This window comes from Astyanax mexicanus, chromosome 1 (genome assembly GCF_023375975.1).
Source record: "Astyanax mexicanus isolate ESR-SI-001 chromosome 1, AstMex3_surface, whole genome shotgun sequence".
Classification (NCBI taxonomy): domain Eukaryota; kingdom Metazoa; phylum Chordata; class Actinopteri; order Characiformes; family Acestrorhamphidae; genus Astyanax; species Astyanax mexicanus.
In genome coordinates this window covers 9983794-10560509 of record NC_064408.1, presented here as the reverse complement: position 1 = coordinate 10560509, position 576716 = coordinate 9983794, and the positions used below count along the sequence as shown (strand labels likewise).

The window sequence follows — 576716 nt, the reverse complement described above, 5'->3', positions numbered from 1 at the left end:
ACTGATATGAGAAACTCGTGGTTATCTTCATTGAGCTACACATACAGAAGTAGTGTTTAACGTCTCTGCATGTAGAGAATTGTAATGTAGGAGGTTCCTAATGGTGTTCTGCCCATTATAACAATCCATGCCATGCAGCTTGAATATTCTCACACAGTTCCTTGACAGCACATCCAATATAGAGCTTAGATCAGGCCCAAAAAAATCCAGCCTGAGCCCAAACCAACCCACCCCATAAACTGTCAATATGAGTCTGACAAATACCCCACATTTTCTTAGAAAGTATTGTTAAAACCTTCGTTTTTAAATACTTTTTCAGGCTGTTTGAATTAACAAAATTGCAACACTGAAGAAGCATAGACCTAATATTTAAGAACAATGTTCTCCCAAATTCCAAATAAAAATATTGTCATTTAGAGCATTTATTTGTAGAAAATGAGAAATTAAATAACAAAAAGATGCAGAGCTTTCAGACCTCAAATAATGCAAAGAAAACAAGTTCATATTCATAAAGTTCATAATGGAGTTCTCCTCCACCAGTCTTACACTCTGCTTTTGGATAACTTTATGCCTTTACTCCTGGTGCAAAAATTCAAGCAGATCATCCATCTTCCTTTTGATTATATTCCAGAGGTTTTCAGTTTGGTAAAAATTAAAGAAACTCATCTCATCTATTTTTTATCCAGAGCTGTATTTTTAATGGATAAAAAAAATAAAATAATGTCTCATGTGTCATTAAGGGTGCTCCAGCTTTTGTACCAGACTGTATTTTAAAAGGATGTACTGTATGACATGACTGACGTCGGCTCTTCTCCACAGGACACAGGAGATTCTTCAGCTGTTAGTGTATCTGAACTAAGGAGCCTTAGTGACAGTGACCTGGCAGCAGAACTCACCAATGCCCTCCGGAGGTGAGAGAGCACACACACACACACACACACACACACACACAGCCATCCAATAAACTACACATTCTTAGTTCAGCACTTTTCGCTCACCTTGCTGAGTACTTACATAAATCTTCCCTCATAAACTATACGGAAATGACTTGCAGCCTTTTATCTTTCTCACACAGATCTTTAACCCTCTATGGCACAGAGCTGCCTTTAGGCAACAAACCACATTTTTGGTTATGTACTTATTTATTTATCTTTAATATAACGGTACATGGCATAACAATATTGTACTTCCAATACAATGAGGCGTTATACACAAGGGGATATGTTAATATTCTTACATTCTTGTTGCAATCTTACAAAGAGATTTTTTTTTAATGTGTTACCTTGTGCAGTTAGGGCACTTTTGTTAGATTAATCACGATGAAGCAGTGGTTCTTATCTCATCTCTGGTCCTGAAGATACCCTCCTCTCATTTTGCGTGTTTTGTGTGCTTCCCTGCTTTAAAACACCTACAATACAAATTATCAGCTTGTTATGAAAAGTGTTTCGTTAATATAGCAAATTACAATTGTGATTTTTCCCTTCTGAAAAATATCATTCATGCCATTGAGGGTTAATATTGTCTCAGGAATGCCTTTTTCGGTGTAAAAAAAACAACAAAAAAAAACAGATGGAATGAAGTCCTATAAATAAATCTATATGCAAAACTAAACACTATGATCGGGAGATCACTGGTTTGAATCCCAGTCATGCAGCTTGCCATCAGCTGCCAAAGCCCAGAGAGAGCACAGTCATCCTTGCTCTTTCTGGGTGGGTAGATGGTGCCCTTTCCCCTCATCACTCCTTCCTAGGGTGATGTTGATCAGCACAAGTTCTAGTCTTCATCCTTCTTGTGTTGTGACATCACCAGTGATGAGAGATATACAGCTGAGTAGCAGCTGAATGGGTGGGACAATCGCCCTAGCGAAAGATAAAAATTGCTAAAAAAAAAAAAAATTAATGAATAAATAAATAGATAAATAAAAATGCCCCCCCCCCACCACTTAAGCCTGCATCCACTGAATAATGAAGTAAGTGTGTGTGTGTGTGTGTGTGTACAGGGAGAAGAAGCTGAAGAGTCGAGTGCAGGAGTTGGTGGCGGCACTGGAGCGACTAACCAAGAGCAGTGAGGTCCGACACCAGCAGAGCGCAGAGTTCGTTAATGACCTCAAACGAGCCAACAGGTAACACACACACACCCCGCTGCTATTCACTACACTGAATATGTGTCCTAATGAACGCTACAATCAGCTACTTTGCTATGCTATCTGTGTTAACAACAGGTTAAGCATGTCTAGTGTAGAGAAGTATTGCTAGTAGAATAGGATAGGACTCTCCAGAGCAGATAAACATTGGTATTTATATCTTGTCTAATGCCAGGCATTGGCTAGAGGGTTATATAAACCCCATCCCTGAGCTGTGGAGCAGTGGAAGTATCATTTGATATCATTTGATACGGTGTAAAATGGACTTTTGCTGTAGTAAAACATGATAAAAAGTACTTACCTTTGATGAATAGCACACCTCCGTTCTCCCATAGTGTTACGAGGTCCAGAAATTTTAACAGCTTGTCCAAACACCCTTCAGACTGGGTGACACGGAGCATAATTTGCCCTGATAAATTGTTTTTTCCACTGTTATCCAGAGCCCTGACATTTTAAACAAGGCATTAATAACCTTAAGGACCTTATTAAAAAACACTTTTTGTTAAAATTTCTGGATCTCGAAACACTCTGGGAGCGGATGTGTTATTCATCGAAGGTAAGTACTTTTTATCATGTTTTACTACAGCAAAAGTCCATTTTACACCGGAGTTCTCCTTTAACAGCTGATGACGTATCAGGTGCTTGAAGAGTTTCCCAATTCTTATGGGGAGGATTTCACCCCTTCCCCTTGTAACCCTCTTTCTAGGGGAAGGGTTACACTCAAAAAGAAGGGGTCTAAATGGGCCTAAACCTCACCTGAAGTGACTGCTTGTCTTTTAAATTCCAACGTTAGGCTGCCCCCCAGTGGTGTGTTAGTGTAACCAGCAGTACGACCACATAAGCCACCCTTCAGCTGGATTTATGGATCCAATCAGACAGCGCAGCAGTGTACGCTTTATCTGCGTGTGTGTGCTGTCACCGTGTGTGTGTTTATAATGACGAGCAGCCCGTAGGGGGCACGTCTCTGTGGTTAGCGGACTGATGGGTGTGGGTGTGTGCTGTGTGATCAGATTGGCTGTGCTGTGATTAGTTAAGTGCTTGTCTGACTCAGACATTGAGCACTTTAAGGAATGGCCTCTCCTGATTTGATGGACCAGATCATCCATTACAGCAGCAGGAGCAAAGCTGAAGAGCAGAACCTACCAAGACAAAAGAGCCTCAAACACGGCTTTAATTTACTTTAGTTTATTTAAGACTTCTGTTTACTCATATGGGAGGAGTTGGAGTAAACAGGTCATCAGTGCATTGTTTATCTGAACTACCTCTAACCCTAAACATCTCTAAACAAGACTGAAGTGTGTAATAATCTTATAAAAGTAGTATAAAACACATATAATCACTGTGATTAGAGAGCCTAGGAACTGTGTGAGCTGTGTTGTGACTAAGGGATCAAGAAAAATGGGGTCTTTCCATACATACTTACTTATGATTTGTGTAGTTATGACACAAATTTACATAAAGAATCTGACAAAAGAATAAATTAGAAAGTCAGTTTTAACATTACCCTATTATAAACTTTTGGCAGTTAGGCTATGTTTATATTACCAGGCTGAAGTAACCCAAATCAATGTGGCTCAGATCTGATTTTTTCATGGCTGTGTGAATGTGCCAAATCAGATTTTTTCAAATCAGATTTAAGTCCTTTACATATGTGTTCCTAAATCGGATATGTATCCGATCCATGAACATGCGACATGAATCTGAACGGTCAAACAAATTGGAATTCATGCATTTTTTGCTTTTACATATGCGCTACCTTGTGCTATGCATGCTTCTCTCTTGTACTTCTCTCAAAAACAGCAAAAGCAAACTGCCTGGCCTTTTTTCTCCTCCTCGACTTGAACATGAACTTCAGACCAGCTGTTTACTCTCCACTCCAGCAAAAGATGCTCCACATATGAGCTGCTAACAAACTCATCCATTTACCTTTATAAAGCTAGAGAGTCGTCTCTCTAAAATGAGTTTTTTTGTTGTTGGTAATAAAGGTGATGTTTATACAGGTATCAATGTGGAGCATGTGAGGAGTTTCAGGGACAGATTCGTTCACATTACACACAGATACAGATCACTGGATGGATGGATAGCCAAACCGTCAAGATAGCCAAATAAAAAATCGCATTTGAGCAACGTGGCTTGTAATGTGAACGTAGCCTTCGTGTTCTTCTATAAGCATGTTTAACTGTCCAGTGATGTTGTGTTATAAAGGCCAGTCTAAAAGCTTTTCACCCTCACAGCACTGGAGTACTAGCTACTATATTGTGGTGAATGTGCATGAGGATTGAGTTCAGTTCAGTTCAGTTCAGTTCAGTTGAGGAGTCTGATGACCAGATGGAAAAAGCTATTTCACAGTCTGGCAGTCTTGGTACTGATGCTTTTTGTGTGTTTGTGTGTGTGTGTGTGTGTGTGTGTGTGTGTGTGTTAACAGTAACCTGGTAGCAGCATATGAAAAGGCTAAGAAGAAGCACCAGAATAAGCTGAAGAAGCTGGAGTCGCAGATGATGGCCATGGTGGAGAGACACGAGACGCAGGTGCGCATGCTCAAACAACGCATCGCCCTGCTGGAGGAGGAAACATCCCGACCACACACCAACGAGACCTCCCTCTGATACACACACACACACACACACACCAACGAGACCTCCCTCTGATACACACACACACACACACACCAACGAGACCTCCCTCTGATACACACACACACACACACACCAACGAGACCTCCCTCTGATACACACACACACACACACCAACGAGACCTCCCTCTGATACACACACACACACACACACACACACACACACACGAGACCTCCCTCTGATACACACACACACACACACACACACACACCAACAAGACCTCCCTCTGATACACACACACACACACACCAACGAGACCTCCCTCTGATACACACACACACACACACACACACCAACGAGACCTCCCTCTGATACACACACACACACACACACACACACACACCAACGAGACCTCCCTCTGATACACACACACACACACACACACACACACCAACGAGACCTCCCTCTGATACACACACACACACACACACACACACACCAACAAGACCTCCCTCTGATACACACACACACACACCAATGAGACCTCCCTCTGATACACACACACACACACACACACACACCAACGAGACCTCCCTCTGATACACACACACACACACACACACACACACACCAACGAGACCTTCCTCTGATACACACCCACACACACACCAACGAGACCTCCCTCTGATACACACACACACACACACACACACACACACACACGAGACCTCCCTCTGATACACACACACACACACACACACACACACCAACAAGACCTCCCTCTGATACACACACACACACACACCAACGAGACCTCCCTCTGATACACACACACACACACACACACACCAACGAGACCTCCCTCTGATACACACACACACACACACACACACACACACCAACGAGACCTCCCTCTGATACACACACACACACACACACACACACACCAACGAGACCTCCCTCTGATACACACACACACACACACACACACACACCAACAAGACCTCCCTCTGATACACACACACACACACACCAACGAGACCTCCCTCTGATACACACACACACACACACACACACACCAACGAGACCTCCCTCTGATACACACACACACACACACACACACCAACAAGACCTCCCTCTGATACACACACACACACACCAATGAGACCTCCCTCTGATACACACACACACACACACACACACACCAACGAGACCTCCCTCTGATACACACACACACACACACACACACACACACCAACGAGACCTTCCTCTGATACACACCCACACACACACCAACGAGACCTCCCTCTGATACACACCCACACACACCAATGAGACCTCCCTCTGATACACACACACACACACACACACACACCAACGAGACCTCCCTCTGATACACACACACACACACACACACACACACACACCAACGAGACCTTCCTCTGATACACACCCACACACACACCAACGAGACCTCCCTCTGATACACACCCACACACACACACCTACGAGACCTTTTTCTGACACACACACACACACACACACACACACTCAGTCTGTGCTCTGTCTGCAGGAGTGCTGTTTTCATAGGTCCTGCTGTCGTACTGAGTTGGACAAGCTTTACTCTATGATGAATTATGAAACAATGAATTAAACCCTGTAAAATAATTTACACTGCACACTTCTTATACGTTTTCTCGGTCACATGACCGACCGCGCTCAGTAGCTCCTCCATTTCCACTCGCTGTTGTGTTGTCTCCCACATGATAGAGTAGCTCACTGGCAGGTAGTGGTGTTATCCACTGCGCCACACCAACCTTTTTTATTTTAATATATGTGGGGTATCAAAATTAGCAAATGCACACGTACAGCTTGTCTAGTCCCTGTTGAAAGATGTTGCCAATAGAATAGGACTCTCTGGAGCAGATAATAAACATGAACTTATTGACATTATTCCTAATTCTAGTCTAGGCATAAGGTTAGAGTGGTATAATTGAGCTTTGGAGCAGTGAAACTCTAGAAACATTCAAGTGTTGTCTAGAATGATGGAGCTCCATCCTATAGTTTTGTGATGAGTTGGGGATCAATACTTATTAATACCCTTGATTTAGCACCAATTGATTTAGAATACTATATATCAATACTTTTGCCCATCAATTCAAATTAATAACAATCTAAAGCTTGTCCAACCCAGCAACAGTTACTATGCAAGGACGTATTTATGGGCGGAGCATGAACATGCAACTTACCCAATTGAAACATCTCCAGGAGGTTCTGTGACCACACCCTGTTCATCTTTACCTGGAGGAGCACTGCCACAATTTACTAACTACAGCCTTTTCAGAGGGAGCAAGTTTCTTCTACATATAATCTGCAACCGAACCAATGAGGAGCCTCAAAGAAGTCTTTATTATAACCCATTGGACCCACTGGAGTGTGGGTGTGGTCTCCCCTCTCAGAACTTGTCAGAACTTCCCTCATAAATCCAGTGAGACTGTTGAGTCCTTCAGGGCACATACTGAGACTGAGCCCCAGCTGAGTGCTGGAGACCCGCTTACCAGGAGCGTTCCTCCGCCCTGCTGTTACTGACGGGGGTCTGGAGACCTAAAGGAACCTGTGTGGTGTTATAGATTATAATACCCGACACTTTCTCCAGTATTTTAATGAACAAATAGTTTACTATCTAATTTTACAGTATTGGACTGCGATCAAACCCTCACACTTCCAATTTTATATAAAAACCCTTTGGAGGCAATGTTCAGGAACTTCATCCCACCAAACACCATGTCTTCATTATTATGGAAGCCCATTTCTGTCAGATAGAGGGAGAAAAGCTTCTCTCCTTTGTTTCTGGAAGCAGTATGTAAAAAATTTAGTATCTTAAAATATTGACTTACTCTGGACAGCTCTTGTTAAATTTGATATCAAAATAATTACTCAACATTTTGACTTTTGACTTTTTTCAGATTTTCCCAGAATAATGACATTATTTTTTTAAGATTTAAAATAAAGGACTTTAATAAGGATTGTCATCAATGAAACGTTTAATCAAAATAATGACACATCTTCTCAGTACTCCTGTTTAATGTCCTAAAATATTGATATATGTTGAGAAGTTTTTTGGATTACTTTTAAGATTAACATTTTTAAACTTTTTTTTTTTTATTTTTCTTGATTTTTAAAAATTGCTATATGCAGAAAATTTTGATTAAGACTTCTTTAATATTTTGACTGAAATAGTGACATTCATCAAAATTCTAATTTTCATTTTTGCTAAATGTAGTTGTTTGTATTCCAAAATATATATATATATTATTTTTTATTTAATTGATATTTTGATTCCAAAATAATGATGTACCGTATTTTTCGGACTATAAGGCGCACTTAAAAACTTTTAATTTTCACAAAAATTGACAGTGCGTCTTATAATACGGTGCGCCTTTTGTATGGATTTTACTCGTCAGGTTGTAAGGAGCAGTAAACACACACTCCGTGCAGCGTTATACAGAGTTTCAGTGCTATACAGAGTCCAGAGCCGTGCAGCTCCGAGGCTGAGCAGCAATAGCATTAGCTAGATGCTAACCGCTAAGCTAGCTAGCTTATTCACTGTTCAGAGATCAGTATTATCAAAATTTTACTCGTCAGGTTGTAAGGAGCAGTAAACACACACTCCGTGCAGCGTTATACAGAGTTTCAGTGCTATACAGAGTCCAGAGCCGCGCAGCTCCGAGGCTGGAGCAGCAAATAGCATTAGCTAGCTTATTCACTGTTCAGAGATCAGTATTATCTAAATTTTACCCGTCAGGTGTAAGGAGCAGTAAACACACACTCCGTGCAGAGCCGTGCCGCTCCGAGGCTGAAGCAGCAATAGCATTAGCTAGATGCTAACCGCTTAGCTAGCTAGCTTTTTCACTGTTCAGAGATCAGTATTTTCTAAATTTAGCACTTTTAATACTGCTGGAGCAGTATTATTAGAGTTAGATGCTAATCGCTAAGCGTTCACCGTTCAGAGGTGAGTTATCGGCCTGTAAGTCTGTGCTGCTTTGCCTGGCTAGCATTAGCTAGATGCTAAGCGCTAACTCTCTCAGAGGTGAGTTTTATCAGCCTGTAATCTGCTTGTTTACCGTGTTAAAAAAAGCTACGGGGGACGAATCGCTAGCTAATATCTCACTGTCTTACCAGAACACGCAGGATTACTCAGTGTAACGCTGTCGTTTAAGTTTGGGTTAACTTTACTAGTTTAGGTGACTAGCTAGCGTGCTAGCGGATAGCTATGCTAACGCTGGTGCAGCAAGCCTTAGTGGACATCTGGAAATCTAAGCTTACTGTAAATAAACTGAAGCACGTTACTCACCCAAATAAACAGTTTTCAGGAGAGGAATCTGTGTAGATTAATATCCAGCACTCGTTTGACTTTGAAAGAGCTAACGTTAGATTTGTATACTGAGACGCTCCACCGGCAAGCGACCACCCCCGGTGGGGGAAGGGAAACATGGCGCCACCCCTGTTCACTTTGATATAGGCACCCTTTCTAGTGTCACTTAACGCGCCTTATAATGCGATGCGCCCTATGTATGGAAAAATAGCAGAAAATAGGCGTTCTTTGATAGTGCGTCTTATAATACGGTGCGCCTTATAGTCCGAAAAATACGGTAATTTGTTAAAATTCAGACATACTAGCTTTGAAATTAGGACTTGATTGTGAAATAATAATGCATCTTAGTGCTACTGCTTAATATTTTGAAATAATGATTTATGTTTAGTTTTTATTTTTTCTGATTTTAAAAAGGGACATTTTCAGATTATTTGGATTGACATTTTATTATTTTGACCGAAAATATTGACATTTATCAAAATTCTGATCTATTCTCTAAAATGAATGACTGAATTTTATAGACCTTTGACTTATTATGAATATAAGTACTTCTTTTGACATGATTTGGACTTTTGATTTGGTTTGATATTTTTTATATTGATATATTTATAAGGTAATGACCTTTAAAAAGTCTAAAGTTTGGTATCTCAAAGTTTTACATTTCCTCAATGTTGAGTTGAGCACTGACGATGATATGATGATTAAAAAATAAGGCAATATTTTACAAAACCTAGATAATAGATCATACTGGTGCCAGAGACGATGAATGATAAAATGGGAGAAATGGGCTTCCATACATTATTCAACTGTTTTAAAATGTTCCTTTCAGGACACACTCACACACACACTCACACACATTCTGGTATTGAGGACATGGTGCAGACAGTAGCCATATAACTAATAATGTAACCGTTTTTATTTGTTTCTGATTTCCTCACGGTGATGCAGTCTGTAGTGTATACTCTCCTCACAAACGGAGAGCTATTTGTGTGCATGAACGAGTCAGAACCGGTTCTCACACACAAACACACACACACACACGTTCCTGTACTGTTATTATGGAAAATGCAGTGCTATACTGACGCAGCGTCATATGGGGCCAATTATACAGCCCTTCCTAATGAGTGTTTATAGAGGCATAGCCGAGGACAGAGCAGCTCAAACACAGCTGATTCTGATCATCTCTGTGGGGAAACTTTGATACCAATAATTAGCCAAAACATTCACTGACCAACCAACTTAGTTGTTAGTAGTTCTATAATGATTACAGACTGTAGTTCTGTAGTATCTGTTTCTCTGTAAACTTCATTATTATCCTCATTTTACCCTGTTTAATACTCAGAACCCCACAAGAGTGAAAACCACCACAGAACAGCTATTATTATTATTATTTGGTCGTGTGTTGTGATAGTACAGTGAGTGGATCAGATACAGCAGTGCTGCTGGAGTTTTTAAACTTCGTGTTTAATCACTCACTGTCATCTCTATTAGACAAGCCTGCTTGACATCCTGGCATGGTATCAGTTTACTGTCTCTTTAAAAACTGGCTGTTTTTCAGCTAAATGACACAAACTGTACAGGTCTAGGATAGTAACATTAGATTTGGTAACTTTAAAGCCTTAAGCCCCATCTGTGAAAAATATTTCACACTTCTGCTGATAGTGATAAAACACTTGCATCTGGACTGCAATTAAAAAACAGGAGGACCAGTGAGTTTTTAAGGCTTTCTCGGTCACGTGACATCATGTTCAGTAGCTCCTCCATTTCCACTCGCTGTTGTGGTTACGTGGATCTCCGTGGAAACGTGCGCCCAAAGTGTATTTAAGGTGTGTGGCAGTGGACAAATAGTTATTTTATTAAACGTGAGGTGACGAAACTCAGAGATGTGAGACCGGACGGGACTAAAATTACCGGAGAAGCACGGAGTTCAGCTAAAAACAGTAGATAATTCAGCCTGTAATTTTCTCAGAGGACGTCTGGAAAAAACACATACATGGTCGTTCCGGACAGGAATAAAATCCAAGAGGACCCCCAATTACCCTAGGACCCCAAATTACCCCAGGACCCCCTGAGAAACTAATCCTGTCCGGATAGGGCTTTGGCATGTGATTTGAGTAGCACTGCTGAGGTAAATCTATGATTAAAATAGCTCTACTGAGGTAGGCTTATGACTAAAATATTACTGCTGTAATACATTTTAGAATTGCAGTGCTAAGGTAAATGTATGATTAGTTCAGTATTTAATTGTGAAAAGTGGAAGTAACATAAATTTGTATCAGCAGTGACACAGAGGTGTTTAAAAAACTCCAGCAGCACTGCTGTATCTGATTTACTCGTACCAGCAGGACAACACACACACAAACACCTCATACACCACCACCATGCCAGTCAGTGCTAATCACTTCAGTGCTGAGAATAATAATAACCCACCACCCAAATATTAATAATAATAATAATAATAGCTGTTCTGTGGTGGTTTAAATAGCCGAATAAAGAAAGGAGAATAATAATAAAGTAAAATAAATAAACCGAGAAACAGATACCACAGAACTATAGTCTGTATTTATTATAGAACCTAAGAGATCAAATGAGCTTAAAAATGGATAATGATATAGAAACATAATGTTATGCTTGATCAGTATAACTAAATGAATGAAAAGCTTTAGCTGCAGGTATAATAATATACAGCGAGAAGGATCAGTCTCACTTTCTGTCCAGTAAAAAGCACATATTACTGCTGCATTCCTGAATCTTAGCTCTGCACCTGCTGAACAGTACATTTTGTTTGTTGCAGATACAGTACATATGCTCATTAGCATACGAATGAATGTAATTCATATTTAACCAAGCAATATATATGGAGTTAGTGTAGCTGAGTGTGCAGCTGTGTTAAGAGTGGTGGACGCTAGCAATAAATAGGAGTACTGCCCATACAGCTTGACATTTTTTATGATGCGCATCAAAATCAGGCACCAAGAAGTTCATTACTGGAATGAAATGCTAGTACGAGTGCATCACAAAAAAAATTATATTATTGAAACATTTCAGTAATTCATTTGAAATAGTTAAAACTGTAAAAAAAAAAAAATCTATTTTAAGTGTTTATTTCTTTTATTGTTGATGATTATGGTTTGCAGCCAATGAAAACCCAAAGATCAGTGTCTCAGAAAATTTGAATATTATATAAGACCACTTGGTATTCTTTGCAGTGTGGGCAGTGTGCCAAATCCTGCTGGAAAATGAAATCTGCATCTATATAAAAGTTGTCAGCAGAGGGAAGCATGAAGTGCTGTAAGATTTTGTGGGAAAACAAAACTGCACTGACTTTAGACTTGATAATAAAACACAGTGGATCAACACCAGCAGATGACATGTCTCTCCAAACCATCACTGATCATCAGTACATTTTAAATTTTATTTGTAAATCAAGGGAGCAGAGTCTGGAGGAAGAGTGGAGAGACACACAGTCCAAACTGCTTGAGGCCTAGTGTGAAGTTTCTACCAATCAGTGATGGTTTGGAGAGACATGTCATCTGCTGGTGTTGATCCACTGTGTTTAATTATCAAGTACAAAATCAGTGCAGTTTTGTTTTCTCAAAAAATCTTACAGCACTTCATACTTCACTGCTGACAACTTTTATAGAGATGTGGATTTCATTTTCCAGCAGGACTTGGCACACTGCCCACACTGTAGCCAAAAGTACCAATTGGTCTTATATAATAATCTAATTTTCAGGCACTTATTTTTGGGTTTTCACTGGCTGTAAGCAATAATCAACAACAATAAAAGAAATAAACGCTTAAAATAGATCACTCTGTGTGCATTAGATCTATATAATATGTTTCACATTTTGAACTGAATTACTGAAATAAAGTAACTTTTCAATGATATTCTAATTTTGAGATGCACTAGTATATTGTTTTTAATGATCCAGTTACTAGAAAGTATTGCTCCAAAAATGTGACCAATAGCGTATCTCCGGCACAAGATCAGCACTGTTCTGTGTTCTGATTGGTTGGTAGGTTGATTAATGCATTGTCTCCACACACAGTAATGCTCTTCATGCACACAAATCCCACAATACTCTGTAACACACAGACTCCTCCTCCTGCTGGACTGCAACAGCACTTTCTCCTCGCACCGCTGGACACATCACCACATTGCCTTCTGACAGACTGTCCTCCTTTCTTCTTCTTCTTCTGTTTAAAAAAACAAAAAGAAACAAACAAGAACCAGCTGGACCTCCTGAGTTCAGCAGACTGCTCCTGTGCTTCCACACCACCAACAGAACCCCCCCCCCCCCTTTTAAAGTTAAATATTCATTTTTAGGAATTAATTGATAAAAAGCTGGGATAGATAGAGTGGAGCCAAGTGTGAAAACAGCTCAAATCTTGATGTTGGCACATAAAAAAACATTGTATTTCCAAATTTTTGCCAACTTTACAAAAGGAAAGACCTTCTGAATTCAAGGATGTCAAATAAAGTCTATAGGCCTATCTGGACAGGATTCGTTTCTCAGGGGGACGTCTGTGGAAAATATTTCACACTTCTACTCAGAGATAAAACTCGTGCATCCAGACTGCAATTAAAAAAAGGACCAGTGAGTTTTTTTAGGCTGAACGAGTTCAGTAGCTCCTCCATTTCCACTCGCTGTTGTGTTTACGCGGATCTCCGTGGAAACGCGCGGCCAAAGTGTAATTACGGTGTTTGGCAGGGGACAAATGTTTATTTTATTAAACATGAGGAGATGAAACTCAGAGATGTGTGTCCGGACGGGACTAAAATTACTGGAGGATCACGGAGTTCAGAGAAAAACAGTAGATAATTCAGCCTGTAATTTTCTCAGAGGACGTCTGAGAAAAACACATACATGGTCGTTGCGGACAAAAATAAAATCACACAGGAGCCCCCCTAAAAGAGAAAATCACCCCAGAACCCCCTGAGAAACTAATCCAGTCCAGATAGGGCTTAAGAAATATTATTTTATTCCAAATCTAATTTTAGGGTGTTTCAATTGGTGTTTTCATTAAGAAATGATCATACAATATTAATTGTTTTTCAGATTAGAATGTGAAAAACAATGCAAAAAATGTACATACATGTTTTTACATGACAACAACATTTAATTGACGGAATCACAACCCCTTGTCAGGATTCTAGCTGTAATATTGGCTTAATCTTTGAGCTGGGGACTCTGGTAACAGTTCTAGAATGGGAACTGTCTAGAACCAAACGTGTGAATGAAGCACGTTTTGCAAATCCTGTCTAAAACAGTCTTAATTTCAGGGAGGAAGATGAGGGAGTGAATATATATATATATATACATATATATACACACACACATAGACAGGGGTTGGACAATGAAACTGAAACACCTGGTTTTAGACCACAATAATTTACAAACCCGACGGACGGTTCTGGTGGAAACAGGAGAGGTTGAGGTGCACATTGAATTCTTTCGTGATTTGATCAGCCGTGGTTTTATGTTTTTTGGATACAATCCGGGTTAGCCCCCAAACATCCCTTTCAGACAGCTTCCTCTTACAGCGTCCACAGTTAATCCTGTTGGATGCTGACGTTACCCTGGATACCGTGGCTCTTGATGCATCACAAAGACTTGCTGTCTTGGTCACAGATGCGCCAGCAAGACGTGCACCTACAATATGTTTCATTGTCCAACCCCTGTATATTTAACAGTATGGGGAGTTCTGTAGCCTATCAGTACTCAGTCCTCACAGGCTGCAGGTATGATGCAGTATATCTCAGTGTTTGGTTCTGTTGGAGAATGTTGGGTCAGCCTGGTTCTAAAGTTGCTCTCCTGGCTGTTCCTGTTGAGACGCCTCAAAGCGATGTCCACTGTTTCAGTTCTGAGTCTTATTTAGAGTACAGGCAAATCCACTGAGCACACAGTGCTGGGGGACGACAGACAGGCGGGTGGGTGGGTGTTTGGGTGTGGGTTTGGGAGCTGTACCTAATTTTGCACAGATCTGTTTTCTTTTTTATTATTATTAAATCTTTGCAATCATTTTTTTATTTTAATACAGAATGTATTTGTTTATATAATAAAGAAATAAAGCAATGTAAATGTAAATAGAGTGGAGTGAAATTGTTGTTGGAAAGTGTTTTATAGAGACTCTGAACAGCACATGGATGTTTAAAGGAGAACTCCGGTGTGAAATGGACTTGGGTTGTAGTGAAACATGGAAACATGGAAATGTTTTTGTCCCGTTACTGCTCCCGCAAAAAATAGCTTCTTTTAATCCCGCGTCCGCCCGCCACATACTTATAGGAATTAAATTTAATTACATTAAGTGCTTCAAATTTACTTATGTATTTATTAAAACAGCAATTCAGCGCTGAATAGTACTGTCACCACAGTCTAAACACATGCCGAATCATTGCGTGATTATAACACGTGGGACTACATGTTAATGTGGCTCCCGCCAATAACAATTCAGTTTTCTCCCGCGCCGCAAGATATTCTGACGGGTCCCGCGAGTCCTGTGGGACTCCTGCGGGAGTGCAGACCTCTACCAGTGTGCTGGAACAACCATCCCTGCTAAGCCTCATATATTCCTTCTAAAAAACCTTAACAACTTTTAATAATTTCTCACCTTTTTTATGGAGACATATAATGCACAACCCTCCACAACTTCTTGTGTGCTATTGTATTGTGCCACTTGGGTCTTGACAGCCCATTAAACATCACAGTAAATGGAAACCTGCATAAAACCACCCTGCCACCACCCCTCACCCGTCAACCCCCACCAGACTTTGTTTGAGGCAGGGATCTGTATTTAACTTGTCATTTAAGCTTGAAGTTGATAAAAAGCATTTAAACATGAATACATGATACTGAAGATACATACAGTGACCAAGTGTAAACAGGGTGTTACACTCTACCCGAACAGGATTATTTTCTCAGGGAGACATCTGTAAAAAAAAAAAAAAAAAAAAAAATGTTGTTTACACTTCTACTCAAATTATAAAACTCCTGCATCTGGACTGCAATTAAAAAACAGGAGGACCAGTAAGGTCTTTTTTTTTTTTTTTTACTTTCTCGGTCACATGACTTCGCGTTCAGTAGCTCCTCCATTTCCACTCGGTGTTGTGTTTACGTTAATCTCCGTGGAAACCTGCGCCTAAAGTCAGGGTTTATACAGTTTTTATCCAGTACATTTCCATGGGTTTTCTATGACTTCAAGGCACATGTTCATGACCATACAATTTTTAAAACACCAGTGCAGACATGATAAAACAAAAAAATCCAAAACTATAATCGAAATTACCAGTGGCACCTGCGACCCCCAGGAGGATGCGTACGAGCACACGCCTCCTCCGACACCTGTGAAGTCAGTCACCCCTTTTTTTCGAGCTGCTGCTGCTGATAAATCATTACCTGAGCAGCTAGTGCTTTAGACCACTGAATCACTCAGCCCCCCTACCTTCTGGATATTTTTTTTTTCCCAAAACTTTAACCAGGCCTAGAAATTGCTATTTTAAAAAATGTCATGACCATACAAACCCTGTAAAATGTAATTACGATGCGTGGCAGTGGACAAATAGATATTTTATTAAACGCAAGGTAGTGTGAATGTGAATCTGGACAGGACTAAAATTACCGGAGGACCAAAAAGTTGAGTGAAAAACAGTAGATAATTCAGCCTGTAATCTTCTCAGAGGAAAGCTGAGAAAAACACATACATGGTTGTTCTGGACGGGAATAAAATCACAGAGGACCCCCCCATAAAAGAGAAAGATACCTCAGGACCCCCTAAAAAACTAATCCCATCTTTAGCCCGGCTTTAGAATAAACCCTTCAGCTAAGTAAGGAAGACTTTGTGAGTACATGAAGTTCACACAGCAGAAGTTGCCCTTCCACCCTGATTTCAGACAGTCTTTCAGTCTTGCTCAAACCTTGTTTACAGCTTTCATCATCAGAGGAACAGCACAGCAGTGTCTCAACACTGACTTTACCAAGAAGGTAAAAGGGAGCAAATTTACTCAAGTAAACATTTCTAAAACACTGAGGAATAAAAACAGCAGCAGACTGGAGACAGTGTTGCCCCCCCATTCCCATTCAATTTATTAAGCAAGTATTACAATTCTTTATAATGTGGAAAATTGTGAGTTATTGCCAAGACTGAACAAAACGGACTGTGGGTATATACAGTGGGACGGGGTGAGACACGGAGGAGGAGGAGGAGGATGATGATGATGATGAAGATGGAACATCTCTGAAACCGTGTGAAAAAGCAGAAGGTTGAAAGTCGAAGGTTAATCGATATACCTGATGTTAAGCTACATTATCTGAAGACATGCCAAATCCTGCATGCCCTGAGAAAGAGTGAAGGCCTGTCTGCTTCCTACACACCTACACCTAAAGATGCATGCAACGAAAAGTCCTTATGAGAAACCTAGATCTTCACATGCTCGTATCTGATGCAAAAAGCTTCTGGAGCCGAAACCTGGAAATAGGAAATCAGAAATTTCTCTCGTCAAGAAGAGAGAGAGGGGAGAAAAAAACAAACAAAAAAAAAAACGAGAGGAAGTTAACAAGGCATCTGAATAAAAATAAGAAAATAAAACAATAAAACAATACTTAGATCTACAGAGAGAGCATTAAAAGACTGATGCTTGCTTTATCTTGATATATAATCTGTAATATCATAAAATGCATACATACATACACACACACTCACTCGAACACATTCACACACACGCACACACACACAGAAAATATCCAGATCTCTCTCTGTACTCACTGCTACAGATCGATACATATGATAGAGGGTGCTTTCATGGTGTTTTTCGCCTGTAAGAAGTTTAAAATAATAATATTAATAATAAAAAATAATAGAACAATAGAACATGTTGTAAAATCAGATCAAATCAGATCAATATGATGGGAACGCAAGTCTCATGGCACGTTCACGAACCTAAACGCCTACTAAACACTGCTGAACAAACCAGTGAAAGAGAGTGAAAACCTACACAACCTCCGCAGAAATGCCATTTGCTTCATATTAAAGTTAATACATTTTACATCTTATCGTTCACAGTGGTTTGAGAGGGTGTATCTGGGGAGCAAAATGATGATAAGTAAAAATAATAATAGTAAAAATAATAAAAATAACAATAATAATAATAATAATTATCGCACCATAACAAATAACACAAGTGTGGTGGAGTGCTTCCACAGATGCTAAAGATCTTCCCTGTATTAACTTGTGTGTGAAAAAGAGAGAGGGATGATGCTGCTGTTGCTGATGCTGCCGACAAAAATAAAGCGCGAGAAAAAAAAGGAAAAAGTGCTTCCTGAAGAATTCAAAAAGTTGCAAAAAGCAATTTTAGTCTCAAAATTGAAGAAAAACAAGAAAAAAAGGGTGAAAAAGTTCCCAAACCCGGTCCAGTTCATCTGGAGTCGCTGCTGCTGTTGTTCCTTGGTCACTGCGAAAAACCAGGAAGGGAACAAGACAAAAAAAAAAAAAAAAAACCTACAAGAGCGAAAAAACAAAACTAAAATAAAATAATAAAAATCGACAGTTCAGAGTGAGTTCACGCGACCGCGATGCCAGAGAGAAGCAACTGCCTCTCTGATGAAGCTGTGTGACGGATGAAAACCACATTATACAAGTCCCAAAAAACGGCCACTGGACTGTTAGAGCACCTCATTTCTTGGCCTGCTTGGTGACCATGTTTCGGGGCGGAGTCACTGGGCGGCTGGAGTTGGGCTTCTTCTTCTCTGCTGGTTTCAAAATCTGAAATAAAACAGAAAAATATAAAATTCCTTAAAAATAAAATTTTAAAACCTCAAAAAAGTGGACTTCATAAACACTTAAACTCTACACACTTACAAAAATATATATATTTAAGTGTAACATAATGTTAAATATTCTTCTATAACCCCTGTGCAACTTAACCTTCCTATATTGTTTATTTGTCAGGAACAGCAATGGTGTTCTGGGATTAATATGACCCGGTGCATAATTAATTTTCCAAAGAAATGTCTGAAACCCAAAAAAATCCTTAAACAGTGTAAATATTTTTTAACTAACTCCATTACTAATTATTCTATTAATATTTAACGCAATGGTGTTCCTCACCAGAATAATGTTCAAACTTTTTTAATGTTTGTTAATGTATTAATTTTGAAAGACCAACATATAAATCAATAGTTTTACATAACATTGAAACATAACATTGCATTTTTGTTTTAAGTTTTTGATTTAGCAGGGGGTGGTTGCAAATATGTGAAATGAACCATTTTCATATTATATGTTCATTACACTAATTAAAGCAAGCAGAAGACGTTTCACACTATAAAACAGGTCAAATTGACCCGGAACATGATAGGAGGGTTCAGGGTTTGTGCAGTTATTTGTAAATGTCCTTCTTAAAAAAAACGATCATTTTATGTTGTCCTAAAATAACTTGGTGAAAACTGGACTTTATACACAGTACCAGTCAAGTTTTGACACCTCTTCTCATTAAATGTGTTTTCTTTCTTTTTATGATTTTTTTTTTACATTGTAAATTTAATATTAAAGGCATTAAAGCTATACATGAACTATATACCTATACTAACAGAAAAAATTAATTATTTTATAAACAAATAGTGTTAAACCAGAATATGTTTTATACTCAGGTTTCATACACTTTTTACCCAATACATTTTCTATGATTTTTTCATGTCTTTTTCATGTCTTCAAGGCAAAAGTATTTGACCATTTGATTTTTAAAACATCAGTGCAGACATAACAATAAAACAAAAAATCAACTAAAAATATAATTAAAATTTACTAAAGTAGGCCTAAAATTCTGATCCAGATCCTGAGAGCTCCATTGTGTCGGGCTGAATTACTGAATTAACTCTTAAGATTTGTTCAGTAAATTTCCATTACTTTTCCAAAATGTTCTGGGTATTTTTATTTTTCCAAAACTTATCCAGGCCTGGAAATTGCTATATTCAAATCCATTCCTTTTCCAGGTTTTTCATGACCGTACAAACCCGGTATACTTATTTAAGGACCATTTAATTTGTTTATGTTTTATGTAATTAATATGTGTCCCTTAATTGTTTTAATTTCTTTAATAATAATCTACAATGTAAAAAATACATTAAATAAAGAAATAAAGAAAAACCACTGAATGAGAAGGTGTGTCCAAACTTTTGACCAGTACTGTATTTAAAAAAAAACATGCATTTACACAAGTGATCCAGAAGGGGGAGCAGCAAACAGAGTTTTGATTGCTTCTATAGCATCACTACACAGGAAGCTGACTGAAGTTCTCAGAGCATCCCTCCCCATTGATAAAACACAGTGGATCAACACCAGCAGATGACATGTCTCTCCAAACCATCACTGATTGGTGGAAACTTCACACTAGACCTCAATCAGCTTGGACTGTGTGTCTCTCCACTCTTCCTCCAGACTCTGCTCCCTTGATTTACAAATGAAATGAAATGTAAAATTTACTGATGATCAGTGATGGTTTGGAGAGACATGTCAAATGCTGGTGTTGGTCTAAGAGTAGGTCCCCACTGCGCCACACAATAGCTCTGAACATTTAAAGGGTAAGACCCCTAACAGCAACCTGTGATATCTGGCACCAGACAGAGAACTTACGAGTACGAGCGAAAGGAAAGGAAAAATACAGCAATTCTTAACTCTTCTAAAAACACGTATCTAGCGCTATATTGACTGTATGTTACACGAGGGATAGCTAAAGCTCCGCGAGTCTCCACCTTTCAAACTCACTGCCAGTATTCACTCTTGTTATATTCCTTCTTTGGTCACTGAGCTTTTTTGAGACATGCTGAGGCTTTTTAAGCTGTGTAGCAGCTGAGGTTTAACTGAACCAGCTCTTTTGCTGTGCTGCGCTCGCTGTACGTGCTGGCAACCTCGGGGGTGGAGTTAGTGTTGGGGAACGAGCAGCAGGAGGAGACAGAGTACAAAACTGACACAAACTCCGCGATGGAGTGAACACTTAAAATAGGAACGTACTGCTGAATCCCTGCTGACAAGAGCTGCCAGTGCTTTCACTCAACATGTTTCCTTAATATCTGATGATACATCCTGATCATTTTATCATTTACTATTAAAAAATAGTTACATATTGGTCCTTTAAATTAGATGTTTGAGGTTAAGATGTGATAAAAACTTTAAAATCTTCCCTGGTGGCTTTTATTTTCCAAAAAGATCTTTTATGTTCTTTTCTTGATAGTAAAATTGTCTTATACGGTTACAGTCAGGACAGTGGATGAGGATGTGTTTTATTGTAAGTGGGATGTTGCACAGTTGACAAGATGGTATTTCATCATGTGTTATAAAGTGTCTGTGTTGGTTTTGAGTGACCCATGAGGCATCTTGTGTAGATTGTCTGATCCAATCTTGAGTTGTGCTTGAAGATTGTCCGTCTTAACAATGGCTGAATTTCATGCAGTTTATTGTTAAGCTCTTGGTCCCACTTTTTTTGCCATTTGATTTGATGAAGGACTTTATGATGTAAAAAGTGTACAAAGGTGGGATTGAGAACTTGGTGATCTCTTTTGTTGATGCTTTCTTAGTGAGGTCATCTGCCATATAATTTCCTGTAAATCCACAGTGTCCTGGGATCCAGCAGAAAGCTATCTTGTATCTTTGCATGTATTTCAGAAATAATGGGAAGCACTTAAGTAGATAAACCAGCTGCCTGATGGTTTGGAGATGTTCTGTCCAAGCCATCTAGTGATCTCAATTTCCAGAAACACATCTACTGAGTGTTCACTGTGCACACTGTCTAATATGTAGAACCCAAGCCTTGTAAATGAAGATAATTCATGTTTTTTCCCCTTTCTGAGAAATACACTCAAAAGGGCCAAAATATTTACAAACACACACCTGAAATCACAGCCTCTATAGAACATAATCACCTGAAACATTACCCTAGTTATTACTGTAAAAAATGAAGCCCATTTCCAAGAATTCACTCTACCTGAAAAGAGCACATGAGTGTCTCGTCCACGCTCATCATGGCCCCCGCGTTGTCGAACTCCCCACAGTAATTCGGCGCAGAAAAAAGAGTCACCAGCTGCCTCTTGGCAAAGAACTCATAGCCGTCCTCCACCACCTGCAGAGAAAAACACAATATAGATGAGTCAATCCAACCAGGGAGGAGATCTGAACAACAGACTGACTTTTAATCATCATCATAATGTTTTTTGCTTAAGTCTGCAACTGTTACCTAAATAACTATGTATTTTTTATTTATTTATTTATTTGATATTGTGAACATCATGATCAGGCATTTATATCAGTGTTTATTTAAAGAGTCAAGTCACATGATTCAATTCTACTATCTTACCAATAAACTCAAAACACAACAATGTAAGCCTTCCATATTACTAAAATGCAAATATTTATAGACACACCCAGGCAGAATTCACTTAAAATGAATAACATTAATAGGAATTCTGTCCCCTACTACCATCAAAAATATTTAGTATTTCAGTAGAAATATAGATACTATTTTTTTTATTATTTAAAAAGCTTTTTACTCTTTAAGTAAAAGTGTAAAAGTACTGATTTCAAAACTACTTAAAATATAAAAGTTAAAGTAATGTAAAATGGGAAAATAATGCCATTAACAACAAACGTTTAGGCCAAGCCGCAGGGTCCTATAGTGCTCTACTTTTGACATTGTACATTTTACAATCAAATATTTAATATGATTTAACAGATCCAAATATGTCCTTTAAAGCTGAGACTGACATAATCCCAATCCGGACGGGATTAGTTTCTCAGTTGGACGTCTGTGAAAAATATTTCACACTTCTATTCAGTGATAAAACTCTTGTATCCAGACTGCAATTGAAAAAACAAAAACAGGAGGAGCAGTGAGTTTTTTGGCTTTTTCAATCACGTGACATCATGTTCAGTAGCTCCTCCATTTCCACTCGCTGTTGTATTTACGTGGATCTCGGTGGAAACGTGCGCCTAAAGGGTAATTACAATAAACAGCTATTTTATTAAACGTGAGGTAACATTAGGTGTGCGTCCGGACGAGACTAAAATTACCGGAAGATCACGGAGTTCAGCGAAAAACAGTAGATAATTCAGCCTGTAATTTTTTTCACAGGACGTCTGAGAAAAACACATATATGGTAGTCCTGGATGGAAATAAAATCACAGAGGACCCCCCCATAAAAAAGGAAACTACCCCAGGACCCCCTGAGAAACTAGTCCTGTCCAGATAGGGCTAAAAGAACATAGCACAAAGAAGTCCCATAACTAAAGATCCTGAACACATCTCTTCAAGGAGTTCCACTCTAGTGACAATTTCACTGCTCCACTATTCCCCAAATGTGTAGATGCAGCTTAAATCAGTTAAATAAATGCATTAGAAGGCGATGTATTGCCAATATAAGTTCACAACATTATTATTATGTCCATAGTGTGCAGAATTCCCAGGAACAGAAGGCCTGCTGAAAGATGTCAGTGAGCATCAGTGCCTGTAGATGATTCACTTACAGAGATTAGAACCTACGCAGGCAGATGGGAAAACCTGCAGTGACTGATGTGTAAAATGTAACAGCAAGTGAATGTTCTACTACATACTCGTAAAACCTGCACAAATGACTGTAAAAGCTTTGAGATTTATACAGTCCATCAACACTTAAGGGTTTTAAAAAAGTGGTAAAGACAAATGTACCTGTATATTGTGTTTAACAACCTAAGCAGCACATTATTTTATATTTCAAGAACTTTGAAAGGATCCTTAAGTGCAGTCGTAAAGACTATCAAAAACATAATGATGAAACTGGCCCTCATTAAGACCACCCCAAAAGAGAAAGAGCATAAGTTTCCTCTGTTGCATAGGATAAATTCTTCAGAGTTACCAGCCTCAGAAACGAAGTAAGAAACAAGTTAACAGCTCTTCAGATAAGAGCACCTTTTGGTTTGTTTAACACTTTTAAGCTACTATATGATTTCTTATGTGTTCCGTCATAGTCTGAATGACTTCACTACTCATTTACAATGTAGGAAACAAATACAAAAATAAAAAAAACATTAAATGAGAAGGTGTATAGAAACTTTGGACTCGTACTGTATGTGTATATACTGGTTATAAAGTCACAGGAAGAAAAAAAGAAAAGGCTGCTGAAAGCATGCAGTGTGCAGCAGTGCTATTGGATGGATGATGCACTGAGGTTATTATTTACAGCACCGACGCAGGCAGACGGGAAACACTCACTCTGTACTCTCAGTGACGGAACGTGTAAAACGAGGCAGCAGCTGAGTGTTCCTCTACACCCTTATAAAACTCTCTCATAAGAACGCTGTCAAAGCTAGGATCTGTGTGTTTTTATTGGCCCTGAGGCTCTGTCATGTTCCCACTACACTCGACACAGAGGTGAACTGGAGGTTTCTGATAAGCAGACACACTACTTCTCACTAATCACAGGCAGATTATATTCCAGACTCAGTGGACACCATAGAGGTCAACCCAGATCAGGCAGAGTCTCTGACTCAGGCCAGATTACTGCAGACCAGTGGTTAGGAGGGCAAAGCTGTAAAGGCTATTGGAGAAAAAACAAAACCAAGCCAATCCTGTTCTGAAACACAACTATCCTGTAACACTCATACTTAACTAATCAGTGTATTTAATCTAAGAGTAAATTTTTGATGCAGATGGTGCCACTGTGCATTATTAAGCCATTTAGCGCACTTTGCACAAGGACAGATTGTATGGGAGAGTAATGCAGAAGAAGCCTTTTCTAAAAACACACGCCACAAACAGAGTCACTTGAGGTATGCTAAAGCTAAAGCACATTTAGACAAGCCAGCTTCATGTTGGAATAAGGTGCTGTGGACTGATGAAGTTAAAATTTAGTTATTTGGAGGGCGGTTAAATTATGCATGGTGTAAAAAGAACACAGCATTCCAAGATAAACACTTTACTGCTCCCTACAGTAATATTTGGTGTTGGTTCCATCATGCTGTGGGGCTGTGTGATCAGTGCAGGTACTGGGAATCTTGTTAAAGTTGAGAGTCACATGAATTCCAGTCAATATCAGCTAATTCTTGAGAAGAATGTTTGAGAATCAATGAGAAAATTGCAGTTTAAAGCACTGGGGCTGAATACTTCAACAAGACAACGACCCTAAACACTAAACCCTGCTCACAATCTACTAAAGCATTCATGCAGAGGAACACAGAAGTACAACAGTCTGGAATGATCATCTCAGTCCCCAGACCTGAATATTATTGAAAATCTGTGGTGTGACTTAAAGCGGCTGTTCATGTTTAGAAACCATCAAACCTTTAGACTGAACTGGAGATTTTTTTGTAAAGAAGAATGGTCCAAAATACCTTAAATCAAAAGCCAGACTCTCATTGTAAGCTACAGGAAGCCTTTAGAGGCTGTTATTTCTGCAAAATGAGGTGCCCAAATGTATGCACCTGCCTCATTTTGCTTAGAAAATGAGAATTTCTGCATAGTTTCTGTAAATCCTATAAACTTCATTTCACTTCTCAAATATCACTGTGTTCGTCTGCTATATGATATGTTTAACTGAAATTGCGATCCCAACAAGCAATGATTTATAAAAGAAAATCCTAAAAATGATCAGGGTTCATCAAACTTTTTCATATCACTGTATATGCTAGATAAACACAATGACTGAGTATATAATTTGACACACTATACTTATATTGGCTTTGAACTCCAATGCATGGATTCCAAATGTGTTATACACAGATTCTGGTCCATGTGAATAAACTGTGGCCATAAAGGGATGCACATGGTCAACAACAACACTCAAACAGACTCCAAAGAGTTTCTAGAAAACCTTTTCCACACCATTTCACTACATTTACCAGTCTGGACTGTTGGTTGGCATAAGCCAGGTTGGGGCCATGGATTCAAGCTAATGGAACCACATTTTGACCCTACCATCTACGAGCCCTAAAAAAAAAGTCCCTGTACAGTCTCAGCTTTCTGTTCTTGGCTGACAGAAGGGGAACAACAATATGGTCTTCTAGAGCTATAAACCATGCATCTCAAGGTTGAACTTTTGGTAAGCAGAAAAAACATCTCAGAATGCTTTACAACTGTACACAGTGTATATATGAGCTACTGTAGTCTTTCTGTCAGCTTCAACCAGTATGATCATTTTCTTTTCACCTCTTTTTAACACAGTGTTTCTGGCTGCTAAACTATGGCTTGCTTTTCTTTATAACTCCAAGCAAACTTTAGAGTGAACCCTAAAAACACTTTTTTTGAGCAAACGATTTAAAAATACTCAATCCAGCCCTTCTGACACCAACAATCATGCAATGCTAATTTTCCCCCTTAATTCTGATGGTTAATGACCATTTCCTGAAGCTGCTAGCTATCACTTTTACCACATAATTAGCTGATTAACCTTCACTGCATAAAGGTGCAAGTTAATAGGCCTTCCAAATAAATTGCTTGGTGAAGGAAGTGAGCTTGAAACAGAGAATTGCCAAAATGTGCTGACTGTTGGTACTTCATTACAAACTACTGTCTTTTCTACACACTCATTCACATTCACATTTATCAGTTCTACCATCCACACACCAACTTCTCCACTCCCCCTGGCCTCTCCGTTCTCCACAATGTATAGAAATTAATTATTCACTAGCCAATTACAATGAAAAATGTGCAGTTGGTGAAGAACCCCTAGAGTCCACCAGTATTGATCTTTTTAAATAGGCTTGCCTGCTTCATAGGTGGCCAGTAGAAAAACACTGTCAAGGCAGAAGGAGAAAGATCCTCACCTGGTGGGCCCTACAGATGAGGTCCAGGTCGTGTTTGTGGAGGAACTTAGCCACCACCTCGGCCCCGAACGTGAAGGACACCCCCCGGTCATTCTCGCCCCAACCCAGCACGTCCTTATCCGGGTCCGACCACAACAGATCACACAGGAGACCCTGATCAGGCACATCTGTGGGCCTCATGATCCGCCGAATCTGCTCCATGGACTGCAAGTCTGGAGACAAGCCTAAAACACAGAGAGAGAAGATCAGAAGTAAAGTGAAGTAATGTATAATGTGCTATGTTCACAATCTTAAATGTTCTTTGGTTAATCAATCTGCAAGTACTATATTCATGGAGCCAATGCAAATTTGAATTACGTCAAATTCTTCAAATATGGCAAAAATGGAGAAAAAAGGTTTTGCATGAAAGCAATGAAGAAACTACAGCTCTGGAAAAAAATAAGAGACCACTTCAGTTTCTCTGATTTTGCTATTTATAGTTATATGTTTAAGCAAAATGAACATTTCTCCCAAATTACAAATAATAATATTGTCATTTACAGCATTTATTTGCAGAAAATGAGAAATGGCTGAAATAACAAAAAAGAGCTTTCAGACCTCAAATAATGCAAAGAAAACATGTTCGTATTCATAAAGTTTTAAGAGTTCAGAAATCAATATTTGGTGGAATAACCCTGTTTTTTATCACAGTTTTCATGCATCTAGGTATGTTCTCCTCCACCAGTCTTACACACTGCTTTTGAATAACTTCATGCCACTCCTGGTGCAGAAATTCAAGCAGTTCAGTTTGGTTTGATGGCTTGTGATCTTCAATCTTCCTCTGCATTATATTCCAGAGGTTTTCAATTTGGTGAAATCAAAGAAATTCATCAATTTTAACTTGTCTCTTATTTTTTTTCCAGAGCTTTATATATGTTAATTAATGTACTTATGCAAGCAGAAGAGAGTATATATATATATATATACACTCAAAATATAATTTACAATTTGTTTTACATCACTTAAAAGCTGGCATGCATACCAACGTGGCACATTTTTGACAGGATTAAAGTCCCTGGGAGACACTGGAAGTAATTACCTACCTAACTCCTCATTTAAAACTACTGTTTTGTCCTGAATAATACTTCAGAGATCTGTGCTTTATTGCTCTGTGCTGAAGTTAGTTGGAATTGTTTTTCATGCAGATCCTTTATTACTGGGTTCTCATTCCCTGTGTTACAGCCTCCTCCTGTGCAGTCAAGAGACCTCCCTCCCCACCGTGATGCTGCCAGGCAGCCACACCCACCTCCATGGCAGCAGAAGATTTTCTCGTCCACGATGGCGGCGATGGGCAGACAGTTGAAGCAGTCGGTGAACGTCTTCCACAGCTTGATGTTGTAGCGCCTTCGGCCTGGAAAGGAGGGAGCGAGACGCACGTCAGTTACGTAATAACTTCAACATCAAGGGGTTTGGTGTCTGGTTTTATTTGGATTGTGTGGGTAGGAGTGGTGCAGTGGGAGCTTTTCTCTACAGAGACAAGACTGCACTCTAAAAATACTTCACTCCCACATCACCCCGGTGCTAGTCCCCTCTCTCACTCTCTCTCTCACACACACAAATACACGCTGCAGACTGCAACAAAGCTCAATAATTCATCTCACACTGAGCAGACCATGACCAGCACTGAGCATATGTGGCCCTAATGATGCTACATCGCTCATGTGTAGGAGTCCACCTAGCATCTAGGATTAATACCATTCTTCATTTATACACTCACCCCTTGTTTTTAAGAGTCATTCTTCCTCTTAGAACTGAGTTACAAGAGGAAGGGGTTCAAATATTCTCCCAAAGAAATAGGACAACTCTTCAAGAAACACTGCTTCATTACTATAGGAGTAAGAACATATCGAAGTTGTACTGAATATTTTGACATTTTGTTCACATTATAGTATAGATTTTCAAAAACACAGTATTGATAAGGGCTGGGTGATGTAATGAATTTTTAAGAATTATCATTATATTTCATACAAGATATAAGATGAGAAAATATTTTTTTGTTTGTTTGTTGCTTTCCAGTGAGCTCAATCATTTTGCCTCTCTCTTTTCTCAGTTTCTAGATACTTATACATAGCCGACTAGTCTTACGTTCATCTGAATGTTAATAAAAGTGCCTGTATAACATCTTGAATGTGCAGCTTTGTCTCAGAAATGTCGTTTTGTTATCACTTTATGCGATGAAAAAATATTGATATATATATTGTCTCTCTCCTTTCAGATAAAACGGGCTTGACACCCATTCAGATAAGAATCTGCTTTGATCCATATCACCCAGCCCTACCACTGCTTGTTAATTCTTAGTTTAGATGTAAAGCTTGGTGTCAGAAGTGGTTCATTTAGTTTTGTGATTAAACCCTGCCAACTAGAAAGCAGTTTTTCACTGTCGTTTGATCCCACTGTTCTGATTTTATAAAAAGAAAACTCTCCTTTCCTTTCCTATCCTAGTGTGTTTTATACTACGACATTTTTGTCAAATTGTATTGAAACAATCCCAAAATATCGCCTTTTTTAAATTACTGCAGTGTACTGTATCACAATTAATTTAATCGACAACCCTGTATTAAGATTCCAAATTCTTGCATTTCCATATACAGCACATTCACTTTCAGGCTACTAGCGGTATTCTGACATGATGAAATATCTCCCCAAACCATCACTGATCATCAGTACATTTTGCATTTCTGGAGGAAGAGTGGAGAGACACACAGTCCAAACTGCTTGAGGTCTAGTGTGAAGTTTCCACCAATCAGTGATGGTTTGGAGAGCAGGTCATCTGCTGGTGTTGATCCACTGTGTTTTATCAAGTCTTACAGAAAAAATCTTACAGCACTTCATGCTTCCCTCTGCTGACAACTTTTATGGAGATGCAGATTTCATTTTCCAGCAGGACTTGGCACACTGTCCACACTACCAAAAGTACCAATTGGTCTTATATAAAATATTCTAATTTTCTGAGACACTGATTTTTGGGTTTTTATTGACTGTAAGCCATAATCATCAACAATAAAATAAATAAACGCTTAAAATAGATCATTCTGTGTGTAATACATCTATATAATATATAAGTTTTACGTTTTTAACTAAATTACTGAAATAAAGTAACTTTTCGATTATATTTAATTATTATTTTTTAGATGCACCTGTATATAAGAAAAAGTGTCCCTGTACTATTAAACTAAAACCTAGAAGTCGTGAAAACAATCTTGTAATAAGCACAGCAGAGTGGATTCAACTGACTAATATGAAAATGTGTGCCATTCAGTGGATTATATAAAATCGAGGGTGCCGCCACAGCCTGCCCTACTGTTCTGGGTCAGGATTAATGAGGATGGTATACTCTCAAACACAATCTGTCAACCATACAATGCGTAAAGTACAGAACACTGTCTGAACGTTCTATTTAAAATAATAATAATGCATCTGTGTTAGCCCCAAAGCTTAAAAAAATAATCACACAGAGGCTCGGACTGACTGGAAAAAGCTGCAAAATCACTCTATTGCTCTATTTCTGTCCCAAGCTGCAGCATAACACAAAACTAATGCATAATATATATACAGCAAAATCTGTAAAATTAGGGCTGGGCATTAATTCAATATCAATATATATCAACCATTTTAATAAAGGTGCTCTATAAATGATTTTTTTCAATATTTCTATATACATTATTTACAGCATCCATCACTACTGATGATATTCATTACAGGGTGCATTACATGAGTTCAAAAATATATTTATCAGAAGCTGTTAATCTCTGTTTTCCTGTGGCTTTTACACTGTTCACACTGATACTGGAATTACACTGCATTAACCAAAATGAAGAAATATACTGTAGTTAATATAAATTTTGGTCACATATAGTTTAAACACATTTAATTTATATAATGTTTACCACTATTACAAATGTTATATTAGCACATAATCTGATTAATTTACGTACTTTACTTCATGTTTCTTGTTTGAAACAATTTACAAAGAGAAACTGATTTACTGGCAAACCAATCTCCTCATTTTATTAATGACATTTATGGGTCAATAAGATAAAAAAAATGTATTTTTAGAACACTCTCAAATACTCTTGTAACACCATTAGAATGTCACAACTACAAATCATTTCTCACAGATAGATAGATTTGCTGTATTAATTGTAATTGTTTGTTTGCAGTTTACATGCACTAAATATACTACACCTTTGTTTTTGTGGTTAAATGACTTTATTTTTGCTATTTTGTAGCTCTTATTATTTTATAAAAAAAATTCTGGGTCTTCGTAAGTTACAGTTTATGAAACAGACAAATGTATACTAAATGCAATGTTAAAATGTATTTTGTTGCTGTACTGTTCTCTTGAAATGAATGCGAACAAATGTCAATGTTTTGTCATACTGCTATCCTATAAATGCCCTGAAATATTGTGATATTATTTTTACCCGTTATGGAAAACATATTGTGATAATATCGTATCCCAAAATGCCTTGTGATTTCCACCACTACTATACAGTAATAACATATTGGCCAATAATATGTCTATTGGGCAAGATCATTCACCTGGGGAAGGGCTACTGGTCTTCCAGCATTGCTTGGCTTCCAAAAGTGACAACAATCAAGTTTAATCATGACATTATAATGACATAATGGTGTTTTCTAGGGGTGTCACAATTTTGATATTTTATCGCAGCCCTTTCTCCAGAGAATGTGGACATTCTCATCTTCTTAAAGAAAAACTTGAAAATATAAAATAACAGTTGTTTTTGTCTAGCCTCAAATATGTTAATAGTTTTGGTACCTTAAGGAGCATCTTTCTCTCAGATAAAGTTAATAATATGTCTTTGATAAAGAAAATAACTTGTCATTCTCAGGGACCGAGTCTTATTTTTCATGTTTAACTGTTATAGTAGGATAGAGTTCAGTTTGTTAAGGCTCTAATTGTTCTATTATTTTGTACATGACTGTTCCTGTATTTTTTAATTATTTATTTTGTTATGTTGCACATTGCTGTTTTAATAGTGCACACTGCTGCTACCAAAAAAACCCACTAGATGGCATTACATATATATCTTAATGAAATTATTTAAATTTGACCATTAGTGCCTGTGGTGTATTACAGATCACTTGTATCACTTTGCATCACTTATATCAAGCCCACCTTTTGAAATGAGATATTGTAAATTTGATTAATCAAACCAATGACTGGCCATAGACTAATCTAAAACTGGCATAGGCCTCTCTTCTGTAAAAAAAAAAAAAAAAGAAAAGAGAAAATCGAGAATCGAATCGTGACCCTAAAATCAGAAATAAAATCGAATCGAGGATTTAGAGAATCGTGACACCCCTAGTATTTTCATAAAAAATTTCCCATCTACATCTTTCTCTACACCTTCCCTGTATTCCTGTAAATCAGCCTTTATTATGATGCCTCTGTGTTGAGAGGCCCACAGTACAGCACTGAGGGTGTGATTTCCAGCTAGTCAGCACTTTTAAAACCTGCCCCCTAAGAGCCTGTAAACTTGCCAAGTTTCTAAGAGAAACAGAACTCTCTCAAGGGAAGATAAATAAATCACAACACACAAGTTTATCCAGGCTTACACTGCCTTCTGTTATTAAATATAATCTGCTGCTTCTGAACAGACATCCTATTAAAATTGATGTTTTCCACATCATTATAAGCTGTGTACAGGAGACCTTACATCAAATAAGTAATTTAATAGTGAGAAACCTTCCTGTACTCTGCAGATTTACTGGGCATAAATGCAAATCTGATGGGGAAAACCTTTAAAAACACTTGAGAAACCTTGAGAAGATGGAAAACTATATTTATTATAGTGGTGAATAGGGTTGGATTATGTGTATTAGTATTTTAAAAAAAAATACAATATTATTGAAAAGTTTCAATAATTCAGTTCAAAATGTGAAACTCATATTATATAGGTCAATTATACAAAGAGTGATCTATTTTAAGTGTTTATTTATTTTACTGTTGATTATGTCTTTCAGCCAATGAAAACCCACAAATCAGCGTCTCAGAAAATTCGAATATTATATAAGACCAATTGGTACTTTTGGCAGTGTGGGCAGTGTCCTGCTGGAAAATGAAAACACTGCACTGACTTTGGATATAACACAGTGGACCAAGCAGCAGACACCAGCAGATGACATGTCTCTCCAAACCATCACTGATCATCACTAAATTTAACATTTTATTTGTAAATTAAGGGATCAGAGTCTTAAGGAAGAGTGGAGACACACAGTCCAAACTGCTTGAGGTCTAGTGTGAAGTTTCCACCAATCAGTGATGAAGGCTGAATTTTACTGTAGTGCTGACCAATGGCAACAAATGGTCAACCTCCAGAAGTGTTGTTTCTCCTAATACTTAAACTTTTAGCACTTTATACTCACACTCATCGTAGAATCCATAGATGCGGTTGATGGAGGCGCATTCATGGTTGCCCCTGAGAAGGAAGAAGTTCTCTGGATATTTGATCTTGTAGGCCAGAAGGAGGCAGATGGTCTCCAGAGACTGCTTTCCTCTGTCTACGTAGTCACCAAGGAACAGGTAGTTACTCTCTGGTGGGTAGCCCCCATACTCAAAGAGCCTCAGCAGATCATAGTACTGCCCGTGGATGTCCCCTGTAAGACAGAGAGCAACCATGATACTTCTTATACTGTTTGATGGGACCAGACTCTTCAGTTCAAGTTACAAGACATTTCTAAACACAGGGTCTAATGGTAATCTCCAGCCACTGCTCAGTATATGTAATAAAAAAATATTTGGCAACCAAAACCAAACCATATGTGAAAAAAACACACAATTTATGCCACAAAATCAGTGAAGGCATGCCCAAATTTAACGCCCCTCTCCCCACAGCACTGCTGTATACAATGCAGGGAGTGAGGAGGAGAGCCAACAGAGCAGACATACGGCAGGTTTAAGTTCATTTTTACGTTCTACTCACACAAACTAAATGAAATTAAGCCTTCAGCATATTTGTTTTATAAAGCTTTATTAGAGTAGCACTACTGATTATCATGCATTTCATTTTATCCATTCCTCTCTCTCTTTCTCTAAGTTAATAATTGCAATATTTTGTAATTTGCTGTTGTTTTTCCATTTTACTCAAATAAAAACACTCATAAAGTGAGGAACAGCAGCAGGAGCTCCTTAAATAAAGTGCTGTTCTCCTATAACAATGTTTTTCCAGGTAGGACAGAGTGAGGCAAGCATTTGACTCCACCGAGCTGAGCTACCATAATTTTAGTGTGTTAAATTGTTAGGCTTGCTCTACCAATAGGATTCTTCGGTGGTGCTTATCTATGCAGCGCTCCGTAGTACTTCTAGTGAAATGGCGGTATGTGAAAAATGCATACTGGAAGGAAAATTTAAACCAGTACACTGGATGAACTGATATACTACTCAGCACTACTGCTGAGGTAAATTAATGATTAGGATAGCACTGCTAAGGTTGTTTATTGTTCAATAAATATTTTTTTACACTATAGTTTTGCAATTGCTGTTTCTTTAAAGGACATGTAGACTTTTTAATGTATTCAATGGTGTAAAAAGCAGCAAAATAAACGAAAACAAGTTAAAAAAAAGAATTCATCCTTTCAGTGCAATGCTCCAAATATATATTCCTATTAGGCATGCATACTTCATCAATTCCTATAAAATATTAAATGTTTCCTGCAACCCCGGCAGATTTCTAATGGCCAAGTTAGCTGTTTATGCTACTCACCGCAGATCTTCAGAGGAGCCTCCAGCTCCAGCAGGATGGGCTGGCTGAGGAAGATCTCGCGAGACTTGAGACACAGGCCACGAATCTCGTTCTCCTGAAGCTGAACATTCTTACCAGGCTTTGACCCTCTCACTGCAGATAGAAACAGCCACACACACACACACACACACACACACAGAGACGCAATCAGTACAATCACATTTCCTAATAGAGTCAGAATCAGAGTAAGTAAAGTTCTAGTTCAGTTCAACTACAGTTACATAATTGCTATCGAGATAATGAATCTGTAATTGCATAAAAGCCTTGTGTAGAGATGATGCCGTTTCATCTACCCATCTGTTCTTTACAGCAGCTCTATCCACAGTGGGTCTGGACTACAGTGACTCATCAGACAAGAAAAACTGTGTGAGCTTCATAGTTTTTCTAATAAGCAGATGGTGTTTAATAGACACTAATCACAACCAAACATGGTTGTAAGCATATATTACAATAGCAGTTTTTTAATAAACAATGCATTAGCAGCATTGCATATGCATATGACTTTTAACTGCCTTATTATTTTAGAGTTTAGTGTTGTCGATATACAGTATGGGCCAAAAGTTTGGACACACCTTCTCATTCAATGCGTTTTCTTTATTTTCATGACTATTTACATTGTAGATTCTCACTGAAGGCATCAAAACTATGAATGAACCCAATCCAGATGTTTTGGGGTGAGCTGGACCACAGAGTGAAGGCAAAGGGGTCAACAAGTGCTAATAAACACCTCTGGGAACTCTGGGCAATGTTACGTCAGCTAATGTTACCATCCTGGCCCTGTACAGCTCCAAACTTCAAACAAACAATAATACCAAACTGATACAAAGCACAATAAGGCTACTAAATGCTTTATTTCACTTACAGCAGCACTAGGTAGGATTTTCTTGATTTTTGATCTTTTTAAATAAGTAAAATTACAGCTTGAACCTCAAGGTGTAATAGGAGGAATAGCGGTGCTCTCGTGTCTGTGCCTGAGCTCCTCTGAGCTCAAACCAGAATCTAAGTTATCCAAGGCGGATGCGACCAACGCTCGCGAGAACTGTGACCTGCTTTCCGACCTTTAGTTCTAACAATTCTACAAGGATTACTGGTTCATTCTTTACAAACTAACATACAGACACTCTGGCAGAACCTGGAAAGTGACTGAATATGTCTGTGAAAGCCAGAAAATGGGAAAGAGAAACTAATCCGCCTGAAACATTTATTACACTCTACAACTGTAGGGGGAGCCCGCGAGCACAAAATCTCAATCCTACCTAGTGGAGCTTAAAATTGACAGTCCACATGTTTTTGGTAAGCATATGTAATTTCACTGAGCAGCCTAAAAGTACTTTTAAAACTTGTATTGTGATTCACAGAGGACAAATCTAGTGGTTTTAATGAAAAAACTAAACATGCTCTAATTAAGCTTGTCAGCTCATTTCGATTCCAATTCTGCATTTATTTTGTGTAGCACAGTTTCAGCTTATTATGCTATCTCAAGCCAACAAACTAAATCACTAGGTGATGGTGAAGGTGATGGTGTCTTAAGCAGTACACTTTACTGCAAATAGTATTAACAATAGCATGAATACGTAATAATTGTTCAACTCAGTTTTAGCAAAAAGCACAATCATTAGTCATGTTTTATAGATATAGTGCAAAAAATACAAACAGAAACTAAAATACTGACAGGAACTATGGATGCACCAAAAACTAGGCAACCAAATTTAACTAAAAAGTAAAAGCATTTTCTGTGTTTAGCCGAATAAGTGAAAATATTAAATAATTCTTACTGATCAACTGCTTTTTTATGTAAGGTCATTTTGCTGAGTTCCTCTACCCCTGCTGAGCTTTCTTCAGTTCCAATTCTGCATTTCTTTTGTTTAAGAATGCATGAATGAACAGATGAAGACTGAATATACTGTTGTGGTATCTCCATGTTCGCAGTTGCTTTTGTATCAGCACCATTAGCAGCAGCACAATGGCTGCTCAGGTAACCAGCAAAGGCTGTTATAGCCAGAAAAATGGTCCCGGGACCAAGCAGACCACTCTGTTTTAAGAATGAATATATGCAGGAATATTCTGTCCTCTCCCCAATCTAACAGACTGCTTTAATTCATGCATAAAAATGAACTTAAACTAGCATTTATTGGCACTGTGTGGGCATAAAAAATAAAATAAAATACTGAAAGTTCACTGCAATGTTAAACAAGATGTCTATTTTGCCATTTTATCTGCAGCCTTTTTGCAGATTTTAATCAGTTGAGCCCAACTTTCCACTCATAAAAGCCCTCCTCTGTTCACTGTGCCTGTTTTTTTTCTTTCTCTTTACGCAGAAAGGAGAAAGTAGGTTAGGCTCTGAAAACGAAGGGGTTCTGACACCATCTCTTCCCTCCTCTCTGCATCTTCTTCTCTGCCCTCACTCCATTTCTCCCACTCCCCTAAAGCCCATCCTAGTAAGCATGACCCGAGTGCAGCTGTGTCCTAGTTGTGGAGCATCACAGTGTCCTACAGGATGCACGCTGTTCATATGAAGCGCAGGCTCCCTTCCAAAAGTACCGCATCATCCTGCGGTTCCTCCACCTCGCTCTCTGCGCTCGCATCGATTGCCTTTTCATTTCGCGTGGTCACAGGGGAGCAGTCAGAGGAATTGTGCGCACTGCTGCCCAGCACTTTCTATTTTTACTCTTCCGTCCTGGGCCACCAGTAAACACTGAGCAGAGGAACCGCTGGAGCTGTTCAGTGCTTTTGTTCTGATATTAACCAAAGACTTTATATAGGCAGTCCAGCACGTATGATATAATATATGATATAAGGCACAGAAGAGCAAATTCAACAAACTTTACTGATTTACTTTATTTCTGCTTCGTTTTAACAGGCAGAAAAGGTCGAAAAGCATGTTGTGTTGAATTTTTACTGTTGTGTGGTCGTCTCTAAAAAAGCAAAATGTGTCTTAAACAAACATAATAGCGTCAAATTAATGCTATCACAAAACAACAAGCAGTACACTTCCCTTCAAATTGTTTTACAATATCATGAGTACATAATCATTGTCCAACTCAATTTTAATAAAAAGCACAGATGGATTGCAAAAATTTTCTTGATTTTTGATTTTTTTAAATAAGTAAAATTACAGCTTGAAACTCAAGGTGTAATAGGAGGAAAAGCGGTGCTCTCGTGTCTGTGCCGGAGCTCCTCTGAGCTCAAACCAGACTCTGTTTAGTTATCCGTGGCGGACGCAACCAACGCTCGCGAGAACTGCGACCTGCTTTCCGACCTTTAGTTCTAACAGTTCTACAAGGATTACTGGTTCATTCTTTACAAACTAACATACAGACACTCTGGCAGAAGCTGGAAAGAGACCAAATATGTCTGTGAAAGCCAGAAAACGAGAAAGAGAAACTAATCCGCCTGAAACATTTATTACACTCTACAACTGTAGGGGGAGCCCACGAGCACAAAATCTCAATCCTACCTAGTGGAGCTTAGAATTGACAGTCCACAAGTTTTGGGTAAGAATATGTAATTTCACTGAGCATCCTAAAAGTACTTTTAAAACTTGTACTGTGATATACAGAGGACAAATCTAGTGGTTTTAGTAAAAACACTAATGTGCGACACTAATGTGTCAATTTTAAGAAAAAGCACAGATGGATTGCAAAAAAAAAAAAAATCGAACAGAAACTAAAATACTGACAGGAACTATGGATGCACCAAAAATTAGGCAACCAAATTCGATCCAGAATTTCATGATACTGATAATGCACTTCAAATATCTTCATATATCGAGAATTAAATTAAAATAAATGATACTGGACAGATATAATCTGTCTCTAATATATATATATATATATATAATATATCATGATATAGATTTATGCCATATTGTCCAGCCCTAGAATGAACATATTTAAAATCCCTGGTAAACATAATGCTCTTTATGGCATATCGATTGCCATAAAGACGACTTAACTAAAAGCACAAGGATTCACCCAGCGAAACTGGTCTTCCTCCAAACTGACCATTTTACCTTCGCTCAGCACTTCTGCTTTGACACAGACAAGTTACATCTGCTTTTAAATTCTCTACATTCAGCTCTGAGGGGTACCACTTCCTCCAGCTGTACTGTTCAGGTGTCCACAATTCAATCAGGTGGATCCGGCCATCAAGCAAATGATAATTCTCTTTATTCATGCAGATTTAGCCCCAGTATCGCGGCACAGATGAAAGAGAGGGATAAACGACGCATTTAAACTCAATGAGTTTCCCGTGGTCTGCTTATCTAATCACATTACAAGCAGGACCCAGTCTAACAAACAGCAAAATAAAGCCTTCAGGCTCCTGCTGTTACTGGTGAGGGGGGGGGGGGGGGGGGGGGGGGGGGGGCTACCGAACAACGATCCTGCTAATCCTACACAGAAGCACTGTGGGTGTGTGTGGGGAGGAAGCTCTGTTACGACACAAAATGTCATTATTTTGAGTAATTCTGTGATTCATCAGAGAATGCTTAATCAGAACGCACCAGACAAAGAAAGGTAACACGTAACAAAAGCAATAATGCATATTTGAGTAAGCACATCACGATAATTTAGTTCTCTTTTTTATTTTGTTAGCAAGAAAACAGCCAATATGTTACCTTCGTTTAAAGCAGAGACTTTATTTTATTTGTTTTATTTATTTAGAATGTTTTATCTTAATTACAGTACAATTCCAATATCTTAAAATTCTTAATAATTAAAAGTTTTTTTTTGTTTGTTTTTTTAAAGGGTGTTCTCGCATACTGCTCCTATCGTATAATTTTCTCATATCACCAACATTTTTGAAAATTGTGATCGGTAATAAAATATAAAAAAATATTAAAATATTGTCCCATATCACCCACCCCTAATTATCACATCAGGGTATTACTTTTTTGGCTGTTTTTATCAAAAGAAAAATTCACACTGTTCTCATTTACCATTATATATCTACTAGAGACAGATTATATCTGTCCAGTATCATTTATTTAACTTTAATTCTGGATATATGGAGATATTTGGAGTGCATTTTTAGTATCATGACATTCTGGATCATTGACTTCTGTTACAAATCCGATAAAATTCTTGTAATTCTTAATATATCAGTTAGGGGTGTACTATATCAAATTGTATGCAATGATGAAATGTAATTTTTTATTTGTTGCAGTAGTGTAGTAGTTCTTGAAATATTTTTTGTCATATCTACAGAAATATTGTTATCGCAACAATACCATAAAATATTGTGATATTATATTAGGGCCATATCACCCTCCCTACTTAAAATGTTATCAATATTAAAATGGTCCTAAAGCAACAAGAATAATATTGTTAATGGCAATTACTTCTGGCACAATATGTCATCCAATACATCAGCAATATTTCTGTCACAAAACATTATTTAATATATCATCCAACAAATATAATTATTGGAACAGGATTAACTGTAAGCAAGTTCTGATGGTAGAGATTTGACCATCAGGGGTCTGATGGTTCAGATGGTTTTAAATATCATGATTCAATGCAATGAAAGACTAACGGCCCCATCTAATCTCACCCATACTCAATCTTCATATTTACACCACAGTCTATGTACACTGTAACAAAACACAACAGCAAAGAGCTCAGTTTGGCTGACAAATCAAAATTAGAACAAACCATCTAATCTATGAATACACTGACTCATCTCAAAGTCATCAGATTCACTGTTCAGTCATCAAAAACAAAAGGTCAGCATCTGTTGTGGTGAGTTGTTTCCACACTGCAGGGAATGAAATCATCCTTTGGTATCTAGATCTGATGGGAGAACATAGGCCTGGTAGAGCTGTAGCAAACTATGAATGTTTGAGTATTTGTTCTTGTTTTTTCGTTATATAATTATTTAACAATCATAAAAAACAATGTGCTGATGAGAGTCACAAGAACATAGATTCTATATATAACAAAATATACATATACTTGTACAACAGCTCCACCAAAGACTCATTCTGGTAAAGCTTGCTAACTAAGGTTAGCCAGTTGGCATAACAACCTAACACACTGAAGAAAAGTTCCTCTCGTCCCCCAGATGAGCCCAGAATCGGTCCTGGGTACAGAATCATTTATTCAGCACAAATTATAAAATTCCATAAAACTTTGGATACAAGGTGCAAAAAAGCTTCAAGAGCAGAAACTATAGCCCTTTAAAATATAATAATACTGTAGCTTAAAGGATAATTTTAATGCACACTGATTGCATTTACTTGTTAACTGGAGAAAGAAGGGAATTGTGGCTGATTTTAATAGTGTAATGCCTCTAATGGCTTCAATAATAAGAGATATATCTCTTTGAATACTTAAACATTGAGTATTTTAGGTCCATTTATAGTGTTTTTGAAACTATTTAAAATATTTAATATATTTAACTATTTAATATATTTTGTAAAGGTTGTTGTTGTATCTCTTTTTTAAAAGTCTATTGTTTACATGTTTTAGCTGTTTTTCTGATAATGAAGTCAGATTTCTTCATATATTGTGTAATTTTGTTGGACAAAGTAAACCTAATATTAATCAAAGCCTTATTTTAAAGCCTTGGTGTTTTATATCATATGTATTCCTAACAGTACAGTAAGTCACTAACCTATATAAAAGCCCAGTCATGCAAAATAAATAAATAATAATAATAAAAACTGTGATATATATAGTGAAACCGTCATTTCGCCCAGCACTACCTGGTGGCACTGCACAGATGTGTATAGTGAACAGACTTGCCTATGAAGACAGTGCTTTAACAGAGCTGATTAGTTGAATTAGGGTGAGTTAGGAGCAGGAAACGCACTAAAAGTGCAGGACAAGGGAGGTGCCAGAACAAGGTTCATAAACACTGATTTAAGTCAAGTCAAATTTATCTGATATTAACCCCCAGTGAGCAAACAAAATTAGACAACAGCAAGAAAAACTATATTAAAGGTGGAGTATGAAAGGTTCACAAAAAAGTGACCCACCCTCCTCTGGTTGAAACCACTTAAAAATGACTAATATTTGAACTAATATCATCTAAAGTCCACTGTTATAGCCAGGCGTATTGATATAGGACCAAGCCCTGATGGGTTTAAGTAAGTTTAAAGGCTTGTTCGTAATTCTCGTACAGTATGTTCCACCCTGTCTTTCAGATACAAACAAACCCAGCAGCTTTTACAATTGCATCATCACATCGCACTTGGCTCAGCAACACTGTTCCCTTCAGAATGAGTTATACTGCATCCTATGGCCTCCAAAAACCTGCCAAACAAGCAGTGGGAGGTGAGTCAGGTACACATAAACACAGGCCCAGCTCATCTTCATGGGTCAGGTCACTGTCCACATGACCGCAGCTGATAACTGGAGGAGTGGGCACTGCAGGTAGATGAAATTTCATACACACCCATGACAAGCAATACAGTCTATAGTCCATCTTTGTGAACAAGGCCAAACACTTTGGGCAGGATTAGTAAAAAGAAGCCATGATGAGGCTCAGCATACCATAGTAAAGTATTTCTACATGTGACGTTAACAGCAGCCAATTAATTTGATTTGTTAAGTAGGTGATATGTCTTATCGTACGTAATGATATAGCCAACATTTTTTAATATTGTGACGGTATTATACCCTGACATATCGTGCCATAACACCCACCCCTAATTATCACATCAGGGTACTTTTTTCTGTTTTTAGTAAAAGAAAAATTCACACTGTGCTCATTTCCTATTTTATATCTATTAGAGACAGATTATATCTGTCCAGTATAATTTATTTTACTTTAATCCTGGACATATGGAGATATTTGGAGTGCATTATCAGTATCGTGACATTCTGGATCATTGACTTCTCTTGCAAATCTAAAACAATTCCTTTATTTTTTAATATCTCTTTTATGGGTGTGCCATATCATATATGCAATAATACAAATTTAAATTTCATTTTGTTGCAGTAGTGTACTCTTGAAATCACTTTTTTAATTCAGTGTTTTGTCATATCGCCAAGAGTATCGTTATCGCAAAAATAACATGAAATATTGTGATATTATTTTAGAGCCATTTCGCCCAGCCCTAATGTTAAGTCTAGATAGCGAGTGCCAAAATTTGCCAAAATCAGTCGTACCTATCAAAGCAGCGAGTTCTGTTGAGCAGCAGAGCTCTATCGTTTTGTTTGTGGACCAAACAAATGAGTCTGAAAGCAGCATCAGGAGAGAAAAGCTTACATGATGAGATACACTGTAACTGTGAAAATGCAAAAGCTAAAAAAAAAAATAAAATAAAAAAAAAGGTGACCTGAAAGAGGGGAGTTACATACGTTACATTGGTTACATTCCTCTTTGTCTAGTTTTTAAAGTAACAATCAGTACTAATGCGAACAAGCATGTGAAACAGCTGCAGCAGCACAATTTAAAAAAAACTGGTAAAAGAGTTGTCTGCACATTATAAACAAACTCTAGTGGATTTTATACAACTCTGTTAGCTTATTTAGTGAACCTTACTAAAGCTGAAGGATTACCTGTGTAGGAGAAAAAAAGGCAACTCGACCCTTTCCGTGGCAGCAGTCGACTGGTTGTATGCTGTTGTGTTCTATAACTGGCAGTAGGGCTGCTACGATTAGTCGATAAAATCGGCAATGTCGATTATTTAAATTTGTCGACTCCAAATTTCATTGTCGACTAATTATTAATTTGTAATAGTACCGTATTACACAAAAAGCTGGGGACAGAAGCGCAATGGCAGAGGGGTAAACAGCTTACTCACAGTTTATACTCAACTTAGTTTGTGTCTCCAAAAGTGCCCAAACACAACAGATTACATACTTAATCACTTAGCAATGTCAAAGTCCAAACTGTTCCAACTATAACTGACCACACCTGTTCCATGTTATTGTTGCCTTCAGGCCAAGGCAACCTGCACCCTGCGTATGCAACCCTGTATCGTATGCAATAATATCGCCAATGTTTTTGAATTTCGCTATAACCTGAAATATCAGCCACCCCTAATTATCACAAGGGTCCTACTTTTTGCTATTTTTCAGAAAGAGGAGTTCACAATGTTCTCATTTCCCATTATATAGCTACTAGAGACAGATTTCATCTGTTGTGGGCATGGTGTAAATGTTTGAGAACCACAGCAATAAGGCCAAATATTCAAATGTAATTCCCTTCAATCTGCAGATCAGACTAAGACGTCTTGCTACAGAGCCTCACATACTGAAACAACTAAAAGAAGACAAACGTGGGCTGCTCAGCACTGACGACCCAATTACTCTTTCTTAATTACAGTGAAGTCAGTCAAAGAAAACACCCACCTACGCCTGCTTTAACGCATGCTCAAACCAGGGGGACATCTGCACTGTGGGCTGGTGGAATCCAGCCATTGGAGATACACAGCACACGCACATTCACACACTGGGGTGTTTGTGTTGGCACAAAAAGTAGAAGAAAAAAAAAAAAGACCTGAGTTCCTTCTCTGCAGATGAAACAAATCAAACATTACTCTGCGCACTTTGATCATTTGTGTTACTCAATAGAGCTTTGTGTTACGCAACTCAGAGCCTGCATAATCAGCAATCATCTGCAGTTTATCTGTTTAACGTTTTTGTGACTTGCACATTCAGCTCATACAGTCAATGTTTATGGCCTCGACTGTAGCGTTTACTCATAGGCTTTGTTCAGATAAGCAAAACTTAGGGGAATTATATTGCAAAAGGTGATTTATGCTATTGATAAGATAACTGAACTGATTTATTAATAGTTGTGTACAATAACTAACAGCAATATAAACTAGCAATGTATTTTATTATTGCTCTTTTTTATACGTCACCAGTTTAACTATGCACTGGACACAATGTTTAATTATTAACACGTTACTACAACAAACATACACTGATCAGGGACTAGAGTCCCATTATCTACCATTCAGCCATAACATTAACATCACATACTTGTTTCTACACTCATTTTGAAGAACTCTAAAATTGTGGACTGACTACAGTTCATACATTCAAAAAAAAAAAAAAAAAAAAAAGTCAGGACCCCACCGGACCACCACAGAGCAGCTACTATTATTTGGGTAGTGGGTCATTTTCAGCACTGTGTTAGTGATTCTTATGATAGTATAAATGGATCAGACGCAGCAGTGCTGCTAGAGTTTTTAAACACCTTAATGTCACTGCTGGACTGAGAATAGTCCACAAATCCAAATAATAGCAGCTTTTTTGGAGTACATGGTGAATAAAGGCCAATAATATATGCAAAGAAACAGATACAGGACTACAGTCAGTAGTTATAGAACTACAAAGCACTCTTTTAAGATCATTGAAGCCGAGAAATTCATAGAAACAAGAAAGTTTTTTTTTGGTTGTTTGGTGTACAGGGTGTGAATATCCAGTAATTGAAATAATATAAATAAAGTCAGACTTTATAATTCATTAATATGCATTGAGCAATGTTTAAGTAGTGAATCTCCATAAACACAAGAATTAAGGTTAGTAAAGCATTGTGCTGTTCATGGAATAATCGCTCACCCTTATGTTGTTGAGTAACCTATGCATACTGTTAACTGAAATTCCAGGCATCCAGTGGCTTGTAAACTCCACTACCTAACGTTAGTAAATTATTTTAGTTCAATTGGTGACTGCTGCTCAGTAACAAAGAGATCAACAATGCATTTCGGCCAAAGGTAAGGTAAGACCTACTGTATGTGTTTCACTAGAAAATACCATTTTGGGAGATTGTAGAGACCTTAAAAAACTATGGAAAACTAGAGATGTACCAATATGGGATTTTCTGGGCTGATGCCGATATAACATGTATATATCTACCTATGTTGATGCCGATATACACATTTATACACAATTATAATAAAGACTAGACATCCCAGTACAACTTTATAACTTTATAACTAGATAGAAACTACGGGTGGGCGATATGGCTCTAAAATAATATCACCATATTTCAGGGTATTTTTGCGACAATGATATACTTTGCGATATAGGAAAACGAAAATAATTCATTAATTTCAGGAATATAGTATAATAGTATAACAGTATAATCATAATGTGGCAAAATAAATAATATAGCATAAAATAATATAATGCAGCAAATAATATTGCAGAATATTTAGTGCATGCATATCGTCACTGTCCAATGAAAAACACTAATCTCCAAAACAGAAAAAACCTAGTAAACGTTCAGAGGAAGTTAATGTAAATAGTGTTTATTTCAGGTAATTTTGAATAGTTTCTATTGGTCTATGCATTAAGGAACTTTGGCACAATGTAAGGGACAGTTTGTCTGTTCAAATTATACAGTAAACTAAAAATTAACAAAAATGGAGATTGTGTTTTTCATAGGACAGCGACGATATAAACTGCTAACTAAAACAATTGTACAATAAATACACTTAGAGCTTCACAGTAAATAATAGACTACTTTTAAGACAGAACAGCCCTATTATCACGATATGGATTTTTAATATCATGATATTTCTGTGTATACGATATAATATTGCCCACCACTAAAAGAAACAAAGAAAAATTAGCTTAAATTTAGTGCTGAGAGATTTTCACAATTCATTTGGTTAATTCAAATTACAGTCCACAGACTGTGAGAATCCATGATTAATTCTGGAAAATATAATAATAATTCCTTTAAAGTTTAGTGAGTTATTTCTCAATATTCAGTCACAGACACGCGTTCTGAAGTATAATCCAGTGTCTGTCAGTGTGAGTTTCTCCACGTTTTGAATCTTGATTCACTCAATGAGACGACTCAACCCAAAGCGTCTGAACACCAAACAGATATATATATTTATATTTATCGAAGATTATTAAAAAAAATCAATCAATTTGTTGGCCAGGTGTAGCCAGCACAGAATAAATGCTTTATATGCCAATGTCTCCTGAAAGAAAGCAACTATTGGCCAATACCAATATAATTCTGGTATCAACATGCATCCCTATTTAAAACAATTAAAAATTAAAAGTGCCTCAAACTTTTAATTCTGGTGGATCTCTAGCTGCAGATTCTCATCCTAGCCAAGTGGAAGCTTATGTACACAGTTGTCTGAAGTTTGACCAACTAAATCAACAAGTGGAATCAGGTGTGCTGCTGTCTGTTTACAGAGAAACCCTGCAGCCACACCAGCACTGTGCAGCTAATATTCAGCCAACACCCTCACTGAGACCAGTCACGGCAGTATATTAGCCACTGCCCAGTGTACAACTGTTCAGACTAATCTTTCCCGTCTCCACAAATGCAGGGCGGATATGTTCCTACAGCTGCACTGAGTCATCCTCCAGCCACGCTGCACAGTTCACATGTAGCACCATGCCCTGTCGGGGTGCCAGTCTAAAAGTCAGCTGTGACGTTGCCTTCTGGTATGCAGTTTCTTCTCTCTGGCGAGGACTCATTCAAGAGCCGGGTCACTATTTACAGAGTGTAGCTCAAAAACAACAAACACACTTATAGAGTCAGATACATCAAATATACATCAAATATTTTTATATTTATGCACCCTAACAGACGTTCATTTACTCCTATTTAAACTCAAGTTATAAATGAGTATTTGAGACCAGGATTAGGCCTGTCACGAAAAGAATTGTTTGTGGACGATATTTTTGTAATTTTAAGACTATTAAATGCCACTGACATAATGATAACAGAATAGCATAAACAAGTAATTATATACTTTTTATTTAAATAAGCATTTATTATAATTAGTTTGGGAATTATATACTTATTTCTTCACCTACTTTAGTCCACACTGTGTGTATGGAATCACAGTTATTAAAGCATGACTGACTATAATACTGTTCACTGTTATATTTGTGAACAAACATACAAATACATACAATAGACGATATCACGATTATCAAAAAGATAGGAGTGCATGTCGTCTCTGTAGGTTATAAATGAGTATATCAGCATCAGTCACATGTAATATCGAATATCAGCATCAGCCAAGAATTCCTACTGTAAAATTACTACTTTTTGTATTAAAGTTATTTGTATTTATTTCAGTATTAGTGTTTTAACTGAGCAAACAAACACTCATCTCCAAGATAAGAAGACATTTCTTTCTAAATCATCCCAGGTGCCTAAACTTTTGCACAGTATTATTATTAGTGTGAGGTGATGGAAGTGAGTATATTTACAGACTGAAATACAGATTACAGCCTAACCAAAGGAGTACCTGAAGTTAAGCAGCAGGAAAAGTGCTGACATTAATAACATCCTAACATCCGCACAGCATGTAATTTAAACAGTCAGTCCCTAGTCTACATTTTGGAGCAACTGTGATTTACTGAATAACTGTTGCTGATGCAGAGTGACTGCTTAGGTGCTGAAATAGAGAAACAGTCTTTGGTAAATGAACACAATTTTAAACTACAATATGACCACAAACATCTTGCCTACAAATTTACAAGAATTAGCTTCAATTTCCTTGTTACATTAAATCATGTTCATCCAGTTAATCCTTTTTTTAATCAACCATCATATTCTGAACAGCTTCACTAGTACACAAACAGTAGATAAGAAGGCAATGAAACTGAAACAAAACAACTGAAACTAACAGAAAAACAAACAAAACCTAATGGCTCAAACTAGAGCTGGGACATATTGATAATATGGTTTAATAAGAATATTGAGGATATCATAAGTGCTTAAAGAACACTGACCCAACTGTATAGTTAATTTCAGACAAAAACTCTAACTGTAACTGGATGATGTGCAGCAAAAGTTAAACTAATATCACTGTACTGTGCATGACACAGTATTAGACCAAAACACAATAAATACTATGTATTGTCCTTAAATATCATTATATAACATGCTTACCAGATAGTTGATAAACCAGAAGTTATGAATTTTTTGGTATCCGTTTCACAGAATTTGACGACCAATACCTACTAGCCTATTCTTAACTTTACCAGTAACTTTAATAAGTCAAATTGGGGGGCCATTTGGGGCCAAATTGGTGGTTTTCAGGAGTTAAGAGCACCTATGATTCAATAAAAATATAGATATGACAACACATATCAATAATGTAATGTACACCAAAACAATAAAATATATCACTAAATCAATATTTTGACCGACACCTATTGTGTGTTGGGTATCTATATATTGCCATATTGTGATTAAGGCTATACTCTCCATACATCAAAAATATATACACAAAGCAGATACTCAATTCTGTTTACAAGCTCACGTTCAATTTGTTTCAATTGCTGGGCTTCCTCACAGACAAGAAAGAAGACTAAGCTGCAATGAAAACAATGAGCGTGTGATAAGAATAAAGGCCAGGCTTGTATCTCAGAAAGTAGCTCTGAAATAGTCTGGTATGTACTTTCCAGAGAAGTAAATCTACTGAGAATGATTCCTTTAAGGTTGTTTACCACACTTTGTTGTGTCTAAACCTGTTAGACAACGATATAGAAACAGTTCAACAAAAAAAAAAACACTCAATTAAACACAAGCAAGGAGAAATCAAATTGCCATCAACATCTCTATGCAACTTCTTGCTAGCATGTAGCAAATGCCCTTCATTAAACAAAAATAAAATGTGCTGGTAACGTCAGCCTTTCTACAACTTTACAGGTTTTGGAACTGCTAGTCTAGTGCATTTAACCCATAAGAGTCTAGAAACATTTCTTTTTTCTTTTCTAATTTTTTCCCATTTTCTCCTAATTTAGCAAGGCCAATTGTCCCACCCATTGAGCTGCTTCTCAGCTGTTTATCCCCATTACTAGTGATGCCACAACACCAGGAGGGTGAAGACTAGCACAACAGTTCAAAAAGAGGTGGTGTCTAAATTTACATGCATCGAAAGATACATGTGAAGTCAGACTCCGCCTCTTTTTGAACTGCTGCTGATGCAGCATTGCCGAGTAGCATCACAGTGCGCTCGGAGGAAAGTGCAGCGACTTGGTTCTGATACATCAGCTCACAGACGCCTTGTGCTGATCAACATCACCCTAGGAGTGATGGTGAGAAAGAGTAATTTAAGAATATTTAGACATTGACAGGAATTGGAATATAAATGTTTAAATAAAGTCCACATTGTGGCATATTCATGTTAATGGGCTCTTTTGCAGTCAAAAAATTAAGCAGAATGACTGAGGTTGTCATTATATTGCACCATAAGTCAATAACATAATAATTGTGACGGGTCAAGAGGTACATACAATCTCAGTATCTTAATATTTCCTTTTACAAATCAGTAAACTGTTCTGTTCCTACTTTTATCTTTTGTAAACAACTACAGATAAACTTACAACATTAAAAGCAGAGATAACAGCACTAAAGACCTGTAGGTAAGGGTGCACATGTCATGTGTGCACAATAAATACTCAATAACAGATTGAAATGCAGCACATACGATAAAACACGATTTTAGAAGCATAACTCAACTTGGATTACAAAAATTTATAATAAAAAAAAAAAAAACTCAAGTAAACGGAGGCAATTAAAAGATATGCAAATGGCCATTCTGGGCCAGTGCTGATACTTGTCCAAATATCTGTAAAAAGCTAATAATGATGATAATAAACAAACATTCATTTATTTAAACTCAATTTAAAAAAAGCAAGTTCTTGTTTGCTATATATATATATATATATATATATGTATATATGTATATATATACATATATATATATATATATATATATATATATATATATATATGTATATATGTATATATATATACATATATATATATATACATATTTCTAAAAAAAAATATTAAATCTAAGATCTGACACAAACAAAACTCTCTTATTAAAAAACACTGACATGTGGTCAAGGCAGTGAGTGGCATGTCTTGGCACCCCCACAGCTAAATGCCCAAACACAGAGTATGGTACACCCCAGCCTTTTCACCTTTAATAGCCGTGAGAGCAGTTATATAAGAGAACAGCTTGCCAAAGGAACAGCCTGTATTAAAACCGGAGTAGCAGATAAGGTTTACTACTCCCTGACTGGCCTGGTTTCCATGAGGGTCATAATGTAGTCATAAAGGTGCAAACAGGTTTAGCGTCTTTGCTATCCTCTGCTTCAGACAGTCAAGACTGCATCGCGATCATTGAGTGGTTGCGATCACTCAATTAAATATCTAAATTAATCATCATTTAATTTGGGGTGGGCAGCACAGTTTGATGATTTGCTGCTCAAACAGACCTAGCAGAGATGAATTAGTTGTGCCTGAAAGGAAAAAGAACAAAACTATGCAGGAATCCCATCCTGCAGGACTGAAATTGCCACCCCCAGTCTAAGTGAATAAACAATGATTAGATGTCAACATGTCTTACAATAAAACAGACTTTCAACTGGCCAATTTATCTTAAAGTAAGTCTGGATGTTTGCAGTTTTTCAAATCATTACTTGGTGAATATTTTTCATTGTGATATAACGATTGTTCATGCTATACAAAACTCAACTGAGCCATTATAAATATTGTTATATCTTTATAAATATAACATTTATATTACATAAATAGTAAACAAAACTGTTCAGGCATCCTTATTATGATACAAAAAGTAAATTTTTACTATAATTTACCAACTAAACTATGAATTTTCTGAGTTTGTACACCGCTAGGAGACATCTGCCTGGTGCAAATACAGACTTAGTTTTTTGGTCAGATACCACTGATTTTTACCAAAATGGTTCCATTTAAACGATACTTTACAGAATGTCATTAACAGAGTAAATTTCTTAACGTTTTTTGGCTCTTGCTGAACAAACTACAATGCTTGGGTTCCAGTTGGGAACAAACTTTTCATGTTCCAAAACCTATTTTTTGTGCCAAACGGTTATTTTTTTTTGGCAAAGCCTAAAGTGCTTAAAAATCTCGGTTAAATGATATTTTACCCAATTTATCCCCATGCTAAAGACCAAGCAAAAAAACACAATATCTAATAAAATTAGTGATACAAAAAAAGTTTGGTATGTTATATATCATGAGATTTTCAGGCAAACAATATTTCCGTATTATATTGCATTATATTTGAGTGAAGCATTACAAAAATTCTGTTTAAGACTCAATGTAGAGGCTTATTGATCATAGGAAGCTTCAGTTCTTTGTTCAAAGGCCAGCTTGAACTCATTAAAGTCAGTGCTGAACTCTGTTGGCTCTGCTCCATCAGTTTGGTATATTGACTCAAATTCACATATTTGTAAAACGTTTAAAAGTAACAAGCCTTGTGGAAAAAACAAAGTAAAGACCACAAACCAGATACCGCTCTCGAGAGTCCATCTCTTAACCCAGCACATGAACTATCAAGACACACTGAGCTAACAAACACAACTAACCATACAAAAGAGCTTTTAAAATTAGTCTTATTTCAAAAAGTAAGAGTTCATTTAATCTTGAGAGAAACTGCAAGAACAAACAGTAGCCCTGCACAGTGATAAGTTACTAAATTTGCTTGAAAAAGTACATGTGGCATCCGGCCCCAGCCTTAATCAGTATAGTTGATTGATATGTATCAGTCCATCTCTAATAATAATTGTCACAAAGCTTCGCAAACCAGCCAGCTAATGAACTCAAACTTCTTATTACATCATCCTGAAGAGGCTTTGCTATGGACTGGCAATTCCTGACTGCTGTGGTCAGTCCCCTTGTAAATTTTCTTCCAGGAAACTGGAAGGTTCATCTTTCGTTTTTCTGAAACCAAAACCAGGAATAGTCCACCAGCTCTGCAGGACACACAGGAACCAAAAGTACAGCCGAAGCAGTGAATCTGCTGGAGCTGCTGGTCAGTCCTCAGCATCGCTAGCTCTGATGTGAGAGATGCTCCGAGCTTTTAAACAGGACAAATCTCATGTAGAAAAGTGGGTCGGCTACCCCCTGCAGTGCCACCCAAAAAGACAAGCATAAAGTATTCACTGAATAATTCTCCACTTCCATCAGCTTAACCTGAAAACAAAATAAACAATTCACTGATGCCCAGGCTGCTTTTTATGATTTTGTTCATTTATTAGCTGCTAAATAGAATAATTTTGTCAATTTATAGAATTTTTTTTCTGCAAAAAGCAAAATGTTATTTGACTTAAGTCAGCCTCAGTATTTTAGTACTTTTTTAGCATAAGTTTTAACAACAACTATATGTTATATGCAAACATTTAATTAGACAAACAGAGAATCATATTGGGTTACAAACACAGCCAAATTAATATATTCATCCTCCATTCAGCCTCCAACTGATATTTATTTTTAGTTAAGTATTTATATTATTTAACTGACCCAATATTTTTACTAATCACCTATTCTGTTTATAGCTATTTTATATGTAGGTTTTCTTTAACAAAAAATAAAAGTTCATTGGTCACATACATAGTACAAGTGTCAGTAAAGTGTTTTGCCAACTGTCAGATAATAGAACATAAGAAATAATACAATTATACAGTTTTAAATTGCAGTATATTCTGCAACTTGGTCTACAACACGACCTGCAAAAAATCCCACAAATAACAATATCTAGCCCAGTACTAACCCACAACCTAAAAACAAGCAAATCGCCTTGTGAATATAATAGCACCAAAAAAAAAAACGATATTACACATTTAATTTTTGTGATAATCATCTTTTGTGTTTATTTGTATATTTGTTCACGTATACAACAGTCAAGAGTTTTAGTATTTTAGTTATTATTAAATAAAATTGTGTTGTCTTTGAAAGTGTTTAAATGCTTTGTTATGCTATCCTATTCTTATTATGCCAGTGTTATGGCATTTAATGATCTTAAAATAGCAATAATATTGTTTATCGCAATAGTTTCTGGGTCGATACATCGTCTACAAAAAAAATGATCACAACAGGCTTATTTTACTCTGTTATTTTTGCTATTTTATATAAAAAAATACATATTTTCATTTTGTGCGTTTCCTCATATCTTGTTTTTAAAATAACAATAAATGGACATGATTAAACATTTGTGTTTATTTGTATGTTTGTTCACATACATAACAGTGAACAGTATTTTAGTATTATAATCATGATTAACTATTAGATTAACTATTAACTATTAGACTACTAAATTGTGTTGTCTTAAAGTGTTTAATTGCTTTGTTATGATGATGTCCTATTCGCATTATTTACGTGGCATTGACAATAAATGTAATCTATCGCAATAATTTCTGGGACAATTATGTCATCCTCAATTTGTTTTTATAATAACAGGCCTGTTCATTTGTTATATTTCCTATACAAAAAAAAACCCAGTTTATTCAGATTATTTTTTTTTATTACTGTTTTTTTTGAGCATTTCCTCATATTTAGTTTTTAAAATAATGTACTAATATTAATTAAACCACACTACTGATATTCTACTGTATAGTCATATTATTTTATATTTTTGCTTTTTTAAATAAATTGTTTAGTTACATTTAAATTTTAAAACACTTAAAACACTCAAATTAGCTGGTTAATATGATTTAAGTCAGTCATGTGTTTATTAAAATTGTATTGTCTTTGAAAGTGTTTAAATGCTTTGTTATCCTATTCTGTTCTTATTATTTAAGTAATTTAATGGTCTTAAAATGACAATAATATCGTTTATTGCAATACTTTCTGGAACAATATATCTTCCACAAAATAGACCTTACTCTGTTATTCTTGCTATTTTAAATAAAAAGTTTTTCTTGTATTACTACTGAATAGTCACTTATCTATATCAGCGAAAGAAATATCTTAAAATAGCAAATTCCAAATATTTCTAGTTCATAAATTGCATTACTATGTTACTTTATATTGTTGCTTTTATAAAATAAATTGCTTAGTTAGATTTTAACTGTAAACCCCGAAAAACCCTAAAACATTAAACACAAAAACTAGCTTGACAATATATAACGTTAACTGCATTCAGACAATAAAACTACGTCTATAGACATTTAGCTAGCCTACAATACGTCAATTTTCCTACGTTTCAAAGCTAAAAATTGCGTTAACAGGCAATAATTCTGTTTATTTCCTTATATCGTGTCTTTAAAATAATAGTAATCAAATTAGACACAACTAAAACTTATAAAAGGACTAATAAACACTGAATTAAGGGGTGAATTTTCATCGATATTTATTATTAACATGTTCCTGCTTGACAGCAAAAGCTAACAGTCAGCTAGGTTAACCACCAGCTAGCTAACCTAGCTTAGCTTAGACCCTGCTGGCTACAGACCCCCTACCCTTATTTAAGCTAGAATTTAACACACAAATAATCCTATTTAAAAATATATACAGTCTTGTGAGATATGTTCTAGCTTGTTGTTCAACATATTAAGCTTTTAAAACCTTTAAAATCTGAGTTTAGTTAGCCAGCTTACCTTCCAGAAGGCGCTGAATGATGCTGTCTATGTTGAGCTTGTCGATGTCGGCCATACCTCGCCAGCTAAACTACACAAATATACACCTTTCTTATAGTCCTATCTACCGTTCTACCACCTAATGTGCGGCTAAAGCCTCATTAAACCTGTTTTATATATTTTATAGGCTGAAATATACGCTAAATAACGTGTTTCAGGCTCATTTATCTCAGCTAGCTTAAGAAGTTCCTGAGCGGCTTCAGCCTCCGTGCGCTGCTGCGCCTGCGAGTCGACCGCCGGGCGGGGGCGGAGGAATACGTATGTCAGGCGCCGGCGTGGCGGAAGAATACACTGGTCAAGACAGAGGAGGCAGCAGTGTCTTTCGCAGTGCACTGTCCTGTATGTCAGCCTTACTACAGCACCGGATCTACACACAAAATAGTGCACAGTTTACAAATTATTAATGTATTAATATAACTTATATAATACAGTAGCTATACAGAACCAGTCAAAAAATTGGACACACCTTCTCATTAGGTGTTTTTCTGTATTTATTTCATTTATTTGCTACATTGTAAATTAATATTAAGACAATCAAATGACACTTTATGTGACCACTTCAGTTTTTGAATCAGTTTCTTTGATTTAGCTATTTATAGGTATACGTTTGAGTAAAATAAACACTGTTGTTTTATTTTATGAACTACGGACAACATTTCTCACAAGTCCCAAATAAAATAATACTGTCATTTAGAGCATTTATTTGCAGAAAATGAGAAATGGCTGAGACAAAAAAAAAAGATGCAGAGCTTTCAGACCTCAAATAAAGCAAATAAAACAAGTTCATATTTATAAAGTTCTAAGAGTTTCAGAATTCAATATTTGGTGGAATAACTCAGTTTTTTAATCACAGTTTTTATGCATCTCAGCATGTTCTCTTCCACCAGTCTTACACACTGCTTTTGGATAACTTTATGCCACTCCTGGTGTAAACATCCAGTGTCAGCAATTGATACACCTTAAGCTGGGGTTTAAGGGGTGTCCACAAATAGTGTCACCCAATCTTATCCTAATAAATACACACCTAAAATCATATTTTATTTACTTCATAGAGCTATAAAAATGTGTGTAAACAATTTAAATGTAGTCAGTTTAGTGAAACAGCATAGGTGAACTATATTTAAAGATTAAAGCTACAACTAAAACATCCGTCAGCTCTGTGGAGCAGTTTATTTAGTGTTTTGTTCTAGGCACACTGTGACCTTGCAGAGCATGTGCAGAGCATCCCATTCTGTTGCCAATGTTTTCCTCTTTCTGCGGGTACAAAACTGAACAAGCCTGTGTCAGCAGTGAGGGGGACACCTGAAAGTAGCTGAATATCATTACATGGAGTCTCTGAATAATGTCCTTAATCAGCATCAACACTGACGTATACAGGCACGGGCAGACAGACAGTCAAAAGAGTCAGTCAAAATCTAACTTTTGAAATTACAACTTTAGAAATGGTCAATGGATCTGTATGGATTCGTGTGAAGTGGGTCATGCAGCAGGACGATGACCCCAAATACATGATTGGATCTTTTAATGCTGTGTAATGCATTTACACTGTTCCACTGCGAGGTGAAGTTTATGCAAATGGATCTATCGAACACAATGGTTTTAAACGGTTTCAAATGCATGGAGGAAACGATAGAAATTGCGTTTTCGGGCTTTCCAGTCTTTTATGATCAATCCCTGCTGATTTACAGGGACTCTGATCAGGAAAATAATAGGAAATAGGAAATAAAGCTTGTATTAAACCATTAACCAACAATTATTAAATTGATTTAAATGTACAACCCACGAAATGTCATTGTAACGCCCACATGCAACCAGTTGGAGCGGGGCAGTGCATTTATATGCATTGACATGGCAGTACAGTGTAAATGCAGCTTAATAATTGGTTAAATTGGGAGAAATACAAAATGTTTTCCAATCCCCAAGCCTCAAGTCACACAAGTTACTGAAAGCAATGGTTCATATACTTTTTCAAACAAAGATATTTAATTTTCAACAATTTTATTTCATAAATAAATGTAAAAGCATTAATATTATTGCAGCATTTGTTTTATTTGGTTTACTTTACCTTCTTTTAGAAGGTTCTAATCACATTCATGCAGAAATGCAGATAACTGTAAAGGCTATCATGTAGACAAAAACAATAATAAAAGACATTTAATCTGTAGAGAGGAGACATAATAATAATATGTTTTTGTGCTGTTTTTCAGATGTAAAAGGGTCGGGCGGTTAACCAGCAATTAGCAGTTCAAAGTGATGTTTACTGCCTGTTCAAACATTGAAAGCACCCTGAATTCTTCACTCCAATGAGGAATGCAAGTTTTCCAATCACTTAAACTAGTTTTTCTCCATCTGGCTTGTCTGCTCCAGGCTCTGAACTTGTCCCTAAAACCTTCATTTCCTAGCATACACCCAACACTGGACTTCTCTCACACTACTGATCACGTGATGCTACAGTGTTCCTGCTCTCCAAGCTATTGATTGTTTTCACCTGCTCTTCCCTGTATATATACCCCTTAGTTTGGCTCGCTCTTTGCTGAGTATTTAGTAATCTATTTTTTCTAGCTCTCCTATGACACATCCCATGGCTTTTTCCTTTTTTTTTTTACCAACCTGTTTTATATTACCATTGCCCATTCTATTCATTACCTTGCTACCGACCTTATTTTTGTATATTTGACTCCCTTTTGCCTTCTTCTTTTTGTTTGCAGGATTTTTCATGGATGACCCTAGATTGCCTGATAATTTTCTCTGGTATGTTGTTTACATTCGTGCCATTCTGTTACTGACCCTGCCTGCCCCTCACTACTCTTGTAAGCCTATCCCCTTATCAAATAAACGTCTGTGAGTATCTGCAAGTGTCCGTGTTTATTAGAAAAGAACAGAAAACAAAACCAACTCAAAAGCAGAGGTTTAATTTCTGTGTTTATTTCTTTATAGCATTTGGATTTGAAAGATGATTAATAAAAACACGTTTTTACATTTACAATTTATTTACAATTCATGCTTTTGCTGAAGGCTGTATTTTTGAAGTCTAAGCTAACCTTTGATGGTTGAGTTGTTGAGTTGAGTTTGATTGAAATGTTGGCCATCCAATCAAAAACTGGGGAACCAAATCTTGACCAGTATAGTGTGTACTGCTGCATTTCAGTCATGCTGGTTGACCAGAATAGTGATGTTGGTCAAGCTGGTTGTGATGGTTGACCTGATGAGTCTTGCTGGTCATGCTGATCAGCTTGCTTGTTTATGCTTACTTTATGTAAATAAAGAGCAGAACTGGTCAGTAAGTTTATCCAGCTCGAGCCTATTTTTCAGTGGTTAACTCTAGTGAGAAGGATCTCAGGTGAGTTCCACACAGCTGCTTATGGGAAAATGAATAGATGTAGATCTTGTGCCACCTACTGGTTATACACTGCATTAGTTAAAACATTGTTTCAGATCCTGTGTCCATTGCAATGGACATCATTTATTTTTGTTTGATGTTTTGCTGCACATTACACTAATTGAGACCTGTTGTCCATCAGAACAGATCATGAACCAGTCAATAAGAAGTTTGCAAGCTAATGAAACAGTAGAATATTCCCGCCCACCACTAGGGTCTTTTTTCCTAATTTTATGTGATAGAACTTTTTATTACGTTTATTTCACTGTTTACAGGAGGTTATTATCAAAGTCATTATCATAAATAAAATAAAAATGTTAACAGGCAATCCAATACAATGGACGTTAAAATGAATTTAATGTTTTTGTTGTTTTGTTGTCTTTCTGTGCATACATTACAGACAGAAAACAGCATTCATATAATATTCTGTCACTGAAACATAATTCAGGTCTGAAGGTGTTGAAAGTGTTTTTTTTTATTATGTTTTTGCTAGTGGTTTTTCTTCAGTTATTGAAAGTATGATCTTAGTCTAGATATTTTTTAGTTACTTTTCTAGTCTCAGCTTTGTTTTATTCTTTGCTATTTTGCTTTATGGCATCTATTAAAACCTCCTTGCATTTACATCCTGCCTCCAAGTCTGAGATGTTACCATAAATAGGATTTAAACACCTAAAAATGGGTGGTGTGACACCAGAATTGCCCTGTACCCAGCTGAAAAATAAACAGCATGACCAGCTGAAGGTGGTTAAGCTGGTTAACCCCTTAACAGGCCAGCATTTTTGACAATTTTCTGCCTTATATTACATGCCTGAATCTGGAGGATTTCTGTTCAAGCATTAAATAAAAAGGTTTCATGTTTGATAAGACATTTTACTGTCCGTGATGGCTTTACAGGATACAAATAAGATGGTTTATTAATGAAAGTAGTGGTACAGGGGATAGTCAAAATGTTAAGGGACAACACCAGTATACAACAGCAACAGAGAGCAAACATACCATAAAAAAGATTCAGTTCTACATGAGGTCATACACGAGCAGAAGGTATCAAATGGTACGCAGAAGCCGAATTAAAAAAACAAAACAAAACAAAATTTTACACAAGAGGGTAACACAGGCAATGGGATAAACAAGTTGTATGTGTATGTGTTAAACTTACAATATTTAGTAGGGTGTGTGTATAGTGAAGATATATATATATGGGTGTACACAGGTGTAATCAATATTCCGGTGATTGACTTCCTGGTGGTGCCCGTACAGTGACGTGATTGTGAGAGGGAGTGACATCAGTGTGTTGTGCATTCTGGGGATAGTAGTCCAGAGACTAGGGATCGCAAGTAAATCTAAGTGTGGAAGGGACAGGAGCTCTTTCGGCGCCAGGCGTGACACTGAAAAAGCCCGCAAAGTTTTCAGAATGCAAATAACTTATTTTAAGGCAGAGAAAAAGGGTTTTGTAATACATGCACATGTAGCCTGTATACCAGCATAATCAAAATGGTCAAGCATGACCAAAATAAAATGCAACATACTGTAGATTCTTCTGGATGAGCAGCTTTTCAACCACCTTGGCCATCAAAGCCAGTTTATACCATCCAAAAACAGCTACCAGCAATAGAAACTGGGTATTAAGTTTTTTAAGACATTTAGATAAAAATACCAGAAAAGGAATGCAGGAATTATTGGTTATCTTCTATTCATTTTTTGATGCTAAACATCAGATGTCTTGCACGTGGAGCCAAATCAGAAGAACAGGTCTTCACGTTTCACTACTTTTGAGGAGTCTGTAGACGAAAACTTGCCTTTGATGATCCTATTAGTATTCCACTCTTACAGCAGCGCTCCAGCAGATGATCCAGTATCGCTCGTGAATGTCACTCTTCAAAGCTGCCCAGGAGTCTCTTACAATAGGACTTAACCTCAAGGTCCCCGGGCCTGATGGAGCGTCCACTCTGGAGTGTTAATGACAGCAGGATCAGTCTCAGACCGCTCGCTTTCCCGCTCTGGCGCTTTAACCAGTATAACATTACAGCAGACACGTCAGCATGCTCACAGAAATAACACAGCAGGGCTTTGTCTTTATCCTGCACACAGAAAAAACACAAGCCTATAAACACCTGTTAGTAGCATCACTCACTACAGCCAGAACACAACACAGAACACTCAGAACCAACCAGCGCTAAACACAAACGCACTCAGAACACACTGAGCAACAGTGCTGAAAGTGGATTATACTGTATCTGTGTAATTGCTCTAGAATGTAGTTAGTATTGTTGTTACAGGCTAACATGACATACTGGTTTTCCCCCAGTCAATTTGTTCAATAACTTTCACACCATCCTGGAATGTTATATGCTCAGTTTACACCATTCTAGAATGTTCTGTTCCAAATTTACACCTACAATTGTAATGTGAATAGATTGTTAGGTGGTTTCAGTACAGTCTTTGTGTGAGTTTGAGGAGTGGTGGGAGGTGGGAGGTGTTCAGTTATGTCCATGTGTTGAGGAGTCTGACTGTCTGGTGGAAGAAGCTGTTACAGAGTCTGGTAGTGGAGGTTCTGTGTGTTGATGAGTCTGACTGTCTGGTGGAAGAAGTTGTTACAGAGTCTGGTAGTGGAGGTTCTTTGTGTTGAGGAGTCTGACTGCCTGTTGGAAGAAGCTGTTACAGAGTCTGGTAGTGGAGGTTCTGTGTGTTTAGGAGTCTGACTGCTTGGTGGAAGAAGCTGTTGCAGTGTCTGGTAGTGGAGGTTCTGTGTGTGGAGAAGTCTGACTGCCTGGTGGATAAAGCTGTTGCAGAGTCTGGTAGTGGAGGCTTGGATGCTCTTGTATCTTCTGCCGGAAGGCATCAGAGCTAAAAATCCATGTGAGGAATGGGTCCACAATGCTGGTGGCTTTGTGGATGCAGCATGTCAGTAATGGAGGGGAGAGAGACTCTGATCTGAATCTTCTCGGCATCTCTTATGTTTTATCCACATTTAGAGATCCAGTTGCAGATGAAGGAGTTCAGGAGTTCATTTCTGATCAGATGCTAAGGGGTGATGGTGTTGAATGCTGAACTGAAGTCGATGAACAGCATTCCAATATAGCAGTCTGTTGATCGGTTTGGACAATACGCAAACTGCAGTGAGTGCAGTGAGGAGGGGAGCTGGTTTTTGATGTGCCTCATGACCAGCTTCTCAAAGCACTTCATAATGGTGGGAGTAAGTGCAATGGGATGATAGTCATTGAGGCAGGACACTGGTGACATCTTTGGCACAGGAACGATGGAGTGGTCTTGAAGCATGTTGACACAATAGCAGTGCTCAAAGAAATGTTAAAAATGTCTGTGAGAACACCTGCAAGCTATTCTGCACAACAGATCCAAATCTCAAGTTTACACTTAAAATTGTTCTAGAACATTCTGGATTGTTCTGTGCCCAGTTTACAGCATTCTATTATGTTCTGTTTCAAGTTTACACTTAAAATTGTTCTAGAACATTCAGACCATTCTGGTTTGTACTGTGCCTAGTGTACAGCATTCTAGAATGCTTTTTTTCCTAATTCACTATAGACAAGAATGTTGTTTCCCCATTCAAATAGTTAAAAATGTTTCTTCTGGAATCGTATATGTTGAATTCACAATGTTCAGTAATGTTGTGACCCTATTAAATAGTTCTATTACCAGGCTTGATTCCCAATTTCTCTATTCTAGAATCTATTATTAAATATTTAATATCAAATTGACACTATTCTAGAGTGTTGTATGTCCAATTTAAACCATTTTAAAATGCTGTGCCCATATACAGATAGTTCTAAAAGCAGAGTTTACTCTATGCAAGACTGCTCTAGAAAGTTTGCCCCAATTTCATTATTCTGTACCCTACTTAAATTGTTGTAACATTTTCACTTTTTTCTGGAATTTTCAGTGCCCAATTCACACTATTTAATAATGTTGTAACCCCATTACAATGTTACCGAATTACAGAATGTTTTATTCCCGATTCTCTATATTCTAAAATATTGCTGTCCCCTTTGTAAATTTATACCATTTTTAAATGTCATAGCCCAAAATAAACTAATTTAGAATGTTGTGAATATAGTTCCAGAATGTTTTGTATCTAATTCGCTGTTTTCCAGAGTAGTATACCCTATGTATAGTGAAATATTCCACAATTGTTCTACACAGCTGTCACGTCTTGGCCTCGTCTCGTGTCTCTGTGTGTCTTCCCCAAGTGACCTGTGCTCCCCTGTGTCTCCCGTCTTAGTACTTTTCCACCTGTGTCTCATTTGTAGCTCCGCCCCTTCCCCAGGTGTTTCTAATTATAGTGTGTTTCCTGTTTCTTTAAATAGCCCTCCTCTGCCACTTTGTCTCCCCATGGTCTTTGCACCTTCCACTGTTGTCTGTCTCTCCGCGTTTCTGTGTTGCTAAAGCCCTAGTTCCGTGTTTATTCCTTGTTTGTTTCCCTTGCCCTGCTTAGTTTAGTTTTACCTTGTCTAGTTTAGCTTCTTGTTTATTTCCTTGTTTATTTCTAGTCCTTCTCTTGTATATATTCCCTGTTTATTATTTTATTCTCTAGTTGGTTTAGTTTAGGTTCTCTGATTTGTTTTGGTTATTGGTTATTTGTGTATTTATCCCTGCCCTGTTTTGTTTTGTATTTATTAAGTCTCTCGCTTGCTTCTTTGTTTATTTACTCACGGTTTGTTTGTTAGTTATTATTTTATCGAGTTTAGTTCCTTGTTGTTATTCCCTGTTTGTTTATTCTTATTATCTCTTGTTTGTTTATGTTCTCTAGTCTCCCTCGTTTATTTTGGTTTATTATCCTTGTTACGTGTTTACTTGTTTCTTTGTTATTTATTTAATAAATTATTTATTTATTTCGCCCTACCTGCACTTGTGTCCGTCTCCTCGTCTACCTGCCTGGGTAATCCTGACAGAAAGACCGACCTTAACATGGACACAGCAGGTTCTGCCTGGACTGGCACCAGGATGGCGATTCGCCGTACTCCAGGCGGGATCCCGGCGCAGGAAAACTCGAGGCCTCATGGACGCCGCAGGCCTCGGGGTAAGCGTTCTAAGGGGTCCCGCCAGCCGGAAAAAGACCCCATTTTCGGGGAGGATTTTCTTGGGGGGGCGATATGGGTTGGCGCGGTGAGCCTCGGTCCTCACCCTGGACTACGCGGAGCCTACGAGGACCAGAGGTGGGTCAAGCGCGACCCATGGGACTTTCTCGGGTGCGCTCCCAACAGCTCCGAAGAAGAGGAGGAGCTCTACCCCGCACCGGCCCGTGTTCCGTTACCGTTTCCCCCTGGGGCGGTGCTCTACCCGGCTCTCGAGGCCGTCCTGACTCGCGTCCATCCGCCTTCCAAGGCGCGCTCCTCACCGGCGGTTCCAGTGCTAGCTTCCCCTGTGGCTAAGGTGTTAGCATCTCCGGCGCCTCTCAAGCTAGCTCCTCCCGCGGCCAAGACACTCTCCTCTTCAGCGGCTAAGCCGCGCTCCGTGAAACCCGCGGCCGAGACGGTGCACTCCGTGACTTCCGCGATGGCTGTGAAACCGCACCCCGTGTTCTCCGCGGTTGCTGCCAAACCGCGCTCCGTGATTTCCGCGGTAGCAGCCGAACCGCGCTACAGGACCTCCCACCCGGCGAGCCAGCCGCGACTAGAGACTCTCCCCGTGCTTGACTCTGCCGGAGAGAGTATTAATCCAGTCTGGGTTTTTGCGGCAACCGCAGCTTTGAGCCTCACAGCTGCAGCGCCAGCACCTCAGGCTGAGGAGCTGGCTTTCATGGCGGCTGCAGAGCTGGATTCCGCCGCTGCAATCCAGCCTCTCTCTGGGACTATCTCCGCGGCCGCTCAGCCGCGCTCTGGGACTCTCTCCACGCTGGACTTTATCGGCGGCCCCGCGCTTTCCGCGCTTGACTCTACCGGCGAGGCTGCAGATCCAGTCCGGCCTCCGTGTCTGCAGAAGCTGCTCAAGCCTCCGTGTCTGCAGAAGCTGCATAAGCCTCCGTATCTGCAGAAGCTGCTCAAGCCTCCGTGTCTGCAGAAGCTGCTCAAGCCTCCATGTCTGCAGAAGCTGCTCAAGCCTCCGTGTCTGCAGAAGCTGCTCAAGCCTCCGTGTCTGCAGAAGCTGCTCCAGCCTCCGTGTCTGCAGAAGCTGCTCCAGCCTCCGTGTCTGCTGAAGCTGCTCCAGCCTCCGTGTCTGCTGAAGCATTTCAAGCCTCCGTGTCTGCTCCAGCTGTTCAAGCCTCCGTGTCTGCTCCAGCTGTTCAAGCCTCTGTGTCTGCTCCAGCTGCTCCAGCCTCCGTGTCTGCTCCAGCTGCTCCAGCCTCCGTGTCTGCTGAAGCATTTCAAGCCTCCATGTCTGCTCCAGCTGTTCAAGCCTCCGTGTCTGCTCCAGCTGTTCAAGCCTCCGTGTCTGCTCCAGCTGTTCAAGCCTCCGTGTCTGCTCCAGCTGTTCAAGCCTCCGTGTCTGCTCCAGCTGTTCAAGCCTCCGTGTCAGCTCACGCTGCCAGAGTCGCCGCGCCGCCAGCACCAGCTCCCGCTGCCAGAGTCGCCACGCCGCCAGCACCAGCTCCCGCTGCCAGAGTCGCCGCGCCGCCAGCACCAGCTCCCGCTGCCCGAGTCGCCACCCCACCGGTTTCTGCTCCCAGGACAGTGTTTCGTCCCAGGTCCCATGTACCCAGGCAGGCACCGAGGCCCCCGGACTTTGTCCCCAGAACTGTGCCCAGGCTGGCTCCTCAGACTTTGCCTCAGACTTTGCCTCCGTCTTTTCCCCAGACTTTTGCCAGCCCTGGGCACCCACCTATGTTTTTGGTCCCTGTGTCTCTCCCCGTTTTGGTCCCTGTCTCTGTCTATGTCCCTGTACCCGTGTCTGTCTCTGTCTCTGTTCCCGTCCCAGTTACAGTGTTAGTTTCTGTCCCTGTTAATGTCCTCGTCCCTGTTCCCATGTCCAGTCCCGTCCAGTCTCCTGTCCCGTTTCATGTCCAGTCTCCTGTTCAGTCTCCGTCCACCGTCCAGTTCCCTGTCCCCTGCCTCTCCCCGCCGCCAGCCCCCGGGGTTCGTTTTTACGCGCCTCGGGAGCTGCGCGTTTAGGGGGAGGCTTCTGTCACGTCTTGGCCTCGTCTCGTGTCTCTGTGTGTCTTCCCCAAGTGACCTGTGCTCCCCTGTGTCTCCCGTCCAGTCTCCCATTCTTTGTTATTTATTTAATAAATTATTTATTTATTTCGCCCTACCTGCACTTGTGTCCGTCTCCTCGTCTACCTGCCTGGGTAATCCTGACAACAGCATTCTAAAATTATTTTATATTTTAATATTTGTAATCAGCATTTAGTTTTTCTATAAGTTTTTTTAAATTCTGTGCAGATGTTACACCATTGCATCATGCTGTGCCCCTATCCAAATGTTTCTACATTGTTCTGTTTTCTTTTTTTTCCAAATTTACACTATTTTAGGATGTTTTAAAGACTATTCAAATTCTTCTGCAAAGTACATATTATTCTGATATTTTCTGTGCCATTTCACACTTTTCAACAATGATATACTGTTATTAAAACTGTTCTATATTTCAAGTTCTGCAATTTACCCAATTCAAGATTGTTGTACCCCCATTATAACTGCTCTATATTTTTCCTAATTTAGTCTTTTCTAAAAGTTTTTGTAACCCATTATTTTTAATACAATTATTCCAGAACATTTAGAATATTTAAGAATATAATATGCCCGATTTACACTATTTTCAGAAATCTTGCCCTATCCAGATTGTTCTAGAATGTTTTGTCCTTAATCCCCACTATTCTACAATGTTCTAGTTCATCTCAAAAATTTGCATATCATTAAAAAGTTATTTTATTTCAGTAATTCAGTTTAAAATGTGAAACTCATATACTATATAGATGCATTACACACAGAATGATCTATTTTAATCATTTATTTATTTTATTGTTGATGTTGATGTTTCAGTTTCCAGCAGGACTTGGCACACTGCCCACACTGCCAAAAATACCAATTGATCTTATATAAAATTCGTATTTTCTGAGACACTGATTTTTGGGTTTTCACTGGCTGGAAGCCCTAATAATCAACAATGAAATAAATAAACACCTAAAATAGATAATTTTTATGTCTAATACATCTATATAATATATGAGTTTTACATTGTAAACTGAATTATTGAAATAAAGTAACTTTTCAATTATATTCTATTTTTTAAAATGCACTAGTAAATGCATGAAAACAAATCATAAAGACAAAGCCAAAAGTGCAAAAGCTGTTTATTGTACAAGCACAGATTCACTATTATACACAAAAAACAACACTTTAATTTGGGCGGAGTCACAGGTTTTTGTTTTGTTGTTTTGGACAAGCTGCAGAAGAACTTACAGCCATTATAACAATCAATAAGTGGGTATAAGGAGGCGGATGCAGTGGTCAGAGGCTGGACACAGTTGGACAGTAGCTTTACTCCTGGTCCTTCTCCTCTCCGTGGGTGATGATGTGGACCAGGTTCTTGTAGTCAAGGTTTCCTGACACATCTGGGGGGAAGGCGGTGAACATCTGCTCCATCTGTGGAGATTATGATTATTATTATTATAAGGATAATAAAGATAGAGGTTTACTACTTAAAAAAATACCAGTAGGTACACATAGCCATCACAGATTAGAGAAAAGATAGATTAACAAGCAACACTTGTAAATCAGATAGTAGACTGCCATAGGAAATGCAATATTGTTATCAACTACAGCAACCAGCTTTGTCTGGCAAGCAGTTCCTGTAATGTAATGGGCCACTTTACTGCCCTTCCCCTATAAGACTGGAGTTTAAATTGAAATATGTTGGATTACAATGACTTCTTTGCTGCTGTTGTCAACATTACAGATCCAGATCTAGTTATTTTTTACCCCAATTAGATCAAAGTATCCAAAATTCCGATGGCAAATTTTTTTGCCTCTTTGTGTTTGTATAAAAAATGCAGCCTCTGTTTAGATAAGTTGAGATAAAATATGATGTACTTCTGATAAATGCTTCTGATAAAATCACTTGTTTTTAGCAACAGCTAATGTGTGTTTAGTGGTACAAACTCTGAACTGTTATCCCACAGGTAAAACAGTGTGTTTTAGCAGTATTTTTAGATATTACCGTAAAATTAGAGGTTCCACTGTAAAAGAGTTTCACTACACTGCAAAAAACTAAATCTTAGCAAGTGAAATTTTTTAAATTTAAGGCAATAAATCTTGTTTTCTTCTCTGATAAGACTTTTTGTCTTACTAAGCATTGCGTGTAAGTGTTAGATTATTTTGCTTATTTTAGGGATAATTATCTTAATCATTCTTACTTAGAATTTGTACCTTATTTTAAGTAATTTGAACTCAAAATAAGCACAATCAAGCAGCAATGAATAATCAAGTTATTCTGATTCTTATGTCCAAAAACAGTGACTTTTGTGCTTGATTTAGGTGTTTCTTCACTCATTTTGGGACTTTGCCATTGCTTTTTGTAAGAAATCTTACTAAGAAAATGTTGCTTACCCCATTGGCAGATTTTTTTTGTTAATATACATATATTTGTATTAAGTTTTGCCAATGGATTTTTTTTGCAGTGTACAGACTATAAACTGTTTTGTTATATTCTGAAAATACTCCTCACTACTGTAAACTGGGAGCAATGCCTATTAATGATACCAAGACAGGGGGTCCTCTGCTAGAGCACAGCAGTAAAAAAGTGGTTTTGAACTGTTTCATCCATTAGAATATAGACTTATCCACTGCAGCAGTAATGCGTTACTCTAATCTGACTTTTTTTAGATTTAACTTTTTAGATTTAAATTACTTGTCCAAGTCACTGTGTGTTATTATTTTGTCATTTTCTTGAGTAAAAAGATACATAATTATTGTCGCTTTATTGCTGTAACTTTCAGTCGTTGCTGTCGGCTTCAACCATGCCAAAATAACAACAGGCTAGCAAGCTAACATGCTAACAGGCTAAAACTAGCACTCAGGCTGAACACACACAAACACAGCGAGCCCCCCCCTCTCTCTCCACCTCACACACACACACACAGCAAACCTCCCTTCTTCTGCTCCTCACACACACACACAGAGATGCTCTCCCCCAATCACACTCATCCTATACCCTAAACACCACAGTGCATTTTTAGCAGTCAGTAAACACAGAATATTGCTTCAGATTCGCTACAGTATTTTATCAAGGTTGGTTGTTCACTTTGCGCTGGAAACAAATTTCCACAACAACACAGCTTCAATTTTGAAGAAATGTTTGAAATGAGTCTCAGCAGCACACTTACACAACAAGTTCAAAAAGTGGAGTGAAGCTTCCAATAAAGTGTGTCTGGACTGTTGTCGGCAGCTGCTGAACGTAACTAATAAAGTAACTTGTAATCTAACTTACTTATTTTAAAATCAAGTATTCCACATAGTAACTAAGTTACTTTTTAAAGGGGTAATCAGTAATCAGATTACTTTTTTAAAGTAAATAGGCCACCACTGGAAATCAGTAACTGTTGGTTTATTAAATCTATCACCCCACTGACAGATGGTGGAACCAACTTTCCTTCAGCTGCCTTCTTTTTTATAGTCAATAGCAAGGTATATTTTTTACCTGATTTTAAGACAAGAATAAAAATGTTGGATTGCTGATTAAATCTTTTCCCAAATCGCCTTAGTTTATGGACATTTGCATTGGTGCATTGGTGGCTTGGTAGTTTCTCACCTCTTCTTTAGAGAATCTGTCAGCTTGTGTGGTCAGCATCTCTGTAACACTAGAAATAAAGAGAGAAAAGCAAACAGTGTATTTGTTAGGTGATTCACTAGAAAACAACCTGGAGGAGGCCAACTCAAGAAAACAGTGAGAGAACAACTCACTACTCTTTCCGCAGAACACCTTTACCCTCCGGGTCAAAGACTTTGAAGGCGTTGAGGATGGTCTCCTCTGGATCAGCGCCTGAAAATGATTAATCAACATATTTTATCTAACAGATTGCAAGTGCTTTCCTCATTTTGTATTTTACCTCAAATTGTACTTCATTGTTTAGAATTATACATTATACATACAGTTGCAAGAAAAAGTATGTGAACCCTTGGGGTTTATTTGGATTTCTGCATAAATTGGTCATCAAAAGTATACATAGACAAACACAGCCTGCTTAAACTAATACCACACACAAATTATGTTTGCATGGTTTTATTGAACAAGTTGAAAAAGTATGTGAACTCCTAGGCCAATGACTTTTCTAAGAGCTAATTGGAGGCAGGATGTGATGAGATTGGATGTGTTGGTTAAAGCTGCCCTGCCCTATAAAAAAACACACACCAGTTTTGAGTTCGCTGTTCTTAAGAAGCATTGCTTGATGTGAATCATGCCTCACACAAAAGAGCTCTCAGAAGATCTACAATCAAAAATTGTTGACTTGCATGAAGCTGGAAAGGGTTACAAAAGTATCTCTAAAAGCCTTGATGTTCATGTGTCCACGGTAAGACAGACGGTCTAAAAAATGGAGAAAGATCAACAGTGTTGCTACTCTCCCTAGGCGTGGTCGTCCTGTAAAGATGACTGCAAGAGCACAGCGCAGAATGATCAATGAGGTGAGGAAGAATCCTAGAGTGTCAGCTGAAGACTTACAGAAATCTCTCCCTTACTGTGAATGTTAACATGTTGAAGATCAGAACACATTTAATAACACATTTATGCAGAAATCCAAGTAATCCCAAAGGGTTCACATGTTTTTTCTTGCAACTGTATATCATTATGAGAATTTATTTTCTGTCTTCAAATTTCCCTGTAAGTGGCAATCATTGGGGTCCAAGCCTTTGGTTCAGTTGTTTTTTATTCTTAAGAATGCACCAAAACTTCATGTGCCATCTCTCCAATACTGACCCTTTAGCTTCTCTCCAAACATGGTGAGGAACACAGTGAAGTTGATGGGTCCGGAGGCTTCTTTCAGCATGTCATCAATCTCCTCCTGCTTTACATTGAGGCGTCCTGTTATTCCAAAAACAATAAGGAAAATTATAATTTTAATATCATAATCTTTAAAATCTCCCATAAACTACTTATTACCACGCACTCTGCAGCTTGATTTAGGGTGTATCAGTGTGTCTTTGTTATCGTAATCACAGGAAAAGGACAGCTTGCTTGGCTCGAAATGAGTAAAAGAAATGTAGTTATTCCCTTAATCAATCATGGGTGTTTTTTGAAGGTAACATAAAATAAACCAAAATAGCGTGTCACTTGCCATTCCCTTTAAGAGCCAGGCTTTAATATTGGCGGATTGCTATGTTAATGGCGCACCCACCTGGATGTTTTCAATGCTTTTCAGCAGAGGGAACCTGCTAGTTTGCATTAGCTAACACTAACAAAAGTAATATGACAATGACCTATATTTTGCGTTGATGTAGAATAATGTTATTATTATTCTATTGTATGCCCATTGGGGATTCATCTGTTGACAAGTCACTGCCAAGATAGCAATGAATGTCTCACTGTTGAGGTCTGTGTAGGTTATATTTAGTCAGTGGAGCATCTGTGTTTTCCGTTTCCAAGAAAGCAATACACCAGAAGTTTACCTGAACACACCTCACTTCCACCAGAGACCACCCTGCCCATCAGCTTAGATATATTCACAACTACCACTGCTATGTAGATGACGCTGGTCTTAAGGTGTAAAAATAGACTGTTGGTGTGGTGTAAGATAGCAATGAGCATTGAGACATGTCTTGCTTAGAATGAAAGATAGGGATAGATAGAATGTAAAATGCGTTTATATGTATATTAGCAGTGTCAATTAAAGCTGATATCCATAAGTTTAGGGATTTAGGGCCCTCTCTGGTGAGAATTGGTAATTGCACTGAGCATGAGGAAGAATCATTTTAAACTGGGTGGGTGTGATGCGGTCAGAGAGAAAGAGAGCTCAGTCAGAAACTTCACTTCAACTACACACTTTGTTTTCACTATGAGTGAATGAGCCACTGAGGTCTGAGTTTCCCCTTCTGAAGTCTCCATTGCTCCACCAGCCGCTCACGTTCAGTAAAACTGAACTGAATCCTCTTTTAGAGGCTGTACATGTGACGTAAGTACGTAAAGACGCGTGACGTGGCCAGAAGAAGAAGAACTCCCGCGATAAGACACCCGACACCCCAGTTTTTTAGAATTAATTTAGGCTTTTAGGCTTAGCAGGGATGGTCGTTCCAGAACACTGGTACCATTAAACACAACATTTTATCCCTTCTTTACTTAGAAATGCTTCTGCTTTCAGTTTAAAAACAAAATAACATGGACTGACACTTGTATGTTTGAGGGGACATGAAGCCAATGTGGGACGCTGGAATTAAGAATGCATGATAAATTATGATAAATTGGATAGAGGAAACTTTTATTTTTTTAACTATTGTAAACATCTCAGCTTGGTTGCATGGATTTCTGAATTGGAACTTAATTTGCTGAGTATAAAAATCGCAGGAAGTGTTTCGCATTGGCCAATTCTTACATAAATGGGGGGATGACCATTTAAATGGCCTGGGGGAAATACTGTATGTGTGATAGCCCTACTTATAACCCAACGGCCTGCATCACAGATTGATTACTGATTGCTTTCATAGGCTAAGACATTTATTTTCAGACTGATGATGAATTTTGCCTAAACCAACCTAGAGCTGCAAACGTGTCCCTCAGATCGTTCTTGTCAATGAAGCCGTCTCTGTTCTGGTCCATGATGGTGAACGCCTGCAACACAAAACAGGTCCAGACTCAGATCAGGCCACACAGAGGAGCTGCAGTTCAGAGGACATTTAGAGAAAAATCACGTTATTGTCCCGAACTCCTCGTTCTCTCTGATGTTTGGAGGATTGAGCCATGCTGTCGTTCCGTTCCCAGTGTTATCACTGCTGACAGGGTCTGGAGATTTATCAGGGTGTCACCATTCTCCACCCGGAGCAGGCCACAAACAGAGCATGCTCCACATACCACACACAGGCTAACACAGGCTAACACAGAGACACTGACAATGCAGCAGACAGAAATACGAGGCCGGGGATGGAGGGATGAAAGGGGAAAGGAGGTGTGAAAATCAGACCTCTTTGAATTCCTGGATCTGGGCCTGCTCAAACATGGAGAAGACGTTGGAGTTGGCTCCCTCTGCTGAACGCTTCTTCGCCTTTTTGGGTGCCTGCAAATGTGAATGTGAAGAGTGAACAGAAATGTATATAATATATACAGTATATTACTTTTTTTTCACAAGGGACATTAACACTATGATATAATGGCACACCAAAATATATATTTGTAGTATTATTACTGTTACAGCAAAGGTACTTTAAAATGTATCACAAAATATATCACATCTCAAAAAAATGAAATAATATTGAAAAAATACTTTATTACAGTAATTCAGTTCAAAATGTGAAATTCATATATTATATAGATGTATTAAACACAGATCTGATCTATTTTAAGTGTTTATTTCTTTTATTGTTGATGATTATGTCTTACAATCAATGAAAACCCCAAAAATCAGTGTCTCAGAAAAAATCTACATTATATAAGACCATTTGGTACTTTTGGCAGTGTGGGCAGTGTGCCAAGTCCTGCTGGAAAATGAAATCCACATCTCCATAAAATTACATTAGTTTTTGGCATTTGACATTATCAAAATCCATGTAACTACTTTTCTGTTGTTTTTGCCTTTTTTTTGTACATAATATGAATCTGTGTGTCAACATAAATGGACTGCTAATATGTTTATAGTTTCATATATAAAATACAAATAACAATCGTTGCTGTCACACAACAACTTGTACATTTAACATATTTAAAAAAGCAGCAAAGATTGAGGTTAATTTTGCATTTTGTCAGACAAACATCTTGTGTATTAATTTTTGCAGTTTTTACTTATTGACATGGTGCAAATTTTAAATATGGCAATTTCTTCATTATAATGTGGTAAGAAGTTATGATTAATGAGCCAATAAAATGTCTTAGTTTTAATGATTTGGAGTTAATGGATGTAAAAATATAATGAGGACTAGCCAAATCTAGCCAATATACCCAAGATACAGTACCAGTCAAAAATTGGGACACACCTCTTCTCATTCAATGTGTTGAATGAGTAAAGGAGTGACATAAAGTTATCCAAAAGCAGTGTGTAAGACTGGTGGAGGAGAACATGCCAAGATGCATGAAAACTTTAGTTAAAAACAGGGTTATTCCACCAAATATTGATTTCTGAACTCAACTTAAAACTTTATGAATATGAATTTGTTTTTTCTTTGCATTATTTAAGGGGTGAAAGCTTCTTTTTTTTGCTATGCCAGCCATTTCTCATTTTCTGCAAATAATTGCTCTAAATGGCAAAATTTTTAATTGGAATTTGGGAGAAATGTTTGAAATTTATAGAATAAAACAACAATGTTCATTTTACTCAAACATAAACCTATAAATAGCAAAATCAGAGAAACTGATTCAGAAACTGAAGTGATTTTTAAAGAGCTGTATACTCTTACTTTTACTATTCAGTGCACTATTCAGATTCAATGCATCCTTATTATTATCTTAACTGTTTTGCTATCTCTCAATTAGAATTATGATACAGTATTCTACTCTGTTTTATTTTTATTTTATCTACTACACAACCACAATCAAAACTTTTTTTTAACATACAACATAATATACAAATCCCAATATACATTTTTACATAAACATTAATATTATAATACTCATATTATAAGACAATTGGTTTTCTGTTCTTTTCTAAGCACAGGTAAATACATCACAATGACTGTTGTTCATGGAAATCAGCTGAATGCTACAAATCAAGAAAACTAACTTATTTCTTAGTTCATCAAAGCAGTGATGCTGGCGATGTAGAGATCTTCCATCAGTAGCATCATTCTCCTTCTGTCTCATTCCCATCCCTACACTGATGCCTATACTACATGCTATACTCAGCTACTACCAGAGCTCCATGCATCTCCACTCACCATGATTGTAGCTGGGCGGAGGCCGGTGGAACAATGAGGGATTCCCAAAAAGCAGCTGGACAATGGGGCGCGGACGGATGGCCTTATGTAGCCCCGCCATGTCCTCCTCTACTGGACGATATAAATAACCCATGCCCTCTTTAGGAAGTGACAGGTAAATGATGACCCCCGCGCTAAGGCCTCCTGTCTCCCCTCCTTTCGTAAAACCCCAGGCTCTTGGGTTTGGGACAACAGTGGTTTAGAATAACAGGAACCCAAGCTTCGGAGATTAATGGGAAGACCCTGGGGAGATTCGGGATTGTTGCCTTCATGTCTGGCCAGAGTCACCTGTCTGAGTCTGACAGTTTTATAAAGTCCAAACAGCCCCCATAGACCTCTTTAACATGAACGGCTGTGGCACGAAAGGACATTACATTTTAGACCTCGTTCAGGCCTGTTGGTGGCATGACCGAAGCGCGTTTTATATGATAAATTCTTCAGAACGCTGAGATTTTCCCACTCTCAAGCAGCTTAATTGATCTGTCTGCAGTCTGTGGACGAACTGAAGCTGCTAATCTGACACTTTTCATTAAAGCTCCAGGCCTGTCTGTTAGGGTAGTGTTTTTTTGGGGGAGACAAGCCAACAAAAACAGTTACTGTCCCCAAAAAACAGGGACATCTGATCACCTTAGCCTATGAGATTCTTTGAAAAGGTCCTAGGAAGGTTAGCCTGTAACGTTTAAAAAAATAATGTTCTAATGTGTTGAGTGGTCCAGCGGTCTAAAGCGCTGCCACTATGATTGAGAGATCGCTGGTTCGAATCCCGGTCATGCAGCTTGCCATCAGCTGCCAGAGCCCTGAGAAAGCACAATTGGCCTTGCTCTCTTTGGGTGGGTAGATGGCGCTCTTTCCCCTCATGACTCGTAGGTTGATGTCAATCAGCACAAGGCGTCTATCTGTGAGCTGATGTATCAGAACCGTGTCGCTGCGCTTTCCTCTGACTCGGCAATGCTGCATCAGCAGCAGTTTGAAAAGAGGTGGAGTCTGACTTCACATGTGTCGGAGGAGGCATGTGCTAGTCTTCACCCTCCTTGTGTTTTGGTGTCACTAGTGATGAGGGATATACAGCTGAGTAGCAGCTGAATATAGGTGGAACAATTGGCCAGATAAGTTGGGAGAAATGTAACATTGCCGAGTAGCAACACAGTGCAGCGACTCGGTTCTAATACTTTAGCTCACAGATGCCTTGTGCTGATCGGCATCATCCTTTGAAGTGATGAGGGGAAAGAGCGCTACCTACCCACCCAGAAAGATCTAGGCCAGTTGTGCTCTCTCAGGGCTCCGGTAGCTGATGGCAAGCTGCATGAACAGGATTCGAGAAGGTGTCATCCTTTAAAGACAAATTGAAAGATTGAACGTTCTAGGAATGTTAGATTTAACATTCACAACCAAAAATTGTTAGCTGGGACTGAGAGTCTGTTACGTAATTGTGTGCTGTTATAATAATATTAAGGATGGTCAATAAGGAGATGACAGAAGGCAAACGTTAACTGGGTTGTTCCATTTTCAGACTCAAATAGCTACTGATGCTTTGCATACCACGCAGTATCTGTGTGTGTGTGTGTTTGTGTGAGTGTGTGTGTGTGTGTGTGTGTGCAGCAAGCTAGAAATGCAAGACAATGGGGATCAAACCTACTATTAATACTCAGACAATTGTACCCATTGTTACACAGCAGATGGGACAGGGGTGTGTGAGTCCCAGCCAATGTCATATATGCCAAAACAATTCACTGAACCTAAGCTGTTGGGGCTATTCCAGATATCACTGCAGTGACTAAAATAAAATGTATTTAGAAGACTAACACTCACTTTAAATGGTCAATAAATAGAATTGGGAAAGCCGGAATTTGGCAAATAAAAAATAATTACAGTGTTTCTTATGTGTGCATGGACTTTTATTTGATTGCAGCCAGTATAACCCAATATATTTTATGTTTTTTTGCTCAAGGTATCATTTATATACATTTTTAATAAATGTACTGGATCTGGGATGGATACACTGTCATGGAAACACAGTCCACTTTGGTCAGAATCAGTATTTAGTAGATCATTTTAGAAGAAATTGATGCTATGAGCTCCAGACCAAAGACAACATGGACCATCCAGACTGTTCTCAGCAACAAGTCCAAGGCTACATTCACATTACCAGGCTGAAGTGACTCAAATCAGATTCTTTGCTCAATGTGGCACAGGTCTTTTTATCATGACCGTGTAAACATGCCAAATCAGATTTTTTCAAATCAAATTTGAGTCACTTTCATATGCATCTTTTTCATGCATCTTTATTTTTGCTTTTACGCATTAGCATTAGCACTTTGTGCTTCTCTCTCGTACCCACACGTTTCCTGGTGCAGCTGTGCAGCTATAGCTGTAAAAACAGCAAAAGCAAACCACCTGGCCACAACAAAACAGAACCATGTACCAAATACTGTAGCCCACAGAGACGGACCATAAAAAGGACAAAACTGGACAAAAGTGTGACAATATGCTGTCTTCACGATAACATGCCAGCAGTCCTGATTTATCCCCAACAGAGAATGTGTGGAGAATTGTGAAACAATGGGTGTTTATTAACAAATTAAATGAAGATGAGCAGATTACACACATCATGCTCTATTGTACATTCTGCGCAAGGCATGTCGCGATGCTAGTTGCTATCTTACACCCCCTCAACAGTCTATTTTCACTCCTTGCACCTGCACATTTAAAATAGCTTCAGAGTTTAGGAATAAATCTACACTGATGGGTGTGGTGGTCTGGAAGTGAGGTGTGTTCAGGTAAATTTCTCGCGTGTTTCTATATATTTTGGCGGTGGAAAACACAGGAGCTCCACTGGCCGATTAAAACCCTGACAACAGTCAATCATCAGCACTTGTACACCCCCGCTCGTTAAACCCGCACACACACTCTGCAGAGCACAAACCTGAATTTTACCTTGACAATAAACAGAATAAAGAATAAAATAACATTGTGTGTTCCCTTAAATAAGCTGCTGGTGTATCTTCACAGTGTGAACACACAGGTCAGTATCCTCTGCTGAGACACACAAAAGCACCGCACTGTTAAGATACGAACGCACCAAAGTCAGAGCTCACCTGAATCTTAAAGGGAATGAAAAGTGGCACGCTGATTGGTTTATTTCACATTACGCCCAAAATGATCCACACCCATGATTAATTAAGAGAATTAGTTCATGCCTTATGTGCGTTGCCCTAAATCCAGCTGTGTGCTACTACAGAATGCTAAAATAGTGCCCTATATATATTGTGTTGATCCTGTCGGCAATTAAATAAAAGTCAAAGCAAATGTAATGTAAAAACTTTATGTTCTTCACTATCTTATCATTTGCATCCCTCTCTAGGTCATCCCTGACTGTGGTTGCCATGGCAGCATGATTTTTTTCCTCTGCAGCCCAAAAATCTATAGAGCTAGCATGAGCACCCTGCTATCGATCCTTCCATTGCAATCAATGAGATCCATGCAATCAATACTCCAGCTCAGGTCAGAACAAACAGAAGAGAAGGGAGGCTATTCTGAAGTTTTCTGGTCTTACACATGTTCAGATATTTAAAGTGGCAGTCTGTAAGTTTTTGGTGAGAATATGTAATTGCACCAAGCATATTAAAGAATACTTTTTAAAATGTAAATTGTGGTGAAGTCCTCTTTCAGAGTGAATAAATCTTGTGAGGACTCTCTGTTTTAACTCCCCAGCTCTCTTCAGTTCTAATTCTGTGCTTCTTTGATGTAATGATGTGCGAATATGTAGATAAATGAGTTTGCTGTTCTGATATCTCAAAGTTCGCAGTAGCTCTTGTATCAGCACCATTAGCAGCAGCACGGTTGCTCTGATTACCCACAGCATTATTTGCTGAGAAAGTTATAATTTTTCCCTTATGAATATTGTAAATGTAAGGCCTTGATTGGGCAGATATGTCAGAGGTAAACTGCCAATAAACAGAGTCTCTGAATTCTCTAGTAGATTTAGTGCTGTAAAATTGTACAGTGTGTGTGTGTGTGTGTGTGAGAGAGAGAAAGCAAGAGGGAGATAGTAGGACAAAACTTTAAGGACGAGCCTAGAATACCTTTCTTGCCACCAAGAAAGAAAGAAAGTTATCAGTATTTCACATTCATTCACAATACTAACTACAGCTAAAATAGACCACAATGCCCATAATGCAATGCAACGTCTGCTTATGCTGCAAAGTATCCAAATTCCAAGTAGGAAATTTCAGCTGTAACACTGATTTCCTATTTTATGAATATGATGAATAGTTTAAAATGAATAGTTTATCTTGAGGGTCAGAAAGCACAATATTTGTCATTCCTGCAGCAATCATGAAGCCAGTAAAGAAAGGAGAGAAGGGAAAAGGAAGAAAAGAAAAAACAAGACAGCTGTTAGTGATCATATTTAATGGATAAATTAGGCCTAAGTGTCAAATGTTGTAACTTAGGAGCAGTTACGCTAGGTGTTGGGGGGGTGTGGCCTTTATACGGCCCTGCCTACCAGTATAGTGTATATTTTGCCTAGATCACCACCCAGATAGCAAAAGGACTTTGATTCCAGTGTTAATTTTGACAACAAATTTTGATTTAGTTTTATATATATGTTAAATATATATAGGCTACAATTCTGAAAAAAGAGACCATTTAAAAATGATCAAACCAACTGCTTGAATTTTTGCACCTGGAGTGCAGGCATAAAGTTATCCAAAAGCAGTGTGGAAGACTGGTGGAGGAGACCATGACAAGATGCATGGAAACTGTGATTAAAATCCAGGGTTATTCCACCAAATATTGATTTCTGAACTCTTAAAACTTTATGAATATCGTCGCTGTCCAATGAAAAACACTTATCTCCAAAACAGCGAACTTTACAGGAGAGAGAAAAAACTTCAAAACTTTTAATGGAAGTCAATGTAAAAAGAGTTTATTTCAGGTAATTTTGAGGTTTTTGTATTGGCCCGTTCATCAAGAAATTTTGGGACAGTGTAAGGCAGTTTGTCTGTTCAAACTAAAAATCGACAAAAAGGGAGATAAGTGTTTTTTCACATGACAGCGACGATATGAACTTGTTTTATTTGCATTATTTGAAAGTCTGAAAGCCCTGCATCTGTTTTTGTTATTTCAGCCGTTTCTCATTTTCTGCAAATAAATGCTCTAAATTACAACATTTTTATTAGGAATTTGGGGGAAATGTTGTCTGTAGTTCATTGAATGTATAGCATTTTTTTTTAACATTTACCTATAAATAATTTTCACATACACACTGTACATTGTACATACCTGCACATATAAAATGTTATAGAATATTAAACATTTTATTATTGTCTGGTGTTTAATAGTCTTATGGCATATAAGAAAAAGCTGTTTTTTATGTTTTTGGTGGTTATGCATCTGAAACCCGTCATCATTTAAAAAGTGATTTTTATACTTACTCAGGATATATTTGTCTGATATTAAAGTTTGTCTGTAAAAGTATGAGAGAAATACAATTATTCTGTGCATTATTCTGTGATGTTGTAGAAGTGCAAGTGCTGTGTGAAATGCTGGGCGTCTGGCTGGACTATTGATCAGCAGATCCATTCTGCTCTCCTGATTGATGTATTGATGAATTGACCGCAGGACATCTTTTGTTCTGGACAGGGTATTGATTGGTCTGATAGATTGCTAGTATTGATTGGTGGTATTGATTGAAGCTGTAAGCATTTCGTTCCCTCCCCCTCCTTCTCTCTCAGCCTCTGTTCGGCCACTCCCCACAGCCTGGCCCTGTGTGGAGCTTTGGCAACTGGAGCTTGTGACTGGTCTTCATTTGTAGAACTGGACTGATCAGGAGACAGGGCTGCTGCAGCCTCACTGCTGGGATACGGTAGGGCTTTTATATGGCAGTGGGCTGAAACTGGTATATCTTGCTTTTTAATTGACGCTTCTTTAGATCATTGTGTTTGATTGGTGTGAGATTTGCTTGTTTTAGAGCTTTTAGCTTTGGAACTGGGTCAACTTTTCATGCATCCTATTTTCAATAGGATGTTAGTAGCATGCTGGGTCTAGTTTCTGTAGTTGAGATGCTACTGGAGTCTTTTTATTTGTTTATTTTAATATTTCAATGATAATGCTTTAGATTTACAGTGTTTATCCAGTTTTTTACATCATTCAGTGGATAGAGTACACAACTCGAGAATTGGCATGAAATAGATTAATTGTGTTGTTTGTAAAAGTATGTAATAACTTGTCTAATGTCAGATGACAGTTGGACACATTGATGGATGTAGGCCTGCTGCTGCTGCTGTTCTTTATTATAGGGAAAATAATGCATTTTAAAGCAGCAGTCCCTAATATTTATCATTTAAATTGAAAACATTAATATTAAAGAATTGGGAAGCGACACAAAATTACTAATTAATGATATCAATATCCTGGTATATCTAATATAATCATGCAATGTCTAATTTATTTAATGGTCTGGTAGGTTTGTTGAATGTTATTAGTTTAAAATAACTTACTGTTCTTTGAAATCTTCTTATTATTTTTATTTTTATTATTCTATATCGTAGGACCTATACTGAACTATGTTGCTTGTGCTTTTTGAATCAATACATTTAACATTTTTTGTACAACAGAGATTTTTAGGCTTGGACATTTTCCCATTGGAATTCATTCAAAAGTGTCCGCAAACTTCCATAACTTTAAATGGCTCTACAGATCACTTTTTTTTTTAGCTATACCCCTGATAATCGGTATACTCTTTAAAATTGTTGCTTATTACAGTTTGACAGTACTTTATTAAAAAAGGAACAAAACAACATACTCAAATCTCCTCCACATGATCTGTGCAATTGCACATTTCCACCATAGGGGTCACTAAATCCCTAAATCTACAAAAACTACACACTGACGCTTTAACCTTTTCACACCCTGCATCCATTACAATGGACATCATGCTGTTTTGCATGCATGACAATGGATGTCACATGGTCCATCAGAATAGACATTAACAAGCCAATGAAAAGAGTAGCTTAGCCCCACCCACTGCACTGGAAATGAACAGCTGTAGTACAGAGTGTCAGTGTCTCATTTTGAACACTTTATTTTATTATGATTTATGATTTAATCAGCATTTGTATAAAGTAAAAAGGTCCATATCAGTTCCAAAATAACTTTGTTTAAACTCAGGTTTTCAATGCAATGGACATTAAAAATCGATACATTATATGAGATATATGAATTGATTATTAGATTTAATATTAGAATACTTCAGTGAGTCTTGTTTTTGCATTACAGGCAGACAAAACACATCAATCTTACCATCGCTTGATAATAATTTAGGTCTGAAAGGGTTAAGGAAGTCGCTGGTAGTTGGTACTGGTTCATACAGAGTGGCATACTGCTGTCAGTGCAAACAGATATATATATATATATATATATATATATATATAGATATTTAGTTACTTTATAACAACATAAAAAAGGTCATTAGCTCACATTACAGCATCTATGTCTCTTAGAAACAGTGAACATAAAAAATATCCATCCTTAAGAGGCGCTAAACCCTAAAAAAATATTTTTTCCATAAATGGCTGAAATGTGTTCCTTTAAAGTAATTAAATATACCAGTCCTGATTAATTTTTTTATAAATCTTTCCTAACCTTTAAAAAATCATTTTATTGCGGTTCAGCTGTGCTATAGGCGAGGATGATGTGTACTTTGGTATGCAGATATTCACAATATGCAAATCAGTCAAGCAATAATCCCGCCCCCCTGTTGAAGTCCAATATTCTGCATCTCTAAACCCATACATCACCCACTGCCCCTCCCGAACTACTCCTCCCTTTTTTTTTTTTAGCCTTTTTAAAATTGAGAGCTGAGTCAGCAAATCAGAGGGCTTAGTGCTGCTAGACAGTGGAGAGAGCTGGGACAGATGGAAGGACCTGAGGAAGGACATTAACCTTTCAGCCTCAGATGACCATTGACATTTGGCCTTTGACCTAGACAAAGATGAAGAAGAGGTCTGAGATGTGTTTGGGTGCGTTATATTATGTTAAATATTATTAGATTTAGTATTTATTGAGATTGAAGATTAAGGTTAATTAATTGCAGTTTTACTCATTTAAAATGACTTTGTAGGTTCTGGAGCTGCAGTATGATGATTTTAAATTTTAAACTTTACAGGCCATCATCTTTATATAGTAACCAGTTCCAAAGGTCTCATAGAGGAAGTCCAAAATTTAAAGTTCCCATCAACACATCAACATTTAAGCAATCTTTATGTCAAATTATTGAAGCAATATCTGGAGTCTCTCTCTCTCTCTCTCTCTCTCTCTCTCTCTCAGACCAAAAAGAAAGAAGCCAAGAAGATACCAAAAGACTGAAAAAAGACTTTCCTTTCCAAACACATCAAAATGGTAAGTTTCTATCATTATATAATGTCTCAGCTAACAGAGAGAAATATTTTAAGAATGTTTTGCAACGTTATGAAGGTGAGAATGTAACGTTAGAGAAATAATGTGAAAAGAAAAACACAAAAAAAAAATGAATAAAGAAAAATAATCACTTCCCTATGCTCTGACTCTGTTACCTGCAGACTCCTGCAGCAACAGGTGAGACCCCCAGAGATCCCCCTCAGTCACTTTTCTCCAATTTTTATGGACCTAGCCCCTTCTCCTTTTCATATAACATGACAATTTTAATTTTCCTAGTGACTAATATACATCAGATGAATTTCAGGTGAATATTTTTTTAAATACACAATTAATATCAGCCTCCCCTCAATGGAATAAACAGTGATTTCTCACCTACTACAGAATATTAACACTCCGACAGACAGGCAGATTGCCCTCATTACAGTCTCAGGTTCAGAATAGGGTTATAGTTGAGATTATAATAAGTTTTTCAGTGTTACAGTCAGGTGTTTAAATTAAGGTCAAGCTTAGCATTATAGAAAAGTGTGGAAAATAAAGTGTACATAAAAGCTTTCTGAGAACATCCAGAAAACCTGACAGATTGAACATTCTAAGAATTTTAACTGAAACATTCAGAAAACGTTCTTCTAAAAACCTGAGATTATTAGATGGGGCTTTCATTAGAAGACACACATCCTTCGAATCTATTTTATTGTATTTAACATTTGTTTTATTTATTTGATGCTCATATATGTTGGGTAACCTACACGATGGCTCATATTACGCATAGGCACACAGACTGGGAATTTAACCCCAGTTTCCCAACTAGGTATAGCTGTTATATGTTGTTATATATCAACCACACTATTCCAAATCTATAGCAAATCTATGTACTTATACAGTATACGTATAGGTTTATGTTCTAAAAACCCTAAACCACTTTTAAACCACAGCTCTGATCAGAGTGATGAATGTGTTTCAGAGTCTCTCTGATGTGGAGCTGGAGCAGATGATGGCTAAGAGAGATGGAGAGATCGTTCGGCTCAGAGAGGAAGTGCAGAGACTGCAGCTGACTCTACAGGAAGCCCAGCAGAGCACAGCCAGTCACATCTCACGCCTTCAGCAGCAGCTGGCCAATAAAATGGAGAATATAGAGGTATAAAAAGTTTGATATTGTTCTTCGACGTCTCCCGAAGAGTCTTCCAAAAGTATTGACATTCATGGAGGTAGTAGTGAACTATAGATACTAGGGTTTAAAATACTTCTGTAGATAGATAGATAGATAGATAGATAGATAGATAGATAGATAGATAGATAGATAGATAGATAGATAGATAGATAGATAGATAGATAGGAAAGTAGAGTTCTGGTAAACTACTTAAAGTATAAGAGATAAAAGTAACGTAAAATAGGGAAAAAAATGACATTAAGAACAAAAGCTTAGGCCAAACCACAGAGTCCTAAACTGTAACTGTAAGGTTAATTGTAAAGTTCAGAAAATTACTAACTACTTACTACTAATTACTCATTTTTACTGGTGTTCCTGGTAAACACATGGTACAACCTCAGGAATCCATCTGAAAACGCGCTGCCACTGTGAACGAGAGGTCGCCATTGCCATCAAGCTCCCGGCACTCAGAGGGAGCAAAATTGGCCCTGCTCCCTCCGGGTGGGTAGATGGCGCTTTCTCCTCACATCACTCCTAGGGTGATGTCTGCAGCACAGGGCGTCTGTGAGCTGATGTACCGGAGCCGAGCCGCTGTGCTTTCCTCCAAGTGCGCTGTGATGCTGCTCGGCAATGCTGCATCAGCAGCAGTTTGAAAAGAAGCGGTGGCTGATTTCACATGTATCAGAGGAAGCATGTGTTAGTCTTCACGCTTCTGGTGTATTGGAGCATTACTAGTGATAGGGGGAGTCCTAGTGTGTGGGTTGGGTAATTGGCTGTGCTAAATTGGGGAGAAAATGGGAAAAATTTGAAATAAAATTATAAAAAAATAAATAAATCCATCTGGCACCAACTATTAGGCCCAACTCCCATAATTCACATCACTTAGCCTTGACCACACTGGCCAGTGTTAAGCCTTTCTCACAAGGTAACACCTCACAACTTATATATATAGAGGTTTGAGCATTCCCAAGCCATTCACTGACTTAACACTTTATGATCAGTTTGAATAGTGATGTTCCATGACTTTTGGCATTCTGTTTTTGCTTTCCTTTTTAATGTTGTTGTGTCTGGAAAGGCTTGTTTATGGACTTGTTCATGGTTTTGTTGTCATGGTTTGTGTTTTAGAGACTCAAGGCCAAGTTACACTCCCAGCAGGACTACGAGAAGATCAAAGAAGAGCTCAGGTCTCGCTCTCTCGTCTCCCACTCGGCTGATTATTCCTCCACTCCTCTCTCTGCTTTCACTCACTCATATTTTTCATTTATTTTATTTCTTCTAGGGTCCTTAAAGAGAGGAGACAGGCTTCAGCAGCACACTTCCACCTTGTATCAGTAAGTAAACAGAGCTAGCTTCAGTACTGCTTTACTAGTGTCATTAAAAAAGTTACTTTATTACTATAATTCAGTTAAAAATGTGAAACTCGTGTACTATATATATGTATTAAACACAGAGTGATTTATTTTTTATTTTAAGTGTTTATTTCTTTTTATTGTTGATGATTATGGCTTACAGCCAATGAAAACCTAAAAATCAGTGTCTCAGAGTATCTTACCTTCAACAGGTCATGTGTCCTGATATGCGTGCCTTGCTAAAATAATGTCTTCACAGAATGACGAATAAAAAGGCAGAGGCATAACGCAGGTGCAGAATGCTATGGCATCTGTGGTGGTTGATATGGAGTTGCTAGCAGTGATGTCAGTATCGCGTTAATTAGTAACGCGTTACTCTAATCTGACCCTTTTTTTCAGTAAAGAGTAATCTAACGCGTTACTATTTCCAATCCAGTAATCAGATTAAAGTTACTTATTTAAGTCACTGTGCGTTACTCTCTCTCTCTCCACCTCATCTCCTCCACACACACACACCGCTCCCTTACCCATTCCCCCTCCGCTCTTCCCCAATCACACGCGTCTCGCTTTCTCCCCTGTCTCTCTCTCTCTCGCGCTCGGCGTGTCTTTAGTTTCCGCCCGTTTTCGTTTTTCGCCCGTCCTCGGGCTCCCTATCTCTTTATAAAGGCGTTTTTTTGCGGCCGCGTCCCAATTCACTAGCCAGGGCAGCGGTCTGCCACAAATTTGATTGGCAGAGGAGAGCGTTTGAAGATTTTACACCACACGTGATTGGAAGTTCACTGTGGCGCAGAGCGCACAATACCGTAAAAACAAAAAAAAGTTCCGGTGCTTTAAATGAACACTGTCAGAATTAAATCCTTCTCAGTAGATGGGTCCGGTATGGGTCCGTATTGGACAACGTCTGGGTCCGGACCCGGACCGCAGTCTGCAAATATGTGATCCCTGGTCTAGACCATATACACGGTTCTGTTCTATAAAACCACTCCTTGCTGCCCTGCTGAGAACAACAAGTTCAATGTTCAGTTTTACAGTGTTAAATATTTCAGGTCAAGAAAGACTTTCTTTATTTTATATATTTTTTTATAAAAACAAGTATTTATGTTTAGTAAAATCAAGAAAGACCATATTTTATTTTTTTTTTTTAAATATGTTAAGTTAATTATTTTATTTTTATTAAAAATATATATATATTTTTAGGAAATAGTTTAACTTAATAGAGATACATTGTTGCTGTTAAAAATGCATTTTCCAATAAAGGGAGTATTGGCAAAACTGGTTATAATGTTTATGTTAAGGCGGCGGGAGGTGGTGTCTGCAGCTGCTTAAAGTAACTAATAAAGTAATTGTAAAGTAACTTAGTTACTTTTAAAATCAAGTAATCCATAAAGTAACTAAGTTACTTTTTAAAGGAGTAATCAGTAATCGGATTACTTTTTCAAAGTAACTTTACCATCACTGGTTGCTAGGTGGTTGCTAAGGTGTTGCTATGGCGTCTGTGGTGGCTGCCATGGAGTTGCTAAGCAGTTGATAGGTGGTTGCTAAGGAGTTGCTAGGTGGTTGCTAAGGTATTGCTATGGCATCTGTGGTGGTTGCTAAGAAGTTGCTAGGTGGTTGCTAAGGTGTTGCTATGGCATCTGTGGTGGTTGCTATGGAGTTGCTAGGTGGTTGCTAAGGTGTTGCTATGGCGTCTGTGGTGGCTGCCATGGAGTTGCTAAGCGGTTGATAGGTGGTTGCTAAGGTATTGCTATGGCATCCGTGGTGGTTGCTTTGGAGTTGCTTGGTGGTTGCAAAGGTGTTGCTATGGTGTCCATTGTGGTTTTTATAATGTGCTAAGCAGTTGGTAGGTGGTTGCTAAGGTGTTGCTAGGTGGTTGCTAAAGCATTGCTATTGTATCCATGGTGGTTGCTATGGAGTTGCTGAGCAGTTGCTAGGTGGTTGCCAAGGAGTTGCTTGGTGGTTGCAGAGCCGCTGGTGTGTTACATGGAACTTTTAGTCCCCCATTCATTTCTGTGGGGAAAATTTGTACGTGGACAGATCTGGCCAGACACTGCCAGTCATGATCATTATCACCAACTGTATTTATAATAGGTAATGCCTTCTATGTAGCCTTATGCCTTCCAGAGGTACAGATGCATCTAAAAAAATGTTGATTATGGCTTACAAACAATGAAAACTCAAAAATCAGTGTTTTAAAACATTAGAATATTATATAAGACCAATTGGTACTTTTGGCTACAGTGTGGGAAGTGTGCCAAATCCTGCTGGAAAATGAAATCCACATCTCCATAAAAGTTGTCAGTAGCAGAGGGAAGCATGAAGTGCTGTAAGATTTAGTGGGAAAACAAAACTGCACTGACTTTAGACTTGATAATAAAACACAGTGGATCAACACCAGCAGATGACATGTCTCTCCAAACCATCTAATGTACACCAACTGTCCGTCTCTCTGTTTGTCCGTCTAATTTCTTGATTTATCTGTCAGGTGTCCTCGCCAGCTTCAGACAGAGCTGGATTGGAGATAGAAGGGGAAGAAGTTCCTGGATATAGCGCTGATCTCTGTATATCAGGTACAGTATATACCAAGGCATCATAAATGTTTAGGCAAGTCACAAAAATATAAATTACCCTTTCTTCGTTGACTCAGAGCTCATGGCATAATTTCTTTCAAAACATATATATTAAAACATTTAAATACTAATGTCTTCTGACCACAGTGTACAAACTCTAGAAAAAATACATAAGAGAGCACTTAAAAATAATGAGTCTCTTTTATTTTACCAAATTAAAAACCTCTGGAATATAATCAAGAGGAAGATGGATGATCACAAGCCATCAAACCAAACTGAACTGCTTGAATTTTTGCACAAGGAGCATAAAGTTATCCAAAAGCAGTGTGAAAGACTGGTGGAGGAGAACATGATGCCAAGATGCATGAAAACTGTGATTAAAAACCAGGGTTATTCCACCAAATATTCTAAACTCTTAAATCTTTATGAATATTAACTTGTTTTCTTTGCATTATTTGAGATCTGAAAGCTCTGCAATGTTGTCTGTAGTTTATAGAATAAAACAACAATGTTCATTTTACTCAAACATAAACCTATAAATTGCAAAATCAGAGAAACTGAATTTAGAAACTGAAGTGGTCTCTTATTTTTTTCCAGAGCTGTATGTTTTCATTGTGTAATGGTCCATCCAAGATGCCTCTGAGCCCAGAGACATGGTTAACATGAAGTTTATGTTCTTTGCAGTATAGTTTTAAGTGGCATTTGTGAATATAACATAGCATAAATCCTTTGGCAGCATCAACTTGAGTCGCTTCTGAGCGAGAAGAGATGTTTGAATGATGTTCTGCCGCTCGGGCACCTGGTTTTATACGTCAGACTTGGCCAGCCAGTCAGGACTGGCGTAATGTTAGAGTGCTTCTGAGGAATAAGCGAGGGGCGTATCCCATAGTGAGATACTGAATAAATGCTAGAAAGTGAACCTTAGTGTGGCAGCACTGTGGATTATTGAACATTAGGACGTCATGTATGTTTTATTTTGCAGGTGCAGAAATCAAGAGGGAGGTTGAGACGCCTCCAACATCTCACCCATCCACAGAGCTGGTGAGGGACCTGAGCAACCCTGTCCACACCAGCAGTGATCATTCTGAATCCAGCAGAAGATCCACACCATCACCCTGTCCAAACACTCCATCACCCCATGACCTTCTGCCATGTCTCTCCATTAAATCAGAAAACAGTAACACAGCTGAAGACTGTGCTTCCCCCAGGGCAGATTCCTGTTGGACCAGGGACATCAGCAACAACTGGTCCTCAGCTGGTAACGCTCTAGGAACTGGGATGTTCTTGGAAGGTGTGGAGAACCAGATCACCACTGCTGAAATCGCTCAGCAAGTGAAGGAACTGCTTCAGAAACACAAAATCGGCCAGCGTGTGTTCGGGCAGTTCGTTTTGGACAGGCTGCAAGGAAGCGTCAGTGAGATTCTGGCTCATCCCAAACCCTGGAGCAAACTGACCACCAGAGGCAAAGAACCTTTTCTGAGGATGATCCACTTCCTGTCAGATGAACAGAACGTTCTGGTACTACAGATCATTCAGGATCGACTGCGTGGTGAACAGGACTCATCCTTAAAAACCTTCGGTACTTTTCTATTATGTGGCTCTACATGTATCTTTATGTTCATGAAGCATTGGTTCAGTAATAATGAATTTTCTAATTGTTTGAGGCTAAATCTTCGGAAAAAAATCCATTCAAAATGAAGAAGAAGTGAGGTTTATCCAATTTATCCAATTTTCCAATTGTCTAGTGGTTTTATTTCAGTTTTATTTCAATATTAGAATTAAAAGAAATCAGATCTATATGTCAAATCTGATTCTATTTTTTGAAATTCTGTGTGCGAAAAGCAGAAATGAAGAACTATAAATTAGGACCAATATATTAAAAAACGCATGTCTTCTTCACTGTACTAAATGGAAAAAAATATTATGTTTCACACCCAACTGATTTTTTTTCTTCACCCTCAAACACTCAGAAAAATGTTAATGTTAATTCTTCAATAACTTGTATTTCAATCTTCTTCCAGGTAACTCTTCATCAGTGATTCATTCTTCAGACAAGCACTCTGATGATGCAATAAGGAACATTCTTGAAAATGCGAAGAAGGAGCAGCAATCACAGAGTGAAGGTCAGGAAATCCATATTTATATAGCAATAGTGATACATGCATGTTTATGCAAAAGAGGGCCTTAATTTTGGCTGGTTTAATGTTTTACTAAGTGAATGGCATGTTCAAGTTGATTGATTGACCAAGTCAGTCAGACAACATTCAACCCTAGTTTAAACATCTGATCAGATTGCCTGAGATGATCTTTGATGGTTGAAGTGGTTGAATAGCTGGTCATCAACCTAAACTAGGTGGTTAATTAGCTGTTGTCCAGCATTGTATATGTTACAGGGTTTGTACAATGAAACTGAAACAGCTGGTTTTAGACCACAATAATATATTGTGGTGACGGACAGTTCTGGTAAAAACAGGAGAGTTGAGGTGCACATTGAATTCTGCCGTGATTTGTTCAGCCGTGGTTTTATGTTTTTTGGAAACAATCCGGGTTAGCACCCGAACATCCCTTTCAAACAGCTTCCTCTTACAGCGTCCACAGTTAATCCTGTTGGATGTGGTTGGTCCTTTTTGGTGGCATCTCTGACATTACCCTGGACACCGTGGCTCTTGATACATCACAACGATTGCTGTCTTGGTCACAGATGCTCCAGCAAGACGTGCACCAACAATTTCTCCTCTTTTGAACTCTGGTATGTCGCCCATAATGTTGTGTGCATTGCAATACAGTATTTGAGCAAAACTGTGCTCTTACCCTGCTGATTGATCCTTCACACTCTGCTCTTACTGGTGCAATAATGTGCAATTAATGAAGATTGGCCACCAGGCTGCTCTAATTTAGCCATGAAACCTCACACACTAAAATGACGGGTGTTTCAGTTTCATTGTCCAACCCCTGTATAGGCTCAAGGAATGGTTGAGTGGATGTTCAGGTTGAGGTTGAATCTTAGTTTGATGTCTTTAACAGGTGACGAATCAAGGGTCCATCACAATCAGAGCAGACATGATGCCACTCATGAAGATCTTAGCATGGGCAGAGGTTCTGAGGACATGGTCAGAGGCATTCTGATGCAAGTGAGACGAGAGATTGAGGTGCAGAAGGATGCAGTGGACCAGCAGAGAAGACCAGCTGTAGATCCCTTGATGTCTTCTGATTTTCAGGTGAAGCAGGAGCAGTATGAAAAGAGCTCCCTATCTCAACAATCTCCAGTCTGTGAACTTCTCAGTCTGGCCTCTCCATCAGATTTTGTCCAGAACATCATCAGGAAGGTTAAGAGTGAAATTGGGGCTGAGGGTTTCTCTTCCTCTTGCACCAATCAGTCTACCTTCATCCCAGCATCTCCTATCCTTCATCGTCCTATTCTGGACACCAGTCACAAGCCATCTCCAGGTAGAGGTGGAGGAACTGGAGATGGAAATCTGGAAATCAGTGAAAGTCCAGAAATGGATCAAACAGGTCTTGATCAGTTGGTACATCTTGATCACACACCCTTGGAGAGCTACAAAGAGAACCTTCAACCTCCTCAAGCTCTAGATGGGCGACACTGTGTTAAAGATCTTTCTCAGCCTGATGCTGATCTCCATAATGGGCTGGACGCAAAGCAGCAGATGCTCCAGCGCCTTGAGCTGGACACTCTGAGTATCACCAGGAAGGTGAAGGAAGTCCTTGTAGAACACAACTTAGGTGAGTACTTTAGGATGGCACCTCTACAACAAGTCAGCTGATATATGTCTTCCCTTCTAGCTGTTCCAACATCAGCTGATCTGATCTGATAAATACAGGTGCATCTCAAAAAATTTGAATTTCATTGAAAATTTACTTTATTTCAGTAATTCAGTAACTCATATATTATATAGATCAGGGGTGTCCAAACTTTTTTTGTCGGGGGCCAGAAGGAGAAATATATTTGAAGTCACGGGCCACACCCCGTATTGAAACAAGCAATGAAATACACCACTTTAAATAATAGTTTTTCCTGATTATTTAATTTACACACCATTTTACTTGACTTACTATCTTTATCCTCTCCGCTTTTAGACTCTTTGGGCTGTTTCTGACACCTAGTGTTCAAAATTTGAATCTCACATTATAAAAACCTGCTTAACAGCGGGCCAACTTTCATTCTATTTAAAATACCTCGCGGGCCGCTCCAAAAAAGGAAGCGGGCCGCAAATGGCCGTAGTTTGGACACCCCTGATATAGATGTATTAAACACACAGTGATCTATTTTAAGCTTTTTTTTTTTTTTCATTTATTGTTGATGATTATGGATTACAGCCAATGAAAACCTTAAAATCAGTGTCTCAGAAAATTAGAATTTTATTTTAGAACAATTGGTACTTTTGTACGAAGCCAATAAGGTGACATCATGTAAAAAAAAAATATAATAAAGGCATGGGAACAAGATCCTAATGCGTGGTGTGGCCATGATTTATTAGGGCGTGGTAACAAGTTAATTAACTCATAGCCATTAAGATGTGGCCAAAAGGTCCTTTTGTTTTACAGCTGCAAAGCGAGCAGCTCTCAGGGGTTGTGTACAATATGACTGTCTAAAGAAGGTAAACGGATCTGCATACTGTCTGTGTCTGAGCCAATCAGGTTTTAGTATTAGAATTAAGTGTCTTTTACTTAGAATTACACCATGACTCACTGCAGAGACTCCAAAATATCACCATGATTCATTCAGAGATTAAATAAAAAGAAACCAGTTCACTCTTCATTTTTATTACTAAACATTACCTTTGGATTAAATGAGCTTTGATGTAATATTCAGTTTCTTCATGGGCATTCATTAACAGAAAAGCAAGCTTTATTATTGTCCAGGTAGATTTAATTAACTCATTCCCACGCTTTTTTTTTTTTTTTTACATAATGTCACTTTAGGAGCTCTGTACTTTTGGCAGTGTGGACAGTGTGCCAAGTCTTGCTGAAAAATGAAATCCACATCTCTATAAAAGTTTAAGTGCTGTAAGATTTTGTGGTAAAACAAAACTGCACTGACTTTAGACTTGATAATAAAACACAGTGGATCAACACCAGCAGATGACATGTCTCTCCAAACCATCACTGATTGTAGAAACTTCACACTAGACCTCGAGCAGTTTGGACTGTGTGTCTCTCCACTCTTCCTCCAGACTCTGCTCCCTTGATTTACAAATGAAATGTAAAATTTACTGATGATCAGTGATGGTTTGGAGAGTCATGTGTCATCTGCTGGTGTTGATCCACTGTGTTTTATTATCAAGTCTAAAGTCTGTGCAGTTTTCCCACAAAATCTTACAGCACTTCATGCTTCCCTCTGCTACTGACAACTTTTATGGAAGTGGAGATTTCATTTCACTTGGCACACTGCCCACACTGTAGCCAAAAGTACCAATTGATCTTATATAATATTCAAATTTTCTGAGACACTGATTTTTGGGTTTTTAATTGGCTGTAAGCCATAATCATCAACAATAAAATAAATAAACACTTATATCTGTTTCTGATTTGATTGAACAGGACAGCGTCTGCTTGGAGAGCAGGTTCTGGGTTTATCACAGGGTTCTGTGTCAGATCTTTTGGCTCGACCCAAACCGTGGAAGGACCTCAGCGTCAAGGGAAGGGAACCTTTCATCCGGATGTACCTCTGGCTCAAAGACCCTCAAAACATAGAAAGCCTGAAAACAATGAAGACTTTAGGTCAGCGAGGTGAGGCAAGCTGAACTCCATTACTGCATATCCTTATTTCTTTATTCATATATAAAATAAGTAATGAAAAAACAGAATGAAATGACCTTCGTTTATTACAGCACAAACAAAGCGTCCCTTCTCTCTCCTGAGCGCCTGGTCAGACAGTACTTCCCAAGAACCTCTGCTTGATGTAACTGCTCACCCTCCAGAGCAGTTCACCATGGCTAAGAGGCCTCGTGTGGTGCTCACGTCTCGAGAGAAGGAAGTTCTGAGCAAGGCCTTCCAGCTGGAGCCCTATCCCTCACACCACACCACCCAGAGACTGGCCCTACAGCTGGGCCTTCAACCCAGCACCGTCACCAACTGGTTTTACAACCACAGGTCAGTATCAGCACTCACTGGAAAATAGCATGCATTAATTGTATAATATGGTGCCTTTATGCTATTCAATTTAAAAGTAATTTACCATCTTGGATCAAGTCATATGCATTAATATTTAATATTAATATATATTTTTATGGGAGATTGAAAAAAGGAACATACTTGAAACCTCTTCTAGTTGGGTAATTAAAGTGACAACCCAAAATGTTCTGGTCAGAATAATTGTAATTGCGCCAAGCATGCTGAAGAGTACTTTTAAAACATGCATTGTGGTGCAGTCTTTTTTTAGAGTCTATGAATCTTCATGACTCTGATGCTCTCTCCTTCATCTCGTCAGCTTTTTTCAGTTTTAATTTGATGTTTTTTTGGTTTAACATTGGTTTAACAATGCATAATTGAGCAGATAAGGACTGAGTTTGCTGTTCTGATATCACTATGTTCGCAGTAGCTCTTGCATCAGCAACATTAGCAGCACCACGGTTGCTCAGGTTGTTATAGTCAGAAAAAAAACTCTGGGACCTAGCAGACTACTCTGTTTTTTAAAATAAATATATATATGGTGTGGCAGGAATGGTAGCAGAAGCACAGTAATGTAATTTATGTCATTATGATAGATAGCCTTCTCTCCAATCAGGAACACAGTTTCAGTTTAAAAGAAAAGATCTTAATGACTGCTGCTTTAACTATTAAATAATCCATACACAGCTAAAACCTACAGAAAAATGTTGTATAAAAAATAATACTTACTCAAATGGTAAAGCATAATAAACCATCTATTTTTCTACTTACAAACACAAATGTAGTGTGGATAGAAAGTGTACAATTAGAACAACATTATTCCTATTACTTTGATTATTTAATGATCTATGATTTAAATTATGTTCTTGTAACTGATGTGAAGGGGTGAGGCAAAGTGTCCCAATTAAATGCATATGCAAAATGTGTTTACACATTTTTATATGGTTTAGCCTTATCCAGATATAATCCTGATACTCAAGACTCATGAAGTGTAAATGAGGTTTAAATGATGCCATGACATTTTTTTATATGAATTGCAATGGGAAAAAAAAACAAAAAACATTGTTTTTTATTTAAATCAAAGTTATCTAAAGCACCCCACTACAAAATGAAAATCTGCATCTCCATAAAAGTTGTCAGCAGAGGGAAGCATGAAGTGCTGTAACAAAAATCAATGTCTCAGAAAATTTAAATATTATATAAGACCAATTGGTACTTTTAGCAGTGTGGACAGTGTGCCAAGTCCTGCTGGAAAATGAAATCTGCATCTCCATAAAAGTTGTCAGCTGAGGAAAGGATGAAGTGCTGTAAGATTTTGTGGGAAAACAAAACTTTAGACTTGATAATAGAACACAGTGGATCAACACCAGCAGATGACATGTCTCTCCAAACCATCACTGATTGGTGGAAACTTCACACTAGACCTCAAGCAGTTTGGACTGTGTGTCTCTCCACTCTTCCTCCAGACTCTGATCCCTCCCTTGATTTACAAATGAAATGTAAAATTTACTGATGATCAGTGATGGTTTGGAGCACTTCATGCTTCCCTCTGCTGACAATTTTTATGGAGATGCAGATTTCACAGGACTTGGCACACTGCCCACACTGCCAAAAGTACCAATTAGTTTTATATAATATTTTAATTTTCTGAGACACTGATTTTTGGGTTTTCATTAGTTGTAATTAATAATAGTCAACAATAAAATAAATAAACGCTTAAAATAAATCACTCTAAGCTTAATCACCATCTGGGAAGCTGCTCCATTTGGTCCTGGCTACTTTCAGTTCTATAATCAAGTATAACAACTGAAAGCGACTCTGCTCTTCTCTCTTTCTCTGATATCAGATCCAGATTGAGACGTACGATCCAAGATGAGAGATCAGCTCCTACTGAATATAGTAATTCATCGTTTTTGGACCCCCTGTTCTGGCCCTGCCATAATCCGAACAGTAACTCCTCCAGTACCACACCGCACACCAGCATGATGGACACAGGCCTGGTGACCATTAAATCAGAACCCAGTGATGCTGAAATATCCGAGGTGAGAGTGGAGGACACGGACCTGTACTGGGATACCAAGTACGTCTCCACTGGAGTCCAGTCCTGCAAGAACCTGAAACTGGAAGAAGAGCAAGACCAGAGAATCCAGTCGTCCCAGTCAGAGGATGGAATAGAGGATATGGTGAAGAAGGATCTGCACCTGACCCAAACGCTCATTAATGAGTCTCCATTCACCTAAAAACACCACACCTACCTGCAGAAAGAATTCAGCTACTTTTGGCAAGTTGCACTCGTTGACACAGATGTGCAAATGTCCTCATACAGACAAGTACTGCCAATAGAATAGCACTCCCTGGAGCTGATAATAAACATTAAACTGTGGGCACCATGCCTCGTGTGGGCTAAGTAGAGGGGTATGAAGCTCCCCAGCATTGAGCACTGAGCCGTGGAGCAGTGGAACTGTGGTATCTGGAATGATGCTCCATCCAGTACTGTTAGGATGAATTGGGGATGAGTTTGGGATGAGTTGGGAAGAGGATGAGTTGTGGATGAGGTGGGATGAGTTGGTAAATTGGGGAGGAGTTGTGGATGAGTTGCGGATGAGTTGGGGAGAGGATGAGTTTTGGATGAGGTGGGATGAGTTGGGGAGTTGGGGATGAGTTGTGGATGAGCTAGGGATGAGGTGGGATGAGTTAAGGAGTTGGAGATGAGTTGGGAAGTTAGGGATGAGATGGGGAGTTGGGTATGAATTGGAATATGTTGGAGATGTGTTGTGGATGAGTTAGGGAGTTAGAGATGAGGTGGGATGAGTTGGGATAAGTTGGGGATGAGGTGGGATGAGTTAGGGAGTTGGGAATGAGTTGTGAGTTGGTGAGTTAGGGATAAGGTGGGAAGTTGATGATCTAACATCCCAACTTCACAAACACTATAGCAATCTTGTAGAAAACCTTAAAAGTCAGGCTGTATGCAGTAATAAAAAAGATGGAGTTTTCTTAGGAAAATAACTGCTTTTTGATATCACATTTTAATTTAAGTACAAATAAAAATAAAAAAATCTTCCCCATTTGTCGGCTCTTTTTATTCTATAGTCATCTGTAGTTCTTTTTTAAACAACTTTAAGGAGGAACCCTTTGCACCAGAGTAAACTAATATTTTAATATAAGAAATGTAGAAAAAATCAGTTTTAGTTTTAAGTTGATAGTTTAATGTATTGTTCTACTTGTAGTCATATTTTAAGCACAAATCAGAACAGCAATATATCTAATTAAATGTGTTGAATGGTAAAAGTTTATCAGTTATGACTGGCACTGTGTAAAAACGAGTTGTGTGTTTTAATCAGATAAACACAATATTAAAGATATTTTACATTTATTTTGTTTCTTTTTGAAGCATCTTCGAAAACAAACTGTACATTGTACAAAAAACCAACATATTTAAAATAACAAAATTTAAAAAACAGAATATCAATAATGAAAGAAACTAAACCTGTAGAATAAAGATAATCAGTGTTTTTATATTGTCTGAATGTTGCGCTGATCTGCTGGTGTGGAGTTTGATAGAGTTTGATGAGTCTCTATTTGATGGACTTGCTGATGTTGGTGTAACCCGCTCCCACGCAGGTCATCAGGACCTTATCTCCTCCTTTCTGCTGGTCCTCGTCCGCTGTCTGCGTCTCGATCTTGAACATGATCTGGAAGAAGTCCCGGATGTGTCGGAGGAACTCGATCCTGCAGGACAGAAGCATGCACTGCAGTTTTATCCTCAAACAACCTCAAACAAACCAAAAACAAAAAAACACACGCTGCATGACATAGCTGGATGAAGGTAAATATCTACACAGCAGTGAGGTGAGGGCAGACAGGAGGTCAGAGGCAGAGCTTTGGTGGTGCCGCAGGTTCTGCATCAGGACTGACCGTGACCCGGGACAGTGTGTGTCTGCAGCACCTCGTACAAGGTCAGAGCAAGCGTGGTGACCAAGGCAAGAGCTTTAACTAGTGTGGTGAACTCTAACACACATAATTAAACTGGAAATTTAAACAAATACATTTTTTTAAACAGAAATTATTAATATAACCAAGTTTGGCCTAAACTTCCAGCCATGTCTATTTACAGAGGCATTTATTAGTGGTTTTATTTAGGGATGTAAACACAGAGTTCTTACAGTTGAGAGTTCAGAAGGTAGATTACTTTTTATTTATGACGCAATATGAGTTAAATCTCATAACTGACCCTCACTGTCTCACCACTGATCTTTCTTGATCATAAAATTTAACTTGATATGACAATTTCTTTAGGAACCCGTCTGATATTTAATTTAAAGCTAATATAGTTTGACTACTCTACTTTTAGTCATACCTTAGAAAACAATTTAGAACTTATGTACATCTATCAGCAAAATATAAGTGAAATATATCTGCCGTAATTCATCTTCAAAGGGCCTGGGGCCTCATGTACTAAAGGTGCGTACGCGCAAAACATTGCGTACGCCATATGTCACGCTCACGGTCAGATGTACTAAATTTGACTTGAACGTGAGAAAGTGCGTTTCCCCACGGCACTTTCGTTTCGGGCGTACACCTTTTTTTTGTGCGTATATATTGTGTTTTTTCATTGGCGACACTTAGAGGCGATGCATTGAAATTACAACTATTAAGATATCCTTTATTCACACATTGTAGTAAGCATTATTGGGTAAAAAAAAGTAAATTCATCAGACAATTTCATTGGCTTGCAGAAATAATCATTCAACGTGTTTCCACTTAGCCTAGATTATATAAACATGCATAAAAAGTTGCGCTGGAGTTGTTGGAGATGGCAGCGTTAGCATTATTGGAAAATATTGCTAATGGCCGAATTCATTGAGAGCTCATTTCCCGTGACCATTATGTTTTTTGGCCCATGATGATGACTGGCTTACAAACCTTTTTAGATTTCCAAGAGCATAAGAGGATAAGAAAACAAGCTGAGTGCGTGACAGGTGGCTTCTTGGTAAGCAATTCATTTAAAGCATTTAAATGAAATCATTTATTATCCATCTTAGAATAATACAATTAAAAACATGGGTAATTATACGCTACGTGTATATAATATTAATAATAATAATAATCATCATAATAATAATATTTATTATTATTATTATTATTATGATTATGATTATTATTATTATACTCTGTGTAATTGAAGGAGGAGACATGGCAGATGTGATGTTTTCGTGCATTTGCACTTGATTTCAAGTTGATTGCTACTCATCTACCACTCTCTTTATGCATCACTATCACTCTCTCCAATCACTCTCTCCAATCACTCTCTCCCAACCACTCTCTCCCAACCACTCTCTCCCAATCACTCTCTCCCAATCACTCTCTCCCAATCACTCTCTCCCAATCACTCTCTCCCAATCACTCTCTCCCAATCACTCTCTCCCAATCACTCTCACTCTCTCCCAATCACTCTCTCCCAACCACACTCTCCCAACCACACTCTCCCAACCACACTCTCCCAACCACACTCTCCCAACCACTCTCTCCCAACCACTCTCTCCCAATCACTCTCTCCCAATCACTCTCTCCCAATCACTCTCTCCCAATCACTCTCACTCTCTCCCAATCACTCTCTCCCAACCACTCTCTCCCAACCACTCTCTCCCAACCACTCTCTCCCAACCACTCTCTCCCAACCACTCTCTCCCAACCACTCTCTCCCAACCACTCTCTCCCAACCACTCTCTCCCAACCACTCTCACCCTATCACTCTCACCCTATCACTATTTCTCGATCACTATTTCTCGATCACTATTTCTCGATCACTATTTCTCGATCACTATTTCTAGATCACTATTTCTAGATCACTATTTCTAGATCACTATTTCTAGATCACTATTTCTCGATCATGAATAAATCAAAGAACATTGTTGTGAATAATTATTTTTATTATCTGATTATTTTTTATTATTTTTAGGGGTGTGCCGGTTCGGTTCACACTGTGGTTTGGACCTCATCGCTCTGTACGGATTTGGTACAATAGGGGAAAACTTGAGTAATCCATTCACCAGCCTCAGTCGAGTGTGACCGTGTTTTCCACACTACAGTGAGGTAACTGGATAAGCAGGATGTATGTGAAGCAGTGAAACACAGTCTGATTGGCTGAGGGGAGGAGCATTGTGTTGGCACCGCCAATGTTCAGTTATCATAGTACTGTACTTGATCAGGACACAGCACCGGTACCATGATAACTGAAAATGGACAGTTCACAGTCCGAGTCTGCTCTGAACTTCCACAAGGCCTTCTGGGGATTCAGATCACGAACACAGAAATGTGGAAATGGCAGCTTCTCAAAACAGTGATTAGTATCTCAGTAATGGGGTCTGGATTCAGAAGTCCAGGGCGAGAGGACCCTCTCTCCATCTCCAACAAAAGGACCTTGTGATGTGAGCTTAAGTTTTGTTAGTATCACAGGTTTATTTAGATTTTATGTGTGTTACATTAGATAATTAATCAAATTTTACTGGTTAAGAATTTAAGACTAAAATGAAATACAAATGTTTAATTATAGGGACAAAAACAGCACTCGGGATGTGCCATATTGTATCATATTCAATAATATCGCCAACATTTTTTAATATTGTGAACAATATTATACTCTAAAATATGGTGCCATATCACCTACCCCTAAACATATCAGGGTAGTACTTTTTTACTGGTTTTACAGGTGTGTAAAATGTTACAGGTGTGAAAGAGCACCAACTACAACAATTCATTTGATTAATCCCCACTGATGATGTTTACTGTAATGTTTAACTAATTTAAACAAATCGAATAATAATTTAAATAATAAGAATATTTTATAAAAAGAGAGACGCCTTTAAAACAAAAACAAATAGCACCCTTCTCACTGCTGACTGGAAGCATTTCAAAATGAGCAGTTTGTTTGCATAGGTCAGTGGGCAAGGGTCAGTGGGAAATGTGAGGTTTTATTCCAAGTAAGGTGATGTTTACACCACTGTTTCCTCTGATCAGCGACCTTTAGCACTCAGCAGCACAAAAATGGTGAAGGGAGGGGGGAGAGAGAGAGAGAGACCTACGTGTATGGAGGGAGAGGGAGAGAGAGAGAAAGAGAAAGACTTGCGTGTATGGAGAGAAAGCGAGTCAGAGAGAGAGAGTGTGAGCAAGCAAGAGAGCAAGCGAGAACTATAGCAAGAGAGAGAGACTTACGTGAATGGAGAGAGAGTGAGAAAGAGAGCCTGAGAGAGAAAGAGAGAGAGAGACTTACGTGAATAGAGAGAGAGAGAGTGAGCGAGCGAGCGAGCAAGAGAGCAAGCGAGCGAGCACCATAGCGAGAGAGAGAGACTTACGTGAATGGAGAGAGAGAGAGAGTGAGAGAGAGATAGAGACTTGCGTGAATAGAGAGAGAGACTTACGTTAAAGAGAGAGAGAGAGAGATAGATAGATAGAGACTTGCATGAATAGAGAGAGAGACTTACGTTAAAGGAGAGAGAGATAGAGAGATAGACTTTTGTGAATAGAGAGAGAGAGAGAGAGAGAGAGAGAGAGAGCAAGAGAGAAAGACTTACGTGTATGGAGAGAGAGGACCTAGGAGGGTTTTGGACACATCCTGTTGGCCTAGGGTCATGTACAGAAGAGCCAGGCTCTGATTGGTTGAATCCACACAGCCCCCCTGAAAGACAGAGAAACCGGTATAATTAAAAATATAGCTGGATAACAGGCCAATTCCAAAACCCCAAAACTGTTACATCACAGTCTTGACTTATTTTACAATGCCAATTCCAAAAAAAAGATGAGACTAGAGTATAAAAAGTAAATAAAGACAATGTAATTCTATTTAAATCTCACAGACGCATATTTTATTCACACTAAAACACATAGCAGATGTTAAAAGTGAGACATTTTACCATTTAACAAAAAACGATAACTAAGCCGCAGTTTAATCTGATATATTAGCCAGATAACATACTGCTATGAACAAACGCTGTCTCTGCTGCTCCATGCTGTTGACAGACTAAACGCAGTCTGTGCAGAATTCACTGCTCACATCTGCGCTGCACGTCTAATTGAAAAAGCAGCGGCAGCTTCCCATATGCTCTGTAACACAGAATCTTCTCACTATATTTACATTCTTGCTCCCACGCCCGACAGCTCTGACCAATCAGAGGAGATCGCGTGGTCACGTGGTTTATTGCTGCACATTTTGGTGCATTTAGATTCATTCCTGTGGGAAACCAAACCAAACAGAGGGGGAAACTCTCCAAATAAATGAACTCATCAACTGATCCGGACCATAGAAACCATAAAAACTACAGGTGTGAAAACGACCCTTTTATACTCAACAAATTAAGTTCTAAATCAGAAATCCTTACAACCAAGCTAAAATGTTTATAATAAAGAAAAAAAAAGTTTCCCCTATCTAAATGGTCAAGTATTCTTTATTCCAGCCCCTCATGTTGGCTTTATCTTCCCTCAAACATTCAAGTATATGTGCTAGTATTTATATTAAAAGCACTAATATAAATATAATTGCATTTTACATTTCTTACCTTCATTCTTCATTTATATATAGACTATAAAAACGTAAGAAGTCTTAAGAAGAAAAGTTAATCAAAGAATATTGTCATAATTAATCAGATAATTTTTTTAATCGATTAACACCAATAATATAAAAGGTAATGCTCTCATCCAGACAATGTTTCTTTCACAGAAAGACCAATTCACTTTCGTTAGCAGCAGAGCAGTGTAATTCACCAGTTTTAACCAGTTTGTAATGAATTAATTTACTGATGTAGACCAAAATACATATTTGACTGATATATTGATCCCCCACCATACGTGTCAAACACTTAACTTCCCTTATTTAAAAGTAGTTTGTGTTAAAACACTTCTGGTGAAATGAAGCTGTATATAGTTCACTAGATAATATCTACTGGGAGAAGAAGATAAGCTCTATGCAAAGACTAGACAGTGATTTATAGGTCATGTTTTCCTCTTCGACATCGTCCTAATAGGTGGAGGAATGCTGGAGGGCTTGGTAAGGGCATTTTCCCATTACTGTGTATATATACAGGGCCTTGTGTTAGGACACTGGGCTAGTCTGGGCTAAAACCTCTCACGTGGAGGTTTAGTGCTGCTGCAGGAACATCTGCTCAGCCTGCATATGATTCAATCACATAATCATATAACTGAGAACTGAGACCTCGTTGTTGATATAACCTGAATCCTGCTGAGAAATGGGCTGACTACACCAGGAGCGAAATTCAGGAAGATTACAAATAAGAAAATATACACAGAAATAAAACTGTTTATTAGAACTGTAATACATTTTCAATATTAAAATAATAAATAAAATTAGCTATTCTATATTCATTCTTACAATAGCAATGACATTTGGCTACTGATAAATAGGAGTGGGAGTCACAGGGAATCTCACAATATTCTCTACGATACTTTACTGAATCTGTGTTACTGAAGAGGAAAAAATACTTCTATATAATCAAATTATTGGTTTTATGGATTTATTGGTGTCCGTTTCACAGAATTTGACAACCAATATTCTTCACCACAGGTTTATTAACCCTATTCATTTGATTATGGCTTTGATAAGTGAAACTTTAGTAAGTCTAAAGGCCAATTCATACTTCTGCGTCGAACCTACAGCATAGCTTATGCGCATCTCTTAGCAAGTTAAACTACAGTATTCTTCAAACTATAATGCGCAATTTAAATCCTTTCATTTTTCCAAAAATCTTCAGTGTGCCTTACAATCTGGTGCACCTTATGTATGAATTCTACGAGTCAGATATTAAGGAGCAGTAAAGCCACTCCACTGAACTACAGCGTTATAGTTTAGTTCTTCAGATCGAGACTCAAGACTGGAGCAGTATTAGCATTAGCTGCTAACCGCGCTAAGAGCTATTTCTTTCAACGTTCAGAGGTGAGTATTCTAGGACTGTAGTTTGCTGCTAATTCTGCCCGGCAAGCACTGCTGGAGCAGCATTAGCATTACCCGCTAACCGCACTAAGCGCTAGTTAGCTCCTTTGTTGTTAAGAGGTGAGTATATCGAACTAAAGCCTTTCTGTTTAAAGGGTTAAAACAAGCTATGCATGCCTTACAATCCGGTGCCTCTTGTGTATGAAAATAAACCAGTAAATAGACATTTTCATTGATAGTGCACCTTATAACTCAGTGATTTTATAATCCAGTAAACTCTGAGCCTCGCGTTTCCACCCACATATTCCCACCTTCGCGGTTTAAACTGCAGAGCGCCGCAGAGCCGCTGATATGCGCACACAGAAGTATATGCGTGGGCTATGGCGTAGGTTAGATTCAGAAGAATAAATTGCCCTTGATTTGTGGGCAAGACTTAGGAGTTTAGAGCACCTGTTGTAATAAATATATAAATATTTGAGGCCACACATTGATACAATCAAAACGATACAATATATAGAAAAATATGTTTTCCCAACCTTAATTCTTTGTAGGATTCAAGTAATGAGTACATATCTCTGTTTTGACATAAAAGCTTAAAATAGTGTAAAAACCTGAAATAATTAAAGTGTAAAAATATACACTTTATCAATATATTAAAGCTAATGTAACTACTTAAACAACAACTGTGCACCTGTTTAATCCTGCCCAATAACTATTTGAAAAAGGCAATATATATACACAGCACCAATACATAGCCCATATACTGTATGGCATTCTCCAACTATATAACACATATCTGGAATATAAACATATACATTAAACATGTACATATACAGTAAAACAGTAAAAACCACTTTGACTTTGACTTTGAAATAAGGGTTCAGTAATTAACAGTTCTTACATGAGCAGAATATTTTAACTAATTTTAAATTGACACTACTGTAGTTAAAAAAAAATATATATGGTGAATTATTTTCAAATGTCTCAATTGATAATTATTATTAATTTCCATTTTAAAGCATTAAATAAAAAAAAACTAGTGTCAATTGAATTGTTGAGACATTACTTTGTTACTTACTGTTGTTGATATTGTAATTTTATGTATCTTTACAGTAAAACGTTACCAATTATAAACAATATGAACAAGTTTACTCTGTACCTGTAACAAAAACTGAATTGTAAAGCAAAATAAAATTAATTACTCCTCTCCGTAATGTCTGACTCAACTATGTGATAGTCAGTTCAATTAAAATTAAATAAATGTATCAGAAATTACCTCAAATCATATACACACACCATTACTGCTATCAGCGTTCGAGTTCTTATGGCTGCTGAAAACGAAAACTCCTGAACCTTCTGATCCTCAGAACTTCACTGAGCCGTCTCTGGCTCATCTTCAGCTATCAGTGTTCATCATCAGCGTTACTCATCACTAAAACTCTCCAGCTGTTACCAGATACAGCTTAATGCAAAGGAGGAAAAGTCCCAAATATTCTAAACCACAAGATTCCTCCTCCTCACACACACACACAGGTGATGAACATATTCAATATCCTTTCTTTTTCCAAACTGATCCTGACTTTTACTTCAAACCTCTTAAAGGGTCTGTATCAGGAAAAATATAATTTTGCCCTTTATTATAACAGGAGTTTGTTAAAGTAACGTAAACTGTGTTAGTTAGAAAATTCACACCATTCACACCTAAGTCCAATACTAATCTGCTTAAAAATGTCATTTTAATTTTAAAGAACACAGGAATGAAGAACAGAGGAAAAAAAGGAGGGGGAATAAAACTGGAAAAATAAATAAATAAATAAAGGAAAATAAAGACCACAGAATAAGAAAGATAAATAAACAATTAGACAAAAAATCTGAACAAAAAAGGGAGAGACTCAAAAGTCAAGAAAAATTTAACACAGTAAAACAAAGGGATGGAAAGAGAGAGGAGAAAGAAAGGAATACTATTACTAAAATACTATTAGAAAGAAGAGACAAAAAAGAGGGAACCAAAAGGAAAGAAAGAAGGTAAGTAAAGAAGGTAAGTAAAGAAAGAAAGAAAGAAAAAAAGAAAGAAAGACGAGTGGAGAACAAAGAGGAAGAAAAAAAAATATCGGTTAAAAGACATGGCAAAAATTAAAGAGAGAAAACAGGATAAAATGGGAAAGGAGCAGAAAGAAAAAGACAGTGAAAAAGAACAAAAAAAGAAGAGGAGAGGGAAAGATAAGCAGAGAGGCAGAAAAGAAGAAAAAATGAAATAAAGGAAAAAAGACCATAGAATGGTAAATGGCTTGACAAACTATCTGAAGAAAAAAAGGGAGAAATAAGCAGACAGACCAATCAAAGACAAGAGATATAAGACAGTAAAACAAAGAAATGGAGAAAGAGAAAGGAGATAGAAAGAAAAGAAAAATACTGTGTGAAAAAAGAAACAAAAAGGAAGGAACCAGAACTAAAGAAAGAAAGAAAGAAAGAAAGTGAGTGCAGCATAAAGAGGAAGAAAAAAGATATTGATTAAAATACAAGGCAAAAAGTAAAGAGAGAAGACAGGATAAAATGGGAAAGGAGCAGAAAGAAGACAATGAAAAATAATAAAAAAAGAAGGCGAGAGAAAAGGAAAAAACAGAAAAAGAAGAATGAATTCAAACAAAACCGAGGTAAAAAATTATAAACAGGAAAAAAAAGCAGAAAATCAATACAAGATCAATGTTTTCTGTTATCCTTCACAGGTCCAGGAGGCCTGGTGTTACAGTGTGGAGTGATATTTTGTACAAAGAGTCCATCGTTACGTTAATCAGGTCCTGCAACCAGTGGCTCTACCTTTTCTGAACTCTGCACATTTGAAGCACATCTCAAGATCTCGCCTTTGACGCAAATGTCGAATCAGCCAATCACGTGGCAGCAACTCAATGCATTTAGGCATGTAGACATGGTGGTCAAGACGATCTGCTGCAGTTCAAACCATCAGAGCATCAGAATGGAGAAGAAAGGTGATTTAAGTGATTTTAAACGTGGCATGGTTGGTTGTTGGTGCCAGACGGGCTGATCTGAGTATTTCAGAAACTGATACTGATCTACTGGGATTTTCACACAAAACCGTCTCTAGGGTTTTACAGAGAATGATCTGAAAAAGAGAATATATCCAGAAAGCTGCAGTTCAGTTCTGTGGACGCAAATGTCTTGTTGATGCCAGAGGTCAGAGGAAAATGGCCAGACTGGTTCCAGATGATAGAACGACAACAGTAACTCTATAAATAACCACTCGTTACAACCGAGGTCTGCAGAAGAAGAGCATCTCTGAACATCAGCACAACACGATGTCCAACCTCGAGGCGGATGATGAGCTACAGCAGCAGAAGACCAAGACCAAGACCACACCGGGTGCAGCTCCTGCAGCTAAGAACAGGAAACTGAGGCTACAGTTCACACAGAATCACCAAAACTGGACGATGAACTGATTATTTTTGCTGTGACATTGGTAGAATTGGATGGTAGGGTCAAAATTTGGCATCATCAACAACATGAATGCATGGCTCCATCCATAGACCTTCCACACTTTGGGTAATTTGAGTCATTCGTACCAATTGAGCATCGTGTCTCAAACACCACAGGCTACCTGAGTATTGTTACTGACCATGTCCTTCATCCCTTTATGACCACAGTGTACGTGTATCTTCTGATGCTACTTTCAGCAGGATAATGCTCCATGTCATAAAACAGAAGAGAATCTTCTCAGACTGGTTTCTTGAACACGACAATGAGAGAGATCACTGTACTGGAATGGCCTCCACAGTCACCAGATAGATCTCAATCCAATAGAGCAGCTTTGGGATGTGGTGGAACGTACGGGAGATTCACATCATGGATGTGCAGTCGACAAATCTGCAGCAACTGCGTGATGCTCTAATGTCAATATGGACCAGAATCTCTCGAGGAATGATTCCAGTACCATGTTAAGTAGTGCCATTGACGGATTAAGGCAGTTCTGAAGGCAAATGTGGGTCCAACCCGCTACTAGCAATAAACTGTACCTAATAAAGTGACTGGTGATTGTATATATATATTAGAGGTGTCACGATTCTCTAAATCCTCGATTCGATTTTATTTCCGATTTTAGGGTTACGATTCGATTTGATTCGAGATTTTCTTTTTTTTACAGCAGAGAGGCCTATGCCAGTTTTAGATTAGTCTATGGTCAGTCATTGGTTTGATTCATCAAATTTACAATATCTTATTTCAAAAAATGGGCTTGATATAAGTAATGCAAAGTGATACAAGTGATCTGTAATACACCACATTAGGCACTAATGGTCAAATTTAAATGATTTAATTAAAATATAAATGTAGTGCCATCTAGTGGCTTTTTTTGGTAGCAGCAGCGTGCACTATTAAAACAGCAATGTGCAACATAACAAAATTAATAATAAAAAAATACAGGAACAGTCATGTATGAAATAATAGAACAATTAGAGCCTTAACAAACTGAACTCTATCCTACTATCTATCCTATCTATCGTGACACCCCTAATATATATATATATAGAGCTTAATAAATAAAACCACGATTTATAGTATAGCAATATCAGTCTAAATTTATAACAACTCTGACCTCTGGCCTTCTTAAAACAAAATACACTGCCATGATCCTGTGACCACATCCACTGACGCCGCCCACCTCGTGCTCTCTGTCATACTCATCACTTGTTTGTGTATCGGTGACGCTCCAATTCAATTAGCCTGACCTCACACTGAGCCCCACTGTTCAGACTGCAGATCAGCACATCCCGTTAACAGGCCATGACACTGACTGAGACTGGATCAGAGAATACAGCATAAAACTGAATAAAACTACAGGATTTAACACCAAGAATATGCTAGCATGAAGAGAAACTTAACACATGAACCTGTGAGAGTGGAAAGGTAAACAGGAAGCTGATAAACTTATAAGAGTCGATCTACATACAGGCACAGGCAAACTCACACTAATACACACGTACTCACTCACACACAGTCCGAAGAACAGAGTTACTGAGCTGCCAAAACACCAGCCAACAAGTTAACAGAGCAAACACTATCCTGCGTCACTCAGAGAGACAGCAGAACATCTTTAAAAAACAGGGAAAAAAACAGTTCTTCAAATCACCTTTAGTTCACTTCTCCTTAAGAAAATAAATACACTAATGATGTTTGTAAGACAATATTATATGTACGCTCTGTTATTTTACACTGACAGAGCACAGAGTCGCTGTCGTTTCCAGTCTCTTCCACTGTGTTATAATATCACTGACAGTTGGCTGTGGAATATTTAGTAGTGAGGAAATTTCACGACTGAACTTGGTGTATGTGTGAGCTTATATTACAGTTTAGGCTGTGTACAGCTGGACCTGAAAATCTATGACCCTGGAGAGTTCAGCTCAGAAACACCTAAAACACCAAAACTCCCTGAAGGTGCTTTTTAATAGTCTGGATCAGGAGTGTTAGATCACCACGACCACGACTGGGCACCTCTGGGATGTGTTTGCCACAAAGCAGGACGAGTCAAAGTTGAGAAATGTCCAATAGGAATGCCTCTCAGATTTTCTCCTATTGGACAGACTTGACTTTGGGCTTACAGTAAATGGCTAATTTCAACATTTACTTTCTTCAGTTATTCAATGTATGAACAACTAACAGTGCTTTACTTTCCTGATCTGCTTTAAATTTACTTTTTTTACACATGAATCTAATGTAAAATTCTGTTGATCTACTTATCGAGTTGCAAGGCTTATATGCTTGTATATGCTTCTTTAAAAAAGTTCATTGTCTAATTGTCTGTAACTACCAAATATTTAAAGTCTTTACATATTATGTTTATATATTTTTTTATCTTGAAAAAGTGCACTTTTTTAAAATGTTGATTGTTCTAAGCAATACAAATCTTATATAACAAAAAAAAATCTAATCTTTCAAAATACATAATTTACAGCATCTGTCACTGGCTGACATTCATTACAGGGTGTAACACATTGAATTGACATTCATTTTTAATTCAGTTTGTTTCTCTGTTTTAATATCTAAATTATATCATATTGACTGAAATTAAGAAATACATTATATTAAATTGTGACCCGACCATCAACCCTACCATAAACCATTTCCAGCCACTCCTTATTTTTGTTAAAACAAACAAAAAAAATGAAAAACCCCATCTATAAATACAAACATTCAGAATTTTATCTATAAAGAGAAATCATGTAAAGCAGGACATTTCCTACATTAGCCATGAAATAAGTGCTGGTTTAATACCACATAAAGAACAGAGACTGATTTAAAAACTAGATATCAAACAAACAACACTAAACAAATACACTTAAAAAACACGTCCATTTATCAATTACATTATAAAGGAACAACAGAAAATAAACTTACATTACGGCTCTCAATCTATCCCATCTGCTTCCGTTACAGGCCGAGTGTGTGTCTGTGTCCAGAGGCTGTTTACTACACAGACTGACCACAGGGCACTGATTAACCACAGAGCAAACACACACGCACACACTCAGCCGCACACGCGCAGGGCTGGTGGTCCCGCAGCGTGTCCGAGAACGCACTGCTTCAAATATTAACTTTCAGCTAACAGTCACCCTGCCTCCCTGCTCAGCCAATCAGAGAGCTTGCCTCACTAACCCAACTCACATGAACTCAAGAATTAGAGAGAAAACAGCACAAAAAAAAAAATCAATCTGTTACAATACTTAATATGTCAAAATGTTTGTGGACACTCTTTCTACACAAATGCTTTTACCCACTTTAAAGGTCTCATTGTTTTAAAATTAATTTTAAAATGTCTAGTTGTGGTCTCTGAAATTAATGAATGCCATGTGAGCTGATTTTTGTAAAAAAAAAAAAAAAAAAAAAAGTGCTCAGGTGTTTCTGTTTAGCCCTGCTTTAGATCAGTGGATTAGAGGTCTCTAAAGAAAGACAGGTTTTGGCTCTTGCTCATGATTATTCATACATGCAAACATATCGTCTCTGATTGGCTAACAGCACTGTAGAAAAATGTTTTCAGAGATACAGCCTGAGTGCTAGGTAAAGTTAATCCTTAAACTTGACTTAACTTCAGACTCTCAGCGAGGCGAGTGGCCCCGTGGCTGAGAAATTTTATTTTATTTTATTAACGACGCTGCTCTCCCCCAATCAACCGAAGATCCGGTTTAAACCTACAGTTACTTACACATAACAGAATAACGTTAACCAGCTGCTGTAAACAGAAGCTGTTAGCTGCTCTTTAGTTATAGCTCCTTCTGCTGTAGCCTGGGTTTAGTTCTGCCTGTGGGAGGTCCTGAACCGAGGTGGGCGAGGCCATGAACTCATTGGTTGATGTAGACACCTAATATCACTCTAATCAATTCGTATTTATGAGGCTTTTCTTTTACTAGCTACTTCAGACAATGGAGACTGAAGAACAGTTTCACATGCAGCAACTCTATAGAGAGACCTATACTATTTCACACAGAACAAGGACAAAAGTAGATTTTAGCAGAAGGAGACCATTAATAAATAAACTAATAAAGTAGTGAAACATTAAAAAAAAGGTTTAAACATGTATTTTGTTTATGAAAATTTAAATGATCCTAATTGAACCATTATCTATTAGAGGTAAAAAACACCACTGCACTACATATTGATTGAATATTATCAATGAAGTTAGTTATGACCGCGCGTGCATGGACCCAGCGTTTGTTCATAGCTGTGGCTATTAGCGTTGTCTGGCTAATATATCAGATTAAACTGTGTTTTATCAGCAGGTTAGCTCAAATAAAAAGGGGATATTTAATAAATGGGTCGAATCGAGACTGGATCACGTTCCCACCACAATCGATCCACTCTAAAGTTCATCTACAAATGTATTTTAAACCCTAGTATCTACAGCATACTTCTACCTACAGAGTAATGAATCTCAATACTTTTTACACCTTTGATTAGTAATAGGAAAAAAAAAATCATAGGTGTAATCAAAAAGCTGTGTACAATCTCATATCACACAATCAGACCCAACAGTAAGGTGCAGTTCCTGACGTAACTGCAACTGATTATCTCCTCTAAACACCCAGCATCCTTCAAAACATGCTTCATCACATTAACCCGTCTCAGCAGACCAGCTCCCTGTGTTAATGTGCTGACACACACAGTCTCACTCAACACACACTGCTGTTCACACTCAGCCCCGCTGACTCCTTCACCACATTCCCCTGTAATAACGGCTGAGGGAGTGCTCTGTCTCGGCCCTCACGCACCGTCCATCCACTGAGCGAGGACAGGTTAACGGTGTCGAGGACAAGGGGCCAGAGTTGAGACTGAAGGCCTTCCAGACACTACAGCTGTTCAGACGCACTGAAAGCATCACTGTGCAGCGTTTAGCTTCAACAGGTCATGTGTCCTGATATGCTTGCCTTGCTAAATTAATGCCTTCACAGAATGGCGAATAAAAAGGCAGAGGCATAACGCAGCTGCAGAATGACTCAGGGTTTATAGAGTCTAAAGACGCCTGAGCTGGATTCTGCTTAAACAGGGTAAGTAGATAAAATAATACAATTAAAACCAAATTTTCCAAAATATTAGTAATGACCGCATCTGTCTGAAGCAAAAACGGCCATATCAACACAGTGCTATTTTAAACTGAAAAAGTGCATTTCCTGAAAGAAAACGCAGGATGGTTGCGCAGGTTAAATGGCTCCCACTGTTTTTGCTAAGGTGGTTGCTATGATACTGCTCAGCTGTTGGTTGCTAAGGAGTTGCTAGGTGGTTGCTAAGGTGTTGCTATGGTGTCTGTGGTGGTTTCTATGGAGTTGCTAAGCAGTTGCTAAGTGGTTGCTAAGGTGTTGCTAGGTGGTTGCTAAAGCATTGCTATGGTATCCATGGTGGTTGCTATAGAGTTGCTAAGCAGTTGCTTGGTGCTTGCTATGGAGTCTGTGGTGGTTGCTATGGTGTCTGTGGTGGTGGCTATGGAGTTGCTAAGTGGTTGCTAAAGTGTTGCTAGGTGGTTGCTAAAACGTTGCTATGGTATCCACGGTGGTTGCTATGGAGTTGCTAAGCAGTTGCTAGGTGGTTGCTAAAGCATTGCTATGGTATCCAGGGTGGTTGCTATAGAGTTGCTAAGCAGTTGCTTGGTGCTTGCTATGGTGTCTGTGGTGGTGGCTATGGAATTGCTAAGTGGTTGCTAAGGTGTTACTAGGTGGTTGCAAAAGCATTGCTATGGTATCCATGGTGGTTGCTATGGAGTTGCTAAGCAGTTGCTTGGTGCTTGCTATAAAGTCTGTGGTGGTTGCTATAATGTTGCTAAGCAGTTGCTAAGTGGTTGCAAAGGTGTTGCTTGGTGGTTGCAGAGCAGCTAATGTGTGACATGGAACTTTGGCACTCTCTTTCAGGGCTCCAGCAGCTGATGGTAAGCTGAAAGACCTTTAGAAGCATTTCTGACCAATAGGAAACAGAACTCACCCTGTAAATCTCCTCCAGCAGCAGCTTGGCACAGTTCTTGCCGAGCTCCTCAGGAAGCATCTGGTCTCCCCGGCCCTGAGGCGTGGAGGACAGTTCTGCACTGAGACACGTCCCATTCAGAGTCTCCGCCACCAGAACCAGACCAAAACCTGGAGACCTAATCGAACCAAAAGAGGAGGGAAAGCACTTACTTCTACTTAAGATCACATATTATAATTAATTACTGATAATTGATAATAGGCCTAAAATTAATTTGATTAAAAAAACAACTCTTTAAGCAATGTTAATACAGAATCTTAAATAATAAAATTAGTCTCAAATACACAGATTTATTGTGTACGGACAAATTACTTAACTAACTGTTCTGATGTATGTGTAAGTTTAAAATAGCTTCTCTGTCAATAAGTGAAAAACATTTGTAAAGCAAATTTTTCCATGACTTTTCCAAAACATTCTGGGTATTTATATTTTTCCAAATCGTATCCAGGCCTAGAAATTGGCCTGGCTTTTTTGTAATTCCAAGACTTTTCCAGGTTTTTCATGACCAAAGGAACCCTGTACTTAATTATTAATGATCTGAATAATAATCTGTTAAAACTCTGTTAAAAATCTGTTAAATTTTTTATCAATTTAATTAGACATTAATATTTAATATTCAGACTTTTTTAAATCCTTATAACTTCACTTCCATAAGAAAACCAAACATTTCTAAATTGATAGTTTTATAGTTTTTTTATAAATTAATATTTAATATTAATTAATAATAACTAATATTTATTTTAAACAAATAACACACATACTAATTGGTAGGAAATAAAACACTTAATAAATAGGTTTTATGCCCCAAAATAAGTTAATAAAAATAAAAAATCAGGCTCACTGATCCTTCAGAAAAACAAAGAATGCTGCCATCTATTGGCAACAGAGGAATAAAGAAAAAAAACACTTACTTTCCTGAACTGGCTCCTTTCATATGATCTGTGTAGATATAAATATCTGGAATTAATTTGTTTAAGATGCTTCTGGCTGAGTCCACTATTCTATTGGCCATCTGAGGAGACACACGCACAGAGTATCTGATACACAAAGTCAAGAAGTCCAATCACAGGCGACGAGTTCATGAACATCATGAGCTACTGATAACAAGTCCTGCTGGAAAACGAAATCCACATTGGACCAAAGCAACAGATGACATGTTTCTCCAAACCATCACTGATTGGTGGAAACTTCACACTAGACCTCCAGCAGTTTGGACTGTGTGTCTCTCCACTCTTCCTCCAGACTCTGGTCCCTTGATTTACTAATAAAATGTAAAATGTACTGATGATCAGTGATGGTTTAGAGACATGTGATGGTTTAGAGACATGTCATCTGCTGCTGTTGATCCACTGTGTTATATTAAGTCAGTGAAGTGCAGCACTTCATGCTTTCCTCTGCTGAAAACTTTTATGGAGATGCGGATTTCATTTTCCAGCAGGACTTGGCACACTGCCCACACTGCCAAAAGTACCAATCCGTCTTATATAACATTCTAATTTTCTGAGACAATGATTTATGTTTTTCATTGGCTATAAGCCATAATCATCAACAATAAAATAAATAAACGCTTAAAATAGAATACTCTGTGTGTAACACATCTATATAATATGTAAGTTTCATATTTTCAACTTACCATAATTACTGAAATAAAGTAACTTTTCAATGATACTGTATTTTTTAATATATACACTTATATAAAAAAATTGTATCTGTCCATTCAGCCTAAAATAACTATTCAAAAACAATATCCATAAGTCTACAGAAATAAGGATACGCTGTTCCTCTGATCCTCTTGATCTTTCCTGGGTCGGTTAACAGCACTGGTTTAAGTGTCCGTCGGACCGGACAGGAGAAGTGCACCTCTCCTCCTCCATGAGGGGCGATTCCTCTCTTTACCACCTGATCAAACAATAAAAAAAACACAGAGGTTTTAGAAAATTAAGACAACAAAGTAACAAATATGATTAAACTTCACATCATACAGAATTACATCAACTTTTCTTACATTAAAAACTGACAACAAGAAATCCTGAAATTATATATATACATATATACCATACCTTTATTTCCAAACCTTCCCCATCGATACCAAACTTCTTCATTAGAGGAATAGCAGTGGCTTTCAACAAATCCACCTACAGAACAGCAAACAGAAAGTTTGACAAGGGATAAATCCACCCAATAATAGTAATTATCCCTACCATAATACAAATATAAGTGCACATTTAAGAGCACTTATATCTTGATCGTTCGTTTTGTGCGATGTTTAAACCCCTACTTACTACACTATTAAGTAAATATAATATACAACATTAAAGCTTTGATTAGTATTGGGTTTACTTTACCACAAAATTACACAATATATAAAGAAATCAGACTTTATAAGCAAAAAAACAGCTAAAGTTTTCCAGTTAACAAATAAATTCAGTCTAGTATGCATTAAAATGATCCTTTAAGCTACAATATTACTATATTTAAAAAGGCTATAGTTACTGTTTTATTGAGTTTTATCACTTGTGCTGAAACTGGGCTCGTCTTGGGGAACAAAGGGAACTTTCTTTTAAGCTGATTATTTTTCTGAGTGAATAATTGCGAAAGCTTTGGTTGTTTGCTGTTGTTTTTCTATTTTACTGTGATAAAAACACTCATACAGTGAGGAACAGCAGCAGGAGCTCCTTAGATAAAGTGTTGTTCTCATACCAAATAATGTTTCTCCAGCCAAGAAACATTAGAAACAGTTTGACTCGACAGAGCTAAACATACTGCAGTAAGCTTTAAAGGCCTAACCTAACAAAATGTATCTGTGCAGGTCTTACTGAGGGGTCTGTTGGGTCGTTAGTGACTCCTTTCAGGACGGCTTTAAGGGAGTTCTTCATGAATGGAGCCAGCATGAGGAGACCCTCCAGATAGTAACCAATAGATCTCTGAAGGTTACACTCATGCTCTACAGAACCACCATACAGCAGACCAGGCTGGTAGAACAGGACCGTACCTGGAAGAAGCAAACAGGCACAGACTAACTCTCAAATCATGATAGACATACTAGAATCATGAGTATCTAGATCTGTATTAGTATTACTAATTTATTATTATTGAAACAACTTCATTAATTAAATAATCAAACTGATTTCATTAATATTGAGTGAATTGGACCCACCTGTTTGGTTTATTTCAATTCTGGTGCCATTGGTCACTTTGTCCAGCAGTCTGATAAAACTAGCTTCAAAATCTGCAGGAGAAACACATAAGGAAAACATAAGGAACTAGAAAGGGAAGGTTTGTGAACAAACTTTGAGTTGTCTTGGAAAAGTGTGATAATAATGTTTAAAAATTCCTAAGCTGTTTCTGTATGAAAACTGAGTGAGAAAGAGTGGTTGCTTTGCTTTTAACTTTTGGCTAAATGCTAAAGTCCAAAAAACTTTGGCTAAAGGCTAAAGCCCAAATTCTTCAGACTAAACGCTAAAGCCCAAAAACTTCAGGCTATAAACGCTAAAGCCCAAAAACTTCAGGCTATAAACGCTAAAGCCCAAAACCTTTGACTAAACGCTAAAGCCCAAAATCCTACATTTTTTGGCTAAAAGCTAAAGTCCAAAAACTTCTGTCTAAAAGCAAAAGTCCAAAAACGTCAGGCTACAAGCTAAAGTCCAAAAACTTTTGGATAATTGCTAAAGCCCAAAAACTTCTGTCTAAAAGCAAAAGTCCAAAACGTTCGGCTAAATGCTAAAGTCTAAAAACTTCTATCTAAAAGCTAAAACCCAAAAACTTATGCTAACCAATTCTGTACAACACTGGTGACTCTTGCTCTTCCTTTCTTGAGATGGTCCTAATGAGTGCCAGTTTCATCATAATGTTTTTGGTGGTCTTTGCGACAGCACTTTCAAAGTTCTTGATTTTTTTTTTCAGATTGACTAAACATTATTTCTTAAAGGATTTTTTTCTTTACTTAGTTGAGCAGTTCTGTCCAAAACTTTTGACTTGATTGGTACTGTATATCATAGTAAAGCTCTAATATCTCTATTAATAAGTTAAGAAACTTGAATAAAACTGATGAAATTTCACTAAAAGCACATCAGTCACATAATAAAACAGTAAGATCAGATAATCAGGTGGTGTAAGTGTAATAAGTGAGTATAATGACAGTAGCTGAGCTGCAGCTGATGGTGACGTTGAGGTGTTTACAGGTCTAAAGCTCATGCTGTAGAGGTGCTGCGCAGGTTGGTGTATAAAGCCCGCAGCTCGGTTCTGATCAGTGCTGGACTCACCCCGCAGGCCCGGCTCGTCCTCCCGGGACCGGATTTCGCGGATCTTCACCCGCTTGCCGCTCAGGGTGGAGAGGATCAGCCGCTGCCTGAAGAAATTACAGCCGTCGTAGCTGAGAGCCGCCATGCTGCTGCTGCTGAACCCACGTGTGTACAGAGCTGGAGAGCAGCGACCTGCTACGGGTCCGCGCAGAGGACAAACAGAACCGAGGGAAGCCTGGCGAAGTCCTTTGTGCGCTACATCACACCGAACAGAAGGGGGCGCCAAAAGAAAAAAAAATCCACAGCAGAATCTGTATCCATTAAAATTTAGTTTGTATCTCTGGTCAATACTTTAAATAATTTGAGAATTAATTAAGAATTAATATAAATTAAATTAAATTAAATAATGGCTTTGCAACATCCCTTACTTAATTTCTGAAGCACTTTGATTCTTTTTTATTATTATTATTATTATTATTATTATTATTATTATTATTATTATTATTATTATGTTATTTTTTCAATATAGATAATCCTTATATTAAAACATATTATTCTATTTTCATACTAACTATATGTTCTACCGAACAGCAGGAGGCGCCAAAAACACAGACAATTCTGAATTCACAAAAATTTAATTTATATTGTTGAGAAGATTCAGTTTATTCTGTTTTATCTCATTAATAATAATAATAATAATAATAATAATAATAATAATAATAATAATAATAATAATAATAATAATAATTATTATTATTATTATTATTAGTAGTATTATTATTATTATATGTTCTTTTTTTTCAATATAGATAATCCTTATATTATAACATATTATTCTATTATCATACTAACTATATGTTCCACCGAACAGCAGGGGGCGCCAAAAACACAGACAATTCTGAATTCACTAAAATTTAATTTATATTGTTGAGAAGATTCAGTTTATTCTGTTTTATCTCATTATTATTATTATTATTATTATTATTATTATTATTATTATTATTATATGTTCTTTTTTTTCCAATATAGATAATCCTTATATTATAACATATTATTCTATTATCATACTAACTATATGTTCTACCGAACAGCAGGGGGCGCCAAAAACACAGACAATTCTGAATTAACTAAAATTTAATTTATATTGTTGAGAAGATTCAGTTTATTCTGTTTTATCTCATTATTATTATTATTATTATTATTATTATTATTATTATTATTATTATTATTATTATTATTATTATTATTATTATATGTTCTTTTTTTTCAATATAGATAATCCTTATATTATAACATATTATTCTATTATCATACTAACTATATGTTCTACCGAACAGCAGGGGGCGCCAAAAACACAGACAATTCTGAATTCACTAAAATTTAATTTATATTGTTGAGAAGATTCAGTTTATTCTGTTTTATCTCATTTATTATTATTATTATTATTATTATTATTATTATTATTATTATTATTATTATTATTATTATGTCACCAGTGGGCCTATGCTATTGACTTTTTTAAATGTTTGTCTAATTAATCATAGACCTTTGTGCAGTGCAAATTGTTTTTATTATTTTTTTCTTTTCTTTTTTTTCTTTTATTATTATTATTGTTATTATTAGTGTATTCTTTTGTTAATATACATATAATTGCTATAATGCATATATTATGCCATATTATTCTATTTTCATGATGTAACACTTCTATAACTATATACATTTATATCGATATCAATTAAATCTAAAAATCTATAATTACTATATTATATAAGAGAATTTAAATAAGAAAATTTGTGAGAGCGAGTGTGATGTGTAATGGCTGGCTTTGTGCATTAGTTGTTTTCTGCTGGTGGATATAATGGAAAAGAGTGAAATGTGTTTTCTGTGTGGTTCTTCATGAACACACAAACCACTAAACAAATATTCATCAATCCATCCTTATTATCTCTACTCGACTCTAATGTACTTCCTAAAGAGCCCAGATCATACAAGCAGTAGTCATATTAAACGGATCATTTCTGACCACCTACACTACCTGTTGTTTTTAATTGATATATATATATATATATATATATATATATATATATTAGGGGTGTCACGATCTCGATATTTTATCGAAATCGAATCGAAATGAGGTCACGATCTCGAGTATCGAAGTCAAAAAGAGGATCGACGATCCCTCCCGCGCGCGCTACGCAAATGGCGCGGCACCAACACAGCGCATCCTATTCATTTAAATAGAGATAGCCACTGCATGAGCGCAGTCGGCGGGAGTGTGATCACTGTTTTTATCTGTCCAACGGGGGAGGGGGGGCGGGGGTTGGGCGCGCAGGTTTTGTATCTGTATCTAACGGAGGGGTGGGTGCGCGCAGGTGAGAGCGTGTGAACTCGCTGAAATGCGTGTGTCAGTGTGACTTGAGAACACTGACTATAGATCACAGTGAGGTGGATTAAAAATCTTAAACTTATAATTGACTACACCTGTTGCTTTCCATTGAATTAAAAAAACATCTTTCTCTCAGATAAAGTAAACACAAGCGTGTTTCTGACTAAAATAAAAGCTTTTCAGGAGAGATATAAGTTATGTGTAAATATTTATAAGACAATACCCACATCACTTATCTAACCAGCCTGTACTGATTTCTGCCCCCCAATAATGCTTTCAATAACCTCTTGTAACCCCTGGGAGCCAGGGGTTACACTCTAATAGCCTTTAATAGTCTTCAGTAGCCTTTAAAAGACTTACCTGGCGGCCGTGGTGTGTCCACTAAACTCCGTAGTTATAAACATCCTGAGGTTAGCAGCGCGCTAACTGACCTGTTTATAATGTAATCCGAGCAGTGACTCCGTGTCGGCTGTTCTAACCTGCTGCTGTTAGCTGCTTGGGCTGAAAGATGAACTGTAGTGAGCTGTATTATCCGGTTAGTGGGGTTAAAACCTTTATTTGTTTACAGAAACAGTAAAAACGGACTGGCTGAGCTCTGTAGCCCGTGGCTGGGCTGTACTGAAGTAGTGACTGAGTGAAGAGAGCGGGGCTTGTGCTGCTGCTGCTAGTGGTTGGATGAAGAACTGCAGCTTCATGTAATGAGCAGTTTCACCAGCCATCCACACACAGCTCTGATAAACTGCTTGTTTTAATAGTGCACACTGTTGCTACCAAAAAAAGTCACTAGATGGCATTACCATATATATCTTAATAAATAATAATAATAATATTTATAATATTTATAATAATAATAATAATAATAATAATAATAAATATATTATTTAAATTTTATGAGGCATAAAATAATAACAAGAAAAAAAAACAAGAAAATCGAGAATCGAATCGAATCGTGACCCTCAAATCGAAAATGAAATCGAATCGAGGATTTAGAGAATCGTGACACCCCTAATATATATATATATATATATATATATTGTATTTTAGTTTATTATTATTATTATTATTATTATTTTAATTGCCAGTTTTTTATTTTTAAATAAGATTTAGGATTATGAATGTATCTTAATTTTAGTGTAAGTTTATTGGTCTGTAAGTTAAATTATGTTCTAATTCCTTTTTTTATCTCCTATGTCTGGCATTTAGTATGACAGAGACCATATCAACTAATTTAGACTACAATTGTTTATTTATCTATTTATTTATTTATTACTGTTTTAGTAGTTTAGCTCTGTGCTCTTACACTACAGTTATAAGGAGTCTTTCAGCATAGGCAAGGCTTTTTTCAAGCAATCAAATTAAGCAGCAAATTAGAATAAAAATAATCTACACATCTTAAAGCCACAAGCAACAAAACTATTTTAACGAATAGAAAGAGATAGAAAAAAATAGAAAAAAAAAAGAAAAAAATAGAAAAATGCTAGGGTATAAATAATTGTATGAAATGTATGAAAATAAACAATTAAACAATTAAATGCAAACAATTAAATGCAGACAAATGTGGGATATGAGCACTTTAACAAACCATACAGATTCTAACTAAATATTCAATCAAGACAGAAATAGACCTTAAATCATTATAACAATTATATTTATATAATGAAAAGGCACGCCAGCAGTTCTGATGGTCTTCTGGTTAAAGCTAAGCTGAAAATTGTTTCAACAAAATCTGTCTGACCCAAAACAGGAACTGAAAGTTTGACTATTTTGTGGTATTTGCATGGTTACATTACTCTGTGTAACACACACACATAACTGACTTATTAACAAGCACAACTTTCATTACTGTTACTAAATATGTTGGACAAAAGTAATGGGACACCTGCTCAATTATTGTTTCTGCTAAAATAAAAAGTAAAAATAGGTAATCCTGGTTTTGTTGGGGTCTCTACTGTCTCTACTGTCTAGGAAAGGATTTCTAACTGATTCTGGATGATTGCTATGAGGATTTGGTTGCATTCAGTAAAAAGAGCATAAGTGATCCAGATGCTAGATGATCACCGACTGCCTTAATCATCCCAAACTTATCACGATAAGAATATTTTGTGGACGATATATTGTCCCAGAAATTATTGCGATACATGATATTTTTGTTGTTTAAAAACTATTAAATGCTACTGACATGATGATAACAGAAAAGCATAAAAAAGCAATTATACACTTTTTAAAGATTTATTATAATTAGTTTGGGAATTATATACTTATCTCTTCACCTACTTGAAGCATGACTGGCTAAAATACTGTACACTCTTATAAATGTGAACAAACATACAAATAAACACAATAGATGATATCACAACTATCAAAACGTTTTGAGGTCATGTTCATTTATTGTACAATAAATCGATATTGCAGTTATTGTGACAGGCCTACTTTTGTATTCTCACTTGGGTCTCGACTATAAAGAGTCCAAGCCCCCCCCAAAAAAATCATCCGTTTTCTGTAAATCAGCTGAAAGAGTTTGTTGTCAGGAATCATATGCTTCTTTGAGCCATTTGGATGCTCCTCACCCACTAGATCAAATTAAGAAATGGCGTTATCTAAAAATCAGAGTTCCCACTGATAAATAGTTTGTGGTGGCATTAATGTGCTTTTATCTTGTAAAGTAGTAGTAGTAGTAGTAGTAGTAGTAGTAGTAGTATTTCGAAAGTGGGCCTAAATTTAATCTATCATAAAGCTGTGTGCAGTGATTTACAATTTACAAGTTAAATTAAGCTGAATTGTTCTGTAAGTTGAATTATGTTCAAATAATATTTTTCTTCTTCTATGTCTATCTCTTATATCTGGCTTGATTTGTGGCTTTTCTTTTAACAATTTCTATTTGCACCTAATTATATACTTCTATAATAAAAATTATACAGTATTTTTCTTTTAAGACTTTTTTTGTCTTCCTCCTGTAAAGTTTTGGCGATACAAGAATTTAGCATGACAGAGACCATACTTTTTTGTTTTTGTTTTATTTATTTATTTATTTTCAGCAGTTTAGCTCCGCCCTCTTATACTGAAATCTGTTTCAGTACAGACTTAGGCTTTTTGCAGGAAGCACAATACAATCAAATTAGGCAGCAAAATAGAATAAAGACCACATAAGATAGAAACATGCTGAAGTATAAATAATGTGTAATTTATTGACAGATTAAATCACAAATAATTAAATGCAGACCAATGTAGGATATGAGCACTTTAACAAACTATACAGATTCTAACTAAATATTCAATCTGACCTGTCTCTATTCAATTAGGAAATGATGGATGCTCCCCACCCTCTAGATCAAATTAAAAAATGCCATTATCTAAAAATCTGAGTTTCCACTGATAAATACGAGTTTGTGGTGGCGTTCATGTGCTCATATCTCGTAAATACGATATTTCTGACACAAATTGAAGGCAGCATAACACTAACCTGTGGTAAACATAAACATGGGGTGTGGCCAGCAATAGCTTGCTTGCATAAAAGTGACAGAGCCCTTAAACGGCTCATTCTGAAAGGAACTAAAACTGGTAAGAATAGAGGTGGTGAGATACAGCTCTTTATGTGAGAGTGACTTTGTGTAAAGAACTTCATGAACGTGTTTTGTATAGCCTGTAGACTAAGGGTGTCCAAACTTTTCTTGTTGGGGGCCAGAAGGAGAAATGTATGTGCAGTCATGGGCCACAGACTCTGTAATAAAACAAATGATGAAATATACCACTTATAATAATACATTTTCTTGAGTACTATCATTTACACATCATATTATTTGAGTTACTATCTTGTGTAAACTAAGATCATTACTGAACTGAAAATAACATATATATGTCTATGCCAGGAGTAATGGCTGCGCTCGGAGCTAAAGCTAGCATTATGGGATGTAAACAGTGTTTTTAATAAGCTTCTTGTGCACTTTTTAAGTTATTAATGCCTTGTTTTAAATGTCAGAGCTTTCTGGATTCTAGCAAGGTGGTGTGGAGCTACTTTAAGCTGGATAATTGTTAGAAAAGTGATTTATCGGGGCATTTATGCCCCCTGTCACCCAGTCTGAAGGTAAAGTCTCAAAGGTAAGTACTTTTTATCATGTTTTACAAAACCAAATGTCCATTTTACACCGGAGTTCTCCTTTAATAGCGGGCCATCTTTCATTTTATTTTTAAATTACCTTGCGGGCCTACCCTGTTGTAGACCTATTCTAACTTGTTCCCTTTAATTCAAATAGGTGTCCACAAGCATTTTGACATTTTATGTATCAGCATTTCTAAATTTCACTCCTACACTGTATAAGTTCTGCTCACACTGGTGAACCGTAAGATCAGTCACAGTGACATGGCATGACTTGGCATGAGTTGGCATGCTGCACCCTCTAACCAGGCTTTACGGAGGAAGCTCTGTACATAAACAGTGAGGTCCATCCTCCTCATCTCCACTCATTTCCATTATCTCTCCATTCTCAGAGCGGCTTTATGAGCTATTTCATGAGCCGCAGCAGGAAACCATGGGTTTCCTTTCATTGAGGATTTTGCCATTAACTAAAGTGTCTCAGGAAAGGCCCAGGGGAAAGAGCTGTAATGACCATGCTCCCTCTGTAAAGACTGACATGTAAAAAAAACAGCTACTAGGAGCTCTATCCTACATCCTGTGCAAGCTGTGTCGTGATGCTCTTTGCTATCTTTCACTCCGTCCACGGTCTATTTTCACACCTTGTGCCTGCACTGTTAAAATAGCGTCAGAGTTTAGGAATAAATCTACACTGATGGGCGTGGTGGTCACTTTATGTGATTTTGATATTTATAGGTTTATGTTTGAGTAAAATGAACATTGTTGTTTTATTCTATAAATTACGAACAATATTTCTGCCAAATTCCAAACAAAAATATTGTCATTTAGAGCATTTATTTGCAGAAAATAAATGGCTGAAATACTGTAACAATAAAGATGCAAAGCTTTCAGACCTCAAATAATGCAAATAAAACACGTTCATATTCATAAAGTTTTAAGAGTTCAGAAATCAATATTTGGTGCAATAACCCGTTTTTTAATCACAGTTTTAATGCATCTTGGCATGTTCTCCTCCACCAGTCTTACACACTGCTTTTGGATAACTTTATGCCTTTACTCCTGGTGCAAAAATTTAAGCAGTTCAGATTGGTTTGATGCCTTGTAATAATCCATCTTCCTTTATATATATACAGGGGTTGGACAATGAAACTGAAACACTTGGTGAAACAGCTGTGGTTTTATGTTTTTTGGATACTATCTGGGTTAGCACCCGAACATCCCTTTCAGAAAGCTTCCTCTTACAGCATCCACAGTTAATCCTGTTGGATGTGGTTGGTCCTTCGTGGTGGTATCCTGGCATTACCCTGGATCCCGTGGCTCTTGATACATCACACAGACTTGCTGTCTTGGTCAAAGATGCGCCAGCAAGATGTGCACCAACAATCTGTCCTCTTTTGAACTCTGGTATGTTACCTGTAATGTTGTGTGCATTGCAATATTTTGAGCAGAACTGTGCTCTTACCCTGCTAATTGAACCTTCACACTCTGCTCTTACTGGTGCAATGTGCAGTTAATGAAGATTGGCCACCAGGCTGCTCCAATTTAGCCATAAAACCTCCCACACTAAAATGACAGGTGTTTCAGAACAGTGGTAGAACTGTGCAAAAGTACAATAATATACAATAAACCAAAAACATAATACACAGGCACAGAAATCATTGTTTAAAAGGACACACTTGCTGTGGTTATTGATAGAAGATTATTTTTTATTGTGTTTTATTGTGTTGACCCAGACTCTGGACGCTGCCCCTGAGGACTGTAAGACTGCCAGATCATGAGATCTGGTGTCCAGTTGACTGAAGCCCTGAAGGAGAAGTGAGAAATACTGGAGACAGTTATCAGTTCCTCCATCGTTTTGCTTGTGCCATCTCTCGTCTTCCCTCCTCATTTAATTCCTTCCCTGCACTGAGAGCACTGAGTGAATGCTCGTCTTTAGTCTTACAGAGGTTTATCTGTAAAACTGACTTCAAAGGGCCTATATCATAAAAATCTGCATTTTCTTTAATTATAAACACTGTAAATATTTATGTGCTGGTCATTTCCTTTCCCAGTCCATGCATCTATATATGTTTAAGAACTCATTATGGCTGTTAATGTACAAATTTGACAGATCTAGAAAATGTCTCCTGCAGATATATCACATATGGAAAAATATTTTAAGTACATTATAATTTAATTCAAAAATGCAGATCATCTAATGATGCATGGATAAAATACTCGTAATAAAAGTATATTAATTGACCAGTTTCATATACGTCAAATATAAAATTTATTTTTAAAAACAGACTTTTTCTGTTTTCTGACTATTTTAAAATTGTTCCATATAAAAATGAAGGTGAGTCTCTTGAAAATAATGGAAACTATAATAGAAGTAAAATATTACATTTATAAAAAGTCATTGTGGTTGTTAATGTTCACATTTGGCTTTTTGTCAATTTTTGTCATGATGAAAATTTGGTAGTTGTTTTTAACATTGTTGCAAAATTGCACAACAAATAGACCAATAGAAATGCTTCAAAATTACTTAATAAAATCTAACTTTGACTTCATTGGTTAGAAACGTTGGAAAGGTATTTTCTTCATGAATTAATTTTCTTACTTAATCATGGGTATGTTTTGGGCGTAACTTAGGCAAAAGAAACCAATCAGCTTGCATTTGCCATCCCCTTTAAAAATCAAGTGTGCTCTGACTTTGGCGGATTGCTATTTCAATGGCACAACGCTTCAGCACCTCTCAGCAGAAGGTTTACATGCACGGAAACTCTGGGCTTCCGTGATTTAGGCAATACTCTCATTTTCACTGTAAAAGCAGCAAATAATCTGACAGAAGAATGTGATTTAAACTTTAACTGTGATTTAAACTGATTTAAACTGTGATTAAAAAACAGGGTTATTCCACCAAATATTGGTTTCTGAACTACTTGAGGTTTGAAAGCTCTGCATCTTTTATGTTAATTTGACCATTTCTCATTTTCTGCAAATAAATGCTCTAAATGACAATATTTTTATTTGGAATTTGGGAGAAATGTTGTCTGTAGTTTATAGAATAAAACAACAGTGTTCATTTTACTCAAACATAAACCTATAAATAGCAAAATCAGAGAAACTGATTCAGAAACTGAAGTGGTCTCTTAATTTTTTCAGAGCTGTATAATGCTTTGTATGACAACAACAGTATATAGTTTTAAACAGTATATAGTTTTTAACAGTATATTCGTTTTAAAGGTGAACTATCAAAAACAGCCTGTTTAATTCTTTAAGCAGTAATGAAAAGGTTGGGAAACGATGATGTAAAAATAAATGATGGCTGTTTTAGTTTCCCAAACCAACCGGAACGATACAGAATGACATCAGAACTATATATAAAACACAAAGTTAAATATGGGCCCTTTAATCATAAACTGCAGCGTTGAGCCAACCCACACCAAAAGCACAGCAGAGCCTAAAAACGGACTCTGCAGGCCGTCCACCCAGGATGTGCTTACAGTGCCAACATCTCTGCCCGGTCTTGCCATTGTCCAGTGCAGGAGTGACGCCACGGACCAGCAGACCAGATGGAGAGAATGAATAGCGCTAAAGCTAATGAAATCAGAGGCAACATATTTGAGTAAACGCAGGAGCGGAGAGGGTGGGGACGTCTCAGGGGACAGAGTGTCCACTGGAGCATCAAACCATGGACATACTGTGCTAACTGCCAACATCTTAAAGTCGAATTATGTCAGTCGTCCAGATCTGTGCAAAAGCCAGAGACCACCCTATAAAAATAATATATGTGTATGAGGAAGGAAACAGTCAAAGTAAAGGGAGGTAAAAAAAAAAATTCCACTCTGAATACAGCTTTGAAATAATGTTGATGCCCCACTGACTGTTATGGGAAGAACTCTGGACTCAAAGAAAACACAGTTATTATCCAGTATACAGATGCTGGTTCTGTATCTCTCAGCTTGTCCAGAAAGGCATGTCTGAAGCATTTCTTTAAGCAGTGGTTCGAAGCATAGGTTTCACTTAATGATAAAAGCTTTAAGTTCTGTTTTTCTGATCGAGGCAGGGTTTGTGGTCTTTCAGGTTTAGTTTCCTCTTTATCTTTCAGGCAGCATTACCCAATAATTAGTATAATAGGTAAAAATAAGAAGCTTGTTTTGTGTTGTTTTCAGAGCAATAGACTCCTCCAGATTAAAAACCTCAACATCATTCAATGTATTTAAAATGACTCAATAGAGAAAAGAATAAAAAAAATCATTAAAATATGCAGATTAACTAAAAATGTATGGATAAAATATACTTAATAAAATTAAATTAATTTACCAATTTTTATATGACAGATATATATATAAAAACTTTCAGTTTTCAAATGGTTACATGACATAAAAACTCTTAATGGAATAATGGAAGCTTTAATAAAGGTCAAGCATATGATTAAATAAAGGCTTTTGTGTGATTTTCTGTTAAATATGTGTTATTTACATTTTCCTGTTGAATTAGGCAAACAGTCAGACAGTTGACACATTTTGTTAAAGACATATTTCAGTTTTTATTAAACACATTTGTTTTTTTTCCATACAGATTATTTACTTTATGTCTGGTTAGCTTCTCTTAGGAGTACAATACTTTCCTTTTTCTGCTCTCGAGATGAGAAGAGCTCATTTTCTGGGGTGTACAGGCACTCAGATGTTCCACTGATTTCTCCTGGTTCTTAGAAAGGAATTATCAATTCATGGACTTCCAGCTAATTTTAATAAGACGGGGATCTGGCTTGATTCTTGGCACTTTTCTTTGCACAATTAATGCATTCTGGGAAACTGCCTTTGAAAGCAAGAGTTTTCAGGGAAAAATGTAATTTGCACATTGTTCTCCTTATTCAGAGAGTAGCGGATTAGACAAGACATATCTGGTGTCTGAAGTATATTTGCTGAGTTTAGCTGGAATTCAAGTAGCAGTACAGGCAAAATTAAGGCTACAAAAAGGTTTCTAGTACTGATTTTAATTATGCCAGGTGATTTTAGCTTTTTGTTGTTTGTTTTTCATAGACAGTACAAATCACAAGTGTCTTGATGTGGAGAGTCATTTTCTTTTTTTTTTTTATATATAATTATGATATCAAAGCCATCCTAATACGACTCATTAATTAAAACCACTTAAAAGGTAATGAAATCCCCTTGATTATAGCTGACTCCACCCCCCAGCTCAAATTTGAAAAAGGCAAAAAAATGGGAGGGGTAGTTCGGGAGGGGCGCTGGGTGATGTATGGGTTTAGAGGTGGGGCAGGAGGGAGAACCGATTGGCTGAGCTGCAGCGGTGAGACGCAGATGGTTGGACATCAGCAAGGAGGCGGTATTATTGATAGACTGATTTGCATATTGAAATATATCTGCATACCAAAGTACACAGCTATAGCACAGTTGAACCTGAGAGGGCGCTGCAGAGGTGGAAGTTACCACAGTAAAAGTGTTTTTTAAAGGTTAGGAAATGTTTATAAAAATGTAAGCAGGACTGGTATGTTTCATTACTTTAAAGGAACAAATTTTAGCTATTAATGGAAAAAATATGATTTTTTCTTTAACAGGCAGGCATTTTTTTTTTATATTTCTGCTTGGAATTACATGTCTGAAACTTGAAGATTTCTGTTCAGGCATTACATAAAAAGATACATTTTTATTACTTTTTTTACTGAATACAAATCAAATACCTTTTGTTTAGCTAGTTCTAGTTTCTATGTCTATTTTTAAACATGCAGAATTTAGTTTAATTCCTCTTTCTGGTTTGAAATTATTAGATGCAGTACTGAATGAAAGTGAACAGGCAGCCCAACTCTCTGAAGCCTTTTTCAGAAAGTTTTCAGAATGTAAATAACTCATTATTGCAGAGAAAAAAAAGGGGTTTCTATTATCTACACTTGTAGCCCATATACAGGCAAATGTCTATTAAGGGGTTAAAAAGTAACACAGTATGATTTATCCACTCTTAGCTTACACATCACACAAAATCACACAAATATAGTACACCTGGTTAAAACATATGTCTCAAAATTCTTAAAACTGACTTGTGAATTCATTAATAAATAGACATTTATGATAAAAAAAGAAGAAAAAAAAAAGCCCAAGCTCCACATTCCCTTGACGACAAATATCCAGGAGTAACACCATCATCCTGCAATAACAAGAAAGACAGGCGTCAGTTTTTCCATTCGTTTCAGTGGTATTTGCACTTTCCAGCCCAGACCAGACCAGAGGACTGGGAAAAAGCAAAAGGACAGTAACTACAGCTCTCCTCCGACTCTAAATATAACCCTGAAGCCACACTGTCTTTAACTCCGCCAAGAAAAAAGTGCAACCTTTCAGTCCCGCTGGTCAAGAGCAGAAGTTCTACGCTACTTCCCCAGTCTGAAAAGTCTGTTTTTGCAAGGCACACTGGCTGTTCTTTTTATACAGTGTTATGCAATACAGGAGTAACATCAATACAAAGGAGAAGAATGGGTTTAGTGACTTTTAATCAGGTGTTTAACAATTTAAGAAGGAATATAAATACTATAAGTATATACATAAGTATAAATATATAAGTATTATATATATAAGTAAAGCCACTCCACTTAAGTACAGCGTTATAAGGGTGAGTTTCTCCAGCACTGAGGCTGAATGCAGCAGCATTAGCCGCTAACCACAGCGCTAGCCCTTTCCCCGTTCAGAGGTGAGAATATCAGACTGTAGTCTGCATGTTTGCCGTGTTAAAACAAGCTGCGTAGTACGAACTGCTAGCTGATAGCACCCTGGCTTACTGTAACAATAAGGGTTCCTCAGTCTAGTGCTATCAAGCGGCACTTACATCCCGCTAGCGCTGTGGTTACCGGCTAATGCTAATGCTGCTGCACGCAGCCTTAGTGCTGGAGAAACCACTTTCAGACATCCCAAGTTGCAAAAGTTGATTTCAGGGAGGTTACCAACCCACCCCCACAAAAAAAAAACACTCCAAAGGATAAAGAAGCTCTACCTTTACATTAATTCATTTTCCTTTTTTTAAATTAAATTTAGAGTATTTTCTTCTAAATATAGAGAAATGTAGAGTATTCAGAGGTGAAATTAGTTTTATCTATTTTCTTTTTAGAAGGCCGCTGCTTTCCTTTTTTTTTTTTGGAAAAAAAACTTTATTTGACAAAAAATGACAGTTACAATATCACAAAAAATTGCACAACATCAAAAACATTTCATATCATATTACAATAATTATTAATATTGCCTCCGCCCTGATCTGCTTTCTCTCACTGACTGAACAAATCCCGTCCGGGAGGGGGGAAAAACACTGCCCGCCCACACTAAAAACTGATTGGCTGTCTCACAGACTCTATGCAGAGAACAGGCCAATCAGAATCCTCTCTGTTTTCTCTCTCTCCTTCCCACACGCGATTAGAAAAAAAAAGTCAGTCGCCTGTGAGCGTGTTTGTGTGCAGTGCACTCTTGGGGCACTCGTTCTGAATTCCGGGAGATTATATGTGACTCGCGGGCATCAGGGAGCCACTACCGAAATGCGGGAGACTCCCACAGCTTCAGGGAGACTTGGTTTGTCTGCACTTTCAATACTAGCAGTTATTAGTATCACTAGTACAAGTATTATTACTACTGTCACCATTACTGCTACTACAAAAAATACTACTACAAAAATTATACTCCCACTACTAACACTAATACAGCTGCTACTGCCAATACAACTAGTACCACAACTCTGTGTCTACGACCACTAACACCACTTCTATCATTCTCTGACTACCACTCTACTACTTTCCTTACTACTACTACTGCTACAACTACTGCTAATACTACCACACTAACACCACTTCTACTATTACCACTAGAACTACTGTCTTTACTACTAATACCACCTTTACTATCACTACTACTAACATCATTACCACTATTACCACTACTACTACTGTCTTTACTACTACTACTACCGCCCTTACTATCACTACTACTAACATCATTACTACCACTGTCTTTACTACAAATACCACCTTTACTATCACTACTACTAACATCATTACTACGATTACCACTACTACTACTGTCTTTACTACTACTACCACCCTTACTATCACTACTACTAACATCATTACTACTACTGTCTTTACTACAACTATCATCCTTACTATCACTACTACTAACATCATTACTATTATTACCACTATTACTACTCATACTGCTATCACTACCACCACCAACACTGCTAGTACTACTACTAATATTATAATTACTAATTAATATACTACTCCCACTCTACTGCTGCCACTACTACCACCACTGCTGCCACTATCACTACTATGACTATCACTACATCTACTACCACTTCCAGTACTACTAGTTTTTACTACCACTACTTCTTGCATTATTAACTGTTACCACTATTACTACAACTACTTCTACTACAAACAATTATATTCCTACTACTACCACTAAAACTGCTGCTACTGCCACTACCACTAGTACCACAATGCCACTTATATCACTCTACTACTACCTTCTCTACTACTGCTACTACTACTACTACTAATACTACTACTAAAACTATTTGCACTGTAGTATTATTACAGTACTACAGTACTACTACTACTGCTTTTACTACTACTACCACCTTTACTATCACTACTCCCACTTCCACCCATACTGCAAACACTACCACTACTACTGCTACTACTATTAATACCACTACTTTTACTACTCCTATTCTACTGCTCTATTATTACCACCACTACTACTAATACTACCACTACTACCACCCATACTGCAACCATTACCACCACTACTGCTACTACTACTCCCACTTTACTGCTATCACTATTACCACTACTACCACTACTGATTGCTGATTGGCCAAAATCACTACTACTGCTACTGCTACCATTCCGACTAAGACTACTACTACTACTGCTAATACTACAAGTAACACTACAACTTCTACCACTACCACCACTTCCTCCACTACAATCAATCCTTTACTACTACTACTACTGTTACTACCACTACAGTCAGTACTACTACAACTACTACTACCCAAAAAAACAAGCCCAACGCACAATATGCAGTGTCCCAGCAGACAGCAGGCAGGGGGGGTGGAAACTCCAAAGGTCAAGAAATAAAGTCACTAATCAGGCCCAGATAGAGTCCCCACGAGTGATGGAAAAGTCCCGCTCAGCCCAAGAGACCCCAGAGATTTTACAGCAGTTAATATACACTAGCTGTTGGGGTTTGCAGGATCTCTATAACTGTTTTTTCTTTATCATTTCAGTTCTTCTGTGTCTAGTTTAAATGACATGCTCAAAAAAGCTCAAAAAAGTTTTTTTTTATATCTAATGATACAGCCCTCCTAAAGATATTGTTGGATATAGTATCTAACAAAAGTGAGTACACCCCTCATATTTCTGCAAATATTGTATTACATCTTTTCATGGGACAACACTATAGAAATTAAACTTGGACATGACTTTAAATAGTCAGTGTACAGCTTGTATAGTAGGGTAGATTGACTGTCTTCCGATGTCTTCTGAAAATAACTCAACACATAGGCATTCATTTCTAAATAGCTGTTTAGAATCTATTTCCATCTATTACATCAAGTTTTCCAGGCCCTGAAGCAGCAAAGCAGACCATCACACTACCACCACCATGTTTTACATTCAGCATGATGTTCTTTTTCTGAAATTGTGAGTTAGTTCCACTTTTGCCACATTAGTCCATAGAATATTTACCCAAAATTCTGGGGATCATGAAGATGTTTGTTGGTAAATGTGAGATGGGTCGTTGTGATCTTTTTTGGTCAGCAGTGTTTTTTTCACTCACTCTCTTTCTTATTATTGAATCATTAACACTGTCCTTAACTGAGGGGAGTGAGACCTGCAGTTCTTTAAATGTTGTTCTGAGTTCATTTGGGACCTCCTGGATGAGTTGTCCATGCCCTTTTGGTGTAATTTTCATATGCTGGCCACTCCTGGGAAGGTTCACCAGTGTCCCAGGTTTTCTTCATTTGTAAATAATAGCTCTTAATGTTTTCCGCTGGGGTCCCAAAGCTTTAGAAATGACTTATTTTGTTTTTGAATTTCTTCAGATTACAGCATAATGTGTTGCTTTTTGAGATGTTTTATCTGCTTCATGTTGTCAGACAGGTTCTTTTTAAGTGATTTCTTGATTTTCTTGAAGTCTGGCAGTAATCAGGCCTGGTTGAGGTTAGTAGAGAAATTGAATTCAGCTTTCCAGTACGTTTTTAGGGGTCAAACACTTGTCACACAGGGCTAGATTGTTTTGGATTGTTTTTTTTCCCTAATAAATGAAATCATCATTTGAAAAGTGATTTTTTATATTTACTCAGGTTATATCTGTCTGATATTAAAGTTATTTTGATAATGTAAGTATGACAAAAATGCAAAAACACTAAAATTCATGGCACTGTATAATAAAATATTAACAGAAATGTGAGGGGTGTACTCACTTTAATTGAATACTGAACATTGTGACTGTCTTCTAGGGGCTCTAGTAGTAGCTTATAGTAGCTACACCAGACTTTCTTTGTGGCACTAACACCCTTCCCCCTAAATCTCTCCTTCTGTCTCCAACTTCCTGTTGATACAGTGAGTCTGCCCAGCTCACGGAAACCTCCCAGCACTCCGGCCGCTCTCAGCAAAGAGCAGGCCGGATGCGTGTCCAGCTCTCCGAGATAAAAATACCCCTCACACACAGCTGTGTGTGGCCTTCGAGAAATTCCAGGTTGAGTAAGCCAGCAGGAAGGAAAGTGGACGGGTCTGGAAGGAGAGGCGCAGATGCTCTCAGACAGAGCTGGTGCACTTGTCACACTGAAACCTCCTTTAGTACACTATAATCTGTCTGTAGCTTTAAAGCCATTATGCAGCCAAACAACTAATAGTTACCATTTAGTCACCAACCTGTATTCACTACTTTACTGTAGTTTCACAAGTTTTAACCCACAGCCATTCTGACCTGCACTCTTCTATTTTTTTCATCCTTCGTTCCCCTCTGTGATGATGCCAGTAGCCCTGACTCATCACCAGAGACATTAAAAGGTTCACACCCTCGCTTCAGGAAATGCACTTTTCTAGTTCACACAGTATTCTTTGTGCTTTACTGAAAATCTATAAAGCATTTTTATTTTCAAAAATGCTAAGATCACTAACACCACTTCTATCATTCTCTGACTACCACTCTACTACTTTCCTTACTACAACTACTGCTACAACTACTGCTAATACTACCACACTAACACCACTTCTACTATTACTGCCAATCTTACTATCGCTACAACTTACATCATTACTACGATTACAACTACTACTACTGTCTTTACTACTAATACCACCCTTACTATCACTACTACTAACATCCTTACCACTATTACGACTACTACTACTACTGTCTTTACTACTACTACCACCCTTACTATCACTACTATTAACATCATTACTACTACTGTCTTTACTACTAATACCACCTTTACTATCACTACTACTAAAATCATTACCACTATTATCACTACTACTACTGTCTTTACTACTACTACCGCCCTTACTATCACTACTACTAACATCATTACTACATAAAATAAAGCATTTTTATTTTCAAAAAAAGCATTAAAATCACAAAGTCCCCCATGTTTAAACTATAACTGAACCATGTTCAAATGTAATTTTAAAAAGCTTGCACAGTAAAATCTATCTGGAGTTAATTTTGTGCCAAATGTTTCACACAAAAAATAAAATATGCAATCAAAATTATAAGAATCAAAATAAAAAAAAGTTCATGTTGCTCATTTAAAACATACTTTAAACATACGTTGTTACTTTATTATTCTTTGCAGTACACACACAAGTACACAAGTATTTTGCTTATGGAATCTCTTGTTTGCTTTTGCTTTTTATAAAACTACAGATTTTATATTTTTGTGTAAAACTTATGGCATAGGATTAACTTCTTAAAAATTAATTACGTGAGCTCCTCCCCACAGCCCTATATATACACTTCCCAGCTTTGTGACTATCGACATCGCACCCGTCTCCACCCCAAAAGAACTAGTAATGCCTCACGTTATGTTTGGTGTGTGGCGTTTTCTTCTTTGGTTTTGTTCTAGAGCTTCACCATTAACATCAGCTCACATCTGGCATTAGGCGTATTGCCAATCCAGCACTTTCTCTGAGTGTGTTGGCTGTCTAAGGGTGCCAGATTTTGGTCCGACCAAGAGAGGTGATCTCGGTCCGGATCTTCTGAACCATGGTCCAGTTCTCCTGCAGTGTGAAAGTGCTTTTCTGGATGGTTCGAACTTTAGGACCAATTACAGGAAGCTGAGCAGGCGTTCCTCAACAACGGCAGCAAAAGAAGAAAAATAACCAACTACCGACTGCAGCCCACAGGAAGGCGGAGTTGGACGTCCAGTGTGTCCATTCCCACCCACTTTGTCCACGCCACACCTTGTCAGTCTCGCAAGCTGACAAAGTGGGCGGGGACTGGACGGCATGACGCTAACAAAGTGGGCGGAGCTGGACGCACTGGTACCTTCTCAAAATAACCGGAAAAGCAGAAAAAATGAGCCGTGGATACAGTTGCTTCAGGACAGAACCTAGAGTACTGTGCCTGAAGTTGCTGCTGCTACTGGTATAAAAACCACAATAGCAGCTCTTCTATGGAGATGAAATGAATCTGTTCATTCATTTTATCCTTATCCTGGAAAGGCTTCCCGCCGAATGAACCACCCGCTGAATTGTCAACACGCCAACGTCAGACGCATGTCCTTCCCAAGTTAAAAAGAACATTAAGTAAAAGCTGATTTAAAATGATTTAAAAACTACATAAATAAAATCTAGAGATCTGATCACTAATCATCAGGTACCTTGGGTTTAGAAGATGGAGCATGAGCGCGGCTCTCGGAAGGGATTGCTGCCCGTCGGCACCCCGACCAGGAGGGCATCTTTGGTGGCATTCTGGAGGCAGTACTGCTGAAGCTCAGTTGCAGCCTGAGACACCTTAACAAAGCACACACATACAGTTGTGGTCAAAAGTTTACATACACTTGTAAAAAAACATAATGTTATGGCTGTCTTGAGTTTTCAATAAGTTCTACAACTCTTATTTTTCTGTGATAGAGTGATCGGAACACATACATGTTTGTCACAAAAAACAGTCATAAAATTTGGTTCTTTCATAAATTTATTATGGGTCTGCTGAAAATGTCACCAAATCTGCTGGGTCAAAAATATACATACAGCAACAAAATTTGTCAATTTTGGTGATGTAGCGAGTTGTGTCAATCAAATTAGCTTCATGTCATGGCCTCTTCACTTCTTGTAAGTGATTCTGATTGACTACAGCTGTTGACTTCTCATGAGCCCATTTAAATAGGGCTCATTTGACCCAGTGATTAGACTCAGCTACAAAAGCTACAATGGGAAAGTCAAAGGAACTCAGTGTGGGTCTGAAAAAGCGAATTATTGACTTGAATAAGTCAGGGAAGTCACTTGGAGCCATTTCAAAGAAGCTACAGGTCCCAAGAGCAACTGTGCAGACAATTATACGCAAGTATAAAGTGCATGGAACAGTTGTGTCACTGCCACGATCAGGAAGAAAACGCAAGCTATCACATGCTGCCGAGAGGAGATTGGTCAGGATGGTCAAGAGTCAACCAAGAATCACCAAGAAGCAGGTCTGCAAGGATTTGGAAGCTGATGGAACACAGGTGTCAGTCTCCACAGTCAAGCGTGTTTTACATCGCCATGGACTGAGAGGCTGCCGTGCAAGAAAGAAGCCCTTGCTCCAGAAAAGGCACCTTAAGACTCGGCTGAAGTTTGCTGCTGATCACATGGATAAAGATAAAACCTTCTGGAGGAAAGTTCTCTGGTCAGACGAAACAAAAATTGAGCTGTTTGGCCACAACACCCAGCAATATGTTTGGAGGAGAAAAGGTGAGGCCTTTAATCCCAGGAACACCATGCCTACTGTCAAGCATGGTGGTGGTAGTATTATGCTCTGGGGATGTTTTGCTGCCAGTGGAACTGGTTCTTTGCAGAAAGTAAATGGGATAATGAAGAAGGAGGATTACCTCCAAATTCTGCAGGAAAACTTAAAACCATCAGCCCGAAGGTTGGGTCTTGGGCGCAGTTGGGTGTTCCAACAAGACAATGACCCAAAACACACATCAAAAGCGGTAAAGGAATGGCTAAACCAGGCTAGAATTAAGGTTTTAGAATGGCCTTCCCAAAGTCCTGACTTAAACCCCATTGAGAACATGTGGACAGTGCTAAAGAAACGGGTTCATGCAAGAAAACCATCACATTTAGCTGAACTGCACCAATTCTGTCAAGAAGAGTGGTCAAACATTCGACCTGAAGCTTGCCAGGAGCTTGTGGATGGCTACCAAAAGCGCCTAGTTGCCGTGAAAATGGCCAAGGGACATGTAACCAAATACTAATGTTGCTGTATGTATATTTTTGACCCAGCAGATTTGGTGACATTTTCAGCAGACCCATAATAAATTTATGAAAGAACCAAATTTTATGACTGTTTTTTGTGACAAACATGTATGTGTTCCGATCACTCTATCACAGAAAAATAAGAGTTGTAGAACTTATTGAAAACTCAAGACAGCCATAACATTATGTTTTTTTACAAGTGTATGTAAACTTTTGACCACAACTGTACATACATACACTATGAAGGAACACATAAGGAATCATTAGCAACTTAAAAGTGTTAAACAAACCAAAATACACTAGGTGTTTCTAATCTGGGGTTACACTGTTAACTTAAGGTTTTTGAGGCTGGTAACACTTATGAACTTATCCTGTACAACAGAGGTAAGTCCTGCTCTTGCTTACCTGGGGTGGTCCTGATGAGAGCCAGTTTCATCATAATGTTTTGAATGGTCTTTGCGACTACACTTCAGGATACTTTCAAAGTTCTTAAAATGTTTCAGATTGACTGATCTTGACTGACCATTTCTTAAAGTATTTTCTTCTTTACTTAGTTGAGTATTTCTTCTCATAATATTGATTAGAACATTACTAAAATAGAGCTATTCACTGTATCTGTAACTCTACCTCTTCACTACTTTGCAACTGATGCTTCTCAAACACCTCAGTATAGAGCTGTTGGGCTGCATTTACATCCCACTAGTGCTGTGGTTAGCGGCTAATGCTAATGATGCTGCACCCAGGCTTAGTGCTGGAGAAACTTCACTGAAAACTCACCTTACTGGAATTCCAAGCTCACTCTAAATAACCAGAAGTGCTTTACTCACCCAAATAAACACTTTACAGGACAAAAGTAAAGTATTTGGCACCTCTGGTTTCATTGATGTTTTTGTTGGAGTAACTGTCTCTACTTTCTAGTTAAGAAAAGTTTTTTTTTACTAGATTTTAAAGCATTGCTGTGAGAAATTGATTGCATTCTGCAACAAAAGCATAAGGTCTGTGCTTTCACAAAGTGTTTTATTTAAAAGAAACTTTGATTGTCTTGCATATAAGGCCTTTAAAAACTTATTAAGTCTATCTGACTTCATTTTATCTAGTGAACAGAAAGTAGTGGTGAACCCACTCAGGTCTAAACCACGGTCAGTGTTGTGCAAAATGGAAAAAAACGAGTTGTAACTTCTCTAAACAGTTCTAATTCTGTGGATGCTGGCTACACTCATAGAAGCCTGTTTATGATGAATCATTTGCTGTGTAAATGCTTACTCTCTGCAGCCTTCCTTTAGGTCAAAATATATATATACACAAAAGACATATAAATCATTTTTACTAGTAGAAACACTAGAATACACTATATAGACAAAAGTGTTGGGACAGCTGCTGATTTACTGTTTCTTCCCAAATCTGGGCTATTAAAGGGCCGTCATGTCAGTCTGCTGGGTGAGAACCTCCGACAGTACACAGCTGGATTAGCCAGCAGACTTCATTTGAGGGTGGGATCTGTACTACTGTACTAAGTGGGGACTTAACTTCCCCCCTGCTAAACCAACTATAGTGTATTTGGAATTACATTACATGGAGTTGCATTTAGTAGAAAATGTAATAATAGATTAGAGATAATTAAATTAATAGAAAATCATGGTAACATAATCAAAATGACATTAAAGGGGACATATTATGCAAAACTGATGTCACAGTTGAGAGCATCAGATAGTACACAGCAGGAGTAGCCAGCAGACTTCTTTTGAGGGAGGGATCTGTATCTAATGTCTGTGGCAAGTCAGCAGATAAGAGAGACTAAAGTACTGTCAAATGATACATTCTGTATTGCAGTTAAGCATGAATTAACTTGTTTGTGTGTTGCCATTAAGCACAAGACTAACGCATAAACATGGCGTCACCAGCAACAGCTTATTTGCATAAAAGTGACAGAGCCCTTAAACGGCTCATTCTGAAAGGGACTGAAACTGGTAAGACTAGACCTATTCTAACTTTATTAACACAATAATTAAAGTTATTTATCAACTTATCGTATAATTTTTTGCCAAACCTAAATTTTTTCACTGTCTGTAAAACTGTCTGGTACAAGAGCTAAAATAATGATAATATGGTCAAATTGCACCTGCTACACAAGTGCGATTGACTGTGTGGAAACTATTTGGCCCTGCCTAAAAAAAGCACTGTAAATGAAGATTCTGTGTTTACTGTGATATATTGTCCAGCAATAGGCTTAATTTTGTTATTTTGCTTCAGAACCTCAGACAGTACACAGCAGGATTAGCAAGCAGACTTTTTCTGAGGGTGGGATCTGTACCTACTGTCTGTGGCAAGTCAGCAGATGAGGGAGATGTAAGACCTTTAAAACAATGAGTTTTGTGCTTCTATCTCAGTTAAGCATGAACTTGTTTGTGTTTTGTCATTTTGCATAAGTTAACACTAACACATAAACATAACATGAGCAGCAACAGCTTATTTGCATAAAAGTGACAGAGCCCTTAAACGGCTCCTTCTGAAAGGGAATAAAACTGGTAAGAATAGAGCTGGTGATATATATCTCTTAAACTGAGAGTAATTTTGTGCAAAGATTTGTATGAACATGTTTTGTATAGAACATAGACCTATTCTAACTTGAGTTAAAAGAGGTATAATATGTCCCCTTTGAGAAAAAGTGCTGGTAATATGAATAATCAGAATGGATTTAGATCTGATATATTACTAGTATATCTTGGCTTGCCACAATAATTAGAGTTATTTATCAACTTATCGTATACTTTTTAGCTACAACCTACATTTTTTACTGTTTGTAAAACCGGCTGGTACGAGAGCTAAAATAATGATAATATGGTAAAATTGCACATGCTAAACAAGTTGCAGACTTTTTCTGAGGGAGGGATCTGTACCTAATGTCTGTGGCAAGTCAGCAGATGAGGGAGATGTAAGAACTTTTAAACAATGAGTTTTGTGCTTCTATCTCAGTTAAGCATGAACTTGTTTGTGTTTTGCCATTTTGCATAAGTTAACACTAACACATAAACAAAACCTGAGCAGCAACAGCTTATTTGCATAAAAGTGACAGAGCCTTTAAATGTCTCATTCTGAAAGAGACAAAAACTGGTAAGAATAGAGCTGGTGATATATATCTCTTAAACTGAGAGTGATTTTGTGCAAAGATTTTTATGAACATGTTTTGTATAGAACATAAACCTATTCTATCTTGAGTGAAAAGAGGTATAATATGTGTCCCTTTTAAGACAAAGTGCTGGTAATATGACTAATCAGAATGGATATATATATATATATATATATATATATATATATATATATATATATATATATATATATATATATATATATATGATATATTACTATTATAGCTTGGCTTGCCACAATATTTAAAGTTATTTATCAACTTATCATATAATTTTTAGCCAAACCTAAATTTTTTCACTGCCTGTAAAACTGTCTGGTACAAGAGCTAAGTTGCTATCCATGTGCGATTGACTGTATGGAAACTATTTGGTCCTGCCTAAAAAAGCACTGTAAATGAATATTCTGTGTTTACTGTGATATGTTGTCCAGCAATAGGCTTAATTTTGTTATTTTGCGTCATAACATCAGACAGTACACAGCAGGATTATAGGATATAGGCTTGCCACAATAATTAAAGTGCTTTATCAACGTATCATATATTATTAAGACACAACCTAAACATTTTTGCTCACAATACAATAGTGGCCATTGTGTTTTCTTGTGTGTTTGTTTACATAAAACATAAACGTCACCAGTGTCTCATCCAGCCACATAATAGCCTGTGTTTTAATAACAGCGCCTTCATTCATAAACTCAGAGCAGCCTACGACAGGTGTTACTCGAGACTAACATTTTTTTTAATTAAACAAACGTTTGAAAGGCTGTATTATTGGTCAGACAAAGCAGGCATCAACCACATTAGGTGAAACTGCCTGGCACAAGATCTAAAAAATATATAATATCATAACATTTCACCTGCTACACAAGTTACCATCTATATTTGGTTGTTTGTATGGAAATCATTTGGTTTCAGGACGAGACACTCAAAATAGTCAAAATAGAGTCAAGTACAAATTATAGTGTAGTAATATCACAATTTTCAGCATGATGACTTTATTTTACTTAAATAAAACTTAAACAACATCCAGTGCAGTTCACTGAATCAGTCAAATATCAACCATGCAACTCATGCAACCTTTTGTTTTATTATATTAAAATATATATTTTAAAATGTAAGTATCCAGTATGCTGTAAATAGTTACTCTTTAACATTATATTTTGTTATAGTTTATCATATTATCTTGATCACATATTTTCATTTCTCTTAAGCATACTGAGATATAAGGATTTGTCATATCGCCCAGCCCAAACAATTATTAGGAAAATAGGAAAATATTTGATAATTTGTTGAATCATATTGTAATATTATGTTTTTGTGCAATAATGTAGCAATTTGAATAAATGGTAGTTCTCTTAACACTAATCATGACCCTCTGTTAAAAGATATTTCTGAGGCAATGCATCATTCAATACATCATTACTGTATCATGACATGCCAACTAGGTTGTACGATTTTACAGGTAAACCTGAGTCTTGGTTTGTATGGCTGGAGGCTTTTTTTTTTTAGATTAAAACAGCTTGACATACTTTTTCTTTTAGCTCCCCAACGTTAAACACATACAGAGAGGCCGCATGCAAATCTGTCTACTGTACAGAGCATCAAAACAAGAGCTGAGGAGACTGAATTTTACTATCACACACACACACACACACACACACACACACACACACACACACACACACACACAGTTATACAAAACAACATAAACCGAAGAAAATACAAATCAGATGTAAATAAAACTATGAAAATTACATATAACAAAAAATTCCAGCTAGGTGCTTTCCACACTGGGTAAAGAGTGAGAAAATAAAATATACTCAATACTTTTTAATTTTAAAATAATGTAATTTCATGCAATTTAATTGAATTTATTTTTGAATACTTTGTTCAAAAAATAAAGCATTTTAAATATTAAACTTAATTGTAGTTGAATAATTGTTTATTCACTGTTTAGTAGATAATGAGCTCCTCACACTGTCTCAGTTTCTTTGTACTCACTTTAATGCGCTCCACGCTGGCCTCCAGCTTCAGCTGCTCCACGGTTCTCCTCATGGTGGTGAGGTTGGAGTTGGTGGACATGGTGTTCGGGTCCAGGGTGAGGGTGAGGGCTGGACGGGGGGCTGCAGGGTCTCGCTCTGCTCTCGGGAGCGGCGGAGAGGCGCAGGCTGGGCACTATCAGCCTGGGGGCGTGGCCAACACTCACCCGTATTGTGACTGACCACGCCCTCCTGCGCTACGATTGGTCACAAGTTCGCTACTCACAACACGGCGTATTTTTTTTTATTTTATTATTTTATATATTTAATGTTATATATAATAATAATTATTATTATTGTTTTTTATTATTAAAACATATACTTCTAATAATAATAATAATAATAATAATAATAATAAGTAACAATAAGTATAATAATATTATAATCATAATAAGTATCATAATATTATAATAATTATTAAGATCATACTAGTAATTCATATTATACTAGTATTAATATTATTACATTACATTACATTGCATTACATTACATTTGGCAGACGCTTTTGTCCAAAGCGACTTACAATAGTGAAGAACAAGAGTAACAGAAGTTAAAGGTAAAAACATCTTTAGACAGGGCCTAAAGGAGGTCAAAGAGAAATAATGGGATAGAGGAGTGAAGGAGGGGAAGAAGAAAATGAGGTTAGAAGTAGTTAGTGTGTTAGAGGTGTTAGGAGAGTAAGTGCTCTTTGAAGAGCTCTGTCTTCAGGAGTTTATTAAAGATAGCGAGAGATTCTCCTGATCTGGTAGTGGAAGGTAGTTAGTTAGAGGTGTTAGGAGAGTAAGTGCTCTTTGAAGAGCTCTGTCTTCAGGAGTTTATTAAAGATAGCGAGAGATTCTCCTGATCTGGTAGTAGAAGGTAGTTAGTTAGAGGTGTTAGGAGAGTAAGTGCTCTTTGAAGAGCTCTGTCTTCAGGAGTTTATTAAAGATAGTGAGAGATTCTCCTGATCTGGTAGTAGAAGGTAGTTAGTTAGAGGTGTTAGGAGAGTAAGTGCTCTTTGAAGAGCTCTGTCTTCAGGAGTTTATTAAAGATAGCGAGAGATTCTCCTGATCTGGTAGTGGAAGGTAGTTAGTTAGAGGTGTTAGGAGAGTAAGTACTCTTTGAAGAGCTCTGTCTTCAGGAGTTTCTTAAAGATAGCGAGAGATTCTCCTGATCTGGTAGTGGAAGGTAGTTTGTTCCACCATTGGGGAACTCTGTATGAGAACAGTCTGGATTGCTTTGTGTGAATGTTTGTTTGGTAAAGCGAGGCGTCGTTCATTGGAGGAGTGCAGCGGCCGGGAGGTAGCGTAAACCTTCAGGAGTGATCAGTGCAGGTAGGAAGGAGCTGTTCTGTATATTATTATTATATATTATATTATTATAATAATATTACTAGCATACATTTCTATTTGTAAAGCTGCTAAAAGCTTGTCACAATAATAAAGTGCTTTATAAACTTCATATACTGTACTGTTTAGGTTGTGGCTAAACAGTACAGTATATGAAGTTTATAAAGCACTTTTTTTTTTGCTCACAATACAATAGTGGCAATTGTGTTTGTTTACATAAACAAGAACTTCACCAGTATCTCATCCAGTTGCACAATAGCCAGGGCACTAATAACAACACCTTCATTCATAAACTCAGACAGGTGTTATTCGGGACTAACAGGTTTGTTAAAAAAAAAAAAAAAAATCACCTGCTTCACCAGTTACCATCTATGTGGGGTATTACTACTACTTATAATAATAATACCTATTATTATTATTATTATTATTATTATTATATATTATTATTATTATTATTATTATTATTATATATTATTATATTATATAAGGCATCCCCTGCAAAAATCTTAAAGGAATATTCTGGATAAATAAAGCTAAAAAAAATGAAACAAATATTTCGTATGAGGATGACAATGCTGCATCAGCAGCAGCTTGAAAAGAAGCGGTGGCTGATTTCACATGTATCGGAGGAGGCATGTGTTAGTCTTCACCCTCCTGGTGTGTTGTGGCATTACTAGTGATAGGGGGAGTCCTAGTGAGTGGGTTGGATAATTGGCTAATTGGGAAAAATTATAAATAAAAAAAATAATTTAAAAAAATAATATACCTCCACTAGCAAAACGTTATTAAAAATGATCATTGAAAATGATCTGCTACTACACCTACTATAATTATTACTATTATTGTCTATTATTATATTGCTAACGTTATAATAACTAATTTGTTATTATTGTTTCAAATTATTTTGCAATACAATAATAAGTTATTGTAAAGTCAAAGTACATAAATTAATTAAAGGAGAAATAATTGTCGATTGTCGAAATAATCTATAAAGTTCACAACATACTGTCTTTGTTTGTTTATAATAATCTATTAGTTATTTATTCTCTCTATGGTTTCGAGGAGGCGGTCAGTTTTGTGTATGAACTCTTAGCCAATCCTAACAGATGAGGGCGTGGTTAATATGAATACGGGTTGAAAAGCAATGAAAGCGTTATGGGAGTGTCCCAAACCACACAGTCCCCTCTCGCCCAGGTTCATTTTAAATGTTCACTCTCACACTGTAGCTTTATTTTTAGAAGCAGTTAATACTTATCAGACACACTGTTTTAATGCTGGTTTCTCTGAGTGGAGAAAGCTTTAACTGAGGTTGAGATACAGGCAGATTTAAAGGGACACACATCAGGTGATGCGAACAACCCACAGGTAAAAAAAATATATATAAATAAAACATAATTAAATAATGTATCTTTTTAAACATATAAAGAAATGGAGTGGTCAAGTAAAAGCCTGGGTTTTTGATCCTATTAAGATGCTGTGAGTTGACATAAAATGGGCTGTGCACAGCTGAAAGAATTCTGCATGGAGAAGTGGGAAGAAAAACATGAAAAACGTTCTCGAGTTAATGTCAGAGATTGGTATATATTTAATTAAAGTTATTTAAGCCAATAGGGGGAACAAAAAAAAGAATCAGCTATTAAGTTTTAAGGTGTCCTAACTTTTTCCTTACAAGAAATCCAGATTTGTGTTTCAACAGGGTCCATACACTTTTAACCAGTACATTTTCATGTTTTTTTTTTTTCATGACTGTTCCATGTCTTCAATGCACATTTTCATTGCCATGCGATTTTTAAAACAGTGCAGACATATACAATAAAACCAAGAATCAACTAAATCAATAATCATGATGGATTATAGTCGGCCTAAAATGAATCTGACGCACAATCTTTAATAATAAAATATTTGTCAGATCCTGAGAGCACCATTGTGTAGGGCTAAATTACTGAATTAACTCTGAGCTCACGTATTTGTAGCTCAAAATAGATTTTTTTCCATTGATAAACAGAAACACAAAGATGTGTAGACCACATTTTTATGACTTTTTCAAAACTTTCTGGGTATTTTTAATTTTTCCAAAACTTATCCAGGCCTAGAAATGTATTTTTTTTAAATTTCATGACTTTTCATGACTGTACGAAACCTTGTTTTATGCTGTCAATTACATTTCACAACTCTTATTTAACATAAAGATTTTTTTTCTCAGTTTTATTTGTTTAGCTATAGATGATACATGTCTTTAAAAATAATTTCATGGCTGTGTGTGAAGAACACCAGAAACACAGGCAGGTCCTGTGGAGTGTTCCTGGTATGCAGTGTTCAGCACCTACAAAATGATCTCCAATGAAGGAACCACCAAAGCAATTTGCAGGGCTTAAACTGTGAACTTTTATAAGGTACACTTGGCCACAGACTGAAACCGAAATCCCAAATTACAGACAAATATATGCATTTTTTTTGTTTTTCACTGTTCATTATCACCAAAACGCAAAATCACTAGGTGATTCATCCTTTACTAAGCATACACTGACTGTCCACTTTATTAGAAACCCCTAATTTGTGGCTCCACTCAGCTGGGGTAGTTTGTGCTGGGTTTGTGGTTGCCAGTCCTTCATTAGCAGTCCATTTTTGACCACAGAGCTACTTTTGGCTGATTATTTTTGGGTGGGCTACAGTGTGTAATTGTGAATCTATTGTTCTGTTCAAAAGACACTACATAGACTAAAGTAATGAGACACCTGCTGGTTAATTGTTTTATTCCTAGGGTATTAAAAGAGCTTATGCTGTCTATACTGTCCTGCAAATACTTCCTACTAGAGCACTAAGGTCCATGACTCCACAGCTCAATGCTAGGGGGGCTTTATAACCCTCTATATCCCATGCCTGGCATTAGGCATGTGGAGCAAATAGGCAATGCTGTTCCATCTAGAAATCTATACTAGACTAAACAAACTGTGTGCATGCACGCTTTCACATCTGTGTGTCATATGGCAATGAGTGCAACTTGAAGTAGCTGAATACATTCATTAGAAGGGTTGTCCACAAACATTTGGACATATAGACCCATTTTCAGGCCTATTTCTCTTTTGTACCCCTTCCCCTTGGAACAGATTTAAAAGAGGAAGGGGTGAAATCATCCCCCTAAAAACCCTTCATTCAAGCGGCCGATACAGATATAGCATTATAGCAACCTACCTGCTGCTTTACTAGCGAGAGAGAGAGAGAGAGAGCAAAAGAGAGAGAGAGAGAGAGAGAGCAAGAGAGAGAGAGAGAGAGAGAGCTCTGAGTTTCCCCTTCTGAAGTCTCCATTGCTCCACCAGCCGCTCGCGTTCAGTAAAACTGAGACGGATCCTCTTTGAGAGGCTGAACGTGTGACGTAAATACTTAAAGATGCCTGAGGTGGGCAGAAGAACTCCTGTGAAAGGCAACCCGACACCCCAGTTTTTTTAAATACATATATTAGGCTAAGCAGGGATGGTGGTTCCAGCACACTGGTACCATTAAACACAATATTTTATACCTTCTCCACTCTGAAATGCTTCTGCTTTCAGTTTAGAAACAAAATAATACAGACTGACACTTTAAAAATGCTGTAGCCGCTGCCATCTGTTTTACTATTTAGGGTGGAATGAGAAAGTTAACTAGCTAGCTAGTGAGACAAGCTTCTAGGGATTTTTAATGCTTGTTATGAAGAAAATAGCCATGAACAAACATTAAACTATGGTAATATAGTGTTTATCATACTTTTTAAAATGGAAAACACTCACATTTGTGGATTTCTTTGGTTGCTTGTGGCGCTTACATCTTGCCAGTGATTCTTGTTGCACTCTGTTTTGAGTGTGCCTTTGAAAAATCTCAGTTTGATTGGGTCATGCAGCCCCAACACTACCCCTAACCTACCCCTTTTACCCTGAAATGGGATTGGGCCAAAGTGTATGTTTCTAAAAAAAAAAAAAAAAAAAAGCAAAGAGCAAAACACAACAAATCTGGTTTAACAGTCATTTTAATATTCTTTTAAAAATATAATATTCCATCGGTGGGATGCATAAAGAGGCCAAACAGGTAAGACAGACAGAACAGCAGCCCCGCCCTGTGATGAAAGGCCAAAGTTGACAGCAGCGAACAGGTGAGCTCCCTGCTTATCGATTGCTAATAACTCAACAGAGCTGCCAAAACCTCCAAAACTGATGCCAGATCGTCTCCAGACAGCCCCGTTTCAGCAGCCTCGGCACACGCACCTGAAAACAGCCCTCACCTTAAGAGTCTTATTATCATCTTCATCATCATCATCTATGAAAATCAGTCAAAGGTCTTGATATAAATGCACATAAAAAGTCCTTTGTAAACATTGGTGTTCACACGCTAACACACACAGCAGGCTGTTTGGTATAAAGGGATGCCCATCTTCACCGGCCCAGTGTGTGCGTGGCGTGTGCGGTCAATCGTCGATGAAGGTGATGCGTCCAGGCCCTTCGCTCTTCATCCATCTCCTATATCGCTTCCACCGCGGGTCCATGGCCATCTTCATCTTCATCTCCTCCTCCTGCTCTTGTTTGTACACCTTAAAACACAACCAAGCAAGCTTCAGTTAGTTACCAGGATCTGTTAAAAGCCAACTATCCCACCTATTCACAAAGAGGGTAAAGACTAGCAGATGCCTCCTCTGATACATGTGAAGTCAGACTCCACTTCTTTTCACACTGCTGAAAAAAGAATCAGCAGATGCAGCATTGCTGAGTAGCGTCACAGCACGCTCGGAGGAAAGCGCAGCAACTCTGTTCTGATACATCAGCTCACAGACGCAGCCTTGTGCTGATCAACATCACCCTAGGAGTGATGAGGGGAAAGAGCGCCATCTACTGTACCCACCCAGAGAGAGCAAAGACAATTTGTGCTCTCTCAGGGCTCTGGCAGCTGATGGCAAGCTGCATGATTGCAATTCGAATCAGCCTTAAATCTGCTGATCATAGTGGCAACGTTTCGGACTGCAGGACCACTCGGAGCCCCCTTTGCTAATTTTACCATAATGGAGAATGGCTTGCCAACATACATTAATGCAACATTTGAATAAAAAATTATTATTCAAATACTGGGACCCAAATTTATAAAAAATGTTTGACTATTAAAAAAAAATCATTTTGTCAATTTAACACTGATTCTTTTAATAATTTAATTTTAAATACCCATTTATTAAAATATTTGGGCCCTATAGTACACACTGTGCAAGGCGCATTTCGATGCTCTTTGCTATCTTACACCCCCCTATTTTCATGTCTTGTGCCCCAGTTGTTAAAAGTTCAGGTATAAATCTATAATGATGGGCATGGTGGTCTGCAAGTCAGGTGTGTTTCACTTCTCATTACACACACACACACACACACACACACAAGACTTTTAACTCAACAATAAACAGAATAAAGAATAAAATAACATTGCTGTTCCCTTACCCCTCCTGTTATGTTCTGGGTCAAATTGACCCGTTAAACATGCACCGTCTCAAAATGACCCAGGAACACCATTGCTGTTCCTGACCAATGAACGTAACAGCAGGGTTAAATGAGCTGCTTGCGGGATACACTATTGACCGATGCGCTATAGATCGCTAAAATAGGGCCATTGGTCTTAAGGAGAAGAAAAGGTTATAATTAAGCTGATTCAATTTTTAAATTAATCAATTTTTACACCAATAGTAAAAACATGGACACTTTAGCTCCATTCCCAGTTCTATAGAGATAAAGCCAAAAAAGTCTGCCACATTTTCAAATAAATTAACAAATTAATACTTCTACAAGAAAAAGCATCTTAGTCTGCCTTCACTGAGTTTACAGTAAAGCCTTAAGGACCAGATGCTAGGTGTGATCTGAAGCTTTTACAGCCAAAACTTTCTTATTAATGAGAGAAATGAAATTTACTCCTCCTCTATAACCTACCTCATAGTTCTCCTTTATCCAGAGCTGCCTCTCCAGGAAGGTCTGTCTAAGGTGGTCGTCCAGGCTGTCAAACTGAGCCTGTGACATCTTCATGTTCTTGCGGATGATGTACAGCTTCTCCTCCTCTCCGTACTCCTCACCGCGAACGGTGAATCGATAGATCCACGAGCAGTACCACGCCACATACGTGCACATGTAGTACGGGAACAGTATGATCTTAAACAGCAGGATGTCGGAGATGTTGGGCTTCTGGTAGCCTCCCTTGATGTCTATCTTGTTCTTAATGATGTCTCGGATGATCTCCTCCTCCTCCTCGCGGATCTCCTCTTTGGAGCGCCGGTTCTTGCCCTTCTCTTTGGTTCGGTTTAACAGGCCTTGCTGCTTCGCCAGTTCTGTGGCCTGGATGCGATACTTGGGGACGGTGGTGAGATAGTTGATAGCTTCACTATAGCTGCTCCACCAGCTGTAATACTGCAGAGAACAGAGGATATGAGCCAGACAATCATCACCATTACTTTAATAAAACACCGTATTGGTCAAAAAAGGTTATGGAAATGTTGGTCATAATAGCACAGGGAGAAGATCACAGTTAGAACAGCACAAAAGAACACAGTTGAAGGATCACAGATGGAAAGGGCAAAAGTCAGGAGAGCACAAACAGTAGAACTCATGAGAGCACAGTTATAAGATTACAGTCAAAAGAGCACAGTTATAAGATTACAGTCAAAAGAGCACAGTCAGAAGATTACAGTCAAAAGAGCACAGTTAGAAGATTACAGTCAAAAAAGAGCACTGTTAGAAGATTACAGTCAAAAGAGCACAGTTAGAAGATTACAGTCAAAAGAGCACAGTTAGAAGCCTAGAGTCAAAAGAGCACAGTTAGAAGAAAAGAGCACAGTTAGAAGATTACAGTGAAAGAGCACAGAAGATTACAGTCAAATAAGCACATTAATTTGGTTTGCAGCACAGAGAACTGAGCAGTATACACAGTTCAGAATACAGCACAGAGAGCTGAGCAGTATACACAGTTCAGAATACAGCACAGAGAGCTGAGCAGTATACACAGTTCAGAATATTGCACCTCCTGTCTAAACCCACTCATTTTACTTGTTAGCAAAGTATTGGAACAGGTAAACCTAAAGTAAATTAAGTGAATAAAATAAACTGTTCATATTTAGCTGCAAATCCTTTGCTTGCAGTAACTGCATCAAGTCTGTGACCCACTGACATCACTAAACACTAAACATTAGCATTCTTCTTCTGTGATTAACAGGCTTTCACTGTAGCATTTGTCTGTTGGAGGTTACTCCCTTCAGTATCCTGTTTAGCAGGTAAAATGCACGCTCTAAAGGGTTTAAATTTAGAGACTGACTAGGCCAGTCTTAAACCTTCCACTTCTTGCCCCTGATAAACTGTGTTTAACAGACTGTGGTAACATTTTGCATCATTATCTTGCTGCATTGTGGAGGATTTCCCAATCGGTTTGGTTGCATCATTTTTTTAACTGACAGACACAATATTTCTGTAGACTTAAGAGTTCATTCTACACCAATGAAGATTAACGAGTCCGTCCAAGAATAAGCCATGCAAGCCCAAGCCATGACACTACCTCCACTGTGTTTCACAGCTAAGCTTGTTTGGGATTATTAGTAGCTCCTTAGTCGGGGGAGCACAATCGGGAGGGCACAGCTAGAGGAGCACAATTGGAAGGGCAAAAAGGGAGGGCACAATCAGAAGAGCACAGTCAGAAGGACACAGTGAGAAGGCATAGTCAGATGGACACAAACAAATATACTGAAGGGCACAGTCGGACAGGCACAGGCAAGAAGGACACAGTCAAGAAGGACACAGACAAACATAAAAGATCACAATCAGGAAAGCACAGTCAGAAGGACACAGTCAGGAAAGCACAGGCAGTAGAACACAGACAAATATAGTAGGGCACAGTCATAGAAGGACACAGTCATAAGACAGAGTCATAAGGACAGAGTCAAAAGGACACAATCAAAAGGACACAGTCATAGAGGGGCACAGTCATAGAGGGGCACAGTCAGAGGGGCACAGTCAGAGGGGCACAGTCAGGAAAGCATAGACAAACATAAAAGGACACAGTCATAAGGGCCCAGTCAGTACAACAAAAACATAGAAGGGCACAGTCATAAAGGCACAGTCGGTAGGGCACAATCGATAGGGCACATTTAGAAGAGCATAGTCAGTAGAACACAGACAAACATAGAAGGGCACAGTCAATAGAACACAGGCGACACAGAAGAGCACAGTCAAATGGGCACAGTAAAATGGGCACTTTGCAATATTTAATATATACCTGGTATACACTGCTCTTAAATAACACTTACCTGAAAAATGGAGATGGCACACACGGTTACCAGGATGACTATCCGAACGTCCACTTTGGGAGCCAGCCGTCTCCTGTAGTAGGTGTAGTAGTGGCTGTAGTATTCCTCTGGGTGATCCAGCATGTAGTCATAGTCCCTGCGGGCGTCTTCATCCTGCAAATCAAAGAAGAAGAGATCATGTAAATGAAGGACAGCCAACTCATCTCCTGGAGGGTCAGCTTCCAGCGCAGTTTGATGATTTTCCCAGTTAAAAAAACGACTGATTACTGAAATCAGCTGAATCAAGGTGCACAAACTGCTGATGGATGGATGGATGCTTTATTTATCCCAAAGGAAATGTAGACATCCAGCAGCAACAACACAATACAGTAAGAAACATACTCAGACAAATCAAAACACAGAAGAATAGAAAACATATAAGGCTATAAAAACCTAACTATACAAGGCATGGATCTATCTGTAAACGGAGCAGTGCAGTAGATGTTGCTAATGGTCATTAAATAATTAAATAATTAACAGAGTAAAGTGCAATGTGCAATGACATTGATTACAAAAGTGACTGATGTGCCACAGAAATATAATATAAATATAAATATCATTATATACCAGGGGTCTTTTTTCACTCCTGTACTAAGTTACAGTCTGATATCGCTATGCTGGGTATACTAGTGCACCTCAAAACATTTTAATATCACTGAAAAGTTACTTTATTGCAGTAATTCAGTTTAAAATGTAAAACTCATATTATATAGATGTATTAAACACAGAGTGGTTTATTTTAAGCGTTCACTTCTTTTATTGCTTATGATTATGGCTTACAATCAATGAAAACTCAAAAATCAGTGTCTCAGAAAATTTATAATACTATATAATAGCAATTGGTACTTTTGGCAGTGTGGGCAGCCAAATCCTGCTGGAAAATTAAATCCGCATCTCCATAAAAGTTATAAGCTTAGGGAAGCATGAAGTGCTGTAAGATTCTGTGGGAAAACAAAACTTTAGACTTAATAATAAAACACAGTGGATCAACACCAGCAGATGACATGTCCAAACCATCACTGATTGTAGAAACTTCACCCTAGACCTCCAGCAGCTTGAACTGTGTGTCTCTCCACTCTTCCTCCAGATCCCTTGATTTACAAATGAAATGTAAAATTTACTGATGATCCGTAATGTTTGAGAGCCACGTCATCTTTTATGGAGCTGCGGATTTCATTATCTAGCAGGACTGACATAAGTACCAGTTGGTCATAAACAATAAAATAAAAACTCTGTGCGTAAAATATCTATATATGAGTTTCACATTTTGAACTGAATTACTGAAATAAAGTAACTTTTTAAATTATATTTTTTTGAGATGCACTACTTTTATCGGTGCACCCCCACCACCACAAAAGGTAAACACACGTGCATGCGCACACACTCATACATGCACGCGCACACACTCATACATGCACGCGCACCCACGGGTGTCCCACCACTCCTGTCTCACCTTCAGGGTCTCGTAGGCAGTGGCGATCAGCAGGAACTTTTGCTGGCCGGCCTCCGCGCCCTCCTCGCCCTGGTACCGGTCCGGGTGGTACTTTCGGGCCAGCTGCCGGTACGCGCGCCCGATCTCCGCCTTGGCCGCGTCTCTGCCCACCCCCAGCACATCATAGCAGCTCTGCGAGCCGCAGTACAGCCCCTCGATCAGCGCGGCCGCGGGGACCACCCAGACCCCCAGCACCACCAGCAGCAGCGCCCCGAGAGCCCCCGCGCGCACCGAGCCCGGCCCGCGCGCAGCCATGTCAGCATAGCGGAACACCCGGCGCGCGCTGGATGAGGACAAACGCGTCTACGCGACGCGACAGGCTGATGGGACTTGTAGTTCTATTAGACTATAGAACTACAAAACCGTAATGTTCCTTTAATTGACATGTGAATCTCTTCCTATAGCAGCAATTTCTGATCTGAGCTATTTACGATTTAATTTACTAGCAAATATATATTTTTTGGTGTATTTACTTATGAGAAGTCCAATGATAAGTATTGTATGACTTGTATGATTTTATAAAACTTGAGAATCTCAGAAGTCAGGGTAATAACTGTGAGATTAAATTATTTTTATTACTTTAAAATATAACGGCTGTGTCTGGATTAATTCAAGGGGCCACTGTATTTATAGAGGGGTCAAGTATGAAGATTTAATTTTACTTACAAATATATCTTATTTTGCTGTATTTACTTCTGAGAAATCCAGTGATGATAAGTATTTTATGACCAACCTGTTCTTGTTGCTTGATAGATAGATAGATTCAGAAGCTAATTCAAAACATATATGATAAAATATATACTTGGTTACATTATCATTCTTTGCAGTTATTTAAAAATTATTTGCATATTTTTCCAGTCATTGCTAACATTTTTGTGTTTTTTGTGTTTTTTTTTTCTGCTAAAATCTTCAGCTGCTGGGATCGTTCGTTGAAAAATGAACTTTATAAAAATCTCCTCATCAATTTTACATGCATTTTACTCTGTGTTTCACACAATTCTATTTGAGAGCTGTTAACTATCAGAATATACCAGGAACCAGCCAATGAAGTTTATAAACCACTGAAAAAGTAGTCAGCTTAGTTCCATCCACTGCAAAAAACACTGGGAAAACAGCAGTACTAGAGTCACTGAGGCAAAGTAAAAGCTAACTTTTACTTATTTAATGTGATTTAGAACACTTTTTAAATTATGTTTAATTTTTTTACTCTTTAGGGATGGTTTCTGAAATATTTTCTGGGTTTGTTTGACCAGCAGAGGGCGCTCCCGAGTGAACCCAAAATGAATGGGTTCCTATGGAGCAAATCATTTGTAGTTTATACGTTTCAGAACTTTCATACTTGAAAAAAGTTCTCAATTCTAAACACAAAACAATTTCACATGTCTCGGCATAGCAAACAGTTCCCGATATATAGGGGAGATATGAAGTAGGTAGATATTTTGACCCAACCACAGACATCCCAAGTTGCAAAAGTTGATTTCAGGGAGGTGCACAGGGAGGGTCAATGAGCTTTTCAAACAAATTCTGTGTTCCAATAATTACTGCTAAAGCAGGGGTGTCCAAACTACGGCCCGCGGGCCATATGAGGCCCGTTTCCTGTTTTGGAGCGGCCCGCGAGGTATTTTAGAAATAGAATGAAACCTGGCCCGCTGTTAAGCAGGTTTTTATAATCTGCGCATTTCTAGCGCAGAAAAACGGAGCAAAAGAGTCTAAAAGCGGAGAGAGTGCACATTTCTAGCTCAGAAAAACGGGGCAAAAGAGTATAAAAGCGGAGAGGGTGCGCATTTCTAGCTCAGAAAAACGGGGCAAAATAGTCTAAAAGCGGAGAGGGTGCGCATTTCTAGCTCAGAAAAACGGGGCAAAATAGTCTAAAAGCGGAGAGGGTGCGCATTTCTAGCGCAGAAAAACGGGGCAAAAGAGTCTAAAAGTATTATTTAAAGTGTTATATTTCATTATTTGTTTTATTACAGAGTGTGGCTCGTGACTTCAAATATATTTCTCCTTCTGGCCCCCAACAAAAAAAGTTTGGACACCCCTGTGCTAAAGGTATTCAAATCAATAAAACAACAAGGGGGCCCAAATATATGCACCTGCCTAATTTTGTTTAAATAATTATTGCACACTTTCAGTTAATCCTATAAACTTCATTTCACTTCTCAAATATCACTGTGTTCATCTTATGCGTTATATGATCTATTTAACTGAAATTGCTAATCCCAACAACCAGTGATTTATAAAAAAAATCATGAAAATAATCAGGGGTCCCCAAACTTTTTCATACCGCTGTACATACACACACACAAACACATGCACATACACACACGTACATACAAACACAAACACATCAATATATTTGGGTCAGGGCCCAGTGGCATGGAGACCAAGACGACTGGAGACCCATTCCTGTTGAAGCCTTCATCCACCTTTCCAGCCCTTGTGACGCACCCATCATCCTCTGCCTACCACTGAAGTCTTCTTCAGATCGCACTTTGTCTGGAACCTCTCCCTCGAGTTTACCGCCATGGGTGACCCTACCAGGAACCTAAGTTCCAGACGGCATCGCTCTCAGGTTCACTGGAACACACAAGATTCTCCACCAACGTCAAGGTGGCGATCCATGGAGAACACACATTCACACACACACACATTCATACACATGCTAAGGCTGCAACGATTAGTCGATATAATCAAATGTCGATTCTTTAAATTTGTCGACTACAAATTTAATTGTCCACTAATCGTTAATTTGTAACAGTACTGCATTACACCAAGTGCTGGGGACAGAAGCGCAATGGGATATTGGTAAATGTGTCATTTACAGTTTACACTCAACTTAGTCTGTGTCTCCAAAAGTGCCTGAACACAACATATTAAAGATTTACTCTCTAAATATCAGTACTTTCCACATTTAAACATCTGGAAATTTAAATGCCTTTTAAATCTCATGTTTAGCTGTTTTTCTGTTGTTTTTAGAGATGGAGAACATGGCAGAAATAATCGCTGACTAATCGACTAATTGACAAAATTACCATCAGATTAGTCAACTACCAAAATAATCATTAGTTGCAGCCCTCACACACGCACACACATACACACAAACAGACACACACACACACGCACATACATATATGCATTCATACATACACATGAACATACATACATAGAACAACACACATAAACACATACATACATACACAAACACACACATACAACACATGCACACACATACACACACAATTTTAAACACATGTACATACATGCACACACATAAATAAACACACATACATACACAAACACACATACACACACGCATACACACATACATATACAAAAACACATACACACATACACACATGCATACATACATGCACATAAAGACACACAGTTGTGTATGTGTATTTGAAATTGTGTGTGTTTGTGTATGTATGTGTTTGAAACTGTGTGTATTAATGTGTCTTTGTAAATGTATGTGTGTGTACGCATGTGCATGTGTGTATATATGTGTGTTTGTTTGAAATTGTGTGTGTGAGTGTATTAGTGTGTTTGTGTATATGTGTTTGTGTGTGTGTTTGTGTATGTATGTGTGTTTGTGTTTTTCTATGTGAATCCTTCTCCTATCTCTATATCTATGCAACTAATGCAACTGTGGTTAAATCTACAGCCCCGCCCATTCACTTCCCCTATACTCTACTCTCACTCACTTATATTACACTACATGAGAACCATAAACTCATACACCTATCAACTACGCTGCTGTGGCCATTTACCATCCAATCAGCAGCATTTATCCCAAACACGAAACACCCACCCTTCACTTCTCCTACACTGATCCTTCACTACGCCTCAAGCTCTTCACAGGGGTCATCCGCTGAGCACCTCCCTTCATAAGCGTTACGCTGAACACCTCAGGAAGACTCAGCAGTGAAATCTGGCATCCCAGACTCACCCCCCTCCAAGCTCACGACATAGGATATCACAGAATATTACCCACGACCTCCATACCACTATAAAAGTATAACCTTGCAATGTATGTGTGTATGTATGTAGGTATGTATGTGTGTATGTATGTGTGTATGTATTTAAGAGCTCTACACCCAGATACTCTACAGACCACCTTTTCAGCTCTTTCTTGCTTTCCTCCTGAAGCAGCTGAGCAGGTGCTGTAGCCATCCTCTCTGCATGAAAAGGCACAAAAGAACAAAGAACTAAGTAAGACATGGTGTAAAAAACATTGAGAAATTGCATATACATGCATGAGCAATACAGCACAAAAAACAGCACATTTTTATGATTCTATGCTGATCCTTTTGCTTTAAGTAACACTGAAATCTGACCTTTCTTTTTGGAGCTGTCTCGCTTCGCTCATCACAGCCCGGCCTGTGATCCTCCACCTCCAGGACCTCCAGGTCGTCCTCGTCCTACAAGAGACAGAGACACAGAAATGAAGGGGAACTGGTGTTCACCTTCACTGTTGTAGACATTTTTCTAATACTGTTACTGCATAAAGCTTGTTAAATATTTACATATTTTTTACAAGTAACACATAATAAAATGCTTATCGGTATTGCTGTAAATGCAGGGATTATGCCTAAAGCGTTGGACTTAATTATACCATAAATTAACAATTATTTTTATAAAATGAGATACAGTAAATGGGACATACAGGGAATCTTCCATAGCTGACAGCAGGATTTAGTCCAAACTCTTACCTGTGCAGCTGGCACTGGCTCCAATTCAGGCTTTGTGTCCTGAAGGTCCAGCCTGTGAGTTGGTTCCGCCTCTCGAACCTGCACCAGGACGCGGCGAGAAGACCTGGAACGACACACAATGGAGGTTCTTAAGTTGGTAGCAAGGCGTTTGAGGTATCTGCTCTTTGTGTTAGTGGTAAGTGATGGTGCAGTGTCTCCCTGGCTGGATGGCTGTGGATGAGAGGTGGTGGTGAGTTCTGGAGCTGGAGCTTCTTGGCACTGTCAATGTAAAAACGAAACAAGCTAAGATTCAAGATTCAAGATTTTTATTGTCACGTCACAGAATACAGGTGTACATGTGAGTGAAGAAATTGGGTGCAGATTCCCACCAATGTGCAGAAAACAATATTTACAAGAAGAAGAATAAAATAAAATATGATATAAAATAAGACATACAGATACATTTACAGCATAAACAATATACACAGTACACTCAATAACAATACACATAATAACTTACACTATAGACAAATATTGCACGGAACAAATGTTGCACAGATGTAGATATACAGATATCAAGAGTGTGTGTGTGGAAGTTAGGAAATAGTCCAGTAGGTGACAGAATAACTATGATTAAGTGCAGGTAAGGAATGAGTTGAGTGGGAAGTGCAGTGGGCAGAATGCTATATAATATGAGAAAGTCTGATAGATGCAGTGTAAAGTAAGTGCAGGGTGACAGGGTGTTTGTATGGGTGTCAGTAAGGTATTAGTCCCACAGTAGGGGGACTAATCTAATGTTACAGCAGCATATTATTATTACTAAATCATTTATAAAAATATAAAAATATCTATGTATATAAAAGTGTATGTGCTTACTGTATGTGTGTGAGGTTTACTGTGATGTTATTAAAGACAATATGTAAAAATTACTCAAAATCCATTTAAGCATCCAAATGGATTTCAAGGTGTAATGGTTTTAAAACCCTTAAAGAACCACTTATTAAATAAACACTGTAATCATTACTTTCACATGCCTTTCTCACAGCTTCTTATATGTGATGCTTTAAATAACACTGAACTCTAACCTGTATTTTAGGAGGTGGCTCCAACATCTTCTCTCTGCCATTGTCCTCCACGTGGTCCGAGTCACACAAAGCCTAGATGAAAACAGAGAAAGAAAAAAACAGGTTTCCTAATGAACTGTAGATCTATAATCATTTGAAGATAGTTGAGAGGCAGAGGTTATATTGATTATATAGGATTAACTGCAAACTCTTACCTGTGCAACTGGACCTGGGACATCAGGCTTAGTAGAGTCCAGCCTGTGGGCGGGGGCTGCCTCCATTACCGGCACCAGGACTCCCCCACCATGCCGCCTGGGCAAGGAAAGCTGCAATGGAGTAGAAGATGAAGACTTTAAAGACTCATATTAATAGACATTTAACAGATTTAAAGTGGCATATGGTTTTGGAAGCAGCTGTATGACTGTGATGCTTTTCTGAATCTTAATTAATTGTTTATTGTGCTTTTCTCACCTTCTTGATGAGGGCCCTCAACTTCCCCTCGAGGAACTCGTGCTGAACCCTCCTGAGCTCCTTCCAAGGGTCTGGACCCTCACCCTGCCACTGCAGACAGGCGTCCCTCAGCTCCTCAGTGCCCTTCAGGAACATGGAAAGAAACACAACTCAGGATTATATACACAATATATGCAATATAAACTAAACATGCTGCATTTTTATGCAGATCAACAATAACTCACGCAAAAAGGCAGGAGAATGAACTGGTCTCCTGACCCACCAGAAGCCCCCTGTAATAAAAATACATTAAAAACGTATTACAATAATTTTCAAAAATCTGATATAAAACATATACAAGCATTTACTGTTACTGCTGACACTTATATTGTAAAAACAGCTCAGTAAACATTTTAGAGCTTATTTCATGATATCTGTGAACACATAATGCTATGCTAACTAGGTTAAGCTAGTTACTTAACTACGTAACCCCTTTCTCAGACTCCGCCTGCAGAACTAACAGCTGCTATAATTCATGCTGCTCCTAGTTTTATCTTTTCACTGTAAATTTGGTGTAAAATTAGATAATGGTTTACTTACCTCCAGGAGATGGTCTTCACTCCGCCAAAACTCCATGTCTGACCGCGGGGTGTCAGTATACCCACACCGGTTTCGACACCTGAAAAACAAAATATGTGTGATTAATAACAGAAAATACAAGTAATATAACAATAATATAATAATTAAAACACAATACAGTTAATAAAACAGTAAATATTAAAGAATAAACGGGTCTGTTGTCCAAAAAATCGCTGGATCTCCTCAGTGAAAAGCTGCTGCTGGTGCTGCCGCTGTTCTCCAATTTAGGAACTCAGTAAGCATAACAACCAATCGTCGCGCTGAACGAGGACGCGCGCCGCGTCACTTATGTAGCCATAGAAACGTGTAAATTGTGTTTTTATTTAATTTTTTCCCCTTATTTCTTATTTTTTAAATGCTTTGCGTGTCTAACTGTAAAAAATTTATATTTATAATACAGTCATTAGTACAGTTATCTCAATTAAAGGGCAATTATATGTTGTGGTGAACCCTGGTAGCAAATAACATTAAATACATTAAATAAACTTTATTAAAAAAAATAACTGTACTTGACTTACAACTTGTATAAAAATAACAACAACAACAACAATAATAATAATAATAATAATAATAATAATAATAATCATTATTATTATTATTATTCAAAATATTTAAATGATTTAATCTATGTGCAGGAATAAAATTACTTTTTTAAATGGGGCTGAATTTCCCATTTTTAAATGCTTTGCATGTTTGACTGTTAAAATGTTTATTTTTATAACACAGTCATTAGTACAGTTATCTTAATTATAGTGCAGTTATATGTTGTGGTGAACCCTGATAGCAAAGAATATTAAATTATTGATTATTAATGATTAATGATTTTTACTTGCAATACAACTATAATAATAATAATAATAATAATAATAATAATAATAATAATAATACTTATAATAATAATAATAATAATAATTATTATTATTATTATTATTATTATTATTATTATTATTATTATTAGTGTATATAATGTTATCATTATTATTATTATAAGTATTCTTCTTATTATTATTATTATTACACGAAGAAGAAGTAGAAGAAAAATTATTACTATTATTATTATTATGTTGTTGCTGTTTTTGTTCGAAGATAATAATTAAATCATTCAAATCGATGTGCAAGAATAAATAAACTGTTTTAACGGGGCTGAACTTCTCATTTAAAATGCATTAGAAAATGACCCTGACGTTTTTATTACTGTAAAACACTTGTTTTAATAACATGGCCATTATTAAATTATCTCGGATATAATATCCGAGATAATATCGTATAGCAGCATTCTTAATACATTTTCATAATAATCCACCTTATAAACAACATAAATGTTGTGGATTTTATATCAATTCAACAACGCTATAAGCATGTGCTACAGAATAGAAAAAACGCTGCCTGTACGTTCGCACAGTGAAAAACAGTTGAATATGTGACAGCTTCGGTGTTGTAGTCACACGACATCCGCATAAACTACAAACCCCAAAGTGCTCCGCAGCGCTTCACCGGATGTCGTTGCTGTCCAGGTGAACAAAAAACAAAACAAAACAAAAAACTTGCACACACACCAAAGGATAACGAAACTTTACTTTTATATTAATTAATTTTATTTTATTTTTTTATTAAATTTAGAGTATTCTATGGAAGCCCATTCCCGCCACCTAAAAAAAATAAATAATCCAGCAAAATGTTTTTTTATTATTATTAAGTAAACTGCTATCTCAATATTTTGAGATACTAAGTCAATATTTTGAGATACTAAGTCAATATTTTGAGATACTAAGTCAATATTTTGAGATACTATCTCAATATTTTGAGATACTATCTCAATATTTTGAGATACTAAGTCAATATTTTGAGATACTAAGTCAATATTTTGAGATACTATCTCAATATTTTGAGATACTAGTAGGCTGTACAGAGACAGAAGCAGGTGAGACAAAAGATGCAAAATGGATACCATCATTGAGGACTACTTCAGACGTGGATTCACAAATCATGAAATATTGGAACTTTTAGAGGAATCACACAATATCAAAATAAGCCTCCGGATCTTGGACGAGGCTGAAGTTAGCTTCTTATTCGCCAGTGTCTTATTCAGATTTCCGTTCCACCTTAAATGCTGGCTGAACATTCATGCGGCCGCCTGTAGATGTCGCATTTTAACAGTAAAAAACAGCATGTAAGCAAAGTGCTGTGAAAACGCTCTGAATAAAGGAGAGAACACAATGCGAGGGACAGAGTTTAACTCTGAGTGAAATATAATGTAAATAAAATTAAATATGAATTAAAACGTTATTGCTCTCACTTTTGGCCTAATTCCCAGGTCATTATCTACAGGTGGCCGCATGTATATTCAGCCAGCATTTAAGGTATCTCAAAATATTGACTTAGTATCTCAAAATATTGACTTAGTATCTCAAAATATTGAGATAGTATCTCAAAATATTGACTTAGTATCTCAAAATATTGACTTAGTATCTCAAAATATTGAGATAGTATCTCAAAATATTGACTTAGTATCTCAAAATATTGAGATAGCAATTTACTTAATAATAATAAAAAAAAATTGCTGGAGTATTTTTATTTTTTAGGTGGCGGGAATGGGCTTCCATAGTATTCAGAGGTAAAATGAGTTTTAACGTTTTTCTTTTTGGAAGGCCCTGCCTCTGCTTTCCTTTTTTTTTGGACAAAAAGCCTTTATTTGACAAAAAATAACAGTAACAATATCACAAAAAATTGCACAACATCAAAAACATTCCATATCATATTACAATAATTATTCATATTGCCTCCGCCATGATCTGCTTTCTCTCACTAACTGAATCTGTCTGGGAGGGGGGGGGAAACACTGCCCGCCCACACTAAAAACTGATTGGCTGTCTCACAGACTCTTTGCAGAGAACAGGCCAATCAGAACCCTCTCTGTTTTCTCTCTCCTTCCCACACGCGATTAGAGAAAAAAAAGTCTGTGGCCTGTGTGCGCGTTTGGGGCACTCGTTCTGAATTCCGGGAGATTATATGTGACTCGCGGGCATCAGGGAGCCACTACCGAAATGCGGGAGACTCCCACAGCTTCAGGGAGACTTGGTTTGTCTGCAACCAAAACCATTAACAAGGATTGGAACATGGTTATATTTGCCTTCTCGCTGATAAAATAGCCTCGTCATGATCGCAGGTAAAATCACTGATGTACAGTATATGCAGCTCTGTGATCTATACAAAAGCAGGCCTTGAGGAAATGTAAAGCTATTCGTAGAAAGGTCTTTTTTGTAAAGTAGAATATTTATTTTACGTCGAATGTATGATTTAATGTTAGTGTTGTCCATACTGGAGTAGGGTGCTGTTAATTGTGTAAACGTTGTGCACACTGCTCAGCTGTATATTGCAAACCAAAATTCTTAGGACATTATCAGGACAAAGGTTAAATCAACTGTATTGATTTCAGGGACACTTTTTTTTTTGATAGAATAATACCAAAAATACTTGCCTTTCCCCCCCTAAATGTGCACCTCTTTCTGTAGCTTTAAAAAAACATTAAATATGTGTATATATTAAATATATAATGTGGTCTGTATTTACATTTTTAAAACCAATAAAAACTTTATTCATAGTTAGATTTATAATATAAAATGACTATTACCTTGTACTCTTTATGAAAACAACACAGGAGACAACTGTTCGTTCTTTGTTTTGTTTTTTTTAATACAAAAGGTATGAATCAGTAAAAGATCCAACTTTTCCCAAGCAAAAAAAAAAATCTCAGCAGGTTGCTTTACTGACCTTCATTTACCCTTTTAGAACTTAATGAAGAAAGAAAGAAAATGATATTGCTTTTTTCTTTTAAACCCAAACTTAATATTTGGAACATGAAGCCAGATAAAAAGCACTTGATACAACTTCTGTGCTGTGCTGTGCTGTTCAACAGTCCTTTTAATAGCCATGTACAATAACGTAACACAGACGCTAATACGTGCACAGCCTCAGACCGTACCGGCAGAGACACCGAGAGCGCTGCTTAACAGTGAAAGGCGGGGAAAGTACGGGTAGATTTGTCCTAAAACGGAAAAGAAAGAAAAACAATATCCTAACATTTCTCTCCCAGGACGGCGAGCCACATCGCTGCAGCCATGCCTCCAGAAGTTTAATGATTAAAAGGAAACAGACAAGATAATTCTTTTGGTTGTCACAGTAGAAAACAATGCATGCATGATACAAACGACCGTTAGAGCCAGTAAAACAATATACATCTTTAAAAAGAACACTTAGAAAGGAACAGTTCAGCTTTGTGAAATACAGTTCAGCTTTATACAACAACAGAAAGACAACCTGTTACATTATCTACACAAAAAAAAATACACAAGGGCTGCGTTGTCTGAACACGAATTACACCTAGTTTTAGGACTAAAAAGGATTTTCAATGGAGAATCCATGCTGACAGAGTAGTCAGAGTAATTCAGACAGCGACTAGGCTTTATCCATGAATCTGTAAGCTCTTTCTGGAAAAAAAAAAAAAACCAAAACAAAACAAATGAGAAAAAATAAAATAAAATAAAGCTTTACATGTGATTTACGTTTCTATCTACGATAGCGCCCCCTCTCCTTCTCCCTCTCTCGGTCTCTCATGCGGTCTCTCTCGCGGTCCCTCTCGCGCCCGCGCTCTCTCTCTCTGTCTCTTCGGGCATCCCGAGGTCTGTCGCGTTCCCTCTGTCGCTCACGTTCTCTCGGGCGGCTTCTGCGGCCGCTCACCACCGCTTGGGTACGCCTCAGGAAGTCGTCCACACGCATGTCGTAATCATGCTGCAAAAAAAAAAAAAAAAAAACGTAAAAGAGTAAATACATGCCAGCTCAGGGCTGTACATAGTCGTCATATTTGTATGTTATGCTTAATCATAAAAAGTCACGTTCTTCATTATTTATTTGTTTTTGGAAATGTATGGACAAGTTCCCTCTTTTCTTGTCAATTGATCGTGCTCTCTCAGAGTGGGTTCTGTAGGTGGTGCTCTCATCCCTCTTTACTGTGATGCTGGTCAGCAGAGGCATCTGTTAGCCATTGTTTTAGAGCTGTGGATCGCTTTCCTCAAAATACTGATTTTAAAATGAAATCCAAGTGCCAATTTCATGATTTTCAGTCCTTATTGTTTGACAACTGCAGATTTATTTCAAACTATACAAATGTTTTCTATTATAGTTAAGATTTTAAGTAACATTTATTAAAAATAAAATGTTATGTAATGCCTGAATAGAAATACATGATAAAGGCAGGGGGAATTTTTATTCTATGTGCATGGAATAATATGGTTAATTTACTGGCATTTGCAATTTTTATTTTAATTATGATTGATGATAAATCTTTGTATGTTGTGTTTTTGTGGATTTTCTTGTATTTTGCAGCTGAAGTCCTCTGCTTTTGGAATCTCTCGTTTGCATCTGCCAATTGTTTTCTGATTGCAGATTTTATATATTTTTGTGTACATTTTAAGCAGGAAATGAACTTCACATAAAATATCTGTATGTTAAAACTAGACACAAAAACTAGGTAACCATAAGCAAACAATTGGGTTGGATAAATGTTTGACTTGTATTCAGGAAAATGTTGATTTTAAAAGCAAGTTCTTGAAGGTGCCAATTTTATGATTTTTAGTCATTATATTTTGACAACTGCAGATTGCTTTCAATTTATAAAAATATTTTCTATTACAATTTTTTTGTTGTTGCAATGTGCATAGAATGATACGGTTAATTTATTGTAAAATCTATTTACAATTTCAGATTTAATCCTGACTGATGATAAATCTGTCATCCTGGATGTTTAAATCTGTGCTCAACAATAAAGCCCAAGGCCATTATAAATGTAATGTAGAAATGTGGTGCTCATGTAATCCATTACCAGACTAGAAGAAAAAGAGCGAACAACCCTCTTCTCTCTGAATCGAGCATCGTGGGGCATAGGATGATGGCCAGAGTAGGGAGGGTGGGTTTGGGGTGGCGGAGGATGGTGCTGGTAGTATGGGTGATGTGGTGGTTGCTCCATTCCTGGGTATGGTGCCTTCAGAGAACACATGTAACAGTGGATCATTTAACAAACAAACCAAGAAAATAAGAGAAATAAAAAGAAAGAGAGCTAAGCTATAAGGACAAAGGTATTGGGAGTATTAAGAGTACACCTCTTAAACACTGAATTCAGGGGTTTTATGATGTTGCATTTCCACAGGAATATAAAAACAAACTCCTGACCATGCAGTCTTGACTTTTCACACACTCATGACAGAGTGGGTGGTTGTAAAAAAGCTTACTGAACTCCAGCGTGGTGCTGAAATAGAACTGCTGTAACAAGTCAGCTGATGAAATTCATTCTTTAGCAGATATTCCTCTGTAAATCACCCATCATTCTGTGTTTTACTGAAAAGGGCGAAGTGTGTAGGAATCACAGCAACTCACAAAGTGCCACAAAGGCTACGTTCACATTACAAGCTGCATTGCTCAAATCTGATTTTTTGCACAGACTTGGCTTGTCTTGACTGTTCACATTCATCAAATGTAAGTGATCTGTATCTGTGTGTAATGTGAACAAATCTGTCCCTGAAACGCCTCACATGTTCACATTGATATAAACATCACCTTCTTCACCAACAACAAAAAAACTCATATTAGAGAGACGACTCGTAGCTTTATAAAAGGAAATGAATGAGTTAGCAGCTCATATGTGGAGCATCTTTTGCTGGAGTGGAGAGACAGCTGGTCTGAAGTTCATGCTCAGGTCGAGGAGGTGAAAAAAGGACAGGCGGTTTGCTTTTGCTGTTTTTGCAGCTACAGCTGCACAGCTGCTCCAAGAGTTGTGTTGTGGGTCAGGAGAGAAAAACGCATGCGTAAAATGCATGAATTCGAATTTGACCGTTCACATTCATGTCACATGTTCATGGATCGGATATGTCTCTGATTTAGGACCACAGGACTCAAATCTGAGTTGACAAAAATGGGATTTAGAACGTTCACACAGCCATGAAAAAATCAAATCTGAGCCACATTGAGCAAAAAAATCAGATTTGTCACTTCAGCCTGGTAAAGTGAACAGAGACAAAGTGTCTGACCATATAAAGTTTCAGAGCGGGGTGTCCCAAGGTGCTGAAGAGCATAATGCAGAAAAGGTGCTCCACACCTGCTGTTAGAACTGCTAAAGCAGTTTTGAATGGAATGTCATAAAAGCTTGTGAAAGTGCCCCAACTTTTTTGTCCTTATGCTCTACTTAAACATTTGATACAAAAAAATTCTAAATGAGTCTCACTTTTACAGCACTCACCATCCCTTGCCATGGTGGTGGTGGTCCAATGTTGTGGTGGAATTCTCGCATGTAGTCATTGTAAGACTGCAGATGAAAGGGAAAAAAGAAATGCATGTCTGTTAGATAAAGTCTAATTTACAGAGAAAATACTTTATTTTAATTTTCCTTTGCTTGAATTAATTAAAAATAATTACAAACTTACCCCATTGAGGAACACATCTCTCCTTACTCCAGAAAAGCGCCTGTGAATGAATTCATACACAATGTTAAAAAACGCTGGCTTAAACAACTGAATAAAATTAATGTAAGCAGATGACAGTGAGGGGCGCACCTGTCCACAGGTGGATTGCGAGGGTCTTGGATAAAACCTGAATAGAAGATCCACCAATGGTAAAAGAATTAGTCTCAACAAAACACAGAAATACAGGCATGTTCCTCAACCCAGGCTTTTTGGCTCAGTTGACCAGATCTCAACACACTACACTCTTAAAAATGAGGAAGATACAGTAAGTTTGTTGAGCGATGCCACAGCAGAACCACATTTAACAAAAATAAACTACTTAATGATATCTTAAAGCTAACGGTAATATTTTAAAATGTCAAAAAGCACACTGTAGGTACCTTATTTGATGTAACTTATTCATAATCATTTTACTGGTACATGTCAATATATATATCAAAGCTCAGTGTACAGTATAGGGATGCACCAAAATGAAAATCACCACCCAAAACTGGAAATATAGTATATTCTATTCTTTAGCTATGTTTAAACTGTCAAATGCAATTTTTATCTAGATTGTATCCAATGATTTTTGACAGGATGGCTGTAGCCAAAGGATTTTTGGCATATTTGGGTTTTTTGGCATCTGTCTTTGTTGGCACATCTGGACTGTATGACGCAATACATTTAGACAGATTTGACCGTCAGGATGGCTGTAACCAAATTAAATCATATATTTTTGCAAATCAGACAGAAACCACAGTTTGGGGTGTTTTGAAAAGCTATAAACAATCTCATTGGTTTGAATGCACTTCAGTTGAGACACTCAAATTAGATTTCAATGTGTTTTGGGTCAGTGTAACATTTCAATCAGTTGAATTTTCTGACCGTTTGAGGCTAAATTTGAAAACAGAAAATTGGGTGTAAAACTTAATCATTTAATATTTTCCATTTGATATATTAAAGACAAATTTGGGGTTTAATTATTTTTTAAAAAATCAAGTTTTTCATTTCTGCTTCTTACGATCAGATACACATGAAATAAAATTAAGATTTCTATTTAGTTTTTTGACTTTACAACTTTTGAATTTTGTAATAAAAATCTGATGGTATAATCCAACCTACTTTTTTTAGAAGATTGAAAAAGAAAATTGAAAAGTCTCAAAATCTAGTAACGTGTCATTTTTTTTCCTGGAATTCAGATCCTGATGGGGCAGAAATAAAAAAAGCAGAAAATTGGGAAAAAATATGAAATTATTTTCTTCCTGATAATGGCAAATATACTAAATATACTACACACATGTGAAAGAAGGAAGCAAGCTATTATGCACGTTACAGTAATAAGAAAAAAAAGTGCAGGGAAAGTAAGAAAGCCCATAAGAGCTTATATACATTAAATAAAATTTTACACCCAATGTTTTATTTAGCCTCAAACGGTCAGAAAACTAAACTGATAAACGTTACACTGACTGTTTTACATCACTCTCAATGTGATCATGAAGTGACATGCATATCCAGGACATGTCCAGACTGTCAAAAACAGATTTGCCTACAGTCTGAACACAGCCTTAGTACATCAATAAACATGATATTGTATTGGATTTAAAAATATTTAGCTGTGGTCAGGCAGCAACAAAGTCAATTTTTCCCGCCTGACGGAAATTACTACTCTTTTACTCATGACTGGATGGGCGAGAGATATTGACCTGGTCTCTGGGGGAACTCAGCAGGATAGTCAACCCTGGGCCGCTTCCTGTTGTGCATGTCGTATTCTTCTGGGCGACGCCTACATGAACCAAGGTACGTTAGTACAATATCATTAACAAATGGCAGTGCACAAAATTTTCCCTTTCTCTTAGAATACAGCATTTCTCAAGATGACACTTCTACATTCATAAATATTTCTGAGATTAAATATAATCTGTTTTAGACACTGTTCAACATCAGGTTCACTAAATTCATTTCACAATATATGCTGGTATCGGATTATTACTAAATACTAAATTTAAACAGTACGATCTCTGCAGTTTGGAAGGCACAATAAAGGGTCTATATGAAGTCTGAATGTGGCTATGAAGAGTACATGTGCAGTAGAGTGGATTATCCCAGATCAGTGGCCCTGGAGCTCTTCCTAGTGCTGCATATTTTAGGGTTTTCTTTGCTAGAACACATTTTAATCCAGATCTTCAGCTAATCAAAAAAGCTCTTGTTGGGTGTGTTAGAGCAGAAAAATCCCAAAACAAGCACTACAGACCGAATTTTAGGACCAGGGCTCTGAACCTATGCCCCATACTGATGAAATCTTTATGTACATGGTAACATGCTGCTATTTCCTGGGACTCTGAGCCTACTCTGCCTTAGGAAAGTCATAAAAAATGTTTATTTATTGTTTTGTTGGAAATCTAATGGAAAAATCCATATTTCTATCCAAAATTAATCTTTTCAGGGTTATATTTAGTAAACTATGTTTTTAGTGAATGCTTAAAACATATAATAAACAATTACCTAATAGTATCAAACACAGACATGCACAAAACATGTCCAAATTCTTGATGTAGCGTTTTATAATAACACATTTGTACACTGACATGCCAAAAGTTGGAAATGCCTACACCTGAATAAGTGAGTTTCAACTCTGGCCACTATGCTCTTGGCAAGATGATGTGAATGATCAGAGTTAAAGAGAGGTCTGATAATGGGTATAGAAAGCTTTAACACCCACAGTGGATAGCGCAGTGGATAGTGCAGTGGGTGGTAATGATTGTGACCGGCAGTTTCTGGTTAGAATTGTCCATGTGAGCAGGCAAGCAACTTTGGAGGAGGCTCCACACACACACACAGCTCTGGAAAAAAATAAGAGACCACTTAAAAACTCGAGTTTCTTTGATTTTACCAAACTGAAAACCTCTGAAATATAATCAAGATGATAAGTTATCTAAAAGCAGTGTGTAAGACTGGTGGAAGAGAACATGCCAAGATGCATGAAAACTGTGATTAAAAAACGGGTTATTGCACCAAATATTGATTTCAGAACTCTTAAAACTTTGATTATGAACTTGTTTTCTTTGCATTATTTGAGGTCTGAAAGCTCTGCATCTTTTGTTATTTCAGCCATTTCTCATTTTCTGAAAATAAATGCTCTAAATGACAATATTTTTACTTAGAATTTGGGAGAAATGTTGTTTGTAGTTTAAAGAATAAAACAACAATGTTCATTTTACTCAAACATAAACCTATAAATAGCAAAATGATTGAAACTGATTCAGAAACTAAGTGGTCTCTTATTTTTTTCAGATCTGTATTCCACAGCTTAGTGCAGCTTTCTTTAACTTGATGGAAATCATGGGACATAACACTTTTTTGGTATGTCAGTGTATGTTTGAAGCTATAGATCTATTTTAAATTTTAAATTGAAAATATTTCCAGGAAATTCCAGCAGGATACCGACACAATAAAGATGCAGTAAAGGACTTGACTGCTACTTGTTAAAGTGGTCTAAAACAGAACCTGTCAATCATATTTCCTGTTTTTCAATCTTTCTCTTTCTTTTAACCAATTTACCTAATTTCAAGTGGGTCAATAAAAACCTAACCACCAAAACAGGCCAAATTATCCTTATTTTGTTTTTTTGTATTTGTATGCAGCACTATTTTGTAACCTTAACCCAAAAAAAACAATACTACTGCACCTAGTGTTAAAGAAGTTACAATGAAACAATCAATTTATGATGCCAGCACAGTACTCATCACTAAAACACTATACTACAGCACACTTGCAAATAATTAGATACATTGATAACCTTGTTTATACTCTCTTTGAGTCCTCAAGCCACCCAAAAAGTCTGACCCAAAACAAAGAAAAAAACTAAAGCGAAAGCAAAAAAATAATATTCTGTTTGAAAGTGTGACATACCGCTTCCTTGTAGTTTTGTGACTGTTAACGATGGCAAATACTTATGATAGCAAAAGTTCATACAACAGTCCAGCTTACGCTTTAGCCGTACACAGCCACAAACAACATTTTACGGGGTTTCGGCCTGGTAAGGCGGAAGAAGGGGGGGCGGTAGGGTGTGGTGCAGTCCGTTTTTTTGAAATCAAATGAAAAAAAGAAGACAAAAGAGGAGCTCCAGCCACTGGAAATAAACCAGAAAAGGTGAAACCCCCTCCCACTGGGATTTTTCTTTCTTTTTTCTTTTTTTTTAACTGCTTCTCTTTTTGGGTACACAGTCCATGGAAGCCTCAGCAAAAACATACAGGAGAGGGAAAGGGGGGGGAGGGGAGTCAGGTGGAGGCGGGGTCTTTCTTGCTACCTTACACCAGCTCAGTCCGTCAGGGTTGATTTTGATTTTGAACACAACCGCCTACCTACCACCACCGTCTGGGAGACTCCAGGGGAGGAGCTTTTTTTTTCTCTTAAAGGGGGCGGGGAAAGGGGAGGGGTGTATTTGTCATCATGACAACATCCACAGTCAGTAAGGGTTTGGGGGTGGGCTAAGTGGGGCAGAAACTGCAAACCATCAAAATTCCTTACAATGCTTGTGTTGTGATGAATATATATAAATTTTTTTCAGTCCATTTTTTTTGAGAGGGGGGGGAGGGCATTTTGCTTTTCCGTGTGCTTGAGTTAATACCCCACTTTTCTGGGCTTTTGTGATTTTTGTGAGCAGACACAGTTCATAAACAGCAGTGCACTAAGGGAGAGTCCCTGGCATTTCATCATGATTTGAGTCCATATGCACTGCGACGTTGCACGACTGCATGACGTAGCGACAGATGTAACCAGTGTGTAAACATTGAACTGGCCTATCCCTCTCTCCAGCAGCTTGGTAGAAGAATACGCTTGGCTTTCTTCCCTCCCTGGCTCTCACTTTTTTCACTTTCTCTCCTCCTCTCTCACGCTTTCTGCTATGTTCTGCACACGTATCTATCAGTATTCAAAAGAACCAGCTTTCTCTTTTCTTTTTTTTTTTGGACAGGACAGGAAAAGCATTGAAAGCAGTGAAAGAGTCCGAAAATCTGCTCCTCTTGAAAGCATTTTTGTTTAAACAATCAACGCTTTCTGCCTCTCAATTCGATGCATCATCTTCTGCTTACATATTACGGCTCCTTTTAATAAAGTCCCATATATGACTGGGTCTATCCCCCTTGGAAATTCCTGAAAGAAAAGGCTTTGGGAACAAATTTAAACACAGACGCAACTACAAAAGAGAAGAGAATGCACCTCAGTGTTTACGCTACAGAAAACAGAAATCTACTGCTACTGTCATGATTACGTGAATTAGGTAGAATTACAGAGGGATTTTAAAACTAGTATTGTGTGCATTCATTCAGTACACTCATTATATTACGCTCTGACTTAGCTTTCCTAAATTACACATCACCATTAATCAACATTACAGCAACAACAGAATGCAACCCAGCGCTGCCGCCACCGCCGGACACACGTGGGCCGCGGCTCCAGCATAGCAAGCTCCAGCCTGCTTTGTCGCGAGGCTCTCGAGGCTCTTCTCTGAAGCCGCAAGGATGAAGAAGAGCAGGAGGAAGGAAACGAAACACGCTCCCTTCGGGCTGTCATGTGACGGGCACACACGAGCGCACTAGCAGTCCAAAGAATATTTCTAACCTTCCCGGGTCTCGGGGGGCGGGCTCTCTGTGCGGGGGGCGGCCCCGGGAGCGGGGCTCCGAATGCATCCTCCTCTTGTGGCGCATTTTGTGAATAACCTGATACAAGTCAATGCTCTCGTCTGGAGGGAAGAGCATGCACAGCTGCATCCCGCACTCTGGCTCGATCTCCTGCAGTCGGCGCCGGTCCAGATGGGCGTGGGTGGTGGGGACAACGAGAGGAAAAAGAGAACTTTAGTAAGGAGGCAGAATACAACACATACATCTAATTAACTTTTAAAAATCCTTTTTACTGGATTTTACTTTTACAGGTGCTACAAGAGGATGTTATGCTGCTTTTCGTACACATGTAGACAAATGCCTAGAAACATTTAATACTGTTAAGAAAGTTAATGACTATCATAAATCTAGCATAACATCTAGTAGCCTTAAAGAGCTACTAAACCCTAAACCATATTTTTTCCATTAATAACTGAAATAAAAACATACTGTCCTCCTTAAAATTTGTAATAAACATTTCCTAATCTTTAGGAAAAGCATTTATTGTGGTTATTTCTGCCCACAATATGGAGATCAGTCAATTAATAATTCCGCCCAATGCTGACGCTCAACTATCTGAGTCTCACCGCTATCAAAGGCACACTGCTGCTGTTACAGCTCAACCTAATCAGCACCCCCTCGTGCCCCGCCTCTAAACCTATACATCACCCAGTTCCCCGCCCAAACTACCCCTCCTATTTTTCTTTACTTTTTTTCAAATTTGAGCTAAGGGTGGATTTAGCAAAAATCAGTAAGCTTACGGCTCCTTTAAAAAGTACTGTAACTTGGGTTTCGCATAATGTACAAACATGACTTGTGCAAACTGGTGAGCAGTGCAAACAGGGACAACTTCCGTCCCCTGTTGTGAGCTCCAGCAGCATTCCTAGGGAAAACAGTGATTTTAACATGAAATTTCTGGTGCTTTCCAGTGAATTTGTAGACTAATATATTCATGCCCAGAAATCTACTATTAAAATTATATATATATATATATATATATATATATATATATATATATATATATATATATATATATATATATATATATAAATAAAAAAACTAGGGTTATTTATACTTCTGCATCAGGCCTTCGCCATAGCCTATGCTGTAGCTCGACACGCACTTCTCTGGAAATGTAACTACGCGACGCGGAGCCGCAGCTGTGATAGGTCCGCTGGGCCTTGCATCCCCTCCCACATATTCCCGCCTGCGCAGTTTAAACTGCAGTGCCACTGATACTCGCACACAGAAGTATAAACTGCTTTGCTGCATAGTGCACTCTCGATGAAGACGCACAGGCTACAATGTAGGTTCGGCATAAATTGGGCTTAAGTTTGCAGAGCAGGGTGTTCAGGGTCAGGGCTAAGAAACTCTCTTTTTTGTGTCAGAAGTTAATGCAGGGACTCTTAAATTGAAAAATGTGATGAGTAGTGTCCCAATTCCCATCTCAACACCATAAAAACTTAAAATAGCCACACTATTACTCATACTTTGGTAACCTCATTAAAGTGTACACTGAAAACAAAACACTAAGGTTTGGCACACTTGGAAAAAACAGTAAAAAAAAAAGGCCAGTCAGGTTTCGAATGAGCTTTATTGTGGCTTATTGCAAGTTTAATTAGAAAAACTAATTTAAAGAGGTATTTGAACTCATTCTGCATTTTTAATAGTTCAATGCAGTACATTAAGTAAATACTGTTATATCACACAGACTTTTACCAGTCCATGATTTAGATGACTGATGAAGACCATGTGTAAATCATGTTTTTAATAAAAAAAAAAAAATAAATAAATAAAAATAAAAAAAAAAGTTACTCTATGGGGCAGATTAAGCTCCGCATCTTGCTTCGTTAAAAATGCAAATTCACCAAAACAGACTTTTAATGGTTCCAAACCAAGATTTTCCCAATTATACTTCACCTACAGTAGCGTTGTAGTGGATCTTAGGTAATTAGGTAGGATTTATTTTTTAAAATAACAATAAATGTACCAGGCAAGAGGGGCTTGATAATTGTTAAGCTAACCTGTCCATCACGTCCAATCTTCACAGGTTTGTGCTCGTTCCAGGGATTGGAAAGGTGTGCCGTTTTTGTGAATGGTAACTCTCGCCTGCAAAGGATCAGAGACAACATTCAGCATGTTATCCTCAAATAAAAGCAGAGGCTTGTGCAACAATCACATTTATTATACATGAACGTATTGCCAAAGATGAAAGTTACAGATGTGTACCTGCAGATCCAGTCAATTTTGAAGACTCCTCCGAGCATCTTGGCGTTCATGCCTGCAGGCAGAACCCAGTGGATGGGCGATCCTCCGTGGTGTGATTCTGACGAAAGCCGAGCAAAACCTGACAAAGAAAAAAATGAAATAACAAGCACTTAACACAGATTTTTCCCACCGATTTTAATTCTGACCAAATCTGTGGCATCATACTGCCACAAGGTGCAATCTGTTTTAAAGATTTTTAAGGTTTAGTAATTTTGTGCTTTTTGCCCAACACTCCCGTTTCAGGTTATATATACCGATAAATCGATTTTTACACCTTTATCCAGGCTCAAGTAGCTCCACACCTCATTGGTAGCATCCAGAGAGCTCAGACATTTAAAAATGAGCCATTAATAACATAAAAAGTGCATAACAAGCTTATTAAAAAACACCCGTTTACATCCCATAGTGCAGGTAAATCTCCAGGTACCACCATCACTGTACTAATAATGACAGACATATATACATAGACTTCACATAGCCTGCCTCCTGGCGTAGCAGCCGGCACCCCATTTATTTACACTGAGGAAGGTGTTTAATAAACCTGTAATAATCACAACTCTACCCATTTCTACCCGATTCTCACACGGTTTGGTTTGTTACTAAGGCCAGAGATGTAGTAATGATTCAGGACACTGTCACACATTACAATACATGTACATTAATACAAATATACGTGTGTATGTATGTATGTATGTATGTATGTACATATAATAATAAAATAATTAATTAATTAACTACTGGATCTCAGAAAGCTGGGGGAGAGAGGAGGTGTGCTATTCAACAAAGGTCAGTACTCCTATAAAATAAATATTGCAATAAGGTCCTGTGTTCCAGACTGACTTGCGCATATATCTGTGCAGTGTGAACCTGCTTTAACAATGAACGCAGTAAATTTGCGGCTGCACTTTTAAACACTGTGTTTTCAATTGCATTCACTGCACAGACGCAAGCAGAGAGAGTCTGTTTCATCTTAAAACTGTTTCCTGTAAGGACACGGTGGAAAATGCTGATGTACTGCAGTCTCACCTTGAAACTTGCCGCTTTCTCTAACAGAAAAGATGAGAATGACACTTCTAGCTGAGCGAAACGCTGCATTCAGCTTCCTCTCGTTCACAGGCAGGGTGGACCATACTCCCTGGAGGCAAAGCAAAGAGAATATTAGAGGACTACGCTACACCCGTTAGTCTTTCCATCAAACAAAATTGCACAGGCTCACACAACACATACCTTCGCTTTAGCCAGAGAAACGTTCTCATGGTTGTTGCTCTTTATCAGAAAGAACCTGGCTTCTCTGAGGATGTACTTCAGCTTGCTAGTTTGATCTAAACAGCAGTGGAGGAAACAGAAAACACACAGATGTTCAATAAAGAGGTTAAGCTAAGAACAGGTCTGTGTGTATCTTTTTTTGAAAGCTTATGTTCCTTACCTTTTCTCACAGCTCGAACTGATGAGGGGAGTTTCTCATGCTTCTTCTCAGACCCTGTAAAGAAGCAACCATAATGATTTGCAACATTTTGTTGTGTAGGCAATTACAAAAAAATAATCATAATTTTACTTCAGAAGTGGGGACGCATCTTAGATTAGTGTTTCTCAAACCTGGTCCTGGATGCAGCATGTACTGCACATTTATTAGCTGAACGGCAAAGCCTTGGCTGTACTTTTTTCATAGCAAAAAATATTCATTTGTATACAACCAAGAAACAGAATAAAATCAAAGTAACTAACGGGCAAATACTAAGAAGATCTATAGAACAGACTCACTAAGGATCAACCCTTACATACTTGCATATATTAAAAAAAACATATCGTTAATGTGTGAATGAGAGAGAGAAAGAGAGAGAGAGAGAGAGAGAGAGAGAGAGAGAAAGAGAGAGAGAGAGAGAGAGAAAGAGAGAAAGAGAGAGAGAGAGAGAGAGAGAGAGAGAAAGAGAGAGAAAGAGAGAGAAAGAGAGAGAAAGAGAGAGAGCTTGCACCAAAAAAAGCGAGAAAGATACACGCACATATTGAGAAATAGAGCATCCTGATTGGCCTCTCCTTATGCTTAGTTGGTCTCTAAGGTTTCAGTGAGGGTGGGACTTGAGAAAGACGTGCATACAGTGTACACAAATACAAACAAATTACATCTGACTCCACAATACTGTGGTCTGTCTTTGCTGTATGGAGTACAGTTCTGCTCGCTGCACAGTTTAAACACTGACCTCTATATTACCTGAGGTGGTTAAACTACTGCAGAAAGCATGATATGGTGAGTTTAAACAGGGTTCTTCTTCATTAACATTACTAAGGCCAAGCTCAGACTACACAACATTTTTGTCCCTCACGATGTTCACTATGTCAGATTAAGCAGTTATCTTTGTTTCTTGTCATACTCGGGGAACCGGCAACACTACACGTAAGTCCCCGACCAATCATCGCCCACGTCCTCGAGTGAGTTCGTAGGTCATCGCGGGGAAGAAGCGTAGAATCTGATAGTCACGGCTACAGAAGCCCTTTGTGTGATGGCAGCGCTTTTGTGCTCAGAAAAACTAAACTAAAAAAAAAAAAGAGAGATAGAAAGCGACTGTGGGCTCATTCCTGAGTGACCCAAATGGACATTACATGCTTCGTGTACTCCAGAGAGAACTTGAGGTATGTTTACATCTGTGCACCACAGAGCGCTCTGTCTTCCTATTGGTCAGCATCAGGAAGCACGTCGCAGAGCAGCATGTCAAACTAGGGGATAAAATACCAAAAATCTAATATGCTAGTCCTTTCATCGGACGCTTCGACGGCATCGCTCACGTCGAATTCCTGCTCTTTGACTGTGTCACAGTACACGGGCCTTTGTCGCTCGGGACACTGAAATTCGAATCCGACACAGGCAATTTGTCGGCGCCGACTAAATCAGGTCAAAATCGGGCTAAAATCGTGTAGTCTGATACGGGCATAATGCTAGTTAAAGTAGCTGGCTGAGTGTTAGGGAAATACTGTATTCTTTTCACTCCATTAAAATTATCGTGATATAAATTTTGCCCATATTGACCAGACCTAAGTGTAAACTAGACTTTACAATGCAGCTACTGTTTGCACTTCCCTGAAAAAAATCTGATTTAATCAATCAGTTAAATAACAAGTCATTTTCCTACTTGCAGTGGGTATTAAAGCAGAACATCTACTAAAATGTGAGGGAACAGGGCTGAGAAACACTGTTTTAAAGGCATTTCCACTTCTGAGAGCTTTAGTTTTGGTGCAACAAGACAGGCTTATGATAGGCAACAGCATGGCAAGATTGCAATCACTAGCCCATGCAAAACAGAATTAGCTGGGAGGTCCACAGCCATATCTTTCATTTATAAAGGTCTCAAATTTGTGCCAAACAATAGCATTTTTGATGACATACTTGAATTGCAACCAGCTAGGATGTTAAAGGGGGCATATTATTCCTCTTTTTACACAGGTTAAAATATGCCTATGTTCTGAAAAAACATGTTCATGAAGTTCTTTGCACAAAATCAGTCTCATATAAGAATAGAGCTGGAGAGATACAGCTCTTTACCAGTTTTAGTCTCTTTCAGAATGAGCCATTTAATGGCTTTGTCACTTTTATGCAAATACAGTGGTTTGAGTACAGTGATATTTGAGAAGTGAACTAAAGTTTATAGGATTTACAAAAAGTGTGCATTAATTATTTAAACAAAATTAGACAGGTGCATAAATTTGGGCACCCTTGTCATTTTATTGATTTAAATACCTTTAGTGCTATTTATTGAAACACAACATTTGTTTGGTAAGCTCATTGACGCTTGACCTACATACACAGGTAAATTCAATTATAAGAAAGGCTAAAGGTGATCTAGTGGGTGGGGCTCTGATGGGGTTGCAAATTTCCTTATTGTGATGTCAGAATAACAGAGCCATCCAAACGGATCATAGGAGTAAATGAATCCAGACACGAAGCGCTTTCATCTGACTCGCAGAAAATGGATTAAGTGGTGTTTTTTTTTGCGCTTGATTTTCTTATAGAAGCAGTTGAGACCCAAGTAGAAATACAAAAGTACGCAAAAAGAGAGTTTTTTTTTCTTCATAATATGTCCCCTTAAAAGCCATAGCTTTTTTTTTATCTGTATTCAGTATTTTACCAATGGCCAGTTGTTTAATGTTGTTCGGTTTGACTATCTACACTACAGAGAAAGGCGAGTGATTGCATTGCACAATAGCTGCCTTCAGAAGCCAAGTGACAGCAAAATGCAGATAATACTTCAAAAAGTCTTTGGTTGTTGGAAATTTACACTATGCCAGGTAGCCAACAGGTGTGCAGTGATGTGACTGTATTCATTCCACTATCTGTAATCTGACCTGCTCTGCCTCTGAATGACAATAGTGACCTATAATTATTAAAATACAGTAATCAAAATATTCTGAAATAAGCAGCTCTATTATTCTACCTGAAGCTTTTAGTTAAATATATATATATTTTTTTTTCTTTAATTATACCTGGGTTATTTTAATAGACGATTATTATACAATAAATCATCTGAATCTCTAATAGTGTTTTTTCCCCCACACAATCCCTGAACGGCAGGGCAGAGACAGGTCAGCTTACATGGTTAAACAGACAAACTCATATTTGACTACCACGTCTTCCAATAAGAATTAGTGTCATGAATTAGTATATAATGAACTTATATACATAGATTGAATCATTGCGGATTATTTAATACCTGTGTATGATTCTGAAGCTGAGCTTCCACTTCTATCAAAAACGATTGGTGATATCCCTCTAGCGTGCTTCTTCTCTTTTCTTTCCTGATCTGAACAGTAAATGGGAGAACACGTCCCTTCTGTTAGAGCGGCCGAACTTAAATAGATGTCTATAAAGGACTGATCTAAATGACTTCTATCTCTGTGCTTCCTGATCCTGTGCTGAACTTGAACACATCCAGGTAGCGACCCATAGTGGAAACTTCTGACAACACAGCATTACACATTTAAAGCCAATGCAACACTACAGCAAGGTGCTATATCCAACTGCAGCTTTTTGACTGTATGCAACTCACCAAAAGCATGAAAATTGTGCAATGAATTAGACTCTTTAGACTTGAAACTACACCACCAGAACAAGAACTCTGTATTTTGAAATAATATGCATATTGACAGAATTTAAATACTGTCTTTGTTTTCTTCATTTTTCTCAAAAAACGAGTCCCAACATTAGCTACTGAAACCTGAGGTTCAGTATTTTATTAGCTGGTAACACTGTGGTTGACAGGTGTTCTTAATATTGCTTGAATATTGATAACCGATAGACCAATGCTATAATAAATTATCCAATCTGATTTTAATTAGTATTTTTACTTTGAACTCCAAGTTTAGAAATATTTGTTATTTTGCTATTTTTTATTTTATTATGAGACAACATGAAATAATAAGTACATAAATACATATAAATACATACACAGCATCAGTCAAAAGCTGGACACTCCTAAAGTTCAGTGATGTTTTTACATTATAGATTAATACTAAAGTCATCTTCTTAGTCTTTTTCTCAGTCAGCTTTATGAGGTAGTCACCTGGAATGGCTTTCAGTCAACAATGTACAATACAGTAAATAACTCTATTTGAGTAATGTACTAATCAATATTCTGGCAACTACTTAACTAAGTAAAGAAAAAAAATACTTTATGAAATGATCAGTCAATCTGCAAAATTTTATCCTCAAGTGCGGTTGCAAACTAACAGACATCAGAAACGGTATGATGAAACTGGCTCTCATCAGGGAAAGAAGTTTCAAGCAAGAGTTTCCTCTGTTTTTTTTTTGTCTTGTGTTTGCATGTTTGTTTGTGTGGGTTAGTGTGAGGAAGTAAACTGAGAATATGAGAGGGAGGGAAAGGGTTACGAGTAGGAGGAAAAAGGGAAAAGAAGAAGAGTAGAGGGAAAGGAAATTGAGGTTGTTTCTGTTCAGCAATTAAGAATTCTCATTTGCATTGTGTCTTATGGCAACACATGTATGCATTTTTTTCATCTTTCTTCTGTAAGGAACTCCTCCATAAAAATATAATAAAAAAAAAGAGAGAGAGTTTCCTCTGTTGCACAGAATAAGTTTAGCAGAATCCACAAACTAACTTGGTTTGTTTTAACACTTATGTGTTCACAGTCTGGATCACCTCAGTATTCTTTTATAATGAAGGAAAATCAAAAATGAGTGTGTCCAAACTTTTGACTGGTACTATATGCGAGTTTTTACTATGTGAGTACATGATGGTTGTTTTATTATTTTAAAAATATTATTGTGAAATCATTTTTGCACTACTTGTGTTTTCCAAAATAAAAAAGTAACATTTTGAAGCCAGGTTTTTAGAATGATTATCTACAGTGTATATTACTGTTAAACAATTATTATTCATTAATTTTTAATTTAACAGCATTTTCACCTCCATACTAACGGATGAGAAAATAATCTATAGAATATGATGCAAAAATTCTTATTATAAAATGCTTATTTCTGATCATTAATACCTAGCAGTCAGTAGAGGACACAGAGAGTAACACCACCACCCCCACCATCATGTGCGCAAATAAAGTTAAATCAGTGTAACAGGTTACCTGAGGCGTCCGAGCCTGAGCCAGAATGTACAGACTCTCCGTCAGAAAAAGAGACTGACTCAGACTGCGAGTCGCTGGCTTCACTGCGCGTGTCGTAGTCGTTCTGTTCGTTCCCTTCCCGCTGGTCACCTTCCTCCAGCTCGTACTCCTCCTCTTCCCCTTCCTCTTCTTCAACCTCTTCCTCCTCCTCTTCTTCGTCATCCTTCTCTCCTTCCTCTTCCTCCTCCATGACCTCCTCTTCCTCCCCGTCAGAGCGGTTGCCCTCAGAGGAGCCCACGGAGCTGCCCGTTTCCTGATCTGAAGCGTACTCCTCTGATCGGGCTTCCTCCTCTTCTTCTTTAGATGAGTGACTGGCCCTGCCAATGCTACTCTCACTGGTCCTACGCAGCTTCTGGAGTATAAAAAAGAAGAAAAAAAAAATACGTTATCAAGCTAAGTACGATATTAATTATAAAATAATTAAAAGACAATTAATTCCAAAATCCAAAAAGAGCAAACATTAAATAAACATGTACACTATGCAACTTAAAATTAGTTACATTTTAAAAATATTTAATCCCAACCAACTGTGACACTTGCCCAGTGCTACACTATATGGACAAAAGTAATGGTACATTACTCGCTCATTGTTCCGTACGCAATCAAGGGTATTACAAAGGAGTTTATCCTGCTTTTGTTGGAGTAACTGTCTCTACCTTCGAGTTAAGGCTAGACTTTACACTAGACTTTGGAACTGCTTAGTGAGGTGAGGATACTGGATAAACTACCTACTTAACCTCAACTCATCCTAAAACTACAGAGTGAAACACCATTATTCCAGAAAAAACATTTCCCGTTTCATGTCCCGATCACATTTTTTCCGAGAGTTTTGAGTATCTGCCGATACAGAGTCCTGATCCAATACTTTGGAAGTGCAATTAGAAAATAAATGAACTAGTTGTCTGTTATGTTTCTTTTTGTATTCATTTTTAATAATTACTGAAACAACTGTATCAAAACATACCATTTGTATCACTAAATAAACAAGAACTGAAAAGTCATAAAAATGGTTTTAATTAAAATATGCATCTTTTCTTAAACAAACAAACTAAAAATATCTAAAATTAAAAATATTGAGGCAACAAAATTTTGTTGAAAATTTGCTATTTAAAATATGGTATAAAATGTGAGGTGATGCATGTTCCTTGTGAATCTGTAAAATAATGCATAAGCATAATGCATAGCTTAAACTAATTAAAAGGGATGCCACTCAAAGAAACCCATGGTTTTCATTCATATTGAACATGCGCCATGGAGCCTTTTTAGCGTGACTAGCATGAGTCTACTGTATATTTATATTTGCCCACACTCTACATCCCACAAATGTGTAGTGATTACAGCATAGGTGTATGGACAATGCAACATTCCATTTTTGATAAATCAGTGAACCTGATCTTTTCCACCCAATTCCAATCCTTTCACCCACCTGGGTATACATATGGCACCAACAGGTTCATGCTTATCACCTCCACAAAATTTATTCCATTTGTAATACTTATATCCTATGCAAAACTAAAAGTGACTGCTTCAACTTAATTTACTATTCAAATTAAGGCATAAAACATAAAACCACCAGAAGCAAATAAATGTGGTCTGCTGCTCCACCCACCTCATTCAGCTCCGGCATCAGCGGTTTAATCCTCCTCTGTTGGTCTCTGCTCCGGTTCAGGGGTTTCTCACTGTGCCCTTTAGACAGGTCAGCCCTGGACGACCCACCTCTGCCAGAATGGTTCTTTCTATCATCGTAAAAGTCTTCAGGTGGGTGTCTTCCTCTTAGATTAGTCACTTTCTTCCCATTGGCTCCTGTGGAAGGGGCTGACCTTTTAACTGGCTGCCTGGTCGAGTGGCCTGCAGATCGAAGCCGCTTTGTATCGTGGCTGTCCCCACGATCGTTCTTCCTTTTGGACCCTGAGTAAGAGAAGAGTGACAAACACATTCTCACTTAATAACTCTATCACAGCCTTTCTCCTTCTACCTTAATTAAAGAAATACATACCTTTCTTTTCACTGACACCGTGTTCACTTTCAGGGTTGTACAGCTCGTCATCTTGGTCTGGAGCATCAGTCAATATGTCTTCAAGAACATTAAGCTCTCCATCTGAAAAGATAATTTTAAAAAGGTTTAAAACTTGGTATCAAAGAACATCATTCTATAATCAATCATATTCAGGGCAAGGGAGGATTATGGGGTTTAACTTAATGGTGAATTACTGCCTTTAGCTTTAAAATTAGCAAGTCAAGACATCAACAAACAGACGGAATAAATAGAACATGCTAACTACAGACCAAATATCTATATTAGGCCCACATCAGAGGGTTAAAAAAAAAAAAAAAAACTAGCAATCCTAACCTGAAGAAACAAACCAAACCTAAAACATCCCATTACTGCAGCTCACACCTAATACACTAAAACAGTATAAAAATTAATTACTTTGTTTTTGGCTATAATCAGGTGTTCTAGATTACCAGAAGAGGATGGGCCCCCATTTTGAGTCTTGGTTCCACTCAAGGGCGCAACACCTGGCAAAGTAATTCGCTTACCTCATAACGACCATTCTACAAACCAATTAATATGTAGGGAGATAAATATGTAGAGAGATTAATATGTAGAGAGACGAAACCAAAATAGCTGATTATGACAGGATGTAGTAAAAGTTCTTTAGTCTGCTCACTAAACTGCAGTGTGAACCTTACTAACCAAAAACTAACCAGACCAAATACAATATATGCACTGTAACAAAAAGACACACACCCTGATCCGGACTTTCAGATGTGAAAACACCCTAAATATAGTCAGAGGAAAAAACTGTAATTGTATGAAAAAAACTCCATTATATTTGTAACACTGCTATGTTAGTCGGCAGGGTTTACAACACTGATAAAATAAGTCACCTCTGACACCAGTGTTAGATGTAAACTATCAAAGGGTAACTAAACCCCCTGATTTTAGCTGACTCAATCCTCAGCTCAAATTTGAAAAATGCTAGAAAACGGGAAGGGTAGTTTAAAAGGGGCACTGGGTGATGTATGGGTTTAGAGGCGTGGCAGGAGAAAAAGCTGACTGGCTGAGCTGCAGCAGTCTGCTTCTGATAGCAGTGAGACGCAGATAGTTGAACATCAGCAGGGGGAAAGTATTACTGATTGACTGATTTGCATATTGCATAAATACCACAAATCGTGATATTATTTTAGGGCCATATTGCTTATCCCTACAGATAAATATGCTGTACTATGCTTAACACACTCTTATTCACTGAACCACCCACCTACCCCCCAACAAAGTCATGCTCCTGAAACCAAGGCCTTTTTCTTGTAGTCCCTGGCCATTACATCATAACATTGATGGATGCTTGTGTCTCCAGAGTATGTTCTTATTGAAAGAACAAAATATGTTCATTCTATCCAACGTAACTGCATAGTTTAATAGTTATGTATTTATCTACCCAAAATCAAACATATACAACTACACACATTCTGGAACAAATTAAGAGACCACCACTTCACTTTCTAAATCAGTTTCTCTGATTTTGCTATTTATAGGTATATGTGTGAGTAAAATGAACATTGTTGTTTTATTATATAAATTACAGACAATATTTCTCCAAAACTCCAAATAAAAATATTGTCTTTTAGAGCATTTATTTGAAGAAAAGGAGAAATGGCTGAAACAACAAGAAAGATGCAGAGCTTTCAGACTTCTAATAATGCAATGAAAACAAGTTCATAATCATAACGTTTTAAGAGTTCCGAATTCAATATTTGATGGAATAACCCTGTTTTTTATTCACAGTTTTCATGCATCTTGGCATGTTCTCCTCCACCAGTCTTACACACTGCTTTTTGATAACCTTTCCACTCCTGGTGCAAAAATTCAAGCAGTTCAGTTTGGTTTGATGGCTTGTGGTCATCCACCTTTCTCTTTATTATATTCGAGGTTTTAAATTTGGTTAAAAAAAAAACGTTTTAAAAGGTCTTTTTTTCCAGAGCTGTATAGCTACATATTGCCACTGTCCTACAACTTGGGCCTATTTGAAGCCCCCCAAACAAAACATCCCAGCTAGTTTAGGACCTTAATATGTCCTTATTGTTCTTTTTTATTGAAATTAATATAACTTTCCTAAGTTATTAACCATTAGGTAGGTTAACTAGCTAATGAATCAGACACTCAGACAGCGGATCAGCAGGTTACACTAAACACTGCCCTACTTTCAACAGCACTGACAAAAACACTAAGTTACCTTGCTATCTCTAACTGTAGCATTTCGCAACTACACAGTTTAAAATGTATAAAGCGTAATGTCGTTAAATACTGTAATTAAAATAAATATATGGAAAGTCATACTCGGTTAAAGGTCGAGTTGTCAGCGCTGAGGCTGTGTTAGCTAAGCTAAGATAGCCGTTAGCAGCGTTATTAATCCATAAACAGCCCCGCAGACAAAGGTGCAGTTAGCTTAGCATAGGCTAGCCTAGCCTAGCTCAGTCTCTCTCTACCTTTGTCGTCTCGTCGATCGACGGCCATTTTCGGCTCCTTCCTCGGGTTAGCGGAGACTCTGCGCTGCCTCGTTTTGTCTCCTTTATCCAGCGTCTTTATTCAGTAAACTGGTTATAATCGAAATCCTCGGGAATCAGTGAAAACACACACGCAGCTCCGCCGCTCCGCCGCTGCTGCCTGGCTAATCCTCCGCTCTCCAGTCTAAAATGGCTGAGGGATTCCTAGCACTGCGGCAGGGTTGCCAGATAGTAAGGAAACACGTACTTCCCCTCCTCCTAACACACACAGTAGAAAACCCAGATGGCAATTTTAGAATAAAATGTTTTATAAATATGTATATACAGCTCTGGAAAAAAATACCACGTAAAAAGGATGAGTTTCTTTGATTTTACCAAATTTAAAACCTCTGGAATATAAAATGGATAATCACAAGCCATCAAACCAAGCTGAACTGCTTGAATTTTTGCACCAGTGTGAAATAAAGTTATCCAAAAGCAGTGTCTAAGACTGGTGGAGGAGAACATGCCAAGATGTATAAAAACAGTAATTAAAACCCGGGTTATTCCACCCAATATTGATTTCTGAACTCTTAAATCTTTATGAATATGAAATTGTTCATTTTGCATTATCTGAGGTCTGAAAGCTCTGCATCTTTTTGTTATTTCAGACATTTCTCATTTCTGACAATATTTTTTATTTGGAATTTGGGAGAAATATTGCCTGTCGTATATAGAATAGATGTTTTTTTTATTTTGTTTGTGCACAACATACAATCCAAAGCACAGAAAAGAAACGCAAAATTAGGTCACAAACAACAATCATTACAAAAATACAAAAGCAAAATTATTTTTTATTAAATTTTATTTTTTATTTTATTGGTTCATTTTTTTTATTTATTCTTTTTTCAAAAAATATTTTTTCTGCACACATTTTTTTTATTGGAAACACAAAATTAGGTCACAAACAAAGTTATGACTACAATCATTACAAAAATACAACAGCAAAAGGGACAGTTTGTGCGTTAAAATTATGTCGTAAACTAAAAATTGACAAAAATGGAGATACTTGTTTTTTACTGGACAGCGACGATATACTAATATACTTATAGTGTTAAATTATATTAAGGCAATGGTGGCTTACAGATCCCTGGGTCCACTCCGAGCAAGTGTGGTTACTAGTGTGTGTTTTGTCAGTACATGAATTGGTAGGATTAATGCTCTATAGTATATTATTTTGGCTGTTGAAACACCTTAACACCAAAGTAATTTCTTTTATACTGTTGTAAGGGGTGAATTTAAAATACAAAAAACAGGGACAGGAGACTGTGTCATTGGTTGATTTAAGAAAAATATGAAAAATTACCCATTTAAATAATCAAAATAGTATTTTATTCAAAATAAAAAGACACAAACAAAATCCCTGAACATTAATCCTGTCGAGAGAAGTGTAAATTAATTATAAAACACCTATAATTAAAATATCTTAGAACTAACATTCACCTACTTTGTAAAAAACAGTGTAAACTTATGACATAGGCACTGTAAAGAGTGTGTCTATTTTTTGTCCCTAATTTGTGTTGGAATAACAATTAAAATCCAGTACATTCACACACAATAAAATATCAAGGTGATGCAAAAACAATGTAATTTCATAAAGGCAACTTCACAGGAGAAGGATGCATCTTCTTAAGTTTTGATGGAAATCACTTTAGGCCATTTCTCTTGGTCCCCTCATCATTAAAAATACATTCAGTTTCAAATTATGTCAAAAAGATTGAAATGTTAAAACTGGAGATACAAGGTTGTTGCGTGACACAAAGGATTTACAGTAAAACACAGCATTTTCAGTCTTCAAACCTATAATAAGACATGAGACTCTTTACTACAGTGCAGTACGATTCACACAGCTTTTTCACTCCTTCTTGCTCTTGGCGGAGGATCTTCTGCAACATTTACGGAACAGCCACTTGCACGTTTTCACAAAGATAAAGATGACCAGAGCGACTATTACGAGTAAAAAGGCAATAACGTCCAGGCAGTGGTACTGATACCAAGTGAGGTTATGGGCCTCGACTCTCAGGTGTTTCGCACCCTTGTTGCGCATCACAAACTCGATCCAGTAGACAGCCTCGTCCAGGGCTTTCACTGGTCGATCATGGTGGATGCGGGAAAGTCTCATCATGCTCTCTTTGTACCTGAGAGAAGAAAGGAAATATTAATAATACTGTTTAGATCATGTAAAGATTGCGGTTTGAGCAAAGCCTGTATTTATTGCATTGTGCATTAGATTAAATCATTTGTCCAGATTTGCAAACTTTGGTGCCAGATTTACCACAAAATTTCTATTAGAATATTTCAGTGAAAAATGCATTACCTCAAATGTATTCAATTAGTCAATATATGCTTGATAACCGATGTGTGTTTCTTTAGTTTTTTTTTTTAAGGCAAATTGCTACACTGGATTAAGGCAGTCGCTAATCATATCTTAGAAATTGCAAAAAAAATTGATTTATTTTTCTAGGCCAATCACTGATAACTTTTTTAAACAATATACTATTGCATCTTAAAAAATAAGAATATCATTGGAAACTTTATTTCAGGAATTCAGCTCAAAATGTGAAACTTAACACCAGCAGATGACTCTCCAAACCATCACTGATTGGTGGAAACTTCACACTAGACCTCAAGCAGTTTGGACTGTCTGTCCACTCTTCCTCCAGACTCTGATCCCTTAATCATTTACTGATGATCAGTGATGGTTTGGAGAGACATGTCATCTGCTGGTGTTGATCCACTGTGTTTTATTATCAAGTCTAAAGTCAGTGCAGTTTTGTTTTCCTGGAAAATCTTACAGCACTTCATGCTTCCCTCTGATGACAACTTTTATGGAGATGGGGATTTCATTTTCCAGCAGGACTTGGCACACTGCCCACACTGCCAGAAGTACCAACTGTTTTATATAATATTATAATTTTCTATATAATATAGAAGTTTTTATTTAATTAGAAGTTTTCTAATAATACAAACTAAGCAGTAAGATGTTCAAACTGAAAGCTAAAAGTTACTGATACTTTAAAAATGACTGTCAATTACTGTTCTTTTTTTCTAATCTGAAAAATTCTCAATCTGCTCCTCAAAATTGTGAATCGTACGTTATGTGATCCAAAACCACACTACCATTTACCGTTTACGGACTTCAATAACTTTAATAACTAAAAAATTTGTTAGTTTGGTGTAGTTATGCTTTACTTTACCTACTGTGCTATGGATTTGTTCTTAATTAGGTAAAAAAACAAAAAAAAAACAAAGCTAATGTGATATGCATATGAATAGACTAAATACCTACTAAAATGACTACTTAAAAATAGGATAAAATAATAAATAACCTCTTCAGTCTTAAACCATTTAAATCATTTCAACAAATTATTTAATTTATTTTTGGTTTCATTCTATTTAAGCACTGAATGCTGGCAGACCGCAAAATTGGTTCTGACATGTGAAAACGCTCATAAAATAATCCCCTTCCTAATAAATGAAAACTCACGATGGATTGGTAATGACTGCAGTGAGAGCCTCCTTCAGGTCTCCACTCGTCATTTTGAGGAATTCAACAATTTCAGCTGCTCCCTTGGTCTTCATGTGGAACAGGTTATCCGGCTGATCTCCAAACAGTGGTATACCCACCATTGGAACACCATGGTAAATAGCCTCATACAGTCCATTAGTCCCACCATGGGTGACGAAAGCCTTGGTCTTGGGATGTCCTGAAAGAATCAGATGTAAATTACTGTATTACAGTACAGTACAAGCTTGTACTTGAACTGACTCAATGACAATAAAGCTAAAATCTTATGGAATAGAATCTAATCTAACCTAATTAGAGCATGTTATAGAACATTTGTAACATTTGTCCATAAACTCACTAATTCTTAAGGGCCTCTATCTTTATTTATTGAACTAATCGATCATATTGTGTGCCTACCACACTCATTGCTACTTTTACTTTTATTATTATTATTTATTACTTTTTCAATATTATTTTCTATTCTTGTTTATATGTTTTACATTTTAATTCATTGTTTATCCTAAAAATGCTACTTATCTCCTCTTTATCTATATATTTTTTATTTTCTCAGTAGACCAACGTTTTTTTTTTTTTTGTTTTTTTTACAAAATGTTGTTTAGGAGAAAATGGATGTTAACATTGTTTTTTGTTATTATGTGTACTGTAACTTAATATAATGTCCAATAAAACATATGTATAAAAAAGATTGGAGGTGTAGAGTTATTAATCAGCACTGATGAAAAAATCAAAACACATTAAATGGTATAGTGAAGGTTTGAACCAAAAATACTGTAAGAATTTAAGGGAGCCCTTGATTTAAAGGTTAAATATTAGGATCAAGTGATTTTCCTGCCTTTATATTATACGTATTAATGTTATTTTTAAGTGTTTATGTTTAAGTGCTTTTAATATGATATGATTTAAGGGTTCTTTTTCTACGGAGGAAAATGGTACTAGTCCGTAACATTTCACCGGACTTTAGTCAATCACAATATACAACAATGTTTTAAATGATATATTAATTTTTTAATTCAAATAGTTTAAATAGTAGTATAGTATAGATAAAATGTGTGCTCTTTACCTAGTAGGTCATTCTGAGGAATCCAGTCATAGAGTTTTGTGTTCGGAGCAAGAGTATCAGGTTTCTGTCCTGAGTATCTCCACAACACCTGTAATAAAGCAGCAGATTTATAACAATAGAGAAACTACCAAAGGTTTGAAAAGTGTTGACATTCATTACTCTGTAGGTAGAAGTATACTGTAGATACTGGGGATTAAAATACTACTGTAGAAGTTAAAGTATCAACTCAAGCTTTTTACTCTTTGAGTAAAAGTGTAAAAGTACTGGTTTTAAAATTACTTAAAGTATAAAAGTAAAAGTAACGTAAAATAGGGAAAAAATGCCATTAAGAACAAAAGCTTAGTCCACGACACTATAGAGTCCTAGAGTTCACTACCTCCCCCTCCCCAAAACACATTTTTCTTAAAGCTATGATGACTATTTAATGTTATATTATTAAAATGTTAATGTTGATAATATAACTTGGGATGCACTAGGCTCCTCCCTGTTTCAGCTGCATATATGCTGATTGTAAATGAATGTATTTTAGTAGAATGTAAATATATTAAAGAAGCTTAGTTGGACTGGAGTTTGTCTGGAGATCTCTTGAGTCTCTGCACGGATCATCTTCATACTAGACTACATACGTCTGCTATGTTCTTGCTGGAGTGTTGGGGGGGGGGGCGTGTGCAGATGAGATGGATCACAGTATAAACCAATAGGGAGTCGGAATGGTATATGTTTATACTTCCCTACATCCAATCACAATCAGATTCTCTCTATCTGGATGGAGAGATTTATCTGGATAGGGGTTTTATTGAACGATGAGAAGCCGGAATGAAAACGAGCTGAAATGAAACAGGAGTAACGAGGCTATTTTTATTAAAATGTAAGGAATAGAAAGTTCAGATAATTGTGTGAAAATGTAAGACGTAGAAGTTTCTACTTAGGTAAAATGTACACTTTATTATTTGGCACCTCTGGAAACTAGGAGAATCTAATAACCCACTACAACCATATAAACCACCTAAAATATTTTTAAAATCAACACAATAAACCATTCCAAAGTCCTAATCCTGCAACAAATCGACAAGTGTACAATAAGGCCAAGAGGCCAACAAGCAACACAATGAAGTCAATGCAATATTAATGCAGAAGTGAAGAGACAGATATTAACGCTGTCAGTCAACTCTTTGTGTTTATAGTAAATAAATACCATTGGAAAAAACAGCACCATGCCCTGATGTTCACAGTAATTCAACATTCAACAAATATTCAACACAGGATTCTCCAACCTTTTGTGGGATCTGTCCGAGGCCTGAAGCGATGGCGTTGGCTCTCTCTTTAGTGAGATTATTGATCATGGAACCCAGTGAGAAAACCACAATCCCATCATCCCCTGAGCTCTGAACAAACTCCTCCATCTCCTACAAAACCAGAAACAACAGATATTAAAACACAGAAAAATACAATAACACAGCTCTGAAAAAAAATAAGAGAAATATGGATGATCACAAGTCATCAAACCAAGCTGAACTGCTTGAACTTTTGCACCAGGAGTAAAGGCATAAAAGTTCTCCAAAAGCAGTGTGTAAGACTGGTGGAGAAGAACATGCCATTATGCATGAAAACTGTGATTAAAAACCAGGGTTATTCCACCAAATATTGATTTCTGAACTCTTAAAACTTTATGAATATGAACTTGTTTTCTTTATAGAAACTTTGTTTTTCTTTTTAGAAAGAAACTTTGTTTTTCTTTTTAGAAAGTTCTACATCTTTTTTGTTATTTCAGATATTTCTCATTTTCTGCAAATAAATGCTCTAAATGACAATATTTTTATAATATTGAATTTGGGAGAAATGTCTGTAGTTTATAGAATAAAACAACAACAACATTTTACTCAAACATAAACCTATAAATAGTAAAATCAGAGAAACTGATTCAGAAACTGAAGTGGTCTCTTCATTTTGTCCAAAGCTGTATTTTGTATTGTATATTTTTGGGGTTTTTTTTCCCTGTAAATTCCATATTTTAAAGATTTGTTCCAACAGATATTTTGTTATTGTTGGATTTGTGGTGCATAAACTGGAAAACAGTGGCTAATTTTTTTTAACAAAAAAAAAATTAAACATGGTAACACACATTCTACTCGGCAGTAATAAATATTTTTACAAATAATAAATCTTATTACATTAATAGATAGCATTTTTGGCAAAATCTAATATTGCTGTTATACAGAATTGACAATAAGTTGACTATAGCTACACATTCCTAAATAATTCAGATCAATGAATTCACTAAAAGTCTTTTATTTCATTGGCAGAGTAGTATGTTTATTTTAATAAATAAAACATAAAAAAAATCTAAAAAAAAAGGAACATTAAAAGCAAAATTAAAACGGAATTAATGTCAATGGCCAAGATTTCTTTTTTTTTTTTTTTTTTTTTTTGCTATGTATTTTTTACCAAGGTTACATTAATATCATACTGTCATAAGTTATAAAACTAATATGCATGCATTTATTAGAGTGACAAACTGTGTTGTGGGCCTCAATAATACTAAAGCTGTCTGACAAAATATCAGACCACAAACCTTGTCCTAAACTAAGAAAATATTGTACAAGATTAGGCCAATTTATCACATTTTTATGTGAAGGACTATAATAATTGATTTTCTTAAAATACTGTCTGTAATAATCCTTCTATATTTAGGTCAGAGTTGAGTTTTTATTGAATGTATTGCCCCTGAAACCTAGATACATGACACGCAGTTATTACTGCGATAAAGATGTGTATTAAAGGTTCAGTGCTAGACCTTTGTACATATACTCATTTTATTATTATGTGCCGATTCATTAATGTATAACTCAATCATTGAAACACCAAATAAGGTGAACTGAAGTTCTTACTTTTGGAAGTGGCTTTGCCGGCTTGCAGTGCAATCCACCAACAAATTTGAAGTTTGGCAGTAAAGGCCGTGGATATTCAAAGTCCCAGTAAGTTCTGATTAACCAGATGTCAGCTTTTCCTATAGTCTCACACATGGTTGTGGGTTTGCCTGTGGGGAACAGAAAGAAAGATCATATGATTTGGATCCGTTTCCTGCATAGATTCCTGTTTACTTCACACGTTCACATAAAGCATAAGAAAGTGGTGCATTTGGATCTACTGTAGATATTCTTTGCTATAACTAACAGATAGCTACCTTGACCTCAAGCCGGCAGCAATAGCATGTGGTACTTCAGATCCCACTGGTTTGACGAGATAAAAAAAATAAATAAACCTCAGATTGTATGTGTATTATGATTTTCTTATAACAGTTTTCCTAAATTTTTATTATTTTTTTATTTAAATATATTTTCTTGCTTACAGTATTGAAATATATTGAATATTAACCCCTGTATTGTGACACGTAGTGTATCGCAAATTCAGATAGGGCTGAGCAATATGTTAAAATTATATCAAAATATTTAAAGACATTTTCACACATATAATTACATGGTAAATTGATATTTCATGTTTTTTTCGTGATAACAATACTCTTGGTAATATGACAAAACACTGAATTAAAAAATAATTATTTCAAGAATACACAACTGCACCAATACACTACGGCACACCCTTTACTAAGATAAAAAAAAAATACAAGAATTTTATCAGATTTGTTACAGAAGTCAATGATCCAGAATGTCATGATACTAATAATGCACTCCAAATATCTCCATATATCCAGGATTAAAGTAAAACAAATGATACTGGACAGATATAATCTGTCTCTAAAAGATAAATAATGGGAAATAAGAACAGTGTGAATTTTTCTTTTGTTAAAAACAGTAATAAAAAAAAAAAGTAGTGACTTGATGTGATAATTAGGGGTAGATGATACGGCATCATATTTCAGGGTATAATATCGTTCACGATATTCAAAAATGTTGCCGATATTATTGCATACGATACGATATGGCACACAACTAGATCACAGCCAAAATGCATTAGTAGTGCTAGATTCTTAAACAACACTATTTAGATACTTTTATATACTGAGCACAGTGAGTACACTTATATTAGACTAATCATGCTCTCTAAAAATTGTTAAAATTAGTTGTTTTAGTGTTATTTAAGCACGGATAACATCCTAACTTTGGTTTAAAAAAAGCGATACAGAAAAGTATTGTTATATTGCACAGCAACGTATCTTGAGGTAGCGGAAATGCATGCATTTTACAAGAGATATTTTCAGTAACACCTCGAATTCATGCATTGTTTTCCTATCCTACGTATTCGTTTGTGCTTGTCAGTCGACTTATTATGACTTAATTTCAAGATGGCGGGGCCCAGAGAACTATGTGAAGGTAATGTGTGTATAAACAGTGTTTTAATAAACTTCCTGTGCAATTTTAAAGCTTTCAGTGTCCCGTTTTAAATGTCAGGGCCCTCAGAATCCTACCAATGAAGTGTGGAGCTACTTTGTGCTTGTTAATGGTGTAAAAATAGTGATTTCTTTGCCTGAATCTATGCCCCTATCAGAAGCATTGTAAACCTGTTGGGAGCATCGGCTAAAAGCACTGTATTTTGAAATGCTGGGGGTGAATGGAGGTGGGCTACTTGAGAAATGTTCATACTCATCATCATGTTTTACTACACTCAAAGTCTAGTTTACACCAGATTTCTTCTTAAAGAGCAATTAAACCCTAAACCATACAGTATTTTTCTATTAATAGCTAAAATGTATTTCTTTTAAGTAATTAAATATTTTTATAAACATTTCCTAACCTTTACTAAATGCTATTATTGTGGTAATTTCCACCTCTGCAGCTCCCACTCAGGTTCAACTGTGCTACAGGTGGGGATGATGTGTTTGTGTACTTTGGTATACAGACACATCACAATATGCAGATTAGTCAATCAATAATACCCAAACACCCCCTTCGTGACGTCCAACCATCTGCCTCTCACCGCTGCTGCAGCTCAGCCAATCACCTCTCCCTCCTGCTCCGCTTCTAAACCCATACCAATCAATACCAATACCAAACTATCCTACTCATTTTTTTTAGGCTTTTTTAAATTTGAGCTGAGGGTCAGCAAATATCAGGGAGGTTTAAAAGGGACAAAAGACACAGTATTTCTATCAACCACAGCTAGTACTGAAAAAGTCAAACACAAAGACGAAATGTACCTGCTACTTTGGTATAATGCTTATCGACAAGTAACGTCACCTGCACTTTTAAAAGTGCTGTGTGAGCAATGTACAGCAGCATGTTCTCCACACGCTCCATGAAGTTCATCTTATCAGTGAGATGGCCTTGGGCAGCTCCAGCAGGAACATATGAAGGTGGAACTGGCAGCTGACCACACATCCTCTCCCCAGTGTATGCAAACATAAGTCGAAAAGACAACACACTGGGCAGGCCGAGGGTCTCCGCCAACAGATCACCGCATGGAATCACAGGATCAAACAGAACTGCTTCAAAGTTTGACTCCCTAAGTAAGGCTACGTTCTCTTTACTAAGCATTCCCTCACATATTGCCTGGAAATAGCGATCAAATGTTGTTAACATGCCCCAAAAGAAGGACAATGCCTCAAGTCCAGTCGAGTCATTCATCCAAGCATGAAACATTTTATACCAGAGGCCTCTGACCTCCTCATCCTGCATGCCGACCTTAAAGATAATAGTTCTGAAGTTCTCCTTCTTTGAGAATTTGATAGAAGGTGTGGCACTGTGGGTAATAACAGTCACATTGTGGTTCCGGGCCACCAGTTCATCCACTATTGTCCTCATGTTGATCCAGTGGCTGTACTCTCCAGGAATCACCAGAACATTTCCACCCAGGGTTAATCCAGATCCACACAGCAGCAGCAAAGCTACCAAGGGGAGCACACAGCTGTGCATGGTTGCCAGAAAACTTCCAGAAAAAAATCCAGCAACCTTAGATCCCTTGTTGCCTGCACTGTTTACCTCCCTGGAAATCCTAATCTCTCTCTGAGCTCTCAGTTGCACAGAACTGGGACAAAAAGAAACGGGCGGGTGCACCACTCCTTAAAACACTCTGCAGCTGGAGACTTTGGAGCTGAGCTCTGCTGAGCAGCCAATCAAAATGCAGAACTCTTGCTCTGCTCAGCAGCCAATGGCAATGCATCTGGCAACTCGCTGTCAAAATAAAGGTTTGCGTGCATAGCGTCAGATCACTGTCAAAATTGGAAAAGATATTCTACGCACGAGCAAAACAGTCCATATATGGGAAAACCATTAATGCACGAGGAATACCTTGCATGCACGAGCAAAAACATTCATGCAAGAGCAAAACAGTGCAGGCACGAGCAAAGTAAACCGCTCGCGCGCAGGGCAAAAACGTCAGACGCTCGCGCGCGATGAAAGTCAGCCTCACACTCCTCTGTTCTTTCTGCTTGCGAAATAGGAGGGACCTATATATGATTGGGAAATACTGTTTTTCAGATATCAGTTGTGACTGTATGGGTGCCATTTCCGTCCCTTTAAACTTAAAAATAACTTTTATTATTAAGCATATTGTCACGAACTTTGACCTAATTGCAAAAGTAAAATATGTCGAACAAAAATAGCATTTAATACCTGTCCCCAAACTATAAACTTTACCATTAAATAAAATGATTAAAATTCTTCAGAGAAATCCCAGATATCCCATTTATGCTTTAAAAATATTTTTTAAAATAATAAATCCATAATATTTAGGTTAAAATACACATTTTATTCGTGTTGTGGGTTTCACTCAGTCCTGCTCCCATAACACATTACCCCATCTGTAACATCTATAACATTCTACAAGTCACATCTACTACAGGAAGTGACAGCAGCTGGTTCTTCTGAAGACCATGGGAAGATCAAAATTGGAGCTCAATCTCAACACTCAGTCCTGTTACCCAAATTAAATATTAGATCTTATTTGTTTATTTTTAAAATACAAGTTTTTGGAAAATGACTAGAATGTGCTCAGTGTCCTCGTGCTATTTGCATAGCTGCTATTTAGTTTAAATATTTTTTTTATGGTTGTGCTAATTCTATCCTAAAAACTCATTCATGTTACTTTCATTCCTTTTACGCAAAACATAAAAAGTAACAGGAGTTCCAGTAACAGGAAGGATTTTTGTCATGAATATCACTTATTTGAACATGCAGTCAACCATTTCTTTAAAATAAAGATTTCCTTAAGAGAAAATCAAATGAATTATTGGACTTACTTTTAAACAGGTTTAAATATCACTTGAGGACCGAACTTTACAATTTTACAATTGTCGGATTAGAAACCTTGAAAAAAAAAAATAGGTTAAGCTGCCTGAGTTTGACCAGTATGTGTTATTAGACTCTATTAGAGTCTATTTTCTTAAGACTTATTAAATCTATGTACTTTAAGCTGATTTTAAAGTCAGTAATTTAAATAGCTATTTTATTTTTGTATTAATAAAGAACACCACTGAGCTGTACATTCTAACTTCTGTGTTCATCTCTCTTCATTCATCAGACAAAATCCGGTGTGAAATGTAATTGGGTTGTAGTTAAACATGATAAGAGAACTACCTAAAAGGTACTATGTGTATAAACGGTGTTTTTAAGAAACTACCTGTGCACTTTCAAAGCTCTCGGTGCCTCGTTTTTAAATGTCAGGGCCCTCAAAATTCTACCAATGAAGTGTGAAACTACTCGCTTGTTAATGGTGTAAACATAGTAATTTCTTTGCCTAGGCAAGGCTATTCCCTATCACTATCATTGTAAGATTGTTGGAAGCATTGACTAAAAGCACAGTATTTTGGAATGCTGATGAAAGGTAGCTATCTAGCTGGCTAGTTAGCTAGACTAAATGGATCAAAATATGCATATCCATTACAGCACACTGTTCTCTAGTTAAAATGCAGTTAACTAATTATTTACAATATATTCAAACCCAGATTGAAATTGTGTGGCGCTTTGCTGTATTAATATCATGTAATATTGTAACAACTTGCCAATACTACAAATCAATTCATGACGAACAAGTAAATTAATTAATTCATAATTGATGAATTAATAAACAAGGTTACTTTAATATGTGAGTATTTAACCATTTCACTAAAATAGTTAATAGTACACTTTTGTAACACCCAAGCAAGTAACAGCAATCAGCTAATATATTATTATTACCCATATAAACATTTCTGCATAAAGGGTATTGTCAACATCCACACAATAAAATAAAAAAACAACAATAAAAGCAGGTGTGTGCATTGATGTGGGGGATGTGCTTGGCGAGTGATTGAAGAATTATCAACGAATCACAATTAGTGCTGAAAAAGTCAAAGGTCAAAAGTCCCTACTTCATTGGGACAAAACCAAATAAACATACCTGTTACTTTTGAATTCTTTTCAGACGTCCAGAACATTTGCACTTTAAAAATCGCTGTTTGGGCAATGTACAGCAGCATGTTCTCCACCCTCTCCATAAAGTTCATCTTATCAGTGAGATGCCCTTGGGAGGCTCCAGCAGGTACATATGAAGGTGGAACTGGCAACTGACCACACAGTCTTTCCATAGTGTAGGCAAAACCGACTCGAAAAGACACTATAAGGGGCAGACCGAGGACATCCGCCAAAAGATCACCGCACACCATCACAGGATCAAACAGAACTGCATCAAAGTTCGACCCCCTAAGTGAAGCGACAAGCTCTTCATTAAGCATTCCGTCACATACTGCATTAAAATAGCGCTCAAATCTAGATGTCATTTGCCACAACATTAACACCAACCGAATCCCAGAGATGTCCTCATTCATCCATGTAGTTAAGATGTCATGCCAGAGGGCTCTGATCTCTTCCTCGTCTATGTCAACCTTAAAAACTATGGATTTGAAGGTGTCCTTCTGTGAGAATTTGATTGAAGGTGAGGCACTGTGGGTAAGAACGGTCACGCTGTGGTTCCGAGAGACCAGCTCATCCACAACTGTGCGCATGTTGATCCAGTGGCTGTATTCAGCAGGAATCACCAGGATGTTCCCACCCAAAGATAATTCAGACCCACATAGCAGCAAAGCTACCAAGGGTAGCACACAGCTGGGTACCATTGTATAAAACTAATAGTTAGATCACTTGTTGCATGTACAGTCAACCTGAATTCTGACCTTTGAAACTAGTGTAGATAAAGGTAGTGGGAGGTGCACAGTCAGCAGGCTCTGTTTGTTCAGCAAATGATTCTGCCTTTTCTTTCCAAAATACTTCAGTTGCAAACCTTTGCAGCTTCCCTCTGCCACTGGCATTACATTTGGCAAGTAGCTGTGAAAATAAAAGTTCTACAATGCTGTGAGGCTTGCTTTGATTTGCTGCTACACTATATTGCAAAAAACATTCACTCACCCATACAGATGAATGCAGGTGTTCCAATCACTTCCGGGCCACATATGTATAAAACCAACCTATGCATGCAGACTGCCTCTACCATAATTAGTGAAAGAATGAGTCGCTCTCTGAAGCTTAGTAAATTCCCAAACAATGCTACTCCTTCTGACAATTCGATGGATGAGTCTGGTTTTGGCAATTGCCAGAGGAATTGTACTTATTTGACAGCATTTTGTCAATTGAAAAGTTTGGTAGAGGGGATGATGATGTGTGTTTCATGCTCCCAACTTTGCAGGAACAGTAGAGTAGTTTGGTGTGGAAGAACGTGACTGGCCTGCATGGAGTCCTGACCTCAACCCAATAGAACACCTTTGGAATGAATTAGAGTGGAGCTTGTGAGCCAGGCCTTCTTGTCCAACATCATTGTCTGACCCTACAAATGCACTAATGCAAGAATGGTCAAAAATTCCTATAAACACACTCCTAAACCTTATGAAAAGCCTTTCCAGAAGACGTGAAGCTGTTATAGCTGCAAAGGGTGGGCCGACATCATTCCAAAAATCAGGTGCTTCCCTATTAAGAACAGTGAGAGCTAGTATTGGAAAAGTAAGCTTACCTGTAATTTTGGTGTAATAGTTATCAATCATTAGAATCCCTTGCATTTGCACAACTATAGTCTGAACAATGTACAGCAGCATGTTCTCCACTCTCTCCATGAAGTTCATCTGATCAGTGAGATGGCCTTGGGAGGCTCCAGCAGGTACATATGAAGGTGGAACTGGCAGCTGACCACACAGTCTTTCATTAGTGTGGGCAAACATAATTCTATAGGACAGAATACGGGGCAGGTCGAGGATCTCAGCCAGTAGATCACTGCACAGCATTACAGGATCAAACAGAACTGCGTCAAAGTTTGATGCCTTTAGTGAAGCTATAAGCTCTTTATTGAGGAGCATTCCATCACATGTTGCCATGCCAAAGCGCTCCATATCACTCCACATGTTCCAAAACATTAACGCAGTCTGGAGCACAGAGGTTCCTTCATTCATCCAAATATTAAAGATCTTAAGCCAGATGACTCGAGCCTCTTCCTCTTCTACGTTGACCTTATAAATAATAGTTTTAAAGTTCTCCTTCTTTGAGAACTTGATGGAAGGAGTGGCACTGTGGGTCAGAACAGTCACACTGTGGTTTCGAGCCACCAGTTCATCCACTATTACCCTCATGTTGATCCAGTGGCTGTACTCCGCAGGAATCACTAGAATATTTCCACCCAGAGTTAATCCAGATCCACACAGCAGCAGCAAAGCTACCAAGGGGAGCACACAGCTGGATTCCATTGTTGTAAAACTATATATATAGATATATAACTATATATAGTGTCTGGTTGCCTATTGTTAGTTAACTGACTACAGTATAGGTTCTGCCTGAAGCTGATCTTCAACCAGCACCCCCTTATAAAGGTCTCATATCTGAACTTTGCACTGAACTGAGATAAAAACAAAAGGTGGGTGTGTCTGAAATGCACAACATGTTGTCTACTTAGGCAGGATTCTGAGGCAGGAAGGCAGCCAATGAAAGTTCTGTAATCTAGCCTAGTTTTGTATTGGGTAAAACATTTGATTAGGGCTGTCAACATTAACACGTTAACGCATGCAATTAATCTGGAAACTTCAACATGTTTATTTTATTTTTTTACGCAAACTGATCACACGATAAAATTGTCAGAGACTGATGATGCTTAAGCAGTTTTATCTAGAGATTCTGAAGTAAACAGGGTTCTCAGAATGTATTTATTTAATTAATTAAATGTTCTGAATATTATAATAAAATGAATAATAATAATAATAATACAAATTATTTAAGTAAATTGTCTTACTATGGGGAAAAAGCTAATTTTATATTTAGATGTATTAATATATATATTTTTTTATTGAGGCATTTCTTGTTTTTTTTCTGTTATAGCTTTTGTTTGAGCAGTGCAGCAAGGCAGTTTACACAGATTGAACATTTAATATATTTTTTTAATACTGTTCTTGGAGAGAGTTCTCAAAGTATACAAACACACACAAACACACACAGTATCGCCATTTTAATGCTGGATACAGAGACGGCTGATTCAATATGTGGATTATGAGGTTATTTTGAATGGTGGTTATTTTAGCTATTATGTTAAATAACCATTAATAAAAATAACGTACCTGTTATTTTGGTGTAATAGTTATCAATCAGTAGTATCCCTTGCAATTGTACAAATGTAGTCTGAACAATGTACAGCAGCATGTTCTCCACTCTCTCCATGAAGTTCATCTTATCACTGAGATGGCCTTGGGAGGCTCCAGCAGGTACATATGAAGGTGGAACTGGCAGCTGACCACACAGTCTTTCATTAGTGTGGGCAAACATCAGTCTATAGGACAGAATACGGGGCAGGTCGAGGATCTCAGCCAGTAGATCACTGCACATCATCACAGGATCAAACAGAACTGCATCAAAGTTTGATGCCTTTAGTGAAGCTATAAGCTCTTTATTGAGAAGCATTCCATCACATATTGCCATGCCAAAGCGCTCCATATCACTCCACATGTTCCAAAACAATAACGCAGTCTGGAACCCAGAGGTTCCTTCATTCATCCAAATATTAAAAAACATAAGCCAGAGGGCTCGAGTCTCTTCCTCCTCCATGCTGATCTTAAAAATAATAGTTTTAAAGTTCTCCTTCTGTGAGAACTTGATGGAAGGAGTGGCACTGTGGGTCAGAACAGTCACACTGTGGTTCCGAGCCACCAGTTCATCCACTATTACCCTCATGTTGATCCAGTGGCTGTACTCTGCAGGAATCACCAGAATATTTCCACCCAGAGTTAATCCAGATCCACACAGCAGCAGCAAAGCTACCAAGGGGAGCACACAGCTGGATCCCATTGTTGTAAAGTTATAGATATATATTGTCTGGTTCTCTACTGTTAGTTAACTCACTACAGTATAGGTGCTGCCTGAAGCTTATCTTCAACCCAGCACTCCCTTATTATAAAGGAACTGTATATGCACTCTGAACTGATCCGAGATAAAGAACATGGGTGGGTGTGTCTGAAATGCACGACATGCTGTCTACTTAGACAGGATTCTAAGGCAGGAAAGGTCGGGATGGGTTTGTTTTGGCTCAATCTAAGCTCTACCACATGCTCTTCCCACCCAGGAGCTTCTGGCGGTAGGGGAGTCATAGGCAAAATCCATACACTGTGTTATCTAATCGTAAAACTAGAGCGTTAATAATCTGCAGGTTAAAAAATATAGATAACCAACAGCTCATGAGTGGAAATTGCTCCTTAATGTATTTTTTCGCTTAACATTGTTACACTTTGACTAAACACCATTACACCTATAACAAAACACCTTCCCTTAACACTATTACACCTTTACTCAGATTCACAGTCCAGAGAGACAACAATGGGTCCTCCACGTCTTTATGGTGCCTGTTTCAGAAGTTAAGCACACATCTGTATAAAGCCTTCAGTGGCTGTCCCTTCAAATTTCGTGATTCTGCGCAACTTAAAAAAGACAAATTAGAAATATGAACGCAATCTGCAGACATACACCATTTTTGTAAGCAGAAATAGGTTGCAATTGCATCCACTACCAATACTGGATCTATTTTTTTTTTCCAACAACAAACTATTTTAAAATTGGCTTATTTATGGGGGACAAATAGCGGACCTATTTTGCACGTCGTGTACACCCTCTAACTATAATAAAACTGATATTAATGTGGTTATGATCTATATCAGTGGTCCTATATACTAGTGCACTAATAGTTCCAACTCAGCTAAATCGTTCTACGTGTGAAAGTGTAGGCAGCAAGTCATCAAGTGATCCTGCGTTTGAGACGCACCCTGTCTGTGTTTGTTTTTCAAAGAAGCTCCACTCCCACGCAGGAAGCAGTGACGCAAAATCTAGAAGATAGCTGTCAAAATTAAAGTCCCGCATATCAACTGTATACCAAGCTCTTAAAATTACTACAATCTTAAAGGCGCTACAGATCTTTATATATTACAAGAAAATGATCCCACTAATAAAGTAATAAATGGAGCTAAACGGATAAAATCCTTACAAAAATATATAAAATATATATAAAAAATATACAAATAAAATAGTATATAAAATATATCCACTAAAAAAAGGCAAAGAAAGCATATCTGTATATTTTAGTTTTTCTTCATTTAATGAAAAATTTAAAATCTTCGTTTAATGCAGTATAAAAACAATTATACTTTAGCTATGGATTTGTCTGAAATGTACGACATGTGTGGTTTATTTAGTTTATTTTTATACATAAGTCTAAATAAAAAAAACTGCTTTACATGCTACTATAAAGAAATTCAACTGTATATGAAGTGAATGAAAATTAAAAGATCTTTAAAAGAATTACTAGGAAATTATCCCACTAATGAAGTGACCAAAATGTATTTAATTTTACTGTCAATAATTTTTAATATTGATACATGCAATATAATAATAATAACAACAACAACAACAACAACAACAACAACAACAACAATAATAATACGTTTTATTATTATTATTATTATTATTATTATTATTATTATTATTATTATTATTGTGTGTTGATATGTCTTATACTAAATAATAAAAACCAAAAACCTTAGCTTAATTTAGCAAACTCTCAGCTCACAGTAGCAGCAGTAATGCTAGTTAGTTTACAAAAAAAATATTTAAAAAATTGTTTTTTCTTTGCTTTTTTTGTAAAATGCTTTATTCTAATAAAAGGAATATCCTATAGAAATAGTTAGACAATATTTTTACTTTGTGTTTTTAGTTTTTTTTTTTCAGCTCTATTTATCCATATTGGTTTAAGGGCTTACTCGTGGGCTCCCTCTAGAGGATCATAATTTTTATATATATTAGGGAGATAAGAAGTGGGCAGTCTCTCCAAAAAAAAAAAAAGTTATTTCACAGCTTGATGTGCTCCGCCCATATCCTTTGATCCAGTTCGGTGCAACAGTGCAACAGTGTATCTACTCTCTACTGAGTTCAGAGATTAGTCTTTACCTGGATGGCAGAAGTTGATGGCACACCTAACCACTATGGGATCTGGCTGTGTGCTCCCCTTGGTAGCCTTTCTGCTGCTGTGTGGATCTGGATTAACTCTGGGTGGAAATATTCTGGTGCTTCCTGGAGAGTACAGCCACTGGCTCAACATGAAAGTTATAGTGGATGAGCTGCTTTCTAGGAACCACAGTGTGACTCTTCTGACCCACAGTGCCACACCTTTCATCAAGTACCCTCAAAAGGAGAACTTCAGATATCTGGTTTTTAATATCAGCAGGAAGGAGGAAGATGTTAAAGTCATGTGGAAGAACTTCATCAACGTTTGGATGAATGACACCATCTCTGGGACATTATCCCTGTTCTGGAATACTATGTTTGATTTTGAGAACTATCTGGAGACAGTGTGTGAGGGAATGCTGCTTAATAAAGATCTCATAGCTTCACTGAAGGAGTCAAACTTCGAAGCAGTTCTGTACGATCCCATGATGCCATGCAGTGATCTGTTGGCTGAGACCCTCAGCCTGCCCAGTGTCATGTCTCTCAGACTCAGTCCAGCCTATGTTATGGAGAGGTGGTGTGGCCAGATGCCAGCTCCACCTTCCTATGTGCCTGCTGTTGCTTCACAAGGCCATCTCAGTGATCAGATGAACTTCATTGAGCGGGTGGAGAACATGGTGCTGTACATTTTTAACACAGTAGCTTTCAGGCTGCAAGTGATGCTTACCTTTGATAGGTATTATACTAAAATAACGGGTAAGGTTGAACCACAATAACAATAATCACTTTTAATGAATGTGTTCAGCTGCTTTAATTGAGTTTCACTCATTGCTGATTGATTACACAGTATCAAGGATTTAAGGAGACTTTATTGTAATTCGCATCACACATGGTACATGAGGTGGAACGAAATTGTGATCTTACTCTCCAGTTTACACCAAAAGAGTTTGTATGTATGGATGAAATTATATAAAATAAAATATAAAATAAAATATAAAATAAAATAAAAATAAAAAAAGAACAGAATAAAATAGATATCAAGATAAATACACAAAAATAGGGAGAGTAAGCAGGTAGCAGCAACATGAAGACCAGAGTGCAAATTCGCTGTAAATGTGACAAAAAGGTACCACTTTAAAATTAGACTACCTTTATTAAGGGTTCATAAATGGTTTACAACTAGTTTATTAATGGTTACTTATTAGGTTGTAAATGCCTTAAAAAGGATTAATAGATAGTTATAACACATACATAGAAAGGGCAACGATATAGATGGCTGTGGATTCACTATTTGGCAAACAACAGGTCTACGTACATTTCTACGTATGTGTTATAACTGATTATTAATGATTTTTAAGGCATTTACAACCTAATTAGTAACCATTAATAAACTAATTGTAAACCATTTACTAACCCTTTATACAGGTAGTCTTATTTTAAAGAGGTACCCAAAACAAATATGGATACAATTAAATTAAAAATAAAAAAGGAACAGAATAAAATAGAGTAGAATAAAATAGATATAAAGATAAATGCACAAAAATAGGGAGAGAATGCAGGTAGCAGCAACAGGAAGTCCAGAGTGCAAGTTTGCTGCAGATGTGACAAAAACTGAATAAAATGCACACACAAACACAGATACATGTTTAGTGCATGTAGAGAAGTACTACCAAAAGATAAACATGATAAACATGAACTTGTTTGCACCTTGTTAACTAATGCCAGGCAGGCGTAGGCTAGGGGGGTGTAATGCCCCCCCATCACTTTTGCTGCTTAGTACTGTTTAATATCAAGACTTACAATACCAGTCAAAAGTTTGGACACACCTTCTCATTCAGTGTTTTATTTATTTCTTTAAATAAAACAAGTAAGGGACACATAAGGAATTATGTAGTAAACCGTTAAATAAGTGTTTAATCCCTTGGATCCCCTGACCAAAACCAGATCAACTGTGATGGGTGGTTGGGGATGACCTGGAGCGCAACGAGAAGGAAAAGCAGCTTTATATCCCCCATCATAGGTGATGCCACAACATTGAAAAAGATTGAAAACTAGCACACACCTCCTCCGATACATATGAAGGCAGCCACCGCCTCTCTTCCAACTGCTGCTGATGCAGCATTGCTGAGTAGCATCACAGTGCGCTCGGAGGAAAGCGCAGCAACTCTGTTACAATACATCAGCTCACAGATGCCTTTTGCTGATTGACATCACTCTTTGGCGTGATGAGGGGAAAGAGTGCCATCTACCAACCCAGAGAGAGCAAGGCCAATTGTGCTCCCTCAGGACTCTGGGAGCTGATGGCAAGCTGCATGCTCCCGATCATAGTGGCAGAGCTTTAGACCGATGGACCACTTGGCACATGGAAAAGCAGCACTTATTCCTTTAAGATGCTGAGAAAACAATTCCAGGTGACTGTGCCTCATAATGACAGAGATTAAAATACAAAGAGTGTGCAGAATCGAAAGTATAAAACAGATACTCTTTTTTTTAACACTTTTTGTGTACAGAATAATTCCGCATGTGTTCCTGTATATCTTTAATATAGTCTTCAATATTAAGTTTACAATGTAAAAAAAAAACATAAAAGAAAGATAACACACTGCATGAGAAGAGGTGTGTCCAAACTTTTGAGTGTTACTGTACTGTGGTATTATTTTAAGGCCATATTGCCCACCTCTAATCCAAAGTCACATGATTTTTCTGTTTTTGACAGGCAAACCCACAGTGCTGTGTGACGCTTTGGGTAAAGCCGACATCTGGTTAATCAGAACTTACTGGGACTTTGAATATCCACGGCCTTTACTGCCAAACTTCAAATTTGTTGGTGGATTGCACTGCAAGCCGGCAAAGCCACTTCCAAAAGTAAGAACTTCTATTTACCTCTATTGGATGTTTCAATGCTTGAGTTATACATTAATATGTTGGCACATAATAATAAAATGATTATATGTACAAAGGCCTTAATCTTGACCTTTATTACAGATTTTTATCTCAGTAATAAACTGCCCTATTAGCCCTAAGGTATTGTATACAGACTGATTAGGCATTACATTTAAGGACAAACTCAATTATATGTGGAGCTAAAAATTGACAATAAGCATAGAAACCAAACGTTTGGACACACCTTCTCATTCAATGTATTTTCTATATTGTTGATTCATATTAAACACATGAAAACAGGGACACATATGGAATTATGTAGTAAACAATAAAAAAAAAATCCCCTGATCTAAACCTGATGAACTAAGATTCGAAGTGATTTGGGATGAGCTGGAGCTTCACAGCGTGTTCAGCACCTCCAGGAACTCCTTCAAGACGCTGAGAAAACTATTCCAGGTGACTCTTCCTCATGAAGAGACTGAGATTAAAATACCAGTTTGCAGATCTGTAAATGTGCTACTTAGAAGAATCTAAAGAATAAAACTGGTATATTTAACACTTTTGTGTACAGAATAATTCAGGTATTCAGTGTTCCTATATAGCTTTAATACAGTCTTCAATATTAAGTTTACAATGTAAGAAATCATAAAAAGAAAGAAAACACATTGAATGAGAAGAGAAGAGGTGTGTCTAAATGTTTGACTGGTACTGTATACACTTATTTGTGTTAAAAATAGCTGTGCTTTTTGGTTTTGTAGGAGATGGAGGAGTTTGTTCAGAGCTCAGGGGATGATGGGATTGTGGTGTTCTCTCTGGGTTCTATGGTAAATAACCTCCCCAAAGAGAGAGCGAACACCATCGCTTCAGCGCTCGGACAGATCCCACAGAAGGTCAGACACTGGAGCACTGAATGTTTGTTGATTATCTCTATTATTTATCAAATTATTCGAGCTTATTTACAGAATGTGTTCATTAGCCATTAGCACAAAGATTTGACTGACAGCATGAATTTGTATCTCCTCACTCCTGCATTAATATTGAGTTGACTTCATTGTGTTGCTTGTTGAGGCACGTTGTCATTGTCCTCCTGGCACTCTTTTAGAGTAAGAATGTTTTTTTCTCTGCTGATTCTGAATATTTGTTATAGTTAATATGGTTGTTTGGTTTGTTGTTAACTAGGGTTTGATGGTATGTGTATTCTTTACGAACCTTTACGGTACGTGGGTTTGGTTCATATAAATGCACGCAGAATACAGGGCAGTCTGTAGGAAAAACTCATGTTCACAGGAGTGTTGCACCTGTCACTGCGCTGAAATCGTGCCCTGCTATAGGAAATGAATGGTTGCCTGTCGCTTTCTAGTGTGAACGCAGGGTTAGGCGCTCGTACTGTCTCTCTCTCTCTCTCTTTCTCTTGTGCGCACCTCTCCTATTACTTACTCTCTCTCTCATTGTCTCACTCTTGCTCATGCCCTCTCTCGCACTCATGCCTCTCTCTCTTTAGTAATACTCTTAAAAAATAATTGTAGTTTAAGCAGTTAATGTAATGCTGTTGTTTTTGTTCTTAATAAAGCCCCATACTCAGGGTCATTATTTGTTTGTTCCAACAAGATCCAAAAGATGGAGCCTCTCATGATGACAGTAGGAGACCAAAAATATGGTTATAATTAAGTTCCATTGTTATTATGAAGTTCATAAAGGTGAGGCGATACAGAATGCCTAGCCTCTTAATTTTGTCCACCAATTGTACCGAAAACGTACCGAACCGTGGGGTTTATACTGTGATGTGAACCCAACCGTGACTTTTTTCTACCGTTACACCCCTGTTGTTAACACGGTATAAATCTCTTCACTAGTTTTCTCTAATATTACAATTTCTGCTGCTTTATTACAGGTGTTGTGGAGATACTCAGGAGAGAAACCCGATACTCTTTCTCCCAACACAAAACTCTATGACTGGATTCCCCAGAATGACCTACTAGGTAAAGAGCAGCTTTATAATATACACTTGTGTTTAAAAGGTTTAAATCTCTTGTCATATTAATACATTTTCATAATATAGTTTACACTATATTGCCAAAAGTATTTGTTCTCCATCCAGATCATTGAACTCATTAAATTGGTTCAGATCACTCTTCTATGTCCACAGGTTTATAATAAAAGCAGCAGGTAGTCATGCAGACTGCTTCTACAAACATTAGTAAAATAATCTTAGGAGCTCAGTGAACTCCAGCACTGTGGTACCTTGATAGGATGCAGCACCTGTGCAACAAGTCCAGTCGTGAAGTTTCACTACTCACTACTAAATATTCCACAGCCAACTGTCAGTGATATTATAACACAGTGGAAGAGACTGGGAATGACAGCGACTCTGTGCTCGGTCAGTGTAAAATAACAGAGCGGGGTCAGCGGATGCTGAGGAGCATAGTGCACAGAGTTCACCAACTTCCTGCAGAGTCACTACACCAATCAGTACACACCTCCAAACTTCATGTAGCTTCAGAGTTCATCACTACAAACCTCCAAACTTCATGTAGCTTCAGAGTTCATCATCACTACACTCCTCCAAACTTCATGTAGCTTCAGAGTTCATCACTACACACCTCCAAACTTCATGTAGCTTCAGAGTTCATCACTACAAACCTCCAAACTTCATGTAGCTTCAGAGTTCATCACTACACACCTCCAAACTTCATGTAGCTTCAGAGTTCATCACTACAAACCTCCAAACTTCATGTAGCTTCAGAGTTCATTACTACACACCCCCAAACTTCATGTAGCTTCAGAGTTCATCACTACACACCTCCAAACTTCATGTAGCTTCAGAGTTCATCACTACAAACCTCCAAACTTCATGTAGCTTCAGAGTTCATCATCACTACACACCTCCAAACTTCATGTAGCTTCAGAGTTCATCACTACACACCTCCAAACTTCATGTAGCTTCAGAGTTCATCACTACACACCCCCAAACTTCATGTAGCTTCAGATTAGTTCATCACTACAAACCTCCAAACTTCATGTAGCTTCAGAGTTCATCATCACTACACACCTCCAAACTTCATGTAGCTTCAGAGTTCATCACTACACACCTCCAAACTTCATGTAGCTTCAGAGTTCATCACTACACACCTCCAAACTTCATGTAGCTTCAGAGTTCATCACTACACACCCCCAAACTTCATGTAGCTTCAGAGTTCATCACTACACACCTCCAAACTTCATGTAGCTTCAGAGTTCATCACTACACACCTCCAAACTTCATGTGGCATGGTCTGCTTTTGAAAAACTTTATGCCTCTCCTGGTGCACAAATTCAAGCAGTTTAGCTTGGTTGTATGGCTTGTGATCATCCATCTTCCTTTTGATTATTTTCAATTTTCAGGTTTTCAATCTGGTAAAATCAAGGGAAAAAAACTAATTCTGTCAGATTTTGACTCGCGTCTGATTCTTACAGGACATCCCAAGACCAAGGCCTTCATCACTCATGGTGGGACTAATGGAATCTATGAAGCTATTTACCATGGTGTACCGATGGTGTGCATGCCACTGTTTATTGACCAGCCAGATAACGTATACCACATGAAAACCAAGGGAGCTGCTGTTATATTGAACATTGACAAAATTGAAACCAAGGACCTGAAGGAGACTCTCACCGAAGTCATAAACAATCCATTGTGAGTTGATCTGGTGCTTTCTTTTTCATTTTTATTTTATGTACGCTTTTATTTTTTGCTACACATTTCTTATTGAAACGTGATAGACCCTTCATTTTTTAATGCTGGAAGCAATAGTGTGATCAGCCCAGCCTCAGGTTGCAGTGCTGTGTTTAAATAAGGGCTGTCCATGCTGTTTACTACACAGCTCTGGAAAAAAAAATAAGAGACCACTTAAAAATGATGAGTTTCTTTAATTTTACCAATTTGAAAACCTCTGGAATATAATCAAGAGGAAGATGGATGATCACAAGCCATCAAACCAAACTGAACTGCTTGAATTCTTGCACCAGGAGTGGCATAAGGTTATCCAAAAGCAGTGTGTAAGACTGGTGGAGGAGAACATGCCAAGATGCATGAAAACTGTGATTAAAAACCAGGATTATTCCACCAAATATTGATTTTGGAAAGCTCTGCGTCTTTTTTGTTATGTTACCCGTTTCTCATTTTTTATGTAAATAAATGCTCTAAATGACAATAATTTAATTTGGAATTAGAAAGAAATGTTGTCTGTAGTTTATAGAATAAAACAACAATGTTGATTTTAATCAAACGTATATCTATAAATAGCAAAATCAGAGAAACAGATTCAGAAACTAAAGTGGTCTCTTAATTTTTTCTAGAGCTGTATATCTATGCTAAATATATTTTTATAGATATTTCTGTATAAGTAACTTAATAAAGGCCAAAATAACAAACAAAACAAATAACTACAACACAATTAACTAAACCTGAAAATAAAGCTAGGAGAAAAATCTGTTGAAAAAGTAGAAAAATCATTTAATCTCATCAACAGTGGAATAATTATGTTTATCACACTCCCATCTTCACATGAACAATTTTCTGTTTCAATTTTCTATACCTTTTTTGCATTACCCGTCTTCTTTTAGGTACAAAGAGAGCGTCATGAGACTTTCTCGCATCCACCATGATCGTCCAATGAAGCCACTGGACGAGGCTGTCTACTGGATCGAGTTTGTGATGCGCAACAAGGGGGCCAAGCACCTGAGAGTCGAGGCCCATAACCTCACTTGGTATCAGTACCACTGCCTGGACGTTATTGCCTTCTTGCTCTCAATAGTCGCTCTGGTCATCTTCATCTTTGTCAAAACGTGCAAGTGGCTGTTCCGTAAATGTTGCAGAAGATCCTCCGCCAAGAGCAAGAAGGAGTGAATGATTTGGTGCAGATTAGTCGACATAATCGACAATATTATTTATGTCCACTAATTGTTAAGTTGTAACTGCAGTGCATTACACAAGCAAAAGTGGGGAGTTTGTGAAACAGGTGTGTTGTTTGTGAAGCTGTGTGTCAGCAAAAAACACAGTGAATCTGATATTTTCAATTCAGATCTGGGCCACTTCAGTATCCGATTCATGGCAATGTAACTTTTTTTCTGGGAGTCTTTTAAAGATTAAAAATAGTCTTAAAAGTAATCATGTAACTAATCGGTAAAAAAAAGGAAAAAATCTGATTAGTCGACTATCATAGCTCTATTCTCAACCCTGGTCATGGGGGCCCACTGTCTTGCACTCTTTAGCATATATGGGTAGACGGCGCTCTCTCCCCACATCACTAAAGGGTGATGTCTGCAGCACAGAGCGTCTGTGAGCTGATGTATCAGAACCAAGTCGCTGCGCTGTCCTCCGAGCATGCTGTGATGCTACTCAGCAATGCTGCATCAGCAGCAGTTTAAAAAGAAGCGGTTGCTCACATGTATCTGAGGAAGCATGTGCTGTTCTTCACCCTCCTGGTGTGTTGGGGCATTACTAGTGATAGGGGGAGTCCTAACGAGTGGGTTGGATAATTGGCTGAGCAAAATTGGGGAGAAAATTAGAACTAAAATTATTAAAAAAAGAAAAAGTGGACGTGTTAAAGCAGGAAAAGTTCTGGAATGTGCAGGGCAGTGGGCCCCCAGGACCAGGGTTGAGAAACACGTCATCAGTGAAACACAGTATCAGTGTTACTCAACTAGGGCTGCAACAATTAGTCGACGTAATCGACAATATTGATTATGTCCGCTGATTGTTAATTTGTAACTGCAGTGCACTACACAGAGGCTACATTTACACCACAGGTAAAAGTGGCCCAAATCCGTCAGGTATGTCGTTTGTGTTGTAACGCGGGGGATGAGACGGGAGGCGGATTTAAATGCGGGTAAGAACAAGACTTTAATAAATAACAAATAAACAAATAAACAAACAGGGGAATAACGAATAAATATATATACATAAACAAACAGGGAAAACAAACAAAGAGCTAAACTAAACAGATAAGTACAAAACAGGGCTAGGGATATATATACAAAGGATAAATACGAAAATATATACAAAATAAACAAAGAAACAAACAGGAAATAAACGTGACTAGAAATAACGTGAATGACAATAAACAAGAGCGAGTAAATATGAAACGTGGAGAAAGCAATAACGTGACGTGACAGACAACGGGGGAAGGTGCAAAGACCGACGGCTAAACATGGACTGAACTGTGCTATAAATAGTAACAATAAACACTGAACACCTGGGGAAGGGGCGGAGCTACAAATTACACACACGTGATGGAAAAGTACTGGAGAAACACACTAGGAAACTGGGAAAACACAGGAAAACATAGCGAGGGCGTAACATGTGTGGCTGTGTGTGAACAAAAAACTCAATTCTGATCTGGGCCACTTTAATATGTGATATTAATATTCAATACATACTGTATATCTGATTCTTGGCAAAGTGACTCTGTCTAAATAGGCAGATCTGAATGCTGAGAGTCACACAAAGATTGTGTGAAGTCTCATGGAAGAAATGCAACTGTGTTGCACTTTTTAGCGCTTACCTTGTTCCCGAAGTACATGATCCAACCAATAACTTGATTAACAGCCTATTAATGAGTTAAAGTGGATGTGTTAAAGCAGGAAATGAGCAGGGCTTTGGGCCCCAAAGACCAGGGTTGAGAAACACTGGTGTAAATCATGCCTTATCATAGGTTTAAACACTAGGATGATGCATTATACTGTAAATCTTTGCTGTCATCACATGCAGCAACCTTGTATCTTTTGTTTTAACATTTTTTACTCTGTTATATATATATAACAGAGTAAATATATGTATATATATTGTATATATATATATACAATCGCCTTATATGTACTCCAGTTCCCACAGTGCACCAGTTGATCATCTGAACCTGGACCATGGCATCCCAGGTGGTTGCTTCAGTGTTGCTAAGGTGTATATGGTGGTTGCTATGGTGTTGCTAAGTGGTTGCTAAGGTGTCTATGGTGGTTGCTATAGTGTTGCTATGTGGATGTTCGTTTATTGCTAAGGTGCTGCTATATGGTACAATTCAAACTTGGCTAATAAGGAAATGGGGAAAATCTGTCCCAAGATTTTATTAAAGTCGCACATCAGATCATCAGGTTCTTAAATCATAAATTATGAAGCTATGGTGAAAATGATGTTTTTCATAGCTTGAAAAATGGGACTGCTAGATATATTTGAAAGTTGGGCCCAACATTTCCAGACAAGGGAGAATTTTGCACTTGCACTGTTTATTTAACACTATGGGTCAGTTTCCCAGACTGGGATTAAGCCTAGGCTCGGCCCACACAGTGTTTTAAATGGAGATTTTCCAGAGGTGAAAAAAGTACAGAAAAATTGTAATTAAGTAAAAGTACCTTTACTTTGCTAAAAATCTACTTGAGTAAAAGTAAAAAGTACTCAATATAAACTGTAATTTGAGTAAAAGTTACATTGTTACTTTTAATTTTTTGATGTAAAAAATATATATATATTTTTTAATGAACTATTATTTCACATAATAATTTGGATCTTTCAGGCAGTATTTGTTCAGACCACACCAACATTTTCAAGAACAAGTGGTATAGGTTTCTATGATCCATTTTTTCTTTACTGTTAAAAAGTTATGGTCATATACGTGACTATAAACTTTTTTTTTATATAGTTTTACAGGTCATTGTTATATTTTAACTTGCAATTGCTGTGCTTTAACTGCTATTTAAATGTTTTTTTTAACATTCAAGCAGATTGTTTATGTTAAAAATACTACATGCTTTCGCAGGTTTGATGTGGAAGTTTTGAAAGCTGACAGCTCTGACCGGCAGGGCACATTTTGTATTGCCTCGTTATTCCACGCGTGAGCATCCTTGCGCCGGCGCATCCGCACCAATTATTATTATTTTTAATTCACACAATTGTGTTTTTCCCAGCATTTTATTTTTTACTCAGTAATTGGGAGTTTTCCAATGTAGCAAAGTAGATTACTTGTGCCAAAATGCACTTGAGTAAAAGTAAAATGACCTATTTTAAAAACTACTTTAAAAATTACAAATTACTCATAAAATCTACTCAACAACAGTAACTTGAGTAAATGTAATTCATTACTTTCCACCTCTGAGATTTTCCATTAAAATGCAAATATTGTCTGCAACTAGGCTTAATCCTTGTCTGCGCAAGCAACCCTAAAAAGTGTTGATTTAAGACACTGGCAAATTTACTGTGTAGACTAATGTGACTCTCAACTGCATAAAAGTATTCTTTTCAGGCTCAGTCTGTCATGGTAGGGGTGTGGGAGGAGCCAAGTGCGGAGATATAACGAAAAGGGTTTTACTATAATTATGTGTGCATCAAAGAAAAAGGGGAACATAAACAAGAGAATGCCCTTTCGGCGAAACAAAGCTAACTAAATAATGCCTCTGTTTGAAATAAAATAAAGACAGAAATAGTAACAGAAATTCAAGAAAATTAAATTATTTTCTTTTCTTCTCAGCCTTGCAGGCTTTCCCTTATCTTTTCTTTCTTGCCTGGCAAGCTTTCTTTTAATTTCTGTTCTCTTATTTTGTTTTCTTTTCTTCCTTTTCTTTTTCCCTTTTCAGCCTTGCAAGCTTTCTTTTATTTCTTTTCAGCCTTGCAGGCTTTCTTCTTTTATGTATTTATTTATTCTTTCTTTTCAGCTTTGCAAGCTTTCTTTTATTTTATTTTATTTTATTTTTCTTTTTAGCCTCGCAGGCTTTCTTCTTTTATATATTTTTTCTTTTCAGCTTTGCAAGCTTTCTTTTTCTTTTTCTTTTTTTCTCAGCTTTGCAAGCTCTCTTATTTCTTTTCTTTTCAACCTTGCAGGCTTTCTTTTATTTTTTCTTTTCAGCTTTGCTCCGTGGAGCTACCGTTTACCGGTCACAGGGCATGAAGTCTGCGACATCAGTCTGCTGGAAGCTCGCCTTTTTAAAGACGGTACCACAGCTGAGGCTGATGACGCGTGATTGGCTTCAGGTGGCCTTAATGATCCCTGTTCTAATGAACTCTCAGCCGGTTCCCTTCTTATCACCTTGGTGGGTTTATGGCGGCCTCTGGTGGCCGCTGCGGGAACTGGCTGAGCCCTAACACAGTCATGAAAATAAAGCCTGGAAATAATTTAATTCTTCAAGATTTTGACTTATTTTGTGACATAATTTTTTTTTTATAATAATTTTTACTTTTGTGGAAATAATTGCTTTTTATTCAGTATTTTATTTTTTGATCATTTTTGCTTATTTGATGTAACACTGATTTTATACACTGGTGTCTTATACAATTGTTAATTGTACAAAAAGTGTTATTTTTAAATAATTAAATGTTATTTTATTTTGTGTTCTGTTTATTGTTGATGCAAAAGTTTGTGAACTGCTGCGTGTTCTTGTGTGTGTGTGTAAAACGAGTGTTGCCAAGATAGCAATAAACGTCTTGACTGATGATGTCTGCCTAGGTTAGTTCCAATCAGTGGCGCACCTGTGTTTTCCATTTTCAAGATAGCAATACGCCATTCTTTATAACATTAGTGCTCAATATGACTGAGTGTTTGGTCCATTTGAAGCAGGAGCCCCTGCTGATTGTAGCTCTGCTATAGAGGAGCAGTTTAATTATATGACATCTGGCTCCACCCTGAGGCTGAGGTTTACAGTTCAGACAGTGAGGGATTTCAGCTTCAGTATGGAGAAGGAACATCCACCCATAGGGCAGAGGGCTTGTGGGAATTCTATGTCTGTTGCCTGTATATCTATGAGATAAACCTTATTGCTAAAAAAATATATCTTTTCTTTCTTTTTATGATTGGTATATATATATTTATGATGTATTATTATATTGTAAATTTAATATTGAAGAATATATTAAAGCTATACAGGAGCAATTAATAGCTGAATTATTCTGTAAACAAAAAGTGTTAAACTAGAATATGTTTTATATTTTAGATTCTTCCAAGTATCACATTTATCTTTGAGGACAGATCTGCACACTCTTTCTGTTTTAATCTCAGTGTCTTCATGACAGAGAGTCACCTGGAATAGTTTTCTCAGCGTCTTGAAGGAAGGAGTTCCTGGAGGTGCTGAACAATAGTTGCTGATTTTCCTTCACGCTGTGAAGCTCCAGATCATCCCAATTAAATCAATCACCTCAATCTCAGTTCATCAGCTTTAGATCAGGGGAGGACTTACACTTTTTTTTACTGTTTACTACGTAAATTCATTGTTGTTATGTCTTCAATATTAATCTACAATATAGAAAAAAAAAGAAAGAAAATAAGAAAACATTAAATGAGAAGGTGTGTCCAAACTTTTGACTGGTACTCTACTCTGTGTATTGCTTGTTTACTGTTTATATTGAATATTATGTATAGTCTCTCAATTATATACCCAATGTCTGTATACTGTTATAGTACTAATGTCAGTACTTCACAAAATAGGTTAGATTTTTGAGTCTTAATCCAAAATTATATTATATAGTAAGTCATTAATATTTAAAGTTTAATTATTTATGCTTACCAAGTCAAAATATTGATAAATAACAAGTAATTTGTTTTTAAATTTTAAATGACTAAAAAATATTCCAAATACACATAGTTATTAGTACTGTAAGTCAATCTTTAAATAATACGTGATACGCCTCACTTATCACATATACTGCTCTGGAAAAAATAAGAGACCACTTAAAAATGATGAGTTTCTTTGATTTTACCAAATTGAAAACCTCTGGAATATAATCAAGAGGAAGATGGATGATCACAATCCATCAAACCAAACTGAACTGCTTGAATTTTTGCACCAGGAGTAAAGGCATAAAGTTATCCAAAAGCAGTGTGTAAGACTGGTGGAGGAGAACATGATGCCAAGATGCATGAAAACTGTGATTAAAATCCAGGTTTATTCCACCAAATAATTGATTTCAAATAATGTTTTCTTTGCATTATTTGAGGTCTAAAAGCTCTGCATCTTTTTTTAGTTATTTCAGCCATTTCTCATTTTCTGTAAATAAATGCTCTAGATGACAATATTTTTTTTAGAATTTGGAGAAACGTTGTCTGTAGTTTATAGAATAAAACAACTATGTTCATTTTACTCAAACATAAACCTATAAATAGCAAAATCAGAGAAACTGATTCAGAAACTGAAGTGGTCTCTTACCTCTATTTGACACATACTACAGTTTGTACTTCTATAACTACAAAATGTCCCACAGGACAAAAACAGACCAGCTATTATTTGGGTGGTGACAGGCATTGGAATGGTGGTGGTGTATGAGGGGTTAGTGTTTGTTGTGCTGATGGTACAAGTAGATCAGACACAGCAGTGCTGCTGGAGTTTTTAAACACCTCATTCCTGTGACCACTCATGAAGAACTAAAATAGTTTTTTTTTTGCAGGGTTCAAAACATCTGGCACCCCCACAACCTCCAAGTTAAGAGCCCCTGGAACTACAGAACGACCAACACAAACTGTGCAGCAACAGATGAGCTCATGACTTATGACATCTACAAGCTGGAGCAGAAAAACTCGATGACATGTCATAAACATGACAATTTAAATTATCAAAATTGTATTTTATTTAACAAACAACTTGTACAAGAAGACATGGATAAAATCCCTGATATCAAGAGAAGTAATTCATAAAACATTTCTTAAAATGATTCATTCATTAACCATTTGTTCTGATTACTGAAGATCTTAGAACTTGCAGTCACTGGCTCCCACAGTAAAACAGTGTAAACTTGTGAAATGTATCGCAAACATTTTGTCGCTGTCATGCAAAAACCTTGGATTTTATTCCAATATATTTTGGAGCAACTCTATTGGTCCATTAAACAATACATTCTTATAATGTATAATATAAAGAACGACTGCCAGCCAGACTCACAATGTCAACATGTTGAACGTTTTTTTTTTTTTAAATAATTTTATTTCTTATTTTCTCCCCAATTTACACGGCCAATTACCCAACTCACTCATTAGGACTCCCCCTATCACTAGTGATGCCCCAACACACCAGGAGGGTGAAGACTAACACATGCTTCCTCCGATACATGTGAAGCCAGCCACCGCTTCTTTTCGAGCTGCTGCTGATGCAGCATTACCGAGCAGCCAGCTCGCTCGGAGGAAAACGCAGCAACTCGGTTCTGATACATCAGCTCACAGATGCCCTGTGCTGTGAACATCACCCTAGGACTGATGTGGGGAGACAGCGCCATCTACCCACCCGGAGGGAGAAGTGCCAATTTTGCTCCCTCTGAGCGCCGGCAGCTTGATGGTAAAGCTGCATGAGCGGGGGCTCGAACCTGCGACCTCCCGCTTATAGTGGCAGCGCTATAGACCGCTTGACCACTCGGCGCCCCACGTTGAAGGTTTTTACATAACAGCAAGGATTTAATGTATAACACAGCTTTTTGGTCTATGAACCCATAAAGACAAGACATCACACTCTTGTCTTATACAGTGATCGGCTCTACATCATTCACTCCTTTTTGCTCTTGGCGGAGGATCTTCTGCAACATTTACGGAACAGCCACTTGCACGTTTTCACAAAGATGAAGATGACCAGAGCGACTATTGAGAGCAAAAAGGCAATAACGTCCAGGCAGTGGTACTGATACCAAGTGAGGTTATGGGCCTCGACTCTCAGGTGCTTGGCCCCCTTGTTGCGCATCACAAACTCGATCCAGTACACAGCCTGGTCCAGTGGCTTCATAGGTTGATCATGATGGATGCGTGACAGCCTCATCATGCTCTCTTTGTACCTGAGAGATGAAAGGATATACAGATAAATCTGTTTAGGTCATGTGAAGAAAATCCACAATAATAAATTACCTATAGCTATATAGTAAATACCTTGGATAGACCTTATTTAAACACACCAGGTCTGAGCTACGCAGATCAACTCCAGTGAAAGTTTGGTGCACCAAAGAGTAATTCTGCTTGTTTGCTTAGAATTTAAAGCTCAGATTTTTTATCTTTGCCCATAGTTTTTGATGCAGTGTTCATTAGATTTCAGTAGGCTACTGACTACTTTGCCTACTAATAGGAACTAAATACCACAGAGACTACTAAATCACTATTGTAAAAGCCTTACAAATGCATTTAAACCTAAAATGTCATCCAATAAGGGAGTGTGGTTATTTCTCTTCAAACTTAAACCTGTCTGGCGAAAAAAAAAAAAAAAAAAAAAGGATGTGAGCTCTGCGGTACAGTTAAAGAGCTCCGCGCGACAGTAGGTGACCTCCGTTTGACAGTCAAAAAGCTCCACGAGACAGTTAAAGAGCTCCACGCGACAGTGCTCTTACTGTCCCAAAGATTCACAGCCCTAGTAAATACTGTAAGTAAATCCAACACGTTTCATAGGCAGTTGTACTAATCCCTTAGCTCTGTACTGTATTAAAAAAATGTTCTGTTATGGTTAGTTAAATTACAAGTAATTTAGGAAAAAAAAACACAAACCATAGTCTTAATATGACTGGTTGTGGTTTGCACTTATTGTTTGCACTATATAATATATACCTAGAAAAGTTTTATTTTTATAGAATCAATGTGTGAGAGAAACCAGTCTGTTAAGTTCGTGTTATGATGATTCTAGAATGATGATTCTTTGACTCTGGATGAGTTCGGTAAAATTTGTATTTGAATGAATAACCTCATTTGTCCACACCATCAAGCTCCTTCCAAATCTTCCCCAATTCAGTGAACCCCCCCTTAAATTCATAACACTAAATCAATGTAGCTCAGTCAAACTAGGCTCACTCTAGAGAAGAAACAAGGATGGTTAAAATAAAACATCTACTGCTTCTCTGAGCAAGACTCTATGGGCGAGTTCCAGTTGCACAAGTCCAAATTTCATTTTTTTGGTCTTGATTAACTCTGATGGATTTGGCAATTTCAATTTTCCACACCTTTTAACAGTCTTTTTTTTACTTTCCAGTTTATTATATACGACTATGGCCTCTTTATAATCAAGCCCCCTGATAGTTCTATTGTTTTTGGGTATCCCTGGTTGGACTATTCTACACACAGAGTGATCTATGTCAAGCGTTATTTCTTTTCTTGTTGATGATTATAACTTACAGCCAATGAAAACCCAAAAATCTGAATTTCAGAAAATTAGAATATTATATAAGACCAATTGGAACTTTTGGCAGTGTTGGCAGTGTGCCAAATCCTGCTGGAAAATGAAATCCACATCTCTAAAAAAAAAGTTGTCAGCAGAGGGAAGCATGGAGTGCTGTACGTTTTTGTGGGAAAACAAAACTGCACTGACTTTAGACTTGATAATAAAACACAGTGGATCAACACCAGCAGATGACATTTCTCTCCAAACCATCACTGATTGGTGGAAACTTCACACTAGACCTCAAGCAGTTTGGACTGTGTGTCTCGCCACTCTTCCTCCAGACTCTGATCCCTTGATTTACAAATGAAATGTAAAATATACTGATGATCAGTGATGGTTTGGAGAAACATGTCATCTGCTCCACCCCCCTACCCCCATCAACTCACGATGGATTGTTAATGACTTCAGTGAGAGCCTCCTTCAGGTCTTCAGACTTCATTTTATTGAAGTCGACTGTAACAGCTGCTCCCTTGGTTTTCATGTGGAGCAGGTTATCCGGCTGGTCAGCAAACAGCGGTATACCGACCATTGGGACACCATGATAAATAGCTTCATACAGTCCATTTGTGCCACCATGGGTGATGAAGGCTCTGGTCTTGGGATGTCCTGTATGAATCAGACGTGAATCATTGTATTAGGGATTATTTTAATAATTCAATAGTTATAGTAATTATAGTGGACATTAGGGCTGCACGATATATCGTTTAAGCATTGTCATCGTAATATGCATGTGCACAATAGTCACATCGCAGGACGTGTGATGTCACTTAAGGCAATTAAATCAAACACGTCATGTTGCAATGGATGGATTCTTGACACAAGAAGTAGATACACAGCGCTGTCTCTGTGTCTGTGTGAGTGACAGGCTGCTGCTGCCTGAGAAGCGAGAGGAAGGGGCAGGAGTAAACACGAGGTAACCGCATGGCCTCCATCCACATGGTTGGGCACATGCTTGAAAACGCACGTGTTGGAAAGCTGTGCACCTCAGTCCAGCACAGTTTTGCAGTGCAGATTTTTCCAGTTACAGCTGAATTCACACTTTTAATCCCAGAAAAACGTTCTTATTTACCTTTTAAAAGCCATTTAAATGCCTAATTAAAGCGGGTTACTGTTGTTTTGCTGTTTTCCTTTAGGTTTTGAGTTGAGATCGGTGCTGACTCAGCTCTCGATTAGTTCGGACGCGAGACAGTGCGAGGGTGGGGGCGGGGCTGGTGACGTCATGAACCCATATCGTGCAGCCCTATTATATATGTACAACAATATAATACTTAATATAATGCTTAAAACAATATATTACTTAAATATGATGAGTAATATAAAACAGTGTACAAATGTCAAAGCTGCTCTTTACCTAGTAGGTCATTCTGAGGAATCCAGTCATAGAGTTTTGTGTTGGGAGAAAGAGTATCAGGTTTGTCTCCTGAGTATCTCCACAGCACCTGTGATAAAACAACACATAGTGAAAAACTTTATACTGAATTAATCCTAAAACCATATTAACCACTTCAAATATTCAGAATCAATGGATTAAATCATTTGAAACTCCTTTTAGCTTCTTGCTTTAATAAACAACATTGGAAAAATCAACTTTTTTAAAAGTCTTTTTAAAATCTGTTTTGAAAGATTCAACAAACATTCATTGGTCCAGTCTCTGACCTTCTGTGGGATCTGTCCGAGCGCTGAAGCGATGGTGTTCGCTCTGTCTTTGGTGAGGTTCTTTACCATGGAACCCAGGGAGAACACCACAATCCCATCATCCCCTGAGCTCTGAACAAACTCCTCCATCTCCTACAAAACCAAAAAGCACAGCTATTTATAACACATTTATAAAGATATACATTGGTTGAACAATTATGTTTCCTTAGAAGCTAAGTTAGTTAAAATATATGGCACATAATAGTAACTTTATCACAAATTTCTTTACAAACAAAGATAATTTTACTTTAATATGAGACATTAACTTTTTTTTTTTGTGATTCAAACTGATCTACCTTATTTTTTTGTGATAGCAATTATGTGTATTTATAGGTTATGTATCACAGTCGATGATTAGGTGCATATACCCACAGTATGATGGGAGACTTTAATATTATCAAGTGAAATCATCTCAAATAAACTGTATTTATTTTCTAAATAAACCTATTATTTTTAGGCAATTTATTTACAGAACATTTCTTACTTTCACTTGAGAAATAATGCTTGAAACAGTATAAAAATGAGAAATATTACATAAACTACATTTAAGATGATGACACTTGCTTTAAATTAAGCTTTAATTTTTTCCTGTGTATTACTTTAGTGGGTATAAAGAATCAGGAAAACTAAACTTCTTATAAAACTACAAAACTAGCATGTCCAAGTGACAGATTCTTCTAAACCTGGTTGGATCAGTTCTTTATAGGTTGATTGGTTTCTCATGACATTGGTCTTGGGCTTGTTTTAATATGGGCTAAACTAAGAGTACACTAACATAATTGTTGCACATTCTCACTATTTTGTCTCTTTTTCACTCCTGAATCCGGAATAACCCATCTATATTATGGTCACATTTGAGTGTGGGTTGCCAGGTTTAGGCTGGGTTTTGGATTTAATTTCACATCCATTCAGCCAATGCACAGGACCTTAGGATTTATAAAGGGGATGGACAATGAAACTGAAACACCTGTCATTTTGTGTGGGAGGTTTCATGGCTAAATTGGAGCAGCCTGGTGGCCAGTCTTCATTAATTTCACATTGCACCAGTAAGAGCAGAGTGTGAAAGTTCAATTAGCAGGGTAAGATCACAGTTCTGCTCAAAATATTGCAATGAACACAACATTATGTGTGACACACCAGAGTTCAAAAGAGGACAAATTGTTTGTGACCAAGACAGCAAGTCTTTGTGATGCATCAAGAGCCACGGTATCCAGGGTAATGTCAGCATACCACCAAGAAGGACCAACCACATCCAACAGGATTAACTGTGGAAGCTGTAAGAGGAAGCTGTCTGAAAGGGATGTTCAGGTGCTAACCCAGATTGTATCCAAAAAACATAAAACCACGGCTGATCAAATCACGGCAGAATTCAATGTGCACCTCAACTCTCCTGTTTCCACCAGAACTGTCCGTCACCACAATAAATTATTGTGGTCTAAAACCAGGTGTTTCAGTTTCGTTGTCCAATCGCTGTAGGTTATTAATATTTATGGATTCTAATGCTTGAGTCTGCAGTAAATATGGTGGTGCTGTGGATTTCTGGAGGAGAATATGCTGTTGCTGTTGTCTATTTATTACTGAGATAAAGATCTGGAGTAAAGATCGAACACTAGAACTTTGTACGCATAATCATATTACCGGGAGGGTGGATTATGTGTCAACTGTTTAATGTTTAACTTAAGCATTAAAACATCTAATAGATGTTAATAGAAGTTCTTACTTTTGGAAGTGGCTTTGCCGGCTTGCAGTGCAATCCACCAACAAATTTGAAGTTTGGCAGTAAAGGCCGTGGATATTCAAAGTCCCAGTAAGTTCTGATTAACCAGATGTCAGCTTTACCCAAAGTGTCACACAGTGTTGTGGGTTTGCCTGTGAAGAAGAGAAGCAAATATCACGTGTTTTTAGATCAGTTTTCTGCATCGTTTTCAGTATTTTTCACACTATAAGGCACACAGGATTATAAGGCGCACTGTGTAACACTAGAAAGGAACAGGGGTGTCGCCATGTTTTCCATTTAAATCACGAGGTCTCATCGCTGAGTGGCAAGACCTGTAAAGCTAAACTAAGTAAAAAGACTGTACTTCTTAAAAAAACGCTGGATGTTATTCTACACAGATTTCTCTCCTAAAAATGTTTATTTGGGTGAGTAAAGCACTTCTGTTTATTTACAGTAAGCTTAGATTTCCAGATTTCCACTAAGGCTGGGTTCAGCAGCATTAGCATTAGCAGCTAACTGCTAGCGCTAGCGGTTAGCGGCTAATGCCGCCCGATAGCGCTACTCTGAGGAACCCTGAGTGTTTTAGTAAGCCAGGGCGATATTAGCTAGTGGTTCGTTCCATGTAGCTTGTTTTAACACAGAGCTAGCACTTAGCAGTGTAAGTGCTGGAGAACTAAACTGAAACTCCTGTATAGAGCTGTACAACTTTTGGAAAAATGAAAAGATTTTAAGTGCGAAAAAATACAGTTCTTCACATGTTAACATAAAGCATCAGAAAAAGTGCTGCACTTGCATTAGAGCTTAGATAGAGCCCAAAAACTCTAGCCCGACCCGACCCATAAACTGTTTTTGTTGAGCCTGAGCCCGATTTAAACCCGACATTTTTTTTGTAAGTAGAGCGTTAAAACAAAGCTTCTTAAAAACATTTACGGGCTGTTTAAATGAGTGAAATCTGTTCAGAATGATGTTAATTAACATTGCAACACTGAAGACGCTCAGACCTATTATTTAAGAAAAATATTTATTAAGAACTGATCTCCCCGTCTATTCTAATATAATTAACAATGTCTAAGAATATAAAACACTTTCTGAACAAACTCATTTTTTATTTTTAAACATATAGCCTTAGTGCAAAACACGTAAAACAACAATAGGACTACGCACTGCACACTCATTAAATCGAAATAGACCAAGAACAATTACATAATTTACAATGACTTTTCTCTACTCTAATTTAATTAACAATGTATAAGAATATAAAACACATTCTAACCAAACATTTTTTTTTCTTTTTAAGCATAAAGCCTTAGTGCAAAACAAAGCAAAACAGCAATAAAGCTACGCACGGACAAGGGGAGGAGCTTGATTATAATATTCTAACTTTCAACATTTTATTTAAAACACAGTTTGATTTGTTACTTTACTATATTGTGAATATCACGGCATAGTTTTATATCAAATAAAAACTGCATTAAAACAGCTTAACTCGACCCAGCCCGAAGAAAGTGGTGGGAAGGAGAATTTAAGCTCTGATTTGCATCTACTGTAGATCGTCATTTCTTTTAAATATATAACAATATGATTAGAGTAGATTAGAGCAGCGTTTCTCAACCTTTTTTCTATCACGACACCCTTTAAAAGTATGCAAAATCTCAAGGCACCCCAGTTTACAAATGGGGGGCGGGGGGGTTGCTGGCGCAATACTTCAGGTGAGAACGAGGAGAGATGCTGGCGGAATATTTTATTTCAGGTGAGAAGGGGGGTGGGGGGGTTATTTACAATTAGCGCGAAACCTGCAGACTTTTCAAACGAGTGAAATACTCTGCTACACTCACTGCTGAACTACCACTGGATGAAGAAGTTGGCTCCGATTCAGAGTTATCTGAACCTGCAGTCTTCTTTAAAAAAAAAACGTTCCATGCGAGCTTGAGTGCTTCACACAACTCTCGCAGTACATCGCGTGGGGGAAAAACTTTACAGTGTGTCCCAATTTAGGGGCCGCATCCTTCGGAGGCTGTATTCGAAGGCAGATTGCGTCACAGCTGCGCAGTAATACACCGCCTATCTCTGTGGGTCGCATCCTCCAGAGTATGCTGCCTGTGAATTGGGACACACCCCGACACGCGCTGACTCTGGAAAGGAAATATGCAGGTGATGCGCAATATTTTGACGGCACCCCCGATGAAGCCAGACGGCACCCCTGGTTGAGAAACACTGGATTAGAGCACAAAGTGGTTATGATTCAAACATACCTGATATTTTAGTGTAATACTTATCAAAGGTTAACATAACATGCAGCTGGAAAACTGCAGTGTGAGCAATGTACAGCAGCATGTTCTCCACCCGCTCTAAGAAACCCATCCGATCCGTAAGATGCCCCTGGGTGGCAACAGCAGGCACGTACGATGGTGGAGCTGGCAACTGACCGCACAGTCTCTCCGCACTGTACGCTAACGTCAGCCGAACAGACACCACACTGGGCAGGCCGAGGACTTCTGACAAAAGATCACTGCACGGCATCACAGGATCAAACAGAACTGCATCAAAGTTTGACTCCCTAAGTGAAGCTATGAGCTCCTGGTTAAGAAGCATTCTTTCGCATGCTGTCTCAAGGAAAGTGGAAAAATCCGCAATCATGTTCCAAAACACGGTCAACGTCCGAATCCCGGTGATGGAGTCATTCATCCAAGCATTGATGAAGTTCTGCCACATGGCCTGAACTTCTTGCTGCTCCATGTCGATCTTAAAAACAATAGATTTGAAGGCATCTTTCTGCGAGAACTTGATGGAAGGCGAGCCGCTGTGGGTCAGAACAGTCACGCTGTGGTTCCTACTGATCAGTTCCTCCACGATTGCACGCATGTTGAGCCAGTGGCTGTATTCACCAGGAAGCACCAGAATATTTCCAGCGAGAGCAATTTCAGACCCACACAGCAGCAGCAAAGCTACCACAGGCAGCACACATCTGGAAACCATTGCATCAAACTTTAACGCATAAAGCTAACAGTTAGCTCGGTTGCTTGTTGCCAGTACCACGAAGCTTGTGCGTCCCTGAACAAGCCTCATCCCTGAACTCTGATTTAAGTTACACTGAACTGGAACAGAGGAAAGGGGCGGGTACACATTCAGCCGCCTGTGTGTGTGTGCTCAGTGCACAGCCTCCAATCAGTGAATAAGCTAACTTACGCAACCTTTGGCTTGTGACTTCAGGCTACAGGGAATTATTTGTTTTCCCAAGCCTGGAAATCCTTGAAATCTATGGTATGCATAAGCGTGCCAGAAAAACACTTAACTAGGCAGGAAAAAGAGACAAGCACTGCTGTACAAAGAATACTTAAGGAAAGGACTAGATAATCAAAGACACACCGGAATACACTTGTTTAATCAGCTGATCAGCCTTCAAAATGAGCTTCTGCTTGGCTGAAATGAAGCCAGTGCTGGGCGATATGACCAACAATGTATGTCACAATATTTTTCAAGATTTTGATGGTTTTACAGTAAATCACTGTATTTTTAATATTTAATTGATGTATTTACTTGTTTAGATGACTGGGCTTTTATGCAGGTCTGTGACTTAATGTACTGTTAGGAGTACTGTTAGTTAGAGGAGCTCTGAGCTGATCATGGAGTAATCTCTCTGACTGTTATATTTATGCTGATACAAACATAATCCTCACTTAAATAATGAACTACATGGAAAAACAACTGAAATTAAAGGCATACACTGGCTCCCAATGTTGCCAGATCGGGTGCCCTAAATAGTAAATAGGGAGCCATTTCGGTCACAGGCACAGACTTTAATTAACTATATAACCAAGCAAAGGGACTTGAAGGTTACTAGCTCATGTCACGAGTCAAGTGCTTCTACTTTAGTTTCTTCTGCATTATTTTCCAATCCAATTGCCTAAATAAAAATTGACCAATTGACTCAAGAAAGAATCAAAGTAGGAGGTGTACAGAGAAATTATTTTCCTCAGGTACCGCCGCATTATGAGAGAACATACCCACTAAACAAAGAGACGTTGAAACGACGTCTTTTCTAGGTCATTTTTGCACGTCCAATTTTGGTCTCCTGAAGGTGCAGACTGTGACGCCAGACGACGTCTTTTTTCTGACGTCTTCTGCACGTCCAGTATTGACGTCCCCCAGACCTCCGGATAAGGGCTAATTCTAGTTTAAATTAAGTCGTTGTGGACGTCTTTTCTACGTGAAATTTACATGTATTCGTTTTTATAGACCAGCTACTTTGAGGCTCCCTGCATAACTGTAGTGCCATTTCAGACGGTGGCAACTGTTCCATTGTTCCAGCTTCAGCAGATCACTGGAAACGCATACAAAGCTAAGCCAAACAATTACTGGAACAGGTTCACAACCTTCTGGAACTAGTTATGCACGTTAGTTATACACAATATGCTTTACAAATAAATTGCATTTCAACCCTCTCACTTTTTCCAAAACATGTCAACCTGCAAAGAACCAGTAAAAGCAAAGGATAAATTAATTACCCCCATCTTACCACTGTTGATTTTAAATTGACCCTTTCTGTTTGGGGAAACATTAATATAATAATAAAAATAATGAGTAAATCTCATTTGGGGTTAATGCCTTTATTTTACATCAACATAACATACACCTTAGATTCACACCATAACAATTTCACTAAACATTTACCTTCCCTTAAAACTATTACAGCTTTACATTACACCTTCCCTTAACAATATTATACCTTCCCTCAACACTATTACACCTTCCCTTAACAATATTATACCTTCCCTTAACACTATTACACCTTTAACATTACACCTTCCCTCAACACTATTACACCTTCCCTCAAAACTATTACACCTTCCCTCAAAACTATTACACCTTCCCTCAACACTATTACACCTTTACATTACACCAGGGGTCTCAAAGTACCGGCCCACGCGGTTTCATACGGCCCCTCACGGGTTAACAAAATAAACATACATCTGGCCCGCAATTCAATTTAATTATTCATGCTTTATTATGTTCGTTTTCATATTTTATCTTAACTTGTATTTTGGTGTGTGTGTGTGGTTTTTGTTTTTTTTTGCTTACGCTGCGTTGCCTGCTTTAGTAGTCTTCAGTAGCCTTCAACAGTCTAACCTTGCTGCCGTGGTGTGTCCATTAAACTCCGTAGTTATAAACATCCTGAGGTTAGCAGCGCTAACTGACCTGTTTATAATGTAATCCCAGCAGTGCCTCCGTGACGCTGCTCTAAACTGCTGCTGTTAGCTGCTTGGGCTGAAAGATGAACTGTAGAGAGCTGTATTATCCGGTTAGTGGGGTTATTTTATTTCATACACAGAAGAACTTAAAAAATTTCAAAACGCTCCAGACAGGCTCAGCCGAGTCCTGTAGCCCGTGGCTGGGCTGCAGCTCTGACTAAGCAAAGACTGCGGGCTTGTGGTGCTGCAGCTCCGACTAGTGGTTGGATGAGGAACTGCTAAATCTGAGGAAATGCTAAATCTGTCACAGCTCACAATTTTTGATTTTATATTTATTAAGCCTTATTTCAGTATCAAACGTTTTGATCAAAGTTAATATAACTTGTACTTGATGTAATTTCTATTCACTTGAATAGTTTGGTTCTTGATTGATGGAGTTTTTGGATTTCATAACATGACAAATTAAAAGGATTTATGTTAATAGAGCAACAAGCAAACATTTTTCCTTGCAACTGTAATATTTGATTGAATAAATAGTATATTGAGAGTTATTTAACATTAAGGAGTAATTACATTCATTTTATATTACATCTGGTTACATTTTCTTATATTTGTAAGTTACATCTGGCCCTCAGAGGACAGCCAATATGTCAATGTGGCCCTCTGCAAAAATGAGTTTGAGACCCCTGCATTACACCTTCCCTTAACAATATTATACCTTCCCTTAACACTATTACACCTTTAACATTACCCCTTCCCTCAACACTATTACACCTTCCCTCAACACTATCACACCTTTAACATTACACCTTCCCTCAACACTATCACACCTTTCCACTACACCTTCCCTTAACATCATTATACTTTCATTAAGATTCTAGGTCCTGAGAGACAGCGGTGTGTCCTCCACGTCTTTGTGGTGCATGTTTGAGATGCTCCGAAGTATGAAGTCCTCGGTGGCTGTCCCGTCACATTTCATGACTCCATCTGCACAAGTAGAAAAAGACAAATTAGAAATCTCAGAAAATGTTGAAGATGGCCATTTATTTTTGTCCCACAACAAACTATTTTAAATTGCCTTATTTATGTAATATTCACATAAACTTACTTCTTCACACTATGGCTTAGCTAACGCTAAGCTAACAGCGGGAATACACATTTAACACCTGACGAGAATTATCGTGCCGTTTTAATTCTCACACATCATATTAAGCTATTTTAATTATTTTTTTCCCACAACAAACTATTTTAAATTGCCTTATTTATGTAATATTCACATAAACTTACTTCTTCATGCTATGGCTTAGCTAATGCTAAGCTAACGATAAGCTAACGCTAAGCTAAAGGCGGGAATACACATTTAACACCTGACGAGAATTATCGTGCCGTTTTAATTCTCACACATCATATTAAGCTATTTTAATTATTTTTTTCCCACAACAAACTATTTTAAATTGCCTTATTTATGTAATATTCACATAAACTTACTTCTTCATGCTATGGCTTAGCTAATGCTAAGCTAACGATAAGCTAACGCTAAGCTAAAGGCAGGAATACACATTTAACACCTGACGAGAATTATCGTGCCGTTTTAATTCTCACACATCATATTAAGCTATTTTAATATTTTTTTTCCCACAACAAACGATTTTAAATTGCCTTATTTATGTAATATTAACATAAACTTACTTCTTCATGCTATGGCTTAGCTAACGCTAAGCTAAAGGCGGGAATACACATTTAACACCTGACCAGAATTATCGTGCCGTTTTAATTCTCACACATCATATTAAGCTATTTTAATAAATGTTTTCCCACAACAAACTATTTTAAATTGCCTTATTTATGTAATATTAACATAAACTTACTTCTTCAGGCTATTCAAAATGCACTTGATATTGCCCCCAGTTGCCTAGGTTAATTGTGGGTGCCACAAACTTATATAACTTAACGCTAGCTTAGCGAATTTAGCCAAAGACGGTTCTTTGATTTAGCTTAGATTGGCTTATCAGCCTAGCTCTGGTTAGTGCATTGACTTAATGACCGGACAATGCTTCTACGTTAAAGCTTCGGTTACAGTAAATATTATTTGCATTACGGTCGTTCTCAAAAGTAATTCCAATTCCATTTTAACTATGGCCACTGTTTAGCTATCGTTAGCTAGCTAGCTAGTTAGCTAACTGCCTGGGAAGAGAGGCAACGCCAGCAGGTTCAGGTTAAGACCACAGAGCTAAAACAACTAACACTACAAATACATTAACTTATTATACATATCGTCTTACCTTATAGCTTGGCAGCTGAGTCCGGTCCGGAGCGGAGCTGAGCTGAGCGAGCTGAACTGAATGAGCTGAGCTGAGCTGAGCTACTGCAGCAGCCAAAAAATGTTGAGCGTGTTTTGCCTCGGCATATCAGAGTGGAGTTTATGATGACGTGCGGTCTCAGCAAATCAGAGTGGCGTTGACTGGTTGAAATCAACTTAACAATTTTCCACATAAATTGCATTTCCAAATAAAAATAAAAACATACGTAAATAAATACCTACATTCGTTAATTAATTAAATAGATAAAAAATATAATACTCAAATAAATAATTAGAAATAAATGATGCTTAATCATAAATAATCTATATTCATAGTGATTAACAATATTGATAACAACAATTTTGACATACATTTAAAAATAAATATATTCTTAAATAATGTTAATTTCCTGCACCTGTATTAGACGTCCCCATGACGTCCAAAAAAGTGACCTAGTCCGACGTTCAAATGTTTAACTGCATATTGACGTCCAAGTGGGGTCATAGTTAGACGTCCAAATAGCGGACCTAGTTTGCACGTCGTGTAGACGTACAGAATTGGTCTTGGACCGACCGACGCAATATAGACATGATCTGCACGTCCATAAGACGTCTAATGTTTAGTGGGTATAGTCATTACACATGCATTTTTGGACAAGCTGAGAATTCCAGAACCATCAGTGAAAGTCAATGCAGCGTCTGATATCATGCAGACAACACCAAATAAACTTACCGTTCACTTTAGTGTAATGCTTATCAAATGTTAACATCACCTGCAGTTTAAAAACTACAGTGTGAGCAATGTACAGCAGCACGTTTTCCACCCGCTCAATAAAGTTCATCTGATCAGTGAGATGTTGTTGTGCTGCTCCAGCTGGAACATACGAAAATGGAACCGGAAGCTGACCACACAGTCTTTCCATAGTGTATGCTAAAGTGAGTCGAAGAGACACCAAATGGGGAAGACCGAGGGTCTCGGCCAAAAGATCGCTGCACGGCACCACTGGATCGTACAGAACCGCGTCAAAGCGTGACTCCCTAAGTGAAGCTATAAGCTCTTTATTAAGCAGCAATCCTTCACATACTCCCTCCAGATAGCGTTCATGATCAGAGATCATGTTCCAAAACAAGGACATTGTCCGAATCCAGGTGATGGTTTCATTCATCCAGGCTTTCAGGAAGTTCTGCAACATGTCCTCTACTTCTTGTCGCTCCATGCTGATATTAAAGACAATGTTTCTGAAGTTCTCCTTTCCTGATAGTTTGATCGAAGGTGAGGAGCTGTGGGTAAGAAGAGTCACGCTGTGATTCCGAGCGACCAGTTCATCCACAATTGCACGCATGTAGAGCCAGTGGCTGTATTCACCAGGAAGCACCAGAATATTTCCACTGAGAGTTATTTCAGATCCACACAGCAGCAGAGCTACCAAAGGGAGCACACATCTGGGTACCATTGTATTAAAATAACAAATTGCTAGGTTACTTCTTGCCTGCACTTTAAACCTCAGTCAACCCTGAGAGCCTCATACCCGAGCTGTGACTTAATCTACACTGATCTGGGACAAAGGAAATGGGGCGTGTTCATATGGAACGCCAAAAGGCCCAAAAAACGCCTGGACCAGACGCCTTTTATCGAAAAGAACGGCGTAAAATACGGCGTTCTGTGTGGGTTTTACGCCGTAATATACGCCGTATGATTTCAAGACGCCGTAATATACGCCGTATGATTTCACGACGGCGTTAAAAACGCCGCTAAAAGCACAGAAGACGCCGTTTCCCACGGCGTTTTTCGACCCTTTTTGCGCGCCGTACAGAGCGCCGTCTCAGTGCAATGAGACGGCGTAAAAAGCGGCGTTTTAGTGTCTCTCTTGACGCCGTAATAAGCGGCGTAAAAAGCGGCGTTTAATAATAAGATAATGAGCTCCACCTTCCAGTTTTGAAAGCCAATACATTTAAACTCTGTTCAGCCAATGCTCTTACAGAGAGACTCAGTCTAAAGCAATTCACTGCAGATCCGAGCTCCTGAGCTCTTCAGACACAGTTTTTTAGACACAATTAACAATATACCATCTATAGACATTCCCGCTGGTGCTCATGCCTTTTATTAGTCTAATATTTATGCTGTATCAATGTAAAAATAAACTCTAGGTTTAGGTGAAAGCAAAATGCTGTGCAGCTCCCCACTTTTTTTTTTATCCAGACGGAAATCACATCACCTTGTCAGTATATCACACATGAAGAACCCTATTGTTGCAAAAACATCAGGGTTTCAATAAATGAATTTATTAATTTATTAAATTAGTTACAAATTATATTAGGAAGCTGATTCTTCTTATTTTTATTCTTATTAAAATATTATAATTATACAGTATAATTATAATATATTATATATATATATATATATTATATTATATAAAATTATATATTATAATTATATAATATTATTATTATTATAAGATGTAAATTATTCTTAATTTACTATGAATATTATTGTTTTGTTGTTGTTTAAGCATAATATTATTAATATTAGTTTTTATGCTTCAGCAGATCAGGTAATTTTTCTATTTCCATAAGGAAACAAGTAATGTCATTTACAGACATAGACTTACAAGTTACATATTTATTATATTTATATTTATTATTATATTATATTTATTCAGTCGCTTAGAAACCTTCATTAAATTATTAATCTGGCTCTTTACACATTTCCGCTGGTGCTCATGCCTTTTATTAGTCTAATATTTATGCTGTTCAATGTATTTTAAATAAAATTAATAGTAGTAGGGACGCCCCTTGTGCATGAATTTTATTAATTAACAGTGTGTTTCTTTTTAGGCTACGTTTGGTAAATGATAGCGAATAGGGTCATTCTGCTATATTACAAGAGTTTCTTGGTTTATTAGCTCTTAAATATTTGGCCAGGTACTGTATCAGTATTTATATTATTTGAAGGATCTAAATAACAGGAGTGTTAGTAATCATAAAATGTAAGGAAACGTAAATGTTTATAAGATATACAGTGATAAACCAAAAAACACTTTAAAAAAACACCCCGACAGCTGAATATTCAAGGACACGGAGGTATTGGTAGAGAGAAGGATGACGGCTAAATTTATACTCCATGAAGAACACTCTCAATCACTGGATAGCTCAACTTACCGATCATTCAATCATTCAATCAATAAACCTTTTTTTCCTCTCGGGAGTACATCATTTCCAGTGTAGCCGAGCATTTACAATTTAAAAGGGACTGACAACATTGAGTAAGAAAATAGAATTAATAAAAAAATAATAAAAAAAAAAAAAAAATATATATATATATATATATATATATATATATATATATATATATATATATATATATATATAAAATCAATGCCAGGCTGATTTGCCCCTGTATATAATAAAATATTTTTAAGACCACCAGAGACAGAATTATGAAAATATGAAAATTGCAAAAAGTACACAACAACAATGTTAAATTCAAAGGATTTACAGTAAGATTTAAAGGCCTTTTTTAGGGCAAATAAATGACAAGACTTGATAAGACATCCGCAAACCGTGAATAGGTGTCTATACACAGGAACGTTGCTATAGCCCCTTTTTAGGGATGTTTTAATTGTTTTTACAGAAGTGTCTCTCTATGTTAAAAATATTCAAATCTTAAAGTATACTACAATAAAAGAATTTTAGTAACAAAATCAATCTCCCCACGCAGCGCGAAAGATCTGATCCACTTTGTCTCGGAGCCGCGTCAAGAAAAATGCATACACGCACGCAAAATTAAACAGCGCTTTTTTTAGCTAATGATCCAGGCTGTCCAGCATTTAGACTGGAGTGAGTTAGGCTAGCTGTGGTGCTGTTGGTCAGTTTGTGTGTTTATAATAAATACTGTGTATTGTACTGCCTGTATGTGTATCAGCTAATTGATGCTACATAATAATAGAATATGATGAGATAAGTTGACACTCATAATGTGCGTGGGGCTTGCCAATGAGTTTGGATATTGAATAGATTTTCCAAAGTAAAGAGCCAGATTAATAATTTAATGAAGTTTTCTAAGCGACTGAAGTAAATATAATATAATAATAAATATAAATATAATAAATATGTAACTTGTAAGTCTGTCTGTAAATGACATTATTTGTTTCCTTATGGAAATAGAAAAATTACCGGATCTGCTGAAGCATAAAAACTAATATTAATAATATTATGCTTAAACAACAACAAAACAATAATATTCATAGTAAATTAAGAATAATTTACATCTTATAATAATAATAATAATAATAATAATAATAATAATAATAATAATAATAATAATATAATTATAATATATAATTTTATATAATATAATATATATATATATATATATATATATATATATATATATATATATATATATATATATATATATATATATAATATATTGTAATTATACTGTATAATTATAATATTTTAATAAGAATAAAAATAAGAAGAATCAGCTTCCTAATATAATTTGTAACTAATTTAATAAATTAATAAATTCATTTATTGAAACCCTGATGTTTTTGCAACAATATGGTTCTTCATGTGTGATATACTGACAAGGTGATGTGATTTCCGTCTGGATAAAAAAAAAAGTGGGGAGCTGCACAGCATTTTGCTTTCACCTAAACCTAGAGTTTATTTTTACATTGATACAGCATAAATATTAGACTAATAAAAGGCATGAGCACCAGCGGGAATGTCTATAGATGGTATATTGTTAATTGTGTCTAAAAAACTGTGTCTGAAGAGCTCAGGAGCTCGGATCTGCAGTGAATTGCTTTAGACTGAGTCTCTCTGTAAGAGCATTGGCTGAACAGAGTTTAAATGTATTGGCTTTCAAAACTGGAAGGTGGAGCTCATTATCTTATTATTAAACGCCGCTTTTTACGCCGCTTTTTACGGCGTCAAGAGAGACACTAAAACGCCGCTTTTTACGCCGTCTCATTGCACTGAGACGGCGCTCTGTACGGCGCGCCAAAAGGGTCGAAAAACGCCGTGGGAAACGGCGTCTTCTGTGCTTTTAGCGGCATTTTTAACGGCGTCGTGAAATCATACGGCGTATATTACGGCGTAAAACCCACACAGAACGGCGTATTTTACGCCGTTCTTTTCTATAAAAGGCGTCTGGTCCAGGCGTTTTTGGGCCTTTTGGCGTTCCATATGTTCACACCCAGGAGGCTGTGCTTGCTCAGTGCGCAGTCTCAAAACAGTCAACAAAGAGAGTTGCGCAACCCTAGGCTTGTAAATACAGGTGGCTTGATTACACAGTGATTAGATGTGAAAAGGCTCCAACTTTGGCCCATATTTCAATTAATTACACATAAAGAAAAGGACTGGAAAAACCTGAGCGAAAAGTCAAGTTAGAAGCATTTAATGGCTTCTAATCTTGATCATACATGGTCATATGCTGAGGAACAGGTGGCATTTATCTGCATTAATTTACACAACTGTTGCCTAATTGGGAATAGCCACAGAAAAAAACTTAAATATGCACCAAAATATACATTTAAACTGAAAGATTTGCTCAACCAAAGAAAAATGCTTTTTTCCAGGTACATTAAATGTCTAAAGACCTTTCAACAGATCATAGTCAGAGCTGGAAAAGGCAAGTACCATTATTGCATGGTAACTATGCTGTACAAAATGATAAGATGTATGGTTTTCGTACAATTGTCATATGAAATTTTCCCATAGGAATGAATGGGGTCCCATTCATGGAGCAACTACTTGTTAAAAGTTTGGACACCCCGGAACCCCAGCTAGCGCTCCAGTACTGTGTGGGTATGGAGGAACTTATGGATGAAGCAGCTAGGTTACTTGTTGCCTGTGCTGTAAACCTCAGACAACCCTGAGAGCCTCATCCCCAAGCTGTGATTTGATCTACACTAATCTGGGACAAAGGAAATGGGGCGTGTTCACACCCAGGAGGCTGTGCTTGCTCTCAAACCAGCTAACAAAGAGAGTTGCGCAACCCTAGGCTTATGACTACAGGCTTGATTATACTGTTATTAGATGTGAAAAGGCTCCAACTTTGGCATGGACATCAATAAATTTCATGTAAAGGAAAGTACCTGAAAATCTTGAGCCAAGGTTACTTGCTCGCAAGTTAAGTTAGAAGCATTTACGGACACAAAAGCACAGTATATACTTAAAGTGAAAGATTTGCTCAACCAAAGAAAGAGAAATGCTTTTTTTCAGGTACATTAAATGTCTAGACCTTTTGAAAGACCTTTCAACAGATCATAGCCAGAGCTGGAAAAGGCAATGAACCCTAAACACATGGGGATGAAATCAAATAAAAACGTACCTGCTATTTTTGCTATACTGCTATACTCATCATATGTTAACATCTCCTCCATTTCGAAAAGAGCTGTGTGAGCAATGTACAGCAGCATGTTCTCCACTCGCTCTATGAAGTTCATCTGATCTGTAAGATGTCCCTGGGCACCTCCAGCGGGTACATACGAAAATGGAACCGGCGGCTGACCACATAGTCTTTCCACAGTGTATGCTGTAGAGAGTCGAAGACACACTACACGGGGCAGGCCAAGGATCTCAATCAAAAGATCACTGCACGGCACCACTGGATCGTACAGAACCGTGTCAAAGCGTGACTCCCTAAGCGAAGCTATAAGCTCTTCATTAAGCATTCCTTCACATACTTCATTAAGATAGCGCTCGTGATCAGTCGTAATTTTCCATAGCAAGGACGTTTTCCGTATGTTGCTCATGATGTCACTCATCAAGACATTCAAGAACGTCTGCAACATGTCCTCTACTTCTTGCCGCTCCATGCTGATCTTAAAAACAATGTTTCTGAACTTCTCCTTTCCTGATAGTTTGATCGAAGGTGAGGAGCTGTGGGTAAGAACAGTCACTCAGTGATTCCGAGCGACCAGTTCATCCACAATTGCACGCATGTAGATCCAGTGGCTGTATTCACCAGGAAGCACCAGAATATTTCCACTGAGAGTAATTTCAGACCTACACAGCAGCAGAGCTACCAAGAGATATCTGGGTACCATTGTATTAAACTAACGAATAGCTAGATTACTTGTTGCGTCTATTGTCAACCTCAGACAACCCTGAAAGCCTCATCTCCAATCTGGGACAAAAAAGTGCGCAGTGTTAACAAACCCAAGGCTTATGACTACAGGTGTACAGCTTGACTTGATTACGCTGTGATTGGATGTAAAAAGGCAACATCTTTGCAAGCATCTAGCAACCACTTAGCAACACTATAACAACACCTTAGCAACCACCTAGCAACTGCTTAGCAACATCATAGTAACCTGCACAAGGAACCTTTTTGCAGCAACGTGCAAACACATTATAACCCGATTTATTCAAATACGTTACTTAGCAACCACCTATCAACACCTTAGCAAGCATCTAGCAAACACTTAGCAACACCTTAGGAACCACCTAGCAACTGCTTAGCAACATCATAGTAACCTGCGCACGGAACCCTTTCGCAGCAACGTGCAAACACATTATAACCCGATTTATGCAAATACGTTGCTTAGCAACCACCAGCCAACACCTTAGCAAGCATCTAGCAACCACTTAGCAACACCATAGCAACACCTTAGCAACCACCTAGCAACTGCTTAGCAACATCATAGTAACCATCACAGACACTACAGCAATGCCTTTGCAAACACCTAGCAACTACTTGCAACGCCTTAGCAACCACTTAAAAAACACCTAGCAACCACAACAGATACCACAGAAACACCTTAGCAACCACCTTGCAACCAAATAGAAACAACGTAGCAACCACTAAAGTGAATGGTGGGAGACATATTAGCTGTGCCACAATCTTGCGTTTCCTTCAGAAAATGCACTTTTCTAGTTTACCTTGAACTTCTAAATGTACATCATTATTTTAAGTCGCTCTGGACAAAAGCGTCTGCCAAGTGTAATGTAATGTAATGTAATCATAGTCAAATACCCTTATTGCATGACCAAAATAAAACCAATTCAAAACCTACCTGCTATTTTGGTGTAATATTTATCAAATGTTAGCATCATCGACGGTTTAAAAACTGCTGTGAGGGAAACGTACAGCAGCATGTTCTCCACCCGCTCCATGAAGCTCATCTGATCTGTGAGATGTCCCTGGGCACCTCCAGCAGGCACATACGAAGGTGGAGCTGGCAGCTGACCGCACAGTCTTTCCATATTGTATACAAAAGAGAGACGAACAGACACCACATGGGGCACGCCAAGGGTCTCAGCCAAAATATCACTGCAGTGTGAAATGGGATCATACAGAACTGCGTCAAAGTTAGATTTTCTGAGTAAATCTAGGAGCTCTTTATTATGCACTCCATCACATACGACCTCGGCATAGCGCTGCATATCCGTCCACACGTTCCAGAACAGGATCATCATCCGAATCCCAGTAAAGCCCTCATTCATCCAAGTGTTGAAGAGGTCATGCCAGAAGGCTTGAACGTCTTGTCGCTCCATGTCGACCTTAAAAACAATGGATTTGAAGGAATCCTCCAGTGAGAGCTTGACCGAAGCTGAGGCACTGTGGGTCAGAACGGTCACGCTGTGGTTCCGAGCCACCAGCTCATCCACGATAGAGCGCATGTTAAGCCAGTGGCTGAATTCGCCAGGAAACACCAGAATGTTTCCACTGAGAGCTATTTCAGACCCACACAGCAGCAAAGCTACCAAGGGGAGCAAAAATCTGCAGATCATTGTATCCAACTAAAGAGCAGCTAGGCTATAAGTTATATGTGTTGCCTGTGGCGTAAACCTCTCATGTCCCTGAAAGCTTCATCAATGAACTTTGATTTAAGCTGCACTGAACTGGGACAAAGGAGATCAGTCAATAATAAAAAATAAATAAAACTTGCGCAACGCAATGCTTGTGACTACAGGTGCATGGTGTGATTTGATTACCCTGTGATTTGCTTGGTCAAAATACAGTGATATAAAAGAGGTTTGGCCGCTGATAATTTTCAGGATTTTCGTTTATAAATCACTGGTTGTTTGGATCAGCAATTTCAGTTAAATATAGCATATAGCAGATGAACACAGTGATTTTTGAGAAGTGAAATAAAGTTTATAGGATTTACAGAAAGTGTGCAGTAATTCTTTAAACAAAATTTGACTTTTATACATTCAGCACTAATCATTGGAACACATAAATATTGTTTAACCCCTTAACAGGCCTCCGAGTGGGCCACATCACTTCTAGGGTGATGTCGATCAGCACAAGGTGTCTGTGAGCTGATGTATCAGAACCGAGTTGCTGCGCTTTTCTAAGAGTGCGCTGTGATGATACTCAGTAATGTTGCATCAGCAGCAGTTTAAAAAGAGGCAGAGTCTGACTTCACGTGTGTCGGAGGAGGCATGTGTCTTCACCCTCTTGGTGTTGGGGCATCACTAGTGATAGGGGTCCTAGTGAGTGAGTTGGGTAACTGGCGGAGTAAATTAAAATATATATATATATAAATAATAATAATAATTAAAAATATACAAAACCTTTTTTTTTCTACAGTAAAATAAATTATTTACATTCTAAAGTCCTATAAAAGACTTGGACAAGTTGTTTGGCCACTCTCTACTCCATGTAATAATTTCAGATCAGTAACAGGAATCAACCCCAAATTCTTAAATTTGACATAGAAACTAGTCAACCGTAGCAAAACAAAAAAACGAATGGTTTGAAGGACATGAAATGTATGATTTGCTCAAGAAAACGGCAATTTTATTATTTTTATTTATATATTTTCACAGTTGCAGATTTACTTTAATTTTTTTTCATTACAAAGTAACGTTTCTTATCAATCACAAAACCTTTTTATGTACTCCTTGAATAGAAATCCTCAAAATATAGGCGTGCTATATCAGGCAGAGAATTAAGAAAAATGTCTGCCAGTTAAGGGGTTAAATAATTATTGCACACTTTCTATAAACTTCATTTCACTTCTCAAAAAATCACTGTGTTCGTCTGCTATATGATATATTTAACTGAAAATGCTGATCCTAACAACCAATGATTTATAAAAAAGTAAAATCATGAAAATTATCATGCCCAAACTTTTTTATACCACTGTACGCTACAAAAACCTTTTCACAACCTTTTTTTTTTTTTAGCTAAGTGCTAGCTCTTTCCCCATTCAGAGTTGAGTAATATCAGCCTGTAGCTTGCGGCTAACCCCAGCTACTCTTGCTGGAGCAGCATTAGCATTATCTGCTAGCCGCTCTAGCGCTTTTGATTAATTATCAGAGGTGAGTATTATTGGCCTGTAGCTTGCTGCTAACCCTGGCTAGCACTGCTGGAGCAGCATTAGCATTACCCGCTAGCCGCTCTAGCGCTTTTGATTAATTATCAGAGGTGAGTATTATTGGCCTGTAATGTGTTGTTAGCACTGCTGGAGCAGCATTAGCATTAGCTGCTAACTGCACTAGCTCCTTTATGTTTACAGTGTTAAAACAAGCTACATGGGACTAACTACTAGCTAATATTGCCATGGCTTACCGGAACACTCTTTACACTAACTGCTTAAACACCTGATTCCACATCACAACCAGAGCTGGAAAACTCAAGTAGCCCCATTTCATAGGGACAAAACTAAAAAGCTTACCTGTAATTTTGGTGTAATACTTATCAACTGTAAACATCACTTGCAGTTTGAAAAGTGTAGTGTGAGCAATGTACAGCAGCATGTTCTCCACTCGTTCCATGAAGTTCATCTGATCTGTGAGATGGCCCTGGGTGGATCCAGCAGGAACATACGAGAAAGGTACCGGCAGTTGACCGCATAATCTCTCTAAAGTGTATGCCGTAGTGAGTCGAAGAGACGCCACATGGGGCACGCCTAGAGTCTCTGCCAAAAGATCACTGCACGGCACCACTGGATCGTACAGAACTGCGTCGAAGTTTGACTCCCGAAGTGACCTTAGGCGCTCTTCATTAAGCAGCATTCCTTCACACACTGCCTCCAGATAGCGCTCATGTTCAGACATCATGTTCCAAAACAAGGAAAAAGCCCGTAGTCCAGTGATAGTGTCGTTCATCGAGGCATCCATGAAGTTCTGCAGCGTGTTCTGTACTTCTTGTTGCTCCATGTTGATCTTAAATACGACGTTTCTGAAGTTCTCCTTTTGCGAGAATTTGATTGAAGGTGAGGCGCTGTGGGTAAGAACAGTCACGCGGTGGTTCCGAGTGACCAGTCCGTCCACGATTGCCCGCATGTTGCGCCAGTGACTGTAGTCTGCAGGAAGCGCCAGAATATTTCCAGCTAGAGATATTCCAAACCCACATAGCAGCAAAGCTACGAAGAGGAGCACACACCTGTGCATCATTGTCTTGTACTTCTTGTCTGTAACGTTAACCTCGACAAGGTTTCCTGAACCGTGATTTAAGCTACACTGAACTGAGACAAAGGAGATGGGGCGGGTGCACACTCACCAGACTCCAGTCTGTGTTTGCTCAGTGCCCAATCTCTAATCAGGCAATAAGTAAACATGTGCAGTCCAAGGCTCATGCCTACAAATCTGATGCATAATTTGATTACACTGCGATTAGAGCTGCTGAAAGGCACCATTACTGGTGCTGATATCAAAAATTCACCACGCACAGTAAACTAAACTGGAACCAAGGTTACTGGCTCAAAAGTCAAGTGTCTACAACTAATCTTATTTTTCCTTTCTGTGATTTAAAAATATGCATGGTCAGATGCTAAGGATCAGGAGAAGTAAACTAAATGTATTTTTACCTACATTGTAAATGAATACTGAAGTGATCCAGACTATGAAGGAACACATAAGGAATCATGTGGTGACTTAAAAGTGTTAAACAAACCAAAAATACTTATCTGAGGTGCTTTTTTCAGTGCAGGTCATTTTTTCTTTACTTAGTTGAGTAGTTCTTGCTTCTCATAATCTGGATTAGAACATTACTCAAATATTCATCATTCACTGTATATCTGTAACTCTACCTCTTCACTACTTTACAACTGATGCTCTCAAACGTTTTAAGAGGCAATAATTAACTCTTGATGAGTTCAGCACAGCTGTTAACTGAAAGCCTGAATTCCAGGTGACTCTACCTCATAAAGCTGATTGAGAAAATCCCACCAAGATGTGCAAAACGAGAAAGAATCTAAAGTATTTAACATATTCTGCTTTGTTAAACCAAATTTTTGTTCCCCCCCGGCTAGCACTGCTGAAGCAGCATTAGCATTATCCGCTAACCATGTTATGTTCTTGCCCTTTCGCTGTTCAAGCTATGTGGGATGAACTGCTAGCTAATATCGCCCACTGAGGGTTCCTTAGTGTATTTTTGTCAGGCAGATCTGTGTAGATTAAAGAATTAAAGAAAATGTTTTTTTTTAAGAATTACAGTTTTGTGTACTTGGCTTAGCTTAGCTTTACAGGTCTCTGCACCTGCTGAATTAGAAGGAAAACATGGTGACACCCCTGTTCCTTACTAGCGTTGCATAATGCCTGAAAATAGACCAGAAAATAGACGTTTATCGATAACGTGCCTTATAATTCCCTGTGCCTTATAGTGCAAAAAACACTTTAGTCTACAATGCAGAATTTTTTTTTAAATAATAAAAAAACACTGAATTTAAAAAGTGTCTAATTTTTGACACTTTTTGACTAACAAATCACAGCTAGCGCTAAAAAAGTTAGTTACTTCCACTGCAGTTGGACAAAATCACATAAACCTACCTGTTATTTTGGTGTAATACTGTCCGAATGTAAACATCACCTGCAGGGTTAAAACTGATGTGTGGCCAATGTACAGCAGCATGTTCTCCACCCGCTCCATAAAGTTCATTTGATCACTGAGATGTCCCTGGGCACCTCCAGCGGGCACATACGATGGTGGGGCTGGCAACTGACCGCATAGTCTCTCCACGGTGTAGGCAAAACTGATCCGAAAAGACACTATATGGGGCAGGCCGAGGGTATCTGCCAACAGATCACTGCACGGCATCACAGGATCGTACAGAACTAGATCAAAGTTTGATTCCTTAAGTGAAGCTATGAGCTCTTGGTTAAGGAGCATTCCATTACACACTGTTTCAAGATAGTCCCCATAATCAGACATCATTTTCCAAGTCAAGGACATTGCCTGGAACCCAGTGACAGTCTCATTCAACCAAGTACTGATGAAGTTCTGCCACATGGCCTGCACAGCTTGCTCGTCCATGTCGATCTTAAAAACAACGTACCTGAAGTTCTCCTTCTGCCAGTGCTTGACTGAAGGTGTGGCGCTGTGCGTGAGAACAGCCACGCTGTGGTTCCGAGCCACCAGTTCATCCACAATTGCACGCATGTTAATCCAGTGGCTGAATTCTCCAGGAAGTAGAAGAATATTCCCACCAAGAGCTATTTCAGATCCACACAGCAGCAGCAAAGCTACCAAGGGGAGCACACAGTTGGGAACCATTGTATCAAAACCTACCACACAACCTGTACACAGTCAACCTCGCATTCCTGAAAACTGAACTCGGCTTTAAGTTACACAGAACTGGAACAAAGGGGGTGGGATCACTGAATGTTCAGCAGATTGTGTTTGCTCAGTGTACAGCCCCTTATCAGTCAATGAACTCGCACGACTCCTAAAGATTATAGCTTTGCAGTACAGCAGGATTTCTTCTAAACCAGTGGTTCTCACACATTTTAGACTACGTACCACCCACACTCAAACTAATAAAACAAAGTACCACCTTTAAGTCGTCCACAAGAACATTTACAAGCAAATTAGGGGTGAAAGATGCAGACAAATAATGCAATTTGTAATAATGCTGTTGGATATCCAGATGTTAATGAGAAACACAATTGATTAATGCATTAAATTCCAATCGAAATGCTGCAAAATGACAAAAATTATGATCATTTTATTCGACAGTGACAATATATCATTGTCTCCAATGAAACTTGGCAATTTTTTCTTTTTAATATAATTTTATTTAATTTTTTTTCCCATTTTCTCCCCAATTGTTGCACAGCCAATTACCCAACCCACTCATTAGGACTCCCCCCATCACTAGTGACGGCCCAACACACCAGGAGGGTGAATGCCTCCTCCGATACATGTGAAGTCAGCCACCACCTCTTTTTGAGCTGCTGCTGATGCAGCATTGCTGAGTAGCATCACAGCGCACTCGGAGTAAAGCACAGCGACTCGGTTCTGATACATCAGCTCACAGATGCCCTTTGCTGTGGGCATCACCCTTTAGTGATGTGGGGAGAGGCAAATTCTTAAGATCCAGAGATTTGGACATTCCCTGGTACCTACATGCATTTGTGTGTATAATCTTTTGTTTTTGATGCATTTAAAAAAAATATCTGATGGTGTACCACCTTGTGTGCTTCACGTACCAACAGTGGTAAAAGTAACACAGTTTGAGAATCTGTGTTCTAAACAATTGTTTTTATCTGGAGATCATGGGTATGAAAAAAAACTCAAAAGTGAGGGATAAAGCCAAGCCTGAGCTACACAGAATTCTAAAAAGAGGTTCTCTAATGATAGTAAAAACAGTATAGTCTAGGGCTACGCTTAATATCCTTAGTACGGAAAACAACCCCCAAACATAACCTAACATCAGTTAGGTGAAGGACGCTGTAGAGTAAATCTAAAGCTTAAATCAACAAAACTATAATCTTACAAGTAATCTGTCAACTAATCCAGCACTCCTTGAGGCCTGAAGACAGTAAGAAGATGGATCAAGCGGAACTGATTAGTGATTGGAGCTAAAGTCTGCTGTAAGGTAGCTTACAGCTCTTGAAAAAACAAGAGACCACTTAAAATTGTGAGTTTCTTTGATTTTACCAAATTGAAAACCTCTGGAATATAATCAAGAGGAAGATGGATGTTCACAAACCATCAAACCAAACTGAACTGCTTGAATTTTTGTTTTGCACCAGGAGTGGCATAAAGTTATCCAAAAGCAGCATGATGCCAAGATGCATTAAAACTGTGATAAAAAACAGGGTTATTCCATCAAATATTGATTTATGAACTCTTAAAACTCTTTATGAATATGAACTTGTTTTCTTTGCATTATTTAAGGTCTGCCATTTAGTCAGCCATTTCTCATTTTCTGCAAATAAATGCTCTAAATTACAATATTTTTATTAGGAATTTGGGGGAAATATTGTCTGTAGTTTATAGAATAAAACAACAATGTTCAATTAAACTCAAACATAAACCTCAAGCAAAATCAGAGAAACTGATTCAGAAATTAAGGGAACCCTAAAGACTCCTACCTGACATTTTGGTGTAATGCTTATCATATGTCAGTATCACTTGCAGTCTGAAGATTGTTGTGTGGACAATGTATAAAATCATGTTCTCCAATCGCTCCATGAAGTTCATCTTATCAGTCAGATGCCCTTGGATGGCAGCCGCAGGCACATACGAAGGTGGAGCTGGCATTTGTCCGCACAATCTCTCCAAAGTGTACGTAAAACTGAGTCGAAGAGACACTACGTGAGGCACCCCGAGTGTCTCTGCCAGCAAATCGCTGCACATCATCATGGGATCGTACAGAACTGCATCAAAGTTTGACTTTTTAAGTGATGCTATAAGCTCTTGGTTGAGGAACATTCCTTCACACATTGCCTGAAGATAATGCTCAAATCCAGTCATCATGTTCCAAAACAAGGACACCATCTGAATCCTGGTGACCTCCTTACTCATCCACGAATCGATAAAGTTCATCCACAGATTGATTGCATCTTGCTGATCCATGTTGATCTTAAAAACAATGTATTTGAAGTTCTCTTTCTGTGAGTAGTTGATTGTAGGTGAGGCGCTGTGAGCAAGAACAGTTACGCTGTTATTTCGAGCCAGCAGTTCATCCACGATTGAGCGCATGTTGATCCAGTGGCTGTATTCACCAGGAAGCACCAGAACGTTTCCACCAAATGTTATTTCAGACCCACACAGCAGCAGTAAAGCTGCGAGGGGAAGCAAATGTCTGAATTTCATTCTACCAAACCTACGAATAGCTCTGTTACTCTGTTGTTGCCTCTACTATCAACTACTCACGTCCCTGAAAAAGCCTTGTGCCTGAACTCTGGTTTACGTGCCACTGAACTGGGACAGAGGAGAAGAGTCAATAATAAAACTTGCATAACCCACAACATCTGACTACAGGTGTACAATAACACTGTGATTATCTCAATGAATTACACAACCAAACACAGAAAACTGAACTTAAATCAAGGGTACTTGCTCAAAAGTCAAATGTCAAGTGTCTACAGTCCCTCAAATACTGTCTTGTTCTTTGTTTCTGCAACTAGAGGGCACACATGATCCTAAATTAAGGATCAGGAGAACTAATTTCAGAAGAGACATCATACAGCTCTGGAAAAAAATAAAAGACTTCCTTAAAAAGTATGAGTTTCTTTGATTTTACCAAATAAAAAAAAACCTCTGGAATATAATCAAGAGGAAGATGGATGATCACAAGCCATCAAACCACCAAACTGAACTGCTTGAATTTTTGCAGCAGGAGTAAAGGCATAAAGTTATCCAAAAGCAGTGTGTAAGACTGGTGGAGGAGAACATGATGCCAAGATGCATGAAAACTCTGATTAAAAACCAGGGTTATCCAACTAAATATTAATTTCTGGTCTCTTTAAATCTCTTTTATCTCTTTTCTTTCTTCCTTCCTTCCACATACAAGAAAAACAGTTTATCTGTTGTTTTTGTAACTGCTGTTCTGCTCTCTTTGTTGTTGTTTGTTAATATCTTGCTTTTATTTGCTATATTTTGTCTTTTTTGGTCTTTTTGTCCTATCATTTTTTCTCCTATTTATTTTTTCTCCCCCCCCTCCCCCCCTCATTGTTGCCTGTTGTTATGCTTATATTTTTATATCTCTAATACAACTCTGTATTATCACTAATAAAGTGATAATACAGCCAGTGGCTGAATTCTCCTGGCCAGATCAGGATCTTTCCTGTGCTTACAGACAGTGGATCCTGGCCCAGACTGAGCAGAAGCAGAAGGTAGAATGCAGCTCTTGTGAACACAGCCATGTTGGCGAGCTCAATGATCCTGCTCAGAGCACAGGTTGAACCTCAATAGCACAAATTGCACAATCCTCCACACAGAACAGACTGACCTTTACACCTGACTCACACTGAGTATGTGAAGGTTTTTTTGGAAATCTGCTCTGGATCTCTTAATTAATGACAAAATAATGTTCAGAATAAACTATAGACAACCTCTAACACAGTAATCATATAATCATATTCATTACCCATTTTCACTCGATATATTAACAGATTACAACGTTTCAGGGAAAATTTCTCCTGGCCAGATGAGGATCTTCCCTGCGCTCACAGACAGTGGATCCTGGCTCAAGCCGAGCAGAAGCAGAAAGCTAAAAGCAGCTCTCGTGAACACAGCCATGCTGGAGATTGTAGCGAGTGAGCTCAGCACAAGGGTTGAACCTCAAAAGCTCACTGCTAAGTGCAAATTGCACAATCCTCCACACAGAACAGACTGACCTTTATATCCTGAGCTTTTACAACATTGTTTTCCTGTTTAAGGACTTGTAAGGTTGTACTAGTGCCAAGTATAAAAAAAGTGCATCCGTCCTTAAACACTGTAATATACCAAAGAGTTTTCAACATGACAGAACTGTAATAACCCAACTTGAACCATTGGAACTGCACTGGTGAAAGTGCACTGCACTGAGGGAAACAACAGCAGAACATCTGTAAGACTTTAGCATGCATGCTATTGACAACCGAACTCTGAATCCTCTTATTATAGAAGCCATTATTTTTCAAGAGGGACAAAGTATATGAAGCAGGGGCATCTGCTTGTTCCATGTTTCTCCTCAAATCAAGGGTTCTAAAAAGAGAAGGCTTTCAACTAAAGACATTTAGCATAAAGAGCATTATTAAAGTCTGATGTTGAAGAATGTTGAGTAGTGCTTAGATCAGGCCCAAAATATCCAGCCTGCCCCGGCCCGAGCCTGACCCAACCCTCCCCGTACACTGTCATTATTCGCCCAAGCCCGATTTAAACCTGACAGTAGAGTGTTAAAACTGAGATTTAAAAAAAAACATTTTGAGCAGTTTGAATGAGTGAAATCTGTTTAGAATGAATGTTAATTAACATTGCAACACTGAAGAAGCATAGACCTATTAAGAAAAAATGATCTCCAAATGATTAAAAAACTAGAACAATGCAAATGATCCACAAAATATAGTAAATATTAGTAAATTAGGCTACAAGAATGATGTTTGAATGATGAGCTTATAGTTTATGTGCAAAAACACACACACAAAAGAACAGTAATGAGGCAAGCGAGTAATGCGGACAAGTGGAGTGTGCACTGTGCACTTGTGCAACTTTTTATTTTTTTAAAACACAGTTTGATTTGTTACTTTGCTATATTGTGATTATTACGCCATAGCTTTAAATATGTAAAATAAAAATAGCATTAAAAAACAGACGCCTACATCACAGACTATTTTCTTGAGCCCAACCTTCGGGCAGAGAATCTAATATGTTATGTTTTTTTATATCATTTTATTTCTATTTTTTTTATTTATTCCCAATTTACAAGGCCAACCCACTCATTAGGACTCCCCCTATCACTAGTAATGCCCCAACACACCAGTAAAGACTAACACATGCTTCATCCAATACATGTGAAGTCAGCCACCGCTTCTTTTCAAGCTGCCGAGCAGCCAGAGCGCTTGGAGGAAAGCACATCGACTCAGTTCAGATACATCAGCTCACAGACGCCCTGTGCTGTGGACATCACCCTAGGAGTGATGTGGGGAGAGAGCGCCATCTACCCACCAGGAGGGAGCAGGGCCAATTTTGCTTCTTCTGAGTGCCAGCAGCTTGATGGCAAAGCTGCATGAGCGGGGGTTCAAACCTGCAACCTCTCGCTCATAGTGGCAGCGCTTTAGACCGCTAAACCACTCGGCGCCCTCTAACATGTAATGTTGAGTAGTCATCACCTCCCTTATTCCACACTCCCCAACTCCCCATCCCAAAAGTAGTGGATGGAGGTCCATCTTTCTAGAAAACACAATTCCTCTACTTCACAGCTCAATGCTGGGGGGCTTTATACTCTTCTACCTACGGCACTAGACATTATCTGCTCTAGAAAGTCCTATTCTGTTGACTGTACTTCTCAATGGGAAATAGACAATTTTACTCACTTAGGACCAATAGCACAAATAAAATCAAATCATATTTACCCATGAGATCAGTAAACACGTAGTCCCACTGTGTTTTGGCCACAAGAGTGAAGATTATGTCTTGCAAAAGATAAAAAAAGACGTTTTTCACTCTCTGAAGGAAGTCCATCTCATCACTGTACCCGAGGGTAACTCCCGGCACGTAGGAGGGCGGTGTTGGAAGCTGTCCACAGAGACGCTCCATGGCACTCCCGAAAGAGAACCTCAGACTGATGATAAACGGCAGGTCCAGCTTCTGAGCCAGCAGTTCCCCACACATGTTCATGGGGTCAGTCAGAAGAACCTCAAACTTCTCCTTACTCCACTTCTCCAGCAGATCTTCACGTGCAAAGAGATTCCGGCAGAAGTTTTCATTCTGTTCTGCCAACACATCAATTTGCTTCTTCATCTTCAGGAAAGCCTGGATCACATTATCATTGTGCAGGTCGTATGTCCAGTACTTTATAAATGCCTCCAAGCCGTCAACAATATCCTGCTTGGTGTGGGAAACCTTGATAATGTCCACGTTGTAGCCTTTAGACGGAGTTGTCCTCACAGATGGTGTAGCACTGTGGGTAACTATAGTCAAGTTGTGTCCTCTAGCGATCAGCTCCTCTATGATGACTTTGACGTTCAGCCAGTGGCTGAATTCTCCTGGCCAGATCAGGATCTTTCCTGCGCTTACAGACAGTGGAGCCTGGCTCAAGCCGAGCAGAAGCAGAAGGTAGAATGCAGCACTTGTGAATGCAGCCATGGTGGCAAGCTCAATGATCCTGCTCAGAGCACAGGTTGAACCTCAATAGCACAAATTGCACAATCCTCCACACAGAACAGACTGACCTTTACACCTGACTCACCCTGAGTATGTGAAGGTTTTTTTGGAAATCTGCTTTGGATCTCTTAATTAATGACAAAATAATGTTCAGAATAAAATGGGGAGAGTTTGTTAGAAGAACAAGTTAGGAAACTACAACAGAAGAACTGTAACAATGGACAACATCTAACACAGTAATCATATAATCATATTCATTACCCATTTTCACTCGATATATTAACAGATTACAACGTTTCAGGGAAAATGTCAAATCACATCATCATGCCAGCTAAGAATAAATCAGTAAAATTTACACTTAGTGAGGCCTTTTCCCAGACAGGGATTAAGCCTACTTTTGGACAAATACAGTCAATGTCTAGCCTCTCTCTCTCTCTCTCTAGGAACTCAACTTTCTAGGTTATAAGAGTGGCTAACCCTTCCAAGATCTACCATAAGAAAACTACTAAACTACTAAAAACTGAAGAAAACTGCATAAGACCAACTTACATTATACATGTGCATCTCAAAAAATTTAGCTATTATTAAAAAGTTACTTTATTTCAGTAAATCGGTTCAAAATGTGAAACTTGTATTATATAGATGTATTACACACAGAGTGATCTATTTAAAGTGTTTATTTATTTTATTTATTTATTTATTTATTTGTATTTATTTTATTGATGATTATGGTTTACAGCCAATGAAAACCCAAAAATCTGTGTCTCAGAAAATTAGAATATTATATAAGACCAATTGGTACTTGTCACATCTTTTGCCTGTTTTCTGTCTATTCTCATGTCTGTTATTCTCACGTGACCCGGCTTCTCTGTGTTTCTCCCCTGGTGTTTTTCCACTCACCTGTGTCCATTTGTAGCTCCGCCCCTCATTAGTCAGTCCCCAGGTGTTACCTGTTCTCTTTCCCCGCCTTGTGTGTGTATTTAAGCGTCTCTGTCATTAGTGTTTTTGTCGGTTCTTGTGCGTTTGTACGTCTGTCACGGCTGTGTATATCCCGTCTGTTATTTAGTCTCCCGGTCTCTGAGTTTCTGTTTGGTTTATGTTTTGTTTTCTGTTCTATAATAAATGTTACTTGCATTAGCGTCCGCTCTCCTCGTCCCGTCCTTCACACTCAGCGTTACAGTACTTTTGGCAGTGTAGGCAGTGTGTCAAGTACTGCTGGAAAATGAAATCCGCAACTTCATAAAAGTTGTCAGCAGAGGGAAGCATGAAGTTCTGTAAGATTTTGTGGGAAAACAAAACTGCACTGACTTTTGACTTGATAATAAAACACAGTGGATCAACACCAGCAGATGACATGTCTCTCCAAACCATCACTGATCATCAGTAAATTTTACAATTTATTTGAAAATCAAGGCAGCAGAGTCTGGAGGAAGAGTGGAGAGACACACAGTCCAAACTGCTTGAGGTCTAGAGTGAAGTTTTCACCAATCAGTGATGGTTTAAATAGATCAATATAATATATGAGTTTTACATTTGGAACTGAATTACTGAAATAAAGGAACTTGTCAATGATATTCTATTATTATTATTTACCCCTGAGATCAGTAAACACGTAGTTCCACTGTGTTTTGGCTACAAGAATGAAGATTATGTCTTGCAAAAGATGAAACAAGCCATTTTTCACTCTCACAGTGGACCCTGGCCCAGACTGAGCAGAAGCAGAAGGCTAAAAGCAGCTCTATCAATTAGGCTACAAGAATGATGTCTGAATGACATTAATTTAACATGGTTTAATAATAGAAGATACTTTCTAAACAAATGATTTTTTTTATATTGAGCTTATAGTCTATGTGCTATGCACTGCATTGCACTGCAAGTCAAGTGATTTTGATTTGAGTTCAGGTTCGGTCGGGTTCGCACAGAGAATCTAAGCTATGATGAGTGGTCATCACCTCACTTATCTCCCACTCCCACTTAACTCATTCCAAAAGTACTGGATGAAGCTCCATTTTTCTAGAAAACATAACTCACTCCTCCACAGCTCAATACTGGGGGGCTTTATACCCACACATGGCACTAGACATGGTGCCAATAGGTTCATCCTTAACTGCTCTAGAGAATCCTATTCTATTGACTGTACCTCTCAATGGGAAATAGACAATTGTACTCACTTAGGACTAATAGCACAAATAAAGATCATATTTACCCATGAGATCAGTAAACACGTAGTTCCACTTTGTTTTGGCCACAAGTGTCAGGTGCGGGTGCAGGGAGGACGCGGAGGCGGACGCAAATGCAAACAAAAAAGGGATTTATTAAAGAAAACAAATACAAAATACACCGGGAATAAACTGAAAACAGGACTGAGGAAACTGGGGAACACATAGAGCACTGACAGATGATAAACATACAAGGATCGACACCAGGGACATGGAACACGGACCTTAAATAGAGGTGCACACACACAGGAAACAGGAAACACCTGGGACGAAGGGGCGGAGCTACAAATGAACACAGGTGAGTGGAAAAACACTGGGAATGAAACACAGAGGAGCCGGGTCACATGAGAACATACAGACAAGAGAACAGACAGGACATGACAACAAGAGTGAAGATTATGTCTTGAAAAAGATCAAACAAGACGTTTTTCACTCTCTGAAGGAAATCCATTTCATCACTGTACCCGAGGGTAACTCCCGGCACGTAGGAGGGCGGTGTTGGAAGCTGTCCACAGAGACGCTCCATGGCACTCCCGAAAGAGAACCTCAGACTGATGATAAACGGCAGGTCCAGCTTCTGAGCCAGCAGTTCCCCACACATGTTCATGGGGTTGATCAGAAGGACCTCAAATTTCTCCTTACTCCACTTCTCCAGCAGATCTTCACGTGCAAAGAGATTCCGGCAGAAGTTTTCATTCTGTTCTAAAAGAACGTCAATGTGATGCTTCATCTTGAGGAAAGCCTGGATCACATTATCATTGTGCAGGTCGTATGTCCAGTACTTTATAAATGCCTCCAAGCCGTCAACAATATCCTGCTTGGTGTGGGAAACCTTGATAATGTCCACGTTGTAGCCTTTAGACGGAGTTGTCCTCACAGATGGTGTAGCACTGTGGGTAACTATAGTCACGTTGTGTCCTCTCGCGATCAGCTCCTCCATGATGACTTTGACGTTCAGCCAGTGGCTGAATTCTCCTGGCCAGATCAGGATCTTTCCTGCGCTTACAGACAGTGGAGCCTGGCCCAGACTGAGCAGAAGCAGAAGGTAGAATGCAGCACTTGTGAATGCAGCCATGGTGGCGAGCTCAATGATCCTGCTCAGAGCACAGGTTGAACCTCAATAGCAGTTCGGTAAAAGACCAGAATTACAAATCGCACAATGCTCCTGTTGTATTCTTTTCTTGGTGCTTACTTCTGTCTTCTTAACCACACATTTAGATTTCTCTAAATGGGTCAGTGAAGCAGTGAAGAGAACACTAGATCTTCTTGACGTCTGCTGACGTCTGCTGTTCAACAACGTACCAGTTCTTGTAGATGTAGATTGCAGAAGAAAGGAGTCTCAGAGATCGTTATTGCAGGAAGATTGTAGCTTTATTCGGATAGTTGTTTAAAGCATGGACACTGAGACAAGCATGGTCCAGCCTTTTTTTATTCCTTTAGTTTTACTTTTATGAATTTCTGACTTATTCATAAGACAATTCTAGGTGTGCTTTTGTCTTAGGCTTTTTCTTTTCTTTCTCTGCTAATGGTGTGTGGTCGTCATACTCACCAAATATTCTTGGTGGAGAAATGGAAGTGGCTCTTATCTGCCTCACAGACGTCTCTGGCAGCAGATCAGCAGAGTTCTTCACACTTCCAGCAGCAGCAGACACCTCTAGCAGCAGAAGGATCAGGAGGAGGGGTGGACTTCACTCCCCTGGCTTGGCTTGACTTGGATTGGAGATCTCCCTTCTTGCTTCAGCAGAGTTCTTCAGTTCTCTTGAAGTTGCACCACAGTCCACACAGAACAGACTGACCTTTACAATCGACTCACCCTGAGTATTTGAAGCTTTTTAGGAAATCTGCTTTGGATCTCTTAATAAATCACAGAATAACGTTCAGGGTAAAAATTTGTTAGAAGAACAAGTTAGAAATCCAGAAGAACTGCAACAACAGTCAACCTCTAACACAGTAATCATATAACTTATAACTGCATTTATTCATTACCCATTTCCACTCAATGTCTCAACAGATTATAACACGCCATAAGAAATGTCAAATCACATCATCATGCCAGCTAAGAAGAAATCAGTCAAATTTACTTGTAGTAAGGCATTTTCCGAGACAGGGATTAGGCCTAGTCTTGGACTACACAGATTTTTTTTACACAGAGTGGCTAACCCTTCCATGATCTACAATACAAAAACTACAATAACTAATAAAAACTATGGAAGACCAACTGAAATTATACATGTGCATCTCAAAAAATTATGATTATGACTATGATTGAAAGGTTACCTTATTTCAGTAAACCAGTTCAAAAAGTGAAACTCATATATTATATAGATATATTAAACACAGAGTGATCTATTTTAAGTGTTAATTTATTTTATTGTTGATGGTTATGGCCGGACAATTAAATTTGCCTTGTGTGACTTTCATTGCACATCTGGGAATGTTACTACTGAGCAATGACCATGCTGAAACAATATATTGTGAAGCCTACATTGAAGATGATCAGTGTTCGTTCAGAATTTAATAATTAGTGCTTTAATAAATTAAGTTAAAATTATTTTCAACAAGGATTTCTTGTAAGTATCAAAACTATACGGAATTAATCAATAAAAAGGCATAAACATTTGCATTGTGTTGTGCATTTTAGCTTCTGAACAGCAGAGATGTTGCCAGTTTCGTCTCACCAAGCCGGTGACATGTATTTATTTATAAACTCCACAGCGCTGTGTTCACGTCCAGAATTGTCTGTTTTTATAAACTAACCACACATTAGACAGTATTCCTAATAATCAGTGCTCCACAGAGCTGTCGTTAATATGTTATTAAGCTACATTAATGTCAATCTCATTAATTTGTTATAAGTTATATTAATCTTCTCTCGGCTCCAGCGCTAACGTGTCCTCAGTTGAGACGGTGCAGCATTAAAGAAGTGCTGTTGTGGGAGGCAAAAGCGAATAGACGCTGTCCAGCCTGAAAAGCTCCATTGTTACTGGCCTCGCAAGTTACCTCGTAAGTTGTCGCTCTTTTCCCTCGCCGCTTCAAAATACCCTCTTCTAAACTAAAACCTCTGCTGCCTACCGCTTCTTCCTGTGGGCGGGTAATGTAACGCTGAACGCGTTGTCACATTAAAAGTGCAATTTTTTTTTTTAAAGCGTGAGTTTTTAATTAAATAAACGACAGAGAAAATTACTTTATCAATTTTTTAAATTCAGTTATCGTTTCACCCCTAGCTCGCTTTGCTGTTTTGGACTTTGAATCTTTCAATTAATGACTAAATAATATTAAGGATCAAATCTAAGGATGAGAAATTTGGTTAACAATAAAAACAAGTTAGGAAACTACAAGAACTGCATCATCAGACCTTTAAAACCTCTAACACAGTATAATCATATAACTTTGTTCATTTATGACACCTAATATCACAAGTTATCTCAATAGTGTTCCACATGCCAAGAGCACAATATCAAATCACATTATCAGCAACAAATAATAATGTTATACTCATTCATATTAAATTACCTATTTTTAATAATGTAAGTCTGGTGATTAGCTCTTGAGAGGAACAACATAATTCCCACTTGCTTGCTCTGCAAATGCTTGGTGTAGGATTAGGCAAGTTTATGTAATGGCCATGATATTATGTTATCCCAAAAGATACTGTAAGTGCTTTAATTCTGGTCTCATTATTTAAACATGAGGCTAATTATCTACTAAATCTTATTATTTTCAGTGAATCATTCAACAACTGCTATGAAACAAAGTATGAACAAAAGTAAAGAAAGAATGTAAAGAGATTTTGATTCTATTATGATTCTATTGTATTATCATTATATTTGTGGTACAAAATGCATACATTTTTTGAGACAATATATCATCCAATCAAAACAGTTAGCATGACACACATAACTCATAGTGTAAAAGTCCTGATGGACTAACTCTGACCTGATTATAGTGCCAATTAATAGTGAATAAGTACAAAGTGTCTGAGGCAGGGGTAGATCTGCTGAATCATGCTTACTCTTAACATGCTGTATGACGAAAAGCTCTAGCAAAAGCTACAGCAACAGTAAAACATGACGGCAACTTCAGGAAAAGGTGGTGTTGTTGATACTTGAGAGCAGATCATCACCTCCAGACATTCCTATTTATGCCAGGGTCCACAGAAAATAAACGCAACAAGTCAACACATGAAAAAATAAAGCAAAGTGAAGCAAATACAGATCTGTGCAAGGCTTAAAGCTAAAGCTAGCCAATGCTAGCATTTACAATCTCTTGTATTCTTTGTCCACTCCCTTGAAAACAATCTGGAGTACTTTTGCTTAAGCTAAACAAAAGCTAAATACTGTATTTTTATTTGGACTAGAAGGCACACCAGATTATAAGGCACTTTAAGTGACACTAAGGATGTCTTCATCAAAGTGAGCAAGGGTGTCGCCATGATTCACTTCTAATGGGGAAACTGCAGGAGGAGTCTAGATAAACAAAATTGTAATTCTTAAAAAAAAGGTTTTCCTTTAAAGTGCTGGATATTAATCTACACATATTTCCCACCTGAAAACTGTACACAAAAACAAACAAGCCAGTCCTTACCTGGACTAAGGCCAGTGCTGAACAAAATGATACTGCTTGATCCATGTATATATGAAGCAACAGCGACTATTATCTCAAACATCTTTGAAGATCTTCCCAAGTTGTTCTGGACCTAGAAAGCACATGACCTGGCTGTGGTTGCAGTGCACCAGACTGTGCAGTGAATACATTTGAAAACATCTCCACTTAATACTTTAGATTTTTTCTGGAATTTATAGGTTATAAAAGGTCACACCCAGGATCAGGAGAATTATTCTTAATGCAGATAAAAAGAACATGAAACTTTTAAATTCTAGAACAGGTCAAATGAGAAGAGGCAATTACACAAATAAAAGGATCATATTTACCCATGAGTTCAGTATACAGGTAGTCACATTTTTGTTTGGTCACAAGTCTGAAATTTTTATCTCGAAAAATATAAAAATATTTGCCTCTTACAGATTTCTTTTGTTTTTGCATTTTTATTATATTTACATTTTTAAGAGCAAACAAACTTTAATATCTGATAAAGATAACCCGAGTAAATATAAAAAGCACTTTTTAGATGATAATATCATTTATTAGGAAGAAACAAATATCCAAACCAATCTGGCCCTCTGTGAAAAAGTGTTTCCACCATAAATTAACTGTTATTAATCACACTTTTTAAAAGCTGAGTTCAATTTCACTACTTACCACAACCAGATTACTGCCAGACCTGTAGAACCAAGAAATCACTTAAATAGAACCTGTCTGACAACACAGAGCAGATAAAAGATCTCAAAAAGCAACATGCTATGCCCCAATCTTTACTCTTAAACGGGTCAATTTGAACAAGACCATAACAGGAGGGTTAAAGAACTGCAGGTCTCACTTGCCTCAGTTAAGGTCAGTGTTAATGATTCAATAATAAGAAACACTGCTGATCAAACAACAAACCAACAAACATCTTAATGATCTGCAGAACTTTGGGTAAACATTGGACTGACGTGACAAACGTGGACATTTTTGGAGAATGTGTGTCCTGTTACATCTGGCGTAAAACTAACACATGATATCAGAAAAAGAACATCATACTGAATGTAAAACATGGTGGTGGTAGTGTGATGGTCTGGAGCTGCTTTGCTGCTTCAGGGTCTGGGCAACTTTCTGTTCCTCAAGCTCAGGTGTACTTGGGTTCTGCAGCAGGAAAATGGCCCAAAGCACACAAACAAGTCCACCTCTGAATGGTTAAAAAAAGACTAAATGAAGACTTTGGAGTGGCCTAGGCAAAGTCTGATTGAGATGCTCTGGGATAATCTTAAACAGGATGTTTATGCTTGAAAATCCTCCAGTTTGTCTGAACTAAAACTATTCTGTAAAGAAGAGAGGAACTAAATTCCTCCACAGAGATGTGAAAGACTTGTTGAAAGTTATCAGTAAGGGGGCAAACACTTTTTCACACAGAGTTAGATTGATTTGGATAGTTTTTTTTCCCTTTTTGTCTGATATTAAAGTTTTTTTATAATCAGAAAAATATTAGTATGACAAAAAAGCAAAAACTGAAGAAATCTGTAGGGGGCAAATACTTTTTCGCCCCACTGTAAATACTAGTACTTTAATTTACACCACTAATATAAATATACCTGCATTTTTACACATTTTTACATTTCTTACATTTATTCTTTTATTTACTTTCAAATATCAACTGTAAAAAACTTGTGTCTTAAAAAGAACAAGTGCAATTAATCGGAGTTAATCACAGAATATTGTTGTGATTAATCTATTAAATTTTTTTAATTGACTGACGCTACTACCCACAATGCATTGCGTATCTCGCTACTAAGCAACAGACAGCGAAACGAACAGATGAAACATCCAGCCACCAGGGTTGCCACATTGTTACCTTTGTGTCTAGCTAAAATGTGTATAAAATCTGCCAAAATTTAAATAAACCCATCCAAAAACAAAACAGCCAAAACAGCATATCAACACTATTACAGTATTTACTCCAGTGTGGTCCAGTGTGATATATTGCTCACTGATCAGTAATGACAAAAAGGACCTTTAAATTATTTTATGTGCATGTGTGTATTATGTGTTTCATAACAGTTTTCAAAAGCAGGATTTTTGCAGAGTTTGCTCTAATAGGTTAATCTACTACACTGATGAGTCAAATATCACCAACAATGTTGGGCACAGCAGAGTTTTAGCATTTGGCAGTTCTATCCAGCCGCCAAAATATACTCCAGGCAATTTCAAATACAGCCAGCCAAATTTGACATTTAACCGTCCAATCTGGCAACAATATCAACTGCTGCACACTGTGAATTTCAGGTTCCCCCATGTAGTTCATTAATGAGAGGCTTGTGTTTCTAAACAGCTCAACACAACTCAGAGTCTTAAACAGTTCAACTAGTCATGTGTGTGTATGCAACCTGGGTTAATGCATGTTAATGATGAGGTAGTGTCATTTTGTTTTCACAGCTACATAATAAATGTCTGAAGACAAGACCAGATTAAATGATGGTTTCTTGTTGGCAAATGCAGGCAAGTGCAGGATTGAGCAAGTTTATATAATGATTATTCCAAAAGTTACTGTATAGTTCATTTTAATTTGGAAACTATACAGACTGCGTCATACAACTCATTTAAATCTAGGCTTATGGGTTATGGTTTAAACTTCAGGTTAATTTTATACTGAGGCTTCTATCTCCAATAAAACAGTTGTTTCCAAAATAAGAAATGGATGACCGTATCCACGAAAGGGTCTTTCATTTTCAAGGACTTAAAGACAGCACTGACAAAGCTGTAGGATAATATATAAAAGCACATCTTTTCTATAATACTAGAATATCGTCAATGTCCAATGAAAAACACTTATCTCCATTTTTGTTGATTTTCAGTTTACTACATAATTTGAACAGACAACTGTCCCTTAAACTGTGCCAAAATTTTTTGATGAACGGACCAATAGAAATACTTAAAAACGACTTGAAAATAACTATTTTTACATTACTTCCATTGAAAGTTCACAAGGTTTTTTCTCTCTCCTGAAAAAAGTTGCTGTTTTGGAGATAAGTGTTTTTTATTGGACAGCGACAATATGCAAAGTAGCTCAAACACAACAAAACTGTAATGTCTCCATGAACCACTAGAACTGTCACGCCTACTGGTTGTTCCTCCATTCAGAGATCAGCATCTCCAGACTATTGAACTAACTCCTCCCATACACACACACACACACACACACCTGTGTGGAATAAGCTAATTAGCCACACCATATATTGCTGAACTCTCACTCTGCCTCCTTGCGAGGTATTGCCACTCTCAGTGTCTCTATCAAGCGTTTATCTGGTATATTGTAAAGGTTTTTTATGGTTTCGACTCCTTGCCTCTCTGACTCTGATTTTGCCTTGTGGACTTCTGTTAATTAACTCTGCATTTTCATCTTTAAACCTTGTTAGAGTGTTACAAGAACTGCATGTGATGGGACATAGTTTATAGAGCCTGGTGATGCATTTAAGGATATAACACAGCATCACTTACTACTGAGTTCTGAATGTTACTTTATGTTTATGCTGATATTCTCTAATAGTCTCTCTCTCCTCTCTCTCTCATGCATGCATGCACGTGCATATATACACAAACACAGGTGATGGCACGTTTCCTCTTTACAAGATGTTGAAGGTAGAATATGGAGCTACAATACTGTTTACTTTCTCCAATAAAGCTCTCTGTTAAACTCTGTAACCTGGCACATAACAATATTCTAATTCAATCAAAACTACCCAGAGATATTATAATACAGGGGTGTCACTTTTTTTGTTGGGGGCCAGAAGGAGAAATATATTTGAAGTCACGGGCCACAGACTCTGTAATAAAACAAATAATGAAATATACCACTTTAAATAATACTTTTTTCCTGATTGTTTCATTTACACACCATTTTACTTGACTTACTATCTTTATCTTTGACAGTGTTGTGTAAACTAAGATTTTTCAAATTGATGTTTAATTAATAGTAATAATTAGTAATAATTTCATGATGTCTCTTAATATTAAACTCCTTAATTACGGCAACTTTTAGACTCTTTGTCCCGTTTTTCTGCGCTAGAAATGCGCACTCTCTCCGCTTTTAGACTCTTTGGCCCGTTTTTCTGCGCTAGAAATGCCCGTTTCTGACACCTAGCTTTCAAACTTTGAATCTCACATTATAAAAACCTGCTTAACAGCGGGCCAACTTTCATTCTATTTCTAAAATACCTCGCGGGCCGCTCCAAAAAAGGAAACGGGCCGCAAATGGCCCGCGGGCCGTAGTTTGGACACCCCTGCTATAATATATTAAAACAAAGGCTCTAGTCTGCAAGACCTAAACCACACTTGACTACTATTACTGTCTCCCTCTGACAAAAAAGTACAGCGATAACCAGCAATTTGAAAATATAAATCCTGATTTTAGTCATAATTAATCACAGAATATTGTTTTGATTAATACAATAATTTTTAAGCAAATATAAATACAACAAAATATATCTAACACTGATAATTTGTTTTTTGTAAATTATTAAATGCTTAGTCATAATTAAAAGAAAAAGCATGATTAAGCATATAATTCTGTTATGATTAATGCAATTCATTAATTTAATGGATTTACACCACTTCTTAAAAAACACACTGGATAACTGCACATATTAGAACATTACATTTATATCATCCAAGGAAAACAGATGACATTTTGCAGCCAAAGTGAAAAGGAGGGTTTACTTATCTTACTGAACCCATATCAATAACCAAGTGAGCCACCTCTGGCCCATTGTGTGCTTGACCAAATAAATAATTTCTCTCAGAAATTATTGATATTTGGCCCTAGGTTAGCCAAATTGAATATTTCATATGTATGCCAGAGTCTACAGAAGGTAAACTTAAAGTCAACACATAATAAAGCAAAGCCCAGGGAAGCTGGATAGAGTTTGTGGATTTTATAACATGACTAAATAAAAGGATTTATGTTAACAGAGCAACAAGCAAACATATTTGTTTCCATGATATTTCCATATATTCAGTATTATTTGACATTAAGGAGTAATCACATTCATTTTATATTACATTTGGTTACATTTTGTTACATTTGGCCCTTTGAGGACAGTCATTATGCCAATGTGGCCCTCAGTGAAAATGAGTTTGACACCGCTGCCCTAAAGCTTTGGTGCTGGTTTCCTATTTGTACTCTCCATTGCTGACTCTGGGCGTTCATGCCTGTCCCCAAACCAGTGGTCCCGTGCACTCCTGTCCCTGTTTCAGCAGCCCTGTCCAGAACCTCAAGGTCCTTTTCACTGCTAAAGGCTCCATTCAGTATTCAAGAAAATAGTGGTGGACGAATGCCTCCTCTAAATGCTCAGCTAAGGGCTCCAGAGGGTGCTAGTTGTTTGATTCCTGCTCCAAAAACTAAAAGCATTGGTACCTTGATGCTGTCTGTCAAGGAAGCACCCTAAATTTTCTGGTCTTAATAGTGGATCCCTCAACTGCTACTCCTGTGGTTGCTCTTTAAACTGCAATAGACCCCTTGGTACTTCGTACACAAATCTGATTTATTTCTGTCTCTTTAATTTGTTCTGGCACCGGTTTCTGTCCCTTTGTCCCCTCTGTGCCAACACCACAGGAGGCTCTAGCTCCTTGTTTTAGTGTTTCCTGTGTCTTGGGTGCTACCTTAGGTATCTCTTCTCTTATCGTCTTGCCTGTGCCTCCTGCTTTGTACCATCTATTTATGATGCTCTTGTTGTTTTTTGCTATTTCCTCAGAACCTGGTCCCCAATATATTTTATTTGAACTCTATGCTTTGTCTGAAGAATTTACCTCTAAGCAACTCATTCTGGGACTAATTTTTTGAGTCTTGAGAATAATTATTGTTCTAATTCGATCAGTGTTTATTAGGGGTTTCACGATTTCGATATTTCATCGAAATCGATCGCAATTATGTCATGGTCTCGTGCATTGAAGTCAAAAAGAGGATTGACGATCCCTCCCGCAAATGGCGCAGCACAATGTAGCTCAAACAGCAGCCCTTTCTCCAGAGAATGTGGACATTCTCATCTTCTTAAAGAAAAACTTGAAAATATAAAAATAACAGTTGTTTTGTCTAGCCTCAAATATGTTAATAGTTTTGGTACCTTAAGGAGCATCTTTCTCTCAGATAAAGTTAATAATATATCTTTATTAAAGAAAAAAACTTGTCATTCTCAGGGACCGAAAAAGTCTTATTTTTCATGTTTATCTGTTATAGTAGGATAGAGTTCAGTTTGTTAAGGCTCTAATTGTTCTATTATTTTTTACATGACTGTTCCTGTATTTTTTTATCATTTATTTTGTTATGTTGCACATTGCTGTTTTAATAGTGCACACTGCTGCTACCAAAAAAGCCACTAGATGGCATTACAAATATATCTTAATTAAATTATTTAAATTTGACCAGTAGTGCCTAATGTGGTGTATTACAGATCACTTGTATCACTTTGCATCACTTATATTAAGCCCACCTTTTGAAATATTGTAAATTTGATTAATCAAACCAATGATTGACCATAGTCTAATCTAAAACTGGCATATGCCTCTCTGCTGTAAAAAAAAAAAAGTAAAAAGAAAATCGAGAATCGAATCGAATCGTGATCCTAAAATCAGAAATAAAATCAAATCGAGGATTTAAGTAATCGTGACACCCCTAGTGTTTAGCGGTCTTTGCCTTTGTCTTTATTTCTACAATGAATATGTCAGCTTATTTCTTGGATTCTAACTGTCCTGACTATGAGTATTTAGAAAAAAATTCTGAATAAATATATTCAGCACATACAGTTTTTTACTCAGCAAGATCTACCTGTTCACTACAACATATTTGCTCTTAAAGATTTTCCCACAAATGTACTGCATGCAATAAGTGAAAATTGATCTCTGTGGGAGAAAGGCCACAGCACACCCCATCCATTGAGCAACTGGGATAGAAACCTAATAATTTAAGAGGATTATCAGAGTTTGCACTGTGAAAAAGGTTCAGCAAGTGTTCAATCCAATGGGTATGGGACTGTGTTATTCACACTGCACCATACAACACATGTTCTGCACTTCTAGTGTACAATGTTTCACCATGAATTTGACATTGACATTGTACCAAAAAAAAGTCTAAAATCTGTGTTAGCTGAGCTATTAAAATATTAAGCAATTGCTCTGAAGCTGTCAAGAGACCAAAATTACATGTAAGCTTTTCCATAAGGTATACTAAATAGACAAAAGTATTGGTACACATGCACACTTATTGTTTCTTCTAAAATTAAGGGTAGTAAAAGGAGTTTATCCTGCTGTAATTTCCTTCAAAAACTGACATGAACTCACATGCCCCATACCTGCACTAATGCTTATATTTGCACTGTCATACTCACTTTACCTCCTTTAACCCCTACAACTGTGAACTTTTATGAACTGTATGCACTCATTCACTTTACCAGTCTTAAGCTTTTACACACCTATATTTGCATTAATGTGTATATGGGTCCTGTTCACAATGGTACTGTCATTCCATCTTTAATCCCCCCATTACTATTGCACTATTGTCTTTGTAACCTTTTATTCTATTTTAGAGAAAATTTCGTCAGGCCAAAGTCCGGACCATCGTGTTTTATACCCTGTATACAGAAGAAGCCTATTAGTACTGTCAGTGTTTTATTTCATAAACAACTGAAAGATGAAAAAAATTACAAATACTATTCACTGTATTTCAAAAATATTTAATTTATTGTTTTAAATAGGCCTGTCACAGTAATTGCATTATCGACTTATATACCTTATAATTTTAATAAGAATAATTTAACTTATTGAGTCTATTAATGTGAATCTGTATGTCAACTTTGCTTCAAAATGCTATATTTATTCTATTTGATTTTATTTATATTAGATTTAGGCCTGCCTGTCGTGATAATTACATGGATGATAAATCATACAATATACAGAGAAATGTTTGCTGAACTTGGCCAGAATATCAGTTTTAAAAACAGTCTGTGAGTTTACTGCGACACAAAGCACGTAAACCGTCAAAACAAGAAAAGTTCTGCCGCTTCAAATGAACACTGTCAGAATTAAATCCTTCTTAGTAGTTTATTGGTTTGGGTCCAGACCCAGACAGCGGCCCCCCTATTAGTGACCTCTGGTGTAGGACTTAATTGCATTCAGTGGAAAAATGAATTATTGAAGAGGTCAGGATGTTGGATATTCTCCAATTCATCCCCAACTCTGCTACTCATTCCATTCAACAGTACTGGATAGAGCACCATCATTCCAGAGAACACAGCTCTACAACTCAATGCTGGAGGCCAAAACTTCCATCCATGTAATGCTGCACCCCAATAATTTTCGACTGCAGCCAATCAGATACTACACTTTCGTTGTCAATCACTTTTAGTAAGCCAATCCTCAGACAGACCAAGCTGTCCATCATTTTTACTGCAGCCAATCACCTTAACAGATCTGTCAAAAGAAGGCGGAAACTGCGGTGCTACCGGTTAAACGTAGCGCGATTTAAACTTCTGAACAGCGGTGAAGCTGAATGTGTAGAAGTATTTTACAAAATACTATTTTAACAGTTTAAACACATGTATGTGCTATTGTAGTTAGTCCTGCCTATATGCTGCTCTTAAACAGAAGTTACTGAAAATTCAAAGATTAACCCTCGTGTGGTGTTCATATTTTTGTTACTCGATTACTTTGTTACCTGTATTTAATTCAGAAAAATTAAGCAATTTTACATTAAAATGCTTTACACATGCTCGCTTCACCTAAATTGCAAGCAATATAAACAGCTTACATGGTTAATATTTGCCCTTTACCTTTCTTATGTTACATTTCTTTAAAAAAAGTGCTACTCTTTTTTATTCGTTTTTGAATAAAATGTAAAAGAAACTGAATTAAACTCAAGATATGAGTAGAAAATTAGTTTAGTTTCAAATTTACAAATGAAGCAATGTTTATTAGCCCTTGGCCAAACATACTATATGTAATATAAATGTGTGTGTGTGTGTGGGGGGGGGGGGGTACAGTGTGTGAAAATGTGTTTTGATATATGTTTTTCACAAAAAATGAGCCAATGCCAATGAGTTTGAGTTAGAAAAAATATATTTTTTGTATCATTTGATGAAAAATGAAAACGGGTCCCACAGACCCGAACACCACACAAGGGTTTTTCTGGAATGTCACGTTTTTCTGGAATGTCACATATATATATATGTGTGTGTGTGTGTGTCTGTGTAAATATACACGTTTTAATGCAATTACTGCAATAAAATTAACAAATTAAATTAAATCGTGTGTGTGTATGTATTCAGCCACGCCCACTGGGGCTCTACACGGACAAGACTAGTGATCATTACTTACCCATGACGTCAGCATACAGGTAATCCCACTTTGCTGCCATCGCGATACTGAACAAGAAATCCTGCACGAGGTTGAACAGCATGTTCTTCAGTCTCTGAATGAAATCCATTTGATCTGTGTTACCAATGCCAATTCCCGGCAAGTAGGAGGGAGGTGTCGGCAGCTGTCCGCAGAGTCGCTCCAACGCACTTCCAAAAGAGAACCTCAGACTGATGATAAACGGTATGTTGAGCTTTAGGGCCAAGAGATCTCCACACATGTTCATGGGGTCTGTCACAAGTACATCAAATTCCTCCTGACGCCACTTCTCCAGCAGATCTTCACGCTCAAAGACTCTCCGGCACAGAGCAAGGTAGAAAGCAGCTCTTGCACATGCTTTCATGGTGGCGAGAGCAACTAGTCTTGGCTTAGTGCACTGACTGAACTACAGAGGCAGAGCTGTTGCCTAATGGGTCAGATATCCACAATTGTGCAATCTCCTAATCTGAACAGCAACAGCCCTCTATATGACTACCTGAGCACTTGTCCAACTTACTCTGAATTATTATCTGTGTTTGACTTGAAGGCTCACAAAGAAATTAGGTGGGGCGCTCTAATAAAGACCCACTGCACACTGCTATTAACCCATTCGTTTCCATCCTACTTCCATCCAACACCCTCACAATTCCACCTGTGTCTCTGTATACTCCTCTAGCCCACACCAGGCATCAGGCTACTAATTTATTTACAAAATATGTGATGTTTGCTTCCAAAATTGCCTAGAAAGTAATGCAAATCTGCAGAAGCGGATCTCTTGCAAAGTTTTTTTAATGGGCTTCCTGATCTCAAATTAAACCTCCAGCTCAGCTCTGTGGGGTCAAATGCTCCATCCTGCCTAAGAACAGAACTCCTGGAGCTTCTGCTGCTGATCCTTGCAATATAAGTAACTATAGCCCTTTTAAATATGTTAACACTGTAGCTTGAAGGATCATATAAATGCACAGTGAACTGAATGTAATTGTTAATTAGGGAATCAAGGAAATTGTGATGCAATGGTTAACAACTACTTAAATACTGTAATGCCTCTAATGGCTTCAATAATAATATATCGTAAATTGATATTAACCTTTTGTCTAACTTGTGCAATAGAACATTTGAGAAATATTTTGAATACTTACATTTTGAGTATTTTAGGTCCATTTATAGTGTTTATGGAACTATTTAAAATATTTAGTTTTGTAAAGGAAGCAGTGTTAAAGCTGTTGGCTTATCTCTTTTAAGGTATTGGTTACATTCTTCAGCTGTTTTTTTTCTAATAATAAAGTCTGATTTCTTCATATATTATGTAATTTTTTGGGACAAATAAACCTAATTAAAGCCTTAATTTTAGACCTTAGTGTTTGATATTATATGTACTCCTAACAGTACGGTAAGTCACAAACCTATATTTAAGCGCAGTCGTGCAAAAAACTATAAATAAAAAATAATTATTAAAATACTGTGATATAGCGCGAAACTGTCAGAATCTTGAAAAGTACTGTGATATATTTTGGTCATACCGCCCAGCACTAGTTCAAAATAGACACGTGTCATGTAGTCAATATGTATGGGCTACACAACAAGCAAACATCAAAGCTATAAAAAAGCTTAACATTTCTCCTTTCACTAAAATCCACTTTTTCTTGTTCTTTGTGAAATACTATAGGTCTCTCTGAGTTGTATATGACGCTGCATAGGAAACTGCATAGGTTTCTCAGCCTCTATTGTCTGCAGTAGCTAGTAAAAGAAAACTCTCAGAAATAGGAGTTCATCAGAGAGATGTAAAATGTCAACGTCAACCAGTGACTTCATGGCCTTGCCCACCAAGTATAGGTCGAACGGTGGGCGTGTCGAACGGTGTAGGAGTGTCGAACGGTGGTTTATGCAATAGAGTGGGCGTGTCAAAACTTTACTGCCAAAAAGGATTAAATACACTTATAATAATCACAACTCCACCAATTTTTACCCCATTTTCACACGGTTTGGTTTGTTACAAAGAGCAGAGATATAGTAATAATTCAGGACGCTGTCACACATTACAAATACGTGCTGACATATTTTATATTATGTTCTTTAACAAAGACAGACATATGGTATGGCATATTAATAAGTGTATTTAATATTAATAGTAAATTAATATTATATTTATATGTACATAGACACACGCAAACACACACACACACATATATATATATATATATATATATATATATATATATATATATATATATATATATATAAATTTATGCGCTGAAACGTCAGCTCCAAAAGACCAATAGACGACCACCTTTCGACACGTCTCTTGTCCACCTCGGCTCAGGACTGCCCACAGGCGGAGCTTACAAAACCAGCAGACTGATTGGCTGTTTCTCCTGAAAGGCGGGACTTTCTTCCTGAACCGGCACCACGATTGGTTAAGAAACACACAGCGGTCAGTCGCCTTAATAATAAAGTTTTTTAATTTTTAATATAATACGGGAAATTTACGGGAAAATACTAATACGAGTATTAGTATACTCATATAGTATTTTAGGACGGCGTGAAAGAGGAGTAAAATACGGTAGTTTCCCGGCCAAAACGGGAGACTTGACAGGAACGGGCTAAATAGAAACACCAGCTCAAATGGCATTTATTCATATTACAGACCACAAACAGACATTTAAAATAGATTTTAAAAACGGTGGAATGAGATTTTAATAGTGAAACTATAATTTACTTTGTGTTATTATTATTATTTTCATTTTTTATTACTGATCAGTGTGTCCTTACCCAGTATCTCACTGTAGTAGGCATTCAGCTTCCAAATGGTGAAGGCCTGGAAGGATCCCGTGTGGAAGATGAGCAGCAGCATGTTGTAGAGGCGCTCGCCGAAGCTCATCCTGTCCGTCAGCTGGACTGGAGAGATGGGCACGTAGGACGGAGGGGCTGGAATCTGCCCACACAGCCTCTCCAGGTTATAGCCCAGGGACAGCCTGAGGGAGATGACGAAGGGCAGGTCGAGGAGCCCGGCCAGCAGGTCGCTGCAGGGCATCATCGGGTCGAAGAGCAGCACGTCAAACTTCTCTGCTCTCAGGGAGTCCAGAAGCTGCTGGTTGCGGAGCATCGCCTCGCAGCAGGTCAGCTGGACAGCCTGAATCCTGGAGGCCAGGTCCGCGATCTTCAGAGCCATGCTCAGCCTGGAGGACCTCGCCGCCTCGTGCATCCACAGGTGGATCATCTCCTCCGAGAGCGCGTGGATCTCGTGCCTTTTCGCGGGCACGTCGAACTGGATGAAGTGGTACTGGTGGTGGTCCTCTGGCTGGATGGAGGGGGAGGAGGTGCTGACCAGCACCCGGACGCTGTGGTTCCTCCGCAGGAGCTCGTTTACTAAGGACTGCATGTTGCTCCAGTGGCTGTACTCTCCGGGCACCACCAGAACCTTACCAGCCCCCGCTAAACCCAGGAGAACCACCGCCGCAGCGCACAGCAGAGACCGCACTGCAGCCACCATTCTCTCTAGATCACTCTCTACAGCTTTCTGACCTCCAACACACTACAGTGTGACCTGTGGAGCTGTGTGTATAGGAAGACTCTTCCTCTTCCTGTTCCTTTAGAAGACCATGATCACACATTCTCCACTCAGGAAAACGCTCGCTGGGGCGCGCTATATCTATTGCATCTCAAAAAAAGAATTAAAAAAATAATTGAAAAGTTTCTTTATTTCAGTAATTTAGTTCAAAATGTGAAACTCATATATTATATAGATGTATTACACACAGAGTGATCTATTACAGCCAATAAAAAAACAAACCATTGTCTCAGAAAATTTGAATATTATTTAAAACCAATTAATACTTTTGTCCTGCTTGAAAATGAAATCCACATCTCCATAAAAGTTGTCAGCAGAGGAAAGCATGAAATACCAACTGGTTAGTAATTCAACTTCAGTAATTCAGTAAAAAATGTGAAACTCATATTTTATATAGATGTATTACACACAATGTGATCTATTACAGCCAATTAAAACCCACAAATCAGTGTCTCAGAAAATTTGAGTATTGTAAAAGACCAATTGGTACTTTTGGCAGTGTGAGCAGTATGCCAAGTCCTGCTGGAAAACATAAGTTACATATCCATAAAAGTTGTCAGCATAGGGAAGCATGAAGTACCAATTGGTCTTATATGATATTTACATTTTTTGAGACACTGATTTATGGGTTTTCATTGGCTATAAGCATCAACAATTAAAATAAATAATTGCTTAATAATATTAGAATATGATTTGAATATAATTGAATATAATATTACTTTATTTCAGTAATTCAGTTCAAAATGTGAAACTCATATATTATACATATGTATTACACACAGAGAGTGATCAATTACAGCCAATGAAAACACACAAATCAGTGTCTCAGAAAATTGTAATATTATATAAAACCAATTGGTACTTTTGTCTGTGTGGGCAGTGTGCCAAGTCCAGCTGGAAAATGAATGTTATGTTGCATCTCAATAAAAATTGTCAGCAGAGGGAAGCATGAAGTGCTGTAAGATTTTGTGGGAAAACAAAACTGCACTGACTTTAGACTTGATAATAAAACACAGTGGATCAACACCAGCAGATGACATGTCTCTCCAAACCATCACTGATTGGTAGAAACTTCACACTAGACCTCAAGCAGTTTGGACTGTGTGTCTCTCCACTCTTCCTCCAGACTCTGATCCCTTGATTTACTAATGAAATGTAAAATATACTGATGATCAGTGATGGTTGGATGGTTGAATGATGGTCGATAATACCTTAACTTTAGTTTAAATAGTATATTCTTAAATTTAATAAAATACAGTACCATTCAAATGTTTGGACACACCTTCTCATTTCTATTTTTTCTACATTGTAGATTAATATTAAAGTCAGGAAAACAGTTAAGGGACACATATAAAGTATTATATAGTAAAGAGTAATTTTTTTTTCCTCAACTAACCCCTGATCTAAACCTGATGAACTGAGACGGTGATTTGAGGTGATTGAAGCTGGAGCTTCACAGCGTGAAGGAAAAGCAGCAACTGACACTGAGATTAAAATACCAAGAGTGAGCAGATCTGTCCTCAAAGATAAATGTGAATCTAAAGTATAAAACAGATTCTGGATCAGTGTGTTAACAGAACAGAGTTTGTATTAATATCTTGAAAACTGAAGAAATTCAAATAGTCCAACAGTAAAGGTAGTATAAGTATTACATACAATGAAATGCCAAAGTAAGGGGACAGCAGTGTGTAAATTGATATTAAAGTGTTACCTCAGGGATGAACAAGCACTAATACAATAATATTTAATAAGTTTTATTTATAGCACATTTCTCAACAAAAAAAAACAAAACAAATTCAAACTGTATAACAAATGACATAAAACACATGAACAAAACAGTTTGTTAAACCCAGACATGTACCATACTGTACATAAAGTATTTAAGTGTGTGTGAGTGCATGTGGTAGAAATGCTACATTTCTTAATGAATAAAAACAAACATGACTCAGTAGTAAAGTTAGTCAGAATACTGCACTCGTTATTAACACACACTCAATGCATTTACAAACAACGAACACTTCAAACCATACAGAGTAGTGTTAATCATGCCACTGTCAATCTTCTCACCTATGAGAGATTCATCTATATACATTTCTTTTTGACTGCTTTTACAGACATAATGATTCAGTTCTGTTTAACCTGATCTCCATCTGCATCTGAAGAAAATGGCCAATTACCACAGACCTTAATGTGAATCCATTTTAAAAATGAATGATAAATGGACCAATAGAAATGATCTAAAATGAATATATAAATGAATAAAATCTTTTTACATTGTCTTCCATTAAACAATTTTAATTGAAGGATTGTTTTACCTCTCCAGTAAAACTGGAAAGATGGAGGTATAAGGTTTGCAGGTTGAGAAATGTAGAAATAATCCTTGAAACTTTTCCCAAGAAAGAATTTCTGACTAGAGAGAGTTATAGTGGTAAATACTGTATTACAATCTTTTTGAACTGACCCACATTTTAACACATTAGAACTTAAACATAGCAGCCTTTACCAAAAAAAATCTAATTCAGTCATTGTTAGGTATACTGAAGCTTCAGTATACCTGAATGACATCGTCCCACTCCTTAATGGGCCACACCCCGTTCTCCTGCACGTTGGGCGGAGAGCTCTTCCAGTCCCAGGTCTTCACAGGAACGTTCCAGTCTGGTCCATAGTTGGCCATCACGTAGTCCAGAGTCTCACAGGGCACTCTGACCTTCAGCTCCAGCAGCTCTGTCCAGCACAGGCTGAACCGCGGGAAAACATACCTGTAAAAGAAAAAGATACAGGGTGAACTATAGGGACCAATGTATTGGGACACCAAGGATCAAGGAGTACCTTTCTCTACTGTAAATGTACTAATATTTGGTACATTGCTGTGAGTTTGTGATTGAATTCAGCAACAATTCCAGAGAATAATAACAGGTTTATGTTTATCAGCTTCAGAGAGTCCCATTCTATTGGCAATTCGTCTTGTAATGGACTAGACAAGCTATGTGTGTTAATCTGTATCAGCAATCGATGCAGGTTTAAAGTAGCTAAATGCATTCCTTATAAGGGGTGTCCACAAATATTTGGAAATGTACAGGATTTTTCACACTATAAGGCGCACTATCAATGAATCTCTATTTTTTGGTCTATATGTTTATAAACATAATGCAACATTAGTAACTATTAGTAGAAACCAGGGTGCTGCCATGTTTCCCTTCTAATTTAGCAGGTCTTGCCACTGGGCTAAGCTAATTTAAGTAAACAAAACTGTAACTCTTAGACAAAACATTTTAGAAGGGTCAGACAAGCCAAACAAACGATGGATGTTAATCTACACAGCTTTCTCTCCTGAAAACTGTTTATTTGGGTGTGTAAAGCTCTTCTAATTATCTACAGTAAGCTTAGATTTACAGATTTCCTCTAAAGCTGGAGCATTAGCGGCTAACCGTTAGTGGTTAGCGGCTAATGCTGCCCAAAAGCACTACACTGAGGAACCCTGAGTGTTCCAATAAGCCAGGGCAGTATTAGCTAGCGGTTTGCCCAGCATAGCTTGACTTAACACGGTAAACACGCAGGCAACGGTCCACTGTGGTTAGCGGCTAATGCTAATGCTGCTCCAGCAGTGCTAGCCGGGGATAGCAGCAGGCTACTGGCCGATATACTCATCTCTGGACTGCCAAAAAGCTAGAGCTAATGCTAATACTGCTGGAGAACTAAACTGAAACTCCTGTATAAATGCTGTACTTCCGCGTAGTGCCTCTACTGCTCCTTAACAAAAAAAAAATTAAAAAAATTCATACATAAGACGCACTGATGATTTTTGGGAAAATTAAAGGATTTTACGTCCACCTTATAGTGCGAAGAAATATGGTAGTTTATTTCATGAGATGTATTGAGGACATTTTGTCTGGAACACTGCATAAAAAATCTGAACCAAGACCAAAGGGGGGTTGTTGTTCAGGTATTTGCAGCAGCTGTACACTAAAGATTAAAAAATGGCTAGAAATCTGAAAGTTGCATGTTCAATTACCTAGACTCACTGGTGTGGGGATGGGAGGGGGAGTGAGGGAACAGTGCATTGTTTTCTTTCAACATTCATATTTTGTAAGACTGAAATTTCTAGGTCTTGCCATAACATTTCAAAAGGGTTTAGGCTGTAACTCTGACATGTCTATTACAAAAAAAAAACATTTCTTATTTTGTTTTAACGGTTTTGGGGTAGACTTTCTTGTTTGCTTCAGATCACTGTCATGCTGTCTTGGTTTAAGACGTAATATGATTTAATGATTTCTTTATAGGTATCAGTGTAAGGAAAGAAAAAAGTTATCTTTCTACATGAAAAACATCCTAAGTATTGTAATAGTAGCAAAAAACTTTTATTTAATCTGTCTCCAAAGTGTAAAGCAGTTTCTTATGCAGTAGTACTGTGTAGAAAAGCAAATCGTACTTGAATTTCTTGCCGCTCTTTGCCTGCGTGCCTCCATTCCACACAATGTCACCGTCCTCATAGAAGAAGAAAATGTCCAGTTTAACATCCAGGCCTTGGAAAGAGAGCTCCAGACTGTCCTCTATCTGCACAAAGACAGACAAACCAATATCTTTTTTTTAAAACACACACTAAGATTCTTTTTTTTATTATTATTTTATTTTTATCCCACAAAAGGCCAACTACCCAACCCACTCATTAGGACTCCCCCTATCACTAGTGATGCCCCAACACAAAGGAAGGCGAAGACTAGCACATGCCTCCTCTGATACACGTAATGTCAGGCTCCGCCTCTTTTTGAACTGTTGCTGATGCAGCATTGCCGAGTAGCATCACAGCACAGCGCGCTCGGAGGAAAGCGCAGCGACTAGGTTCTGACACATCAGCTCACAGACTCCCTGTGCCGATCGACATCACCCTAGGAGTGAAGAGGAGAAAGAGAGTCTGTGCATCTACCCACCCAGAGAGCAAGGCCAATTGTGCTCTCTCAGGGCTCTGGTAGCCGATGTCAAGCTACATGAACCGGATTCGAACTGGTAATCTCCTGATCATAGTGGCAGCGCTACGATTCTAAAATATAGCACCACCGACTGGTATATAATAGCACAGAATTGGTGTACAATGGTGAGGAAAAGGACCAGAAACAAAGTGAGGAAGACAAATTTAAATAATCTGTCCTATGAAAACCTGCAATATATTGCCAGAAGCATTCGCTCACACATCCAAATAATTGAACTCGGCTGTTCCATGTCCACAGGTGTGTAATAAAAGCAGCAGCTAGTGATGCAGATTGCTTCTACAAACATTAGTGAAAGAATGGGTCTCTGGCTCTCAGGAGCTCAGTGAACTCCAGCACTGTGGTGCAGTGATACGATGCAGCACCTGTACAACAAAAAGTCCAGTCATGAAATTTCACTACTCACTACTAAATATTCCACAGCCAACTGTCAGTGATATTATAACACAGTGGAAGAGACTGGAAACGACAGCGACTCTGTGCTCTGTCAGTGTAAAATAACAGAGCTGGGTCAGCGGATGCTGAGGAGCATAGTGCACAGAGTTCACCAACTTTCTGCAGAGTCACTACACCAATCACTACACACCTCCAAACTTCATGTAGCTTCAGAGTTCATCATCACTACACACCTTCAAACTGGCAAAACTTTGATGACCTCCTGTGGTGTGAAATGGGATCTACCTTTCCAAACTTATGTTTGAGAGGGAGTCCAGCTTTCTGAAAGGCCTGTGTGATGTCATGCCTGTAGTCCTTGATCCAGATGCCCAGGTCCACATCTTTACTGTACGGGATGATATTACACTGCCGGAACCAGCCTGTGGGAAACAGTAACAATAACATGCTTTTAAATATTGTAAACAGTGATGTTGATAGTCTTTATTTTTGACCACTGTGGTGTTTACTCACCAAGACATGTACCACTACTCAACCAGAACGGCACCTGAAGCTCAGACAGAACTCGAGCAGCCAGGTGGAGCAGACTCTTGGCCTTCATCCTGAAGTCCATAGCCTCTGGAGATGTATCATCTGGGTACAACTGGGCAGAGACAGCTATAATTAAAACTCAGCTTTCAATGGCCCATGTTATAAATACTAGAGCATCTCAAAATTTGAGTTACTTTATTTCAGTAATTTCGTTGTGATCACATATATATCACATATAGATGTATTACACACAGAGTGATCTATTTTAAGCATTGTGTCTCAGAAAATTTGAATATGATATAAGATCAATTGGTACTTTTGGCAGTGTGGGCAATGTGCCAAGTCCTGCTGGAAAATGAAATCCGCATCTCCATAAAAGTTGTCAGCAGAGGGAAGCATGAAGTGAAATGAATGAAAACACTGCACTGATTTTGTACTTGATAATTAAACACAGTGGATCAACACCAGCAGATGACATGTCTCTCCAAACCATCACTGATTGATGGAAACTTCACCCTAGAACTCGAGCAGTTTGGACTGTGTGTCTCTCCACTCTTCCTCCAGACTCTGATCCCTTGATTTACAAATTAAATGTAAAATTTACTGATGATCAGTGATGGGTCAATGATGGACTGATTTTTGAGTTTTCATTGTCAGTAAGACTTAAAATAGATCACTCTGTGTGTAATACATCTATATAATATATGAGTTTCACATTTTTTACTGAATTACTAAAACAAAGTAACTTTTATTATATTATTATACCATTCACATTTTTTGAGATGCACTAGTAAATCAGATTCTGTTTCAATTTGTTTTAGACACATTATACAGTAATTTGGTAGGAAACCTGATAGAAGGCTGCAGCTTCTCGATATCTGCATTCCAGAAAGCGGTTGTTGGAAAGTTCGCCCAGGAAGCGTGAGAAGTTTTTTGGAATCCGCACATCAAGGCCATCTAGAGTGGTCAGCAGAAGCTCTGGCCTGGAAAAAGGAACAAAATCCTTTAATATCATATAAATTATATGCTCATTCAATGTTTCTTCGAAAATTAAGGCTATTAAAAAGAGTTTTGGTGGAGTAACTGTCGGTTATTTCAACAAAATCCACACAACATTTGGACTTATAGGGACCCTATCTTACACCCTGCGCTAGGCGCGTTGTAATGTTAATACACCCCGCCAATAGACTATTTTATAAATCAAGCCAGGTGTACTTTTCTCATCATTATGATAGCAAAGACACATGGACACACCCTAAATCAAGCCTATTGGGAGTCAGATTCTTCTGAGGTTATGGGACTTGGCACAACATCAGCATACTATGTGTTAACTGCCAAATCATTTCTGAGCAAAAAATCTCAATAAATGAGGATTGTGATGTGAACATAGCCTATGTTTAGTTATTAAAAGTATAGACTGCATTCCAATAAATCCCCCTGATCTAGGTCCAGGACTCCAGCTTTGCGTATATAAGATGTGTCCGCTCATGTGCTACCTGTCGTAGGCTCCTGCATAGCGGCCAAAGTCCAGTTTTCCGAAGGGGGCGAAGGTGCGGTCCGCGCTGGCCTTGAGACGCAGGGGTCCGTGCCACAGGTAGTTGCCGCTGCGCTCGTACAGTACGACCACGTGCAACACGCGACTGTTGAAGCGGAACAGGAGGTGCAGAGGGATCTCGCTGCCAATCAGGTCGTCCATGCTGACCAGCCGGGGGTCCTTTCCCCCAACCTGCAGCAGCTCCAGGCCACGGTCCTCTGCTGCCTCCAGCAAGCTGGCCTGTGTTGGAAGAATCAATGAGAAATTTTTTTTTATGGAATTTAGCCCTATCTGGAAGGGATTAGTTTCTCAGGGGGACGTCTGTGAAAAATATTTTTCACTTCTCACTGATAAAAATCTTTGAAAAAAAAAAACAAAACAAAACAAAAAAACAGGAGGACCAGTGAGTTTTTAAGTCTTTCTCGGTCATGACATCGCGTTCAGTAGCTCCTCCATTTCCACTCGCTGTTGTATTTATGTGTGTTTATGTGGAACAAGCCCCCAGTGTAATTACAGTGCGTGGCAGTGGACAAATAGCTATTTTATTAAACGCGAGGAGAAGAAACTCAGAGATGTGGATCCGGACAAGACTAAAATTACCAGAGGACCACAGAGTTCAGCCAAAAACAGCAGGTAATTCAGCCTGTAATTTTCTCAGAGGACATCTGAGAAAAACACATACGCAGTAGTTCCGAACATGAATAAAATTTTATGGGGAGTACCCCCCATAAAAAAAGAAAATTAACCAAGGACCCCCTGTGAAATTAATCCTCTCCAGATAGGACTCTTATTGGTGTAGCCCAGCATTCAGTTACCCAGACCAGGAATTGAACCCTAGTCTGCCACATGTAGGAGCTCACTGGCAGGGGGTGGTGTTATCCACTCAGCCACACTGACCACAAGACTTGATATTGTTCTGATTCCATGACAAGTGTTTAGGAATCTCACAACTTTACCATATACCACTTATTAAGTTGAATTTGGTTTGATTTATACAGAAATCAGTTACACCTCTTAAATTCTAGGCTTGATTATTCATTGCTGAATCCGAATTCAAAAAGCAAGGAAGATTATTTTGGAGCCAATTAAACTGAAGTTAATTATGAGCAAAAGAGGACAAATTGTTGGTGCACGTCTTGCTGGCACATCTGTGACCAAGACAGCAAGTCTTTGTGATGTATCAAGAGCCACGGTATCCAGGGTAGTGTCAGCATACCACCAAGCCATCAACCACATCCAACAGGATTAACTGTGGATGTACAGTGAGTCCAAGAAGTATTTGATCCCTTGCTGATTTTCTTCGTTGGCCCACTAATAAAGACATGATCATTCTATACTTTTAATGGTAGATGTATTCTTACATGGAGAGACAGAATATTAAAAAGAAAATCCAGAAAATAAATCTAAGGAATATATATTAATTGATTTGTATTTCATGGAGTGAAATAAGTATTTGATCCCTTAGTATTCATTAGCAGTTCTGGCTTTTACAGACCAGTTAGACACTCCCAATCAACTTGTTACCTGACCTGAAGCCACCTGTTCTCACTAATCACTTGTGTGAAAAACACCTGTCCACAGAATCAGACAGATCACACAGATTTCAAGTCTCCAACATGGGTAAAACCAAAGAGCTGTCACAGGACCTCAGAGTCAGAATTGTTGACCTTCACAAAGCTGGAATGGGCTACAAAAAGATTAGTAAGGTGTTGGATGTGAAAGTAACAACTATTGGTGCAATTATCAGAAAGTTTAAAGAGCATGACAAATAACATGACAATCAACAGACCTCGGCCCGGTGCTCCAAAGAAGATTTTGCCTCGTGGGGTGGCAATGATGCTGAGAACGGTCAGAAATCGTCCTGCAACCACTCGGCAGGAGTTAGCAAATGACTTGAAGGCAGCTGGGACCACAGTTTGCAAGGAAACAATTGGCAACACTTTGCGCAACAATGGATTCACATCCTGCAGTGCCCGAAAGGTACCCCTGCTGAAGAGAGCACATGTGGAGGCGCCTCAAGTATGCCAATGATCATTTGAAAGATGAACCAAGTTATTGGGAGAAGGTTTTGTGGTCAGACGAGACCAAAATTGAACTTTTTGGCCTCAACTCCACCCGCCATGTGTGGAGGAAGAAAAATGCTGCCTATGACCCCAAGAACACTGTGCCCACCGTCAAACATGGAGGTGGAAGCATAATGTTTTGGGGGTGTTTCTCTGCCAAGGGTACAGGGCTACTTCACCACATCACTGGGAAGATGGATGGAGCCATGTACCGCACAATCCTGAGGGACAACCTCCTCCCCTCTGCCAGGGATCTGAAAATGGGCCGTGGTTGGGTCTTCCAACATGATAACGACCCTAAACATACAGCAAAGGATTGGCTCAAGAAAAATCACATTAAGGTCATGGAGTGGCCCAGCCAGTCGCCAGACCTCAATCCGATCGAAAATCTATGGAGGGAGCTGAAGGTCAGAGTTGCCAAGCGACAGCCCACCAACCTTCATGATTTAGAGAGGATCTGCAAAGAAGAGTGGGCCAAAATTCCCCCTGGTGTGTGTGCTAAACTTGTGGTTAACTACAACAAACGTCTCACCGCTGTGCTTGCAAACAAAGGCTTTGCCACTAAGTATTGAGTGTGTTTGGCAAGAGGGATCAAATACTTATTTTCCTCATTGAAATACAAATTAATTAAAATATATTCTTTAAAATTATATTCTGGATTTTTGTCTTGATATTCTGTCTCTCCATGTTTGAATATATCTACCATTAAAAGTGCAGAAGGATAGTGTCTTTATTAGTGGGCAAACAAAGAAAATCAGCAAGGGATCAAATACTTCTTGGACTCACTGTAAGAGGAAGCTGTCTGAAAGGGACGTTCGGGTGATAACCCGGACTGTATTCAAAAAACATATTTAAATTCAATGTGATTTTATTATTATTAGTAGTATTTTATTATTATTTTAGAGCCAATTAAACTGATGTTAATTATGAGCAACCAATGATTTATCCACTGTGTACAATCAGATGCCAAATGTCATAGGACAGAACCTAATAATATTGTGTTCCATGATGTTTGCCATGTCAAATGAAAGCTAAAGGACACTGCATTGTGTATGGGGTCTACAACATTGCATGCTTATGTCTAAACAAGCAATTACATCCAGACACCACCAATCACAATTTTTGTGTGTGTGTGTGTGTGTGTGTGTGTGTTTGAGAGAGACAGAGCGAGCAGTTGTCGACAGTTTGGAGAAAATTTAAGTGAAGGAAGGTAGGTAGTAGTAGGAGGTAGATGGCTTCAAAAAGGATACGACCTATTCAACAGGCCTTTCTAAATCCCATAATTTGCGTCACCTTTCCATGAGCACATTGAACACTGTCACCCACAAGATAATACCTCACACATTATACAGGAGTGGGCATTCTCAAGCCATCCCCTGAGGTAACACTTTTGGAACAATTTGAATACTACTATCCCATGACTTTTGGCATCGCAGTGTAGAAACTCTTACATCATATTTCCAGAGGTTTCCGAGCAGGCCGAAGGTGACGAAGTCCCGGTGCGTACACAGGAAGGTGCAGTGAGGCTCTTTCAGTTGGCTGTCCCTCAGCAGAATGGCCTCCTGGGAAAGCAGGTTCAGGGAGGCTTTATCCGCCAGAAACACAGGCAGGTTGAACTTATGGGCCAGGCCGAGAAACTTCTTCACCAAGTGCTGCAATTCAGAGATTAAACAATAAATAATCATTAATAGTTCCAGTGTTATTGACAGCTGTGTGAATTATGTTCTGTGATGATGGCTTTGACTCACCCACTGTGCCTCCTTCCCCACCAGGGAGCCTTTACCACCCAATACATGGAGTCCACTCTTTAAAAAATAAAAATTAATAAAATACAATTATTGCTTAGTGAATTAACCCCTTAAAATGCATTTTCCTGTATACAGGATACAGGTGTAGGTGACATAAAAACGCTTTTTTCTGCAGTAAATTAATTTATTTAGATTCTTTGAAATCTCCTACAGGACACTTTGAGAAGCTGCCTGTTCACACTTTACTTCACTTAATAATTCCAAATCATTAACAGGAATCAACCCAAATTCTGCAGGTTTGAAAATAGACTTAAAAAATAGACAAACATAACAAAACTAGACGTTTGGAGGACATAAACCGTTTGATTTGTATTCAGGAAAATATTGATTTTAAAATCAAGTTCAGGCATTAGAAGATTTACTTAAAGGACCAATATATAATAGTAGTAAATGATAAAATGATCAGGATGTATCATCAGATATTAAGGAAACATGTTGAGTGAAAGCACTGGCAGCTCTTGTTAGCAGAGCTTCAGCAGTACGTTCCTATTTTAAGTGTTCACTCCGTCCCGGGTTTTGTGTTTGTTTTGTCCTCTGACTCCTCCTGCTGCTCCTTCCCCAACACTAACACCACCTCCAAGGTTGCCAGCAGTAACACTACACTACAGCAATGGGTGCTGCAGCAAAGGAGCTAACAGAGCTGGTTCAGTTAAACCTCAGCTGCTACACAGCTTAAAAAGCCTCAGCATGTCTCAAAAAAGCTCAGTGACCAAAAAAGGAATATAACAAGAGTGAATATTGGCAGTGAGTTGGAAAGTTGGAGACTTGAGTTCAAAAAGACTACAAGACCGACTGCTACTTTTCTCCTGAACAGGTAAAAGCTAACTGGCTATAGCTAATTCAGTCAGGTACTTTCTCAGAGTTTGCACGGTCCGGTGCATTGCGGAGCTCCCACGGTCCGGCGCAGAGCAAAGCTCGCACGCTAGTACTCTTAAATTGTCTGCCTCTTCTAATGGTCTAAACTTTGTGTTGATTCAGCCTCCTGAATTTGGCAACCCAAATAAGCTTCGGAGGGGTGGGAGGGGGAAGACTACTCTCTGTGATGTTTTGAAATTGGACTGCTGTAACTATTTCACACGCTCACTTTCTTTTCCTACAGAATGTACCTTTAATACATATAGATTTTCTATTACAATTACGCTTTTCAGTAATGTCCCTTATCAATCATGAAAGCTTTTTATGTAATGCTTGAATAGAAATCCTCAAGATTTAGGGGTGTAATGTCAGGCAGACAACTGACAAAAATCCTGGCCTGTTAAAGGGGTTAAAACAATTCTTGATTTTAGAATCAATCTAAAAGGGTATATACGCTGTTAATCATTTATGAAAGTGGTGCTTCAAGGGAAATTCTAACAATTCAGAGTGATTTTATGTGAAATACGCAGCTCTAAAAACTATGAAAGACTAGTAAAATATCCAATAACTTTGCAATGTTGCATGGAAGCTAAAGAGTGCAACGCTACAATGGCCTGTGTGTGGGGTCTCCAGCATTAAATGTGGAGAATCTCTTGTTTATTTGCATGGACAATTCTAGCCAGATGGTCACATAATTCATTTTGGGGCACAATCTATCTGGGACCCACTAGCAGACCAAGCTTTAAGTGATTTTAAATGTCTTACAACTTGCCAAAGTCAACTTAACTTAACTTCTTGTTATGGTCATGATGTGCTACAGCTGGTAGCTTCCCGGTTCCCCATTAAAAGGGTTTGTTTGGGTGGTCTAGGCGGTAAGGAACCATCGAAGAACCACCAACGCACAGACCTGGTTTTACCTAGCCATAGACTGAGAGTCTACCAGCCAAGAAACAGGGGAAAACACCGGTTCCAAAATCGACACCTTACTGTTAGATGGAATTTGTCAGTTGACCATATAGGCAAACATTTGAAAGGAATATTTTGTGGTTTACATCAGAAAAAGTATCAAAAACTATTTTCATGATTCATTTGGTTAATTCGAATTACAGTTTAAATGCAATTTCAAAATGGAGTAAATGCGATTTTTACATACAGACATTTTATTTTTTTAAATCTAAAATATCCGAAAATGTTACTCATTTCTGAAGTGTTTATCCATCTTACCTTGGTTACCAGCAGGGGCGCAGATGGAAATTTTGAACTGGGGGGGACCAAGCTGTAAAATTATATATATATATATATATACGTGTATATATATATATATATATATATACGTATATATATATATATATACGTATATATATATATATATATATATATATATATATATATATATATATATATATACGTATATATATGCTGCAATAAACTTTAGAATATTGTTATTGTTATATGTTATTGTTTTTTGTTTCTTCATTGCTACAGCCTAGGCAAGACCAGGAAGACAATGTTAAACGCAGTGTTTAACGCAGCTCCGCCCTCCGGCTCAACTTTATTCAAATAAATCCGGCCGCCGCACTGTTGGCACTGTGTCCAGTCCAGCCAATCAGGGAAAAGCAGGCTGCGTCCAGCCAATCAGGGAAAAGCAGGCTGCGTCCAGCCAATGAGGGAAGAGCAGGCTGCGTCCAGCCAATGAGGGAAGAGCAGGCTGCGTCCAGCCAATGAGGGAAGAGCAGGCTGCGTCTTCACACACACACAAGCCTCTTACACACACACACACACACACACAGAACAGGCGCATTTCAACCACAGAAGAGAAGCTGAAAGCGGCAGAATATGGATTTATAGAGCTATAGGTTACAGTGAGGTTGGTAAAAAAATAAAAATATTAAACATATGACTGTCTACTTATGTTGCTTCATTTTAATTCAAAAACGAGCAAGGAGATCCAGCGCAGCGGATTGCGTTGAAAAAAGTGCTAGTGGACACGTACCGTAAGGAGCTGGTAACTGCCTGTGTCTGTAGTCTACAGGCAGTTACCAGCTCCTTAGAACCCCGGACTTGAGAAGGTGCGTTAAATTTACATTGGAACTGGAACACGGAGCTCCGAACAATGTAACCTCTGAACTGAACGCTTCCTAGTTTAAAAACGAGGGCATTGTGGAACACAAAACTCCACAAACGTACAGTTAATTAAATTAAAACCCCAACGTTTATGCTTGTAGATGATAGATTTCGGATGAGGTCACTATAAATCTGGGGGGGACATGTCCCCCCCGTCCCCAGTGCCATCTGCGCCCATGGTTACCAGCACCTCTCACAGACGAACGTGCAAATATTTGCGTACCAGAAAAAAGTTCTAGCACTGTTCCAGCACTTTCGACACAAAAACCTGGTTGAATACATGTTTTTTTTACAGGTAAACCTAGTTTTGAACCACAGCTTTGTCAAGTAGTAGTTTTTGGGAAAAAACTATTTGAATCGAAATCAGATGTTTTTTTGTGAAAAAATCGAAGATATTTTTAGGCCATAATTGTCCAGCACAATCGACAACTGAAGCAACCCAAATCACTGTATCAACTATTAAGCATGGTGGTGGTAGTCAGTCCCCAGTATATTGGTCAATCTAACCTTAAACCATGAGCTCAAGGCAGAAAATTGAACATAATTAGATGTGTGAAGAAGATAATGACCCTCAAACCAAAGAGACATCAAGGGTTTAAAATTACTGTCCTAAAGTCTTGATGTCAATCCCATCAAATTCACGTTAAAATAAAAAAAAAAATAATAGAATTAAGAAATAGAATTAAAAACTCCCTCTTTAACCATGGTGTTAAAAATGGAATTCTGTCAGCATGTCTGCAGTATTTGCTTACCGTGGTTATGTACTGTCTGTAGTAGTAAAGCTGAAACAAGAGGAATATGGAACTGGTGGTGATGAGCAAAGCCAGCACCACTGTCTTGTTGATTCTAGGCATGGGGGCGCCTGGTTGGATGTGACTGTAAAGGGCAGGGCCATAAGGCTGACTCCGTCACCATGCTTGTGGTCAGTCGGTGATGGCTGCATGGAGCTCTGCAAACACAGAGACACAACAAAACGAGCACAGAAATTAAATGTACACAATCCAGCATGTATTTGATACCTAGAATCTTTTTTATTAACATTTTATTTACAAAATTCAGCTCCATTAAACTGATAGTATATGTTAATATATTAGACTGTTAGCTGCAGTGCTATAGTAGTATACAGTAGTATATAATGTTAGACTGTTAGCTGCAGTGCTATAGTAGTATACAGTAGTGTATATATGTTAGACTGTTAGCTGCAGTGCTATAGTAGTATACAGTAGTATATAATGTTAGACTGTTAGCTGCAGTGCTATAGTAGTATACAGTAGTATATAATGTTAGACTGTTAGCTGCAGTGCTACAGTAGTATACAGTAGTATATAATGTTAGACTGTCAGCTGCAGTGCTATAGTAGTATACAGTAGTATATAATGTTAGACTGTTAGCTGCAGTGCTATAGTAGTATACAGTAGTGTATATATGTTAGACTGTTAGCTGCAGTGCTATAGTAGTATACAGTAGTATATAATGTTAGACTGTTAGCTGCAGTGCTATAGTAGTATACAGTAGTGTATATATGTTAGACTGTTAGCTGCAGTGCTATAGTAGTATACAGTAGTATATAATGTTAGACTGTTAGCTGCAGTGCTATAGTAGTATACAGTAGTATATAATGTTAGACTGTTAGCTGCAGTGCTACAGTAGTATACAGTAGTATATAATGTTAGACTGTCAGCTGCAGTGCTATAGTAGTATACAGTAGTATATAATGTTAGACTGTTAGCTGCAGTGCTATAGTAGTATACAGTAGTGTATATATGTTAGACTGTTAGCTGCAGTGCTATAGTAGTATACAGTAGTATATAATGTTAGACTGTTAGCTGCAGTGCTATAGTAGTATACAGTAGTGTATATGTGTTAGACTGTTAGCTGCAGTGCTATAGTAGTATACAGTAGTATATAATGTTAGACTGTTAGCTGCAGTGCTATAGTAGTATACAGTAGTATATAATGTTAGACTGTTAGCTGCAGTGCTATAGTAGTATACAGTAGTGTATATATGTTAGACTGTTAGCTGCAGTTCTACAGTAGTATACAGTAGTGTATATATGTTAGTCTGTTAGCTGCAGTTCTATAGTAGTATACAGTAGTATATAATGTTAGACTGTTAGCTGCAGTGCTATAGTAGTATACAGTAGTGTATATATGTTAGTCTGTTAGCTGCAGTGCTATAGTAGTATACAGTAGTATATAATGTTAGACTGTTAGCTGCAGTGCTATAGTAGTATACAGTAGTGTATATATGTTAGTCTGTTAGCTGCAGTGCTATAGTAGTATACAGTAGTATATAATGTTAGACTGTTAGCTGCAGTGCTATAGTAGTATACAGTAGTGTATATATGTTAGTCTGTTAGCTGCAGTGCTATAGTAGTATACAGTAGTGTATAATGTTAGACTGTTAGCTGCAGTGCTATAGTAGTATACAGTAGTGTATATATGTTAGACTGTTAGCTGCAGTGCTATAGTAGTATACAGTAGTATATAATGTTAGTCTGTTAGCTGCAGTTCTATAGTAGTATACAGTAGTGTATATATGTTAGACTGTTAGCTGCAGTGCTATAGTAGTATACAGTAGTATATAATGTTAGACTGTTAGCTCCAGTGCTAAATAAGGTAATAAATGAGTATTTATATTATTTAGTGTATCAGTAGAAGCACTTACTCATCAGAGGAGAGGTAAAATAACTCCGGACTGCATTCATTTAGAAACACCAGGCTCCAGCACACCCAGACAACCCCCAGCAAACACAGCCGGACGGCAGGAGCCGAGGGACAAACAGCACGAAACGCGATTTTGAACAAAGCTCGCAGCACCCCCTCCAAAGCTCTGCAGAGGCAGAAATTGCCACAATAAAAGCGTTTTAAAGGTTTAGAAATGTTTATGATTTTTTTAAGCAGAAGAAAACCATAATGAAAAAATATGGTTCAATGGTTAGTTTCTCTTTTTGGCCATGTTTTTCATGCATTTGTGTTTTTTTTTTTTTTTTTTATCACATTTTGCCTGGAAAACACATTCACATATCGTCACTGTCCAATGAAAATCTTTTTTTATTTTGTGTTTTTTTTTTTGTTTTCTACATAATTTGAACACACAAATTCTCCCTTACATTGTATTTAAATTGGTTGATAAATGGACCAATAGAAATCCTCCAAAATGACCTGAAATAAACAGTTTTTACATTGCCTTCGATTAAAAGTTTAGAAAGTTGTATCTCTTTTCTGTAAAGTTTTTTTGAGACACATGTTTTTCATTGGACAGCAACAATGTGCTCATCATGGAAATTAATTTCACGGCAATATTAGGCTGATTCAGTGGAGACAGTTACTCCAACAAAAGCAGGATAAACTCTTTTTAATATCCTTGGTTTAAAAAAATAATGAATGACTAGCTATCTGTATATTAATGTCTGTAATTTACAGGTCTTAATGTTAAGTTGCTCTCTTTATTGCTGAGCCAGCAGAGGGCAGTGGTGCTCTATCTTTAATTGTGTAGGGTCATGTGGTGCAGAGTTTTAATATACCATAGCGAAGAATTATAAAATCAAAAAAGCATCACAGTTTAATTTATACTGATTAAAACTCGTGCTGTGTCCTGGTGTGGCATTTACAGAGTAATTGATTTCAGTGTTTTTTAGTTTAGTCATAAACACAATTTAGTTTAGTCATAAACTCAAATATTTTCCACTTCTGCGACTCAGGTTTGATCAACTATACATATTGTGTTAAGCTTCAGAAACATTAATAAATATGACGCAGCTAAATGTGATTAAATATTGTGTAAGATGTTTAATCTGTGGCTCCTCCCCTTTACTTTGCTTGCTGTTTATTCACAGCTGCAGCAGTTAGACTGTAGGGCCACCCTAGAGTTGTGAAACCACACTACACACATACACAGTAAATGTTTCTTTATGTTCTTTCTTAGGAACAGAAATGTACAATGTCTCACAGCAATAGAGTGGAGTAACTGTCTAACTGCCTGCTTGTAACGAGATAAAAGAGGGGTCCTGGGGTAATTTTCTCTTTTATGGGGGGTCCTCTGTGATTTTATTCCTGTCCAGAATGACCATGCACGTTTTTCTCAGAAGTCCTCTACTGTTTTTCGCTGAACTCTGTGGTCCTCCTGTAATTTTAGTCCCGTCCGGACTTCGGAGATCCATGTAATCCGGAGATCCACTTAAACACAACAGCGAGTGGAAATGAAGCAGCTACTGAAAGCGATGTCATGTGACCAAGAAAGCCAAAAAACAGGTCCTCCTGTTTTCTCAATTGCAGTCCGGATGCAAGAGTTTTATCACTATCCCTTCCGTATAGGGCTTTAGGAGATTATAAAATAAAGTAAACTAAGTGTAAACTATACATCTTATAATCATGTTTTTTAATCATGCTCGAATCTATATTTATTGTTGATCAAAACTAAAATACAGTTAGTCAGAAGAACTTTAGTCTAAACTAAGTTAAGCTAACTCAAAGAACACTCTGCAATCAGTTACTGTTTAAGTTTTAAGTTGGACTGATTAAGGGTCCAGATCAAAGTTGACATATTTGTTATATTGTATACACTGGGAACAGTGAGTTTTGGTTTCACACTGCAGTTTAGCGACTAAGAACACTATAAAAGAACAATGCTTAGGTAATAAAAGGCGTGCGCCTGATGTTGGCATTTTGTCAGTTCGGTAAGTTGCCTTTTTCAAGTGCTGTGACAAATTCTGGCTACCTGCCAGTACCAAGTACAAATGTGGAATAAGTGTAACAAACTCCATTAACTTCTGTTTTACCTGTTATAAATTAGGGTTATTCTACAGTTACAGTAGATACAGTGATCACCAGCACTGTAATCTGTTGTACCCATACTGTTGCATGATGCACATGCTTACAAAGGGGAGTCAGAGTTCAGCATAACACTAGTTCTTCTTTTTCTTTTGCTACTGTTAAATAAATGATGATAACCTGCCTCAGATGCATGTAATTGGTTTGAAAGTCTGAACCAACAAAAAAAAAGGGTTTCTACACTGCAGACAAACTGGTTCATGGTTCAGTTCATCCTGACTGAGACCATCTCATTAGGTCAGACTAAATTTGGGTCAATTTTACCTTTCACACCTGCTCTTTTGGTTCATATTAAACTGATATTGAAAGTTTTGGACAAAACAAGGTAGGTGTGAAAGCAGATTAAGCCTAATCCAGGACTTCACAGCAGCATGAATGCATATTCCCCATTGAAATGAATGTACAGACTAAGAAATCCAAGCCTAAATATGTACAACAGAATCTTATGAAGAATTCTCACAGACATAAAGAGCTGAAACCTAGTTTACTTTCCAGTTTTGCACAACTGAATATATGACGTTAAAAAAAAAAAAAAACAATAAACTGTTGAATGGACAGACCTGAAGGTTACTGATATGCGCATAAATTGAAGGATTTAAAAATAAATCAAAAGCATTGAGGAAAAGAAAAAGAAATACAAACAAAAAATGTCCTTCAGGTTAGCCATCATGAAAAACGGTCTGGAGTCCAGGTCCAGGAGGCGACGTTCTGAAAACGTTCAGTATTTTTGGTTGACAGGACTAAAGTAGACTCAGTATTAACAGGAAACTAAAGAAGCAGCATTGAAATTGTTTACATCGTGCAAAAAAACGTTTCCCACAGTCATATTCACTCACCGTACCACTTCACATACCGCAGTAAAAACTACAGGGTTCATATTTCAAATGGTGATAAGGATATTGAGAGTCCAAGGAAGAATATAGGCCCCAATTTATATGAAGTGCCTTTAATAAATATGTAATTACACATTAATAACACATGCAACAACAATGTAACTACTGGTGAGGTATTTACTATTAGGACCGCACAATATATTGATGTGCAGCGTTCAGTTTCTTCTAAAATCTTATTTTCTAACAGTATTTTTTAAAACTGTTTTGATTTACCATGACTTGTCTACCATAAGCAGCTTACATTTGCCAAATATACTTTATTTTACTCCAAAGTTTATTATTAATAATCATGACGTTTAATTTTTGAGAAATCTGGTAAAATTTCTGTATTGTTACATTTATAATATTGCAATATATTTTGCAAAAATAAAATTGCATTGTCATTTTTTTTTATTTCATGCAATCCTACGAAGTTTAATTTTGTAATTCTAAATAAATTTTATCTGTACAAGTGGATCCAGTAAATACCAGGAGAGTAGTTACACTGTTATTACAGGGTGGTTAATGTGTAATTCCACAGTTATTACAAATACTTACACAATTAAAACATTAAGGTGCTACTAAAAGGTTCTTTGAGTGATGTCACAGAAGAACATTTCTGGCATTTTTAAACATTTAAAAAAAAAGGTCCAATGCTGTGGTTCCACTTACCTCAGAAATCAGATGCTGAAGATAAAAAGGACACGATGCCTCAGTTGACGGCATTAGAGTTAAATATTCTGATTATTTGAAATAATTTCAGAAGATTTACAAACAACTATTAACTATTATCTAAAGACTTTGAGCTTTTTCACAGCTGGTTTGACAACCAGACAGAGTTTATGGTGAATTTAACCAAAATGTGTCCCATTTTTATGTGGGCATGTTTTAAGCTGAAATTTTCAACTTGAAACTTAGAAAACAGTGACACTGATAAGTGAAATTTTGGGTTGGTTTGTTAGTTGTTTAGAATTCCATTGGTTAACTGGTCAGTTGTTGATTTGGTTGGCTGCTGAGTTGTTTAGCTTGTTGACGAGCTGGTTGGTTGAATGATTGGTTTATAGGCAGATTTGTTGGTTAGTTGGTAGGTTTTGATGGTTAGTGGGTGGTTGGTTTGTTGGTTAGTTTGTAGACGGGTTAATTGAATCATCCATCGGATGACTGGCTTGTTGTTTGGTTGATTAAATGGTGAGTAGGCTGGCAGGCTGACAAATTGGTTTGGTTGATTGGTTGGGGAGTTGGTTAGTTGTTTGGTTGGTTACTTAGTTAGTTGACTGGTTAGTTGTTGAGTAGAATGGTTTAGTGGTTTGTTATCAAGTGGGTTGATTGGTTGGTTGTTGAGTTGAATTGTTTAGTGGTGGGTTATCTACTGTAGTGGGTTGAATGGTTAGTTGGAGCATTGGTTAGCATAAAAACATTGCAGTCTTGGTTCTTTATGCACCAAAAGTGGTTCTTCTATGGCATCATTCAAAGAACCCATTGTAGCACCTTTAATGTTAAGGGTGTAATATAAAATGAAAGTAAATACCCGGACCAGACAAGAGGTAATAGCCACTCACACTCATAGGTCATACTCACACACACATACATACTAAACCACACAACAAACTAAACCAAACGACACATTTTACATTTTCAATAAAATAATTTGACAAATCATAAAACAATAAAGGACAGCGTCTTCAGTTCCAAAGAAAACTATGAAGTTTACAGTTTGTCCAAAATAAATCATAACAAATTCAACCTAAAATTAGTAAAGGAAAAAGTGCACTCGACTATTCCCTGATAAAGCCACTAGCATTTCTGGTGCAAACATCTGTTAAATAACGAGAAACAAAGAGAAAACAAACAAAAACAAACAAACAACAAACAAAAAGAGGCATTTCTCCTAGAATACCTATACACACAAAAAAAAGAAATATATTGGAAATATATCCCAAAGCACTTTGGGAATATACCCACAACGTATAACAATATATTTAATCTTCATTGGAGCAGACGAAGGCGGAGTAGTGTGTATGTGTGTATTTTTTTCTGGCTCCTGCCAGTGACTCCAGGACTTCATATGACCCCTCACAGTATTCCAAAAGTGGGTGCTGTATTCCTCAGGAAGTGCGTTTCTGGAAGCAGGACATGGAGTGTAGGTTTATGGGCTGTTTGTGGAGGTTACACCAGGGAAGCTGGTTCTACATCAGCACACGCTGGGTGGCTTTAAAAGCACAACAGTTTTTTTTTTTTTTTTTCAGTGTTAGTGTGCCATGCTGTTCAGACTGCTGTTTGATCCGCCCAGACCGTTTTCAGTCTTCTGGAAGCTTCTAACCGCACTGGGTACCTGTAAACCTGTCGACAGACTGAGGCCCCCACACCACACCTGCGAGACACAGAAAAAAGTCAGATTTAAATTAGTTGAACACAACTGTTTCAAAGTTCAACTTATGTGCACTGTTGTCCTTCTAGTTTTTGTATTGTGACACTGTCTCCTTTTGGATTTGAAGCACATCATGAACCAGCAAACCAACCAACTTACTGAATAACCACATCCCCAAGCCATCAAGCAGTTGACTCAACCAGCCCACCAAACAATTAACTCACACAATTCACCAACTAAGCAATTCACCAATCCATCAACCAACTCAACAACCAACTAATCATTAAACTCGTAAACCCACCAAAGCACAAAATCACCAAGCCATCAAGTAACAAACCAACCAACTAAATAACCAGCCAACCAACTTACCAACCCATCAGGTTACAAATGAACAAACTCACCAAACCATTAAGTAACAAACCAACCAACTCACCAACCCATCAGGTAACAAACCAACCAACTAACTGTACAGCCAACCAACTCACCAAACCATCAAGTAACAAACCAACTCACCAATCCATCAAGTACCAAACCAACCAACACACAAACCGACACACCAACCCATTAAGTAATAAACCAACCAACACATAAACCAACTTACCAACCCATTAAGTAATAAACCAACTTTCCAACACACAAACCAACTCACCAACCCATTAAGTACCAAACCAATTTAAAACAATGTATTTTGTTTAACACTGTGTTGTAAGATTAACACTGTGCTCAAACTAAATGTATGCATGAACATGCCCTATTTGCAGGGTTCCTGCGTGATCACACATACTTCTCTGTTCCAGACTATACTCTTTATGTTAGTTTCACTTCCTTTTTTAAGAGAACATGACACCCAAGAATTTAGAACATTAACTCAACGCTTTGGTCACGTTTGGTATGACTAGGCACAAATAAGAGATGACTTTACCATGTATGGATGTTTCTAAAATGTTCTGTCCCTCCCAGAAAGGGGTATAAAGATGATTATAAGGGAGGTGAGAGCCAGAGCATGCTCTCATCTTTCTATCCTCTGTATTTGTCTTGTGAACTGTGTGAAGCTAACACTTATGTATGGATTTTTCTTTTCCAATAAACATACTTTCTTATTACAATGACAGGTTATACTCATTGCAACTCGGTATCCCATTTTCCTTTACACCCATCAAGTAACAAACCAAGCAATTGAGCAACCAACCAACCAACTCACCCAACAATCAAGTAACAAACCAACTAACTAACTGGCCCAGCCAACCAACTCACCAATCCATCAAGTAACAAACCAACAAACTCACCAATGCATCAAGCAACAAACCAACAAACTCACCAATCCATCAAGTACCAAACCAGCCAACTAACCAGCCAACCAACTCACCAATCCATCAAGTAACAAACCAACCAACTCATCAATCCATCAAGTAACAAACCAGCCAACTAACCAGCCAACCAACTCACCAATCCATCAAGTAACAAACCAGCCAACTAACCAGCCAACCAACTCACCAATCCATCAAGTAACAAACCAGCCAACTAACCAGCCAACCAACTCACCAATGCATCAAGTAACAAACCAACAAACTCACCAATGCATCAAGCAACAAACCAACAAACTCACCAATCCATCAAGTACCAAACCAGCCAACTAACCAGCCAACCAACTCACCAATCCATCAAGTAACAAACCAACCAACTCATCAATCCATCAAGTAACAAACCAGCCAACTAACCAGCCAACCAACTCACCAATCCATCAAGTAACAAACCAACCAACTCACCAATCCATCAAGTACCAAACCAGCCAACTAACCAGCCAACCAACTCACCAGTCCATCAAGTAACAAACCAACAAACTCACCAATCCATCAAGTACCAAACCAACCAACTCACCAATCCATCAAGTAACAAACCAGCCAACTAACCAGCCAACCAACTCACCAGTCCATCAAGTAACAAACCAACCAACTCACCAATCCATCAAGTAACAAACCAGCCAACTAACCAGCCAACCAACTCACCAATCCATCAAGTAACAAACCAACCAACTCACCAATCCATCAAGTAACAAACCAGCCAACTAATCTGCCAACCAACTCACCAATCCATCACGTAACAAACCAGCCAACTAACCAGCCAACCAATTCACCAATACATCAAGTAACAAACCAGCCAACTAACCAGCCAACCAATTCACCAATCCATCAAGTAACAAACCAGCCAACTAACCAGCCAACCAACTCACCAATCTATCAAATAACAAACCAACCTACTAACTCACAAACCAATCAACTCACCAGCCAACACAATAACTCAGTTACTGACTCTGGGTGTGTAAATACTATTTAGTATATTATGAAGGGAATTTAGGCAGATGTATTAACAGAACAACACTAGAAAAATCATGCTATAGTGTTGAAATCCCTTGTTTGGTGTAGACAATTGGAGGCTTCCCATTTTTAAATTTAAATACAGACTTCATACAATTCCCCAAACTGCAGGAACTCTGAACTAGTGTGACTGTGAGTTAGTGTTATTACCCGTCCCAAATACAGACCTCAACAGACCTGCAGACCTCGGCATTAACCTCTGTTGATTTACTTCCCTATTAATATGTGTAATATGTGTTCTCCTAAATCTCCTCTGTACTGAATGGAGCTGCTAACAGCACATGATCTACACCTCATTCCATCTGTGGCAGCAGTCAGACTGGTGCGTGGACAACTGGGTCAGATTTAATTTAACTCAGCTACATATAGCCTGACCTTATGCTTTCTGCACGGTGCCATACTGAAACACTGAGCTCCAATTTCAGAGCTGGCCCAAATCATTGTAAATACTTTATCATTAATTATTCATTAATTATGACGATCACATTTCACCCTGAAGTGCAGTACAGCCTATAACTATCTACAACCATCCTATAACTACCCAAGTGTAATCAATAATTACAGGTAATTAATGTCATTATAGGCAATTGCAATAGGTACGTATTCAATTATGCTGATCTTATTTCACCCCTTTGCGCAGATTTATCAGATTTACCTGTAACTATCCTATTACTATCCAAACTCATACTCATTACCAGAACACTCAGGGTTCCTCAGTGTAGCGCTATCGGGTGGCTTTTACTAGCTCTAGGTGCTAGTCCTGATGATCAGTTCTGGTGGAAACAGGAGAGTTGAGGTGCACAATGAATTCTGCTGTGATTTGTGCAGCCGTGGTTTTATGTTTTTTGGATACAATCCGGGTTAGCACCCGAACATCCCTTTCAGACAGCTTCCTCTTACAGCGTCCACAGTTAATCCTGTTGGATGTGGTTGGTACTTGGTGGTATGCTGACATTACCCTGGATACCGTGGCTCTTGATACATCACAAAGACTTGCTGTCTTGGTCACAGATGCTCCAGCAAGACGTGCACCAACAATTTGTCCTCTTTTGAACTCTGATATGCCACCCATAATGTTATAGTGTGCATTGCAATATTTTGAGCAGAACTGTGCTCTTACCCTGCTAATTGAACCTTCACACTCTGCTCTTACTGGTGCAATAATGTGCAATTAATGAAGATTGACCACCAGGCTGCTCCAATTTAGCCATAAAAAATTCCCAAACTAAAATGACAGGTGTTTCAGTTTCATTGTCCAACCCCTGTATAACCATATAACTAGTGTATGTATGCTGTAATGTAATTAGAAGCATCTGTGTGGAAACCAAGTGATATGTTCCTGTAGCTGGAAGGGAAAGTCTGTATTTTGATCTGTTTTATTCTGTGTATTTAGACAGACAGCTCCTCTCACCATAAAGGCCGGTACTACAGGCTGAGTGAACTTCGTCTTGAACGTGTGAAGCAGCTGTTTGCTTTCTGCATTGTAGAACGAAAGCTGACCTGAAATGAAAAGAACAAAAAGAAGACAAAAGACGGTGGATTAGTCACAAAATACACCATGAGGTCATTCAGCTGATCCAAGAGATAAAAAGAAAGAGCCTGTCGGTGATTCTCTTCACTGCAGACTAGTGAATAGATCTGCAGAACACCTGATCCACAGGTGTCCGGTAGCTCTCAACAGGGTGAGGAGCAGGGAGAAAGGTGCTCTGGGTGAGCTATAGGATTCCCTGTCATACACTCTACTACTCAAATAACTCCACAGGATTAGCAGTGTAGACACTGCATATGGAATATTTCAACAGACTGTCGTAAAGGTCCATTTCAGATTCTACCACAACATGTAAAGCTCTGTTTGAACTGGCTGAGTATTACCTAAAACATGCACTAACTGTGGAGAGATTTTAATCCAGTATGAATCTGTGCTGTGTGTAGTATTTACAGTCTTGGCATTAGTATCTGTGAAGCGATTTTAATCCAGTATGAATCCAGAACGTGTACGGCTTTTAAAGTCTGCCAGTAATAACTCTTGAGATATTTTGATCCAGTATGAATTTTTAGGACCTATTAATTATAAACATTTTTATGCAGCATGGGTCTACACTACAAATAGATGTATGCAGTCTTGACAGAAAGGATTTTTGAGACATTTTAATCCAGTATGAGTCTAAAGTATGTACACTTTTAACATTTTCACACTTTTAATTTTAATACATTATGATTCTTTTCTGCACACCTTTGACAGTATGGATTTGCAACGGTGTTGTTTTTAGAGTGTTTTAGTTATAACGGTAGAGTCATTTTAACCTAGAATTAATCTGAACCATTGGAAGATTTTACAGCTATAATAGTTTTTTTATCCAGTATGAATCTGCAGTGTTTGTAGCTTTTTCAGTCTACCAGTAATAACCGTGTAATGATTACTTTTAGTATAAATCTGTGATGTGTAGTTTTTGCCGTCTTGACAGTGACATTTTAAACCATTTTAATCCAGTATGAATCTGCAGATTGTGTATTGTTAAAGTCTGAGTGATTACAATCTAGTATGTTTCTCTACTGAATATTATTATTGCAGTTTAGCAAATCTTTCTGAAATTAAAGGGATCTCTCAATTATAACTGTGGAGTCATTTAATCCAGTATGAATCTGGATTATGTGTGAATTTTATTACAGCCATTACAGGCTTGAGAGTAATGATTTAAAAAGTTCTTATCCAGTATTAATCTGCAGTATGTATGTTTTTTACAGTTACTTACCAATAACTGGGGGATCATTCTATTCCAGAATGAATTTCACCATTTCAATATAACTGTAGTTTTTACAGTTTGAGACATTTTTATGAAGTCATTTTAACCCAGCATGAATTTGCAGAATGTGTCAGTTTTTTAGGGTCTGTCAGTTATAATTGTGGATGGATTTTAATAGAGTATGAATTTGCAGAATGTGTCATTTTTAGGCTTTGTCAGTTATAATTTTGGAGTTATTTAATCCAGTATGAATTTGCAGAGTTTGTAATATTTAGGGTCTGTATTTATATTTAAAAATATTTAATCCAGCATAAATTTGCAGAAATTTAAATTTCTAATTTGTCTGATCCGTCAGTTATAATGATAAGGTTTTTAATCCAGTATGAATTTGTAGAATGTCATTTTTTACAGTCAGACATCAGAAGCAATTTCAATTCTGTGTGAATGTGCAGTTTGAACAGTGTATAAACAATAATAATATCATAATATCATAATATCAATAATATCATAATTGTAGAATTATTTTATTATTTATCCAGTATGAATCACTAAAATTATGCAAGACATCAGTCAGTCAATAAAATCCCTGGTAAACAGTATCTGGTAGGACTGTGTGTAACTATATTTATAATACTGTACTCCTGATTCCTGATCCTAAATAAAGCCAGAGGCTGGATGGGTCAGTAAACAGATCCTGTCCTACCTCCGTCAAAGTCACAGTAGACTCCTATCCTCTCGGGTACTGACACGTCCAGGCTCTTGGCCTTGTTGTTGTGTTTGGCGGCGAAGGAGTTTTGGAGCCAGTTGTTGACGTGGATGCACCAGGTGGTGTTGGTCTTGCCCAGCTGGTCAAACTTGCCCAGGTTCTTGAAGGCCACGCCGACACTGTAGGACTTACAGTCTTTCAGAGCCTTCACCTCCCAGTAGTGCTGCCCTGAGTCAATACTGGTGTCACCTGAGCGTACACAATACGGGAAGAATTATTTTAAGAAATGTTTAAGAAATGTTGGAATCAGTAATGGCTAAACCAGTAGTTACTTTATTCAGTAACAACTAAATACAGATAGAAATATATTAATACTTTAGTATTATATTAATAGTAGGGCTGCAATGATTAGTCGATATAATCGACAATGTTGATGATTTTTCAAATTGACTGTCGTAAACTGTACATTTCATTTGTAAATCAAGGGAGCAGAATCTGGAGGAAGAGTGGAGAGACACACAGTCCAAACTGCTCGAGGTCTAGTGTGAAGTTTCTACCAATCAGTGATGGTTTGGAGAGACATGTCATCTGCTGGTATTGATCCACTGTGTTTTAGTTTTGTTCTCCCACAAAATCTTACAGCACTTCATGCTTCCCTCTGCTGACAACTTTTATGGAGATGCGGATTTCATTTTCCAGCAGGACTTGGCACACTGCCCACACTGTAGCCAAAAGTACCTGAGGCACTACTTTTTGTTTAATTGGCTGCAAGCCATACTCATTAACTATAAAATAAATACATTTTTAAAATAGATCACTCTGTGTTTAATACATCTATATAATATATGAGTTTCACATTTTGAACTGAAGTACTGAAATAAAGTAACTTTTCAATGATATTCTATTTTTGACTAGTGCACTAGTATATGTATATATGTGCACTAGAATGTGTAGGTAAAGAAGTATATTTGGCATATTTGGTTATTAATTTTTCTATACTCTTACTCAGTCTTGTTGTAAATTTACCAAAGCAGTGTTTTTTATTTATATCTGCAGGGATTGCAAAGCTCCAAAAATAATATATTTTTCCCTTTTTTTACAATTCATGCCATAAAGCAGGGTTTCTCAACTGGTCTCAGCTTTGGACCCAGTTTTATAGAACAAAAGTAAGCAAATTTCTTTTTGAAAAATAGCCTTCAAAAACACATTTAAATATACATATACATGCAAAGTGAAGTGGCCATACAATTAGATATATTTTAGTTCTCTGCATATATCTGCATTCAGAGTACATAAGTAAGAAAGATGAGCATTAATTATTTACATTTTTTAAATGTAATTATTTTTATAAGCTGTCCGCAACCCATCCAGAAAGTGTCCGTTACCCACTTTTGGGTCCCACCCACCAGTTAAAAATCGCTGCCATAAAGGGTTAAATGCTTCAATATGCTTGTTACTCTGAAGGTGTGTATTAGTATTGTACTTGCACTTGCAAACAAATTTAAATGAGATCTTTCCTAAAATAAAGAACAGTCATTTTCTTCACATCATCAGGTGTGAGACATGCTACCAGTTGGTTGGTTCTGTACCCAGTACTGTGTAGGATTCTCCAGTAAAGCGGTCCCGGCCTCTCGGAGCTGGTGAGCGGGTGGTCGAGCCTCTTTTCGGAGACGGCGTTCCACTTCTGTGAGCCACGAGACAGTAAACACACAGTCAGTCTCTATACATACACACAACGACCTATCCACAGCTCACAGTACACACACCCTGCTGAGTTCAGAACATCTACAGTAACGAAGAATCCACACAAACGCATGCATGCTGCTGATTCAACTGTACACACACTTAAAACACTCAGAAGAAGAACACAGGTGGAAGAGAAGACAGGAAAGAAACAGTGACAGGTCATTCTTAGTTTACATTAAACACCACACTGATTAGTCACAGCACCTGAGACGTCCACAGGACAAGAGACAGTGATGACCGGTTAGACAAACACTGAAATGAAGCAGCCGTTATGAAGGTTAGAAATGAAGCAATGAAATGTAGGCCTAGATAGAAATTCTCATTCAGTGTTTTCATACACAGTTAATCATGTAGTAACTTAAAGTGTTAAATTAACTAAAATACTCTGTGAAGAAGCATTTAGAGGCTCTTATCTGGGGAGCTGTTAACTTGTGGTTTCTGAGGCTGGTAACTCTGATGAACTTATCCTGTACAACAGAGGGAACTCTTGCTCTTTCTTGACTGGGGCGGTCCTGATGAGTGCCAGTTTCATCATTACATTTTTGATGGTCTTTGCGATTTTTGATGGATACTTTCAAACTTCTTACAATGTTTTATATTGACTGACCTTCATTTCTTAAAGTCATTTTTTCTTTAATTAGTTGAGTAGTTCTTGCTTCTCATAATATGTATTATAACATTACTCAAATATTCACTATTCACTGTATACCTGTAACTCTACCTCTTCACTACTTTACAACTGATGCTCTCAAACACATTAAGATACAAGAAATTCAAGTAATTAACTCTTGATGAGTTCAGCACAGCTGTTAACTGAAAGCCTGAATTCCAGATGACTCTACCTCATAAAGCTGACTGAGAAAATCCAGCTAAAACTTTTTTTCATTAATTCAGTATAATGAAACTTCAGTCCATAGCACTTGTTTTCATTCCAAACTCATCTGGATTCTCTAGATGTTCTGAGCAGTATATTTTAACCATTTTTTAAAGCAACACTGCACAGTATTGACACGATGAAACTTTTATTGCAGTAATAAGGGGGTCTGGATTTACCTGTCTTACCAGCATATGAGCAGTTCTCTCTAAGGGTGTACCTCACACTAGGAACAGTTTGATTAAATCGTTGAGCGATCGATCGATTGAGCATGGTTCTGCCCCCTCCCCATTTCCCTTGCTAGCCTGCACTCACAATCTGTTTAAACAATCCGTGCCCAAGCATGGTGATTTGGGAACTTGCCGGTGTAATGCCAAATTCAGCACCCCTGCCATAAAAAGCACCCTCTCTCGGGAGCGTGTATTTTGATTAAAGTGGAGATAATCTGATTTAATGTACTTAAAAATACATGCCAAAACTTAAAGTTACATCCATATATGGATATGTCCCTATAGGGACAAAGTGCATGCTCCCAAGAGGGGGTGATTTTCCTGACGGTGGTGCTGGATTCGGCACTGAGAAAATCCAGCCAAGATATGTAAAGCTGTCATCCAAGCAAGAGGTGCTACTTTGAACAATCTAAAATATAAAACATATTCTGGTTTGTTTAACACTTTTTTTAGTTTACTAAATAATTATATATGTTTTTCTTTATAGTTTGGATGACTTGATCTAGTATTGATCTACAATGTAGAACTTTCTAAAATAATGAAAAAACAATGAATTTAAGGTGTTTCAATTCAAGTTTTGACTGGTACTATACACCATGCACCCCTCCATAGCCACATAGAACCAAAAAGAAATGTTCAGAGAAAAATCTGATATAAAGGACTTTCCCCTTTCTCAAAAAGCAATAGATAAGCATGAAAAGTTTGGGGTTTGAAATGTGCTTCATCAGTGTTGGACGTGCCGGTAATTATTGTGGCAGGCCTAACTGTAATTCCTCTAACTCTTAGTTAAAGTTAAGGGTTATGAAGCTGATGGGAATGTAGTGTACTGTGTAAAGGAACGCAGTGAATGCTGGTGTGGTAAAATTTCGACATGTCATACAACTGTGTGTGTAAGCACAGAGGCTCATCACTGCCCTGCCTGTAATCTAATCTCTGATGTAAGGAGCTGGTTAAGTGATTTTAGAGTACTGTGGGGAATTCTGGGTCTTTGTGCAGTGACAGATGTCAAAGCTGGGCGGCGGTCAGCGACGGTCGGCCCCTCCTTCGTTAGCCATGTGGAACACACACACACACACACACACAAACACACACACACACACACACACACACAGGCTGGCAGGGGAGCAGCTGGTGAATGAATGAAGCTCAAACAAAAGAGGCTCTGCCAATTGACATGCGGACCACGCCCTCCCGGGACTTCCAGCACCACATACGGAGTCATACGGAGTCAGTCAAATCTCTCAGTAGTGGACACCCATAGACAGACACACTAACTGTCTTGTTAACTAAATGATGGTACACACAATGACAGAACGCAACTGATGATAATGATGATAATGAAGTGAATATGAGACTAGAGGTGTAAAAATCATCATGCATTAATGTAACAGCGGCAAATCAGTGGCATCAATTGTAAATTGTATTACTAATACTGCACTATTGCTACTACTAATACTACTAATAATAATAATGATTACCGAGATGTTCTTTGAAGTGGTTTTCATTTGTGTTTGATGCATTAAGTACAAACAATGTGCCAAAGCGCACTTTCAAAGCTTAAAGCTACTGATTGTGTCCTTGTTACAATGATGTATAAGAAAATATGATTTGTATCAAGAGTAACATACTATTTTTAATATTTTTTAATATTTTTTACTGTCACTAATAGTGTCATTATTTTATTAACATGTCATTCATATAAACAGCACAAAATAAATAACTTGGATTTAAAGTTTATATATAGTTTATTATTTTCAAATTTTCTGGATTACATGTGTCAGACTTACAGATATATTATTTAAAAATATATTTATTAAAAATTAAAACATTATAATGTTATGATGTGAGAATGCCCCAGACTGACTTACCACCCTGTTAGATGGAAAAATGTTTATTTAAACATATTTTTGAGATGGGTTTGCAGTATTTGCACCTGTTTTTAGAATGGCTCAGTTATAATCAGAATAATAATAATATAATAATATAATTTTATAAAGTTTATTTTAAGACATATCTTATAAACATTTATAAACATAACTGTAGTGTACTGTTGGTAAATACAAATAAATTACTTCATGATGCCCTGAATAAGTGCAACTGATATACAGGGGTTGGACAATGAAACCGAAACACCTGGTTTTAGACTACAATAATTTATTGTGGTGACTGACAGTTCTGGTGGAAACAGGAGAGTTGAGGTGCACATTAAATTCTGCCGTGATTTGTTCAGCCGTGGTTTTATGTTTTTTGGATACGATCCAGGTTAGCACCCGAACATCCATTTCAGACAGCTTCCTCTTACAGCGTCCACAGTTAATCCTGTTGGATGTGGTTGTTTTTTCTTGGTGGTATGCTGACATTACCCTGGTACCGTGGCTCTTGATACATCACAAAGACTTGCTGTCTTGGTCAAAGATGCGCCAGCAAGACGTGCACCAACAATTTGTCCTCTTTTGAACTCTTGTATGTCACCCATAACGTTGTGTGCATTGCAAAATTTTGAGTAAAACTGTGCTCTTACCCTGTTAATTGAACCTTCACACTCTGTTCTTACTGGTGCAATAATGTGCAATTAATGAAGATTGGCCACCAGGCTGCTCCAATTTAGCCATGAAACCTCCCACACTAAAATGACAGGTGTTTCAGTTTCACTGTCCAACCCCTGTATAAATTGTGGAATAAATGCAGAGATTTACACCCCTAATGAATATGGGATCTACAATGGAACGACTGATGAAAACAGCAAACACATTTAACCTTTTCTAACTAATTAATACACCAATTACTCACCAAAGTCATAAAGATGTAGGCATGGAAAAAAGAAGAGCAGTTTGAAACTGAAACAAAAACTGGAGCTAAACTGGAACTATCATCATTAGAGCTGTACCACCATTTTCAGCTTTACACAGAGAGCAAAATATCAAAGAGAGAGACCTTTATCCCAAAGAAAGTGAGAGAGAGTTTAGTTAAAGTTAGAGGCAAGATCAGTTATAGATGGAGGCACTGAAGAATATAAACCACCCTAAAAGATCAATTAATACTGTAATAATTCATATTAAAATACTTAAAGTAGTGCTCCAGCTATAAATGACTGTTTGAGTCAGATTCAGCACACACACACACACACACACACACCCGCACACACAGAGCACAGCACATGTTTGTATGTAGTCATTACATCTACTGCGTAAGAGGCCACTTGGTGTTTTATGATTCAGATTTACAGGTTAGCTAAACAACTTTTCAATCTTTTTTTCATGATTTGAATTTAAAAGGCCCATATTGTACATTTTGGTTTTATATTTAAGGTTAAAATTGACACATCTTCTGTGCTAATTACTGTAGGTCAGGGGACCTGTGTCTCCTCAGGTAATGTAACATTCATTTTGGATAATTAAACTGTCCTCTTTTCAGTTTTAGCGCTTATACCGGTATTCTGATTAAAATTGATATTTGCATCCATGATTTACTGATATTTTGTGGAATCCATTCTTCTAACCTTGCAATACTGCCAACGCTGACTATGACACAAGTCCTCATACCGTGATACATCCACCTTCATGCTTCACAGTTGGTAAGCTGTTCTTTTCATGAATGTATTTTCATTACTTTTGGTGTCAGAGCTCTATTTAGACTTAAATCTATAGCACTTTCCAATCCAAACTCATCTGGATTCTCTAGATTTTATAAGCAGTATACCTTAACCATTAAATTTAGAGACAAGGACTCTGTGTGTTTTTTTTTAAATGCAACACTGCACAGTCTAAAAACGATTCAATCTTTATGGATGTAATAAGGGGGATGGATTTACCTGTCCTACCAGCATATGAGCAGTTTTTATAAGTGTGTACTCACACTAGGCATGGTTTGGTTGAATCGTGCTAGCACGCGGTTCTGCCCCCTCCGCACTCCTCTGCTGGCCTGCACTCACACTGCGTTTAAACAATCCGTGCCCGAGCACGCTTATGTTATTACTCACTGCTCAGTGGGCTTGCTGGTGTTGTGCCGAATTCAGCACCCCCGGCATGAAAAGCACCCTCTCTTGAGAGCTTGACTTCTTGATAAAAGCGGAGATAATCCGCTTTACCTTACTTAGGAATACAAAAGTCAATTACAATAAAAGTCAGTTACATTCATAGCGACAAAGTGCACGCTCCTGAGAGGTAGCTGGAGCATGGTTCTGCCCCCTCCCCACTCCCTTGCTGGCCTGCACTCACACTACATTTAAACAATTCGTGCCCGAGCACAGTGTACCGTGCCTAGGCATGGTTCAGGGAAATCACACTAGTCAATCGCACCATGCTTTCGGAGGTAACCGAGCTCAGGCACAGCACGAATTGCCTAGTGTAAGTACACCCTAACAGTTTTCTTGGTGGTTCTAGTTTTTCTAGATCTCATCTTGACTTCCACAGTTCCCCTGAACTACCACTTCTTAACATCCCAAACTTTAGAAGCTCCAAACTGATTACACTTGGCTGTGTTTTTATAACCTTAACTGTGGGCATTGATTGTTTTCTTTCTCAGATCTTTAGATCTAGTAACTGGAGCCAATAGTTGCTTAATGTTGGCTCAATGGTTGTGTCAAAGATTGTATAAAGCTTGGAAATTGTATTATTCTGACAGTTTTTAGTTTTTGAGTAACTGTGCATTAAATTGTATAGAAAACACTGTGTTAATTATTCAGTCTTAAATCATGTGGGCCTTTTAATACAAATTCTAATTCTAATTCTAATTCAAATCTAAAACCACAGGCTTTGAACAGTGAACCTCAAAAGCCGTGAAGTTTTTGATGAGACTTAGAAATTAAAGTTATCCAGCTAACCCCGTAATCCTGATCATAAAACACTCCTCTGAGAAAGGCTGCAGAGAGAGTCTGCTGCTGCTAAAGCTATAGAAGAAGCAGTAAAGGCTCTAGAGCTCTCAGTAAGGGTCAAATCCCACTCTCACAAGCTCAGGGTCACCTGGTCATGTTCTTCAGATTAGTGAGGTGTGCGCTGTCGATGAACAAGAAAGGAAAGCATGAATAAAAGAAGACAGCTGGGAAAGTGTGCTGTAACAGTAGGAGGAAAGGGAAACTGGTGAATATATGTGTGAGAGTAACATAAATACATACATACGAGATTAAACAGAGACACTTTAAATCAGTACACTACCTGCAAACGTTTGGAATCACTTTGTTCAATAATATTAAACAAATACTTGCTGCAGAAACATATATAAAATTATTGTAGAGATAGGCCCTGCATTACTTGAGTACAAGTAAAATTACCTATTTTAAAAACTACTTTAAAAATTACAAATTACTCATAAAATCTACTCAACTACAGTAATGTGATTAAATGTAATTAGTTACTTTCCACCTCTGCCAGTTCTACAATCAGTATTTTTAAGCAATATTGTATGGCCTTGAAATGACCAGATGGCACTCTGAAAAATATGGTTAAAACTAACACTCAGAACTACATAAGGATTAAATTAGCTGATACGCAATCCATTAAAAATGATTTGATCAGATCGCGACGTTCTAATATTTAAATTTTTACATGAGGCTCCTTAAATTTATTTCCTTAAATTTCAATTAAAAAGAAAACAAAATATAAAATGCTGAATAATAGACTGAATGAAGACATACCCATACCATAAGTCCCTCCCATCCCATGCAAAACGTATGGAATTCAACAGAAATGCAGTAATGTTTGTGCTAAAAGAACTAACTCTGGCCCGAATCATTACAGATAGCCATAACTTGCTTGTGAAAGGATTAATATGACAAGTGATTCTAAACATTTGTAAAGCAGTGGTTGATTGAAGTGTGCCAGAAGTAACAGCTGGGAAAACCTCAGGAATAACAGTGTATTGTCTGTCCTGTAGACCCCAGTGAACATTCACTACAGCAGAAACGGTTAAAGATGAAGTGAAGAACCAGCAGCTGCAGTCTGGGTCCTTAATAAATCAGGAGCTTCTAGAATGATCCAGTAACGCAACACCCCTCATCCCAGAGGAAGCAGCAACAGAGGCCTGAACAGAGCCTGAATCCTCACAAACCATCCACTGTTTATCATCAGAGCAACAGATCCCGGGTAACAGTTAGTAGGTAATAGGTAACAATGAATGAACTGCAATGTAACTCTTCAGTAATGGATAACAAATAATCAATGATTGATCATTAATAATCAAATTTTTGACACTTTATATACAGTATTTTTCGCACTAAAAGGCTCACTATAATATATGGCGCAAAAGCAAAGAACGGCTATTTTCTTGTCTATTTTTATACATAAGGCACACTGGATTATAAGGTGCATAATAAGAGGAACTATGCACCTTATAATCATTATAAGGAACATCTAATTTAGCTTGTATTGCCACTTTGGGGGGGGGGGGGGGTTAGATAACTAAGTTAAGTGAAGCTAAGCTAAGTAAACAAAACAGTAATAAAAAAATTATTTATTTTAAAGGCAAACGAGCACTGGATGTTAATCTACACAGATTTCTCTCCTGAAAACTCTTTATTTGGGTGAGTAAAGCTCTTCCGTTTATTTACAGTAAGCTTAGATTTCCAGAATTTCTCCAGCACTAAGTGGATCATTAGCATTAGCGGCTAATCACTAGCAGTACACTGAGGAACCCTGAGTGCTCTTGTAAGCCAGGGTGATATTAACTAGCGGTTCATCCCACATAGCTTGATTTAACACGGTAAATGCACAGACTACAGTCTGATATACTTATCTCTGAACAATGAAAGAGCTAGCCCGGTTAGAAGCTAATGCTGCTCAAGCAGTGCTAGCCAGGGTTAGCAGCAGGCAACAAGCCGATAATACTTACCTCTGATCGGAGAAATAGCGTTTAGCGGCTAATGCTTATGCTACTCCAGTCTCGATGCTGGAGAACTAAACTGAAACTCCTGTATAACTCTGTACTTCAGCGGAGTGGATTTACTGCTGAAATTTATACATAATTATAAGACGCATTGAAGATTTGTGGGAAAAGTAAAAGAGATTAAGTGCGATAGTGCGAAAAAAAAAAAAAAACGGTAAATAAATGTTTCCAAAATGTCTATGGATTATGCCCATGTGTATAACATTAGCACATCTTTTGCGCCATAAATTTGTCAATTCTTATCTCATTACTTACTGGGTATTTTCTGATCTCAGTTTCATTCCAGACTAGATATTATTGTTTTGGTTGATTGTTTTCAGCACAGCAGTGAGGGTTTGAGGTGAAGCTACATATAGTTGTGGTTCCTTAAGTTCCCAGAGTAAAAAATATTAATACAGATTTAATATAAATAACAGTAAATGTGTGATTAATGAGAATGTGGGTCCACACCTGCCCTTGTTCTCCTTTCCTTTGACCTTGCTGTCCAGGCCTTTCCCTCCCTGAGGGTCCCACTCCACGCTGCACTCCTCCACCTTCAGGTTCAGGTGAGACGACGACGAGTCAAAGTCAAAATTGAAGGCTGGCAAAAAAATAGAGAGAGAAAAGTGATGTTGATGTCTATAAACACTTGGATGTACAGTATAGTGCATTTTCAATATCAAAATAGTAAAAAATAATTTTGAAAATCAGTCCATGAGTGATTGATAAAGACTATTATTTACATTAGGCAACATTAAATAAGCTCAGAACTAATAATTACAGGACATAAATTTGGTATGTTTGTAAAGATGCATCTTCAGGTGTGCAAATACTGTAAAACACTCAGTTCTACTACTGTGTTAGAGATAAATGACACTATTAAAATGTTAAAAACAGGGTATTTGAATCCCTGACAAGCCCTCATACAGTTTGCTGTTATACACTATCAGTCAAAAGTTTGGACACATCTTAAATTAAGTTTCTCACATTCTGTGTTGTAAATTAATACTAATGTCAGTAAAAAATCATATTAAATTATTTAGCAAACAAAAAAAAAGTTAAATCAAAAACTGTATACTTTAGATTCTTCAAAGTAGCATCTCTTGCTAAGATAACAGATTTTCTCAGTCAGATTTATGAGGTAGAGTCACCTGGAATTCAGGCTTTCAGTTAACAGCTGTGCTGAACTCATCAAGAGTTAATTACTTGAATTTCTTGTCTCTTAATAAAGTGTTTGAGAGCATCAGTTGTAAAGTAGTGAAGAGGTAGAGTTACAGGTATACAGTGAATAGTGAATATTTGAGTAATGTTCTAATCCAGATTATGGCAAGAACTACTCAACTAAATAAAGAAAAAATACTTTAAGAAAAAATGAAGGCCAGTCAATCTGAAAAAAAATGCGAGAAACTTTAAAAGTATCCTCAAGTGCATTCACTGCAAAAAGACCATCAAAAACGCTACGATGACACTGGCTCTCATCAGGACCACTCCAGGAAAGAAAGAGCAAGAGTTTCCTCTGTTGTACAGGATAAGTTCATCAGAGTTACCAGCCTCAGAAACTGCTGAAAGTAAACAGCTCGACAGATAAGAGCACCTAAATGCTTCTGGGGTATTTTGGTTTGTTTAACACTTTTAAGTTACTACATGATTCCTTATGTGTTCCTTCATAGTCCGGATGACTTCAGTATTCATTTACAATGTAGAAAAAATAAATAAAAACACTGAATGAGAAGGTGTGTCCAAACTTTCGACTGATACTGCATGTAATTGCCTTCAATGTATGTTTGGAAACAGCTGAAGAATTATGACAGTGTTTACCTCTGGTTTCCAAAGTGACTGGATCGGAGTAATCTCCAGCAGCTGCTTTGTTACACGCCCGCACCCGGAAGTTCATGAATTTGGAATCAAATTTTAACCCTGAAAATGAAACACAATTATATAAAAGATATGTTTTGAATTTACAGCAATGATGCATGACGTAAATTTACTTAGTGTAAATATATAGAACATTGAATATAGATGATAACCTAAATTATTTCGCTAAAAATAGCAAAATCACACTTGGTGTTTAGCTCAACCAGAAAAAGGCACATCTAATGTTTTATGTTGTATTTACATATAGCTTCATTACAATTAAAATATATCCTTAAGTTGCCATAAGTTAGTACATCTAGTATATATTTAAGTACATATTAAAAAATTACTTTTAAAAGTATACTTTTCTTTTACAAGGGAAAAACAGCTCTGGTAAAAAAATAATACATGTCAAATAAATTAAATAAAAATAACATCAACAAATCTACAAGACACAACATTTTTTCATATAAATGATTGATTATAAAGGGGTGTAGAGGAGAGGAGACTATATATACAGAATATTAAAAATAGATAATAACCTAAATTATGTAGCTGAAAATGGAAAAAAAACACTGTGTGTTTAGCTCATTAAGTCAAAAGACCAAACAATTCATACTGAACAATTTGGGTTGTTAAAATGTTCAGTCTTGTATAAGTATTAAATATTAAATTGGGAGTTTTTTTTTTTTTTTTTTTAAAGCAAGACAAAAAAAAAACTTTTAGGTTACGTAGCTTATTCAGTGATGAAATAAAGTGCCAAAATTAATGAAAAAGCAAAAAAACTATTATGTCTAATATATAGTACTAAGTTTTTTTTTTTACTTTTTGTTTCTTTTCAGGTAAATTTACTGCAGATCTACTGTAAATATGCAGATGTTTGTATATTAAGCTTGCTGTACCTGTCAGTGTGTGTTCTGTGCTCTTGATGTTGTCCACCAGCTCCCAGCAGCGTTCATCTTTAACCCTTGGTAGACCCTCGTGGTTGGTCTTTCTGTACTCTAGTATGTAGTGGTCTATCTTACTGTCCTCCACCGGCATCCTCCACACTACCGTCACAGCGTTATCCAGCACCATGCAGTCCTGCACCTCGATCTCTGGAGCTCTGGGAACTGAAACATAAATAAAACTGTAAACATCTGCATATTTACAGTTCATCCTAGATAAAACAGTTACTGTTAAAGTACAGCTTATAATATATTATAGTTTACATTTTTTACTCAGACATCTTTTAAATATATTCATGTTAAAAACACAGTAACGAGCAGGTAAGTTTCCTCTGCTGTTAAATGTTGGGACACCTCCAGATAACTGCCCCCCTAAAATAGCAATACACCAAAGTCAGAGCATATCTGCCTCTTAAAGGGAATGGCAAGAGACACACTGTTTGATTATTGTATGTTACATCCAAAACACACCCATGATTAATTTAGAGAATTAGTGCATGGCTTTTTTGTGTTTCGATTCTCGCAAAGTGTACTTTTCCCGTTGTTACGATAGCAAAGACGTGCTTACACACCCTATATCAAGCTGCACAGTACAGCGTTAACGGCTAAAATATTCTGCAAAATGTGTACATATATACGTTTGCATTGTCCGTTCATTTTTAACTAAAATCAAATTCAATTTATTTGGTCACATACACAGCCAGGTATACACAGTACCCCTTGTGAAAAGGAAGTATACTTAAGAGCTTTAAAAGTACGTTCAAATTAGGTAAAGAATACTAAAAGTATATGTTTACTTCAATATACTTATATATGTGTGTATATACACATTAAACATACCTTATCTGTAGTTCTATAAAATGTATTTTTAGGCAATATTCCTAACATTAAATGTTGTATTGACAAAAATAAATAAATAAATAAATAAATTATATATATATATGTATGTATACTTAAGTATACTTTAAACATATAATCAAACACATTGTAGTAAAATGCTCTGGCATAAATGATAAAAAAAAACATAAAAAAAGAAAATAAGAAAGAAAAAACAAATGAGAATATATGAGTATATATCAACAAAATATTAATTCTAACAACCTTGGCATCAAATCACGTTTTTTTATAGCTTAAACCAAAACACAAACTACTAAAATAGTTCCAAGATAATTGACCCTTCCTCTGTGTCGTCTCCAAGTGTCCTATTGACCTCCTATGGGAGGAAATATTAGATCTGTGCCTCTAAAAACCCGCAAAAAATCTGATCTAATGACCTCTGCTGTGTTATACTAAACACCACCCATGTGGAGTCGTGTCACAGCTCTGTGTGACCAACCCCCGGAGAGTTTAGCTTGTTCCAGGTTGTCGTAATAAGAGATATTCGATCAAAGCATGATGTAAATGGTCCACTGGGATGGCTGCACACAGCTGTTCCTGGTTGAGACCAGTGGGGGAGGCAGTAATTAGGCTGGGTTTACTCAGGCGTTTAGTGGAGCAGAGATCCAGAAACACTGGCATTGATTGACTGCAGTGTATCGCCTACACCAGGCAAGCTGGTGTTTCAGCAAGAAGTCACAGATTAGAGCCAATTAATCAATAAAAAGGTAAAAGATTCACATGTACTTATTAGAATGATACTAATTTATTTAATGGAATTCGGCAGCGAACACACACTCTTGTACACTAATGATTAGGGCAGCGGGAACACACACCAAGGGCTCAGGGAGCCACTGTTGGTTGGGTTTCTTGCCCATGGGCACCTCAGCCATTGATGCTGGTCCAGGGGCTTGAACCAGCAACTTTCTGGTCCTAAGTGTGTCCATGACTGTCCCCAGCATCAGAGGATGCTTCTACTGCTTATCCGGGGGTCCAGTCCAGTTGGGCGGCAGCCTAAGCATTGATGCCCAGACTTCCCTCTCCCCAGCTACCTTTTCCATCTCTTTTGGGGGATATCAAGGCGTTCCCAGTCCAACCATGAGATATAATCTCTCCAGCATATCCTGGGTCTTCCTAGGGGTCTCCTTTCAGTCGGACATGCTCGAAACACCTCGCCAGGAAGGCGTTCACGAGGCATCATGACCCGATGCCCGATCCACCTCAGCTGGCTCCTTTCGACGTAGAGCAGCAGCTAACCAAACTCCTTACCCATTCTCTTAAGGGAGAGTCCAGACACCCTACGGAGGAAACTTATTTCCACTGTTTGTATTCACAATCTTATACTTTTAATTACTATTTGTTGAAGTATGCAATCATGATTGAAATTTTTTGTTGAAATGTTTGAAACTGATTTTTTTTACACCTTTACACAGAAGAAATCCTGTGTGAAATGGACTTTTTGTCCAATTGTCCAACTCAGTTTACCTCTAGCATTCTAAAATACAGTGTATTTAGCCAATGTTCCCAACAGGCATACAATGCTACTGATAGGGGCATATTATCGCCCATTTAAAGAAATCACTATTTTTACACCATTAGGAAGCTCAAAGTAGCTCCACACTTCATTGGTAGATTTCTAAAAGTCCTGACATTTAAAACGAGGCACTGAGAACTTTAAAAGTGCACAGATAGTTTATTTAACAACACTGTTTATACACACAGTACTAGCTAGTTCTTTAGCTATTTCTCCGGCTTCCGCGGTCTTGAAATTAGATAGATCACTACAAGTCGAGTTATGAGCACAAAGAAATAGATAGGATAGGAAACCCAGTGATATGAGAGGTAAGAGGTAGGACAGGAATTCCAGTGGTTGATAAAATATCTTTATAATATTAAATTTAGCTTAGTTTATGTTGTAATAATAGTGATTTCTTTGCATGAGCAATGCTATGCCCTATTTCTAGCAGTGTAGTGGTGCATTAACATTGCTCCGCTGCCCCAATACATAGCAATGTATTCCATTCATTTTCAATAGAAAGCATCGGCTCCATCAGTTGCAGTCGTGCAGTGCTTCACGGGTCAGGGGGATGCACCACAATGAAAAGTTAAGCCAAGGTTAAATGTGTGCAAATTAATCCACCCAACCTGGTGCATCTATCCAATCAGGGAGCAGGTGACTGATATGTGCCCAGATTGTTGTGGTCTCTGGTGGGTTTTGAAAATATTGATATATAATTTATTTAAGTTTATATAAGTTTGTTTTGTTAGCCTATATACTGCTCAATCGAACATTTATATTTATATACATTTATACTAATAAGTTTATAAGAAACAGGAAAGTTTGTATAAACCAGTTCCCATTTAAACCTATTTTAACCTATTTAAAGCCCACATACAACCAGTTAGAAGCATTGGCTAAAAAAAAAGAGCTGTATTTTGTTTTGGTGGGCTACACAACAACATTTCGTACTTATTATCATGGTTTACTACACCCTAACTATATTTTACAATGAATGTTCCCTTTAAAGAAGAAAAATATTTGGACACAGTGTATTTTTTCTGTAATTCCTTGCCAATTAAAAAGGTGAAGATATAGAATCCTGAGGTCTGCTTAAGGGGTCAAATGTGAAGTCACTCCAGATTTCCAAATTATCTGTCGGATGCTTCTCCACATGTCACAAATAACACAAGACATCTCAGCTCCATTTCCTCCTGTACTGTCCGTGCAGCGCTGCAACTCTACTCCCCGCTCCAGCCCTGCGCCGAGACTGGGGCTGCCTGTCCGTCTCACATTTCTAAAATCGCTCCAGTCCAGGATGAGAGGCTGCCAGGTCACTGAGACCGAGAGACAGTCAGAATAACAAAAACACTGAGGTAAAGTCAGAGAGTCAGTCAGAACTGAAGATCGAGACTCTTCTGGCCTCGTTCTGACTGAACACAGGAGAGATTTCTGAAGATGAGGAGATGCTGTATGCCTCAGTGAGCAGCAGAACAGCACTGGCTCAGGGCGAGACAGAGACAGAAAAAGAAAAAAAAAACAACTGAGATACTTGAGTCTTCCTGCACACTAAAGCACTACTCGGACGGGATTTGTTTTATACCATAGTGAAGTGGTAAGGGCTGAACAGTATATTTTCTAAGCAACGCCATTGCAACGTCCGCATGCACAAGTCACATTGCAGGATGTGCAATTTCACCAGGCAATTTAAAACATACACACTATGCTTTACCCTGGCCAACACAAAAAAACATACTGTTCTCATTTCCAATAAGATATCTACTAGAGGCACAAAATACAAGGGTTGGACAATGAAACTGAAACACCTGTCATTTTAGTGTGGGAGGATTCATGGCTAAATTGGAGCAGCCTGGTGGCCAATCTTCATTAATTGCACATTACACCAGTAAGAACAGAGTGTGAAGGTTCAGTTAGCAGGGTAAGAGCAAAGTTCTGCTCAAAATATTGCGATGCACACAACATTATGGGTGACATACCAGAGTTCAAAAGAGGACAAATTGTTGTTGCACGTCTTGCTGGAGCATCTGTGACCAAGACAGCAAGTCTTTGTGATGTATCAAGAGCCACGGTATCCAGGGTAATGTCAGCATACCACCAAGAAGGACCAACCACATCCAACAGGATTAACTGTGGACGCTGTAAGAGGAAGCTGACTGAAAGGGATGTTCGGGTGCTAACCCGGATTATATCCAAAAAACATAAAACCACGGCTGATCAAATCACGGCAGAGTTTAATGTGCACCTCAACTCTCCTGTTTCCACCAGAACTGTCCGTCACCACAATAAATTATTGTGGTCTAAAACCAGGTGTTTCAGTTTTATTGTCCAACCCCTGTATCTGCACAGTATCTTTATTTTAGTATAATCTTATATACACAGACTGTAGTATTAACACAATTACATTCTGGATTGTTGATTTCTCATGATCTAATGAAATTCCCCATTTTTCCCATTCCCCAGCACTATATATCAGAGAACAGACTATTGCAATGCCAGTTTCTTTTCAATATTGTGCAGCACTAACAGTGAGGTAATGTAATATTACCTCAGGACTTCTGTAATGTTTATAACCGATTTGCATGGGATAATAAATCTCATTTGTATAAATTTGTACAAAAGTGTCTCATTGGTTTGTGTGTCACTCTGAGACCAAATAAATCCATTTGACAGTTTCGTTGTTCAGAAGACAGCAGCCCGACTCGTCTTCAGTCTTCAAAGCCAAAGTGCATGCCCTCCACTGGTTTCCTGTTGCCACCTAAATCAGATTCACCCTGATGCTGGTCTACAAAGCCAAAAACAGACCAGCTCCTTCAGACTTGATGGCAACGGTCAAAAACAGATCATCACCAAGAGCTCTTAAAGCTTCCAGTATGGCTCGACCCACCATCTCTAAAGTCCCACAGAAGATATCCCGACTGCAGATTCGTCTTTTTAAAAAGCTCCTAAAATAACACTTTCTTCTAGGAATTCAACATTATCCTAGTTGTATGCATCTTTGTGATTCTAGTCTCTACAAACTAGCTTTGGAAGTAGCTTTGGAACTATTTTTGAAGTAAATAATGAAGAAGAACTTGTGTAAGTCACTCTGGATAAGGGCGTCTGCTAAATACTTTTAATGTAAATGCAAACTGAACTAAAGTGACTTGCATTTGATTCCTTTTCATAAAGGAGAATGTAAGCCTGAACCAAACAGAGCACACTACAGCAAGAACACAGCAGACGTACGTAGTCTAGTATGAAGATGATTCGTGAAGAGACTCAAGAGAACTCCAGACAAACTCCAGTCTAACTAAGCTTCTTTAATATATTTACATTCTACTAAAATACATTTATTTACAATGTAGTGCACTATAGGACCCTGTAGCGCAGCCTAAGCTTTTGTCCCTAATGCCATTTTTTTCTTACATTACTTTTATGATTAAGTATAATAGGCATAATATACTTTATGCAGTTTTAAATACAGTACTTTTTAAAAAAAAACTTTTACTTAAAGAGTAAAAAGCTTGAGTTGCTTTTTTAACCTCTACAGAAGTATTTTAAACCCTAGTATCTATAATTCTACTTGAGTAATGAGCGAATACTTTTGACACCTTTGGAATCAAAGCACTGTGCTAATGCTAGAGCTCAGTCGTAGTGTCCGCACGCTTCACAGTAAACTCTCGAGTGATGGAAGTAGTTCCTCCTGCAGGTTCAGAAAGGACATGAGCACTAGAAATACACTGCACTGAGTGTCCAATCTGAATAAATCACACAGACGTGTGGAGAGTTGTTGGGTTAGTTAGGGTTAGAGGAGTGTGTGTGTAGGGTTTAGTGGTATTTTTAGACGCATGTGTCGTGTCAGGCTCCGGGCATCTGTAGACCTGAACGCCTCACTGCCCCGCGGGGCCGTACTCAGAAACACAACTACTGTGGAGAGAATTATTCACACACACCAACACACACACACAGACACACACAGACACACACAGACACACACAGACACACACAGACACACACACCTTTGCCTGCTCAATTGCACATGTCCACATGCTCATCCTGCATACATACATACTGTACATACATAGATCACCCCCTCGAACAAATGCACTCAGCTACTATAAGTTTTACCCATTGCTAACACAGATATGCAAATTCACACTAGGGGTGGACAATATTATATCGTATACAATATATCGTGACTCAGAAATATCATGATATTAAAAATCCATATCGTGATAATAGGGCTGTTCTGCCTTAAAAGTAGTCTATTATTTACTGTGAAGCTTTAGGTGTATTTATTGTATAATATAAGTTTTAGTTTTCAGTTTATATGCATCCACTAAATATTCTGCAATATTATTTGCTGCATTATATTATTTTATGCTATATTATTTATCTGAGATGGGGACTCGAGTTTGCGGCTCAAATTCGAGTCGAACTTAAGTCGCAGACGCAAAAGACTTGTGTTTTGAGACTCGTGAACAATCATGGTTTAATATTTTTGGCATATGAATACTGAGGAAACTTTGAAATAGGGGACCTTGGAGTGATTTTACGTGGCACATGGCGCTCTGTTTACATTTTAATTATTTTACTAGAACCGTCACACTGCCTTCTGTTCTATGTGTTGTCTCATAGCGCTGGTAAAGCTGCTTTGAGATAAGTACAACTTTAGTGGCTCTTAATTTGTTGTTTTTTTCATTTCTTTGTTTGGTTTCGTCGCCCAGATGCAGTTTATTTACTTTGGGATATTTGCGTTTTTTTTTTTATATTACTTTATTATTTTTGTACCTATTTTGTTTTGATCTTCTAGAATTCGTTAGATTAGCATTTTGAGTTTAGTTTAGTTGGATATTTTACTTATTAGCAAGATTATTGCTAGCTTCTTTGTTATTTAGCATACAGAACTTCTTACTGGTCTTTTAAATAAATGTTGATTTATTAATTTGATTAGAGATTAATATATAGATTAAATATATAAGAATTCATTGTTGTTTCTCTCCTATTCTGTCCACTTCTGTTCACCTCCAATTCTAAAGTTTCGGCATTGCAGGCTCCTCATCAGTCAGTCCAGATCTGTCAGAACCCCTCGTTTACTCCTATTCCCAGAGAACTGGCTGTGCTTACAGAGACTTAGGGCTGAACATGCAGGAGATTCATCGTTCATCGTCCTCCTCACACACGCGCTTCTTATTGCTGTGGGTTTATGGATTCTGACAGCATTACGCAGCCCTGGAATAACCTGAGGAGATTCTTAATGTGTCCTCTGTACTTGTTCTTAGCAAACATGTTCTTACCATGCAGTACACAGCAAGGAACCAGTCCAGAGAGGAGTGGGACCTGATGCCAAGATGATGCAAAGCCCATGGACTCAATTATAATAATACAGAACAAAATAATGTGTAATATATTTAAAAAATAATAATAAATGTTTGTGTATTGTTTTAATTCATGGTATCACAGAAGTGTGTAAATAGCTCCTCAAATCAAAAAAGATTATTATGCATTGAATAATTTCCTTAAGAATAAAAGTTGTGACTATAGGAATTTAAAGTGTTAAAAATCTTTTCAGCAAGCTAAGTGCTGCCACTATGATCAGGAGATCGCCGGTTCAAATCCTGTTCATGCAGCTTGCCATCAGCTGCCGGAGCCCTGAGAGAGCACAATTGGCCTTGCACTCTCTGGGTGTGTAGATGGCGCTCTGTCCCCTAATCACTCCAAAGGGTGATGTCGATCAGCACAAGGCAACTGTGAGCTGATGTATCAGAACCGAGTCGCTGCACTTTCCTCCGAGCACACTGTAATGCTAGCTCGAAAAGAGGCAGTGGCTGACTTCACATGTATCGGAGGTGGCTTGTGCTAGTCTTCACCCTCCTGGTGTTGGGGCATCACTAGTGATAGGGGGAGTCCTAATGAGTGGGTTGGGTAATAAGCCATGTAAAAATTTTAGGAAAAAAAAAAGAAACTTTTAAGCCTTAGTGTTCTTTATCATGCAAAAATAAATAAATAACTAAAAATACAAAAATAAAGAGAATAAATACATAAAATAAAATTAAATAAAAAATAACATGATATATAGTGATGTAAACCGTGATATACATTTTTGGTCATACCACCCAGCACTAATATAGCACTAATATAGGTCCATACTGGTTAACAAACTGCTGGCTGTCTGTTTCAGTTCCCAGCCTGCATTGTCTCCAGTGAGCACTGTAACAGACTGTTGTTACATCAGAAGCCTCTAACAGTAACTGGATACACAGACACGAGCAGGGCGGGCTCAAATATCACTTCCAACAAATGGCCAATACCCTGCAAGCTGGACTCCTGATTCACTAAAACTAGGCCTCCTACCTCCACTTGTAGAATTTTGCTGTAGGGTCTCACTTACTCATAGAAGTCCAGTGTATTTGTTTTATGTGTTTTTATATGATATTAAATTGTAATTATTAGAGAGTAATGTAGGAGCTGGGGATGATGTCAATATATGAACTTTAATTACCAGCAGAAATTGAGAAATACATCTCCTATTTAAAACTGCTAAAATGTATAATATGCAGATATCGTACCCCAGCATTACCTAAATGTCAGTCAAATTTACTCATCTCCCCAGTGGCAATATCTAGACCTTTTACAATAACAATTTTTATAGACGATATATATATGTAAGTCCACCAATTGTAACTTTTCTACTTTAATATAAAACATCAACACATGATCTACTTACAAACACAGATTACAAAGTATTTGAATCACACACATTTGACAGTATGTCTGAGCTGTAAGTGAGAATTAAATCATATATAATTACATAGTTTTTTAAGGACAAACATTTGACTAGTATGACTATAATGACCTAAATCAAATGCAAAACGCCGGATATCGGTAAAGTAGCTGGCTAACCAGCTGTTGACCAGCATAGTGCATGTTTTTCGCATGATTACTTGTTTTTTTTTAAACACTGTGGCCATCAAACACCAGACAAGCTGGTCAAAAAAGCTGGTCTTCAGCCATTTTTTTCAGCAGGGAAATGTCTATTTTTCACTATTGCTGATATTAAACTAAACTAAGACTAAATTTGATTCTGATCACCAACATATACATTAACATTCATTGAAACACATAAAACAATCTCCCATCTTTGTCCCAACTTACCTGGAAGGAAGCGGAGGCCCTGGAGAAGCTGCCGTTCTTGGGAGAAATCCACCATCAGGTGGGTCATGTTGTCTGTGGCTTTGGGCTTCATGGTCAAGCGAAAGGCCGGAGCCATTGTTACCCTGAGAGCAGAAAAGGAGCAACAGTTTTATTTAATTTAGAGGCACAGTGACAGTCATATCTCCATATTCTTTTATTAAACAAATAGTGTTTTTTACTATATAAATACTACAGATACTATACTCATACTATCTGTGTATACATGTATACAGTGCCAGTCAAAAGTTTGGACACCCTAAATTCAGTGTTTTCATTGTTTTAAAAAATGTCCACAATGTAGAATAATACTAAAGTCATCTAAATAATGAAGAACAACAAATGTAATTATTTAGTAAAAAACAAACCAGTTTGATTTATAGTTTTCATACTTTAAAGTAGCACCTCTTGCTTAGATGACAGCTTTGCACACCTTGGCATTTTTCAAAAAATGGCTTTCGGTTAACAGCTGTACTGAATTTGTCAAGAGTTAATGTGTTTGTATACAGTGAATAGCTCTAATCCATATTATAGCAAGAAGTGTAGTCGCAAAGACCACCAGGAACATAATGATGAAACTGGCACTCATCAGGACCGCCCCAGGATATGAAGAGCAAGAGTTTCATCAGTTGTACAGGATAAGTTCATCAGAGTTACCAGCCTCAGAAACCACAAGTTAACAGCTCCCCAGATAAGAGCACCTAAATGCTTCAGAGGTTTAGTATTTTGGTTTGTTTAACACTTTTAAGTTACTACATGATTCCATATGTATTTCTTCATAGTCTGGATCACTTCAGTATTCAATTACAATGTAGGAAATTAAAAGAAAAAAAAACTGAAATGAGGAACTTTTGACTGGTACTGTACATTACACAAAAAATAAAATTTCACATGACATTATAGTCAAATGTGTTGAACGTAATTATTGACATAGTATAATTAATTAAGCACTACTTAAAATTCATTTTCCCTATTTAACCAAATTGTACACTTTATACAATTATTAATACAGATTAAATGCCAAGCCTCATTAGTACAATCACATTATATATTTTATGGAGCATTCTGAAGCCACAGCACATGCTTTATAGCCAAAGCTTCTGACAAAGTGCAATATTTAATAGTCTTCTAAAATGCTTGTGCAACACAGAGGCCAGATATATAGCACATAAAAGCTTGATAATAACTAACTGCACTGTGACATAACTGACAACCCGCCTCTGAACCACACACAGGCTCACAGGTCCAGGCACACCCTGACCAAAAGGTCACTTTCCCTGGGGTTAGCTACATATAAACATGCACACACACACACACACACACACACACACACACACACACACACACACACACACACACACACACACACACACAAAAACACAAAAACACACAAATATATATATATATATATATATATATATATATATATATATATATATATATATATATATATATATATATATAAACTAGGGGTGTCACGATTCTCTAAACCCTCGATTCGATTTTATTTCCGATTTGAGGGTCACGATTCGATTCGATTCTCGATTTTCTTTTTTATTATATTTTTATATTTTATTATTTTATGCCTCATAAAATTTTAATAATATATTACTTATTATTTTTATTATTATTATTATTATTATTATTATTATTATTATTATTATTATTATTATTATTTATTAAGATATATATGTAATGCCATCTAGTGACTTTTTTTGGTAGCAACAGTGTGCACTATTAAAACTGCAACGTGCAACATAAAAAAAAAATTAAAAAAAAGGAACAATTAAAGCCTTAACAAACTGAACTCTATCCTACTATAACAGTTAAACATGAAAAATAAGACTCGGTCCCTGAGAATTACAAGTTTTTTTTCTTTAAGAAAGATATATTATTAACTTTATCTGAGAGAAAGATGTTTTTTTAATTCAAATGAAGCAACAGGTGTAGTCAATCATAAGTTTAAGATTTTTAATCCACCTCACTGTGATCTATAGTCAGCGTTCTCAAGTCACACTGACACACGCATTTCAGCGAGTTCACACGCACCCTCCCCCCCCCCCCCACACACACACAGAAAACTAAACCTGCGCGCACAACGCCCGCCCCCCCTCGCCCCGTTGGACAGATAAAAACCAGTGATCACACTCCCGCCGACACTCAAAACTTGAAAGCCCTGTTTTCAGTTTCAGTTTCTCTGTTCTCTGCCTCTCACACAGCAGAACTGAGGGCGGGGCTGCGCTCATGCAGCGGCGCTCTCTATTGAAATGAATAGGATGCGTTGTGTTGGTGCTGCGCCATTTGCGTAGCGCGCTGTGCGCGCGGGAGGGATCGTCGATACTCTTTTTGACTTCGATACACGATACCATGACCTCATTTCGATCGATTTCGATAAAATATCGAGATCGTGACACCCCTAATATAAACACATATCCAGACATACACACATATGTACGCAGGCTCTATGCAACATAACATCTATACCACTTATAGCAGTGACATAAGAACTAATATAAAAGACAAAAAAATAAATTCAGTTTAAAAAAGAAAACAGCCATGTATAACACACACACACACAAACACACACTTGTGTAAACACAGCAGGCGTGCTTAGAGAATAGTGGAGAGTGTACCGTACCTATCTTTGATCTGTTTGGCAGCCTTGGAGGGGAAAGAGGGAGCGAGAGTGAGGGAGGAAGAGGAGAGAAGAAGAGGGGTCGTTAGTAGAGCCATGCAGGTGAAGGGTCAGCATGCATTATTGCTCAGCAATGGATACTTGTATACACACTCACTTTCACATACACACAGATAAACTCACAGTTTCTCTCACACAATTACACAGAAATATACATTTGCAATTGGAAGCATCAAAAACGCATCATGGACATAAATATTTTCAAAAGCTGTGAGTGAAAGCATAAATGAAATAGGACTGCACGATATCAGAAAAAAATTATATTGCAAAGGTTGTTTTTGACGATATATATCGTGCTATTAAACAATGCAGGGCACATGAAATCACAAGCCCCGCCCCCACCCGCGCACTGTCTCGCGTCCGAACTGATTAACTCCAAACTTGAGGAAAACAGCAAAACGACAGTAATCGTCCCTTTAATCAGGCATTTAAATGGCTTTTTAAATGGTAAATAAAAGCGTTTTTCTGGGATTAAAAGCGTGAATTCAGCTGTAACTGGAAATATCTGCACTGCAAAACTGTGCTGGACTGAGGTGCACAGCTTTCAACACGTGTGTTTACAAGAATGTGCCCAACCATGTGGATGGAGGCCATGCTAACCGGTTACCTCGTGTTAACTCCTGCCCCCCCTTCCTCGTGCTCCCCCTCCCTCTCGCGCTTCTCAGGCAGCAGCACCCTGTCACTCACACAGACACAGAGACAGCGCTGTGTATCTACTTCTTGTGTTAAGAAATAAAACGTTTCTGGGCGCAGAGTGGTCCAGTGGTCTAAAGTGCTGCCACAATGAGCGAGAGATCGCAGGTTCGAACACCAGCTCAAGCAGCTTTGCCAACAAGCTGCCGGCGCTCAGAGAGGTCAAAATTTGCCCTACTCCCTCCGGGTGGGTAGATGGCGCTCTCTCCCCACAACTCTAAAGGGTGATGTCTGCAGCACAGGGCGTCTGTGAGCTGATGTAGCAGAACCGAGTCACTGCGCTTTCCTCCGAGCGCGCTTTGATGCTGCTCGGTAATGCTGCATCAGCAGCAGCTCAAAAAGAAGCGATGGCTGACTTCACATGTATCGGAGGAGGACTTGGAAATGAAATGGACTTGGGTTTCAGTAAAACATGATATTGAGTACAAACTTCTGTTGAATTGCCCACCTCCGTTCACCCCCAGCATGGCTATTTTTACACCATTCTGTGCTCCGAATCGAATATTATTCTATAGCATAACTGTTTACTAAGCAAATTTAGGAATCTAAAAGCAGTTGCCTCTGTTTTGATACTGGAATTCATTAACAGATGAAAGAAATAAGATCACAGATCAGTCAGTGAGAGATTGAAGAAGTTACCTTAGTAAATTCTTCCTCGTCTTTGATATCCAGGGCGTGGTTTGCGAACTCCAGCAGCTCCTCTGCACTCTCCAGAGCATTGGTGCTCTGAGTCAGCTGATTCTGAGAGAGAAGCCAAAGAAAAGCAAGAAATCAACATTAGTTGTGTATTAATATACTTATGCTATGTACAACTGTATAAGAACAGTCTAAATATATTTATTCAAATTACCACAGCATTTTATAGGTCTAACAATCAGCGTAATAAGGGATATATGTTATTAGCAACAACCTTGATCCTCCTGTTAAAGGACCACTATGTAACTAATTTTCAGTAGTAAATGATAAAATGATCAGGATGTATCATCAGATATTAAGGAAACATGTTAAGTGAAAGCACTGGCAGCTCTTGTCAGCAGGGATTCAGCAGTACGTTCCTATTTTAAATGTGCACTCCGTCCCGGGTTTTGTGTTTGTTTTGTCCTCTGACTCCTCCTGCTGCTCGTTCCCCAACACTAACTCCGCTCACCGAGGTTGCCAGCACGCACAGTGAGCGCAGCACAGCAAAGGAGCTAGCAGACCTGGTTCAGTTAAACCTCAGCTGCTACACAGCTTAAAAAGCCTCAGCATGTCTCAAAAAAGCTCAGTGACCAAAGCAGGAATATAACAAGAGTGAATACTGGCAGTGAGTTCGAACGATGGAGATTTAGAGCTCAAATAAACTACAAGACCGACCCAGAGCTACTACTTTTCTCCTGAACAGGTAAGCTAACTGGCTAGCTAATTCAGTCACTTTCGCGGTCCGGCACACCGCGACACACTGCGGGGCTGTATGTTACCCACACTTACACCTAATTGTGTTCAAGTTATAAAAGCCATCAGTATGTTGGAACACCAAACTGTATCCAAGTTTCTACCTTATACATGTATGTAGGTGTTGGTTTAAGGTTGTGCTGATGAATTATAGCCCTACTGCATGATTCTACCACCACCATGCTTAAAAGGTTGGTTCAATGTTTTCAGGACTCTACTGGAGCACATGGTGAAATACTGAACTGGAGTGTTACTCAAATCTTAACTTCTGTTCAATGTTAATGTTTTTTTTATTAACCCATACTGATATAAACATTAAAATCATCATGGCGCCCAACAGAGACAAACGTCAAATCATTGCATGTTTCGTTCATTCCCATAGCCACCTTATAAGGCATTATTAGGGTTGTGCCGATAGACGATATAATCGTCTATCGTCATTTATGACCCACCATAGCTATGGATGGTAACCATCACGATGCCACGCCCACTTTTTTGTTTTTCCAGAAACATGCACTGACCTTCTGTAGGTCTCCTTCACCTAAAACTTTAGCAGGGATTGTACGGAAAAAGATCAAATGAGGTATATAACTGAATTATATGAATTAGAGTCAGGGATAAAAATTAAAATAGCCTGCTACAAATATGCCTAATTGGCATATTATTACATTATTTATTATTATTCTATTATTATCAGTAAATTATTATTTATATCTAGGTTACAGCTTGTCTTCGTTTTTTTTCTACATGTCTGTATTAATTTTAAACATTACATGTTATTCACGCAAATAGAATAAGCCTGCTCGTTGTGTGTTGGGAAACTTGCTCATTGTCAACCAGTGTTGGGCACGTTACTTTGAAAAAGTAATTAGTTATATTTAGTAGTTACTTCTCCAAAAAAGTAACTGAGTTACTAACGGAGTTACCCCACTATAAAAGTAACTAATTACGAGTAAAAGTAACTATTGCCTTACTTTTGTTACTCACACCATTAAAAAAATGAACAAAAGAAAATAAATTATGTAATTTCTATTATTATTAGAAAAATAACAAACGAAAATAAACCCAAAATGTTGACAAAAATATAATCTTAATGAATTTCAAAACATAGAAACGGAAATAATTTAAATGGTATTAATATAACAGTTTAACAGCTGGATCAAACAGTTATAAGGATTTAGCGTCAGTCATAAGGAAAGCGCGCGCGGCATTGCGATAAAAAAAATAAAATAAAAACGTTTTAATAAATAAGGTCCCATATTAATTATTTTTGTAATCATTTTTAATTATTATTTTTTTTCTTTATAAGATATAAATTCTTTATTTTTATGAATACATTTTTATGATCTTTTTAAAGTGTCCTATTTTTCCTTTTTTACGTATATATTTTATTCGTCTATAGTAAATGTCAGTTTTTATTTCTAATTTTCTAACCCCCCCCCCATCGTCCATCGCTATTTTTCACTGTTAACATCGTCGTCTGCCAATTACACTATATAGTGTAAAAAATAATGTACTACTTGTTGAAGCCAATTCAGACGCTGCTTGGGGTACTGAGATCAGCGGGTATAAGAAATAGCCGTTAACTGTCATTCTGATTCCTATCAGAACACACATCAGATTCCTGTCTGTTTAACTGTGCCCTTCATCTGAAGCCAGGGGTGTTCACACATACTCTCACACTCAGCCTCGCTCTTTTCTTTCTATCTTTCTTCCCCTCTCCCTTTCAGCATTTGTTCCTCTCGGTCTCACCCTTCTCAGGTTCTTCCTGCCGGGCTGAAACAGGGGATGGCAGTTGACAGCCTGAATATGACTTTTACTAACATACTTCCACAGTGCATTATTAGAATGACTCACTCTCAATATTACAGCAAATGAAATCAATACTTTATTTAAGACTGCAAAAATGCACACACTCAAATTAAACATTAACTACATTCCAATTGCTGAAACTTTTGACTTCAGATTCTAAATCTGAAAGTCCTTTTTTTAAGCCAGTGTCTAAATGGCTTAAATGAATACTATCTTCTCAAACAGACATGCCAAAAATCAGAGTACAGCAGTAAGTGCATTTGTCATGAAGTGTTACCTTAGGGGACAGCCTGGGAATGCCAACAGCTGTATTTGTTGTGAGGTGTTATCTTGTGAGTGAGGTTGAACACTAACAAGTGTGCTCATGTGCAATGTGAAGGGAACTATAGGAGCTGGAGTGGCTAACATTGGGTGCAGATTGGAAGGATATTTGATTTCTGAATTTAGTGATCTACAGGTGAACTGTCAACCGCGCAGATGGATTCAGGGTGTGTTAGGCTACGTTCACATTACCAGGCTGAAGTAACTCAAATCTGACTTTTTGCTCAATGCGTCTCAGAGCTGATTTTTTCGTGTGAACATGCCAAATCAGATTTTTTTAAATGCTTCTTTTTGCTTTTATGCATGCGCTACGTGCTTCTCTCTCAAAACCACACATCTCTTGGTGCAGCTATGGCTGCAAAAAACAGCAAAAGCAAACCACCTGGCCTTTTTTCACCTCCTCGACCTGAACATGAACTTCAAACCAGCTGTTTACTCTCCACTCCAGCAAAAGATGCTCCACATATGAGCTGCTTACAAATTCATCCATTTACCTTTATAAAGCTACGAGTCGTCTCTCAAATATGTGTTTTTTTTGTTGTTGGTGAAGAAGGCAACATTTATACAGGTATCAATGTGCGTGTGTAAGGCGTTAAAGAGACAGATTCGTTCACATTACACACAGATACAGATCACTTACATTTGTGAATTAGAACCGTCAAGATAGCCAAATCTGATCTGAGCAAAAATTTTATTTTAGAAATGTGGCCTTAGTGTGTGTTTGCTATTACAAGGACGCAAACAATACGCCTTGCACGGGTGTGTTCAGTGAACACAATGCACCTGCTCTACCAAAATAGCAATGTATGTCTGATGGTTGACTGTTGTCAGGGTTTTAATCAGTGACTGAAGCACCTGTGTTATCAGTTGCTTAGATAGCAATATATCAGAAATTTATCTGAACACATCTCGATTCCAGACCACCACATCCTTCAGCATAGATATATTTGTAAACTCTGTTGCTATTTTAAGGGCGCAAGCCGTGAAAATAGACTGCTGATGGGGTGTAAGTTAGCAATGAGCATTGCAGCATGCCTTGCACAGTGTGTAAAACAGGGCCCACAGCATCACGTGTACACGCAATAAATGTGTTAACCGACGGCATCCAAGACTGGCAGAAATTACATTCAATGCAGTAGAACCAACACACATATCCCACAGGCTGGTGTGGCGTCCTTTGGCTTTCATTGGACACAAAATGAGTTCCTGTTTAGTGACATGTGGCTTGTCAGTGTATATTCCACTGAAAGTTACAAATAACACACTCAAATCAACACCAGCTTCAGAAGTCTCTGTGTGTGTATACATGTGTGTGTGCTGAATGGACCGGGTTCTGATGGGTAATCTCTTATCTGGGCTAATTTCACTCTTTGGTATTGTCTCTGTTCAGTGGACTTAGAAAGCAGCCACAGAACTGCCATGGCAGCAGGATGACATCACCCTGACTGGCCCAAAGGGTACAAACTCCAAGTAAACAGACTCACACTCACACACACACTCACACACACACACAGCAGCAGCAGTTACTGGTAACTACTATATTGGCTCGTAATCTTGATCGTCCCCTTTATTATAAAAGCTACCACTTTCACACTCCTATATAAAAATACAGCACTTTATGAGTTTGATCAGTGTTTACAAGATACTGTTATTACCTGCAGTTCATGTGACTTCCTGGCCTGCTCCTGTTTGATGGTGTTGGTCATACTCTCCTTGGACTCCTCCAGGATGGAGAACAATGTGTCGAATTCCTCTTCCAAGTCAGACACCACCTGGCTGGAGTTGACCTGATGCAGCAGCACAAAGATTATTTGTTGGTAAAATGGAACTGGATGGGACTCATCAACCAAGAACAGTAAAATCACATACTGTGTATACTGTACATAACAACCTTCTTTTGTAATTAATGCATTCTGCTATTTTATAACCTTCCTATCATGTTACGAGTCAATTTGACCCATTTTAAAGTTTAAAGATCTAGGAAAAATAGTTATAAGTATTTTTTTATATAGTGTGAAACGTCTTCTGCTTGCCTTAATTAGTGTAATCAACATATAACATGAAAATGGTTCATCTCACATTTTTGCAACCACCCCCGCAAGCACAAAAACTAAAACAAAAATGCAATGCTACGTTTCAATGTTATGTAAGACTATTGACTATTTAGATGTTGGTCTTTTAAAAGTAATAAAGTAGTCAAACATTAAAAAGGTTGGAACGTATTTTTTTTAAATGAAAAACGAGTGAATTATCATAATTGAAGCATTACCTGTTGGAGGTAAGGAACACCATTGCACTAAATATTAATAGAATAGTTTAAAAAGAGTAAAAATATTTACTCTGCTTTTGGACAATTAAACATGCACTGGGTCAAATTGCTGTTCCTGACAAATGAACATAATAGGAGGGTTAAGTTGCACCCATTGTTGGGCACGTTACTTTGAAAAAGTGGTTAGTTATAGTTACTAGTTACTCCTCCAAAAAAGTTACTAACTGAGTTACTCCACTCTAAAAGTAACTAGTTACCAGTAAAAGTAACTACTGCGTTACTATTGCGATATGTGCTGGTGGTCGGGGAGAGGATGCGGGCGCGCCGCACTAACACTAAAATTTGATTTAAAGTCCCCGGCCACAAAATATTGCTCTGCGGGCTGCGAGTTTGAGATCCCTGATTTAAGGTGCTCACTACAGACAACTGTCTTCCTCTGAGGATGAGCCTGCGGACCCCTAGAGGGTGCTTTGCGGCCCCCCGGTGGTCCGCGGCCCCCCGTTTGAGAAACCCTGATTTCATCCTCCTCTCCCTTGTGACTCGTGCAGTAACGGGGTGTTGGAAATGGTAACTGCGTTATAGTTACAGTCATAGTAATTAGTTAGATTACTCGTTACTGAAAAATGTAACGGCCTTAGTAACACCGTTTATTTCAATGCCGTAACTCGCATAACTGTTGGTAACACAGATCTGCAAATGCACATTACAGCTTGTGTAATCCCTGTAGAGATGTACTGCCAATAGAATTCTGGAGCAGAAAATAAACATGAAGCTATTGACACCATGCCTAATGTCAGGTGTGGGTTAGCTAAAGGGGTATAAACCCCCCAGCACTGTGCTATAGAGCAGTTGAACTGTGTTGGTTGATAATATTTGAAGCTCCATCCAGTACTTTTGGATGGAATAAGTTGTGGAGTTGTGGATGAGGAGGGGTGGTGACCATCCAACTTCCTTATCTCACGAATGCTTTTATTATTAAATGCAATCAAATCCTCATAGCAATGCTCTAGCAGGTATCCGAATACTGTACTGTATCTTCGATACAATAGTGGTCAAAATATTGGGACACCTCATTCATTGTTTCTCCTGAAATGAAGGGTATTTAAAAGAGGGTATTCTGCTTTTTGGGAGTAAAAGATGAGGTGTTCTACTGTATTTCGGAACACTGCTGTGAGGATTTGATTGCATTCAGCAACAAGAGTGTTTGTAAGGTCCCAAATATTACCATCATTTCAGAGAACACAGCACTGGAGGACTTCTATATCTTCTATAGCCCTATAAAGAGTCTTATTCTATTAATGCCAAAACAAGGACAAGCTGTGTGTGTGTTCATTTGTACCCTCTGTCGGCAATGGGTGAAAATGTATTTTAGGCCTTTTTCAAGTACACAGGAACACAGAACATTTTTGTCCTTTTATAGTCTGTGCTAATTAACAGATTTTACACACAGAGATTGGTCTCAGTGTTAGCTTATTTCTCAATATATATCCACAGCCAATGCTAACTGCTAAGCTAAGCTGTTCTGAAGGAAAAAGTGGAAATTTTTGACATTTTCTACTTAGAAGCTCTCACCTGAACTCCAGCCAACAAGTGACTCAGCGTTTCGATAAAATTGTGGAGCTCTTCATTCTTGTTTGCTAGAGTGGCGATTATCCTTTGTAGGGCCTCCTGAAATAAAAAAAAAAGATGTTTTGTAAGTTTCAGCTCAATTTCGAACTGTCATTTTAGATTTGAGATAGAAATCCACTACCAATTCCAAGGGCCCAGACACAAAATAAAGCATATCATTGCAGTCCTGCACGACGTTTGGCACTCCCAGCAAAATTAGGAATCAAAAGCTTTTGGACACAGCTTTTTTGGCCAAATTTACTTACTTTACACAACTTAGCTAAATGTTGGACTTCAATTTGGCATCCACTGTAGAAACAACTTTGCAACCACTTAAAATACCATAGCAACCATTTACGAACACCACAAACACCTGGGATATCATCATGACCACCTAACAACCACCTAAGATAGCACAATACTCACCTGACAACATCATCGCAACAACCTAGCAACACCGTACCAACCACCCAGCAATACTACAGCAATCAACTAAAAACTCCTTGGCAACCAACCAGAATCCATGCAGTTCATCATTCATCCAGTTCAACCTTTATCTCATTGATATAAACCAAACACTTATCCACACAGCCAGCATAGTGTCCTTTGAGCATTAGTTTGTAGTAACAAAACTTATCTACCAGCTTCCACTTACTGCAAGTCACAATATTTATGTGAAAGACCTAAAAAGTAGGGCTACGCGATGATATCGGATTTATATTGGTATCGGCCAATAACTGCTTTTTTTTTAATCTTCAACTTTAGCCAATATGGCCAATATTTCATACTGATACTAGCGTATTTATTATAGGCCACAAAAAAAGACCAGGGGATGCTAACTGTGTTACATATATGCATGTGTAATATCAGATACCGGTATTGGCCAAGAATTCCCACATCAGTGTATCCCTACTAAATACAACCCAAACTATGATGACATTTTATGATGATCTGCACTGCTCCTAAATTGTTATGGTATTTTATTATATTGCCTACTTATTAAAATAACATTAGTTTACTAATTTTCTCATTACTTTATTTCTCCACCTTTCTTTCTGCTACAATGAGAAAGAGAGGTGTTTTATGTTATTAAACATTTAAAGACTCTGTTCCTATTGGCTGCCTCTGTCACCCCACTGCTCATTGAGCTCCACTGGTTACGAGTTGCTGCTCACATTAAAATCAAAGCTCTTTGAACGATTGCCTACAAAGAGATGACAGAGAAGCTCCCTCCTACCTGCACTCACTCCTGAAGGTCTATTCTACCTCCCGTCTGCTGCACTCCTCCAGTAAACGTCGCCTCGCTTTACCAAACAAACATTCACACAAAGCAAAGAACAATCCATACTGTTCTCATACAGAGTTCCCCAATGGTGGAACAAACGTCCTTCTACTACCAGATCAGGAGAATCTGTCACTATCTTTAATAAACTCCTGAAGACAGAGCTCTTCAAAGAGCTCTTACTCTCCTAACACCTCTAACTAACTACCTTCTACTACCAGATCAGGAGAATCTCTCACTATCTTTAATAAACTCCTGAAGACAGAGCTCTTCAAAGAGCACTTAATCTCCTAAAACCTCTAACAAACTAACTACTCTAACCTCATTTCCTTCTTTCCCTCCTTTCCTCCTCAATACAACTAATTCCCTTTGACCGCATTTAGGCCCTATCTAAAAATGTTTTTGTCTTGAACTTCTATGTACATCATTATTTGTAAGTCGCTTTGGATAAAAGCTTTCACTAAATGTAATATAATATAATGTTAGGAGGGTTTGTGCCTCATAGTGGCTCGTTTAAAAAGCTGTTAGAACTGAAAACTTCTGATAACTTTAGCCTGAGTGGATGGAGAAAACACCCGTTAGCTGAATATTCAGATATTTGTAAATGCTTTGGAAATTGCGACGTCACAAAAACAGTGAAGTAAAAATGACAAAAAGGTTGCTGTTGATTTCAGGATGTAGCACTGTTTATTTTTTTTTTTAGCTGAGAGCGTACAGTAGGTACATCCCTGCGTTTTAAAGAGTGATGAATTAATCCGAGTGGCCACTACTATTTCTGCTAACACCAATAATACACACTGTACAGAACCTCAGCTGAACCTTTACAGTCATCACTGTAACCTCCACTAATGCTAAAAGCAGCCAGTACACAGGCTGTGGGTGTTTTAACTGCTGAAAGAGAAAGAGAGAAACTGAACACCTCACAGTGTCACAGAGCTGTTTCTATTTCATACTGTTTAACAAACACAATCACTACATCACTCAGTATAGGGGCCTTACCACGGTCACCTTTACTCCAGCGTTCACTTTAAAAAGCTAAAATCGTATGCTAACCATACACAAGAGGACTCTGAAAAGACTTTTATTAGACTAAAGTCTGACCCAAAATTTGGCTGTGACACTAAAATTGCTTGAAAATCTTTGATGCAAAGTCGGAATTACCTTTTTTATTGTCTCAATTACAGTGATTAGATTTTTTTAAAACAAACATTACAAACATTATTTACAACATCTGATATTGACCGGTGTTTATTACAGGGACATTACATTAACTGACAAAATCATTTTTCAGAAGTTTGTAGACACAAATTTCTATTGTGGATAGGGGTGTGCCATATCGTATCACACACAATATAATGTCGCCAACGTGTTTGAATATCGTGAATGATATACACAGAGTGCTATATCACCCACCCCTAATTATCACAAAAGGGTTCTACTTTTTAGCTGTTTTTGGCAAAAGAAAAATTCACACTGTTCTTATTTCCCATTACACTGCACAACAATTTTTTTTAACAGTCTTGCTTCCTGAAAAGTTTTAGTTGATTGTGACAGCTACCTATAGGGTATGCACAAATATAGTTTTTGTTTTACTGCATCACATAGGAACTCTAAGAAATAGACATTTATATGTTTACCTATTTAATCACGTTTATGTTCCGCATGAGCCATTAAGTTCAACAGAATTAAAAATGTTTTGCTCCTGATTTTCTTTTGTATTTAACTTACAGTATTCAACTGTGTCCAACAGTAGTCAGCAAGCATTGACGGATTTCGTTGCCCTGGTATCGTTTCTCCATTATAGCAATGTCCTGGTGAAACCACTCACCGTCTTCGTCACTGACAGCACCGAGATTCACAGGGAAGAAGTCAAAGTGTGAGTGAAGGAAATGATTCTTGAGTGACATGTTGCACTTCATTTTCTGGTATGCACAGAGAAGTTTGTCTACGACTTCAACGTAGTTTGCCGCTCTGTAATTGCAACGTCTTTGAAGGCTTTCCAGGCATTTTTTTCCTGGCCAACTACACTCTAAAAAGTGATTCTGTGTTTTAGTCAGTGGAAACTAATATTATTAAGTGGAGTGAACTTATCGGCCAGTATAACTCAATAAAATGAGTTCAGAGAACTTCAACCTGAAAACTTAAAAATGTTGGTTGAACCAATGAAAAAATGTGATTTGAACCAACTTTTAGTCACTACCTGTGTCAATGCTCTTTCTAGAGTGTTGGTTCATGCAGCTTTCCTATAGGCTCCTGGCACCATATATCTGCACATTGGGTGTGGCCTCTTCCTTACTTACCATCTTTGTGTTGTCTGTTGCCCAAAGCTACCTTATCCTAGGCGTGCAATATTATAATATAATTTGATTGCCAGGCCTCAGTGTTTGTGGGCTGTAAGAGCACATTAACTTTATTCTGTGTTTCTTGTGATCACAGTATGCTGGCTTTGAGCTACAGAGTTCACTCTTTGCTGAGTTTACTCCAGTATTATACTGTCAGTATTTGCAGTTAAATAATAATATACCAAATATGTTGAGAATACCACATTGAGTTAACTCAGCCTTTTAAGGCCGCAGGAGAAGTTATATTGCTGAGTTTAAACAACTTGAAATGTTTTACATTGTACTTTAAAATTATGAAGCACGTAATTAAGTTGGATAAACTGGATAATTTAAGTTGATTTGCCTTAAATTTAAGTTGAGATAATGAAAACTGTCAACTTGAAAGTAATCAAATAATTACGTTGAGCTAACTTAAAGGAATTGTGTTGATCTAACTTGTTTACTTAATTTGTAAAAACTTAATTTATTTATGTGTTACCAATTGAAGTAATTTTTTTAAGTTGGTCCAACAATTCTCTTCAAACCGCTTGTCACTCATAACATGTCTGATCTGGGGACCAACAAAAATGCCTTCTTTGATCTTTTGCTTTCACAAAATTCTTCATGAGTCCAAGTTTTATGTGTAGAGGAGGCAAAAATATATTTGCCTGCTCAACAAGCGGTTCGTGTGCAACATTTTTCTGTCCTGGAACTAACTTTTTGCGGAGTGGCCAGCTCTTTTGACAATAAATTTAGGCAAAAATTATAATAAAACTGAAGATTTCTCTTAAACGGTACGTGATACGTACATTTTGATGTGATATTCATGATCAGCACCCAAAAATCTATAAGAAACACCTAACAGTGTTGAAGAAGCAAAACAATTGTTGTGCAGTGTTATATATCTAATAGAGACAGATTATATCTGTCCAGTATAATTTACTTTACTCTAATCCTGGACATATGGAGATATATGGAGTGCATTATTAGTATAATGACATTCTGGATCAATGACATCTGTTACAAATCTGATAAAATTCTTGTATTTTTTAATATCTCAGTTATGGGTGTGCCATATCATATCATATGCAATAATAAAATTTAATTTTAATTTTGTTACAGTAGTCTATTCTTGAAATATATATTTTTAAATCAGTGTTTTGTCATATCGCAAAGAATATCGTTATCGCGAAAATACCACATATCACATATATTTTAAACATTCTGTATAAAAATGACATGGATATGAATGGAAATCTGGAACAAAATGCACATATTTATAAAACAAGAGTGCTGGAGGTCTGTGCTAGATTTTAAATGAATGGCTCCTCTTGTCCACATTGCTCATCAGCTAGAAAAAGATATCTACACCATGGAGAACAACAAATACACACATCAGTATCTATAATTATATACAGAGCTATATTAGATAAAACAACAGCACAACCACTCTGACCCAATTCATTATGACGTCCGCAGCACTTGATGCTCATTTTCAGTTTAAGAACGCTGTGGTGAATTCATCCTCCAAGGCTTGTTCAGCCTGCCCTATATACTAACTCATGCGGAAGTCCCACAGACGCTCTATCCACAGAGCAATGTCCATTCTGACTCAATCTCAGACTCAGAACACTGCAATTTGAACTGAATAACACAATAAAAAATAGATTTACTTTAGTATAAATGGTTATATATAGAGGTATAATGTGGCTACTAGGGGTGGGATTCATTGGGCATCTCATGATATGATATTATTATGTTACATTGCCCACAATAATGATGATATCAAAATACCATAATTCTGCAATCCTCAATATATTACAGGACAATTCTCTGTGATTTTTCATGCATCTGTGTTACTATGTTATCATGGATTTATTAGTGTCAGTTTCACAGGATTACTATTCATGTGATTAGTGTCACCACTTGGAGAAATTAAGCACTAATTTTAGTAAGTGAAATTGTTTGAGGGGCATGTTTTGGGAGTTTGGAGCGCCCATGTTTCAATACAGTAATCGCTACTTGATGCTCCTATCAATACAAAAAGATACAAATGACACAATAAATATATATCGCAATAACAATATATTGTCCCCCCCCCTTAGTACCTAAACTGCATTAGCTGTAGCTCTGAAACATCAAGAATTTCCCCATCCATCCATCCATCCATACTCCCACCCACCCATCCATACTCCCACTCACCCATGCACCAACCCATCCATCCATCCATCCATCCATACTCCCACCCACCCATCCATACTCCCACTCACCCATGCACCAACCCATCCATCCATCCATCCATCCATCCATCCACCCACCCACCCACCCACTCACCCACCCACCCACCCACTCACCCACCCATCCACTCACCCACCCATCCACTCACCCACCCAACCACCCACTCACCCACCCATCCACCCACTCAAGCATCCACGCATCCTCCCACCCACCCATCCATCCATCCATCCATCCATCCATCCATCCACCCAACCAACCACCCAACCACCGACCGAAACACCCACCCACCCAACCACCCACCCACCCACCGACCATCCATCCATCCACCCACCCACCCACCCACTCACCCACCCATCCACTCACCCACCCAACCACCCACTCACCCACCCATCCACCCACTCAAGCATCCACGCATCCTCCCACCCACCCATCCATCCATCCATCCATCCATCCATCCATCCACCCAACCAACCACCCAACCACCGACCGAAACACCCACCCACCCACCCACCCACCGACCATCCATCCACCCACCCACCCACCCACCGACCATCCATCCACCCACCCACCCACCCACCGACCATCTATCCACCCACCCACCCACCCACCGACCATCTATCCACCCACCCACCCACCCACCGACCATCTATCCACCCACCCACCCACCGACCATCCATCCATCCATCCATCCATCCATCCATCCACCCATTCAACCACCCAGCTATTCAACCACCCAACCATTCAATCACCCAACCATTCAACCACCCAACCATTCATCCACCCATCCACCCACCCATTTACCCATCCAATCATCCACAGAGGATGTACCCAATACTAGGAAGGTAGTTTTAATGTTTTCATGTATTAATTTTTGTTTTCCCCAGAAAAGTCCACTTTGTTAGACCGCCTTCTTCACATATAAAAGCAAATGTAAAAACGATAAAAAAAAATAAATAAATCAGGTACTGTATACAAAAATAAGGTTTTGTGTAAGGTACTGTGTATGAACATAGACATTTGGGTATATACTGTTACATTTATCCAAAAAACAGATTTATGTTTATTTTTTTGCATTAATATTTTCTGGAAATATAATATTTTTATTTACATATTGCCAATAATATCGTTATAGCAAAAATTATCCTGATTATTTTAGGGCCACATCACCCACCCCTCATATCATATACTGTAGGATTCACTGCCAAGTCAATTCCATCAATCTAAAACAGACCAATACATTTCCAGCACTCTTAGTTGAGCATATTGAAAGTGGATCTGAGTGCTACAGTATAATCTAAAGAGAATAAAAGTGCTGTAGTTATTACAGCTGGCAATAAACCAAACACCTTGTGTGGCTGTGATTTGATGTTTGGACATCAGCATAACAAATGTCCCCTGTTAAAGTGTCTGCCTGGGGTTATGGAAAATACAGTGCAGTAAAAAGGCTGTACTGCACTACTGGGCAGCAATAATAAAGGCATGCCAACTGAACTGAACTGACTTGATCAGTCAAATCAAAAGAGTTTGATTTAAAGGGATGGTCTGAGGTCAGGTTTATACACATTATAATTAGCTATTAGCTAATCATTCATGACAGCAATAGAAGAATAAACATTTCTTTCAGGATTCAGAAACACTCTCAAAGTCATTGTCTCTCTCCAGAACTCATGTATTTGCTAAGTGCAAACATTCACCTGCATCACTGTGGCTCTTTTAATGAGCCTGAGAAAGAGTAAACATCACATGCTTTTACTTTTACATAACAAGTATATAGTCATAAAGTCAGTTTAGATCCATCCTCCCATCCATTTATCCGTCCATCCAGATCAAGACTTGCAGGCATATAGCAGAATTATTGCACCAATAACACTGCTCTGTAACATTAGCGGGGTTTAAAGGCACAAGGAGTGAAAATACACTGTTGGCAGGGTGTAAGATAGGACCCCTAATCTGTTATTCAAATAAAAGCAGGATAAACTATTTCTAATACCCTCAATTTCAGAAGAAACAGTAAATTAAAAGTTGACCCAAACAAATATCCAAATGATCTTTCCTAGACTGTTTTAATTAGAACTGTGCAATATTATTAAAACAGACATTGCCATATTTTTCAGTGATATACAGAGACCACTTCAGTTTCTGAATCAGTTTTTCTGATTTTGCTATTTATAGGTATATGTTTGAACATTTTTGTTTTATTCTATAAACTACGGACAACATTTCTCCCAAATTCCAAATAAAAATATTGTCATTTAGAGCATTTATTTGCAGAATATGAGAAATAACTGAAATAACAAAAAAAGCAGAGCTTTTAGACTTCAAATAATGCAAAAAAAACAAGTTCATATTAATAAAGTTTTAAGAGTTCAGAAATCAATATTTGGTGGAATAACTGGTCAGTTTTTATGCATCTTGGCATGTTCTCCTCCACCAGTCTTACACACTGCTTTAGATAGCTTTATGTTAATTTAAGAAGTTCTGCTTGGTTTGATGGCTTGTGATCATCAGTCTTCCTCTTGATTTTTATTCCAGAAGTTTTAAATTTGGTAAAATCAAAGAAACTCATTTAAAATCATGTTTCCAATATTGGGGTAAAAAGTCTATTGGGCAGATATAATCTGACTTAAGAACTTATTTGCCTTATGGGACATTGCACATCCTGCGATTTCACTATTGCACATGAGCACACTGCATTGATGATGAAGAAGCAATATTTTGTAAAATAAATTTCAGCCTCACTACATGTTTCACAAAGCTTTCTTTCTCAATAGTCCACTGTGGTCCTGCAGAGCTTTTGCATTATTTAGATCAGGCCCTAGAGGGTTGTCATCCCCCACAGCAGCAGGGAATCTAATACATGTGTTCTGATGATTACGAGAATGCAGGTGAAAGATTCAACTTGTGCTTTCTTCTTTAAGTGCCAGAGAGAGAAGGAAAGAGAGAGGGAGATTCCATGATTAGGCAGATTTAAGGATTAGTACACTCAGCTATCTTTAGACGCAAGGAGACACCAACACCACCATACTGTAGGAAAGCAGCCTCACATCCCAGGATGCCAGAGGAGGAAAACTACAGAGGATTCCAAACAAACTATTTACACAAACTGGTTTATCAACTTCATTAGAAACTCCTTCCTCGCAACTCCACCTTTCAGTGCCCTAGTTTTTGATGGAGAACTTTATCAGAAGACAGTTCTGATCACAGAGGTACTGTTGGCTGTTGGATATTTTGAGTTGTGGAACTACTTTAAACCTTACCTAAATAGAAATGTTGGTTATCTATACTTTACTAGAATAATTATTTTTCAGACGACTTTTTACTTCTACTTCTTACATTTTTAAAAATAGCCTCTTTACCCCTATTTAATTTCAGCTTGTTTTTATTGCGGCTTCTTATTGTTCAGTAAAACCCCTATCCAGATAAATCTCTCCATCCAGATTGAGTGAATCTGATTGTGATTGGATGTAGAGAAGTATAAACATTTACCATTCCGACACCCTATTGGTTTATACTGTGATCCGTCAGACCTGCACACGCCTCCCCACACTGTTCCCTTGGTTTTCTTCCGGCTGTGTTTTTCTTCTAGCTGTGTTCTGACGCGTTTTCCTTGCTTTCTTGCCTTCTTGTTATCGACCCTATTCTGCTCTTTGTTTACTATCTTGCCTAGCCCTCTAGTTTTGTTGTGGATCTTCAGTTACCGACCTTGCTTCCTCTTTTGACTACTATTTTGCCTATCCCCTTTCACATAGATGTCTTACCATGTACCGACCCTGGCTTTGGCTCACTACGCCTGGTATGTTACTACATATTGCTGCCCTTTTGTTAACTTGCTGCACTGTGTACACCAATCTCTTTGGGGTTTGTGTTTGCAATAAACCTCTGTTTTCTAATCAGCACTTGTATCACCTTGTTCTGGCCCAGCTGACAGCTCTGTGTATAAAAATCTCAGGAAGTCTTTGGTAGTGCGCACATGCTCACATAAATGGGATGACCATTTAAATGGCCTGGGGGAAATACTGTATGTAACAGCCAGTATTCAGTAATGTGTACACTGTCTCTTTAAGAGCGTCTTACACTAAGTGCACGTAGCCACATGTGTAGCTGCGCTGAGAGCATAGAGAACCAAAGTGTGTATTGTGCATCTAGGGTGTAAAAAACTGTGCATCAATAAACCATGCGAGCACATTGTCTCTAGAGGTGTGCCAAAAAATCGATTCACATAAGAATCTTGATTCTCATTTACTACGATTCAGAATCGATTTAAAATGTCCCAAAATCGATTCTGAGGGGCGGGTTTTAGACTGATTTTGGGCTGGGTATTTTTGTTGGACCTGGCAACCCTGGGGATAGCGCTTGTCCTTTCAAACGGAGATCTTCCAGACACACACAGAGCGTAGGTGTTTGAGAATCACCGGTAAGATGGCAGAACAAGCACTATATTACATTAGATTAACGTGTAGTTTCAATGTTTTATGGCAGAATGCTTCATAACAAGCATAAAAAAGATCGCTAGTAGTTAGTTTCAGTAACTGTTAGCTAGCTAACTAGCTAACTTTCCAGTTCCACCTTAAATAACGCTACAGGTGGCAGCGGGCTGCAGCATTTAAGGCGGAACGGAAAAATACAATAAGCTAATCAGAGCTAATTTCAGCTCCTCATCACAGAGGAATTAAGGAATGGACAATATGAATTAATTTCTCCACCTCCTGCCCCCTTTCTGAAGAAATACAACGACCTTAAATTAACTAGTTAATCAGCAGCTGCTCCTGAACTTTAGCGCTCCACTGCTATCATCACATCAGCCCAGCAGCGTCACCTACACACCACCGCTAGTAGCCTGGTAATAAAGCAGTGTTATTTATTATTTATTTATTGTTCATTAACGTCATTGTGATATCCCAGTGATTCCTCTGTCACTGAGGACCCACATTCCTGCACATTTTATTGTTTTTGTAACACATTACCTGCTCCAGGACCAGTGTATATTATGGAGGGGTTTTTTTCAATAAGATTCATAAGCCAGAAGCAGAAATTTTTATAATTCAAATCGTTTTGAATCAAAAATCGATTTTGAATCGAATCGTGGCCCCCAAAATCGGAATCGAATCGAATCGTGAGATAGTAAACGATTCCCACCCCTAATTGTCTCCTCTGATTGGTCAGAGCTGTCTGGTGCCTTTGTACTATCAAACAGTGTTTTCAATGATACGTGCAGCGCAGATGTCTGCATAGTAAACGGAGTCGACCAGCTAGGAGCAGTGAACACAGCACATACTGCAGGTGTGAACAGCATGGAGCAGCAGGGGCATATCTCCTCTGTCATTGTCATTGTGTTGTCCGAGTTGGAGCTTTTCAGTCATTCAGCTGAAAAATAAATCTGCACGTTGGGCAGATTATGGCAGAAGTTGGGGTCAAACTTGGTGACAATTAATTTGCATTAAAAAAAAATTAAGTGTTACTGCTTACAAATTAATGGCATGCGTTAATGCTTAAAACATTGACAGTATAGTATCTATACTTCTACCCAAGTAATGAATGGGAATACTTTTAAAACTTGTGGGATGTGGTATGAGTATTGGGCTGTAGGTCAACAAGGCTTGTACTGTGAACATTGCCCTATATTTTTTTCACAGATTTTTAACATGGTCTTACAAATATGTGAAACAATGTGTATGGTGAAAGAGCGTGCAGCTTGGGAAAGTGCAGCCCTTTGCCTTCGTGATGTAATCCAAAGTCATAATCAGAGCCTCTTAGTTCCACTATCTCCCCACTGCATTCTGTAATCCTCAACCTCAGCACTTTTACCTTAATCTGCTGTTCAAGTGTTATCCCTGACCAACTGCAGCTGACTGATCTTCATTCACTACTCTAGCAGTCTGTAGTTAATATTAAAAAACAGTAAGAGACACCAGTGGGCAAACATAGAGCATAACATCTCCAAACATCTCAAAAAACAACTGTGTAAAACCCCACAGTACCAGTGCTGCTGCGCTGGTGGTGCTGAGGCTGTGGCTGGCTGAATGGGGAAATGTCATATTAGCTTGTGTCACTGAGTGAGCCACTGTCCCAAACGAAAAATAGAACAGCATATATACACCATTTTACTTATCCTGCTTAAAATAAGTGAAGCCAAGCCAAGTGTTAAAAAATCTTCATGAAGCTTAATCTAATTTATGCCAGGTTCACACTACACAACCTTTTGAGTCTTCAGTCATTGTGCTGTTCACACTACAAGACTGGTTGTGCCGTGATCGCGAGTCCTTCAATTGTTGAGACTTTCATGCTACATGACTGGTCAGCGACATGGTGTCACAAATTACACGATTTCTCACTGTGGGAAATCGCAGACTCACCTGGCCGCTTTTCAGAAACAACTGTTTCTGAAAAGCCTAAACACACCTAAACTAAATGCACGAAAACTAGAGCTGCTATGCCAGAGAATCTCTATAGAGGAGAATACGCACGTAAAGTGAGTCCAACATGAACAGGTTTATATAAAGCAACTGAGCAAAATCAGAGTTTATAAATGTCTGATCAAGTTTTATTTTCAAATATGTACTTATGTCCTCAACACAGAACTATATTAAATATTTCAGTACCGCAGACATCATTTTTTACAGTTTTGAACTGCAGTTACAGTCCTTTTAAACATGCTCTACCTGTTTCTCCAGGATCAGCTCGCCAACCAATCAGCTCACAGTAGCAGTAATGCTTGTGCTTTCCAGTGTAAAAACAGTGTTTTCTTTAGATAAGCTAAAATATACAGGCACACTTCCTTTTTTTAGTAAAATACATTATTCTACTTTCTAAAATTAAAGAAATATTACTTTAGTCACTGTGGAACTCTACCTCGCCCTACCTCCAGCCTAGTTAGCTACGTCACGTCGGCACAGTCTGCAGCATGCTTCCTCTCTTGCTGCACATAAGTAATAAATTTGAGTTTGTTGTTATTCAGGCATTAATTGCTGCTCTTACTTTGTGTTTCTTGTGAAAAATTGTTTTGAAATAATGATAGAGAATGTGATTAACATTGTGCTAACATCAGCTATAGCTGACAGGTTCAGTAGGTGTGTTTATCAAATTTTAGACACACCTGTGATTATGCTTAAATTGTGTGCACTTATTTTTGGTCTGAAAGATCAGTTTAATCTATGATAAAGGGAAGTTTTACAAAAAAGAAACATTGCTGTGCCCACAGAAAAAGAATACACACACCGTTTACTCTCCCTCTCCCTCATACACACACACGCACACACACACACCCCTATTGCATTCTGATTGTCCTATGTGTCACTACAGAGTAAAATAGAATGCGGTCATTGCAAAGACACTGGCAGCTCTCACTTTCCACAACCAAAGGCCAGAACTGAACAGAGGCGAGGCATCGCTGACCTGATTTCAGCAGCTCACATCTTTAAAGACTGTGTGAATTCCATTTCAATCTATCCAAAAATCTGAGTAAAACGAATTTCCTGCACCAAGTGTTCCATCCTTGCTCTCTCTGGGTGGGTAGATGGCGCTCCTTGCCCTCATCATTCATAGGGTGATGTCGATCAGCACAAGGCATCTGTGAGCTGATGTATCAGAACTCTGCTACTCTGACACTGTCCAGTTGAGGGTAAGTTGTGCTGATGCTGATGCCTTGGTTCACCTGCTAATAATAGGCGGGGTTTTAGAAAAATGTTAATATCTGCAACCGTTGCTTTGATATGTGGTGTCAGCCACAGCGTCTGTAGACATGTTTACGTCACTTGTTTCATGGCAAGCAGTAGTGCACAACTTTCATCACTGCTCCACGGCAGCAGTAAACTGCTCTGGCACTGGGGAAACAATTGAACCCAGTGGGGGTCAATTTATAACATACATACTAAAACTGCTGCAATCATATTAAGCAATAGTAAAATAACAAACAGATGAAAAATAGGCACAGGGTGCATAGATTATAACTATAAATAAATGTGAAATTTGTAACTTAAAGTACCTGATCGCAGCAGTTCTCTTTTTCAAATAAAAGATACTTTTAATAATGCCCTTAAATACATAATTTAATAAAACATACATCTGAAACGTAATTTAAGGACTTCTCCAGAAGAAATTGGAAGTAGCTTGAAGAAAACAAACAAGTGGAATAAATCAACATGTGAACGCCAATGACAATATCCTGTTCCTAATTAAATAAATATATTTTTGGGGCATTGATCCAATAAGTCAAATACATCACATCACCATTTGGACATTTCCACACCAGCAAGCCAGCTATATGCAAGCACACTTATGAAATTTGTAGATTTAGATATATATTATTTCCGTTTTTATTGATCAATTCTGTGATTCCATCTGCGTTCTCTGCACTGTATAAATCATAGGGTCCTAAGAATCCGGTCACAGTAAATCCAGATACTAACTGAATATGTAAAACTTGCAAATGATCTTAAACATATTGATACAGAACACTAAATGAATGTAAGTGTAATAAGGTAATTATGTAATTGCATAGTTGTAGCTCTAAATGAAGGTCCAGTAAACCCCACAAGACCCCTTATAAGGGTCCAGCAACAACATAAAATATCTTGTATCTGAATAAATTCGTAAGTGTCCTGAAGAGAAACATCTTATGAGGTTTACACTTTAATACACTGAGTGGAGCTGAAATCCAAGCCTGCTGCCCCCTGCTCTCACCTTCAGGTAAGTGAATGAGAGTAAGCCTGAGGCTCACTGGGGAAAGGTAATGAAAACCTGTCTTCTTACACTTCAGCCCCTCGCTGACTAAATACTCGACCCAGTTTCTGCCAGTGGGGCCACAGCCTGCTGGGATAGAATGGGGTAGCGTGTGTAACAGCACTAAAAAGCACTGTGGTATCATTACATCACTGATGCCCTTCGAGATCTAAACTGCGCTCTGAGTGGACAATCAGTAAAAAAAAAAAACATAGTGCATCCAACAAGACTGCAAGTTACAATAAATTCCACCACTGTTATGAGTCAAAGAGTGTACAACACATCTCATCGTATTTTTTTTTTCAGTGCTTGCTCCACAAGGTTCAGCAAGTTTGGTCAAATGTTAAAGCTGTTTTCAAACCTGGAAGTGGTTCAGAGTACTGTTGTCTAGTCCTTCTTGTTCTGGGGTTAGCGTCAAGCATACTATCTACTCCTGTTTCCATGTGTTCGGTCATGTGGACAGAACTGGACTAAGGGATCTGTAGAAAACTCAGCTTTGTGGATTGAGTCAACTAATGATTATTTTGGTTGTCGAGTAATCTGATGATAATTTTTTCGATTTGTCGATTAGTTAACGATTATTTCTGCCATGTTCTCGATTTCTAAAAACGATAGAAACAGCTAAACATGAGATTTAAAAGGCATTTAAATGTCTAGATGTTGTTTAAACGTGGAAAGTATTGATTATTTAGTTATTAAATATGTAATCTGTTGTGTTTGGGCACTTTTGGAGACACATTTACCCATCTTCTATTGCTCCCCCCCCCCAGTCTTGTAATGCAGTACTGTTATGAATTAAGGATTAGTCAACAATGAAATTTGTAGCGACAAATTTAAATAATCAACATTGTCGATTATATTGAGTAATCTTTGCAGCCCTAGTACTGACATCATGGTGATAAACGCTCTTGCGCTGACCTGCATGGAGAAAAAATCTTCTCATATGAGAACGACTGCTGGTCTGCAGGAGCACATGGAAAAAAAGCTGTGCTTTCCAAAAGCTCTGTTCCTCACCGCTCAAAATGTTTGTATCCAATATAAATAAAGAAAAGCAGGAAAGTGACAAATAGGACTGTGCAATCAATCGACCATTTGTAAAAAACTAAAAATTCCCCTCAGTTTACTCATTTATTCGGGGCAAGTGTGAAAACACCCTAAAGCTTAAGACTTCTAAGATTTGATTAAATTTCAGTGGATTTCACTTTATTTCTTCAGAGTGATCTCTTAGTGAAGCTAAGGAAGCTGCAGGACTCGACATCTCTGATAAGCCGGTCACTATCAGTGAACTCCACAGTCACCTCACCACTTCCTGACTGAAGCCACCTCCCCTACAGCGCTGTCCATTAAGCTTCTCTCATTCTCTCTCTCTCTCTCTTTCTCTCTCTTTCTCTCTCTCTCTCTCTCTCTCTCACACACCCATACACACACATTTACTGAGTCAACACACATCACATGGAATCCTCTTCCCTGCTGTAAGCCAATCCACCTACTACATTACATGACTACATGAACTACTAGTGTATGTAACCTATTTATGAGCTCACCTATTCCATCATTGACCTACCTAATCACCTACAGACTGTTAATAAATAATAATATGATCCTTAAACACTTCAGTAACCACAACTGAACACAAACACTGTTCTTGACTTCTGAAGAGATGCACCTGCTGCTAAACCAAGCCCATAAGAAACGGTCAAACAATAGAACAGACCAGGGGTGTAGCAGCAAATTCGGGGCCCTGTACACTCTCAGTGACAGTGGGCCCCTATCCATGCCAGTACACAAGGAACGTGAGCAAAAATTTTCATGGGCCCCTCTCTCTACTTGGGCCCTGGGTGGTCAGGTCCACTTTTCCCCCCACTACCACGCCCATGAAACAGACTACATTCATTTTTATTGCCATTGCTCAGTACATGCAGGTAATATAATAAATGCAGTTAAGATGCATCAGAGTAATTAAGAACATTATATTATATACAGTATTAGTATAATGTGTATAAACAGATATGACTGCATGGACTTGTGTAAACTTCTAAGAATGGCAGTTTTAACAGCCTACATATACCAAAATATACTTGAAATTTAAGTCTAAAACAGTGACAACAACAAGCTAATCCAAACACTGTGCACTAGCATACATTATTAAATTAATTTTGATGGATGCACCTGTGCAGCTGTAGGACTATTACCAGTATGTTGATATTGGTATACCCAAAGAAAACAGCTTTAATATATGAATTAATGCAAGGAGTATAATTATATGTCTATACTAAATAGGGCAAATCAAACAAGATCAGTGTAAACGTGCAAACGTATTAGAGCCAGCCTAGAACAACGAAAACAACTGGATAACACAAACACTATTTACAACACACTTGTAGACAAATGCATTGCCAGCAGCATATTCTTAAAAAAAGTAGCTTTAATGGTTTCCATTCAAAACAGTGTGAACAGAAATAGAAAAAACTAATACTGTTCCTAATGAAAAGTACAGTCAATGTTTTTTAAGTACTGGCAAAAATCATGCATTTAAATATCAATATATTATCTAGCTCTACATAAAGAGTAGTTTGCACAGCCTAAATCTGAATAAAATGCATATACCCATGTCTGAAACAATGAAAACCACTGGACAACACATGTACTGCACATCAGCTTTATTACTTAAGAGATGCACCTGCTGCTGTTACAGGACTTTGACTGGTCTGTTGATACTGCCAGGCCCAGAGGAAACAGCCTATACATATTTAATTACAAGGAATACAGTGGCAGTCAAATGTTTGGACAAACCTATTCTCATTCAATGTGTTTTTTCTTTTTGTGTATTTTGAAATAAATTCTGAGACTATATAAAAGCTATACAGGTACATATGCTAAATTATTCTGTAAACAAAAGGTGTTAAACAAACCCTTTTAGACTCTGCATCCATTACAATGGACATCATTTGTTTTCTTTATTTTTATTTTCACTATTTGAGAGCTGTTGTCTATCAGAATAGACCATAAACCAGCCAAATGAACAGGTTTATAAACCACTGCACTGAAAAACAGTAGTAATGCCATTGAGTCATTGAGGCAAATACCTCAATTGAAAAGGGTGTTGTTTAGGGCTGGGTGATATGACCCTAAAATAATATCACAATATTTCAGGGTATTCCTGCGATAAACATATATATTAATACATTGAATTACAAAAAACAATTCTTGGACATATGACAAAATGTTGAATTAAAAAAAAATAATAATAATAATTTCTAGCATATATGCAGATCTGTCCTGAAAACAGAATATGTTTTATACTTTAGATTCTTCTAAGTAAGTTAGCATTAGCTTTGAGGACAGATCTGCAAATATGCTAGAAAATATTATTATTATTTTTTAATTCAACGTTTTGTCATATGTCCAAGATTTTTTTTTGTAATTCAATGTATTGATATATATATATATGTTTATTGCAGGAATACCCTGAAATATTGTGATATTATTTTAGGGTCACATCGCCCAGCCCTAAACAACACCCTTTTCAGTTTAAAGGGAAGCACCTGCTGCTGCTACAGGACTATAGTCAGTCTGTTCATGCTGCTGAATCCCATAAAAAACATCTTATACTACAGTATAGGGGTGGGGACATGGCTCTAAAACAATATCACGATATTTTAGGGTATTTTCGCGATAACGATATACTTGGCGATATAGGAAAACTAAAATATGAGGAATATATAATAATATATAATATAATAGGAATATAGTATAATAGTATAACAGAATAATCATAATGTAGCAAAATAAATAATATAGCATAAAATAATATAATGCAGCAAATAATATTGCAGAATATTTAGTGCATGCATATAAACTGCAAACTAAAACAATTATACATTAAATACACCTAAAGCTTCACAGTAAATAATATACGACTTTTAAGACAGAACAGCCCTATTATCACGATATGTATTATTAATATCATGATATTTCTGTGTCACGATATAACTTATTGTATACGCTATAATATTGCCCACCCCTAATATTGTGATATTATTTTAGGGTCATATCGCCCAGCCCTAAACAACACCCTTTTCAATTTACAGGGAAGCACCTGCTGCTGCTACAGGACTATGGCTAGTCTGTTCATGCTGCTGAATCCCATAGACAACATCTTATACTACAGTACATAGATTATATTATATTTTTACATAGTTTAGGACAATTTCAGGAGCATAAATGTCCATAAATGTAAATTAAAACAGTAAAAACAACTAGTTACAGCTCATACTAGCTAATACTCCTCATCCACATCCCCCACAGCCCAGCTGCTGTACACTCCCAATAAAGAAAACAGGGGCAGTAATAAAGCTGTTATAAATTATAAATATACTACATTTAACCACATTACAGTTATAAACTCCCTGCACTGACATGCTGTCTGTAGCTGCTGTAGTTAGATAGGTTAACTGTAGTGCATTAGCTGCAGAGAGCTGGAGGACTAATAATAATATAACCCAGCTAACGGACTGCGGGCTTTACCGGGGAATTAACACGTTTACACACAACCACAGCCTCTCAGATCCGTTTATAACACTGTAAATAATCATACACTACTTACTTTCTGAGTGTCCATCCCGAGGACAGTCCGAAAACCCCAGGAAAAGCTGTGAGTTCAGTTCATGGACGGGCCAAGTTTCCCAGCGACCGACCCGATTATCCCTGTGGAACAAGGCGGAGCTCTTCGCGCATGCGCACCAGCGCCGTGACGGGTGCATGCACACACACACGTGCACGCGCGCGCGTCCACTCACGTTACACCACCTGACACCACAGACAAAAATACTAACTACAATATTTATTGTTTTATTTATTATTTTTAAACCATTTTAGACCCTGCATCCATTACAATAGACATCATTTATTTATTTAATTTTATTTTCACTATTTATTTATTTTCATAGCTGTTGTCTATCAGAATAGACCGTAAACCAGCCAAATGAACAAGTTTATAAACCACTGCACTGAAAAACAATAGTACTGTCATTGAGTCATTAAAGCAAATACCAGCTAATTTTTACAAATTTAATGTGATTTAGACTTTTTAAAATGTATTTTTTTACGGTGTAGGGATGTGTCTAAAATAAAAAGGTTAATATGAAATATTAAAATATTATCCAATGCAATGGAAAGAAAAATAAACTATTTAAAAAAAATCTAAAAGAGTTAGTTGTGCCACACAGGAAACACACAGCCCTGATTGAAATGAACATTGAATTAAAAAAATAATAAAAACACTTAAACTTTTTTTGTTTAATGAACACTCCCATGTGTTTTCCTTATTAGTTTGGATCTGCAATGGTAAAGACAATTTTAAAATAATAAAAAAAACCACTAAATTTGTGTTAAAAAGGTATGACCCAACTTTTGACTGGTACTTATGGTTTAATACAAACTATATAAATCCATAACATTGAATCAATGCAAAATCAATGTGCACAAATAAATCAATACTGACATTGGAGATCAACATTGTTTCAATGAATTAGTGATGGAAAAATGAATGTTGATTCAATATCCTTTGCTATTAGGGTATGTTTTGAATTGAGTTTTACTGGTTAAGCTTGTCAACAGACAACGACAAGCTAGTCAACCGATATTCTGACACACTGATCAACAGACAAAAAAAAATGTTAGGTTGCTTAAAGAAACTAGTAAAACATTCCCTAATTCACAATCTAGCATGACCAACTTCACAGCCAATTTACTTAGTCCATACAATAGACATTGATTTAAAGAAAACACTATAGTATTCAAGATATTCAATATATTGATGCTTATTTACTATGTATATATTTTCAAATGCACACACACAGCTTGTATAGTTCCTGTAAAGAACTACTGCCAATAGAATAGGACTCTCTTAAATTGACACCATGCCTCCTAATGCCAGCTATGGGCTAAATAGAGGGTAGATGAAGTCCCCTCATTAATGAGCTGTGGAGTAGTGGACCTGTGTTCTCTGGAATGATGGTAAAATATTATCATATAATAGTACTTGTCTCTCGCAGCTGATCACAGTTCAGTCATCTGAAACTTCACTCCGTGGTTTGCAAATGTATGGATTTGCATGTTGCAGACAAACCAATATGCCAGTCTGAGAATTCAGCAGAGCTGCCCAACACTACTGCTTCTGTAAAAGCATGAATTTCAATCAAATAAAGAGCTAAAAAATTAAAAAGGTAAAAATAAACAATTCATTTAAATAACTATAAGAGAAAAATTATATGAACTGAAATATTTCCATTTAATGTTTAAAATATAAAATACATCTGAAAACTAAAGGTAACAATAACAGTAAACCAGTTTTGGATCTAAACCAACAAAACTTGGTAAGCTGATTTAATATCAGTGTGTACAGCTAAAATGGAAATAAATAAAAAGTTCATTCTTTTTCTTATCAATATATTATATTTTAGTTTGAAGTAGAAGTTTAATTTGAATTACTTCTAAAAGTGTTCATAATAATTACACTTACGATTATCATTATCAGTTTAAACAACACAGAATAATTCAGTTTTCTGTTTTAATTCTGATTATAATGTAGTTTGGGAATTAATGATGTTTAGCTGCAGTTCTTTGGCGCCCCCTTGTGATCTTGAGGTTTCAGTGTCTCATTCAACCGCAACAGCTCCTGAAAAAATGAGACCACTTAAAAACGATGAGTTTCTTTGATTTTACCAAATTAAAAACCTCTGGAATATAATCAAGAGGAAGATGGATGATCACAAGCCATCAAACCAAACTGAACTGCTTGAATTTTTTGCACCAGGAGTAAAGGCATAAAGTTATCCTAAAGCAGTTTGTAAGACTGGTGGAGGAGAACATGCCAAGATGAAAGAAAACAAATATATTTTAACTGGAGTGTTAACTTCAAAGGAACATATTTCAGCTATTAATGAAAAAAATTTGGTTTGGGGGTTAGTGCCTCTTTAAGGCTAAAATGGCTTAAAAGTAAGTAGGTTTGATTTAATATCTAGCTGAAACACTAGATAGTGTACTAGTGAAGGAGAAAGAAAATGAATTGGAGCACTCCCCCAGGCGATAATCCCCCACAGATTGCCTGAGTAAAATAAACTAATGAAAACATGTATCTCAAATTGCCATTTAGAGCATTTATTTGAAGAAAATGAGAAATGGACAGAATAACTTCCAGACCTCAACCAAAGTTCATAATTCATTTAGAAACAATCACATTGTTTTCATGTTTGTTCTTGCATACCTGTCAAGTCTCCCGTTTTGGCCGGGAAACTACCGTATTTTACTCCTCTTTCCCGCCGTCCTCCCGTATTAGTATTTTCCCGTAAATTTCCCGTATTATATTAAATTAAAAAATATATATTATTGAGGAGACAGGGCACTTACCGCTCTGTGTCTCTTAACCAATCGTGGAGCCGGTTCAAGGAGAAAGTCCCGCCTTTTAGGAGAAACAGCCAATCAGCTTGCAAAGGAGGGTCAGCGTGGGGAAGCCCCCCGTCGCTGTGAGTTCAGGCAGCTAGTCGGAGCAGCTGATGTTAAAACATATCTGGATATACAGCGATTTTTCTGTAAGAAAGGTAACGGTAGGCTAATCATGTAAACTGTGATGAGATTTTTCTGATGGCTGCTTAAAAATACTCGTCTCCGAAATAAAACACACAGATTAAACCTTTTAAAATAAAAAAAATACAGCTTGTGACTCAGCTTAACTAGAAATGTGGAGAGGACCGTAATGAACTGAACTGATCAGGGGTGGAGTGATCAAAAGAAAGAAGTGCGGCCCCATGCTCCTGGCTAAAATAAAAACATTTATATACACTAGCTTATATAAGCAAACGTATTGGGACATTTGCTCATTCATTGTTCCCCCCAGAATCAATTATTTTAAAAAAGAGCTTGTCTTGCTTTTTGTTTAAGGCTAAAACAGACTGGAATACGTCGGTTTGATTCGATATCTAGCTTAAGCACTAGATAGTGTACTACTGAGTGAGTGGGAAGATGAATTGGAGCGCGCCCCTCACACTGATCTCGCGAGAACCCCCCACAGGTTGCTGGGCAACAGTGGAGAGTGTACTGACTGCTACAGAAAGGAGATAGCTTAGCTTAGCTAAAGCTCAGCCCCTGGAGATTTCAGTGGGATTTAGAGGTAATGTTTAGTTAAATTCTCTTTATTTATGTCTATATTTTTGCTTTACTGCTGTCCGCTCTCTGTGTAGTCTGAGCTTAGCAGGCTAACGCACAACGGCGCTGTGTATTAGCCACGTTAGCTTGCCAGCTAGCGTTAACTAACTAGGTAAACACTGCAGCAGTAGCTAACGGTCTTATTTAGCTTATGTCTAATTATATTGCCGGCTAAGTTGTATAAAATATAGTATAGCTATATATATTTACAGCTCTGGAAAAAAAAATAAGAGACCACCTAAAAGTGATGAGTTTCTGTGATTTTACCAAATTGAAAACCTCTAGAATATAATCAAAAGGAAAATGGATGATCACAAGCCATCAAACCAAACTTAAAGTTATCCAAAAGCAGTGTGTAAGACTGGTGGAGGAGAACATGCCAAGATGCATGAAAACTGTGATTAAAAACCAGGGTTATTCCACCAAATATTGATTTCTAAACTCTTAAAACTTTATGAATATGAACTTGTTTTATTTGCATCATTTGAGGTTTCAAAGCTCTGCATCTTTTTTGTTATTTCAGTCATTTATCATTTTCTTCAATTAAATGCTCTAAATGACAATAATTTTATTTGGATTTTGGGAGAAATGTTGTCTGTAGTTTAAAGAATAAAACAACAATGTTCATTTTACTCAAACATAAACCTATAAATAGCAAAATCAGAGAAACTTATTCAGAAATTGATTTTTTCCAGAGCTGTATAACAATATGGCTCTTGTAATACCTGAGTAAAGGAGTAAAGCTGAATATTTCTATGGCACTTAGTTTCAAAATATGGATTTAGCTAACTGGAGAAATAAGCCCTGTAGTCTGTAAGCCTTCTATCTGTACTGTTGCAGTGTTTTTCATTCATTTCATTTTCATTCATTTTGCATTTATTAGCTGCAAATAAAATAAAATCATGAAAAAGACGCAGTGCTTTCAAACCTCAAATAATGCCAAGAAAACAATCCATACTCATTTAAAAACCCAAAAGAAGTGTGAAAGACTGGTGGAGAGTGTGCCACAATACATGAAAGCTGTGATTAAAAATCAGGGTTATTCCATCAAATATTGGTTTCTGTACATCTCTGTCAGCAATGTGTGCAATTTGAAGTAGATGAATGCATTCATTCATCCGAAGGGGTTTTCTTAAACATTTTATTTATATTCTATTTTTTTTTTATTCTTCTCATTATGAAAGCTGATGTTGAGTTGAATTGTGTTTTGGCTCAATGGTTAAAACACTGTGCTCAGGGTTGGGGCTTTAAAAAGCTAACCATTAATTTTCTTTTTTTTTTTTACAGGATCAATAATGGCAAGTCAGAGACCACCGTCAGGTAGACCTATGAGTCGTGGGTCATTAGTTCCAGGGGCTGGAAGACCACCAACAGCCATCAGACCTCCACCAACAGCCATCAGAGTGGGAACTGGGGTGTGTAAATAAGCAGGTGTAAAGTGTACTGATAGTGATGTCTAAATATCTGATGCAGTGCCCAATACATTAAAAAAAATCCTTATCTCCACCACTATAAGTACTATAACACTTTAGTTAGCCAGTGGAATATTCATTTGTGTCGAATTAAATTTTTTTTTTTACCTGTTTGTCTTTCAGATGGTACCTGGAACTGGTCGTCCAGGGACGAGGGGCGGACCCATTGCCACCCCTGGTGTCTTATCAGCTCAGATCAAAGTGACCGATCGTCCTGTTACTCAGCAAGGTCTTAGTGGAATGAAGACTGGGGGAAAAGGTATTTTGATTGTCATAACTTGTTATTTAAAGCAGCATTATGTAGAATTCTTACCTTAAAACAGCAACTTTAAGATCGTTATAATGCTCAGTAGTGTCTCTATTGTAGTCAGTTTGCACTCTGCTAAACTGCAAAACTAGAAAGAATTATGTAACACTGCATAACTTGAGTTGTATTAGTGTAAACTCCCACAGTATTACTCTGATATATCAGTACATATGTATCTCTCAGCTTGTCCAGAAATGCACACGTAACTTGTGTCCTTAACTATAGTGGGAGCCTCAGCGCAAGAAATAGCGATTCTCGCATAATGCTGCTTTAAGTTTTATTTCTAAGAGTTTTACATTAGCTTTGACCAGATTTGTTTGAACTCCCTTCATGTACAGACTGTTTGTGTTTCTGTTTCCCCAGGACCCCAGAGGCAAATTCTGGACAAGTCATACTACCTTGGCTTACTCAGGTGGGTAGTATGTTATAAGTAATGTTTTGATTAAGGTTATTATGAAGAATGTCCGCAGACTGGTTAAAATCTCTTGGTGTATAGTGGATATGGCTTTACTGGAACATGAAGATGTTGACTTGTCATCCTAACCATCTTACACCAAACAATCAAGATTACAATAGCATGCAGCAACTCAAGTGAAAATCAAGCAATTTCAATCATATCATTTGAAAAGTTGATTACAGCATTTTATTTTTACAGCAGATAACTCAAATTCTCAGATTGAGAACTGAGTTAAAGCAAAGTCAGTGTTAGGCTTTAATGTAATGGCTGTTTCGTGTATGTATCTTTTTTCATTACAGAGGAAAAATAAATGAGCTCACAACTGAGACGAGCAAGCTGCAGAAGGAAATTGATGTCTTCAACCAGGAGAACTCTGTTTACCTGTCATATGAAAAAAGGTTAGTTTGGATTATCCATTTTGCTGTACAAACTCAAGTCAAGGCTGGCCTGTATTTAACAAATTCTTTTTAAGTTTAAGTTTAATGTTTCCTTCTTATATCTGCTAACAGAGCTGAGGGCCTTGCTGGAGAAATAAAGGATTTTCAGGGACAGCTGGCAGACTATAACATGGTAAGTGTGAAAGCCTCGAGACGAAATCATTATTAGTTAATAGTTATTATTTGGTTGTTCACACACATTGGCACACTGTCATGGTGGTGGTTTGTTAGTGTGCATTGTGCTGTGTTAGGAATCGGGAGACTAGACAGCTTCAGTGTTGAATTAAGTTTATGGCACACATAGAAAGTATGAGTAATTTTGGGATTTAGGACCCTCTCTGGTGAGAATGGGTAATTGCACCAACCATGCGGAAGAATCATTTTAAACTGGGCGGGTGTGATGCGGTCTCCTTTCAGAGCGGATGAATCCAATTCCAGGTTATGTTCAGTCACAGAGAGAGAGCGCACTTATTCAGAAACTTCATTTCATCTACATACTTTGTTTTTTACTATGGGTGAATTAGCTACTGAGCTCTGAGTTTTCTCTTCTGAAGTCTCCATTGCTCCACCAGCTGCTCGTGTTTAGTAAAACTGAGCTGAATACTCTTTTAGAGGCTGTACATGTGACAGAAATGCATAAAGACGTCTGATGTGGCCAGAAGAACTCCTGTGAAAAGCGACCCAACAACCCATTTTTTTTTTAGAATTAATATATTAGGCTTAGCAGGTATGGTTGTTTCAACACACTGGTACTACAGTACAATAAACACAATAAATTATTCCTTCTCCACTCAGAAATGCTTCTACTTTCAGCTTAGAAACAAGACAATAAGGACTGCCACTTTAAATACACACTAGGGTAAAGGGTTAAAGGGTGTGATATTATATAATGGTGGATGCTGGATCAGATCAGTTCCACTGCTGGACTGGAACTGAATAGAAACATCAAACTAGCAGTTAACCTGTGGGCAGAGTCCTGCGGCCAGCATCCCTTTGGAAGCGTCCTGTGTCCATTGATGAAAGGCTAGAGGATAGGAGTGTCTTATAGATTGGAGGACAGTCAATCCATACAGTGTTTAAAAACTCCATCAGCACTGCTGTATCTGATCCACTCACTGTACCACCACAACACACACTAACAACTCATACACCACCACCATGCTAATCAGTGTTATTCACTGCAGTGCTGAGAATAATAATGACCCACCACCCAAATAATAATAGCTGCTCTGGGTGACAGAGTGAAAGACAGATAATAAAGTACACTGAGGAACAGTTTTTTAATTATAGAACCACAACATGCTCCTACATGGTCAGTGGAGCGGAGATGGAAAATTAGGAATATATTTTCATATTGAATGTCATGCATACATGAATAAACTAAATAAAAAAACCTTCTATACATAGTAATAGCAGTAAGCATTCTTAGGCAGGCATGTGAAATGTTAAGTCCTTGTTTGTTGAATTTTCAGCTGGTGGACAAACTGAACACTAACACTGAAATGGATGAAGTAATGAATGACTTCAATATGGTGGGTATCATCTCGTTTTATTGGCATTTATAAGAATCTTAATGTTTTACATGAATATCCCAGTGTCTTCACATCACATTTCTCCTCACATGTTTAGCTGAGAGCGCAGAATGACAGAGAAGCCCAGAGCATGGACGTCATTTTCACGGAACGAAGAGAGTAAGTGCTTTCAGAGTCCTCACAAACATCAGACATGCTCCACTGTCAGCAGGCAGTGCATTTCTAATACAGGTCAGTAGAGGGCACTGCAGTGGCAGGATAAATGTATTTCACTGTCCTGGGAAACAGGGGGTGCTCCCAGGTCATCTACAAAGAAAATACCATTATACATACACTCATTGTCACAAAAGTTGCAAATAGAGGGAAGTGTGGGATTGTAATTCTATTCAGAAGGAAGATAAAGGTTACCAGGAGCAGTAAATTATGAAATATATAGACTGATGGCATCAAAGAATTTGGAGTCTATCGATACTAGCACATGATGACTCAGCACTTTTGTAGGTCGTCCTGGATAAATGCCATAAATGTAAAAGTTAATTGCTCCAGAACACTGGTTTCATTATCCACAACACTATACAACTCTGTCTCTCTGCTTAGAATTGAGCATTTCCAAAAAACTGAACAAAATTAAATATTTGTTACAGCAATATAATTTGGTGTACTTTTCACACTATAAGGCACACCTAAAATCTTTTCATTTTCCCCCCAAAAAAGGCAGGGCACCTCATAATCTGGATTTGCCTTACGTATGAATTCTACCAGTCAGGTTGTAAGAAGCAGTAAAGCCACTCTGCTGAAGCTGACATCCTTATAAGTGTGAGTTTTCAGTGAAGTTTCTCCAGCACCGAGGCTGGAGCAGTATTAGTATTAGCATTAGCCGCTAACCACAGCACTAGCTCTTTTGCCGTTCAGAGGCAAGTATATCAGACTGTAGTCTGTGTGTTTACCGTATTAAAATAAACTACATGGGATGAACCGCTAGCTGATAGCACCCTGGGTTACCAAAACACTCAGGGTTCCTCAGTGTTGCGCTGTTGGACGGCATTTACCAGTGCTAAGCGCTGCTAACCGTGGCTACTGCTGTTAACTGCGCTAAAACACTGGAAATCTAAGTTTACTGTAAATAAACAGAAGCGCTTTACTTTACTTACCCAAATAAACAGTTTTCAGGAGAGAATTTGTGTAGATTTACATCCAGCGCTCGTTTGACTTTGAAAGAAATAAGAATTACAGTTTTGTTTACTTGCTAAATTATGGAAAGGGAAACATGGTGACACCCTTATTTCTTACTATTGTCGTTAAAAATGGGCCGTAAAAGACTATAATGCTAAGATTAAAATAAATTACAAATAATATAGTCATTGTTCTGTAGAAATTATGTGGTCTTTCCACATATTTTGCTGAACATTTTAGACATTTTTGGATTTGAATAATTTTGGTTGCCATATATTTGGTGTATCTGTAGTTTGTAAAAACGAACAGCATTAAGAACCATCGAAAATATCTAAATCTTTATTCACTTATGGAACATGTGACACACTCCTCTATGTTGGCCAATACCTGTAGGCTATGAGTAGTGAGTAGTGTATTTTCTGTACAACTTTACAAAGAAATCCACAACGGTTTGGTCTAAATACACATACATACATACGAATACACTCTGAATACTGTATGTGTGAAGTTCACTCTGGATAGCTTTTCTGCACAAGCTTACCCAACAATCTTTGGTAAAGAAACGCAGATGTGAAAGCATATTATTAATGCATTGTGGACGCTCATAAACATAAGGTATTTGGTTGATTGGTAAACAGAAAAACTCATTCCTGTGCATTGCCATATTATAAAGGCTTCTTATTTATCAAGGAAAGTGTTAAAGGGTAAACATTCCCATCCGTAATTCAGTCATGTTCTTCTCAGATCAGAGTTCATACTTCATCAGCATCAGAGTGGTCCTTGTAGTCCTCCGTGTGCTCTTTGTAGTCCTCCGGCTGGATGTAGCGGTCCTCTATAAAGCCATCCTCATCCTCCAGCGGCTGTTCTGGACCCTGGTCCAGCTCGTAGGCGCTGGTCTCGGTCTGCTCCGTGTCCAGGCTGAAGTTGGAGTAGCGTCCCGTGCTAAAGATGTTGGGCTCCTCCACCTCGCGGAGCCTCTGGTGTCGGTAGTTAAACAGCATTTTGTACCACGATGGTGATTTGACGGCACACACGATGAACATAGAGGTGCAGAGAGCGATGACTATCACTCCGGCCAGAAACTTCCAGGTGTTGCTCACTCCAGGCTCCTGCTTCCCAGTTTTATCAGTGTCTGTCAAGGAATCTGGAGGAAGATACACACTTGGGTTAATATATAAGGGCTTGTCTGTTGGGCTCCACTTCCATTTTGGAGAGGCATTACATATATTCCTAAGTTATGTATATTCTTTCTAATAAAATTAGTGGCTAAACTCTCCTAATTATGTTTTGCTTATTGACACAAATGGTACTAGAGTTCAGATTTAATGTAAATACATGCAAATACTATTTCATTAACAAATTTTACAGTACCAATCAAACCAATCTTATCCAGACTATGAAGGAACAAATAAGGAATCATGTAGTAACTTAAAAGTATTAAACTAACCACAATACTCTGTGAAGAAGCATTTAGGTGCTCTTATCTGGGGTGTTGTTAACTTGTGGTTTCTGAGGCTGGTAACTCTGATGAACTTATCTTGTACAACAGAGGGAACTCTCGCTCTTCTCTTATTGGGGTGGTCCTGATGAGAGCCAGTTTCATCATAAAGTTTTTGATGGTTTTATCGACTGCACTTGAGGATACTTTCAAAGTTCTTGATTTTTTTTTAATTGACTGACCTTCAGTTCTTAAAATGTTTGTTTTTTCTTTACTTAGTTAAATACTTTTTGCCATAATATGAATTACAACATTACTCAAATATTCACTATTCACTGTATACCTGTAACTCTACCTCTTCACTACTTTACAACTGATGCTCTCAAACACATTAAGAGACAAGAAATACAAGTAATTAACTCTTGATGAGTTCAGCACAGCTGTTAACTGAAAGCCTGAATTCCAGGTGACTCTACCTCATAAAGCTGACTGAGAAAATCCAGAAAAGGACCTTTTGGCCACGCCTTAATAGCTATGATTTAATGTACTCATTCCCACGCCTTAATAAGTCGTGGCCATGCCTTGATGATCTCGTTCCCACGGCTTAATTATCTCATTCTCAAGCATAAGTCTCTCTTTCCAATTCCTTAATTATCTCATTCCCACGCATAGGCATCTCGTTCCTACGCTTTAGTATCTCGTTCCCATGCCTTAATTAGGCTTTCTCCTTTTTTTTTTTACATGATGTCACGTTAGGGGCTTCGTATAAGATTTCTCATACTAATGTAGTATTTTTCCGTTATGAAATGATTAAATCAGTTGGTGCGAAAGAGGTTTGTTACCTTTGTTTGAAATGTTGGTTTTGCGTAAGTTGGGTGACAGTAAATGCGATGTCCACTGGGCAGTAGTGACTGCTGTTGATGCAGGAGCAGCAGATGTAGCTCCAGTAGTAGTAGCAGTAGTAGTTGTAGATGTAGTAGTAGGGATAGTTGTAGTTGTAGTAGTAGGAGTAGTAGTAGACCTAGTGGCTTTGGCAGTGGTAGTGGTGGCAGTAGGAGGAGGAGGAGGAGGAGGAGGAGGAGGAGGAAGAGGAGCAGTGGTTGGGCTGGGTGTAGTGGTGGTTGTGCTGGAAGTAACTGAAGATGGCTGTGCTGTGGTGGAGCATTCACTGATCAGATCCAGGACTCTGCGTTTAATCGGAAAAGCACAGGTTCCTCCTTCTGCAGAAATGCGAGACACATGACCAGCGTTAGACAGATCATCAACAATTTAGGACTTTTCTCAGCCAGTTACTTTGTTCTGCATCCAAAACTGGGTGATTTACAGGAGCAAGGTAATTGGCTAGGGTTCCTCTTGTAGGACTAATGAACAGCATGCTTTTGCCTCATGCTCTTAATAAACGCTAATTAAAGTGTTTTTTGTTATAGAGACTTGTCTTGTCGTGAATTGCCTAGATTGTGGCAGTCAGATTACAATTTATGGTCGCATTCCATCATGTTCTTGGGGTTTGTTTCCCATTGATTTATCCTTTGAACCCACTGCCCTCACAACTAAACTGCAAAAAATTTAATCTTAGATGGAGAAATCCTCTTAAGCATAGTCTAAATATCTATAAATTCTCGTTTTGAGATGATTAGAGTATTATTATTTTTGTACTTGTTTTAAGTGATTTAATCTATTAAAAGTATGGAGTGAATTTTGTGCCAAAAGTTTTACGTAAAAAAATAAAATCCACAATCAAAATTTTAAGAATCAAAAGTAAAACATGTATGTTGCAAATTCAAAAGAGAAAAAATATATATCAAATATATATATTTAAATATACTTGGTTATTTTATTATTCTTTGCACTTATTTGAAAATTATTTTAGTTTGGATTTTGCCAGTCTTTGCTTTCATTTTTGGATTTTTTTGGATTTTCTGTGGATTTTTGTGGATTTTGCTGCTAAAGACTTTTGCTTCTGGAATCTCTCCTTTGCTTCTGCTTCATTTTTTTGGTTCTGATTTTTGGCACACTTTTCACGGGTGGGCGGGGCTTAGAAGAAGGCGTTCCCCTTTAATCTCTATTGGTCACCCACCCTGAACCCTCTAGACAGACCACGCCCACCCCGCCAGCTTCAAGCGCTCTTCCAAACATGGCGAAGCAAACGGGGTTCAGCTCACAGCAGCACCAGCAGGTACTTTTCCAATTAAATTTCATACAGACTTTGAGTAGTGCTTAAAACAATATTAAATATGAGAAAAATTAGTTAATATTCTTATAGAATTCTGAAACAATGCAAAAATGACAAAAGATTTCAATTTTTTGCCACATATATTTGTCAAAATCTTTCTGAAATAATTGAAAATAATTGAAATAATTAATTTCTGCCATTTGCAACAAATCAATCAAACAAAACCAAGTTAAATAGCTCAACACAACTAATATAACTAATGCTTTCTCCAAATATAACAACACAATCCATTTAAAATATGATCTAGTATCAGGAACTCCAGTGAGAAAACCTTATGTTTGCTAAATATTGGGTGTCACTGGACTTTCCGACCAAGGCTTGGTTGTAGAAGAAGTCCTGGAAGATTCTGAAGTGGCCATCACTATCACCTGTCCTGAGTAAGGGGTTAGAATCACAGGACATCTTACAAAACAATATTCTCATGATAAGTTGCCCAGGAAAACAAAGATATCATAATACTGTGATTCAAAATACTTGCTAAAGCGGGTCTCTGGCTATACATCATGTTTGCAGCAGGTAATAACCGGAAATTAGGCTCTAGTAACTACTAAAGACCATTGTTATAAAGGGGGGTGGATTATCCTGAGAGCTCTGTTGTTATAAATGTAACATGTTGTGATGAATTTGGTGAAAACATTTGTGATTTAGTTTTGTGGAGCATTTTAAACTGTTTTTGTCTGAGTAAATACCAAGCTCTTCAATTGCTAGATTTGGTTTGTAAGGGTAAAACTGCTTTAAAGTATTTAACAATAACTATAGCCTTAAGTAGACATATCCAGTAGCACCTACCTATCTGCACTCCAGATTCATTCATCCACTGCAGAAAAAGGCAATCACACTGCCATGGGTTCTCCTGCAGATCCAGCTTCTTGAGATGATTCAGACCAGTTAAAGCTTCCTTTTTGACTGTTTTCAATCTGTTCCCACTGAGATTGAGAACTTCCAACTTTTCAAGGCCAGAAAAGGCCCCATCAGCCAGCACCTCTATATGGTTATATGATAGATCCAGCTCTTTTAGGTTGGTCAGCTTACTCAGACTCTTGGTATCTGAGCTGTTCATCGTGATGGAGTTATGGTGTAGGATTAGCTTGGTTATGCTTGAACTGTAGGTGAGGGGAATGCCCGTCAGTGTCTTGTTGCTTTCATCCAACTGAAAAAAAGAAAGAGAGACACATTAAAAAACATTGAATTTATAAGATTAACCCATTAGGCTACAGATATACTCACTGTTAGCTACACATTACATCTGTACGACGTTTCCTTGCCACTGTGGCTTGCGGAAGCCTCTAGTGAAAGACGTGTGGCATTTAGGCAAGTATGTGAACCATTACTTGCTTATATTGCCTACATGAAAGCATGGACAAACAGCAAGTATCTCTCTAGCTTTATGCATGTGACTTTTATTATACCCTAAGGATTACTAATTGGTAAATAAATGGGATGAGATTTTTTACCTAGCGCATGTTTCTGTCTGGACTGGCTGTAGAAACTCTTGATTGGGATTCCCACCATTTTTTTTTTTTTTATCCCATTTTCTCTCAATTTAAACGGCCAATTACCCAACCCACTCATTAGGACTCCCCCTATCACTAGTGATGCCCCAACACCAGGAGGGTGAAGACTAATACATGCCTCCTCCGATACATATGAAGTCAGCCACCACTAATGCAGCATTGTCGAGTAGCATCACAGCGCACTCGGAGGAAAACGCAGCCACTTGGTTCATCAGATACATCAGCTCACAGACGCCTTGCGCTGATCAACATCACTGGGCTCTGGCAGCCAATGGCAAGCTACATGAACAGGATTCAAACCGACAATATCGCGATCAACGCTTTAGACCGCTGAAACACTCTGAGCCCCAACCATCTTGATTTTAATCAGTTTAGTGTAATGTTGTCATGTGATGAATACATGATACAGGCAGTGTCTGCATATGAAGCCAAAGGGTCAACGTTTTTAAAAATTAAGAATCATGGTGCAGAGAAGCAGAAATTTAATGTCCCCATATGAGGACTCAGGGTCTCAAGAGATTAAGAAATAAGGGTTGTTATCAAAACGACAAAGCCATTGGGACTTATTAACTAACCATTCTTATGGAGAAAAAATCTTACACAATTTTATTAAATATTCTGATAATATTCTGAGTTTTCTTATTTGGAATTTAAAGTCCATTTAGGGCAAAATGATTCATCCTTATAAAAGCAGAGCTTTGGACATGATAATTGTTACCTCAGGGAATGGCATGTGAATGCCCACACCCGTATTCTATAAGCCATGAACACGTCAGTTTAGCTTTCTTTAAATTTAATGGGACATGGCAAATGTCATGGGAAACAACAGTGTAAATGTGAAGAGAGTATAATATTGGTGTCCAATGAAAAACACTTATCTCCAAAACAGCAAATTTACAGGAGAGAGAAAAAACCTTGTAAACTTTCAATGGAAGTCAGTTATTTCAGGTAATTTTGAAGAGTTTCTATTGGTCCGTTCATCAAGAAACTTTGGCACAGTGTAAGGGACAGTTTGTCAGTTCAAATTATGTAGTAAACTAAAAATCGATTAAAAAGTGTTTTTCGTAGGACAGCGACGATATGCTATAAGCTGATTTGCTTAAATCAATGCAGTTTACTGGTAGTATGAAGGCTTGAATTGCATAGTCATCATTCAGATTGGACTCATTTTTAAACTTGCAACTTGTTGTATACTAATATGTTTGTAAATACACTGCAAAAGTGTGCTATATTGTGATATATTGAGTTATATTAAGTATAAAATATGAAGGACTCACCACGTCTGTGGGTGAAGGTACCGTTGCAGTCGCCAGGGCAGTCGCCATCCATAGCAAGACAATCAAATTCATCTCCATGATCTTTCCGGTCTTTACCTGCAATCACACACCAGCATCCCAAATAAGTACAGCTAGCAGCACAATCGAGCCGCTAGCCCACAGTTTGTGGGAAAATACTACATCAGAATTTATCTTTGTAACAAGGCGTTGTCATCGGTCCCACAGAGCTTGGTTGCTTCAGAGGGACGACAGTATTGAGTATAATAGGCAAACTCCCCCTAAAGTACAAGGCCATGAACAACACTACACACAAAGGGATGCTTTGTGCTGATGGGTCGATGGGTCGGTCCTAGAGGAGCTTGCTGTCTTCCCGTGTGCCTCAGCTTGTGTTTTTCTGTTTTTTCTGTTTTGTGTGTGTGTGTGGATGCATGTGTTATCTGCTGTCAGCCACAAAGCCACTTGTAGAGAACCCAATCTGCCAGAAAGCACAAAGTAGACCAGTGTTCTCCTGCGGAGGAGCGGGCAGGCTGTTTTCATGCCCCGCCACATGAATGCTCAGGCTGACGGAGGACAAACATTTGTTTCATCCTCGAGTTGTAAACACAGCCCTGCTTGCCGGACAGGCGAGTGCCTCCTGCACCCTTCACCCCTCCCAGAAGCAGAATCAGTGTCACATGCCACATTTCACGAATCCTCATGAGACACTGCTTGTGCTGAGGCAGCATGATGTGTCATCTTGAAGGCTGTATATGTTTCTGCAAGATCTCTAAGATGTACTTTTCTGCAATGACCCCTCTCCATACCATGACAGAGCTTCCTTTTTTCCCCCTATAAAAAGATTAGGAATACTTTAATTTGTCTGAGCATACATATATATACATGTTTTCACTGTATGATGGTCCATTCAAGATGCTGCTTTTGGGTTAACATGGTTAACATCTGTTTTGTTCTGTAAGGATTTAGGTAACACCATAGACTGTTCGGTTTCAGAAAGCTGTGTTATCCCACCCATCCCCATAGGTTTCAATGGCAAAACAGACAACTTTCAATCACATTTTTTCCCAATATACTGTAATTCTACCTCCATTATTTAATTTAAATGCAGCAGCTAGTGTAACCTCTGCTTATATTGTCAAATTTTTATATCCCCACAGAATTCATTTTTTAAAACGTTATTCTGTTCTATTCAAAAATTGTAAATTGTTATTGTAAAAGGGCTGGGTTACACCTAGACGGGGTGGGACCAAGGACTGTATTGGTGGGACCCATACTGTGACCAACTGTGTGAGATCTGTGGAGGCAGCCCTCAGGGGCGGGGTTATTTAAATGAGTAGGCTGTCCCTCCACAGTCTTTCTCCCTCTTCTGGTCTCTACTGCGCAGACTCAGGTTTCAGGATCGCCAACATGGCGGAAGATTTTGGCTTCATTTTCATTTATTGAATGGGAACGACGACACGGCATCCATCTTTTTTACAGTCTCTGGATAGCACTAACTAGTAAGAATCCTCAAATGGCAGACTTAAACAGCTCTGGAAAAAAAATAGACCACTTAAATATGATGAGTTTCTGGAATTTAATCAAGAGGAAGATGCATGATTACAAGCCATCAAACCAAACTGAACTGCTTAAATTTTTGCACCAGGAGTGGCATACAGGTATCCAAAAGCAGTGTGTAAGACTGGTGGAGGAGAACATGATTCCAAGATGCATGAAAACTGTGGTTAAAAAACAGGGTTATTCCACCAAATATTGATTTCTGAACTCTTAAAACTTGATGAATATAAACTTGTTCTCTTTGCATTATTTGAGGTCTGAAAATTCTTACTCTTTTTTGTTATTTCAGCCATTTCTTATTTTCTGCAAATAAAAGTTCCCACTGGGCGATGGTTCATCCCAGATGCCTCAGAGCCCAGAAAACTTGATACTTCACCTGGACATGGTATTTGGGGGCTTTATGCCCGTCTAGGCTACACCTTGCATAAGGTCAATATGTTCATGTTTATCTTCTAGCTGAATGCATTCATTGAGTTAGGGGATTCCACAAATCGTTGGACATTCATGCAAGTTTGGGTGTTCACATGAACTAATAAGTCTATTTTAAGGTCAGTATTTAGCCTCATAATAATGCGGTTTTGATACTCTAGTTACACATGTTTAGCAGGTTTTAGATGCTCCACAAGAGGGTGCTGTTAGTACTCATGTATCATTTGGTGCTTTTTGTCAGTGAAACTGTGTGCCACTGTTAATACTGTATGTTGATGCAGTTGCAGTATAGAAGAGTATGATCACTATGTAATTGAGTATAGTGACTAGAGTAGACTATAGTAGATCTATTTTTAAGGAGAATCTGATTGAGAAACAGCTCTTAAGTATGGGCCTACATGCCAGCTTGCTATGGTTCAAAGACTAGAGGTTAGCGGGGTTGAGACATAAATGTGGAATGAAGGCTACAGCTTTCTTTATAACAGATGTAAATTTGATATGAGGAAATCAACATCAGAACAGCACATTATGTGCTACCAATTTAGCTACCACTTTAATTGCTGGTGTAAAGTTTTATTATGATGCCATTTACTGTAGCCAGTTTCTACAGAATGACTTGATTCAGACTTTAAAGTCAATAACACTGTTTTAAGGATCTAGTATAGATGTTTTGTAGTCACCTGGTTTTTAGGTAAATCTTGTAAGTATAGCTATACTTTAATGATAACCAGTTTGTGTGAATTTAGTGTTTTTTAATGTGAAAATTACAACAATTACAACTTATTGCCTTGCTTACAGTATTGCAATATATTTTAAAATAATGAATCACAACCCCTGTATATTAATGCATATTGAAACATCAATGTCTTGGCAATACACAACCTTACTTTATACATTCATTGTATTATCTCTGTGGCTACCCCTGTCAGTCAGAGACCTTGTATCTCCATTTACTTTTGCATTGCATATTTTAAGAATTATAGTTCGTTTTCTGTTATTACATTTATTTCAGGACAAACAGACTGATAGAAATGGCGACATAGCACAGTATAATGTGTCATTATTTATTTAAACGACCAAAATTAGGATTTTGTATTAAGAAATCAATCAACCAAGCTTGCTGAATATATATATATATATATATATATATATATATATATATATATAGTTATATAGCATAGATAAATATAGTTTGCTGAGTCAGTATTAAGGTTGAGACCCTGCGTCCTCATATGGGGATGTTACTGCTTCTCTGCATAATTTCTGTACCATCTAGTGGCCAAATGTCAACGTTACAATCAATTAAAATATTAAAATAAACAAAATAAAATTATTTGTCCCCATTTGAGAACATATTGAGGACATTTTTGCAGAAATTACTTCTTGTACAAAGACAATGTTAATGTTGAATAAATGAATTCTCTGTAGATTGATTGAGCAATTCCGTTTGTCTTGTTTTTTCTCTGAGTGAATAATTGCTGTTTGCTGTTGTTTTTGTGTAATCAAGTTTTTATTGAAAGTTTTATAGATCATAGATCAGTAACAATATAGTGCATTACAAAAACGACAATCTCTTTTAAATTCTCTCCACCTTACCCACACCCATTCCTCCCCATCTGTTTGCTGTTGTTTTTCTATTTTACTCTGATAAAAACGTTCATACAGTGAGGAGCAGCAGCAGGAGCTCCTCAGATAAAGTGCTGTTCCCATACGCTTTATTTCTCTTAACTAATCGCAATCTAAAGCTGGGTCTCAGAAGGATATAATAAAAACTACTTAGAACACTGAAAAAAAGAGTTACTTGTCCCAACTCTCACGTTGTTTTGAATAGTTAAATATATGTGTTATTAGATTCAGAGTTGATAAACAAGCAAGTGGCACCCATGTACATTTTCCACACTCTCGATAGTATTTCACAGACTCAGCAAACTGCACTAGATTATGATGTTTGAGATAATTAAATAAAGTCGCCATTTTGCTGCTTTAATTACAATGTGTCTATAAAATAATTTGCACCAGATCATCATACTCTATTGAGTATTATTCCTCACAAAACCAAAACAACCTATGTTTTTTCTTTTAATATATTATGAATATAGTCACTTTAAACTAGCAAAAAATACATATTTTACAAATTGATATTTAGGATATATTTGCTCAGCACTTCATACTCTTAAATATTTTAAAGCAGTGATCAAGATTGATTAAGCCTTAAGTAAGCATGGTAACTTCATGGGATGGCATGTAATCATGAATATGCTATTTTATCTCTATATATTTGATTTCCTTATTAGCACTACTGAAACTATTGGACCACATTTATTGACCAAATACATTGTGAGAAATATTTGTGATTTTATGTAATAGAAAAATGGAAATGTGAATATCTAAGCACTTACCCTCCAGCCAGTGTAATCCAGATCTCAGAGCAGATTGATTGTGTAGCATGAAGTGAGAAATGAGGTTTTACAGGAACTGAGCTACGTGATGAACCTTTGCACTGTGTAATAAAAGAGTGGAATTTCAGCCTGGCTAAAGATTCACTGTAATGTCTCAGCCAGCTATATAGAACAAGAACACATTATAAAAGATTTATTGATGTTTTGGACAATTTCGCACAGTACTGTATTTGTTGTGTCATTTGTTGTGCATTTTACGATCTGAATTGACTGGGAGAGTTTTACACACACACACACACACACACACACGCACGCTATATGTATATACAGCTCTGGAAAAAAGAGACAACTTTAGTTTCTGAATCAGTTTCTCTGATTTTGCTATTTATAGGTTTATGTTTGAGTAAAATGAACATTGTTGTTTTATTCTATAAACTACAGACAACATTTCTCCCAAATTCCAAATAAAAATATTGTCATTTAGAGCATTTATTTTTCAGAAAATTAAAAATGGCTAAAATAACAAAAAAGATGCAGAGCTTTCAGATCTCAAATAATGCAATGAAAACAAGTTCATATTCATAAAGCTTTAAGAGTTCAATATTTGGTGGAATAACCCTGTTTTTTAATCACAGTTTTCATGCATCTTGGCCTGTTCTCCTCCACCAGTCTTACACACTGCTTTTAGATAACTTTATGCCTTTACTCCTGGTGCAAAAATTCTAGCAGTTCAGCTTGGTTTGATGGCTGGTGATCATCCATCTTTCTCTTGATTTATATTCTGTTTTTTAGTTTGGTAAAATCAAAGAAACTCAACAATTTTAAGTGGTCTATATATTTTTTTCCAGAGCTGTATAATCCACCGTTCCTGTGGTGCTTAGATAGGAGTATTTAAAATCTGTCTGTTTTTTGTTTTGTTTTTTTATCAGTGATTGTGATGTGTTCTCAGGAAGGAGGACATGATCCAGGCTGTGGAGGAGGAGATTGAGCGGGAGAAACAGGCTGCAGATGACATAGTGAAAAAAATGTCCCCAGAGAAACAAGCCAAGTATGCAGAGATGAAAGCTGCTAATGAGGAGCTGCTACAGGTTTGTTACTACCAGTGATGTCAGTAATCTGACCCTTTTTTTCAGTAACGAGTAATCTAACGCGTTACTATTTCCAATCCAGTAATCAGATTAAAGTTACTTATTTAAGTCACTGTGCGTTACTCTCTCTCTCTCTCTCCACCTCATCTCCTCCACACACACACCGCTCCCTTACCCATTCCCCCTCCGCTCTTCCCCAATCACACGCGTCTCGCTTTCTCCCCTGTCTCTCTCTCTCGCGCTCGGCGTGTCTTTAGTTTCCGCCCGTTTTCGTTTTCCGCCAGTTGTCGGGCTCCCAATCTCTTTATAAAGGCGTTTTTTTTTGCGGCCGCGTCCCAATTCACTAGCCAGGGCAGCGGTCTGCCACAAATTTGATTGGCAGAGGAGAGCGTTTGAAGATTTTACACCACACGTGATTGGAAGTTCACTGTGGCGCAAGAAAAGACAAGTTCCGGTGCTTTAAATGAACACTGTCAGAATTAAATCCTTCTCAGTAGTTGGGTCCGGTATGGGTCCGTATTGGACAACGTCTGGGTCCGGACCCGGACCGCAGTCCGCATATATGTGATCCCTGGTCTAGACCATATACACGGTTCTGTTTTATAAAACCACTCTTTGCGTCCCTGCAGAGAACAACAAGTTCAATGTTCAGTTTTACAGTGTTAAATATGTCAGGTCAAGAAAGACTTTCTTTATTTTATATATTTTTTATAAAAACAAGTATTTATGTTTAGTAAAATCAAGAAAGACCGTATTTTATTTTTTATAAAAAAATATTTATGTTAAGTTAATTTTCTTATTTTTATAAAAAAAAAAACTTATTTTTTTAGAAAATAGTTCAACTTAATAGAGATAAATTGTTGCTGTTAAAAATGCATTTTCCAATAAAGGGAGTATTGGCAAAACTGGTTATAATTTTTATTTTAAGGTGGCGGAACGTGGTGTGTGCAGCTGCTGAAAGTAACTAATAAAGTAACTTAGTTACTTTTAAAATCAAGTAATCCATAAAGTAACTAAGTTACTTTTTAAAGCAGTAATCAGTAATCGGATTACTTTTTCAAAGTAACTATACCATCACTGGTTACTACGTTTAAGGTCTTTTTAGGATCTGTTTACCAGTGGTCCCACCTATCGCTGAAATTTACAGTTGTGGTCAAAAGTTTACATACACTTGTAAAAAAAACATAATGTTATGGCTGTCTTGAGTTTTCAATAAGTTCTACAACTCTTATTTTTCTGTGATAGAGTGATCGGAACACATACATGTTTGTCACAAAAAACAGTCATAAAATTTGGTTCTTTCATAAATTTATTATGGGTCTGCTGAAAATGTCACCAAATCTGCTGGGTCAAAAATATACATACAGCAACATTAGTATTTGGTTACATGTCCCTTGGCCATTTTCACGGCAACTAGGCGCTTTTGGTAGCCATCCACAAGCTCCTGGCAAGCTTCAGGTCGAATGTTTGACCACTCTTCTTGACAGAATTGGTGCAGTTCAGCTAAATGTGATGGTTTTCTTGCATGAACCCGTTTCTTTAGCACTGTCCACATGTTCTCAATGGGGTTTAAGTCAGGACTTTGGGAAGGCCATTCTAAAACCTTAATTCTAGCCTGGTTTAGCCATTCCTTTACCACTTTTGATGTGTGTTTTGGGTCATTGTCTTGTTGGAACACCCAACTGCGCCCAAGACCCAACCTTCGGGCTGATGGTTTTAAGTTTTCCTGCAGAATTTGGAGGTAATCCTCCTTCTTCATTATCCCATTTACTTTCTGCAAAGAACCAGTTCCACTGGCAGCAAAACATCCCCAGAGCATAATACTACCACCACCATGCTTGACAGTAGGCATGGTGTTCCTGGGATTAAAGGCCTCACCTTTTCTCCTCCAAACATATTGCTGGGTGTTGTGGCCAAACAGCTCAATTTTTGTTTCGTCTGACCAGAGAACTTTCCTCCAGAAGGTTTTATCTTTGTCCATGTGATCAGCAGCAAACTTCAGCTGAGTCTTAAGGTGCCTTTTCTGGAGCAAGGGCTTCTTTCTTGCACGGCAGCCTCTCAGTCCATGGCGATGTAAAACACGCTTGACTGTGGAGACTGACACCTGTGTTCCATCAGCTTCCAAATCCTTGCAGACCTGCTTCTTGGTGATTCTTGGTTGACTCTTGACCATCCTGACCAATCTCCTCTCGGCAGCATGTGATAGCTTGCGTTTTCTTCCTGATCGTGGCAGTGACACAACTGTTCCATGCACTTTATACTTGCGTATAATTGTCTGCACAGTTGCTCTTGGGACCTGTAGCTGCTTTGAAATGGCTCCAAGTGACTTCCCTGACTTGTTCAAGTCAATAATTCGCTTTTTCAGATCCACACTGAGTTCCTTTGACTTTCCCATTGTAGCTTTTGTAGCTGAGTCTAATCACTGGGTCAAATGAGCCCTATTTAAATGGGCTCATGAGAAGTCAACAGCTGTAGTCAATCAGAATCACTTACAAGAAGTGAAGAGGCCATGACATGAAGCTAATTTGATTGACACAACTCGCTACATCACCAAAATTGACAAATTTTGTTGCTGTATGTATATTTTTGACCCAGCAGATTTGGTGACATTTTCAGCAGACCCATAATAAATTTATGAAAGAACCAAATTTTATGACTGTTTTTTGTGACAAACATGTATGTGTTCCGATCACTCTATCACAGAAAAATAAGAGTTGTAGAACTTATTGAAAACTCAAGACAGCCATAACATTATGTTTTTTTACAAGTGTATGTAAACTTTTGACCACAACTGTATGCATTTTAACAGGTACTCCCCGATGCCCGCACATTATATACAATATCCCAGAAATCATCTTTTAGAGCGAGTGAGTGAGTGAGAGAGAGAGAGAGAGAGAGAAAGAGAGAGAGAGAGAGCACACACACAAATAGTGTGACAAATAGAGTATCCTGATTAGTCCTGATTAGAGAGAGTGGGAGAGGAAGATGCGCACACAGTGTCATGCAGCGCTATGGCAGAGTGTCCATTAAAGAGAGAATGCTGAGGTGAATTTAAACAGGCTTCACTAACATTATTAACGTTAGTTATATATATATATATATATATATATATATATATATATATATATATATATATATATATATATATATATATATAATCTATAACAAATATTCTCTTTTAACATTTATCCACAGATGCATACACAACACTTCAAAATAAGAAAATGATATTCACACTGTCACTTCTTGCTCTTTTTGTGCTTAGACTATGAAAATAAAGCATTTATTATGTACCTAAAATTGTGTTTTGATGTGTAAACAGTAAGTGTTAAGCTTTTATCAAGCCTATTATCTCCTTGTTATTTTCCTTATTCTGAAATTCCTCTTGCTAAGGGCTTATAAAAAACAGTATTAAGCTCTGCATTTACGGACTGGTTTCTAGCACTCTGACGGGCCAATAGAAGAATTTTATCACTGTAATTATAAGGTTTGTAAGAAAAAGAGTTTGTAGCTTGTTAATATACGTCATCAGATATTTAAAACTTTTTAGAAGGTAAACCATAACTGGTTCATTGTTTTTCAAAAGAAACATCACATATGTTATTTGTGTATTGAACCTGTCTGTCTGTCTGAGGCTGCAGTGAACCTATCATAGTAACTGGTTTTAATGATGTATTCTCCAAGAAATAATATTATTATAATTAATTGTCATTTTAATGATCATTTAGTGTGACTGAAATACATGCATATTTACATGATGTTTTCCTTAGTGTAAACCTTTTTTAGGCCTGTCATGATTATTACATTATTGAATTGTGCAATATATAGACATAACTGTAGTACTTTTTCAGACCTCAGTATTTCCCATTCTTTTTATTTAGCAAAAACAACTCATTAACATTAGTAAGACAGTTTGTCATCTTTGCTTAAAAACCGGAGTTTATATTTTTTTGTCATTTTTATTTATTTAGGATATTCTATGATTTATATATTTTACTTCCAATGTTTTATATTAAAATTATTTTAAATTATGAAAAATAAATTGCATTATTATGCTATTTTTTTATGCTATCATCACATTACTGGTATATAGAGGTTGTATTGTATGTAGTTGTGTTGTCCAGTATGTTCTTTTAAAGTGAGTAAAATAGAGGAACATTGAGCATAATAGGCCACATTAGTTTGTGAATTCCCTTTGGCTGAGTACATTATTGTAAGTGAGTATTGCACTTACGTTGGTTCTATTCCCGTAATTGTTAATGATTGGTGACGGGGGCGTCTTAAGTTTATGGCGTCTTGGATTCTGCTTGAGGTTAAAGGTTGACTCTGTTCCCCGTCTTCTTCTGTATTTGTGCAGGAACTGGACGCTCGTCAAGAGGAGCTGGACACTCTGATGACCAGGAAGGAGACGTTCGAGGCTGTGAGCGAAATCACAAATGCTGTACACACAAACATAAGCAGCAGCAGCAGCTTTGACCCAGTGCACTGATGACCCTGTGATAAAGCCAGCAGTCAGACTGCAGGGCTGTATATAGAGCAGGCTGGTTATCTGACCCGGACTGTTCCAGTCACTGTTCTGACTGTCACTCCTGATCACTCAGCATCAGCACATTCCTTATCATTTTATTACCACACACGCACACACACATGCACGCACACACACACGCGCACACACACACACACACACACACACACACACACACACACACACATTTTCTGTTTTTTTTTTCTGTTTTCTTTTCTCATTCACTCACACTGTATTATCTATCTATCTATATGTCTGTCTGTATGTCTGTCTGTCTGTCTATCTGTCCCTCTGTGCTTCTGTATTCTCTGTCTGTCTGTCCCTCTGTGCTTCTGTATTCTCTGTCTGTCTGTCTGTCTGTCCCTCTGTGCTTCATTATTCTCTGTCTGTCTGTCCCTCTGTGCTTCCTTATTCTCTGTCTGTCTGTCTGTCTCTCTGTGCTTCTGTATTCTCTGTCTGTCTGTCTGTCCCTCTGTGCTTCTGTATTCTCTGTCTGTCTGTCCCTCTGTGCTTCTGCATTATCTGTCTGTCTGTCCCTCTGTGCTTCTGTATTCTCTGTCTGTCTGTCTGTCTGTCTGTCCCTCTGTGCTTCATTATTCTCTGTCTGTCTGTCTCTCTGTGCTTCTGTATTATCTGTCTGTCTGTCTGTCCCTTTGTGCTTCTGTATTCTCTGTCTGTCTGTCTGTCTGTCTGTCCATGTCTCTTAATTAATCTCACTGTCTTTTTCTCCCAGTTTTTCTTACTATATCTGTCTGTCAGTCTGTCTGTCTGTGTCTCTGTGTGTCTGTATTCTCTGTCTGTCTATATATCTATCTGTTTTTCTATCTGTCCATATTTTTATCTTTTTCTCAATCCATCTCACTGTTCTCATCTCCCAAGTTTTATTAACTTGTTTATTACTATATCTGTCTGTCAGTCTGTCTATGTCTGTCCCTTTGTGCTTCTATATTCTCTGTCTGGCTGTCTTTCTATCTTTCCATATTTTTATCTACTTTTCAATCTATCTTACTGTCTTTCTCTCTCTCCCCACCTTTTTTTGTACTATATCTGTCTGTCAGTCTGTCTGTCTTTCCCTCTGTGTGTCTGTATTCTTTATCTGGTTATATATCTTTCTATCTGTCCACATTTTTACATCTCTCAATCCATCTCACTTCTCAAATGTCTTTCTCTCCCAAATTTTCACTTTTTTTTCTTTATCTATCTGTCTATCTGTCTGTCTTTCCTTCTTTGCTTCTGTATTTTCAGTCTCTGTCTTTTTTCCTGTATATCGGTCCATCTGGCTGTCTTTCTTTCTCCATTTTTCCTTTTTTTCTTACTATAGCTGTCTTTCTGTCAGTCTGTCTGTCTCCATGTGTCTGTATTCTCTGTCTGGCTGTCTGTTTTTCATTCTTTTTATCTGTCCACAATTGTATCTATCTCTCAATCCATCTCACTTTCCATTTTTCACCTTTTTTCTTACTCTATCCCTCTCAGTCTGTCAGTCTGTCTCTCTGTCTGTCCCTCTGTGCGTCTGTATTCTTTGTCTGGCTATAGATCTATCTCTCCATCCATCTCATTGTTCTTGTCTTATTATTTTTTTACTTTTTTCTTACTATGTCTATCAGTCTATCTTTCTGGCTGTCTGTGTGTCTGTCACTCAGTGTGTCTGGCTGTCTATCTATCTGTCTTTTTATCTGTCCACATTTTCGTCTACCTCTCAATCATCTCACTATTCTACTCTCCCCATTTTTCACTTTTTTCTTACTATATCTGTCTGTATATCTATTTACCTCTTTATCTGTCCATATTTTTATCTATCAATCCATCTCACTTTTTTTCTATATGTCTGTCTTTTCTTCTTTGCGACTGTATTTTCTGTCTCTGTCTTTTTTCCTGTCTGTCCATCTGGCGGCCTTTCTCTCTGTCCATATTTTAATGATCTCTCTATCCATCTCACTGTCTTCCTCTTCCCATTTCTCTTTTTTCTTACTATATGTATCTGTCTATGTATCTGTCTGTCTCTTTTTATCTAGTGCTTATCTATCTGTCTCTCTTTCTCTCTCTCTCTCTCTTTCTCTTATTACTCTCCCTGTCCTTCTCTTTTTCTCTGAGCTCTGTATCAGTTTAGTTTACTGTTATCATTATTAACGGTGGTAAATCAGTGGTAGTTAATAATAACAGTAAGAACAGTGACTCTCTCCACCCCCTGCAGGAGCTGCTGCACTCTCAGGTGAAGCAGGAGGCCGTGTTGCTGTATGAGCGCCTGCAGGAGCTGGAGCAGCGCAGAGACGCCATGCAGGCAGAGGAGAAGAACACCACCTCTCCTCAGGAAGAGAGGGAACGCCTGCTCAAACAGGTCAACACACATTCAGCTCTAACCCTAAACCTGTACAGTGTATACTGCCATCCTGTACCTGTCTGAAACTTAAACACTGATGATACTGTAACTGTTTTGCTTCAGGTGAAAGAAGATAATCAGGAAATAGCCAGCATGGAGCGGCAGTATGTAACATCATCTCTCACTCATAACTGATATACAGTACCAGTTAAACGTTTAGACACACCTTCTTATTTAATGTTTTGTAATGTCTTTATTTATTTATTTATTTAATTTAATTTCTAAATTGTAGATTAATATTAAAGACATAGAAAAAATTAAGAGACACATATAGAATGACATAGTAAACAGTAAAATAAAAAGTCCTCTAAATAAAATGTCTTCAACATTAGTCCCCTGATTTAAACCTGATGAACTGAGATGGTGATTTGAGGTGATTTAATTGGGATGAGCTGGAGCTTCGAAGCGTGAAGGAAAAGCAGCAGCTATTGTTCAGCACCTCCAGGAACTCCTTCCTTCAAGATGCTGAGAAAACTATTCCAGGTGACTCTCCCTCAAGAAGACACTGAGATTAAAATACCAAGAGTGTGCAGATTCGTCCTGTCCTTAAAGATAAATGTGATGTTTAGAAGAATCTAAAGTAGAAAACATATTCTGGTTTCTTTAGCACTTCTTTTTTTTTTTTTTTTCAAAATTCTAAAAAGAAAAGAAAACACATTGAAGGAACAGATGTGTGTCCAAACTTTTGACTGGTACTGTAACTGATAATGCAGGGTTGAATTTACTGTCTGATTTTTTACAGAGTTTTTCTTATTCCATCAGGCTAACTGAAACTCGGGAGAAAATAACTCAGCTCAATGAAGAGTTGCGACAACTCCACATGGACATGGAGGACCACCAAGGTACTGTACAACAACACTGTGTCCTGTATACAAACATTAAACACATTTTAGGTTTCAAATTGTGCTACAAAACTCTTGCCATTTTCATGTTGTATTAAAAATAATTCACATTACAAAAGATATGCTGCATCTGTATAATATCAATTATTATAATTGCCGAGTAGCATCACGGCGCATTCAGAGGAAAGTGCACTGACTCTCTTCCGATACATCAGCTCACAGATGCCTTGTGCTGATCGACATCACCCTTTGGAGTGATGAGGGGAAAGAGCACCATCTAACCACCCAAAGAGATAGAACAAGGCCAGTTGTGCTCTCTCAGGGCTCCGGCAGCTGACGGCAAGCTGCATGACCAGGATTCGAATCAGCGATCTCCTAATCATAGTAACAGTGCTTTAGATGCCTAAATTAAGCGCTTTTATCCCTAGATGAATATTAAATTTAAGGTTTGAGTGAGTATTATGCTCATGAGCACACCAAAAGTGTCTCACAAACCACTGTGAGAACATTCTCTCTGCATACTGGTCAGACCAGTCATAATGGACTTAACAGGTGTATACAATTGTAAAAATAATTTATTCCCAGTAATTTTACAGCAGTAATCATACAATTATGGCACACTGTATATCAATCGCCTTCTAGTTTCCTGTTTAATGCCTTTTTCTGAGCCGTTTTACATATCTAAACCACATTGTAAGCCTGGATAATTTGAATTTACTTTAAAAATTTGAGGAAACCAGTTGCCTTAAAAAAGTTAAGTAATGAGTAATGAAAAAGTTAGCATAACTTAGAACATCAAGTTATTACAACTAAAGGAGAAGTTGATTTAACTTTTTTATTTTTGTTATACTGTAAAACCAGATAAGTTGACTTTACTTAACTTTTTTAAGGCAGCCGGTTTACTCAATGGGGGACAAAGTAATGGGGAATGAAAACTTGAGTTAGCATAAATTAAAACATCAAGTTATTACAACTAAAGGGGAACTTTTTATTTTTAAGATAACCCAGGGAGAATCACTACACACTGACGGTGAGTGTCAGAAAATGGGAAAATGGGACTAAACTCAGTTATTATAAGTTGTTATAACTCAAAGATTTCTGTTTAAGTGTAAATGTGCCCACAAATGTTCAACTAACTCAAAATAGTTGAGTATTGTTTAGAAATATCCAATTTTATTTAAAACAGACTTAAATTGTATGGGTTTACAGTGCAGCATTCTAGGCTAACAGCACCCTCTTGTGTCAGATCTTCCAAATTAGCTGAACAATTCAGAAGCACACAGAGTAAATTAACTGTATATGTAGTAAATTATCTGCAAACAAAGTGCAACCTGTGGCAGCCACCCCTGACCGTAGCTACTAACTATAAAAAGTGTAATTAAAATTTTCTGGGAAAGCCCTTTCGGTCAGATGTTACAGTCATTCCACCGTATTATTCCAGCGTGTTAGCAGCAGGATATTAGGCTTTGTTTTCCCAAAGGGCTGTTTGCCTTGAATGGACCATAAATCCTGATGTATTGTTGGACCTGTTCCAAACCCTCAGCAGGCCCAGACTGCGAGCGGTGAGCATCCTGCCCGCACCGTGCTGAGAGCTTTCTCTCAGTGTGGAGCCGAGCGTAGTGAAGACACGGGGAAGCAGAAGTGAGAGGGATAGTGAGGGCGAGAGTGGGGACTTTCTTCCACCGCTGATTATTTGATGAGATGAAGCACATCTGTCCACTGTAGAAAGGAAGTGACCACTCCAGAGTCATTGTATAGCATGCTCTTAAATACACACACATGCACAGCGTGTTCCTCTTCACTGTCGCTTCATGTTGAGCGAGCTCTCTGCTGCTTCTCATTGTTTTCTCTCCCTTATTTTCCCTCTTTGTGTTCCTTTCTTTCTGTCTTTCTGTCTGTTTTTCCCTCTGTGTTGATGATAAGACGGTAAGAGAGTTTCCATATGTCCTGTATATTTCAGTCAGCTACAGCCTGTTAAAGCTATAGAGTGATGTAATACGCTCTTTAAAGCTTTTCTCAATTGCTTGCACACATTTACATTGAGTTTTAAATCTCCAAAGCTTATTATTTTTTTATTATTATTAATATATATTTTATATTATATTTTTTGTTTTCTTCTCACAATGCCCACAGTACCAAAAAACTTTGTATAAACACTAAAAAATAATAAAGTTAAATTGGCCCTCCGAAGAGGAGGGGGTGGTGGCAGGCAAAAAAAAAATAAAAAATCTCAGAAGCTCAAAATATCAGAATAAGCGCTGCAGAATAAGAGAAAATACTACCTCAAATCAGAAAATGGCCATTAAATTGAATTTTGTCAAGTTTAAATTTTTTACTTTTACTTTAATAGGTTATTCACATTGTGAAAACTTTGAAGGCTTTGAAATCTTTTACAGGACACTTGGAGAAGCTGCCTGTTCTCTCTCTACTCCACTTAATAATTACAGATCTGCAACAGGAATCAACCCAAATTCTTGGAGGAGATTAACTGTTTTATTTATATTCAGGAAAATATTGATTTTAAAATGAAGTTTAGGATGGAGCCAGTTTTATGATTTTATTTGTTATTACATTTTTTAAATTGCAGATTTTAATTGCAGATTTACTGTAACATTTACTATCAAACATGAAGCCTTTTTATGCAATGCTTAAATAGAAATCCTCAAAAATTACATGTATAATATAAGGCAGAAAAGGGGTTAATTCCCAAGAAGTGTAGTCTTTTTGCATTTCAAAATTCTCCTCAAAGTGCAGGCAGGCCAGTCCTGTACATATACTCTCTTCTTCCACAGCCATGCCTTTGTAAGCATGTGGTGCAGCATGTGTTTTTGCAAAAAATGCATGGTCTCGCTCCTGAAGTGTGTGTAAGCAATAGAAAAAAGGTCTTAAGTCTTTATAGTTAATTCGAGTGATTTTAATTAGTGTTCAGAAACTGCTTTAGGTTTACAGAACCTCTATAAGAGTAATCTACAGGATCCCATATTGTACTTCCTTTCTGTTTTTAATTCCAGTTGCTAGTCCTATTCTCTAGATTCTCTATCTAAGAGACATAGCATTTGTTTTTGTTTAATAAATAAAACCATGTTTAACTGTCACTGTATCCACAGGTGAAAGAACCCAGAAGTACAAAGAGCTGCAGAAGAAGGAGGAGGAGATAGATGGTCAGTTGGGTGTCCTGTTGTTTCATTTATCAGGCCTTAATGGGCCTTGGAGGTCATGTTAAAAATGCTATAGCCTTGAAAAAAATAAGAGATTTTGTTTGTTTCTTTGATTTTACCAAATTGAAAACCTCTGGAATATAATCAAGAGGAAGATGGATGATCACAAACCATCAAACCAGACTGAACTGCTTGAACTTTTGCATCAGGAGTAAAGGCATAAAAGCAGTGTGTAAGAATGGTGGAGGAGAGCATGCCAATATGCATGAAAACTGTGATTAAAAAATAGGGTTATTTCATCAAATATTGATTTCTGAACTCTTAAAACTTTATGAATATGAACTTGTTTTCTTTGCATTATTTGAGGTCTGAAAGAGCAAATAAATGCTCTAAATGACAATAGAATAAAACAACAATGTTCATTTTACTCAAACATATAAAGATAAATAGCAAAATCAGAGAAACTGATTCAGAAACTGAAGTGCTCTCTTATTTTTTCCAGAGCTGTATGATTTGACAGCAGCAAACACCACATTTAAATTAGTGATCCCTGATAATAGGGTTCATTGTCTTTAGTCAGTTTTATATTCCAGTTTGCCATGGTAAAGAGTCTGTATGTGAAGGTCATTGTGTTATTTTTTTTTCTTATTTTTCCACAGCTTACCTGGAGACGTTTGACAACAATAAAGCTCAGGAGTTTCAGCACATTCGGGACACCCAGACCAGCATCGTGTCTCTGCTGGAGCACTCGAGCAGGGTAATGAGCCTCTGCACTCTACACACTCCTCTGCAGCTTCTTATTAGGTCTTTCAGACCCACAGTCACACAGTCATACTGACTATCAGAGTGTTTTAATATGTTGTGCTCCTCCTTCAGATGATGAATCGTCTGAATCTGCTGTCCTCAGTCAGTCCTCATGAACTCAAGTCCATGCAGGAGGACCTCAGCTTTAAGGAGACAGAGATGCAGAAATCCCAGAGCACAGCCAAGGGACTGTCCTCAGGTCAGTCATATCAGCACAATGCATAGTTTTTTACACATATTTATGCTGTCTTGCACACACATCACATACTATCACTCACCTCTCAACTTACTACTTAATTGAACTGTACTATTTGTGCTTAATCCCTGAAAAATTCCCCAAATTCATCCAAACCATGATAAAAAAAACATGGAATTTAAAACCAGTAAAATGGTTTTGTATTTTAGATTCTTCAAACTAAGCACCACTTGCTTAGATGACATAGATTTTCTCAGTCAGCTTTATGAGGTAGAGTCATCTGGAATTCAGGCTTTCAGTTAACAGCTGTGCTGAACTCATCAAGAGTTAATTACTTGAATTTCTTGTCTCTTAATAAAGTGTTTGAGAGCATCAGTTGTAAAGTAGTGAAGAGGTAGAGGTACAGGTATACAGTGAATGATGAATATTTGAGTAATGTTCTAATTTATATTATGAGAAGCAAGAACTACTCAACTAAATAAATAAAAAATGCTTTAATAATGAAGATCAGTCAGTCTGAAACATTTCAAGAAATTTGAAAGTATCCTCAAGTGCAGATTTCATTTTCACTGCCCACACTGTAGCCAAAAGTATCAATTGGTCTTATAATATTATAATTTTCTGAGATACTGATTTTTGGGTTTTTAATTGGCTGTAAGCCATCATCATCAACAAGAAAATTAATAAACGCTTAAAATAGATCACTCTGTGTTTAATATATCTATATAATATGTGTTTCACATTTTGAACTGAAGTACAGAAATAAAGTAACTTTTTAATAATATTTATTTTTTATTATTAATATGCACTAGTAGTTTCACTGCTCCTCAAGTTTATGTTTATAAAAGATGTTTGTGTTTATCAGGAGCAACTTCTGACAGTTTTTAAATTGCTCCTACAAAAACTTTTATGAGGAACACAAAGAAAAACTCAAGCCCAAAACACAGAGCTCTCATAAATCTGGAGTAACTAACTGCAGGCCATGGGTTCAAGCTTATTAGTGCAGCTGTTAGCTCTTATTACTGGTGTGAAATCTGCAGTATTTTAGCCAAACAGCTCCCACCGCTCTTGTTACACAAGACACTACAATAACGGACGAGAGCCGGCCACACAAGTGAGCCCCCGGAGAACCAAAGCTCAAGACAGATCAAGGTGACCAAGCGTTCACTGACACTCCCGTGGAGTAAGTGGCAGCTGAAGCCCAGCCAAGGGGCTTTCCTTTCTTTGTGTAAGACACCTCAGAGCTACTCCCACCCACTCCCCAACATCGTCTTATCTCCCCACTGCCTCCCGGTTTCCTCCCCTGCGCTCTATTCTCGGGCTGGCCAGGCATTGTTCCTCCGCGGCCTGTTTGTTTATCTTCAAGCAGTGCACTTTCATAGCCTGTTGAAAACCACAGAGTGCAATAAAGCTTTGCTTTAAAGTGGGAGTCCAGCAAGAAATCAGATTAACACTGTTTCCCCTCAGCCTTCATGCAGTTAATTCACAATTTAGTAACTAATACTAATGCTCCAGCCACAGTCTAAAGACAATATAGTCAGACGATCTACCTATGGCTCTAGCCACATTCAAATATGAACACTAGCCATACTTTTCTGTTCTAGACACAAACACTCTAAGAACAGTCAAATAATAACAATCCACAACCTCCAGCCACATCCTTATTATACAATTCTAGTCACAATCCAGCTCTGGAGCACCATCTTATGCTCTAGCCACAATCTAATGTTCAAGTCACAATCTAATGCTTTAGCCACAATCTAATTCTCTAGCCACAATCTGATACAAATGCTCTGGCCACAATTTGATGCTCTAGCGATGATCTAACCCTCTAGCCACAATCTGATACAAATGCTCTGGCCACAATTTGATGCTCTAGCGATGATCTAACCCTCTAGCCACAATCTGATACAAATGTTCTGGCCACAATTTGATGCTCTAGCGATGATCTAACCCTCTAGCCACAATCTGATACAAATGCTCTGGCCACAATTTGATGCTCTAGCGATGATCTAACCCTCTAGCCACAATCTGATACAAATGCTCTGGCCACAATTTGATGCTCTAGCGATGATCTAACCCTCTAGCCACAATCTGATACAAATGTTCTGGCCACAATATGATGCTCTAGCGATGATCTAACCCTCTAGCCACAATCTGATACAAATGCTCTAGCCACAATCTGATACTAATGCTCTAGCCACAATCTGATACAAATGCTCTAGCCACAATCTGATACTAATACTCTAGCCACAATCTGATACTAATGCTCTAGCCACAATCTGATACTAATGCTCTAGCCACAATCTGATACTAATGCTCTAGCCACAATCTGATACAAATGCTCTAGCCACAATCTGATACTAATACTCTAGCCATAATCTAACTCTCTAGCGATGATCTAACCCTCTAGCCATAATCTAACGCTCTAGCGATGATCTAACCCTCTAGCCATAATCTAACGCTCTAGCGATGATCAAACCCTCTAGCCATAATGTAACGCTCTAGCGATGATCTAACCCTCTAGCCATAATCTAAAACTCTAGCCATGATCTATCAGTGTAGCCACATCTAACACTTTAGCCATGATCTAACGCTCTAGCCACAATCAAATGCTCTAGCCATAATCTAACACTGTAACCACATCTAAAGCTTTAGCGATGATCTAACGCTCTAGCCACAATCTGATACTAATGCTCTAGCCATAATCAAACAGTCTAGCCACGATATAACACTGTACTGATACTAATACTCTAGCCACAATCTGATACTAATGCTCTAGCCACAATCTGATACTAATGCTCTAGCCACAATCTGATACTAATGCTCTAGCCATAATCAAACAGTCTAGCCACGATATAACACTGTACTGATACTAATACTCTAGCCACAATCTGATACTAATGCTCTAGCCATAATCTAACTTTCTAGCCACAATATAACACTGTAGCCACATCAATCGATTTAGCAATAATCTAACGCTCTAGCGATGATCTAAATCTCTAGCCATAATCTGATAATAATGCTCTAGCCATAATTTAACACTCTAGCCACAGTCTAACGCTCTAGCCACAATCTAACGCTCTAGCCATAATCTAACACTGTAACCACATCTAAAGCTTTAGCCATGATCTAACCCTCTAGCCACAATCTGATACTAACGCTCTAGCCATAATCTGATGCTCTAGTGATGATCTAACCCTCTAGCCACAATCTGATACTAATTCTCTAGCCATAATCTAACGCTCTAGCGATGATATAACCCTCTAGCCATAATCTGATACTAATTCTCTAGCCATAATCTAACGCTCTAGCGATGATCTAACCCTCTAGCCATAATCTAACGCTCTAGCAATGATCTAACCCTCTAGCCATAATCTAACGCTCTAGCGATGATCTAACCCTCTAGCCATAATCTAACGCTCTAGCAATGATCTAACCCTCTAGCCATAATCTAACGCTCTAGCGATGATCAAACCCTCTAGCCATAATCTAAAACTCTAGCCATGATCTATCAGTGTAGCCACATCTAACACTTTAGCCATGATCTAACGCTCTAGCCACAATCAAATGCTCTAGCCATAATCTAACACTGTAGCCACATCTAAAGCTTTAGCGATGATCTAACCCTCTAGCCACAATCTGATACTAATGCTCTAGCCATAATCAAACAGTCTAGCCACGATAAAACACTGTAGCCACATCTAAGACTTGAGCAATGATCTAACTCTCTAGCCACAATCAAACGCTCTAGCCACTATCTAACACTGTAGCCACATCTAATGCCTTAGCGAAGATGTGATGCTTCAGCGATGTTCTGATGCTCTAGCGATGATCTGCCGCTCTAGCCACAATCTAACGCTCTAGCCACAATCTAATGCAACAATCTGATAATAATGCTCCAGCATTAATCTAACAGTCTATTGACAATCTGACACTCTTGCCACAATCTGACGCTCTATCTATGATCTGATGCTGTAGTCACAATGTAATGCTTTATCTACATTCTGATGCCCTCTTGTTCTACCCACTGTCTAACCCAACACATTAGACACAAGCGTACATCAAGCTATCATGCTAAGAAAATGCAGTATTCTGTAACACAATGTAATGCTTCAGACATTAAACATCTCTTCTTAGATTGACTACATTAGAGTCCAGAAATGCACATAGGCATTGAATGAATACCTATTGGGATTAATTTAAATGAGGTAATTTCTCTAGTTCTATACATGCTATACATTATTAGCAATATAAACATTTTGGATTATGTGTTTCTTTAAAGGCAGCGTGCAGTAAATGTTAGGGGATTTGGTGGTGGTTGTTTGCAGGAGGACAGACCGCACTGCTAGGTGTGCAGAGGTAAAATGTGCAAGGCTGATAAACAAGAGATTATCTTCATAAAACAACTGGAGCTCCACAGCGCTACTGTGTAAATATTTTTAGAAACCAGAGCCAAGATATTCAGCCCACAGAGGTTTATGTGGTCAGTGGGTGTTTGTGTGTAAAGTGGCCTTTGTGTGTGTGTGTGTGTGTGTGAGTGTGCGTGTGCGCGTGTGTATAAAATGGTCACTAGGGGTGGCCGGTAAAAGGAGAACCTCAAGAGGAGGAAGCAGGGGAGAATGTTCAGAAGTGCTGATGGGGCATTTTAATTTCACATTACATGCTACATACACACACACACACACACACATATATATATACACACACACAGCAGTCTCTCCAAACACTGAAGTGGGCCGGCTGCCTGCCTATCAGGAGGAACAGGCCCTCTTCCCCTTCCTGCCTCCACGAACCACCACCCCCCATCCTAACCTCCCTCCGCCCAGCCTAAACCCCCAGCGTTCTAAAGAACCTGCTCATGGAGGACATTCTTGATAGGGTCCCCAAGAACATCTACATTTCTGGCCACAAATTTCATTTATTTATATTAAACAGGAACTGTAGGCAGAATAGGCAGATACAGTCATGTAAAACCATTAGGACGCTCATCAAAATTACTAATAATATAAATATATATTGTATTTTTTGCACTAAGAATCCTTAAATTTTCCCTAAAATCATCAGTGAGCCTTATAAACCAGTGCAACTTTTGTATAAATTCTACCAGTCAGGTTGTAAGGAGCAGTAAAGCCAGTGTTATAGGTAAAGTGCAGTGCTATACAGGAGTTTCAGTTTAGTTTTCCAGCAGTATTAGCATTAGCCGCTAACTGCGCTAAGAACTAGCACTTTTGCTGTTCTCTGTAGTCTGAAATCTGAAAAAAAATCTAAGCTTACTGTAAAGAAAAGCAAGCGCTTTACTCACCTAAATAATCAGTTTTCAGGAGAGAAATCTGTGTAGATTAACATCCAGCACTCTTTTGACTTTAAATGTGTTTATTACAGATTTGTTTATCTAACTTAGCTTAGCTTTACAGGTCTCGCCTCCCAGCAGCGAGCCCTGCTGAATTAGAAGGAAAACATAGCAACACCTCTGTTCCTTACAAGTGTCACATAATGCACCTTGTGTATTAAAATAGACCAGAAAATAGACGTTTATTGATCATAGTGTGAAAAATACACTAAGCTTAGTCAAAACAGTATTGAGAAATGGAGCTTATTTAACTCAACAAATAAAACTGAAGAAATGACTTTTAAACATAAGATGTTAATTGTAATGAATGCAAATGTAAATTTCTCATAATAGCTGTTTTTCCTCCTTTGGCTGATACTCCTCCATGCAGTATTCTTTCAGTTGAGCAAAGTTTAAATCGTCGCTGTCCTATGAAAAACAATCTCCATTTTTGTCGATTTTTAGTTTACTACATAATTTGAACAGACAAACTGTCCCTTACACTGTGCCAAAATTTCTTGATGAACGGACCAATAGAAATTCTTCAAAATGACCTGAAATAAACTACTTTTACATTGACTTCCATAGAAAGTTTACACAGTTTTTTCTCTCTTCTGCAAAATTGCTGTTTTGGAGATGTTTTGGAGTGTTTTCCATTGGACAGCGATGAAATGTTAGAGGGTTTTTTTTGCATAAACATCCTGTTTCAAATCACCCCATAGCATCTTATTAGAAGAATAGAAGAAGATCTTAGCTTCAGTACTGTAGAACTCTTAATTTCTTTCTTTTGAGCTGTTCCTTATTGAATGTACTGAAATGTTTGGGTAATTTTAAATGTTTAAAATGACTGAGTGATTCCAGCTTGCTATTGCGCTGTAACTAGAAGCAGATTAAATAAGGTGGCTATCCTTCTCCTGCTTTGTGGGCATCAGTTCTAAGAGTGCTCAGAGAGCCACACAGCTTCTTAGAGGAGCTCATGGGTGCTGATTGGTGGGAGTCAGGGATTCAGAGCAACCACCTATCAAAGTTTCTTATCAAGCACAGGGATCTACACATTTTTTGCTCTGCTGTGAAATATCATTCATGTTAAGTAAAACATGAGATGTGATTGACAACTTTTTATATGGTGTGTTTAAAGAATTCCATCAACACATGTCCTTTTGGATTTATATCTGAAAACATGAGCACTCCTACACCTGATCTGTGGCAGGCAGAGGTCAGGGGGCTGCAGGTCAGCAGCATTCCTCTGTTCTGGGGGAAACTGGGTAAATGAAAACCTTCTATTTCTCACAGTTCTGACAGATGTTGACAGAGGTTGAAGGAAGTTTTGGATTTTTTGGGCATGAGCTCAGCTATCAGCTTTCTGTTAAACACTGGTGAATGTCTGCAGTGACACCTGAAACAAGGAGTGTTGGTTCTTAAGGCTGCATCGCAGTGTGGCAATGAGATATGTTCAGTTAGGATGTGATGTGGCAATAGTACCCCTGAAATTAAATTTTTCACAATGTAAATTACCACAGAGTTTGGTCCGACTTTTTTTAAGCGGATCTGCTTAACCGTGGTCCAGTGTGGAAACACTTTTCTAGATGGTTCGGGATTTTGGACCGATTACAGGAAAAAAAGGACTGGTGGTGTGCAGGAGCGTCACGCGGCAATATGAACACAAGCGCTTAGACTGGAAATAAATTTACAGGGGTTGGACAATGAAACTGAAACACCTGTCATTTTAGTGTGGGTGGTTTCAGGGTAAGAGCACAGTTTTGCTCAAAATATTGCAATACACACAACATTATGGGTGATATACCAGAGTTCAAAAGAGGACAAATTGTTGGTGCACGTCTTGCTGGAGCATCTGTGACCAAGAAAGCAAGTCTTTGTGACGTATCAAGAGCCACGGTATCCAGGGTAATGTCAGCATACCACCAAGAAGGACGAACCACATCCAACAGGATTAACTGTGGACGCCGTAAGAGGAAGCTGTCTGAAAGGTATGTTCGGGTGCTAACCCGGGTTTTGTCCAAAAAACATAAAACCACGGCTGCTCAAATCACGGCAGAATTCAATGTGCACCTCAACTCTCCTGTTTCCACCAGAACTGTCCGTCACCACAATAAATTATATAGTTTCAGTTTTATTGTCCACCCCCTGTATATATACTAGATATCAAAGACACAAACCTTGGTGCAGACTCTGGTCCGGGGTTTCAGTTGAGAAAACACCCTTAGAAGTAGAGTTTAGACTCTCTGCCTGTGGCCAACACGATGCCTGACTCAAACTCAGGCCAGGCTGAGATTTCACACCATTTTCCTCATACTGGGCTTAAGAAAATAGGCTGTGACATAGGCGTCTGTTTTTAATGTTATTTTCATTTTATATAAAGCTATGGCGTTATAATAACAAAATTGCAAAGTAACAAATCAAAATAATAAAATAATAGGTCTATGCTTCTTCAGTGTTGCAATGTTAATTAACATCATTCTGAACAGATTTCGCTCATTCAAACGGCCTGTAAAAAGATCAGTTTTAACGCTCTACTTGCTAAAAAACTGTTGTGCTTAAATCAGGCTCAGGCTCATAATGACAGTTACTAGGGCAGATGCCGTTGGGCTGGATTTTTTGGGCCCAATCTAAGCTCTTCTTATAAGATTGGATTTGACGAGGCAACAGTCCTGAGAAACAGGCCTGTGCCACATTAATGCAAGAAATTAAAATGGCGTCAGCCTGCTTATGTGAATGTGTCCTAATATTTTTCTGATTGCCAAAAAAAAGGCGTGTGTATTTTATTAGTAATAACAAAACATATCCTCTAATTACAAATACAAATGTGGTGTGGATTGAAAGTTTAAAATATGCACTTTCAACCTAAGAGGCTTCAGTGATGTGGAGGTGTGACTGAGAGATAGTCAATGATGACCTACAACGTGCTTTTGTTATCAGTGACAGCTGTAACTTCAAAGGGTTAACATAATCAGTGTAGTCTCAACTCAAGCTCTCAAGCATCAGAAGGTATATACATATAATGTGTGTGTGTGTGTACAGAGAGTGAGCGTCTGCAGCAGGACCTGCTGAAGGTGGAGCAGCTGGAGGGGAAGGTGATAGCGGAGATGAACTCTCTGAAGGAAAAGATCGAGCAGATGAGCGATGGCTTGAAGACGTACAGAGACCTGGATGCTCTTAAAGCTGCTGGAGAGCAGAAAAAGAAGGTATCATACCTGTGCCTATTTATCTGTTTTCTTTTGCACTGTAAATCAACAAATATGATATGATGTACATCTACAGTACAGTACAGTCAAAAATTTGGACATGCCTCTTCTCGTTTAAATGTTTTTTGTTTCTTTTTATGGTTTTCTACATTGTGAATTTAATATTAAAGACTATATTAAAGCTTTACAGGAACACATGCTGAATTATTCTGTTAAAAAAGGTTTAAACAAACCAGAACATGTTTTTTACACTTTAAATTCTTCTAAGTATCACATGTATCTTTGAGGACAGATCTGCACACTCTTGGTATTTTAATCTCAGTGTCTTCATGAGGGAGAGTCACCTGGAATAGTTTTCTCAGCGTCTGGAAAGAAGGAGTTCCTGGAGGTGCTGAACAATAGCTACTGCTTTTCCTTCATGCTGTGAAGCTCCAGCTCATCCCAATTAAATCACCACAAATCACCATCTCAGTTCATCAGGTTTAGATCAGGGGATTAATGTGAAGGACAAATAAATTTTTTTACTGTTTACTACACAATTCAATATGTGTCCTTTAATTGTTTTAATGTCTTTAATATTAATCTACAATGTAGAAAATACATTGAATAAAGATATTTTTACTTAATTAAATACATTAATTGAGAAGGTGTGTCCAAACTTTTGACTGTTACTGCAAGTTATTTATGCAGAAATCTCATGCACGTGATACGCCCATACGCATATCTTGCAGGCCAGAGTAGCATTTTTAGCTTCCATTGGGCATGGCAAAAGTCACGGGACATTAAACTCATTCCTTTGCCATTAAATGTGGTATGTCAGTGTATTTAATCTAGAGCTCTGATTAATCAGTTATAACATTGAAAGCTGAGCATTGTGGTGCAGTGCTTTTGTTTAGTTTCCTTTAAAAAAGGTTTATATAACACACTTCCTGTGCTCTGCAGGAGACACGTTTTTAAGCTGCCAAAAATTTATCAAATGGATTTAAATTATATAATGACCCATATTAAGCCTTAGCCCTCTCGTTTAAGTGTGCACTCTCAGGAAGACTATAGACTTCCTCTGGTTAGCGGGGCATTTTCAGTGACATAGACTTTCGCACCCGTTCCCCGCTTCCTCTGCCGGCTCCCGATCGGATGCACGCTCTCTTTAGCATAAACAGGGATATCGGCTGTCACTGCTGGAGCTGTTCTATAGGACCCTGCTGAACTTAAGGCACCTCAGTGCGTTTCTCAGTAGGGGGGTTTACCCAGAACAGGATGCACATTTTTTCTGAAACGTCTCCCTGCAGGAGCTCGCCATTCTTCCGCTGTGGAAAGGGCAGCCCGTAACTCAGGCCCGGGTTTCCCTGTATTCTGCTTATGCCACATATGAGGCATGCACACATGGTTGATATATACATCACCGGTAAAAATGCTGAAACACCCACAGTTTTCTCAGTACGGCTTCAGCAGGGATGCTTCCTTATTTAGCCATCTGAGCACTTGGTTTCCTTACTGCCAGTCCACCTGCAGCTCCAAGTCTTTGCTGCACAGCTAAATCTGAGACTGGGTCCAGTGTGAAGATAAGCTATAAGCTGTTGTAGGGAGAACCATCTATCACAAAAGCAACAGAAACTGCTCTTCTGTTGTGGATTTAAAGCTATCAGGCCTCTTCCTGTACCAGACTCTTCAGTTTCCTTCAGTTTCAGAGAGTCTTCTGAAGGTGTAGAAGGACAGAATTTCACATTGAAGAGTTTATGTGTATTTTTCTAGGCATCATGAGCACATTCTACACATGCAAAGTTGTGTTAATACCAATAAAGGGCATAATTTATACTTCTGCACCAAGGCAACGCTTTGCTGCAGCTTAGCCTGTGCAAGCGGCCTACACAGCTAGCCACATTTACTCTTCTGCGAATGTGCGTCACCTAGCTTTACCAAACATTCACATAAAGCAATCCAGACTGTTCTCATACTAAGTTCCACAATGGTGGAACAAACTACCTTCCACTACCAGCCAGACCAGGAGCATCCCTCACTATCTTTAATAAACTCCTGAAGACAGAGCTCTTCATAGAGCACTTACTCTCCTAACACCTCTAACTAACTACCTTCTACTACCAGATCAGGAGAATCTCTCGCTATCTTTAATAAACTCCTGAAGACAGAGCTCTTCATAGAGCACTTACTCTCCTAACACCTCTAACTAACTACCTTCTACTACCAGATCAGGAGAATCTCTCACTATCTTTAATAAACTCCTGAAGACAGAGCTCTTCAAAGAGCACTTACTCTCTTAACACCTCTAATACACTAACTACTTCTACCCTCATTTCCTTCTTCCCCTAACACATAATGATGAATACACCCAAAGAACACACAGGAGAACAGATAAAATAAGTTAAGTTAGATAAGATAAAGTTAAAAATGATAGATAGATAGATAGATAGATAGATAGATAGATAGATAGATAGATAGATAGATAGATAGATAGATACAGTACATACATACATACATACTTTATTCATTAAGAAGGATATTTAGGCATCTAGCAGCAACAACACAATACAATAAGAAACATATTAAACATAAATTAAAACACAGAAGAATAGAAATATATAAGGCTATAAAAAACGTATTATACAACGTAAAGATCTGTAAACAGAGCAGTGCAGTAGATGTTGCTAAAAGTCATTAAATAATTAACAGAGCAAAGTGCAAGGTGCAATGACATTGATTATAAAAGTGACTGATGTGCCATAGAAATATAAATATAAATATGCATACGTAACAAAAATAGTTCTGAAAAGTGAATATGTGAATATCCAATCATGAGAACAATCATCTGCAGGAACCTCAATTGCACTCTGTTCATGGCGTGAAGTAGCTGAGTTGTAGTGGAACTTACAGGAACTGCACTTTTACTGTTAAAATATTATACTTACTGGACAAACTCAATTTTCCCAAGGGAAACGTTTGCTTTGCTGCTGAACAGGAAACTCAGTGAAGGTGGTCTGAGACACCTCAGTTACTCCTTCATAGTAATGCTCCAAGAAAATAATAGAAGTCATCCTACAGTCCAAGGAAGGTTTTCTACTATAATCTGGAGCATTGCTATAAAGGAGTAATTAAGGATTAATTCTTTTTTTAATACTCTTGGTCAAGTCAAAGTCAAAGTCAAAGTGGTTTTTATTGTCATTTCAGCTATATACAGAGTACACAGTGAAACGAAACAACATTCCTCCAGGGACCATGGTGCACATAAACACAGTGTAGACAGAACAACAGTGCAACAGTACAAAAGTGCAGACAGACAATACAACACAATACAGACAAAGAATAATAAATAACAAGACAGTGTGCAAATTTTGCAGTGTGCAAAAAGGACCAGGTGAGGTAGTAATTACTCTATTACACAGTGTGCAATAGAGTCCAGTGAGGTAGTAGGGTTTTTAGTGCTTTCCATTTTCTGGGGTAAGTGGGGTAAGAGTGTGTGTGCATGTACAGAAAAACCATCAGTTCAGTCCCTGCAGTTGAGGAGTCTGATGGCTTGGGGGTAGAAGCTGTTGCAGAATCTGGTCGTGCTGGACCGGATGCTGCGGTACCTTCTTCCCGAAGGCAGGAGGGAGAACAGTTCGTGTGAGGGATGAGTGGGGTCATTCACAATGCTGGTTGCTTTGCGGATGCTGCGGGTGGTGTAAATGTCCGTGATGGAGGGGAGAGAGACGCCGATGATCCTCTCAGCTGTCCTCACAATACGCTGGAGGGTCTTGCGGTCAGAGACGGTGCAGGTCCCAAACCAGGCAGTGATGCAGCTGCTCAAGATGCTCTCAATGGTCCCTCTATAGAAGAGTGTGAGGATGGGTGGAGGGAGACGGGCCTTTCTCAGCTTCCGGAGGAAGTAGAGACGCTGCTGGGCTTTCTTGGCTGTAGAGCTGGTGTTCAGGGTCCAGGTGAGGTTATCTGCTAAGTGGACACCAAGGAACTTGGTGCTCTTAACAATCTCCACAGAGGACCCGTCGATGTTGAGTGGAGAGTGGGTGTGTTGTGCTCTCCTGAAGTCAACAACCATTTCCTTTGTCTTGTCCACATTGGTGAAGGTTGTTGACTGTACACCAGTCTGTCAGCCGCTGCACCTCCTCTCTGTATGCTGACTCGTCGCCTTTGGTGATGAGACCCAGCACGGTTGTATCATCGGTGAACTTGATAAAGCTGTTAGAACTGTGTTTTGCAGCACAGTCATGAGTCAGCAGGGTGAACAGCAGAGGACTCAGGACACTGCCCTGGGGGCCCCAGTGTTCAGTGTGATGGTGCTGGAGGTGCTGCCCCCGAACCGGACTGACTGGGGTGTGATGATGTCAGGGCCCTGAATACATCACCACCAACTCCAGAGTCATTTTATCTGCAAAGACATTTTTACACAGACACAGTACTTACCTGGATCCTGTGGAAATGGCGGCGCGCGAGCCACCCGGGTCCTTAAGGTCTGGGTAGAGACCAAGGGGTGTCCTGGGGCAGGGGAGTCTGGGGGTACCTGTGAAAAAGAGAACAGAGAAAATAATACATTAACATTGTAAAATTATCATCAATACTTACCTGGACGTCCAAATGTTTACATGCATGTCATTCTGTTTGTAAATATGTTAATATTGTACATATACAATCATGTATAGTTGTCTTACCCACCTGCCCTCAAGTTAATTACTTGTTGGTTTAGCCGGGGATGGGCTAAAGGTATTTAAAGGCAGGCGGGTACACTATTGGGGGGCTGGTTGAGCGTGGCTGGTATGCCGACGGGAGTTTATTGAGCTGAGTATTAGCTTTTGTGGTGGTAGCTGCCAATCCACCGTTAACTCCTACCAGTGTAGCGTGTAAATAGTTTGTATATATATTGTAAATTTCGTTTTGTTTTCATTTTTGTTTTTGGGTTCGGATGCTTAATTTGTCACAATAAACACTTCAAAAGGGATTCTTACCTGGTTCCAGGCTGTTTTTGCGTCTCTGCCTCACCTCTCTCCGGTAACCTCCTGACCACTTGTCCTCACACTCCCACATGGGGTCTCCCCGTCAGAAAGTCCAGGATCCAGTTGCAGAGGGGGGTGTTGAGGCCGAGCGAGCTTAGCTTCCTGATGAGGTTCTGTGGGATGATGGTGTTGAATGCTGAACTGAAGTCTATAAACAGCATTCTGACGTAAGTGTCCTTCTTCTCCAGGTGGGTGAGGGAGAGATGAAGGGTGGTGGTGATGGCATCGTCCGTGGAGCGATTGGGACGATACGCAAACTGCAGGGGGTCCAGTGAAGAGGGCAGTTGTGTCTTGATGTTCCTCATGACTAGCCTCTCGAAGCACTTCATGATGATGGGTGTAAGTGCAACGGGACGGTAGTCATTGAGGCAGGACACTGTGGACTTCTTCGGCACGGGAACGATGGTGGTGGACTTGAGGCACGTTGGGACAGTGGCGCTGCACAGGGAGATGTTGAAGATGTCCGTGAGAACATCTGTCAGCTGGTCTGCGCACTCCCTGAGCACTCTGCCGGGGATGTTGTCTGGTCCTGCAGCTTTTCGTGGGTTGACTCTTCGCAGAGTGTTCCTCACATCCACTGCAGTCAGGCACAACACCTGCTCATCCGGCTTGGGCATGGTCTTTCTCGCCATCGTGTTGTTTTGTGCCTCAAACCGTGCATAAAAGTTGTTCAGGGCATCAGGGAGGGAGGCATCACGTTCACAGGACGGTGGCATTGTCCTGTAGTTGGTGATTGCCTGGATGCCCTGCCACATACGCCGCGCGTCCCCCGTGTCCTTGAAGTGGCTGTGGATTCTCTGGGCGTGTGCGCGCTTTGCCTCTCTGATAGCTCTTGACAGGTCGGCTCTCGCTTTCCTCAGGGCCACCTTGTCACCCACTCTGAAGGCGGAGTCGCGGGTCCTCAGCAGCGCACGTACCTCAGCAGTCATCCAAGGCTTCTGATTTGGGAGTGTGGTGATGGTCTTGGAGACAGTGACATCATCAATACACTTGCTGATGTAGCCAGTGACTGATGCTGCATACTCCTCCAAATCAACAGAATCGCCTTCAGTAGCAGCCTCCCTAAACATGTCCCATGCAGTGCACTCAAAACAGTCCTGAAGGGCAGAGATGGAGCCTGCCGGCCAGGTTTTCACCTGCTTCTGAACTGGTCTGGAGCGTCTGATGACGCTAATAAAGCAAAGAATCAGCAAAGAATCAGCTAGTGTCCCAATACTTTTGCCCATACAGTGCATTATATTGTATTTGTCATACTACAGAATGATTAGAAATTTACTTACTATGTTGTTGTGAGCAGGAGGAACTGCAGTATGAATCCGCATATTGTGGTTTTAAACATTGAAAGCATAGCATAGCTGCATCCTATTACAGTGTTTGGTTGTTTTGCTGGCTGTTTATTTTTAGTTTGTACAAACAGAGAAAGTTATGCATACTTAATAAAGGACCTAAACTCTGACCTGTTTGTGTTTTCAGAGGCTGCAGGAGGACAGAGTGTCTCTGACTGAGAGGAGAGACACCTTCAAGAAGATCATGCAGAAGATGAACCAAGAATACGAGACTCTGGCAGCGCAGTTACAGGAGAACGAGACACATGCTCAGGTCAGAAACACACTCAAACACAGACAGAAGAAAAGCTTGTATCTTATTAAAAGGAGAAAAAGCATTTGAAACTTGAATGTATGTAAGATCTGAGTCATTTTAAACCATATCTATCAGACTTTATTTGTTAGAAGTAGGTTTATTACAGTAGCAGCATCAGGATTGCTATTTTGGACAGCACTACAAATGGATGTGGGAAGGCTGAATTAGAATTTAATGAAGAACAGTTACTGTATTTATCTGGTCCTTTAGGTGTGCCTTGCTAATTCCATGCTGGGAATAAACCACATTCAGTCTCCAATTTTTAAGTACCTTTAAGGTGCATTCTGCGTGCAGTGATCTAACTGCAGAACTCATCTCTGCTACTTCTAATTAGGGCTGTGTGTCCACAAGAACTTGGTGATATGGTGCGTGTTACAATACAGTGGTTAGAGTTATAACAATATGTTGTCATATGTTGCGATACTATATAGAAATCAAACAATCATATTTTAGGAAAAGTGTCATAAAACACACAAAAAAATCCATAACATCCTTAATCCTTAATTGGACCCTTAATTGGAACAGTAGGATCTATCGACAGAGTACAACACTGCTTTCTAGTGGGCGGAGCTTAAACATGACACTAATGAAACACTGTCTGACACCAATCTTTACGTATAAACTATACGTTAATTTAATACAGTATTGTTAAACAAATACAGTATTGTGATATTTTAATAATTTAATATGTTTTTTACACCCCTATTACTAATGGAGGGATACTGTAAGAGCACAATCTGGAACTGGACAGTGGTGTCCAGCTAAAGAAATGGCAGTTAGTCTGTTATGTATAAATATATGCTGTTATTATCCCTGAAGAGCTGAGAAGGAAGCTGTTTATGAGGTAGGTTGGCAGTGGAAGTAAACTTGTGCAGTCATTTTAAATAAGCTAGTAATAGAAATGAGGTGGACCTAAGCCCCCTGGGTTCAATCCTAACGCTGCTACTGGCTACTGCTACTGGTCAACTCACAACTTGACTGCAAATATATACTTCTTTCCACTAATATCACATTAACATTTTTGTCAAACCATTGATGTCTTTGAAGATCTTTAGTCAGCACAGAGTTTTAGCAACTTCATGGACTCCTGCAGTAGTTTATGTCTGGGCGGAGTACGATTTCCTGTTGCCCATCGCCTTATTTAGGCTAAAGGTCGGCACTTACAGTCTTCACATCAGTCTTGGCACCTCACCACTATGCCTATCTATAGAGGAAATGGTTCTGTCCAGCCAGCACATTTACACAGGCTTTCTGCTGAAAATGAGCAGGAGAGAGAAACAGAAGAGGAAGGGAGAGATAAACGTGACCTCAAATACTCCACACCCAGCATGCTTAGATCAGCTGGGATGTTTCACGTGTCCACTTAAGCAATTCTCCTCAATTATCATGAAATGACCCACAGAAAATAAATATTTCTAGCTTTTTTTCACTAAGATGAACCAACACTCTCTAAATGCAACCTTAAACTGTTCCACATTTCTGCTTTATAATGTGAATTAGAAATGAGCTGTATGAATTAGAAAATGAAACATATGGGTACCAGTGCAAGCTAATTGGTAAGCTAAAGAGGGAACCACAGTAACCACCAATCAGATTAGCTCTCTCCTTAGACCCGTCAATGTCAGTACCAATCTAGGGGAGGGTGGTAACTGGCATTTGTTATCTCTGCTGTGTTGCTGAGTTAATAACTACTCACTATATGGACTGAAAGCTGCACCCTTGAGAGGGATATCCGGTTAGTATTCTAAAAACTCACTGTAATTGGGTATGTGGCAGATGCTCAAGAGGAGTATCTGGATAGTATTCTGATTCTCACTGTACCAGGCTGAGTGAAGCACTCTCTCTCAAGAGAGATATCTGGTTAGCGTTCTGATACTCGCTATACTGGGCTAAGTGATACACTCCTGAGAGAGTTATCTGGTTAGTGTTCTGATACACACTCTACTGGGCTATATAATGCAGTAAGGACACATTTTCATTAATTGTTTATCAAACCACTGTAGTTCTGCAATATCAGTAAAAAACTTCTCAGTTGCTATGTACATATGTTTTTCTTTGCTGCTTTCCTGTAGAAATGTGATATATTTTTGCCTATCTGTCTATCAATCCTTCCATCTTAAACTGTATGCTACCTTTTTTCTTCTGCAGCTGAGAAATCTGGAGAGGAAGTGGCAGCACCATGAACAAAACAACTTCGTTATGAAAGAATGTATCCTTTTACATTGTTCACCCAGTGTGAGCATCTCTACAGAGTGTTGAAGCTTCCCAACCATATACATTCATACATACATTCAGTTAGTGTGATGCTAATTAGTGAAGTATTAGCTTCCATTGCATGTTGGATACATTGGCTTTTTTGTAGCTCCAGTGCAATCGCATAGAAGCCGACTTAACACACCAAAAATGTTTTGGCTAGTCAGCTAAGTTTGATGTATGTGGTAATGTTTGGCTAAATCATTGCTATAAATTTCAGGACAGGGCATTTAAACAAGATCCTACAAAGGTTTTTTTGGAGTGATGCTATAGAAGAACCGTTTTTGTTTCTCTGAAGAATAATTTTTGAGTAAAACCGTTTTTTTTTACAACGTACAGTTCTGAAGAAGGTTCTTTATGCACTGGCATGCCAGAATTTAAGGGAGGAGGAGAACTGGTGTCGCATCCCATGACTTTTGGCATCTATCATTTAAGCCCAAGGACACAGCTCCCACTGGATTTGAATGTGGGAGCTCCTGCACTAAATGTGGATATATTCGCGATCCTTACCACCTTCTGTGCTGTCCACTGTGGGTGGTAATGCCCTTTATGTAAGTTGAGAAATGAACAGACCCATCCATCTTGTAGCCACTATCAGTTCTTGCTTGGACTTTGATGATTCAGATAAACATAACTGGGAGAAACCACATCCACTATACTAAATGGCACTATACTAGTTCCTTACCCATGAATTTTAGCATGTCAGTAGATGTGATAATTGCAATCAGCAGCACTGTACTGCATTGTAAGGGTTTTTTTATTTGTTGACGAGTTCTGGTTTTCAAGCATTCATTTTTATTTTGTTCTAGTTTTTTTTTCCGTTTTCGTTATTGGTTGTCAATTAATATTTTTGTCGTAGATTTTGTTAACTAAATTAACACTCACTTCCCAGGGAAGACTTTCTTCTAGATTTTTTCTAGACTTTTAACATGTCAGTGTAGAACTAAAAGTGATTCTTCTATGGTAAGGGTCGGCAATAGGTGGCCTGTGGGCCAGATGTGGCCCGTAAACATGAAACATCTGGCCCGTGAGGTTATTGAAATATAAGGAAAGATAATGCTTCTCTGACGAGCTTTTGTTTACATTTCTCCCCTGCCTTCCGTTCTCGTGCTCCCTATCTCCTTATAAGGGCGTTTTTTTCCTGGCCATGTCCCAATTCACTAGGTGGGGCAGCAGTAGTGTATTAGACCACGACCCTGACGACACGGGTTCGATCCCATGTAAGGAGGGGTGTGTTTATTTCTTTTTTTTTTTTTTTTTCCTTGGGTTTACCTGCTTTGAGATCAACTGTTCTGTAATTGAGTTCAACAACCCTCTGGGCTGGAGAGCTACTAGTCCGCCAGGTAACGGCTTGGAAAATGTCTGACCCATGGCCAAACTTAATTGCCGACCCCTGTTCTACGGCATCACTCAAAGATTTTTTTTGTAGCACCTTGTAAAACCTCTAGCACTGTGATTAGGGTCACCTCAGTGAAAGTATGTTTGGTGTTTAATCAAAAAGGGATAAAGGTCAAACTGTAGACATGTGGTTTGAGTTACCAGCACCCCATCCTTCCCTAACACCTCCTCACCAGTCATCGCCTCGAAGGGCATGGAGAGCGACTACCGGCCCGTGATGAAGAATGTCACCAAGCAGCTGGGCGACTACAATAAGATCCTCATCGATACCCTGCAGGGCCCCAGAAGCTGAACGCCACTTCCTGTCTCTTGCCGCCCGCCATTAGGGCTCCACGGCTCCATTACTGACTCACTTCCTGTTCAGGAGCACTCTCCTACTCAACATTCCTCAGGCCTGCTGCACGTGCCGCAGAGATTAGACACGGCTACGGTGGGAACAGTGCGCTCCATCATTCTGTAGATAGGCTTCAGATGTAATGATGTAGATGGAAATACACAGAGCACAGAGGTATGGAGAAGACTGGGTGTGAATATACAGTTAAAATTATGTTTATATGTTTAAAAGGGATACATGCATTATATATGGGAAAACTTGTTTATTTATATAAGGATATTTCTGTTAATAAATAGAATACTTTAAAGGGAACTGTGTATGGAGTTTTGTTAGTTGGTTAATTGTTACACAATATTCTATAATCTAGAACAATTTGACAAAAATCCGTGTCTAAATCCTTTTATCATTTTATTAAATCATTGTATTAAATTCATTTTCTTTTCCAAATGTTTAAATGAATTGGGGTCCAAACACTAAACCCTACATTTTTTTACTTTCAGATTTGTTCCTTTAACTTGTTAAAGAGAGATCCAGATTTGGAGTGTTGGTAAAACATGATACAATGCTAGCGATAGGGGCATAGCGCTGCCCATACAAAGAAATCACAATTTTTTAATCAATAACAAGCTCAAAGTAGCTCAACATGTCATGGGTAGAATTCCAATATCTTTTCATGGGCACTGTTTGGAGCATCGACTAAAAGCACTGTATTTCGGAATGCTGGGGGGAACAAAGGTGAGCTTTTCTAAAAAATTAATCAGGATTTACAACACTGCAAGTTCATTTCACACTGGATTTCTACTTAAAGAATTAAAACAGTCAACTAGGGTACCGAGTGGTTAAGCAGGCTAAGTGTTGCCGCTATGATCGGGAGATCGCTGGTTTGAATCCCGGTCATGTAGCTTGCCATCAGCTGCCAGAGTCCTGAGAGAGCACTATTGGCCTTGCTCTATCTGGGTGGGTAGATGGCACTCTTTCCACTCATCACACCTAGGGCGATGTCGATCAGCAAAAGGCATCTGTGGTCAGAACTGAGTCGCTGCGCTTTCCTCCAAGTGCACTGTGATGCTACTCGGTAATTCGAAAAGCATCAGCAGCAGTTGAAAAAGAGGCGGAGTCTGACTTCACATGTATCGGAGGAGGCATGTGCTATTTTTCACCCTCCTGGTGTTGTGGCATTACAAGTAATGGGGGATATACAGCTGAGTCGCAGTTGAATGGGTGGGACAATTGGCCTAGAAAAAATTGGAGAAAAATGGGAGAAAATAGAACAGAGAAATAAACAGATAGATTCTTTGGTCATCTCTAGTGATCGACCAATTAATCGGGCCGATTATTGTAATTTAAATTTTTTTTTTGAAAATGCTTGGAAACATTAGAATCATGTAGAGTAATATTGTGTGGTATTGTAAAATAAAGAAAAAATCCATCCAAAAGTATAATTATTTGGAACCAGTTAAATCCTGGAAGCTACCTTTAATAAGAGTTGATTAAAGTTGGCTATTGTAATGCACATTCACATCAGGTGTGGCTGCTGTGACGAGTAAATGTAAAATTCTGTACTTTATTTTGTAAAAAAAAACTTAAACATGATAAAAAGAATACTTGCTCACATTTTTATTGTATTATTTATGATCACGGATGACCATATTAATATGATCCATATTAAGATTTCGAGACATTGGATTTAAAGTAGTCAGTGCAGAGTAATAAAAACTATTTTAGTACAGTCATTTTTAGATGGTTGAGACACTTTAGACCTTAACAGTAATAAAAAAGTGTTCATTTAAATTCAGCAATTTTGTGTCTCCCATCATCAGTATTATTGTTGTTTAGAATTAAATGGTGAAAAAAGAAGCTAAAAATCTGTTGCGACAAAAACTACAGTAAATATTATATAGTTGCTTGTGTGCTCTAAATAAATAAATAAAAAATGTATAATAAAAAAGTATATATATATATTGGTCAATCACTAGTCATCTCATCTCCACCAAGGCAAAAGTGTGCCTTATCACTGATGACGACCTGCTGCCATTCTGAGTCATACCATTAACATCTAGCATGACTGGCCACCAAGTTTCATTCCTATCAGTTGATTGATTGACGATGAGTGAATATATTCCTAATTCCACAGAACAGCTACAGGGCTGTACTTTGTAATGAATGTATGGAAAGGTAAACTGTGTCATCGTTTGAAGGAAATCATGGACTGATATCAAATTTCCAGCTGATTTAAGCTTCATTTGCAGGGCAGTAAAGGGTTAATGGCAGGCAGGAAGAGCGCCGGCCGATAACTCTATTGTTTTAATGTTATTGGTTTCCGCTTTGCTTTATCAGAGAAGGGGATTTGCCCAGTGGTCTCCTCAGATTCATGGCCCTCTCATCCTCTCCACCACCCTGTTCTCTGTCCCCTGTGCACGAGTGTGAGGGTATTTGTGTATCGGAGTGTTATGTGTTCTTCTCAGAACAATACCCCTATCATCCACCCTGTTCTCTGGCTTGTGTGCGTTTGCCCCACAGAAACATAATCTTTGTTCTTTCCCGTCACTCCTGAACCAGTACACTATTTGAAAGGGGAAGCGCACCTCCCATTGACAGGACAGCAGCCAGGAGTGTGAGGGTGTGTGTGTGTGTGTGTATGTGTGTGTGAGAGAGAGAAAATGGGCTTGGGAGATGACCTTCAAGTGACAGTTCAGCAAAAAAAAATCTACAAATACACAGATTTTCATCTAACGCCTACACTTTAATGTAGTCTGTTAGCAGGAACGTGTTTGGTGTTTGGTGTTTGAACGTTGCTTCTGTCTTTTAGGTGTAAAAACTTTACACACCAATATACAGCTCTGGAAAAAAATTAAGAGATCAATTCAGTTTCTGAATTAGTTTCTCTGATTTTGCTATTTATAGGTAAATGTTTGAGTAAAATGAACATTGTTGTTTTATTCTATAAACTACAGACAACACTTCTCCCAAATTCCAAATTAAAAATATTGTCATTTATAGCATGTATTTGCAGAAAATGACAAATGGCTGAAATAACAAAAAAACAGTTTTTAGACCTCAAATAATGCAAAGAAAACAAGTTCATATTCATAAAGTTGTAAGAGTTCAGAAATCAATATTTGGTGGAATTAACCTGTTTTTTAATCACAGTTTTCATGCATCTTGGCATGTTCTTCTTCACCAGTCTTACACACTGCTTTTGGATAACTTTACGCCGTCACTCCTGGTGCAAAAATTTAAGCAGTTCAGTTTGGTTTGATGGCTTGTGATCATCCATCTTCCTCTTGATTATATTCCAGAGGTAGGGGTGTGACGAGACACTAATATCACGAGACGAGACACGATACTGTGTTCACGAGAACGAGACGAGACGAGATTTAAAAATAAAATTTTAAAGAAAACGTCAAAAATGAAAAATGGCTTGAAAATTAGAGTTTTATTTGACAAAATCATATAACGCAAACTTAACAGACTGGTTTCTCTCACACATTGATTTTATAACAAATAGAAATAAGAATAAGAATAAAAAATAAAAATATAGATCTTATATAGTGCAAACAATAAGTTCAAACCACAACCAGTCATATTAAGCCCATGGTTTGTGTTTTTTTCTCCTAAATCTCTTGTAATTTAACTATGCAGAACCATAACCAGTCATATTAAGACTTTGCTTGAAGTGCAAACAGAGACAGAACATGTTTTTAAATACAGTAAAGAGCTAAGGGATTAGTACAGCTGCCTATGAAACAGTCACGTGTAGGATTTACTTACAGTATTTATATATGGTTTGTGTCTTGTTGGTCACTCTGTTACCGTTTATTGTTTCCACTGGAGCCAAAATGCAGCCAGACATACAACTTAAAAGTAGCAGAAGCAGCTTCTATGCAAATACCCAAATTTTCCTCTTCTGCTGAGAGCTGCTCTCACTGCTCAGCCATCATATTCTATCGCTATCGCTACTGGGTTGCCAAATCCCTCTTAAAAAGTCCACACTTAACAGTTTCTTTGCCCCGCGAGACAGGTTTAAGCCTGACGAGAAATATCGTCCGTTTTAATCTTGCGAGATCTCGTGCCACGAGATCTCGTCACACCCCTATCCAGAGGTTTTCCATTTTTTTCCAGGTGGATTCTATAGGCTCTGGGCTTTGAGGGGTGTCTAAGTTGAGTTCTGTGAGTTTAAAGTTTATGCTGAATTTTAGTTTAGTCTAAATATTAACAATGGAGTCCCTTTTCAACAGATTTTTCCTTTGTAAACCTGCAGTTTTAGTAAAAAAAATGTGACTTTTGAATCATGCTGTCCAGTATTAGGTATTAAGGAATCTTGGCAGATCATGTGCAAACGTCCAGTCCCCTTGTGATAAAAGTTGCTTGAGATCAATATGTCAGTGTAATTAGGTCTTAAGTGGGTTTTCATTACTGTATTTTGAAATGTATTAGCCTATGTCTTATAGTTGATTGTTAAAAGTTTTCCAATATTGTGGTCAACATTTTCTTTTTTTTTTAAGTCTAACATTTGGCAGGTCATGTATTTGATAAAGAGGCTTGTGACTAGTGTGCACATTTGGTTTGCAAGAGCTACTAAAAGTACATTTAGAATGAATAGAAAACAGTAAGCGAGAGCACATAATTCAAGTGGTGGGGTCTATGACCAAACAGTGTCCGTTGGGATTTGCGCTGTAAGAGACCGACTGCTGTGAAGAGGTTTTTAAACTCTTACCCAACGCTCTACTTTCCCCTCCATGCTGGAGGCAAATCCCTTATGGAAAAACACCCAGCAGTGACCCTTCATCTCCAAAAGCTCTCCATCTATCACTCTGTGGTGTAAGCCTATGTTTAGCCTTTCCGTCACAGCGCTCTCGCTAAAGGGGCCGTGACTCTCGCTAACCCTGAGAAAGGCTAGAAATAATAAACGCAGCGTATTTATTAAAGTAACAAGATTTGAGAGACTTTCGGAGAGGGGGAGGGGATTTGTTCTTCAAGGGGTCGAGGCACACAGTTAACACACTCCTTCTGGAGCTGGCCGAAGACCGGAGCTCGCTCTAATTGGGCCCAGTGAGTTTTCTGGTTTGTAAAAATGGTAGAGGTTGTGATTGGCAGTGTGAGACTCGTGATTGAGTTCAGTAAGCATTAGTGAGGTCAGGATGTTGAATGATCACCAGCCAACCTCATCCCCAACTCTCCAACTCATGCTCTCATTTACACAAGAATAATCCTCCAAGAAGGAGTTGTTGAAATGAAATGGAATTGATATAGTAAGTAAATGATTACAATATTAGAATAAAAGAATAATAGTGTTTAATTGGGAAAAACTGTACTGTAATTGAAAGGAGGCTCTAGTATCTACTGTTGTGCCTCTAGCCTGGAAACAAGATGAGATACGGTGGGGTATGGAGGTACACAGGTTCTATATGGCATCCTGCAGCACATTTACTGTTAACTGTGCCCAATCACTGTCCCTCACGCTATTAGACGGAAGCTCTGAATCTGTTGTTGCACAGTTTGTGCTGGTTGTCCTGTAGTCCTTCATCAGTGGCCACAGGACACATAAGAATGTCCATAAGATGCTGTTGTTGGACCATTCACAGTCGAGCACTTTTGAACATTGAGGTGTTTAAAAACTCCAGCAGCACTGCTGCATCTGATCAACTAATCAGTGCTAATCACTGCAGTGCTGAGAATAATAATATGACCCACCACCCAAATAAGAACAACTTCTCTGCTCTCTTGTGGTCCTATATATATATATATATATATATATTTTTTTTTTATTTCCTCCATATTCTAAATAAAAATATTCTCATTTAGAGCATTTATTTGCAAAAAATGAGAAATTGCTGAAATAACAACAACAAATAATGCAAAGAAAACAAGTTCATATTCATAAAGTTTTAAGAGTTCAGAAATCAATATTTGGTGGAATAACCCTGTTTTTTAATCACAGTTTTCATGCATCTTGGCATCATGTTCTCCTCCACCAGTCTTACACACTGCTTTTGGATAACTTTATGCCATGCACTCCTTGTGCAAAAATTCAAGCAGTTCAGTTTGGTTTCATCCTACTCTTGATTATATTCCAGAGGTTTTCAATGATATATATATATATATTTATGAGTTCAAAGGAATATATATATATATATATATATATATATATATATATATATATATATATATAAAGTGTGTTAAAAAATAAAGTATGATTCAAAGTATGATTCTCCTTACTATATGTGCAATACATCACCATTCTGTCATTCCCTCTCTCTCTCTCTCTCTCTCTCTCTCTCGTTTTCTCTCTCTCACACACACTCACATCCTTTCCTGTTTTAGCTGCCCCCCGCTTTTACTAACTGTGAATCTGCGAGGTCCTCTTTATTGAAGATCCAGGCATGCCCCCTTTAGTAGCTCTGCTGCTGGCTGGAAGCCTGCGCTGGGTGTGTGTGTGTGTGTTAGTGCTGGAGTTGGAGGAGTTAGAGGAACTCCACCCTGCTGCTCTGTGAGCTGCTGACTGAATTACTGCTGCCCCCAGAACAGCCACAGAGAGGGCCTTGACCCTCCAGCCGGTCAGAGGAGCTCCTTATTCACTTTATCATCCTTTTCTGTTCTATTCCAGGTCCTCCGCTCCATGTGTATACACTATCACCCCTGTACTCTGTGTTCTCTGCTCCTAAACCAGCTTCTACATGCTGCAGCTTGGAAATCCCTACACCTGTATAGGTTGTGAGGTGTTATCTAATGTGAGTCAACACACCCCACACAGATTTCCCACAGATCAGTGCACGGTTCTTTAGCCTTCATGGGACACGGCAAATGTCATAGGGCACAGTACTAGCTCCTGTCCCATGATATTTGGCATGTCAACCTAGTGTAGCGTATATACAGACAGCTAGATAAATGTAGTGCTTAAAATAATCTAAAGTAAAAAACAAAATCCTACGTGTTCCTGTATAGCCAAATTAGCTCAAATTGAAGTGTATTGTTATGTTTGTTCAAATGTAGTCACTTTTTGTTTTAAAGGGGGCATATTAAACCTCTTTTTACACAAGTTATCAGAATCAAAATACTTAATTAATTCCAGAGGGAAATTGGTGTTGTTACAGTAGCACCCATTTAGGTAAAAAAAATAAACACAATAAATAATAAAAATAAGATCAATTTTAAAAATACAATAAAAAATACCTATACCTATGATATAGTAAACATAAATATATGCACCATACAAAAACTATTACCAATTATTATTGTACCTCTATAAATGCACCCTATCACTATTGCACCTATGATCACCATAGAAGAGGTCTATAAGCTATACAAAACATGTTCATGAAGTTCTTTGCACAAAATCACACTCGCATAAAAAAAAAATCGTACAAGCTCTATTCTTACCTGTTTCAGTCCCTTTCAAAATGAACCGTTTAAGGGCTCTGTAACCTTTATGCAAAGTTCTTGCAAAGCTGTTGCAGGCCACACTCCATGTTTACGCTGAGTGTTTAGCACATGTTAGTGTTAGCTTGTGCTAAACGGTAAAACAGGAACAAGCTGGATCATGCTTAATTCGATAGAAGCACAAAACCCATTGTTTGAATGTACTTACATCTTCCTTATCTGCTGACTTGCCAAGGAAAATAGGTACAGATCCCTCCCTCAGAAGAAGTCTGAGGCCGAAATGGTGTTTTTTCAACTGATCTAGTGGGTGGGGCTCTGGCAAAGGGTGGTGCCAGGGTGGTTCTATGCAGATTTTCATTATTTTGATGTCACAGTAGGGGAAGCATCCAAACGGCTTATAGAAGCAAATGATTTCTGACACCAAACTCTTTCAGCTGATTCACAGAAAACGGATGGATGGAATTTAATTTCTGTGTTTGGAGTGTTTATAGGTGCAAGTAGAAATACAAAAGCACACAAAAAATGAGTTTTGCATTATATATCCCCTTTATAATAATCTCATTCAAATTCAGATCAGTGTTCAGTGTTGTTATGTGAGTGATGTTGAGGTCCGCCCGTAAGAAACGCAGAGGGCAGTGTTTTAATGCTGTGAATGAGTGTCACTGTTTCCACAGCTGCTGTAATAACTTCAGCATCCTCATACGTCTCTCTCTCTCTCTCTCTTTCTCTCTATCCTCCCTCTCCCTGTCACATGCTTTCTCTTTTTCTCTCACTCTCTGTCCCACACACACACACACACACACAGAGGAAGAAACACAGAGCTCTGTCCAAACAGCAGTTCCTTAAACCTGTTCCTCTCAGGAGCCAAAGGTCCATGAGAATATTTTTCCTAGCGGCGCTGAGAGAAGCCGGGCTGATCATTATTGTAAATACACACCATGTTTCTCACTGTTCTCTAGCTGCCCTACTTACACTGCAAATCCACTCACTTCCTCACCAAAACACACACTGCCTTTGCTTCACAAGTTCAGAATCACTGCTCAGAATCTGTTTTGTTCCAGAATTTCTTAAAGAGTAACTAAACCCCCTGATTTTAACTGACTCCACCCTCAGATGGCTCCAAATGGTTTGGGGTGAGCTGGAGCACAGAGTGAAGAAGGTAAAGGGGCAACATGTGCTAATAAACACCTCTGGGAACTCCTTCCTTCAAGACTGTCGGAAAACAGTCACCATTTCAGGTGACCACCTCTTTGAGAAGCACATTGAGAGAATGATGCCGAGAGTGTGCAAAGCAGTAATCAGAGCAAAGGTTGGCTATGTTGAAGAAACTAGAATATAAAACGTGTTTTCAGTTATTTCACCTTTTTTGTGTACATAAAACACCACATGTGTTCATTCATAGTTTTGATGCCTTCAGTGAGAATCTACAATGTAAATAGTCATGAAAATAAAGAAAACGCATTGAATTTTTAAAAGGCAAAAAAAAAAAAAAAAATGGGGCACTGGGTGATGTATGGGTTTAGAGGTGGGGCAGGAGGGAAAGAGCTGATTGGCTGACCTGTATCAGCAGCAGTGGGCCTCTGATAGCGGTGAGACACAGATGGTTGGATGTCAGCAGTGGGGTGTTTGGGTATTATTGATTAACTGATTTGCGTATTGTGATTTGTCTGTGTACCATAGTATATGGACTCATCATCCTCTCCTGTAGCACATTTGAACCTGAGAGGACACTGCAGAGGCGGAAATTCCCACAATAAATAAATGTTTTTTAAAGGTTAGGAAATGTTTATAAAAAATAAGCAGGACTGGTTTGTTTCATTACTTCAAATAAACTTAAATTTCAGCTATAAATTAAAAAATATGGTTCAGGGTTTAGTGGCTCTTTAAACAGTGTACAATGAGATTTCTCTCAGCCCAAACTAGACACCAGAATGTTCAACCCTAGTTCCAAAAAAGATGAGACACTGTGTAAAATAAAAAACAGAATGCACCACCAGTTGTCATTGTAGAGAGAAAGAGATGTAGAGAGAAACAAAGATCAATAAATAGAGAGAGAAATAAGTAGAGAGAAAGAGAAAAAAGTAGAGCAAGAAAGAGTGAGATGTGAAAGAAAGAAGAGAGACAAATAGAGAGAAAGAAAGAAAAACAGAAAGAGTAAGAAGTAAAGAGAAAGAAATAAAGAGATGTAGAGAGAAATAGAGATACAGAGAAAAAAAGAGCGATAAGTAGATAGAATGAAAGAAGTAGAGAGAAAGAAAAAGAGAAAAATAAAGAGAGTTAGTAGAGAGAAATAAACAAAGAGATGTAGAGAGAAATACAGAGATGTAGAAAGAGAAAAAGAGCGATAAGTAGATAGAAAGAAAGAGAGAAAAGTAGAGAGAGTAAGAAGTAGAGAGAGAGACATAGAGATGCAGAGAAAGAAAAAGAGCGATAAGTAGATAGAAAGAAAGAAGTAGAGAGAAAGAAAGAGAAAAGTAGAGAGAGAGACATGGAGATGCTGAGAAAGAAAAAGAGCGATAAGTAGATAAAAAAGTAGAGAGAAAGAAAGAAAGAAAAGAAGAAAAAGAGAAAAATAAAGAGAGTTAGTAGAGAGAAATAAACAAAGAGATGTAGAGAGAAATACAGAGATGTAGAAAGAGAAAAAGAGCGATAAGTAGATAGAAAGAAAGAAGAAGAGAGAAAGAAAGAAAAGTAGAGAGAGTAAGAAGTAGAGAGAGAAACATAGAGATGCAGAGAAAGAAAAAGAGCGATAAGTAGATAGAAAGAAAGAAGTAGAGAGAAAGAAAGAAAGAAAAGTAGAGAGAGTAAGAAGTAGAGAGAGAGAAATAGAGATGCAGAGAAAGAAAAAGAGCGATAAGTAGATAGAAAGAAAGAAGTAGAGAGAAAGAAAGAGAAAAGTAGAGAGAGAAAGAAGTAGAGAGAGAGACATGGAGATGCTGAGAAAGAAAAAGAGCGATAAGTAGATAAAAAAGTAGAGAGAAAGAAAGAAAGAAAAGAAGAAAAAGAGAAAAATAAAGAGAGTTAGTAGAGAGAAATAAACAAAGAGATGTAGAGAGAAATACAGAGATGTAGAAAGAGAAAAAGAGTGATAAGTAGATAGAAAGAAAGAAGAAGAGAGAAAGAAAGAAAGAAAAGTAGAGAGAGTAAGAAGTAGAGAGAGAGAAATAGAGATGCAGAGAAAGAAAAAGAGCGATAAGTAGATAGAAAGAAAAAAGTAGAGAGAAAGAAAGAAAAGTAGAGTAAGAAGTAGAGAGAGAAATAGAGATGCAGAGAAAGAAAAAGAGCGATAAGTAGATAAAAAAGTAGAGAAAGAAGTAGAGAGAAAGAAAGAGAAAAGTAGAGAGAGAAAGAAGTAGAGAGAGAGACATAGAGATGCTGAGAAAGAAAAAGAGCGATAAGTAGATAGAAAGAAAGAAGTAGAGAGAAAGAAAGAGAGAAAAGTAGAGAGAGAAAGAAGTAGAGAGAGAGAAATAGAGATGCAGAGAAAGAAAAAGAGCGATAAGTAGATAGAAAGAAAGAAGTAGAGAGAAAGAAAGAGAAAAGTAGAGAGAGAGACATGGAGATGCTGAGAAAGAAAAAGAGCGATAAGTAGATAGAAAGAAAGAAGTAGAGAGAAAGAAAGAAAGAAAAGTAGAGAGAGTAAGAAGTAGAGAGAGAGAGAAATAAAGAGATGCAGAGAAAGAAAAAGAGTGATAAGTAGATATAAAGAAAGAAGTAGAGAGAAAGAAAGAGAGAAAAATAGAGAGAGTAAGAAGTAGAGAGAGAGACATAGAGATGCAGAGAAAGAAAAAAGCGATAAGTAGATAAAAAAAGTAGAGAGAAAGAAAGAGAGAAAAGTAGAGTAAGAAGTAGAGAGAGAGAGAAATAAAGAGATGCAGAGAAAGAAAAAGAGTGATAAGTAGATATAAAGAAAGAAGTAGAGAGAAAGAAAGAGAGAAAAGTAGAGAGAGAAGAAAGAAGTGAAGAGAAAGAGAGAGAGAAGTAGAGAGGAAGAAAGAGTGAGAGGCCTTTTCCAAGTCATCTTAATTATATAAACAGATATAATTGAGAACAGGTGAATGTGATCAGAACTCATGTGAGAAGGAACTGGGAAACGAACATTGTCTGGATAGAAGTTTATTATATTCCTGTAAAATGTTCTGTTCCAACTGTGCTCTCCAGCTGCTGATGGTGAACAGTGGGAATCAGAAGTTGAGCTTTTGATCTTTGGACTATAGAATAATCACAGTAGAAGAGCCGGTTAAAGACCGAGTCAGCACACAGTTTAATGTCTTTTAGAAATGTGAGGCTGAAACTTTAGCAGAGCGGACTTGATTTTAAAACATTATAACATTATAATAATATTTTAACTTAAACTGAATTTTACATCTAATGTGTCTGCCTTTCCAGGCTGAGCTCCACTCTCTCCTCCATCTCACTCAAGAGACTAGTAGCAGTTTTGCCTGTTGACACACTCACACACAGCTGGGTTTGCTCCTGCTTCCCCCATACTGCCATAACTTCACATTCATTTGAGTTATTCACTAAAAAGCTGGACATTTACACTGAGCATGTGATGGTGTGAGCTGGCTTATCTGGGTATGTGGATACGTCTGTAATTCTGCTCAGTATAAAACGTCCATCAGATTCTGACTCCTGGGGAACATTGGGGAACACGGCGTAGTGGAGACAAAGGTTAAAGCCAGATCTTAACATAACCCAGTGCTGCTTTTGACTTTATATATCAGTAAATGATGACTTATTTAAACCATTACATAGCTTAAAATAATAAGAGCTAGTGATTCACTCTCAGGGCAACAGAAGCTTATGGGAGGGATGTTTTATATCACAATCATGAAAACATGAGGCAACGATGAGGCAAACATTTCCCAAGATTGAATCTTTTTTTTTTTCAGAATCATTGGTTTCATTTGCTTCCATCTGTCAAAATCCCCATTTATACTATCACTTTAAAAACCAAAGGACAGAGCATATCAAACACAGATGCAGCTAAAAAAGAATTAAAGTATAGTCAGTATGCAAAAAAATAGGTTGGCAATACTTCGCAAAGACAAGGATATATATACATACAAATAAATTGAACACGTAATTATACAAACAGATGGAATTGAGAACAGGTGAATGTGATCAGTACTCAGGTGAAAAGGAATGAGAAAACAATTCAGTGAGTGTTAGCACTCACTTTTTCAAATCTCAAAATGTATTGGGATAGCAGGAGTGTGTATGACTTCCCTTCTTCTAATTATTTTAAAATCTGATCAACCTGTAGATTGCTACTCCAAAACGATCGTTCCAAAGTCAGAGCTCACCTGGCTCTTAAAGTCTATTTCGGTGTGTTTTTCTCTGTTTTTGTCAGTTGGCGCATTCCTGAGTAATTAAGCTGTATAAACGACTGTATGCATGATTTTTGATGCAGTTTGCATCACTTGGGGTTGTAAGAGTTTTAAAGGTTAATGGCAGGTGACACACTGATTGGTTTATTTCACGTTATGCCCAAATACAGACCCATTATTAATTTAAATAGAATTAGTACATGCCTTTTGCGTGTTTCGAACCGTGTTTGGTAATTTTTTTGCACCCTCACGATACAAAAGACACACAGACACTCCCTAAATCCAGCTGTGTGATCCGCAATTGCCCAGTGCACTATAGATGACTATAATAGGGCCCTAGTTGTGTACTGTATAGTGTACTTCTTGGTGAGAGATTGTAGACCACTAATTCATTTTGCTCAGTCAACAGACTTTGACAGGGGGCACATCATTGGACTAAAAAAGGCGGTATGGTAGTTTTGATGAATTTTTTCACCACCTAGGTCTTCTATCATCCAGACATCATTGCAGTCATTTGCAGTAGTGTTGTGAAAGAGAAGCCTGGACTGCTGTAGACTGGAACAGTATTGTCTCAGGACAAATCAAGATAAAGTTTGGGATTCAAATGTGGTTGGGTTTGGGTGTGGACGCCTTGTGATGAGCGCTTCAGTCCTGCTGTGTTAGCTGTAGAGCAACATATTGCCCCAACTGCTGGTGTGATGATCTGAGGAGTCATCGCATACAACAGTCAGTTAGTCCTAGTAGTAATACAGGGTGTTGCCTCTCATGGTAGGGCCTCAATGAGCGGTGTACTTTTACCGTCGTTACGATAGCAAAGACACACTAAAACAACCTAAATCAAGCTTTACGGTGCGCTGTTGTTAGCTCATTCCATTCCAATGTCTAACTTTCAAAAAGTGTAGGATTTAAGGAGTGAAACAAACTTATTTTATTTAGTTTTATTTTTAAAACAGTACGTAAATTTGAAGTGTCCATGATGGAAAGCTTAGGAAGTACAGAAGGTAACCATCTAGAAAGCATGTAAGGTGGACCATCAAATTAAAGTGTTACCATATTCACTTTCTCTCTCTCTCTCTCTCTCTCTCTCTCAGTTTTCCCTCCTCCCTCGTGAGAAGTCTACGGTAAGGTCAGGGTGGGCACCACTCCCCTCAGGGCTGGGGCAGGAGCTGCTGTTAATGACAAGCAATTGTTCAGAGAGGGAGAGAGAGAGAGAGAGAGAGAGGGATAGAGACAGAAAGAGAGAGAGAGACAGGGAGAGAGAGGAAACAGGAAAAAGGAACTTCTACTCCCAGTGCCTGGACAGAGCAGAGCTGAGAGGGTGAAAGGGGGTGTGGAGGGTCGAGAGAGAAAGAGAGAGAGAGAAAGCGAGAGAGAGAGTTCCAGCTCTTCACTCAGGGAGGAGGGATGTTTTCAGAGGTTTGTTTCTGACTCTGTTTCTCTGGGCTCTCTGAGCTCTGAAGCTCTGCTCTGGATGTGGACGTGCTGCCCCGTGTCCCGCGCCCCCGGTGGCCCCCTGTCCCGCCGCCGGGGGTACACGCCTCACCCCTCCGGCTCCGTCACGCTCTGTCTGCTCAGCTATCTCCTCACAGGTCAGTGATTTACCCTTAAACTACTGTTAAACTACTATAGGAGTTTAACTACTGTCTGCAGTGTCAGGCTGTTGTTCTGGCTGGTCTACCTGCTTGGTCATGATGGTCAGTAGATGGTGGAAAAGTGTGGTGAAGCTTCATTCTGCTCAACCAATGAACAAGTAATTATATAAACAGATATAATTGAGAACAGGTGAATGTGATCAGCACTCAGGTGAGAAGGAATGAGAAAACAGTTTAGTGAGTGTTAGTCAGAGCTCACCTGCCTCTTAAAGTCTATTTCTGTGTGTTTTTCTCTGTTTTGGTCAGTTGTTGCATTCCTGAGTAATTAAGCTGTAAAAACAATTCACGATTTTTGAAACAATTTGCATCACTTGGGGTTTTAAGAGTTTTAAAGGGAATGGCAAGTGACATACTGATTGGTTTATTTCACGTTACGCCCAAAAACACACCCATGATTAATCATGCTGAGAGGCATGCTGGCTTAATCATGCTTAATCATTTTGGTAACATTGCTACAACATCAGTGTAACATAGCTAATTTTCATAACGTTATTATCCATCTAGCTGGGAACATTATGTAAGAAACATTCTAATAATGCTGTGATGCAAACCATTATTATGTCTCATTTTTAGTATCTTCCTCAAACATTTTCAAAATGTTGCTAAACGTTCTTATAATGTTTCCTGTATGGTGAGATGCTTGGTCATATTGGTTGGCTACCTTGGTCAAGCTGGTCATGCTGATCAACCTGTTTGGTTATGATAATATTTGTTTAGTTGAATGTTTTCTGAATGTTACAGTTAATGTTCTTAGAACATTCAATTTCAAGTTTTTTTTGGATGGTCTTAAAACATTTATAAATGTTCTGATACTGTTGTTGCAGTGTGATTTGTTTTAGTTTTGGGAACCATTATTATGTCACATTTTTAGTACCTTCCTGAAACATTTTCAAAATGTTGCTAAACGTTATTATAATGTTCCCTGTTAGGTGAGATGCTTGGTCATATTGGTTAGCTGTCTTGGTCATGCTGGTCAACCTGCTTGGTTATGATAATATTTGTTTAGTTGAATGTTTTCAGTTAATGTTCTTAGAACATTCAATCTCAAGTTCATTGGATGGTCTTAAAACATTTATAAATGTTCTGATACTGTTGTTGCAGTGTCACTTGTTTTAGTTTGGGGAATGTTACTTTCAACATTTTCATAACGTTATTATCCTTCTAGGTGGGAAATATTTTAAGAAACATTCTAATAATGTTGTAATTCAGACAATTATTGGGTAAAATTTTTCAGTACCTTCCTGAAACATTTTCAAAATGTTGCTGAACATTCTTATAATGTTCCCTGTTAGGTGAGATGCTTGGTTATAATGGTTTATTATCTTGGTCATGCTGGTTTTGCTGGTCAACCCGTTGATTAGATAATATTTGTTTAGTTGAATGTTTTCTGAATGTTACAGTTAATGGTCTTAGGTTATTCAATTTCAGTTTTTTTTGGATGGTCTTAAAACGTGTTTAAATGTTCTGATACTGTTGTGGCAGTGTCACTTGTTTTAGTTTTGGGAATGTTACTTTTAACATTTTCATAACGTTATTATCCATCTAGCTGGGAACATTATGTAAGAAACATTCTAATAAGAATGTAATTCAGACCATTATTATGTCACATTTTCAGTACCTTCCTGAAACATTTTTAAAATGTTGCTAAACGTTCTTATAATGTTCCCTGTTGGCTGGGAAGCTTGGTCATATTGGTTGGCTACCTTGGTCACGGTGGTCATGCTGGTCAAGCTGCTTGGTTATGATAATATTTGTTTAGTAGAACATTTTCTGAATGTTACAGTTAATGTTCTTAGACCATTCAATTTCAGTTTTTTTGGATGGTCTTAAAACGTTTTTAAATGTACTGGTAACGTCACTGCCATGTCACTTGTTTAAGTTTTGGGAATGTTACTTTTAACGTTTTTCATAAAGTTATCTGCCTAGCTGGGAACGTCAATTAAACATCTATATATAAGCTTGGTCTTATTGGTCGACTAGCTTGTTCATGCTGGTCATTCTGGTGAAGCTGCTTGGTCATGATGGTCCACAAATGGTGGAATAGTGTGGCGAGACTGGTCATGCTGGCCAACAAGTTTGGACATGATATCAATATTTGGTTTGTTGAACGTTTTCAAAATGTTACAGTTAACATTACTGGAATGTTAGTAAAAGCTGAATAATTTGTAGTAGGTACTGAAAAAAATTACATCATAAAATGTACAGTAAATATTGTATAATGTACAGCTCTACACCACTTAAAATGGTGAGTTTCTTTAATTTAACCAAGTTGAAAAACCTCTGGAATATAATTAAGAGGAAGATGGATAATCACAAGCCATCAAACCAAACTGCACTGCTTGAATTTTTGCACCAGGAGTAAAGGCATAAAGTTACCCAAAAGCAGTGTGCAAGACTGGTGGAGGAGAAGATGCCACGATGCATGAAAACTGTCATGCGTAAAAAACAGAGTTATTCCACCAAATATTGATTTCTGAACTCTTAAAACTTCATGAATATGAACTTGTTTTTTTTGCATTATTTGAGGTCTGAAAGCTCTGCATCTTTTTTTTTATTTCAGTCATTTCTCATTTGCTGTAAATAAATGCTCTAAATGACAATATTTTTTATTTGGAATTTGGGAGAAATGTCTGTAGATTATAGAATAAAACAACAATGTTCATTTTACTCAAACATAAACCTATAAATAGCAAAATCAGAGAAACGGATTCAGAAACTGAAGTGGTGTCTTAATTTTTTCAGAGCTGTGTAGTACATGCTGAATAATTTGAAGTAGTATGTACTGAATCATTTATTCTAAATATTGAGTAATTTATATTGATACTTCTTGAGTGTGGGACAGGCCACCACTGTTGGGAGTTTGTCTTCTAAGTGTTCTCTCTAGTGTGTAACGGGTTAAAGGCAGAGGCCAAATTTCAAAGTATGGTGCATATGATTGTCTTGTCTTGTCGTGTCTTGTCTTAATTACTCAATATTGATTGAATATACAGCTCTATGCTTTCTTTATTGTTGTAACCAAGCATGGTGACTAAAGTTTAAGCATTTGTGAGGTATTGCCGGAATCCTGCAAAACCCTAGTATCTTCATTTTTGTTGTTTAATTTTTTGACATAATGTGAATCTAGCAATTCTTTATGTCATAATATTGTAAAAAAAAAAAATTGAATGAACCAATAGAAATGCTTCAAAATTACTTGGACTGAATTGTTTTGTATTGACCTTCCCAAGTTATTAAGATTATTTTATTATATTCTGTAAATTTGAATAGTCATATGCGAACCTTTTTAACCATTTGAAGAAATCACATCACTTCAGTAGAACACTTGTTTCTGTGTGTTGTGAGCAGATAAGGTCAAAGGGTTAAATTCTTTCTTTTGTGCTTCTCTCTGATAAGAAACCCTTTATGCTTCCAGAGACGAGCTGCTGTAACAGAACCAGATGTGTGAGGATGCTAGAAATGAGCTAAAGGCAGATCGTTGTTGTTTAATACATTATTTAAATACATTAGTGGTCCTTCGCTTTGTTTCAAAATGTCATGATAAATGGACCAATAGAAATGCTCCAAAAAGTCTTGGAATCAATTCTTTTTGCATTGACTTCCATTGAAAGTTAAAGAGTTTTTTTTTTGTTCTACTGAAAAGTTTTGCTGTAACCGATTTAAAAAAAAAAATCATGTAATTTTATTTTTAAGCACAGTAAACTTAACAAATATATATACATATATATTTTAAATTTAGAGTTTCCTGAATATATGTATATAATATATATATATATTTTTCTGAAGTACTATATACTATATTGGTTTAAGTAATAATTACATAATTAATATAATTTACACCAACTTAACCAGAACACAAAATATATGATAGTATATTATTTTTTTTTATTATATCAATTGCTTTGCACAATAACTGTACTTTAAATGTGATAGTCAGGTGAATAAAATGTGTATATTTGTATTTAGTCTTCTCTTTGATATCTTATAAAAATGAAGTTGAAAAAAAGTTGATGAAGAAAAAAAACTATTGAGTGAACAGTATAGAGCATACAGCCAACACACAGATACTGCAGTTTAGAAAATGATGCTTGTTCTTAAAGCCTACAACACAGAGAGCAAGAAGTTAATCATAATATATGATTGACGACTTTACCTAAGCTAGTCCGGGGGTGGGGGGGTTGGTGGGGGATTGACTACACACTGATGGTGAGTGTCATAAAACGGGAGTCACACCCAAATAAATGCAGAATAAACTCAGTTATTATAAGTTAATTCAACTAGTGGGTTTACAGTGTAGTTTTTCTTTGGATAGCGACTATATATATATATATATATATATATATATATATATATATATATATATATATATATATGTATGTGTGTGTGTGTGTGTGTGTGTGTGTGAGTTAGTGAGGTAATCTGTAAGGAGATATGTACTGTGCTGGTCTGCTGCTTTGCTGGGACACGGGATAGCACCTCTGAGCCCACCACGGCTTCACCACTCTGTGTAGCCGGATGATTTAGGGGGTGTTTTGGGGATGGTCCAGATTCAGTATGTGCCTGTGTTTTTGTGTGTGTGTGTGTGTGTGTGTGTGTGTGTGTGTGTGTGTGTGTGTGCTATCTATGGATGTAAGCCAGCTATAATAGACCTAGGCCTTTAGGCCAGGTTCTGACATTTCAGTCTAAATGTGTGCAGAAACCTGAGGATATAACCTATAGACTCCAAACATCTCAGCAAGAGGGTCACGGAGTATTGTATGGCCAGAAGTATTGGGACACCTGCACTGTAAAACTTAACTGCGTTTCTTACTGAACTAAAAATGATCAAAAATGATGTGTTGCCTTCTTGCATTTATTGCTGCTATTTAAAGTTTTTGTTTTAAGTGTTTGATTTGAGTTAGTATAACTAGTAATTTAAAGCAATTGGTTTTCTCAAATTAAATAAGCTGATACTGTTTGATAGGAAGTTCTTATAACTTTTAATTATAACGTTTTAGTTTTAGTTATAACGTTTAATTGGTAAAACTGAGTTTGCTCAGCTTGATTTGCTTGAATTGATTTCTGAACTCTTAAATTTTTATGAATATGAACTTGTTTTCTTTGCATTATTTGAGGTCTCATTTATAGCTCATTTATGTGAATGAATCATTTTGAGAATGAATGTTTGTTCAACTCCACACAGTATTAAAATTAACTAAAAAAATAGTTTTGAAAACTTAATTAATTACCTAATTAATTATGAATTACCTAAAAAAGGATTTGAGTAGACTTAACTTACTAGGGTTTTCAGTGCACATGAATCCAAAATACTTAAATAAACTAACAATTATACTGTGAACAGGGATTAGTACTTAACTCACTTAATTTACTCAATTCTATTTAACAATGATTATGTGTATTATGCACACTCATTTCAAAAAATATTTTTTGCTTAAATCGTTTGAGTTATCAAACTTAAATGGTTTAAGGCGATCAGTTTCCTCAAATCATTTGAGTTTATTTAACTTGAAAGGTTTTACAGTATGCTTATTAATTGTTTCTTCTGAATTCAAGGCCATTAAAACTATGTTTATCCTTCTTTTGTTGGAGTAACTGTTTCTACTGTCCAAAGAAAGCTTTCTAATTGATGTTGGTGCATTGCTCTGAAGATTTGGTTTGCGTGACAAGCATATATATATATATATATATCATTTCACTTTTGCAGAAGCAGCATTACCTTTTTAGAATGTACTTTCCTGGTTTTCAGTCTAAAATTAACGAACATATTCTACAGTGAATTTGCAAATCAACCCATGACTTAAAGCAGAAACAGAATGCCGTGAAATGAAACCCTAAAAAAGCAAGTGATCCATTCATGCTTGTGCTCAGAAAGGCATTTTTCCACTGCGACTGCTGACAAAAAAACACACATTCAGCCTGATGAACCAGGGTTTGCTCATAGTTTGATGTTTGTAATGGTACAGTACCAATCTGCACTGTGTTATTGTAGCTAATCAGATCTGTGTGGGAAGAATATGACCACAGATTTGTAGTGAGAGTTGCTATGACAGTGTATCTGTGGGTTTTTTCATTCATTTTAAAATGTTTAGGTGTGGTCTCTAGTATGAATGAATGTCATGTGAGCTGGTTTTGTGAAAAAGTGTGCTGGTGGTCCAGTATAATGCAAACATATTGCCTCTGATTGGCTAACAGCAATGTGACACCAGTGAGACAGACAACAGTTAGAAACGCTTTAAAATAAAGGCATTTTTACACTAACAACAGTCTTTGCAATTTCACATATTACTTTACAACATGTGTAATGTCCTGCTAAGTGCAGTTCAGACACTGACCTAGTCTTAGAGTCTCTGTAAAACGCCAAATCCACCGGAAATCCTATTTAAACACACAAAGGTGGGCCGTCCAGGTCCAGAAAGTAAAAATCCACCCCGGGCAGACAGTTGGAGCAAAATCCAAGAGTGGATTTTTACTTTTAACTAATGTAAACAGAACTTTTCTAAGCATAAACCTACCTATCTCAATTGTACTTTACTGGTGTTGTTCCATAGACAGATTCTAACTATTTGTTCCTTATCTCTGAACTACTTAAGTATGAGTAACTAATTTATTTCCTGTTTATTTTTATGAATGTGGCTGTGGGTGACTACAGAACTGGCACTAGCATCTAAGCCAGGGTGGTCAATTCTGCTCCTGGAGGTCTGATTCCTGCTAGGTTTCATAGTTTTCCTGCTAACTTCCAGGCTTATTAGCTCTTCTAGAGTTAGGTAATAATCAGCAAACTGTGCTGGACCTTGGCTAAGCCTTGGTCTTATTATAAAAAGATTATAAAGAGAGGCTTGATCACAGTAATTATATTTTGACCTCCCTTTTTCTAAGTGAATATAATGGCCTTCCCTCTCCTCCCATCATTTAGAGGAATGCTAGCCAGTATGGGTGTCTATAAGCTGAATAGAACTGGTGTTTCTGCTATGTACTGTAATATTATTGCCATTACAAATGACAAAATCCTGCAGAAGGCTTTTAATCATAATGCAAAACAACTATAAATAATTTGGTATCTTTTCAAAATAAGATATCTTGTGTAATCCCACATGGTTAAATTTTACGGCCTACAAAACTGCTAATAATTACGACAACAGGCCCATGTGAAGTTCGACAACTAGGTTTTACCATTAAAGAGTACGTTGGTCTTTTGGTATACAAACAAGTGCTAAGGTCACTATAAGGTGCACTTAAAATCCTTTAATTTCCCCCAAAATGATCAGTGCACCTTTTAATCTGGTGCACCTTATGTATGAATTTAACCAGTCACTTATTAAGGAGCAGTAAAGCCACTCTACTGAAATACAGTGTTATACAGGAGTTTCAGTTTAGTGTCATCAGGGCTGGAGTAGCATTAGCTGCAAGCTAGCTCTTGCTCTAGCACTAGCTCTTTAGCCGTACAGAGGTGAGAAATATCAGCCTGTAGCACTGCTGGAGCAGCATTAGCATTACTTGCTAACTGCGCTAAGTATTTCAGACTGTAGTCTGCGAGTTTACCATGTTAAAACAAGCTACGTGGATGAACCGCCAGCTAATATCGCCATGGCTTACTGGAACACTCAGGGACTAACGGTTAGCTGCTAATGCTAATGATCCAGCCTTAATGCTGGAGAAATTGGGGAATCTAAGCTTACTGTAAATAAACATAACTTCTTTACTCATCCAAATAAACAGTTTTCAAGAGAGAAATCTGTATAACATCCAGAGCTCATTTGACTCTTTTTTTACAATTACAGTTTTGTTTACTTGGCTTAGCTTTACTTAACTTAGTTAGCTACCTTCCCACCACCACCACCGAGCAGTGAGACCTGCTGAATTAGAAGGAAAACATGGCGACACCCCTGTTCCTTACTAGTGTCACTTAAAATGCATCTTATAATGCAGAAAAATATGAGAAATACAGTTAGCTCAACTATTGTTACGATCCTAGAGTCTACATGTCTTAAAAGCTTAAATAAATAAAGCTTAATTCCTTGTTTGTCCTTGTGTATTCCTCAATTTAAGATTTTATAAAGATTTTGTATTTAAGAGTTTTTCCAGCCTTAACACAACCCCTGACATTTTGAAAGGGCTTGTTAATGAGCTTATTAGTTGAATCAGGTGTGTTGAGGGAAAGGAAAAATAGTCTGCCAGGACCAGGATTGAGAAACACTGAGATAAAGTAATAAATGTGACAACGTGTTGATCATTTGTGACTCATAAAATTGATTACCCATATAAATTAGTCATTTTCTGCAACCTTTAGTGATGTGTGGAGTGTGTGGGGTGGCCAGAACATTACCTGATGAGGTAACGCTTTATAATACAGCCCGCGTTTTAGAGGGTAAGTACCCATTACTTACGGTGTAAGTTCTCTGTATGTACCCTTTACTTACGGTGTAAGTTCTCTGTATGAACCAGGGTACATTCAACATACTTACCGGGTCCTACAGGTACTTAACTGTAAGTATAAATAAAGAACACAGAAAGAACCAGGAACAAGAGAGTAACAACTGGGTAACTTTCTGACACTTACCGTGTACTTTACCAAAACATATGGTATAACGTTTCTGTATTTATCAGTTTATTTAAAATACTTATGTGGTTCTCCTAGTACTTAAATGTAGGTACAAATTAATTACCAGGAACAACAGTATAAAAAACTGGATATGTCATTGCCTGCACTTTCCCTAAATTTCTGGTGCAATATTAATGTATGTATATATATGTGTGTCTTATTTAAACATTTTGTTCATGATAGTTATAAAGGTTTCATTCCAGTCATACCCAAGGGACTTATCATTCTAATATATTTTATTAGTTTGAATAAAAAGATAATGCTGAGATTTCAAAGGGAATTTATTTTTTAATACACAGAAAACACAAGGTTTTATTTTAATGGATAATGGTGGATAGGTTTCCATCTTCAGTCCTTTTCTGCTCGACTCTTCTCACCGTTGTTGCCTTTGTCTTGCTCCTGGAGTCCTGGTGCACACCTTGTCCTGTAAAGCTGCTTTTTATAACCCCTGTTCTAAAAAGAACTTTAAACCCACACTTCACCGAGTTCTACTGTTCTTACTCTGAAAGTATGCAGTACTTACTCTGTAAGTACTCAGAAACAACAGAGAGCGGGCTGTATTATGTAGTGTGCAGTGTTCTGCAGTTCTTACTCTGTAAGTACTCTGTAAGTACTCAGAAACAACAGAGAGCGGGCTGTATTATGTAGTGTGCAGTGTTCTGCAGTTCTTACTCTGTAAGTACCCAGTAAGTACTCAGAAACAACAGAGAGCGGGCTGTATTATGTAGTGTGCAGTGTTCTGCAGTTCTTACTCTGTAAGTACCCAGTAAGTACTCAGAAACAACAGAGAGCGGGCTGTATTATGTAGTGTGCAGTGTTCTGCAGTTCTTACTCTGTAAGTACCCAGTAAGTACTCAGAAACAACAGAGAGCGGGCTGTATTATGTAGTGTGCAGTGTTCTGCAGTTCTTACTCTGTAAGTACCCAGTAAGTACTCAGAAACAACAGAGAGCGGGCTGTATTATGTAGTGTGCAGTGTTCTACAGTTCTTACTCTGTAAGTACCCAGTAAGTACTCAGAAACAACAGAGAGCGGGCTGTATTATGTAGTGTGCAGTGTTCTGCAGTTCTTACTCTGTAAGTACCCAGTAAGTACTCAGAAACAACAGAGAGCATGCTGTATTATGTAGTGTGCAGTGTTCTGCAGTTCTTACTCTGTAAGTACATACCACTGAGACCAATTTTTTGTTAAATCTTAATAAAAGCAAAAACAATCTGTACAACAATACATAACATTAAACTTATTTATTTATTTATTTACAATCATCATTGATTATATGTTTCTTTTAGGTAAAATGTTATATTTTTTGTTCTTCTTGATCTTCTTCTTCTTGTGCTTTTCCTTTTTTTCGTCTATCAGAAAGCAGGATGCGGAATCTTCTGCCCCTCTCCATCCTGCTTTTGTCCATAAGAAAAAAAAAATGAATAAGTTTACTTTTTAGATGCAATTATATGTATCATTAATTTCAAAGAATGTCACACAAGTTTTTAGCCTTTAGCAAATACTCATTGTGCATTTATAAAGTATATATATATATATATATATATATATATATATATATATATATATATATATATATATATATATATATATAAACATACAGTTGGAAGTTTACATACACTCATGGACACAAATATCATGGAAATGTTTGCAAATACAGATTTACACATGAGTGATCACAAAAATTATGCAAGATAGTTTTGTCACTGGATCAGAAATAATTTAATTAATCAACTGGCCAATAGGAAAGTTATAATAGCATCATGCTTTTTGGCAGTTTTTTTTTTTGGCAATAGATACATTAAAAAAGGTAAAGGGAAAATGAAGAGAGTAGGAAAGCTCAGAATTCTGCGGCTGAACCTAAAACTATCAGCTACACTGCTGGAATAAGCAAGGCAACTTTTTAACACTCTGGCCTCAAACATACAGGAAACGTGTATTGTGCTTAAAAGTTGTATCTGTGCAAGGAAACCAACAAATTTAGCGACATCTACTACTTCAGCCAAGAATGATCAAAACTACAACCACACAGACACACGCAAAGGCAATGTGTTGACACGTCTCAGAAGTATAAACTTATATATGTATATACTACGTCTTGTCTCTTGAACCCAATATTGTGAGATGAGTATCTCGTCACACCTTTTGTGAGCAGTGAACACTGCACATACACATTCAGTGTGAAACAGCTTAGCATGGAGCAGCAGCAAAGATGCATTAGTTAACAGCTGTAGTAATTATCTGGCTAATATATCAGATTAATCTGACCACAAACAAACTGCTCCAGACCACAGGGCACCTAAAGAGGACTTGTGATTAGGAAGGTGTTGATAATGTTATGCTTGATCTGTGTATTTCTGCAACTGAAAGTGAGAGAGAATTTAAACGATTTAAACAATAATTTACACATGCACACGGAGACACACACACACCTGAAGGACCTGCAGCCATGTCAGGAACAGATGTTAATTTGTCCACATGTTCCTTCAAAACTGTGCATTCATCATGTAGGAATTTGATTTCCACCTTTAGCTTTGCCACCTCAACTAAAAACAAAAACAAAAGAAAGTACAACATGTTAAGAGTGTAAAACCTTGTGCTGCTTGAGAAAATGTTTTAGGCTAATGGATTAATAAAAGAGTCACACCCCTAATGTATGTATCAAGTTTGCTTTAGTTTAATAAATGGTTTCATTTATAATTACATATAAATTATACAGATGCAGTTAGTCACATTTAAGGGGGAGGGGGGATCACTGTTTGTAAAATGCCTGGATGATGGGGCAAAAATATATACAGTGCCTCAAATAGGGCAGTGCAACAAGATGATATGTTTCATTATGACAATAATGTCTATTGTTTAGTATTAAGGTCTATCATCTATATCGTTGCAAAATACAACTTATTTTTTTGTTGCCTGGGTGATGCACCAAGGCTAATAGGATAGAAATGGGATAATAGGACAGCCCTACATCAGGATAGAAATGTTTGATCAAATTGCAAGGCCCTACCTCCGAGTACTATTCAACCCCCTACAGATTTTGCAAGTTAAACAGTCACAATTAACATATAATCGTGAAATATGGCCTATACGTGGCCCTGGACATGTTAAATACACTGTAGCAAAAAAATTATTCTCTGTTAAATTCATTTTTGAAACATTTTGAAAAGTTAAAAATGGTCAATTATTATCCAACAATTCAAACCACCAGAATTATGTGTGGTTCCCTCAAGTTTTAAAATGTATTTGAGCTATTACAAACAATGAGCTTCACATGCTTGGATTAATTTTTTTTCTGACTACAAAAGCCCCTCCCTAAACAAAATAACAGCACTCATACATGGTAAGCATGGAAAACACTTGTCACAGATAAAACCTTGGAGGGTCACAAGGCTGGCAAGGGCTATAAAACCCTTTCAATGAGTTGGGCCTTTATGTCTTTGCTGTCGGGAGCATCATCCAGAAGTGGAAGGATTATGTAGCTACTTTTAACCTTACATGCCCTGGACAGCCTTTCAAAGTTTCCTCCTGTGCAGAGATCAGTCTTGTCTAAATGGTCATGGCTAGCTAATGGTGGTGGGGACATTGGTTTCAAAAAATACCATAAGTAATGAATTACATCACAATAGTTCCAAGCAAAATACTTAACATAAAGTCTTATAGTGACAATATATGTAATGGACTACCTTAGAAGGGAAACTAGTCAAGCATGTTCGTATAGATATCTATCCAAAGCCAAAACTATTAATACATTACCTTTAACCTTTTGATGCGCAACACAGGTTTACAATAAATTAATTTAAATTTAAATTAATTTAATCATTCAGTATTCAGTATTTTGGATCATAGTGCATCCTTATTTTATTTTTTATTTTCTTACTTTTTTAATAAAAGCTCTTTTTGTATCACTACTCCTCTAATGTGCAACATGGGTCAAAAATGGCCAGCAAGATATATCATAGAACCCATAGAAATCACAGCAGATGTATAATATTCGGTTGCTGCATTTCAATTTATATAATATCCACTGTCACCTTGGCTGCTTGACCTGCTTCTTTCTTGTCTTGATGCTTCATCCTTGGTCACACCTGTCTCTTCATTGTCCACATATTTTTGAGGAAGAAGTCTTTTTGGTCTTTCCATCTTAGGGCACAGAGTAAAAATGTTCATGAAATTTGTAAATGAAAACAAAAAATATACTGTTTTGTCAAAAACCTATTTAACATTCATTTTTTTGTTGTTGTGCAGTAATTTTGTAGATCATAGATATGAGACTGTATAAACATACATAGTTTGAATCAGAACTGAAAATAATTATTGAATTAAATTATTATTAACACTACATTTTTTGTTGTTGATACTTATGTGTACTAAATAAGGGTATGTTGTTTGACGGTTGTGTATTATTATTAATATTAGTGCATATTTCATATTGTAAGACTGCACCCTTAACTTTAATATTAGTTAGGATGTCTGAATCATTAATTGAAAATACTTTTATTTAGAAATGTATGTAACTTTATTAAATAATTAAATAAATGTTGGATGAACGAACTATTTTACAAAAAATGTTTGATTAAATAAATTTTACAATAATAAAGATGTGTAAAATAAAGAGCAGTGCATTTATAAAAAAGAGAAGCTCAAAAATGGTAGTATATTAAAATTATTATAAAACACAATACATTAATAAGTATGAAATACACAAAGTTAAATTACTGCATTAATATGTGAATGATAATTTGTTATAATAATAGTAGGAAACATTGTGTTTTTCTGAACATATTTTCTGCAGACTAAACATAACAATACAATATTTAAATGTAATTTGATATTATGTTAAAAATCCATCAGGTCTAGTGCATTTCATATACTGTAATGTTACAAAACAATCCAAATAAGCCAATATTTAAAATAATAAACTGAATGAAGGAAAGGTTGAAATTAAATAATCCCTGATTATCTACACATAAATGAATTGCAAACCAAATTAACCAGCTGAGGATCTAACAATCATGGCTGGGTTTAAGATCATTAAGTCTGATGTTCTTAATGTTAAGATGCTTTTGGAAAACAGATCATTATAAGTTCTATATACCATAACTGTAAATATTAAAAAGAAAATCCTGCATAAACATGACCTAGACGTATTGTTAAACTATCAATTAATATGTAATTATTAAGTATTAATGAGTAGAGCAGACCATCATGGATCAATATTAATAATAATAATAATAATAATAATAATAATAATAATAATAATAATAATAATATTACTCTACTAACATTACTAACTATGAAACTTTTTAATGGATTCAAAGGGTGCATTTTCCGATCCTATGGCCGTCACAAAAAAAAATAGCTTTATATTTTGCTTCTTGTTTGAGCAGACCGCTCTATTGGACATTCTCAGTACCACCTTAAATTGCGCAACATACTTTCTATTCCTGCAGCAATATTTAAGGTGGAATGGGGGAAAATGATGCGCCACTTAAGGTGTAACAGGGTATTTGAACAAAAAAAAAACTCACGACAGCCTTGTTATTTTCTTTGAAGTAATTTTGTTATGAACCCTATAGCTTCAGTTAACCTAGCTATCACTACAAATCCATGCTGTCGGGAGCAGAGCAAAAAACGTTGCTGAGGAGCTGTGTGTTGACCAGCTAGAGGATTTATAATTTAAACTAGTTAAGCTAAGATTGGTAACATCTATGTATGTTGACTTAAAATCAATAAACCCTATTATGCATATCAATATTAATGTATCATATCATATTCCACCTTACCTCGCTCCATGCTTAACAGCCAGTGTTGTAGTACAAACAGTTAACCAAGTGAACTAAGTTTAAATTCTCAGTACTCCACCTACTGGAAGGGAGGTTTAGCAATACTGCTAGCTTGTAATGCTTTCAAATTTTTTTGTCGCAAACCAATTCCAAGGTACCTATAACTAGTCTACAAAGTAAATAAAATAACAGTAAAACAGAAAAAAACATTTTCTAAATAAATAATTAGTAAAATAAATACAAAAAATGTTGACCCATCTTGACAATATCACTTAATTAAGTATTGGGTTTGATCATTTGAACAAGGCATAAAATGAAATTATATTAATAATAATATTATTACAGTAATCATAATAAAAACGTATTATTATTATTATTATTATTATTATTATTATTATTATTTTATATTTAACTATATATATATATATTATTATATATTCAAATTTTGTTTTATTTAAAAGGGTATAAGTGCTTTGATATGCTATATTATTGTTATGTTTGTCACATTTAATCGTCTTAAAATTACAATAATATTGTTTTTCGTAATAATGTATTTGACAAAACATCGTCCACAAAAATGTTATTATGAAACACATATGCATGTATTACTTTTTGTTTGACAGCAACAAATTAAAAGAAAATATATTATGGCCAATTAGACATTTACGAGAGTAAATGTGAATGCAGCAGGAAATGACGTCAGGACCGCAGGAGTTGTTTGGAAAACTGAGTGGCACAAAGCGAGGGAGCCAGCAGCCGTGAAAAAAGGAGACACGAAAGGAAAAAGGTAAAATCAGTTTAGGTTAACTATCTATCATTGACATGAGTAAAGCGTTACTTACTGGAATTATATCGCGGTCACGCCATCTGCACTTAGAAAACGCTCGGTCGCGCTATCTACACCGAGAACTGGAGTGCGCGTCTAAGCCGTGTATTACGGTAGCCGCGTGCACAGCGCACCCGGAGGAGCAGAGACTGGCGCTTCTCGTGCAGAGACTTAAAATGGAACAGAGACTAGTTTTACACCCAAATAAACATGATTTAATGAGGGATAATCCACAAATATACACCAGAAAGACCACTGCTTATCTGTAGAGCAGTGTAACGTTTTGGAAAAAGAGCTATTAAATAAGCAAATCAAATTAATATCATATCACAGCACTAAATTCTTAGTGATCTTTTTCTCATATATCCCAGATAAATGTTTGAAGTGATATTACCGTATCATTTTGGAGTAATTTGATACCAAAAATGTCCATTCGTTTTTTTTTTAAAGATATTTCGGGGCTATAAAACCAAAAAAAAAATCTAATTGTTATCATATTAGACAATGAAATCCGTGAAGAAGACATTCCATACTGTTAATGTTATTCATGTCAAGTGATATTACTGTAAATTTTTAGAGTAAAATATATTTAGAGAAAAATATCTAATCTAATCAAATTGTTATCCAATGCTACCAAGACAGCCTTAAAGAACACATTCCATACTAATAATGACATGAATAACAAAGAATATTACTGTATCATTTTGGAGTAATTGGATACCAAACTTAAGAAAAAATGTCCAATCGCTTTAGCATAAACCACATTTCAAAGTCCTATAAAACCAGCAAATCAAATGGTTATCCAATGCTACCAAGACAGCCTTAAAGAAAACATTCCATACTAATAATAGATTGAGTAACAAAGAATATTACTGTATCATTTTGGAGTAATTGGATACCCAACTTAGGAAAAATGTCTATTCGGTTGTACTTAAACCACATTTCGGAGTCCTATAAAACCAGCAAATCAAATGGTTATCCAATGACACTCAGACAGTCTTGAAGAACACATTCCATACATTCCATTAATGGCATGAGTAACAAAGGATATTACTGTATCATTTTGGAGTAATTGAATACCAAACTTAGGAAAAATGTCTGTTCGCTTTTGCATAAACCACATTTCAAAGTCCTATAATACCAGCAAATCAAATTGTTATTCAAGGCACCAGAACAGTCTTGAAGAACACATTCCATGGAATGTGTTCTTTAAGACTGTCTTGGTGGTATTGGATAACATTTTGATTTTTTGGTTTTATAGGACTCCGAAATCCTTCCACTTCTGGATGATGCTCCCGACAGCAAAGACATAAAGGCCCAACTCATTGAAAGGGTTTTATAGCCCTTGCCAGCCTTGTGACCCTCCAGGGTTTTATCTGTGACAAGTGTTTTCCATGCTTACCATGTATGAGTGCTGTTCTTTTGTTTAGGGAGGGGCTTTTGTAGTCAGAAAAAAAATTAATCCAAGCATGTGAAGCTCATTGTTTGTAATAGCTCAAATACATTTTAAAACTTGAGGGAACCACACAGAATTCTGGTGGTTTGAATTGTTGGATAATAATTGACCATTTTTAACTTTTCAAAATGTTTCAAAATGAATTTAACAGAGAATTTTTTTTTTGCTACAGTGTATTTAACATGTCCAGGGCCACGTATAGGCCATATTTCACGATTATATGTTAATTGTGACTGTTTAACTTGCAAAATCTGTAGGGGGTTGAATAGTACTCGGAGGTAGGGCCTTGCAATTTGATCAAACATTTCTATCCTGATGTAGGGCTGTCCTATTATCCCATTTCTATCCTATTAGCCTTGGTGCATCACCCAGGCAACAAAAAAATAAGTTGTATTTTGCAACGATATAGATGATAGACCTTAATACTAAACAATAGACATTTTTTTATTGTCATAATGAAACATATCATCTTGTTGCACTGCCCTATTTGAGGCACTGTATATATTTTTGCCCCATCATCCAGGCATTTTACAAACAGTGATCCCCCCTCCCCCTTAAATGTGACTAACTGCATCTGTATAATTTATATGTAATTATAAATGAAACCATTTATTAAACTAAAGCAAACTTGATACATACATTAGGGGTGTGACTCTTTTATTAATCCATTAGCCTAAAACATTTTCTCAAGCAGCACAAGGTTTTACACTCTTAACATGTTGTACTTTCTTTTGTTTTTGTTTTTAGTTGAGGTGGCAAAGCTAAAGGTGGAAATCAAATTCCTACATGATGAATGCACAGTTTTGAAGGAACATGTGGACAAATTAACATCTGTTCCTGACATGGCTGCAGGTCCTTCAGGTGTGTGTGTGTCTCCGTGTGCATGTGTAAATTATTGTTTAAATCGTTTAAATTCTCTCTCACTTTCAGTTGCAGAAATACACAGATCAAGCATAACATTATCAACACCTTCCTAATCACAAGTCCTCTTTAGGTGCCCTGTGGTCTGGAGCAGTTTGTTTGTGGTCAGATTAATCTGATATATTAGCCAGATAATTACTACAGCTGTTAACTAATGCATCTTTGCTGCTGCTCCATGCTAAGCTGTTTCACACTGAATGTGTATGTGCAGTGTTCACTGCTCACAAAAGGTGTGACGAGATACTCATCTCACAATATTGGGTTCAAGAGACAAGACGTAGTATATACATATATAAGTTTATACCTCTGAGACGTGTCAACACATTGCCTTTGCGTGTGTCTGTGTGGTTGTAGTTTTGATCATTCTTGGCTGAAGTAGTAGATGTCGCTAAATTTGTTGGTTTCCTTGCACAGATACAACTTTTAAGCACAATACACGTTTCCTGTATGTTTGAGGCCAGAGTGTTAAAAAGTTGCCTTGCTTATTCCAGCAGTGTAGCTGATAGTTTTAGGTTCAGCCGCAGAATTCTGAGCTTTCCTACTCTCTTCATTTTCCCTTTACCTTTTTTAATGTATCTATTGCCAAAAAAAACTGCCAAAAAGCATGATGCTATTATAACTTTCCTATTGGCCAGTTGATTAATTAAATTATTTCTGATCCAGTGACAAAACTATCTTGCATAATTTTTGTGATCACTCATGTGTAAATCTGTATTTGCAAACATTTCCATGACATTTGTGTCCATGAGTGTATGTAAACTTCCAACTGTATGTTTATATATATATATATATATATATATATATATATATATATATATATATATATATATATACAGTGAGTCCAAGAAGTATTTGATCCCTTGCTGATTTTCTTCGTTGGCCCACTAATAAAGACATGATCATTCTATACTTTTAATGGTAGATGTATTCTTACATGGAGAGACAGAATATTAAAAAGAAAATCCAGAAAAGAAATCTAAGGAATATATATTAATTGATTTGTATTTCATGGAGTGAAATAAGTATTTGATCCCTTAGTATTCATTAGCAGTTCTGGCTTTTACAGACCAGTTAGACACTCCCAATCAACTTGTTACCTGACCTGAAGCCACCTGTTCTCCCTAATCACTTGTGTGAAAAACACCTGTCCACAGAATCAGACAGATCACACAGATTTCAAGTCTCCAACATGGGTAAAACCAAAGAGCTGTCACAGGACCTCAGAGTCAGAATTGTTGACCTTCACAAAGCTGGAAAGGGCTACAAAAAGATTAGTAAGGTGTTGGATGTGAAAGTAACAACTATTGGTGCAATTATCAGAAAGTTTAAAGAGTATAACATGACAATCAACAGACCTCGGCCCAGTGCTCCAAAGAAGATTTCGCCTCGTGGGGTGGCAATGATGCTGAGAACGGTCGGGAATTGTCCTGCAACCACTCGGCAGGAGTTAGCAAATGACCTGAAGGCAGCTGGGACCACAGTTTGCAAGGAAACAATTGGCAACACTTTGCGCAACAATGGATTCACATCCTGCAGTGCCCGAAAGGTACCCCTGCTGAAGAGAGCACATGTGGAGGCGCGCCTCAAGTATGCCAATGATCATTTGAAAGATGAACCAAGTTATTTGGAGAAGGTTTTGTGGTCAGACGAGACCAAAATTGAACTTTTTGGCGTCAACTCCACCCGCCATGTGTGGAGGAAGAAAAATGCTGCCTATGACCCCAAGAACACTGTGCCCACCGTCAAGCATGGAGGTGGAAGCATAATGTTTTGGGGGTGTTTCTCTGCCAAGGGTACAGGGCTACTTCACCGCATCACTGGGAAGATGGATGGAGCCATGTACCGCACAATCCTGAGGGACAACCTCCTCTCCTCTGCCAGGGATCTGAAAATGGGCCGTGGTTGGGTCTTCCAACATGATAACGACCCTAAACATACAGCAAAGGCAACAAAGGGTTGGCTCAAGAAAAATCACATTAAGGTCATGGAGTGGCCCAGCCAGTCGCCAGACCTCAATCCGATCGAAAATCTATGGAGGGAGCTGAAGGTCAGAGTTGCCAAGCGACAGCCCACCAACCTTCATGATTTAGAGAGGATCTGCAAAGAAGAGTGGGACAAAATTCCCCCTGGTGTGTGTGCTAAACTTGTGGTTAACTACAACAAACGTCTCACCGCTGTGCTTGCAAACAAAGGCTTTGCCACTAAGTATTGAGTGTGTTTGGCAAGAGGGATCAAATACTTATTTTCCTCATTGAAATACAAATTAATTAAAATATATTCTTTAAAATTATATTCTGGATTTTTGTCTTGATATTCTGTCTCTCCATGTTAGAATATATCTACTATTAAAAGTGCAGAAGGATAGTGTCTTTATTAGTGGGCCAACGAAGAAAATCAGCAAGGGATCAAATACTTCTTGGACTCACTGTATATATATATATATATATATATATATATATATATATATATATATATATACTTTATAAATGCACAATGAGTATTTGCTAAAGGCTAAAAACTTGTGTGACATGCTTTGAAATTAATGATACATATAATTGCATCTAAAAAGTAAACTTATTCTTTTTTTTTTCTTATGGACAAAAGCAGGATGGAGAGGGGCAGAAGATTCCGCATCCTGCTTTCTGATAGACGAAAAAAAGGAAAAGCACAAGAAGAAGAAGATCAAGAAGAACAAAAAATATAACATTTTACCTAAAAGAAACATATAATCAATGATGATTGTAAATAAATAAATAAATAAGTTTAATGTTATGTATTGTTGTACAGATTGTTTTTGCTTTTATTAAGATTTAACAAAAAATTGGTCTCAGTGGTATGTACTTACAGAGTAAGAACTGCAGAACACTGCACACTACATAATACAGCCCGCTCTCTGTTGTTTCTGAGTACTTACTGGGTACTTACAGAGTAAGAACTGCAGAACACTGCACACTACATAATACAGCCCGCTCTCTGTTGTTTCTGAGTACTTACTGGGTACTTACAGAGTAAGAACTGCAGAACACTGCACACTACATAATACAGCCCGCTCTCTGTTGTTTCTGAGTACTTACTGGGTACTTACAGAGTAAGAACTGCAGAACACTGCACACTACATAATACAGCCCGCTCTCTGTTGTTTCTGAGTACTTACTGGGTACTTACAGAGTAAGAACTGCAGAACACTGCACACTACATAATACAGCCCGCTCTCTGTTGTTTCTGAGTACTTACTGGGTACTTACAGAGTAAGAACTGCAGAACACTGCACACTACATAATACAGCCCGCTCTCTGTTGTTTCTGAGTACTTACAGAGTAAGTACTGCATACTTTCAGAGTAAGAACAGTAGAACTCGGTGAAGTGTGGGTTTAAAGTTCTTTTTAGAACAGGGGTTATAAAAAGCAGCTTTACAGGACAAGGTGTGCACCAGGACTCCAGGAGCAAGACAAAGGCAACAACGGTGAGAAGAGTCGAGCAGAAAAGGACTGAAGATGGAAACCTATCCACCATTATCCATTAAAATAAAACCTTGTGTTTTCTGTGTATTAAAAAATAAATTCCCTTTGAAATCTCAGCATTATCTTTTTATTCAAACTAATAAAATATATTAGAATGATAAGTCCCTTGGGTATGACTGGAATGAAACCTTTATAACTATCATGAACAAAATGTTTAAATAAGACACACATATATATACATACATTAATATTGCACCAGAAATTTAGGGAAAGTGCAGGCAATGACATATCCAGTTTTTTATACTGTTGTTCCTGGTAATTAATTTGTACCTACATTTAAGTACTAGGAGAACCACATAAGTATTTTAAATAAACTGATAAATACAGAAACGTTATACCATATGTTTTGGTAAAGTACACGGTAAGTGTCAGAAAGTTACCCAGTTGTTACTCTCTTGTTCCTGGTTCTTTCTGTGTTCTTTATTTATACTTACAGTTAAGTACCTGTAGGACCCGGTAAGTATGTTGAATGTACCCTGGTTCATACAGAGAACTTACACCGTAAGTAAAGGGTACATACAGAGAACTTACACCGTAAGTAATGGGTACTTACCCTCTAAAACGCGGGCTGTATTATAAAGCGTTACCCCTGATGATTTAATGCCCTGTGTTTCAGTGAGATTAATAGAGATTTAATACTAATCCTTCAAAGATGAACTGACTGCCTGATTCTTCCCTTATGGACTGAACTCAATCCCCCCCTCAGCCGCTCTCTCTGGACACGTTTCTTCATGCCCACACCCTTTCACTTTCATGCTGCCAACTCCCTTTTGGACCAATAATAGTACACAGCCTCCTCTAATCACTTGACATGAAACAATGTTCCAGTGATCTGCCAAGTTTCTGAGGAAAAAGATGATGTGGAGATAACTGGACCAGCATTCCACACAATAAATCATTTTCTTGCAGGTGAATAACACTGGTACATGAGGCCAACACCTGGCATAAGGTGCTATAAACACCTTTTCATTTAGTATTTCTTTATTCTATGAAAACTATAAAGGGACACATATGGAATTATGTGGTAAACAGTAAGAAATGTTTTGTCCTTCACATTAATCCCCTGATCTAAACCTGATGAACTGAGATGGTGATTTGAGGTTGTTCAGCACCTCTAGGAACTCCTTCAAGGCAGGAATTCAGTTCAATTCAGTACAGGGGTTGGACAATGAAATTGAAACACCTGTCATTTTAGTGTGGGAGGTTTCATGGCTAAATTGGAGCAGCCTGGTGGCCAATCTTCATTAATTGCACATTATTGCACCAGTAAGAGCAGAGTGTGAAGCTTCAATTAGCAGGGTAAGAGCACAGTTCTGCTCAAAATATTGCAATGCACACAACATTATGGGTGACATACCAGAGTTCAAAAGAGGACAAATTGTTGGTGCACGTCTTGCTGGCACATCTTTGACCAAGACAGCAAGTCTTTGTGATGCATCAAGAGCCACGGTATCCAGGGTAATGTCAGCATACCACCAAGAAGGACCAACCACATCCAACAGGATTAACTGTGGACGCAAAAGGAAGCTGTCTGAAAGGGATGTTCGGGTGCTAACCTGGATTGTATCCAAAAAACATAAAACCACGGCTGAACAAATCACGGCAGAATTCAATGTGCACCACAACTCTCCTGTTTCCACCAGAACTGTCCGTCACCACAATAAATTATTGTGGTCTAAAACCAGGTGTTTCAGCTTCATTGTGCAACACCTGTAGATGAACCTGCTCTTATAGCCTTCAACACTGAGGTCAGGCTATAGTTGACTGTTATATAACACATACACACCATAAATCCCAATAGAAGGCAGCAGCAGCTTGTGTGGACTGATTACACACTGGTGGTGAGTGAGACGCCCAATATGCAAATAGCATCACCAACATCATGTGAAAACCCCTGTATAATTGCTAAGTTGACTCTGTTCAACTAAAGAGTTAAACTGAGCATGTGCAGTAGTGCAGAGTAGTTGGCTTGGTCTAAACTACATTTAGTTAGACCAACTTTTAACAAGAAACTTGAGTTAGATGAGGTGGGTTGAGGTGAATAGTTTGATAGACAGTAGTCTACCATGCAATTCAATACTTTTTGTTCAGAAGACTAAGTAGTACAATTTTAAATTTAGTGGACACCTCTAGGATACATGCAGTTACTAAAAACCTGACACTCAGAGCAGCCTATACGTTTAAGGGACATACTATTAAGGGACAAATATGGAATTACGTAGTAAACAGTATAAAAGTATTTTTCCTCCACATTCATTTCCTGATCTAAACCTGATGAACTGAGAAGGTGATTTGAGGTAATTTATTTGGGATGAGCTGGAGCTTCACAGCATGAAGGAAAAACAGGAACTATTGTTCAGCACCTCCAGGAACTCCTTCAAGATGCTGAGAAAACTTAAATTATTATTTAAAAGTTACTTTATTTCAGTAATTCAGTTCAAAATGTGAAACTCAATTCTTATATAGGTGGATTACACACAGAATTATCTATTTTAAGTGTTTGTTTATTTTATTTCTATCATTATTTCATTATGATGTTGGCTTACAACCAATACAAAAATTCATACTATTCATACTACTTTTCATTCATACTATAAGCAGAGGGAAATCCATGGAGGGAAATCCATACTCTAGGCTAGCTTAGCCTTCTTCTAGCATACATTCTGACTGTGTTAAACCAATACATTGACCTTTTTGTGTCTTCAAAGCCTTCAGGACATGAAAACATCTCCTCAGATCCTACTTCTATAGTTCTGAGAAATTCAGAGAGCTCAGCACAATCCCAGCTGCTTCAGCCTTTTAGCAAATCAAGCAGAAAGGTCACCCCTTTATGGTTCCTCAAGACTCATTTTCCTTCTTTTACATAATTCTTTTGACTTGTAACACTCTTTTCATTAGACTCAGCACCTGGTTCAGCTTATGACGCCCTCAGGATGGGGCTGAGTAAGTCGAGTCAGGTGCGTTTTGTGCTGAGCTGTTTCTTGCATCATCTCAGATCATATTAGAAGGAATGGGCTGAGAGGAATGCTCATTTGACCCACCATGGGGAACTGCTTTTTCAGAACGTTCTGGAGAATGGAAAGCCCATTGTGAATCCAGTCACGGTGTATATCATCAGAATTAAGGGCTGTAATCCACACCGTGAGTCCCTTCACACCACCTCAAGCTCCATTCCATTCCAGTCCACCTTATGCTTATGAAACAATTGGGGAAACAATGAGGGAAATGGCTCCAGCGTAAAGTTTCGCAGTGTGAAAAATATCCTGCTGTTTTTCATGACTAACAGACATGCGAGAGCCAGCCCCCACCCAGCACAGCCTTCGTAGACTGGACTGTACATTGGTGCAGAGTTAGCGTCTCTTGTGTTCAGAGAAAACAACCAAGAAACCCCCCACTAATCACCCCAGCAACAATAATATCAACCCAGAGCTTTACCACTTGGAGCCAAAGATAAGGCACCAAAAGCCATCCTTCATTCTGACAGCCTTGTTTGGATGCCTCTGGGAGATCTGGACCGAGACCAAGAACACACACACTTTGCCCACCCCAATTAACCTCCATCTTATTTATGGCCCAGTGGCTCATTCACAGCACTTATACACATATTACACTGCAAAAACGCTGTGTTTGAGGGCGGGATGGGAAATGCTTGTCATTTTTTCTTGTCAAGATAAGTTTGGCTCAGGATTTCGCGAGCGTGCTAGCTTTAAAGACTGAAATAAGGCCGACGGCGCCTGAGATTTGACCATTCTCCATACAAAGAGACTGAGTCTGACCACCTGTGGACCACTAATATTGTTTTAGCCACGGATGTGAGGCAAAATGTGCAAACTCGAAGAGATGTGCTGTCAAATGTTGTTACTTTGATGATACTTTCATGAATCTTACCCAGAATAACCCATATGAGTCCCATATGAGAATAGATTGCAATATATTACAAAGGGTGCATGTAATATACTGCATTTTACAATTTCTTGGCACTGTTGGTAGACTTTTTGTTTTCCTACATTGTAAATAAATACTGAAGTGATCCATACTATGAAGGAACACAAAAGGAATCATGTAGTAACTTAAAAGTGTTAAACAAACCAAAATTTAGATGCTCTTATCTGGGGAGCTGTTAACTTGTGGTTTCTGAGGCTGGTCATTCTGATCTGAACTCTGAACTTATCCTGTACAACAGAGGAAACTCTTGCTCTTCCTTTCCTGGGGCGGTCCTGATGAGAGCCAGTTTCATCATAACATTTTTGATGGTCTTTGCAGGGACTGCACTTGAGGATACTTTCAAAAAGGTTCCAAAATGTTTCAAATTGACTGCCCTTCATTTCTTAAAGTATTTATTTCTTTACTTAGTTGAGTAGTTCTTGGCACAATATGGATTAAACCATCACTTAAATAGTGCTATTCACTGTATACCTGTAACTCTACCTCTTCACTACAACTGATGCTCTCAAACACATTAAGAAACAAGAAATTCAAGTAATTAACTCTTAAAAAGTTCAGCACAGCTGTTAACTGACATACAAAAGAGCTTCACTGTTCCTTATATCCCTGACCAGTGTTAATAGGATACAGTCCAGACATTTCTCTAAGCTTAGATGTTGTCAAAAGACAGTATAGTTGCCTAGAAAGTAGATCGATCTGTCTGAATGGCAGATCCAATAGGTGCCTGTATCAGTGGTTGGGTGATGAGGTCAAAGAGCATCAGGACTTATGACAGATTAAATGATCTTGTATCCACTACAGCAGGCGTTGGCAATAAATTTTGGCCATGGGCCAATGGAAAAAAACGGCTTTATAAGGAGATAGGGAGCCCAAGAACGGGTGAAAAAACAAGAAAGGGCAGAAACTAAAGTCACGCTGAGAGCGACAGAGAGACAGGGATGAAATTTACACAAAAGCTCATCAGAGAAGCATTTTATTTATTTATTTTTTCATCATCGTTCATTATAGTTCAAACAAACTTTACGGGCCAGATGATTCATGCTTGCATGCCACATCCGGCCTACTGGCCTCCTATTGCCGAACCCTGTACTTTTTTTGGAAATACTTACCTAATAGCAGTGAATTTATTAATGAGGAGACCAGGAGACCATTCAATGGCTGAAATTTGAATGGTAGTACATGTTACGCTCAACGTGGTGTCTGTTTATGGATAAAATCCCAGGTTGGTTTGAAAGGCAAAGGGGGATTAGTGTGCTAGTGGTGAAGTCCCCCACCGTTGTGGAGATCTGCGCAAGCGCAGTGACCATTATTGAGTCAAACATTACAAACTATTCAATCAGATGTTATCATTGATGAAAAATATGTTGTTGAAACTGTAAGCTGACCTTCAGTTTCCAGTATTTTAGTCTCTATCTATTCAAACAGATAGAAGGCTGCTCACTTACCTATAAGGATTTGCATGTAGATTCAGCTTCTAATGGAACAATGGCAGACTGTTTCCAATAATACGGCCAGTAACTGTGTACGTTAAAGTTTATTTGGGAGGAAATACACTATTCCATTCAGTATCAATACACTGTTTGTTTCCTGCTGGCCTATAGTGCTATTTGTACATAGTCACTGATTCCCCTCATTATAAGTGTGTGGAATCCAGCTGAACCTCTCTCAGATACTGCGTAACCTCTGGAATGCTTATCACAGCCACCCAAACATCTGTCTCTGACAGCTGCATGTGTGAGGAGATCTGTACAAATCCTCACTTAAGAAATTCACAATTCCTGAGCTCAGTCCAAACACACGAGAGCTGCTCAGACCCACACTGTGCTGAAGGCCTGAAGGCCCTGAAGAACTGTTCCTCAGCTTTATCTCCTGAACAGGATTTAGCAGTGAGGCTCTTTTCACATTTTATGGCCTAAGCATAAATATGTCTTACTTTAAATATAAAACAATGTGCGAATTATTTTGAAATCTGTATTAATTTACTTGATCTGTGGCCCTCGATCAGACATATCTAGTGAAAAGCAAAGGCATTACAAAAAAGTCAATTTAATCTGATTAGAAAATAATTCAGTTAAAAAATACTGTAATTTCGTTTTGCATTTATACTGTGAAACCTACACACACTGCAGATTCATACCGCATAACAACAATTCAGCATTTTTTTTTTCTGGATAAAAAAGACACACTGTAAATTCATACTGGATTATAATCACTGAATTTGTTACAGTAATGATTAAAAAAACTAAACACACTACCACAGATTCATACTGGATAACAATTACTATGCAATCATTTATTGTCTGGCTAAAAATTACTCTACAGATTCATATTGGATCATAATCACTGAAAGTGTTACAGCAAAATTGTAAAAACTACATACTGCAGATTCATACTGGATCATAATCACTGAAAGTATTACAGCAAAATTGTTAAAACTACATACTGCAGATTCATACTGGATCATAATCACTGAAAGTATTACAGCAAAATTGTAAAAACTACACACTGCAGATTCATACTGGATCATAACCACTGAAATTGTTACAGTAGTGATATAAAAACTACACACTGCAGATTCATACTGGATCATAACCACTGAAAGTATTATGTTACAGTAATTATATAAATTCTAAACACACTGCAGATTCATACTGGATAACAATTACTCTGCAATAATTTATTTTCATGCTAAAAATGACATTGCAGTTTCATACTGGATCATAATTACTGAAATTGTTACAGTAATGATGTGAAAACTAAACACATTCATACTGGATAACAATTACTCTGCAATCATTTATCGTCTGGCTAAAAATTAGACTACAGGTTCATACCGGATCATAATCTCTGAAAGTCTTACAGCAATGATGTAAAAACTACACACACTGCAAGATCATACTGGCTTATGATAACTGAAATTGTCACAGTAATGATGTAAAAACTACACACACTGCAAATTCATACTGGTTTATAATCACTGAAATTGTTATAGTAATTATGTAAAAACATATTATATGTTTTAACTGTCAGACTATAAAAAAACTATGAACTCTTATGATTCATACTGGATGACAATCACTTTACAATTGCTTCTGTCAGACTGTAATGCCTGCACACACCACAGATTCATACTGGATTTAAAACACTTTGCAGTTAGTACTGTCAGAGTGTTTTCTAGATCCATTTCATTTTAGCCATTTTTGCTTCTGTGAGACTGTTAAAACTATTCATATTTAAGATTCATACCGGAGTCAAATCACTGTTCTATAATTATGATCAAACTGTGTAAAATACAGATTCATACTGGATCGTAATCACTCCACAATAAGACTGAAGAAAAAAACTATATACACTCCAAGATTGATTCTGAATAAAAATTCCACTGATTATTAATCTTAGACTATAAAAGTTGGATTCAAATTATTAATTTTCCAGGAACCACTTTAATTATGAAACTTTACCAGGTAAAACTAGGGTGGAGGCTTTATTTGCCCTCTTGTGACGTTGATACTGAGCTGTTTAGTAAAGTTTAGAGGAAGTGTTCGAGTCTTCAGGGACACTCAGGAGTCAGACGGACGCTCGGACATGCTAATCATCTATTGTTCGCTGCTGTATGGCTAAATAATGTCAAGTGCAGGGATTGATAGCTTCCTAAAAATGAACTGATTTGTTTTTTTCTGCGTGTGTGTGTGTGTGTGTGTGTGTGTGTGGGGCGGATCTCCCGAGTTAAAGCTCCACACCCTTGTATAGATCTTTTTGCTCTGGACTATTCCTGCAACAACAATAGCTGGGTGAGGTTTCCCCTTTTGTGCTCTTACACTAATCACTTTCCAAAACCGCTCTGAGACGGACTGTGCTAACTGATTAAAGTACAATAAATCATATTTTCACGTTCAGACACAAATCACTGAGGTCTGCTGCTCACACGGCCTGTCAGGCTGTGAGGTGAAGGAAGTACAGTGCAATTAATTACATGTTTCAGGCATTTTTGTGGCTTGCAACTTTTTTACATTTTGTTTGCAGTTTGCCACAAACAGTGCATGCAACACAGCAAACATGTGGAAGAAGGTGCTGAGGTCAGATGAGACCAAAATTGAACATTTTGGCCTAAATGCAAAGCGCTGTGTGTGGTGGAAAAGTAATCACCCTGAACATTGTAATCACCACTGTGAAACATGGTGGTGGGAGCATCATGCTGTTGTAATGCTTTCCTTCAGGAGGGACATGAAAATGTATGGAGCTAAATAAAGTGGACACAGTGGATCAACACCAGCAGATGACATGTCTCTCCAAACCATCACTGATCATCAGTAAATTTTACATTTCATTTGTAAATCAAGGGAGCAGAGTCTGGAGGAAGAGTGGAGAGAGACACACAGTCCAAACTGCTTGAGGTCTAGTGTGAAGTTTCAACAATCAGTGATGGTTTGGAGAGACATGTCATCTGCTGGTGTTGATCCACTGTGTTTTATTATCAAGTCCAAAGTCAGTGCAGTTTTGTTTTCCAACAAAATCTTATAGCACTTCATGCTTCCCTCTGCTACTGACAACGTTTATGGAAATGTGGATTTCATTTTCCAGCAGGATTTGGCACACTGCCCACACTGCAGAAAGTACCAATTGGTTTTATATAATATTCCAATTTTCTGGGACACTGATTTTTGGGTAAAGTACTGAAATAGAATAACTTTTCAATGATTTTCTATTTTTTTTTAATGCACTAGTATATTTACAACATATATCGTAGTGTAAATTAGAATGTAATGCTATTGATACAGAAACACACTGGTAATAAAAAAATAAATAAAAATAATTATAATATTAATGCTCAGTGAAAAACATTACAATTAATACATATTATTTTTTCTGATGTGATTTTCCTTAAAATGTGGATTATGAGAGTGATAGTTGTTGAAATTGACAGAGACAGGTGGGACAACAGAAATCCACAGGAAAATACATTGTTTTGTAATTATTATAATTTTATTATAATTAGGTTTGTATTTTGGCACTAAAGTAAATGGACAACTGCAGACACAAACCTGTCAGTAATACAGAAGAGTATTCCAAAGTACATGAAATGTTTTTCAAAGAGTTTACCTGCAGAAATTCCAGCCGTGTTGATGTAAATGTAAATCTGAAAGTCTTTGGCTTCCACTGTTTTCTGGAACTCATACCCGCATGATTTAGAGGAACGGTCTGTAAAGTAAAACTGAGAAAACTGTTTGTTTCTCTCTGAGCTACGCAGAGATTTACGTGGCTCTGGAGCTCTGCTGAAGTGCAGCCCAGGCCGTATATTCTAGTGGAGCTGAGGAGCTGAGGACTGGCCCGGTAATGAATCTTGCAGAAGTTGCTGTCCAATAAAATGTGAAGTCAGTGGTGTAACGTAGCAAAATCCTCTTGAATTAATTATTCCTGTCACTGTATGTATGACCATCAATTACCAATGTACCTCTTGTGTACAAATATTATTTCAAAAAGAAATGATTTGAACATCTTTCAGATAAATAGATTATTGAATACTTTTGAGTTGTATGTGCTCATAAGTGATATATTTAAGCTTGTTTACCACCCTGTTATTTTGCCTCTGAGACACACTTACAGTATTTTTTTCTTTTACAGTGAGGTTTACTATTCCCAAATCATGGTATCACTTTACTTGGATGGTCCATTAACGATGCCTTGTATATACTTAACTAACACCAAACCCAACACCTAACCTCAATCTTAAGCCCCAACCACCTTAAGCATGAATCAACCCTAAAACCCAACCCAAATCTAACCTTTAGATCTAACCCTAAACTTAATCCTATAATGTTAAGATTAGAGCTTGGTTTAGAGTTGGATGTAGGGTACATTTAATAGAGAATCATTTACTTTCACTTTAGAGTTGTTTATTTAACAGACATGCAGTTGAATGCTTAAATTAAATGTTAATTGAGCATCTATGAGGGGTCTACACTGCCTTTACCTTTGATTGCAGCATGCTTTCACTGTGGCATTGCTTCAATAAGCTTCTGCAATGTAACAAGATGTATTTCAATCCAGTGTTGCTGCTGGATTATTTTTTTAACAAGGATCTTGAAGCAGCATTGATGATGGTAGAGTCTGACCACTGCACAAAGCAGCTCTCCTCCATCCAGCACATCCCAAAGATTCTCAATGAGGTTAAGGTCTGGACTCTGTGGTGTACTCTCTCAATCCATGTGTGAAAATGATGATCTCATGCTCCCTGAATCACTCTTTCACAATTCCAGCCCCATGAATCCTGACATTGTTATCTTGGAATATGTCCGTGTCATCAGGGAAAAAAAAATCAAATCCATTGATGGAATAACCTGGTCTATATTCAGTATATTCAGGTAGTCAGCTGACCTCATTCTTTCAGCACATACTGTTGCTGAACCTAAACCTGCAGCATCAACCCCACATCATTTACTTACTTCCAAATACCATCCAAGTGATACCCAAAGTGATACCTATTTTTAGAAAGTAGAAAGTTCATATAATTGTGTGAAGTAATAAGTAAAAACGTTGTCTGCATAATAATTACTTCAGTAAAGTATAGATAACCAACAGTTCTACTTAAGTAAGGTAACAAAGTATTTATACTTTATTACTTAACACCTCTGGTTTGGGCATTTGATGTTCACCAGCCCACCTCATCTCCAACTCACCCCCCTAACTCCCCAACTCATTCAAAAAGTATTGGATGGGGCTCCATCATCATCATCATGATCAATCCAGAGAACACAGTTCCACTGCTCCACAGCTCAATACTGGAGGGGTTTATATCCTCTATCTAACCCACACCAGTCAATAGGCTGAAATGGTGCTCTAAAGAGTCCTATTCTAAGGGCAGTGCTTCTCTACATAGACTAGACAAGCTGTGTGTATACGTGTGCATTTGCACATCAGTGTCAGCAATAAGCGAATCTTAAAAATAGGTACAAATTAATTTCCACAGCCACTGGCCGTTTGAATGACCTGAGCTAAGGCCGTGGCTCGTACAGCTCATCTTTGTACACGGAGCTATTTTGAGGATTTTTCCCGGGTGTTCGCCCAACCTAACAACATCAAAACAGAAATAAACCGGAGTCTGTGATGGTGAGTCTGATATGGGCTGATACTGGGAGAATGTGCTTCCTATGTGCGCTGTGGGAGCAGCAGGAGGTGGGGAAAGCTGCTTTTAATAGGAACACAATTAAAGAGCTGTAATCAGGTTTTTTGTTTGGGATGGCGTTGGCCGCCGCACCGTTTCCTGAACCTCAGAATGGAGTGTGCGGACTCTGATGGAGTGAGCGGGACGGGGAGGTGTTTTATGATGAGGGATCAGAGCGGAGACGCCGTGGCGCTGGTGTAACTGTGAACTGCGGTCGCTTAGTTTAAGAGGACCTGAGGTTCTGTTTATCCACATTAAAAATGAAGTTTTTATAATTGTCTTAATTATTCTTGTTGTATGTGTTGTGTTAAAGTGTATTAATGGTATTGTCAGAGCTGCTGAATTCTTTTTATTTATTGAGGTTATTTATTAGTTATTTTTAGGGCTGAAACTTATGACTGTTTTCATAGTTGACTTATCTATTGAATATTTTTTTTTCGATTAGTTGCGCTATTTTTTTTTTGTCAATTTTCACATGTGTACTTTGTATTGGCAAGTCTCCAGATCCAGTGCATGTTTTACTGCACACAGACCAGATAAACATTTACAGTTTTGATAGTTTGCCATATATAGATATATGTACCGTATCTTTCACACTATAAGGCACACATAAAATCCTTTAATTTTCCCAAAAATTGACAGTGTGCCTTATAATCTAGTGCGCCTTATGTATAAATTTTATCAGTCAGGTTACAGGTATTAAGGAGCAGTAAAGACACTCTGCTGAAGTACAGCATTATACATGAGTTTCAGTTTAGTTCTCCAGCACTAAGGCTGGAGTAGCATTAGCATTAGCCGCTAAGCACTACCTCTTTTGCCGTTCCGAGAAGAGTATTATCAGCCTGATGCCTGCTGCTAATCCCAGCTAGCACTGCTGGAGCAGCATTAGCATTACATAATGCTCTCAGGGCTCTGGCAGCTGATGGCAAGCTGCATGATTGGGATTTGAACCAGCGCTCTCCCGAACATAGCGGCAGCGCTTTGGACCAATGGACCACTCGATGCCCCCCTGGCATTGATATATTAACCAGATATTACAAAGTATATCATAAGAGACATTCACACAGGCCAGATGATATTTTCAGGAGATTCTAGAATACTTGTATGTCTTTAATTGGAATGTCAATTGTTAAAGAAAAAAAATCAAGAACTTTGAAAGTATCCTTAAGTGCAGTCACCGAAAAGACCATCAAAAATGTTTTGATGAAACTGGCTCTCATCAGGACTCCCCAAGAAAGAAAGAGCAAGAGTTTCCTTTGTTGTACAGGATAAGTTCATCAGAGTTACCAGCCTCAGAAACCACAAGTTAACAGCTCCCTATCATTAAGTTACTAGATGATTTCTTATGTGTTCCTTTATATTCTAAATTATTAATTCATTTACAATTTACATGAATGAGAAGGTGTGTCCATTATGCAGGATGCATTTTTGGATGCACTGTTATTACAGTGTTATTGAGTGTTAATACACACTAAGAAAAGTAAGTACAGATTTGTACTTAAAAGAGTACAGAGCTTGTCGCTGGGGCTGTACCTTATATTGAGGTACAAAAAAAGTACCTTTCAGTGAAAGTCCTTTTTTGTACCCATGGTTTTTGTGCCAGTATAGATTATAAAGAGTATAAACATTATAATCAACTGAATATGTGTCAAGAACTTCATGATCCAAAATTATCTGGCTTTCAAATGAAAAAATGTGCAAATAAGATATATATTGTTTGTTAGTACAGTGATACAGAATACAGAATGTACCCTTTGGCTGGTTAAATGGTACAAATTTGTACTTTTTGCTGATAGGAATGACTTTGTACTTCAGAGGGAACAAATCTGACCCTTTAAAGACCAATATTGTACCTTTGAGGGTACAATAATGAAGAGTGTACCTTTGAGTACAAAAAAGTACTCGTGTCGTACCTCTGTTTTTTAGAGTGTACTCAATACTTAATGTGTTATATATGTGTTACAGGCAGTGCTCTGGACATCTCAGACCTCACCCTGATAAACCCAGACCCCGTGGTCTCCTCAGGGGACGCCTCTCTGTACTGTGTGAGCAGCGACTGGACGCCCACTAGCTCATCTTCCCTCAGTCTGGGGCGGGACTTCCCCCGGTCCGAACCAGAGATTCCCACCCCCACTGTGGACAAGACATACCGATCCTCCACCAAGGTCACATGGAGGACACGCCACAACGTCTTCGGAGCGTTCTTCTGCCAGACCAAAAACTCGGGCAGCGGCAAAGTCTACACTTATAAAATGCTGAATGAAGGTAAATTCACTGAACATGTTCAATACAGTAATTTAACTACTGTAAGTAAATGATGTGGGGTTGATGCTGCAGTTGGTCTGCAGGTTTAGGTTCAGCAACAGTATGTGCTGAAAGAATGAGGTCAGCTGACTACCTGAATATACTGAATATAGACCAGGTTATTCCATCAATGGATTTTATATTTCTTAGCTGATGATCATGGTCAAATTCCAAGATGACAATATCAGGATTCATGGTGCTGGAATTGTGAAAGAGTTCAGGGTTCAGGGAGCATGAGATCATCATTTTCACACATGGATTGAGAGAGAGAGTTCACCACAGAGTCCAGATCTTAACCTCATTGAGAATCTTTGGGATGTGCTGGATGGAGAAGAGCTGCTTTGTGCAGTGGTTAGACTCTACCATCATCAATGCTGCTGCAAGATCTTGGTGAAAAATTAATCCAGCAACACTGCACTGTAAAAGCCAATGAGTTGATTAAACTCAAAACTTTTGTTGTACCCGATTTCCTAATAAAGTTTAAGTTCATGTAATTTAACTTTTAAGTACAGTGAACTTAACAAATACATATACATCTATATTTAAAATAAAAATTTACCTGAACTTACATATTTTATTTACTTAAGAACTGTATACTACATTGGTTTTGGTAAGAATTACATAATTAATATAATTTCCGCCAACTTAACCAGAGCACAAAATATATGATAGTATATTATTTTTTAAATTATTTATATTACCTGCTTTGCATAATAGTTCCACTTTAAATGTTATGGTCAGGTGAATACAGATTGTAGATCTGTATTTAGTCTTCTTTTTTATTTTATTCAAAAAGATAAAGTATTGAGAGCACAGCCAACACAGAGTTACTGCAGCTCAGAAAATGATGCTTGTTCTTACAGCCTACAACACAGAGACCTAGCAAATAATCATAATACTACACACTGATGGTGAGTGTTAGTCAGAAACTGGGAACACACCAAGTATGCAAATAAATTGTACCAGAAGCCAATGGAAAAGAAACCACCAATGACAACTGACTAAACTTATTTATTATAAGTTGGTTCAACTAAAAGATCTTCGTTTGAGTGTATATTTGCCCACAAATGTTCAGCTAACTCAAAATAGTTGAGTATTGTTTAGAAATGTCCAATTTTATGTAAAACAGACTTAATTCATTACAATTTAAACAACGTCTGGGTTTACAGTGTGGATTGAAATAAATCTTGTGAAGTTGCAGAAGCTTATTGAAACAGTGCCACAGTGAATGTGTGACGCCATTAAAGATAAAGGTTTACAGTGTATATTGCAATATACTGAATCGTAACCTCTGTATTCTGATTCGTATCATGCCACCGATATATGTTCTTGCCAAAACACTGCACTAGTAAAACAGAGTGAAATGAAAGATGAAAATTTAATAAGAAATGCTGAGATTTCCATCTAGCCTAGAATGACTAAGCTAACAGATTCCTGCGTTGGGAAGTGGAGAGCTATTGAAGTTCAACATTTCATTCACCCCCTCAGTGTGTTTGTGTTTTATTAGGGAGCTAAAAACAACACTGACTCCACCGGCAGTTCATTGTGTCAGGAAAAAGCCCTCAGTCTGAATGGGGCAATGTGGAAACATAATGCTGGATGTAAACCAGCGCTTCCAGTTCAGAGGGCACGGCGCTAACGCTACGGGCTGTTTATTTTTCCATGCTGTTTTCTATTTTCTCTGTGCATTCTCCTCTCAGCGCATTCCTGTTAGATTGAAAATTCTTTGTTTTCTTTTTAGGCATCCCACGGAAACGTCCGACACTGCTTATCTGTCCACAGAACAATGCTAACGGCGTCTCCAGAAAACAGTTAAATAAAGATTAGCCTCAGGTTCAGACTGGATCTCAGTCACTGTGATGATTTCAGCTCTTATTACAAGATTTCCACTATATGTCCAAAATTTGTGGACACCCCTTCTAATAAATGCATTAGTATAGACGTATTGCCAATAGAATATGACACTCTGGAGCAGATACTGTAATAAACATGAACCTATAGGCTCCATGCCAAATGCCATGCATGGGCTAGAGAAGTACAGTGGTCTCAAAACAAAACTCCTGAAATGACCTGAAAACAAAGATTGTTCAACATCATGGTTTAGAGCAGGGGTCACTAACAAGCGGACCACGGTCCGGATCCGGACCCAGACGTTGTTCACTGTGGACCCAAACCGATAAACTACAGACAAGGATTTAATTTTAACAGCGTTCATTTAAAGCGGAGTAACGCCTAAAAGAGTAAGCAGTTTATCTGCCACCAGTAGGAATGTGTAGAGCTGTTCTTTTTTTATCAGCTGGTAAACCCTGCTAAAACATCCAGCTCAGGACCAGCTGCTCCTCCGTCTCTGTTATCTTACAAAGGGGATCTTTAAGCACAAAAAAGCCTGAAAAAGCTGTAATCAGCCTCTCCTCCGTTTTCTCACTCTGTAATTCTCCTGTAATGCACCTGTCCGCATGGAGCTGATTGGCTACCTTGCTTCTCATTTGGCGAAACTTGCTTCTCATTTGCATAAAGTTGAAAATATCTCACGATGTGTTCACGAATAAAAAAACAGTGGGAGGTGGCGTGAAAAACGCATCGCGTCGCTGCAGTATGTGTTTTGCAGCACAGTAAACGCACAGACCAATCACCAAAAGCACCTCTCTGCCAATCAGATCTGTGCAGACCGCTTCCCCAGCTAGTGAATTGGGACGCAGCCGGAAAAAAACGCCTCGCTCTCCACACAAGTAACAAGCTGATTGGCTGTTTGTACTGGAGGGCAGGACTTTATCCTTGTAGAAAAGATCATAATAAGCACTATGAGAAATCACATTCATACAGCAGTCAGTGGCCTGTCTCCTCATTAATAACATCTCAGGTTCCTCTATAGATACATGGAAACACACTGAAATTAATGCAGGTCTAACTGAACACACAACAGATAAATTAATATAAAAAAAATTATATTATATCATCTTGTATTTATTATATTTTATCTTTCAGCTGCGTTCCTTCCTGAAGCTCTTACTCTGACAGCCAGTATTGGAGAAGATGTCAACATGCTCTTCACAAGGAGGAAGGTGGCCCAGGAGGACACGGTCATCTACAAGGCTTGTAGGTACCGGGATAGCAAAGAGCATTGCAACATGCCTTACGCAGGGTGTATGATAGGGCCCTGAGAGTAATATGGGGAACACTTTGTCATATTTATTGAGCTACACATAGAAAATGAGTGTAATGCATGTGAAACAGAACATGTCAGACGTCTCAGCATATACTGTAGAAAGTTATAGAGGTTCCTAATGGTGTCCTAATATAACCACACACTTTCTGCAGATTGTGTGGTAGTGGGGGTTGGGATAGTATCTGGGTCTTCAAGGCAAGCTCTTCAGATGTCAGCAGCAGTATATGGATAAGCATTGTTCTGCTGGAATATATATTAAGATATACAGGTAGCGTCACTGGTTGCAGGACTTTATTAACATAACTTTACACTATCAGAGTGCCGGTTATGAGGACCAAAGGTGAACTGGCTTTGTATTTGAGCTGCATGGGATGGATTATTAAAGGACACCATTAGGAAACCTTAAAACTTTGTTTGTTACACAATCATTACACATAAATTCTGTATGTTTAGTTTGATACATATTGCCCATTAAAAATTTTAATTATTCTTTGTTCCCGGTCATTATTAGTTTCCTTCTGAATACATTGCAAAACATCCTTTGGCAAAAATATACAAAAATTAAGACAAAGAGATATAAGCAAAGAGAATCAGAATAACTTGACTAGTTACTTTTTTGTGCTCATTAAGTGTGTTGATCCTAAAATAAGAAAAATATGCAATTGTTCTTCTGGATGCAATTTTTTGATGATGAATGTAAAGTGCATGGAAATATGCTTTGGCTTTATATTCACCATCTATTTCAAGCTTATTGGAATTTGATCAGATATTTAATCAGATATTTGTCTCGTTGTTGAAACAGCGCTGCAGACATCCGGGACGGGAGACCCGTCTTTTGAGCACTCCGTACCTAAAGAGGACATCATGGACTCAGTGCCTTACAATATTAACAACGTTTCAGCAGCACACGCAGGACTCTACACCATCCGCTACATCTCTGAAGGCCTGCCCACCTCCGCCATCACCCGTCTGATAGTGAGGGGTCAGTCCTTCAGGTTATACCTTACCTTACCTTAATGTACACACTGTATCTTAATGTCTCTATAATGCTTACAACACCATTCAAACAATACACTCTTTTTTATCATATATCACTAGTATATTGTATTTTTCACATTATTTTTTATTATTATAAGGCGCACAATCAATAAACATCTATTTTCTGGTCTTTTTTTATACATAAGGTGCACTGGATTAAAAGAAACATTTTATGCAACACTAGTATCTAGTAACTAGTAGTAGGAACAGGGGTGTTGTCAGTCATGTTTTTCTTCTCAATTCAGTTTGTAATAAAAGCTAAGCTAAACAAAACTGTAATTCTTAAAAAAAAAAACATTTCAGAAGTTTTAGTCAAACGAGTGCTGGATGTTAATCTCCACAGATTTCTCTTTATTTGGGTGAGTGAAGCATTTCCGTTTATTAAGAGTAATCTTAGATTTACAGATTACCACTAAAGCTGGATTGTTAGGATTAGCGGCTACAGGCTAGCAGTTAGCTGCTTATGCCACCTAACAGCACTAAACTGAGGAATGCCTCTGAACAGCAAAAGAGCTAGCACTGTGGTTAGCAGGTAATGCCAATGCTGCTTCAGCAGTGCTAGCCGGGGTTAGCAACAAGCTACAGTCTGATAATACTCACCTCTAAACAACGAAAGAGCTAGCGCTTAGTGTCATTAGCAGCTAATGCTAATACTGCTCCAGCAGTGCTAGCCGGGGTTATCAACAGGCTACAGTCTGATAATACTCACCTTTGAACAACGAAAGAGCTAGCACTTAGCGACGTTAGTGGCTAATGCTAATACTGCTCTGCTCTCAGTGCTAGAGAACTAAACGCAAACTCCTGTATAACGCTGTTATTTTTGGGAAATTAAAGGATTTTAAGTGCTCCTTGTAGTGCAAAAAATACCACACTCAGTATTTACACAGAACATTTACATTAAGTACTGTAAGTCTATTTTGAACATGTTGATGCAATTTGTGGAATTAAATATAATTGTTCTAAAACGTTTTAATGTGACCATTAAACTGTTTTTCACATTCACAGATCTCTATTTCAAGCATTCAAAATGAAGTTGTGTATGTTTGTAGAACCGATTAAAGAACCACTTTTATTATTCTCCTTTCACCTTTAATACTCAGAACCGCTCAGGATAGAAAACCACCACAGAGCAGCTATTATTATTATTATTATTTGGGTGGTGGGTCATTATTCTCAGCACAGCAGTGATTAGCAGTGATTAGCATGGTGGTGGTGTATGAGGTGTTAGTGCTGTGTGTTGTGCTGCTGTGAGTGGATCAGATGCAGCAGTGCTGCTGGAGTTTTTAAACACCTCAGTGTCACTGCTGGACTGAGAATAGTCCACCAATAGCGTCCTGTGAGCAGTGTACTGTAAACACTGATGAAGGATGTGACTTGGATTAGCTTGCTAAGCTAAGTTCTGCTATCTGTGTTTCAATATCAGGATGCAGGTCTGGAATGTGGGGGCCCGGCTGCACTAAGACCTGCCCAGCCTGTAGTAATGGAGGAGTGTGTGACGACAAGACAGGAGAGTGCATCTGCCCTCCAGGCTTCAAGGGTCCCACCTGTGACACAGGTATCGTACTGATCTTTATAAATATAAACATTATATTGCCAAAATGACATATTCTAAAATAACCATCAAGCGATATTATGTAGCAATATTGAATTAAACATAAATTTTAACTTTTACTTAAAGGAGCATTAAGGATTATATTTTCTGTAGTAACTATTATACTACGATACTAAGATATTAAGGAAATATGCTGACAGCTCTTAACTGCAGAGCTTCAGCCAGTATTTCAGCCATGGAAATGGGCGAGCTGATTATTTTTCTGCTGAACAGTTAATCACTGAGCTTCAGTGGGGTTGCTGACCATAGCTGGGGAATGTATCACTGCCATTAGTTTAGTAGAGAAGGACATTTTTGACATTGAAACGTATATACAGCTCTGGTAAAAAATTAAGAGAACACTTCAGTTTCTGAATCAGTTTATCTGATGTTGCTATTTATAGTTATATGTTTAAGTAAAATGAACATTGTTGTTTTATTCTATAAACTACGGACAACATTTCTCCCAAATTCCTAATAAAAATATTGTCAATTAGTGCATTTATTTGCAGAAAATGAGAAATGGTTAAAATAACAAAAAAAGTTGCAGTGCTTTTAAACATCAAATAATCCAATACTGCAAAGAAAACACATTTATAATCATAAAGTCTTAAAAGTTCAGAAATCAATAACCCTGCAATAACCCTGGTTTTTAATCACAATCTTCATGCACCTTGGCATGTTCTCCTCTACCAGTCTTACACACTGCTTTTGGATAACTTTATGCCTTTACTCCTGGTGCAAAAATTCAAGCAGTTCAGCTTGGTTTGATGGCTTGTGATCATCCATCTTTTCAATTTGGTAAAATCAAAGAAACTCATCATTTTTAAGTGGTCTCTTATTTTTTTTCAAAGCTGTATATACACTAATTCGTTACAGAGTAAGACTCTATAACTTGTTGCTTGCCACTGTGTGTCAATCTGGCAACCTGCATGAATTTGGTGTCTGGGGAGGAGCATCTGGAGCAGAAAACTCCTGTAGACTCCTGTAGCCACTCACTTGAATGTATTACTGATCCATTAACTTTAATAGAGTTTTCAGATAGATAGATAGATAGATAGATAGATAGATAGATAGATAGATAGAGAGATAGAGAGATAGATAGATAGATAGATAGATAGATACCCCGAAGGAAATTTAGGAAGAGCCATGAAGAAAGTACCGTAAGCTAAACACATTTATGGCAAGTACCTAATCCTTATTTGTGTGTGTGTGTTTGTGTAGTGTGTGGTGAGGGTCGCTTTGGGAAGAGCTGTAAGGAGCGCTGTATGGACAGTCAGTGCCGCACCCTCGTCTTCTGCCTCAGGGACCCCTACGGCTGCTCCTGCGCCTCCGGGTGGACTGGCCTGAACTGCAGCAAGGGTAAAACTTACATCTGATTACTGACCTGCCTTACAATACACCTCTTTACATTCATTATAGGCAAAGTGAGCATGTTAAAGTACACTTGCTTATTTAGCACTGAAATGAGTTTTATAGGAAAAAGAAAAATAGTTCTAAACTTTCAATCAGGCCCGTTTCAACAGTGCAAGCAAACCAATCAATTGCTTAGGGGCCCCAGACAATGACTGGATATGAATTAAACATTTCTCTGATTTTGCTATTTATAGGTATATGTTTAAATAAAATGAACATTGCTGTTTTATTCTATAATTTACAGACAACATTTCTCCCAAATTCCAAATACAAATATTGTAATTTAGAGCATTTATTTGCAGAAAATGAGAAATGGCTGAAATAACATAAAAAGATACAGAACTTTCAGACCTCAAATAATGCAAAGAAAACAAGTTCATATTCATAAAGTTTTAAGAGTTCAGAAATTAATATTTGGTGGAATAACCCTGGTGGTTTTTAAATCACAGTTTTTAAGGCATCTTGGCATCATGTTCTCCTCCACCAGTCTTACACACTGCTTTTGGATAACTTTATGCTGCTTCACTCCTGGTGCAACAATTCAAGCAGTTCAGTTTGGTTTGATGGCTTGTGATCATCAATCTTTCTCTTGATTTTATTCCAGAGGTTTTCAATTTGGTAAAATCAAAGAAAGTCATCATTTTAAAGTGGTCTCTTATTATTTCCAGAGCTGTATATGTGTAACAATGTATTAATTATACTAATATGCTTCCTTCTTTACTCCAGCATGTCCACCTGGCTATTACGGCGCTGGCTGTAAGCTGAAGTGTGAGTGTGAAATGGAAGGAAAGTGTGACCGTTTCAGAGGATGTGTGTGTCCTGGGAGACACGGCTCCCGCTGTGAAAAAGAAGGTAAATCCACAACCATAGAAATAAATATTAACGCTGGACTGTATATTCTTGTATATTCTTTCCCAATGAACATAAACGAGATTATCTCCTCTCCCCAGACAAAGCTCCAGTCATTCTGAGCACTCTGATGCACACCGAGCTGAACTCTGGAGCCACCTACAGCGTAAACTGCACTGTCTACGGCCAGCCGGCACCCTTACATGGAGAAATCCTGCTGCTCAAACCAGACAAGACCATCCTATACGTACGTTATTTTATTTACTGTGAGGCTGCAGCTCATATATCAGCTCCAGAGTATCAGAGTTTACATTGTATATCCAAACAGACTGGAGTTATTGCATAGACTGGATTACTGAAGGTGTTATCAGATATAATTTTAGTGCTAGTGGTTTTAGAGAATGCCATTTACCACTAAAAATCCTTTGAAGTGAATGTAAAGACCTAACATTAGTGTGGATAACTTAGTGTAACATGTCCAAAAGTTTCCAAACACTTTATCCAGAATCATCAAGGGGTCAGTATTGTGTTTTAACATTGATGTTGTATTATATGCAGGCATCTCAATCAGCTCTCCAGCTCATCCCAGCTCATGTGCTCAAAAGGGCTTCAACACTTATTTGGGCCCTATTTTACTGATCTATAGCACACTGGTCAATTGTGCATCACACAGCTGAATTTAGGGCGTGTTGGTGTGTCTTTGGTATCATGAGGGTGCAGAAATTTGGCCTTACGCAGCTCCAAACATGGGTTAATCATGGGTGTGGTTAATTTTGGGCGTAACGTGAAATAAACCAATCAGTGTGTCAGTCGTCATTCCCTTTAAGAGTCAGGTGAGCTCTGACTTAGGCACGTTCGAATCTTAACAGTGCGGTGCTTTTGTGCATCTCAGCAGAGGATACTGACTGAGGGTTTTAATCGGTCAGTGGAGCTCCTGTGTTTTCCACCGGCAAGATAGAAACATGCCAGAAATGTACCCGAACACACCTCATTTCCAGACCACCACGGCCATCAGTGTAGATTTATTCCTAAACTCTGACGCTAATTTGACGGTGCAGACGCTAGGCGTAAAAATAGAGTGTTGATGCAGAATGTATCAACTGACAGGGCGCTAAAATTATAGCTAATTGATACCACTTTAAAATAAGACTACATTTATAAAGGGTTTATAAATGGTTTACAATTGGTTTATTAATGGTTACTAATTAGGTTGTAAATGCCTTAAAAATCATTAATAATCAGTTATAACACATAATTAGAAAGGGTAACAATATAGATGGCTGTGTAATATAGTTCACTATTTGGCAAACTACAGGTCATTATTGCCCTTTCTACAGTATGTATGTGTTATAACTGATTATTAATGATTTTTAAGGCATTTACAACCTAATTAGTAACCATTGATAAACTAATTGTAAACCATTTATAAACCCTTTATAAAGGTAGTCTTATTTTAAAGTGATACCGCTTAATCAAAACATTAATTCTCTTCATAAATATTCAGTATATGTTAATTTCTCTATCTCATCCCAGCTGTGTTCAAAAAGATCTCACTCCAGCCCATCTCAATAATCTTTTCCTTAGCTGGGTTGCAACAACACAATGCACTGATTTTAACTGAGCTTAAAAATGTGCAATAGTCACATTGCAGTATGTGTGATGTCACTTAAGGCAATTAAATTGAATATGACATGTTGCAGTGTTTTGATTCTTAACACAAGAATTAGATACAAAGCGCTGTCATTGTGTCTCTGTGAGTGACAGGCTGCTGCTCCCTGAGAAGTGCAAGGGGGGGGGGGGGCGGGGGTTGTCCAGCACAGTTTTGCACAGAAAAACGCTTTTTATCTACCTTTTAAAAAGCCATTTAAATGCCTGATTAAAGGGTCGATTACTGTCGGTTTGCTGTTTTCCACGAGTTTTTTGAGCTGGGCACTGACTTAGCTCTTGATTGGTCCGGACGCGAGACAGCACGTGGGTGGGGGTGGGGCTGGTGACATCATGGGCCCTGCATTGTTTAATATTGTGATGTATATCGTAGAAAAAAGAACATTTGCAATGTAAAATGTTTCCAATATCATGCAGCCCTAGTCAGTGGAGCGGCATTACTTTTAATAAAATTGTCTTGGAGTTTTGAGAGATGTGCTCTTTTTGTTTCTAATAAACCAGGCTGTGGAAACAGAGACGTCAGGACACCAGACCACCTCCATGTTCCAGGTGGAAAAGATCGCCATGGCTGACAGCGGCCGATGGCTTTGCCAAGTGAAGACCACCAGCGTCCAGGTGGAGAAAGATTTTAATGTTAATGTTAAAGGTGAGGCAGGATTTGACATGTTTTATAATCTTTGATTTATAAGCTGTTCAAATGAACCAGCAGAAAAAGGTCTTACCTTCTTGTTGCAGTTCCTCCAAAGCCGCAGAACCCTCCTTCACTGAACAGCAGTGGGCCGTATCATCTGGTAGTGGTGGTCAACAAAGATCCGTACACTGGAGATGGACCTCTCACTTCAGTGAAGGTGGCCTACAGACAGGCCAATTCATCATCGTGGGAGACAGTGGAAGGTAGTGGCACTCTGTTGTAGCTCTGTTTTACTGTACTGTATAGAGTTCAAGTCTTTATTTTTCTAATATTTAGCCCAATTTAGATGGTATTAGTTTTTTTCTTGGTGGCACAATGGGGTCTTTGGTTCAAGTCCTTATCAGGGTGGAGTTTCCATGTTCTTCCAAAGTTCAAAAATATGGAGACAATTTGAATTGAATATTCCAAATTGTCCTGATATGTGTGTAAACCCCTATCCAGTGGGATGTCTGTAAAAAAAATTTCACACTTCTACTCAGTGATAAAACTCTTGTAACCGCACTGCAATTGAAAAAACAGGAGGATCAGTGAGTTTTTTTGGCTTTTTATGGACACGTGACATCACGTTTAGTAGCTCCTCCATTTCCACTCGCTGTTGTGTTTAAGTGGATCGTCGTGGAAATGTGCGCCCAAATTACGGTTCGTAGCAGTGGACAAATAGCTATTTTATTAAACGTGAGGTGATGAAACTCAGAGATGTGAGTCCAGACGGGACTAAAATTACTGGAGGATGAGAGTTCAGCCAAAAACAGTAGATAATTCAGCCTGTAATTTTCTCAGAGGACGTCTGAGATCCATCCATCCATCAATCCATCCATCCATCTATCCATCTATCTGTCTATATTTGCTTGGTCAACTCCTTAGTGCCAAATGCAGTCTTCTAGGTGGACCGTTGTTTCCGGTTGAGAGTATGCTGTGTGTGATTGGCTGCTGATTCTCACCAGTGTGTGTATGGATACGTTTAACTAGTTAAGTGTAAAACATGATTGTAAAGCTTCTATGGATGTCTAGAAGTGAAGTGTCTTAATTATTACCAGAGTTTCCTAATGTTTTAAGCCCTATCCAAATGCACCAATCAGAATTTTGCAACATGTGAGCAAATTTTCCATCATGTCCAGTAAAAATAAGATTTTTCACTGCTTTTCTGAAGTATGGAGGTGCTGGAGTAGGCTTTTAGTTTTGTCATACATGGCACAGAGACAGTACCTTGAGTCATTCAAGTCTTTGGCAAACCTCAATGAAATCCAGAAGCAGGGCAATTTGACTCCTCAGAGCCTTAAGTTAAGTATAAGTCATTGTATAGTGTAGTCTATAGCCTACATGTGTCTTTTGAACATTCTCAAGCTAAAACTACTAGTACTACAGTACTATTATTGGGTTATAAGATTGGGATATCATTAGATGTTTTTTGGAGGTGGCCGCAGTACATAAATCGAGTAGCCACTCCCATCTGAGTCAATAATGGTCATAAATGTTACAGATGTTCTGTAGAAAAATGACTTTACTCCACCTCCTTATGTAAAACTAATCCCATCCGAATAGGGCTTTAGTCTGAGAGCATTGCTGTATATTATACTCTATATTCTGAATTCTGAATAAATGAGCTGCAGCTGAAATGGTTTATTTTGTGATAAAAAGCAAGTGCATACTAGCAAACAAAAAACCCAGCATTTTCTCTGGACTTGTCTGGCAGTTTTTCTGTCACTGTGTAAAAAACAGTTCCTACCTTTTGCCCACTCCACCACACCCACCCTGGAACATTTTGTGTCAAAGGTCAAAGGTTAATTCCTCTCATTTGGCGAGGCCTGCAGATTACTGCTGATTTCCATTGTGCGCTGGATTCAAAACAACGATAAAAATATCTATCTGATGAGCTCGACACGATTCTGAACGCTCCCAAATCCAAAACAAATTATGGCTGCACAGAACAATGCACATGATGTCACTCATCCGGAAGGGAGCTTTTGTGTCTGTTGGAGGAAAAAGACATAATAATAATTCCCAGAATGATTTCCTCACACACGGTCTGCTTGTTTGGCATTTTTTTCTGATTTGTGCTTTTTGTTTATTGTGCTCTAAAGGGAATTTTTCGGGGTTAGATAATAAATAAGGGAGGTTGCATTCATCTGTAGGTTGGAATAAATAAGACATTGCCTGAGAAAAGTGTCTATAAACTGGTTTTAGACTGGTCAGACTGTGAAACATTTGACGTGTTTGGCAGTGTTTATAATACATATGGGATACATTAATATTAATACTCATGAGGAATATATTCTATATATAACACTTTATTAGGGCTGCACGATATTGAGAAAAAAAAGAAATTGCAAATGTTCCTTTTTTGACTAAATATATCACATCGCAATATTAAACAATGCAGGGCCAATGACGTCACCAGCCCTGCCCCCCACCCACGCGGTGTCTCGCATCCGGACCGATCAAGAGCTGAGTCAACCCTGAGCTCAACTCAAAACCTGAGGAAAACAGCAAAACAACAGTAATCGGCCCTTTAATCAGGCATTTAAACTCCTTTTTGAAAGGTGAATTAGAGCATTTTTCTGGGATTAAAATCGTGAATTCAGCTGTAACTGGAAATATCTGTGCTGCAAAACTGTGCTGGACTGAAGTGCACAGCTTTCCACGCATGCTCACGTTTACAAGCACGTGCCCAACCATGTGGATGGAGGCCATGCTAAACGCGCTCCCCCTCGTGATCCCCCTCCCCCTCGCGCTTCTCAGGCAGCAGCAGCCTGTCACTCAGACAGACACAGAGACAGCGCTGTGTATCTACTTCTTGTGTCAAAAATCAAAACTTCGCAACATAACGTGTTTGATTTATTTGCCTTAAGTGACATCACACGTCCTGCAATGTGACTATTGCGCATGTGCACATCACAGTGACGATCCTTAAACAATATATCGTGCAGCCCTACACTACATCTCCTGTTACTGTTACTGAATAAAAATGCATTTTTAATTGTGTGTGTGTTTTTGTGTGTGTGTGTGTGTGTGTGTGTGTGTGTGTGTGTGTGTGTGTGTGTGTGTGTATCAGTGAATGGTTCTCAGGTGAAGCTGGAGAATCTCTCCCCGATGACTGAATACACCGCATTCGTGCAGCTAAGTCGAGGTGGACATGGAGGGACTGGCAACCCAGGACCAGAGGCTAGCTTCTTTACACAAATGCTTGGTAAAACACACACACACACACACACACACACACACACACACACACACACGTTGTCAGTCTCTTCCACTGTGTTATAATATCACTGACAGTTGGCTGTGGAATATTTAGTAGAGAGCAGTGAAATGTCACGACTGGGCGTGTTGTTGTACAGGTGCTGCATCCTATCACGGTACCACAGTGCTGGAGTTCACTGAGCTCCTGAGAGCCTGAGACCCATTCTTTCACTAATGTTTATAGAATCAGTCCCAGCATGCCTAGCTGCTGCTTTTATTAAACACCTGTGGACATGGAAGAGTGATTGGAACCTGATTTACATTTATCAATGTAGTTTATATTGTGTCAGAATTTAATGTGACCATGTATGGACTTTTTTTACATTTATTTCCATTTAAACCCAAGTTAAAATTTGGAAATTAGGTGTGTTCAGGTACATTTCTGGCGTATTGCTTTCTTGGGAATGTTAAAAAAAAAAAACAGGAGCGCCACTTACTGATTTAAACCCTGACAACAATCATCAGTCAGATGTTCATTGCTATTTTGGCAAAGTAGGCAATGCCCTACTTGTTACACACACATATGGACACACAGCAGTGCACAAACCCAACATTTACATCAAAAATAAGCAGAATATAAAATAAAATAACATTGTTTTTTCTGTAAATGAGCTGCTCACACATCTTCACAGCGTGAATGAGCAGATCAGTTTCTTTTGCTAAGAAGCGCAGAAGCGATGCACCATTAAAATAGCAATCATTAAAATAGCAAACTCTTAAAAGGAAATAGCAAGTCAAACACTCAAGTACATGCCTTTTGTACATTTGTAGCCACAGAAGGTGTACTTTTCCTGTCGTTACGATAGCAAAACCACACTGACACAGTGCACAAATGATGGCTCGCTAAAATAGGGCCTTAAATGTTTCATAATTTATTGTTCCTGATAACATTTACTTGCTTTCCGAAAGCACTGCAATTCACAGTAACTAAAAATGTAGTGAAAACAACTAAGCAGAATGTCCTTTTTCCCTTTTCCCACAGATATGCCTCTCCCACTAGGGGTCAAACTGACCCCTCTGAATCAGACCTCCCTGGCCCTGTCCTGGGATCCCACCCCCAGCACAGCTCTGGGTAAAGACGACTGGTTCTATGAGGTGACGTGTCGGCAGGGAGATGACATAGCCAGTTCATGGAGCCTCCAGCTGCACTCCAACTCCAACGGCACTCAGCTGACCAATCTGAAGCCCAGACAAAAGTACCAGTGCAGGGTAGGGCTGAGCAGCCGGGCGGCGGGCCAGGCCTGCCCCACCGTGAGCGCCTGGACCCTCAGCAACGGTAATTAGGGCTTTAGTTTAAGCTGAATGAGGCAATCTGTGCTCTGTGGAGGTCTGGTTCATCCTATTGGAATGGGGTTATTTCCAAAAAAAAGGCCAAATGTCACTAGATAGAGTATTTAGAGTATGTTTCTTGCTGTTATTAGTTGCTAAAATTTATTTTATTCATGTAAATGTATCAGGAAACCATCATAAAATATATAATTACTGTCTTGTGGGTTGCATCTTTAGTGGAACTTTATTAACCCTGAGATAAATAACTGATTACCACATTGGTTTATCAGTCTACTCATGCTTTAATAAAGTTCAGAAATGCTGTGATAAATAACTGATCTGAACAGTGATTTATCAGTCTACTCATGCTTTAGGAGTGCTCAGTAATACTGAGATAAATAACTGATCATCACAGAGATTTTCAGTCTACTCATGCTTTAGTAGAGCTCAAAAACATAGTGAATTATTAGTATAATCATGCTTTAGTAGAGAACAATGACAGTGATTTATCAGCCATGCTTTATCAGAGCTCAGTAACACCGAGATAAATAACTGATCAGCACAGAGATTTATCAGTGCTTGAGTGCTTTAGTAGAGCTTGAAAACAGTTATTTATCAGTCAACTTATGCTTTAGTAGAGCACAACATCATAGTGATTTATCAGTTTACTCATGCTCTAGTAGAGCTCGAAAACAGTGAATTATGAGTCTACTCATGCTTTATAAGTGTTCAGTAACACTGAGATAAACAACTGATCGGCAGAGTGATTTATTAGTCTACTCATGATTTAGTAGAGCTTAGTAACACTGCAATAATAACTGATCAGTACAGTGATTTATCAGTATACTCATACTTTAGTAGAGCTTAGTAACATTGCAATAATAACTGATCAGTACAGTGATTTATTAGTCTACTCATACTTTAGTAAAGCTCGAAAACATAGTGAATTATGAGTCTACTCATGCTTTATAAATGTTTAGTAACACTGTGATAAACAACTGATCAGCAGAGTGATTTATTAATCTACTTATGCTTTAGTAGAGCTCAGTAACACTGAGATAAATAACTGATCAGCACAGTGATATATCAGTCTACTCATGCATTAATAGAGCTCAGTAACACTTAGATAAATAACTGATCAGATGAGTAATTTAACAGTCTACTCATGCTTTAGTAGAGCTCATTATCACTAAGATAAATTACTGATCAGCAGTGTGATTTATCAGACTACTCATGCTTTAGTAGAGCTCATTATCACTAAGATAAATTACTGATCAGCTGTGTGATTTATCAGTCTACTCATGCTTTATTAGAGCTCAGTAACACTTAGATAAATAACTGATCGGCACAGTAATTTATCAGTCTACTTTTGCTATAGTAGAGCTTAGTAACATTGATTTATCCATCTACTCATGCTTTAGTAGAGCTCAGTAACACTGAGATAAATAACTGATTAGCACAAGGATTTATCAGCCTACTCATGTTTTAGTAGAGCTCAGTAACACAATGATTTATCAGTCTACTCATGCTTTAGAAGAGCTCAATAACACAGATAAAAAATGATCAGCAGAGTGATTTATCAGTCTACTCATGTTTAAGTAGAGCTCAGTAACACAATGATTTATCAGTCTACTCATGCTTTAGTAGAGCTCAGTAACACAATGATTTATCAGTCTACTCATGCTTTAATAGAGCTCAGTAACAAAATGATTTATCAGTCTACTCATGTTTTAGTAGAGCTCAGTCACACAATGATTTATCAGTCTACTCATGTTTTAGTAGAGCTCAGTAACAATGATTTATCAGTCTACTCATGTTTAAGTAGAGCTCAGTAACACAATGATTTATCAGTCTACTCATGTTTTAGTAGAGCTCAGTCACACAATGATTTATCAGTCTACTCATGCTTTAGTAGAGCTCAGTAACACAATGATTTATCAGTCTACTCATGCTTTAGTAGAGCTCATTATCACTAAGATAAATTACTGATCAGCAGTATGATTTATCAGTCTACTCATGCTTTATTAGAGCTCAGTAACACTTAGATAAATAACTGATCGGCACAGTAATTTATCAGTCTACTTTTGCTATAGTAGAGCTTAGTAACATTGATTTATCCATCTACTCATGCTTTAGTAGAGCTCAGTAACACTGAGATAAATAACTGATTAGCACAGGGATTTATCAGCCTACTCATGTTTAAGTAGAGCTCAGTAACACAATGATTTATCAGTCTACTCATGTTTTAATAGAGCTCAGTAACACAATGATTTATCAGTCTACTCATGTTTTAGTAGAGCTCAGTAACACAATGATTTATCAGTCTACTCATGTTTAAGTAGAGCTCAGTAACACAATGATTTATCAGTCTACTCATGCTTTAGTAGAGCTCAGTAACACAATGATTTATCAGTCTACTCATGCTTTAATAGAGCTCAGTAACAAAATGATTTATCAGTCTACTCATGTTTTAGTAGAGCTCAGTCACACAATGATTTATCAGTCTACTCATGTTTTAGTAGAGCTCAGTAACAATGATTTATCAGTCTACTCATGTTTAAGTAGAGCTCAGTAACACAATGATTTATCAGTCTACTCATGTTTTAGTAGAGCTCAGTCACACAATGATTTATCAGTCTACTCATGCTTTAGTAGAGCTCAGTAACACAATGATTTATCAGTCTACTCATGCTTTAGTAGAGCTCATTATCACTAAGATAAATTACTGATCAGCAGTATGATTTATCAGTCTACTCATGCTTTATTAGAGCTCAGTAACACTTAGATAAATAACTGATCGGCACAGTAATTTATCAGTCTACTTTTGCTATAGTAGAGCTTAGTAACATTGATTTATCCATCTACTCATGCTTTAGTAGAGCTCAGTAACACTGAGATAAATAACTGATTAGCACAGGGATTTATCAGCCTACTCATGTTTAAGTAGAGCTCAGTAACACAATGATTTATCAGTCTACTCATGTTTTAATAGAGCTCAGTAACACAATGATTTATCAGTCTACTCATGTTTTAGTAGAGCTCAGTAACACAATGATTTATCAGTCTACTCATGTTTTAATAGAGCTCAGTAACACAATGATTTATCAGTCTACTCATGTTTAAGTAGAGCTCAGTAACACAATGATTTATCAGTCTACTCATGTTTTAATAGAGCTCAGTAACACAATGATTTATCAGTCTACTCATGTTTAAGTAGAGCTCAGTAACACAATGATTTATCAGTCTACTCATGTTTTAGTAGAGCTCAGTAACACAATGATTTATCAGTCTACTCATGTTTTAGTAGAGCTCAGTAACACAATGATTTATCAGTCTACTCATGCTTTAATAAAGCTCAGTAACACAATGATTTATCAGTCTACTCATGTTTTAGTAGAGCTCAGTAACACAATGATTTATCAGTCTACTCATGTTTTAGTAGAGCTCAGTAACACAATGATTTATCAGTCTACTCATGTTTAAGTAGAGCTCAGTAACACAATGATTTATCAGTCTACTCATGCTTTAGTAGAGCTCAATAACACAATGATTTATCAGTCTACTCATGTTTTAGTAGAGCTCAGTAACACAATGATTTATCAGTCTACTCATGTTTTAGTAGAGCTCAGTAACACAATGATTTATCAGTCTACTCATGTTTAAGTAGAGCTCAGTAACACAATGATTTATCAGTCTACTCATGTTTTAGTAGAGCTCAGTAACACAATGATTTATCAGTCTACTCATGTTTTAGTAGAGCTCAGTAAAACAATGATTTATCAGTCTACTCATGTTTTAGTAGAGCTCAGTCACACAATGATTTATCAGTCTACTCATGCCTTAGTAGAGCTCAATAACACAGATAAAAATTGATCAGCAGAGTGATTTATCACTCTACTCATGCTTTAATGGGACCTGCAGTGTTTGTATAATCCGATTGTTATCTTTGATATAATGTTTTAAACTCCTTTTGATCTTTGAATTTGATCTCATATCCATTCCCCAGTGATCCCTCCTGCTCCCTCTGATGTCTCCGCCTCCAACACCACCGATTCCTCCACCATCATATCTTGGAACATTGCTGAAGGTCATTCTATCTCTAAAGTGATTATTCGCTACCTGGAGGCAGAGGAGGCTGACTACAAGCAGCAGGTGGAGCTGGGGGTGCAGGCAGGTCAGAGAAGCATGCACTTCCAGCTGCGTGGTCTCAGATCCAATGCTGACTATCTGCTGGAGCTCTGGACCATCAATAATATTGGAGAGAGTGCAGAGAAAGCGGAGATCCCCCTGAAGACACTGACCCCACAAGAGAGCGCACGTGAGTCTTATAGCCATAAACACTTTACACACTAAAGAGCATAGTGCTGCTATATGTATTGAACCTTTTTCCAAGCAGACAGTTAGACAGTTGCTCCACTGTAGAGCTGCGAACCTGTGTATTCTAGTGCATTTTTGAAAAGTTATTTCAGTAATTAAGTCATATATTTTAAGCATTTATTTCTTTTATTGCTGATGATTATGGTTTACAGCCAATGAAAACCCAAAAATCAGTTTCTTAGAAAGTTAGAATATTACATAAGACCAATTGGTACTTTTGGCACCAGTGTGGGCAGTGTGCCAAATCCTGCTGGAAAATGAAATCTGCATCTCCATAAAAGTTGTCAGTAGCAGAGGGAAACATGAAGTGCTGTAAGATTTTGTGGGAAAACAAAACTGCACTGACTTTAGACTTGATAATAAAACACAGTGGGTCAACACCAGCAGATGACATGTCTCTCCAAACCATCACTGATTGGTGGAAACTTCTCACTAGACCTCAAGCAGTTTGGACTGTGTGTCTCGCCACTCTTCCTCCAGACTCTGCTCCCTTGATTTACAAATGAAATATAAAATTTACTGATGGTCAGTGATGGTTTGGAGAGACATGTCATGCTGATAACTTTTATGGAGGTGCAGATTTCATTTTCCAGCAGGACTTGGCACACTGCCCACACTGGCAAAAATACCAATGGTCTTATATAATATTAACACTGATTTTTGGGTTTTCTCTGCGTGTAAAACATCTATACAATATATACATTCACATTTTGAACTGAAATACTGAAATAAAGTAACTTTTTCAATGATATTAAGATGCACTAGTATATTTCTATGTCCAAGACATAATAGAAACAGTGATTTACGAACCGCTGTGTTTTATGTAGTGTTATTTCACAGTTCTAGGGTGGCCCTAAAGTCTAACTGCTGCTCTTCAAGAGTCAGGAGATCAGAGATCAGATCCCAGCAAGGTTTTAGGGAAAACATACCTTTGCCAAAAGCCTTTTATTTGATTGGGGGAGTAGTAAACTGCAGATAAGAGGGAGGAAGCCATAGACTGCAGTACAAATATAAACATTACTATTTACAACATTGTAAATGCTTTTAAAGCTGTAGTAAATGATGATGCCTTGTGTTGCTGTGTCTAAGGGCTGTATGGCTTTGGTGCAGATGGGAACATGCTGTTTTATGCGATTCTGGGTTCGGCTGGAATGACCTGCCTGACCATCCTGCTGGCCTTCTGCATCGTCCTGCAGCTGAAGAGAGCCTCCTTTCAGAGACGCATGGTACACTTTTGACTTTTTCAAGTCCTGTGTTCATAAATAAATATATATATATATATATATATATATATATATATATATATATATATATATATATATATATATATATATATATATATATATATATACATTTGATTACGATCACAGTTGTCCTGTCATTTGTTTGTAAAGAATGTTTTTTTCCCTTTTATTTATAAATATTATTTTTTAAAAGTGTTAATTTTTTTTTAAAATAAAGTTGTTTGTCCTGTAGTAATCTACAAAGGACAGAAAGTATTTTAGTCAATACTTCAATTAACAGAAATACTGAAACATATTTGTTTTAATATTCAATGTACAATATAAAGAAATATAGAAAAATTATTATAGAAAAATAATAAAGTATGCATGGCAAAATGGTTGTATTTTTAATAATGTGGTGTTTTTTATTTAATAAATATATTTAACATTTTATTAAAAATACAAAAAGGAATCAGTATTCAATATTCATAACATATTGTACTAATGTAGTATAATCTAAATTTAAACTAATTTACAAATGTATACATATATTTATTTTATATAGATATAGATTTAGATTTATTAAAATGTATCTGATATTGTTTTATTTTTTATTACTATTTTATAGAGGCCTTATAGATGCTCAAATAACATTCAGTTGCATGCCGATTAAATGAATCTGAATAGCAAGATGAAAGTAAATGATTCTCTATTTAATTTAACCTATTTAAGTTGTATTTAATAGCCATTCATTAAATGTTAGTTGAATGCCAGTTGAGCATCTATGAGATGTCTATAATAGAGCATTTAAATAAAGTGTTAGTATTAATTTATTTTAAAAATACAGCTTAAAAAAACAATATTTAAAGCTAGAATATTTTTTAGTTTTAGGGGCATTTATAAAATTGTAATTTTTGAGTTTTTACTCAGTAACTGTTTTTAATCCACCACATTAAATCTACCTGATGTTATCTCGCTGTTGCTCAGAGAGAGGAACCGGTGGTCCAGTTTAACTCGGGCTCTCTGACCATGCCTAAAAAACCCCGCACCTCCACCCAGTCCGTCACCTATCCCATGCTGGAGTGGAGCGACATCAAGTTCCAGGACGTGATCGGAGAGGGGAACTTCGGCCAGGTGCTGAAAGCTCGAATCAAGAAGGACGGGCTGAGGATGGACGCCGCCATCAAGAGGATGAAAGGTCAGAGCTGGGAGTTGGATGTTCTGTGTGTAGAGAGTCTTTATCCTGATGTGACGGCACCCTTGTAAAAAGTGTACTTAAGTAATTAATTAAGTAATTAAGAGCATTAAAAGCATGTTCAAACTGGGTAAAGAATCATTAAAGTACATTAAATATACTTTACGAAAATACGCAATAAATATACCTTCTCTGTATTTCCATAAAATGTAAAATATTCTTTAAATTAAATATTGTGCTGATACAATTGTGTTAAAAATAAAAAATAAAAAAAAGATATATATATATATATATATATTACATGTTACAATGTTAAATTTATATATATAATTATATTTATATTTATAATTTATATATATATATATATATAAATACTGCTTAAAGGGCACTTTAATGTCATTTTTTTCCCAGTAGCAATAAGTTGCACACAAAATGTGCATCAATATGCAAATTAGTACATTTACAATATACTTCAACTGTATTAAAAATGATGTTTAAAAATTCATACTTAAATCTACTTAAGTTTGCAGAGGTTATATGAAAAAGCATCACTCAAAAGCACAACCTAATGCTTTAATGTTGTATTTAAATATAGCTTAATTACATATATATATATATTGTATATACTTAATATATACTTATAAATATACTTAAGTTGCCATAAATTGTTCCAAAATAGCACATTTAGAATGTATTTTAGTACATATTAACTTTATTGTTAAAAGTATGTACTTTTCCATGTTAGGAATACTTAAAACTTTTACTTTAATGCATGTTTCTTTTAAATGGGTTAGCTTTTGAAATATGTGGATTATAGCCTTAAAGAATTATCAACATTTTTTTTTTTTTATTAATTGATAACATATTGTTTTTGTTGTTCTGTATTTTAGAATACGCCTCTAAAGATGATCACCGGGACTTTGCGGGGGAGCTGGAGGTGCTGTGTAAATTGGGCCATCACCCGAACATCATCAACCTGCTGGGGGCCTGCGAACACCGAGGTGTGTATTCCACTGTAACACAGAGCTTATTAATGAGGAGACAGGCCACTGACCTCTGTATGAATCAGCCAATCAGCTTGCTGCTTGTGTGGAGAGCTGAGGAGAGTCAGTCTGCTGTGGGGAAGCTCCTCCTCGCTGTGGAGATCTGCGCAGGCGCAGTAGCCATAACTGGTCAAAAAATCAAGTTTTCTGTGCATTTTTGAGCAAAACATTACAAACTGGTTATCACATTTTTGTCAGATTTTATCAGTGCTGTTAAATATGTTGTTCAAACAGCGCTTACTTAATTACAGCTTAATTACATATAGTTAGACCCCTTTGACTGGAATCTCTCATTTAGAAGTCTAAAATTTACAAAACCAATCATTTCAAGGGCCAATATTACTGTAACTTCTTCTTTGTGTTGCAGTATAGATGTTTAAATTTTATATTAGCATTGTGTAACAATATATTTTTCAAGATTTACTCTGAATAAACACAATATTATACATATAGAGGAATATTAAACTTCAAAATAAAGCTTTTTACATTTAATACAGTTTTCTTTTTAAAGTGGGGAATGTTTTTTTTTTGTAGATTTTTAAAGGCAATTTAGGCATTTTAATTCTATATTCAATTCTATGTCCAATGACTCCTTATCCACTGTCATTTTCAGACAACCTCTTAAGAAAGTTGCCTTTGACATGCTTCTCAATGCTTTATTTTAAAGCAGGGGTTCCTAACCTGGGGGTCAGGACCATCCAGGGGGTCGTGACTCGTGACATACTTCCAGGGGGGTCACGTTTTCTCAGCTAAACTAGACAACTAGACAAATCAGATTTGGGCACTAAACTTTGTTTTTCTTTACTGAATCAAACCGACTCGTTCTCAGGCTTAATTCAGGGATCCGCATGCTTTAAAATCGGTTGTATTATTTTGCTGATTCAAACTGATTAATTCGCCACTTTACTTGACTCTTCAATCTCAATCTCGATATAGGTTCACTCATACGCGCCACAGCTCTGCAAGTCCAGGCTGGATTAAAATGAAGCGTTTTTTAAAAGGTCGAGCTTTTCCAGTAAAAATATTCCTGAGCCCTACTAAGCCATGCATAGAAAATATTTGTGCCTTAATGCAGTTCCAACCATCCCAACCATTTTATTTATGCTGCCAATTATGGGGGGTCGAACAATTTTCTGGAGAATACAAGGGGGTCGTGCAGTTAAAACGGTTAAGAACCCCTGTTTTAAAGGGATTGAAGATACTTCCTAATGAATATAATCATTATTAATCAGCAAATAATAATATTAATTTTACTTAATATTTCTCATATTTTCTCCATACTGAGTTTAAAGAGATGAAATTTAAGCTTTCCACCCTGTTGTGGTAATTTTAATAATTTAGGGAAATTAAAATGTATCTTTGAAACAAAACTCACTAAAACTCCGTCATACATTTTGCCATAACAGGGTAGATACACAAATGACAGAAAATAAAAAGTGAGCAAATAAAGCTGAAAAATATGATTTGATGTGTAGTCTGAAGTATTGTAAATATAATAAATAGTCAAAAGAATTAAAAATAAAGTCATTAAAGTCACAAAAGGCTCAGGACATATAGTTAACTCTGCTGTACTGTTCCTCAGGTTATCTGTATTTGGCTATTGAATACGCCCCTCACGGTAACCTGCTGGACTTCCTGAGGAAGAGCCGGGTGCTGGAGACAGACCCCGCCTTCGCCATCGCCAACAGCACCGCCTCCACCCTCACCTCACAGCAGCTGCTTCACTTCGCTGCAGATGTAGCCCGAGGGATGGATTACCTGAGCCAGAAACAGGTGAGCAGTCTGAGAGGGTCGGTGAAGCTGCGGCTTTATGCCATCATTTATGTGTCTTCAGTCTTGTTCTTTATGAATGGATATGGTCTAGGGTCTGTTTGTATTGTATAATGTCATACTGGGAACGTTTGCAGTGATCCAGCGTGAGGCACTTGTGGGATAATCATTGTAGGATACTGTGTGTTTCTTCATAGTTTTGATGTCTTAATTATTAATCTATAATATAATAAAATAATGAATGAGATGATGTTACTATTAATGGTACTGTATATCTGATGAACAAAAAGTATCTCACTGTAGCTTTAGTTTACCCTACATAATAGGGAATGTTATACTGGTTTTAAATATTGGCTTTCCTTCATTTAATACAGAAATATTAAAATGAACTCAGCACGTATCAGCCCTTTCCTGCGTTCTACACAAATAACCTTTTTTTTAATTGGGATTTCTTAAGTACCACTTTAAATAATGCTTCCTTATAAAGGGTTTATAAATAGTATGTAGCCAGTATGTGTTTGTAACTGCTTATTAATGTTTTTAAAGTACAACCTAGTTAATAACCATTCATAATCCCCTTTATCAAATATTTATAAACTCTTTACAAAGGAGCCTCATTTTAAAGTAGTACCGACTACACTCATGACAACCATGGAATGATTCCAGAAAATTTAATATTTCTCTCTGAAAATTATTGAAATTACACGGTTTGTTATAGACATATTAATTTAATTTGTTTAAATATACACAAGAAAAACTAAGAAAAAGGTTACATTCATATAATTTTACCCACAACTCCTAACAATGCTGGAAAATATTGGGTAAATAACTTTGATTCAAGCATGTGATGCTCGTTTATACTCACCCGTGGCAAGTAACAGGTGTGGGCGATAATAAAATCACACCTAAAACCAGACAAAAAAAGGTAGAAGTTGACCCAATCTTATGCTCTTTTGATATTTATATTGATTAGTGTGGTGTGTAGATAGTTTTAAATCAAGGTGAACACTTCAGGACTTTAAATGTATTTATTTACTTACTTACTTCATTTATTCATTCATTTATTGATTGATTTATTAATTAATTGTTCTTGATGCCCTAGATTCATAGTCAGGACAGGACTCAGATATGTACAGATGGAGATTAGCTGTTTATTAAAAATAAACAACAGTATAGCGTTTGTCAAAAACGGAAAATGGGTAATCACAACAAACAGGAACCACGTAGACGAAAGCGTGCCATAAACAGGGACAGTCCAGAGAATCATACACAGGGAATCCAGCAGCAGAGATAATCCAGTAGGCAAAAAACGATAAACAGTCCAGGTCAAACACGATAAATCCAATATCAGAGAAACAGGTAGAAATCGGCGTCGAGAAAACAAAAAGCAAGGTCATACACAACATAACAGAGACTAGAGATAGAACGCTTTGTAACGAGGATAAACCAACAATACTCGACACAGGTGTGTGCGTGGGAAGCTCTTAAATAGAGCAGGTAATCAGTATTCGGGACTTCCTGGAGGAGGCAGGTGATGTGTCTCGTGATCGGGTGTGTGTGTGTGATGTCAGCGGGTGGTGCGTTCTGGGTATTGTAGTTGTTAGGCTGAGAGCCTCCTTTAGAGCTGAGTGTGGGAGGAACAGGAGCACTTTCAGCACCAGACGTGACACCTAGATACTATGTCCCATAATCAATGTCACAGCCACCATTGTACCCTCATGAAAAAAACCTATATAGAACTCATAATGATTCTGTGTGTATTGTGGTTAATGTCTGATCTGATGTCTGTCTGTAGTTTATCCACAGAGATTTAGCAGCCAGAAACATCCTGGTGGGGGAGAACTTCGTAGCGAAGATCGCTGATTTCGGCCTCTCGCGAGGGCAGGAGGTTTACGTCAAGAAGACAATGGTAATTAATAACTGAACGCACATTCTAGCCTTGATTTAATTATTAATTAATTACTCATTAATTTAATAAGATTATTGACATTGATCGTATGAACGTGTTATATGGTTTTATATGAATTACTGTTCGTTCGTGTCTACAGGGCCGTTTACCAGTGCGATGGATGGCCATTGAGTCTCTGAACTACAGTGTGTATACAACCAACAGTGACGTGTAAGAGTCTACAGCATCTTTAAAAAGAGCTAAAAAAAACAGTATCAGTGATAAAAACTAGAAACTCTGTAAATCAGTGGCGTGCAGTGAATATAGTGGGTACCCCTACTGCAACCACCCCCCCATACCCACCACCCCGCCGCCGGCCGACCGACACATAGATAAATATTACAATAACTACATACTCTCTCTCTTGACTTAGTTATATTAACTTAATACACATCAACAGCCCACAAATACAGCTACAAACTACAGAAGTATACAATAATAAATAAAAACTCAACAATAAATGCTTAATTTTACTACAAGTACAACCGTCCAGCAAAGATCACTCATTTGTATTCCTACAGTACACCAGGACAGCCAAAACATTAAGTACACACAAAAACTCACCAGTCAGGCCGTCTATTATTGTGAATTAGTTTCACATTGAAGGACAGCCTTTAAAAAGGATTTTTAATAGAATATGATTCAATATCTGTCTCATTTGCAGCCGCAATTCCATGATAGTTCGCTAACTATTGATTTAATCCAGCATGAGCTCCGTTTATGACTAAGCATCGTGTAACACCTTCACCACAGCACTGAGAAGGAGTTAGACAGCCATGGCCCTGCCCCCGTAGTGAAAATCATGAATCTGATTGGTTAGATTGTCCTTCGACTTTGCTAATAGATTAATTACTACACCCTTAAAAAAATCAGGAGAAGGGTCATGCAGTCACATGGGGGCAGAAGCCATTTAAGAAAAGCTTTGATTGGTTAAAACCGCTGTCAGTCAGATAAGAGTCCTGTAGCAACTAAAAAACACACATAAATGCTTTGAATTAGTTGCTGTTTTTTTATTTTAGTTAATTTATAAAATAAATTCTTATTAAAGAATTAATTATGTAATTATTTACATGCACTTATTGTCACCCCTTCTCTGAAGTGTTAGAAGGGCCTCACTGCACACCACTGCTGTAAATTCATATACTTATATTTTTATAGCATTTTTGTATGCCTACGTTAGTAGATATAAGTTATGATACAAGCTTATAACAGTCACTATAATGCTCTCTGTATCTCTCTCTCTCTCTCTCTCTCTCTCTGTTTCAGATGGTCATATGGGGTGCTTCTCTGGGAGGTGGTGAGTTTAGGTATATTTACAATGCAATTTTTTTTCTTGATAGAATATATCTTTAACAAAAGTATCTTATGTCACAGTTATAGAGCAGATATGCTTGTTAAATATTAATATTCTCATAAATTAGCCTCTGATGACTGAATAATGTTAATTCAGCTCTTTTGGTTTGGTTTGGTTTGCAGGTGGGACGCCGTACTGTGGCATGACCTGCGCTGAACTTTATGAAAAGCTGCCGCAGGGCTACCGTCTGGAGAAACCCCTCAACTGTGATGACGAAGTGTACGTTTCTGTGTGTTTGTATATGTCAGAGAAAAATTTGGAGTTTGGAGTTATTTGGAGTTATTAGGAGTTCTTCGCAGTAGTGGTGAATTCACAAAATAGCTCTATATACAGCTCTATTTATATACAGCTCTATAAAAAATAAGAGATGACTTTAGTTTCTCTGATTTTGCTATTTATAGGTTTATGTTTGAGTAAAATGAACATTGTTGTTTTATTCTATAAACTACAGACAACATTTCTCCCAAATTCCAAATAAAAATATTATCATTTAGAGCATTTATTTGCAGAAAATGAGAAATGCCTGAAATAAGAAAAAAGGTCTAGAGCTTTCAGACCTCAAATAATGCAAAGAAAACAAGTTCATATTCATAAAGTTTTAAGAGTTCAGAAATCAATATTTGGTGGAATAATCCTGGTGGTTTTTAATCACAGTTTTCATGCATATTGGCATGTTCTCCTCCACCAGTCTTACACACTGCTTTTGGATAACTTTATGTCTTTACTCCTGGTGTAAAAATTCAAGCAGTTCAGTTTGGTTTGATGGCTTGTGATCATCCATCTTCCTCTTGATTATATTTCAGAGGTTTTAAATTTGATCAAATTAAAGAATCTCATCATTTTCAAGCTCTTATTTTTTTCCAGAGCTGTATGATTATATTAAGGTTAACGTTCTAAAAAACCATAACCAAAACAAGAATAAATAAAAATAAGAACATCCAGAAAGCTTAATAGATTGAATGTTAACTGTAAGTTCAAAAACATTCTATTAACCAAAAATTCACAGCTGGATTTTGGCTTGATTGGTGATTTTTGTGCTTATTTTAAGTAAAATTGAAATAGGGTGGATTATTCTTACACAATGTTTAGAAACAGAGACAAAATATGTATTGTCCTGAACTTTGCTATTATTCATTTTTTTGCAGTGTGGATACAAATGTCTAAAAAGCCAGAGACATCAATGTATACATTTTAGTTAAGATTTGTCCTATAAATAAATGTTTATTAAATGTATTTATGGGTAATAAGAACATGCACAACATGGTGAGTAAAAATATCCTTAAGAGAAAAAAGAAATTCCTTTAATTTAACACCAACATTATCTCGCCACCTCTACTGCGACTGGCAGGATGCTCATGCATATTGAAAGTGGTTTCCTATCATCCACAAATTCTACACAATATCAAGGAAATTGGGATTCTGTATAGATTGATGAAGAACAGTTGTCTAATTCTTTCTCTCTCTCTCTCTCTCTCTGTAGATATGAGCTGATGAGACAGTGCTGGAGAGAGAAGCCCTACGAAAGACCCTCATTCGCTCAAATCCTGGTGGCACTCAACCGAATGCTGGAGGAGAGAAAGGTAAAGAAGGAGAGAAGTTATAGATCAAGATGTATCATAGATATATGTCTGTGCTGTCTTTCAGGTTAGTATGCCAGCAGTATTTATAGTGATATTAGTAATAGAGAGAGATAAATGCAGATTAATACTATAGTGTTATTGAGTTTACATTAGACTAATCTCAGTTTGGTAGTCAGCTAATGATTTAATTATTCAACGAGCTAATGTTACTGACAAACAGTGTTGGGCACGTTACTTTAAAAAATAATAAGTTATAGTTACTTGTTACATCTCCAAAACAGTAACTGAGTTACTAACGGAGTTACTCCACTATAAAAGTAACCAGTTACCAGTAAAAGTAATTGTTGTATTGTGTTACTTTTGTAAAAAAAAAAAAAAAGTTAATTGAGCTGCTAAAGTAACGTGCAGTAACGGGGTGTGGGAAATGGTAACGGCGTTATTAATTACAGTCAGAGTAATTAGTTAGATTACTCATTACTGAAAAAAGTAACGGCGTTAGTACCGCCGCTTATTTTAACGCCGTTACTCTCATCAATGCTGATAAACATCATGTCCCATCATTTTTTAAACTATCCAGTAGGATTTTCTTTTTCTAAATAAAGCTGATGCTTATTGGATGACTAAAATGTTAAGTATGAAATTAAACTAGAATCAATAAAATCCATCCAAGCCTCACGTCACCAAATGCAATGCAGGCAAGAGAATACTTTTGGCAATATAGTGTACAACTCTGGAAAAAATTAAGAGACCACTTAATGATGATGTTTTTCTTGATTTTACCAAATTAAAATAATCAAGAGGAAGATGGTTGATCACAAGCCATCAAACCAAACTGAACTGCTTGAATTTTTGCACCAGGAGTAAAGCAGCATAAAGTTATCCAAAAGCAGTGTGTAAGACTGGTGGAGGAGAACATGCCAATATGAATGAAAACTGTAATTAAAAACCACCAGCATTATTCCACCAAACATTGATTTCTGAACACTTAAAACTTTATGAATATAAACTTGTTTTCTTTGCATTATTTGAGATCTAAAAGAGTGTAATAAATGTTTCAAACGGATTCGTTTCTCCTTCTCATTTTCTGGCTTTCACAGACATATTCGGTCTCTTTCCAGTTTCTGCCAGAGTGTCTGTATGTTAGTTTGTAAAGAATGAACCAGTAATCCTTGTAGAACTGTTAGAACTAAAGGTCGGAAAGCAGGTCGCAGTTCTCGCGAGCGTTGGTCGTTTTATTGTATTCTTGTTTTATTATTTCTATGTATTTTTTGGTAACGTGTGTATCTGTATGTGGAAGCTGCTGGAACACTCAAATTTTCTCTTAATAAAATGATTTTAATTTTGATTTTTCTTCCTCCAGACGTATGTAAACACCACGCTGTATGAGAAATTCACCTATGCGGGCATCGACTGCTCTGCAGAGGAGGCCGGCTGATCCGGGCTGTTCCCGGCTGTTCCTGGGCCTTTATCTTTATCAGCCTGGGAGAAGAGGAAGGCCTGGAGCTGCTGCGTGAAGCTCCTATGTTGTGGCCATGTATAATATGGGTATTAAAGTTTATGTAATCCTCTGATCAGGATTCACGGACTACAATTCTGTTGCACACATTGTGTATTCCAGCTGTCTGATTACTAAAAAAAGAGTATCATCAAAACATCCCAGTCAGTGTGTGTGAGTGTGTGTGTGTGTGTGTGTGTGTGTGTGTGTGTGTTGTGTGTGAAAGCAGCTGTATAAAGGCTCTGGCGGAGTGTGTGATAACCCTGTGTGTTGTGTGTGTGTGTGTGTGTGTGTTCCTGTATTAAACATGTTTCTGAGAGCTGAGAGCAGAAACTGTAGATGTATAATAGAAATCCTGAGCTGGAGACGCAGCGTTTGTATGATTTCTGCTGAGAGACTGGGCTTCGGAGAGCTACTGTAAATGGCACTTTGTGCAAACATGTTGGAAAACTGTACTCTGATGACTTTTATGGGACCAATAAACTTTTTTTTAATTGTGAAATTGTGAAATAATTTTGTGGTTTGTGAAACCCCAGAGCTAGAAATGATTAAAACCAGACTTTAAGAAAGATGTGTGCAACATTCCTGTATTACACTGTAATTTGTCTGTGGACACTTTATTAGAAACACCCCCTGGTTTAAAAAAAAGAAAAAAAAAAGTAGATTAAAGTATACTAAGCATTATTATGCTATAGTGCACTAAAGTGCTCTTGTAGCCACATTATTATTAATCAGTATATTTAAAGAGTGATAAAACTATTTTTGTACTTATTATACTTTAATTACAGTATAAAAATAGTACAAAAGTCTTACTTAAATTGTGCTAAATGTACTTAACTGTACTAAAATGGAACTATTTTAAATATACTTAAGTAACATTTAAACTAATACTACTTCATGTATGTAACCCAATATTTTAAATATGCCCACAGTACAATTATAATACATTTAATGAGTATTACAACTGTATCACTATTATTATACACAAGGTATATTAGACATGTACTAAGAATTGATGTTAAATATATGTGATCTATTTACATTAGAGGACAAAAACGCTTCTTGTTCCTGTCTTTAGTAGGTAGCACACCTCTAGTATGCGTAGAAAATATATTTTTATATATTTTAATATACTGTACAACAATTTTTAGCATTAGTAGGCATTTAATTTACTTTTTACATGATACATTATTGTTTAAGTGAACTACTGTAACAGCTGTTTTTAACACACTTTGCCAAAAATGTACAAAAGTATATTTGGAAATAAGTATTTTACAAGTATATTGAATTACATTAAACTAAAAGTGTACTTCATAGTAGTACACTATATTTTACCTTTTAAAATGTATGATCACATTTACTTTTAAACATTTGATAAAATCATACGTTTGATATATTTTAAGTAAGTACATAAATCTGTTCATTTTATATTTTATAAAATTATACATTATTTTATATTTACAGCATACTTAGACATTTCTCAATATGCTTCAAGTACAACCAAGTATATATTTCTTTCACCAGGGCCAACATTGAACTTTGACTATGGGCAATTTATTGGAAATACTAATGTTGTAGCGCCACTCTGTGGCCATCTTATTAGTAACACCAAAACTGTTTTTTTTGCATGAAGACACTTTAGTGGAAACACCTAAAAGTAGTGTATGTCTATGGCCAGTTTATAAGAAACACCTACGCTGCTCTTTGCTGCCATTTTATTACACACCTAAATGATCCTTGTAAACTGTGGCCACTTTATTAAAACACCTCCGTTGTTCTTCATTCAATGGTCACTTTATTAGAAACATCTAAATGTACTTTCAGTAGGTGGCCACTTTATTAGAAATGCATATATTGTATTTCCAATCGTTTCACTTTATTTTCAATTTATAAACATTTATTCTCTTTTCAAAGCCTCTAAAAGAGCTGCCAGCAATACAGTGCTAAACACAGAATCAGCTACTGAAAATACATACTGGTAATACTGAAGATATATATATAAAAAAAAAAAACTACTGGCAATGCATGCTTTGAACACAGAGACTATTTTCACTGACTCTTAAAGGGACTACTAGAAATTCATCATCGCAACAACACTGTGACTCTTTTTACACTGTGACTCTGTGACTGAGAAGAAGAAGCTGCAAGAAATACATACTGGTATTACTGATGTGCTTTACTGCAAAAAAAAAAAAAACAATACAGTGAAAGCAGTTAGGCTCTGAAAGAGCTTCTACCAATACATACCGGTAACATTGGGACTCTTTGATCACAGCCATTTTACACTGGTAACAAAGTGCTAGTGGCAATACATTTTGGTAACACTGATGTTTTTGAAGTTTTTATTTCTTAAATTGTTACACTACTACAACTACAAGAAACACTGGTAACAATGAGGCTTTTTATTGTCTTTTTTCATTGATACTCTTGAGATGAACTCTGAAAGAGCTAGCAGCAATAAAGTGCCAGTTACAATACATATTGGTAACAGTGAGGCTCTTTTGTTTGACTCTGGAAGAGCGACTAGCAATACATACTGGTAACACTTAAGTTATTTTTATTGAGACTAAAAACTTCTGCCTATACATACAGGTAACAATGAGCTTCTTCTTATTGACTCGAGAAATGCCTGCCAATACATCCTGACAACACCCTTATGGCTCCAAACAAATACTGTAAATACATACTGGTAACACTGAGGTTCTTTTCAGAGACTCTGAAAAAGCTGCTAGGCATACATATTGGTACCACTAGAGCATTTCATTTAAGTTTTTTTTGTTGAATCTCATAGAGCTTCTGGTAATACATACTGTTAACTCTGAAGCTCTTTTTATTGACTCTAAAAGCGCTTCTAGCAATACATACTGGTAGGACAGGGGCTATTTTTTGACTTGGAAGAGCTACGAGCAATAGATACTGGAAACAAAGTAAGATCAAGCTTAGACTTTTCAAAATAAAAAAAAAACTAATTTATGAACTCTATTGTAGTTTACCATTTGTCAATATGTTCCAGTTATTTCAACTTTTCAGGGCAGTTTCCCAGACAGGAGTTAAGCCTAGTTTTGGACAACACAGTATTTTTGAGGGAGAGTTTCTGAAATGAATTTTAATCCCTGTCTGGGAAGCTGAACCTTCAAGTTTTTCGTAAAATGCTACATTCATAAGTTCAAAATGAATTTGCATTGCATGTTGAGGTAAATCTGCGATTTTTCTTGGACGACTGACTTTCACCATATAAGATGCCCTTTCTCCAATAAGATAAAAAAACATGTTTTCTTGAATGACCTACCAACATAATCCTGAAAGTAAATCACACGAAAGTAATCTCAATCTCAAAGGATCTGAACTGAAGGAGCTCCAATTGTCCAAATCGTTCATTGAACACATGGTCCTTGTTCTTCTTCTATGAAAATTCCTTAGAAACAGTCACATTTGACCATAACCAGTGTTGCTATAGCATTCCTCAGGGTGCTATCATGGAGGGCTCAGCCTGAGCCATCTCAGCCCGAGTCATGATCACACACACCTCGTAGACTCGGAAGGCGGCGAAGGCGGTGATCAGCAGGCATGCAGCCCCCAGGATGTACCACCAGTTGAAGAAGCCAAAGGAGACGCCTTTAACGATGCAGTAGAGACCGAAACACACCAGAGCGATGGTGGATAGGATCTGCACACACACCGGCGGACCGGACGATACTATTTTCTCCCCCATTGCTGGATTAGCCCGGAGGATTTCACTCGGGTTTATGGGGTCTGGCTGGAGGTAAAAGATGGTGCACCAAAACACCTCTGTGAAGCTGAAACCATGAAAATCAAATTTACAGAATCTGTGAGAGACTTGATGTCAATGATGCCAACCTAGAGAGATGGCATAATTTCTTTGAGTTCTTCTAGAAATGTCCCCACAATGTTTTCTTGTCTTCTTTAGAGATGCCCAAAAAAATGTTGACCCTGTGAGTTGGTCCAATTTTTGGGTCTTATTATTCTAAAGATGTCCAGACAACATTAACCCAGTCTGTTGGTACAATTCTTCTTTCTCTTGGTTGCTTTTGAGATGACTAGACAATGTTAACCCAGATAGTTGGTACAATTCTTGATCCTATTGAGTTGTCCAGACAATATTAACAAAGAGATTTGCCACAATTCTTGGTTTTCTTGGTTTCTCTTGGTTTCTTTAGAGATGTCCAGTCAATCTTAACCCAGAGGTTTGGAACCTTCCTCAATTCTCCTGATTCATCTTAGAGATATCTAGACAGTGTTTACCCACAGAGTTAGTATATTTCTTGGTTCTCTTGACAACTTTACAAATGTCCAGATGACTCCACAGAATCTCTGAGAGATGACTACACAATGTTAACACAGAGAGGTACTAATCTTGGTTATCTTGCCTCATCTAAAGATGTCCAAACAATGTGAATATGAACTCCCTAGATTCGCCTTGAGAGATCTAGGCAATGTTAAGTCAAAAAATGGGTATAATTCTTGATTTTCTTGCTTCTTTTAGAAATGTCTGGGCAATGGTTACCCTATAGAATTAGTACAAATGTTGATTTTCTTCTTTCCTTTAGAGATGTTGAACAATGTTAACACAAAAAAGTACAATTCTTGTTGTTATTGCTTTAAGTTGAGGCCTCTGGACAACGGTAACCCAGAGATTTAATATTGATTTAGCTTCTTTTGGTCCTTCTAGAGATGTTTAAAAGTCTTAATTGAGAGTGTTCTTGGTTCTCCAGAATATTCTAGAAATGGCTGGTACAATTATTAGTCTTGGCTTTATTTAAGATGTCCAGACAGTGTTCACCAAAAAAAAAATGGTACAGTTCTTGATTCTCTTGATTCCTCTTGATTTTTCTTGCTTTCAATAAAGGTCTCGGTACAATAGTGCCTCAGAGAGTTGGCACAAATGTTGCTTTCCTATTTCCTTTAGAGATATTGGACAATGTTAACATAAAAAGTATATATAATGGTGTTCTTCCTTTTTCTTGCTTTCAATAAAGATCTCTGTACAACGTTACCTCAGAGAGTTGGAACAATTCTTGGTTTCCTTGTTTCAGTAGAGATATCTGGACAATGCTAACCCATACATCCATAAATGCAATTATTGCTCGTCTTGATACCTTTAGAGATGTCTAAATGGTAAATGGCAAATGGTAACCCAGTGAATAGGTACAAGTCTTAATTCTTCTTCTTCCAGCAGAGAGCTCTGGAGAATGTTAACCCAGAGATTTAACACTGATTTTGCTTCTTTTGGTCCTTCTAGAGATGTTCGGACAGTCCTAAAATCGAGAGAGTTTTTGGTTCCTCTGATTATAATTACTGGTACAATTATTGGCTTGGTTTGAGATGTCCAGACAGGGCTCACCAAGAAAAATGGTACAGTTCTTGATTCTCTTGATTCCTCTTGGTTTTTCTAGCTTTAAATAAAGATCTCTGTACAATGTTACTCAGAGAGTTGGATCAATTCTTGGTTTTCTTGCTTTTAGTAGAGATCTCTGGACAATGGTAACCCATAGATTTGTACGGTTATTGGTCCCCTTGGTTCCCCTTAGAGACGTCTAGCAGATGGTAACCCAGTGATTAGGTAAAATTCTTGATTCTTCTTCTTCCAGCAGGGATTTAATACTAATTTAGCTTTTTTTGTTCCTTCTAGAGATGTTCAGACAGTCTTAATTGAGAGAGTTCTTGGTCCTCTGATTATAATTACTGGTACAATTCTTGGTCTTGGCTTGGTTTGAGAGGTCCAGACAGTGTTTCTCCAAGAAAAATGATACAGTTCTTGATTCTCTTGATTCCTCTTGGTTTTTCTTGCTTATTAATAAAGATCTCTGTACAATGTTACCTCAGAGAGTTGGAACAGTTCTTGGTTTTTCTTACATCCTTTAAAGATCCAAGCAGTTTTAACCCATAGAGTTGGTTCCAACCTTGGCTCTTCTTCTTCTTGTTAACTCATGGCGTTGATGCAGTTCTTGCTTTTCCTGATTCTTCCAGCGATGTCCAGACAACTGACCAGAAAATTGGTACGATTCTAGCTTTTCTTGTTTTCTTTAGAGATGTCAGACCAGTATTAACCCATAGCGTTGGAACAAATCTTGGTTTTCCTGGTTCCTTTCAACAGTTCCGTGCAACCTAGTCCCAGAAAATGAAGCTCTGAGCTCAGGAACACCCGCGTCTTATATATATATTAAGCTGCACAAAAGCTTACCCACAGTGAAATTACAGCACAAAACCCTTCTGTAGACAAATCTAAGGTCTAATCTTGCTCTGACGCGGTATAGAGGTCATTTTAGATACCCTACAGGGGATTACAGCGGGCAGATCTTGTAAGAGTAATATACTCTCTTATGTTAGCTACTTGTTCTGAGCCACAACTAACAAGCAATCAGCGTGAGTGTTTCTGATAAAGAGCTTAACCAGGAGAGACAAGGGAGATTCTGCAAGAGATGCAAGCTGAGAGATACAGCCAGTGTTATTTCTGCACTTCTGAGGACAATAGTATCAGGACACCTGCTTATTCATTGTTTCTTCCAAAAACAAGGGTATTAAATAGAGTTTATTCTGCTTTTGTTGGAGTAGGTGTCTCTACTGTCCAGAATTTTGGAACATTTCTGGACAAAACTGATTGTATTCAGCGATGAGAGCTTTAGCGAGGTCAGAATAACATTGGCTGGTCACCAGCTTACTTCAATACGGCAAAACTCCCATGCATGACATCCAATATGGTGCCAATAGGTTCATGTTTATTTGTTCAAAGAAAGTCATATTCGATTGGCAGTACAAGCACAAGCTGTGTATTTGCATTTGCACATCATTGTCAGCAATTTATGCAACTTAAAGTAGCTGAATGCATTAATTTATCAGAAGGGATGATTACTAACAAATAGCGGTTCTGATGAGGTAAACCCAATTCTGAGAATTAAAATCAGAAAAGTAAAAAAACAATTAATCATTTAATTTTTCGTTTTTTAATATAATACTAAAAAACAAATAACAGCTTGCATTTTCTGTTTTTTATTTGATCATACAAACAAAAATCAGAAATTAAAGAAACGGATCAGAAGCCGAATTTGATTTAAATTTTTCACCATTGTCTTATTCGAATTACCGTTCCACCTCAGAGACTGTAAAAAAAGATGGACGTCGTGTCACCGTTCCCATTCATTCAATGAAAATGGAGCCAAAATCTTCCTCCATGTTGGCGATCCTGAAACCCGAGTCTGTGCAGTAGAGACCAGAGGAGGGAGAAAGACTGTGTTGAGACAGCCTACTCATTTAAATAACCCCGCCCCTGAGGGCTGCCTCGTGGTCACAGACTGCAGAGCGGAGCTGACGGTCTGTTATTGGTCCCGCCCATAACCAGCCCTTTTTACAATAACCACACCTTTTTGAATAGAGCTGAATAACATTTTTAAAAACGAATTCTGTGGGGATATAAAAATTTGACAATATAAGCAGAGGTTACACTAGCTGCTGCATTTAAATAAAGGAGGTAGAATTACAGTATATTAGAAAATTATTGAAATTTGTCTGTTTTGCCATTGAAACCTATGGGGATAGTTGGGGTTACACAGCTTTCTGAAACCGAACAGCAGGGGGCGCCCGACCTGTGGTGGCTTCACTTTTGAGAGACGATGCTCTGTCCAGCTATATACAGTCTATGTTCCACCTTAAATGCTTACTGCAGTAACACACAGACAAGCCAATCCGGATGCTATATTTGTCTCTCTCTCACTGAGTGTGTGTACCCCCCTCACATATTATCATCTTTTCACTCTCTCTCTCTATAAAATATGATTTAGAATTTGTGGGCATCAACAAGCCTCTATTAAAATGCAGGAGACTCACAGAACTTCCAGGAAAGGTGGGATTATCTGCTGAAGTCTCAATAAAAGAAAAAAGTAAAGCATAAAAACTTTTGAGTTACCTTTACCTTTTGTTTTACATGATCCAGTCTTGGTCTGTATTTGTGTATTACAAACCTTTAGGTGTGGTTAAAGTTGAAACCCATTAAATTAGTAATTTAATGTTTCCATGTTCTTTTTAATTTTAAAATGTTTTTCATGTATATATTTTTTTAAATTTTAAATGGGTCAACATGGACCAGACAATTTTAGTTAGCATGTTAGCTAGCTAACTTGCCGCTAATGTTAGCTAGCTCTCTGCTAACCTTAGCTAGCTGTCGGCTAATGTTAGCTAGCTTGCCGCTAATGTTAGCTAGCTCTTCGCTAACCTTAGTTCTCTCGCTGATAACGTTAGCTAGCTCACTGCTAATGTTAGCTAGCTCTCCGCTAACCTTAGCTGCCTCCTCAGTAATGTTAGCTAGCTCTCTGCATTCCCTATGCTTTTTTTTCTATGCTTTCCCCACTGACATTAAACGCACCGCCTGAAAATGTAATACCTACAGCAAACTTACAGTAAATTTAACACAATTTAAGACCTTTACAATTCAGAATTTAATTTAAGACATTTTAAGACTTTTTAAGGACCCGCGGAAACCCTGAATATATATATATTTTTTGGAATTCAGGAGAAATATTGTCTGTAGTTCATATAATAAAACAAAAATGTTAATTTTACTCAAATATATACCTATAAACAGCAAAATCAGAGAAACTGATTCAGAAACTGAAGTGGTCTCTTAACGTAATTAGTATGACGAGCCTATACACATTTTACTAATATATATTGATTGTGAAAGACACTCTACAAAACTGATTATCATGATTTTTTTTTAGCTGAAAGTACCACTGTAAACAACTGTCCGTGACATTATTTCATATAGGCAGGGTGAAACCTGCAGTATAATGCTTTAGCATTAGCGTAATCCCACAGATCAGGTCAGGCTGCAGTGGAATAAACCCGAAATCCTCTTTATTGCTTCAGTTGTGGAATTCACATGGACAGATGCACATGTTTAAACCAAACGCCAGAGACAATGACAGTGCAGGAAAAGAAGAACATGAGGGTTAAATCAGTGGTCTTGTTCAGAACTCCAGGGTTAAGGAGGAACAGTAAGGTTTGAATGGGGATCAGAGGTGAGCGGGTCCACGCTGTTGGACTTAGTTGTGCTGGCTAATGGAGTGGACTGTGGAGAAGATCACTGTAGGAGATTAAAGGCAGTGAGAGAGTGGATTTACACAAGCTTTCACACCTCCTACTCTAATACACTCTTCATTCACAAAGTACCAGTCAACAGTATGGACACACCCATTCTCATTCAATCTCTTTTCTGAAGAAAGAATCATTTTGCAGATTAAAAGAAATGTTGATCCGAACAGTTAGTTTCAACCCTGCAATGTGATTGGCTGAGCCTCGTTTTATGAGTGACATTATCAGCCGGTAATGCACTGTAACCGAAGCTCTCCATGTATTACTCTGCCACATACAGGTAACCTAGCAAAAATACAGCGCTTACAAACCAAATGCGATGTCATTATAGACCATGCTGGATCCCATAGAGGCACAGTGAAGAAACGCCATGTCTCCAATAGGCGGCCCAGGCAAAGACGTGGTCCCACAATAAATAGTTACACAAATTATTACACACATTATCAGCCACCAATATCAGGTTAAGAGCTGTTATTATTAAAATAAAAGCTTATGTGTATATATTTTCCAGTTAATATAGGGTATTTTCCATAGCTGCTACAAGCAGAGGAGCTATGGAACTATTTTAATTATAACCAAACCGATCGTATTTTCTCGTCCTCTTTAACTCAAAATCTTTTAATAAACAGTGATAATGGAACTGTGGTATAATTTTAAATAATACTCTCGAGGTTCTTTCTATAATTTGCAATATTGGCACAGCTGTGCCAGTATTACACATTATAGCACTCCCTCTCGTGTATTATTGCTTAAATATCCAGCCACTTATAAAGTACTAAAGACCCAGACTTGAGTAAAAGTACTTCATCCAAAAAGCTCTATCCAAAGAATTACAGTTTTGTTTATTAAGCTTAGCTTTTAGTTACTCCCCCTCCACAACTCAGTGGCAATAGCTGCTGAATTAGAAGGAAAACATGGTGACACCCCTGTTCCTTACTAGTGTCTCATAATGCACTTATAATCCGGTGTGCCTTATGTATGGAAATATACCAGAAAATACGTTCATTGATAGTGCGCCCTATAATTCGAAAAATATGGTACTTTTAATTTTATATTATAAATCTATACTTCTGCAATTATTTTGTTGCAGATGTATATTCTTTAAATTAATAGAATATTAATCCACTGTACTGTAATGTTTGTCATAAAAACAAGAAAAAATACACTAAATGGGAATATGTGTGTCCAAGCATTTGACTGGTTCTGTACACTAAACTACTGAATAAACTACTACAAAAATATAAAAAATTAAATGCAAATTGTAAAGTGTACAGGATATGGAATAATTCTAATACCAAAAATATTTGCAGTTGGGACTCACAAACCCTGCTCTTCTCCCTGTATTTGCTTTGTTAAAGAAGAAGAAAGCAGTACAATAGTAGTTTAAACACCTGATTTCTGAACCAAAAGATCCACTGATCCACTGAAAATCACCCATTATCATTAAAATCATCTTTAAAGACTAAATTACAGCAAATCCAATCACATGTGAAGTCATACAGTCCGTAAACACATTCCGCTCCACATTTAGATGCATCAGATTAGGAATAAAACAGTATTTGGCATCCTCCAAACACCACGAATTCATAAATCGTTACGATTAAACACACATACACCATTATTCTCAAAGCTTTGAGTAAGAAAAAGTGGGTTAAATTAATTAACCACAATTTAAATTCAGTAAAATATGGAATTAAAGGAATTAAAGATCAGTCAGGATGAGTTCTTAGACAGTAAGTCACCTATAAACATATTATTTCAGACAAAAATATAGCTATCCCCATTTATCTCATTATTTGTTGCATAGTAGCTGATTCTGTTCTCAGGTAACACAGGTAGGAAGTGCAGCATCTTCAACCGCTTTCAAGTCATTTTACTGGTTTACGTCGCCATCGTGTGGATTAGGATTAGTTCAGTCCCACAGTGCGAGTGCATGTGTGCGAGTGTGTGTGTGTGTGTGTGCACGGCTGTTCGCCAGCAGGTGGTGGTGTTAATCTTTGTGAGCGTGCTCCAGGAGATGTACTGGGTGAAGAGGAGGGTGCTCGCACTACTTTTCTCCACTACTTCCTCTCTCTCACTCTCTCATGACCTCAGACTTCATCAGCAGGTTTCCAGAACACTGTCCAACTCAGCGCTAATGCCCACAGGTTACACAGTCCACTCTGCTGCTGCCTGGACCTCCTCCGTCCACCTGCAACCAATCAGATTCAATCTCCAGCGACAGAGAGAGAGAGACACGTCTCTCAGCTCCATTACTGTCCTATTAGTGTCCTTTTAGTGTCCCTTCCATGTGGGCCGAGCCTGGGCGTCCGTTAATGGCACATCCGTGACGTCATCTCTTTCTAGAATGACAAAAGAAAGACGTGAATTAGTGACGTATAGGGACATTTCCATAGTCATAATAAGGGACACCTAGTGAAAAAAAAGTAGATTAAAGTATACTAGAAATGCAACAGTTCTCTATATTTACTTTCCGTATTCTCTGCCTGTTCGGTTCGATACACCTGGATAAACTGCGACATTTTGGTGCGTTTTGGTGTGTTTTTTTTCCCTCCCCTGCCCTGCTGCTCTGTCCGTCTCCACCTCACAACCCCAGCCCCCGCCCAACCACTGTTTTTTCCTTTCTACAGAAGAAAGAACACTTTAATTTGAGTTTGCTAATTCCCTGTTAAGAAAATAAAAGGTTTGAGTTTGTCCAGCTGTCTCTGTCTGGTTCTGGTCCATATCTGTCTCGCTGGTGAAAAAACTTTAATGTTTTATTTGTAGTTATTGATTGGACACTGTATTCTGTGGGCGATAGCCAGGACTGCTTAGGACCTGGGGGAGCCTTTTTTTATACACTTCTCTTGGCGTGTCTCTCCACAACCATGCAACAACCAATCAGAATTTTTTCTGAATTTCCCAGGAGCAAATCAGTGCTCTAAAGGCAGACGCTGAAGATTTGAGCCCTAATTAAACAGAACTTTTTCAGCTGCGTGATCATGGGGAGTGAACGTGAAATGGCGAAAAGGAAATTTGAAGAGGCGCTGTCAGCTTATAAATCCGCTGTTCAGGATAATTTTGGATTCATTCAGGGTTGAGTTTGATGAACAAGGTAAAAAGACAGTCAGCAGATAAAGCACAGTGTGATATCAGTTGCCTGTTTTTGACTAATGGTAAGAATAAGTTTTCCTTTTTTATAATAGATATTGTGATTTGAATTGTGAATTAATTTCTGTTTAATATTGGCTCTGCAAGTGTGAGTAGGATCACCTTGTTGATTTGAAATACAAAGGGCTAGAAATGTGCTGCATGTTGGAGCTAGATAATATTAATATATCGAAACCGAACCAAAACCGTGGCCCAAGAACTGCGGTATGAACACTGTACCGTTGCATTCCTAAAGTATACTAAGCATTATTATGCTATAGTGCACTAAAGTGTTCTTGTAGCCACATTATTACATTATTAATCAGTATATTTAAAGAGCGCTAAATAAGAACAACTTTTTGTACTTATTATACTGTTAAAAATCTAAGTTTACATAACTGTCCTAAAATGGAACTATTTTAAATATACTTAAGTAACATTTAAACATACTACTTCATGCATCATGTACGTAACCCCATATTTATAAATATGCTTACAGTAAAATTATAATTTATACATTTAATGAGTGTTACAACTGTATCACTATTATACACCAGGTATATTAGGAATGTACTAAGAATTGATTTTAAATATATGTGATCTATATTTACATTAGAGTACAAATATGCTTCTTGTTCCTGTATTTTGTAAGTAGCACACTTCTATAGTATACTTCGTTGGGTATAAAAAATATATTTTAATATACTGTACTACAGTACACTTTTAGTGTGTAACAAATTTACTTAAATTTTATAAATGTTGTTATTTAATTTACTTTCTAAAAAGTTACATGATACATTGCACTACAGTAGGTGAACTACTGTAACAGTTGTTTATCTCACTACTGTACTTAAGCATTAAAATACTGTATCTGTATCTACTGGAGTATTATTTTTACTTCACTACTGTACTTAAGTACTAAAATACTGTATCTGTATCTACTGGAGTATTATTTTTACTACACTACTGTACTTAAGTACTAAAATACTGTATCTGTATCTACTGGAGTATTATTTTTACTACACTACTGTACTTAAGTACTAAAATACTGTATCTGTATCTACTGGTGTATTATTTTTACTTCACTACTGTACTTAAGTACTAAAATACTGTATCTGTATCTACTGGAGTATTATTTTTACTTCACTACTGTACTTAAGCACTATTATACTGTGTATCTACTGGAGTATAATTTTTTTCAAATACTTACACTTTTATTATATTACATATTTTGCATGAGTTTAATACTTTTGAGCTGAATACTTTTAATATTCTGACTGGACTGTGTGTATATAGCATGCGGCATAGGGTGTGTGTTTCTGTGTGTGTGACCTTGAGAAGGTAATTATAACCTAGCAGGTTATATTTGTCTTTATCTTAAAGTAGCTTAAAACTAAACAGACTCAGATACAGTCCTCAGTCTGAGCTACGTATTAAGTCCAGCAGCAGATACATTAACATGATATAACAGTTTGCTTTAGGAAATGAAAGCTATATCAAACGCTGAACTCAGAATGAACTGAGGAATTAGCACCAGCGCACATTGCTGCTGCTTATATAGGCTATTAGCAGAAAACGTGTTTGGAGTTAAGTGTGAGTTGGTGATGAAACAGGAGCATCTCTGAAGTGCATTGTTAGCTTGGGGCAGTGTTTAAAAAGTAGGCCTTCTGTTCTTACTGCACTTAATACACCAGTTATCTGGATTACTGTATGATATTCACTGTTTAATATCTGGAGACACCAATCTTTTTAAAATTGTTGATCTACCTTGTAGATAAAGTAAAGTCAGAGACAGAAGCTTTCCATCTGTCCATCAGCTGCCAGAGCCCTCAGAGAGCACAGCTGGCCTTGCTCTCTCTGGGTGGGTACAGTAGATGGCGCTCTTTCCCCTCATCACTTTAAAGGGTGATGTCGATCAGCACAAGTCTGCGTCTGTGAGCTGATGTATCAGAAGCAATTCAAAAAGAGGCGGAGTCTGACTTCACATGTATCGGAGGAGGCATGTGCTAGTCTTCACCCTCCTTGTGTTGTGGCATCACTAGTGATGGAGGATATACAGCTGAGTAGCAGCAGAATAGGTGAGACAATTGGCCAGATAAATAAATGGGAGACAATTAGAAATACATTTATATTAAGAAAAAAGCTTTGTAAGAACATCCAGGACACTTGACAGATTGAACATTCAGAAAACGTTCTACTAACCAAAAATTGTTTGCTGGGGTTGTGATTATTGATTATCCTGACATCACTAATGTTCTTGTCACTGACTGCAATCCATCAAATCCTCATAGCAATGCTCCAAAATCTTTTCTTTTAGAATTTACAATAAACAGTGAATGAGTTGGTGTCCCACTTAAAAATGATGAGTTTCTTTGATTTTACCAAATTGAAAACCTCTGGAATATAATCAAGAGGAAGATGGATGATCACAAACCATCAAACCAAACTGAACTGCTTGAGTTTTTGCACCAGGAGTGAAGCAGCATAAAGTTATCCAAAAGCAGTGTGTAAGACTGGTGGAGGAGGACATGCCAAGAGAAATGAAAACTGTGATTAAAAACCAGGGTTATTCCATCAAATATTGATTTCTGAACTCTTAAAACTTTATGAATATGAACTTGTTTTATTTGCATTATTTGAGGTCTGAAAGCTCTGCATCTTTTCTCATTTTCTGCAAATAAATGCTCTAAATGACAATATTATTATTTGGATTTTGGGAGAAATTTTGTCTGCAGTTTATAGAATAAAACAACAATGTTCATTTTACTCAAACACATATCTTTAAATAGCAAAATCAGAGAAACTGATTCAGAAACTGAAGTGGTCTTTCTCTCTCTCACACACACACACACACACACACACACATACACAAACAAGGATGCATCTAACCAGAGAGGAGAAAACCCTGTAATGAGCTGACGTTCAGCAACTTCAAGGCTAAATAAATAAAGCAGCATGAAACCATAACTTGTGTCTATGAGCTAAAGCACACAGTGCAGCTTTTCATGGTGTTCTGGTGGTGACGCTGGTGCCGGGGCGCTGTGACCTCACCGGGTCTGAAGTTCTGGCAGTTTTTCGGAGCTGCTGCGTGGCTGTGGCTCTGTACGCTCTGCGTCTGCTCGGTCATGAGGAGAGCATATGATAAAGGGCAGAAAGCTGTCTTTGTTTCTGCTGCCCTGCTTAATGAGCCCGCTGTCCTGCGTCCCGTCCACGTCCGGCCCCCCACGGCCCGTTAGGAGGGTGTTTCCAGCCTTACACTGGGGGGCTTCATCAAAGACTTCCACTATTCTCATTGGCTGCTCTGCGTACTGAGCCTCATTCAAAAACTTCAGCTTAGGCTTAAACTGCTGCAGGCACTATAGAGACATCATACAGACCAAAGTATAGGGATACCCGTTCATTCATTGTTTCTGCTGAAATTAAGTGTATTAAAAAGAGTTTATCCTGCTTATGATTGAGTAACAGTCTCTACTGACCAGAGACGACTTTCTACTGGATTCTGGAGCATTGCTATTATGATCTGAATGCATTTAGATGCATTTACAATTACGGAATTTTGCTGAAATTAAAAAAAATTAAAAGACCAATTCAGTTTCTGAATCATTTTCTCTGATTCTCTGCTATTTATAGGTTTATGTTTGAGTAAAATGAACAGTGTTGTTTTATTCTTTTTTTTTCTTTTTTTAACTACAGACAACATTTCTCCCGAATTCCAAATAAATATATCGTCATTTAGAGCATTTAATTTACATGTAAAATGAGAAATGGCTAAAATAACAAAAAAGATGCAGTGCTTTCAGACCTCAAATAATGCAAAGAAATAAGAGTTCAGAAATCAATATTTGGTGGAATTAACCTGTTTTTTAATCACAGTTTTCATGCATCTTGGCATGCTCTCCTCCACCAGTCTTACACACTGCTTTTGGATAACTTTATGCTTATACTCATGGTGCAAAAAGTTAAGCAGTTCAGCTTGTGATCATCCATCTTCCTCTTGATTATATTCCAGAGCTTTTATTTTTTTTCAGAGCTATATATATATATAAATACAAATACCTGCAAAAATACTTTACAAATGGAAAAGACTGAGAACTTTGAGCAAACCAAAAAAACTACAAATAAAAAACACCTGTTTAATATTGACATTATAGTAATATTATAATAATATAGTAATATGTTCGAGATATTAGATATACATGTTTAAAACAAACAATATTAAATGTTATATATGCTCTGTTTGTGTTGATTATGAGGTAAATGTATGATGTGATTTTGTCATGTATTCTGAAAGCCTACATTTGCCAAAATTCATGAGAAATTATACTTTTTAAAAATGTACTATATTAGAGTATAGATTATAAGTGTAACAGTCAAAAGTTTGAGCTTCATAGATTATTTTGGTTGATTTAACGCTATTAGGTTACTACATGATTTCTTATCTTTAGACTTCAGTGTTCATTTAGTATGTAGGGGGAAAAAAAAAAAAAAAAAAAACGTTGAATGAGAGGGTGTGTCCAAATGTTTGACTGGTATTGGTACTAAATAACTGCAAATCAATTTAATGCTGCTGTAAGACATTTCTCTCGTATTAAATGACTCCCAGTTTCCCAGACAGGGTTTAATTAGTCATAGACAATATTAATATTAATATAGTATTTCCAATGGAACATCTCCATTCAAAATCCTGTGCAGTCCAAGACCAGGCTTAATCCCTAGTCTAAGTTTTGGAAACTGACCCTGTATGTTCAAAAATGATGGTTTTTCATGGGATTTTCTAATTTTACTACACTATAAAAAGCATTACTAAGGCTATTCAAGTTCAGCAGTAGGAAACAGAAGAGTGAGGTCTCACTAGAGGGCAGTGCTGAGACTGAGTCTGACCACACAGCTCTGTGCCGGTTGCTCTTTACCCTACTGAGGCCCTCAGCCCCTCTCTCCCAGAGAGCGTTAATCTGCTTTCAGCTCCGACTCTGTTACAGATTACAATCCTAACCCACCCTCTAAACACAATAAACAGCTCACAACCAGATCACCTCCCACTGTTCCCAGCTCTCTGCTGCTCCAGCGCTTTCAGTAAAGCAGTGTGTTACTTTACTTCAGTAATTAATTTGAAAAAGTGAAGCTCATTTATTATATAGATGTATTAAACACAGAGTGATATATCTTAAGCATTTATTTCTTTTATTGTTGATGATTATGATTTACAGCCAATGAAAACCCAATAATCAGTGTCTCAGAAAATTAGATTATTATATAAGACCAACTGGTACTTTTGGCTACAATGTGGGCAGTGTGCCAAATCCTGCTGGAAAATGAAATCCGCATCTCCATACAAGTTGTTCCGGGAAAACACTGCACTGACTTTAGACTTAATAGAACACAGTGGATCAACACCAGCAGATGACATGTCTCTCCAAACCATCACTGATTGGTGGAAACTTCACACTAGACCTCAAGCAGTTTGGACTGTGTGTCTCTCCACTCTTCCTCCAGACTCTGCTCCCTTGATTTACAAATGAAATGTAAAATGTACTGATGATCAGTGCTGGTTTGGAGAGACATGTCATCTGCTGGTGTTGATCCACTGTGTTTTATTATCAAGTCTAAAGTCAGTGCAGTTTAGTTTTTACCACAAAATCTTACAGCACTCCATGCTTCCCTCTGCTACTGACAACTTTTATAGAGATGCAGATTTCATTTTCTAGAAGGACTTGGCACACTGCCAAAAGTACCAATTGGTGAGACACTAGTTTTTTGGGTTTTCATTGACTGTAAACTATAATTATCAACAATATAAGCAAAATAAACTCTTAAAATAGATCACTCTGTGTGTAATACATCTATATAATATATGAGCTTCACATTTTTAACTGAATTACTGAAATAAAATAACATTACATTTTTTGAGATGCACTAATAAGTAGGAGTGTTAGAGGAAATCTACCCACCAGTGGCTCCAGCTCTTTGCGGTCTATGAGGTTGAGTTCAGTACAGAAGTAGTAAAAGTGCTTGTAGCAGGTGTTGACGTGAGCCTCGGCTCCCATCAGGATCATGCGGTCGAAGTGGTGGATGTAGACGTGCACGAAGACCCGGAACAGTCGACACAGGATCTTCTTACAGATCTGAATGAAGTTCTTAGGGAACGGGATTCCTGAAATAGAGACAGACAGAGAGAGATTATTATTAACAGTATAATAACAATAATATGTTAAGAAATCAAAGAAATAATAATGAATGATAAAATTATAAAAACTATATTATAAAGTTTTCTGCCCCATGCACTGAATGCACCAGAAATATACTACTAGCACATACACTGCCTCCTCAAATACATGTAAAGTCAGACTCCGCCTCCTTTTAAACTGCTGCTGATACAGCATTACCGAGCAGCATCACAGCGCGCTCGAAGGAAAGCGCAATGACTCAGTTCTGATACATCAACTCACAGACGCTGCCTTGTGCTGATCAACGTCACCCTTTGGAGTGATGAGGAAAGAGAGCGCCATCTACCCACCCAGAGAGAGCAAGGCCAACTGTGCTCTCTCAGGGCTCTGGCAGCCGATGACATATTTACAGATTTTTAAACCTGTACTTATGTAAAAGGCTACTCAACAAGTTTCGCCCTTTATGCTTTAGTTTGTTTTCAATAACCTGTAGTGAGCAATACATTTCAAATGTACCAAATCTAATGGTAAATAAAAAAAATCCTTTTGATGGTCAAAAATTCAACTAAACCGTTTATTTAAACCTTTCTTTATATATATAAATGCAAAAACGGGCTCTAATATTCATTCATTCTCAGTGCTTCAATAGCTTTTTCACACCTTAAAGTCAAGATCAGAGTTGGTTCATGCCTTTGTCATGCTGTATATACTGCAGTTTTGTGAGGGGCTAAAGAGCTTTACTACATCCTGTCATCATCAGCTATGTGGGTGAAGTCTCTCTATACTTCATATTCATAACTGGGTTGTAGAAGCTGCTTTGCTTTCAGGTGTTGTGCTGAATTCTAGCTCTCTTTAAAGCATCTATGCTTTAAAAATATTTTTCATAAAGAAATTCATAATATTTATCACACCTTCACATCTTCAACAGAAAGTGACATCAGCTGGTTCTTCTAAAGATCATGGGAAGACCTAAAGACCTAAATTCATGCGATTAGCATTTCCGTCATTTAGCTATTTTTCATGTTTTTGCTAATTCTATGCTAAAAAATAATTCCTACTACTTTTAGTCCTGTTACTTAAAACCTAAAAAGTAACATAAGTGAGTTTTAGTAACAGGAATGAGTGCCAGTAACTGGAGTGATTTTTCTTTATTTTTTTCAGCAGTGAGTTTTGTAACCATCTTCTATAGTTAAATGCATGTGTTACTAGATTCAGAGTTGAAAATAAATAAATAAATAAATAAGTATAATTTGTTCCAACAAGCAAATGACACCCATTTGGTGGAATGGCCCTTATAAATGGGGGTCAATCTACTGTTATAGTAAATAAATGAATTCCCATTCCCAAGCACTTGTGTTCCTATGGCTGCGTGAAGTGACTGCCTGCCAAGGAAGTCAGGTTTCTTTTCTCCTCTGCTTTCTTTAAAGACTAAATCTCAACTTACTCTAATTGGTCTGAATGTCCGAATCTAGAAAATGTTTCACACTGCAAATGAATCAGACCATAGTTTAGTAGATCCAGGCCAAGAACACCTCTTTTGGTTGGACCAAACTCTGGTACTTTGGTCCAGACCATGGTTCACGCCCCCTTTCACACCAGCTTCTTTGGTTTGAACCAAAAACTCAAAGTTCACACCAAACAACACAGGTGTGAAAGCACTCTAAGTACAACCAGGCCACACTCCCTCACGGCTGACTCAGTAAATTGTCGATAATTATCAGATGAGTGTAATGGGGAGTGTTAGAACAGAGAAAACACTAAGCACAGATCTGCAGCCTCGAGGACTGAACTAGAGCTGCCTGGACTTGAACATTTGCAGGTGGACCTGGGCTGCTCACAAATCATGTCTCTGCAGTAAAATCCAGACTGCTGAAAAACAGGATACCCGGTTCTGAGTCTGCATGACCTATACACACGCACACACACACACACAAACTCAGAAACACATGCACACACACACACACACACACGAAAGGAAATGTCTTCTATAACTGGTGCCATCAAAAAAAGTAGGGATAACATGCAACACTCCAGAGCTGACTCTGCAACTCTACAAATAGCTCAGAAAAGACTCAGAGTGCTGAAAGTGTGACCATATCAAAGCTAGAGTGACATAAAATGAGCAAACTGGGGGGCAAACGGGGGTCCAATATAGTCCAGGATGTTTTTGCTGGGGCAGTCCAAGTAGGCCTATGCTGCAGGACACAACAATTTACTAAAAAATAATATTTCTATATACCTGCTTTTGTTGTTGTTTCTAGCAACTGTCTCTTCTCTCCAGGAAACTGAGGCTACGTTCACATTACGAGCCAGGTTGCTCAAATCAGATTTTTGGCTCAGATTAGATTTAGCTCTCTTGACGGTTCACATTCACAAGTGTAAGTGATCTGTATCTGTGTGAATGTGAACAAATCTGTCCCTGAAGAATTTGAAAGATGACTCGTAGCTTTATAAAGGGAAATGGATGTGTTTGTTAGCAGCTCATATGTGGAGCATCTTTTGCTGGAGTGGAGAGTAAACAGCTGGTCTGAAGTTCATGTTCAGGTCGAGGAGGAGAAAAAAGGCCAGGTGGTTTGCTTTTGCTGTTTTTTGCAGCTATAGCTGCACAACTGCACCAAGAGATGGTGAGTGTGGGTACGAGAGAGAAGCATGTAGCGCTAATGCTAATGCGTAAAAGCAAAAAGACACATTAATTCTTTCAGACAGCTTCCTCTTACAGCTTCCACAGTTAATCCTGTTGGATGTGGTTGGTCCTTCTTGGTGGTATCTCGCTGACATTACCCTGGATACCGTGGCTCTTGATGCATCACAAAGACTTGCTGTCTTGGTCACAGATGCTCCAGCAAGACGTGCACCAACAATTTGTCCTCTTTTCTCTTTTGAACTCTGGTATGTCACCCATAATGTTGTGTGCATTGCAATATTTTGAGCAGAACTGTGCTCTTACCCTGCTAATTGAACCTTCACACTCTGCTCTTACTGGTGCAATGTGCAATTAATGAAGATTGGCCACCAGGCTGCTCCAATTTAGCCATGAAACCTCCCACACTAAAATGACAGGTGTTTCAGTTTCATTGCCCAAACCCTGTATGTGATCAGTGGAAAAATGGTGGTCATAATATTCTGCTTGGTTAGTGTATGTGTTCGCATTGTTTCCTGCTCGCATTATGAAGAATGTGCAGTGATTGGGGAGCGTTCACGTTTTATCCGGGATGCTTTTGATGGCTCCATAGTACAATCTGTAGCGTTCATTTCCATGGGAAGTGCCAGTGTATGTACATTTGTATGTGTGTGTGTGTGTGTGTGTGTGTAGGCAGGGAATGGGCACTGAATGAGAGGGCATTGTTACACAACAAAAGATCATTCTAATCTGCTCATTGCTGTGTGAAACAGATCCTTTATCTGAACAGTTGGAGAGCGCCGGACCCTCAACAAGGCGCTCCACTGTTGACCAACACTCCAACCACTGTTAGCTGATTTTATGCGGCTAAATCATCAAACACTTTAATTTGTGTGATAAAAATCACTATATTACACTCAGCAAAGACTTAAACAGTAAGAGTAAAGAGTAAACATTCTTTACTATGCCTCCTAATGTGATTATTAGCGCTACTCCGCTAACACACCTCACATATGGTGAGATAGAGAAAGGCAGCTTTACAGTAGCGCATGCTACGCTAGCCTGCTAATCAGTAGCCCCAGTGTGGGAATAAAGGAAGCCAGATGGCTGCCGAGAGGTTTAAGCTGGCCATGTCACTGAGGTCAAGATGGAGCCGTGATGGTATGCTGGTCATTCAGTTCTTTTCACTCACATCCATGTCCAAATATTTGTGGACACCACCTTTTTAATGAGTACATTTAGCTACTTTAGCTAGTGTTGCACATTTGCTGACACAGATGTGCAAATACACAAACAGATCGTCTAGTCCAGGGGTGTCCAAACTTTTTTTGTTGGGGGCCAGAAGTAGAAATATAATTGAAGTCAAGGGCTACAGACTGTAATAAAACTAAAAGAGTCTTTTAGACTCTTTGGCCCGTTTTTCTGCGCTACAACTGCGCACTTTCTCCGCTTTTAGACTCTTTGGCCAGTTTTTCTGCCCTACAACTGCGCACCCTCTCCGCTTTTAGACTCTTTGGCCCGTTTTTCTGCCCTACAACTGCGCACCCTCTGTGCTTTTAGACTCTTTGGCCCGTTTTTCTACACTACAACTGCGCACCCTCTCTGCTTTTAGACTCTTTGGCCCAATTTTCTATGCTACAACTGCGCACCCTCTGTGCTTTTAGACCCTTTGGCCCGTTTTTCTACGCTACAACTGCGCACCCTCTCCGCTTTTAGACTCTTTTACCCCGTTTTTCTGCACTAGAAATGTGCACCCTCTCCGCTTTTAGACTCTTTGGCCCGTTTCTGACACCTAGCGTTCAAACTTTGAATCTCACATTATAAAAACCTGCTTAACAGCGGGCCAACTTTCATTCTATTTCTAAAATACCTTGCGGGCCGCTCCAAAAAGGGAAACGGGCCGCAAATGGCCCGCGGGCCGTAGTTTGGACACCCCTGGTCTAGTCTCTGTAGAGAAGTATAAGCCAATAGAAAAGGACTTTCTGGAGAAGCTTTGGAGCATGAACCTGTTGGCACCATGCGTTACACCTGGTGTAGGCTAGAGGAGTTCACTGGAATGATGGAGCTCCATCCAGTACCTTTGGTATGGGTTGGGAAATTAAGTTCAAGCAAATCAATCAATCAATTAACCTTTATTTTTTATTCTGCTATACACTGAGGAAAACCAAGCATTTACAACTGAAAGGGACTCAAGTATTTAATAAAGTGAAAAAATACGGACCTTCATAAATAAGACAATAAAAATTAAATGGTAAGAGCTTAAAAAAAAACAAGCAAACAATATAAGATATAATTAAATAATTCAAAATAAAAGCATGAGTGGACAGGCTAGAATGTGAAGCATTAAAATAAAGAGATAAATTATTAGAATAATACAATATAAACACAAATAAAGCAATAGAGGACGAAAAAATGGAGAAGTAGCAAAAATAATACTAAAATTATAAAGAAGGAAAGTGACTGACATAAAATAAAAGGTAAAACAGAGGTCAGAATAAATAAAGAGGACAAAATAAATGAAATAAAAAGGTATAAGGGCAAAAGTAATAAAAATGCTAAAAAGTAAACCAAAAAAAGCCAAATCAATAAATAAATAAAAGGTAAAGGAAAAAATCAACTAAAACAGTTTCTGGCTGTCTGAAGGTGATTAGAAACTAAAGGTTAAGAATGATTTAGTGAGTTTTAGTGTTTCCTGTAGTAAATTCCAGCTCACTGGTGCACTGTAGTTAAAAGCTTTTTAAATGATTTTCCCAGTTCAGTAAAAACTCTATGAACGTGACAGGTAATCCAGTCAGTAGAGCAGATCTGATAATTACTGTTATTTAAAGAAATCATAGATGGGATATAAGGTGGCATATAAAGAGTGAGTTATAAATTATTTAAAGAATAGAGCTTCAATAGGTTACCTATGTCAATCCCAAAGAGTTTTTTTATTAGCTCTTATGCTAATATACACTGATCAAGTATAACATTATGACCATTATGATCTTTTCAACTCCACTGATAATAAAGGACACTTGTTAATTCTATAAATACAGACTCTCTCCTTTATTATCCTACTTTCACCCTGTCCTTCAATAATCAGGACCCCACAAGAGAGAAAACCACCACAGAGCAGCTATTATTATTATTTGGGTGGTGGGTCAATATTTTTAGCTGAAAATGGATAATGGTTCTATAAACAATGAGGTTTATAATAAACTATGTTATTCAAGCTAACCTTACAGCTGAACTACATTTCCCATAATCCTCCTCAGCCCTCTGCCCCGCAGCTTCCAACAGGCTACACAATTCTCTCCCCTCATCGTGAGGTCAGTTTGGGCCCCCTTCACATTCCCTGCCAAACCTAATCTAGCACAGTCCACCATAAATCAGACTGGCATCCCCCTAATCCACCCTATTGGGCAACCAATTACATAACCCTCTCATTTCATTTGTAATCTGGAGACGATGCCACACTTCTCCTCAGACCCTCTCCTCAACCAGTGCTTTCCTCAGCGAATAAAGACCGTCCTGAGAAACAGAACTTTCTCACAGTCAGTGTGAACAAGCGCTCACCTCTATTTACTCTAAATTCAGATATTCTGAGGAAAAACAAACGAGCAGAGTGAGATTTTAGATGAGCTACAGTGCTGAGTGCTGTTCCTGTGTTCAGTTTAGTGTTGCTCTGGTATAGGCGTTGGTAGCTTAGGTGTTGCTAGATGGTTGCAAAGGTGTTGCTAGGTTGATAAAGTGTATATTGTATACTTTTTTTTTCAAATGTTATAGTCCAAAAACCTTTGGATAAACAGTGAAATACTAAAGAAATTTTATTTATAGAGCTTAATTAATTTGGATTCTAAGTGAAGCTTTTTATCAAACGGAGAACCTTGACTATTAGAGTAATGGCAGTTTTACACCTATTGTATTTGTTCGTTTGGGTTGGGTTTGGGCCTGGTCTGGGTTTTGAGTTTGATTTAGTCTGGGATTGGTTTAGGGTGGTCTGGGTTAGACTTAAATTAGGTTGGTTTTGGTTTTTGGGTTAAAATATGTGCAAGTTTATGTTGGTTTTGGGTTCTGGAGTTGGATATGGATTAGTTTAGGTTGGTTTTGGTTTGGTTTAAGATTAGCTGGGATGAGTTGGGTTGGTTTGGGTTAGTTTTGAGTTTAGCTGGGTTGAGTTTGGTTTTTGTTTGGTTTGGGATTTGGTTTTGTCTGGGTTTTGAGTTTGGTTGGGTTTGGTTAGTTTTGAATTTGGTTGGGTTTGGTTAGTTTTGAGTTTGCCTGGGTTGAGTTTGGTTTAGGTTGGTTTTAGGTTTGGTTTTGTCTTGGTTTTGAGTTTGGTTAGTTTTGAGCTTAGCTGAGTTGAGTTGGGTTTGTTATATTTGGTTTAGGTTGGTTTTGGTTAGATCTGAGTTCAGCTGGGTTGAGTTAGGTTTTTGTTTGGTTTGGTTTAGGTTAGTTTCAGGTTTGGTTTTGGGTTTGGTTAGTTTTGAGCTTAGCTGAGTTGAGTTGGGTTTGTGTTATTTTTGGTTTAGGTTGGTTTTGGTTAGATCTGAGTTCAGCTGGGTTGAGTTAGGTTTGTGTTATGTTTGGTTTAGGTTGTTTTTGGTTAGTTTTGAGGTTAGATGGGTTGAGCTGTGTTTTTGTTTTGTTTGGTTCTATTTGGGTTTGATTAGATTTGGTTAGTTTTGAGTTTAGCTGGGTTGAGTTAGGTTTGTGTTATGTTTGGTTTAGGTTGGTTTTGGTTAGTTTTGAGTTTAGCTGGGTTGAGTTGGGTTTGTGTTATGTTTGGTTTAAGTTGATTTTGGTTAGTTTTAAGTTGGGTTTTTGTATGGTTTGGTTCTATCTGGGTTTGGGTTTGTTTAGGTTTGTTTAGGTTTGAGTTTAGCTGGGTTGAGTTTGTTTTTTGTTTGGTTTGGTTTAGGGTTTGGTTTTGTCTGGATTTTGGGTTTGGTTAGTTCTGAGCTTAGCTGAGTTGAGTTGGGTTTGTGTTGTGCTTGGTGTAGGTTGATTTTGGTTAGTTTTGAGTTTTTGTTTTGTTTGGCTCTCTCTGGATTTTGGATTTGATTAGGTTTGGTTAGTTTTGAGTTTAGCTGGGTTGAGTTGGGTTTTCGTTTTGTTTGGTTTAGGTTGGTTAACTGGACTAGAAGTGGACCCTGATGGCTCTTAACATCCTGTTAGTGATCATGATGTTCTACAACTGGTAGTTTCTCTCTGCCCACAAAAATGGCTTGTTTGACAGTACTCAATGGATTCACCAACAAGCGTTACAATAATCGAGTGAAATTAGCTCAATACAGATGGTCAGAAATGTCTAAAGAATATATTTTATTGTACTTAAGATAATGAGACCCTGAGTTAACAAACAATATAGAAAATATTGCAGCACCAAAATAATAATCTTTGTTTCTGTTTGTATATTTTGACTCGAAATGGTAAAAATGAGAGCTGTGTTTCTAAACTATTTGAGCCACACCCAGACAGTACAAGTGGAGGCGTGTGAGGCGCTGATTGGACAGCAGGCCGGTAGTCTTCCTCTATCCTCTGTCTTTACTGTAGTGTGGGTTTGGGTTGTAGGTCAAAGGGATGATTCTCAGAGTCATTCCGTTAATCTCCCATGATAATCTCCCATGATACACACTGACCCACAGATTACAACACACACACACACACATATACACACATATACACACATATTCACACATATTCACACATATTCACACATATTCACACATATTCACACATATTCACACATATACACACATATACACACACACACACACATATACACACATATACACACATATTCACAAAGTTGGCCAAATCCATGAGATCTGACATTAGTAAAAGATACCTCACAATCTTATAGCCTGTGAGTATACTGTATATGTGCATGTGGAAATAGGATTATTTGAAATCATATGAGTGACCTAAATAACCATATCTGGTTATGTTACTATGTATTGACAAAGCACTAAGGGTGGGCGAATCATTGTAAAATATCGAGACTATCGATTCTAACGTTGGTATTGGGTATTGAACGATACTTGTGTGATAAGATCAATTATCAAGTACAATGCTCAATTAGCCCCTTCACTTTTCTAAATGAAACTAAATGACTTATTTCACTCTAACTGAAAAATAGATGCTACCTACAAAAAGATATAGATATGCCTCAAACCTGAAATATGAATATGGCTAAATACATCTTTTATATTAACTGTCAGAGGAACATTAGGGGAATTTTTTTTTTAAATGCATTACCACCCCAAAAGGTTTCTATAAATATTTTTTTATAAAAGCATTTTACTTAATTATTTTATTTAATACTTAATTTTACTTAATCAAAGTATTTTTATTGCCTGCAAACTTTGTCCTGTCTTTTATCATCATTATTATCATTTAGCATCATCATAAGAATAACATAATTAAATAAAGGAAAACATACAAAATAATTAAATAATTGTGAAAATTTGAAAAAGGTTTCATTCAAAATTGCATACTGATGATGCATTCCCTTAATAATTTATGATACATTGCTCTCCCCTACACAAAAGTAGATGGTAGTAAAAAGTAGTGGTAAAAAGTATCGTTATTGATATCAATATTGATATTGGCAATACTGGCCCTGCATTTACTTGGTATTGAACCAATACCACATTTAGCAGTATGGCACAGCCCTATAAATCACTAATACACACTGAAATAATTTTCTCACTGGTATTATGTTGACAGACTGCATATATTTGTTTCACGAACAGACAGCTCTGTAATTAGAATTACTGAAGTATGGTTATCACTGGGTTTCATACCTGAAGCTGTAAATCAATAAACTCAGTAATTCGCCTTTCCCTAATTAAAAAGGAGCTATGAGAAAATGGAACGGCAGTCTACAGTTCTAGTTTCAGTCTGTTAAGCCCTCAGGCCTTCCTCATGTTACTTTATCCAGCTCAGTGTGCAGCCCAGTTCACGACACACTCCAGTAATCACACAGGTCACATAATGTGCACTCGCTTAACCCTTTAAACTGCAGGAGGATACACTTCATTCTTTTGATCTCCAATTATACAGAACGGAAGAGGTAAAATAATAACTCATTAATATTAAAGCTAGAATAATATCTCATTAATATTAAAGCTAGAATAATATCTCATTAATATTAGAGCTAGAATAATATCTCATTAATATTAGAGCTAGAATAATATCTCATTAATATTAGAGCTAGAATAATATCTCATTAATATTAGAGCTAGAATAATAACTCATTAATATTAGAGCTAGAATAATATCTCATTAATATTAGAGCTAGAATAATAACTCATTAATATTAGAGATGGGGCAGATCTGATCTAATATTTATAATAAAGTTTGCGCTGGACCAAAAAAACGTATGGAGTGAATTATGTGCCAAATGATTTACGCAAAAAAATTATATTCACAATCCAAATTTTAATAATCAAAAGGAAAAAGTATAGAGAAAATATAGCAAATATATATTTTTAAATATAATTGGTTACTTTTTTTTATTCTTTGCAGTTATTTGAAAATTATTTTAGTTTGCATCTTGCCAGTCTTGGCTTTCATTTTAGTGTTTTTGTAGATTTTCTTTTATTTTGCTGCTAAAGACTTTTGCTTCTGAAACCTCTTCTTTGATTCTGCTTCATTTTTGTGAGTTTTGGCAAAGTTATTATTGCGTGGGCAGGGCTTAGAAGTAGGCGTTCCCTTTAAATATCCATGAAGGGTTCCTGAACCTTGGACTAGGTCTGAGACTTAGTAGACCTACCAATGAAGATTCAAGGGAAACGCTTTCTTCTAAGCCTCGCCCAGGTGTAATCTGTTATGAATAAATAATGTTGTGTTGCATTTAAATTTAGTGTATTTATATTTTTGTGTGGTATATTACAGCCTTGTGATGTGACTTCAACACTTCAGCAACAACAGTAATAGTGATGATCATATAAAAAATAATGTATCGGTATCAGATCAGAGCAGAAATTTAGGGGATCGGTCCATCTCTACAGAATATGCCTTCAGTTTAACAGGCTAAAACAGTCCTCAGTCCAGCTCTGTGGACAAAAAAACCCAAGTTGGACGTGGTTCATCTTACGTAATGAATTCCTACTGACATCAAATGACTCAAATGACTCTAAAGACCAATTCCAGGGCCAAGAATACCCTGTTAGACAATGGTGATCCACAGAATGCCCTCTTACACAAGCGCTGTAAAAATAGACTGAAACCGCCTGTACATACAGTGAGCAGCAGAGACAATATAAGAGCAATATGTGGGCAGTGTTCTTATTTTACTCTTAAGAGAGAGAGAGAGAGCGCGAGAGCTAGGAGAGAGAGAGAGAGAGAGCTCCATTACATCACTGAGGTCGCACGCCCGTGAATTCCCACTCTGCTTTACGCTACATTTAAACAGCCTGCTGCTCCACTGTTTACATCAGCTCAACACACTCATGCCTGCGTCCACGTGCAGAGAGAGAGAGAGAGAGAGAGAGAGGGAGAGATAGAGAGAAAAATAGAAAGAGAGATAGAGAGAAAAATAGAAAGAGAGATAGAGAGAAAAATAGACAGAAAGAGAGAGAGAAAGATAGAGACAGAGAAAGAGATATAAAGGGAGACAGAGTGAAAGAAAGAGAGAGAGAGAGAAATAGAAAGAGAGAGAGTGAAAGAGAAAGACAGAGATAGCAAAAGAGAGCGAGAGAGAGAAAGATAGAGATAGAAAGAAAGAGATATAAAGAGAGAGAGAGCAAAAGAAAGAGAGATATAGCAAAAGAGAGTGAGAGAGAGAAAGATAGAGATAGAAAGAAAGAGATATAAAGAGAGAGCAAAAGAGAGAGAAAGACAGAGAGAGAGATAGAGAGAGAAATAGAAAGAGAGCGAAAGAGAAAGAGACATATATATCCGGTATAGCGGGTGAACCAGTACTCCGCTCAGCACTATTTAGCATTATGCTAAAATAAATGTGTGTGTGTGTGAAGTAAAGTAAAGCTTATTAACACTGTGAATCAGGGTCAGACAGCCCAAGGCCTTTCAGGAAAGAAAGAGGTCACTGAATAGAAAGAGAATCAGACAGACTGACAGACAGACACCATCGCTATGACCCTCATTTCACTGAAGAAGAGAACAGGAGTGTGTGGACTGACCCACATTACCCATCCCTCAGACTGTAAGTGTATCCAGGTCAGCGTGGCTGAAGATCACACAGGGTCTGAAAGGCCTGGAGCTCCACCTAACATGTTCTGTCTAAAGTTAGCATGTTCAGCTGGAGCTGGAGCTATGAGGCTAATGTAGCTAACAAGCAATGGAAGCTTATATACACCAATTAGCTTCAGCTGTGGCTTAGATAAACCCCTCTGTATGCTATATAGTATTAAACAAGCTGGGGAGAGAAAAAATACACTGTATGGACAAAAGTATAGTATAGCTATAGAGCTGGAAGTATATATATATATATATATATATATATATATATATATATATATATATATATATATATATATATATTGTCAGGGCCAGACAGGAACGAGACTGGTGCAGATACAGTAAAATAACTTTATTAAAAGTTATAGAGCAGACAGGGGTAGTCAACGAAACCAGGGTCAATCCCAGTAGTACACAACGTCGAGAAACCATACCATAAACGGGAGACAGTCCAGAGTTCATACACAGGCAGGCAGTACCACAGGGTAGGCAAAAATCTAAAGTATTAAACACAGTCCAGGTCATACACGGAAATCCAACACAAGGGAACAGGCAAGAATCGAAGTCAGTAGAAAACAAAAACAGGATCATACACGGAAATAGACAAGGGCAAGAGAAACGCTTTGTATTGTAGGATAACCAAACAGATACTCGGCGAGGTGTGAGCGTGAGCATGGTCCTTAAATACTGAGGATAATCAGTACTCGGGACTTCCTGTTGGTGTCATGTGATGCGTCATGTGCGTGTCGTGTCATGGTGTGGTGCGTTCTGGGTATTGTAGTTGGTATTGTGGGAATCGCAGATAGAGCTGGATGTGGGAGACTTAGACATGCTTTTAGCACCAGACATGACATATATATTCATTATTTTATTTTTCAATATTTTTATATGATTATATATTTTTAACTTATTTTGATTATTTTCTTTAATTACTGTTATTATAATTAATATATTGATTTTTTTTTGTACTATGCAAACATTATTATTAGCATAATTTGAACTTTTTTGTATTAATCTTATGATGTTTCTTAAGTAAAGTTTTATTATTATTTTTTTTTTATTTTTATTCTATTTTTATCTATTTTTTTATTTACTGTTATTTTAAAATGATTAAATGTTGTAAAGGATCTGTAATTACACTTTTATGATCATTGAGTACAATCGTGCACAATAAGCGTATAAGTATGAGGACCAACAATCTTCAGACTAAACTGAAGCTGATGCCCACGGGAGCTGTAGGCAGTCCTATTGCCTTGGCAGGCAGACAGTACACAGATGGTGTGTGTGTGTGTGTGTGTGTGTTGTGCTTATGGTGGTGGTGGTAGCGGTTGGGGGGTACCAGGATGCTGGTGCTTAAACAGGCACCATAAAGCTTGTGCCAGGCTGCCTTTACTGTGTGGAACAACCTGATCAATCAGGTGAACCTTTTACTGTTTATCACATTAATCCAGAAAGCATTAAAAATCATACACTGATAACCTACATTCAAATATACAGTCAACAGCCATGACATTCCAGTGTTCCAGTGTTCACAGAAAGGGAAAAAGAAATTCTACAGCAGTCCAAGGCACATGAGAAAAACAAATAAAATACAAAAAATACAATCATACAATCTTTTTTATTTTTTATTTTTATCCTATTTTCTCCCCAATTTACACAGCCAATTACCCAACCCACTCTTTAGGACTCTTTGTGAATTGAGCCACTGTCTCTTTTTGAACAGCATTGCTGAGTAGCATCACAGCGCGCTCGAAGTAAACCGCAGTGACTCGGTTCTGATACATCAGCTCACAGATGCAGCCTTGTGATGATCAACATCACCCTTTGGAGTGATGAGGGAAAGAAGAGCACCATCTACTGTACCCACCCAGAGAGAGCAAGGCCAATTGTGCTCTCTTAGGACTCCAGCAGCTGATGGCAAGCTGCATGACCAGGAGCGATTTCTTGATCATAGTGCCAGCACCTTAGTCTGCTGGACCACTTGGAGCCCATACAGTTGGTAATCTAAATAAATACATAAATATTTCCAAAAATGCACATAAAGGAGATCATATCTTTGAACATTCCTGACCTAAAAGGTAAAGACTATGAGTCCCTATTTTAGCAATTTAATGGTGAGCTGTCATTCGTGCACTGCGCAGCTTAAATTAAAGGCACAGCAGGGTATCTTTGCTATCGTATCTACGGGAAAAGTACACCTTGCGCAGCTTAAAATGTGCAAAAGGCATGTACTAATTCTCTTAATTAATCATGGGTGTGTTTTGGGCGCAATATAAAATAAACCAATCAACGCGTCACTTGCCAGGTGAGCTCTGAATCTGGTGGATTGGTATTTCAAGGGTGCAGCTCTTCTGTTCGTTTACACTGTGAAGTTGAGTCAGCAGGTCATTTACAGGAACAGCAATGTTATTTTATTTTATATTCTGTTAATTGTTGATGTGATGTCTGTCTAGGTTGTTTTCAGTCAGTGGTGCGCCTGTGTTTTTTGCTGCCAAGATAACATTACGCCAGAAATTTACATGAACAGACCTCATATCCAGACCACCGCGGCCATCGGCGTACTAGTGAGTCTAAAAAAAGTGGACCATCACCAGCAGATGTCATGTCTCCCCAAACCATCACTGATTGGTGGAAACTTCACACTAGACCTCAAGCAGTTTGGACTGTGTGTCTCTCCACTCTTCCTCCAGACTCTGATCCCTTGATTTACAAATGAAATGTAAAATTTACTGATGATCAGTGATGGTTTGGAGAGATTTCATCTGCTGGTGTTGATCCACTGTGTTTTATTATCAAGTCTAAAGTCAGTGCAGTTTTGTTTTCACACAAAATCTTACAGCACTCCATGCTTCCCTCTGCTACTGACAACTTTTAAGGAGATGCAGATTTTATTTTCCAGCAGGATTTGGCACACTGCCCACTCTGTAGCCAAAAGTACCAACTGGTCTTATATAATATTCAAATTTTTCTGAGACACAGATTTTTGGGTTTTCATTGGCTGTAAGCCATAATCATCAACAATTAAATAAATAAACGATTAAAATAGATCACTCTGTGTTTAATACCTCTATATAATATATGAGTTTCACATTTTGAACTGAATTACTGAAATAAAGTAACTTTTCAATTATATATATTTTTTTGAGATATTAATAAAGCTCTGTTGCTATTTAATCGACACAGACTGAAGGCGTGAAAACAGAGCTGTGCTTTGAAAACAGCTCTGACGTGTTGAGGCATGGACTTCACAAGACAGCATTAACTTTTTCACTGACATCATAACAGCCAGCACTCATTTAAGTGGTGTAACTCTCTTGACCTGAAGCAAAGATGAACACAGGACCTGCTGCATACGTAATCCCAACACTGAGCAATCCACGCAGATCACTGCCGAGAATTTTCCTGGGTGTCATTACGGTAAACTACCTGATCAGCTTTCATGGCATTTTGACCCCAGCTCATGTTCACACGTAATTCCTTCCCTGGAACAATTATGAGAACAACAGCCTGTGCTGTAATCGTTTAAACCCTTAAACACTGAGGATCCATGACCAGGGTCCCTGTATTCACTCAATTAAAGAGTGGGGCTCAGTGTGAACGTCAACACAAAACACAACACAACACAGTGACATAGAGACCCAGAGACACTGCCTATTTAGAGAGATGGAGAGAGAAAAAGAGAGAGAAAGAGAGAGAGAGAGAGAGAGAGAGAAAGAGAAATTAGGCGAGACACTGAGCAACGTAGTAAGAGAGAGAAAGAAGCAAGAGACTTAGAAACATAAAAGGGAGAAAAAATAGACAAAGTGAGAGAAATTAAGTGAGAGACACAGAGAAAGGGGGAGCAAGAGAGAAAGAATGAAAAACAGATAGAGAGAGAGCGAAACAGGGAGACTATAGAAAGAGAGAAGGGTAAGGGGTGAGAGAAAACGAGAGAAAGGAAAAGTGAGAGAGAAATGTGAGAGAGGGGGAAACAGAGAGAGATTGTGTGAGAGAGAGAAGGTGAGAGATAGAGAGACAGAAAGAAAAAAGAGTGAGACAGAGATTGTGAAAGACGCAGAGAAAGGGGGGCAAGAGAAAAAGATGAAAAAAAAAACAGAGAAAGAGAGAGAAACAAGGTGACTATAGAAAGAGAGAAGGGTGAGAGAAAATGAGAGAAAGGAAAAGTGAGAGAGGGAAAAGTGAGAGAGGGATAAGTGAGAGAGAGAGAGAGAGAGAGAGAGAGAGAAAGAAAGAAAGAGAAAGTGTGTGTGTGAGAGAGAGAGAAAGAAACAGGGTGACTTTAGAAAGAGAGAAGGGTGAGAGAAAATGAGAGAAAGGAAAAGTAAGAGAGGGAAAAGTGAGAGAGAGAGAGAGAGAGAGAGAGAGAGAGAGAGACACACACAGAAAGAGAGAGAGAGAGAGAGAGAGAGAGAGAGAGACACAGAAAGAGAGAGAGAGAGAGAGGGAGAGATGCTCAGGGCTAAGGCAGTGTAAGCAGTGAGGTCATGTGGATCTTAAGGCTAATAAGCATCCACAGAGTATAATCAGAGAGTGGCCATACACCAACACACACTCCTCCCAGGCCACAGCACACACACACACACACACACACACACACACACTTCTCATAATGCAGGACGCTCCTACACAGGCTAAAACAGACTGTAGCAGAGGACAGCTCACAGTGGACGCCTCCGCTCAGCTCAGCTCAGCTCAGCGCTGGATCCAGGCAGCAGAATGAGTCTGACTGATGTGTGGTGACTTGGGAGGTGTGTCCACACAGCATAAACAGAAAACGAGGGAGCGTAATGAGCGGAGGAGTGACCCCGCTCCACCGTCCACTCATTATAATGCACTATATTTATAACAGAGCGCGAGAGACTCAACAGGAATGATTTCTTTTTCCACAGACAAAAACAAATCAGAGAGCTTTCCTGCTTCCAAAAGCAGTAGAGCTGCTGTAGATCTTTAGCCAGTGATGGTGAAAGTGAAATCTCATTATTTTAGGTTATTTACTCTTTTTTGTCTTTAACTTCATCTGCTTTTATACTAAACACCTTTAGAATCACATTAAATGTACCTGTCATTACAAATACAAGGTTTTTGTTAACAATTTGGCTATTTTCTGCTGATTTTGGTCAGTTTTACACTATTTAAACGTTAATTGAATCATACAACCACAAATCAGAAAATGGTGGAAATGTGTCTCTGGAAAAGATGTTTGGCCCTATCTTACACCCTGTGCAAGGAGTGTTGTGATGCTCATTGTCTTCACAGCGTGAACGAGCAGATCAGTTTCCTCTACAGAGAAGAAAGAAGCAGAAATGCTGCCCCGTTAAAATAGCAATCTGCCAAAGTCAGAGCACACCTGACTCTTAAAGTGAATGGCCAGTGACATGCTGATTGGTTAATTTTTGTACTTTACGCCCAAAACACACCCATGATTAATTATGAGAATTATTACATGCCTTTTGTGCTTTTCGAGTCGTGCAAGGTGTACTTTTCCCGACGTTACGATAGCAAAGTCACACTGACATGCCCGAAATTAAGCGGAATAGTGCACAGTTCACAGTTCACAATAGTGCACCTAAATATTGCTAAAATAGGGCCTATAACCGTACATCCACACCAAATACAACAAATTTGCTCTGTGTCACTAGAGGGCGTGTCTCACTCAGAACAAGCTGCCGCTGGTAACAACAAGCATACAGATACCAAGAGTTCAGCCTGTCTATACAATTTCTTAACATTATACACACATTCAAAAATGTTACTTTATTTAAAATAAACATTAAGAGTCAATGCTCATTTGCATGAAATTGAGTTATCGTCAACTTACTGGATTTTAGACTTGTTCATAACAGCCTGGATGGTCTAGAGTTCACAGCACCTGTTTCTTTGAAAAAAATAAATAAATAAAACATCTAAAATGCTGATTCATTTGACCAAAATGAATCAGCATTGACACGTTTCAATTGAACCCTATACTTACAACCAGTCTAACTGACTAACTATGAACGTGAGAATTCTGATTCTGGGTAAGATTTAATTAACGTTTACGGGCGCCAAAGTGATCCAGCGGTCTAAAGCACTTCCACTATTAGGTGATCACTGGTTCGATTCCCGGTCATGCAGCTTTCCATAAGCTGCCGGAGCCCCGAGAGAGGACAATTGGCCTTACTCTCTCTGGTTGGGTAGATGGCGCTCTTTCCCCTCATCACTCCAAAGGGTGATGTAGATCAGCACAAGGCGTCTGTGAGCTGATGTATCAGAACCAAGTTGCTGCATTTTTTTTAACTTCACATGTGTCGGGGGAGGCATAGGCTAGTCTTCACCCATTACTAGTAATAGGGGGAGTCCTAATGAGTGGGTTGGGTAAAAGATTTGATCATATATGTCCATCTTGTGCCCATTCTATTCTATGGCAGTTGCGCCACTCTGCTACGCACTGCAGCAGAAGCCACATGTTGGAGCTTCGGGGCTCAGTAGCTGCATCAAAAGGGGTCAAAAGGCCAAACCAGCCTCCAGATGTTTGGACATCGGAAGTCACATCCTGGCAACAGGAACTTCCTCTTCCCCATGGGCACCCCAAACCGAACAAGCTTCCAGCAGCAGCCGCTTCCCCCCATCTGACCCCTTGGCCTCCAGTAGAGTTGCCTAGAAGCTCAGATAAGAGAGCAGTTTCCCCCTTCCCGAGTCCACGTCACAATCCTTTCAGCCGAAATCACCTGCTTTCAGGTCACAAGATAAGCTCTGCTCCTGCCAACACACTTATTCTTTGTGGCACCACACAGCGTGGCATTGTGTGCTGAACCAAACCGCTTGTTGGACTTAGGAAACAGAAATACGCCCACATTAGGCTTTTGAATAAAGACTTCAGAAGGACATATTCGTTGCACAATAGCATAGAATGGAGAGTTAGTGGGGCACAATGCCAATCACTGCGAATTACAGTAAATATATTTAGGAATTTTTCATTCAGCAGAATTACAGCACCAGTCAAAATTCTCATTCAATGTTTTTTTTTTATGTTTATTTTATTGTATATTACATATTGAAGACTATCTTAAAGCTCTACAGGAACATATGTAGAATTACTAGTGAATCTTTTAAAAAATATAGAATATAATTGAAAAGTTACTTTATTTCAGTAATTCAGATCAAAATGTGAAACTTTATTATATAAATGTATTACACACAGAGTGATCTATTTTAAGCGTTTATTTCTAATACTGTTGATGATTATGGCTTACAGCCAATATAAAACCCAAAAATCAGTCTCAGAAAATTAGAATATTATATTCTAAGACCATTTAGTACTTTTGCTAGTGTGGGCAGTGTTCCATGTCCTGCTGGAAAATGAAATCCATATCTCCATAAAAGTTGTAAATTTTCCTGGAAAACACTGCACTGACTTTGATGACCTTTTAATATTGACATTAATACCAGTCTATTTATTAATAAATGCTTAATACTTAATAATGAGCCATATATATTTTAATTAGATATTCAGATAAGTACATTATGAGGCATGTTATACCCCTGGTGTGTGTGCTGGTAGGTGTGTGTGTTGGTGTGTGTGTGTGTGTGTGTGTATGTTTGTTTGAGTGGGTGCCAGCTTATATCATCCTCTATCATGCCCCCTTATCCCCCTGATCCCTCATCATGCCTTGTGTTTAAGTGCATTTCAAAAGTTTCTCCCTCCCTGTGTTTGTGCTTATTTTTCAATATGAATATTATATAATCACTTGGTTCTCACACACACACACTTTCCATCATCTCTCTCCCTCTCTGTTCTCTGTTCAGCTAAAGATACATGGCACACAGGCCCTGAGGAGTGAGCGTGATCTGCTGCTGAAACACTGCACAGCACTTTCTGCCACAAAGAGGATTTTACAAAGCTTTACTGAGACACACACTCAGGCCTGCACGTGTTCAGCAGCTCCACACTCACTGATATATACAGTGAGAGCTTAATATTTTACTTTATGAAGTACAATATATTATAGTATAGTATACTATACTGCATGGACAAAAGTATGGGGATGCCCACACACTCTTGCTCTTCCTGTCCTTGGACGTTCCTGATGAGAGCCAGTTTCATCATAATGGGCCCTATCGTATACCCTTGCACATAGGGGGGTTGTGATGTTCTTTGCTATCTTACACCCCATAAACATTCTATTTTCACGTCTTTTGCCCGTGCCATTAAAATAGTGTCAGTGATCCTGAAACCCGAGTCTGTGCAGTAGAGACCAGAGGAGGGAGAAAGGCTGTGGAAAGACAGCCTACTCATTTAAATAACTCCGCCCCTGAGGGCTGCCTCGCGGTCACAGGCTGCAGAGCGGAGGAGCGGAGCTGACGGTCTGTTATTGGTCCCGCCCATAACCAGCCCTTTTACAATAACCACACCTTTTTTTAATAGAGCTGAATAACGTTTTAAAAAAACGAATTCTGTGGGGATATAACAATTTAACAATATAAGCAGAGGTTACACTAGCTGCTGCATTTAAATAAAGGAGGTAGAATTACAGTATATTAGAAAAAAACGTGATTGAAAGTTGTCTTGTTGTTTTGCCATTGAAACCTATGGGGATGGGTGGGGTTACACAGCTTTCTGAAACCGAACAGCAGGGGGCGCCCGACCTGTGGTGGCTTCACTTTTGAGAGACGATGCTCTGTCCAGCTATACACAGTCTATGATCTACACTGATGGGCGTGGTAGTCTGGAAGTAAGGAGTGTTCAGGTACATTTCTGGAGTGTTTCTATTTTGGCGGCGGAAAACACAGTAGCTCTACTGACTGATTAAAACCCTAACAACAGTCAATCATCAAAGTCCATTCCTATAGGTGCTCCCAGCGCTCGTACACCCCCGCTTCTTACACACACACACTGCAGAGCACAAACCCGAATTTTAACTCAACAATAAACAGAATACAGAATAAAATAACATTACTGTTCCCTTAAATGAGCTGCTGGTGTATCTTCACAGCTTCAACGTGCATGTCAGTATCTGTCTCTGCTGAGACGTACAAAAGCACCGCGCTGATTAGATACGAACAAGCCAAAGTCAGAGCTCACCTGACTCTTAAAGGGAAAGGCAATTGACACATGATTAATTAAAACTGAGTACATGCCTTTTTACATTGCTTAAATAGATTAAATTTTTGCGACTGCACTTGAGGATACTTTCAAAGTTTTTGAAATTTTTCGAATTGACTGACCTTTATTTCTTGTCTAAATTGAGTAGTTCTTTCTATAATCTGGATTAGAACATTACTCAAATAGAGCTATTCACTGTATACCTGTAACTCTACCTCTTCACTACTTTACAACTGATGCTCTCAAACACATTAAGAGACAAGAAATTCTCCCCCCCCCCCCCCCCGCTTCACTCCCCTCCTATTTAATTCCTGTTCTTTCTCGAAAGTCTTATACGATGATGGCATCCATAGAGTAAATCCAATCTCAATGTTTTTATATAAAACCCTAATTGCATCATTTCTTAAAAATATGCTTGTTTGGAAAAGTTAAATAAATTTGGGTTATTTAATTTATTTGACTCAAATTACTAAAAATTGCTCCTGATTGCTTCATTCTAAGTAGGTATCATATCAGTATCAGCGAGTACAAAAATACTCGTTTTCGTTAATGAATCACTGAATAGAAGTGTTGTTTATTTCTAAAAGAGGACAGAACACAGACTCTTCAGCTCTTATACTGAACACACACACAGTCAGTCATCTACAGGACACGACGTCACCGGCCCTCCTGACCTCTACCTGAAACTGCTGAGGGCTCAGGAGCTCAGGAGAGTGTGCGAGACACCAGAAACCCAGAAACACGATGCTCTGAGATCTCAGACGCAGGTGATGGACCATGGACTGACCGAGGTGGCACAGTGCCTGATCTAGAGGCACGGGTCACAGCACACATAAACACACAGGGCCTCTACAGTCATATGAAAAAATTTGGGCACCTCTATTAATCTTAATCATTTTTTGTTCTAAATATTTGGGGGTTTGCAACAGTCATTTCAGTTTGATATATCTAATAACTGATGGACACAGTAATATTTCAGGATTGAAATGAGGTTTATTGTACTAACAGAAAATGTGCAATATGCATTAAACTAAAATTTGACCGGTGCAAAAGTATGGGCACCCTTATCATTTTATTGATTTGAATACTCATAACTACTTTTTATTGACTTACTGAAGCACAAAATTGGTTTGGTAACCTCATTGAGCTTTGAACTTCATAGCCAGGTGTATCCAATCATGAGAAAAGGTATTTAAGGTGGCCAACTGCAAGTTGTTCTCCTATTTGAATCTCCTCTGAAGAGTGGCATCATGGGCTCATCAAAACAACTCTCAAATGATCTAAAAACAAAGATTGTTCAACATAGTTGTTCAGGGGAAGGATACAAAAAGTTGTCTCAGAGATTTAACCTGTCAGTTTCCACTGTGAGGAACATAGTAAGGAAATGGAAGACCACAGGGACAGTTCTTGTTAAGCCCAGAAGTGGCAGGCCAAGAAAAATATCAGAAAAACAGAGAAGAAGAATGGTGAGAACAGTCAAGGACAATCCACAGACCACCTCCAAAGAGCTGCAGCATCATCTTGCTGCAGATGGTGTCACTGTGCATCGGTCAACAATACAGCGCACTTTACACAAGGAGAAGCTGTATGGGAGAGTGATGCGAAAGAAGCCATTTCTGCAAGCACGCCACAAACAGAGTCACCTGAGGTATGCAAAAGCTGAACTGTCCCTGTGGTCTTACATTTCCTTACTATGTTCCTCACAGTTGAAATTGACAGGTTAAATCTCTGAGACAACTTTTTGTATCCTTCCCCTGAACAACTATGTTGAACAATCTTTGTTTTTAGATCAGTTGAGAGTTGTTTTGATGAGCCCATGATGCCACTCTACTGAAATGGCTGTTGCAAACACCCAAATATTTAGAACTAAAAATGATTAAGATTAATAGGGGTGCCCAAACTTTTTCATAAAAACAGATATCACCCTGCCTCTCAGACATATCCGCATGGATGAAGGAACACCTTCAACTAAACCTTACTAAGACTGAACTTCTGGTTACACCAGCAAAACCATCCATTCAGCACAAATTCACCATAACCATCGACTCTCTCTCATTCTCACCGACAAAGGTTGCTATAGGTACCTGGGTGTTACGGTTGATGACCAGCTCTCCTTTACACACCATGTGGCCTCAGTTGCTCGATCCTGCCGCTTTGCGCTTTGTTACAACATCAGAAAATTTTGACCATTTCTAACACAACAGGCCACCCAACTCCTGGTACAATCAGTGGTCACCTCACGCCTCGACTACTGCAAGTAAAACAACTGTAGATGGTCCAGAATGCAGCAGCACGTCTGGTCTTCAACCAGCCAAAACCAACGGGCACATGTCACCCCGCTGCTCATTGACCTCCACTGGCTACCAGTTGCTGCTCGCATCAAATTCAAAGCTCTTACAATCGCCTACAAGGTGATGACAGAACAGCTCCTCCCTAGCTGCACTCACTCCTGAAGGCTTACGCTACCTCCCGGCCGCTGCGCTCCTCCAATAAACGACGCCTCGCTTTACCAAACAAACATTCACACAAAGCAAAGAACAATCCATACTGTTCTCATACAGAGTTCCCCAATGGTGGAACAAACTACCTTCTACTACCAGATCAGGAGAATCTCTCGCTATCTTTAATAAACTCCTGAAGACAGAGCTCTTCAAAGAGCACTTACTCTCCTAACACCTCTAACTAACTACCTTCTACTACCAGATCAGGAGAATCTCTCACTATCTTTAATAAACTCCTGAAGACAGAGCTCTTCAAAGAGCACTTACTCTCCTAACACCTCTAACACACTAACTACTTCTAACCTCAATTTCTTTCTTTCCCTCCTTCACGCTTCTATTCCAGTATTACCCCTTGGCCTATTCTGGGCCCTGTCAAAAATGTTTTTGTCTTAAACTTCTATGTCCTCTATTGCTAAATGTGCATCATTATTTGTAAGTTGCTTTGGATGAAAGCGCCCACTAAATGTAATGTAATGTAAAAATAACACTAGACTCTGAGAAGAGCTTTATAGATGTTTTTTTATGAACAAAGTGATGTAAAAGCACTATTTTTAAATTCATATTGTTTGTACTAATTGTAATTAGTGTTTTACACTTTTAAAATAAAAGAACACTTAAAAATCAAACCAGGCTGAAGTACTTGAAGGAGTGGCATAAAGTTATCCAAAAGCAGTGTGTAAGACTGGTGGAGGAGAACATTAAAAACCAGGGTTATTCCACCAAATATTGATTTCTGAACTCTTAAAACTTTATGAATATGAACTTGTTTTCTTTGCATAATTTGAGGTCTGAAAGCTCTGCGTCTTTTTTGTTTTTTTTAGCCATTTTTTAATTTTGTGCAAAAAATGAATCGTCTCAATGAGAATATTTATATTTGGAATTTGGGAGAAATGTTGTCCGTAGTTTAGAGAATAAAACAACAATGTTCAGTTTACTCAAACATAAACCTATAAATAGCAAAATCTGAGAAACAGAAGTGGTCTCTTTAATTTCCCAGGGATGTATGAAGTCAGTCTCAGCGCTGCAGAAGGCCGGCACTGTGTTTAAGTAGTGAGTGTGGGCTGGGCTCTGCTGGACGAGCTCCATTTGGTCGGAGCTTTTACACAGAGCTGCATTGTTTTACGGCTGGAATCGGCCTCATCATACGCACCACTCCTCCGCTCTGCCTTTTCTTCCAGCCGCTCTGAATAATGCATTTTTTCCTAATACAAACAGAGGGCGGTTTGGGCTGGGCTGAGGAGTACGCATCGGGACTGAATAATTTATACCATGCTTACAGCACAGAGAGAGAGAGAGAGAGAGAGAGAGAGAGAGAGAGAGAGAGAGAGAGAGAGAGAGAGAGAGAGAGAGAGAGAGAGAGAGAGAGAGAGAGAGAGAGAGAGAGAGAGAGAGAGAGAGAGAGAGAGAGAGAAAGAGAGAAAGAAAGAAAGAAAGAAAGAAAGAAAGAAAGAAAGAAAGAAAGAAAGAAACAGTCCCAGAGGTTTTCAATTTGGTAAAATCAGCCATGCCCTACAGCTACAATCTCCCTAAAATGAGGTGAACATTTTCAATATATATTATATATTAGATAGCAGAGCTAATATATTATGATATTTCATTAAATTGAGGTTGATTTATTGGTGTTATAAAAATATATATGAGATTATAATAAAAAACGATAATAAGCTGGCATATAATTACACAATCAGATGTGTTTGGTCATGGTGTGTATACTGAGTATTCATTTTACTACCATTAATAACCTTTTGTAACTCAGCCAATCGAATTTCAGAAGCAGTCTCAGAGTAAATGTAATTTATGTTGATATTTAATAGCGTGATTCTGCTGAAAGCTACAGTCGTTTCAGTCAGTGATGTCATGATTGGACATTTATACTGAGCCGTCTCCAGCGCGAGGCCTTTGTTTTAGCACTGTTGTGCCTGCTTCACAGCGCTGGCACCTGAGCCAGTGGTTCGGGTTGCAGGGGGGTGACTGGTAGGACTGAAGGGCAGGTCTCGGGGGGATCTGATGGCTCTGAATTATTGACAGGCTGTGGGTGATAGTGTTTCAGGTTAGCTATACCTCACAGCCTCTGGGCCGGTTCAGAATGAGGGAATGGAGGAACGGCAGAGCGCCCGCCGGAGTGAGGCGGCTGTGGTCAGGGTTTAGAACTCAGAGAGATTGCTCAGAGATTTTAAAACCATATTTATACAATATTTAGCTAAAATGCTGCATATATGAGACATGAAAGCTTATAACCACCTGGCTAAAACTGTGTAGACTGCTTTCCTCACAAAAATACAAGCCTCAAAGTCTTACATATACAGTGCTGCTTGAAAGTTTGTGAACCACCCAAACATGGTCATTGTTTTCTAAAGAAAAAATAAAATAAGCATATGAAATGAACATCCAAATGCCAAATTGTAAAGCAGACTTTCCAAATAAGGGACACAAAGAAAAAAAATATAGATATTTCCATTATTTATTCAACAAAATTATTTTATCTCTCAAAAAAAATTTAAATCTTCCAAGTGCAAAAGTATGTGAACTCTTTTAGTTAGTAGCTTGTGGCACCTCCTTTTGCAGCCATTACTTCAACCAAGCGTCTCCTGTAACCACAAATGAGTGTCTCACATCTGCCTTTTGGGATTTTTGTCCACTCCTGCCTGCAGAACTCCGCCAGTTGAGCGAGGTTGGAGGGACATCTGGCATGTACCGCAAGCTTCAGATCTTGCCACAGCATTTCTATGGGATTGAGGTCCGGACTTCGACTGAGCCAATCCAGAGTGCGAATCATCTTTCTCTTAAGCCATTCCTTGGTTGTTTTGCTGGAATGCTTTGGGTCGTTGTCTTGTTGCATAATCCATTTCTGTCCCAGCTTCAACTCCCTGACTGATGGCAGGAGATTCTGGTCAAGAATTTGTTGATATCCCTGGGAATTGATGGTTCCCTGGATAATATGAAGTCGCCCGGGTCCGGAGGTAGAAAAGCAGGCCCAGACTTTCACATTTCCACCACCATGCTTCACTGTTGGGAGGAGGCTCTTCTCTATAAATGCAGTGTTGACTTTTCTCCAAAAATGGCGCCTGTTAATTCAAGTTAATTCAAGTTTGGACTTCCAGAAATCCTCTGGTTTGTCAAACTGCTCTCTGGCAAAGTTTAAACGGGCAACTTTGTTCTTTTTTGAGACCAAAGGTTTCCTTCTAGCAACTGTCCCATGAGTGCCGTGTCTTTTGATACTTCGCCAGATTGTAGACGCATGTACACTCTGGAGGTGATGCGTGGGTTGGCCTTTACCTGCCTTATTATTTTTCTGGTGCTTCTTGGTGTTAGTTTTGATGGCCGTCAACTTCTGGGCAGAGTTGCGGTGATGCTGAGTGCCCTCCATTTGTAAATTATGTGTCTTACAGTGTATGGATGAAGCTGGAATCTTTTGGAGATTCTCTTGTATCTTTCCCCAGACTGATGGGCTGTCACCACCTTCTTTCTGATGTCCTCAGATGTCTCGTTTCCTCTCGGCATGGTTGATCTCTTCTCTATGCCTTGACACAACAGTGGTTTGGTTGGTTTCCTCTCCTTTTTAACCAGTGTGGATCAAAACCTTTCCCAAGGATGTCTCATTTGATTGGTCTGCTAAATTGATTACTTAAGCACTCACATGTGTTTCACCTGAGTCTTTTACGTAATTGACTTTACCAGTGCAGCTGTGGTTCATTTACTTTTGCACATGCTCTGATTCCATGTTTCATGTAGACTGCTTGCAACTCACACATTTCCCTCAAAAGAAGTAAATGGAATCGATTAACATAAACCTAACATTTCATATACAAAAACCGGTAATGATAAAATAAGAGAATCTTGGTAAAAAAAAAATATATATATATAAACCACTCAAATAGTTCACAAACTTTCAAGCAGCACTGTATATATATATATATATATATATATATATATATATATATATATATATATATATATATATATATATATATATATACATCTGCTAATGGTTTATGACACTGTTTGAAATACATTTATGTACAAAACTTTTATGTATTTAAATACAGCTGGACAATATATCAATATTTTATTTTATTGTATTGTATTGATGCACATACAGGCACATTAAAAAAAATATAATATCATTGAAAAGTTACTTTATTTCAGTGAAATATGTGAAATTCATATATTATATAGATATATTACATACAGAGAGTGATCTATTTTAAGGGTTTATTTATTTTATTGTTGATGATTATGAAGCTTACAGCCAATGAAAACCCAAAAAATCAGTGTCTCAGAAAATTGGAATATTATAGAAGATCAATTGGTACTTTTGGTAGTGTTGGCAGAGTGCCAAGTCCTGCTGAAAAATGAAATCCGCATCCCCAGCAACAGCTGGAAAAGAGGCGGAGTCTGACTTCACATGTATTGGAGGAGGCAGGTGCTAGTCTTCACCCTCCTGGTATTGCTAGTGATAGTGGGAGTTCATCTGAATTGGTGGGGTAATCAGTCTTGTAAATTGGGGAGAAAATTGGTATAAAATAAAATAAAAAAAGGATTATGTAAGGATTTACAAATGCCTAAAAAAAGACCTCTTTGTCTACAAAATTATGATTGTTGCTGGCAGCAAACATTTTATCCTTACTATAATCTTTACATTTATTACAGAAATTAATAAGCAATACATATTTGAATAACTGGTTTGTCTTTTTTCTGTAGATACTTATCTGTTAACAAGTAATAAAGTGATAAAATGCTTAGTAGGCCAAATTATAACTTCGTTCTGAGGGTATTGGGAGATAGTTAAGTCTGACCATGCAATGTGATTGGCTGAGAGGAGTTCTGTGAGTACTGTTATCAGCCGACAATGCACTGTTACTGAAGCTCTCCATGTATTACTCTGCCATATACAGGTTACCTAGCAACGATGCTGCGCTTACAAGCCAAATACAAACCAAATGTGCATGATGTCATTATACACCACTGTAGGGCTGCCACGATTATGTCGACTATTAAAATAGTCGACGACTAATTTAATAGTCGATTAGTCGTTTTTTTTTTTTTCTTTGTTTTTCTCTCCAAACTGCTGCGACTGCCTTTCTGTCCTGGACGCACATGCGCAGTAGTGGAAACCGGGGTAGGTAGTGGACGACATCTCAGGACATTATACAGACAGGCTCTGGTTTCATGGCTACCCCGCTACAGAACTCAAAAGTGTGGGATCACCAAGAAAATAAAAGTGAAACGCGTGCAATGCAATATCTGCAATGAAGAACTTGCCTTCCTCGGCAGCACAACCGCGATGCACGAGCACCTGAAAAGGAGGCATGTTGTGGCTGATTAAATGACGAAGAAGCTAAATTGCTATTTAGCTGCTAAAATTAGCGTAAACAGAGCGTTAACTTAGTACTTAACTTACTCATCTTGATAGCTTTAAAACAGAGGTCACTAATAGGCGGACCGCGATCCGGATCCGGACCCAGACGTTGTCACAAATGCCGTCCCAAACCGATAAACTACAGAGAAGGATTTCATTCTGACAGTGGCTTCTGTTTTCAGTGCTTTTCGGTGCAGTAAACTCACAGATCAGTCATGTGTGGTGTAAAATCACCAAACGCTCTCCTCTGCCAATCAGATCTGTGCAGACCGCTGCCCTGTGTACGGTAATGTACACAATATCTGGACAGAGAGGCATTTTTTATTAATATACTTTTTTTTCATAATAGTTCAAACAACCTCACGGTTGAGATGTTTCATAAATGCCAGTGCCTTATCCTTATTTTACACAGTTGTTTACACTTTATGCTAAACAGTAAAATAATTGTCTGTTACAACAAGCTGCATATTTCATTAAAGGTTTAATGAACTATGATTTTAATTGTTTTTATTTTTAGTTAGCATATAGCTGAAATCTAATGTTGGTTGTATAATAGCAGCTGCATTCTATTGTGATAAACTGTGTTTTATATTCAATTAACGTATGATCCGATTAGTCGACTAATCATAAAAAATAATCAGTGATTAGTCGACTATAAAAATAATCGTTTGTGGCAGCCCTACACCACTGGGAGCCGCTGGATCCCATAGAGGCACAGTGCAGAAATGCGGTCCCACAAATAAATAAGCCCAGCGATTCAAAAATATGCATTATTACACACATTATCAGCCACCAATATCAGGTTAAGAGCTGTTATTACTAAAATAAAAGCTTAAGTGTATATATTTTACAGTCAATATAGGGTATTTTAAGCTGAATGTAATGTGGCCGAAAATAGGGGACCCTTGTCATTTCGCAGGTCTTGCTGCTGGGGTGCCGAATAAACTAAACTTTAATTCTTAAAAAAAACAAAACAATTTCTTTCAAAGTCAAACGAGCGCTGGACTTTAATCTACACATTTTTTCTCCTGTAAACCCTTTATTTAGGTGAGTAAAGCTCTTACGTTTATTTACAGTAAGCTTGGATTTCTGCAATTTTGACTGAAATGGCCGATAATAGAGGCTACCACGCTAACCTAGCAACAATGCAGCACTTACAACAGCGCAGCTACAAACAGAGCAGTAATAGAAATATTTTAACTTACGGAGTTTTTAATAACCAAACAGATCATATTTTTTCATCCTCTTTAACTCAAAAACCTTCACTAATAAGCAATAATGGAACTGTGGTATAATCTCAATCATACACTCGAGGTTCCTGCTATAACATATATTCATCTGGGTGATGCTGATGTGGTCTGACCACAAAGACAAATGTATTTGTGTATAATTATCATTTTGAAGACTGCAGTAGGCACTCCTCGTGCCTACGACCGCAGCACTGCGGTGCCAATATTACACATTATAGCACGAACATCGAGTGTATTATTGCTTAAGTAAGTTAATTTTTCACTACCAATCCATGTCCAGCAAAGAAAAAACAATAAGACAATGCGTCAGATTTAAGAAATGTATCTAATTAGCCCTGCACTATGAACAAAGCCTCAGTCCTGTTTCACTTCTGTAGTCCTAACAATGCTAATTATACACAAATACATTTGTCTTTGTTGTCAGACCATGCCTGTGATGAACAGGTGTGACCTGACAGATCACAGGTGTGTCCTGTGTGTGTCTGGCCTCTGGTGATGCTGAGTAGTGCTCAAGTCTGGTGTTTTATGTCAAGATGAAAGCGGCCAGTCCTTCAGACAGTGTCCTAATGAAAGCTGCCACTGAGTTATGGCTGCTTATAACCTCAGGCAGTGTCTTCCCCAGCTTTTATTCAAACAAGACTTCAGTGGCCTTTGCCTGGAAGCCACCAAAAAGGTCATCTTCATCCTTATGGCTCATTTATTTAAGTTTGCATGCACACAATAGACCATCTAAAACAGTGGACTGAACTAAGACTCTTATAAGAGTCTATACTGTAAATAATACAGTTGCTTAACCCTTGTGTGTTGTTCATATTTTTGTTACTCGTTTACTTTGTTACTTGTATTTAATTCAGCAAAATTAAGCAATTTTACATTAAAATGCTTTACACATGCTTGCTTCACCTCAATTGTAAGCAATATAAACAGCTTACATGGTTAATATTTGCCCTTTACCTTTCTTATGTTACATTTCTTTTAAAAAGTGCTACTCTTTTTTTATTAGTTTTTTAATAAAATGTAAAAGAAAATGAATTAAACTCAAGATATGAGTGGAAAATTTGTGTAGTTTCAAATTTACAAATGAAGCAATGTTTATTAGCCCTTGACCAAACATACTGTATGTAATATAAATGTGTAGGGGGGGTGTACAGTGTGTGTTTATCAAAAATGTGTTTTGATATGTGTTTTTCACAAAAAATTAGCCAATGCCAATGAGTTTGAATTAGAAAAAAATTGTTTTTGTTTAATTTGATGAAAAATGAAAACGGGTCCCACAGACCCGAACACCACACAAGGGTTAAGATGCACCCATTGATAACAATGATTTATAGGTGCACTCTTGACTGAATGCAATCAAATTCTCACAGCAATGTCACAGCCTACATGCCTTCTTAGAATAAAAGATACAATTTCTACAGCAAAGGAAGGATACACTCTCTATTAGTACCACTGATTTCAGAATATCAGCTTATACACTGACATGCCCAATATCATGGGCCAGGAACTGGTACCCGCATCCCATGACTTTTGCCATATGTCATGGAAAATAAGGCATACTGCATACATGTATGCGTGTCCTCAACTGTTTGCAAAAACAATTTCACATTGCCATGCATGCTTTTCAGTATTCAGCCTCACTCACAAGATAACACCTTACAACTTATACAGATGTAGGCTTTCCCTAGCTTTCCCCTGAGGCAAGGCAACACTTTGGGCCCTATTTTTGAGAGTGTGGGTGCATGTGCTTTGCCAAGATAGCAATGAACGTCAGCAATGAACCCTTGCTTTCAGAGTATCAGAATATAAGCTTAGATAAACTAAGACCTTAGTTGGACCTTGGTTGGAGCCAAGGTGCTCATGTCCCTGTTGCTGGTTCAACGGTTGTCCTTTCTTGGACCACTTCTGCTAGATACTGATAAATGCAAATCTGCTGCCTAATACCTACAGTAGATCCCACTCTATTGACCTTACCACCCTACAGGGGTTGGACAATGAAACTGAAACACCTGTCATTTTAGTGTGGGAGGTTTCATGGCTAAATTGGAGCAGTCTGGTGGTCAATCTTCATTAATTGCACATTATTGCACCAGTAAGAGCAGGGTGTGAAGGGTAAGGTAGGAGCACAGTTTTGCTCAAAATTTTGCAATGCACACAACATTATGGGTGACATACCAGAGTTCAAAAGAGGACAAATTGTTGGTGCACGTCTTGCTGGCGCATCTGTGACCAAGACAGCAAGTCTTTGTGATGCATCAAGAGCCACGGTATCCAGGGTAATGTCAGCAAACCACCAAGAAGGACCAACCACATCAAACAGGATTAACTGTGGAGGCTGTAAGAGGAAGCTGTCTGAAAGGGATGTTCGGGTGCTAACCCGGATTGTATCCAAAAACATAAAACCACGGCTGATCAAATCACGCAGAATTCAATGTGCACCACAACTCTCCTGTTTCCACCAGAACTGTCCGTCAGGACAATAAATTATTGTGGTCTAAAAACAGGTGTTTCAGTTTCAGTGTCAAACCCCTGTACGTGCTATTAGAACCAGATAATCAATGTTCTGGCAGCTTGCTTTCTAAAACATCTTTTCACAGCTTATAAACCACCACAGCCCAAAACCGTCCCACTCACCTATACAGGTGGGGAAGATGTCCTCGTTGTTGATCTGCACCTCGATCCAGTCCATCAGCAGGTTCATGTACTGTGGAGCGGGCAGGGCCGTGGGCTTCTTGTACTTGAGCTCGTCCTGCCAGCGGTACTCGTACCGTGGTCCTCCGGACATGACGGGGCAGCTCTTCTCCGTGCAGTACTCGCACACGGTGCCGTAGATGAGGTTGATGCGGTTGAAGAAGTCCACCACGTGCACCGCCACCCAGTCATTCAGGTCCTCGCCCGGCGGCAGCTGCACGGCCGCCCGCAGGTCCACACCCGAGTGCAGCGACGCCTGGGCTTTCTTGTGCAGGTCGAAGCGCTGCGTGCCCGGCTCAAACTTCCGCTTGGGCCGGAAGGTCTTGTCCTTGTTGAAGACTTGCTTGAGGGCGATGGACATCCCTTCTGCGTGAAGGTCTATCAAAACTGGGGGGTGAAAATGTATGGGTACCAGGGTGGGAGAGGGAGGGGAAGGAAGGGACGTTGAATGGAGTGAATGGATGAATGAGTAGATGAATGGATGGATGGATGGAAAGATATGAATAGGGTGGAGCTATCCCAGTGGACAGATGTACAATATGGTCCAAGCCTTGGCCTTGGTTACAAGAAGTTTCTTGAGGTTTCTTCAGACGATGGTGATCTTTTGGGTTATGGCATGCTCATTTCTGCAAAAAAAACAAAACAGAAAAAAGAGATTAATACAAATGAATTAGGTAATTATCGTTAAGATTTTTGGGACAATTTAACAGCAAAGTCATGAAACTAGTTCCACTGAAAAATTAATTGAAACAAACAAAAAAAATAACTTTAACTTTCAAGTTTTTCCGCAACCAGCCCTGGTTTTAGACTGCTTTTCTTGGGGGGGGGGGGGGGGAGACATTATCTGCTACTAATTAAGTTAGCATAGCTAGCTAGCTGCTAATACTAAGAGTTAAGCAACACAAGGGTCACAAGCAGGTAACACTGAGCAACAAATCACCCCAACTTAGCAAACGTTACCTTTGGAAATCAGTTTAAACTGGAAAAAGTGTTTAATTTGCCCTTATATATCCCAGTCTGCTGCTTTTATATTACTCAGAGCCAAACAGAAATAAGCAAGTAAATATCTTCACATTACACAGAAAAATGGGTTTTCGTGATTGGTTCAGAATTTTACTTTAAGAGATAATTAAAATAATAGTTGTTGCTCGTATTGCGCTGGGGGTCAACGACCCCCCCCCCCCCCCCCCCCCCCCAGCCCCCCCAGGACTGGCCCTGATTGCAACGATTAACTGTCATAATCGACAGTGTTGATTATTAAAAAGCATGTTTTCAAGCTTATATTTTATATGAGGTGTTTCATACATAATAATTTTAATTTCACAAATTAACTTGTTATGCTATTTTAAAGCAGAGACTAGACAACACAGTGATATTTACAGGTTTACAGAGCAGGTGATTTAAAAAATCTACTGAAAAAAGAACCATGCCCACAAAAAAAGAAATTCTCACTAATTGACTAATTGGAAAAATAATCTTCAGCCAATCAGATATGTTTGCATGTATAAATATTCAAGAGCCGAATTCAAGAGCAGAAATCCTATCGCCTATCCCACTCCTCCACTGGACTAAAACACCGTTATACCAGATCACCAGAGCACTTTTAAAATGAATGAAAAAACGATGAAATTAGATATTTAGGGTTTAGTTTTTCTCAGTTTAAGATATTTGGCATATCAGTATAGTGTATCTATGTATAGTGTTTTAAGTTGATGCATCCAATAAAAGTTAATGCAGTGACCTGGTTTTCCTCTCTGTTTAAGTGAAGCTTCTCCCAATTCTAACTTTAGAAGAAACCTCTCCTCCGCTCTGAGGCCGAGCGTGTACATACACATCCACACAGCGCTGATGTGCATCAGCGAGGAGTCCTGACCTTAATTCCATCACCCCACTGCACTGCTGTTCAAACAGCACAGAGAAAAGGCCTGCAGTGCACATGCAGGAGTCCTGCCTCGCCATGCCTGAGCTGACAGTAATACCATAACTTCTATTACACAACCGCCCTGTTCCCACTCCACCGGCAGCTGTGGAGCTTTCTGCTGATACACACTGTTGCTCATCTGCCCTGCAGTTACCAATAAAGCTCTCTGACCCTGGATCTGAAAAAACACACTGTTAGTCACAGTTAAACACTGCAAACGCTCTGCATCCGCTTCAGGACCGCCTTTAAATCAGAAGAACATACACTGATGTGCCAAAAGTCATGGGACAGCACAGGCTCAGGAAACGGCTTGGAAATGTTCACACCTGTATACTCCAAGTTGTGAGGTTTTATCATGTGAGCGAAGCTAAAGACTGGTCAGCATGCTCATGGCAAGGCAACTTAAATTCGAATGAATGGGAAGGATAAAAGGCAAGGCAAGGCAAGGCAAGGCAAGTTTATTTATATAGCACCTTTCATACACAACGGTCATTCAAAGTGCTTTACAAGTTAGAAAATACACAGAGAAATCAAATAAAAAAAAAACATGTAAAAGATTAACAGTAAAAATGGAAATAAAAACTAAAATAGGAATAAAGCATGATTGATTAAAACATGATTAAAACAAAGAGGATTAAATTAAAAACATGTAAAAGAACAACAAGGAATTAATAAGAATAAAGCATGAATAAAACATAATATAAAAGTGCCGTTACAGAATAAAAGTGGGCGGAGCTGCAGTGTTTTAAGCTGAGCTGAAAGCCTGATCAAACATGTAGGTTTTCAGTCTGGATTTAAACATGTTTAGTGTTGGAGCTCTTCTAATGCTCTCTGTTAACTGGTTCCATTTAAGAGCAGCGTAGTAGCTAAACGCTGCCTCTCCGTGTTTAGTTTTTACTTTAGGCGGCTCTAACTGAGCAAAAAAATCTACAACTCTCTAACAACTCTGGAAAAAAATTAAGAGACCTCTTTAGTTTTTAAATCAGTTTCTCTGATTTTGCTATTTATAGGTTTATGTTTGAGTAAAATGAACATTGTTGTTTTATTTTATAAACTACAGACAACATTTCTCCCAAATTCCAAATAAAAATATCATCATAAAAATGAGAAATGGCTGAAATAACTAAAAAGATGCAGAGCTTTCAGACCTCAAATAATACAAAGAAAACAAGTTCATATTCATAAGAGTTCAGAAGAGTTCAGAGTTTAAGATTTCAGAAATCTATATTTGATTAAATAACTCTCCTCCACCAGTCTTACACACTGCTTTTGGATAACTTTATGCCTTTACTCCTGGTGCAAAAATTCAAGCAGTTCAGTTTGGTTTGATGGCTTGTGATCATCCATCTTCTTCTTGATTATATTCCAGAGGTTTTCAATTCGGTAAAATAAAAAGAAACTTATAATTGGTCTTATATAATATTCTAATTGTCTGAGATACTGATTTTTGAGTTTTCATTGGCTGTAAGCCATAATTATCATCAATTAAAGAAATAAACACTTAAAATAGATCACTCTGTGTGTAATACATCTATATAATATATTTATATATTATATAATATATTTATACTAATATATTAGTCCCACATTTTAAACTGAATTACTGAAATAAAGTAATTTTTTTTAATGATATTCAATTCTTTTTTGAGAAGCACCTATTTGTATCTCATTTTCATCTAAGGCTGACTCTTAATAAAAGTGCATTTAGAACATTTGTAACATGTAGTTTTATATAACCAGGACAGCTATTTTTTTTTGCAAAGCAGTTTTACAGAAAGCTGGTAGCAGGACAAAAGATCAACCCAAAAACCAAACAAATATATTTTTTTTATATATATACTTTATATTTTATATATACTTTTTATATATATATATAAAAGAAAAAACAGGTGTGATATTGTAGAATAGCTGAATTTACTCCTGTATAAGCTCAAAAAAAAGACTTTAGGGGAAGAATTAAATAAGTTAAATAAGTTTAAAACAACATACAGTCCCTTTAAAGTTCACAGAAGCTCCACAACATCAATAGTGAGAGTAAAGCATAAACCTCAACCCTCAAACGCCTCATTTACTGAAAAGCATCTACTGCACGCTGTAATTTACTGGAGTAGCATCAGTTTTTCCAACATCATTTGTCTGCAGGATTGAGTTGAGCCTCACAGCTCCAGACTCAGAGCGGATCTGTGAAATAAATGGTTGTTTTGTGTGTAAAATCGGTGTTGCGCAAACACACAGTTCTCAGGTATTCTCTGTGTATTCCCACGGCGGGGTGGAATTTCATTTGCTATGTCAGTCATCACTAGATCATCATTAGGGGTAATGAATGTTTGTAGGCTGTTTGTGAGCTGATTAGCGAGCAGGGAAGTGGCGACAGGTAACAAATAAAAATTCCCTTCTTCAGGAAATAATAAGAACTAAAAGTAAAAGTGTTGTTTCAGGGAAACGCTGAGGGGTGTCTGACCTTCTGGCTAAAGCTGGGGAAGTGTCGGAATTCCCCGTACCTGTCGGACCTGTGCTTTAGGCGTGGTACACAAACACACACTGCTCGAGATCTCGAGTGTGTTAAGTGAAAGACAATTCTTGGTTTTGTTGTAGTTAATCCTCCTTTTCTACACATGTCTTTTGACCCCCAGTACTAGAGGGCAAGCAAACATAACGTCATTCAAAAATCATGCAGCTCGAAAATGACAACTTTTAAGAGGAAGGACAAAACTTTTGTATATTTCAATGTCAAGTAATTTTCAAGCATTTCTATTGGCCCATTCATCATAAACTATCTCAAACAATGTAAAAAAAAAAAAAACTAGTGCTGGGCAGTATGACAAAAAATGTATATCACGGTATTTTTCAAAATTCTGACGGTTTCATGGTATATCATGGACATTTTTATTATTTTATTATTATTTATTTATATATTTTTGCATGACTGGGCTTTTATATAAATTTGTGAATTACTGTACTGTTAGGAGTACATATAATATAAAACACCAAGGCTTTAAATTAAAACGGATTACTACTATTGGGTTTATTTTGTCCCACAAAATTACACAATATAGGAAAATATCATATCATAGACTTCATTAGCAGAAAAAAACAGCTACAGGATGTAAACAATAGAACTTAAACAGAGATACGCCAACAACTTTAACACAACTTCCTTTACTTGACAAAATATTTTAATAAATAGTTCAAGCCAGTAGAGGCATTAGAGAGTAAAAATCAGCCACAATTCCTTTCTTTCTCCAGTTAACAGATACATTCAGTTCAGTTTGCATTAAAATTATCCATCAAGCTACAGTATTAATATATTTAAACAGGGCTATAGTTACTGCTCACCTCGTATCATCTAGTTTTATGGAGTTTTGTCACTTGCTGAATAAATGATTCTGTTCTCAGGGCTGTTTCTGGGCTCGTCTGGGGGATAAATTGCTGAGTGCGCTATGCAACAAAACGCGTTACATTGTGGGAGCTTGTTATGCCAACTGGCTAGTGTTATCTAGCGGGCTGTTCCAGTGTGCTTGTTCTACACTGTGTGCTTCTACACAATGCACAGCAGCGCCTCTAGTGGTATAGCGGTATGTTAAAAATGCATACCGGTCCAAAATCCCTGTACAGTATACCGTATGAACCATTATACCACCCAGCACTACAAATGCCAGATTTGTTATTATGTTAACATGTCATTATGTTAAAAATTAGAAAAAGATGCAAAAATAGAGATAAAAGATTTTCGTGTGACACAAAAAGCCCTATCTGGACGAGATTCGTTTCTCAGGGGGACGTATATAAAAAAATATTACACACTTCATCACTACTTAGTGATAAAACTCTTGCATCCAGACTGCAATTGAAAAAACAGGAGGACCAGTGAGTTTTTTTTGTTTGGCTTTCTCAATCTGAGCAATCTGTTTATTATAATTAGGTGTATATTGCTTATTTATTTCAGAATTAGACTGAGCACGTTAATAAAAATGTGTTATTTTCCTATTTCTGACGGATTGTGTATACATAGTGCCTTATTTATTTTATTAATCTATTAATGCTTCAATTTCTGCCATTTTTAACACAATTTGTGGGGTGCAGAGTATTGTGGATAAATGGTGTCAGGACATTTTTTCATGGGTTATCTCTTTTCACATTTTTTCAACTGTTTTTCTTAGTAAAGTTCTTGTGAATCCAGCCCCAGATTACAGATCAGACCTATCATTAAGGAGATCCACCTGTCACGGTCCTGTACGTGGCTGGACCCGACCGTAGTACCACAGCTAATCACACTACAGATTAAATCAGCTAAAAAAGTAAAAACACTTCTATTCTCAGTTCTACAAAACCTGGATAGAAACTGTGAGAGACGATTGTCGTGTTGAAGAATGTGGTGAGAGGAAGTGAACCTGATCTGTAAGGTCAGATAAAGATGAAGCAGTGTGACGAGTTTATCCCCTTTCTTTATCTCCTTCTGCAGAGCAGACAGACAAATACAATGCTGTTTAACAGGAGCCTGAACTGCACTGTCTGACTTCCAGTGACTCAAACTGAAGTTCAGCAGAGGTAAAACTACAGACAATACACAGAGAACTACTTATTATACATATTTAAAAATGCTTAGTATAGTTATTATTTGTGTTAATATACAGTACTGGTCAAAATATAAGGAGTAACTTAAAAGTGTTCAACCAGGGGTGTCCAAACTTTTTTGTTGGGGGCCAGAAGGAGAAATATATTTGAAGTCACGGGCCACAGACTCCGTAATGAAACAAATAATGAAATATACCACTTTAAATAATACCTTTTTCCTGATTACTTTAATTTACACACCATTTTACTTGACTTACTATCTTTATCTTTGACAGTGTTGTGTAAACTAAGATTTTTCAAATTGATGTTTAATTTCATGATGTCTCTTAATATTAAACTCCTTAATTACGTTTTTCTGCGCTAGAAATGCGCACTCTCTCCGCTTTTAGACTCTTTGGCCCGTTTTTCTGTGCTAGAAATGCGCACTCTCTCCGCTTTTAGACTCTTTGGCCCGTTTTTCTGTGCTAGAAATGCGCACTCTCTCCGCTTTTAGACTCTTTGGCCCGTTTTTCTGCGCTAGAAATGCGCACTCTCTCCGCTTTTAGACTCTTTGGCCTGTTTTCTGCACTAGAAATGCACCCTCTCTCCGCTTTTAGACTCTTTGGCCCGTTTTTCTGCGCTAGAAATGCGCACTCTCTCCGCTTTTAGACTCTTTGGCCTGTTTTCTGCGCTAGAAATGCACCCTCTCTCCGCTTTTAGACTCTTTGGCCCGTTTTTCTGCGCTAAAAATGCGCACTCTCTCCGCTTTTAGACTCCTCGGCCTGTTTTTCTGAAGCTGTTAATTTGTGGTTTCTGAGGCTGGTAACTCTGATTAACTTCCTATAAAAACAAAGGTAACTCTTGCTCTTCCTTTCCTGGGGTGGTCCTGATGAGAGCCAGTTCTATCATAACATCTTAACATAATCTGGATTAGAACATTACTCAAATAGAGCTATTATTCACTGTATACCTGTAACTCTACCTCTTCACTACTTTACAACTGACGCTCTCAAACACTTTATTAAGAGACAAGAAATCAAAGTAATTAACTCTTGACGAGTTCAGCACAGCTGTTAACTGAAAGCCTGAACTCCAGGTGACTCTACCTCATAAAGCTGACTGAGAAAATCCAGCCAAGAGGTGTAAAGTTAAAGACGTCTAAGCAAGAGTAACACTTTGAAGAATCTAAAATATAAAACATATTCTGGTTTATTTAACTTTATGTTTATTAAATAACTTCATATGTTTTCTTCATAGTTTGGATGACATTTGAAACAATGAAAAAAAAATTGGAAACTGGTGTGAAAAGGTGTGTCTACCTGTATACCAAAAATATCAGCTTGAACTATTAATATAATTTATATGATGTGATTCTTATATAATAGTGCCTCCTGTGCATATTATACAACACTATAATACATACTTTTCACAACTACTGCAATCTGTTACTTACGGTACAATGGATAAAAACTACATTTCTTTAAATACACTAGCATGCCAAATGTCATGGGAGAGCAGAGAGGGAGACAGTCTTTAAACACTAACACCTGTATATGTTATGAGGTGTTATCTTGTGATTGAGGCTGAACACTGGCCAGTGTGCTCATGGCAAGGTGACGAGAATCATGGGAGTTTGAGTGGTGTCTAATAGTAGTGTAATAGTAGTAAAAGTAGTGTAGTGGGTGGTAATGATGTGGTAAAGGCTAGAATTAGCTTCCATGGAACATGACATATGTCATGGAACATGATGTAAGTTCCTGTCCCATGATTTTTGGTACATCAGTGCATATAACACCATTTATTAAAAGCCAGAACTGACTGTAAAAAAACAGAAACTTCTCATAGTAAATGTACATGTTTTCTACAGTCGTGTGGAAAAGCTTTCAGTGGAAAAGAACCGCTGAAAGATTTATAGCTTCACCCAAAAGAGAAGCAACTTTCTGGCGTATGGCCTCTTTCTGCACTGCATGTGTGTTTATGTACAGTCAGAACAATCAGGGCATGCTATTAGAGATATTATTCAGTATTAATAAAGAAATACTGTAAAAGCAAAATAATAGAGCTTAAGTTGCATTTTTACTTGCTAATACACTGAGGGTAACCCTTATTTCAATGCAGCCGAGAATTTACAAATAAAAGGAACTGAAAAACATTTAATTAAAATGAAAATAAAGTATTTAATCAGGTTAAGCTAAAATAAGAAACTTATTTTTTAAGGAACAAAACACTAAAAATTAAATGGCAAAAGAATTAGAAAAAAAAAATCAAACAACTATACTTTAATAAAGAAGGAATAAATTCAGAATAAAAGGATGGAAGTTGACAGACTAAAATTTAAAGCAGTCCAATAAAGAGATAAATTATTAGAATCATAAAAAATGAACACATAGAAAATAATAGAACACTAAAAAACTTAAGTAGCTAAAATAACCCTAAAATTATTAAGAAAATAAACAGTAGAAACAAAATAAAACTAAATAAATAAAATAATGAACTAAATCAAATAAATAAATTAAATAAAAATATAAAGAAAACACTGTTCCCATAAATGACACACACCTTCACAGCATGAATGAGCAGATCAGTTTCCTCTACCGAGAAGAGCAGAAACACTGTGCCATTAGAATACCAATCTGCCAAAGACAGAGCACGCCTGGCTCTTAAAGGTTGGTTTATTGCATGTTACACCCAAATTCATGATTAATTAAGAGAATTAGTTAGAATTACACATTTGGAGCCATGAAATGTGTACTTTTCCTGTCATTATGATAGCAAAGACTCACTGACAGGTCATAAATCAAGCTGCATTTTGCGTAGTTGATGGACTGCCTAAAGGCTGCTAAAATAGGGCCACTGGTGTTTAATAGAGCGTAGGACAGTGAGTGATTAAACACAGTGTTTAAAAACTCCAGCAGCACTGCTGTATCTGATCCACTTACTGTACCACCACAACACACACTAACAACTCATACTTCACCACCATGCTAATCAGAGCTAATCACTGCAGTTCTGAGAATAATAATGACCCACCACCCAAATAATAATAATAATAGCTGCTCTGTGGTGGTTTTCTCTGCGGTGGGGTCCTGAGTATTGAAGAACAGAGTAAAAGGAGGACAATAATAAAATATACACATCTATAACAGCAAATACACTCTAATAAAGACACACTGTACTGGATGTCTGAGTGCAACTTTCTAATTGGATTTTCTCTTCAAGTGATCATCTGAAAACTGAAGAACCAAAACATCAAAAAGGGAAGAAATCTAAACAGTGCAGCACTAAATATAGCAGCACGTCTCCTGCGCTGGTTCTGCTGTAAAACGCTGATGAGCTTTGACTCTCCTGAGACTCTAAATAGTGCGTTCATACACGGAAGCTTTAATCAAGCAGAGGCTAAACATCATCACAGACTGATGAGCCAAAAGCAGCTCATTGAAGTCTAAGGTCATGACCTTGTGACCCTGCAGTGATGTGGGTGTGAAGACAGCATGTTTTTATACAATACTCCTGCTAGACAAAACACTGACTTTAGGCCACTGATAAAGAATCGGACCAATCAGAGCTGTGTTTAGTGCTTGAAGCTCATCACATGGTCTATCTATTTACAGCTCATGTCCAGATTAGACCACTTTACACTTTACTTTAAACCCAGGCCTCAATGTGCTTTTGAATTTGAACGTGAATATAACGTTATATAATGTAATACAATGGGAAAGCTTCAACCAACACTTTTAAATGAAGGAAATAAACAGTAGTCTAGCTCCATATTATTCCACCTTTAACGACTTGGAAAGAAGAAATATGCCATCATATGCCGCCAGAAAGAAGTAGGACCAATTCTTTTTCTCTTTTGTACACCTACCCCTTACGAGTTTTTGAGTTTAACCCTTCAACTTGGAACAGAATTACAGAAGGAAGGGGGTGAAATCCTCCTCTTAAGAATGAGGAGCGCTGAAGTTCAGCAACCTAGCTGCTGCTGCTGATTAACTAGTTAACTTTAAGGCTTTATCATATAAATGAGAGAGGAAGCAGGTGGTGCAGCAATTATTTATTATTGTCCATGCCTTAATTTCTCTGTGATGTGGAGCTGAAATTACCTTTAATTAACTTTCATTTTATTTTATTTTTCCGTTTCACCTTAAATGCTGTAGCATCTTCCAACTGTTGCACCATTTAAGTAGCTACCTAGCTAGCTACTGAGATGAACATCTAGCGATTTTTTAAGCTTGTTTTAAAGAAAATTGTCATTAAACATTGAAACTACACATTAAACTATGGTAATATTGCAGTCATCATAATTTTTAAGTAGGAAAATAGTCAAATTTGTGGGTTTCTCTGGTCTCCTGTGCTGCCAACTTACCAGTCATTCTCGTAACTCTCTGTTTGGAGTGTGCCTCTGAAAAATCTCTATTTAAACAGAACAGAAAAAGTTGCAGCACATTCCACTATAACACTGTAGCCCACAGAAAACTACAAATCCACAGGCTTATCTATTTTACCACGATCAGTACAGACCTGTAACTCATCCACTACTCTGGGAATCGGTTGGGACAAAAGACAAAGACTCTGAATGGATCCCCATTAAAATGTTTATGAAGGTTAGAAACTTAATAGACAACTGGCGTTTTTAACTAGCGCCCCTAAGTGATAATGACGGGTCATCCTTGTGTAGGATTTTCACGTGTTTCTCTGATGTGAAAAGTCACTAATCTCTGTATGCAGGAATGTGAACGACTGAGAAGAAAAGCTGTAAAAATTCCTCAGCTACTACAGCCCTACACTACACGACCCCAGGTTACCGCTCTTTACAATTTGTATAAAGCAGGGCTGCTGAAAGTGTGTCACAAGAAAGCTGAGCGTGAGAATGTTTGATTTAGGCTTTTAGAGGGTGATTCCAGAGCCCAATCATTAATATAGAAAAATTCTGGGAATTCTGGGATGATGCTGATATCCGATATTATATTACACATACATATCTGCCAATGCTGATATACACATTGATAACTTATAACTATAAACAAATGTAACATTTATATATCTTACATTTTAGCTTTCAACCAAATGTATACTAACAATAAAATTAAAGAAATTGTTTTCACATTTATTTAGTTAACTGGTTCTTACACAGACAGTTCACAGATTGTAACCCTCTTTTTAAATAAATAATAGGTTAAATTAAACAAATAATCTGTTGAAACAAATACAAATAAACACAATTGAGCTTAAATCAATGGATTGTAAAGTAGCACAGACAGTGTTAGTCCTTTTTCTAGCCTATAATAAAAATTTGTCAGCAAATATTGTTTTTAAATGTGAAGTGTGGAGGTGGGGGAATTGTGGGTTCGCCCCATGCCGGGATTTCAAAAGTCTGTTCCAGCTGGGACACATTGGACTGACTGAGCCTCTCTGGGTTGTCGATATGATGATAATACTGATGATAAGTTTGTTTTAGGTGCTGGTGGAGGGTGTTTTGGCAAATAAAGGTATGTTTTGTGTTCATTCCCTCCCTGTGTCTGTGTTTCTCTTTGTTTCCGAACTACTGGATCACGGTGGCCACTCCCCTATCTCTAGGGGAACAGTCACAATATCTAGATATTAAAATAAAAACATTAAATTAAAATAAACAATTATCAGCCAATACCCATTTAAAAGATCCCTTCAAAATTGTATACTGAAATATATAAAATTATATATTTTTATAAAATATAAAATTATATATATATATATATATATATATATATATATATATATATATATATATATATATATATATATATATATATATATATATATATATAACAGTTCAAGCCAGATGCTGCCTGTCACTATTAATATCACATTGTGGTAATGCCTTCTATGATGTATTAGATCTCACCAGAACTAAAAAATAATTTGTCACCTTGCGTTGATAATATCTCACAACTTATACAGGTCTGGGAAATCCCTCGTCATCAATTTATGATTCATTTACATACTGCTATTCCATGACTATATACAGTCAAAGGTTTCTGTGTTTTTCTTTGTTTCTTTTATTTCTTTGTTTCTTCTATTAAATTTATTTTCTAAATTGCAGATTAATATTAATTACATAAAAGCAATTAAGGGACACATATGGAATTACATAGTAAACAGTGAAAAAAAGGTGTTTGTAAGCACTTTGACCCCCAGGATGTGAAAACATTGGCTTAAAAAAGGAATTTAAAATGATTTTTGCCTCAAAAAATCCTGAAATATTTCCATTGTTCAAATCCATTATTTTTGCTTTTATTCTGAACCTACAAGGCAAATAATGCAAATAATCAGAAGCCAAAGTCATCCCACTCTTGCCTTAAACTACATTATACTGGAAAATAATCTTTAACAGATTTGCTTTTGTGGTTTTTGGTGCAGTATTGTACACTGTACTCTGTTAATGAATGCAGAACCCCATTTGAATTTAGGCTTTAAAATGCTAATACCTTTTTTATATATTATAAAACAACTATAAACAAACTAATTAACACCACTGGCAAGTGACAATTTAATATTCAATTTAATATTCTATAAAGAGATGAGTGTGTATTTTATTGATGACATTGGAATTAGGATTTAATCTCAAGTGTTAAACTAATAAAGCAAAACTAAACTTCACTAAACTTGTCTTGTCTCTGTTTATTGATTATATTTACGTATGAAGGAACTGCAGACAGATGCTTTATGTTGAGTGGATGTAAGACCCTGAGGGCTGGTGTTGGAGAGGAAGTGGTGCTCCTGGGTGGCGGCGTGACTGCGCTGGTGGTGGGAACTCTGGTGGTGATTTAAATGAGCTCCTGCACTGGTTTAATGGCGCGCTCGTTCGGGCGGGGAGTCTGCGCCGTGGATTTGTGAGGCACGTCTCAGCTGAGGCTCAATAGGCTTTATGAGGACCACACAGAGGGCTGTTGATCTGCCATCAGCTGTGTGTGTTTCAGTGTGTGTGTGTGTGTGTGTGTGTTTGTGTGTGTTTGAGACTCGTGACTGGATCCCTCTGTGGCTGGAGCGGAACAACACTGCACACAGACCAAAGCTGTCACTATTGATTATGATCATTAATTTAGCAATATACTAATTAATCTAAAGATTAGCTAATTGATTAAACATAGTTGATATAAATGGGCATAACTGAGCAATAACAAACCATGCATAGCCTTGCATGGAGCCAAAAACATACAGTACAGTACAGAAGTTTTAATTCTCTGTAAAAATAAAAAAATAAAAAGCTTATTATTTTATGAAACGATTTTATATGCTTATATGCATTCCTAAAGTTTGCACGGTCAATAGAATATAATATCAAATCTCTAATATATATATGTATATGGTACTACTCAAAAGTTTAGAATCACTTGAAAAGTTGCAAAACACATTTTTATGTAATTCACAAACAATTATGTCCATTACACAATTAATTTATTCATTTAAATTGTGTATCAGAGGATTTTTGAATAATGAAAATATTTGCATTAAAGCCTATTTTTGCATAGAGGCCAATTTTTCTATTATTAGCATTTTTCAGTCACCTGCCTCAACTCAACTGAATGTTAGGAAATCCTTTTCAAATTTATTGCACAGCTAAAAAAAGGCTATTCTAACAAGAAAGCATTAAAAGGAGAAATTGAATTCCAGGTTAGTTTAGTATCTGAAGCATCAGCAGTTGTTGGCTTGCCTACATGTTCAAAATGGCCAGAAAGAAACAACTTTCTTTAGAAACCCATCATGTTTGTCTACAGGAAGGCTGATCTATGCAAGATATTGATAATAAAAAACAGAACATATCTTACCAATCCTACTAACTACTATCTTCAGGAAGTAGCATCATTGACAAGAACAGAAAATTGAATGGGAGACCCTGATGCACAACTGTGCAAGATGATAATATCTTCACAAAGATAATTTACAGGTTGTCAATGGACAGCTGCACTAAAGGGAACCTATCAAACACCAGTGTCAGCACCAATGGTTAAAAAAAAGGTGACTTCGGAATGCCAGACGTGAACATATAAACAATTTTTATACAAATATGTTATACAAAATACATATAAATGGTTAGATTTCATTATTTGTGGTGTTTCAAATTTTCTAAATAAATGGATGAGTAACATGGCCTAAAATTATATAATATAATCAATATAAATCACACGAATGTTAAATGTAAATCTCCTAAAAAATATATATTTTAGCTCTGTCTACGATCTGTAGCCTTTAGATTACATTACTCCCAATCCCGATCACATGACACAACACATGACTCTTCTAGGAAGTAGATCACCTGAGTACTAGCCACATGGTTTAGCCCTATAAAATGGCCTTATTTGCTCTTAGTCTTTGCTGAGTATTAACGGTTCTTTCCTCGTACAAAGCGTTATCCTATTTTCTGTGTTTATCTCTCGTTTTTGACCTTGTTTTGTTCACCGACCTCAATTTTTGCCTGCCTTTTGATATTGCCTTGCTGTATACTGACCTCTAGACTGTTTATCTACCCTGGTATGATATCTTATCTTATTATATCCTAATATTTTTGTAAATAAAGTATACTTTTATCTGCATCTGCGAGTGCCTGAATTCTCCCAACATGCTAAAAATGCAGATACTCGTTTTTCTATTTAAATACATGTTGACATAGGTGTGATTTCTAAATTGGGACAAGTTTTAAGAACTTAACACTGCAGCAGGTGTTCCATAAAGTGTTCGCAAATCCGCAAAACCACTTTTTATTTCATTTATGTTGCTTTAAAGCAGACAGATTATGAAATACACGTGAAGTTCAGCAGATGCGTCATGCACTGTGTGGTCTCGGTACCCAATTTAAAACTTTTATATGAGAGGCGTTTATTTTATCTAACCTCTCTAAATTAAAATAAAAAAGTGATGTCATTGCATCCAGTAACCAGCGGACAGAAAGAGAAAGCACAGAGGCTCAAGAAACATCCTGAAATAACTCACAGACACAGTTTATGACAGTCTGAGGCCATCTGGGCCAGTGATCAAACCCCACTGCGCCGCAGCCATGCAGCCGGACGGACTCGGCTTCAGTGGAAAAAGCCTCTTTCAGGGGTGGTCCCGGCCCTGGCAGTCTGAACTACACTTATATTATATTCACTTTTATTAATAACGAACAGTAACCGGTTGCACCAAATGAATGAAGTCTGATTAAAGCCATGTATAAACATAAACGGCAACAACCTCAACACCATTCGTCAATGATATCGGACAGGAAATTACTATTAAATTGTGAAGAAAAGACCCAATTTGGACTCACTTACAAAACAATAAGCAGTTGAACAAAAGAAATATAAGGAAATAAACAGTAATATGTTGCCAAATCCTAATAAGACAGGTCTTAAATAAAATAAATACATACATAAAATAAGCAGGTAAAAAAGCTACAAGTGACTCCCATCTCATTCAATCACTCCAACTGCGACGGTTTGAAGCTAAAAGATTGTCGAAAGAAAGCCGCCATCTTGGTTTTGCTTGAAGGAAAAATTTGCAGTTTTCTTTTAGGGTACCCTTTAAAAATGTTTATTTAGTTAACATAGAATGAACTAATATAGTTCATACTAAAGTAATCTAATCTATGAATAAATAATAACATATGGAATTATTTAATTAACAAAGAAGTGTAAAATAAACCAGAGTATGTTTTATAGCTTACATTCTTTAAAGTAGCACCTCTTGCTTGGATAAGACAGTTTTGTACATCTTGGCTGGATTTTTTCAGTCAGCTTTATGAGGTAGAGTCTCCTGGAATTCAGACTTTCAGTTAACAGCTGTGCTGAACTCATCAAGAGTTAATTACTTGAATTTCTTGTCTCTTAATAAAGTGTTTAAGAGCAGTTGTAAAGTAGTGTAGAGGTAGAGTTGCAGGTATACAGTGAATAGTGAATATTTGAATCATGTTCTAATCCAGATTATGAGAAGCAAGAACTACTCAACTAAATAAAGAAAACTACTTTAATAAATAAATGAAGGTCAGTCAATCTGAAACATTTCAAGAACTTAGAAAGTATCCTCAAGTGCATCAATAATGTTATGATTGAAATGGCTCTCATCAGTCCCACCCCAGAAAAAAAGCAGAGCAAGAGTTACCTCTGTTGCACCATATTTTTCATGCTATAAGGCGCACCAGTTTATAAAGCACATTATGTGACACTAGTAAGGAACAAAGGTTTCAGCATATTTTCCTTCTAATTCAGCAGGTCACCGCTGGGTGGCGAGCCCTTTAAAGCTAAGCTAAGTAAAAAAAAAACAAAAATGTAATTCTTAAAAAAAAAACAAAAAAAAAAACAAGTGCTAGATGTTAATCTACACAGATTTCTCTCTTTGTTTATTAAGCTCAGTAAAGCACTTCCGTTTATTTACAGAACGTTTAGATTTCCAGATTTCCACTAAGGCTGGGTGCAGCAGCATGAGCATTAGCAGCTAACTGCTAGCACTAGTGCTAATTCCACCTGACAGCGCTACACTGAGGAACTCTGAGTGTTCCGATAAGCCAGAGCGATAATAGGTAGTGGTTTTGTCCTATGTAGCTTGTTTAAACACAGTAAAAAAAAAAGCTAGCACTTAGCACAGCTAGCAGCTAATGCTAATACTGCTGGAGAACTAAAATGAAACTCCTGTATGACGCTGTAATTGAGCAGAGTGGCTCTACTGCTCCTTACAACCTTGCAAATATATACACATATTAGCACACTGGCTACAAAGAAACAGAAAGAAAGAGAAAGAGAGAGAGAGAAAAGAAAGATAGGGAGAGAAAAGAAGGATAGGGAGAGATCTCAGGGTTGGATTACGTGTCGAGATCAGTGTTTGGACTGTAAGGCACTAAACCTGCTCCCAGCAGTGCTCAGATAAAGCCCTCTCCTCGTGTCAGAGCGCCACACTCACGTGCCCTGGCCTGCCTCCAGCCCTGCTGCCTGCAACAAAGCGGCGTCGTTCCGGCATTCCGGGTGGGATCTGCGAGGCCGGGCGGCTGCCGTTCCCCCACGAGGAGGTGGAAAAAGCACTGCCAGAGTTTGATTACTGAGTGAAAGAGGATAAATTTGATATTTTAGCTGTTTGAGGGGATGAAGTAGAACAACTTACAACTAAAAAAAAGTAAAAAGGGGACTAAGATGCTGCCACTATGATCCCGAGACTGCTGGTTCAACTCCCAGTCATGCAGCTTGCCATCAGCTGCCAGAGCCCTGAGAGAGCACAAGTGGCCTTGCTCTCTCTGGGTCGGTAGATGGCTCTCTTTCCTCTCATCACTCCTAGGGTGATATTGATCAGCACAATGTGTCTATCTGTGAGCTGCTGTATCAGAACCGAGTCGCTGTGCTTTTCTCCGGGTGCGCTGTAATGCTACTCAGCAATGCTACATCAGCAACAGTTTAAAAAAAAGGGGCGGAGTCTGACTTCACATGTGTTGGAGGAGGCATGTGCTAGTCTTCACCCTCCTTGTGTTTGGGCATCACTAGTGATGAAGGGTATACAGCTGACTAGCAGCTGAACGTTTGGCACAATTGGCCAAGAACCCTTGTGAAAAGATAGTAGACTTTAAAGCATTAAAAGTATGTTTAAATTAGGTACAATTTTAGAACACTAAAAGTGCATTTTTAATGTAATATACTTTATGAAAATACACATTAAATATATTTTTTGTATACTCTATTTCCATAAAGTGTATTTTTAAGCCATGCTTTAATTTATACTTTGTGTTGATAGAAAATATATATAGTGGCATTAAATCCTGCTAAACGTGCACTTTGGTGTATTTTTTTTCCCAGTAACTTTAATAATATGCAAAGTAGTACATTTACATTATACTTCAAGTGTATCAAAAAGAATGTTTAAAAAACACACATACTTATATCTACTTAAGTTCACAGAAGTTATACGCAAAAAGCACTCAAAAGCACTATATATATTATATTGTGTTTAAATATAGCTTAATTATAACTGAAATATATTTAAGGTGCCACAAGTTAGATAGTACAAGATAGTACATTTAGTATGTATTTAAGTACATATATCATTTTTATTTAATTTAATTTTATGTACTTTTTTAGTGTTAAGTATACTTTTAAAAAATAAAGTTAATACGCTTTTCTTTTACAAGGGAAAAATGTGGAAAAAACAGCAGAAAATTAGAAAAAAATATAGATTTAATGGAGTGTTTAATGTCTGGAACTTGTATTTACCATAATTCTATATGCAAACATGTAAAAAGCCTTCTAATAGAGACAACTGAGAAACTGTAGCGTTTAAATTTGGCGACCTGTTGAATTTCAGTATATTTCAGTAGCTTGGAGGCACGGATCACAGCAGTAACTCTGAACCCAGCACACGCTGCTATTAGTCAACCATCAGACCTGTCAATGTTTAACCTGCATCCGGTGCCCTTGGCTATAAAGACGCTGGAACCCGTACGTTCCTGCAGAGTGACTCACCGGTTGCCTTTTTTATGCCAATATGAGCAAAAGGAAGTTGGATAATTAAATTAATAAAGCAAGCCATACTGTAAACAGTATAAAACCTTTAATTAATTAACTACCCAGAACAACTCATCACCTCGTCATACAGGGAGTGAAGTTTAGAAGAATTGGGGAAATTTTTAATCACACAACTGATTCACTACAACTTAAATGTAGTGGGTAAACCAGGGCATGTATAGAGCCTAAAATGTGCATATTCTTTTTTGCATTAGAGAGGCAGGGTGGTTCCGCAGGTAGTTTATGTATTATTGCAAAACTATGGAGCGACCTGTGATTGTGGGTTCAATTTTTATTTCCTATGAACTCACGCAGGACGTGGACGATGATTGGTCGGTGACTAACGTGTAGTGTTGCCAGTCCCCCGAGAACGACACAAAACGAACATACCTGCTTAATCTGACATAATGAACATTGTGAGGGACAAAAATGTCGTGTAGTCTGAGTTTGGCATTAAACACTGCAAGCCCCACAAACACTGAAACCTCACTGGCCAGGCCAACTAAGCATGAGGAGAAGCCAATCAGGATGCTTCAGGATTGGTCACTCTCTCACTATTTGGGTTTGTGTCTTCCTCTCTCGCCCTTTTTGCAGTCCCATCTTTGGAGCCCCATTACAAACCTACTATTTCCAAATATTAATTAAACACTATACATTTTAAACCTGTCAGAAGTCATATCAGCAAAGCACATTATTATTTAGTAGTAAAAATCATTTTTGGCCTTTGAAAAATTTTTGTTTTCCCATTTTCAGCCAAATAGCTTTGCTGGACAAATGTTTAGTGCATCACTAATAGTTAGAGGCAAGTATTCTGCATTCATTTGGAGTGTTGGTTGTGCATGATAGGGGTGTGCAATATCATATCGTACATGATAATATCGGCAAACATTTTGAATATCGTGAATGATATTAGACCCATATTTACGTGCCATATCACTCACTTCTAATTATCACATGAGGGTACTATTTTTTTTGCTGTTTTTAGCAAAAGAAAAATTCACACTGTTCTCATTTTCTAGAGATTATATCTGTCCAGTATCATTTATTTTACTTTAATCCTGGATATATGGAGATATTTGGAGTGCATTATTAGTATCATGACATTCTGGATCATTGACTTCTGTTACAAATCTGATAAAAATCTTTTATTTTTAATATCTCAGTTAGCCATATCATATTGCATGCAATAATAAAATTCTAAATATTTTTTTCTAATTCAGTGTTTTGTCATATTGCCAAAAGTATCGTTATCGTGAAAGTACCATGAAATATCGTGATATTATTTTAGAGCCATATCGCCCACCCCTAGTGCATAATCCTCAGAAACACAAACCAGTTAGAGGCAGTGCAGCACTCAGCATCATCACACTGATGGAAGGTTTTGAGGAGTAGCTGGGTGATGTGTCCTCATCACTGCACTTCGGCAAATACGCTCGTCAGAACGGCTAGCGCGAGATCAGTAAAATCAGTAAAAAAAAAAAAAAATCTGTAAAAAAAAAAAAAAAAAAGGTGGAGGTTGAAATGTGTACACTGAAATGTAAAGCAAGCCTCCAGTCACACGAGTATCACACTGGTAATTATATCTATAGCCTTTAAAGCATTTACAAAAGGAAACTTCAGCACAAAAACACGTTTTGGCTGACTGACTGCAAAACTGTACAAGTTTAATTTTGGCTTGAAGCTTCGCTAACACTTAAAAGCTTGTTATGAAAGGTCAGTCATATTCTGCTCAGTCATCTGACTGACTGCTGAATGATTATTGTAATTGCAGTCTGCTGTAGCAGAACTGATCCCTCATGTCCCACAGCCCCACAGAGGCTCGGGGCACCGGCGCATATGAACCAATGACAGACTGCAGAGATCGCCTGGGGATATGAATGAGTCATTACGTAATAGCCTTTAAATTCAGTTACAACCGAGACGGCATCTTGACGGATGTTAACAAAATGCGAGAGGCTTGTGTTTCTTGTGTTTTCCATAAAATATGAGTGTAATATGGGTGTTTATTACCGATAAAACACCGCACGCAGTACTGGAGTTCAGATCTTTTAAGGCTACATTTACATTACAAGCCACGTTGCTTAAATCTGATTTATTGCCCAGATCAGATCTGGCTAACTTGACGGTTCACATTCACAAATGTAAGTGATCTGTATCTGTGTGTAATATGAACAAATCTGTTCCTGAAACACCTCCTCACATGCGCACATTGATAAGTGTACAAGCGTCTCCTTCTTCACCACCAACAAAAAAACTTATATTAGAGAGACAAGAGACTCGTAGCTTTATAAAGGGAAATGGATGTGTTTGTTAGCAGCTCATATGTTTTGCTGGAGTGGAGAGTAAACAGCTGGTCTGAAGTTCATGCTCAGGTCGAGGAGGAGAAAAAAGGCCAGGCGGTTTGCTTTTGCTGTTTTTGCAGATATAGCTGCACAGCTGCACCAAGAGATGTGTTTAAGGGTACGAGAGAGAAGCACGTAGCGCAGCGTAAAAGCAAAAAAAAAAAAGAGGCATGAATTCTCATTTGACCATTCACATTCATGACGCATGTCCGTGGATCGGATACGTATTTGATTTAGAACCACATATGAAAGTGACTCAAATCTGATTCGAAAAAAAATCACACAGCCATGAAAAAATCAGATCTGAACCACATTAAGTAAAAAATCTAATTTGAGTCACTTCAGCCTGGTAATGTGAACGTAGCCTTAGATTGCCACAGAAGCTTACAAGGGCTAATGCAGCTGACAAATAGTCACTATCTACTACCTTGCTAATTAGCATCATGCTAAATGCTCAACTACAGTATATCAAAACCCACTTCAATCGCTCAATCTGTGTGCAGTTGTTCGATGATGTCTAATAAATATTAGTGCTGTCAACTGGTTAAAAAACTGAATCAGATTAATCACAACATTTTTTTGTGATTAACTGCAATTAATCACACTTGTTCTTCTTAAGATTTTTAAAGTTTTAATAGTGGATAATTAAATGGAAATAAAAGTAAATGCAATTATATGTATATTAGTGGTGTTAATTTAAATACTAGTGTGTATCTGTATGTTTGAGGGGAGATCAAGCCAACATGGGGAGCTGGAATAAAGAATGCATGATAAATTGGAAAAAGAAAACTTCTTTTTACTTTATTGTAAACATCTCAGCTTGGTTGTAAGGATTTTTGAATTAGAACTTAATTTGAGTATAAAAGAGCTTTTGTTTCTATGGTCCAGATCAGTTGATTTCGTTTATTTGGAGCGTTTTCTCCTTCTGTTTGGTTTGGTTTCACACAGGCATAAACTTAAACTAAACGCACCAAAATGTGCACCAATAAACAACGCAATAAAGCACACTGTCTCCTCTGATTGGTCAGAGCTGTCTGTTGCAGGAGCAAGAAAGTAAATATAGTGAGAAGATTCTGTGTTCCAGCGCATATATCCGTGGAGTGTGAAGCTGCAAATTTGCTGCTGTGCTTTTATACACAGTGTTTTCAATGGGACATGCAGCGCAGATGTGTGCAGTGAATGCTGCACATGCCGTGCTCTTTGGTGTGTAAACAGCATGGAGCAGCAGAGACAGCATTTGTTCATAGCAGGATATTATCTGGCTCATATTAATTAGATTATACTGGTCCTAGTGTGGGCGATTTTTTAACGATTAATTTGGTTAATTACATACATCTTTTTAATCTAAAATATCTGAAAACACTACTCATTTCTAAAGTGTTTATCCGTCTTACCTTGGTTACTGTGTTAGGGGTAAAAATCGATTATAATCGGAAAAAAAAAAAAATTGTGAAAAAATTGAAGATTATTTTACATGCCATAATTGCCCAGCACTAACTGGTCCATATCAGCAGTTTAGCTCAAATAAAAATGAGTTTAATCGAACTCAGATCATGTTCTCACCACAAGCGTTGGTTGGGGGTTAGGGCAGATTACGGCAGAAGTTGGGGGTCAAACTTGGTGGTGTAATTAATTGCGTTAAAAAAATAATAACTTAAATTAACGCTTTAATGATGACAGCCCTAATAAACACATGTTTATGCAGTTCCTGACACTGTAGGACCCCATTATCTACAAACATCAGCTAAAATATGATGAGAATTCAGGCCCTGAGATAGCTGCCGCTAATGCTTTTAGCTGTGTGACGTACTTCTGTCCAGTTCTGTAGATAAGAGAGTGTCACAATACATTATCCTCAATTCAGCTGGAGAGGCCAGACCTAAAGCTTTGTTCTCCAACCAGCAGATTCCACACATTTTACACAAGCTCTAAGTCATAACAACCGGAAGAACGTAGGAGATCTTGATAACAGCAGCCACCAGCATCGATACATATCTCCAGAAACTAGCCAGTGCTACACTGCAACCCTCTCTGATAACACTACAGATTTCTCTGGTTTTAAAGGGGCACTAACCCCTCTAATTTTAACTGGGTGATGTATGGGTTTAGAGGAAGGGCAGGAGGGAGAGCTGATTGGCTGAGCTGCAGCCATATAGCACAGGTGATCCTAAGAGGGCACTACAGAGGCGTAAATGACAGCAATAAAAGCAATTTTTTTAGAAAATTGGTTAGAAAAGTTTAGAAAAGGTTTATAAAAAATGTAAGCAGGACTGGTATGTTTCATTAATGCAGAGGAACACTTTTCAGCTATTATTAGAAAAAATATGGTTTAGGGTTTAGCGGCTCTTTAAGTGACAATATCATCAATATAGAAAAAAGTATCACATTATGATAAAATATCAAAATATTGTCCAGTGGAATTATTCTAGAGAAATCCCACAAGAACACCTTTATTGTTTTATTAAACCACTTTTAGTTCTAAGAATCCTTTGTAGCCGATTTCTGTTTTAATATGTGGTAATATGTGGTAATAGGTGGCCCACGGGCCAGATGTGGCCCACAAGCATTAAACATCTGGCCTGAGGTTTTTTGAACTATAATGTAAAAATAAAATAAAATAAAACTCTTTTCTGGTGAGCCTTTGTTTACATTTCTCCCCTGTCTCTCTGTCGCGCTCTGCATGTTTTTAGTTTCCGTCCGTCCTCTTTTTACCGCCCGTTCCTACTTATAAGGGCGTTTTTATCCGGCCGTGTCCCAATTCACTAGCCGGGGCAGTGGTAGTGAAATGGACCACGACCCTGAAGACATGGGTTTGATCCTGTGTGAGGAAAGGTGTGTTTATTTAATTATTTTCTTCCTTTCTTCTTGGGTTTATCTGCTTTGAGATAAACTGTTCTGCAATTGGGTTCAACAACCCTCTGGGCTGGAGAGCTAATAGTCTGTAGCAGTCCATCCCATTACACTTCATTTTCCAAAACAGAATATCTTTTTGTGGTCCGCCACGTAATGGCTTACTTAATTGTCGACCCCTGATCTAAGATTTGCACTGTCACTATATTATAAGGAATGTAGATAAATGATGAGTGTATAAATTGTTGCATAATCCACTAATCTAGTGTCTAGATCTGGGAGGCAGTAGGGCTGAGCTTTTTTATATATCCATGTATGTTAGGTGGTATCTTGTCATGTATTTTGTCTGTAACATATCATTGCACTGTGAGTATTACACTGTGAGTATTGCACTGTGAGTGCTGACTGGGAGATATCTGGCGTTTAATAACTCCACTCTGGTCCCAGCTGGACTCGAAAAGGCAAATAAAGCAGAGGAATCAGAGACGCTCGGCTGGCAGAAACCACGACACAACATGAAACGGAACTGTATTATTATTATTCTTTGTTGTACTTCATGTGGAGGCTAAAAATATCCCCGTTAGCCATCAAACTCGTGAAGAGGGATGAAAGTGGACAGGAGGAGATGTTGTTTTACTCAGTGGGAAATCAAAACACTCAGATCTGTGTTTCACACTGATCTCTGTAACTCAGACCCTGCTAAACACAGCACAGCAAAACACACACACACACACACCGTCAAATGAGCTCACCACTGACAGATAAATGACCAGCGCTAAACTGGCTCTCTTAGAATACAATAGAACTTATAATAGAATAGAGCAGAATAGAATAGATCTGCAATGTTTTGAATAAATTGAAATACAATAGAATACAGCCAAACATATATAACATATAAGAGAATGCAACAGAACAGAACATAGAATAAAAAGGAATAGGACGAAGCTGAATAGAATACTGTAAACCTGAATGCAACCAAATATAATACAGTATAGAAAATTGCGGTATAGAATAGAACAATATACTATAGAAAATAATAGAATAAAGCTGCATATAAAAAAATTTGATAGTGGAATAGAATACAGCAGATTATAAAGCAGAATAGAACAGAGCAGAAAGGAGTAGAAAAATAATATAATCTAAAAGAATATATTTAAATGGAACACATTTCAATTAAATCAAATAGAATAAAGTCAAATAGAATTATGTATAATACAGGTAAATATAATAGAACACAATACAGTTGAACATAATATAAAGAAGAAAGAACAGAATTAACCTGAAAATAATATAATAAAATAGAGGTGATTTAAAACTAATACAGTACAGCTACACGGGTTGGACAATGAAACTGAAACACCTGTCATTTTAGTGTGGGAGGTTTCATGGCTAAATTGGAGCAGCCTGCTGGCCAATCTTCATTAATTGTACATTGCACCAGTAAGAGCAGAGTGTGAAGGTTTAATTAGCAGGGTAAGAGCACAGTTCTGCTCAACATTATGGGTGACATACCAGAGTTCAAAAGAGGACAAATTGTTGCTGCACGTCTTGCTGGAGCATCTGTGACCAAGACAGCAAGTCTTTGTGATGCATCAAGAGCCACGGTATCCAGGGTAATGTCAGCGAGATACCACCAAGAAGGACCGACCACATCCAACAGGATTAACTGTGGATGCTGTCTGAAAGGGATGTTCGGGTGCTAGCCCGGATTGTATCCAAAAACATAAAACCACGGCTGCTCAAATCACGCAGAACTCAACTCTCCTGTTTCCACCAGAACTGTCCATCACCACAATAAATGATTGTGGTCTAAATTCAGGTGTTTCAGTTTTATTGTCCAGTCCCTGCATATGTAGAATTAGAATGAACCTGAACAGAACAAAATATAAAAAAGCCAGATAGAATAAAATAAAATAAAGCTGAATATAAAAGAACAGCATGCAGCTGTGCTCCAGCAGGAAACAGAGGAACATCTGGAACAACAGCTTTCAGAAACACTGTACACACACACACACACACACACACACACACTAGAGGTGTGCCAAAAAATCGATTCACATAAGAATCTTGATTCTCATTTACTACGATTCAGAATCGATTTAAAATGTCCCAAAATCGATTCTGAGGGGCGGGTTTTAGACTGATTTTGGGCTGGGTATTTTTGTTGGACCTGGCAACCCTGGGGATAGCGCTTGTCCTTTCAAACGGAGATCTTCCAGACACACACAGAGCGTAGGTGTTTGAGAATCACCGGTAAGATGGCAGAACAAGCACTATATTACATTAGATTAACGTGTAGTTTCAATGTTTTATGGCAGAATGCTTCATAACAAGCATAAAAAAGATCGCTAGTAGTTAATTTCAGTAACTGTTAGCTAGCTAACTAGCTAACTTTCCAGTTCCACCTTAAATAACGCTACAGGTGGCAGCGGGCTGCAGCATTTAAGGCGGAACGGAAAAATACAATAAGCTAATCAGAGCTAATTTCAGCTCCTCATCACAGAGGAATTAAGGAATGGACCATATGAATTAATTTCTCCACCTCCTGCCCCCTTTCTGAAGAAATACAACGACCTTAAATTAACTAGTTAATCAGCAGCTGCTCCTGAACTTTAGCGCTCCACTGCTATCATCACATCAGCCCAGCAGCGTCACCTAACGTTACACACCACCGCTAGTAGCCTGGTAATAAAGCAGTGTTATTTATTATTTATTTATTGTTCATTAACGTCATTGTGATATCCCAGTGATTCCTCTGTCACTGAGGACCCACATTCCTGCACATTTTATTGTTTTTGTAACACATTACCTGCTCCAGGACCAGTGTATATTATGGAGGGTTTTTTTTTCAATAAGATTCATAAGCCAGAAGCAGAAATTTTTATAATTCAAATCGTTTTGAATCAAAAATCGATTTTGAATCGAATCGTGGCCCCCAAAATCGGAATCGAATCGAATCGTGAGATAGTAAACGATTCCCACCCCTAACACACACTGTAAACTCTCTCTCTCTCACACAAACACACACACACACACATACAGCGTAAACCCTCACACATACACATACACAGTGTAAAAACACACACAGCATACTCTCACACATACACACACACTGTAAACCCTCACACATACACACACACACAGTGTAAAAACACACACAGTATACTCTCACACATACACACACACATAAGTTCATACACACTGTAAACTCACCGTAAACACACACACACACACACACCCACACACACTGTAAACACAGTAAACTCTGTCTCACACATACAACACTGTAAACTCACTGTACACACACACACACACACACACACATACACTCACACACACACACACACACACACACACTGTAAACTCTCTCTCTTTTACACACACAAGCACACATATAAGTTCATACACACTGTAAACTCACCATAAACACACACACACACACACTGTAAACACAGTAAACTCTCTCTCTCTCACTCTCACACACACACACACACACACACACACACACTGTAAACACACAGTTAACTCTTTTTTTTCTCTCACTCTCACACACACACACGCGCGCGCGCACACTGTGTGTGTGTAGTGTGGTCCGGGTCTCAGACTGTAACTTTGTATCTGTATTGATTCTCTGAGACTCGGATACCCAGGGCCGCGTGTATGAAAACATGAAAGACCCCGCACGAGCCCTTCAAACACACCGAACCGCGCGCCCAGAGAACACACAGAGTAAAATCAGCATTAAAAGCTTCAGTTCATTCAAAACAAACACAGAACTACAGCACGCGCCCAACAAACACCCCTAAACCTCCTCACAGCTCCGGATAAACCAGAATCCGCTCTTACTCACCTTCCCGCGCTCTTTCCTGCACTTTTTCCCGCACTGTTTCTCCGCGCGGACCCGCACGCTGTAAATCCGTCCTCGCGCTGCGCGGCTCCCGCTCTCCCATCTGCGCACCCGACCGCCGACTCGCTCACAGGAATCGGCTCATCTGAACCGACTCTCTTCTTTCACTGAATCAGGCGGAGCGATTCATGAGTCAAACTGAATCTTTAAACAATCTTTATTCAAAAAGAAAAAATAATTTACATCAAATAATAAATAAAACTATTATATTACATTAAATATATATAATAACATATAAATATTAAATTTAACTAAAAAAAGAATAAAGAATAACAATAATTAAAAAAACGTAATTACGAAGAGAATCCAAGTAACAAAGTTGTTCACATTAAATCATAAACAATAATAATTAACTATATATTATGTTTATATTTATTGAACTATATGTATTACACCAAATAAAATCAATATATTGTCCATATATTTACAGCAAAATAAATAAATAAATAAATAAATAAATAAATAAATCAATAAAATAAACGGATGGAAATGGAAATAAATATTTACACAAAATAAAAATATCGACAGGCCTCTGGATATTAAAAAAATAAAGCTGTGTCCATGTCATAGCTTCTCAATAGATACAACAACAACAACAGTTATAGAGTGATCTTCATATAAAGTTATGTACATTAAATTCTGAAAAAAATATATAATATATATATAATATATATTTTGAAATATGTAATTTGCATTTCATGTATTCGATCATTTATTTTAATAAATTATATTTCTTGTATTATGTGTATAACAAAATATTATTTCATTATAATAATTATAACAACAAATAAAACAAAATAAAAATCTTATAATACTACTACTACTACTACTACTACTACTACTACTACTACTAATAATAATAATAATAATAATAATAATAATAATAATTAAAATAAATAAAAATATGGATATGTCTTCAGATAAATAAATAGTAAATATTTGTCTGTGTAATAGCAAATATTAACTCAGCAGTCCAAATTCATACTACATACTAAAATACCAATACCACATTATAACGATACCGGTACAGAAGTAAATCGTCAGAAAGATTTGATTCTTCTAAACGCATGTGTCTAAAGAATCGGTTCGGCAAACTGAATCAGTGTTTGACTCTTAGATACGAGAGATGGAGGCGAGCTACGACCCGCACTCACACATTCCTAAAGAGAAAACTGATTAAACCAAGTTAAATCACAATAAAGTGGCGATTAAACAGTAATGAATCTGATTTATATGAATCTGTAGGAGTCTAACAGCTGCGCTCATAATGCTCCTCATGTGTTACTAAGACTTTGATTAGATCGCCATCATGTGGAAACACAGTGCAGCTCACACTAAAGCTATTTCTAAAAAATATATATTATTAAGTACAAGTCAAACGTTTGGACACACCTCTTCTCTTCAGTGTGTTTTCTTCCTTTTTATGATTTTTTTTTACATTTTACAATTTATTACTAAAGCTCTACATGAACACATACTAAACTATTCTGTAAATAAAAAGTGTTTAACAACCCAGAATATGTTTTATATTAGTTTCTTCTAAATAAGTAGCACATGTATCTTTGAGGACAGATCTGCACACTCTTGGTATTTTAATCTCAGTGTCTTCTTGAGGGAGAGTCACCTGGAATAGTTTTCTCAGCGTCTTGAAGGGAGGAGTTTCTGGAGGTGCTGAACAATAGCTGCTGCTTTTCCTTCACGCTGTGAAGCTCCAGCTCATCCCAATTAAATCACCTCAAATCACTTGTTTACTACATAATTCCATATATGTATCCCTTAATTGTTTTCATTCCTTTAATATTAATGTACAATTATAGAATAGTAGAAAATAAATTAAATAAAGAATAAAGAAAAATATTGAATGAGTATGTTTGTATGTTGGTATGTTTTCAGTTGTTTTTTCATCTTATTTTAGTTTTTAGTTTGTTTTAGTCATTTTTTTTCACATTTCTTTTATTGTTTTTTTTTATTTTCTTTTAATTGTTTTTAGATATTGTTTGTTTATATTTTACTCTTGTGTGTGTTTAGTTTTATTTATTCACCTGTAGTTGCATTTCTTTTAATTTTATTATCTCTGGTTTTTAGTTGTTATTTTAATTTCAGTTTATTTTTTTAGTTAACTTTGTTTTAATCTTGGTTTGTTTTAGCCGTTCTTCTCACATTTCTTTATTTTATTTTATTTTATTTTCTTAGTTACTGCTTATTTTTTTACCTTTAATTTTAGGATTTCCTACTCTTACGTTTTTTTTTTTACATCATTTGTTTAATATCTTTTTTTTATCTGTTTTTTATTCTTTATTCATTTATTTCATTAAAAAATACAGGAAATAAATGAAATGCTATATTAAATTTGTAATGTGATCTTTGCTGTCCACTCTTCTTTCCTCTATCTCTCTCAAGTCACCCAAATTCTCTGCCCTGTCTTCAAAAGAAGCCCCCCACGATGCTCATGATGCTATCAGTCTTTTGGAGGTCTTCTTCCTGCCTTTCTTCTTCCTTCTGGATTTCTATCCATCCTGCTGCCATCCCCCTCTTTTTCTACACTTCCTCAGCTTTAGCCACCAACAAATATAAAGCACTGATACCAGACGATCTGGTATCATAGGATAGGAACTAGCACCATGTCCCATGGCTCACAAGATAACACCTCAACTTATAGTACCAACAGTCAAAAGTTTTCATTATTTTAAAATGTTCTGCACTGTAGATTAATACTAAAGTCATCCAATCTATGAAGAAAAACATATATAATTATTTAATAAACAAAAAATGTTAAAACGGAATTAAAACGGAATTAAATAGAGACAGTTTTGCAAATCTTTTCTGTATTTTCTAAGTCAGTTTTATGAGGTAGAGTCACCTGGAATTCAGGCTTTCAGTTAACAGCTGTGTTGAACTCATCAAGAGTTAATCATTTGAATTTCTTGTCTCTTAATAATGTGTTTGAGAGCATCAGTTGTAAAGTAGTGAAGAGGTAGAGTTACAGGTATACAGTGAATAGTGAATATTTGAATAATATTTTAATCCAGATTATGACAAGAACTACTCATCTAAATAATGAAACAAATACTTTAAAATACTTTAAAGTATCTTGCAAAGACCATCAAACACGTAATGATGAAACTGGCTCTCATCAGGACAAGCCAGGAAAGGAAGAGCAAAAGTTCATTAGAGTTACCAGCACCCCATCATTTATTTGGGCCACTTTTACCTGTTGTTTGCCTCATAAAAATAAGGATGGTTCCTATGGCAACCACTTTATCCTAAAATGTAACTTATTTAACATTGAAAAAAAGTTTTGCTTTCTTCCGCAAATCACTGTTTTGAATATACATGTTTTTTTCTTCATTTAACAGCAACAATATACACCTCAACCACCTAAAAATGATAGGTTTCTTTGATTTCACCAAATTGAAAACCTCTGGAATATAATCAAGACGAAGATGGATGATCACAAGCCACCACCAGGAGTGGTATAAAACTATCCAAAAGCAGTGTGTAAGACTGGTGGAGGAGAACATGACAAGATGCATGAAAACTCTGATAAACTGATAAAAACAGGGTTATTCCACCAAATATTGATTTCTGAACTCTTAAAACTTTATGAATATGAACTTGTTTACTTTGCATTTTTTGAGATCTGAAAGCTCTGCATCTTTTTTGTTGTTTCAGCCATTTCTCATTTTCTGCAAATTAATGCTCTAAATGACAATATTTTTAGAGAGAAATGTTGTTTGTAGTTTATAGAATAAAACAACAATGTTCATTTTACTTAAACATAAACTTATAAATAGCAAAATCAGAGAAACTAATTCAGAAATTAATTTATATGAGTTGTAATAAGAAACCTTGGTGAAGAATTAAAACACAAACACTGGATGAATGTAATGCATCTGTATTTAAACAGTCAGTCCAGATCAGGGACCACACTGTGACGGTAAGGCAGCTATGATTCAGCCAACGACTCCTAGCCAGAGATCAAGCATGTTTTATCTGTCTGTGTAATATGGCTTTCATCGATTTCAACATTATTACTGTTCAGGGACCAATAAATATCACTACGCTACCAACACACACCACAGAACCACAAATAAAGCCCTTAAAATCTAACGTAAAAGTCCGATTCTGCATCGGGTTGTTCTGTAAGATACTCCAGCATGATGAGCCGATGATGAGCGTTCTTAAAGAGAAGTCCGGTTCTGAAAGAGATCTGGAAGGAAACTAAGGGTATGTTCAGACTGCAGGCAGATGTATAGATAGATGTATTAAACACAGAGTGATCTATTTTAAGTGTTTATTGGTTTTATTGTTGATGATTATGGCTTTCAGCCAATGAAAACCCAAAAATCAGTGTTTTAGAAAATTAGAATATTATATAAGACCAGTTGGTACTTTTGGCTACAGTGTGGGCAGTGTGCTAAGTCCTGCTGGAAAATGAAATCCGCTTCTCCATAAAAGTTGTCAGCAGCAGAGTGAAGCATGAAGTGCTGTAAGATTTTGTGGGAAAACAAAACTGCACTGACTTTAGACTTGATAATAAAACACAGTGGATCAACACCAGCAGATGACATGTCTCTCCAAACCATCACTGATCATCAATAAATTTTACATTTGGAGAGACATGTCATCTGCTGGTGTTGATCCACTGTGTTTTATTATCAAGTCTAAAGTCAGTGCAGTTTTGTTTTCCCACAAAATCTTACAGCACTCTAGTATACAGTCTAGTATCCAATTTGGGCTTTCAATCTGAACATAGCCTTAAATTTCCAAGTTTCACTTGCTTTCAGAATGTAAGGCTGTGTTCAGACTGCAGTTCTATTGGATTTGATTCCCAAATCAGATCTAGTAAGATAACTGTCTGCACTGTTACCTGAAAGTGATCAGATTGGATTTGGCCGATGTCAGTAACAAGCCTCTAGGTAAATCAGATCCTAATCGCATTTTAAACCGCCTACAAACTTGGTTTGGATTTGATTCACAAAAATCAAATTTATGTTATGTTCAGACTGCAGGAAAATCAGTTTAATTTCTCAGATAAGATCTTTTGAGATGACTGTTCACACTGTTATTTGCAAGTAACCAGATTGGATTTGTGTCATGTAAGCATGATTCTAGATTTAATCAATTTGTGATAATGAATCTGATAATGAGTCTCGTTGCAATTGACACAAAACACAAAATCTGATTTGATCGGCCAGATAATGCCGACTAAATCTGATTGAATACAAGATTGAAATTTTATTAATCTGAAATATTTTCCTTGAAAAATAGTATGAAATATGGAAGTATAGCGTTTAACTAGATCTATCTGGCCATGTATTGCACAATTTAAATTTGCATTTAAGACTTTAAAACGGACTTGATTTTGATATTGAATTAATCCATAAATAATTTGAATTTGAGACTGAATTTGGAATGGCTTGTTTGCTTTTACCTAGATGTAGTTTTTTTTATTTCATGATCTGAATCTTTTTTTTTTTATTTGAAATTCTTTAAAACAGACTTCAATTTAAAGTCTTACATACACGTCCAAACTGTGCGACACAAGTTCAGATAGATCTAGTTCATCAACATCAAATGTATACATTTAACTTCATATTATGGAAAAATAATTCAGATTCATAAAAATCTCATTTAAAAATCATTCCATATATTTTAAACCACCTAGAAATGCTAGTTTGGATCCGAATTGCAAAAATCTCATCTAATCTCATTAAATGCAGTTTCTGGCTGTTCACACTTTCACAAATAAATCTGGATACAATCTAAACATGACAAAAATCAGAATTGGGGCTGGCAGTCTGAACACAACCTATCATTCCGAGTTCATCCACTTTCTAAAGAGAACATGTGAAAGAAAAATATGAGCATGGTTTGATCCTCAGAAGATTAAAGCAGTCCACAATTGCGAAATATTAACAAAAAAAAAAAAAAAACCCACTCAAAATAAAATACAGTTTCACATTTTGAATCAGCGCTCAAGATGAAACACCACTAAATACACTGTATGGCCAAAAGTTGTGGACACCCCTTCTATAGTGAATGCTGTATTCTTTCAGCAAGCTTTAAAGTGGCTCCCATTGCTGACACAGATGTGCAAATGCACACAAACACACAGCTTGTCTATATGGTGACTGTAGAGAAATACTGCCAATAGAATAGGACTCTCTGGAGCTGATAAACACATATGAACTTATTGGCACCATAATGCATAATTATAAAAGGCAAGGGAGTGTAAAGCCCCCCCCCCCCCCAGAATTAAGCCTCCTGACCTCCTTAATTCACCTGTTAATAAATGTTGGCCTGTCATGATAGTAACTTTAATTTGATGATATTTTGTCTCAAAAATAATTGTGATAAATCATATTATTATCATTTTAAGCCCTGAAACAATAAAAATAAATAAATTAATAAAGAATGAGCAGTTGTCAAAATACTTTTGCCAAATAGTGTGTTTTTATGGACACAACTTTATATATATATATATATAAGTAAATGCCACATAAAGGACTATCTTGTCTTATATTAGAAGAGCAATGGGTTTTTCACCATTAAGAAATTTGGAATTTGCTTGATTAATACGAACGTTTCAAAATAAAAGCTATAAATAAAACATATTTTTTTAAACAGTCAATATACTAGCTTATTCCTATTCATGGAAATATGATTTAGGTCTGCAAAAAATTATAGTTTGTATGATAACTGTAAATGTATAGTACAGTTCAGTACCAGTCAAAAGTTTGGACGTACTTCTTCTCATTCTATGTGTTTTTTTATTTCCTTTTATGATATATTTTTTTTACATTGTAAATTTAATATTAAATACTACATTAAAGCTCTACAGAAACACATGCTAAATTATTCTGTAAATAAAAAGAGAGAACATGTTTTTTAATAATTTAGATTATTCTAAGATGCACATTTATATTTAAGGACAGATCTCTTGGTGAGATTTTAATCTCAGTGTCTTCATGAGGGAGAGTCACCTGGAATAGTTTTTTCAGCATCTTGAAGGAAGGAGTTTCTGGAGGTGCTGAACAGTAGTTGCTGCTTTTTCTTCATGCTGTGAAGCTCCAGCCCATCCCAATTAAATCACCTCAAATCACCATCTCAGTTCATCAGGTTTAGATCAGGGGATTAATAATAATAAAAAAATAATTAAAAAAATAATTTAAATAAATAAAAAATAAAGGAAAAACGCTTTAAATATTAATACTAATTTACAATGTAGAAAATAAATTAAAGAAATAAATAAAAAAAAAATCTGAGTGAGAAGATGTGTTTAAACTTTTGACTGGTACTGTATCTAATTATCCTCTAATTATCGTGACAGGCTGAGCTGAATGCAATCAAATGCTCACAGCAAAGTTCCAGCAAAATCTAGCAGAATCCTTCTCTGTACAGACAGTTACTCAAACAAAAGTAGGATAAACTCAGTTTAATACCCTTGGTTTTAGAACAAATAATCAACCAATAAGCAGGTGTCCCAATACTTTTGTCCATATAGTGCGTCAGCATCAGCGTTTCCATGGTCACCACTCAGTAAATGCCATATAAAGCAAATCCTATGTTTATCTATCTAATATTCAAGTATGTTAACCAACATAAAAGCAAGAATATTAATAATTAACAGAAGCTGAAGCCTCTGAGGCCTTCAGAGGAGATAAACGTCCACCACGCTTTAACAAGATTGTTTATATCAGTCAGTCCAACAGGTCCAGATTGTACATAGAGTATTTCCTATTATTCAGTAGTTGATGAAGCTCAACTGCTATTGTGCAAAGGAAGTGCACCCTATGTGATTAAATGGTAGAAGAACATTCTGTAGAAAAGCTAAGAACCAGTTCAGGAACCTTTTAGAAACTGAACTGGGTCTGTTATATAATTGTCGCTGTCATAACAAACCCTAAAGATAAATATATATATATATATATATATATATATATATATATATATATATATATATATATATATATATATATATATATATATATATATATATATACAGGGGTTTGACAATGAAACTGAAACACCTGTCATTTTAGTGTGGGAGGTTTCATGGCTAAATTGGAGCAGCCTGGTGGCCAATCTTCATTAATTGCACATAATTGCACCAGTAAGAGCAGAGTGTGAAGGTTCAATTAGCAGGGTAAGATCACAGTTCTGCTCTAAATAATCCAATGCACACAACATTACAGGTGACATATCAGAGTTCAAAAGAGGACAAATTGTTGGTGCACGTCTTGCTGGCGCATCTGTGACCAAGACAGCAAGTCTTTGTGATGCATCAAGAGCCACGGTATCCAGGGTAATGTCAGCATACCACCAAGAAGGACGAACCACATCCAACAGGATTAACTGTGGACGCTGTAAGAGGAAGCTGTCTGAAAGGGATGTTCGGGTGCTAACCCGGATTGTATCAAAAAAAAAAACATAAAACCACGGCTGAACAAATCACAGCAGAATTCAATGTGCATCTCAACTCTCCTGTTTCCACCAGAACTGTCCGTCACCACAATAAATTATTGTGGTCTAAAACCAGGTGTTTCAGTTTCATTGTCCAACCCCTGTATATCTTTATATGTAAATTATAATTTTAATAATTTTAACAGTGATATTAAAGGAGAACTCTGGTGTAAAACTGAATTTGGGTGTAGGAAAACATGATTAAGGGTACTAACCCTTCTCAGTTCTCTCACAGCTTTCTGAGGTCCAGTAATTTTGTGCAATTTGTCCAAACCTGCTTTAGAGTGAAAGACATAGGGGCATATTCTTGCCCCTGCAGATAAATCACTTTTTACACCGTTATCCAGGCTCAAAGTAGCTCCACACCTCAATGATAGAATCTGGAGAGCCCTGACATTTAAAACGAGGCATTAATAACTTAAAAAGTGCCCAAGAAGCTTATTAAAAACCATTGTTAACAACCTGTAGCGTTAGCTACATCTCCGGGCGCTGCCATCTTAAGGTAAAGTCATGATCAGCAGAGTGATGGTGGGGCCTGGAGATGTAGATAATACTATAGGTTGTAAACAGTAGTTTTTAATAAGCTTCTTGTGAACTTTAAAAGTTATTAATGCCTCGTTTTAAATATCAGAGCTCTCCAGATTCTAGCAATGAGGTGTGGAGCTACTTTGAGCTGGATAACAGTGTAAAAAAGGATTTATCTGCAGGGAGGCAAAATATGCCCCATATCATCCATTCTAAAGCCTGTTTGAACAAACTGAAAAAAAAAAAATGCTGGATCTTGGAAAGCTGTAAGAGAACGGGGCTGGCCTATTCAACAAAGGTTAGTACTCTTTATCATGTTTTACTACATTAGAAGTCAATTTTACACCAATTTTCTCCTTTAAATAGGCAAATTAACTGATGTTTTATAAAGGGAAATCCATCAGTGTTTCAAATCTTCTGCTAAATTTACAGGAGCATAAAAACATAAACTATACACAGACTTACCATGTTATGCTACTGTAATATCATGTCCCATAACAGAGCGCTGCACTAAGCTGTGGAATTGTGTGTGTGTGTGTGTGTTGGGTCTCCTGCATAGAATGCGGATGTGATTTCTACAAAAATCGCTTTATGTCTATTTGTACTGACAATTCAAGCCAGACGGCAGAGAACTTATTATTGCGTGACCAGAAACTCACAAGAGAACACCTCACAACATACGGTACCAGTTAAATGTGTGGATACACCTTCTCATTCAATGTTTTTCTTTCTTTCCTACATTGTAAATTAATACTGAAGTGATCCAGACTACAAAGGAACACATAAGGAATCATGTAGTAACTTAAAAGTGTTAAACAAACCAAAATACTTAACTTGTGGATTTTGAGGCTGGAAACTCTGATGAACTTATCCTCTTAAACAGAGGAAACTTTTACTCTTACTCTTTCTTTCCTGGGCGGTCCTGATGAGAGCCAGTTTCATCATAACATTTATAAAGGTCTTAGCGACTGCACTTGAGGATACTGTCTAAGTTCTTGATTTTTTTGTTATGTTTCTTACTTAGTTAAATAGCTTTTGCTTCTCATAATCTGGATTAGAACATTACTCAAATATTCACTATTCACTGTATACCTGTAACTCTACCTCTACACTACTTTACAACTGATGCTCTCAAACACTTTATTAAGAGACAAGAAATTCAAGTAATTAACTCTTGATGAGTTCAGCACAGCTGTTAACTGAAAGCCTGAATTCCAGGTGACTCTACCTCATAAATCTGACTGAGAAAATACAGCCAAGATGTGCAAAACTGTCTAATCTAAGCAAGAGATGCTACTTTGAACAATGTAAAATATAAAACATATTCTGGTTTGTTTAAAACTTTTTTGTTAGGATGACTTAAGTATTAATCTACAGTGCAGAACATTTTAAGATAATGACATTTTGACTGGTACTGTATACATGGGCATTCCCAAGCTGTCTCTTGGAGTAACATTACTTCATGATCAATTTACAATTTACATGCTG

The 576716-nt window shown here is 37.7% G+C and overlaps 18 protein-coding genes and 4 long non-coding RNA genes across 69 annotated transcripts in view; 6 read left to right on the top strand and 16 right to left on the bottom strand.

Annotated features, from left to right (window-relative positions):
* mcc (MCC regulator of WNT signaling pathway) overlaps nt 1–6044 on the top strand; it is a 183589-nt gene extending 177545 nt beyond the window's left edge. For both annotated transcript variants that reach the window (XM_022665786.2, XM_022665787.2), the window contains 3 exons: nt 820–911; nt 2000–2122; nt 4569–6044. In XM_022665786.2, coding sequence (XP_022521507.2) covers nt 820–911; nt 2000–2122; nt 4569–4749 — 396 coding nt within the window. In that variant the 3' untranslated portion in view covers nt 4750–6044. The remainder of the gene's footprint in view (nt 1–819; nt 912–1999; nt 2123–4568) is intronic.
* Nucleotides 6045–17148: 11104 nt separating this feature from the next.
* Nucleotides 17149–55294, bottom strand: ppp1cc (protein phosphatase 1, catalytic subunit, gamma isozyme). The gene is made up of 7 exons (XM_007229654.4): nt 55006–55294; nt 34646–34777; nt 33309–33539; nt 28165–28269; nt 26880–27103; nt 22072–22206; nt 17149–18854 (listed from the first exon to the last, which is right to left on the bottom strand). Exons 1-7 carry the CDS (start codon nt 55058–55060, stop codon nt 18765–18767), a joined length of 972 nt encoding a protein of 323 aa, XP_007229716.3. The 5' UTR covers nt 55061–55294; the 3' UTR covers nt 17149–18764.
* An 11355-nt stretch (nt 55295–66649) lies between these two features.
* Nucleotides 66650–74456, bottom strand: myl2a (myosin, light chain 2a, regulatory, cardiac, slow). Its single transcript, XM_022665799.2, has 7 exons — nt 74383–74456; nt 72480–72572; nt 72055–72130; nt 70286–70390; nt 69274–69352; nt 69122–69170; nt 66650–66957 (listed from the first exon to the last, which is right to left on the bottom strand). The coding sequence occupies exons 1-7, from the start codon at nt 74383–74385 to the stop codon at nt 66853–66855; spliced, it is 510 nt and encodes a 169-aa protein (XP_022521520.1). The 5' UTR covers nt 74386–74456; the 3' UTR covers nt 66650–66852.
* An 8289-nt stretch (nt 74457–82745) lies between these two features.
* Nucleotides 82746–97091, top strand: cux2a (cut-like homeobox 2a). 2 transcript variants are annotated; one of them, XR_007425279.1, is made up of 12 exons: nt 82746–82821; nt 83801–83974; nt 85112–85170; nt 85266–85317; nt 87818–87902; nt 88885–89481; nt 89924–90025; nt 90927–91643; nt 93462–93650; nt 93752–94013; nt 95878–96833; nt 96865–97091. XR_007425279.1 is itself a non-coding variant. In XM_022665788.2 (11 exons), exons 1-11 carry the CDS (start codon nt 82819–82821, stop codon nt 96269–96271), a joined length of 2634 nt encoding a protein of 877 aa, XP_022521509.2. In that variant the 5' UTR covers nt 82746–82818; the 3' UTR covers nt 96272–97091. The 2 variants fall into 2 exon arrangements, 1 of the variants encoding a protein (XP_022521509.2); XM_022665788.2 differs by having other exon boundaries at nt 95878–97091.
* Nucleotides 97092–97384: 293 nt separating this feature from the next.
* rcl1 (RNA terminal phosphate cyclase-like 1) lies at nt 97385–117912 on the bottom strand. The gene is made up of 9 exons (XM_007229655.3): nt 117747–117912; nt 116642–116713; nt 116301–116476; nt 115545–115619; nt 115259–115383; nt 114396–114521; nt 113446–113602; nt 101603–101706; nt 97385–97760 (listed from the first exon to the last, which is right to left on the bottom strand). Exons 1-9 carry the CDS (start codon nt 117868–117870, stop codon nt 97607–97609), a joined length of 1113 nt encoding a protein of 370 aa, XP_007229717.2. The 5' UTR covers nt 117871–117912; the 3' UTR covers nt 97385–97606.
* A 10836-nt stretch (nt 117913–128748) lies between these two features.
* Nucleotides 128749–143984, bottom strand: gng10 (guanine nucleotide binding protein (G protein), gamma 10). The gene is made up of 3 exons (XM_007229683.4): nt 143800–143984; nt 137078–137210; nt 128749–130348 (listed from the first exon to the last, which is right to left on the bottom strand). Exons 1-2 carry the CDS (start codon nt 143878–143880, stop codon nt 137085–137087), a joined length of 207 nt encoding a protein of 68 aa, XP_007229745.1. The 5' UTR covers nt 143881–143984; the 3' UTR covers nt 128749–130348; nt 137078–137084.
* A 5163-nt stretch (nt 143985–149147) lies between these two features.
* Nucleotides 149148–155275, bottom strand: dnajc25 (DnaJ (Hsp40) homolog, subfamily C, member 25). The gene is made up of 4 exons (XM_007229682.4): nt 154942–155275; nt 153450–153602; nt 151093–151563; nt 149148–149723 (listed from the first exon to the last, which is right to left on the bottom strand). Exons 1-4 carry the CDS (start codon nt 155233–155235, stop codon nt 149601–149603), a joined length of 1041 nt encoding a protein of 346 aa, XP_007229744.2. The 5' UTR covers nt 155236–155275; the 3' UTR covers nt 149148–149600.
* Nucleotides 155276–155362: 87 nt separating this feature from the next.
* LOC111191292 (uncharacterized) lies at nt 155363–162141 on the bottom strand. The gene is made up of 8 exons (XM_022665796.2): nt 161783–162141; nt 161428–161475; nt 161204–161326; nt 160948–161058; nt 160754–160825; nt 159690–159947; nt 159315–159398; nt 155363–159155 (listed from the first exon to the last, which is right to left on the bottom strand). Exons 1-8 carry the CDS (start codon nt 161816–161818, stop codon nt 159099–159101), a joined length of 789 nt encoding a protein of 262 aa, XP_022521517.2. The 5' UTR covers nt 161819–162141; the 3' UTR covers nt 155363–159098.
* Nucleotides 162142–165489: 3348 nt separating this feature from the next.
* Nucleotides 165490–188582, bottom strand: ythdc1 (YTH domain containing 1). Of its 5 annotated transcripts, none has more exons than XM_049465230.1 (17): nt 188352–188582; nt 185857–185958; nt 185470–185768; nt 183822–184209; nt 181940–182029; nt 178666–178719; nt 178467–178561; nt 178266–178374; nt 177201–177318; nt 176996–177080; nt 174934–175103; nt 171018–171097; nt 169423–169459; nt 169294–169333; nt 169095–169175; nt 167700–167858; nt 165490–166609 (listed from the first exon to the last, which is right to left on the bottom strand). In XM_049465230.1, the coding sequence occupies exons 1-17, from the start codon at nt 188377–188379 to the stop codon at nt 166388–166390; spliced, it is 2157 nt and encodes a 718-aa protein (XP_049321187.1). In that variant the 5' UTR covers nt 188380–188582; the 3' UTR covers nt 165490–166387. The 5 variants fall into 5 exon arrangements, with proteins under 5 accessions (XP_049321187.1, XP_049321185.1, XP_007229743.3 ...); XM_049465228.1 differs by having other exon boundaries at nt 183822–184212; nt 188352–188581; XM_007229681.4 differs by having other exon boundaries at nt 169110–169175; nt 183822–184212; nt 188352–188580.
* A 1135-nt stretch (nt 188583–189717) lies between these two features.
* On the bottom strand, nt 189718–275069 carry ugt2a5 (UDP glucuronosyltransferase 2 family, polypeptide A5). Of its 33 annotated transcripts, none has more exons than XM_049465958.1 (7): nt 274259–275069; nt 227932–227961; nt 195886–196004; nt 194272–194403; nt 192998–193085; nt 191896–192115; nt 189718–190546 (listed from the first exon to the last, which is right to left on the bottom strand). In XM_049465958.1, the coding sequence occupies exons 1-7, from the start codon at nt 274977–274979 to the stop codon at nt 190264–190266; spliced, it is 1593 nt and encodes a 530-aa protein (XP_049321915.1). In that variant the 5' UTR covers nt 274980–275069; the 3' UTR covers nt 189718–190263. The 33 variants fall into 33 exon arrangements, with proteins under 33 accessions (XP_049321915.1, XP_049322239.1, XP_049322279.1 ...); XM_049466282.1 differs by lacking the exon at nt 274259–275069 and adding an exon at nt 271472–271868; XM_049466322.1 differs by lacking the exon at nt 274259–275069 and adding an exon at nt 257503–257525.
* Nucleotides 207338–220450, top strand: LOC103045960 (UDP-glucuronosyltransferase 2A1-like). Its single transcript, XM_049465404.1, has 6 exons — nt 207338–208140; nt 210101–210249; nt 211026–211157; nt 212159–212246; nt 213721–213940; nt 214870–220450. The coding sequence occupies exons 1-6, from the start codon at nt 207405–207407 to the stop codon at nt 215150–215152; spliced, it is 1608 nt and encodes a 535-aa protein (XP_049321361.1). The 5' UTR covers nt 207338–207404; the 3' UTR covers nt 215153–220450.
* LOC125782448 (uncharacterized) lies at nt 212495–213684 on the bottom strand. Its single transcript, XR_007425139.1, has 3 exons — nt 213151–213684; nt 212908–213067; nt 212495–212867 (listed from the first exon to the last, which is right to left on the bottom strand). It is a non-coding gene; the product is annotated as an uncharacterized LOC125782448 (long non-coding RNA).
* On the bottom strand, nt 231807–236024 carry LOC125782445 (uncharacterized). 2 transcript variants are annotated; one of them, XR_007425136.1, is made up of 4 exons: nt 235281–236024; nt 233829–233985; nt 233696–233793; nt 231807–232654 (listed from the first exon to the last, which is right to left on the bottom strand). It is a non-coding gene; the product is annotated as an uncharacterized LOC125782445 (long non-coding RNA). The 2 variants fall into 2 exon arrangements; XR_007425134.1 differs by having other exon boundaries at nt 233696–233985.
* Nucleotides 240439–243318, bottom strand: LOC125782437 (UDP-glucuronosyltransferase 2A1-like). The gene is made up of 2 exons (XM_049466484.1): nt 241560–243318; nt 240439–240903 (listed from the first exon to the last, which is right to left on the bottom strand). Exons 1-2 carry the CDS (start codon nt 242122–242124, stop codon nt 240896–240898), a joined length of 573 nt encoding a protein of 190 aa, XP_049322441.1. The 5' UTR covers nt 242125–243318; the 3' UTR covers nt 240439–240895.
* A 1726-nt stretch (nt 275070–276795) lies between the features above and the next one.
* fktn (fukutin) lies at nt 276796–292128 on the bottom strand. Its single transcript, XM_049465220.1, has 10 exons — nt 292019–292128; nt 290103–290299; nt 286312–286368; nt 286015–286215; nt 282463–282740; nt 281817–281949; nt 280949–281078; nt 280724–280857; nt 279487–279611; nt 276796–277816 (listed from the first exon to the last, which is right to left on the bottom strand). Exons 2-10 carry the CDS (start codon nt 290202–290204, stop codon nt 277603–277605), a joined length of 1374 nt encoding a protein of 457 aa, XP_049321177.1. The 5' UTR covers nt 290205–290299; nt 292019–292128; the 3' UTR covers nt 276796–277602.
* A 2520-nt stretch (nt 292129–294648) lies between these two features.
* Nucleotides 294649–355449, bottom strand: fsd1l (fibronectin type III and SPRY domain containing 1-like). 5 transcript variants are annotated; one of them, XM_049465178.1, is made up of 14 exons: nt 355317–355449; nt 336116–336211; nt 333930–334061; nt 329350–329451; nt 327961–327983; nt 325287–325408; nt 315713–315922; nt 314775–314873; nt 313428–313557; nt 311060–311092; nt 304838–304932; nt 303246–303497; nt 301210–301298; nt 294649–297426 (listed from the first exon to the last, which is right to left on the bottom strand). In XM_049465178.1, exons 1-14 carry the CDS (start codon nt 355329–355331, stop codon nt 297304–297306), a joined length of 1521 nt encoding a protein of 506 aa, XP_049321135.1. In that variant the 5' UTR covers nt 355332–355449; the 3' UTR covers nt 294649–297303. The 5 variants fall into 5 exon arrangements, with proteins under 5 accessions (XP_049321135.1, XP_049321150.1, XP_049321156.1 ...); XM_049465193.1 differs by having other exon boundaries at nt 304838–304929; XM_049465199.1 differs by lacking the exon at nt 311060–311092.
* Nucleotides 355450–358767: 3318 nt separating this feature from the next.
* On the top strand, nt 358768–407603 carry ift74 (intraflagellar transport 74). Its single transcript, XM_022665758.2, has 20 exons — nt 358768–358880; nt 360203–360330; nt 360511–360646; nt 361058–361106; nt 361451–361549; nt 361661–361721; nt 363061–363120; nt 363218–363279; nt 376087–376225; nt 380583–380645; nt 382942–383085; nt 383191–383231; nt 383890–383969; nt 387077–387130; nt 387787–387884; nt 388004–388130; nt 396499–396662; nt 403139–403264; nt 405455–405515; nt 407134–407603. The coding sequence occupies exons 2-20, from the start codon at nt 360211–360213 to the stop codon at nt 407247–407249; spliced, it is 1800 nt and encodes a 599-aa protein (XP_022521479.2). The 5' UTR covers nt 358768–358880; nt 360203–360210; the 3' UTR covers nt 407250–407603.
* LOC111191288 (leucine-rich repeat-containing protein 19) lies at nt 363119–375224 on the bottom strand. Its single transcript, XM_022665759.2, has 5 exons — nt 375138–375224; nt 370756–370851; nt 368754–369114; nt 366574–366951; nt 363119–365437 (listed from the first exon to the last, which is right to left on the bottom strand). The coding sequence occupies exons 2-5, from the start codon at nt 370831–370833 to the stop codon at nt 365046–365048; spliced, it is 1209 nt and encodes a 402-aa protein (XP_022521480.2). The 5' UTR covers nt 370834–370851; nt 375138–375224; the 3' UTR covers nt 363119–365045.
* A 13605-nt stretch (nt 407604–421208) lies between the features above and the next one.
* Nucleotides 421209–487584, top strand: tek (TEK tyrosine kinase, endothelial). 2 transcript variants are annotated; one of them, XM_049463402.1, is made up of 23 exons: nt 421209–421593; nt 455834–456133; nt 459158–459268; nt 460141–460320; nt 461800–461931; nt 463192–463329; nt 464110–464235; nt 464334–464479; nt 466399–466543; nt 466633–466791; nt 469641–469775; nt 470811–471104; nt 475104–475415; nt 476585–476700; nt 477685–477895; nt 478783–478893; nt 480518–480708; nt 482501–482614; nt 482754–482824; nt 483920–483960; nt 484130–484226; nt 485488–485587; nt 486948–487584. In XM_049463402.1, exons 1-23 carry the CDS (start codon nt 421476–421478, stop codon nt 487020–487022), a joined length of 3423 nt encoding a protein of 1140 aa, XP_049319359.1. In that variant the 5' UTR covers nt 421209–421475; the 3' UTR covers nt 487023–487584. The 2 variants fall into 2 exon arrangements, with proteins under 2 accessions (XP_049319359.1, XP_049319309.1); XM_049463352.1 differs by having other exon boundaries at nt 421211–421593; nt 476564–476700.
* On the bottom strand, nt 431469–437114 carry LOC111194766 (uncharacterized). Of its 3 annotated transcripts, none has more exons than XR_007424505.1 (4): nt 436880–437114; nt 434286–434394; nt 432684–432797; nt 431469–431645 (listed from the first exon to the last, which is right to left on the bottom strand). It is a non-coding gene; the product is annotated as an uncharacterized LOC111194766 (long non-coding RNA). The 3 variants fall into 3 exon arrangements; XR_007424501.1 differs by lacking the exon at nt 436880–437114 and adding an exon at nt 436038–436154 and having other exon boundaries at nt 431469–431648; XR_007424500.1 differs by lacking the exon at nt 436880–437114 and adding an exon at nt 436038–436154.
* On the top strand, nt 436710–442012 carry LOC125781267 (uncharacterized). Of its 2 annotated transcripts, none has more exons than XR_007424487.1 (3): nt 436710–436824; nt 439067–439180; nt 441848–442012. It is a non-coding gene; the product is annotated as an uncharacterized LOC125781267 (long non-coding RNA). The 2 variants fall into 2 exon arrangements; XR_007424491.1 differs by having other exon boundaries at nt 441845–442012.
* A 9839-nt stretch (nt 487585–497423) lies between the features above and the next one.
* Nucleotides 497424–566302, bottom strand: LOC103045649 (MOB kinase activator 3B). Its single transcript, XM_049464793.1, has 4 exons — nt 566181–566302; nt 538116–538798; nt 505265–505467; nt 497424–498529 (listed from the first exon to the last, which is right to left on the bottom strand). The coding sequence occupies exons 2-4, from the start codon at nt 538531–538533 to the stop codon at nt 498500–498502; spliced, it is 651 nt and encodes a 216-aa protein (XP_049320750.1). The 5' UTR covers nt 538534–538798; nt 566181–566302; the 3' UTR covers nt 497424–498499.
* Between the last annotated feature and the right edge of the window lie 10414 nt (nt 566303–576716).

Excerpts from the sequence above, each read along its gene's own strand:
- ppp1cc (XM_007229654.4), bottom strand. The coding sequence starts at position 55,060 with ATGGCCGACATCGACAAGCTCAACATAGACAGCATCATTCAGCGCCTT. Across the intron at positions 28,270-33,308 it reads CTATGGATTCTACGATGAGT|GCCGAAGGCGCTACAACATC; the intron begins GTGAGTATAAAG and ends CCTCCTTTCCAG. Across the intron at positions 18,855-22,071 it reads CACTCATGTGCTCTTTTCAG|ATTTTGAAACCAGCAGAGAA; the intron begins GTAGAGTGAATT and ends GTTTTATTTCAG.
- myl2a (XM_022665799.2), bottom strand. Across the intron at positions 72,131-72,479 it reads AGATCCAGGAATTCAAAGAG|GCGTTCACCATCATGGACCA; the intron begins GTCTGATTTTCA and ends TTTGTGTTGCAG. Across the intron at positions 69,353-70,285 it reads GTTTGGAGAGAAGCTAAAGG|GCGCTGATCCAGAGGAGACC; the intron begins GTCAGTATTGGA and ends AATCATTTTCAG.
- cux2a (XM_022665788.2), top strand. Across the intron at positions 89,482-89,923 it reads CTCATCCTTAAAAACCTTCG|GTAACTCTTCATCAGTGATT; the intron begins GTACTTTTCTAT and ends ATCTTCTTCCAG. Across the intron at positions 94,014-95,877 it reads AACTGGTTTTACAACCACAG|ATCCAGATTGAGACGTACGA; the intron begins GTCAGTATCAGC and ends CTCTGATATCAG.
- rcl1 (XM_007229655.3), bottom strand. The coding sequence starts at position 117,870 with ATGGCGGCTCTCAGCTACGACGGCTGTAATTTCTTCAGGCAGCGGCTG. Across the intron at positions 113,603-114,395 it reads AAAGGAGCCAGTTCAGGAAA|GTCTCCAGGTTTTGGTCTGG; the intron begins GTAAGTGTTTTT and ends TGGTTCGATTAG. Across the intron at positions 101,707-113,445 it reads TGCTGGAGGAGATTTACAGG|GGGGGCTGTGTGGATTCAAC; the intron begins GTGAGTTCTGTT and ends TCTGTCTTTCAG.
- gng10 (XM_007229683.4), bottom strand. The coding sequence starts at position 143,880 with ATGTCCACCAACTCCAACCTCACCACCATGAGGAGAACCGTGGAGCAG. Across the intron at positions 137,211-143,799 it reads CCAGCGTGGAGCGCATTAAA|GTGTCTCAGGCTGCAACTGA; the intron begins GTGAGTACAAAG and ends TGCTTTGTTAAG.
- dnajc25 (XM_007229682.4), bottom strand. The coding sequence starts at position 155,235 with ATGGCTGCGCGCGGGCCGGGCTCGGTGCGCGCGGGGGCTCTCGGGGCG. Across the intron at positions 153,603-154,941 it reads CTGCCTACGAGACCCTGAAG|GATGAAGACGCCCGCAGGGA; the intron begins GTGAGACAGGAG and ends TTTGATTTGCAG. Across the intron at positions 151,564-153,449 it reads GTGCCATCTCCATTTTTCAG|TATTACAGCTGGTGGAGCAG; the intron begins GTAAGTGTTATT and ends TGTTCTCTGCAG.
- LOC111191292 (XM_022665796.2), bottom strand. The coding sequence starts at position 161,818 with ATGGAGTTTTGGCGGAGTGAAGACCATCTCCTGGAG. Across the intron at positions 160,826-160,947 it reads TCCCAGGTCCAGTTGCACAG|GCTTTGTGTGACTCGGACCA; the intron begins GTAAGAGTTTGC and ends GTTTTCATCTAG. Across the intron at positions 159,399-159,689 it reads AGCCAGTGCCAGCTGCACAG|GACGAGGACGACCTGGAGGT; the intron begins GTAAGAGTTTGG and ends TGTCTCTTGTAG.
- ythdc1 (XM_049465228.1), bottom strand. The coding sequence starts at position 188,379 with ATGGCCGTCGATCGACGAGACGACAAAG. Across the intron at positions 177,319-178,265 it reads AGAAAGCGGCAAGTTTCAAG|GTTTTGCTCGGCTTTCGTCA; the intron begins GTGAGACTGCAG and ends TTTCTTTGTCAG. Across the intron at positions 177,081-177,200 it reads AAAATTGACTGGATCTGCAG|GCGAGAGTTACCATTCACAA; the intron begins GTACACATCTGT and ends GATCCTTTGCAG.
- LOC103045960 (XM_049465404.1), top strand. The coding sequence starts at position 207,405 with ATGGCACACCTAACCACTATGGGATCTGGCTGTGTGCTCCCCTTGGTA. Across the intron at positions 208,141-210,100 it reads GTATTATACTAAAATAACGG|GCAAACCCACAGTGCTGTGT; the intron begins GTAAGGTTGAAC and ends TGTTTTTGACAG. Across the intron at positions 213,941-214,869 it reads GAAGTCATAAACAATCCATT|GTACAAAGAGAGCGTCATGA; the intron begins GTGAGTTGATCT and ends GTCTTCTTTTAG.
- LOC125782437 (XM_049466484.1), bottom strand. The coding sequence starts at position 242,124 with ATGGAGCGGCAAGAAGTAGAGGACATGTTGCAGACGTTCTTGAATGTC.
- ugt2a5 (XM_049466395.1), bottom strand. The coding sequence starts at position 258,590 with ATGGCTGCATTCACAAGTGCTGCATTCTACCTTCTGCTTCTGCTCAGT. Across the intron at positions 226,186-227,812 it reads CGGCAAAGCCACTTCCAAAA|GAGATGGAGGAGTTTGTTCA; the intron begins GTAAGAACTTCT and ends TTGGTTTTGTAG. Across the intron at positions 225,004-225,748 it reads TCCTCAGAATGACCTACTAG|GACATCCCAAGACCAGAGCC; the intron begins GTAAAGAGCAGC and ends TGATTCATACAG.
- fktn (XM_049465220.1), bottom strand. The coding sequence starts at position 290,204 with ATGCCTAGAATCAACAAGACAGTGGTGCTGGCTTTGCTCATCACCACC. Across the intron at positions 286,369-290,102 it reads ACAGACAGTACATAACCACG|AGTGGACTCCATGTATTGGG; the intron begins GTAAGCAAATAC and ends TATTTTTTAAAG. Across the intron at positions 281,079-281,816 it reads AAGCTGCAGCCTTCTATCAG|TTGTACCCAGATGATACATC; the intron begins GTTTCCTACCAA and ends GTCTCTGCCCAG.
- fsd1l (XM_049465178.1), bottom strand. Across the intron at positions 334,062-336,115 it reads ACTTGTTGGCTGGAGTTCAG|GTCAACTCCAGCCAGGTGGT; the intron begins GTGAGAGCTTCT and ends CTGCTGCATCAG. Across the intron at positions 314,874-315,712 it reads CACAGAACACACACTGACAG|GGTTAAAATTTGATTCCAAA; the intron begins GTACAGCAAGCT and ends TTTCATTTTCAG.
- ift74 (XM_022665758.2), top strand. The coding sequence starts at position 360,211 with ATGGCAAGTCAGAGACCACCGTCAGGTAGACCTATGAGTCGTGGGTCA. Across the intron at positions 387,885-388,003 it reads TGCTGGAGCACTCGAGCAGG|ATGATGAATCGTCTGAATCT; the intron begins GTAATGAGCCTC and ends CTCCTCCTTCAG. Across the intron at positions 403,265-405,454 it reads AGAACGAGACACATGCTCAG|CTGAGAAATCTGGAGAGGAA; the intron begins GTCAGAAACACA and ends TTTCTTCTGCAG.
- LOC111191288 (XM_022665759.2), bottom strand. The coding sequence starts at position 370,833 with ATGGAGATGAATTTGATTGTCTTGCTATGGATGGCGACTGCCCTGGCG. Across the intron at positions 366,952-368,753 it reads TGAATCTGGAGTGCAGATAG|AAGGAGGAACCTGTGCTTTT; the intron begins GTAGGTGCTACT and ends GCATTTCTGCAG. Across the intron at positions 365,438-366,573 it reads AACCAACATTTCAAACAAAG|ATTCCTTGACAGACACTGAT; the intron begins GTAACAAACCTC and ends ATCTTCCTCCAG.
- tek (XM_049463352.1), top strand. The coding sequence starts at position 421,476 with ATGTGGACGTGCTGCCCCGTGTCCCGCGCCCCCGGTGGCCCCCTGTCC. Across the intron at positions 421,594-455,833 it reads GCTCAGCTATCTCCTCACAG|GCAGTGCTCTGGACATCTCA; the intron begins GTCAGTGATTTA and ends TATGTGTTACAG. Across the intron at positions 485,588-486,947 it reads GAATGCTGGAGGAGAGAAAG|ACGTATGTAAACACCACGCT; the intron begins GTAAAGAAGGAG and ends TTCTTCCTCCAG.
- LOC103045649 (XM_049464793.1), bottom strand. The coding sequence starts at position 538,533 with ATGTCCATCGCCCTCAAGCAAGTCTTCAACAAGGACAAGACCTTCCGG. Across the intron at positions 505,468-538,115 it reads CATCTTCCCCACCTGTATAG|GAATCCCGTTCCCTAAGAAC; the intron begins GTGAGTGGGACG and ends TCTCTATTTCAG. Across the intron at positions 498,530-505,264 it reads GCAAAGAGCTGGAGCCACTG|AAAGAGATGACGTCACGGAT; the intron begins GTGGGTAGATTT and ends TTGTCATTCTAG.